Source organism: Pinus tabuliformis, chromosome 5_2, assembly GCF_031772625.1.
Source record: "Pinus tabuliformis cultivar Carrire ecotype Pingquan chromosome 5_2, CPIR1, whole genome shotgun sequence".
NCBI lineage: Eukaryota > Viridiplantae > Streptophyta > Pinopsida > Pinales > Pinaceae > Pinus > Pinus tabuliformis.
In genome coordinates this window covers 446915448-447492163 of record NC_142306.1, presented here as the reverse complement: position 1 = coordinate 447492163, position 576716 = coordinate 446915448, and the positions used below count along the sequence as shown (strand labels likewise).

General features: G+C 38.8%; 1 protein-coding gene across 5 annotated transcripts; it reads left to right on the top strand.

Annotated features, from left to right (window-relative positions):
* Window positions 1-136024: 136024 nt before the first annotated feature.
* On the top strand, window positions 136025-466563 carry LOC149159587 (putative cyclic nucleotide-gated ion channel 5). 5 transcript variants are annotated; one of them, XM_089436523.1, is made up of 8 exons: window positions 136026-136501; window positions 167723-167876; window positions 198620-199196; window positions 277301-277513; window positions 338947-339260; window positions 392480-392591; window positions 464824-465060; window positions 465229-466563. In XM_089436523.1, exons 2-8 carry the CDS (start codon window positions 167812-167814, stop codon window positions 465925-465927), a joined length of 2217 nt encoding a protein of 738 aa, XP_089292649.1. In that variant the 5' UTR covers window positions 136026-136501; window positions 167723-167811; the 3' UTR covers window positions 465928-466563. The 5 variants fall into 5 exon arrangements, with proteins under 5 accessions (XP_089292650.1, XP_089292649.1, XP_089292646.1 ...); XM_089436520.1 differs by having other exon boundaries at window positions 167669-167876; XM_089436522.1 differs by having other exon boundaries at window positions 167664-167876.
* The last annotated feature ends 110153 nt before the right edge of the window (window positions 466564-576716 follow it).

Sequence of the window (576716 nt, the reverse complement as noted above, 5' to 3'; positions counted from 1 at the left end):
CTTAAAAAGAGCAAAAATGGATAACTTAGATCAAGATACTTTAAAAGCTCTTTTATTAAAAGCCATTAGAGATGAGTGGATAGACATCCTTAACATGATGGGGAAGGGAGATATCTCTCAACTCCCATTAAGTGACATTGAAGAATTATGTGTTCATCTCTCAAGAGGAAAGTCCAAAACTGGGAAAGGTCCAAGAGATCCTTCTCTTGTTAGAGTGAATAAATCTGCAACTGGATCAATGAGTAGGGCAGAAATTGGAAACATGCTTGATGAATTTAAAACAGATATTCTAGGGAGCCTTAGTGAATAGATAGACACCCTTAAGTTACAAAACAAGCAGAAAGCTGAGACTGATGCTTTAACTGTTTTTTGTCCCAAATGCATAGAGAAGCACGCTTTAAGAGAATGCCCTTTGGATGCAAAAATCATATAGACTTGTGTGATTTGTTTAGAAAACCATGAGACCAAAGTTGTCCTTCAATTCCTAGTCTTAAGGCTATTTTTCAAGAAGAAACAATTTCAAATCCAACAGAATCTCTTTGCTTTGTCTCTAGAAGACCTTGGCAGGGGCAACAAAACTAGGGTTTTAACAACCAAATGTATATGCAGCCCCCTCCAAATTGGAATTCTTGGCAGCAACCTTGGCCTCAATCTCAATCTCAAACTTAACCTTGGGCTCAAGGAATGCAAAATCATTATGGAAGATTCTCTCCATATTATCAATATCCTCCATCATATCCAAACTATCCTCCCCAACAAATTCCTCAACAAAATGAATAGTGCCAACTTCAAAACCAAAACCCTTAACTTTCACTGCCATTTCCACAGAGACCAAATCAGTTACCTGCCCAACCATTACCAAACCCCAACAATAAAAATCCTCATAATACCTATATGGTGGAAGGACAACAATTTCCAACTTATATGATCACTCCTTTAGATCTCAATGATGTCCAACTGAGATCTGGTAGGATATTAGAAAAGAAAAAGCCTTTTGTAGTTATTCAAGAACAAGACAATTATGAGGAAGATTCTCTACAACAAAATAAAAGTTTTGAAGGAACATCTCCTCAAAACAAGAATATTGAAAATGAAAAATAGAAAGAACCAATAAACTCAACTCCTATCATAGAGCAACCACCATTGTCCACTTCTACACCTCCTTTTCCTGAAATATTACAAGTTGATAGAGGGGTAGAAAAGCATATTATGTTGCCTAATTACGATTTCCTAGATGAATTGAAAAATGTCTGTATCAAAATCCCTTTGTTACAATCCATTAAGGAGATCCCAATTCTAGCTAAAACAATAAAGGAGTTGAGCATGAAGAAACCAGGAAGAAAAACATAAGAAGTAAAAGGAATTCAGCTAGCAGGAAAAACTAATAGAGATAATGATGGGAAAAATTGTCATACAAAAATATGTAGATCCATGAAGTCCAATTGTAAAAACACATATCAATGGAGTTGAAATTCTGAATACATTGATTGATTTAGGAGCAGCAATAAACATCATGAACAAACAAACCATGGAACAACTCGAACTTCCTAATCTTCTTTATACACCTACATTACTACAATTGGCAGATAGATCTGTAATAAAACCAGATGGTGTGTTAGAAGATATTTCAGTGTCCTTAGACTCTTGGGAGTACCCTGTTGATTTTATGATCTTAACCCCAAAGAACAATCTAGGAGGACATCCACTTATATTAGGAAGACCTTGGCTGGCTACAGCTAATGCTTTCATTAGTTGTAGATCTGGTGATATGTATATCTCTGATGGTAATTCAACTAAGAAATTCACTCTATATCCTCTAGCAAGAACAATCACAGAGATAGATGAAAAATAATGGATTGACAATGAAAATGATATTCAACCTCTCTTTACTATTTCAACCATTAGTGAAGATAGTCAAATCTTAAATACAATGGAAAATTTTGAATCATCTCCAGAATATGAACATGATCAGTTTCAAGAAAAATCCAATATTGAATATTTTTCATCTAGGCAGATGTCTCTTTATTCTATGGAAGAATTTGGTAGCTCTACAGTTGAAATCTTTCCAAGGAAAACATTGAAGATAAACAATAACTTAAAAAAATTACAACAGGAAAAGCTAATCAAAACTTTACAACAACATTATTTTGCATATGCATGGGAATACACTGACATGAAAGGAATTAGTCCTAAGACTTGTATACATCACATCTACATTGAGGAAAATTGTAAATCTATCAGACAACCTCAAAGAAGGATGAATCTAAATCTTAGGGAAATTGTGAAAGAGGAGTTGCAAAAATTGCTGAATGTAAACTTCATTTACCCAATTTCAGACAACGAGTGGGTTTCTCCTCTAGTGATTGTGCCTAAAAAGAATGGTAAATGGAGGGTATGTATTGATTATCGAGAATTGAATAAAGCTACCCTGAAAGATCATTTTCCTTTGCCATTTGTAGATCAAGTGTTAGATACATAATAGGTAAGAAATATTTCTCATTTTTGGATGGTTTTAGTGGTTACAATCAGATTCAGGTAGCACCCGAAGATCAAGATAAAACCACATTCACCTGCCCATCGAGAACTTATGCCTACCAAGTACTCCCTTTTGGATTGTGCAATGCACTTGCAACATTCCAAAGAGAAGTACTAGGAATTTTTTCTAATCTATACATGATTGTGTAGAGGTGTATATGGATAACTTTACAGTTTATGGGAATACAATTGAAGAAGCTTTAGAAAATTTGCAAAAAGTTCTTAAAAGATGTAAGGAAGCAAACCTTTCACTAAGCCATGAAAAATGTTTTATGATGTTTACATAAGGGATTGTTTTAGGACATCACATTTCAGGAGATGGAATTATGGTTGATAAATCTAAAGTTGAATGCATCTCTAAATTATCAATTCCACGTTGTCAAAAGGATGTTAGAAGTTTTCTAGGATTCATTGGATACTACAAAAGGTTTATAGAAAATTTCACTAAACTAGGATCCCCACTCTTCAAATTACTCACCAAAGATTATGAATTCAATTGGAATCCTGATTGCCAGTTGGCATTTGAGACTTTAAAAGCAAAAATTTCTGAGGCACCCATCTTAAGAGGTCCAAATTGGAAACTACCTTTTCACGTTTCAACAGATGCTTCAGATACAACTTTGGGAGCTGTATTAGGACAAAAAGATTTGATCCCTTATGACATCTATTACACAAGAAAGAATTTAAATCCCACTGAATTAAATTACATTGTAACTGAAAAGGAATTCCCAGTTGTTGTTCATGTTATCAACAAGTTCAGACATTACATAACAGGCTATGAAACCTTTGTTCATAGATCACTCTGCAATTAGGTACTTAATGAATAAACCTATTACTAATGGCAGAGTTACAAGATGGTTATTACTCCTGCAAGAATTCAACATCATTGTTCTAGATAGACCTAGAAAACAAAACACAATTGTTGATTTCTTGTCTAGAATTCAAAATATCAAAGATGACACTCCAGTTGAAGATAAATTTCCTGATGAATATCTTTTTGCAGTAACTACTCAAACCCCTTGGTTTGCAGATATTGCTAATTACTTAGTCACAAGAAAATTACCTTCACATTTGTTTCCTAAGGAGAAAAGAAAAATCATTCAAACAAGTGCAAGTTACTCATGGATTACTAATGAATTGTATAAAACAGGTCCAAATCTCATGATTAGAAGATGTGTTCGAGAATATGAAATGCCTAAAATTCTTAAGGTATGTCATGATGAACCTTGTGGTGGACACTTTGTTGACAAGAGGACAACCTATAAAATCCTTCATTTAGGATATTATTGGCCCTCCATCTTCAGTTTTTCCAAAGAATATGTCAAAAGGTGTGATAGCTGCCAAAGGGTAGGGAAAACTGCTCCTTCAGATGAAATGCCACTACAAACTTAGGTACTCATTGAACCTTTTGAAAAATGGGCCTTGGATTTTGTTGGACAATTAATCCTCTATCTAAACAAAAGAAGTATATTTTGGTATGCATTGATTATGTCACCAAATGGGTAGAGGCTAAAGCATTACATTTTGCTAATGAAAAATTTGTAGTTAATTTTCTTTTTAAGGACATCTTCACTCATTTTGGTGTTCCAAGAGAAATTGTGACAGATCAAAGATCTCAATTTACATCTAAAATGGTTGAAAGACTTGTGGAAGAATACAAGATAAAACATAGAAAGTCTACTCCTTACCATCCACAAGCAAATGGTCAAATTGAATCTACCAATAAGGTGATTGAAGGAATTCTCACTAAGACTGTACATCTACACTGAAGAGATAGGGTAGAAAGGCTTCCTGAAGCCTTATGGGCCTATAGAACTACATGGAGGAACACAATAGGATATACTCCCTATGAGCTTGTTTATGGGAAGCAAGTCATGTTTCCTATAGAGTTTCAAATCAAAACCTTCAATATGGCAGTCCAATTGGGACTAGATTTATCAGAAGCACAAAAACATAGATTGGAGAAGAATTAGGCAAGATGCAGTTAAAAGAACCAGTTTAGTCCAACAACAAAGGGCTAAATGGCATGATAAGTATATCAAGGAGAAGAAGTTTCAAGCAGGGGATTGGGCACTTTTGTTCGATTCAAAATTCAAATATTTTCAAGGAAAGTTTCAGACTCATTGGCTTGCGCCATATGAGATTGAAGAAGTCTTTAATAATGTAGTGAGAATAACGACAATAGATGAAAGAAATGTACCTCTTCTTGTGAATGGTCATCGGTTAAAGATATATCATAAGCCAATTTCAAGAGAGGATTTTGTCAAAATTTTCCAAGATAACACTGAAATGAAGTTGGTGAAGAAGAATTCTTCTTCTCCACTAACTTAGTTTTTCTTGTATATATATATATATATATATATATATATATATATATATATATATATATATATATATATATAAGTATGAAAACCAATTGTTCATTGGCATACTTATACAGGAAATACAGGGTGAAAATAAGAGATTTCTGACATCCTATCTTTCCCATTTTCTTTATGTAATAAGTAGTGACATAGAGCTACATTCATTTACAGTTCCTAATATGCAAATTTATTTCACTTCATTTCATCTCACTTCACTTTCATTCCCTTTCACTGTTATATTCCATTTCCATTTCATTTCACATTCATGTTCCATAACCATGCTTCATTTTTATCATGTTCTGCAACTAATTCCATTCTATAGCTAATTTGATTCTGCAGCCATATCTCATTCCGCAGCTCTGTCCTAAATAAATGATGATTGCAGGGAATTGAAAAATCTTGTTTTTGAAGACCAATATGCTAAAATGGTATCTGCGTATCAACATCAAAGAAAACAACAAACAAAAAGGTTAAGTTCGAAGAGGTAAAGTGCAAAAATTTATTTTAAATAGCAAGGTTAGAACATAAAGCATATATAATATGGATATTCATATGTTTCCTTGACGAATCATCATTTGATTTGATTGAAATCTCCATCGTACTGCATATCTGCCACATCCTCCATATTTTGTCACATAATGGTCCATAATTAACTCCCTCATTATTTTTAATGACCATGACTACGACGTGACATACTTGTCCACATTTCTCCAAAACCCCTACCATCTACTTATTTCATACAAACCCGCAGTACCTTTCACCATATTCGCAGTCAATCCATTTCATAAAACTAGGAAGGGTAATTCTGAAGGTTGAGAACTCTGTATAGTAGAAGGCATGGGGCTAATTGTCAAATCAGAACCGGTAGGAGCAAAGTACATGGAAGGATACCCACAGCTCAAAGAAATGTTGCAGAAAGCTAGATGGATCAACTTTATCGAGAAATTTGATGGTTTTCATAAGGAGATTACAAAATCCTTTGCTCGATCTTTTGATGCAACAGAGGTAGAAATTGCGGATATTAAGTTCGTAGTAACTAAGTCAGTCATAACCAAGGCTACATAGCTTCCAAGGAATGGTGAAAGATGCTTCAAAAACAAGGAAATCCACAGTGAATCATGGAAAGTAATACTCAAAAACCCAGGTATGAATGTCTCTGTTTTTAGAAAAGGAATTCCCATTTCAGCTCTTAAAAGTAAGTGGAGGAACATGCTCTTGATATTACATAAATTTATCACCTGTGAAGGGAGATTTGGTTGCATATATGTCTACCATATCCATTTACTGATGAATTTCCTGGAAAACAGAGAAATCATTCTTCGTTTCTTCCTGCTAAATAGTTTAAGAAGGATGGCTTCAAATGTGCAAAAGAAGATAGAGTTCATATATACAACCATGTATCATCATGGGTTGATAAAGGCATTGATTGAGTTTCATTTAAAAAGCATAGGAGATATCTGGGAGAATTTCCTCATTAGAAACCATTTCCAGGAAGCACTAGAGTCACCTAAAGAAGATAATGTTAGAAGAAGTAGAATAAAAAAGACCGGTATAACTATTGAAGACAGACCTGAGTCTTCATTACAGAAAGATGATGAAAAGTTGATCTCTGAAGAACTAACAGAAATCAGGAAACAAATCAGGGCAAGAGGAAAGATAAGAAAGGAGAAAAAGGTCACAGATGAGGAGAATGTAAGTCATCCACAACTTAGAAGAAGCTCTAGACTCTGAGGTTTGGTAAAGAAAACATCATCAAAAGGGACAGAGTTTATAAAATTAGACGAAGAAACCCCAAAAACAACTCCTATTAACATCCCTTCTGCACACAGTCCTCAAAATTCTCCTGATCATCATTTTGAAGGTAGTCCAAGCAGAAGATCTCCAGGCATAGACCTAGTGCATCAACAAATATATGATTATATAGAATCAATGGAGAAGAGAAGTGCCTCAATGACCCCAGAACCTTTTGTCAATCCACAAACATGATTAGTGGACGAGTGCATATTTTCTCTAAGATTTTCCTTTTCTGAGTTTTTCTCCTTATAGCCTACATCCAAAGAGATTTCAAGAATGCTTTCCCATTGAGAATTACAACCTAAATTATTTTCTGATTGTTTAGAATGTGGAAAATCAATCCCTGTTATAAGTGATTGTGAGGGGATTTCGGATTCACCAGTTGGCACTAAAGATTCCAAGGCAATATTAGTATTAACCATTGGCTCAACATATTTGTTATTTTCATTATTTTATTTATTACTAGAAAGTAGAAGATTAAGAAACCATAAGGTTAGCTTGTGCCTCGGGGGTAGATCTTCTAAATGAAATCTCTAGCAAAGTACAAGAAATCTAGAAGAAAAATCTTGCAACGATTCATTTTCATGCATAGGAAAACCATTGATTTATGAACACAGTGAATCATAATCATATTCTTGATGTGCATTAAGAAATACTTTAGCGAATTGGTTCCATGAATGAATAGATTTAGCAAGAAGGGCTTTGAACCATTTTTTTATTCTTGCCTGGAAAGTAAGAGTAAATAACTTGTATAACTCATCATCAGTAAAATCTCTAAAAGATTTACATTTAAATCGAAAATGACGAAGATGTACAAAAGCATAAATGGAATCCTCACCATCGATATTAGCTTTGACAAGTGGTTGGTTGTCCTTTTGGAAAATCTCCTAGTAGGCCGACACAAACTAAAAGCATTCTCCAAAACAGAAGTTGGGAAAGGAACCATGAGCAATTAAAAACATGCAAAAACTAATATTTCGTGAGGACTACTTGTTAGTCGAGATTTTGTTACAGTGACACCAAAAGGAAGAAAAATAAATCTATAATTGTTAGATGTCAAGGGTTAAACAATCTAATGGATTGATTTTATCTCAGGCCCTCCTTCTTGCGCTATTTTGTTGTCACAAGTTTTATGCACCCTAGTCAACAAGGAGGAAGTGACCTATACCGAGGCTTTTTAATATCCCAAGTCATTTGGAGTAGTCACCCATGACGAGTTTATAGGCTATGTTGGCCTTGGATCTTTTTTCGTACAAAAGAGTGAATCCAGGGAAAACTAATCCTAATCTAAATTACAGTTATTCTACGCTAATCTAAACTAATTATACACTAAACTATGGTTACAAAATATACTATGATTAACTACTATCTAATGGTCAATTTAACTATGAAATGAAATGGTAAAATCAAACAACCTTAACTTGATGTAAGTGTTAAAAATAAAACACTATATGTTCTACCAAAACTATGTTATTCCATGTAATTCTATTTTATATATTTCATTCTAGAAATTAGAATTAAAATTACAAAAATATAAGACAATAATTTTGCTACTAAATGTTGTTATATAATCGGGTTAGAAAATAAGAAAATAGATACTATAATACAAAATTCAAACTATAATTACATTATATACAAGATTATATTACAAAAAAAACATAACGTAGTGGGCTCACAAGAAAAAAGTACTATTAATAATGTTCAAACAAAATATTAAAAAGGTGATATAATTAATAAAATGCAATCACTAGTTTAAACTAAAAGAAAAATTATCCTTAATGTAATAAAAGTGAGAGATACAAAAATGCATAAAGCAATTTCAATTCTCTCAGACTCACAGAGGTCAAACCCTGTAAGTTTCAACACCATACATTAAAAACCTTATTAAAAAAAAAAAAAAAAACATATATTATATAATTGATGCTTGGCCAAGACATAATAAGAAACGAGTATATAAACATAAATGGAATAATATGAATGAAAGGGAATGCAATGAATCTTATGTAAGTTCACATAATTAAATCCACAAAACTAACAGTATACAATCTTCACAAAGCTCCAAAATCAAATCACGGAAGCTACAATCTTCACAATCGACCATGGAATAGTGACAAAAAGAATAATGAAATTTCCATAGTCAATGTCAATGTACAACATTACTTTCCATATTTTTTCCCCTCTCTGCTGGAGCGTACTATCTCAGCCCATAGAGCTCCCCTTTTTACAAAGAAATTTGATTATTTTTATAAGTAAAGGCTTCGTTTTATTATTTACAAATCAATTTCTTTTAGTAATTACATAGATCAACAATCGTACATATCATTTCTTGCTCGAAATTAGCCAAAAATCATACATATCATTTTCAAAATGACTTTTAGTTGAACTTCTCACCGATCTGTATTATCACGAATTTGATTTAAATGATTTATTCATTCTTTGCTCTTCTGCCACACACTTTGGATTACAATCAAATATTGTCAAAGGAACAAGTATATTTCCATTAAAAACAAAACATTAAATCAATGGAAAACCAAACATTAAATCAATGGAAATCAACTGAGAGAGCAATACAAAATCAAATTAATGCGAAAATAGCATTGATTACTCCCCATTTTGGCTTTTGCGGGAACACTTTGTAGCTTTGTGATTAACGAGTAGAAACATTGAAAATCAGCGATCAACCAATGAGACAAAATCCTTGAAAAGCAAATCTATCACCCAATGAGACAAAATCCTTGAAAATCAAATCTATCACCCAATCATATCAAGAACATGTGAAAGTAAATCCTGAGAAAAATATGTTTTTCTTCCTAGGCGTCATTGGCAATAGATTGTAATTTTGCGCCCAGAAGAACCACGATTTTCTCCAAAATCATGCATCGAGTTCGGTCTGTTGTGAGAAAAACCCATGTTTCATATTTCTCAAATTCATCTCCATTTGACCAGAAACTGAATCCGACCGGCGGAAATATCATCTCGTCAAGATGGATGCCATTTCTATTCCCAAGCAACACAGAGGTTGGGGACTTAAGGACTTAAGGTTATTTGGCCGTGCTCTCCTATGTCGTTCCCTATGGGGAGGTATATTTGGCGATGGAACATGGAGCAATATTATCAAGCTGAAATACATGAAAGGGAAAAGTCTGGAACACTGGTACAGAGCGGGGTTGATTGGGACTCGACAGGGATCTGCTATTTGGCTCAGTTTACGGAAGATAGAACAATATTTCTTGAAGCGCCTGAAATGGAGGATATTCACTGGTAATAGGATCTTAATTGGCATCGATCTTATTATGTGTGGCCACAGAGGAATACTTATCCCTGAAAACCTTTTATCCTTCCTTCATCGGAGCGGCATATTCACACAGGATAAGCTTATATTAACTTGGAATGGTTCTACTCCCATCTGGAAGGACGCTAATGCTCTCGGTTTGTCGGATGAGCTAGGAGTCATTTGGAAATCTCTCACAGAATATTTTTGTTTGTGCGGGCTTCACCGTTATGGGATATCCGATCACCTTATATGGTCTGTGTCAAATGCCCGGCCGCCTGCGTGGGTCCACGACATTTACTCAGACATGATTCTCTCCAAGATTTCTCCTACACGTCATATTTTTCCTGTGGCTTTCTAGAAGGCGGGATGTCCCCTGAAATATATCCACTTTGCGTGGCTGGTATTCTACAACAAGAACCTCTCATCGGACAATTTAAGGAAAAGATGTTGGCACGGTCCTAGCAGGTGTTCGATGTGCGAAGCTGATGAGGAATCAAACTTCCACATGTTTTTTCATTGCCCATCCATCCGATAAATCTGGTATGAACTGGCTATTACTTTTGATTTCCCTCACATTGTTTTTGACACTTCCTATGCAGCTTTCACTCGGTGGAGCAGACAAAGCATCCCTCGGCGATATCTCATCTTAATCTTTCTTTAGTGCTCCTGGAAATGGCGGAATTCCAAGATTTTCAACGACTCAAAGGCGCCTCTTATGTCCATCCTGGATAACATTGCCGCCATATGGACCTTGGTCTATGGACACATCGACACCTGAATATGTCTGTCTCATACAGATCTCCTTATATATGAATCTTCGTGATCACATAGCTAATGTTGTTTCAGTATCTCTACACATATGCTATTTTTGTTTCTCTATACACTATTTTGATGTTCCCATATATTTGCATGTCTTGTCAATGTTGCTGATATCTACAAGGGCTTATGATATTTCTGTGCCCACGGGTAGCTGATCGGCGGATCAATTATATGTACTATCAAATAATTATATTGACTCAATATAAAATATTGCACTTTTTTCTCCTGAAAAAAAAAAAAAAAGTGCAAATCCAAAAATTTAAAATGAAATAAATCATTGAAAATTGAAATCAATGGACGACCAATTAAGCATAAAGTAGTCATAACATTTGTTAGGCCCCTATACTACTAGTGTAACCCCTTATTGTTATTAGTATAACCCACTTATTATATTTATGATCCAGGTGGATATTGGTGGCCACCTGCCAAGTCCACCTGGACCCCCACCATTTTCTTTCTCAGCATTTTCAGTTTCCTTAATTGTAGCACAACTTACTATTTTTAGCAGTTTTTCGGGTCCTTAACTTCCGGAGCCGTTTTGAGGCCCTTACTATAGTGCTCGGATAGATCTTTCTAATGAGCTATTGTACGCGTCAAATGGAGATCATATGCCAAAGTTACGACCCCGGGAAGTTGATGTACCAATTTACCCCCAAACGGGGCCCACAGTTTGGCGTTTGATCTCCTAGGGTTAGGTTTTGGAATATTAAGGGTTTTCCATTGTTTCTCAACAATAAATAGGCCTTCGAGCCTCATTGTAACACAGTTCAGAGGCATGTAGCCATCACATCTCTTCTCAGAGATAAGCTACCATCGCCCTAGCTGGTTTATTTCCATTTCTGGTTGTAAGCATATTTCAGTATTTTTCCATTAATGAAATGAAGTATTATTTCCGCTGCATCTTTGTGTATATGGTTATCTCTGTAATTTGTTGCGTTCCTGTTTAAATCCGGATCAGTGGTATCAGAGCGGTCTGCTTTTTCTCTGTTTTTCTTTGCATGTCCCCAACAAGGTCGGAATATAAGGAGTTAGGGCTTGAACTGGTTGAACCTTTGCAAGACCAGCCTCGCAAATCCCGACGGCCTCCCATGGCGGACGAGAAGAAAGACGAGGGGGCAGGAGATCCCATCAAAATCTTGCTCGAAGAAGCCCTCGAGCGACAACGGAACGCGATGATGGAAAGCTTTGCCCAGATCCTTCAACGGCTACCCAGAAGCAACGCATCGGCTTCCAGCAGCTACTCTGGAAACGCCACACCCTTTAAGGTACAAGTTAATTTTGAAATCCCCATATTCGAGGGTCAGATAGACGCAGATGCCGTAGATAAATGGTTAAATCTGCTAGAGGGTTATTTTTCTGTTCATGTATTTTCGAGTCGGGAAAAGATTGTTTTTGCTCTTCTCAAAGCAGCCCCCCACGTCAAGGACTGGTGGGAAACCTACTGCGAGCAAAAGGACGAAAGTACTGGCTCACTATTTTCAGCCGCACCCACCTGGGATTCGTTCCAGGATGCCATCAAGGAGTAGTACTACCCTGTCGGAAGCTATGAGGATGAATACATAAAGTGGACCACGCTGCGGCAGGGAAGGGACCAAGACATGCCGGAGTTCACCAATCTTTTCCATACCCTTCGTACAAAGTTGGGTATCAAGGATTCGGAGCAACATTTGATACTCAAATACCGAGGCTGCCTACACAAGTACATCCAGGAAGAAATACAATTCCTAAACATCCCCTCGCTCGGCGCAGCATACCGATATGCCGTCAAGGTCGAGCAGAAGTTTAAACAAAAGAAGCGAGACTTTGGATCTGCGAATCCAAAGCAAGGGAAAGGTGCCCCTAAACCACAGAACAAAGGACAAAGCCAAGGCGGGACAACCCAAGACAACCAGCCGAAGCCGCAAGCAAAGAACAGCGCCGCGAAGCCGAGAAAGGACACTGGAAAATGATGCGAGTTCCACAAGAGCTCCACTCACAACACAAGTGAGTGTCGGGCCAAGCAGTCACTGGTGGCTGAGCTAAAGGTTTCAGAATCAGATGCATGTTCCGACTCTGAGTCAGAACCCGATAAGGGGTATGAAAAAGGGAAGCAGATCATTGATGCGGATCCCAGTGCCACTGTTGCTACCGCAAAGATCCAGAAAAATGAACCCGAAGATCCAGAGGAGGAGGAGCGTCTCTTCCACTCCCAGATGTGGGTAAAAGGCTCCCCGATACAGTTCATTGTTGATAGCGGGAGTCAAAAGAACCTCATTTCGGCAGAGGTCGTGAAGCGGTTGGGCTTACCGACCACAGCACATCCACAACCATACACCATTGGGTGGCTTCACCAAGGACGAGATCTTCGCGTGAGCCAGCAGTGTCGCCTTCCATACAACATCAAGCCCTTCACGGATGAGGTATTGTGTGACATTGCTCCCCTTGAAGTTTGTGATGTATTACTAGGACAACCATACTTGTGGAAGTGACATGTTGTGTATGAATCAAGGCCCCGTGCTGTTATTATTACATTGGGAAATAAGTTGTTCAGAAACCAGAGGTAGCACCACCTGCCGCCATCTCTTTGATTACTGCAAAACAATGCAGTAAGATCATTTCCAAAACCAGGAAATTTGTTTTCCTGATGATACGCCCTCAAGGAAAGAAGAAGACAGTGGTCGCGGCCTCCAAACGGGGTCCCTCTGCACGACAACTACAGATGGACAAGGTTGTGGAGGAGTACGAGGACATCTTCACCTCCCCGGCAGGGGTTCCTCTGCACTGTCAAGTCAAGCACTCCATCGATCTGACCCCAGGTGCGCCGCTACCCAATGGACCAATTTATCGGCGCTCCGTTCTAGAGAACGATGAAATCAAGAGGCGGATTCAAGAGCTCCTGCAGAAAGGTCACATCCGTCCGAGTTCATCGCCCTGTGGGAGCCCGATCGTGTTGGTACAGAAGAAGGATGGGACGTGGAGACTCTGTATTGACTATCGGGCGCTGAACAAGATCACTGTCCGTAATAGGTACCCGATCCCGCGGATTGATGACCTCCTAGACCAACTAAAGGGGGCGAAATATTTCAGCAAGATCGATATGAAGTCAGGATATCACCAGGTACCAATCGAACCCTCCGATGTGTGGAAGATTGCCTTCAAATCCAAGGAGGGCCTCTTCGAATGGTTGTTCATGCCTTTCAGATTGACGAATGCTCCTGCAATCTTTATGAGGCTAATGGATGGCATCTTGCGGCCATTCACCAACTCCTTTGTAGTAGTATACTTGGATGACATTCTGATCTTCAGCCAGAGTTGGGAAGAGCACCTCCACCACATCCGACAGGTTCTCCAAACACTGCGGCAACACAAGCTATGCGCCAATTTGGAGAAATGCACTTTTGGCATGACCCAGGTTCAGTATCTGGGATACATCATTGATGAACAGGGGGTGCATGTAGATCCGGCCAAGATCCAAGTCATTCGGGATTGGCCCTCTCCAACCACTCTAACAGAGCTCCGTAGCTTTCTAGGTCTTGCCAACTTCTACCGCAGGTTTGTGTTGGGGTTTTCTCATATTTCTTGGCCCTTGATTCAAGTCACCAAGGGCGGGGCGAAAGCAAAATTCTTTTGGTCTGAATCTCAACAGAAGGCATTCAGGGAATTGAAGGATCGCCTCTGCACGGCACCAGTGCTCGCGTTACCAGATTTACAACAACCATTTGAGGTCGAGACAGATGCCTCTGACTATGCTATTGGGGCAGTCCTTACTCAACATGGACATCCAGTGGCATATCACAGTGAAACACTTTCAGACACAGTCCGGAAGTACCCCACTTATGATAAAGAGATGTATTACATTGTACAGGCCTGCCGACAATGGAAGCATTACATTTTGGGGAAGGAAACGGACATCCACACAGACCACCGACCTCTGTAGTTCATACAGACCCAAGGGAAATTGCAGAATGATCGCCATCAGAAGTGGTCCACATACCTGCAACAGTTTCACTTGAATATCAAGTATAAAAAGGGCAGCACCAATAATGTTGCAGATTGCGTCAGTCGGCCACCAGCTTCATTGAGCGCATCCAACATATTCGCCAGCAGGTCCATGACATTCTTGAGAAATCAAATGCCAAGTACAAGCAGCGACATGATCAACACCAGGTGCCACACAAGTTTCAGGTGGGTGACAAAGTCTGGTTGCATTTGCAAAAGGAACGCCTTACTGGAGCCTATCGGAAATTGAGACCACTCCGATATGGTCCTTACACCATTACTAAGGCTATGGGAGACAATGCATTTGAGCTCAGCATTCCCCCATTCCTTGGCCTGCACCCAGTGTTCAATGTGGACCGCCTTCGGCCATACTTTCCACCATTGCTAGACACATCCGACATTGCAGAACAGCTCAAACCCACAGAATTAAATCCAGATTGCATGGAACAAGCTGCAACTAATCGGATCATGGACACACAGGTCAAGAACACTCGCCAACAGAATATCCAACTGTATCGAGTTGTCAAAGCAGACCAACTCCTTCAGCAGGGCAAGTGGCTCACCAGGGAACAAGTTCAGCAGAAGTTTCCTCATCTCATGGAGGAGCTCAACGCAATGGGGACCATTGCTTCTTAAGGGGGGAGGAATGGTCCAGGTGGATATTGGTGGCCACCTGCCAAGTCCACCTGGACCCCCACCATTTTCTTTCTCAGCGTTTTCAGTTTCCTTAATTGTAGCACAACTTACTATTTTTAGTAGTTTTTCGGGACCTGAACTTCCGGAGCCGTTTTGAGGCCCTAAACGATGTTTTTTGGGGAATCCAGAGGCAACATGGGTCCATGCAATGGACCGATGTTGCCCGTTCCAACAATGATAGTGCTCGGATAGATATTTCTAATGAGCTATTGTACGCGTCAAACGGAGATCATATGCCAAAGTTACGACCCCGGGAAGTTGATGTACCAATTTACCCCCAAACGGGGCCCACAGTTTGGCGTTTCATCTCCTAGGGTTAGGTCTTGGAATATTAAGGGTTTTCCATTGTTTCTCAACAATAAATAGGCCTTCGAGCCTCATTGTAACACAGTTCAGAGGCATGTAGCCATCACATCTCTTCTCAGAGATAAGCTACCATCGCCCTAGCTGGTTTATTTCCATTTCTGGTTGTAAGCATATTTCAGTATTTTTCCATTAATGAAATGAAGTATTATTTCCGCTGCATCTTTGTGTATATGGTTATCTCTGTAATTTGTTGCGTTCCTGTTTAAATCCGGATCAATTTATGTACCCATGTAGTGCCCATATTGTTACTATTGTGCCCCATAGAAGCCCACTATTGTTATTATTGTGCCCTTACATTATTATTGTTATGTCGGCTCTGATTATGTTATGACCCCTTAGACTCCTATATATAGAAAGGAGGTCTTTTCATTTGTATCATCCAAGAATTGTTCATTTATGTATTGTAAAGGAGGTTGCCCCCTCGAAGAGGCTGAATTCTAAGGCGTTGATCTATCTTTTCTATCTTTTCTTGAGCTGGTTTCATAACATTTGGTATCAGAGCTTTGGATTCTAGGGTTTTGCTGCTCCAAACAGGTCATCATGGCATTTTCGCTATAACTTTTTTCTGTGGCGTTTCAAAAGTCGCAAAAAAAACCCATTTGAGAATAAATCGCGCTGAACCTTGGGTCCGAATTTCAGAGCTTTTCGCGCGATATTTGCGGAGATATGATCTGAGGAATTTGGTCTTTTTGCAGACTCCTGAATTACATTCAAAACAGGTGACCTGGGGAAAATCGTCATAACTTTCTCTCTAGGGATCGGATTGAAATTTCGTAAGAAGGTATAGAAAGAGTACGGACTGTAGTTTCTTGTATGTGTTTTTCAGATCCAAAGGTTGAAACAGTGACTCGTGGCATGTCGTACAAGTTCGTTCTACTGAACTAGTCTATAATCAAGTCACTGTGGGAGATTTCGCATAACTCTTCCTTGGAGAATCCAATTTGGGTCAGACTTGTGGCATTGGAAAGAGGACACAGAGGGCTACTATAGATCACAATTTCAGAACTTAAAGATCCGAAAGTACAGAGTTAGAGTCATTTCAAGATCGAGCTCCTAAAATCAAGAAAAAACAAGATGAGGAAGTTTGATGGCAAGGATCCGGTAAATTGGATACTTCAAATGGAGCAATATTTTTATCTACATGGTGTACAACTGTTACAAAAGGTACGTATTGCATCTTCATATTTAGGACCAGATCAATTTTTATGGTATGAAGGGCTTTGTTCTCGTGAACAACTTGTTATGTGGTCAATTTTCATAGAGGAAATGATAGCACATTATGAGGATACAAAGAGCAACACCTTCTTTAAAGCAACACCACAACAATTGGAAAGAGTAAAAGGCCTTTGTGACATATTGGAAAGAAAAATTATGGAAACCAGGAAGCATACCCCTCACAACTATAAAGATGGAAGTGTTGTTTCTCCTAGCCTTCCACAACCTACAAGGGTTACACCACAACAATTGGAAGAAAAAAGAGAAAAAGGGCTTTGTTACAATTGTGATAGCAAATGCACTAAAGGTCATAAGTGTGCTGAGAAGAAATTATTTTACATAGAATATGAAGAGGAGGAAGAAAAGGATCAAGAAACATCAAAAGAAGAAGATATACGCCAAGACCCCACCCCAGAGAAAGAAGAAACGAATCAGACCATATCTTGTAAAGCATTGGCAAGAATTACCACTCCTCAAATTCTCAAGATAGGACATATCAAGAAGAAAAAGGTGCAAGAAGTGAAATATCACATCGAGAAAGAAGAAACGAATCCAACCATTTCTTGTAATTCATTGTTTGAAATTACCACTCCTCAAACTATCAAGATAGGACATATCAAGAAGAAAAATGTTCAAGAAGTGAAAGATCACGTCGAGCATCAAGAAATGAATCCGACCATATCTTGTAAAGGATTGGAAGAAATTACCACTCCTCAACCTCCAGAGATAGAAGGACATATCAAGAAGAAAAAGGTTCAAGTAGTGAAAGATCACATCGAGCATCAACAACAAGTTCTCCAACTTTTAAAGGATAACGCCACTTCGGTGCAAAATCAAACGAAACAACAGGTAGATCAACATCGTAGTGAAAAATGTTTTGATGTAGGTGATTGATTATTTTTACCGCTACATCTCAAGCAAGCTATTTATGAGAAGGAAATGTTGGCAATACTACATGCACTTAAAAAATGGCAACCTTATCGAATGGGAAGACTCTTCAAGGATGAGGATGTGGAAGCATTGTTTTGTGCTATTTATATTATCCAACCAGATTGGATAAACGAAGCAAGGGATGAATGGAAGAAGGACGAAGAAGTTTGGCCACTTATTCAAAAGTTGCAAAAGATCCCAATTCAAACAATATTTCCAGAAATTGAAGAGGAAGGAAAAATCATATTGGAACCTGGAGCAGTCACAGAAACAAGAACCCGACAGCTACGAAATCGATCAATTTCAGAGTATCTCATCAAGTGGAAGAACTTACCCGCTGAATATTCCACATGGGAGGACAAGAATTTTATACAGAAGCATCAAGAACTACTCAAACGTTGAGGACAACACTTTTTGAAGGAGAGGGGCATGTTAGGCCCCTATACTACTAGTGTAACCCCTTATTGTTATTAGTATAACCCACTTATTATATTTATGTACCCATGTAGTGCCCATATTGTTATTATTGTGCCCCATAGAAGCCCACTATTGTTATTATTGTGCCCTTACATTATTATTGTTATGTCGGCTCTGATTATGTTATGACCCCTTAGACTCCTATATATAGAAAGGAGGTATTTTCATTTGTATCATCCAAGAATTGTTCATTTATGTATTGTAAAGGAGGTTGGCCCCTCGAAGAGGCTAAATTCTAAGTCGTTGATCTATCTTTTCTATCTTTTCTTGAGTTGGTTTCATAACAACATTACTCAATGTTTAATATAATATAAATGAAATATTTTCGAGAGGAGCAGCTAGTTTGGTGATACTAGGTTTAAAATTATTTCAATATAATCGATGGATTAATAACATGTTGATCATTGAATCATTTTTCAATAGGCATGGACTTATACATCATTCCAACGGGAGATAACAATTGACACAAGAGCAGGCATAATGTTCTTACAACCATTTATGAGCAGCATAAACATGAGCTAGGGCTGCTACAGAATCAAAGATTTTGCAGCAGCCCTTTACACATTAAAATCATTGTGCTGCAAAAAGTGATAGTGTGCAAATAACTTATTAAAAATATCTGGAGAGAGATGATTCTCATGTTTTCCAACGGATAAGAAAATAATCAAGTAATTATAAGAAACAGGGTTCACATTCATCAAAGCTTATTAATACACTAATAAAAATAAGTTAGGATATTAGTAAAAGTAAAGGTGCATACATCAAACTAATTCCAATCTCATGAAAAGGCCGCCTTAAGAAAATGTAAAATTTAGGGGAAAGGTCCTTATTATTTTTTTCCAAAATAATGTTGCTTATTTATGGTGAAAATTCTCCATGTGCCAAAAAGAGAATTAGTTAAATTTATATTTAAAAAGATCATATGAAAGAGGCTTAAACATTATGTCATTTCCCTTCCTTATTATCTAAAATGAACCAATAATAGTTGAGTTTTTACATAAGTCATGTTTATAAATGTAGAATATATTGAGATCATGACTTGATGACATAAGGAAGGTTAATATATCATTCAAATTATGCTTATTTCTTTAGGATGTTTCAAAATTTAATTTTCATACGATGGTAATTTATTGTCTTGCCTCATTTTTGAATATGCGAAATTTTATTGCGTATGAATTGTTATTATGGTTAAAGAGGAATGAAATTTATTCAATATGCATTAAAACAAATTAATTATTTAGAGATAGGAAATTAAGAAAAGTTTGACCCTTGCTCTCTCTTTTTTTGTGTTTTATTAATTAATTAAAAGTTCTTCATAAATTATTAATTTCACATGTTTTCAGGTTTTGAAAATGCCACATGAAATCAAAACTAACCAATGTCAAAGAAAATCAAAGGAAGAGCACACTGAAGCAAGGAGCCATGAATAATTCAAGACATGAGCAATTGCATCCATTGGGAAATTGGCAGAAAAAGCGAGGACAAAAAAGCAACAAAAAATGGCATGCAAACTCATTCTGGACCAAGCACTCATAACAACAACCAATAGGATATCCCTTAGAGATCATGGTAACCCCATGAAAGCCAAACATGTAAATAAAAGAAACCCTCAATCGATTAAGTGCAAAAAGGTGGATTTTTTCAAAAAAAAATATTGGGCGGCCCTTCATTTTGTGAAAAATATAGGGGTGGTGTTGGCATCGCAGCATGTCTGAAGGGGTTTGATTGGAAAATTCACTTGAAACCTAGGTCAACACCCCTATGTTCCAACCAATGTATAAGTTATCATATAAATTAAAATATCTCAAAGCCAAAATTAAAAAAGTGGAATAGAGAGGAGTTTGGAAACATGTTTCAATATATGCGCCAACTAGAAGAAAATATGTAGTAAATCCAACAGAGAATCATCCTAGGGTGAAGAACATAGAAATTGCTTTCTGAAGAGGAAAAGGTCTTTACTAAATTGGACGAATGAAAAAAACAAGAAGAGATCTTAAGGAGAAAAAAATCCATGATAAAAGAGTTGCAAACGGGGGAAATAACATAAAAATTTTGCACAAGTTCATGATTAAGCATTGACATGTTGATGGAAAAAATTGACCATAATCAACATTAAGGAAATCACTTGGTCAAGGCCCCAATTAAACCCTTTTCCATCTAGTGTGGTGATTTCGACCGGTTATGTTCCCAATTGCCTCAACCTAAATCTAACCTAAACTAAATGCCTAATCTAATCTAAAGCTAATCTAAATGCATAAATCCAATTTTAACTCTAACTTGTATATGTCAATGCATGATAATATGTGTTGTAATTAGCACGTAAAAGGAAAGACTTTCCCTTTGTCACCTCTTGAAAGAGGTAATCTTTTGGGTTAGCTGAAATGAGGGCTCAACCAAGCCACAAGGATGCTTGCTCATGTGTAAGGAGACTTTTGTTTAAAATAAATTAAAACTAGATATAAATGCAGTCCTAGCCAATAATGCAAGAAACAAATAAAATTATTCTAACTGGAAAATAGAAAATAGTTTATTCATAAGATGTGAAAATGATTTTTAAAATGGGGATTAAACATGAAATTTGTTATTGATATCTAGCTACAAAAATAGTTCTGATAACTGATATTATTTAATTTTGTTCATGCTCTATTTTAAGAATTATTTCAGATTGAAAAAGATCAAGAATAAGTCTTTATAGCATGGAAATGGTTCCCATGCTTAAGTGACTGTAAAACCAATTTATAATAACAAATATCTAAGTAATTAGTTACTCATACATTCTTTCATATATATGATTAAATCCGGGGATAAATGATAATAGAATTATAAGAACAAGTAGTTGGTGTTATAAACATAAATCTACATAAATAGCCTTATGCCACAATATGCAAATATTGGCATAAATTTTCCATAGACAAAGGTAAATAATTATATTCAAACAAATAATAGTATCTGAACAAATACAATCATAAAACTTTGAATCTCGTGATCTATATTTTACAAAGAATTCTCCATCAGTCCTCCTGGGACACCAAGCTCTGTCAAAAAAGAACAGAGTCACAGTAATGTGAGATATGCCTTAGCAACAGAGAACGAATCTTAGGAAGAAAATCTCCAAACTCAATTTCGAGTATTAACTAAATTCTACAGAAAAATATCCCTTTACAATAGTGCAAAGAGTATTCTCTTTTGTAGAAAAATGGAACCCCCATCTCATTGGCAGAGCTCCCATTTATAATCATTAAATTTAATTACAAAATCAGTTCCAAATCAATTGAATGAAAATTTTAACTTATGATTTCTAAGATCTGGAAAATTCCCCTTTTCCTTTATTGTTCCAATCTAAAATTCTAAAATTTCAAGTTGTGATTTCCTTCAATAAATTCTGAAAAAAAAAAGTAAATTATTATTAAAAGCATAATTAAACCCATATTCTAAAACTCTTGAAAACAAACATTCTAATAAAAAAACCAATTAAATTAATTAATAAAAACTAAATTAAACTCAAAATTGCTTCTTGTTATGATATTATGGAAATAGAAAATTTAGATCCCAATAGCAAACAATTCTGGCAACCTATTTTTTCCAAAAAAAACATCGCTGAGAAAGCTCTGTTTGTTGCAAATCCACAACCCTATTTTCTATTGAATTTTAGGAGTGTTTAATGCATATTTCCAGATTGTTCTCTTTTGATTTACCTTTCCAACGATCCCTCTTAGGCTAGATTACATACCCTAAATCTCAACTCTGAAAGTCGGACTCTTGTAACTATCTTGATGTAAAAGGCGACTAATAAGTGCGTTATGGCGATCGGATAAAAAGTCAAAAGATTTGGAGAAGGAATTGTATTTTGTTTTGTGTTTTTTCTAAAAGTTAATGGTTTTAAAAGTAAATGTGAACATGTAAATAAAACCATGGTATAGTGATCTTATGATAAAATTTTAAACTTGGCCCATGATAATATAATATAGTTAAAATGTTAACTTCGGTATGTGTGACAAGGTTCAGGTGTGAGGTCATGTGGAGTAGGTGAGGAGTGGAATAAATGTAAAATGCAGGGGAGGTGTTTTTTTAGCAAAGAAAAAACTAGGTGAGGAGTGGAATAAATGTAAAATGCAGGGAGGTGTTTTTTTAAGGAAAGAAAAAACCAGGTGAGGAGTGGAATAAATGTAAAATGCAGGGGAGGTGGTTTTTCTTTAAGCAAAGAAAAAACCAACAGAATTTTATATTTAAAAGGAGACCGTTTACATTTGTTTTTATAATTTCAATATTCATAGATATTTTTTTTTTTTCTACGTAAAAGCTATCTAGGTCATATATTAACTGTACAAGTGAAAATTACAAACTGTGAGGCGAGTCTTCCAGGGCCTATGGTAGCACCCCGGGAACCTTGAGCAAAATTCTGAGGCTCCCTCTCCGGGGAAACCTTAACAAAACCAAACAGACCATGCACGGAATTAACGCTCCCACGCAGGGGCAGCACCGGACCAAATATGCAGAAACAGTATTAGAAGTCAGCGGGCTCCCATCGGAGCTCCAGGAAGAGGACTCAAAACATTACTACCCACGCAGGGGCGAATTGCCAAAAGGGACTGACTTAACAACCAGACTGAATTGAAATTGAGAATTGACCAATTGAAAGTAAGACCAAACCAGCTACCAGACAAAATTACATAAGGCGAAGATGCAGGCATCAGCTGCCAGCCAGCAAAACGAAAATGCAAGAGAGAAGTACCCGTGTCAATTTTAATCCTTGAGATGAGTTGAGGAAGAAGGAAGGGACGCGAAGAAGGCATCAGCTTCTTCAGCGAGGCTGTTGTCCTCCACAATGTACGCCCAGCCATCTCCTTCTGGTCTACCCTCCCACATCTTTCTCCATGTCTCTTCATTAATATCCGAAGGAGCTGGTCCCACAGGTGGAAACGATTCGTGCTGTCCAGCCTCAGACGCTGGTGGCTCCAAAGCGGAGCTTTGTTCTCCTGCTTCCTGTTCTCCTTGGACAATTTCTTTGCCTTTGCCCTCCGCTTGCTTCTTCTGTGAGTTTTGAGGGGTGGTATTCCCATTTCCTTCCAGAGTTCTTGTGAACATGACTGAGATGTGGGCACTGAGCCCCAGGTTGCTCTCAGCACTTGGCAATGTGAAAACCACTGAGCCAAAGGAGGGAAGCTTTGATTTGTCCTCATTAGCGCTTCCAACCTCCAGAAACTGGCTGATGGGAAGTGGGGTAGCTTTGGCTCTTCGATGGCAATAGCAGCAACAGCAGTGGTGATGCTCATCCACTGCTGGAGCTCGCGAGGAAGAGCCTCTTGCTGGACCTCTTCTACATGGCTGTCGTTGACGGAGTTTAACCATGGTGATACTGACTCTGCTCTTGTGTGTGTGTAGGTGAGCTTGGAGTCGAAGACAGAGCCTATTACTTCCCAGATCTCTTTCTGGTGCCCGATTTCCTCTCTGAGACCCGTTCCTTGGTGACAAGGTGGACCAATTCCAGTTTTCACCCAGCAATCGAGCCAAATGCCTCCGACTACAAGACCAGCAACCAGAGAGGCTATGGCAGTGACAGTAACCACGAGAGACCCGACGTCGAAGTGAACGGAGCTGCCACCGCCTCGGCTCTCTGCACTTTCCTCTTTTCCCAAATTCTCCAGACAATAATTCCTTGCGCTCTCCATCGCGCTTGATAAGCTCTGCCTCATGCTCTCGAAACAGGCGCGCATTAAGTGCCCTGTACAAATCCATAAACCTACCACCCTCGCCATTAACTTCATTAATCGCAGCTGGGGGGTTCATATGCAGGTTGACGGCCTTCCCCTGGTGGCCGTATTGTTTACACGGGGCAGCCCATGCATAGCATGTGGCATGCCCATCTCTGCCGTCCCGCCACCCGCATCCGGGGCAATATTCATAGATATTAATAGTATGGGCTATTTTTAAAATAAATATCAGGGTAAATCATTTTCTTGAATTTTGTTTATGTAATATAAATTTACTAAGACATTAATATAAAATAGTATGTCAAAAGGGTAATTTGATCATCAAAAAACAAAAATGTCTATAAATAAGTGCCAAAATGAGGAAATCTTTAAGTAAACTAGATCTTTCTAGTTTTTTGAAATTTGTCATTTCTAAAAGTTGTGTAGTGGATTTCCCCAATTGAATATCTTTGGCCCTTCTTTGAAAGTGCATCAGTGATGTTATTGTGAAAAATTCACCCATCTAAAAAATCTAATGAGTTGTCTGATTCTACTCATCCAACTTGTGAGCATAGGGGGATAGAAAGTAGACTTCTCATTTTCCCAATCAATTGCATATTTTGAATCCCCATGGACATCTAATGTATCCAAGGATAACCATTTCCCATAGAATAACACTCCCTATAGTGCAATAATCTTTGCCCGTGTATTTGTACTTGTGCCACTATTCCAGGAGAAATGATAAAAATGTCCAAGTTGTAGACAATGTATATCCCACTGCCACATATGTTAATATTTGCAGCACCATCAAAGAACCCCACGAGGTATCTATTCCATAGCTCCAATTGTTGAATGCATCTTTGTTTGTTCTCATGTTCAACAAGATCTATCTCATTAAAATAATCATTGATTTTTAAGTATATTCTATTGATATCCATTGGGATGTTTTCGAAAATATAAGCATTTTTGCTCCTCCAAATACCCCATAAAATATAAAAAGGAAGTGTTCTATATTCCTTGTACTTCTTCTTCCAATATTTTAGACAGATTTTCATTGATGTAGAATTACAGCTAGCAAATAATTCTAAGGTTTCTAAAACACCACTCCAAGTGGCTACAACAAAGGGACAAGTGCGGAATAGGTGGGAGACATCCTCATTATCAACCATGCACATGACACATCTACCAAGACCTATGAAACTTATCTTGCATAAATTTTCCGAAGTTAATATTTTGTTTTTCCACACCAACCACCCAAAATATTTGAGCTTTAGAGGAAAATTACATTTCCAGAGCTTCCTAAACCACCACCTTTCCCCATCCTTTTGATGTGATTGTGAAATATACCTCTAGGCCTCCTTAACAAAAAATTGCCCCTGTACTACATTTCCAGCCCATGAATATTGGTTAATTTCTTCAGTCAAGGAGATATTGGCCAAATATAAATTAATTACATACTTGTGCCAATGCTCGGCCAATTTGCTAATTAAACCGAGGTCTCTCGAGCACGTTCGAGTCAGATAATGGAAAATCAAATCAACGTCCATTTGAATCTGATGTATATAATATATACCTTCATCATGGATGTACCTGATGAGAGGGTATGGCATAGAATGATTCTCTAAAAATCCTATAATAGGATCCAATCCAATTTCAATCGATGTATTTGACCTAATCGCCCACTTCAAGTTCTCGATCAACCAATACTTTACCTTCATAAAATTGTTCCAAATATATGAGACTATGCATGGAACTCGTGTTCCAAATTTAATCCAATCTAGAACAGATTTGTTTTTTAAGTAAAATTCCATAATTATCCTTTGCCATATGCCTACACCAAATAAGGCACACCAGAAGCTCTTCAACACCAAAGCCCATTCAAATTTTTCAATCTTCTATAATCCCCAACCATCGTCATCTTCCATCATAGTTATTTCCTCCAAGCAATCTAGATGTATCTTGTTAACATCTCTTGGATCAGGCCATATGAATTTTTTGAATAGAGAATTGATTTGTTTGAGGATATGCTTATGAATCAAATAGATATGCATCCAGTATACTAACAAATTCTTAAGGAAAGATTGTGAAAATATTAATCTACCTTCAAGAGTGAGCCACTTTAGTGACCAAATGGCCAAATTTCTCTCAAATTTATGAATCAGCTACGTCCAATCTCTAATTCCATAATTATTTGGTTTCTGGTGGAAACCTAGATATCTTAAACCCTTGTCCAAATCAACCACACCTATAGAAAATATATCAGCAATCTCCATAACCATGTCATGTTTTGTGGCCACATCAATAATCATTAATTTCAAGCTACTCATAATTAGCCCTATAGCATCACCAAAAGTGGAAATGGCCGGGTGCAGATATTTCCATTCAATAATGGAGGCTCACCCAAAAAATAAAACATCATCCACGAACATGAGGTGGGTAATGGAATTATTTTTTGGCGATTTTTATACACACAAAATAACTGTTATTTCTAGCCTCAATGATTATTCTACTAATTCCTTCAATGATCAACAAAGATAAAAGGGGGGATAAAGAGCAACTCTGCCTCAACCCTCTTGTGGCCTTAAAGAAACTAGATGACACTCCATTTATCAGGACAACATAATTCATAAAGTGATGCAAGCCATTATCCAATCTGCAACCTCCATAAAAAGATCAATTTTATGTAAAACCATCCTCAGAAAATCCCAATCAACATAATCATATGCTTTAATCACGTCAAGTTTCAGTAATATTGCCTCCTTCTTATAGATCTTAATTGAATGTATGCATTCCTACGTAATACTCACTACATCTTGAATTTGATGGTATTTTAAAAACACAAATTGTCCAGATGTAATGTGTTTAGAAATAGAATCTTTTAACTTGATAGCAATTATCTTGGAAACCAACTTGTAAGTAATATTACATAGTGAGATAGGGTGGAAATCCTTATAGGAAGAATCCTTTGATACTTTTGGGATCAACACGATGAAAGTGGAATTTAAAGCACCAAAAATTTTACGGGTGGTCCTTGATTCTTCAACCAATAGAAGCATATTTGACCCCATGATATCCATAAAATGAATAAATAATTCAATGATCCACCCATTCGGACCCGAGCATTTGTCTCTATCAAATAAATTTAAAATTGTTCCAACTTCTTCAATTGTGATTAGTTGCCTAATTATCGCATCATCCTCCTCATTAAACATATGTGGATATTTGTTGATAACCCCTAATTGAGTATCGATGTCCACCCCTTATCTGGATTATATAAATTCCAAAAATATAAGATAGCCTCGTTGTGAAGATATTTTAGCTTGTATATATATCTTCCCTCAACATCCTCCAAGTCCCAAATCGTATATTCCCTTCTTCTCTGAGAGGAAAAATTGTGAAAAAAAATTGTGTTGTTATCTCCTCTGGTTATCCAGATGATGTGGCTCTTAATCCTCTATTCTTCTTCATGTTGTGTTAATATATTTTTCTTTCTAACTTCCAAGTCCAAGGCCTTTTTTGTATGTTCTATAGAGAAGTAACCAATATTTATTGGGTCAAAAATCAAATCGAGTTCAAGATCAATCTCAACTAGTTCTTGTTTGTTCCGTCTCTTTTTTCCTTATTCCCATTTTTTGACCTCCAACTTCAATGCTTTAAGTTTCTGACATACAACATCCATACAAGATATATCATGTCGATATTTCACTTTAGTCCATATATCTCGAATAAGTTTCTCAAATTCTTTGTTTGTTAACCATGAGTGGTTGAATTTGAAAGGGAGGCCCTTCTAAGCAATTTCACAGCACCATTGGAGAAATATAGGGGAATGATAAGAAAAAAATTGTAGAGTTGACCCATGACCACATCGAAGCCACCTATTCCAACAAGTTCTTATGAACTAAGAACCTCTATAGTCTCTTAGCAACTCCATCTTGCCCATTTTTCCAAGTGGGGAGAAGTGGTGCCAGAGGAATATCCACCAGATGATTTTTTCCAAAGAGATCTTTGAAATAACCACTCAACAGATCCATTTTACTTCACAAACCCAAATCTCCCCTAAGGATATTGTAAGATTTAAATCTCTCACCACAATGAGAGATCCAATGTTGGAAATAATACTAAGAGGGGGCGGGGGGGGTGAATCAGTATTAGCAAGTCAATAATATTTCATTTCCATAATCAAATTCATATACGCTACTTCAGTTAATTAAAATTGCGTGTATACACAACTGTATGTAAGGCAACTAGCATATACTCTTCAAACTTATAACTTAGTTAATTCATCATATGTTGATCTTTAATCTGTGCATCAGAACCATATTAACAGTAACCAAGCGCAGTAAAACAGAACATACAATCACACACATGAACACAGGATATAAGGTGGAAACCCAATGTGGGTGAAAACCACTTGTTGCAATCGTCTCTATCTTATTTTAATAAGAAACTTCTTTTTACAATTTTTGTACTGGTGCAGACTTATACCAGTACGCAGGCTTCTACCTGCAGAAGGCTACAACCTTTTCTCGTTCTCCGGCTTCTCCTGGAAGGGAGCTACAACCCCCTAGCTGTTGTGTTTACTAGTACGTAGGTGCAGGCCTACAAAAAGCTACAACCTTCTCTTTTCTTCCAGGGACCACGTTTCATAAATCTTCAGACTAGATCCATTAATAACATCAATCAACCATCAATTATATCTACAATCAATCAATCAATCAATCACTTCTCAGAATGTTGTAACTAGAATACAGTAACAGTAACCAGAACCCAAGCCAAAACCCAGAACACTGCAACAGCAAACAGAAGTAGCTAAAGCATATTTTATTAGGTATATGTTACTTCAATGTGTCGAACCTGCATAGACACGTCGTTATCTCAAGGCTAACTTGTGTATATGTTGCTTTGATATGCAGAACCAGCGTGTATACGCGCCTTTGCCAAAGTGAACATGTGTACAAATCTATAAATGATGATTTAAACTTTACAACAATACCAGACATCAGTTATACCCAAATCATCATATTTACAAATTACAACATGCGCCAGTTATTCAAATAAAAGATCAAAACCCACAAAGATACTTCTCTTCAAGCCTTAAGATCTTGACCCATTAATAGAACTTATCCTTCATCAAGCGCTCAGGTTCATCCTTGATTCAGATCCAGTTGTGCACCATAACCCAATGACCTGTATTCTAGATCTTTCTCTTCATTAGATATTCAATGCTTGAGTGTTTTTGCCTAATGATCTTCTCCTCCTTTTTAATAGTCTTAGGACTTACTCAATACCATGGTCCAAAACCACTTAGAATCAATACCTTGGACCAAATACCTGGGGTCAACACTTTGAACAAGAGACCTTGGACCAAATACCTGGGGTCAACACTTCGAACAAGATACCTTGGACCAATACCATGGATCAAAATACCATGGACCAAATACCACGGACCAAAACTAAGTTTTCCAACATGTACACGCCTTTCCTTCCGTGAAAGTGCGTGTGTACGCTATACGCACCTTTTGGTCTGTGAACCCGCGTGTACACGCGGCTTGGTCAATGGAAAACCTACGTATACCTCTCTTTCTCCATTCTATGAGCCTGAACTATGATCTATCATCTGTGTGAGTTGCCATCAAGGACAACACCTGTGTCATATTGCCAAATCTGTATCATAATGCCAACAATCTCCCCCTTTGGACTTGATGGAAACCCCAAGTCACTCTTCCCCTTTGTCATCAACGGCAAAGGGTTATGCTCCCCCTGAATGCATGTTGAATTCTTTGATATGTTGAAGTGTGCTATCCATGCTCCCCCTGAATATAAGCAAGGTTTGCAACAAAATGATTCTATACATACAGCATAAATGACCTTCCTATCACTAATGACTCATACATACATCCATCTCCCAACCAAGTGGGGATATACCAAGTTTGACTCATCCACCCAACCAAGTGGGTATATACCAAATGATTATACATGTCATAACAAGAACATTACATCATCCATCCCATGCATAGTGGGGAAACAAAATAGGTCGTTTCATGACCTTGTCAATAAAAGATGTACATGAAATAGAGACCAAATATCTAAAACAAGACTATGATAGTTATTAGCAACTATCATCAACAATCTTTGTCAATCACCATCCAAACCAACAACCATGATCTCCCCCTGATCCTATTCCACCTGAATAAAAAACAACTGGGAATTGGTACCAAGACCTTCTAAGATAATGCCAACAATGCATTACAATAAGTATATGCTCCCCCTGAATCTGTGCCAGATGATCACTGTCAGACCCATATCAAACTCCTTTCATCCACTGTTTTTCTTCAAACCAACATATACGCGACTATATCCACAGCAACCGGCGTATGTACGCGGATACGCTTCATGAAACTCGCATACAACCACTTTTCTCTGAAATAGATAAGTTTTAATAGCAAGATGATGCATCAACTACTCCCAGCTTCTGTCTGAGATATTCAAATGTCTCTCTGGGTAGTGGTTTGGTGAATATATCAACATCCTGTTCTTTGGAGGGAACATACTCCAATATGACCTTTTGTTCAAGCACTTGTTCACGTAGAAAATGATATTTGATGGGTATGTGCTTGGTCTTGGAATGCATGACTGAATTCTTTGAAATATTGATTGCACTTGTATTATCACATAAAATGGAGATGGGTGGAGTACATGTGATCTGAATGTCTTGCAATGTTTGCATCATCCAAAGGAGTTGTGTGCAGCAAGATGTAGCAGCCACATATTCTGCTTCAGCTGTAGATAATGCAATTGAACTTTGTTTCTTGTTGAACCAAGACACTAATCTGTAACCCATATAGAATGCACCACCACTAGTGCTTTTTCTGTCATCCACGCTTCCTGCCCAATTTGCATCTGTATATGCATGAAGTGTAAGATCTGTATCCCTAGGATACCATAAACCAAAATTCTGAGTTCCTTGAAGATATTTGAAGATCCTTTTGACTGCCTGAAGGTGTGATTCCTTTGGATTTGCTTGGAATCTTCCAACTATTCCCACTGCATGCATGATGTCTGGTCGGGTACCTGTTAGATAAAGCAAACTGCCAATCATGGATCTGTAGGTTGGTTGATGTACTACTGTTGATTCATCATTTGAGCTGAGAGTGCATTATGTTACCGTGGGGGTACATACTGGTTTAGAATCTTCCATGCCGTATTTTTTCAAGATCTTCTTGAGATACTTGGTCTGTGATAGAAAAATACCATCTTTATTTTGTTGAACTTGTAGGCCGAGAAAATATGTGAGCTCACCAAGCAGAGACATTTCGAATTCTTGCTGCATTACCAAAGCAAAGTTTTGACTCATGGCTTCTTCATTGCTACAAAAAATGATATCATCAACATACATAAGAAGTATTAGAAATTTATCATTATCAATCTTTCAATATAGATTTCTATCAGCTGATCCTTTTGAAAAACCTTGTTGATGGAGGTATTTGTCAAGACGGTAATACCAGGCCCTTGGAGCTTGTTTTAGACCATAGAGAGCCTTTCTGAGTCAGCATACAAGTTTTGGATCATTTCCAAGGATGAATCCGTTTGGTTGCTCAATGTATACTTCTTCTTCTAAGTCTCCATTAAGAAAGGCATATTTTACATCCATTTGGTATACTTTGAATTTCTGAAAGCTAGAAAGAGCAAGGAACATTCTTATGGCTTCAAGTCTAGCAACAGGTGCAAAAGTTTCTTCAAATATATATACATTCTTGTTGAGCATATCCTTTACAAATAAGTCTGGCCTTGTTTCTGATAACTTCACCATTTTCATTCAGCTTGTTTTTAAATATCCATTTGGTTCCTATGATATTCTTATCATGAGGTCTAGGAACTAATTCCCAAGTATTATTCTTTTCAATTTGCTCAAGTTCTTCATTCATGGCCTTGACCCAACATTCATCTTTGCATGCTTCATTTACATTTTGAGGTTCGATGGAGGAAAGCAAAGCTAGATAGCTTGAAGCTTCTGTAATAGTTCTTCTTGTCTGCACACCTGCCTCTTTCTATCCCAAAATTTGAGTCTCTGGATGATTTTTTTGAACATACCTGGATGTATTCTTTTATTTTGCCGTTATCTATTCTTCCGGTGCTTCATTGGTTTCTTCTTCCTCAAAATTAGTATGATTTGATGTGGAAGGATAGTCCTCATCTTTTTCACACTCTTCGGCTTTTACCTGCTTTGGATTTGTGCCTACTTCATCAACCATAACATCAATACTTTCAATAATTTTCCCAAGTCTTTTATTATAACACTTATATCCTTTACTTCAGGAGGAATAACCAAGGAGAATGCCTTCATCTGCTCTAGGTTTAAACTTGCCAAGTTTTTCATCAGTCCTTTTGATGTAACATTTGTTTCCAAAAACTTTGAAGTATTTTACAGTAGGAGTCTTACCATACCAAAGTTCATGTGGAGTTTGAGTGTTGTTTACCCGAACGTTTGCTTTGTTGAGGATAGTGACGACAGCAAATGCAGCTTCACCCCAGAAGGTTGTAGGAGTTCCAGACTCATCTAGCATGGCACGAGCCATTTGTTGAACAGTTCTGTTCATCCTTTCTACCACTCCATTTTGTTGAGGAGTCCTTGCGGTGGAGAATTCTCTTTTTATTCCATGTTCTTCACAAAAATCGAAGAATTCATCTGAGGTAAATTCCCCTCCTCGATCAAATCTGAGGCATTTGATTTTGCAATCTGATTCATTTTCAACCAAAGCTTTGAAGGCTTTGAACTTTTCAAATGCTTCATCTTTATGCTTTAGAAGTCCTATCCAACACATTCTGGAAAAATCGTCAATGAACAATATAAAGTATTCTTCTCCACGAGGTGACTTTTTCCTTGATGGACCACATAAATCAATATGAACAAGTTCAAGAGGCTTACTAGCCAATCCTTCCTTCTTAGGGAAATGTGCTCTGGTTTGCTTACCAAATTGACATGATTTGCATATTGTATTTTCTAGAATGCTGATATCAGGAAGATCACGAACATCCTGGAATTTGCATGCTTTCCTTATTTGAGGGAAACTCAGATGCCCCAATCTTCTGTGCCATAGCCAGTGTTCATCATTTTTGCTCAGATAGCACTGTTGTTGTCCTCCCTTGAGTATGTATAAATTATTTGGAGTTCTTATGCCTTTGATCACGGTTTCTCCTGTATCCAGCTCACGAACAACACATCCATTTGATCGAAATACTACTTCATTTCCTTGATCACACATTTGACTAACACTCAATAGGTTATGCTTTAGACCATCAACATACATAACATTCCCAACTTTAACCTTTTCTTTTAAGAGAACAAAACCTTTACCTTTTATGACAGCAGGAGTGTCATTTCCAAATGAGACCTTATTTTCCTTTTCTAAGGCATTGTATGACTGAAGTTTTTCTTTATCACCTGTCATGTGTTTCGAGCATCCATTGTCGATGTACCACTGATTTTCTTGTCCTTCTACATACAAGGCTATACCACATCTTTCTGTTTGTGGTTATTTCTTTCTCCATATTTTGGGACTCAATGAAGTTTGCTCCTTCTAAGATGTTTGCTGAAATTTACTCCTGCATTCAGAATCTTCATGACCGAAGTTGTTACAGATAGAGCATTCTATTTCATTTTCAAGAAGCGAAAATTTATTATAGGTCCTTTTCATGATCCCTGTCACATTCCTTTGATTTCGTGCTTCTCTAGTCATGATGGTCTTGTAAGCAACACATTGAGCAGCTTTGTGTCCAAAGTTATGACAAGAAAAACATTGGCCATTAAAGAATTCCCTGCGATTATCGAATCTACTGACCTAGTGATTCATTCTTGAAGCAAATTGAGTATGATTTACCTGAGGTTGGTTGTAACTTATGTTCATATTTGAAGTGGATTGAACCCAATTTACTTGGTGAACTACTTTATGCCTTTGCTGACAATTGTCAAATTGTTCACTGCGCTTTGCTGCGTCAAGATAGCTTTTAGTGGAGGTTGACGGCTTCTGTGCTTGAGATGCTTCTTCAGTATATCCAAGACCTGTCTTTATCAGAGGAGAATGCTGCACTTTGATAATTTCATCTAAAGTTTCTGATCCTTTAGCAAATCTGAGATTGAGAGCTTTTTTTATCTCAATATCTTTTCTTAGACCCATAATTTCACATTCTAGTTTTTCATTGTGTTTTTCTCTTTCAGCAAGTTGGAATGTCAGAGTATCTATAATCATACTCTTTTCTTCTAAACATATTTTGAGTTTAGAGATTTCTTCATAAAGATTATCTTCATCTAAATCATCCAAGAAATCATCATCTTCAAAAGCCATCAGAAGTCTATAGTCATTATTATCTTCATCACTGTTTGATAAACCATCGTTATCTTCATGCGTATAGTAGCTCTTCTTACTTACACTTTGTTTTCTATTCCATTTTTCTGATTCCTTATCTTTATCGAGTTTATCTTTATGCGGACATTTGGCAGCATAGTGACTGACTCTTCCACAAGCAAAACATTTGAAAGGTAGTTTACCTCTGAATCTTCCAGAACCCCGTTGAAGGTTTTTGACAAAGTTTGCTTCTTCCTCTTCTTCCAAAATATGTCATGCTTCATTGAGTTCTTCTCTTCCTGAAGCTTTGAATGTGGCTTCTCTCATGTCTGATGGACCTCCTTTTCTCATTTTGAAAGCAGTTAAGATTCTGTGCAGCTGTGTCATAGTGATACTCTGAAGATCCTGCTTTTCTTCTATGGCAGAAACTTTTGATTCAAACTTAGTAGACAAGGATCTTAAAACCTTTTCAACTAAAGTAACTTCTTTTATCTCTTCACCCAAGTTCTTCATGCAATTAACAATCTCATCTATATGTAAGAAGTAATTAGCTATACTTTCATCATTGTGCATTTTGAGAGTTTCATATTGAATTCTAAGAGATTACAGTTTTGTATGTTTTACCTGATCGTCTCCTTCATAGCTTAGAACGATCTTGCCCCATATTTCTTTGGCAGTTTTGAGATGCATAACTTTGACAAATTATGATTGTGACAGACTCCCCAATAATGTATTGACAGCCTTGACATTGGTTTCATATTGCTTTTTACCTACCATATTTGTAGGAATTGCAGATGGAAATGTATATCCTCCTTCCACGATTTCCCAGACATCTGTTCCAAGAGATTGAAGATAGGTTGTAGTTCTTACCTTCCAATAAACGAAGTTGCTCCCATCAAAGATTGGTGGTCTAATGGATCCCTCTCTTTTGTAGTTACTCATGATGATAGATCTTCCTTCAAGCGATCAAGCTTCTTCTGAAGGACCTGCTCTGATACCAATTGTTGGAAATAATACTGAGAGGGGGGGTGAATCAGTATTAGCAAGTCAATAATATTTCATTTCCATAATCAAATTCATATACGCTACTTCAGTTAATTAAACTTGCGTGTATACGCAGCTGTATGTAAGGCAACTAGCGTATACTCTTCAAACTTATAACTTAGTTAATTCATCATATGTTGATCTTTAATCTGTGCATCAGAACCATATAAACAGTAACCAGGTGCAGTAAAACAGAACAAACAATCACACACATGAACACAGGATATAAGGTGGAAACCTAATGTGGGTGAAAACAACCTGCTGCAATTGTCTCTATCTTCTTTTTACAATTTTTGTACTGGTGCAGACTTATACCAGTACGCAGGCTTCTACCTACAAAAGGCTACAACCTTATCTTGTTCTCCAGCTTCTCCTGGAAGGGAGCTGGTGGGCCCCAGTATTGTAGCAATAATGCTACAACTCCTGGAACTCCCTTCTTTAATTTTATCAACCCGGTAGTTCGTAACAAACTTGGAAGCGACGGTGCTGTATGCACAAGTACTAGCTCTTGCCGCAGTTGTCACTTGGTCAGCTGGCACAAGTCCGCTAGGGGCTTAAGCCAACCTCTATGAGCTCTTAGAAGAAGCTTTTTAACTGATGGATGAAAGCTAACTCAAAGGAAGCTAATCTACTTGCGGAAAGAAACTGAAAGCCAAAAAGAAACACAAACCCTAGCAAACCCTAATTCTACCAGCTAGTCCTACTGACGCAAAGGAGAGCATGCAAACTACTGAAAGAGATGCCATTACTTCTATGAAGGTAAAATACATGTGTCTAGACTACCTCTATCTGAAGAAAACATCTTTTTGTATTTTTGTTCAAGTTGTTGGAATTATCATGCATGTGCTTCTAACTGGCTTTTTACTGTGCAGGGGTAGATCAAGGGGAGAAATGCTTGGGAAAGGTTGGGAAGGTTCAGAGAGGGTCTAAGGGGTCCCTAACACCCTTCCAGAGAGTTTCACAAAGTTTGGCTGCCAAGAAACCGCGTTTATGAGCTTCTACAGGAAGTCTGCAGGGGTTCTACAGGATGTTCTGGGATTTCTACAGGATGTTCTGTAATTTTTCTACAGGATGTTTAGTAATGGAATTTTGGAGGATGGGTGAGTGAGCTAAGGTGCATGAATGGATAGGGAGGTAGGGTAGGGGCCTGAAATGACCCAAGGACTGATGGATAGAGTTGAGGAGAAGGTGTAGATGGCTGGACTTGTTCCAAGAAGACTGAAGTAATGCTGCACAAAAGGTAGGGTTATGAGGGCAGTATGGCAACGTGAGGCAAGAAACCAAGTTAGGAGATGGAGAAGATGGGTTTGAGGGAGTCTGGGTAGACAGAGAAGTGGTACAGGAGATCTGAGATTTGTGTTTCCAATTGAACCAACAAAGACATGCAAGAAAACAAAGATCTAGTTATGCTACCCTAATATGATCTAGCTAATAGTAACAAGAATGGACAGTAGCTTTATTTGCAAGGAAACCATGTATATTAACTATGCAATAAAGCATTCAAAGATCTGAACATGTGACCAACTTCTGCAAATGAAAACCAAACACTAATGATTGCATGGCAAAGCAAAGTCAGTGTTTTTGTGGGCAGCAAAGTCATCCTAGTCACAGCTCCTGATCCCACTGAGGGAGAGGTGAAACCACAGATGTTTGTTGGCCCTTTTCTTGAAGCTTTATCTTTTAACAACCTATCAACTAAATCTAAGCATGAAAAGCTATTTCACTGATCAAAAAAACAAACTAAATAACAAAACAAGATTTAGATCTAAATAGCAGATTTTATTCTAAGAATGCAGCAAAAACACATAAAGATAATCAAAGGAGGTATTGGGCGCTTGAGATGGGCCCAACCCCAAGAGCTATAGCCTCCTAAGAGAGATTTAGAGCTGGTGCAAAGCTGGATTCATCTTTATTGAGCAAGAAAAGAAGAGTTACATCAAAACTGTCCACAAGGAGAACTTGAAAATGAGCTGAAAGCAAAGCTAATCTATTGCCTAAAAATCGAAATACAAACTAGCTAACTTCTACCTACAAAATGGCTAACCATTGGCTACAACATGACAAACCACTAGCTAACCCCAAATGAGGCCCTAAGCCTTCTTATTTATACAAATTGAGGACCCCAACAGTCCTCCTAAACTTTAGGGACTCGGCTGCCCAAAACTTGTAGTTAACAACAGTCCTACTTGACTTGCTTGGCTGCCCTTGTGCTCATTGATTTGGTGGCCCTTGAACTCCGAGCTGATGGTGGAGAATTCGAGGTAAGGGCCCATAAATGAAGGGGACACCTTCCTACAAATCCTCTCCCTTGTTCTCCCACGAATTTGGCTGCCAAGTGCTCATTAAAACCTTCAATTTTGTCTCCAAGTTGACCAAAAAGGCTACACAAAGCACCCATTAGACTTGTTGGCATAATGACTAACCCAATTCACTCTATTAGCATAAATATAATTAAAAACATGCAATAAACTAATGAGAATGGTGGATTAAGTCGAATTAGGAGGTTGAATGAGCCCAAATAATTATCCATTTTTGGGGCTCATCAGGAGCTACAACCCCCTAGCTCTTGTACTAGCTGTTGTGTTTACTAGTACGTAGGTGCAGGCCTACAGAAAGCTACAACCTTCTCTTTTCTTCCAGGGACCGCGTTCCATAAATTTTCAGACTGGATCCGTCAATAACATCAATCAACCATCAATTATATCTGCATCAACCAATCTCCTTTGCACCAACCAAAACTGAATCAATCAATCACTTCTCAGAATGTTATAACCAGAATACAATAACAGTAACCAGAACCCAAGCCAGAACCCAGAACACTGCAATAGCAAACAGAAGTAGCTAAAGCATATGTTATTAGGTATACACTACTTCAATGTGTCAAACCTGCGTAGATACGTCGTTATCTCAAGGCTAACCTGTGTATACATTATTTTGATATGCAGAACCAGCGTGTATACGCGCCTTTTCCAAAGTGAATCTGCATACAGATCTATAAATGATGATTTAATCTTTACAACAATTCCCTGCGTCAGTTATACCCAGATCATTATATTTATAAATTACAACATGTACAAGTTATTCAGATAAAAGATCAAAACCACACAAAGATACTTCTCTTCAAGCCTTAAGATCTTGACCCATTAATAGAACTTATCCTTCATCAAGCGCTCAGGTTCATCCTTGATTTAGATCCAGCTGTGCGCCATAACCCAATGACTTGTATTCTAGATCTTTCTCTTCATTAGATATTCAATGCTTGAGTACTTTTGCCTAATGATCTTCTCCTCCTTTTATAGTCTTAGGCCTTACTGAATACCATGATCCAAAACCACTTAGAATCAATGCCTTGGACCAAATACCTCGGGTCAACACTTCAGACAAGATACCTTGGACCAATACAATGGATCAAAATACCATGGACCAAATACCACGGACCAAAACTAAGTTTTCCAGCATGTACGCGCCTTTCCTTCCGTGAAAGTGCATGTGTACGCTATACGCACCTTTTGGTTTGCAAACCTGCATGTACACGTGGCTTGGTGAATGGGAAACCTGCGTATACCTCTCTTTCTTCATTCTATGAGCCTGAACTGTGATCTATCATCTGTGTGAGTTTCCATCAAGGACAACCCCTGTGTCATAGTTCCAACTCTGTATTATAATGCCAACACCCAATATTCAGCGGCCCACAAATGTCCATCATATTCCAAAAATCCAACCTAGAATCATAGGTAGCATATACATTCATAATATGAAATCTATCCTTTGTTCCCCTTGTGAATCCAGATAATGAGATGCCTCCAAAATATTTAAATACCAAGAAATTAATCAGGCATGAATCCCACATAGATGCCAATCTGCCCCCCCCCCCTGAGAGACCTTGTGCGTCTATAGAATAGAATCTCAACCCCAGGGATATTTTCAGAGTATGCATGTGCCTTTACCCCACTTACCATCATCTACTCAATTAAAATAACAGATGGCATTTTTTCCTAAATTAAGTGTCGAAGGGAATTCCATTTTGGGGTGTTCCCTAAACCCTGAATACTTAGGGACATAATTTTCATGATGGGATATTAGCATCGAGCATGTGATCTCTAAGAGCCCACATATCAAAATAAAAAAGGGGAGTGGTTTGATATGAATCTAACAAATAAAAAAAAGCCAATGTATGTCCAAGTGGAATCTTATCCCCCGAGGAAGGCACTTTCAACCTACCTCTGTGCTTCTTATATATAGTAACATTATGCTTAGAACCTAGACTAATGGAAAGGTCATATAGGGGTTTCATAGTCAACTTAATGGAAAGGGGTTCAATGTCAATGGCTAGATTATGTTTTAAAAATTCATTGTCACTACTGACAGAGTTTGTCGGGGAATTTGTACCCATATATGTGTCAAACTAAATCACACGGGAATTTTAATCGGGAAAAAGGAAATTACCCACACTAGAAGGGACATGCCCTCGACTCACCAAAGGAGTCGCAGAGCCCGAGGTATCTAATACAGGAGGGCCAGACCCCAAACAAGGGATAGTTCTAAAGATGGAAGAAATGGCAGAAGAACCAGACCTAATCACAAGGTTTAAACATGGATAAATATGTCCTACAATATCGTCCAAAAGTTTATTAACACGTAAATTAGTATTTAAAATAACATCGTCATTTAATGTTTTCCAAGTACATTCATAAGAGGGAAAAGGGAAAATGAGAGAAATTAATAGAATCGGTACCTATGAAAGATTCATGCTTATTTTTCTCATGTGCATCCTCTTTAGTTAGCATATACAAGGTCACACCCTATTGCACCCAAGACGATCTCTCGTTCAATATAGGAACATATAAGGAATCCAAGAACCGCAAGGGGCAATTAGTGACTATGTGCCCCGTCCTATGACATCCCAAGAAACGAAATGGGATACCCCAGTAATCAATTCATTGGAGATGTAGTAAAACATCCCATTTTAAATTGAATTATATCAATAAACCACCAAAGAAATCCATCTCGACGAGCATCCAAGTGAGTCATTTGTCAAAACTGCCAAACTATTCCCATCCAGGAAAATAATTTTTCCAATCTTGTAGCTAATTTGCTTCAAGGCACATCGAGTCCAAAACTCTTAAGGGATTCCAGGGAGCTTTAACCAAATTAATTTGCGTCGAGGAATCTCATGGATAGGGTTGAAACCCACATACAGTGTTGAAGACTCAGGAAGCTCCAACCTTGTACCCATGGTTTTCCATGATCATAACCACATCTTTAGGGTGCGGGAAATGGAAACAAAATCAATTATTATAAGAATGTTGATCTTGGGCTTGTATTTTAATATGGGATCCCAGTGGATCTCAACCCATTCCTTCATCTAATTACCACCCATTTTAGCAAACTCCCACCGACCAACCAATTCCCACTTCTAAAGACTCGAAACTTTATCCCAAAATACATCCTTACCAAATACTAGATCCATAATAAAATTGGATGCCTTCATCGCCCGTTTTTTCCGACCATGACGAGAAGGTACAGACTCTAAAAATTCATCCACATAATTCTTCCCAAGGTTGGCATGTTCATTGGAGGGAATAGGATTTTGTTGTGAAGATCAATTTCCAATCGGGTGTGACAACTCTCGTGTCGATAAACCAGGCATATGTTGCGAGAACAAAGTCTCAGCAACCAAGGTCAATGGGATTAGTTCCTCTCAATATGGGGATATGTGGTGTTACATATTAACCATCTAATTTCCTCTGAGAAATAGAGTAGATGTCATATACCAAAGTTGGATGATGAGAAAAAACCCGACACTCAGGACCCTGAAGTAAGAGAAAATATATGTGCATCTTAAATGGGTATTAAATGCGCCACCTAATCAAACATACATCAAAACACACCTGGTCAATATCATGAATGATATAAAAAATATGCCACCAAACTATATGTGATGTAGTACTCGGACACCATAAATATAACCCGCTAAATAGATTTCCGATCACGCCAAAATAAGCCACCCCAATTTTCGGCAAATGCAGAAAATGTCGGTGTCAAGTATATAATACAGACGAGCATCTAACAACCATGACCAAAGAAAATACAACAGAGCTCATCAAATAAGCCCATCCACCCCACAATAGCCAAAATGCCAGCAAATAGTTTTATTCTATTAGAAGCAACAATGGTGCACTCAAGCTCTTACACTTTACGACCAAAGAAAAACCATGTTGCATTCAAGATCTTACACTTTACGACCCGTTGTGGCCACAACCACCACCCTATTAAAACCTGCCCTGGTAGCAATTTTGAATGGGTCCCCTAGAAGTTTGATCTTTCACCTCTCCGAATGATCTGTTTTATCCCAGGGATTTTAACTCTTGGCCGAGTCAAATCTTCAATTCCTAATGGTTAAGCCCCTTTTAATAAATCTCTGCCGCATGATTCATCTATAACCCTTTCTAGCCCTTCATTCATATCCTTCATCGGGACTTTTTCCAACCCTCAAAACCTCCCATCACATCCTTATTTCTATATCAATGCTTTGATAATAGAAATACTCTACAACATGCATAACTTGCCCTCTTCGCTTATCGCAATCAACACTGATACACAACCCGCCCCACGATACACTAGACCCGACGACATTATTAACTGTAATACATATCTATTTCGGGTCTGGATCCCATCGCATATTGCAATCGGTAGAGTCTGAGGCTTGTATATGAGGCACACTGCAATCTGTCGGACCCGCCGGGATCATTAACCATAATATACATATTTTTGGGTCCACTTCCCCCAATCGCAAGTCGCAATCGGCGGAGCCCAGGGCTTATACACAATGCGCACCATGATACACTGGACCCGCCGGCCTTATTAAATCGTAACACATATCTATTTCGAGTCCAGAGCCCAATCGCAAATTGCAATCGGCAGTCGGCAACAGTAAATCGATATGCAATATGTGAAGGGGCGATGGGCAAACCCGACGATAAATATAGTCTCGGGTGCATAATGTTTGAAGTTCGGCCTTATGGTTGGCCGCGGTTTTATCCCGTGTTTTCCTATGTATTGCAATAAAAAGCTGTGGTCTGGGTTTTCAAAGGAAAATCCCATATGGTGGACCTGCCGGAACTATTAACCTTAGCACATATATATTTCGGGCCCCCCCCCCCCCCACAATCGCTTATCGTTTAAACATAAGGCGCAATGCGATTAAGCGGACCCGATGATAATTATATGCTCGGATATATATTATTTGAAGTCTGGCCTTATGGGTCGGCTGCGGGTTTTCCCGTGTATTCCTGTGTATTTCGATAAAATGTTGTGGTCGGGGTTTTCAAAGGAAAATCCTATAAAGTGAATGGTCTGCTTGTGAAGCATGGTTAAAGCAATCCTTGAGTAAAAATGAATATTATGGGCAACGCAAATACGTGTCACAGCAGGTTCGGTGGTTTGATAATCATAGTTGCTCTGCGTTGCAAGATTAAATAGAAATTATGGTTGAATGCAAGGTTTGTTTGTGAGCATGTTTGTCAGATTTCTCATAATCATAGCTAATATGAATTATTTCTGCAGGCAAGTTCGAGTGGACCTGGTAGCAGATAAAGGCGATTTATATCAAGATGATACCTCTGCACCACTGGTGTCGATATTGCAAAGGCATATTCTGCAGAAAGGGAGATGAACTGCCATAGTGCATCATGAAGGCACGCTCCATGTCAAGAGGAAGCACAGCGCTGATACATCAAGATGTTATTACCTCCAAACACACTTTCAATCATGCCAGATGTGGGATGATAAGCGCGGTGTCTTCAGTTTCCTTCAGGAAATGATAGGGAGTAACGTCTGCTCAATACAGGTGTGAAGGGATGACACGCAGTCATCCTCTTTTAATCAACATCTATTCACTTCCCCAGGAAATGAAGCACTGCAGCAGATATGCCCTCTATGTGTCAGTCGTTTCACCGATCGACTCTACGTCTGCATATTCTAATGTGTATGGAAAAGAGTGGGAGGAGGAAAAGTCGGGGAAGGGAAGACCAAGGGTCATTTTCCTTCGGCATAAGTATTACCTCCAGAGATGAGATGAGAACTTTTTTTGAGGGCAGAACAATTTTGATTTATTGTGAATAAAGAAGACTGTTTGGTCGAGAAAGAGCCTTTTTTCAGATTCATTTGCCTCTCCTTTCATGTGTTTAGAATCAAGATGTTGTTGCTGGCATAAATATAAATGTGATTTGTTTTGTGCATACTAATAATAGACAACTCGTGACTAGCCTTGGATATTCAAATATGATTTGTTACCATGGTTAATTCATGAGCAATTGCTGATTTGAGACCTTGTTAAATATCAGTTGCAAGTTTTATTTATATGGAAAGGAATGTGTATTCCTGTATAAATAATTAGATTGCAATTAAGATTTGATATAGCTTTGTTCATCTGTGAACCAGTAATTGATTCATTAGAACTTGGAATTTATATATGATGTTTAACTTCCTTTTGTTATGCTCATGCAGGATAGATTAGAATAGTTAGGACTAGCATAAGTAGTTAGAATTAGTGTATATAGGATCTGATACATATAGGTTAGCTGTTTCATTTGTTGATTTAATTGAAGTCTTCCTCCAAAAAGCAATCTTTCAACACATATAACAGTTTACGGGATCCTCTAAAAGCCGTCAGAACTAGCCATTCCAAACGAAAGCATATCTGATTGGGGTCTGCAATCGGGTTAGTTCCCCTTGTTGGCATAGCGAACATTCGCCACGTCAACAAATTGGCGCTAGAAGGAGGGCTTGAACCGCCATCCACAGCTTTTTATGATTTCATCTATAAATGTTGCACATGGATTCGAAAAGATTAATGCATGGATCGTAAAGGTCGAAAAGATCCTTCCTCCCATTTGGAAAAGCCTCATTTCGAAGAAACAAAGATCCCTCTAAGTCCCGTGCTTGGGTCACCCAAAGAAGAGACACTGTGGGAGTATCCTATCACTCAAGAATAACCAATCAGAGTACTTACTCGGGCTTACGCTTGTTCCCTCTCTCAACTCCCCATCTTTCACTCTTTACCTCCTACAACTAAAAGAAAGCCAAGGATCTGTTCCATAAACGAAGAGACATCTGCAACCCCGTCTCTTGAAGATATTGTGCTAGAGTCCTTGCAAAGTATCAACACTCCTTGGGAAGAAATTCCTGAGGATCCACTCTCTGAAGGTAATCCCTGGCCCGATTTGGGAAATCCTAATAAAGAACGCCTCGAAGAAACCTTCAACCAGAACCTCCCTATCCATAATATGGCTAACATTCCTCTTCCAGGTGGGAATCAGCTTCAACTGGGTGGGAACCAACTCCCACCTCCTCTGGGAGCACTCCCTCCCTGGCTCGCTCAAGATGTCGTAGCGGTACCTGGGTAGCAGCATCCCTTACCCAAGAATGCAGAAAGAGTACTGCCTAAATTCGACCCTGAGAGGGGAGACACCGCTGATAACCATATTCACTCTTTCTTCCTGGTCGTGCGCATGTTGGGGGTAGTCGATGAAGATATAGTATGTCGCCTATTCCCTTTTACTTTGATTGGTGCGGCCTCCACATGGTACTTTAGCTTGAGAACAGGATCGATCACCTCGTGGGCTGCCTTTCAATATGCCTTTTTAGACAAGTATGGCGATGACAAAACACTTGCGGCCTTAGTTTTAGAACTATCCCGTTTGAAAATGGAAACCAAAGAAAAGGTCAAGGATTTTAACATCTGGTTCAACACTTTGTTCAACAGAATCCCGGCTAACGCTAGACCTACTGAGGAGGTGCTCATGGAATTCTACATCACTACTCTCCCTGTCCCTACTGCGATGTGGATCAAAAGGAGTAACGCACAAACCTTACAGGGTGTTATTGATGAAACAGTAAAAGTCGAGAATGAAACGATCAATCTCACAGCATGCCATCATACAACGGGAGAAAATAAAGCCTCTCAAGCATCCAAGAAGAATAATGGGAGTGATAAAAAAGGGGTTGAAATCAAAGAAAAGGATACCACAGATGTGGAAGGTTTGCATCGAATCATTAAGAAGTTGACAAACACAGTCATCGATATGAAAAGGAATTCTGGAGAGAGTACAAGCGGGAATGGAGGAGATTATAACAACATAAAATCTTTCAAACCTTTCTATCGTAAGAAGACAGAAGGTGGTCATGGTCAGCTTGCACTGCCTGCTCAACCCAATGAAGGGAATTTAAAAATGGAAGAGCTGGCTCTTATTGGATCGCTCCTTAACAACGAAGAACCTATAGTGGAGCTGGAGCCAGAACAAGAAAATGAGGAAGAATACCAAGTAGAAGAGCCCTTGGACGAAGAATCTCAAATCAATGTACTGTGGGATTTCTATACAAATGAGAACGATGACGACGAAGGAGATAGTACGGCAGAAATCCACACTAATGAAATCCACACACGAAGTAAGGGGCCACTTGCGGACGTGATGAAGCCTGTAGACCAGACAAAGAAAGATGTTTTCCCTTTGAAGGCATCCGCCCCTAAAGTTCTTGTTGAGAAGGGTAGACCTAGTGGTGATTCCAAGAGTACTCCAGTTGTGAACTGTCCACAGAAAGAAAATACATCTCCCAATGTAATGAAGGCGACTCAAAATGGTAAACTCCCACCTAAGAATGGAAAAACAGGTATGTTTACTCTGCCTTGCCCTGTTTATAACATTGATTACAATATTGTGAATGATCTTAAGAAATCTCGAGCTAATATCACATACTTCGATTTGTTAAAGTTAACGCGGCAAAGAGACTTGCTTTTGAAAGCTATGAATGAACGGAATTGCAAAACTCCCACCATCCAGAGCAGCCAAACCAAGAAGTCGGCGTCCAGACCTATTAATACCCCTAGTACAGCCCAAAACCCATCGGCTATGGAAGCCACTCTGTCCAAAATGAATCGAATCCCCCAAGATGTCAGTGCGGCCATGATAGGAAGGAAATCATAATCCATGACTCCCCCTTTCCTTATCACATTTGAAATCTTCAACATGAACGTACACAATTGCTTGGTAGACTCAAGTGCCTCATCCACTGTGATGCCTTACGTTGTTGCTAAAAGACTTCATGCGATACCCGAGAAAACTAGAACTCGAATTATGCAATTGGACAGGACAAATGTGAAAGTAATTGGGGAATTGAAAGATGTGTTGATTTGGATGGCTACCAAACCACAATACACACAAGTCATTGACATAGTGGTAGTTGACATACCCGAGGCTTATGGAATGTTGCTTAGTAGGGACTGGTCAACAAAACTGAATGGATATTTCTCAACTGATTGGTCCCATCTTTTGATGCCTCAGAAGGGAAAAGGTGATGTGCTGAGAGTTGATCGAGAAAGATACATGAAGTATGTAGTGACAAAACCAAATGACCCTAATGAACCTGTAATGTTTACCAACTCTATCCTTGGGAATTATAGTTTCGACGTTTGTGCCATTGAAACCTTTCCGGAGAATTCCATGCAGAGACAGTTGAAGAAACTGTGATAAACACATGGTTGGAAGCTCTCCCCCGTAGTCCAATTGATGAGCTACCCTGTAATATGGTAGATGATAGGGCCAATTTCGTAGAAGGCAGTTCATTTGATATAACATCAAATTCCATGTTTGGGACACTCTATTTTGATGGCTCTAACTGTCTAGAAGGTGCAGGTGTTGGGAACATTCTCATTAACCCGCAAGGGGACCAACATTCGATGGCCAGCTGGTTGGAGTTCGCGTGAACCAACAACAAGGCAGAATACAAAGGCTTGCTAGAGAGCTTGAAAAAAACCATTGATATGAAGGTGAGAAATCTTAAAGCTTTTGGTGACTCATAGATAATGGTGGGCCAGGTAAGGAAAAGGATACATTGCAATTCACCACACCTGGTAAGATACCAACATGAGGTATGGAGCTTAATTGACAGTTTTGATTCTTTTAATATCATACACATACCTCGATGGCAAAACCAAGATGCCAATCTGATGACTGGTATGGCTGCAAAATTTTTGCCTGATCTTAGATTAAACAAGAATAAATATTATGTTGAATTGATTTTCAGACCATCCGTACCTGATAACATCTCAAATTGGCAGGCATTCGAAGGTGACGAGCAGATCCTTGAGCTCCTGCATTGCGAGAAGACATTCAAAAATGCACTCATTGATGAAAAAGAGCATGACAGGCTTATGAATGAGAGTAAAGACGAGGTAATATCTTTCATTGAGAAATTTATTGTCAACAGGTTTGGCATCCCTGATGCTCTCATGTTTGATAACACTTCTTATTTTTCATCACTAAAGTTGACCGAATTTGCTATCGATAAATCAATTCGCATAAGATATGCATCAAGCTATTACCCCCAGGGAAATGGAGTTGCAGAGTCCTCAAATAAAAACCTCATCTGCATAATCCATACATCTGTCGCTGACAACCAAAGGAATTGGCACAATGCTCTAACAAATGCCCTCTGGGCTGATAGGGTCACCCCGAAGGATGAGTACACGAAATTCCAACACTTATGGTTGGGCCCGTTCCAAGTTGAGGAAAAAATTGGTCAGGGAACTTATAGATTGAAAACTTTACAGGGAGAAACTGAAAAACTCCCTGTTAATGGCCAACATCTTAAGAGATACTTCCAGTAACCACCACATGGTGGTTACCTCCTGAGTAGGTTAGGATTCATTTTTATTTTTTCTGTTAGCTTAGTTATATTTTCGTCCCTTCCGTTCTTGTTATTTCCGCAAAGTTTATTTTCCCTCTGTTTTGAATTTCAGTCCTTTTCAGCCAGCGGATTTTGGTCCTCCACTCTCGTTTTCACTTTTATAAACTCTCTTTAGATTGCCCTCATTCGCCACCTTCAGCTTTTGCCTCCCTCATTAACCTGTTGATGAGTCTGTCAATCCTAGATTCATCGTTACCTTGCAAATCAAACAAACTTTCAATGAGCCTATGAGAACTTGAAAACCAGTCATGGAATTCAAATCGAAGCCACTCATTAGCATTTGTTGGGAACTAGGTAAGATTTTTTGATAACCTGGATACCTGGAGCATGTAGGGGCATCTTTATAAAACGAAAAAATGTGTAACCACAACTGGACTGGCATGGTGGAACGCTGCATTTTTAAAATCCCACTCAGACCTAGCCTATACTTGCTTGTAAGGTTTGCAGTTATTCTCCATTGGTCCCATCCACCACACTAAGTTTTCTGATACCTATCATCTACAAGTAAACCTCCTTTCATGGGCTAAGCTCACTGTCATATACCCTGTGGCAAATCCAATTGTGCTCTAGTCCTTGTGCCTGAAACTGGAAGGACTTATTTAAAAGAAAATGAAATATCGAGTCCTTGTGCCAATCTAGAAGGACAGGTTGTTTGGGAAGCCGGTTGGAGTAGGGACTGTTGCTGGGCTTAGAGTACCGGTTGACACAGCAAGCCCAACCTTGCTTAAGTGGTTTAAAAATATGGCATGATCCATGATTGCGCCCCATTCAATCATATGAAAATATAGCACTAAAATTCTTATATAAAGTGCAGATAAACATATCTACATCAAGTTTGATGAGCGATAAAGAGCTGAGGTACACACCTAAACAGGTATTGACAGACCAGTGATGGCCCCGAAAGGATTTTGAAAGTAGAAAACAGGTAAAGGAGGGTCAATAAATCCCATAATACTACCATTGGAGAATGCCTGTCAAAACCCTATCAGTAAGTAGAAGCTATTTGTCTTTATCCCACCTGAAGCAATTAATGTTGAAGTGGAACCCATGCCTATCCATCTATATAGTTTGCATTTCAAGTTTATCTTAACACCCTGATGTTCTATTGATCCAAGGTCTATTTGGAAACAGAGATAACTGGTTCACCCAGCGGTTCGCCATTTGTTGTGGCCACAACCACCACCCTATTAAAACTTGCCCTGGTAGCAATTTTGAATGGGTCCCCTAGAAGTTTGATCTTTCACTTCTCTGAATGATCTGTTTTATCCGATCAATTTTAACTCTTGGCCGAGTCAAATCTTCAATTCCTAATGGTTAAGCCCCTCTTAATAAATCTATGTCGCATGATTCATCTATAACCATTTCTAGCCCTTCATTCATATCCTTCATCGGGACTTTTTCCAACCCTCAAAACCTCCCATCGCATCCTTATTTCTATATCAATGCTTTGATAATAGAAATACTCTACAACATGCATGACTTGCCCTCTTCGCATATCGCAATCAACATTGATACAAAACCCACCCCACGATACACCGGACCCGACGACATTATTAAGCGTAATACATATCTATTTCGGGTTTGGAGCCCATAGCATATCACAATCGGCGGAGTTCGAGGCTTGTATATGAGGCACACTGCGATCTGCCGGACCTGCCGAGATCATTAACCATAATATACATATTTTCAGGTCCACTTCCCCCAATCGTAAGTCGCAATCGACAAAGCCCGGGGCTTATACACAATGTGCACCATGATACACCGGACCCACCGGCCTTATTAAATCGTAACACATATCTATTTTGGGTCCGGAGCCCAATCGCAAATCACAATCGGCAGTCGGCAACAGTAAAGCGATATGCGATATGCGAAGGGGCGATGGGCGGACCCGACGATAACTATAGTCCCGGGTGCATAATGTTTGAAGTTCGGCCTTATGGCCGGCCGCGGGTTTATCCCGTGTTTTCCTGTGTATTGCGATAAAAGGCTGTGGTCCGGGTTTTCAAAGGAAAATCCCATATGGCAAGGGGGTAACGTCTGCTCAATACAGGTGGGAAGGGATGACACGCAGCCATCCTCTTTTAATTAACATCTATTCACTTCTCCAAGAAATGAAGCACTGCAGCAGATATGCCCTCTACGTGTCTGTCGTTTCACCGATCGACTCTACGTCTGCATATTCTAATGTGTATGGAAAAGAGCGGGAGGAGGAAAAGTCAGGGAAGGGAAGACCAAGGGTCATTTTCCTTCGGCATAAGTATTACCTCCAGAGATGAGATGAGGACTTTTTTGAGGGCAGAACAGTTTTGATTTATTGTGAATAAAGAAGACTGTTTGGTCGAGAAAGAGCCTTTTTTCAGATTCATTTGCCTCTCCTTTCATGTGTTTAGAATCAGGAAGTTGTTGTTGGCATAAATATAAATATGATTTGTTTTGTGCATATTGATAACAGACAACTCGTGACTAGTCTTGGATATTCAAATATGATTAGTTACCATGGTTAATTCATGAGCGATTGCTGATTCGAGACCTACATCAGTTACAAGTTTTATTTGTATGGAAAGGAATGTGTATTCTTGTATAAGTAATTAGATTGCAATTAAGATTTAATACAGCCTTATTCATTTGTGAACCAGTAATTGATTCATTAGAACTTGGAATTTATATATGATGTTTAACTTCCTTTTGTTATGCTCTTGCAGGATAGATTAGAATAGTTAGGACTAGCATAAGTAGTTAGAATTAGTGTAGATAGGATCTGATACATATACGTTAGCTGTTTCTTTTGTTGATTTAATTAAAGTCTTCCTCCAAAAAGCAATCTTTCAACACATATAACAGTTTACGAGATCCTCTAAAACTCGTTGGAACTAGCCATTCCAAACGAAAGCAGATCTTATTGGGGTTTGCAATCAGGTTAGTTCCCCTTGTTGGCATAGCGAACATTCGCCACGTCAACACGACCAAAGAAAAAACCGGAAAAGAGAGAGGTGCAAATGAAATCAAAACCCCAACACCTACAAACATTCCCAAAGGAGATCACGACTAGTATCAAGGAGTGAATATTATATAAATTCCAAGAATAAATATATTATGAGACCAACACCCCCCATATATTTACCTAACAAACAACCATATATCCAGATGAATATATCTGAAGACAGGTGACCCAACATATCAATATATGCACACACAAAAAGGGGTAAAAAAGTTACCAAGTAAGCAGATGTTGTTTCATAAATACCATATAGATATAAGATAAAATCCAGCATTCACAAGATTTACAGGAATCCATGTTGCAACTGATATCCAATTGTATTAGAGAAATATTGGTCCAAATTATGTGTTCTAAGATCACATCCAACAAAGAAATATGTAAAACTAGATCACAGTGGTCTCAGTGGTCTTAGGTAACAAATCTCCATGTCCATTGGTGCCACTTAATCCACTTCGTAAGATGCCAAAAAAAAAAATGATGGGAGGTTACGTGAAATGAAGTGACATTAAATTATAACCATGTCAAAATCAAAATTATGCTCATCGGACCTCGACTTCTCAAGGTAGAATGAAAACCATAACTTCAAAAACATCTAAGGTGCGACAACCCCGAGGTCCTGAGATGACATCATCCCAGCCTCATGGTGGGAAATAAAATTGTCATAAAATTGTCCAACCAATTCTATAAATCTCTCCATCTCTTCCTCTGTTGAAACCTCGGGTCGTGACCTATGGGAGATGAAATAGAAATGGCCGAATAAGAAAGGCATCGAGAGCCTGAGGGGTGAGAACCCCAGATCATGTCATCTCGACATTAGCCCTTTCGGCGTGTAAAATTGAAAGCTGTGGTATACCGAGGACGAGGATTTGACTAATCGTCCAAAGTGATTAGATTTGAGAAAATAAAAAATAAAAAAATAAAGAAATTTTGTAATAGAAATGTTTAAATCATGTTTTATACAGTGGAAATGGATTCAACTCCGTCAAAATTTTTTGGGGCAATCACAATTTTGAAATTTAACAACTATAAACTGGATTTATAGAAATCCTTACTCAATTTTATCAAAATATTACCAAAATTTCTATGATTTTCAAAATGAAAAAAACAGTCTCGTTAGAGTACTGCAAATTGAAATGCCTCTAAATGAAAACTCGAGGTGAGGCAAATAAATTTCTGTTAAAAGGATATTTCCGTCTCAGGCTAGACTTTCCTCGCCTCGTCGTGTTGCAGTATCATTAAGTCTCGGTGTATGAAGGACTGAAAGCCTGAGAGTTGGAGTTTGCTTAGTCAAAGCAGAAGGGACTTAGCGTAATTTAAATTTGTCCTTGGTTGGTGGATGCCCACAACTTCAACTCTGTTATACATTGCATTGGTTTACCATACGCTTAGGTGTCATGTAATGTACATTTATAATAAGTAGTGTGAAGGGTTTATATTTGTTATGTTTATATACAAATTTTTATATATGTACGTGTTTTACTTTAAAAGGGTTTTGTAATATATAATATACATGTGTTTTATATATAATATACAATATGGTTACAGCGTATGCCTGTTATGATGAATAATATATTCAATATATAATGTGACGTATGGCACAACGTAATATATATTGTAAACATGCTTGTAATATGGTTTTATAATAAAACAAGGGCCGTTGCAAAGCGCCAAGTCTCTGCCGAGAGAAGAACAAGCAGAAGCACAAAATTCGTGGACTTTCACCTAATTGGATAACACTTATAGGGCATGTAGTACAGTTTTCAGGTTTGTCTGTGAACCGCTTTACTTGGTTTCGGCATGAGCACGATCGAGATCGATCACACCAGTGGTATTCGATTCGTGATTAAAGAAGTGGGTCAGTCAAGTCGGTCGATGGTTATTCAAGCAATAGGTCTAGTCGAGGAGCAGAGGCGCTACTCTAGCTCCGGCTTTGGGTCTGATCTGGGAGTCAAGGGTCTGCTCCTCTAGCTCCGGCTTTGGGTCTGATCTGGGAGTCAAGGGGCAGAAGTAGAAGTAGAGAAGTCGAGATGCAGACACATCACAGATTATGCTAATTACTAGAAGCTTAGTGATTCCCATTGAATAAGCAACACCGGGAACGCCCGGAGACTTCATTACAATGCCTTCCAGTAAAATCAATATATCTAGGCTTGGACCATTTGGTAGGCATAAATGCACTTTCCTCTAGGTAGGCATTCATATACCGTAGGTCGGGTTTCCACTTTATTTGAAATTGGATCTTAATCTGTGATTGGATTCGCTCCTCGATTTTGATCTACTGTTGGAATCGAATGAATTGCTTTTGTGGTTTCCAGAAGCAGATGGAGATAGAGTACTAGATCCAAATCCAATCGTTATGGTGACTGCGCGATCTAATTATGAGTTAAAGGGTATCAAGTTCTCTATTCTATTTATTTATAGTGTCGAGCAATGTTATTGTCCTAAATATGTTACTGTCGAACCCAGATTGATTGCAGTGGGCAAATATCTTGACTAAATATCTTCACAGTAGCCTATGGACACGTGTTCAAATATCCAAATAACACTTGCTGGTAGATGACACAGTGGGCATATATCTTGACTAAATATCTTCACCGTAGTTGTAGCCTATGGACACGGGTTCATATATCCAAATAACACTTGCTGGCAAACAACACACGTGAAAATAATGAAGTAACATTTGCAGTAGCATTTATAGGCTGAAATGGGAGGCAACCACGTTTTGGATATTTTTCATGTATGAACGCCAACTAATATTAGAAACTGCCAGCGATTCTCATGAATTTGCCACAGAGGTCGAAAATGCCAACGATTCTCATGCATTTGCCACATCAGGGCGAAAGTGCCAGCGAACAGGGAAAGTACTACCTGGTCTTGACCTAGGGAAGGTCCTACTGTTGAGTGAGATCAATATCTATAGACAAGGCCCTCAACTAAATTTCATTTCAAATTAACTAAACTCCAGGTTTTCACCACGACACGAAATCCTTAATGAGATATATTCGCAGCGCATTACTGCAGACTCTGGGTTTTAAATAAGAGTTCCCCAAGCAATAAGTGTCCCCAGTTTTGAAATTTATCGCGGACATGATATCTTGGAGGCAGGTTTCAAGAATATGTTAAAATGTGTTAAGAAATCCTAGTACCAATGCAGTTTCACCCATCTAGCTAATGATGATTTCATGGAGGAAACCTGTGATTCTGATTCTTGTTTAAGTTCTGAGAACTACGATTCTCATTCTGGAAGAGTTAACAAGTCGAAGCAGTGCCAATTGTTTATTGCAGACGATGTCCAATCCACGGCCAATGATTCCAATTGTGTCGAGGATTGGAGTGCAGAATGCGAGGAAGGAGATCATGTTGCAAAGCCCGATGGATTCATGAGTTATATGAATTATCTATAGAATGCTTCGGATGATGACCTCAGACTCCCTCCGAATCTGAAAGAGGATCAAATGCATCTGGGATTCTGTAGGGATGGAGATGTCATTCAGACGATGGACTTGGAATTAGACTTAGACGTGGATTTGAATGAAGAAAAAGCTGAAAATCATGTGGATGATTCGCTATTTCGATTGTCTTTTCTAAGAAATTGATTAATGTTCAGTTGCCAATCCAGTGACAAGCATATTTGTAAGTGCTTTTTTATTTTATATTTAATAAGATCAAGATTCATTGATCAGTGACCATTTTTTAGTTTTTCTAGACTTTTTTCTTTGTTATGATTTCCAAAGCTTAAAAATCCTGTGTCGCAAGGCATAAAAAACCTGAATTGTTTACAAAGGGAAATTGAATAGGAATTTTGAAGGTCGGCTTGAATACAGTCTGCTTCGTTTCATTTATTTATGTTAAGGGTTTCAAGAAATTGGCTATTCAAAATGTATCGTGTTTGATACCTTCAAAACCATCAACTTCGTTGTAGTGGCGTATGTAACGAACATGGCTATACATATCACTGCATTGTTTTTAATGGATTTTTATGTGTTCTTCAAGGAGTGGCTCCTTGGAAACTCTGATCAAGTTGGCATACGAGTTGGCTATAAAACACTAACCCAAGGATTAGATAAAGATAGGCATTAGTAAATAAAAGCTAAGCCTAGACAAGCAAGACAGTACTAGTTTCTTCAAGCAAGAATCAGAGTCAATTGCTTCTGGATATCAAAATGGGATCCTGAGACAGGTGCTTACCAATTGCTTCTGGATATCAAAATGGGATCCTGAGACAGGTGCTTACCCTGCTGATCGAAAGGGAGGGAAGTCCGCACTGCCAGACCAGAGAGAGGATAAGTCCCTTTTCAAGTGAAAATCCAATTCCAACGCAAGATCCATAGCTACCAATTATAGATTTAGATCCTGCAGCGTACAAGCTAGGGAAGCCTATACTCTATATCAAGCCTCAAGTAACCTTGTTCCTTTGAATAACCTTGTTCCTATGAATGATCTATGAGCCTTGGGGCCAAAGAACAGTCTGCTTCTTCGAGATGCAAAACCCTCGTTTTCCTATGTTCATGGGGCATGAAGCGGGATGTTGCAGTGGCGGCGTGAAGCAAGTCGTTGCAGTAGCGATGGGAAGGGGCAGGGGGCAATGCCAGTACATGCAGACGGTCAAAATAAACCCTATGTAAATTTCTTCTTATGAATTATGAAAACAAGTGGGTACTCCCATGCAAAGTTTTAAACATGTATGAGTCATGTGTTTAAATATTACAAATTTGGCAACCTTGTAAAATATAGTAATGGAAGATATGTTTTTAATTCCTGAAATGTCATCTAAGTGGGTACTCCCATGCAAAGTTTTAAACATGTATGAGTCATGTGTTTAAATACTACAAATTTGGCAACCTTGTAACATACAATAACAGAAGATATGTTTTTAATTCCTAAGCATGAAATGTCATCCATGATGTTAGCATTAGTTTAACACCTTTTTTAATATTCAAAATGAAAAGGAAATGGATAACTATAATATATGGTTTAGCCTCTCCTTAGCATTAGTTTAACACTTTTTTTAAAATTCAAAATGAAAAGGAAATGGATAACTATAATATATGGTTTAGCCTCTCCTGGGCAAGTGGGCACGTCCCGCAGGGCACCCTCGGAGAGCACCTTATTATAGGCAAGCGGGGACAACACCTATGGTGCCGGCTATGCTTCTTTGTCGATAGGTGGGGAAGGCAAGGTGATACCGTTAACCAGCTATCGAGGGATATAGGTGTGGGAAGGCAGAGAAAGAGGTAGTAAGGCTGGTGTTCCACGCACGATCTCTATGGCTGGCTTTCCTCCTGCCATACTGAAGTGTTATAATAGTTGCTTCTCCGTTGCTCCGTGAATGAAGGCCAAAAATATTTCATACATTGTAGGTTAAGTACTTTGGTTATTTGCCGCAGTCAGGAGAGTAAGCAGCTAAAACTAATGTCCAAGCCCGCCATATAGGTTACTATAGTCCCGCCGTGCCTGCGGCAAGGACTAAAAATTAAAGGTAAGGTTTGTTATTTTATATAGTTTATGTTACATGTTAGTATTTATTTTAAAAGATTATCCTAATGTTATTATACGAACGTTATCTAACAAAAATTAAAGGTCTATATGATATAAGGTTTGTTATTTTATATAGTTTATGATATATGTTATTATTTATTTTAAAAGACTATTTTAATGTTATCATAGGAATGTTAAGTGGATTGCAAATTTGTAAAAATAGAAAAAATACTCCAAGTTTTCAACCGAACAAAAATTTCAATCCAAAAGTTGGAATCAAGTAAAACTTTAATTGTTAGTAAGTTATCGAAGAGTCTAAAATAATGGATCAATAAAAAATGAACACCAAGCAAAGCCAAAATTACTCAAAACAAAACAAGCTAAAGCAATAAAAAAGTGTTATTAACAAAATTTATAAAGGGGCCTTTTAATTTTGAGAAAGGGGAGGCGTTGAGGCCTCAACAATTCGTGACACACGAGGATGGAGCAGTTATCTCTGGTGCATAAATAATGAGGTCAAATTTATCGAAAATCGAATGATAAATTCCTCAAAAATTCCCTTTCATTGCACCACTTCCGATGGGTCCCACATAAGATGGATCGAAATAATATAAGTTCTAAAGATGAAAGTACTTGATATCATTTCAATCTAAAATCCATGAACCCAAATATAGGGAAATTGATTTTATATTTTCCTCTTATTATTGGATAGAAGAGGTAGGGATAGGAAGTTTTGGGAATAGTGCACATCTATTAAATCTAAAATCCTGACATTGCTTTGTTACCCATGAGTGTCCATAGCCCCAACGAAGATGTCTAAGCACCATACAAGCATGGCCTCATTGGTAACAAGTGTCCATAGCCCTAACAGGTTTGTTTGTACTTCCCACGCCTTTTGGTGCTTTCAATCCTCTTATGTGCCACCAATTTTTTAGTTGGAGAATTTCATTTTTGGCAATTGGGTGAAGAAAGCGAGGTGGTACAAGAGGTTTTTCTATTTAGAGAAAATAGATGTAGTGCTTGTTAAATATGACCCATGAGTCTTTCCATCATCTACCAATGTAGAGGATTTTATTACAATGTGGTGGGAAAAGGGAGGGATTCACAAAATAAGGCTAAGTTGATTCTTTCTTTAAAAGAATGAACCATATCACTTGAGAGACATCTTAGAGTTCCTCCATAGTCATGGCGCTAATGTAGGGAGAAGAAATTTTATAAGAATGATCTTTTTAGATAAATTAAAACTCATTCTAGTAAGCGACTATAGATCTCCCAAAGTTACCAAATGGTGTCTCTTTTAGAGATAATGCCCATAAAGATTTTATAAACACCACAAATTCGAAATCAAATCCAAGAGTAGAAGTAAAAAAAAAGGTTATACAAGTGTTATCATAAGACTACATAAATCAAAGAAAAAGTAAATATACGAAATCAAAATTCAAGCCTCAAGAAACCTCGCAACCTTGAAAGAAGGAAAAGATATAAAAAACGATGAGCCAAGAAGTAAATAAGACTCCAACTAGACAAGATGAGAGGAGGCATCTTAACATAAGGAAAAAGAACTAAACTAATAAATATCTTCTTAGTTGGTGTGTTCTTTGTTTTATGTCAACAGTGGGATAACTTTTTCTTGTGAGATAGGATATTAATTAGGCCTTTATTACAAAAGTAAAACACTAACCAATGCGCAATTGTGATTTCAAGTTTAGGTATGAGTATTTTATCAATATATTTTCACATATCTTGCTTCGTGGTTAAACTAATAAGCCTCAATAATCAATAGTTAAAGATGAGACTTACAAGAAATATTTAACAAGAGTGAACGTGAGCAAGATAATAAATAACAAAGAGGGGAAAATTAAAGTGAACTTTCGTGAATGCATCTTGATGTTGGTTCATTTTTTAGAAATGCTTTATTCAAATGGAAAGTAATTGAATAACCTAAGTAATTTTAACGAGAGTGAATGTCAGCAAGATAATAAATAACAAAAAGAGCAAAATTAAAGTGAACTTTCGTGAATGCATCTTGATGTTAATTAATTTTCTAGAACTACTTTATTTAAAATGGAAAGCAAGTGAATAACCTAAGTGATTTCTTAATCTAATTTAATTTGACACAAAAGTCAAATCTTCAATGAAGTCATCGAAGACCTGCAAAAATATAAAATAATAAATATTAGAAAGATAAATATAGGTAAAATGGGAAAAAAGGAATTATAATGAAAACTATCAAAAGATGAAAACAAACATATGTAAGCATATCTTGGAGGTCTCGACATTCTTCAAAAGCTAGTGTTTTAAAGAAGTAACTTTTTCTCATGCAGGATTTTGTAAAGTATAAAATTGGTAGGAAGAAATTGCATTCTCCTCAAAAATTTACACATGCTCGTGATCATCTAAAATTTACACATGTCCCTTTGGTTGACAAATGACAACTCTATTAAAATGAAACACTCGAAGTTATTCTCATAAAATCGGGGGTAAGATGTTTGACTTTTCGATCCCTTAATATTGTTGATAGAATTCTTCTTCTTAAATTGATATAGCAACCTCTCTTGATTTACCTCTTCTCTGCTCGAGATGCTCCCAAGGGTTTTCTTGATGCTATTAAGTGTTTGTAACTCTCCTTTCTTTAGGGAGGTGCATCATTAGAATGCAAATTAGCCTTAGTCTCTTGGGAGAAATTTTGTTCTCCCAAACTAAAAGGAAGATTAGGCTTAAAGTTCTTAAACTTTTAAGCAAAATTCTTGGTGCCAAAACATGGTGACACTAGATTCAAGGTGAAGGAGAACTATGGTGGCAAATTTGGAATCATAAATACAATGATAATCTTCTACCTCACCAAAGAATAAAATATCAATCAAAGATCAAAATATCCTTTATTTCAGCTCACCCAAAGACACTACTTTTGGGAGATAAAAAATGGACAATTTTCTCTATTCTGGGAGGACTCTTGGCCGCAGCTCCCTGAGATCATAGATCAATCACCATCTCTAGAATTAAGAAATTAAGCTCGCCTAAGAAATTAGAATTCAATCTCTAACTATTGGCACCCTCTAACTAAAGAGGACCTATGAAAATCATGGAAAAACAAGGAGGAATGGCTCCCAATTATACAATAGGAGGCTTGAAAAGAAGTTTGGCGATCCCTTCATGCAAGGAAATTCCCCTTTCAGATGAATAGGATATGTTAAGGTGGGGATACAAACTTAAGGGTGACTTCTTGTTAAGATTAGGTATGTTCTATGCTAGAGCAATTTATTTAAATTTTCACAATTAGAAATCACATCAGCATTACGATAAACTGCAGATAGAACATAAATATAATATGCAGAAGACAAGCCAAGACAAGAGGACACAAGATATGGCGCAAGCCAGGGACAAACCCCACAATGTGTGGGGAAACCCTTGATCAATTCTTCTTTTATCTTCAAAGTTCAGCAGAGAGAGAGATGGTACAAATACATTTGAAGTCAACACTTTGACTTGCCAAAATAAGAGATCAGACATCAGAGATATTTCATCATGAAGATGACAGGATAGTTTCGATGACAAGGACTGCAGATCTGAACTCAGGTGAAGGCACACTTCTCAGTCCTCATACTTCAACTGATTCACCATGCTGCATCCAACCATGCTGCGTCCATCACTATGCTGCATTCAACACCATGCTGCATTCAACACCATGCTGCATTCAACATCATGCTTTCAAGCTATTAAATAACTAAGCCCTTCAAGGGCTTCAGTCCACCTAGGAGAGTCTCTCCTAATCCATGCTGCCATCCGAACTCAAAGCAAACTGTAATACTGCCTTGGAACAGCCTTAGTTGCTTGCTATGGCTTGCAGCCTAGCAAAGTAGCTAGCTGTAGCTGTAGACTCCCTAGTGACTGCTGATCCCAAACGTACCTTATCCATGCCTTAGAATAGCAGTATTTAACACGTTGTTACAACGATTTCCATGCTGCTCCTTTATGCTGATATATGTCTCCTTTATATTGCTACATCTTCACTTGTTGTTCCTTTCACTGAGATCATCGTTGATGTACATTCACATTAGTGCCACTGAGATCAAATTAGTGAGATCATATTTCATACCACCATTCAAAGAGTTTTTTCGGGATCAGGACTCACGATCCTATAACTGTACATAGATCATTCCTTGATATCGATATGTACAGTGATCATATGTTGCATCTAACTTGAACGTTAACATCATTACAGATTTGAATGCCGAGATGATATATGAAAAGATCTTCTACATAGTGATGCTAAGAATGTAGCCCTACTTTATTATTCCGAGACTGCTACAGGAATATCACCTAGATCTACTGCATCAAAGATATGTCGATACCAAAGTTATGCTTGGAGAGAATGTCAAGGTTACATGATTATGCCGAGAATGTATACCGAGACTGCTACAGGAAAATACCCTTCATTGTAATGTCGAGGTTGTCATGATTATACCGAGACTGCTACAGGAAAATACCCTTCATTGTAATGTCGAGGTTGTCATAGCAACTGTAGAATCATTGTTATTACTGCGGTTAGTTATTATGTCAATATTGTACCTCTGAAAGAGGAGAGATATCTTTATGCTGAGATTATCTATCCATCTGAGGTTCCTTCTGTTCTATCCAACCGAGATCTAGCTTGACTGCACCTTACAGCCATCCGAGGTGCAGTCAAGCCCTTCACCGAAAATCCCTGCAGCTCTGCTCCATCTAGAATATGTGAAATTTCAGAGAGAATTTGCGAGTTGTGTTCATCTTCTTAAGCTACGTCAACATAAACGAGTCTCTGCGTTTAGGCTTCAACAAACAGCGTGTTATTTATCACCGCGGCTAGATGACAGTGGCACCCTAGACTGTGTATAGAAGTCCCTTAAGGGCTTCGTATAGAAGCTTCCTTTTACTGCGTTTATCATATGGCCAGCGTAATGCTAGGCGTAAGGCCAGCGTAATGCCATGCGTATATGTATGAAGTGTTTCCATGAACAGCGTAGGGTTTCACTTCCTGAACAGCGTATAGAGATTCATCATGAACATCATATAGGTTTGCATACTAACTGTAATTTAGGGCATCATCTGCGTGAGAGCTAGGGCATCATCTAGGCCAGCGTATTCTATGATCTCTCCTTCTCCAAAAACCCAAGACGTGGAGAGGAGGGGATCACTCAAGAATACATCTTCAAATGACATCAAATATTCATTTATTTATACTAAAACAAGGATGATGAATAGACACGTCGGTTGGGCTTCTAGAGCCTACATAAGAGCTAGTCAGCTTGATAATAATTACATAAACAAAATAAATTCATATCTCCATAATTACTTATCGGAATCGGATGATCTTTGGATCAATCCTACACCTCTCGACGAGAGGGATCCAATAAAAATATCAGCTGCCATAAATAAGCTGACCCACATGGAGTTTGGCCCTAGTTGCCAATTTAACACTCCCTCTCAACTAGGGGGAACTCCATCTATTGATCCATATGTCCGACTGTACTATCTCTGCCATCAGTGCCCTGCACTGCTCTGCCTAGCTCTGCTGGCTCTACTCTGCTCTGCTCAGCGCTGCTGGCTCTGCTAGCTCTGCTCTGCTCAGCGTTGTTGGCTCTTCTAACTCTGCTCTGCTCAGCTCTACTAGCTTTGCTCTGCTGGCTCTGCTCTGCTCCGCTCATCTCTGCTAAACTATGAAGAAGAAGAATTGATCGAGAATGAGTCATATCATTCTCCACTGACCTGAAGTCAGTCTCAGAGTGCGTACCACTGGTCCCAGACCAGTCTCAACCGACCCAAAGTCAGTGTCATAGTATGTACGACTCTCACTGGTCCCAGACCAGTACTGCACTGACACGAAGTCAGTCTCGGAGTATGTACCACTGGTCCCAGACCAGTCTCAGCTGACCCGAAGTCAGCGTCATAGCATGTACAACTCCTACCACTGGTCCTAGACCAGTATCATTGATCCCAGATCAATGGAGGACATCCTAGCGTATGGAGTACGGTAGATACAACGATGCGTCCATCGGTATTACTATGGTCCCTAACTTCATTTCCCTGCTCATTGATCAGATGAGAGGTACTTCCCATGAGTCCCAGACTGCATGGGTAGGAAGCCTCGATAGGAGAACTTAATCAATCCTGTCCTCACAAGAGAACACATCAATCCTGCTACAATCGCCATGGAGAACACATCAATCCAGGCTGCCATGGAGAACACATCAATCCAGGCCTCACAGGAGAACACATCAATCCAGGCCTCACAGGAGAACTAATCATCCTGCTACACAAGAGAGCGAATCATCTTATCCCACAAGAGAGCGAATCATCTTGTTTCAGTGTGCACCACTAGGGGAGGGTGAGTCACCCTGTGGTCGTATGTTGCTCCAATAGAACTGCAAGCCCCTCAAAGCTCCTAGAGCTCAATGTATGCAGCATGCAGGACTCAAAGTCGTTCGGGAAAATCACAAATTTGATCTTTCCCCAGGGCTCTGTCATGTACATCATCTCAGTGTGATGGAGCCTCCTTGATCATCGACTTACCATATCCAAGATAAGGCAGTAATTGATGTCTATCTGCTGGAGCAATTGTCAAATACGAGATTCCTCAATAATTGAATCCCATCTCTGGTTGTCACAGAGAATCACAGTGGTATTCATCATGTGTACAAACAGCTCACTGAAGAGCTTCAGCAACCAGACCGCCTCACAGAAGGCCATAATATCAGCAATGTATTCTGCCTTGGTGGTGCTCAAAGTCACTGATTTCTGCTTCCTGCTCATCCAGGATATCAAGGCAGATTCCAAACAGCACTGAGAAGTGCTCTAGTGATCCTCCATACTTCCTGCCCTCTCATCATTCGAATAATCATGAGGTTTCATATTTCCGGCAGTGTATCTCAATTCATCAGAGATTGTGCCCTGAAGATATCTTAGAAAATTCTTGGCACCAATCAAGTCAGGCTCAACCGAATATGAGCTCACCATGATAACTGCAACACAGATGTCCGGACGGAGGTTCTCCAAGAACATCAACGCGAATGAGTTTATGAAACTCAGAGGCATTTCCCAAATCTGGTCCGACATCATTACCATATAACGTCTGAAAGTTAAGATCCTCGAGGCAGCCACAAGCTTGCAGCTTATCTTCCCACATTCCGAATCCAACTCCCTCTGTCTCCTATAAATGAGAGGGTTTGCACCTGTCAGACATAGGTGCTGGTACGAGAGGTTTATCATCCACGACCTTTGAGTAATGGTTTGGATCGGTTTCACTCCTAGTGAATCTCAGCTGCATTAGACAGCTATCAATCCTCTCATACTATGCCTGAGGTGTTTTTCTTCAAGCCATAGAGGGCTTTCTTCCACCTGTATACATGAGATTCCTTGATCATGATTCTCAAACTCCTCGGGTTGCTCCAAACCTGTGAACCTGCTGCATGAGGGGAATGGTACCCTTATAATATTTTCCTTTGGTACATTTCAGACATGTACCTTCATGCTTCCTTTTCAATTCAGGCATCCTAGTCACCATTTGACTCACAGACCTCTAGAGCTGAGTCAATGGACATGGTCCCCAGTGGACTCCTGCAACTTGATACAACCCTGAACTCAAAAAACATCTTTAAAAGATATATTTTCAAACACGTACCTTTCCATCGATAAGAGCTACCCTGCAACCTTTGACTTCCATTTCCGAGATGGGCATTAGGTTCGATCAGGTACATAAAAAAGATTTTGGGGTTCCTTGCTTTCGTGGAAGAGTCGACCATTGTCTTTGATGACCCGCATCTCTGTCATTCGGGCACTCCTTCGCATAAGGGCCGAACTCATAACCAAGACATCTACCTTTCCTTCCTACCCTTAGATCTGAACTTCCCAATGAAGTGATGCCATCAGAAGTTTTGTTGTGCCATTCTAATAACATTCTCTGCTTTAACTTCACCCTAGGTGAATTATGAGGAACCCATTGATCCTTTTGTCTTGTCCCAACTGTCTTCGGTGATTGCTTTTTCACACCTGCTTGGGCATTTTCTTCACCTCAGCTCTGATACCATGTTAAGATTAGGTATGTTCTATGCTAGAGCAATTTATTTAAATTTTCACAATTAGCAATCACATCAGCATTACGAAAAACTGCAGATAGAACATAAATATAATATGCAGAAGACAAGCCAAGACAAGAGGACACAAGATATGGCGCAAGCCAGGGACAAACCCCACAATGTGTGGGGAAACCCTTGATCAATTCTTCTTTTATCTTCAAAGTTCAGCAGAGAGAGAGATGGTACAAATACATTTGAAGTCAACACTTTGACTTGCCAAAATAAGAGATCAAACATCAGAGATATTTCATCATGAAGATGACAGGATAGTTCCGATGACAAGGACTGCAGATCTGAACTCAGGTGAAGGCACACTTCTCAGTCCTCATACTTCAACTGATTCACCATGCTGCATCCAACCATGTTGCGTCCATCACTATGCTGCATTCAACACCATGCTGCATTCAACATCATGCTTTCAAGCTATTAAATAACTAAGCCCTTCAAGGGCTTCAGTCCACCTAGGAGAGTCTCTCCTAATCCATGCTGCCATCCGAACTCAAAGCAAACTGTAATACTGCCTTGGAACAGCCTTAGCTGCTTGCTATGGCTTGCAGCCTAGCAAAGCAGCTAGCTGTAGCTGTAGACTCCCTAGTGACTGCTGATCCCAAACGTACCTTATCCATGCCTTAGAACAACAGTATTTAACACGTTGTTACAGCGATTTCCATGCTGCTCCTTTATGCTGATATATGTCTCCTTTATATTGCTACATCTTCACTTGTTGTTCCTTTCACTGAGATCATCGTTGATGTACATTCACATTAGTGCCACTGAGATCAAATTAGTGAGATCATCTTCCATACCACCATTCAAAGAGTTGTTTCGGGATCAGGACTCACGATCCTATAACTGTACAGAGATCATTCCTTGATATCGATATGTATAGTGATCATATGTTGCATCTAACTTGAACGTTAACATCATTACAGATTTGAATGTCGAGATGATATATGAAAAGATCTTCTACATAATGATGCTAAGAATGTAGCCCTACTTCATTGTTGTTCACTATTCCGAGACTGCTACAGGAATATCATCTAGATCTACTGCATCAAAGATATGTCGATACCAAAGTTATGCTTGGAGAGAATGTCGAGGTTACATGATTATGCTGAGAATGTATACCGAGACTGCTACAGGAAAATACCCTTCATTGTAATGTCGAGGTTGTCATGATTATGCCGAGACTGCTACAGGAAAATACCCTTCATTGTAATGTCGAGGTTGTCATAGAAACTGTAGAATCATTGTTATTACTGCGGTTAGTTATTATGTCAATATTGTACCTCTGAAAGAGCAGAGATATCTTTATGCTGAGATTATCTATCCATCTGAGGTTCCTTCTGTTCTATCCAACCGAGATCTAGCTTGACTGCACCTTATACCCATATGAGGTGCAGTCAAGCCCTTCACCGAAAATCCCTGCAGCTCTGCTCCATCTAGAATATGTGAAATTTCATGTGTTCGTCTTCTTAAGCTACGTCAACATAAACGAGTCTCTGTGTTTAGGCTTCAACAAACAGCGTGTTATTTATCACCGCGGCTAGATGACAGTGGCACCCTAGACTGTGTATAGAAGTCCCTTAAGGGCTTCGTATAGAAGCTTCCTTTTATTGTGTTTATCATATGGCCAGCGTAATGCTAGGCGTAAGGCTAGCGTAATGCCATGCATATATGTATGAAGTGTTTTCATGAACAGCGTAGGGTTTCACTTCCTGAACAACGTATAGAGATTCATCATGAACAGCATATAGGTTTGCATACTGACTGTAATTTAGGGCATCATCTGCATGAGAGCTAGGGCATCATCTGGGCCAGCGTATTCTATGATCTCTCCTTCTCCAAAAACCCAAGACGTGGAGAGGAGGGGATCACTCAAGAATACATCTTCAAATGACATCAAATATTCATCTATTTATACTAAAACAAGGATGATGAATAGACAAGTCGGTTGGGCTTCTAGAGCCTACATAAGAGCTGGTCGGCTTGATAATAATTACATAAACAAAATAAATTCATATCTCCATAATTACTTATCGGAATCGGATGATCTTTGGATCAATCCTACACCTCTTGACGAGAGGGATCCAATAAAAATATCAGCTGCCATAAATAAGCCGACCCACATGGATTTTGGCCCTAGTTTCCAATTTAACACTTCTCAATCCATGAAGCATATGACCTAATCTTCGGAAACAATCTCCTTCCTAAGTCTGATGTATGGTGAATATCAACCTAGAATCTTCGTCAAAGGTGGCTCACTTTCTTTGGCTACTAGCCCAAAAAAAATAAAAAATAAAAATAACTTGGGATAATATTTTGTGTCATGGCTTTGAAGGACCCTCCTTTTTCCACTTATGCTAAGAAAATTTTGCAGATGTTGAACATTTGTTTAATGATTGTCCTTTCATAGGCTCTCTCTAGCTTTAGGCCTCTAGCCTCTTTCAACAATTTGATTAAGTAAGAAATAGTGTGTTGGACATGATTTCAGGCTGGAAAGCATTTGCTTTTCACAACCTGATGGTTAATAGGGCTTGGATGCTACTTCCAGGCTTCCTACTTTGGTACCCCTGGAAAGGAAAAAAAAATCAAAATTTTTAAAAGCCAAAGCTCTATAATAGATCTGATCTAGAATAAAATAAGGAACAACATAAAGGAACTAGTCTTCATGTCACCTTGGCCCCTAAATGATTGGAAAATCAATTTTGATGGAGCATCCAAAGGAAACTCGGGAACTGTTAGTTGTGGTGGATTCTTTCGAGATAGAAATGGCCAAAGTCTCTTTGTCTATTCCAAGGCTCTTGAAATCAACAGTAATAATGTAGGAGAATTTTTATCTTTGGAAGTCTACTTAAGGCAATCCATTCATTAACATTTTGAGAAGATTATCATTTAAGGAGATTCCAAGTTGGTAATTTAGATGACTAAGAGATTACTCAATGGGTCAAGTCCTCATAAAATTTCACACAATTGGAGACTAGACAATTATTTGGTATGTCTAGTTGCTCTTCTTCCAAGAATTTATGTGATCCTTACCTGACATATATGCAATAAATCCAACAAAATTGTAGATCATTTGTGGAATGAAGGATCCACCAATTTGAAATTTCAACTCTGCCAGCCCTAGGTTGAAAATCATGATTCTCCTTTAATGGTATATTCCAAGGAGTTGTTGATCAAGGACCTCAAAATCACATCCGCCTTGATGGGGTGTTAAGGGAGGTAAGAGAGAGGGAAGGTAGCATAGCCACCTTCATCTCAAGCAATAGCATGGAAGGATGTGGCCACCACCCTCTATAATGAATCAACATGAATATAATGTTGGGTAAATCTCTAGAAAGGTTGCCATGAATTCAAGTAAGGCTCGAATCACCTCCCCTGTGTGATTGTAGAATACAGAAGATGGGGAATGGACTTGGCAACCTTCTTGAGGATTTTATGATTTTATGACTTCCATGACCTTGAGGAATATCAACTTCATGAGGTTAGTCAATATACAGGTAATTATCAACCTCTCCTTATTATTGTTTCAGTGGTTAACATTTGCTTCTACTTGGAATTTTTTGGGATTGTCGAGTCTAGCTAAAACATAAACTGAGAGAAGGACTGTGTCCCCCTAGCCATAGTATATTCACGTGGTATTGGTATCAATTCTACCCTCGTCTGCAAAACAAGTGACCGTGTGGTAAGAACTTTGTCGATTAATCTCTCTTTTGTTGCATGGATTTGTCTTCATACTGTCTTCTGTACTTAAGGAAATAGAGCCTAGGGTTGTGCTTTTCTTAGTACTACTATAAGGTATGTTGGTTACTAGGGAAGAATATTTTTATTGCTCATTTTACATTCTGGAAAGTGGAGGCCTTATTTTTGTAAGCATCTTATCCTAGTGGTGAAAAGTATCCTCTTGGAAGGTTTGGTTTTGTCTACAACACCTAGGTTGGTAGTTTTATGAAGGGAGAGCAACATGGTTTTTGCAAAATCTCTTTCTCTATTGGAGGTAGTGCTAGCTTAAGGGTTGTAGGTTTTGGTCTGTTGATTGGAACCATGATTTGTCAACGAGCCGCTCATGCAAAGACTCTACTAGTCATGCCTCCTGTGGGAGCTCTTGGACCTAAGCTCATGCCCAAGCCTCTACTTGTCATTTGTGTTCGCAAACTCCCCTTGAAATGCATATTGAGCTCTGACAAATTGAGGAGGGGATAGCCATATATAGGAATGTCGCTTAGATTCAGAAGTGTTAACTACAATTGCTAATTGGGTTTAAGAATTGGTCATACTAGAGGGTGTCAAATCAATATATGTACACAATGGACCTCTATTGGCATCTGAAATTGCTCCTCGGCAGAGTGTTACTAGACAAAAATGATGCAAAAGACAAAAGGATGAACTACAAGCAAAAGTTAAAGCTACAGACAAACGAATTAATGGCAAAGAAGAGATCATCATATGTGGCAAAGATCTTACCCCTCCAAATATTTTGCATGACCAGTTGCCCATTGATGTACTTCCTCATAGGCTTTACATGATATTTTATGTTCTTTGTTATGCTTACTGTTAAGATCAATCCTACATATTTTCAATAGGTTATTATTGTCTAATAGTTTTGGTAGTTCCTAAGACCAATAAGAAAAGCTTTTGTAGACTTTTAATAGTTATTGACAATCATTAGACTTTGCAAACTTTTAAGAAAATAACTGTTATATTGTGCCATTGGTCTTATTTTCCTGATAACAAATCAACAACATACAAAAAAAACACTTCGATTAAAAAAATAAAATTAAAAATTAAAAATAAATAAATAAATAAATTATTTATATATAATAGACCACTTAAAAATTAAAAAGGAAGAATATATCCTAAGCAAGCACAACTATTTTTTTTGCCCATCTAAATTTGACTTGACTTATTAGTCACTATGGTAAAGTAGTGATATTAAATAATTAAATAATTATTAAAAAATGTGATTTTATTTTTTAATTTTTAATTTAAAATATAGAATTATGATGTTCTTCGCAATTTTTCTTTGGTTTTGACCGCTTTTGTTAGGTGAAATACAAAGCTATTATAAGAAGAATGATGTTAGACGTATCACATATGCCAAGAGTATTAGGAGAACGTATACATGTTGCTTCACAAAGATTTAAAGGTGTTCAGCGCAATATGGCCTTTAAAACAAGGGATATGCTCATTGTTGTACCATTTGTATAGCGCGTGAGCCACACCATTTGCATTGTGGGTGATTACGTAATATTATATATAATAATATTATATTAATTTTAGATTTTAGAATATTTTGAAAATCTAGAGGATAATAAGAAGAATCTTATATTATATTAATTTTAGATTTTAGAATATTTTGAAAATCTAGATGATAATAAGAAGAATATTATATTATAATAATTTTAGATTTTAGAATATTTTGAAAATCTAGATGATAATAAGAAGAATATTATATTATATTAATTTTAGATTTTAGAATATTTTGAAAATCTAGATGATAATAGGAAGAATTAAAAGGCAGATTCTAGAATATCAAAAAGTCAAATCAACTTTTTAACTAAAATCAACTATTTATTTTCTAAATATGAGAAAATTCAAAAAAACTATTATACACTCTGTATAAAATACATTAATACATCAAGCATACATATTCAAAAACCACTATTTTACCATATGCATAAAATATCAAAGTTGTCTATAATGCGACTTTTTGGAGATTCCGGTGACGGAATCCGGCAGAAGAAATTGAGGTTAAATCTTGATTTGTTGCGGTTAAAATGGTTTTTTAACTGCATATTTGGATTCAGCACCCTGAAAAACCCCTGGGACGCTTTGATTGTGCAGAAACTAGCTATCAAACTTGTGATTCCAATAAATTGCTGCCGGATTTTGACCGGAAAAACCCACCGGAAAGGCTTCCAAAAAGTCTCATTATAGACAACTGCTAAAATATCACACTCATTCTGCACAAAGGTACAACATAAAACTAAAAGTTCCTCCAAAATGACTTAGGAAACAAAACCATTCTTGAAGGATTTTGTTTTATATAAGTTCAAAAGTCTAAAGGAAGATGCACAAGTTAATTGATGGTGTTTTAGTGCACTACTATGACAATTGTACAAGTAAAATTATGAGCAATTAATTCATTGTCTCTCAAAAGTTACAATTTATTTATAATTTGTAATTATTTTAAAAGGCGTACAGAAACGTTAATAAATTTGTTAAAATGGAAAACTTGTATGAGAAACATATCTGTAGATATGTATGACATATGTTTTGCTTTTTGAATTTGGGGATTATGTTGTGAAACATTAATTACAAAATGAAATATTATAGTTTAAAAAAAAATTGGTCATTGTGAACGAACATTTAATAAGTAGAAATATTAAAAAGATTTCTGAATAATTTATTAAATGAAATATCTTTGCATTAGGGATCAAATCAATTTGATGAGTAACGCCTCTAGATTGAGGTAGTGCATGTGGTAGTTTTGTTGGGTTATGTCTAAAAAATCATTGAGCAAACCTTGAACCTCTAGTGGAATTTCCTCATTTAACCTCTTCCCATTTGTAGGACATAGATTATAACAAATAACAAAATTCTTGTCTGGACTCATGCTACACTTTATGTGTATTTTTCAGAACATGTTGAATGGCATTCCTATAATATTTCCAGGTCTCCCCAACAAAAGGTGACCAACATCCACTATGTATTACATCACAAAACACCCAATTCTTGTATGGCTCATTATTAAAGCAACCCAACATCAGTTTTCTACTAACATACTTTGATCTTTTTTTAACCAAGAGGTTTTATTAGGATCGGTCAGAGGAATACAAGTGAAATGGTGTTTCTAGAAAATTTAAGTTCATACTAGATGATTTCCAAATCCTCTATGTCCATGCCTCTTAGGCCTAACATTTTGTTCCTTTTTTGGCACTTCATTACTAAATTTCTTTGCAACATTAATGTTTTTCCTATTTCACACTCACCTTCCTCTCCATGTGATTCTTCTTGTGCTATTGTTCACTTGTTAGCAGCTTTGAGGTTTAGAGGACATTCCTAGGATTTATGTGTCTCATTGGAAATCAAGCACCTTAAGCGTGTTTGATCTCCAAATCCTTTTAAACCTTCCTTTCTTTAAATATTTTGACCTTAAATTTGGTGCCTCGATGTTTTTAAAGGATGCTTTGAAGTTTTCTCTACAATTTTTTGTTCTTTCACGTGAACTTCTCTCTGTAATATTGTTTAGACTATTTTCAATATCTAAATTTATTAGTTTTATTTTGTGATTTTTCTTCCTAATTTCATAAAAGCCTTTGTTTGATATCAAAATGTTTACATATAAAAAATTAAGTGAGTTTATTTCGTGAGTTTCCTTTATGTTGTCATAAAAGCCCTTGTTTGACATTAAGACCTATGTTGTCGTTTTATTTAAAACCTCTTGAATCAATGCTCGCTTAACATTTGAAAAAATGATTTTAAGAGACATTATATACAATAGAGAGAAATAGTGTGTCGTGTTTTAATGCATAATATGAATAGACATGGAAATCGGTATTCTGAATTTTTGCAACATAGTGAAAGAGAAGAAAACACTTCATCGAAATTCAAAATATTCAAACATGTTTTCACATTAACATCTATACGCTAAGCAACTTGACAAATTCATTATACAAGGAACTTCTTTTTTGTTTCTATATATAATTGTATTCATTAAGTGAGCATTTGTAAAATATTCAAACATGTTTTCACATTAGCATCTATATGCTAAGCAACTTGACAAATTCATTACACAAGCAACTTATTTTTTGTTTCTATATATAATTATATTCATTAAGTGAGCATTTGGTTATTCACATAATAATATTATTTCCATTTCAAATAATTTGCATCAATGAATATTTTAAATAAAAAATATTATAAAATTATTAAAAATATAATGCATTAATTATACAATGAAAGAAAACAAATTGAATTAGGATGTCATCTCAGTTCTAATTTTCTATCTATAACATAAAAGATAACAAATTATACTAAAACAAAAACTTTCAAACATAATTTAAAAACACGGATCTCTCCCTTATTCCTAAAATAAAGTTCAAATATGACTTTCCTATATAATCCATATTGGTTACACCAATAAGTTATAAATCTTGTTGATAAATGATATATTAAAAAAACATAATAATTGTTTAGATAGTTGAAGAGGTTTTAGAACATATCTCATCATTTCATCATGGGATATGTTCAAAGATCATAAATAAATAAAAATATTAATTATTCTATATGATACATCTTAACTAAAAAAATAATTTTATAATTTTTATAATTAAATATAAATTAACTATAATTATATTATTTTTATATTTTATTATTATTTTTATAATAAAAACATATAGTCTCACTGCTTTTCACTGCCTTTTCCATAGCAAATATAGAAAGTCAAATTCAAAAACAAACCAACGAACAACATTTTTAATTTGTTAGTTCAGCTTTCCATTTTTTTTTGATAAAGTTGTCCCGTTACTGTATTCCATGTATATATATATGTGTGTATTTTTTAAAAATTATATTATAAAATAAACAGCAATAAAATTTATAAAGGGATAACTTTGTATTATTATTCTATTTCATGTTTGTATCAAAGGAATAAAACATGTGTATGTTTTAAAGAAATTCTTTGTATTAACATAGGAATCTAACAGATTTCAGAAGCGAGCCGCCACCGTGGTGGACGTTTATTTTGCTTTAGTTTGTTGTACAACGTTTGTCGGGCGAAGGATTGTCATGATATAATATTCGAAAACATATTCACATACTGGAAATTTCAATGAACCTTGCATACTATACGGCCGAATATTCAATGAAGCTCATATTATATTTGAGCCTTTTGAGTTGAAATTAAAATATAAACGGCGTGTCATTAATTGCCATTGATGAGATAAAGAGCCTTTTAAGTTGAAATTAAAATATAAATGGTGTGTCATTAATGAGATATGATCCTCAATTTCCGCGCTCCATACATGGACGAGTTTCGGAGTAACTTGATGGTCTATTTTCGAGGAAACTAATTTTAGTAACAATCTTACCTCTTTAGAATTTCGTGATCTTTATTATAGATTTAGAATGTATTTGGATTTATTTAAAAAGCGACAAAATGTGTGATGTAAGGTTGTGTAAGCTTAGAATTTGGATGATGTAAACCAGTTTAGTTATTTTAAAATTCTGATGATATTAAGTTTTATTTTTAATTTGAAAATGAATTTATTATTAATAATTTATTTTAAAAGGTATGTGTTTTTCTTATAATCATTAATAAAAAAACCATTGTTACATTTATAATTTCATAAAACAACATGTTATAAAATAACGGTATATGTCAATTCAAAAAATATATAAAAACAAAAAAAGAAAATATATCAATTTTAGCAAAATAATAATAAATTATTAACTATATATAAATAAAAAGTATATTTTTTAGTTCTAAGGGTTAGCTCAGTTGGTCAAAATCAGTGCCTCGTCATCAGGAGGTCATAGGGCCCATTATCCCCGAAGCCCTTGGGGTTAGGCCTTGCTAGTAGGCCGCGGGCCTAGATTCCCTTCAAGGTCGATCAGCCCAGATTTTTCCGTGGACGTAGCACCACCCATTGACCAGGGTGTCCGTGAACCACAGCAAAAAAAAAGTATTTTTAAACAGTGAACTGTCTTAATTTATGGAACGCTTGTGCCACTAAACCTTTTGACCTTGTTTTTTCATAAAGCTTTTTATATCGAAATTTCTGGAGGCCTGAGTGATATGCGTCTAAGGAAGCAATTTCTTGAATTGTTCTGTCTTCTTGACTTGAAATATTTTTTAGCTTCTTTTCTTTATCGGCGACGCCAGCCTCTTTTCATCAAACTTTGAACTTTATCAGAAAATCACTTATCATTTTGCCACCCTAGACAATGAGCAGAAGTCATCAATGAGCATTAATGATGCACTCAAATTCATGTAATGGACAACCCTACAAAATTCGATACTATAAATAAAGTTTTAGGTTCTTGAGGTGTCCATGAATGTCGGCAAACAAATATAGGTGTGGCGGGGAGTCAACCCAACATATCCTTTTCAAGACTCAATTGAGGGATGGAATTTGACAGATAAATTGTTTGTCAAAGTGATTTGCTAAAGGTGATTTGTTGGCTAAATATAGCTTAAAATCCTCCATCTTATCTCTATAGCATTTAATAAATCGATAACATAATGAAAATTAAACTCCCCACAAACCAACTGATATATGAAACATATATTAAGCACAAACTAAACTTATATCCAAATCATCGAACAGACCATTCAACATAAAACAAAATAAATGGAAACCTAAATATTCATATAACTAAATATGTATCTTAGTATAGCAATGAAAAGTACATCAAGGAGTGAGGTAAGATGCTTTTGCATGAACTTGAATGTTAGTACAGAAAATCATGGTATTGCATTAAATTGGAATTACAAAAGAATATCTATCATCGAACAAACCATTCGACATAAAACTAAATAAATGGAAATCTAAATATTCATATAAGTAAAGATATATCTTAGTATAGGAATGAAAAGGACATCAAGGAGTGAGGTAAGATGCTTTTGCATGAACTTGAATGTTAGTACAGAAAAGCATGGTATTGCATTAAATTGGAATTACAAAAGAATATCTTTCTTTCTTATTTATTGTGTTCATATTCTGCTGGAATATTGTAATATGTTGTGTCGAATTACTTATCATCTAGAAAGATTCATGCCAGAGAAGTAGTCATATTGAAATTGGCGCAACTTGTTTGTTGAGGTAATGGGAGCAAATTGGAAGAGAAACCGAGTGTTGAGTTGTCCAGATCAAATTGGATGAGATTCTCTTGCATCTAATAAGTCCCAATCACAATTGATGCCATCGAATCCTCGCTTGCGTCAACAAAATCTAGATACAATGCATTATGGTTGTACAGTCGCTCCATATTCCTCCAAGCAGTGTTGCCCTGCAAAATAAGATTGTCCATTGGCACAGTGGGGCCTAGATCAGTGCTCCCTATATAAGGAGGCTCTCCAGTATTGGTTGCATCAGAACACACACCTTGACCCAAGGGCACCACCAATGAAACGTGTTTGATCTTCATGTGCTTCACCATCTTGGTGTAGAGGGCCATGAGAGAGTTGTATATGGGAGTGGCGAGTTGTGTCTATCACACCACGGTGCTCAATTTGGTGTCGTTGTGTCCCCCTTTGTTGATTTGCATCTTCTCTGTGTCGATCAGCACCTCGACGCCATTGACTTTGATTCTCTCAACACCAATATAAAATTCGTGAGTGGAGCCGAGGGCGAAGATGGGGTTCCTGATCAAGGGATTATGGATGAGGTGGCAGGTGAGGTCTGTAGTGTCTTCGCCTTTTAGCTAAGAGAAGACGAGCATGTTGTCACCAAAGAAGAGATACCCCTCTGAATTCTCTTGTGGCAGACTGGTGGAAAACTTGCAACTAAAACCTCTAGCAGCGAAGAGCCAAGGTTGTAGTGCATGTGTGGATGAGCTCATTCCAGCGATGTCAACAGCCTCCTGAGGCAAAGGGGTGCGATCAAAATCATATTGGCAAGCGACGAGCAGGAAGGGGAACCTGGTGGGGCGGCCTGATTCCTGACTGTTGCAACTACACCAACTGCCTCTCCAACAACACTGGCGGTTTTGGTGTCCCAACATAATAATTCTATGCAGATGTCACTGAAATGCCACTCGATAGGATCATGGCACCACTGACAGTTGAAATTGCCACTACATCCGGAGAATGGCACCACGTTAAATGGAACCAAACAAATTTTGAACAGATGTCACATTGAGAAAAAAAATAGATAGGACAGATGTCAAGCTGAAATGAAAAAGGTAGACAAAACTGGGAGGTGAGTTGATTCAAAAGAAATGTCTATCGACGTAATTAGGCATCAGGATATGACCTCGCCTGAAACTATTGTCCAAAACTTGGACACAATAGCAACTACCAGCTATGAAAATATTGCATCTTAAAGCTTATATAAAGATGAAGATAGATTCGAGAAGGAAGTCAAAGATAGATTCGGGAAGGAAATCAACAAATTGTTTGTAGTTATTGGTCTTTAGGTATTAAATTTATCTTGATTGTGTATTTTGGAAATATTTTGGAATCCAAAGGGCATGAGCAAGGTTAATGGTTTGATTTGATTCCTATATGTCTAATTTCGAAATATTTTCAGAATCTATCTTCATCTTTCTACATGTTCCTGGAATATTTCGGAATCCTAGATACACTAGAGAAGTCAATTATTTAACCCAACTTTGGTCCACAAATTTCAAAATATTCCTTAAATCTACAATCTACAATCAAGATAAAGACACTTGTATTTCAGGCTACTCATATAAATAAATGTAATTTGCGATAATCAATTTATGTAATTGTGGATCATCAATTCGCAAGAAGGATGTGAGCTTTTATACAAAGCTACTTGATTTTTAAATAAAAATTAATAAGATAAGCAAGTGCTGCAATTTTTTAATTTTATTTTATTGTAGAATTGAATTGAAAATATAGAATAATAAAGTAAATATAAAATAATGAAAAATCAAAATTAAAAAGCAATAATTAAAATAAAGTATATGCCAATAGCATGACTTATCAATACGCCATGTCCAATATAATATGTGTTACATAACATTTTCTTTAATTAATCAATATGAGATAAATTAATCAAAAGTGCATAACTAACTTGGAGATAAATATTAATCTTTGATATATGCATATTATCATGAATATTCCAACATCTTCCCCAAAAGTTAAATCTCTGACATCTATCTAATAATTACTCATAATTAAATTAAAATTTTGAAAATGCCTATTCTGAAATAAACATACCTATCGACCTAATAAAACAAAGGTAATAGTTATACGCATCATAGTCCTTGCTTCTACCACTAATTAATTGTTTAAGATTATGTAGAGTGCGGAAAAAAACACAATAAAAATTTCATCCACACTTTTGCACTCCACACAATGACATATTGCAATGACAATCATTTTCGATCCACATTTTTCCATAGAAATTAATAAAATCTATTAATAAATCAATTTGATATGATCATCAAGTTAAAATTAACTTTGATTTAACCCTGATGGGGATGGGTGAATAGGAGGTATGGGACTTGACTCCCTCAAAGTGATCTTATCATTATTAAAACTTATTTAACGTGAATGTGGAACCCTTATTCACCCCTCTTAGTGTTGTTGTTATTGTAAAGGTGTGCTAGGGCACGATTATTCCTCAAAATTGATGGAACACGAGAACATGAATGGTGATGTAGGCTTGTCATCCAATTAGTTAAGCGAGTGTGAAAATGGAGACCTTGTCCTCGAAGACAATATAGAGATCATCCTTTTTTGGACTTGCAAACTAGTTAAATATCATTTTTCTAATTGGCTAGTTTTATCCACAAATGTAAATGATTAAGAAATGGAGCGGACAAATGAGGAGGAGCAAAAGGTTTCCAATCCTTTTAGGTATATGTTGCATCCAATAGTAAATTTTGTATGTTACAAAATTGAACTTTTTGTTCTATTTTAGTATTCTTTGTCTCAAAAAAAATGTAAAGACGTTGTGAAAATTTGCGAGGGAACATAGATACAAATCACTAGGAATCAATTTTGAGGCTCTATTCTAGTAATCTCACAATTTGGATTTGTATATGAATTAATCTGCAAACCATATTTAATAAAAAAATAAAAGTCATATCGTTCATCCAATTCTTCTTGGACTGAAATGGAATCCCATTCACTTCCTTGAGAGCTTTGCATTCATCCATGGATAATATATGAAATCAATACCTTTTGAAATTGTTCGTTAGGGTAAATACCATTGGGTCGCATAAAACAACATTAGTGGTGAGTGATATGCATGGCATCGTATAGGTCATGTTACATAGATGTATAGGTCATGTGCAGGTCATGTTACAATTATGAAAACATTTTACAATGATTGTTTGATAGACGTCTAGGAAAATATTGACATTTTATTTTATTTTTAGATCCAATAATATTTGTAAAACTAGTTGAACATGGGGTCAATACTTGTAACCAACTAAAAAAAATGCTTTTCAAATTGAAACGTATAGAAAGAAAGAAAGAAAGATGAAAGAAATTATATAAAGTCAATTTTTGTTCATTTGTTGAGTTATTTTGAGTGATTGAGTGTCATGAATTACAAACAAGGAATTGTAGTGTGAAGTCTCCAAGATTTCTGAATTTATGTATTTATCTCATTTAATGTTTCTGCTAATTAGGTTGTTAAATTACAATAAATAGATTTATTTTGGATATCATCCTTGGAATGAGAATAATTTCTTAATAATTTTTCTAAAATGTACATATTATGAAAAAAAATCAAATCACTCCTTGATTAATTGTAAATTACATATAATTCTTGTCGAGTACTATAACCCTAAACAAAATAACTATAACATGCAAATTGGACAATTTCAACAATCTATTTTGATCAAATATATCAAAGAGTGTATTCACATATTGATAAGTATACTAGTTGTTAAGTTCTAACTTGTTTAAAATTCTAACCACTGATCTTTTGGACACCTATGTATAAATAAATACATACCCAAAAAAACCCTTTAGATTTCAAAAACCCTCTTCTCCTATCCTGGGCATCACTAAGGTCAGATAGTCAAACACAACTCCAAAGGAGGCTTTGATACCAGAGGATAGTGAAATATCAAGGTCCTGAAATCCCCCTTACGTTCTTTCTTCTCGAGTTTTAATTAATTCAATTGTGGATTAGCCCCTCGATGGCAATATAAAGTTTTTGGAAGATGTTAATGGAAAATTGTCTAAATCAATGCTTAAACCTTAGGCTTCTGTAGAATATGAGGCCAATAAAGCATTGGAGTCTAACAGATCGATCTTGGATCCCCATACTTTCATCTACATGGACAAATATTCTCTCGCGAAACCCTCTCTTGGGAATGATGTCTTTGTCAGTAAGTTCTTCTCTCTTCACAGTATCGTATTCAATATTTGTATCCTAAGGTTTCTTTGATGATTGATCAACTAGAGAAAAATGTATTCTCTTATGTTTCAACTCAAATGCACCTAAAAAAATTCCTTGCACTTCTACCACCAACCCTCTTGTATTTGTAATTGTTTTTGCAAAGGAGCCTTGTTGTAACCTCCCTTCTAACTAAGCAGAGTGTAAAAATCATGAACCTTGCCAAAATCTTGTCCTAAGGGAGAATGGTCATCCTTTGACCGCCCTCTTTCATGACTGCCTTGGTAATCCCTCCTCACCTCATAACAAATCCTTGGTGGAATCTTTATACTGTCCCAATATCTCTATAGCCATAAACCCTGGTTATAATCCCCCCTTGATACCCCTTCTCACTCTTGTTTCCTTAATTGAATCCTCTATCCCACTAATCTTGTCATGCATTCCCTTATTCCTTCCTATAAGGATGTCTTAAATATGTCTCCAATGCTTGTTTTTTCTAGATCAACCCTTCTCGATCTACTCCCAAAGGAACCTCTCTCTATGTTCCAAAATGTAGTTGTCGATAAAAGAAGCACAATAAAAAAAAAATTGGGAAGAAAAGGATCCACTCAAGAGGCCATCCAGGGTGGATTAAGTGTGATTCCACTTTCTGACCAAGATAATGATGATAGGGTTGTTAAAGCACAAAATCCCTCTATGTCCTCTTCCAAATGATCACTATGTGTCTAAACATAAGAGGGATCAGAGGTGCCTACAAGTTCAACTCCCTTAAGAGATTGGTTGAAATTCATAGACCCTCCATTATCTTGCTCCAAGAGGCCATGGTCCTGGGGAGAAGGCAAGGGAGGCCTTTTGACATCTATGTCTTGATTGGTTTTTTTGTTCTATAGATTTTGTTGATCTGTTGAGAGGTCTTATCTCTCTTTAGAATCCCTGCAACATTTCAGTGTTTCACCTCTTCTATTGGAAATATCCTAGAAGGTTTTGTAATAGGCTTCTCCCACTCGATCATATTGGTTAACTATTACGGGACCTATGGAGAGAGGCGTGAATTCTGGGACAGAGGCCAAGTTAGTGGTATTTTATTGGACCATTCTCTCCTATTAGCAGGAGACTTAAAATTCATTACCACGCCAAGGGAATCTCATGGGTCTCGTGCACATTCTAACCCCATGGCCTCTTAATTTTCGGAGATGTTGAATATTAATGACCTTTATGATATCACTCCTTTCCCACTATCCCCTACTTGGAGGAATGGCAAGACTAGTGAGGGAGGTATAACAAAGTATCTTGATAGTTTTTTTATGGTTGGACAACTATCTAATAGAGTGGGAAGATCTCAATCAATAAAAAATCTCAAACCACCTTCTAATCTTCCTTGAGTTGGTTTTTGAGGAGAACAAAAATAATTATCCTCTTAAATTAAATCACTCGTGGTTGGAAGTGGAATCTTTCAGATCTCTGGTGTCTGGGTTTTTGCAAAACAATTCAGCTTTAAATTGCTCTTCTACATGGATACCCTTGTTAGGAAGCTTACAATACTCAAGAAGGTAGTAGTGTATTGGGAGAAGAAAAAGAAAGTTGAACATTCAAATGAACTACTTTCCTTAGAGAAAGAATATGAACAAATCTCATAGGATTTTATTAACTCAAATTTCTTGGTGGAGTTATCACATAGGATGAGCTCCTTCGAAGCCAAAAAACTACAGATTCTGAGGTTGGAAGAGGAGACCTGGAGGCTCAAGAGTAGAGCGACATGGATAAAGATGGGGGATGGAAACATAATTTTTTTCATAATTATGCCAACCATAGAAGAAACATAAATTCCATGTGGGAATTATAGGTCAAGGATGGTAAGACCATTGCTAGTCAAGACAATTTAAAAGATACAGTGGTAAGCCATTTTTCTTGTTTGTTTAGAGACTTGGGTGCTAATAATATTGTCCTCAACTTCAACTTGTCCCAAGCTATCCAAGATTCTTAAATCTTGAGGATTCTAAAAGGATAAAAAGGCCCATCACCCTTGATGAAATCAAAGGGGTTCTAAAGCACTTTTCAAAGGATAAAAGTCCAGGCCTAGATGGTTGGACAATTGAACTCTTTCGATCCTTCTTTGAAATCATGGGTCCTCACCTCTGTAAAGTTGTAGAGGAATAAAAAAGAAATGAGAAGGTCTCAAAAGCTATGAATGCAAAAAATTTAGTTGTAATTCCAAAATTCTCAAAAGAAAATACCTTTCTTGATTACAAACCCATTTCTCTATGCAACTTGGTGTACAGAATCTTCTCAAAGGTGGTTTCTAACATAATAGAGCATAAGTTATGTAACAACCCTGGTGAAAATTCCATGTAAATAAAGTTAATAAAGGCAAAATAATAACCACGATTATGGGACACTTATTCCAAGCTAAATGTTAGGGAAAACATCCTAATGTGGGTGTTCATTTGGTTATTATGGCTAACGAAATTGTCAAAGGGAATGGCAAAGGATTTGGAAAGGCATGAGGCATTAATTGGAGTTTTATTTATGAAAATGATGGAAATTATGAGAAAAGGAAGGTGAAAGGTCACAGGTTGCATGTGAGGAGGAAAAGGAAGGAAAATAATGTAAAATTGAAGAAAATAGAGGTCTCATTAATAAAATGGCTTCTGAGTATCAGTTGGTACGTTTTGCCAGTTCAGTTTTGGAGCTCTCTCTCTATACTCTCTCTCTCTCTCTCTCACACTCTTGGACACTTAGAGTTTTCTTGGAGCACTTAAGTGTTGGATCAAGAAGAGAAAAGAAGGCAAAGGAAAGCAAGGATCAAGCAAGGAAGAGCAAGATCTAGCATCTAAAGAGGGATTATTTGCAGGTATTGATTTGCATGTGTGATTTCCTTGCTATATTTAGCATGCATGGCTATGCATGTGTGTTCTTGGTTCTATTACTATCATGGGCATGGGTTTTTCTAGATGTGACAATGTTTTCCAGCCTAGCCTTACCATTTTTTAATAGCCCTGGTGTGATGGGTTCTCATGTTTTTGGTTGATCAGGTGCTCAAAATTATGCTCAAAAATCAAAGTGTCAGAATCTTGTTAAACTTAGCTTCAGATCAAATAGCTTGTCATTCTGATTACAACGGTGGAAATGACACTCAAATCCGAGCTCATATGCAGAAGTTAGAGCAAGTCAAAGTTCAGATTTGACTTTCTTACATGGCATGATTTGATGATGTGGCAAGGTCCTTCAGCGAATGAGGAGGCGCTAAGTGGCAAGCTTCCATTGGCCCCCACATTTCGCAAATTGCAATCGCAGGTAGGTTGGTGTTAGAAATCAACTCTCGTGCAGGGAAGGATGCAATGCGATAAGGCAAGCGGGACACTTAGCAAGAAAACGGCCAGAGGTGCGATGCGATGGATCGCAATCGCAGATCGGCGAAGGGTCGGTGTGACAGAATCGACAGGTTTTGGGTTGTGATGCGATATCGCAATCGCAAATCACAATGGTGCATGTCCCACATTATGATTACCCACCGAGGCACCATCGAACTGCGATGTGCGATAAAGTTCTCGGATGCGAGATGTTCATCAACTGCAGTTTATAGTGTCATTAGGTCCGCGAAATCACAATCGCACAATCGCCACCGTGTACACAAACCTTAAGCCATCGGTCCTTTCCGATTGCAATTTGTGATGGACAGTCAATGCCGACGGATTATGGACCGCCGCTTAGCAAAATTCTTGCTCGGTTAGCGGATTTTTGGAGCGGAATTGTGGGTTTTTGTCGAATGTGGAGCAATTTGTGGAACGAATAGTGGGAGAACTAGAAGAAGTCATAAATTCTTCAGTTTTCCACCAAATTGTTGGGAAAAAATGCTAGATGGCCATTTTTAGTATTCTAGACTGGTTGGAGCAGCTTTCAGAAGCATTTGAGCATTGTAAACACAAATTTTTACACTTTTGAGCATAATAGAGAGGCCCAAGCCATTAGAAGCTGGACCAAGGAGATGTAGCCCAAGAGGGGTGAACTCCTTTATCATGTACTTATTGTAATGTGTTTTTGATGATGTTCTGTACATGTTTATGCTATTGTTTAGTTTCTGCTTTATGTTAAAATTGCTCATAAATTAACATAAAAAAAAAAATCTTCATTAAACTTGCAAAATTTGATGAATCCTTAAGCACAATGAAAGCATTTTGTTTATAATCTAAGGAAGATCTTAATACTTCAAACTAATATTCTAAATCAGATCATTGGTTGAGTTGGATTGTCGGATGGATTAGAAATTGAGTGAGGTGGTCTCTAAAAGAAAGGACACATGGCTTAGTGACCCCTGAACCGGACTGTGCATTGCGGTAAAGCCGAATTTTTTGTTGCCTAAGTGGACCTAGGAATCCTTGATTGGTGAACGGAGGGATATATGGTAAAACCTAGAGGTGGGTGCTCTCCATTAGGCCTAGGAATCCTGTGATGGGATATATGGTAAATCCTGGAGGGTGGAGTCTAGATTGGGCCTAGAAATCCCAAGATGGGATATACGATAAAGACCAGAGACTGGAGTCTCCGTTAGGGCCTAGTGATCTGATGTGGATTACGCTAAGGCCTATATACTAGGAGACAAGCAAATTCCTCATTGTGTAGGTGGAGAAATCTAGTGGCATCCATGATTGTTTAGGGTCTAGTGATTCGGTGTGGATTGCAGTAAAGCCTGGTTATATTGATGAGGGTGAGGTGGTGTAGCCTCAGGAAGCCCTGGTTGAGTTTTGGTTACGAGTCCCACATTCATGCTTGAAATATGGCATGAGCGTGATTTCTTGAAAGAAAGATTTGGTTTAGCCAATCTATGGTTGGGTGGTTCGTGGAAGGACTAAACCTGGTTGGCTTTTGCATTCATTAATAAGAATTCCTTCCCCTTGGTATTTCATGTGTAAATGTATTGGTTCATATGTGGATTTTATGGCTGATTTATCCTTATTATTTTTGTTGTTTATATGTTGGTTATGTGTATGTTTTATGACAGTGATGATGTATGTCTCTCATCATGTTTTGATTTGTAAATGAATGAACAATGAATATATGACCTAATAGATGATAATACAGCTAATGTGATAAGGCATCAACGCTTCCTAGCGATTCTCAGATAAGTATGAGACCCCTATGCTCTGATATGTTATTATGACCTGTAGATTGCATATTTGTGACATGTTTGACAAAACGTTTGTCATGGATAGTAGGGGTCCAGTCAAGTCTTTATTTAAGTATTTGCATTTTTATCATTGTTTCGATGTTACTTTTCATTTTTGTAAGTTTCGTGGAGTTCTGGGCAGTGGCTTGAATCCTGGACTTGAAAAAGTGGCACATAATCTGGGGTTGCACGCTCAGAACTAGCTGAAAAAGACCTCAATCGATCACATGCACATGCTATGAGAGTGACTGGAGGGCCCCAGTTGCATGCATGCCCATGCCATGGGAAAGAATGAGGCTCTGGGGCAGTAAGATTTTAAGTTTTCTCATGGGTTGGTCACCTGGAAAGGTCTGTTGGCTCCTGGAGGTTCTATAACATGTGTAGAAGGTAAGGTTGGTTGTGTTTTGTCGGTTCCACTTCCTTAACTGTACTTGGGGAGTTGAATCAGATCACAGTAGCCTTTCATCACATGTTTACCGATCATACCAGTTAACCTGGGTAAATGTGGGAGCAGGGTGTTACAGAGTGGTATCAGAGCATGGTTCACCCCTTTGACGGGATGGGTGGTGCGTTGATCATGCATTCAGTTGCATATGTTTTCCTTATACTTGTGGTGTATTTACTTGTTGCATGTGCATGGTGTTGGTCATGGTTTCATTTGTGTTTCCATGTGGAAAATGATGGTGAGTTCTTGGATGTGCTTATTGTGAGTATAGGTCGGTTATGCACTGGTTATGCATGTCAATGTTGTATGTATTATGTATGCATGCATGTCATACATATGTTTATTATGCACACATTGATATGGGTGTAGTTGTCATGCATGAGATCACGATGTGTTGTTGATATGGTCATGCATTGATCACTGGACTATGGTTAGGATGATACCTATATGTTGTTATGATTATGTTTATACATGTATTGTTCTAATCTGGTTGGCCTTGCAGATGAGATGTCCCCCCTGAACTATACTGAGGTATGTTGATTATGTTTATATTTTGGTTTAACTGACATGATATACCTTTCAGGAAGAATGTCAAAGATGACTAGCAAGATGGTAGACTACATTTCCCGAGATTCTCCCTATGGATAGGACGAGCAGCGTGGTGTTGGGCACTCTTCTGAATTAACAAACACATTAAGAAGCTTGAAGGAAGAATTAAGAAGTTGCAAAGAAGATAATTACAAAATCATGTAGGCACGGGAGAAACAAGCAGAAGTCAATGCAGTAATCTTCCATAGTTTGTTAGAATTGCAGAGACATGGACCACTTCGGATCAACAATGGACATGAGGACAAAAATAATGGGGCATATGGAATTAGATCTCATGGTGGGCAGAGGTCGAATAGGGATGACACGGTTAGAGATGGCAGGTTCTTGGACACTCTGGATAGGAGAGGTGATGGACACAATTACTATTATAGTTTTGTTTTTGATAGGCACTATGATCGTCATCGTTATCATCCTTACAGGAGGAGTGACAGGGTATATTTTTCAGATGAGTTTAAGAAAGCCAAGCCACTTATTTTTTATAGATATTTGAAGAAGTTGGAGGATTCAGAGGCTTGGTTACTTGGGATGAAGAAGTTCTTTGAACTGCATGATTACTCAGAGAACATGAAGGCCATAATAGCGACATTCAATCTTAAAGGTAAAGCGGATATATGGTGGGAAGATGTAAGGCGGGTTAGATACATCAGGACAGAGGAGTTGAGTTGGCATGAATTCAAAAGAATTTTCAAGAATAAGTACTTATCATAAAGGTACCACGACAGTAAGGCCAAAGAATTTTACGAGCTAATGATGGGATCGATGAAAGATGAGGAGTATACGACTAAGTTCCTGAAGCTATTAAGGTATGTGCCACATCTTAAGGATGAGAAGGCTAAGGTTAAGATATTTGTCAAAAGATTTCCATTAGCTTTTAGAGATCGGATTGAGTATGATGAGCATCGATCACTTGAGGAAGTTATTTGGAAACTAAAGCATTGTTATGAGCAGTTAAGCATAAGAATGAATCCCAGTAAGGATGGAAAGGGAAAGATAAAGGTAAAGGTAAATCACATCCAAAAATAACAAGGCCTTGGAATGCAAAAGAGAAAGAAAATGTTGCACCATACAAGAAGTTCAATGTAGCTAGACAGGGACATGGGTCACAACAACATAATAGAGGTGATGGTACAGGATGGTTGGAGTGTTGGACGTGTGGTAAGGAACATCTTAAGAGAGATTGTCCACAAAATCAGGGTGGTAGGCCTCAGATCTATAGTGCACAAGAGGCGCATATTGTTGGGGATGTTGGGAAGAGCATTCCTCGTATCTATGCAACGTTGGATAACAAGCAGACAAAGCACTAGACAATTGTCATTGACATGGACGGTAAGATTTGTGATCAATTTGTTTCCATTTTGATTGACCCTGGATATAATTAGAGTTATGTTAGTCTTGAACTGGTGGATAAGTTTGGTTTGAATAAAGAAGTGCATGCATAATCTTGGTTAGTGCAATTGGCTACAAGTACAAAGAAGAGAGTATATTACTGGGTAAAAGCTTGTGCAGTCGAGTTGAATGGTATGCCTATATTAACACATTTGACTGTGTTATCATTGGGATCATATAGTATGATATTGGGTATGGACTGGTTGTATCTTCATAGGACCAAAGTGGATTGTTATGACAAATCCATTGAGTGCTTGGATGGAAATGGAAAACAGAGAATGTTACAGGGTAAGAAGAAGGATTACATCTATGCAAGAAAATCACAATAGAAGAAAAAGGGTGTGTGTTATTTGCAGTGCATATTTCTAGCAATAAAGGTAACAATGTTGAGGATGCGGAGCTATTGAGTAGGTACCTACCTGATCTTGCAATAGTTTTAGGATGTTTTTCTGGCAGAGATGTCATAGTTGTCTCCTCATAGGAAAGTAGACTTTTCTATCGAGTTGGTATCAGGAGCAACATCAACATCAAAGGAACCATACAGGATGAGCACACCAGAGTTAGTAGAGTTAAAGTTGCAGTTCAAGGAAATGCTTGACAAGGGATATGTTAGATCAAGTGTATCACCTTGGGATGCATTGGTATTGTTTGTGAAGAAGAAGTATGGTACTCCTAGGTTATGCATCGATTACAAGAAGTTGAACAAAGTGACCATCAAGAACAGGTATCCATTACCGAGGATTGATGACTTGTTCGATCAGTTGAAGGAAGCAACAATGTTCTCAAAGATTGATATGAAATCAGGATATCATCAGGTACACATTAAGGAATAGGACATATATAAGGCAGCTTTCCAGACCAAGTACGGGAATTATGAGTTTGTTGTAGTTCCATTTGGTTTGAGTGATGCTCCATCTACCTTTATGTGTTTGATGAATAGTGTGTTACATCCTTATTTGGATAAGTTTGTTATTGTGTTCATTAATGACATCTTGATATATTCTACAAACGAGGAAGAGCATGTTGAGCATTTAACGACAGTGTTGAGATTACTAAGAGAGCATTAGTTGTATGTTAAGCTTACAAAATGTTGTTTCTTTTAGACAGAGGTACCTTACTTGGGGCATGTGGTCTCCAAGGATAGTATAACATTGGATCCAGAAAATATAAGAGCTATCATGGAGTGGGCAACTCCTAGAAATGTGGAAGAGGTAAGATCATTTATGGGGTTAGCAAGTTACTATAGGAGGTTCATAAGGAAATTCTCTCAGATTGTATATCTTATTACGTCATTGTAGAGGCAAGGTAAGAAAATTGAATGGACAAAGAAATGTGAAACAAGTTTAAAGAAGATAAAGAAATTGTTGACAAATGTTCCAGTGTTAAAGATTGCATATCTGGACAAGGAGTTTGTGGTGTGTACAGATACCTGAAATAGAGGACTTGGTGGAGTTCTTATGCAAGAAGGATAGATGGTATGTTATGAATCACGTAAACTGAATGAGCATGAGCAAAATTATCCAGCACATGATCTTGAGTTGGCAGCGATCATTCATGCATTGAAGATATGGAAGAACTATCTTCTTGGCAAGAGGTTTGCATTAATGAGTGATCACAGTGGGTTGAGATACTTATTTAATCAACCAAATTTGAATGTTAAGCAAGCTATATGGTCAGCCATGATCAATGAGTTCGATTTTGAGATCAGGTACATCAAGGGTAAGGAGAACAGGGTTGCAAGTGCTCTTAGCAAATGGATACAGGTGAATCATATAACAGCTATGAGTTCTTATGGGATGTACTTACAGGATCAGATCTTACAGGCAGGTTAGTAGGATGACAGGTACATGGATCTTATGCATAGGTTACAGGTGGTCAGGATGTGGACTATCGTCTTACAGTATATGGCTTGATTAGATTTAGGGACAGGATATATGCGACAGGAAGTCGTGAACTCAAGATGACTATCTTGAGAGAATTTCATGTGAAATTGTATTCAGGTCACCCAGGATATCAAAAGACATTGATAGCAGTGTAGAATTTTTATTATTGGCTGAATCTGAAGAAGGAAGTGGTAGAGTTTGTGGCTAGATGCTCTAACTGTTAGTAGGTAAAGGCAGAATGTAAGCATCCAGGTGGAATGTTACAGCCGATTGCGATTCCATAGTGGAAATGGGAGGTCATTTCCATTGTAGAAATTTGAATAATATAACACTTATTCACAGAGATTGTCTTGATTATACACTATTTGCGGAATGCATGCATAATACATAACCTCCTCTACCATTGATCATCAATTTGTGGAATTAAAAACAATCGCATGCGCACATTGAAACATCAATCACACATATCAACACAGTATGTAATGGGGAAAGCATATAGCTGAAAACCCCCAACTATCTGTATATTATAATGATAGAGAACATGTAACAATACATGGTACAATACTCCTCACAAGTACTCAGTACTATCTCCACCTGCTACACACAAACTAGCTCAGATCTGAACAAGTCACGGGTTCAAATCTCCTCCACTATTTGCCTGCCTCTACTGCGCAATCCAAGTTGAGAATAGATCTGATCCAAGTTCGAATTCCCTTGGCTTGTACTGTGCAATCCTCATTGGCCATCTCAATCAATGATTGTGCAAATCTCATGCACAGCTATAGTCACAACTGATAGTAGTCTCACCCTTTCACCCACCTCTAACACTTGTCTCCACTGAAATGTCCATGCACTGAGTTAACTGATGTATTCTTTAGTTGTTTATGAGTTAATAATTAGTGAATTAATTAATATTTAATTCACATCACTCATCACTAGTGTATTTGGAAGTTAGACTAAATACAACTAGTTCAACTAAGTCAAACTGAACACAACTCCATCAACTCCTCAATCAACTCCACCAAACTCAATCACTTGAGTTCTAACTGAAGTCCATCATGCAATAGCTCAACTAACCCATAGGAAAAGCGTATTTCCTTCTGCCAGTTGCATGTGCCACATCCGTAGCTCGAACTGAAGTGCTGCAAGAGGATAAGATAATGTTTATAGTCCAAATATTATTAAGAGCTAATAATATTCAACTGTTCTATAATTAGACTGGCAGTCTAATTATAGACTCCGCCCATATGTCTAAAAATAGAGGTCCATCTATTTTTACCAACATGACCAATCATCCATAAATAGCATCCTGCAACTCATAGACCATGATCCATATGTCTAAAAATAGACATAGTCTAAAAATAGACTTTGCACCAAAAATAGCCTGCGGGCACACTTAGTGAAGGCGACTTCTTTTCACTAAGCTACATCATCTTGTTGCATTTTCAACATCCATGGATTTCATCACAGATTTTCCAAGGACATCTAGACAACATGATTCCATCATGGTTGTGGTGGACAGGTTAACAAAGGTAACACACTTCATTCCAGTGAAGTCTACTTATCCAGCTATTGATGTAGCACAGGTCTTCATAAAAAATATGGTCAGATTGCATGGTGTTTCAAAGAATATTGTGTCAAACAAGGATGCTAAGTTCACTTCCAAGTTTTGGAAGGAGTAGTTTGTAGGTTTAGGGAAAAAGTTATCCTTCAGTACAACTTATCATCTGCAGACATATGGATAGATAAAGAGGGTTAATAGGATATTCGAGGACATGTTGAGGATGTATGTGATGCATCAGCAGTGGAAGTGAGTAGAGTATCTTCCATTGGTTTAGTTCGCTTACAACAATGTGTATCAAGAATCTTTGAGGATGAGTGTGTTTGAGGCATTGTATAAACGGAGTTGTAAGACTCCCATCAGTTGGGGTGATCCAGTTAACAGGGTGTTGATTGGACAAGACATGTTGGCAGAAATAGAACATGAAATGCAAGTAATAAAGAATAATTTGAAGACAAAACAAGAGAGACAGAAAACTTATGTAGATCGGAACAAGTTGTTCAAGGAGTTTCAGGTTGGGGAATAGGTGTACTTATATATCAATCCCAAGAAGAGCTCCTTGCGGATTCGATCATGTGCCAAGTTAGCACCTCGGTTTTGTGGACCTTTCAAGATTCTTGAAAGGATTGGGCTAGTAGCCTATCAACTTGCACTGCCTCGAACAATGAAAGTCCGTGATGTTTTCCATGTGTCATTTCTTAAGAAATATGTTAAATATGTTGATCATGTGATTGACTGGTCTGTATTGCAGGTGAAGCCAGATGGAGAATTCCATCTGAAACCTCAGTGTATAATTTAGAGAAAGATGCTCATGCTACGGAATCGAGAAATCAAGCAGATTAAAGTGTAGTGGAATCGCTTTGGGCCAGATGAAGCTACATGGGAGATGGTAGATTAGATGCAGGCTATGTATCCTTCTTTATTCACTGATTGAGCGAATGTTTTTGGTATATGTTTTGGTGTTATGTACATATGTATATGGATGTAAATATCACTATGAGTTGTGTTATAAAGCTCCAATAAGCGTTATGAGTGTCATGTCATTATGGTTGTCATGTTATCATGTTGGTTTGCTTTTCAGCAAGTTGAGCATTATAAATAATGCATCGAGCTAAGTTATAAAGCTCCATGGGTAGTATGTTTTGCTTACAACAGTCTTGTTGGTTGTAGGTGTCATTGAACACCGAGGACGGTGTTCCCCCAAGGGGGAGGGTTCTGTAACAACCTTGGTGAAAATTCCATGTAAATAAAGTTAATAAAGGCAAAATAATAATCACGGTTATGGGACACTTATTCCAAGTTGAATGTTGGGCAAAACATCCTAGTGTGGGTGTTCATTTGGTTTATTATGGCTAAGGCAATGACAAAGGATTTGGAAAGCCATGAGGCATTAATTGGCATTTTATTTACGAAAATAATGGAAATTAGGAGAAAAGGAAGGTGAAATGTCACAATGTGAGGAGGAAAATAATGGAAATTTGAAGAAAACAGAGGCCTCATTAATAAAAAAGCTTATGGGGATCAATTGGTACTTTTTGTCAGTTCAGTTTTAGAGCTCTCTCTCCATTCTCTTTCTCTCTCACACACACTCTTGGACACTTAGATTTTTCTTAGAGCATTTCAACATTGGATCAAGAAGAGAAAAGAAGGCAAAGGAAAGCAACGATCAACCAAGGAAGAGCAGGATTTAGCAGCTACAATGGGATTATTTGCAGGTATCGATTTGCATGTGTGATTTCCTTGCTAGATTTAGCATGCATGGTTATGCATGTGTGTTCTTGGTTCTCTTTTTGTCATGGGCATGGGTTTTTCCAAGTGTGACAATGTTTTTAAGCCTAGTCTTGTCATTTCTGGATAGCCATGGTGTGATGGGTTCTCATGTTTCAGGTTGAGCTGGATTACCAGATGAATTTGCAAAATAAGTGAGGTGGTCTCTGAAAGAAAGAACACATGGCCTAGTGACCCTTGAATCAAAATGTGGGTTGCGGTAAAGCTAAATTTTGTGTTACCTCAGTGGGCCTAGGAATCCTCGACCGGTGAATGGCGGGATATATGGTAAATCCTAGAGGTGGGTGCTCTCCATTAGGCCTAGGAATCCCGGGATGGGATATACAATAAAGCTTGGAGGGTGAAGTCTCAATTGGGCCTAGGAATCCCTGGTAAAGCCTAGAGACTAGAGTCTCGGTTAGGGCATAGTGATCTAGTGTGGATTGCGGTAAAGCTTAGAGACTAGGAGACAAGAAAATTCCTCGCGGTGTAGGTGGAGAAATCTGGTGACATCCATGCTTGTTTAGGGCCTAATGATCTGTTGTGGATTACGATAAAGCCTGGTTTTATTGATGAGGGTGAGGTGGTGTAGCCTCGAGAAGCCTTGGTTAAGTTTTGGTTATGAGTCCCACATTCATGCTTGGAATATGGCACAAGGGTGATTGGCTGAAAGAAAGATTTGGTTCAGCCAATCTATGATCGGGTGGTTCGTGGAAGTCCCAAATCTGGTTGGCTTTTGCATTCATTAATAAGAGTTCCTTCTCCTTGCTATTTCATGTGTAAACATACTGGTTCATATGTGGATTTTATGGTTGATGTATCCTTATTATTTCTATTGTTTATATGTTGGTTATGAGTATGTTTTATGACAGTGATGATGTATGGCTATCATCATGTTTTGATTTGTAAATGAATGAACAATGAATATATGACCTAATAGATGATAATGCAGCTAATGTGATAAGGCATAAATGCTTCTTAATGATTCTCATATAAGTATGAGACCCATATGCTCAGATCTGTTGTTATGACATGTAGATTGCATATTTGTGACATGTTTGACGAAATGCCTATCATGGATAGTAAGGGTCCAGTCAATTATTTATTCAAGTATTTTCATTTGTATCATTTTTTCGATGTTACTTTTCATTTCTGGAAGTTTCATGGAGTTATGGGCAGTGGCTTGAGTCCTGGCCCTAAAAAGGTGACACAAAATCTAAGGTCGCAGGCTTAGAACTAGCTAAAAAAGACCCCAGTTGCTTGCATGCCCATGTTATGAGAGCGATTGGAGGGCCCCAGTCACATGCATTCCCATGTCATGGGAGCGACTGAGGCTCTAGGGCAGTGAGATGTGAAGTTGCCTAAGGGGTTGGTCACTTGGAAAGTTTGGTTGGCTTTTGGAGGTTCTGCAGCATGTGTAAAAGGCTCGGTTGGTTGTATTTTGTCGGTTCCACTTCCTTAACTATACTTGGGGAGTTGAATCAGATCATAGCATCCTCTCATCACATGTTTAACCCAGTGGATTGGTTAACCTGGGTGAATGTGGGAGGAGGGTGTTACAAGTTAGCAAAAAAGATGACACTTAATCAATTTGGATTTCTAACAGATAGACAAATCCATGATGCAATAGACATTGCTCAAGAGGTCCTCCACTCCATATATATATATATATATATATATATATATATATATATATATATATATATATATATATATATATATATATATATATATATAGATATATATATATATATATATATATATATATATATATATATGAAGGTGTTTGGTGAAAATATTATCGTTTAATTCTGTTGTAGTATTTGCCCAACTATTTAATTTGTCAATCTGAGGTTCATAGACTTACGAGACACATGCACTATATATGCAGGACTGAAGTGGAACTAATCTAATCTAATCTAAATTACTGAAATCAAATTAATCTAGAAAAGCATTGAAACACTAACTAGGAAAACAGGAAATTGGAAAAGTAATACAACATGTGAAGAATTTGAATGACAAACAACATATGTGAGCTCACAACAATAAAGCTATCTCAAATTATATTACAAGAATCGAATTACAAATCATGAAAACATAACAAAGAATATGAATCAAAGCTAAGAATCCCCTTCTCCTAATTACAAAACTATCTCTTAAAGCTAATCTCCATTCTCCATTATTCATTATTATCCAAATGAAGAGAGAGCACTCTCTTATATACATGAGGAAGATAACCATTACATATCCAGTATTCTCTCAAGCACTCTCAACTAATTTCTCATTATTACAAAATATGATCCCTTTGAATCCTCCACAAATCTCTCAAGCATTTTCAACTACTTTCCCATTATTACAAAATATAATCCCTTTGAATCCTCCACAAATCTCTCACATATCTTGGATAAGATATGCTAACCAAATCCTCCATGATTTTCTCCTTAGGAATAGGCTTGCATAATTATCTCCTTAATATGGTGGAGGAGATATGGATAAGATATGCCAACCAAATCCTCCATGATTTTCTCCTTAGGAATAGGCTTGCATAATTATCTCCTTAACATGGTGGAGGAGATATTTGAGAAGTCTCTTGGAATTAATTCTTCACATATTTCCTACACATCACAAAACTCACATATTCTTGAGATATATATAAAAATATGTATATTTTCTAATATTTAATCATAAATTCACTTATAATACAAAAATGAATAAAATGGAAAATAAGAAGGTGAAACCCAAATGTATTTATGAAAATGATATGATAAAAGGTTAATGGGATGATGAATTGTAAGGAATAGTGAAGAAAAAGGTGGATGAAAATATGACATTTCTGAGTCCCAACATCCTCCCCAACTAAACTTGTTGCGCGCCAAAATGTTGGGTGAAAATATTATCGTTTAATTCTGTTGTAGTATTTGCCCAACTATTTAATTTGCCAATCCGAGGTTCGTAGACTTACGAGACACATGCACTATATATGCAGGACTGAAGTGGAACTAATCTAATCTAATCTAAATTACTGAAATCAAATTAATCTAGAAAAGCATTGAAACACTAACTAGGAAAGCAGGAAATTGGAAAAGCAATACAACATGTGAAGAATTTGAATGACAAACAACATATGTGAGCTCACAACAATAAAGCTATCTCAAATTATATTACAAGAATCAAATTACAAATCATGAAAACATAACAAAGAATATGAATCAAAGCTAAGAATCCCCTTCTCCTAATTACAAAACTATCTCTTAAAGCTAATCTCCATTCTCCATTATTCATTATTATCCAAATGAAGAGAGAGCACTCTCTTATATACATGAGGAAGATAACCATTACATATCCAGTATTCTCTCAAGCACTCTCAACTAATTTCTCATTATTACAAAATATGATCCCTTTGAATCCTCCACAAATCTCTCAAGCATTTTCAACTACTTTCCCATTATTACAAAATATAATCCCTTTGAATCCTCCACAAATCTCTCACATATCTTGGATAAGATATGCTAACCAAATCCTCCATGATTTTCTCCTTAGGAATAGGCTTGCATAATTATCTCCTTAATATGGTGGAGGAGATATGGATAAGATATGCCAACCAAATCCTCCATGATTTTCTCCTTAGGAATAGGCTTGCATAATTATCTCCTTAACATGGTGGAGGAGATATTTGAGAAGTCTCTTGGAATTAATTCTTCACATATTTCCTACACATCACAAAACTCACATATTCTTGAGATATATATAAAAATATGTATATTTTCTAATATTTAATCATAAATTCACTTGTAATACAAAAATGAATAAAATGGAAAATAAGAAGGTGAAACCCAAATGTATTTATGAAAATGATATGATAAAAGGTTAATGGGATGATGAATTGTAAGGAATAGTGAAGAAAAAGGTGGATGAAAATATGACATTTCTGAGTCCCAACATCCTCCCCAACTGAACTTGTTGCGCGCCAAAATGTTGGGTGAAAATATTATCGTTTAATTCTGTTGTAGTATTTGCCCAACTATTTAATTTGTCAATCCGAGGTTCGTAGACTTACGAGACACATGCACTATATATGCAGGACTGAAGTGGAACTAATCTAATCTAATCTAAATTACTGAAATCAAATTAATCTAGAAAAGCATTGAAACACTAACTAGGAAAGCAGGAAATTGGAAAAGCAATACAACATGTGAAGAATTTGAATGACAAACAACATATGTGAGCTCACAACAATAAAGCTATCTCAAATTATATTACAAGAATCAAATTACAAATCATGAAAACATAACAAAGAATATGAATCAAAGCTAAGAATCCCCTTCTCCTAATTACAAAACTATCTCTTAAAGCTAATCTCCATTCTCCATTATTCATTATTATCCAACTGAAGAGAGAGCACTCTCTTATATACATGAGGAAGATAACCATTACATATCCAGTATTCTCTCAAGCACTCTCAACTAATTTCTCATTATTACAAAATATGATCCCTTTGAATCCTCCACAAATCTCTCAAGCATTTTCAACTACTTTCCCATTATTACAAAATATAATCCCTTTGAATCCTCCACAAATCTCTCACATATCTTGGATAAGATATGCTAACCAAATCCTCCATGATTTTCTCCTTAGGAATAGGCTTGCATAATTATCTCCTTAATATGGTGGAGGAGATATGGATAAGATATGCCAACCAAATCCTCCATGATTTTCTCCTTAGGAATAGGCTTGCATAATTATCTCCTTAACATGGTGGAGGAGATATTTGAGAAGTCTCTTGGAATTAATTCTTCACATATTTCCTACACATCACAAAACTCACATATTCTTGAGATATATATAAAAATATGTATATTTTCTAATATTTAATCATAAATTCACTTGTAATACAAAAATGAATACAATGGAAAATAAGAAGGTGAAACCCAAATGTATTTATGAAAATGATATGATAAAAGGTTAATGGGATGATGAATTGTAAGGAATAGTGAAGAAAAAGGTGGATGAAAATATGACATTTCTGAGTCCCAACATCCTCCCCAACTGAACTTGTTGCGCGCCAAAATGTTGGGTGAAAATATTATCGTTTAATTCTGTTGTAGTATTTGCCCAACTATTTAATTTGCCAATCCGAGGTTCGTAGACTTACGAGACACATGCACTATATATGCAGGACTGAAGTGGAACTAATCTAATCTAATCTAAATTACTGAAATCAAATTAATCTAGAAAAGCATTGAAACACTAACTAGGAAAGCAGGAAATTGGAAAAGCAATACAACATGTGAAGAATTTGAATGACAAACAACATATGTGAGCTCACAACAATAAAGCTATCTCAAATTATATTACAAGAATCAAATTACAAATCATGAAAACATAACAAAGAATATGAATCAAAGCTAAGAATCCCCTTCTCCTAATTACAAAACTATCTCTTAAAGCTAATCTCCATTCTCCATTATTCATTATTATCCAAATGAAGAGAGAGCACTCTCTTATATACATGAGGAAGATAACCATTACATATCCAGTATTCTCTCAAGCACTCTCAACTAATTTCTCATTATTACAAAATATGATCCCTTTGAATCCTCCACAAATCTCTCAAGCATTTTCAACTACTTTCCCATTATTACAAAATATAATCCCTTTGAATCCTCCACAAATCTCTCACATATCTTGGATAAGATATGCTAACCAAATCCTCCATGATTTTCTCCTTAGGAATAGGCTTGCATAATTATCTCCTTAATATGGTGGAGGAGATATGGATAAGATATGCCAACCAAATCCTCCATGATTTTCTCCTTAGGAATAGGCTTGCATAATTATCTCCTTAACATGGTGGAGGAGATATTTGAGAAGTCTCTTGGAATTAATTCTTCACATATTTCCTACACATCACAAAACTCACATATTCTTGAGATATATATAAAAATATGTATATTTTCTAATATTTAATCATAAATTCACTTGTAATACAAAAATGAATAAAATGGAAAATAAGAAGGTGAAACCCAAATGTATTTATGAAAATGATATGATAAAAGGTTAATGGGATGATGAATTGTAAGGAATAGTGAAGAAAAAGGTGGATGAAAATATGACATTTCTGAGTCCCAACATCCTCCCCAACTGAACTTGTTGCGCGCCAAAATGTTGGGTGAAAATATTATCGTTTAATTCTGTTGTAGTATTTGCCCAACTATTTAATTTGCCAATCCGAGGTTCGTAGACTTACGAGACACATGCACTATATATGCAGGACTGAAGTGGAACTAATCTAATCTAATCTAAATTACTGAAATCAAATTAATCTAGAAAAGCATTGAAACACTAACTAGGAAAGCAGGAAATTGGAAAAGCAATACAACATGTGAAGAATTTGAATGACAAACAACATATGTGAGCTCACAACAATAAAGCTATCTCAAATTATATTACAAGAATCAAATTACAAATCATGAAAACATAACAAAGAATATGAATCAAAGCTAAGAATCCCCTTCTCCTAATTACAAAACTATCTCTTAAAGCTAATCTCCATTCTCCATTATTCATTATTATCCAAATGAAGAGAGAGCACTCTCTTATATACATGAGGAAGATAACCATTACATATCCAGTATTCTCTCAAGCACTCTCAACTAATTTCTCATTATTACAAAATATGATCCCTTTGAATCCTCCACAAATCTCTCAAGCATTTTCAACTACTTTCCCATTATTACAAAATATAATCCCTTTGAATCCTCCACAAATCTCTCACATATCTTGGATAAGATATGCTAACCAAATCCTCCATGATTTTCTCCTTAGGAATAGGCTTGCATAATTATCTCCTTAATATGGTGGAGGAGATATGGATAAGATATGCCAACCAAATCCTCCATGATTTTCTCCTTAGGAATAGGCTTGCATAATTATCTCCTTAACATGGTGGAGGAGATATTTGAGAAGTCTCTTGGAATTAATTCTTCACATATTTCCTACACATCACAAAACTCACATATTCTTGAGATATATATAAAAATATGTATATTTTCTAATATTTAATCATAAATTCACTTGTAATACAAAAATGAATAAAATGGAAAATAAGAAGGTGAAACCCAAATGTATTTATGAAAATGATATGATAAAAGGTTAATGGGATGATGAATTGTAAGGAATAGTGAAGAAAAAGGTGGATGAAAATATGACATTTCTGAGTCCCAACATCCTCCCCAACTGAACTTGTTGCGCGCCAAAATGTTGGGTGAAAATATTATCGTTTAATTCTGTTGTAGTATTTGCCCAACTATTTAATTTGCCAATCCGAGGTTCGTAGACTTACGAGACACATGCACTATATATGCAGGACTGAAGTGGAACTAATCTAATCTAATCTAAATTACTGAAATCAAATTAATCTAGAAAAGCATTGAAACACTAACTAGGAAAGCAGGAAATTGGAAAAGCAATACAACATGTGAAGAATTTGAATGACAAACAACATATGTGAGCTCACAACAATAAAGCTATCTCAAATTATATTACAAGAATCAAATTACAAATCATGAAAACATAACAAAGAATATGAATCAAAGCTAAGAATCCCCTTCTCCTAATTACAAAACTATCTCTTAAAGCTAATCTCCATTCTCCATTATTCATTATTATCCAAATGAAGAGAGAGCACTCTCTTATATACATGAGGAAGATAACCATTACATATCCAATATTCTCTCAAGCACTCTCAACTAATTTCCCATTATTACAAGATATGATCCCTTTGAATCCTCCACAAATCTCTCGAGCATTTTCAACTACTTTCCCATTATTACAAAATATGATCCCTTTGAAGCCTCCACAAATTTCTCACATATCTTGGATAAGATATGCTAACCAATCCTCCATGATTTTCTCCTTAGGAATAGGCTTGCATAATTATCTCCTTAATATGGTGGAGGAGATATGGATAAGATATGCCAACCAAATCCTCCATGATTTTCTCCTTAGGAATAGGCTTGCATAATTATCTCCTTAACATGGTGGAGGAGATATTTGAGAAGTCTCTTGGAATTAATTCTTCACATATTTCCTACACATCACAAAACTCACATATTCTTGAGATATATATAAAAATATGTATATTTTCTAATATTTAATCATAAATTCACTTGTAATACAAAAATGAATAAAATGGAAAATAAGAAGGTGAAACCCAAATGTATTTATGAAAATGATATGATAAAAGGTTAATGGGATGATGAATTGTAAGGAATAGTGAAGAAAAAGGTGGATGAAAATATGACATTTCTGAGTCCCAACATCCTCCCCAACTGAACTTGTTGCGCGCCAAAATGTTGGGTGAAAATATTATCGTTTAATTCTGTTGTAGTATTTGCCCAACTATTTAATTTGCCAATCCGAGGTTCGTAGACTTATGAGACACATGCACTATATATGCAGGACTGAAGTGGAACTAATCTAATCTAATCTAAATTACTGAAATCAAATTAATCTAGAAAAGCATTGAAACACTAACTAGGAAAGCAGGAAATTGGAAAAGCAATACAACATGTGAAGAATTTGAATGACAAACAACATATGTGAGCTCACAACAATAAAGCTATCTCAAATTATATTACAAGAATCAAATTACAAATCATGAAAACATAACAAAGAATATGAATCAAAGCTAAGAATCCCCTTCTCCTAATTACAAAACTATCTCTTAAAGCTAATCTCCATTCTCCATTATTCATTATTATCCATATGAAGAGAGAGCACTCTCTTATATACATGAGGAAGATAACCATTACATATCCAATATTCTCTCAAGCACTCTCAACTAATTTCCCATTATTACAAGATATGATCCCTTTGAATCCTCCACAAATCTCTCGAGCATTTTCAACTACTTTCCCATTATTACAAAATATGATCCCTTTGAAGCCTCCACAAATTTCTCACATATCTTGGATAAGATATGCTAACCAATCCTCCATGATTTTCTCCTTAGGAATAGGCTTGCATAATTATCTCCTTAATATGGTGGAGGAGATATGGATAAGATATGCCAACCAAATCCTCCATGATTTTCTCCCTAGGAATAGGCTTGCATAATTATCTCCTTAATATGGTGGAGGAGATATTTGAGAAGTCTCTTGGAATTAATTCTTCACATATTTCCTACACATCACAAAACTCACATATTCTTGAGATATATATAAAAATATGTATATTTTCTAATATTTAATCATAAATTCACTTGTAATACAAAAATGAATAAAATGGAAAATAAGAAGGTGAAACCCAAATGTATTTATGAAAATGATATGATAAAAGGTTAACAGGATGACGAAATGTAAGGAATAGTGAAGAAAAAGGTGGATGAAAATATGACATTTCTGAGTCCCAACAGAAGGCGTTAGTCCTCAAGATGGATCTAAATATGGCTTTTGACAAAGTGAACTAGACCTTCCATAGATTAGTAATTACCCTTATTATCACAACAAGAATGTTGGAACTATTGAGGGGATCAAATTTAATTATCAACCCAGGATTCATACAAACTTAAGAGATGTCGGTACTATATGTAAACCAAGAAATATATTCTACTTGGGTTGATCTGATGCAAGTGAAGAGAATTCAAAATGCACATATACCACTATGTTATAGGAAATGCTTATAAAATTCAATGAACAATAAATAGATTTATTCTAATTTATAGCAAAGGAAACAATTGAAAGAGATCATATTATATTGTAGAAAAATAAATGACAAAAAGTAAACCCTAATCTATTTGCAAGAAGGTACATGACACAATGTAATTATACTCTATTTTGCAGAAAGTAAATCTATGTTATTGCAGGGAAGGAAACGACTGAAATAAAACTATGCTACTTGCAAGAAAGCAAAGAAAATACTTCAAGAATACTGGAGGAAAATCAGTCATATTCTATGGTGCCTAACAAATCAATTTTGTAGCTGAAAGAAGACATACAAACAACAAACTCTAATTGCAGGAAGAAAGCTACAACTATTAGGTAAAAGTTCCTAAGGGGTATCTGAACCTCTACACTCCATCTCCAAGCTCTAATAGATGTTGTAAAATGTTGAGGAACTATAGACAAGCTTATGGTACAATTTTGGAGGCGTTTTAAGGTAATCTACATATTGCTACAAGATGTCCCTATTTTTTTACAAGAAACATCCAAGAGCAATTTTATGAAGTCTAGATGCATTTTGAAGAGTAAAAAAGGTTGTTTAAGGTTGTGGAAGAGAAAATAGGTCCTTACGAAGATCAGACACACTCAACGAATCAACCCATACAAGGAAGAGACAAAACTAGGGGTTTCTTGTATCTTGGTTAGGAAAAATTCAACTTCTCGGGAGTCTGCAGAGATGCAAAGTAGTGGGTGAAAAGATGCTTATGTGAGTGATCCAAATGGATGAAATCAAAACTAATTTTCCTTTGAACCAATACCATCCATCTAAATGGAAAGTGCATGGATAACTTATAAAAGAAAGGTGTATAAACAATTTTTAAACCACTAATTGTAGGAGGTAAAACAACAATGGAAATGATGAATTGAATTTGAAATGAAGACTACTATTGCATGAAGGAAACTATTTTTGTGCTCATTAGAACAAGGTACATAACCAAACTCCATAAAAGAGCTAACTCATAAACCTTGCAAAGACAATACTTTTCTCAAAAATAAGATTTGCAGAAAATCCGAACTACGCTAAATGCATGGAAAGGAAATGTGAAAGAAGGGAACTTGGGCACCTAGGTTGGGTCTAACCCAAGGAGACTCAGGTCCCTTAGAATAAAATCAGACTGAGAACAAAGCAATGTTTTTCATTTATCTTCAAAAGTGCTCATACATGAAATATGACAAACTAAAGTAATAGGCATAAGACTTTCTCTAATGTTGATTGTCTTCCTCTAGAGTTTTGCATCCCCACTGGGTTGATAAGGCCCCTTATTTATAAATTAATTGTTTGAGGGGAAACCTCCTTGAAGGGAGGTTCTCTTCCCTCTAAAATCCCTTAAAATTTGGATCTAGTTCTTTGGTGTTCTTGCAACTACATGGAGGTAGTAAATGTCCTCAAGCCAATTATGTTGTGTCCTCAAGCCAATTGTGTTGTGATTAGACTATAGTAGGGGATAAGCCCCATAATCCTCTCCTGCTAGACTCCTACATGATCTACATAAGATATTCTCAATATCCTGCACATTTAATGTATTAGGCGCACAAGATATAGGTATTATATCTTAACCCTCCTAAGAACATATTGAAATTGAAAAGGAAATTATCACTTGCAAAAGGAAAGGTTAAACATGCCAAAGTATGGTTAGATGGGCCTTAAATTATACCTATTTGAGAGGCCCATTAATTAGTCTTGTTGCATATTGGATTAGATTTGGAGGTCACTAATTGGATTATGGGATGTGTGACCTCTGCAATTTTTTCTGTTTTGGTCATAAATTTCCCTCTTGCACTTTTCCCAGCTCTAGAGGTCTTAGACAGGGGTGTCCTCTCTCCCCTCTCCTGTTCATAATGATTAGGGAGGTACTGAGTCTCCTTTTGTTAGAGGAAAAGTAGAAAGGAAATATTAAAGGAATTAAATTCTCTCTCTCAAATAGTATATCACTCATCTACTTTTTGTGATGATGTGTTGATGCTTGAGTCTGGATCTGTTTCGGAATAACAAGTCTTCCATAGGGTGATAAACTTATTACGTTAGGCATGTGGAATGGAGATAAATGTAAAAATATAATATTTTCTTCATAATGGTGTAAGTTCGAACTCCCTCTCATCTATAAACTCTTTCATGCCCTTTCAGGTAGATACTTTAGAAAAGGGCCTAAAATATTTAGGCTTCTTCTTCAAGCCAAATGGTACCAAAAAGAAGATTGGCTCCTTGGGAAAGTTAAGAAGTGTATAGCTTGTGGTGTTATAAATGGCGAGAATGATATTTGTGAAATCTGTTCTGAAAAACATCCTAGTTTATTGGTTGTCCTTATCCAATATTCCCAAATCAATTCTGAATAATATAAGGCAAAGGATGTTCAATTTTCTATGAACAAGTAAGAAAAACAAGGAAGGGCTACACCTTGCTAGCTGGGAATCCTTGTCCAAGACAAAGAAAATTGGTGGTTGGGGATTCAAGGACTTGTTTTGGTTTGGCAAGGCTCTAGCTCTAGAAACTCGTGGAGAGGCTTGTTTGGTGAATGGATTTGGAGCCAAGTTATAAAGGAAAGTATCTTAGAAGGAAGTTTGTGGTGGATTGGCTAAGATTAGTGACAAATAAGCCAGTTAACAGGGGCCCCATTGTTTGGAAATCCCTTATGGACTTCGTCCCTTTTCTCTTCAATTGGCTTGCCTAGAAAGTTGGGGACAGTTTGCAGGAGATTCTTGGCAAGGATCCTTTTATTGGTGGTGCTAGTTGTTATAAATTATTTTAGGATCTGATACATATCTTAAAATACAAAAGGATTTCTCGCCCTAAACAATGTAAAAAATGTGGAGCCTTATCCCTTCGAATGTTTACTCGCTGAATTCTATAGATTTGGATCTAGAGGGACAATTAACCAATGAATGGAAATCCTTCATAAAGGAGCTATATATCAATGGTGTCATCCTAAATAATTCAAAGGATCAACTTGTTTGGAGCTAGAATACTTCATCTGGGAGGGTGAGTGCAAAATTTGCATATGAAGCCATTGCTCTTTCTTCTATAGACTAAGGATCTTGCTAGTGGAATAACGCTATTTGGATTTGGACCATCCCCAACAAGCTAAAATGTTTCTTCTAGTTAGCCATGTAGAACTAATTTTAACCTAGGAAAACCTTTAAAAAATATGTTTTTTTGGGCCAAATCTATGGTTTTTTTTTTTTTTTTTTTTTTTTTTTTTTTTTTTTTTTTTTTTTTTTTTTTTTTTTTCCACTGGAAAAATCCGTAATTTTCATTAATATGAAAAATTTACATGTGTAGATGCATTGAAGCATATGCCATAGTCATTCTGTCCATCTGTGCTTTTTGCAATAAGATCGGTATGAGTTGTTGTATAGATTTACCACGCAGGGTATTCTGTTTTGAGCAGATCACAGTGTGCCTTTCCGGCCGGGCCAAATCTATGTTGTCTTTGTAGGATTTAGGAATAAATGGTAGACCTCCTATTTGTTTGTTGTAGGATTGCCAAGGAAATTTGGTAATTGATTTTACAGGTTCTAAATATAAGTGAGAATATCAACCAAACCTCCTTGGAGGATTCTATTCTCCATTGGATAGAGAGGTCCAAAAATAATTTATTCCTTATCAATATTCTTTGCTTAGGTAATTTGGCTCCTAAAAAACAAGGTTATTTTTCAAAAATTCAAATATCAACATAATCCAATAATCTCCAAGATAGTATCACTATTCAAGGAATATTACCTGAAGTAAAATAGAAAAAACCACAGGAAGATCAATTTCCCAATCATATCTCAATGTTGTCCTATTGGTTTCTTTGATGGAGCTGCTCAAGGGGACAAATGTGGTGGGGGGGAGCAGGGATGATTGAAATGATAGGGACTATATCTATTTGGTTCAAAATTGGTATAGGAAGGGGAACCAAGACAAAGGTTGAATCAATTGCATGTTGGGCACTTATGTTTCTTGCAACTTTGGAAAAAATTAAATGCATACAAACTTTCTGAAATTCAAAACGACTAATAGATTAGTTAGCATGTAGTGCTAAGCTAGAAGTCTTAAACCTTACTCTCTGGAAAGTAAGAATTGCAGAGTTAAAGAAACATTTCCTGGAAATCAACTTCCAACACATCCACAAAGAGCTAAATAAAACAACAAATCTCCTATCAAGAAGAGCTCTTGCTATGGACACAGGTTTCATCTATTATGAAGAATGGGTTGGGAACTCGACTCAAAGTGCTCATACTATGCCTATATACTAGACAAAGTTCCTTTGTCTTTTCTTTTTAATAAAAAACATAAGATTGCTTCTAGTTTTTATTCTATTTTCTCATTTTGGGGACACATCCCTAAGAAAAAATTTTGCCAGTATCCCTCAGACTTCTTCTTAAACAACTTTTTTTTTCTTCGTAGATTGGGACTTTGTATTAATAAAGAAATCGAATATCATACATACATTATTTTCTAGTTTTTTGTTCGAGGATTTGGACTTCCTACAGACACGACTCAAACACAGATCTAGGGTTGAACATCTCGTAATTAACTAAACACCAAGAACCCATACACAATTGTAAGCCATGGCCAACACTTAACCCATCAATGAACAATGAAACCAACACAAAGACTAGGCAAAGAAAATATTGCACACACCAAATCCATTACATAAGCGACCACAATGTTACACCCATAATGAATGCATATACAACTAAAAGCCAAGAGCAACAAAAGACAAAGACCCCATTGACTGGGCCAAATACAAACGAAGGAACCACCATCCTACATAAACACTCAGTTAAAACTCTAATCATTCTCTAAGAGGGAAATTATAGCTAGAACTCTTGCACTTGACCATGGAAGGTCCATTCGATCTCCATTGTCAAACTCACAAGCTATATGACCCTCCACATGTACCAGGCAAGAATCGATCCTATCTAAGCACAATCTCTAATTTCTGAGCATCCTTTGATGTCTTCCAAGGTGGCGACGACATTGTACCTATACGCCTGCTTCTCTTTTAGGACCAGACCTAGCAAAGTTTTCATTTGCCAGTGCAACGCTATTGAATTCATGTATTATTTCTTACTGCCCCTAGTGTGCTTAGGGCCAAGAATCCATGGTGACATATCCTCTAGGATTTCTGAATCAAAATGAGATTGTTGCTCAATCCTTGATTGAGTCTCCAATTTATGAATTCCATTCCTCGTCTCTGGCTAAACAACATTGAAGTAGGTGGCATCCAAATCATGAGCAAAGAGTCTCACCCCTCTCTACCTTGTGGGGTACTACCACCTCCCACCCATTTGCAACATATTCTTTGTCTTAGAGGCATAGTTGAGACATTGGGGACATACTTGTGGCACCCATTAAAATTTCCACGACCTACAAAGAAACGGGAGAAGAAACTAAATGAACCCACTTCAAGACCAGGACTTAAGCCTACTATATCGCCCCTGTAGCTCAAGATACATGTTTTATCCTTGACTGAGGTAGTTGTAGATACAATATAGATTACAACACCCTTTATGGGCAACTCACTCCCAATACCATGAATAATGGAATAGACTCCGGGAAAACACAAAAGCCCGAAAGCTTGAGATGGTCGAACGATTACAACAACCAATCACTAAGAACCATAGCGAGCATAGTAAGGAAATTCACACAGAGGCACCCCAAACTTTTCATTAAAACCATAAACTCATGCTCCTATATACATAGGATCAAGAGGCCCCAGAGACAACTACCAAAACAGACTACCAAGGTCCTCGACACCTTACAATGAACATAGCCTGGAATTCAACAAATAGACACACTAACCCCTCTCCTTAAACAACTTCATGTTTACGACAAAATCCAATTTTCTTTAATTTTAATTCATTTATTAACTTTTTTGCTTTCTGTTATATTCTTGTATTTTGACAATCAACTATAAACAATTTAGCTACAATTATTTTTGTATATGATTGTATTTTCTTATTCCAACAAAAAATTATTTATTTATTTATTTTCTTCAGTTGAAAAAAGAAAATAAAACTATGTTACGAATCTCAGTTCATTCCATTTTATTAATAAAATTATAAGGAAATTTTATATATAGTTTTTTTAATTAATGTTTAGATAATCGAAATGAGTTCATCTATTGGGTGATAAAAAGTGCATCCAAATTAATGGTATATTATAAATTAATGAACTTATAATTAAGTACTCTTGGAAAAGGAATTGTTTAAAGCGAAAGTGAGGAAAAAAAAAATTGAATTAAAGTATTTTTCTCGTATTGTGAATTGAATTAATTTAATATAATAATTTTTTTATTGGGTTATTTTTTTAGTTTGGGAAGATTATATTTTCATCATGTTCAATATATCATTTTGATTGGGGTGAGGAATTGAACTAGTAATTTCATATCAAGGAGTGCCTCAATAGAGTATCTGATTACCATTTATCCAAGGCCCGATGAACTTTAATATATAAGTTATTGTGTTGAAAAGTGTTTTAAAATTTAAGAAAGCAAGATATGATAATGAAGTGCGAGATAGTAAAGTAGTATATAAAAAAGATTGATGATAAAAATATAATATTTTATTTATTAAAACAATAATAAAAAATGATAAAAATAATAATAATAAATAAATTTTATTAACTATATTGTAATTTTATTATTGAAAAACTATAAATAATATTTTAAAATATTTGTAATAGACAAAATTTAAATAACCATGATTTATATTTATATAATCATACTATTTTATAATTTCATTAAATTTAGCTCATGGGTGTAGAGCAGATGGTGACAAGGTGTTATGTTAAGACACTTTGTGGTGTAAAGGTCATTGGTTCAAAACTATGTGGACAAAATCTAGCCATGCTAAAGGTTGGTGTGGTCCCTGTCGGGTGTGATCCCTGGATGATTTTAAGAGCTTAGATACCCATGGGTCATGACTACTCAAGTGATAGGTTAGGTGTGCGAGTCATCTCATAACTCACATAACCCAACAAACAAACAAAAATTGTAATTTCATTAAATTTAATTAATAATCATACAAAATTTAATACTACAATAAATTCTCATACTTATATATATATATATATATATATATATATATATATATATATATATATATATATATATATATATAAAATTACAAAAATTACAAAAACATGTCTTGAAGAAAAATGTTAAGCATACACATTCAGTTATATATATATATATATATTTTCTATGTGGTTCATTGTTTCCGGAGATCGGTGACTGCTATGTTCATGGAATAATTGTACTAGGTAGATATGCTTAAAAGGATTACTTTCTGTCAACTCAACCACGAAGCCTCTCCCCAAGAATGTCGAGAGAATTGAATCCATGACCTCAATAGTAGAGATGCTTTAACAATGGGGGCACGATCAATTGAGCTAACCCTCGGGACTTATATGCAGTTATATGTATTATGAGAATTTTAAGAAATTATAAATTAGATTTTTTATTATATATAGCTATATCAAATATACATAAAATATCAATCAGGCTTAGAGTGTGCCTTAAAAATGGTTTTGCTACTAGTCTTTCTCAGACTTAAAGAAACATGTTAATGACCCAAAACCCAGAGACATTTGGTGTGAGCAAAAGCATGCCCCTTCATGGACCACCAGTTAGGAATTCTTGATGGCATGGTTTTCCCCTTTTGTAACATTGGGTTACTATACAAATCAATATATCGACATGGTTTTCCCTATTTTTAATATTATGTTACCATACAAATCAAAATATCGACAACTCGTATTTGTAATCATCATATTTCAACCTTTATGTTTGAATTTAGTTAATAAATATATACAAACTTAATACTTATGATGATATTCGCAAGATTCAAGGAAACGTCTACATGGTCAAGATAAACAGTACAAAGGTGGCTCTCATTAGAGCATCATGTCACAATATGACTTGAACCTAGGTGGGGAAGTTATCATTAAACCCTCCCAACCACCTAAGATACACTTAATTGACAATGTTTGTAAGTGTACTCACACACATACATATATATATATATATATGTATATGTGTGTGTATAAATTATAGTAATATTGAAATGCTTTCTTAATGTTTTTTGAGCATAGAAATAAAATGTCAAAGAATTCTAATACTCTCTTACTTTTTAAAAGTTTGGTACCATACAAATCTTAGTCGACATTAATAATCACCATCATCGTCATAAAATGATATGGCATATAACATTAAAAAATTAAATCAAGAAAAATTATAAAACATGTAAGAAACAAATGCTATGGGCATATATGTATAGTTATATTAATTTAAAGGTTTTAATCAAATTAAAAATAAAAATATTTCTATATCTAAAAATGTGAAATTTATATAAAATATAAATAATATTATAAAAACCGAACATAAATCTATTTCAAATTATCAAAAAAAAAAAAATCTCTCCAAATGCAAATATTTCCTAATTTTTACCAACAAAACAATATTTACCTGTTAAAAAATTAATAAATCTAAAATTAAAATAAGTATATACTAATTTAACTTCAACTCATTATCTCTATACAAAATACTAATATATATAACTCATTATCTCTATACAAAATACTAATATATATTTTTTTATATAAAATTAAATAATTAATATTATAAGAATATTTTACTTATACCAATTTAATAAGACATTATAAAATATGTTGTGCGTAGTGATAGTTATATCTTTTTCAATATACACTTTCCACATGTGCAGGAAATTAGATTTTTTTTGGTTACATTAAATTCATAAATCAATTGCCATATCAATAAAACTTTGAACTATATGATGTTTACGAGAAGTAAATTATCATTTCCATATTTCCTTTTCTATAATTTTAACAATTTAATAAACGATCACTTTAATGCGTGACAGTTTCACGAGAATTTACAAGAAGTAAATTACCATTTCCATATTTACTTTTGTATAATTTTAACAATTTAATGAATGATCACTTTAATGCGTGACAATTTAATCTTTCGAAAGTTTATATATTTATTTTTCCGTATGACTTTTTATTTTAACTTTTAAATTTTATGTTATATTTTTAATTAGGTGAAGTTTTTTTTGCGGGTGATTTTAATATTAGGATTGTAAGTGACCAAGCTAGTATTTTTTTGTTATAGAAAAGATTGTGATTTATCTGGCTTACAAAAGAGAGTAATCATCATGGGAAAGAATCTCAGAGGGCAAGGGCTACAATCTCTTTAATGAAAAATTGCATACTCTATGTGGGGCTTTCGATTTAGTCATCTATAATGGTTTGACTAGATGGAAAAAATCCAATTATTTCACTTGCAATACTTACAATGGAGCAAATGTAGTAGATTATGTAATTTGCTCGCATAGTTTGTGTGAGAAAATGGAGAAAGTTTTGATTGGAGATCAGCTTTGGGGCTTAAAATTAGATCATAAGCCAATTTATTTAAGTTTCCCTTGGGTCGGAAAGAAGCAACTAGGGTTAAAAAACTCAACGTGTTCAACAAAATCTCTCAAATGGTAGAATTCTTTTGACTCCAGAAAATTGTAATACCTTCAAAATAATGTTATAGAGGTTCTTCGAGAAAGACAAAATCCCATTTCACGACCTTCATAGTCACGAATTAACACATTTAATTCAAAGCGCACTTGTAGAGTGCAAAAGAGCAAAAATTAAGAAGTCTAAAACAAATTGCTTTTCGGTTAATGCTTGGTTTGACGAGGAATGCAAAAAGGTAAGGAGAATGTGGAAAGAGTCAAACAAGGATAACATAAAGCTCAAAGCTTACAAGCAGATATTAAGAAAGAAAAAGGTTGATTTCATGGTTTCGAGGAGAGAAGAACTAATCTTCCTTGGGAAAAATAACCCCAAATTATTTTGGAAGGAGCTTAAACCGAGAAAGATGCAAACTGAAAATAGTATTACATCTTCTAAATGGTTTGACTGTGCAAGACAACTTTATGAGCAGGATCCCAAGGTTGAACCTCCTCCCTTGGTCAACACTAATACAAAACTCTTCACCGTGCAAGCGGTAAAGATGGGTATCAAGAAGTTGGGTGTTGGAAAAGCAAAAGACTTAGCTAAACTCCAAGCAGACTATCTAAAGTGGGGCTTAAAAACTCTTGCACCTCACATTACGAAAAAAATCAATAACATCATACAATAGGGGTTCTCCACATATTGGACAGTTGGTCTGGCAACACCTCTTTTCAAGAGTGGCGACGTCAATAATCCCTCCAATTATAGGACCATAATGATAAACCTTGTTTGCAAAGTTATTTGGAAGCATGTTAGAAAATAAAATTAGCAAGTGGGCAAAAGAAAGAGATAAACATGCTAAAGGGCAAGCAAGTTTTAGACCTAAACATTCCATAATTGATCATGGTATAACCTTAAAACATATCATTGAAAAATTTTGGGAGAAAAAGGAAGAAGTCTTTTGTTACTTTGTTCATTTTAGAAAAGCCTTTGACACAGTTCCTAAGGATAATGTTTGGCACAAAATGGAGGAACTTGGAGTTCCTGGGCATTTGAGAGCAATTGTGCATAAGCTGTATGAAGAGGTGAAAGTCAAAATTAGAACTTCAACAAACATTTCTGAAAGTTTTAGAAGCGATATCAGGGTCAAGCAAGGTTGCCCATTGTCTCCTACCCTTTTTGGTTTATATATCAACAAGCTTGAAATGTGGCTAAATTCGCAAGGGGGTGACAATATCCATTTGGGCAAGTTTGTTATAAGGATTCTTTTGTACGCAGATGACCATATTTTGATTGCTAAATCTGCTATGGGTTTGCAAGAGAACTTACTTTCCCTTGAGCATTTTTGTATAAGGGTGGGGATGCAAGCCAATATTAGCAAAACGAAAGTAGTGGTTTTCTCTAACAAAAGAAAACATAACTAGCATAAGTTCTAGTTTGAAGGAAACATTCTCGAAGAAGTTGCGGATTAAAAATACCTCGGAATTAAATTCAACAAAAATCTAAATTGGGATGGTTGTAGAAAGAAAAAAACTTTGGGGGGTTGGAAAACATTTTATGTTTTTCAAAATAGGTGTAGAGAGGTAGAGTTATGGGACTAGAAAACCACTCTAACTCTTTTTGGGCTTTTAGTGATTTTAGCGATTCTCTACTGTTGTGAACTATGGGACAACAATACATCTGACACACAATGGAAACAAATTGAGAAAATTCTGAAGCGTTTGATTACAAACAAATTCAAAATTAAAAATGTAGTTATTTATGTTATCTTGTTAAGTGAAAAACGTGTTGCTCCTATTGAAGCAATTGTTATGGTGCGAGTCATAAGGTATTTAAAAAAATGAGCAAATGGAAGAGGGAAAATGGCCTAAGGTTGTGTTTAATGCCAAATTGTGCAAAAGAAAGAAGACTTGGATGTGGAAAAATAGCAAATGGTTTAGTAAATGGGGTATTTACTTGAGTATGTTGTCCCACAAACAATAAAGAGAAAGAAAAAGTACTATATTGAAGAGTTTAATCCCATTCATAATCATCAACAAAAAACGTACATAGGGGCCAATATTTATTGGAGAGCAAAAATTCTTATTACTCAACTAAGGACTAATTCTCATCAACTCTGTTGTGAAACAAAGCACTAGAAAAGGCCAAAATAAGTGTGGGAGGAAAGAGTATGTATTTTTTGCTCTTCCACAAAAGTGGAAATAGAAAATCATTTCATTTTATAATGTGAGGCCTTTAAATACAACAGGGAAAGTTATGCAGATATTCTAGCAGCTAGCTTTTGGGATAATCTATTCAACAAGGGGTTTGTCGAGAAGCTAAGAGCGTTTATTGTGAGACTTCACAGGAAAAGGGTCGAATACAAGAGCTAGATGGAGAAGCAATCTGTCCCAGAGGCCTATATTAGCCTCGTGGACATTAAAATAATTTCTTTCTTTCTTTCTAACCCCATGCTCATTATGAGAGCTAAGAAGAAAAAAATCTTAACGAGGAAATGGACCAAAAAGCTCTACACCGTCCTCAAAATGGGTATTTGGTTGTTGAACTTATGGAAGCCCCTCATGAAATGTATCAGGCATTAATCATAGTTCGTCATGGTTTCAAGCTTATCAGATTATTATTGGAACATACGTTGAGGAGGATCAAGCCCTCTGTAGCTTATTAGAGGTGAACGTTGGTGATAATTCTTGTATCGAAAATAGACACAGATAGACACATGAAGCACCAACCATGACTTCAGTTCCCAGGAGACTATGAAGGGAGGAATGCAAAGCTAACGCGTAGCTCTGTGGAGTGTTTGAGCTCTACCAACGCACGAGAAGGACACAGACGAGAAGGATGGGCATCGTCCACTCAACAAAAAATAAGTTATAAAAAAGAGCGAGGAGGCTTCAAGAGGTGTTATTTAACTACAGGGTAAGCAACACACAATAGGAGTAAGCAATGCCTAGCAAGGGAGCAGTAGGGTCAGGTTGTCTGTTGACATCCTACCTTGTCAAAGAAAACTTGGTACATTCATTGTTTTTTAAGGAACATTGACAGAAACACCGCGCAGAATCAGATAGGGACATTTGCGTATGTTTATGCAGAGCATTGGGAAATTGATATATGTTTATATACTTCTGTAAGCATTCTCTATAACCAACGCACAATGGGGTAAGTAGTGCCCAAAAGGGGATCAGTACAGTCGGGTTGTCTGTTGACATCCTACTTGGTAAAACAACATCCAACAGGGTAAAGTCGCACCCAACAGGGGATCAATGGGGGTCGGATTGTCCGTTCTAGGCACCGACTGCAGACAACAACAATAGAGGCACAAACCAGGAAAGGAAGAGATTTGCAACGTGTTTTTGGGATGCACACTAAGTGTTTGAAAATTTCCATGAATCAGTTGTATAACAACTGAAGTAATCGTCCCTATCTATGAAATATTTTTACAGGACCTCTGATGGACTTAGACATGGACGTCAACCAATTCCTTGAAATCTTCTCAGAGCCCCTAGTTTCGCTTAAACCCACAATAATAATGTTGAGGGTCAAGGGGTACATCTTGAAACTGGGGTCCATGAGAAAGCCATGGAGTCGAATTTCTCATTCTGGATAACCCAGGTAAAGCAAATGTTGCGGAAAATGGAATTTTTGGAAACTTAAAACAACAAGCTTCATTAAAAAATACACACCCTCTCTACTAGAGTTTCGGAGGTGGAAGGGGATAATTTATCCCTTAAGAAGATATTACATGAAAGCAAAGAGCAGGAAAATATCCATCCTCCAAATGATATGTTGCATGCAGAAATTCTCGACCTTAAAAGCAAGCAGGAAGAAATCTGATCCCAACAGGCCACCTTCAAATAAGAAACTGAGACACACATTAATTCTTGGGCACAAGTGGTTTGGGAAAAGGATAAAACTCTTATCCCTCTTGCAGTAGTTGAGGAAGTGGTGCAAGCAAAACTTGTGGAAGAATGCACCAGATGAGCGAGAAAATTGAATCTCAAGGGGAGAGGTCTCCCCTTACCTCATTCCTTTCCAGATCCTATGGAAGTGGGGGCTAGGTTCCTTCAAGATACCCTTAGCCTCCTCGATATAGCTCTGGACAAAGCCTAGATGGGATATGACTCCACCCTCTTCCTTAGGATTTAGATTGCATCCGATCGAATCCGCACCCTCAGGGATTAGCGAAATTTGTTTTCTCTTCCAAGCAGGATTTTCTTAGATGAGGACCTAACTCGAGCACAGGTTGTGGAACTTAAACAATCCAGAGAACAAGTTATGGCAACACGACAGGCAAGGAAATGGGTAGTTATCAGGAATCCTCGGGTAGTTGTTCGAGACTCCTTCCCACCTAGGTGGGAACCCCGAACTGAAGTTTCCAAATGATGGGCCTGCTTGGGGAGACAAGACCATACATGCATCTCCATCCGCTATTGGAATGGCAATGGATCTTTTTGGTCATCATTAGGACTCTTGTACGACGCTCTCGAATCAATGAACATCCTCTTCATGACTGAGACTCATGCAAGCCCTATTCGACCTCTCTAAAATATTGCAAGTTACCATTGGTTCTCAGTTTGCAGGCAAGAGATGAGGAGGCTGGGAGGGGTCAGAGGATCAGGCGGAAATGCTTGTTTGGCTAGTGACTCACCCCAGAACAGGGTATCATTGGTTAGAAACTAAGACCTCACACATATTAACCAAGGCCCACACAATTGCGCTGCACATGTTTCTTGTTAAAACATTATTTTAAAAATATATTTAAAGTTTGGTAAGCACATATATGGAGGGAGCAATTGGGCTAAGCCCTAGCCCTTGGCCACCCCTGTGCCATAGGATTGTGGGCGAGGGGCCAAGGGCTAGGACCTAGCCTAGCCCTCACGGCCATTTTCCACAGTTGTATGCCAACGCCGTAACCGGGAGCGCAAAAGAGACGGGGGCCAGCCCCAAGCCCTATGGGGCCTTAATGTGACCAATAACACACATAGGAGGGGCTAGCCCAAGGACACCTGCGCAACAAGAACCAAGGGCGCATGTTGAAACATGGGCTAGACAGAGCCCCCAAACTTCGAATCTTTTTAGAGTCATATGGTTGCTATGCAACCAAGAATTTCGGAACTGGGAGCTTAAAGGCGCCCTTAATGGTCTTACAAATTCACTCACCAAACGAGAATGTAGGCTAGGTTTGCGCGCTGGTTCTGTGCTTGGGGCGTTGTTGGCTTGAGGGGGCCTAACCCAGGTTTGAAGTTAATTAGCCAAACAAATCCATACACTATTGGCCCTTTCGGCATCAGCCCGCGGAGCGTGGACTAAAGTCTCACCCGAAGCAGTATGGGGGGATGCTAGAACCAGGTTTCGCACCCTTGAGATGTATGAGGGGTCGATTTAGTCCAACTATGAATACCTTTGCGCAGGTCACTTCGCGCACTGCCCTGACCTGCGAGGCCTTCACGCAGCCCTCACGAGGGGTTGAAGTGCGTTCACGCTGCTATGGCAGTGATTTGTGCTATTTCCCTAAGTTACACCGCGGATCTTACTTATCTTTGCGTAAACAGATACTTTATCTTAATAATATTCACTTAATTAATGCAATCATATAAGTTCGCGCACCATATAAACAATGAAATTGCAATTTATACCCAATACATTCTATGCACGAAACAAGAAAAAGATACACATAAATGATATGAAACTTCTTTTTATTACTTCTCCGACGGTTACAAACTCGACTCGCCATGCGCACTTAGCTGCAAGGGTTCGCGCACTCAGTTGCGGACTACTAGGCCTTTGCGCACTCAGCTGCAGAGCCTTCTCCTACTCTACGACCCAAGACTCGACTCTACACTTAGATAAGGCTCAATTCTCCATCTATTACTCTTTCTCCTATCCTCTTCTTTACAACTTAGAGTCTCGCTCTATTTATATAATCCCATGGTCCGCAGACCATGGGTAGATCTCTAAAGCCGACATTACATTACAAAAATGAGGGCAGACAACCCTATGACTCATTTACAAGTTCGCGCTTCACGCCCACAAAACGCAGAGTCTTTACATCAGATTTAGTCAAAATCTGGGCTTTAAGCCCCAAAACTTTCCTTAGGGGATCCCGCACCCAATAGGCCCCCAACACAAACATCGTGACTTGCCCTAGAGTCACCTTGTCAATGCGGATACCTTTGTGCGGAGACCTCCCAACTCTGCCCGGACTACTGCAAGGTCGGCAGCGCACTGAGCGGTTGCCTGTTGTACCTCCTAGACACGTTATTCAGAAACTGCTATAGTTGAATTGTTGCTGCCTTCACAGCGTCCCATGCCTCCTATGCCTTGGCCGTTGCTACTTCGTTCCTTCTTTTCTCTGTCAGCTATGCTATCCACAATTTTGCCTCCTCCTTTTTCCTCCGCGCAACGGACTTCTCGGATTCCATCATGGAGCTGGCTGGAGCGCGCCACTCCGGCAGCCACAAGTCAAGTACAGCGAATACGACATCGTCCATGGCTAGGTAGGGGAACTCGTTCCATTTCTTTGCGGGGTCCTTGCGCGCTCGGATATATATATATGTGATGGAAGTCCGCCTTAAGCTCCACGAATCTCTGCAGATTATTGTAGACAGTGGGCGATAACTGTGGCTTGCAGTTAATCCCCATTCTGATGTTCATCTCTATGAACACCCAAAATATTTTACTGTCTCTGATTCTTTGCGTGTCTTTAGTGGTCCACAGCGAAGCGTACTTCGCTACCTTCGGAAGATCCTTCGCAATCATGGGGAACTAGCTGTCCTTGAACAATTTCCAAGCTACTAGCACTATGGACAACTGAAACCATGCATAGTGGAAGGTCTTCCCCTATTCCTGTGCCTCGCGGAAATTTTCCAGGAACTCCTTGCACAAGTACTCTGACCAGTTAAATTGGACCCCCTTCGTGCATTGTGTGTCAAGTGCTATCACTGGCGCGGACACCTCATCCGTGCAACACTTCTGCATAACCTTGCCAGCCAGTATCTGGGTCGCAACTCTGACTGCATTATTATTGATACCGGAGATCGCGTACCCTCTATTCTTCTTCTCCAGCTTGAATTTTTTCTTCATGGCCTCCGCGATGGTCAAATCATTACTTTTACCCTCCAAGATATCTGCTCGGTCCTCCCCCTTGCAAGGGAGTCGGGTAATTTTGTGGATTAGGTGGTCCGTGATGGGGATGGGCTCCTCCAGCCACAAGGACCCATCATGCACTAGGCAGAGCAGCTGCTTGATGAAAAAAATAGTTACTGGGGCGCGGTGGAAATGCAACACCCATAGCAGGTTTAACAACCCTGCTTTTTCTACTTCGCGCAACCACTTGTGTGGCTCCAACTCTATGACTCCCACCGCTATGTTTTTCTTCGACCACATTAGCTGCACGATTGCCAAATGTGGGAATTTCTCATGGTCCGCGAGATCCCAGTCTTCAAACTTTAGACCTGGCACTCGTCCCAAGTGTGCTCCTTCAAAAATGATATCCTTAGGTAGTAGCGGAGTCTGCAGAGAGCTCTTGTTCTCATCTAGGTGCTTAGGTACCCTTGCTTTCCCTTTCCGCGGAAGAACATACGTGGGAAACCTAGTTAGAGGGTTCGTACGCGGGTTTCTTCCTCCATTTCTTCGTCCTCCTCCTCTTCGACCAAGATTTCCTCAAGGTCTTCCTCCTCCTCATCGGTTTCCACATTAACCGCTTTCCCCTTTTCTTCCATGGTTCTGTGATCGGTCATATCCATAGGCACTACTATGCGCAGACTAGGCATGATATACTCCATTGGAAATATAACATTCGCTCCATAGGCTACCCTAGAAGGCGCCTGTCTTGTCAGTTTCTTACACGTTTTCCTATAAGCCCATAAAATTGTTGGTATGCGCAGGTCCCAATCACTTTGTTGCATACTACATACCTTGTTCAGTGCTTCGCACACCTCGTTAAATGCTTCCGCATGGATAACCTTCTGCATGATCGTTCTCTCCACATTTTGTCGTTCCAACTTGAGGAGCCGTTGGCGCATTTTCCCCCCCAACACATGCTTATTGACCGTATTTCCCAACGCGAAGTTCATGTGCATCCGCAGGTTGTTTGCCATATGCCTGTACCCACTTGGGCAGATGCACGCACGGACCATCCCGTCCATTGTATTTATCGCCAATCGCACCCTACGATTTCCAAACCACATGCCCATCATTCTCCTGCATTCGCACCAGTCCTCAAAGCTCCCTTTGTGCGTACCCCACCACCTTGTGGGTGTAGCGCGCAATACCCAATTCAAGGCTCGGAAACATTGCTTTTCCGGCACCTCCCTTTCAAATTTGTCCAAGAAGGTATCTACCTCACTTAACCCGTCATAAGTAGGCAGATCCCTCACTTCCATCGATACGCATCGCAACGATCTTGTCATCATATTATAGTTCAGCATGGTTACCTCGTGTAACGGTTCTACCATCGCTCTGTCTCCTCATTAGAATTCGACATACAAGAGCTTTTGCGCTCCCATGAGATCCGTCCATCCGCGGTGGGATTTACTGAATCTTTCTCTCACGCGGTTATTTTGTAGATGCAGTCCAAATCATCGTCACTGTCATAGTCGCGCACCGGCTCTGTATAGCGCGATCCTTCAGTAGGGTTCAAGGGTATAACTACGCGCAGAGACTTCTTCTCAAAAATCATCTTGCGCTTCTTCAGATTAATCACCCCGTTCATGTCAGTGGCCCAATCAATTCCTAAGAGTGCGGGGTAGGGATTGATGTCATCAACAATCTCTATCACTTCAAAGTTTGCTAACGCACTCGCTCCCTCAATACCCACAATGATTCCTTGCAATCTTCCCATAGGTATTATCTTTTGCCGGTTTGCCATTTGTAGCTGAATAGGAGGCCATTGCAGTGTAAGCCTCCCCATGCACTCCCATGTCTACTTCGACAGAACGTTTGCATCTGATCCTAAATCTAGAATTACTTGGTCCATCTCATATTCTCCAATATGTGCGATTAACCTCATTTCTCTTCCTGTCCTCGTCTTATGCTTTCCAATCTTCCTGACTACGCGTGGTTCTCCTGGCGTGGTCCCAACGCATCTATCAATGAGTTCCTGTAGTCCCTTTACAGCCTTACTGTCGCGTAGTAGCTTCATGCATGTTTCCAGGAACGTCGTAATCATAGATGGGTCCATTTTCGGCTCTGGTCTATCTTTGCTTCTTGAAGTGGAGGCATTAGCGAAGATCTTCTTAGCTTCCATGAAGGTTTCCTTAGCGCGCTCCAAATCAAACTCTGCTTCTTTTGTCGAAGCCTTGCGAACCAAAGTACTATCTTCGGGTTATTTGCCTTTATCATCTCCCATCACAATTCCACTTCAGAGCACAATATTCACATTTGGATCTTCCTTGCATGGCTCAGACCTCATCATCTGTAGGTTCTGAGTCAGGGGAGGCGGTAGCTCCCTTGTCGCGTATCCTAGCTATCGGCATAGGACAATCTTCTGTATCATGATCAAACAAGGTACAATACATGCATGATGGACGCGTTGGATTCGTACAATCATGGGCATAATGTCCTAGCCCTTTGCAATTGTAGCATATCAGTTGTCTGCGAACTCTTCCAGGTCCTCCTCCACCTCGGCCTCATCCACGCCCCTGAAATCTGGTTCGCGCCACTCCTGCATTCGGGTCTAGGGGCCACATTTTGATTTGAACTCTATAGGTGGGAGTTCTATCCATCATTATCTCATAGCTTCTACAAGTGCGCTCATCGTGTCCCACTGATCTACAAAAGTTACAAATCAATTGTTGCAAATTATGCGTGTACATCTGTAACAAATGGCAGTTATCTGTAGCATGTTTCCCTCCTATTTGACAAATCACGCACCACAAAACAGGTGCCACGCTAGGTCCTGCTTGTGCCTCTGGTCTTAACAGCATCGATCCTAATCCAACGAGGTAATTCACAAACACCAGGCATTGGTCCTTATCATGACCCTGACCCTTGCATTTTACGCACCACACCTGTTCGCGCACTTCAGGGCGAGCTGTCTTATCTTGTTTCAGACTCTGCATCTCAAGGCATAAGTTTTTCAACTGCGCGTGGATCTACTAAACTCCCAAGTTAGGATCTTGCATCGAGGTTTCATACAACCTCATCGCAATCTCTAAGGCCTCTGCTTGAGTCATTAACTTCTGTTGTGATAGCGCGCTCCTCAAATGCGGCGTTAGCGATGCTACAAACCATTCACGATGTTGTCCATCCATCAGATTCATATTAGCTTCGTGAATCGTACACTTCAACCTCTGATCCAACTCCCAAGGAGTTTCGCTTGGTAGCATTGTGATCTCTTTGAATCCATTGATCAATTGCGCCTCTGACTTCGGTCTGCTAAATTCTCTGTTTAGCGCTGCTGGAATATTTACAACTCCTGCATTTGGATTATCATTAGAATGCTTAATATACCAGGTCAACGCGCGGTCCTACAGGGCACTAACCAGTGTCGCTTTCTTTATATTTTCATATGTAACTCCCTATGCTTCCCATACGGCTCTTATCACGAACCAAAACTGGTCCGGATCCTCATTTCCTACTCCCTTGAACACAGGCAACTTTATCATGCTTGCCATATTGACTCGCGGTGGTGGCAAAGGTGGTACGGGCGAAGATGGAGGTGATGGCGGTGAAGCTGGTGGCAATGTGGGTGGGGGTGTTATGCGCAAAATCCTCTGCCTTATCAAATTGATCGCACTTCTCGGCGAGACCTTCGCGAGCTCTTCCTCTTCCCCTCGCGGAGGTGAAATCAAAAGGCTATTCTCTGGTCCCTTACTTCCTTCGTTTCTATAGGTTTTTCCGCTTCGCGTAGCTCCGAACATAAAGGTAATTGCATAACTCTCTTTTCACACAATAACATTTTAATCCAAGTATTAAGAGACTTTACGTACTTACTTCACGGTCCTTTGAGAAAACGTTGCTCTGCCTCGCTATAACTGACTGAAGTATCTACAACGAACTTAGTAATGAATCCTCCTATAATCCGATCGAGACGGTGATCAACAGTGCACGCGACCTTATCCTTTGATGCTTCTAATCTACACACCAACTCTGGGGTCCACACAATAGGATTGTCGAGTTTCCACCTTCCTTGGCCATCTGCTAGCTTCACAATCCACTCGTACAGCTCAATAGGGAAAGATATGAAGAATATTTCGTGGATCTCTGTGTACAGGTAGCAGTCTAACCACTCTTATTTTGTTAATTGCAGATTCCTGTTCTCCTGTGCTGCGAACTCGTGAATTCTCCTGTCCAACCAACCTTCAATTTCCTTCTTAGTTGGATTCCAATGGTACGACGTCATACATCTCTATGCAGATTTTGGTCTTGGCAACGGAACCATTGTTGGCTTGAGGGGGCTTGAACCAGGATTAGAGTTAATTAGCCAAACAAATCCCTACACTACTGGCCCTTTCGGCATCAGCTCGCGGAGCACGGACTGAAGTCTCACCCGAAGCAGTATGGGGGGATGTTGGAACCAGGTTTCTGCACCCTTGAGATGTTTGAGGGGTCGATTTAGTCCAACTGTGAATACCTTCATGCAGGTCACTTCGCGCACTACCCTGACCTGCGAGGCCTTCGCAATCTATTATAATCGTCTTCGCACAAACCTCACTAGGGGCTGAAGTGCTTTCGCGCTGCTATGGTAGCGATCTGTGCTATTTCCCTAAGTTACACCATGGATCTTACTTATCTTCTTATAACTATTAGTTATCTTTTCATAAACAAATACTTTATCTTATATTCACTTAATCAACGCAATCATATAAGTTCGCGCACCATATAAATAGTGAAATTGCAATTTATACCCAATACATTCAATGCACGAAACAAGAAAAATATATACAAAAATGATATGGAAATTCTCTTTATTGCTTCTCCAATGGTTACAGACTCGACTCGCCCTGCGCACTCAACTGCAGGGGTCCGTGCACTCAGCTGCAGACTACTAGGCCTATGCGCACTCAGCTAAAGAGCCTTCTCCTACTCTACGACCCAAGACTCGACTCTACACTTAGATAAGACTCAATTCTCCATCTATTACTCTTTCTCTGATCCGAATTTAAACAGGAACGCAACAAATTATAGAGATAACCATATACCCAAAGATGCAGCGGAAATAATACTTCATTTCATTAATGGAAAATACTGAAATATGCTTACAACCAGAAATGGAAATAAACCAACTAGGACGATGGTAGCTTATCTCTGAGAAGAGATGTGATGGCTACATGCCTCTGAACTGTATTACAATGAGGCTCCAAGGCCTATTTATTGTTGAGAAACAATGGAAAACCCTTAACATTCCAAAACCTAACCCTAGGAGATGAAACGCCAAACTGTGGGCCTCGTTTGGGGTAAATTGGTACATCAACTTCCCGGGGTCGTAACTTTGGCATATGATCTCCGTTTGACGCGCACGATAGCTCGTTAGAAAGATCTATCCGAGTACTACCACTTTGGGAGGCAACATCAATCCATGGACCCATGTTGCCCCAGATTCCAAAAAAAACGTCGTTTAGGGCCTCAAAACGGCTCCGGAAGTTCAGGACCCGAAAAACTGCTAAAAATAGTAAACTGTGCTACAATTAAGGAAACTGAAAATGCTGAGAAAGACAATGGTGGGGGTCCAGGTGGACTTGGCAGGTGGCCACCAATATCCACCTGGATCATTCCTCCCCCTTAGGAAGCAATGGTCCCCATTGCGTTGAGCTCCTCCATGAGATGAGGAAACTTCTGCTGAACTTGTTCCCTGGTGAGCCACTTGCCCTGCTGAAGGAGTTGGCCTGCTTTGACAACTCGATACAGTTGGATATTCTGTTGGCGAGTGTTTTGATCTGTGTGTCCATGATTCGATCAGTTGCAGCTTGTTCCATGCAAGTCGGGATTTAATTTTGTGGGTTTGAGCTGTTCTGCAATGTCGGATGTGTCTAGCAATGGTGGAAAGTATGGCCGAAGGCGGTCCACATTGAACACTGGGTGCAGGCCAAGGAATGGGGGAATGCTGAGCTCAAATGCATTGTCTCCCATAGCCTTAGTAATGGTGTAAGGACCATATCGGAGTGGTCTTAATTTCCGATAGGCTCCAGTAAGGCGTTCCTTTTGCAAATGCAACCAGACTTTGTCACCCACCTGAAACTTGTGTGGCACCCGGTGTTGATCATGTCGCTGCTTGTACTTGGCATTTGATTTCTCAAGAATGTCATGGACCTGCTGGCGAATGTGTTGGATGCGCTCAATGAAGCTGGTGGCCTTATCTGTTTCGGACTGGACATGAGCTGAATTCATGTGAGTAGCTGCAAATGGCATGGCCACATCAATGGGGCATAGTGGCTGGAATCCCAAGCCCACCTGAAAAGGGCTATGGCCAGTGGAGCTGTGAAGAGCTCGGTTGTAGCTGTGTTGAACATAGGGGAGGCTCTCGTCCCATGTGCATGGATGCTTTGAGTTATACATGCGCAGAATGTGCACAATCATCCTGTTGACAACCTCTGTCTGGCCATCAGTTTGAGGATGGAAGGCTGTGGACTTCGTGAGTTTGGTGTCCAGCATTGACCAGAGACTGGACCAAAATGTGCTGAGAAACCGACTGTCCCGATCTGAGATGATAGACTGTGGGATCCCAAAGTGCACCCACACTCGTTCAAAGAAGAGTTTAGCAGTGGCTTCTGCTGTGATATTCTTCTTGCAGGCCATCATAATGGCCATCTTCGAGAACCTGTCGACGACCACAAAAACACAGTCATTTCCATGCTTAGTGGAAGGAAGGCCTGACATGTAATCCATGGAGATGGATTCCCAAGGTCGACTAGGGGTAGGCAATGGGGTATAGAGGCGTGCTTCTTAATGGTCGGTTTGGCAATGGCACAGACAGTACATGATCGGATGTACTTCCCAACATCCTGTCGAAGATTCGGCCAATAGAAATAATTTTGCAGTACTGCCACTGTTTTCTCGACCCCGAAATGCCCAGCCGCGCGACTGTAGTGTGCTTCCCATATCATCTTGGCACGCTCGCTTGAAGGAACACAAAGGTGACCGAGGTGGCATAATAGGGCATCCTGGAGGTAAAAATCTGCAACATGCCGACCCTCCAAGAGTGTCTGGTAGGTGTGGCTGAATTCTGGGTCACTTTTGTAGAGAAGTGGCCAATCAGAAGTCTCGTGCCCACAAGAGTTGAGCACGGTGGTTAGCGCCATGATCGGTGGCCGACTGAGGCAATCTGCAACATTATTGGTGCTGCCCTTTTTATACTTGATATTCAAGTGAAACTGTTGCAGGTATGTAGACCACTTCTGATGGCGATCATTCTGCAATTTCCCTTGGGTGGTCTGAAACTGTGGTGGTCGGTGGTCTGTGTGGATGACCGTTTCCTTCCCCAAAATGTAATGCTTCCATTGTCGGCAGGCCTGTACAATGGAATACATCTCTTTATCATAAGTGGGGTACTTCCGGACTGTGTCTGAAAGTGTTTCACTGTGATATGCCACTGGATGTCCATGTTGAGTAAGGACTGCCCCAATAGCATAGTCAGAGGCATCTGTCTCGACCTCAAATGGTTGTTGTAAATCTGGTAACGCGAGCACTGGTGCCGTGCAGAGGCGATCCTTCAACTCCCTGAATGCCTTCTGTTGAGATTCAGACCAAAAGAATTTTGCTTTCGCCCCGCCCTTGGTGACTTGACTCAAGGCCAAGAAATATGAGAAAACCCCAACACAAACCTGCGGTAGAAGTTGGCAAGACCTAGAAAGCTGCGGAGCTCTGTTAGAGTGGTTGGAGAGGGCCAATCCCGAATGACTTGGATCTTGGCTGGATCGACATGCACCCCCTGTTCATCAATGATGTATCCCAGATACTGAACCTGGGTCATGCCAAAAGTGCATTTCTCCAAATTGGCACATAGCTTGTGTTGCCGCAGTGTTTGGAGAACCTGTCGGATGTGGTGGAGGTGCTCTTCCCAACTCTGGCTGAAGATCAGAATGTCATCCAAGTATACTACTACAAAGGAGTTGGTGAATGGCCGCAAGATGTCATCCATTAGCCTCATAAAGGTTGCAGGAGCATTCGTCAATCCGAAAGGCATGACCAACCATTCGAAGAGGCCCTCCTTGGATTTGAAGGCAGTCTTCCACACATCGGAGGGTTCGATTGTTACCTGGTGATATCCTGACTTCAGATCGATCTTGCTGAAATATTTCGCCCCCTTTAGTTGGTCTAGGAGGTCATCAATCCGCGGGATCGGGTACCTATTACGGACAGTGATCTTGTTCAGCGCCCGATAGTCAATACAGAGTCTCCATGTCCCATCCTTCTTCTGTACCAACACGATCGGGCTCCCACAGGGCGATGAACTCGGACGGATGTGACCTTTCTGCAGGAGCTCCTGAATCTGCCTCTTGATTTCATCGTTCTCCAGAACGGAGCGCCGATAAATTGGTCCATTGGGTAGCGGCGCACCTGGGGTCAGATCGATGGAGTGCTTGACTTGACAGTGCAGAGGAACCCCTGCTGGGGAGGTGAAGATGTCCTCGTACTCCTCCACAACCTTGTCCATCTGTAGTTGTCGTGCAGAGGGACCCCGCTTGGAGGCCGCGGCCACTGTCTTCTTCTTTCCTTGAGGGCTTATCATCAGGAAAACAAATTTCCTGGTTTTGGAAATGATCTTACTGCATTGTTTTGCAGTCAGTAATCAAAGAGATGGCGGTAGGTGGTGCTACCTCTGGTATCCTGAACAACTTATTTCCCAATGTAATAATAACAGCACGGGGCCTTGATTCATACACACATGTCGCTTCCACAAGTATGGTTGTCCTAGTAATACATCACAAACTTCAAGGGGAGCAATGTCACACAATACCTCATCCGTGAAGGGCTTGATGTTGTATGGAAGGCGACACTGCGGCTCACGCGAAGATCTCGTCCTTGGTGAAGCCACCCGATGGTGTATGGTTGTGGATGTCTGTGGTCGGTAAGCCCAACCGCTTCACGACCTCTGCCGAAATGAGGTTCTTTTGACTCCCGCTATCAACAATGAACTGTATCGGGGAGCCCTTTACCCACATCTGGGAGTGGAAGAGACGCTCCTCCTCCTCTGGATCTTCGGGTTCATTTTTCTGGATCTTCGCGGTAGCAACAGTGGCACTGGGATCCGCATCAATGATTTGCTTCCCTTTTTCATACCCCTTATCGGGTTCTGACTCAGAGTCGGAACATGCATCTGATTCTGAAACCTTTAGCTCAGCCACCAGTGACTGCTTGGCCCGACACTCACTTGTGTTGTGAGTGGAGCTCTTATGGAACTCGCACCATTTTCCAGTGTCCTTTCTCGGCTTCGCGGCGCTGTTCTTTGCTTGCAATTTCGGCTGGTTGTCTTGGGTTGTCCCGCCTTGGCTTTGTCCTTTGTTCTGTGGTTTAGGGCACCTTTCCCCTGCTTTGGATTCGCAGATCCAAAGTCTCGCTTCTTTTGTTTAAGCTTCTGCTCGACCTTGACGGCATATCGGTATGCTGCCGAGCGAGGGGATGTTTAGGAATTGTATTTCTTCCTTGATGTACTTGTGCAGGCAGCCACGGTATTTGAGTATCAAATGTTGCTCCGAATCCTTGATACCCAACTTTGTGCGAAGGGTATGGAAAAGATTGGTGAACTCTGACACGTCTTGGTCCCTTCCCTGCCGCAGCGTGGTCCACTTTATGTATTCATCCTCATAGCTTCCGACAGGGTAGTACTGCTCCTTGATGGCATCCTGGAACGAATCCCAGGTGGGTGCGGCTGAAAATAGTGAGCCAGTACTTTCATCCTTCTGCTCGCAGTACGTTTCCCACCAGTCCTTGACGTGGGGGGCTGCTTTGAGAAGAGCAAAAACAATCTTTTCCCGACTCGAAAATTCATGACAGAGAAAAAAACCCTCTAGCAGATTTAACCATTTATCTACGGCATCTGCGTCTATCTGACCCTCGAATATGGGGATTTCAAAATTAACTTGTACCTTAAAGGGTGTGGCGTTTCCAGAGTAGCTGCTGGAAGCCGATGCGTTGCTTCTGGGTAGTCGCTGAAGGATCTGGGCAAAGCTGTCCATCATCGCGTTCCGTTGTCGCTCGAGGGCTTCTTCGAGCAAGATTTTGATGGGATCTCCTGCCCCCTCGTCTTTCTTCTCGTCCGCCATGGGAGGCCGTCGGGATTTGCGAGGCTGGTCTTGCAAAGGTTCAACCAGTTCAAGCCCTAACTCCTTATATCTCGACCTTGTTGGGGACATGCAAAGAAAAACAGAGAAAAAGCAGACCGCTCTGATACCACTGATCCGGATTTAAACAGGAACACAACAAATTACAGAGATAACCATATACCCAAAGATGCAGCGGAAATAATACTTCATTTCATTAATGGAAAACACTGAAATATGCTTACAACTAGAAATGGAAATAAACCAGCTAGGGCGATGGTAGCTTATCTCTAAGAAGAGATGTGATGGCTACATGCCTCTGAACTGTATTACAATGAGGCTCCAAGGCCTATTTATTGTTGAGAAACAATGGAAAACCCTTAACATTCCAAAACCTAACCCTAGGAGATGAAACGCCAAACTTTGGGCCCCGTTTGGGGTAAATTGGTACATCAACTTCCCGGGGTCGTAACTTTGGCATATGATCTCCATTTGACGCGCACGATAGCTCGTTAGAAAGATCTATCCGAGTACTACCACTTCGGTCCATGGATCCATGTTGCCCCAGATTCCCAAAAAAACGTCGTTTAGGGCCTCAAAACGGCTCCGGAAGTTCAGGACCCGAAAAACTGCTAAAAATAGTAAACTGTGCTACAATTAAGGAAACTGAAAATGCTGAGAAAGACAATGGTGGGGGTCCAGGTGGACTTGGCAGGTGGCCACCAATATCCACTTGGATCATTCTCCTATCCTCTTATTTACAACTTAGAGCAAGGCTCTATTTATACAATCCCATGGTCCACAGACAATGGGTAGATCTCTAAAGCCGACATTACATTACAAAAATGAGGGCGGACAACCCTATGATTCATTTGCAAGTTCACACTCCGTGCCCACAAAACACAGAGTCTTTACATCGGATTTAGTCAAAATCTAGGCTTTAAGCCCCAAAACTTCCCTTGGGGGATCCCGCGCCCAATAGGCGCTCAAGCCAGGTTGAGGTGGAATTGGAGGATGGTTAGCTGCAGAATTTGGGAAAATGAAGAAACAAGCATAAATTTCTCAGTTTTTGGCCAAATGAGGTGCAGAAAGAACCAAAATGGGGGTTTTTGACTGTTCTGGAGCCATTGGAGACATTGTTTTAACATTTTGAGCACTGTAACTTGATGTAAACACATATTTTTTAGCATAATGAAATAGGCCCAACATTGGAAGCTGCACCAGGAGATGTAGCCCAGGAGGGATGAACTCCTTTATCATTTTTTGTCTTGTGTATGCTGTTATGGTACTGGCGTCGTCTTTATTTTATGCAAAATTGAGATAAAAATCATCTTTTATGTGTTTAGTAAATTCATCCTTTACCCAAAACACATATAATTGACACTTGCAAAACTGTTCAAAAAAAAAACTTCAAGTTTACGTTTAGATCATTTTGGTATCAGAGGAACATTTTTTTCTGAAGATTTGATTTGTTTGCAAGTGTTTTTCTGATGCTTACAAGGTTGAAGCTCAAAAAAGGAGAAGGAGAACTTGTGGAGCCAAGATTTAAATTGTTTCAAGGAGAAAAAACACACCTCAAGCTTCAATAGTCATGGCACATGAAGAAGATCCTGAAGAGATGTTTGAAGGTAAGACTTCCAGAAAAGCATTCTTTGAGATGTCTGAGATGGTTAAGGTTCTATATGAGAAGAGGAATTCTAGATTGTATGGAGAAAGCTCAAAACCTCATGGAGGAAAATGAGACAAACCTCCGAAATGGAATATAGGGAATGATGACAATTATCATCCTCATCTTCAACTTCTTCTACCCTTTCACAGACACATCTAAATTCCCTAAAGGTTCATGGTAAAATTCATTTTCTTAAGCTTGATATTAAGTTTGAATTGCCTATGTACAATGGAGAGATAGATGCTGAGAAATTAGATAATTGGATTCGTCAGATTGAAGTGTATTGCATGATAAAAAGAATCAAAGATGATGAAACCAAGATTCAACTTGCTTCTCTTAGATTGGAAGGTGCAACACTAATTGGTGGGAAGCCAAAATTCAAGAGGACATGAAGAAAAATGGTAAGATTTTATCCTATTGGAATGGTTTTATTGTTGCAATAAGAAGGTAATTTTATCCATTAGCATTCATGCAAAAAGCTATTATGGATTGGCAAAACTTTAGGCAAGCTAAAGGGCAAAATGTGCAATCTTATACTTGAGAATTTAGGAAAAGAGCTTTGATTTTGGGTATAGATTTGTCTTCACAAGATACTTTGCTCAAATACATTGGAGGATTGCATAGTTATTTGAGACATACCATTCTTATGTTTAACCCTACAAAAGTAGATGAAGTTTGTCTTTAGGAAACTCATTTAGAGGCAAGAGGGAAAAATGTTTCTGAAGAAACTAGTGAGAGTTCCTTCGAGCCTAGAGAAAAAGGAATGGGTAAGTTAAAAGGAAAAGGGAAGAAGAATGCTGCCCTCAAGATGGAGAAGGAAAAGATCACATGTAAACACTGTTCCAAAGAGGGCCATGATGAAGATCATTGCTGGAAACTTCATCCATAAATGAGACCCAAAAAGTTTAAGAATAAGGAGAAGGAGAAGACAACTGCAACTACACAACATGATTTAGGTTCAGATTATGGAGATGAAACAAAGTTCACAACATCGGGTTTGAAAGGTAAGGACATTGCAAGTACTAATTCTTCAAATTGTCTCAATAAAACTCAAGATGAAAAAACAAAAATAGAACTTTTCCATATTAGAGTTATTTCAAAACATACCAAGATAGATACACTGTTTGATAATGGTTCACAAGCAAATCTTATCTCAGAAGACATTGTCAAGAAGTTGAATTTAGAAACCATTCCTCATCCTAAACCTTATCCTTTAGGTTGGATACGTGACAATGCAAAATTGCATGTGACAAAAAGATGTAAACTAAAATTTGCAATCACTGCAAACTTTCTAGATGAGGTAGATCTCGATGTAATTCCAATTGATATATGTGGTATTTTTTTGGGAAGCCCATATCTATATGATATGAGAACTACTTTTCATCGCCATGAGAACAAATATCATTGTTCTAGAATGGGATTGAATACATTGTTAGAGTACATAACAAGAAGTCGAATGCATCTCTTGTAAATGCAGGACAAATGAAGAGGATTGTTAATGCTAGTCAGAACTTTGCATTGTTAATGATCAAACATGAAGGTGTTGAAGAATCTAAAGCCTTTCAAGGATATGAATCAAGTTTGAAATCTGATTTCATTTATGTTTCTAATTCATATGATAAGATGTTCTAGGAGTCTAACATGTTGCCCCCTAAAAGAGGTAAACAAAATGAAGTAAATTTGCAATAGGATGCATCAATATTGAACATTGGTGTGAATAAGATGTCAATGTTAAAGCATGCAGAGGTCAAAGAGAAAATGCAAAAGCAAATTGACAAAGAGGACATTGGTTCCAAAACTTCTTCTTGTGGGTTTCATAATGTGTTGGCTTTGAAAAGGGATGGTGCATGGCAATGGCGATCACATTTGGTCAAGAGTCGAGCCAAGTACAAGGCTAGACATGGTAAGCATTGTCATGATGACAATGTTCAAGGTGAGAAGAATTTGAGATTGTTTAAGTTTCCTTTGATTGGAGACCGAGGAGGGAATGTGTTTATTCCTTCAAAGGCAATTTGTTGTTATGCATATTATGGGAAATTGCAGCAAGATGTCATCTATGACAGCAAGACAAGGACTCCAAAATCAGGGAAAATGAAGTATCTTCATGAAAAGATCAAAATGACAAATTAAAGCAAAGTTTGGTGGATTGAGACTAGAAGGGTGAGGGAACTATACCCTCATCTATTTATTGACTGATAAAGAGCTTTTGGAGGTCCAAAAGCTTCCAATGGGGAGGAGTGATTCGGTGGATCAAAATAGTGCTCAAAATTCAAAGTGCACGACAGAGCTGCAAACTTGAACGAACAGATAGATCTCAACGACTTGAATCCAACGCAACTCATTTCACTCAAATTTGCCATCGGATGCTCCCGGAATCACATTCTAATCGAATTGGCAACCAACTAAATTTTTTGGAATTTGGTTTGTAAGGAAGCCCAGTCAACGGTCCATACGTTGATCGGGCCATGACTTGGCAAGTGACCGGTTTCTTCATTGACTAATGAATGTTCAACACTTGGCACAATGTGATTGGTTTGAATTTGGTTTGTTTTGATTGGTTAATGGGTTGTTTTGATGGATCAAAGAGAGAGAGCCACGTGGGCCAATTAGAGATGCCATGTGGCCTCCTCTTGGCCATGCAAAATTTTGTTATGAGGCCGAGCTGCCTCTATGGTGTTCGAAATCGAGACCTTACACATATTAACCAAGGCCCACATTGATGTGTTGCACATGTTACTTGTTAAAACATTGTTTTAAAAATATATTTAAAGTTTGGTAAGTGCATATATGGAGGGAGGGGGGTGGGGTTGGGCTAAGCCCTAGCCCCTGGCCACCCTTGCGCCACAGGACCACTAGTAGGGGGCCAAGGGCTAGGGCCTAGCCCAACCCTCACGACCCTTTTGCACAATCGTATGCCACAACCGTAACCAGCAGTGCAAAAGAGATGGGGGCCAACCACAAGGGGCTAGCCCCAAGCCCTGTGGGACCTCAATATGACCAACAACGCGCACGGAGGAGAGGCGAGCCAAAGGACACCTGCGCAGCATAGAACCAAGGGCGCGCGTGGAGATAGGGGCTAGATAAAGCCCCCAAATTTCACCTCTTTTCGCGGTCAAATGGCTGCCATGCGACCAAGAATTTTGGGACTGGCGGCTTAATAGCACCCTTAATGGTCCTATAAATTCATACACCAAGCGAGAATGTAGGCCAAGTTTGCGAGACGGTTCTGCGTTTGGGGCGCTCAAGCCAAGTTGAGGCCGAATTGGAGGATGAGTAGTTGCAGAATTTGGGAAAATGAAGAAACAAGCATAACTCCCTGTTTTTGGCTAAATGGGGTGTAAAAAGAACCAAAATGGAGGTTTTTGACTATTCTGGAGCTATTGGAGACATTGTTTTAGAATTCTGAGCACTGTAACTTGATGTAAACACATATTTTTTTCGCATAATGAAAGAGGCCCAACATTGGAAGCTGGACCAGGAGATGTAGCCCAGGAGGGGTGAAACTCCTTTATCATTTGTTGTCTTGTGTATGTTGTTATGGTACTGATGTCTTCTTTATTTTCTGCAAAACTGAGATAAAGAACATTTTTTATATGTTTAGTAAATTCATCCTTTACCCAAAACACATATAATTTACACTTGCAAAATTGTTTAAAAAAAATCTTCAAGTTTACATTTAGATCACGTATATTTTTCAACCTCCCATCAGACTAGGCCCCACACAGAGGATCACGACATTTTTCAGGGTACTATCTTCAGACAGGGGTACCAAGAGATCGATTGATACTAGCTTATATCCAGACTCTAGATCAGTGAGGATCTGTGGGAACTCACTCGACCACATGAGATTTCAGCAGCAAATCTGTCTCAGATTCGTCCCTGGGAGATGGACTAGGTGCTCTAGACCTCAACAGTGTATGAGCTCCCCTAGACAATGACTTAGTGGACAATCCACACTTTCCACCAACCCTTCATCAGGCCAACAAACTTTGTGGAGTTTTCTTCAATGTTCTTCAGTCAACCTCAGATGTTAGGAGAGATGGGTTTGATCCTCAGACCCATTAGCTCCTAGATCTTCTCTGCCAGAGCATTCCATACATTGTATCTTTTATGTTCCGGCAATGTACCTTTTATATTCATGCATTGTATTTTGTATATGAGACCATTTGGTTCTCCCGCATTGTATGAACATCATTATACTCAACAGTCCCTTTGACCTACTTTGTGGTCATTAGTTAGACATCAAATATAATTATCTTATTTGATCTTATCTTACCTAAATTGTTTTACAAATTTGATCATTAATTTTCTAACTAACCATTATTCATAAAAACTATCTCAAAATGTTGAAATTTATCATTTATCATGTTTCTCGTATGAATTTTTTTATTACTAATGTATAAATAATATTAAATGTTTTGCACCATATACACTAATATATAAATTATTTTTCTATATCTTTAATGCAAATACGCATTGATATAAATTTATATTTTAATACCTAAATCTATCTATCATTTTAAATATGATTTTAGAAAAGATTTATCATTATTAACGACAACCCAATGTGCAATTGCAAGGAATGTTGTAATGTTTTGTCTTGTAAATATTTTGACTACATAAAAATAAAATAAAACTAACATTTGACTAGATAAACATAAAATATAATAAAATTAACGCTATTAAAATAAAAATTCTATATTATTATTATTATTTTTTTAATCAATTTTTGTTGGGTAGTTAAGGCAAACTTAAAAAAAATTAACCCTATGTTAAATAAAAATTCTACATAATTATAACCCATGATATTCATGTGGAATATAGCTTATTTAAAAGATGAAATTAAACCAACCTAAATCCATCTTAATTTTAGATCTACCAAGCCTAAAAGAATATCAAATCTTTTTGTTTTTAAAATATTTACGTAGATCCAAAATTAAGATCATTCTAAACTAATTAATAATATATTTTAAAAAAATTAAAACCATATTATATCATTTCATCACAATTTAGTTTAATAGTATATTTGGAAAAAAATAAAACCATATCATATCACTTCATCCAAATTAAATTTGGATGGGAACATAAATATTTAATTTGAATTTTATAAAATGAGGTTATATTATTCATTAAAATTTAATTAACATGAAAAGAATAATAATTCATCGAGAGTACAAATTTGAATCTAAGTAAAAAAAATGAACCATGATGCCAGCATAGTTGAACAAAAGTGCTTGGGTTAATGATTTAACAGTGGATTCAAAAAGCGCTTCCAATAATATTTGTCATAGTAAAAAGCTGAAATGTCAAAACGGCGGCATACCTTCGGGGTTTCGAACTCGTGATCGATTACTGAAAGTATATGGACTTTTTCCTCTCTCCGAATGGAAAGTGCAGGCAACTTATAGTCCAGGAGCCCGCGATTGCGAACTCGAAACCTCTCCAAGAAGGCTGTCTACAAGATTTCGCTTGTATCTGACCGTTTTTTCATTACGCTGTTGGTAGACGAGCAGTGGTACACGACCACATCTAAAGCGGGCCGAGGGTCGAGGTTTCCGTCGGCGACGAAAGGGATAGGAAACAGTTCTATCGGTTTTCTGCTTTGGAGATTTGACTGCGAGATTCTGACACGGTTGAGGGCTGAGAGCGTGTGGGGCTGTAATCGTTAAAGATGGTTTAATTGCAGGGAACGAGAATTGGAGGTGGAATTCTTCGGGAGCCTGCTAGTGGATCATGAGGTAAATGTATTGGTTTTTTTGATCAGTAATATGCAATTCTAGAGGTTATAATTGTTCGAAAGGGGATCCGATATAGGGTTTTCGCTATTTGAAGTTTGATTGTAAGATGCCCATTTGTCTTGTTTAATTTGTTCAGATGGCAGCCAATTAAAAATTTCAGTTTGTATTGGTTTGATAGCGAAATTGTGGTTTTCTTGTTTCGTTGCCGAATTTTAATTGTTCAGAGTACCCAATTCAGGGTTCTCCTGTACACCGATTTGATCAAATCATACCCAACTGAGAGTTTTCATTTTCAATTATTTTTATTGTTCGCTAATTCGGTTTGGTTGGCGGCATCTAACTCATTCCTTTTTTCTTCGCCTTTATATTAATTTAAACTGGACCTACATGATTGTTTCAAACCGGGTAGATTCAACATGCATGTTATTCCAAATCATCATTGTAACCGATTACAGGGCATTTGCAGGTTAAGTTTATTTGGCTTAGAAACTTCACAATTCAAAACATTGATGGTTGTTGGTTGAACAAAGTATAACTGATTCTTTGGTTTCCTATTCATTGGCTAGAATTAAACTGCGCAGAAGGTTTCCAATTTAGGGTTTTCCCGTATGCTAATTTGATCAAAATATTCCCAATTTAGAATTTTCATTGTTTGTGCTTTTTCTTGTTTGCTGATCAATTTTGGTGTGTGCCATTCAATCTTTGTTTTTTTGGAAGTGGTCCTAGATGATTGTTCAGAAATTGTTTGAGCTGGATATGTTATGTAAGCTCTAGGCATGTTGCATAGCTTATCCCCTCAAGAGTTTCTATTTATCTATTTAACAATAATGGTTATATGGCCGAGCCATGATTACAAAACCTAGCCACATTCATGTGCTATCAATTTGTACTAGAACTTCCACCTAGTTTTGAATACATTCAGTCTAGGGCATGCCTGCCAGGATTGAGATTTGAACCCGGGTCATCGTTGTTGAGAAATCAAAATTCTTGTTGATTAGGGTTGTTTCCTCTTATTTGATAATTACTTATGAATGTTTGTTGGCTTTATTTCTTTTATTATTTTCTCTTCATCAAGCAATTACCAAAATATACAGATCATGAAGATCAAAAGAGACAAAAGAATGCAAAGATGTAGGTTCCAATACGGGCAAAACCCACAAAGGGGCAAACCTAGAAATCCTCTTCTTATAGAATCAGATCAAAATGAGATATCCAAGACTCAAGACCAAGACAAGACTCCAACCTTCAAGATGCCAAGTCAAGCCCAAGTGAGATATCCAAGAGTCAAGACCAAGACAAGACTCCAACCTTCAAGATGCCAAGTCAAGCCCAAGTGAGATATCCAAGACTCAAGACCAAGAAAAGACTCCAACCTTCAAGATGCCAAGTCAAGCCCTCCAAAATATCCTTCCAGCAATAAGTTCAACAACAAAAACAAAATTCAACAAGAGACTTGTTCTAGCAAAATTTCCACATGTGCGAGCTCAAGAAAACCTTCTCCTTTACACATGCAAGCTTTAGACAGATCAGATTACATCCTTCCCTTTCTTTCCTTGACTTCGCTCTCCTTTTTCATTCTACTACAAAAGAATAGATGATCAGATGATGCAAATTCATGTCTCCAAATGAGCTCAACTTATCCTTTATTTGTACTTGTCTAGAGGGGATCGAATGGGTGTCTTTTCCTAGGCAGGGCCGACTTGACAAGTAGGGCCAACTTGACATCTTGAGGCGAATTGACCCAAATTACATTTTTGAATAAGCATTTAACTTTGACCAATACAAATAATAAAGAGCATGAAGAACATGCTTGAATAAAATAATAATTTGACTTGAGCATATTAGCAAATCTTAGCATGAAAAAGAGCATGCTAGTAAAGATAATCGCTTTATTAATCATGAAAATTTTACATTATGAAGACTGACACTAGTTACATTTTTCAACAATTGCAATGGCAAGAGCCCTAACTTTCCTATCCCTTCAATTTGCCCCAACTTGCTGACCCGTTCAATTTTGTTTGCAAGCAACCATCTCCTCAAATTACTTTGGGGATCGAGTAGAAAGTACATTTATGGATTTGTTTGACAATGAAGATGTAGATATATCTTTTGTAGGGTTTGAACCCTATCCAAGATAAGGAAATTGAGCCAATGCCTGGGTAGGACTCAGTGAGCCCTTCAACTAGGAGTTGACTGTAAAAATTTAAAACCATACATAAATAGTCAAAATTTAATTTTAAAAAATATTCATATACAACAATTTAAATATAAACATTTAGACACCAGATAAGCAAGTTTGTTGGTCTATATGGCTGGTAACGATGCAAATAGGAAAAATCAAATTACCATACATAACTTACAAGTTTTTAAATACATAAAATTAAGGTTCTAAGATATGAATTGATATATTGAGACACAGTGGGCACCACTATTCTAAATGGGTATAAAAATATGCAAATGCCCTTTTCAATCTCCATGCCAATTAGTAGACAGTAATCAAAATTGGACTCCCCTTTAAAATCAACTTCAAATTAGCTCCAATCCAGCCCCCATAGTAGACAAGGCTTGCTCATCAAATCAACTCGAAACTTTCCACATGCTCATGATCATTGACAAATGAGGCGAGGGAGGGTTTTTATTAGGTCTCTATAATACTAGTGATTCCCATATTGTTATTAGTGTGCCCCATAGAAGCCCACTATTGTTATTGTTGTGCCCTTATATTATTATTGTTATGTCAACTTTGATTATATTGTGACTCCTTAAACTCCTATATATAGAAAAAAGGTTTAGTTATTTGTATCATCCAAGAATTGTTCATTTGTGTAATGTAAAGGAGGTTGCCCCCTCGAAGAGGCTGATTTTGAAGTTGTTGATCTATCTTTTCTATCTTTTTGTGAGCTGGTTCATAACATTTGGTATTAGAGCTTTTGATTTTATGGTTTTGCTGCTCCAAATAGGTCATCGTGGCATTTTCGCTATAACTTGTTTTCTGCGACGTTCCAGAAGCTGCAAAAAAAAACCCATTTGAGTCGAAATCTCGATGATCCTCGAGTCCGAATTTTAGATCTTGTCTCGCTATATTTTCGGAGATATGATCGAAGGAAGATAGGGTTTTTGCAGGTTCTCGAATTACATCCCAAATAGGTGACCTTGAGAAAATCGTCATAACCTTCTCTCTGAGTATCAGATTGAAATTTCGTAAAAAGTTACAGAAAGAGGACGGACTGTAGTTTTTTGTGCATCATTTTCAAGTTCGAAGGTTGAAACAGTGACACGTGGCACTTCGTACAAGTTCGCTCTACTGAAAAAGTGTATAATTAGGTCATCTTGGGAGATTGGACATAACTCTTTTTTGGAGAATCCAATTTCAATCACACTGGTGGCATTAGAAAGAGGACTCAAAGGGCTACCACAGTTCTCAATTTCAGACATTGGAGATCTGAAATTTCAAAGATAAATCAGATTCAATATCGAGCTTCTACAAAGTGAAAAAAGGTGTGTAGTTTTTTTATTTTAAATTTTGCATAAGTTTGGTTTGAAAAATTAGTTTGAAGGAATTCAAAAGGCATAGTGAAGCATAATTATCATTAATTGATGCTCCGAAGAAAGAAAATGGAAACACCTAATAAGCAACTTGAAAGCTCTAGCATGACTCATGAAGAAAAAGAAGAAATGCAACATGATATAGACCAAGTGCAACAAATTCACTCTCACAAAAAGTAACAAAAGCTAAGATGGATGGTTTAAAGAAAGACGTGGAAGCTAAGAGGGATGGTTTAAAGAAAGATGTGGAAGCTAAGATGGATGACATGGAAAATAAGATGGATGGTTTAAAGAAAGACATAAAAGCTAAGATGAATGACGTGGAAGCTAAGATGGATGGTTTAAAGAAAAGCGTGGAAGCTAAGATGAATGACGTGGAAACTAAGATGGAAGGCAAAATGGAAGATTTGAAGACAAATTTGACAAAGTTGCTACAAGAAATGTTTACTAATGGTGAAAGGGTAGTAAAGGAAACTCATGATATGAACAAAATAAATGTTAATCATGATTTCATAGACTCTAATGTTGGATTGAAGACCCACCATGTTCCAAAGATTGATATGAGGAAGTTTGATGGCAAGGATCCCGTAATATGGATACTACAGAGGGAATAATATTTCGATCTCCTTAATGTGCAAAACACACAAAAGGTATGCATTGCAACTTTATATTTGGAACCAAATCAGTTTGTATGGTGTCGATGACTTTGCTCTCGTAAACAATTTGTCACTTAGGCAATTTCTACGGAAGAAATGATAGTATATTATGATGATACAAAAAGCAACACCTTTTTTAGCCAATTGATAAATCTCAAACAAAAGGGTTCAATGATGGAGCACGTTGAGAACTTCCAAAAATTGAATATAAGGGTAAAATATTTTCCAGAGGAGCATAGGATTGACGTGTTCATAGGGACTTTAAAAAATAACATCCAACATGAGGTTCGCCTTTGGGAACCTCATTCATTGGAGAAGGCATTCAAGTTGGCAAGAAAAATGGAAAGCAAAATTATGGCAACAAGGAAGCCTACCACTCACAACTATAAAAATGGAAGTGTTGTTGCCCCTAGCCTTCCACAACCTACAAGGTTGACACCACAACAATTGGAAGTAAAAAGAGCAAAAGGGCTTTGTTACAGTTGTGATAGCAAATACATTAAAGGTCATAAGTGTGCCGAGAAGAAATTATTTTACATAGATTGTGAAGAGGAGGAAGAAAAGGAACAAGAAATGTCAAAAGAAGAGGATATACACCAGGAACAAACCCTAGAGAAAGAAGAAGTGAATCTGGTCATATCTTGTAATGCGTTGGCTGGAATTACCACTCCTCAAACTATCAAGATAGAAGGACATATCAAGAAGAAAAAGGCAATGGTGTTGATTGATTCGGGCAGTGCCCATAATTTTATTCATTGTAAAATAGCCAAGGAATTGAATTGCTTCCTATATCCAACACCAGAGTGTCAAGTGATGATTGCAAGTGGAGGAACCATAAATTGCTCTGGAAAGTGCCATAATATCAAGCTATCCATGGGAGAATATGTATTGAATAGTCCAATGCTTTCCATTCCAATGGGTGGTGCTAATGTTGTACTGGGAGTCCAATGGCTACAATCGTTGGGTACAATAGCTTTTAATTTTCAAGAACTTTTCATGAAATTTTGTTCGGAAGGAAAGAAAGTTGAATTAATGGGTATCGTTGGGCAACCGAGAAATATAATATGCTCTAACAGAATGACAAAGCTTCTAAAGAAAGAACAACGAGGTGTAATTGCACAATTATGTTCGCTAGAGGTTCCTACATCGAAATCATCTATTTCTCCAGATCTCCAAGCAGTCCAGGACAATCATTCCAATGTATGAGACTCCCAAATGCCTTTCACCTATTTGTTATTATGATCCTGCTATTCATTTGATTCAAGGAAGTTTTCCTCCAAACATCAGGCCTTACAGATATCCCTATACCCAAAAGAGTGAAATTGAATGTATGGTTGCAGAAATGCCAGAGGCTGGTATAATTCAACCTAGTAAAAGTTTTTTCTCTGCTCTAGTAGTATTGGTGCACATGATCCAAGTGGATGTTGGCGGCCACCCACCTATCCCATTTGGACCCCCACAACTGTCTCTTTCAGTTTTTCAGTTTCCTTAATTATAGCATATTTTACTATTTTTAGCAGTTTTTCGGGTCCTAAACTTCCGGAGCCGTTTTGAGGCCCTAAACGACGTTTTTTGGGAAATCCACAGCCAGCGATTTTTCTGATAAAAATCGTCTTTTCCGTCGTAGTCCTCGGAGAGATCTTTCCAACGGGCTATCATGCGCGTCAAACGGAGATAGTACGACCAATTCGCGACCCCGGGAAGTTGATGTACCAACTTAACCAAAAACGGGGCCCACAATTTGGCGTTTCATTTTCTAGGGTTAGGTTTTGGAATGTGAAGGGTTCTCCATTGTTTCTCAACAATAAATAGGCCCTCGAGCCTCATTGTAACACAGTTCGAAACAGTTCAGAGGCATGTAGCCGACACATCTCTTCTCAGAGATAAGCTACCATCGCCCTAGCTGGTTTATTTCTATTTGTAAACATATTTCAATATTCTCCATTAATGAAATGAAGTATTAATTCCGCCGCATCTCTGTTTTTATGGTTATCGCATCTCTGTATTTATGGTTATCTCTGTAATCTATTGCGTTCCTGCTTAAATCCGGATCAGTGGTATCAGAGCGGTCTGCTTTTTCTCTATTTTTCTTTGCATGTCCCCAACGAGGTCAGGATATAAGGAGTTAGGGCTTGAATTGGTCGAACCTTTGCAAGACCAGCCTTGCAAATCTCGACGACCTCCCATGGCGGATGAGAAGAAAGACGAGGGGGCAGGAGATCCTATCAGAATATTGCTCGAAGAAGCCCTCGAGCGACAAAGGAACGCGATGATGGACAGCTTTGCCCAAATCCTTCAGCGGCTACCTAGAGGCGACGCATCGGTTTCCAACAGTTACTCTGGAAATGCCACACCGTTTAAGGTACAAGTAAATTTTGAAATCCCCATCTTCGAGGGTCAAATAGACGCAAATGCCGTAGATAAATGGTTAAATCTGCTCGATGGGTATTTTTTTGTTCATGAATTTTCAAGTCGGGAAAAGATCGTTTTCGCTCTTCTCAAAGCAGCCCCCCACGTCAAGGACTGGTGGGAAACCTACTGCGAACAAAAGGATGAAAGTACATGCTCACTGTTTTAAGCCGCACCCACTTGGAATGACTTCCGGGATGCCATCAAGGAGCAGTACTACCCTGTCAAAAGCTATGAGGACAAATTAATGCTTCGGCTCTAACCCTGATTTTCCACTTTACACAACAAAATTAATGCGAACCTTTGATTAATATGGAACTCAAAAGATTTAATCCTGTTTTGTAAACCTGTCAAATCTGCCCGTTCAACGCTCCGTTGATTTCCATCGCAAATCGCAATCGGCTCGATAATCACTGTAAAACTTAGCTTACGCACCCTTAGGCCGCATAACTATGGAAGTGTTGGACTTATGCGTAAATCCTTTATATCTGCGCTTTTCTATTGTAAATCTTTTATAATGAAAATATATTATAAAACATGTCGTTTTCCGCTTTCAATACGGGCTCTGCACAATTTTCGAGGCATACCTTTCCGCCGATATATCCCCACCGTAGATCTGCACTTTTCGGATCAGATGGTCTATAAAGATTTCGGGTGGGACATAAGCCCGGAGAATACTCGCCCGAAATAGGTGGTTTTCTCTCTCCACCCAGCTGCTACATGTTGAACAATAAGTGGAATCGGGTGAGTTCCACTAAAAACCGCTTACCCCTTTGCATCCGCATGAAATTCCGCCTTTTAGCTTAAAATCTGCATTTTCGTACGTCTCGCGGACCCGCGGGGCTTATAAATCATCATATATATATATATATATATATACATACAGGTCCGACCTTTTCTATTACAATCCTTTATAATAGAAATACATACAAAATTGCGTAAACAAAATATATATGAAGGGCTTTTGATATATCAATAAAACCCTTTGCAACTCGTGATATGATGGATGCATTGAGTTATAAAATATAGCATATAAACTATCGGGTCTGGAATTCCCATCGCGCATCACAATCGGCAAAGGAACCAACATACATGCATAAAAGGCTTTGCGGACCCGTCGGAGTTATTAAACACATTATATATATATTCGGGTCTGGCCCTTATCGCAGATCGCGATCAGCGGGATCACATACATATATAATAAGTGCTTTGTGTTATTTTGGACCCGTCGACATCATAAAACATGGCATATATAATATCGGGTCCGAAACCCAATCGCAAATCGCAATTGGCGCTTGTCATCGGAACCAATCGTCCATAATCATTGCGGACCCGCCGAACTTTAAAACGCAACATATATATTTCGGGCCCGGTGATAACACTTTAACACTTGTTTCCTTTGTAAATCCGATATATTTCTCTATTTCTTTTATGTTTTGATTTGGATATACAATTTATTACATCTCCCTCTTGCCTTATCTTTTTTCAAAATATTTTTCAAGTGATTTTTTGAATGAAACAATGAATGAAACAAACAAAAAAATACATGTTACAACATCCGACATCACTACCGTACAACTTCTTAAAGTTAGGCTGCATCGAGGTAGTCACGGGCTTGCAGTTCGCCATTCCAAATCCGGAATCCATCTCCACCTTACTTTTGCAAATGAGAGGGTCTGCACCTGTCAGAAAGAGGTCGTCCTCATAAGGTACCTGTATGAGAGGTCTATCATCCACAACCTTCAAGCAATGGTTTGGATCGACTTCACTCCTAGTGAATCTCAGCTTCATTAGATAGTTGACAATCCTCTCATACCAAGTTCAGGGTGCTTGCTTCAAGCCATAGAGGGCTTTCTTCCACCTGCATACATGAGATTCCCGATCATGAATCTCAAACCCGTCAGGTTGTTCCAAATCTATGGACTTGCTATATGAGGGGAATGGTCCCGCTGTAAAATTTCCTTCAGTACATCTCGGACATGTACCTCCATGCTCTTCTTGAATTCAGGCATCCCTGTCACTATCTGACTCACATCGAGTAGGGCCCCATAATAAGCAGTCCTCCGGTGCTATAGAAGAGATGTGTCAACTGACATGGTCCCCAATGGACTTCCTGCAACTTGATGCAAATTGCCAACCCTGAACTCAAAAGCATCTTTTAAGAATTCCTTATCCACACACATACCTTTCCATTGATGAATGCCACCTTGAAACCTTTGACTTCCATTGTCGAAATGGACACCAGGTCCTTCTTGAGATTAGGTACATAAAGAACTTCTTGTAAATCAATCGTGTCACCCTCATTCAATTGAGGGGTAGCATTCCCTACACCCTTTCTGGGATAGGTGGCATTGACTCCAAGTATAATCTCTACGATTGTCTCCTTCTCTATCAAATTAGAGAGAGCTTCCTTCTATCTGATGAAGTGCCTTGAAGCACTACAATCAATAAGCTAGATTCCCAAAGACTCTAGAGGAGAAGTAGTGGAGAGGGCCAATATAAGATAATACTTCTTTAGCTTATCAAAAACAACATTTGATTCTTCATACATGGAGTTCCTTGCTTTCTTTGAAGAGTCGGCCATTTCCTTGATGATCTACATTCCCTTTTCCTTTGCCATTGTTCCTTCAATCATTGAAGATGCCCCTGGAATGATTGTTATCATCATCAAGTGATGTGTCCCTTCTATTCGGACACTCCTTCGCATAATGGCAAAACTCATTGCAAGCAAGGCATCTGCCTTTCCTCCACTCTTAGATCCGGACTTCCCATTGAAGAGATCTTTAGGTAGGCCATCAGATGCTCTCGCTGCGCCACTCTGATAATCTTCTTTGATTTGACTTCACCCTTGGTGAATTTGAAGAGGGATGAGGAACCCATTGAGCCTTTTGTCCTTTCCAACTGTCTTTGGTGATTGCTCTTTCACTCTTGCTTGGGCTTTGTCTTCACCTTAGCTCTGATACCATGTTAATTTTAGGTATGTTCTATGTTGAGAGCAAATTTACTTAAATTTTCCATATTAGCTCAATATCAATTCCAGATTAGCAATCACATTTAGCATGATAGTAAAATGCAGATAGAACATAAACATAAATTGCAGAAAACAAGCCAAGACAAGAGGACACAAGATGTGGCGCCAGCTAGGGACAAACCCCAATGTGGGGAAACCCTTGATCAATTCTTCTTATGTTCTTCAATAGTTCAACAGAGAGAGAGATAGTACAAATACATCAGACGTCAACATTTTGACTTCTCAAAATAAGAACAGAGATCTTCTCTAAGAAGATAACACGAGGCAGCTGATCTGAACTCAGGTGAAGGCATACTGCTTCAACTGATCCTCCAAGTTGACCCCATCACTGTGCTGCACTCAATCACTATGCTGCTCCCATCACTGAGTTGTACCTCATCATCATGCTGCTGCAATACATTCTTGCTGCTGCTATACATCCATGCCCATCATCACTGTGCTGTACCATGCTGCACCCTTCCTCACTGTGCTACACCTCAGTGTGCTACATCAACCATACTGCAACTATCGCCATGCTGCACCCATCCTCACTGTGCTGCACCTCAGTGTGCTGCATCAACCATAGTGCAACTATCGCCATGCTGCATTCTTGTTAGCTGACTAAATCTCAACATAGATATTAACCCATGACAGTAGCTCTGTCGCTCTGATAGGCAATCCTGAGAATAGCCTTGTTGCTGGCTATGGCCTGCAGCCTAGCCTAGCAACAAGACAAACCTTCTGTCCTGTATCAACCAGCCTCCAAGCATCATAAGAACTTAACACATCTGTCAGCGCTTTCAAACAAGTGTCACCAAAATGTGACCACTGTAACAGCACCGAAATTGTTATCACAGTATTCCGAGTTCCCAAACGACGAAATACTTGTTCACTACAGGCTATGGCCTGCGGCCTAGCCTAGCAACAAGACAAACCTTAAGTCCTGTATCAACCAGCCTCCAAGCATCATAAGAACTTAACACATCTGTCAGCGCTTTCAAACAAGTGTCACCAAAATGTGACCACTGTAACAGCACCGAAATTCTTATCACAGTATTCCGAGTTCCCACATGATGAAATACTTGTTCACCACAAGCCATCCGAACTCGTATTGTACATCAAACATCTCACTGTAGTTTATCCGCTTATCACTGTATTAGATCAGAGATGAATTCGAGCTTGTGTTGACTGATATTAGTCCTAAACAGAACTCCGCTATCCTTTATCTTTCCGGTGATTTCACTGACCTCTTCCACTGTCCATCTGAGATCAGAGATTGAGACAACGTGCTTGAGACACCTTGTGCTTTTGCTATACATTATAGATGTTGGCCTTGATAACCGTGAGAGTCTTTGGACTTGGGGAAAGAGGAAACATGGAAAAAGACTTGTTGGCTCCTAAAGAGTTCAGAGGTCTTTTGGGCATTGAAGGAAGTTTTGAAAAATTAGATCTCTTGTAAGGTTGTGTCTACTCTTTCATCTTGTCATTAGAATGCCTTTTTCACCATATCTTTGCAACTATCATTGTTAGGTTTACTATAGAAATACCAATGATGATTCTAATTCCTCGTATTATGCTTTTACAATTTACTGAATTACATTCATTTTGGTCTTTTTTACAATTCAATGCTTGATACCAAGTTATGATTTATTTGGTAGCAAAACATTTTTGTTAGATCAAGTAATGCCCAAGAACATTACAACATAAACTCGAATTAACGACTATGTTTGCAACCTTTCATTTCCTCTTCCTACACTAGCTACTAATATTTACCCTTACGCATTCTTGATTATTCTCTATTTGCAATCTATATTTCTTTGCACAATGTGTTTAATTTAAAATATAAAATGTAAAAGTCATGGACTTCATAACAAAATTCTGACTTAGGACATGATTAATACATCCATTGCTAGTTCTCTGCAAGGTCCATCTCCCCCTTGTTTAGTATTATGTATTGAATATATTAATCTTTTGGTTCATATCCATTGCTACAAGATCAATTGAAGCTTAAAAATGGGCCCTCCGTTGCCTTGGCCCTCTCCACTATTGCTTTGACCCTCTGTCTATAGAATGGTAAGTTAAATTACTACTCATATTTTTACTAAATTAATTTAAATATTCTTGCATTGTATAATTATTACATGAATCCATTGTATTATCCTATTTTTTTTTGGTGAGATCAGAACATTCGTATCACTTTCAAAAAGACCACTAGCATAAACTCAAAATTTTTTGATTGTCAGTATTGTGCGCTATTTCAGAGTTTGATAAACATAAATTGAAACTGTTCATAACATAAAAAGTAAATACTATGCTCAAAAACATAAAAATAACATTAAAGTAGAGTGTTGCTGCACAGTGTTGGCTTGCTTGATCTTCATCCTATAGGAGTATCCTCTGGGCCTGATGGCTATGGTCGTCTTTCAGTCTCAGATGAGGAAAAGTCCATGTTTATCAGGTCCTTGGCAAGAATTGTGACTTTTCTGTTGAGTTTGTCAACCTTTTCAAGCAGCTTTGCCATGCATATATTTAACTCTTGTTGCGTGTCTACCTTGTCAATGAGGACTCATCCCATTAAGGTTTTTATGTGCCAGTGCAGATCGACTGTTTGCATGTAGGAGGTGGTCCTAGCCCTGGTAGAATTCCCAATATTAGAAATGCACTCCTTGGTCTCCTATTCTATATATTTGTTTGGGACAAATCTTTGAGATTGCCTGACATGTTCTTCCACATTTGGAATAGCTCTTTGGACAACTGCATGGATTATGTCCCTGTAACATTCGATGGTTGCCTTAGTAACTGCGTGGGCTCACATGTGGTGAATCGTGTTGAAAATGTAGCGAGAAATTGATTCCTTTATTTGTGCCTTAATTCAAGGAGTCAATTTCGAGTTCCTTCTTGTGCATGACTCGAGTTCCTAAAATTTAGGAGTGTACCTAAAAATTAGGATGAGTTAGGATGCAGTTAACTGATGTGTTGAAGTTGAAGGTCGAGTTTTTGGTCTTCTAGTGTGAGTTGATTGAGGAAAAACACGAGTGGTTGAGTGTAGAAATCATTGTTTAGATTTGAAATTGCTCATGAAATTTACTAAATCACAATACTCGAAGCTACTCTAATGATCTGTGGAAATTAATTCACAATTTAGAAAACAAATCATAGACATGCAAAAGGAATCATCACACATGCACAAAGATTTATCTAGGGGAAAGCAACTGCTCAAAACCCCTTCCTATCTGTATTGCATTAATCAAAGAATAGAAATGAAATACATATGCTTGCTCAAGCCTGAGCACACCCTGCAAGTGTATAGTCTATCCCTCTGCCTGACTGATTGACTTTGGCCAACACTTAACCAATTTTCAAGCCCTCCAAGCTCTTATTTCCTTGCGTTGTTCCTTGAGGAAATTAGCCCCTATTATTTAGGAAATTCCCTCAATTGGATTGTGCAATTCCTATAGGTCCTTCCTTTGACTGCATGCACCACCTGTACACATTGGAATAGTCTACAACTGATAGTACACTGCCTTGGAATCTCCATCTCAACTGGGTAACTTGAATTCTCTACATGTATCAGTTATTTTGGGTTGATTGATTAGTTAACTGGTTGATCATTGAGTGTGGTTGAAGTTCCACTTCCACAACTTGACCTCCACTAGTTCTTCTAACAGTTAGAACTAGTTTAACTGACCATAACTCAATTTAACTGAAATAGATTGCTACAAATTAGCAATCATTCATACTAAACTAAACTCAAGATTCCCCAACTCGAATTAACCGAGTTAATTTAGTGACAAGTGCCATGTCACCTCAGTTAACTACCTCCAAGATTATTGCTGAAATAGAAATTCAAATTTTCTCTAGTTTGACCAAGGCAAAGTCAAACTGAGATTTCTTGTTGCATTTTCAAATTTCAACATTGAGTTTGAAGTCTTAGATTTGAGACAAGATGAGTTGCATGTGAGTTTTCTCTTGGTTAACTCAATCAATCACAAAAACATCTTTCTTAATTAGAATTTCATAAATTTTGGCCATTCGAATTGCATTAAATAGGAAGAACGAAGGCACTCTTGTATCATAATTTTGTGAGCTTGTGAGAGAAAGGTGCCAAGCATTCTTGTGCGAATTATTGGAGAGGGAAGCAATTCCTCTAGGGAGTGCACATAGAAATAGGGGTTTTTCCTATTTATTAGGGGTTACTAGTGTGCATAGAAATCTAAGGAAGGATCAAGGATCTTACGAGGTTGTTTCAACCCTAGTTCAAGGATGATAGATCAATTTGTATACTCTATTGAAGCAAGGTTATTTGTAAGAGATCTATTGGTCATTCTTCTTCAATAAAATTCTCAAGCAAGCGAGGGTTTTCCCAGTTGGGTTCTTTAGAAAAATTGTTGTGTTCTCTTGTGTGAATTATGCATTTATTTATGTTCTATTCTGCTACAAATTTAGTAGAGAAATTCTGTGTTTATATGAAAAGAAAGTGTTTTCAGGTTTTTCATATTAACAGATCATAATTTCGTGGATTTTCTACATGGTATCAGAGCTTTGAACAGGGATCGACTAGCACAACTTTCAAGATTGAAAGATGACACACATAAGATTAGGATTGAGAGAGTAGGATAGATTGGATGGTGCCTCAAATTTTGGTGTTTGGAAAGTCTAGATAATGTTCTTGTTGGACGAGTTTGGGCTAAAAGAATTTGCTGAGAAAGGTGTTGCAAAACCTTTAGATCCTAACAAGTTAAGGCTTTTTCAAAGGCAGATGGCCAAGACCAAGAGGATGATCCTAGATGGACTCTGGGATCATGTAGTCCCTCATGTTGTAGGTAAAGATATAGCTAAAGAAATGTGGGATGCCTTCTCTTTCAAGACCCTTCTGAGAATCAAAAGATGATTCTCAAGGAGATGCTGAGAATAATAAAGATGCTAAAGGGTGAGAATGTGATATCCTGCTTCACTAGAGTTCAGGGGGTCCGTGATGAGTTAGCAGCTACGGGAGATACGCCGATGGATGGAGTGTTGGTACGAGTTGCTATAAACAGGGTTACGAACAAGTTGGCTACTTTTGTTTAAGGGATTATTGGACAAGAGAAGTTGCTGGATTGGGAACGCATATGGAGTGAATTCACTTAGGAGGAGCTAAGGCTCAGTCTAGTTGAGGCTTCTAGTGTTAGTGGCAAGGGTTCCAAGGTTGAGAAGGAAGAGGAGAATCTTGCTCTTGTGGGTAAAGTTAAAGGGAAGAAAGGCAAAGGGAAGGGTGAGAACAACCAGAAGAGTGACAAGAAGAAAAAGGATTTAAAGATCAAGTATTTCCACTGTCACGAGTTTGGGCACTTTGCTTTGAAGTGTCCTAACCAAAGAAGAAGGGGTCGAATAAGGAGCATGTAGTTGCAACAACTGAGGTAGATGGGTTTGCCTCTCAGTTTGAGAAGGATTTCTCATTAATAGCTTGCATGGCAAGCTCAGTAGGGAGCAACACGTGGTATATTGATTTAGGTGCCTCTTTCCACATGATTGGGAATAGGGAGTTCTTTAGCGAGCTAGAGGAGAAGGATTTGTAGGTGCATATCGAGCTTGGAGATAATGGCAAGTATGCGACCAAGGGAGTTGGTATTGTTAACTTTGAGAGGGAGTCAGGTAATTCTCTCCATCTCAAAGATGTTCTCTATGTTACAGGACTGGAGAAGAACCTGGTTTCAGTAGCTATCCTTGATGATAAATGATATGATGTCATCTTTAACATAGGTAAGGCTTACCTCAAGCATGTAGCTTCCCGGATAGTGAAGCAAATAGGTGTGAGGATGAAGAACGTTTATAGGTTACAGGTAGAGATTTGTGCAACCTTGAGTAGCAAGGTAGGGGGTGAGCAGAGTAGAGATATTGGAGAACCTTGGCACAGGCGCATGGGACACTTGCATCATGGAGCGCTGAAGATTCTTCAACAGATTGCCACAGGATTACCAACATGCAACTTTGACAAGAGTGGAGTGTGCAAGGGGTGTACACTTGGCAAGTCTTCCTTCCATGGTCAACAGAGCCAAAGGGGTTTTGGAGCTGGTGCATTCAAATGTGTGCGGGCCCTTTTCTTCTCCATCACTAATGAGACACAGGTATTATGTTACTTTCATTGACGATTTTTCTTGGAAAACTTGGATTTATTTTATGAAAAAGAAAGATAAGGTCTTAGACAGGTTCATGGAGTTTAAGGCCTTGATGGAAAAGCAAACCGGGAAGAAAATCAAGGCAACAAGAATTGACAATGGTGGAGAATATGTCTCTAATGCCTTAAAGGCGTTTTGTGCAACGGAAGATATTAGGCGAGAGTTGATAACCTCATAACCCTTAAGAGAATGGGGTGGCTGAGAGGAAGAATTGCAGTATTGTTGGAGTGACCAAGGCTATGTTGCATGATCAGGGATTGCCTATGTTTTTGTGGGCATAAGCGTGCAACACTGTAGTATTCTTGCAGAATAAGAGCCCACATAGGGTGTTTGGGCAAGTTACACCAAAGGAGGCTTTCACAGGGAAGAGGCCTGATGTTTCACACTTCTAGATCTTTGTCACAAAGGTCTATTGTCATGTGTCCAAGGATAGTAGGAAGAAGCTAGATCCCACAGTAGAAAAGGGAATTTTTGTGGGATATAGTGAGACAACTTAGGCCTATAGGGTGTATCTTCTAGGACTCATGAAGACAGTTCTTAGGTGAGTAGTGAGATTCCGGGAGGATCAGGCTCTGAGAGTTTCCTTAGAGCGTGAGCAGATTGTAGTACTTGAGGAGGAGCTACTCGTCACAACCATTACCTTAGAGTCGGCCACAAACGCAACCACAACCAAGTGGAAGGAGGGAAGCACAACAGGATTTGAAGTAGGATGAAGAGGAGAGTTTAGGTCGAGAGTAGACAGATCAGCCAGAGCCACCCACCACAGGGAGGAAGAGGACCAAGTGAGCTGAGAAGTTGATTCAGGAGGCTCAAGAGCAGGTCGAGGCTCCTAGCACCATGTTTAGGCAGAGCAAACAACCACAAAGGTACACATGTTATATGGCATTGATGACAAAATTGGTGGACACTGAGCCTTTTTCTTATAAGGAGGTAACTTCTCAAGAGGTTTGGCAGTATGCCATGATGGAGGAGTATTCCTCTATCATGAAGAATAATGTCTAGGAGATTGTTCCACGACTTGAGGGGTAATCAATAGTTGGATCAAGATGGGTGTACAAGGTGAAGCATGGAGTAGATGGGAGTGTGGAGAAGTACAAGGCCAGGTTCGTGGCCAAGGGCTTCTTACAAATTGAGGGCATACACTATGAGGAGGCTTGTGCCCCAGTAGCACAGTATTTATCCATTAGGACTATTCTAGCACTTGCAGCATAGATGGGGTGGAAGATCCACCAGATGGATGTGAAGATAACTTTCCTCAATTGAGTAGTTGAGGAGGAAATTTATATGGAGCAACCAGAGGGATTCGAGCAATTCAACAGAGACACACATGTATGCAGGCTGAAGAGAGCTCTTTATGGGCTTAAGCAGGGTCTAAAAGCATGGTACACTTGGATTGATAACTATCTTTGAGGATTGGGCTTCACTAAGAGTGAGGCGGATGCCAACCTATACTACATCATGGTTGGAGGGTTTCCGCTCATTCTAGTTCTCTATGTTGATGACCTTATATTCACTGGGGATGAGAGCTTGATCCAGGATTGCAAGGAGGACCTTGTGAGGGAGTTTGAGATGAATGATATGGGGCTTATGCACTATTTCATTAGCTTGGAGGTTTGGTAGGGTGATGATGAGATTTTCATGAGACAGGGGAAGTACACTACAAAAATTTTCCAAAGATTTCATATGCAAGATTGCAGGCCCATGGCCATGCCTCTAGTCACAAACTGGATGAAGGTGAATGCCAATAGTTCGAAGCGAGTTGATCCTACATTATACAGGCCACTCATTGGGTCGTTGACGTACTTGGTCAACACATGACTTTATATTTGTTTTGTAGTCATCCAATTAAGTCTGTTCATGGTGGAACCGACCAGAGTGCATTGGGTTGTTGCGAAGCATGTGTTGAGATATCTCAAAAGCAGAACAAACTATGGATCATGGTACATATAGGTTGATGGAATGAGGCTTGAGGGCTTCACAGATGCAGATTGAGCAGGGTGCTCCTCATACATGAAGAGTACTTCAGGTGGCATCTTCAACATTGGGTCAACAACTGTTTCTTGGTACAACATTAAGTAGATATCGATTGCACTCAGTTCAGCAGAGGCCGAGTACATGGTTGCTAGTCAGGCAACTTGTGAGGCTATTTGGATGAGGAAGTTGCTTATGAGACTTTTTAGACAAAGGATGCAGCCTATCATGATACATTGTGATAATTAGAGTTGCATCAAACTCTCTAAGAACCCAATGTTTCATGATCGCTTAAAGCATATCGAGATTTGGTATCACCATTTTAGAGATTGTGTGGAGAAAGGGTGAAGCTACCGTACATTCCAACAGGGGAGCATGCAGTAGACATCTTGATCAAGGCTTTGGCAAGAAACAATTTTGTTCATCAGAGGGATAAGTTGGGAGTTGTACATAATCCCTTGCTCTCCAAGAGGTAGTGTTGAAAATGTAGCGAGAAATTGATTCCTTGATTTGTGCCTTAATTCAAGGGGTCAAATTTGAGTTCCTTCTTGTGCATGACTCGATTTCCTAAAATTTAAGAGTGTCCCTAAAAATTAGGATGAGTTAGGATGCAGTTAACTGATGTGTTGGAGTTGAAGGTCGAGTTTTTGGTCTTCTAGTGTGAGTTTATTGAGGAAAAACACGAGTGGTTGAGTTTCAAGTCTTAGAATTGAGACAAGATGAGCTGCATGCGAGTTTTCACTTAGTTAACTCAATCAATCACAAAAACATCTTCCTTAAGTAGAAATTCACTAATTTTAGCCATTTGAATTGCATTAAATAGGAAGAACGAAGGCACTCTTGTATCATAATTTTGTGATCTTGTGAGAGAAAGGTGCCAAGTATTCTTGTGCAAATTATTGGAGAGGGAAGCAATTCATCTAGGGAGTGCACATAGAAATAGGAGTTTTCCCTATTTATTAGGGGTTACTAGTGTGCATAAAAATTGAAGGAAGGATAAGGGATCTTGCAAGGTTGTTTCCTGCCTAGTTAAAGGCTAAGAGATCAGTTTGTATTCTCTATTGAAGCAAGGTTATTTGTAAGAGATCTATTGCTCATTATTCTTTAATAAGATTTTCAAGAAAGCAAGGGTTTTCCAAGTTGGATTCCTTAGAAAAATTGTTGTGTTCTCTTATGTGAATTATGCATTTATTTTTGCTCTATTCCGCTGCAAATCTAGTAGAGAAATTATGTGTTTATATGAAAAGAAAGTGTTTTTCAGATTGTTCATATTAGCAGATCAGAATTTCATGGATTTTCTACAAATCGATGGTTGACTGAGTTCAGAAGGAGGGGTGAGAGTGGGTTGCCCCCATCTTCCATCGCGCTAAGGCATTAATGATCGACATTTGGCCATGTTACAGGGAACAAAACAATGGGATGTGACAACACAGTAGGTATGCTCTAAAGAGTAGGATGAAAAAACTTTTGCTTCAAGTAAGCTGAAAAGACACATGGGGGAGCAAGGGAGGGCAAAAGAAAGGTGTGTGGGAGAAGAAAATTGACAGAGAGCGAACCTAGAATAGAGAAAAAAACCAGAAAGGCTCTATGAGGAATATAAAGAAAGGGTAATAAAGGAGATTAGAAGAGAGACTTGGGGAGAGGCGAGCAATTAACTTAGAGGAAAAAACTAAACCCCACAATATAATTGAACCCAGAGGGGATAATTAGCCAGAAACCCACAAAACCAAAGACGAAATTCAAAGCATTGACAAGAATTTCTAAAATGAAACTAAATTCCAGACTGGGATAATAAAATGCCCGAACCTAGCACTGACTAGAATTTCTAAAAATGAATCTGAATTCTAGATTCGGATAATAAAAAGATCGAACCTGCAATTGTTGAAGACAATTCCTCAACAGTTCCATGGATCAACTTTATCAAACCAACAACCCAAACCCCGTTCTTTGCTCTCCATGGTTGATTGATTATATGCATGCGACCACCTTCAAGTCTTACAAATTGTTCCTTAGGTGGCCACCTCTTGGCATAATTTGTTTGTCTCTCACCATTTCCTACCATAATGAATACCAACTTTCCTTCGCAGTTCAAGATTCAAGCTGGGTGTACCCTCCCCAAGCTTTGCATGATCGAGCTCTACTGCCCTGCAAATTTTCGAAGACTCCTGTACTTGCTTCTCATTACTTGACGTATGATCATGCATGTAGGCTGCTAAATGGAAGGCATCTTGCCTTCCTTTTTGTCACCTGTGGCTCTCATCCCAAGTTTGGGTGAGTTTCCAACCCTTCGCACCCTTCGTGGGGATATTGTACTATCCTAATTTTACTGATATGCCTCTCCACACATTATAAAATCTTGTTGGTGGAAATAAGACTATACTTGCTTGAGTTGTTGGTAATAAGGAGAATGATCTTAGATAGGAAAAGAGTGGGATATATGTGTTAGATATCCTTAAAGCCCAATAAACTGATTTGCAATTTTCTAAGTGTAAAAACCCAAAAACACAAATAAATGATATTCTGGAAATCAAATCACGAATACACTAAATTGTCTAACTTAATATGCACAACGGAAAATAAATAAAAGACAAACACATCAACCAAAGAACACAAGATATACCCAGGAAACCCCAACTCTGGGAAAACCTGCAATGTTATGTGTATTTTATTATTCTTCTGCAACAAAAGATTTTCTTCTGAGAATTACAACAAGGGAGAAACTTCCCGGTTTATCACAGAAATACAACTGATCAATCCTCCAAGATAAATATATCTAATCAATTTCCTTCTCTATTTGCCAAAAGGCTACGCGAATTTGCTTGTTTGCTCGCATGAGCGCAAATTCTCTCCTCCAGTGCACATGTGCAAACTGGAGTTGCATAACTGATCTCAGGGCTAAGGCAATTCGACCTTTACTTTATCTGAATCTCTCCTGGAAGTCGAACCTCTGCGAAATGTTGAACTCTCAGCTCTCCCTTCACTGTGCTCTCACACCTGCTTGTGCCAGAGAGAGGTGGAGAGAGCTTTTGGATGGATGGAGTTGCTGGAGGTGCAGAGATAGGATGTGGACGTGAGTTGGACCGAAAACACTCAAATTGACCAGTGGCAGGATATGCGTTATATTTTTTCTAGTGGCAAAACATCACAAATTTGGCATTAATTATACAAGTAGTATGTGTTACAAATCATACAAGTCAGTTACATAGTATATGAGGAAGGATATTCCTGTGTATGCAGATGTTAGAGTAGAATATGATGAAGAGCAAATATATGCGTTAAAAATGTCTTAGTCTTGTATGTACCAGAACGACTAAAAATGCGTTTAAGAAAAATCATAGAAAAATGTTGCTAAGAGACATGTGCTGAGTGTGCTAGAAGTATGCCAAAACAATGTTACAGTGCCAGAATCAAAATCAAGATTTCTCTTGATTCTAGGGTTGCAAGCGACGAAACTTGGAGTCTTACGTCCACATTCTCAAACCATGAAATAGGATTCATTGATATGGTGCCTTATGCTGGAGTATATGTTTGATGGTGCGTTTCCATTGACATATGTTTGCTGAAATATTGCACATTGCATTGACACATGTTTGTTGATATATGGTGCGTTATATTGGAATTAGGGTTTTGTGCCCTAATTTCATGACAATTATTTTAATGGTGGTTCATGGACACTGGGTGGCCGCTACATCCATGGGAAAATCCGGGCAGATCAACCCTGAAGGGAATAAAATCCCACCGGCCAAACTAGCAGGGCCTAACCCTAAGGGCGTCGAGGAGAATTGACCCTGTGACCTCCCAATCAACGAGGTACTTAGCAACACGAACTCGACCAAATGAGCTAATCGTTGGGGCCCTAATTTCATGACAATTGCCCAACATTGTATTCAGTTCATATAATGTAGTAGTGTGATCATGAAGAATCAATGTCATAGTTGAAAAAGTGTGAAGAATCCGCTCCAGGAATCAATCATGGCTTCAGGTTTATCCCATTGATATTTATGCCAAATTGAGGTGACAAGGACTAAGGTCAACATATTTGCAACAACATCAAAATCCAACACTGCCCCTTGGGGAATAACATCAATATATGGTGGAGCGTTATTAGTTTGAGGCGCAACATTTGAGGATATAAGACATATTTTCTATGATTTTCTGGATGAATGGCAATGGGGATGTTGGCCTTTTCATTGTCGATATGGGAAAATACAATGGAAAAGGCATGATGCAAGGCTATGGCAATGGCAAATGTGTTGCAGAAGAATATTAATGCATTGCTATTTGAATATGTTGAAATTTATTTTATTGACATGGAGAATATTAATGCATGTTATTGAATATGTTGAAATTCATTTAATGTATTTTAATATTCAAGAGTTGAAACAATTTTGGAATTGAAGAGACACCCTTGGAATGCAAAGAGACAAGACTTGTCATTTCAGATTCATATATGGAATACTAACAACCATCAAAGTTCATTTATAAAAATGTGTGAGGTTGGAAGGATGAAAGCTTAGAGAGTTAGAGAATGTGAGAGTTGATTGAGGTGCTGTTAATTAGTTACCTGGCACATATATAGAGCTGATGTGAAGCAGATTTGAGGAGAAGAAGAAGTAGAGATACAGATGGAGGTATGCAAAGTTATAGACTAGGTAAACTAGAATGTTTATTGTATGTATAAGGGGATTGCAGTCTCCTTTCAAGTTGCAGCTTGATAAAGAATAGGTTGGAGCCTGTTGAGGTAGGAGCCTCCTGTGGGTTGTAGCCTGCAAAAAATTGATGGGAGTTGGAGCTTCCTTGCAAGTTGAAGCTTGCAAAAGAAATTGAGGTAGCAACCTCCTGTAGGTTGGAGCCTACAGAAAATCAGATGTAATAAGAGTGGGAGCTTGCCTTTACATAACAACAATAAGAAAGTCGTGGTTTTCTCCCTTTATGGGTTTCCACTTATTTTAGGTGTTCACATGTGATGATTTTGTGTGCTGATTTTATGCTGTCATGAAAGTTATGCAGTCATTTACATGTTAAATGTTGATTACATATTAAATCTGTTGTTCATAAGGTGTATGCTGCTCATTTAATAGTTCAGTGAACCATTGAAAAATAATAAGAATTTAATGTCCATGAATGAACTAAATTGGTTCACCTTCCCTCCTAGTTTAGTCAAGTTTCCAACACTATCGTGGACTGATGGCCTAATCCTGCAAATTTGGCGAGTCTCCCCCAAACCATAGCATATAACATCGAGGATTCCTAAACGATGATCTGTGAGTTACATTCATTCCCCCCCGACGCCCGGAAGCCCCGATAACTAGCGAGGCCTACTAGTCTCACACCACGACAGGTCGGGGATCACCAAGTGAGCATTATAGATTTTTTTACATTCATATGTGTATCAAGTGTACTTACTCGCTTTAAGGCATCCACTTATTGAAGACCTCTAACACGAACGCCGATCAAACAAACGCAAAGTGGTTGGTGATTTCATCGAACTTAGTATTTTGTCCTTTTGTCTAATATGTCATGTCCATTGATTTGAAGTACAAATATCTCCACACTATCAAACTTCCCCTACCAACTCTTTCTTTATAAAAACGGGAATCGCCTTCGAGTCCTTCGACTTCTAATCAAATGACAATGATTTCCTATGTTGGCATCCACAACATGCACATTCCATGATGCTAAGTCTTGCATATTTTAACCTACCTCAAATTCTTTTAAGATTTTTTTTATTTCTTAACCATGTGAAACAATATTTATTATTAGTTGCATGGAAGCTAGAACGCGAAATGCACATAACATACATAGGGCAAAAACAATGTTGGTAATCACCATAGGCTTCCTAAAATTTCTTTACTTGTGTCTATCATGGAGTTGGACCTTGAAAGCTGCTTCTTTATGTTCAAACCCAAGCCCACAAAATTTACTGTAAATGTCTTCCCTATATAGAAATGAGATAATTGCTCTTCCTTATGCTCTAAAATTTTTAGAAAATTTAGTTTCCTCTTCTAAATTTGGAAAACATTTTACCACATAGAAAAAGTCCTCAACAAAATTTTGCTTCTAAAAGATACTTCCATCAAACATGAAGGAGAGGAGTAGTCTCATGATTCAACCATTCATAATTAGGGCTGAAATTCCATATGCAGAGTGTACAATGTATACTATACAGTCTAGGTATTTTATTTAGCAAAAGATGACCTATAAATCGTGATGATGGTAGAGAAGCGCCCAATTCCAAGATTCAATATCACTGGAGGATTAAAAGTTATCAATTCACTACCTTGATCTATCTGCACTATGTGTGCGACAATTGTTCACTAAATCAGATTTCAAGTTATTCAAAGACGAATAACAAACATGTAAGTACATTTGTAGGTGTAGTACTCATACGAATATACATACATTGAAGGTTTGCATATGCAATAGTTAAAATGTCATTTTAACATTTGTCTATGAGTTTCTTGAGGTCCAAATCTAGACTTCATCTCTGCTTGTTCTATATTAGGGCTCTAAACTTTTTGTCTCCAATGTCCATTGAGTCCAAGTGTCGAACCTGGGCTCTAATACCACTTTGTAACACTTCTTCCCACCCCCTTGTACGATTGCACGTTGCGGAAGGTGTTATTAACACCTAACCCGATTTTCAAAGTCTGTCATGAAAATGGGGTCATAAAAATGCCTCTTTCTAAACACTTGCAAAAGTAGAAATGGCTGTCATCATTACATTTAGCTCAACGAGAGCTTTCTAACGATATAAAATTTTTGTTGATTCGAGTCCCAGATCAAAATCTACGCTTAAAAGAAAATTGCTTATTAACATTGGCCACGTCAACATTAGTGTGCCATGTGGCACCTGTGTGGTTTTTGGATTTGGTCCACATCGCATCGCCACGTGGACCAGTGGGTCCTTCGCATTGGCACAAGGAACTTTGATTATATATATGAAGTACATGTGTTAAGGTTCACATTGCTTGAAGGTTGCAACTTTTGTGGGGAATCTCGTATACATACTGGTACACACCCACAAGTCAAAACTATCGGGTTGGGGAGTCCCAATGATACCCCGCACTTCCCTTCACTGGAACCCAAGAAAGCTCGTAGGTCAAGACCTCTATGGGGTCTACCTTGCGCTTTCCATATCAATGTTGTCATGGACGAGTGACATGATGCTACTAATTCAACATATCTCCTCCAAACCATAGCACATCATGTTGGGGGGTTCCTTGGTGATGACTCATGACTTACTTTCATTGCCCCCCCCGATGCCTAGAGGCCTGATAACTGGCGGGGCCTACTAGGCTCATGCCAATGCAGGTTGGGAGTCACTTAGTCTATAACATTTTTTACATTCATATGTGTATCAAGTGCACTTACTCCCTTTAAGGCATCCACTTGTTGAGGACCTCTAACACGAATGTCGATCAAACAAATGCAAAGTCATTGTTGATCTCATCAGACTTACTATTTTGTCCTCCTTTTGTCTAATATGTCATGTTCATCATTTTGAAGTACAAATCTCTCCGCCCTATCATACTTCCCTACCAACTCTTTCTTTATAAAATGGGAATTGCTTTCGAGTCCTATGACTTCCAATCAAACGACAATGATTTCCTACGTTGGCATCCACAATATGCACATTGCATTATGCTGAGTCTTGCGTCTTTAACATACCACAAATTTCTTTAAGATTTTATTTATTTCTTAACCATGGGCGACAATGTTTATATTTAGTTGCATGGAAACTACAATGCGGAATGCACATAACATACATTAAATCCCTTGTCACTAAGAAACATCCCTATGTTTACGATTTTGTGATATATAATTACGTGGGTGATAATAAATCCCCACATGACTTGGTTGAGGTTGGAAGAGGAGCGCGACTCCCAAACCAAGAAATATATATATATATATATATATATATATATATATCCACTATTCAGGACACTCCAAACTCAACATTATGGAAACATGCAAGTGACCATGATCGTCTAGTTAATAAAGTTGATGGCGTGAGAGAGGATAATCACCCAATAATGTATAACCTTTAAATGCTTAACGAAGGCCTTGTTACCTCAAAATCTAGTAGGTCTTGTAGAGGGGTACCCTTATAAGACAAGCACTAGACTAAGTGACAACAATGAGGTGTGGCCCACTATCACCACAACCACTACACCTTGTTGTTTATGGATTTTCACCAATGGGAGGCTTCCTGTTATAGAGGTCACCTATGAAAGATATGCTAGTTTCAAGGATTAAGGTGACACTAAAGGCTTATAGAGGATGGCTCTTTTTAAGTACAAGGCTCAATCAAGGAAAGAGAGGCAACTCACATCCTCTAGTAAGACCAAATTAGGGCACAATTGACCTAGGGCTTGAGAAATAGGAAGCCAAATGGGATACCCTAGAGTCAGTAGGTCAAGAAATGGTTTCCAAACAATGAATATTATGAAGCAAATGGTCTAAGAAACATTCAACAAGTCCTCAAGTTGAAGCTTTACAAAATTAGGGTTTTCCTAGGGCAAATCTACCTAGGGCAAGAGGATTAGGGCTTGAAATGGAAAGATCCACCACTAAGGGAGGTTGATTTTGAGGCTATCAAGTTTCTCTCAATGTTGAATCCTTCCACAAGCTGAAATTCCTTCTCCATGCCAATTCGCACGAAGCCCTAGCTTGCCCGCTTATCCTTTAGAGGGATGAAATTAGAGAGAGAGAGAGCGAAATTCAATTTTATGGATAAAATTGTGTTTGATCACCAATTTGACAAGGCCAGTGCCTAGTCCTTGGGATGATGGAGTCTATGGATGTGAAAGTTCGACTAAATCTTGCAAAGGAGTAACGATATTTTGATACCCTAGAACAAATCCCTAACTATTATCTTTGTGAGGGATCAAGGTCACTTGTAAGAGCTATTACATATGTTCACCAAGGGGATTTCCATTCACATTTCATACATGAGTAATGGATACAATGATGATATCTAGATTTTATACAGTAGATCTTCAATAATAAGAGCACAATAGAAAAATGCTAGATTACCAATTCATTCCATACATTAGACATGAAATTTAAGATTTATCAAGTACAAGGTTCACTTACAAGGTAAAATGCATGAATAATCCTTTGTTGATCCAAGATAACTTCTCCAATGCCAAGAAAAGCTCCAATAGACAAAAATGTCCCATAGGATCACATCTCCACAAGATATTAAGAAGGCCGAAATCTCTAATAGGGTTGAATTCAAGTTCAAGTGATGAGGATTTGAAACAATAATCCTCTCCTCTAATTATATAAGGAGTACATCGTCTGATTAGCCTATGAAGCCCCTAAACACAAGTTTGATGATGACATAACCTTGGGTTACAAGCCAACCTACAAGCTTTTCACGAAGATGCTTGAATTAGCTCACACATGTGAGTTGCTAGCTCTCTAGGGCTGACATCATGAAATAAATGTGCTCCAAATGGCATGTCCAAGTAAGATGAGGTGTCCAAGATGATGTACAAGCATATCAAAATCTAGATTTGAGGGTTAGCCCTTAGATCCACCTCATTGGCTCCTGTTGGGTCCCAAGATCCAGTGCGGGGTAGCACAAAGTGGTCTCCATGGGTCTCCAATTACTCAAAGTGCCCTCCTCTGCTCCATCGTTGAGGGCTTCTTAGGTGCAACTAACCCTCCCTAGTCTTCGAAGGTGAGACCATCCTCATCTAGGCCCTAAATCAATTGCTAGCCATCAATTGGTGTCAAGGCTGGCTTAGGGGCATGCTGGATCTAGGTGTGCCGTCTTGAAGAATCATCAAATCTGGTACAAAGTGATCCAACGTCCTGAGTACAGGGGTTGCCCTGGAACATGTGTCTTATGTTGCTACTACTAGGAGGCCCATGAGTCTCACCGCTTCACTTGTTTGTGCCAATATACTTCTGTAGAGGCATGGGTACCTGTGGAGGAGGTGCCCAAGACCCAAGCTGCTGAACCATGTGACAATCACATCAAAGATTCTAGTGAAATCAACCAATCATTAGGGACAAAGATCATTATGGCATCTAAGTGAACCAAACTTGAATGTTGCAATCAAGATCCCTTAATCAGGACGCGAATGTCGCAATGATGTTTTCTCCCTAGCTAGGGGTGGCTAAAGGTTAACCCTATTAGGCGTTTCCAGCCTCTAAGCTGAAGTAGCATTTCCTTGGTCCACCCTTCAATCGCTAAGTGTTAGTGAATAATAATGATGATAACGGAGGGGATAAGACTTCATGGCCAAGTGCCATGGTCAAAGGAACTAGATGATGGGGTTTCCACATTTTGAGTGTATAGAATCTAGATGTCCACATCCCCCAAGTTTCCCATTCTCCTAGGATGGGTGGATGCTTGGGGAAATGTTTTCCTATGTAACCCTTTGGGGGAAACTCAGGGAAATGTATGGGAAACATTTCCTCAATGTGGTGGACGCATTTCCCCAAGAAGGGGGCTGCCCGGGTTTTCCCCCCAAGAAATTTTGTCTAACAACCCATGAAGATTGGAGGCAAACAATTAAGGGATAGAGATTTGAGGAGTTTTGTACCTTGGTAATTAATGGTACCTTATGCTAAATTTCTGAAATTATATTTTACCTTTTCTATCCTTTTACTTAAATTTTTGACATTACCAGTGATTGTTTGAGGATGTTTGAGAGTGGTTCCAACCTCATCAGACTTCATATGGAGAAATTAGAAGTTCATAACCCATTCAGAATTCAGTAGACTTACGAGTTTTCAGGATTTCAGGATTGGCAAGATTATAGCATTTCCACTGGATTGCACAATTATGGATTTTCGTGAGATGAATTTTTAATATTTATTGTTGGGATTTTATCATTATTTTTATATTTTGTAATTTTAGAGACAGGGATCCGTAAGCTAGGGACCCTGACGTCCCCTTGCGCCCTCGCCCTCCCCCACCCCTGGAATTTTCTAATATTTTTGGGTGCTCCCATATGTCCCCCTTGTGTGTCTCCCGACACTTGCGCTGCTCCATCCTGAAAACTTGGTGGAATATAGTTCAATATTAGTGGCATGAACATATATACTGTCTATCCTTGAACAGGTTATTTCTGCATTTACATACCAACTGGTGCTTGCTCGATCCTTTTTTATCAGTCCTGTTTAGTAAATTTACTAATGGTCAATTAAATTATAAAGAAGTGCAGGAGCATGGCCCTGAGTTGTACAAATGAAGAGTTTGGATAGCAAAACTCCCCAAAACATTTGTAACATTCCTTGAAATCCTGATGATCATTAAAATCATCTATGGGGAAAAGTTGAAAACATTTGACACATACTGCTTGATAGCCTTCAATTGTAATTACACTAGCTTTTCCCTTCTTTTGGGTGGGGTGTGTCGCCATTATTAAAACCATGGAGGACTTGCACCTACCTTGTCTGCAAGACACATTTGGATGTTCATCCAGTCTGTTGCTCCTATTAATATATTTTATGACTCAGAGGAAACCCTTTAGTCTCTGTGAGGAGACGGCATACACGGAAGGCTTGCTATAGCTAGTTTTCTTATTTTTCTTTTTCTTCTCGTACACAGTTTAGTTGATCCATCTAGCCATTAGTTTTCTCTTGAACTATATGCTTTTTTCCTATGCTTCCTCTTTTGGCCTTGCTTATCATCTATTTATCTTGACACCTCCATCCTGTGCATGGTTTGGAGTTCAGGATTTTAGCCACTTTTATCTATTTTTGCTTTACTGCCCTCCTTTACCTTATTTGTTTCTCTTGATGTCATTGAATTTATATCTCCTAACATCAAAATTTCTTGTTTGATTTCTTTGATTTCCTTTGAATAACTTGCATTAGTTCCCTTTTATTGTCCATTACCTAGAAGTCCCATTATTCTGTTTCCTTTGTTGCCCAGGAATTCATCAACTTGGATAATTCTTAGATCTCCTGTATTCTTCCCTTTGCGGATCTTGTTTGTATCTCCATATGTGTAGTCAGGTTGGTATACTCGTGCTTGGTTGTTTCTTAACATCCCTGGTTGGTCCTCTTGTTCTCCATGCTATTTCGAAACTGTTAACATTCCTTTCTTTTCTATCAATTTCTTTATAAATTATTTTCTTTTACTCTGTGCCGCCATTCTATGTCCTACATCTAAATGTCACATTTCATAATGCATGGTCTGTCTCCATATTATTCCTCATCCTCCATGTCTCAAGTGAATCTCATCTAGCAAACACTTAGTAAGGTCCTTGTCAAAACAGATTCTGGCACATGTAATCATATTCACGACCTCATCTATATAAATGTCTTAAACAGAGATATTGATAGGCCTACCAAATTTAGTTCCTAGTGTCCTTTAAAAGTTTCCCATTCCAAGTGTAGTAAGTTAAGATTTATGGATTACATTACAGCGGGGAATGAGAAAAACTCTAGGGTAACTGGATTTAGTTTGGGAAACCACTCGATTGCCAACTGAACATGCCATAGAACCATGGTCTTTCCCTCACCATTCTCTTCTAATCTCAAAAGTATTCAAAAAGCAAACGAAGATAACATTTGGAGCATGAGAAAAAGAAGAGATCTTACTTTTATGCAATCCTATTTACATGGCCAGAGCTAGATTAGGCCTTTGTTCATTGACTCTTTGTTGGTTGCTTCTTCCTTTTCTTTGTTGACTTCCAGGATTGGAACATTCTCTACCTTCTCAGAGAAGGAACTTCACGCGAGACAACTGAGTTGAAACTCTGGTCCTGAGCCACCATGCATATGGTATGTTTAACAAGGGGATCACAATCCTCTTGAAGTACCCTGCAGATTGTGACGATTCCAAGAAAGAAAGGCAGGACATACCCACCCTATATGATAAGGCAAGACAGAATGACTTGCTTCCTGCCTCAGAAAAGCATGCACTTCTCACCTTTTATATCGGTGATGAACCTTGGCACACAGCCTCCGAAACCCCTGCCATCAAATTGGTTATTCACCTGCTAACTTCAACTTGCAACTCATGATACAGCTGTCTATTGAATGCTCAAATCATCTGTATATTTACACCAATCGTATGGCATCACGGATGTGACAGTATGCTTTCAGCTGGTAATTATTATATTTTCTGTGTGAATTGCTTGATTGAAAATGTGGCTGCCTCTTACTGGATTTGTCTCACCAGGCTTATCTTTTGCTTTAGAGAGGGTAATCCACTACATATTATTATCTTTCTGTATTGCAACGATCATAAGAGGGTATTCTATGTAAACATTTCATGTTTAATGCTAATGATTGTCATTGGAAAGCTTTCTTTTTTTTTTACTCAGGAACTCCACCTTTTTAGTTTTGAGCATTCTACTACATCTTGGTTCTGTGTATTTTTATATAGGTGTGTATTTGCGGATGCAGAGTGCATTTTCTCTCACTTGATGTTTTGCCAGTGCAGAAAAATTGCTTTTTGATTAATAAGTTTGTATACTACAACGGGATGTCTTCTCAGATGACAGTTCCTGTTTTGATGGGGAGAGGAGCTATTGAGGTTGACTCATCATTCAGTAGCTGATTTCACATTGTATTTTGAAAGTTACTATGGATTGTTTCCCCATCGACACTCGATCTCAGCGCATGGGTGGTCAAAGGGAGAAGTTTGTAAGGTATCTATTCCTAAAGTGAAGCTCCAGTTATTTTGCCTTTATGATGGTTTAGGTGAGAGTAGATTGCCGACAAACTTAGATTATTTAGGCTGATATGGCTTAGCAGTTACTCAAATTCTTTTTGTAGGCTGGGTGTATGAAGCCATGAAGTCATAACCCTTAAGAACGATCTAAGACTATCTAGTTATAAGGAAGTCTGTTATTGTTTTAAAGTGTTTTACATGGCTGGCTGAAAAAGCTTAATATCACATGATGATTTGTAATGTTAATTATCTAGGTAGAAGTAATGCTTGCAGACATGAAATTTTTTTGAGGATGGGAGATGATATCTAATTCATATCATATCATCACAATGCCATTGTAGAGATCCTGAAATGGATAATTTTCACATTAACTGAAATTGAATACAAAATGCAGTTCTTCTGTTTCTCACCTCGGACACACACACACACACACATATTCATATATTTATCTATCCTGTTTCACTGGTTGAACACAAAATATATTCTGCACTGGTTGAATGCTTACTGCCTTGGGCTTCCCGTTCAAATGAGAGTGAGAAGAGTAAAGAAGAAGAGAGAGGAGACGGAAGGGTACATTACACCTGGCGGGCATCAACAATTCTTAATAATACCCTTGATCTGTTCCGATTATTTGAGTGTTCATCAGCTCCTGACCTGCATCCATTCACTACTAATTTTGACACGTTATCTTTTTGTTGTGATCAATTGACCCCTAAGCAATGGATATTATGCCGTGCCAAGAAATGGGTGGGCAGTTCACTCAGGGTTTCGTTCCGGTGTCTAGAATAGGGAGTAGATTTCAAACTATATGTATTATATATCTGACTGGGCATCTTTGGACAGATCGGGGGACAGAAAGGTTGAGTGTGTACTTGACAATTGCATACAGATAAGATAAGATAATTGTATTAATGTCCAGCAAGTTACCAAAAATTGGTCAAAGGGACTGCTAGGTACAAGAAAATCAATACACAAGGGGGTGTGTGAGTATGGATCTTTTCTATGAAAACCAAGGCCTAAGAACTAGAGTCTATCATCCTCTAGTGACATATAAAGATGGGTTATTATTAAGAAGTGCGAGTTAGGAAGGTAACAAGTTATGCTTGTTGAGTAGGAAGAGAAGAGGAGACACCTTGTATGAGGCCAATGAGGACTTGCTATTGGGGATTATAGCTTGTTGGAGTTTCCTTGGCATAGCTAGAGTTTTCATTGTTTCCATAGCTAGGATTTTTGGAGGGTTTGAAGATTGTTCCAACAACATTGTGATAAAGCTATGGTATGTACATATACTTAATATATGTAATTTTATATATATATCAGTTTTGATAATATTGTTTTTGCATGCATATATATATATATATATATATCAGTTTTGATAATGTAATTCTCGACAAAATATCGGCGAGGGTCCTGAAAACATTTTTCGGCATTATCAACAAAAATATCAGCCAAAATATCGGAAACATAAAAAAGGCATAATATATTCATTTTTTTTTTCAGATTTTTAAACATATAAAGCAATAACAATATGAAATAAACACATTGGCACATAAATATGAAGAAAACATTGATATATATTAATGGATGTCAAATAAGAATGATACATCAAAGGTGATACCAAATCCTGCTGATCCCTAATAATTGTCCAATCAAGGACTCGAATATGGAGAACTAATACAAATTAACATCACATATATAAAAGTATCTCATCATCATGAGTTATATGTAGCAAAACAAACAAAACTAACAACTAGCTATATGAGATCAGTGCCCTTTCAACCTTTTACGGGGAAACATGATGGGCTATTTGCCAGACCTGTCCCTAGTAGTAGAAGGCCCTGGCCTTGCACCTAATGTCAAATGATGATTGCTAGGTATGGAGTTGTGCTCTTCTATACATGTAGTAGATGGTGCTGTTGCTGACGCTCCCACATGCTCCTCCTCCTCCTCGTGTTGCTCCTTCCCCGAGTCCTCCTCTTGTTGTTGCCCTTGTATTAATGGTTCCTCCTCTAACCATGTAGGTGATTCCTCCATGATGTGAACCTCATACTCCACCCTCCACTTAGACACAATACATCAATATTATCTAAGGATATGGCATCCAAATCTAATGGTTTCTCTATTCACTTCACTCGGAGTCTGAGATTGTAATGCACATACACCAAGTCATTGAGTCGTGAGAACTCCAACGTGTAAGAGTGTCATAAAAAAAATATTGAGTCTTGATTCTTGAGGGTCATAAATTAGTAAATTACAATAAATATAATTGCTCAGTTGAAGGATGAAGCTTAAAGTTATAACTTGTTGCATTTCTTTGAGAGTATTTTCTCAAATACAGTCCAGTTGCGCTCACAACTTAAGAGCTATAGGCCTGACTCAGGATTCTTATGGCCAATTTTTGCAAATTTGGTGCCCTTGCATCATAGCTTCGCCACCAAACATCTACAACAAAATAAAGAAAACTCAAAAGTTAAAAACTCAAAACATGATTAGACTTTCAAATAATTGAATTTAAAAAATCTAGAATTATAAATTAGTAAATTGAAAATTCTACTGAGCCATGACTTTTCGCTTATGTGGCATGAAGAGGGTACTCTCACGGATAGCATCTTCAAAGCCAAATAGGCCATTGCCGTATTGATACATTTGTATCTCGTGATTGATTTTGTTGCGAAGATTGGGATCATGTACCATCATATGAATACAGGTATCGAGCCCTTCCATGATCCATCACCTCACCATCAAAATCAAATCTGCATTTGTATGCAAATGCAGGGTTGAGTAACAATCTTGTTGCATGAATAGGTCAATGAAGCATCCCTGTCCATCGACTATCAATCGCGCCCCATAACATCATATGTTTATTAAACCCAGTGGAACCCTTGTTTGCATAATAAGCACGAATGGTCTCCTTGGCCCTATTACCCACCATGATATGAAATGATCATAAGTTAAAATTGATGTAAAATTGATTAGCTATTAATGAATTGAATGTTAGTTGAAAGTGCGGAAACCGAGAGAACTGCTTGAGAAGAAAGACTTTACGAACGTTTATTAAACATAAGAAAGATGCATAACAAAAGTGAAAACAGTAAAAACACAACGATACCTGACAACAAAGTTGATTACAGAGTTCGTCCCTGATGGACTACGTCTCCGGGTCCGCTTTCAAGATGGGGACCGCTTTATTATGCTTGAAACAGTAGAGGTCGATTGCACAAATATTTGACCAAACTGAATGTGCACGCAGGCACTTATGGTCATTGTCAAAGGATAGCTCGCTGAACCAGCTTTCCAACGCCTATCATGGTTCCCAATTCCGACTTCGGATGCTCCTGTTACACTGAAAACAAAACTGCCTATGACCTCCAGAATCTGCATACAAAAACCACAATCACTCCCTCTCTTCAATGAGCAAAAACTGCCTCTTATAGGCCTGCAAATACATTCAAACTACTCTGGCCTAAACTTGGCATGAATTGGCTTATTTTTGGGTTTTTGGGCCTCGGTCCATTCACCTCTTGACTTCTTAGGATAGGTTACCATGGTCCTCGCATTAGTTTTGTAACCAAAACTCTAACAAAACCCATAAATAACCATTATTAAAAACAAAACCGTAGGTGGTTAGGTTGACTGCATGCTGGCTAACTGTTTCCATGTGAACAACTGGTTTGCTCGGCGGTCGACTGTCTGACTGACACCTAATGGCTTATCCGCTTGTCAGTTACGGCTACCATCACGGTGACTGTTTGCATGTGCCAGCGATCTCCGACCATCGCGGCTTTCCCTAGCGATTCCGACGCGGTCTAGGTTGATGCCGACGGTTAACTGTTAACCCCACCTGCTGATATCCGCTCATGTGAACACTATAATTGCCGCGGTTAGGACCCCGTGCGGTCAAACTGGTGGCTTATGACTATTTTGCATATTTTGTAATGTTTTTGATGTTTTAAACATAGGCTGATAGGGCTTTAAAACATAGTTTTGTTAGGTTTTATGTCATAGTAACATATCCGATAGGGTTTAGGACTAGGTAATGGTATTTAGTGTATGGATTTAGGTTTAGGATTAGGTAAAAAAATAACCTTTTACATCAAATTGTCGCAGAGTGACATTTGCGACATTCGTCACATGATGACGACAACCAAACCCCATAATATGGTCGACAAACCCACGTTGACACAAATTCCTGTAAAGTGGACGACAAACTCATGTCGACACCAAATCCTGGCGGAGCTGACGACAAGCATATGTCGACAACCAGGTACAACACCACATCAACTGAACACCATGAAAAAACCATAAACATCACCTGGATAACCTGAACCATAATCAACATTGTCGAAACTAACGACACTGAACTGAATGCTGACGATGCAACTGAACATTGATGATGACCTTTGCAACTGATTTGACGAGATCCTCCTGGATCACACCACTTGTGGGTGACACCCATACAAGAATTTTTTCTCCTACATTGTCTTCAGTCAACAAGTAGCAGCGACTTGTAGCCACCAGATAGCTCGATGTGCCATCATCTTGTTGAAAAATGTGTAATTAGGTTCGGTCTTCATAAATATGAAATGTACTTTTGATTCTTGTAAGTTGTAAAATGAAAGAAAGTTATTATTATTATTTTTGGATCATGGGTTTCATGCTCAAGGTCTTTATTTTATAGGTCAAGCACCCATTGAGTGCTTCTAGGGTTTGTCCTAGGTTAAGAAGTCAAAGGAGTCATTGTCATAAGTTGAAGACCCCTTCGGGCACGTTGTAACCTGTAAAGAAAATTATTCTTGTCCTTAAAAGTGTCAAAATACCCTCCAAGATCAGGTTGGCTTGGCTGCTGGCAAGCTCGCCTAATTTGAGGAGACATGTCCACCTTTGAGAAGCCTATATAAAGGGGGAAACTCGACCTCCTTGGAGCACATTCATCTGCCATTCATTCAAGCGAAGGAAGAAGGCAACAAAGAAGGAAGAGGATGAAGAAGACTTGGTTTTGGGCTATTTCTCTCTCACACATGCAAAGGAAGGCTAGGGTTTCTGTAGCAGATCTAGGGTTTTCCTCTACAAGTTCGATCTTGAAGAAGAGAAGGCAAGAAGGTCAAGTGAAGGTCACAAGAAGCCATCCTCAAGCTCCAGAAGTCAGAGAAAGCCAAGCGAAGGTCTAAGGAAGTCCTGGGAGGCTAAAAGAAGCTCACACGTGTGGCAACAACAACTGCAGGAGGGCCGAAAATTTCAGGTCTGCAGTGGAGGCCGAAATTTTGCAGTTGGAGGTCGAAGTTGTGCTACTGGAAGAGATTTGATTGGGTTTGACTTAAACAAGAAAAACACATTATCCAGAAAGGTTGGATTTCATCTTGGAGGGTATTGGTCTTGGTCTAAAGGTCTTGGAATTTGTCAATTGAAGAATCTATAAGGAAGAGAAGAGATTTGTAGGTTTTCCTCTCAAGTGGAGAGGTTTTGGCCCTGGCTTGCAACCTATATTCTGTGTTCTTATTTTTCTTGTTTTTGGTAGCTGTTTGATGATACACAAACATAATAATAATAAGTGAAGTTGATAAGTAAGATAAGTAAAAAGACATCACAAAGAATTATTTATGAAAGAGAAATCACTCTAATGATTGCCCTTTAGATTTCTCAACATGGTATCAGAGCTAAGGTTGGCTAAGTGCATTATGGAGATATCTACTACATTGAAGGAGTTTCTTAAGAAGTGTTCAAAGGTAGCAAGCCATCTCAAGAAAGGTATCAAGGAAGCATGGAACCTTCTATTTACTCCAAAGAAAAGGAAGTGACCAAGACAAAGGATGAAGGACTCTTCTCGACATTCGTTGGCACATTTCAAGATGAGAACATTTGGGTGATCGATAGTGGTGCATCAATGTTCAAGACTCATGACTGGTCTTCACAAGGAACTAAAGACATTGTCAAAAGGAAAATCTTCTTACTTCGTAGAACTTGGAGATAATAAGAACTATGCCGTAAGAGGAATTGGATCAACCTCGATAGAACTAGAGAATGTGTTGAAGAAAGTGTAAATAGGTTTGGTCTTCATAAATGTAATTTTGATCTTTGTACTTGTAAAAGAAAAGAAATATTATTTTTGTAAATTATAAAAATGAGTTTCTTGATCATTGCATAGGTCTGGCACATGTTGAAGTGCTATAGGAAAGTCAAAGAATCAAAGTAAATGTTGAAGACCTTTAAGGGTATGTTACACCATGTAAATTTATGTAATAGAGTCCAAGAAAGACCTCCAAGCAAAGTCACAAGCCTCCTCCATATGTCGGCCTCATAAAAAGGACTAATTCGAATCTCCAAAGACAAGTTGGCCTAAAGTGATCAAGTCGGCTCAAAAGAGGAGGACATACCACTATATATAGGGTTACTCATCCTGAACAAAGAGCAGTAAGTCACCTCTGAAATCAGCGAGGAAGAAGGAAGAGAAGAGGGTACGAAAAAGGAGGAAGAAAGCTATCTCTCTTACAACGAAGAAGGAAGAATAGAAGGCCGAGTTCACAAGGCATATTTCAGGCCTAATTACTGTCACACGTGCGAAGAGGAGGCTCAAATTGCTGTCATAACTAACCTCCTAGTACAGTCATACGAAGAGGCTTGGTTGGGCTAGAAAAGTGCCAATTAGGCCTCTTACTCAAGCGAAGGAAGAGACTCTCATGCGAAGGAAAGAGAACATGCAAAGTTGCAATTATTGAAGGTATCCTCCACACGTGCGAAGAAAGGGAAGACATATTGCTGCTGTTCCAGAATTGCAACCACAATGAAGAAAAGAGAGCTCGGTTGGGTTAGTAACAAGGTCTTCTCCTTGATTAAGGAAGTCTCTATCTCAAGTAAAGGAAGAGAAGAAGTATATCTCTTCTAGGGCATACAAACTAGGGTCGCTGCAGTAAAGTTTTCAGTTGTCGGAAGGAGGACAAAGTGCTGCAAGAGGAAGTGATCTTAGGGAAGGCTTGACTTGTGCCTGGAGGTCTTCTTGTCAAGGGTCTACGGTTTGGCATTTGTCAATTGAAGCTTCAATAAGAGAACACAAACTGATAATAATAAGAGAAGATTGTGGTAATAAGAAAAATAAAAACTACTTCACTAATTGTTATCATTACTAGAAGATCTCATTATAACTCAAATGCCCTAGATCCTTCAACAAAATGGAGGCAATATTCTTCTCAACAACATCCCTATTTGTTCCAGTTTTGCATAAGAATTTACTCTCCATTTCAAGTCTAGAAGATAAAGGTGATAGAGTGGCTTTCATTGATGGAAAAGTTGTAGTATGGAGTAAAAACTCAAGCATAGAAAATGCTAGAGTGATTGGCATTCGTGAAGGAAGACTTTACAGGTTGATATCTCCTCTTGCTCAAGCCCTGGTTCACATTGAAATCAACCCATGTGAGCTTTGGCATAGAAGATTTGGTCATCTCCATTTCAAAATCCTTCCAACTCTAAGTTCAATAGTAGATGGAATCCCCGAACTAAAAGAAGATCACGAAGGAGTATGCAAAGGATGTGCATTGGGTAAGAACACCAAGAGACCATTTGGAAGCAGTGCTTCACGGTCAAAAGAAACCTTGGATCTTATTCATTCCAATGTTTGTGGTCCTATGACTCCTCAATCACTTGGCGGTCATCTATACTATATCACATTTACAGAAGATCATTCAAGGAAGACTTGGGTTTACTTAATAAAATCCAAGGATGAAGTATTTACAAAATTTCGAGAATTCAAAGCTGAAGTATAGAACCTTACAGAAAGAAGAATCAAGATATTAAGATCCGATAATGGAGGAGAATATACATCCAAGGAAATCATAGATTTCTGTAAGGAGTCTAGGATTAAGAGGGAGCTGATAGTCCCATATAATCCCGAACAAAATGGAGTTGCAGAACGAAAGAACTGATCCATTGAAGAAAGTGTGAAAGCAATGTTACATGATCAAGACTTACCGAAATGTTTGTGTTGTGAAGCTACAAAGACAACTGTATACATATAAAATCGAAGTCCCCATAGGTCACTAGATAACAAAACCCCTGAAGAAGTATTCATTGGGAAGAAACCTACTGTAGATCATCTGCGAATTTTTGGTTTTCCTATCTATATTCATATACCCAAGGACAAAAGAAAGAAGTTGGATCCATCAGGCAAGAAGGGAACATTTGTTGGCTATAGTAACTCCTCTAAGGCCTGTAGAATCTACATAAACGAAGGACACCGAATAGAAGTCAGTAAAGATATGATATTTGACGAAAGTAGTGCATTCAAGAAATCAAAGGATCTCTCTATGGACTCTGATGATGAAGAACTTCTAGTGTTTGAAGAAGAAGTTATTAGAGAAGAAGAAAAATCAAATCATGAAGATGAAGGTCCCAATGAACCTATGCAACCTGTGGTTATCCCTGAAACTAGAAAGAGACCTAACTGGTTGAAGTCTACACTACTTGATGCAGAAGGTTGTGGAGTAGCTCAAGGCACATCCAGGGAAGGCAAGAAGCCCAAACGTTATTCAGGGTATGCAACCTACATGACAAAACTAATAGAAGCAGAGCCATCCACTTTTGAAGAAGCTGTCAATCACTAAAGAATAAAAGGATGCCATGAATGAAGAATATCAATATATATTGAAGAATGGCGCTAGGGAGATCATACCTAGGCTTGAAGACAAATCTGTGGTGGCTTCCAAATGGATCTACAAGATCAAACAAACAACAAATGGAAGTATTGCTAAATATAAGGCAAGATTTTTGGCTAGGGGCTTCTCTCAACAAGAAGGCATCGACTATTAAGAGACATTTGCTCTGACAACAATGTATACAACTATACGTTCATTGGTCTCTTTGGCAACATCAATGGGATGGAGCATCCATCAAATGGATGTCAAGGCTGCATTCTTGAATGGCACAATTGATGAGGAATTCTATATAGAACAACCCTGGGGATTTGAAGTTAAAGATAGAAAGACATATTTGTGCAGATTGAAGAAAGCATTATATGGCCTCAAGCAAGCACCAAGGGTATGTTATGCTAGGATGGATGCATACTTTTAGAGATTAGGCTTCGCAAAGAGTTCTGCTGACCCAACCTTTATATTAAGGTGGTGAAGGGATAGCCGATAGTCATTCTTCTGTATGTGGATGATCTTCTCTTGACAGGTGTGGAAGGTCGAATTGAAGAATGTAAGAAGCAACTAGCAGCAAAATTTGACATGAAGGATCTAGGACTGATGCACTACTATTTGGGACTAGAAGTCTGGCAAGGACCTAATGAGATCTATCTAGGTCAAGGAAAGTATGTGATCAAGATGTTGAAGAATTTTGACATGATGGATTGCAAACCAATGACAACCTCAATGATCACAAATTTGAAAAGACTAAGGAGTTCTGAATCGAGCCCTATAGATCCTTCCAAGTATAGACAATTGATTGGCTCCTTGATGTACTTGGTGAATACTCAACCAGACATATGCTTTGCAGTAAATGTTCTCAGTCAATTCCAAGTGGAGCCAAAGCATGATCATTGGATAGCAGCAAAACATATTCTGAGATATCTGCAAGGAACCATCCACTACTTCCTGAAATACGATAGGAGGAATGATGTCCACTTGATTGGATATACAGATTCTGATTGGGGAGGCAGTGTGAAAGATGGAAGGAGCACTACAGGAGGATGTTTCAGTTTGGGATCCTCCATGATCTCATGGATGAGTAAAAAGCAAGATACATTTGCTTTGAGTAGTGCCGAGGCAGAATGTACTGCAGCATGTGAAGTAAGCAAATAAGCGGTTTGGTTGAGGAAGCTGCTATATGACCTATTTGAAGGACCTTTGGACCCTACAGTGATACATTGTGATAAAACTAGTTGTATTCGATTATCTGAAGACAAAATGTTTCATGGAAAAGCAAAGCATATCAACAAGTATCACTACATTCGGAAGTTAGTACAAGATGGTGTGTTGTAGCAACAATATATGTCCACCGATGAGCAGGTAGCTGACATATTGACAAAATCTCTTCCTAGTAAGAAGCTTGTGTATTTGAGAAACAATCTTGGTTTGGTTGATGTATAGTTGAGAGGGAGAGATAGGCACATCATTCTTGTCTTCACTTGGGAAGACAAAATGGAGGATTGGGTAAGCATCTGGCATCCGATACTCTTTGAGGATGAGGTAGGGCATCCAAGATAAGAGCAGTTGTGGACCGATATTCTTTGAGGACTAGCTATCCCTGATAAGTATAGTCCAAGGAAGGTCATACTCTGTGAACACCCGGGTGGGGTATGTACCTTGAGAGACAATGATGATGGTGTTTATAAATCATTGGTCTCTCCAACTTTGTGCTCTGATCTTGTGGAGAGATAGAGCTGTTAGTCAAGGCCTTGCTATATGACAATGCTAGTTGTTATGATGCTAAACAAATGGGTTACCAATCTGACTCTTCTTATGAGATCTCTTCAGATTGAGAATGTCCATGTACCATTTATGAATACCTCCCTAGTTAAGAGGGAGTGTTGAAAAATGTATGACTAGGTTCGGTCTTCGTAAAATATGAAATGTACTTTGGTTCTTGTAAATTGTAAAATAAAAGAAAATTATTATTATTATTTTTGGAGCATGGTTTTCATGCTCAAGGTCTTTTATTTTATAGGTCAAGCAACCATTGAGTGCTTTTAGGGTTTGTCGTAGGGCAAGAAGTCAAAAGAGGCATTTCATAAGTTGAAGATCCCTTCGGGCACATTGTAACTTGTAAAGAAAATTATTTTTTTCCTTAATAGTGTCAAAATACCCTTTGAGATCAAGTCGGCCTAATTTGAGGAGACATGTCCACCTTTGAGAAGCCTATATAAAGGAGGAAACTCGACTTCCTTGGACCACATTCATCTCTCATTCATTCAGGTGAAGGAAGAAGGCAACAAGGAAGGAAGAGGACGAAGAAGACTTGGTTTTGGGCTATTTCTCTCTCACATGTGCGAAGGAAGGCTAGGGTTTCTGCATCATATCTAGGGTTTTCCTCTACAAGTTCGATCTTCAAGAAGAGAAGGCAAGACGGTCAAGTGAAGGGCACAAGAAGCTATTTTGAAGCTCCAAAAGTCAGAGAAAGCCAAGCGAAGGTCTAAGGAAGTCCTCGAAGGCTAAAAGAAGCTTACATGTGTGGTAGCAACAACTGCAGGAGGGCCGAAAATTTCAGGTCTGCAGTAAAGGCCGAAATTCTGTAGCTGGAAGTCAAAATTGTGCTACTGGAAGAGATTTGACTGGGTTTGACTTGCACAAGGAAAGCACAACATCCAGAAATGTTGGACTTCGTCTTGGAGGTTATTTATCTTGGTCTAAAGGTCTTGGAATTCGTTAATTGAAGAATCTATAAGGAAGAGAAGGGATTTGCGGGTTTTCCTCTCAAGTGGAGAGGTTTTGGCCCTGGCTTGCAACTTATATATTCTGTGTTCTTATTCTTCTTGTTTGTGGTAGCTGTTTGGTGACACATAAACATAATAATAATAAGTGAAGCTAATAAGTAAGATAAGTAAAAAGACATGAGAAGCAGTTGTCAAAGAAAGAGAAATCACTCCAATGATTACCCTTTAGATTTCTCACAATGGTATCAGAGCTAAGGTTGGCTAGGGGCATTATGAAGATCTCTACTACATTGAAGAAGTTTCTCAACAAGTGTTCAAAGGTAGCAAGCCATCTTAAGAAAGGTATCAAGGAAGCATGGAATCTTCTATTTACTCCAAAGAAGGAAATGGTCAAGACAAAAGGATGAAGGACTCTTCTTGACATTCATTGGCACATTTCAAGATGAGAACATTTTGGTGATTGATAGTGGTGCATCAAGATTCAAGACACATCACTGCTGATCAAAAGCAACTAAAGCTATTGTCAAGAGGAAAATCTTCTTACTCCGTAGAACTTGGAGATAATAAGAGCTACCCCGTAAGAGGAATTGGATCAACCTCGATAGAACTAGAGAATGGGGGCAATATTCATCTCAACAACATCCTATTTGTTTTAGGTTTGCATAAGAATTTGCTCTATATTTCAAGTCTAGAAGATAAAGGTGATAGAGTGGCTTTCATTGATGGAAAAGTTGTAGTATGGAGTAAAAACTCAAGCATAGAAAATGCTAGAGTGATTGGCATTGGTGAAGGAAGACTTTACAAGTTGATATCTCCTCTTGCTCAAGCCCTGGTTCACATTGAAATCAACTAAGGTGAGCTTTGGCATAGAAGATTTGGTCATCTTCATTTCAAAATCCTTCCAACTCTAAGTTCAATAGTAAATGGAATCCCCGAGCTAAAAGAAGATCACGAAGGAGTATGCAAAGGATGTGCATTGGGTAAGAACAACAAGAGACCATTTGGAAGCAGTGCTTCACGGTAAAAAGAAATTTCATGGTCAAAAGAAATCTTGGATCTTATTCATTCCAATGCCTGTGGTCCTTTGACTCCTCAATCACTTGGAGGTCATCTATATTATGTCACATTTATAGATGGTCATTCAAGGAAGACTTGGGTTTACTTAATGAAATCCAAGCATGAAGTATTTACAAAAGTTCAAGAATTCAAAGCTAAAGTAGAGAACCTTACGGAAAGAAGAATCAAGATATTAAAAACCGATAATGGAGGAGAATATACATCCAAGGAAATCATAACTTTCTTCAGTGAGTCGGGGATTAAGAGGGAGTTGATAGTCCCATATAATCTTGAACAAAATGGAGTTGTAGAACGAAAGAACCGATCCATTGAAGAAAGTGTAAAAGCAATGTTACATGATTAAGACTTACCAAAATTTCTGTGTGGTGAAGCTACAAAAACAGGTGTATACATGCAAAATCGAAGTCCCCACAGGTGTCACTAGATAACAAAACTCCTGAAGAAGTATTCATTGGGAAGAAATCTATCGTAGATCATCTCCGAAATTTTGGTTGTCTTGTCTATATTCATATACCTGAGGACAAAATAAAGAAGCTGGATCCATCAAGAATGAAGGGAACATTTTTTGTCTATAGTAACTCCTCTAAGGCCTATAGTATCTAAATAAAGGAAGGACACCGAATAGAAGTTAGTCGAGATGTGATATTTGACGAAAGTATTGCATTCAAGAAATTAAAGGATCTCCCTATGGACTCTCATGATGAAGAACTTCCAGTATTTGAAGAAGAAGTTATTGGTGAAGAAGAAGAATCAAATCATGAAGATGAAGGTCCTAGTGAACCTATACAACCTGTGGTTATCCCTGAAACTAGAAAGAGACCTAATTGGTTGAAGTCTACACTACTTGATGCAGAAGGTCATGGAGCAGCTCAAGGCACATTCAGGGAAAGCAAGAAGCCTAAACGTTACTTTGGGTATGCAGGCTACATGGCAAAACTAATAGAAGCAGATCCATCCACTTTCTAAGAAGTTGTCAATTACCGAGAATGGAAGGATGCCATGAATGAAAAATATCAATCTATAATGAAGAATGGAGTTTGGGAGATCGTACCTAGGCCTGAAGACAAATATGTGGTAACTTCCAAATGGATCTACAAGATCAAACATGCAACAGATGGAAGTATTGATAAATATAAGGCAAGATTTGTGGCTAGGGGCTTCTCTCAACAAGAAGGCATCAACTATGAAGAGACATTTTCTGTGACAACAAGGTATACAACTATACGTTCGTTGGTCTCTTTGGCAACATCAATGGGATGGAGCATCCACCAAATGGATGTCAAGACTGCATTCTTGAATGGAACAATTGATGAGGAAGTCTATATAGAACAACCCTTGGGATTTGAAGTTAAAGATATAAAGGCATATGTGTGCAGATTGAAGAAGGCATTATATGGCCTCAAGCAAGCACCAAGGGCATGGTATGCTAGGATGGATGCATACCTTCAGAGATTAGGCTTCACAAAGAGTTTTGCTGATCCAAACCTTTATATTAAGGTGGTGAAGGGAGAGCCAATAATCATTCTTCTATATGTGGATGATCTTCTCTTGACAGGTGTGGAAGGTCGAATTGAAGAATGTAAGAAGCAATTAGCAGCAGAATTTGACATGAAGGATCTAGGGTTGATGCACTACTATTTGGGACTAGAAGTATGGCAAGGACCTAATGAGATCTATCTAGGTCAAGGAAAGTATGTGATCAAGATGTTGAATAAGTTTGACATGATGGATTGCAAACCAATGACAACCCCAATGATCACAAATTTGAAAAGACTAAGGAGTTCCGAATCGAGCCTTATGGATCCTTCCAAGTATAGACAATTGATTGGCTCCCTAATGTACTTGGTGAATACTCGACCAAACATATGCTTTGCAGTAAATGTTCTTAGTCAATTCCAAGTGGAGCCGAAGCATGATCATTGGATAGCAACAAAACATATTCTGAGATATCTGCAAGGAACCATCTACTACTGCCTGAAATATTATAGGAGGAATGATGTCCACTTGATTGGATATACAATTACTGACTGGGGAGGCAGTGAGCAAGATGGAAGGAGCACTACAAGAGGATGTTTCAGTTTGGGATCCTCCATGATCTCATGGATGAGTAGAAAGCAAGATACAGTTGCTTTGAGTAGTGTTGAGGTAGAATATATTGTAGCCTGTGAAGTAAGCAGAGAAGTTGTCTGGTTGAGGAAGCTGCTATCTGACCTATTTGAAGGACCTATGGACCCTACAGTGATACATTGTGATAAAACCAGTTGTATTCGATTATCTGAAGACCCAATGTTTCATGGAAAAATGAAGCATATCGACAACAACTATCACTACATTCGGAAGCTAGTACAAGATGGTGTGTTGCAGCTACAATATATCTCCATTGATGAGCAAGTAGTTGACATATTGACAAAACAAGCTTGGTTTGGTTGATGTATCGTCCCTACTTGAGAGGGAGAGATAGGCACATCATTCTTGTGTTCACTTGGGAAGACAGAATGGAGGATTGGGTAAGCATCTAGCAACCGATACTCTTTGAGGATGAGGTAGGGCATCCAAGATAAGAGTAGTCATGGACGATATTCTTTGAGGACTAGCTGTCCAAGATAAGAATAGTCCAAGGAAGTTCATACTTTGTGAACACCCGGGTGCAATATGTACCTTGAGAGACAATGATGATGCTGTCTATAAATCATTGGTCTCGCTAGCATTGTGTTTTAATCTTGTGGAGAGATAGGGTTGTTAGTCAAGGCCATGCTATATGACAATGTTGGTTGTTATGATGCTAAGCAAATGGGTTGCCAATCCGACTCTTCTTATGAGATCTCTTCAGATTGAGAATGTCCATGTACCATTTATGAATACCTCCCTAGTTAAGAGGGAGTGTTGAAAAATGTGTAACTAGGTTCGGTCTTCATAAATATGAAATGTACTTTTGATTCTTGTAATTTGTAAAATGAAAGAAAATCATTGTTATTATTTTTGGGGCATGGGTTTCATTCTCAAGGTCTTTTATTTTATAGGTCAAGCACCCATTGAGTGCTTCTAGGGATTGTCGTAGGTCAAGAAGTCAAAAGAGTCATTGTCATAAGTTGAAGAACCCTTTGTGCACATTGTAACTTGTAAAGAAAATTACTTTTGTCCTTAAAAGTGTCAAAATACCCTCCTAGATCAAGTCAACTTGGCAACTGGCAAATCAGCCTAATTTGAGGAGACACGCTCACCCTTGAGAAGCCTATATAAAGGAGGAAACTCAACCTCTTTGGAGCACATTCATCTCTCATTCATTCAAGGGAAGGAAGAAGAGGAAAAGGAGGAAGAAGGAAGAGGACGAAGAAGACTCTGTTTTGGGCTATTTCTCTCTCATACATGAGAAGGAAAGCTAGGGTTTTTGTAGCAAATCTAGTGTTTTCCTCTACAAGTTCGATCTTGAAGAAGAGAAGGCAAGAAGGTCAAGCGAAGGTCACAAGAATCCATCCTCAATTTCTAAAAGTCAAAGAAAGGCAAACAAATGTCTAAGGAAGTCCAGGAGGCTAAAAGAAGCTCACACGTAAGGCAACAACAACTGCAGGAGGGCCGAAAATTTCAGGGTTGTAGTAGAGGTTAGAATTGTTGATTTGGGGTAGCATCGAATGTGTTCTAGCCATGAAATTTGGTGGAGAGGTTGGGTCACATGAGATCTCCAATACCCAGAAAGGGTTTGGGCAGATTCTAAACAGATCAGGAGATATTAAAATAATTAATATTTTTAATGGATTCCCTAAGTCTAAACTTAGGGAAAATAAAATATTAATGTGTATTAATATGAATCTGTGATAGAGTGGTCCAAAAGACATGGATCAAGCTAGATTTAATATTAGCCGTTGATTAGGGACTTAATCTCAGCCGTTGATATGTCAACAGGAAAAGTATAAGAGGAGGCTTGAGGGTCACTTGGAGAACACATCAGAGTGATCAGTCATTCCATTCTCTAGAGCGGGGTTTGCTAAGAGAGATAGAATCAGTGATCGAGAGAGCAGCTGAGGGGCATTGAGTACAGAGAAACAGAGAAGGCAGAGATTGTGCCGGGAGAGCAGCGCAACGACCAAGGAGAGTGACGCAAAGCCAGCAAGGGCTCACATTGGGCCACACAGAGGCAGCCAAGTGTTGCGCAGAGCACCAGAGAGGCCAACGTGTCTTACACAGAGGCCCAGAAAGTTGATGTAGGGCCTCCTGGGGTTGACGCAGGCCAAGAAAGGTTGACGCGGGGCCAACGTGAGATAAAGGGGCTGACGCAGTCCAGATTGGGTAGACGTTGGGGTTGCAGAGCAATTTTATGCTGAGGAGCTGCCGGAAGGATTTTCCAGGGTTTCAGCCATGAGATTTCTCTCAAACTGTGAGGTATAGCTGCTAAGGAAATTCTTTGTTGGGTAGGCTAGTTTCGACACCAAGATTGTACTATGATATTGCTTAATAAGAAGACCCTCAGATAGCTGCACTGGTTTTCCCGCATTGGGTTTTTTCGGGGACATTGGTCCAAAAATAATGGTGTCATGTGGTGTGTTTGTTCTTGTTTCTTTTAGTTGTTGATCTGTAATATATTGAGCATGCACTGGTGTTTATTTTCAATATTTAGTATTTACTTTGTAAATAACTTGTTAAAGAAAAAATAACAAGTAGGTAGGAATAAATCAGAAAAAGTGCATGAAGGGTTTCTAAACCAAGTAAACTTAGAAACTTCAACATGGTATTAGAGGGTGATTGCAGATCACAGGAGGACTAAGAGACATCAGCCGAGCGGAGCAATAGCAGCAGAAAACAGCTGTCCCGAGGTGACCGAAGTTGTTTCTAGTAGCGCAAAAGCCAAGAAGTGTGACGTAGAGCCAGCCAAAGCCACGCAGAAGAAGTCGGGAGCTACGCAGAGCCTCTGAGAGGCTAGCGTTGCTGATGTAGAGGGCCAGAGGGTTGATGCCGGGCATCCTAGGGCTGACACAAAGCCAACGTGAGGAAGAGAGGGGCTGACGCAGTTCACAGAGAGGTAGTTGCTGGAGTCTAGAAGGTTGCAGAAATATTGCAGAGTGGAGATGGTGAGGTACTATAGTCAGAACAATACCTGACAGAATAGGGCCAAAGGAGTTGTTACCGAGGGTTTCTAGCCGGGGAACTTGGATCAGCAGTGCAGTTGCACAAGACGATCAGAGTAGGGGGCATCTTGACAAGCGGCAAAAGGATTTCTAGGAGGGAAATCACGACTCAGAGGGAGTCCAGAAGAGAACTTCTAGACGGGAAGTAGAGACTCAGAGGAGTTGAACAGAGAACTTCCAGAAGGGAAGTAGAGGAGCATCATGGCACTACACGGGGTAAGAGACCAGGATAGATTAGACGGAGCATCGAACTTCGCAGTCTGGAAGGCCAGAATCTTATCAGTGCTTGACACGAATCGTGTCAAGAACTTCGCCTTGAAGGTTATAGCTATCCCAGTCGACCCTAGTGATAACGACAAGTATGAAGAGGTGATGGCGAGGGCCAAGTGCATTATCCTTGACGGGGTCAAGGATCATGTGGTACCATATATAGCCGAGAGGGAAATGACAATTGAGATGTGGGAGGCTCTCAAGAACTTGTACCAACATACTTCTGTGCAGAGAAGAATGTTGCTCGAGAACTAGATGAGGTTGTATCAGATGAAGAAGGGTCAATTGATTGACACCTTCCTCGGAGGACTGAATGAGATTGGAGACCAGTTGACTGTTATAGGAGCGACACCGGATCAGGAACTTATGGTGAGGATAACCCTAAACATTGTCTCAGAAGATTGGGAAGTGTTTGTCCAGAGTATCTTGGGTAGAGGGACTCTTCTATCTTGGGACGAGATGTGGGCAATGCTTTGGCAGGAAGAGATCAGACGGTAGTCGAAGACAGGTAGCAGCAACAAAGGGATCAAGGTCAAGCAGGAGGAAGAGGATGTGGCCCTAGCATTTGAGGGAAAGCAGGAGGAGCAAAAGAAGAAAGATCTCTCCAAGATCAAGTGCTTCCACTGTGGGGAGATGGGTCACTATGCGACCCAGTGCCCAAGGAAGAAGAGTAAGGGAGAGTCTTCCGAGACTAAGGTAGTGCCAGCACGGGCAGAGAAGGAAGTTTTGACAGACGATGATTGTGCCATGAGTGCACACATGCCACTTGAGCGGAAGTGGGGAGACATCGAGCTGTAGTCAGGTGGACTACAGGCGATGAGGGGCAGGATCCTCGAGGTACCCAGCCTCTTGGATTAGACCTTGCTACGGGAGCCCTGACGAGGTGTAGCAGGATTGGCTGAGTGGGTAGAGACGGACGCAGATGGAGTAGCAGAGAAAGCTACAGTGCAGGAGTCCCAAGACAGCGCAAAGCTAGTAGGCTGCAACAGTGCGAGAGGCACGGGAGTGTTGCACCAGTGCAGGAAGGCACAACGAGGTGCGCAACGGTGCGAGATACAGGGAGTTGTTGCAGCAGCGCAGAGGTGAAAGGGAGGGAGCACTTGTCAGTGGCCAAGGGAGCTTCAGCATCAATGGGTGTTTCTAGCCCAATAGGGAGGTCAGTTGGGAGATCAGTTACTTACTTCTGAGTAACTGAGTTGCAGTGCAGCAATGGGCAGCGCAATGCAACATGATGAGAGGAGGTGCAATGCGGATGTAGTGCTGGGAGAAAGGACCAGCAACAACACGGATGTAGAGGGAGTTGTCGTATAGATGCAGCAGTGGCAGTGGCAGAACCATGGGCAACAGTACAAGATGCAGCAGTGTAGAGGATGTTGGGCAGGAAGGCCTAGCATCAGCACAGGTACCGATGCTGGATGATCAGAGTAATACTCAGTGAGGAGTATTGCTAGAGCATAATCCTCGCTAAGAGGGAGTGTTGATTTGGGGTAGCATTAGATGTGCTCTAGCCACGAAATTTGGTGGAGAGGTTGGGGCACATGAGATCCCCAATACCTAGAAAGGGTTTGGGTAGATTCTAAACAGATCAGGAGATATTAAAATAATTAATATTTTTAATGGAGTCCCTAAGTCTAAACTTAGGGAAAATAAAATATTAATGTGTATTAATATGAATCTGTGTTAGAGTGGTCCAAAAGACATGGATCAAGCCAGATTTGTTCTTTAGCCTTTGATTAGTGACTTAATCTCGATCGTTGATATGTCAACAGAAAAAGTATAAGAGGAGGCTTGAGGGTCACTTGGAGAACACTCCAGAGTGATTAGTCATTCCATTCTCTAGAGCGGGCTTTGCTAAGAGAGATAGAATCAGTGATTGGGAGAGCAGTTGAGGGGCATTGAGTACAGAGAAACAGAGAAGGCAGAGATTGTGTCGGGAGAGCAGTGCAGCAGCCAAGGAGAGTGACGCAGAGCCAGCAAGGGTTCATGCTGGGCCACACAGAGGCAGCCAAGTGCTGCGTAGAGCACCAAAGAGGCCAATGTGTCTGACGCAGAGCCCCAGAAAGCTGACGCAGGGTCTCTTGGGCTGATGCAGGCCCAGTGCGAGACAGAGAGGTGTTGACGCAGTCCAGATTGGGTAGACGCTGGGGTTGCAGAGCAGTTTTATGCTAAGGAGCTGCCAGAAGGGTTTTCTGGGGTTTCAGCTAGGAGATTTCTCTCAAACTGTGAGGTATAGCTACTAAGGAAATTCTCTGTTGGGTAGGCTAGTTTCGGCACCCAGATTGTACTTTGATATTGCTTAATAAGAAAACCCTCAGATAACTGCACCGGTTTTCTTGCATTGGGTTTTTCTGGGGACATTGGTCCAAAAATAATGGTGTCATGTGGTGTGTTTGTTCTTGTTTATTTTAGTTGCTGATCTGTAATATGTTGAGCATGCATTGGTGTTTATTTTCAGTATGTACTTTGTAAATAAATTGTTAAAGGAAAAATAACAAGTAGGTAGGAATAAATCAGAAAAAGTGCATGAAGGGTTTCTAAACTAAGTAAACTTAGAAACCTCAACAGGAATTTTGTAGCTGGAGGTCGAAGTTGTGCTACTGGAAGAGATTTGATTGGGTTTGACTTGGACAAGGAAAGACTTTAGATGTGCCCTAGGCTCAAACTGTGAACATTTCTAGATGATCTTTGAAATATCCCAATTGAATTCCACAGGAATAACTAAACCTTTGATGGTTTTTCCTTAACAAAACCATGCCAAAAATGACCCAAACGAATCCCTAATATCCAAACAAAACAAATAATTAACCCTATCTCAGATCACTGCGTTGTCTCCACAGGGTCAGACTTTTTAAGAGGCAAAATAGTTCAATTGGTGATCATTTCGGTGCATACATAGAGGTAAGGTCAAGGTCTTGTTTTATACTCTATCTAGGATAGAAGGGGCTTCAAAAAATGATTGTTGGAGGAAGGTAAACCCCTTTATGGAATTAAATTTTATTAAAAAAGGGATAATGTAGTTTATGTTAGTGGCTATATTGCTTGACTTTAAATTATGAAACCCAATATATTGGAGCTAATCATTTGTGCCTTTAATTATGAAACCCTCAAGAACTTGATTTAAGATTTGTGCTAAGGATCCTTCCCAAAAGTAGCCTGCCATATATGTTTGGGTGTGTTGGGTTTTTTGCTTGAACCTTAAGATTTAGAACTTTAAGCCCTTGTCACAATTTGGCCTTTTGACTTGGTCAAAGAAGAGATGCCCTTATGCGAACACATTTTGAAACCTTTCATATAATGGTTGTTCCTTAAACCTAGATGAGAAACCCTTAATTCAATGATGAGGTGCCATGTCACCACCCCTTGGGGTGTTAATTTTTGGTATGTTCTATGCTAGAGCAATTTATTTAAATTTTCACAGTTAGCAATCACATCAGCATTACGATAAACTGCAGATAGAACATAAATATAATATGCAGAAGACAAGCCAAGACAAGAGGACACAAGATATGGCGCGAGCCAGGGACAAACCCCACAATGTGTGGGGAAACCCTTTGATCAAATCTTCTTTTATCTTCAAAGTTCAGCAGAGAAAGAGAGAGAGAGAGATAATACATTTACAACAGAAGTCAACACTTTGACTTATCTGGATCTGAGCATAGATCATTTCTTATAATGATGAGATCAGTTGAAGACATTCTGTTTCAACTGAATCTCCAAGGTGACAACTTCACCTATCCATTTCGTTCATCTGCTGCACCTTACCGTGTAACACCATCATGCTGCATCATGCATCTTCATGCTGCTCATGATCACTGTGCTGCCCATACATCAAGTTGTCCATGACTTCGTACTTCATGCTGCTCATGCATCATCATGCTGCCCTTGCATCATCATGCTACAACACTGTCAGATCTGCACTGATGAAGGCTTACGATCACCCAATCAAGCCTTCAAATTTGCTCCCACAGGCTGTCCAACAATCTGATCCAAAACTAGTCAACTTCCTTGATCCAACACAAGGCACAAATTGATGTTCCAATGTGTTTTCGTTGCTGTTCCTAACTGTGACTGGTTAGGGCATCCATATGCTGCAACAGCCCTTAACCAAGTCACCAAACAGCCTTCAAAAATAGTGTCCTACCCTTGTATAAGTCCTCTGCCTCCACGTTGTTGATTAGGGCTCAATCTAGCCACCAAACAGTCCCATGCAATGCCTTTTCAGTGGGCTTAGGGCCTGCGGCCTACCACAGATGGCTTCCTGTACCCACGGCCTGCTGAAACAGAGTTTCCAGCCCACACATAATATTCAAAACAGCCCAGAATTCTGTCTCCTTTATTGTGGCCTTTCTGCTGGTTAATTTTCACTCCAAAACAGTCATAGGAGTGACCTAAAACGTCCCTTCCTCCTTCACTGGAAATGCCCTTACTTGTGCCCAATAAAAAAGAGATTTAGGACCCAATAGACTGCAGATTTAGGGCACCTCTGTTTAGCGTGTAAGGGCCTCTTTGGACAGCGTATAAGGGCTCTTTAGAACTGCGGATTTAGGCCTTCACATACGGCTGGTTCAGACCTTTCCAACTGTGGCTTAGATAACCTTTATGACTGCAGCTAGATCTCGTTTAGGGTTTCCTTTCACAGCGTTCAAGCCTCCCTTTACTGCGTTATGGAAGCCTCCTAGACTGCGTAGATTAGGACTGTTGATTGACCTGCGGCTAGGGCACTTGAGCTCTAATCAGACTGCGGTTATGCCTTGTTTGACTGCAGCTAGGGTAAGGCTAGATCAGCCTTTAGAACAATGTATTCTCCTCTAGATTTCTCTGTCCACAAAACCCAAACACGTGGAGAGAGATCACAAGTGATGTGTGTAAAATGTCTTCAAGTTCTCTTCTATTTATACTAAAAACGTAGAAGTTGAATAGACACGTCGGCTGGGCTTCTAGAGCCTACATAAGAGTTGGTCGACTTGATAATAATTACATAAACAAAATAAATTCATATCTCCATAAATACTTATCGGAATTGGATGATCTTTGGATCAATCCTACACCTCTCGACGAGAGGGATCCAATAAAAATATCAGCTGCCATAAATAAGCTGACCCACATGGAGTTTTGCCCTAGTTGCCAATTTAACACTCCCTCTCAACTAGGGGGAACTCCATCTGCTGATCCATATGTCCGATTGTACTATCTCTGCCATCAGTGCCCTCCACTGCTCTGCCCATCTTTGCTCAGCTCTGCTGGCTCTGCTCTACTCTACTCAGCTCTGCTGGCTTTGCTTAGCTTTGCTCAGCTCTGCTGGCTCTGCTCTACTCTACTCAGCTCTGCTGGCTTTGCTTAGCTCTGCTCAGCTCTGTTGGCTCTGCTAGCTCTGCTCTGCTCAGCTCTGTTGACTCTGCTAGCTCTGCTGGCTCTGCTAGCTCTGCTCTGCTCAGCTCTGTTGACTCTGCTAGCTCTGCTCTGCTCAGCTCTGCTGGCTCTGCTAGCTCTGCTCTGCTGAACTATGAAGAAGAAGAATTGATCGAGAATGTCTCATACCATTCTCCACTGACCCGAAGTCAGACTCAGAGTGCGTACCACTAGTCCCAGACTAGTCTCAACCAACCCGAAGTCAGCGTCATAGTATGTACGACTCTCACTGGTCCCAGACCAGTACTGCACTGACACGAAGTCAGTCTCGGAGTATGTACCACTGGTCCCAGACCAGTCTCAGCCGACCCGAAGTCAGTGTCATAGTATGTACAACTCCTACCACTGGTCCCAGACCAGTACTATTGATCCCAGATCAATGGAGGACATCCTAGCGTAGGGAGTACGGTAGATACAACGATGCGTCCATCGGTACTACTATGGTCCCTAACTTCATTTCCCTGCTCATTGATCAGATGAGAGGTACTTCCCATGAGTCCCAGACTGCATGGGTAGGATGCCTCGACAGGAGAACTTAATCAATCCTGTCCTCACAGGAGAACACATCAATCCTGCTACAATCGCCATGGAGAACACATCAATCCAGGCCTCACAGGAGAACACATCAATCCTGCTACAATCGCCATGGAGAACACATCAATCCAGGCCTCACAGGAGAACACATCAATCCTGCTACACAGGAGAGCAAATCATCCTGTTCCACAAGAGAGCGAATCATCTTGTCCCACAAGAGAGCGAATCATCTTGTTCCAGTGCGCACCACCAGGGGAGGGTGAGTCACCCTGTGGTCGTATGTTGCTCCAGTGGAACTGTAAGCCCCCAGAGCTCCCAAAGCTCAATGTGTGCAACATGCAGGACCCTTTTACAAAGGTCTCTTGATGACTCCAAGTCATTCGGGAAAATCACAAATTTGATCTTTCCCTCGGGGCTTTAGCGACCTGTATATCATCTCAGTGCGATGGAGCCTCCTTGCTCATCGACTTTCCATATCCCATATAAGGCAGTATTTGATGTCTATCTGGTGGAGCAATTGTCAAATACGGGATTCCACAATAATAGAATCCCATCTCTGGTTGTCACAGAGAATCACAGTGGTATTCATCATGTGTACAAACAGCTCACTGAAGAGCTTCAGCAACCAGACTGCCTCATAGAAGGCCATACTATCAGCAATGTATTATGCCTTGGTGGTGCTCAGAGTCACCGACTTCTGCTTCCTGCTCATCCAGGATATCGAGGTAGATTCCAAAGAGTAACAGCACTGAGAAGTGCTCTAGTGATCCTCCATACTGCCTACCCACTCATCATTCGAATAATCATGTGGTTTCATATTTCCGGCAGTGTATCTCAATTCATGAGAGATTGTGCCCTGAAGATATCTTAGAAGATTCTTGGCACCAATCTAGTGAGGCTCAACCAAATATGAGCTCACCATGCTAATTGCAACACAGATGTCCGAACGAAGGTTCTTCAAGAACATCCACGCGAATGAAACTCAGAGCCATTTCCCAAATCTGGTCCGACATCATTACCATATAACCTCTAAAAGTTAAGATCCTTGAGGCAGTGACAAGCTTGCAACTTATCTTCGTACATTCAGAATCCAACTCCCTCTGTCTCCTATAAATGAGAGGGTCTGCACCTGTTAGACATAGGTGTCGGTACGAGAGGTTTATCATCCACAACCTTCGAGTAATGGTTTCGATCGGTTTCACTCCTCAGCTGCATTAGACAGCTATCAATCCTCTTATACTACGCTCGAGGTGATTTTCTTCAAGCCATAGAGGGCTTTCTTCCATCTGTATACATGAGTCTCAAATTCCTCGGGTTGTTCCAAGCCTGTGGACCTTTCCATTGACGAATGCCACCATAAAACCTTTGACTTCTATTCCCTTTTCAGGATAGGTGGCATCGGCTCCAAGTGTAATCCCACGATTGTTTCCATCTCTGTCAAATTAGAGAGTGCACCCTTCTATCTGATGAAGTGCCTTGAAGCACTACAACCAATATGCCAGATTCCCAAAGAATCTGAAGGAAAGGGCCAATACAAGATAACACTCCTTTATCAGAAACAATATTTGGTTCTTCTTACCAGGGTTCATTGCTTCCTTGAAGAGTTGGCTGTGTCTTTGATGACCTGCATCTCTGTCATTCGAACACTCCTTCGCATAAGGGCCGAACTCATAACCAAGACATCTACCTTTCCATCCACCCTTATATCCGAACTTCCCAATGAAGTGATCTTTAGGTATACCATCAGAAGTTCTGTTACGCCATTCTAATAATATGCTCTGCTTCGACTTCACCCTAAGTGAAGTGTAAAGAACCCATTGATCCTTTTGTCTTGTCCCAACTATCTTTGGTGATTGCTCTTTCACTCTTGCTTGGGCATTGTCTTCACCTCAGCTCTGATACCATGTTAATTTTTGGTATGTTCTATGCTAGAGCAATTTATTTAAATTTTCACAGTTAGCAATCACATCAGCATTACGATAAACTGCAGATAGAACATAAATATAATATGCAGAAGACAAGCCAAGACAAGAGGACACAAGATATGGCGCGAGCCAGGGACAAACCCCACAATGTGTGGGGAAACCCTTTGATCAAATCTTCTTTTATCTTCAAAGTTCAGCAGAGAAAGAGAGAGAGAGAGATAATACATTTACAACAGAAGTCAACACTTTGACTTATCTGGATCTGAGCATAGATCATTTCTTATAATGATGAGATCAGTTGAAGACATTCTGTTTCAACTGAATCCTCAAGGTGACAACTTCACCTATCCATTTCGTTCATCTGCTGCACCTTACCGTGTAACACCATCATGCTGCATCATGCATCTTCATGCTGCTCATGATCACTGTGCTGCCCATACATCAAGTTGTCCATGACTTCATACTTCATGCTGCTCATGCATCATCATGCTGCCCTTGCATCATCATGCTACAACACTGTCAGATCTGCACTGATGAAGGCTTACGATCACCCAATCAAGCCTTCAAATTTGCTCCCACAGGCTGTCCAACAATCTGATCCAAAACTAGTCAACTTCCTTGATCCAACACAAGGCACAAATTGATGTTCCAATGTGTTTTCGTTGCTGTTCCTAACTGTGACTGGTTAGGGCATCCATATGCTGCAACAGCCCTTAACCAAGTCACCAAACAGCCTTCAAAAACAGTGTCCTACCCTTGTATAAGTCCTCTGCCTCCACGTTGTTGATTAGGGCTCAATCTAGCCACCAAACAGTCCCATGCAATGCCTTTTCAGTGGGCTTAGGGCCTGCGGCCTACCACAGATGGCTTCCTGTACCCACGGCCTGCTGAAACAGAGTTTCCAGCCCACACATAATATTCAAAACAGCCCAGAATTCTGTCTCCTTTATTGTGGCCTTTCTGCTGGTTAATTTTCACTCCAAAACAGTCATAGGAGTGACCTAAAACGTCCCTTCTTCCTTCACTGGAAATGCCCTTACCTGTGCCCAATAAAACAGAGATTTAGGGCCCAATAGACTGCAGATTTAGGGCACCTCTGTTTAGCGTGTAAGGGCCTCTTTGGACAGCGTATAAGGGCTCTTTAGAACTGCGGATTTAGGCCTTCACATACGGCTGGTTCAGGCCTTTCCAACTGTGGCTTAGATAACCTTTATGACTGCAGCTAGATCTCGTTTAGGGTTTCCTTTCACAGCGTTCAAGCCTCCCTTTACTGCGTTATGGAAGCCTCCTAGACTGCGTAGATTAGGACTGTTGATTGACCTGCGGCTAGGGCACTTGAGCTCTAATCAGACTGCGGTTATGCCTTGTTTGACTGCAGCTAGGGTAAGGCTAGATCAGCCTTTAGAACAATGTATTCTCCTCTAGATTTCTCTGTCCACAAAACCCAAACACGTGGAGAGAGATCACAAGTGATGTGTGTAAAATGTCTTCAAGTTCTCTTCTATTTATATTAAAAACGTAGAAGTTGAATAGACACGTCGGCTGGGCTTCTAGAGCCTACATAAGAGTTGGTCGGCTTGATAATAATTACATAAACAAAATAAATTCATATCTCCATAAATACTTATCGGAATTGGATGATCTTTGGATCAATCCTACACCTCTCGACGAGAGGGATCCAATAAAAATATCAGCTGCCATAAATAAGCTGACCCACATGGAGTTTTGCCCTAGTTGCCAATTTAACATGTTTTATACTCTATCTAGGATAGAAGGGGCTTCAAAAAATGATTGTTGGAGGAAGGTAAACCCCTTTATGGAATTAAATTTTATTAAAAAAGGGATAATGTAGTTTATGCTAGTGGCTTTATTGCTTGACTTTAAATTATGAAACCCAATATATTGGAGCTAATCATTTGTGCCTTTAATTATGAAACCCTCAAGAACTTGATTTAAGATTTGTGCTAAGGATCCTTCCCAAAAGTAGCCTGCCATATATGTTTGGGTGTGTTGGGTTTTTTGCTTGAACCTTAAGATTTAGAACTTTAAGCCCTTGTCACAATTTGGCCTTTTGACTTGGTCAAAGAAGAGATGCCCTTATGCGAACACATTTTGAAACCTTTCATATAATGGTTGTTCCTTAAACCTAGATGAGAAACCCTTAATTCAATGATGAGGTGCCATGTCACCACCCCTTGGGGTTTTGACCCATTCATTAGGGTTTTCAACTTCTAATAGAAATATCTATCATACTGGGAGGCCGCTCGGGGTGTGTCAAACATCGCTGGAAACATCTTGACGAGGAGAATCGATTGGTAAGGATCTCTAGGGAATATTCAATGATTTGCTTCTTCCAAAACCCTTAACAATTGAGGGGCATGTCCTTAGTCCAGGGAACCCAAACCCTAGAACTAGGGTTTTCAAGCATCCTACAGTGGAGCTTCCAACTTGATGTTAATCAAACATATATAAGAGCATTCATTAATAGTTTGACATCAATGACAGGTGTTTTAGTCAAAGTCAAATCCCGGGGTTGACATCTATGGCAACACCATTCAACCTGGGTTGCACGAAATGGGGAAACAGGTATGAGTTTCCGAATGGGAAGAGATACGAAACGTGACCTCCCCAAATTTTGGAAACGGTGAAACACGAATATATATATATATATTAGGACATTTAAGAAATATGTGCAATCATAAAGCATATATGATACATTCTAATTTATTACATTATGATAAAATTGTCAATTGTCAATGCATAAACTATAAGTCTCTAAATTTACATCACATTTACTCATGAATGATCACATAATGAAAATAGAAATATCCAAAATCAGTCACGAGAAATTTCTAATTTCTTGTCTCGTGCTTGATTGGGAGTCTCCTCCTACATAGTCGAACGACCTTAGCGCTCTTGATAAAATACAAGTTTCATACCCTAGTACCCTACATGCTCTTCATTATTGGGAGTCTCCCCTACATAGAGGGCTTGGTTCTCTTGATTAAATATAAGTTCCATAACCTAGTACATGATAAAATCCAATGGAAACGTTGCAATCCCCCCAATCCTGAAATCCTGAAAAACAGACAAGTCTGTTGGATTTTGAGTGAGATCTAAAATTCTACTCTCTCCATATGAAATCCAATGAGGGTGAAACCACTCTCAAACACCCTGAGTCATTTCATGGTAATGTTAAAAATTTAAGTAAAAGGATGAAAATGAAAGTATTTTCATCCTTTTACTTTAAGAATTTAACATTACCATGAACTGCGTATCAACACTAGGGCAAAAGTTCACTTTTATAACTTTAGATAGGCATCTAGAAGCAACTAGAAGTCACTAGGATAACCTAAAAATAAATTAGAAAACAAATTTTTTTTTTTTTTTTTTAAAACACAAGTAAAAAGCTGAAACGTGAGTCGTACGGCCCTGAAACGCGTTTCAGGCCGTACTGGCCACATTTCAGTTTCGTGAAACGTGGCAGTACAGTCTGAAACGCGTTTCAGGGCCATACCATACGCGTTTCAGAATTTCGTACCAGTCTCTGTACGGAAACGCCCCCTTGCCCTACGTTTCCTGCAACATAGCATTCAACAAACCATGGATTCTGACCTATTTTCACTCTGTCCTCCTTTACAAAGTTGCCAAAGCAACCAGTTTCCAACCAAATGAAAAGTATAGTCGACTGCTTTCCACATTATTGAAGCATTTTGAACTCATTTTATAAAATTGCTATCCATTCCTCTCACAGTGTCTGATGTAATATATTTGACTTTAACAATCTGTACCCGCAACCCAATTTCTTGCATTAACCTCCAAACCTTTCTGCTGCAAGGGCTTTTGACAAGAGAAATGGGTTCTTTTGGCCCAAATCTCCTTTTACATTCGGTAGGGCTAGCTTCTTCCACGAAGCCAAAGAAAAGCCTTTTTTCCCTTGTTTCCTGGATTGTTCGAATCTATAAATTAGCTGCCGAATAACTTTTAGAGCTCCTTTAAGAATCCATGCAAGTGATATCCAATATACTGGGATCACTGCCAAGAAAGCTATGACCAGAACCAGTCATCCTCCTCAGAGAGCCAACTGTTACATTATGTGTTAAGTTTTTTTTACCCACATGGCTGTCAACTATTTCTACAGCTTTTTTATACATATTTGGCTTCAAATGAAACCATAAGTTTTTTTTTTGCCAAGAGACATACCTTACAGAGAGATTGTCGATTTTTGTGAAGTTTAATTTTATACTTATTGCTTCATAAATCCATAATATCTCCAAACTTTTCAACAATCCTTCTAGAGCTATCACAGAGAATTAGTATGTCATCAACAAATAGTGAGTAATTTGCAGGCTTTACTTATATTGGTTTCTTTGAAACCAAAATTTTCAGAATCCTTGTTTAACAGCCTGCTCAAACCTTTGACAACGGAAAAGGAGAGGGGATAAAGGGTATCCCTGTTGATGGCCTCTCCTTGGCCTGAAGAAGGGAGCTAATTCATTTATTATAAAAAAAAAGATGCAGAAGTAATGTAGTTCATTGCGCATACTACAAACTGATGATGAAAACCCAAAAGAATGAGGATTAGTCTAACATATAACTAGCTTAACATGCCATATGCTTTCGATAGATCCACTTAAAATGTAAAATTGAAAATAATTCATAATAAGATAAATGGACAGCTAGTGAGATACTTATCGTATCAATTGTTTTAAAATTCCTCTTGCAGTGTCCATCTAAACTAACCCTGCATGCTTCCCCGACTGAGAGATTTACTGAGAAAATTTAATTTCATATTGTGATCGATGAATGAAATGCTTACCTGTTTCTGTGTAGGCTTATCCCTTTTATGTTAAGGTTATAATGTTTTATTAACTGAGCTTGGAGGTTAATCCCTTTGCTTGTGATTTTGGTCTATATGTTATAGGAAGCTATTATTTCTTCTAAATATTCATATGTACAAAATGATTATTTGTTGGAATATTTTAACAAGTGAAATATGAATATGTAATGGTCATTGTTTTGGCAGGTTTCAGAATGATTTCGAAGCAAAGAGATCTGTGGTATCAGAGGACAGATCGAGTAATTATGGCCTCAAATCTGATAATTTTGGAAGGACATCAAGCTCCATATCAAGTTCTGTAAGAAGAGGACTGGAAAAAAGCTCAGAAGGACTGAAAAATATTGGTCGATCATTGCGCTCTGGAGTGTCTAGGGTAGTCTTTTCAGAGGATCTTAAGACCTCAGAGAGGAAGATATTTGATCCTCAAGACAAGTCTCTCCAGAGGTGGAATAGATTTTTTGTTGTCTCGTGCATAATTGCAGTGGCTGTTGATCCGTTGTTCTTTTATTTGCCAGTTGTTGATGATTTATCAAGATGCCTTGATATAGATTGGAACTTGGCAGTTACTGCAACTGTTCTTCGGACTCTTCTAGATATCTTTTATTTAGTTCACATGGCCTTCCAGTTTCGAACAGCCTTCATAGCTCCATCTTCTAGGGTTTTTGGAAGAGGAGAGCTTGTGATAGATTCTGTGCAAATTGCAAAGCGGTACTTTTTGACATCCTTCGCAATAGATATTCTTGCGGTCTTGCCTCTTCCTCAGGTGCAAAACTTGATTCTCACAATTTGGTTGCATTACATTGTAAGATGTCTTTGAATGAATTTATTGGGATTAAATGCTTCATATTCTCTGATCCATTTTCTAACTGCAACCAAGCAAATGCTTGTCTTAGATTCTACAGGTTAGGACAAAATATGTTAAAGCTAGTCATTAGTTAATATATAGCCCAAGTACCAGTCAATTAACTGGTGGAAAGAAGACATCTCTTTCCACAAAGTCTAACTGCTATCGAAAGTGCCTATCACCTATAAAAGTATTCCTTTTCCTCATCGCTATTATTCTTATTTTTTGTATTCTTTATTCTTTTCTGTACCATTGATTTATTGCATAACTTCTCCTGTAAATGCTTTAGAACCTTCCTTATTTGTTTAGAAGTGTATTTTGGACTAGAATGAACATGTACGTCTAAGGTTGTTGTGCATTATTCTTACACAATGTGCTAGAGATACTGTTAATCATTGCCATGTCAAGGTTATCAAGTCAAGATATAGGTCAAATGCCAGTCAATCAATGTTTTGGGTCTAAGGTTGATAAGAAGTGCTGTGCTACAAATATACTATGATGTATACACTGCTCAGCGTATCATCAATTCTCACTCACAGACTCTCTTCAGGATTTTCAGAGTTGACCAAAAGGAGTACCCTAGAGCTGTTTGTCTTGATGATAGACACTGTAGCTTCAGTCAACAATATATTGGTGATTCAGCCTCAGATCCTTTGCAGATTAGTCACATGACTGTTTTTCTTTCAAATACTGTGATTTACCTTACAATGAAACATTAGTAGAGAATAGTCTACGAAACTGCCACTAGCCTCAGTAAGGAGTCACACAACAGGTAGACAGAGGTATCTTAATCCAATCACAGGTACAGATCTTAACTCCATGTTTCAGAGTTTTGTCCTGCCAAACAACATCTGTGATGATGTCCTACTGCTACAGTCTTACTGCTCCAGTCAATGCTCAGGATATCAAAACAACTATCTCTGTCATACATCTAGGTCTCCGCATATGTTGATTTCACTGATACGCTGTAGACATATACCTCAACAAAATGTCTTCCGGATGCTAAGATTGTCTTCAATACAATTTTGTTCAACCATGAATAAGATACCAAATGCAATTGTCCACAGAATACTACGGATGTTAGCTTATGTCACTTCCATGTATCATGTCTATTCATCATAATACTGTCCTAACTATTCTTCAACTCAAATATAAACTCCAGTTCTGCCCAACATTGCCAAATACTAGCAGTAATATAAGCCCTTATCATATCGATTCCAACATATATATATCTAAGTCACAAACTTCCAGCATAACAAGACCTTAATTGCATCAGATCACCACATATCTATTCATTAGACAACAGTTATGCACTTCTGAAGATGTCTTCCTTGCAGTACTTGATGAGACCGAAATAATGTGACCAGATGAATCCTCAAGATGTCAATAAATGTATGAAAGGTACAATGAGTATGCAACCAACGGCTCACAGGAAGTATGTTAAGTTTTTGCATTGTTTTACAAGGATCTGCTGATAAATACTTAAACGAATATGTCATGATGAAGCTTGGATACTAGGAGATTGAAACCCTTACATCAACAATAGACAGCTGGGTTTGATCATAATATTTTTCCACAGCATGATTTTCAACCTCTTCCAACAATATTGGCACAGATCTGAGCTTTAGACATAGACAACAAAGGATATGGGTAGGCCTAACATGGCTTGAATAACCAGCCAGCAAAGACTTCTATTCCCAATGTAATTTTTGATTTTCTTGATCTGTTCTTTGTTGATCACAATTGTTCTGAGATTGTGCCTTCAAGGTAGACATGGCCGCAGAGAATCAAGGCCGCAGGGGTTACCAAGCTCAGATCATCAATCTTTTGCACATTAGATCCTTGCCAACATAGCAGGACGGAAACTTCAGTGACAGACTTCAATAATTCACATCCAACCAAGTTATTCTGGATCATCTTAGTGCGGATTCCCTGCAATCAAATTCAAAACAACCCGTGAAACCCTCACAACAAAAAGTAATGTTTTAACCCCATTGAACTTTGAATTCAACCACCCTTAGGCCACGGAAAAAATACAGAAGGATAGTGCGGGATCTGCTGATCCTCTGATTTGCCAAAAACCAATAACCAAAAACAAGACACTAAGCCCAGAATTTTGAGTCTCGACCTCTGAAATGGATATTCAATACTACACCAAGGCCAAAAATAATTTCACAGAAACTTTGCTCTTCTTGTTTCAGGCCTTCAACAAATGTCTCCAATCCCTGAAAAACAAGCCAAACGAAACCCAGAGCAATAAACCACTACATCCACAAGCCCTCACTGTTCAGAGAACAAGGCGACTTTAGATCTGTCGTTAGATTCTTATCCGCATGGCCGAAAAACCCAGAGCCCAATCACATCAAATGCTATCCTTCATTCCAAGGAAGGGAGATGAGGTGCCCATATATAGTGGTCGAATGGTCAGCCGACTTGATATCTTTACCAGGGAAAAGAAATAGTTTAAAATTTGTTTTGGAGCCAAGACATTATTAATTGAATTTTTTTACTTCCCTCTCATTTTTGGACCATGGTGATCCAGGTGGATGTTGGTGGCCACCCACCTATCCCATTTGGACCCCCACAACTGTCTCTTTCAGTTTTTCAGTTTCCTTAATTATAGCGCAGTTTACTATTTTTAGCAGTTTTTCGGGTCCTAAACTTCCGGAGCCGTTTTGAGGCCCTAAACGACGTTTTTTGGGAAATCTACCTCCGCGATTTTTTGCATAAAAAATCGTCTTTTCCGTCGTAGTCCTCGGAGAGATCTTTCCAACGGGCTATCATGCGCGTCAAACGGAGATCGTATGCCAAAGTTACGACCCCGGGAAGTTGATGTACCAATTTACCCAAACAGGGCCCATAGTTTGGCGTTTCATCTTCTAGGGTTAGGTTTTGGAATGTTAAGGGTTTTCCATTGTTTCTCAATAATAAATAGGCCTTCGAGCCTCATTGTAAACACAGTTCGAAACAGTTCAGAGGCATGTAGCCGACACATCTCTTCTCAGAGATAAGCTACCATCGCCCTAGCTGGGTTATTTCTATTTGTAAGCATATTTCAGTATTCTCCATTAATGAAATGAAGTATTATTTCCGCTGCATCTCTGTTTTTATGGTTATCGCATCTCTGTATTTATGGTTATCTCTGTAATCTATTGCGTTCCTGCTTAAATCCGGATCACATGGTGAATTTCAAACATTATAGAATTATCCTCCTCCATTTTTGGTCTCCAACCAGACTCTGTCCCCAACCAAACTAGTCTCACAGTCAACCTGACCTAAGGGATCATTCTATGCCTTTGAACCAATCTCCTCGACCAGACTCACTGGTCTTCTGGTAAATGGACGTAAGGGATTGACAATCTTCCCTACCAATCCATTGGTCTTGTTGTCGCGCAGAGTGTCTAAGAACCGTGGCAACGCTCAGATCGGGGGCTGTCACCCTGATCCCCGATCTCTCCGTTTAAGCTGTCTCCCTATAGCAGGCTAAGGGGGGTAGACCCTATGGGATAAAAGAGAACCGACTGTGAATCAGCCGGTTCGAGAGACACAACGAAGCAATCAAATACTTGATTAAGGCTTAGCGAGACTTAGAATTTGATTGAATTTGAAATGATTACAACCAGTGCCTTATGGAGTCAATGATCCTGGGTATTCAATTTGCTGCTGCTGCTTATTAAAGATTGCTTGAAAAATTTGTAAAATATCTGATATGTAACGAGCATTAAATAATCCAAGCAATAACGAAAGATTTTCTATAGAAACACAATGCCCTAGCAATTAAATTTCAAGAGATGCAAATGCTTTAAATAACCACAAAATTTAAATGCCAAGCACCTAGAATTTAAAATGATTTATGCTTGAAATTCCAAATCTAGGAAATTAATCACTTTCCAATAGTTAAACTCCAGATAAAAGTTTAAGTACATTTAACTATAGTAAAATGATGAATACTGATACCACAACAAAAAAAGACATCAAATGGAATTTCTAATTTTTAATTAGTCTTTTTCAATATTTTATTTTATTTTATTTTTCTTAATTTTTTAATGATTTGGATTTTTAGGATTTTTTAAATGTTTAGATTTTTTAATGATTTTTTATTTTTATCAAAGTCAAAATAAACCAAAATCTAAATCTAAAATGAAAACAAAAATTTGAAATATTTTATGAAACCTAAACTAAATGAAATAGAAAATAAACTAAAACCTAACTTAAAAATCAAATATAAACTAATCTGAATCTAAATCTAAATCAGATAAAGGTCTAACTTAAAATCTTACTGATCAAAATAAAACCAAAAAAATAAAGATGATACTAAATCGAACTATATGCAACGTTATGCCTAATAAAAAAATATGAAAAGGAATTAACCCTAAGCTTAAACCATGAAACCTAACTTAATAAAAAAAATTGAAATGCAAATTCCTAAACTGAACGTATACTAATGTATGAGCGTATTGTTTTCACTGTTACATGCGTGCAGGTAAAAACAAAAAAAAAATCGACGGAAGGGGTAAGGAGGATGGTGACGTCGAGGACTTCTTGGCAGCACGCAGGGGGATGAGGACTGGGAGCTGTCAGGTGTGTTGAATGGAACAACGACTATTGCAAGGATAGTTCGGACGGGCAGCGTGGAGATGAAGACAATGTGCAGTTGCGTGATGATTTGGAGCAGGTTGCTGCGTGAAGGTTCAAGGCAGAAGGAAAAGATGGAGCGTGAAGGCTGGCAGAGGAGTGGATACACGGGTAGAAGAAATGACTGCAGCAATGGGGGTTTGCTAATTCGTTTTGCAGGTTGAGGAGGATGCTTGGATGAATACGCAGAGAGGGGAGGGGAATGACGGATTGAGAATTGACTGTGTGGAGAGATTTGGAGGAGCTGGACGAGTCTGTTTTGCAGGTATGGTCGATAGCAAGGGGATGGAGCTGTGGGTTTCTAGATGGAAGAGCAACTCGAAGCTGCGTGGAGAGGGTTTGATGGTGCAACAATTGGCAGGAGACTGTGGGCTGAAGGCATTGAAGAGAGCTGCATTTGACAGTGTGAAGGCTGCGTGGAGGGAAGGAGAGCACGCAGATAGGAAGACAACGTGAGCAATGCGTGAGAAATTGATGGGGAGCTTGTTGCAAGCCTAGGGCGGCGTACATCCTTATAAAAAATTTCGAGATTCTCGTGCGAAAATGAAACCCCAGCAGACAAATGGCTTGGGAAACTTCGAATTTCTTCAGAAACCCCTGCAAGAGCTGACTCTAAGGCCAAATCTTACCCTCCAGGGCTTAGATCTGGCTTCAAAAAAAAATCTCCTCTTCAGCTGTGCAACCTGCAATGACAAAAGAAAACACCCAAAAATAATATATGCAAGGATTAAACTAAAAAAACAAAAAAAACATCTAAATAATTATAGTATTCACAGGTTAAAGGCTCTAAGTAGCTAGATCTGTCATTATGCCACACATATTTTTTTAAAAATTTTGAATTTAAGATGAGGTGCTTCATAAAACCCTTCATGCATCCACAACAGAAGTTCTAATGATAAGCCCGGGATCAAAACCAACTGGGCTCTTCAGAAAATGCTATCCGGGAGTTGGCTGGTCCAACTGAAGACTTCCCCGAATGCCCGATGATCTCAAAATCAAGGATTTCCTGCACAACTTAATTCAACCATTAACACAGAGAGAGAAAACGACAATGAAATTCAGATTTAATGGAGATACTTGCCATTATATTCAGAAATTAAACTATGATTCAAACCCTAATGATAAAACAAGATACCTGTGTCTAAATCACTCTTCAATAATCTAACGTCAATGGCTAAAAGTAAATCTATGCAAGAAAAAAAACAATCTTACAACATTTTTACGAAGAGTAACACCAGCAAAGATTAACCCCAAAGTCTTCCTTTATTTGTACATGAAAAAACGATTACAAGAGAGCTTTCCTTAGCACATGACTCCAAGGTCTAATGATCTCAAATGATAATTGACCCCCTATTTAAAGAAAAGTTTCCCAACGGCTAGTTCGAGTGATCCTTGTCAAAGTGATCTCGACCGTCGATGAAGATCAAAATTTCTTTTAATCTCATCTGTCGAAATTTTAATTGAGGAAATTTCGAATTTTTCAATTAAATATATTTAATAAATTCAAAAAATTAAAATTTTGCATTTATTTTCTCAAAGCTTTGACTTTTACTCAACCCCAGGGACCTAAGACATAATATTTAGCAAAATAATCAAATAATCTTAGTCCCTGGACTAGTTAATTTTTTTTTTTGGTTTTGTTTTTTTTTCTTTTCTTTAATTTGTCTTTTGTTTAAGGATCCACGAATTTTACCTTTGGAAAATTTAAATTTAAATAGGACCTAGGACCTATGAGGGGATAAAATATTTTCTAACCCTCAAGACACTTTACATCATGATTTTTGCATTTTTACATCTCAAGGGGGAAAACCCTTTTGACATAGACCCTCACAAACTACCCAGTTCTGACACAAATATAATCTAGCAGATCAAGCAATTTGTAATAAAATATCTTAACCAAATAGTTAGGATTATTCCCAAATCACTTTTACATAGATTCGATCTAGGACACTAGGACTCCCTAAGATTCTAGTGACAAAATCCATTCCAGCTTTGGGGTTAGGCTGAAGGAAAACATTGATGACCATGGATCGGTGAGACAAAAAACCTTCTAGAACGTAGATCATCACTAGAAAATTAGGTTTACCTAGGAAATTACATACATGACATGGATTTGCTGAGATTATTTACAATTTACACATGCAGATTGGATTTACAAAATAATATGATCAGGCTAACGATGATAGTCGAATGGCACGGACACATTGATCAAGCGATACCCCCTTTGCAAAAAAAAGGGGGTGTACTGCTATGGGTTGTTGACACGTAGTGGTCAACATTTGGCTCTACTTGAGGACACGTTGTTGCACTGTAGGAATGTGAGAATCTAGAATCTGCATCCACGCAATACACAACAAAACATAAGTAGCGTCCATCCAAAAATCATCATATAACATTAAGCACAGGAAAGATATAAGCACTTCATTTATTAACTAGTCTAATAACATGAAAAGTAAATCTAATCCTAAAACAAAAATGAAATGCTGAAAAGACAAGGAGTAGGGTTAGAAATACAGAAGATGCCCCATGGCATCAGATGCGTTCAATATCGTGTATATTGAGCATTTGCCTGCTTTCAGGCAAATCTGTCGGCTGCTTCTTGGATGTGCCATGTCCAATTCTGCATAACGTAGGACTTTTTTTAATCCGAAAATCAAGCTGCTTACGACTATCTGATGCATCAAATCGCTTTCTCGTTCTCTTTCTCTTGCATTTTTTCTTTGTGGAACATTCTGCTTCAAAACTCTCAGATGAAGTATGTAAGATATGTGTGACATGTCTTTCTTCATTTTGCATATGATCTTTATTGTTTTCAATTTTATCGGGGTCACCTTCAATTAACCACCTTTCAATTGAACCAATGATCTCCTCTTAATAAGATGGAGTTTGTTGTAGCAGATAAGGAGGCGTCTGATCTATTGACGTCTCCTTGTTTCTTTCATCCTCTGACCGCTGTTGTACCTGCATTGTAATGGCATCCATCTGGCTAGAGTGTTCAACCTTCATAGCACTGATTTCCCTGGCATGGTCTTCCTCCATGGTTAATAACTTATTCTGAAGACATATCTAACTAGCTTCCATTTCTTTTATTACTTTGTCATTCTTTGTCTTTATGGTCATCAAGCAATGTTGCATAGAGTTTATCTCTTTTTTATGATTTTCTTGCACGGTAGCCAACTGATTATTATAATCGAATGTCATGATAGTCATTTCTTCATCCATAGTTAATAACTTGTTTTGCATAGAATTAATTTCCCTATTATGATTAGCTTTCATGGTTTCCATCTCCTTATCTCGCTTTTCCAGGTGGGTGTATAAAGTTCTCATATCATTGATGTAATCAGTTACAAACTTTTCTTGATTAATCTTCATATTTTTTACCAGCCGCATTAGTTCTTCTATAATTTGCTTCTGATTTTCCCTTTCATTGTCAACACTGATTTGACAATTTGTCCCTATCTTCCCATTGTCATGAATTTGATCTGTAACGGTATAGGTGGATGGCACATTCTGAAATGGATAATTGTCTTGAAATCTTTCATCGACAGTTGAATCCTTCACAAAATCACCTTTATTCTGTTGTATAATTTCAGGGGCACAAGGAGAGCTATCTTGATAACCATATCTATTTTTAAAAGCATGAACGATGTCTTGTAAAGAAGTGAAAGAATCTTCAGGACAATTATTAAACCAATTCAAAGCATCATCCTCTAAAGAAAAGACAAATAGACGCATTTTGACATCTTCATGATCACACTGAAGAGAACTACAATATATGAGCATTATATGAGAAAACTTGCATAGATGCTTTCTAACAACGACTGAATCACCACCTGAGAACAAAGACAATTTATGAATGGCCACTTCCGGAATATCATGGAGAACATCAGTAAAATGACATGGGGTAAACGAATAATCCATGATGAATAATGAGGGACCAAATGGAAGATAGAGAGAGACCTTTGCTCAAGAAAATCAAGAGATGAAAGAAGTGGAGTCGCCACTTGAACATGAATCTAACTCTAAGATCTAAAAGGCAACAAACAACTGGATATAAAAGGCAACAAACAACAAACAACAGGATAGTTTTTCTTGTCTGAGAAAAAATAAATGAAAAGAAATGGAGTCGCCACCCAAACAAGAAACGAACCGAGATGTCCAGTTGCTAAAGATACAGATGGAACAAGTAACGAGATGACGAAAGATAGGGCGATGAAAAGATCAAATGATGCCAGGGAATGTTGGCCGTTTGACAGGCTAATGAATGGCGGAAAAGATGACATGATTGAAAAGATGAATGCCGTGAGGACCAAAGACAGAAAAACTCTATCCTCGGCAACAGCGCCAAAAAATGTTGTCGTTGTCGGCTCAAATGAAAAGATGACAAATGAGAAGATGAATGTCATTGAAACGCTGAGAATAAAATATCCCCAGCAATGGCGCCAAAAAATGTTGTCGTGTAGAGTGTCTAAGTACCGCGACAACGCTCAGACCGGGGGCCGTCACCCTGATCCCTGATCTCTCCGTTTAAGCCGTCTCCCTATAGCAGGCTAAGGGGGGTAGACCCTATGGGATAAAAGAGTACCGACTGTGCATCAGCCGGTTCGGGAGACACAACGAAGCAATCAAATACTTGATTAAGGCTTAGCAAGACTTAGAATTTGATTGAATTTGAAATGATTACAACCAGTGCCTTATGGAGTCAATGATCCCGGGCAATTAGCTGCTGCTGCTTATAATTAAAGATTGTTTGAAAAATTTGTAAAATATATGATATGTAACGAGCATTAAATAATCCAAGCAATAATGAAAGATTTTCTATAGAAACACAATGCCCTAGCAAGTAAATTTCAAGAGATGCAAATGCTTTAAATAACCACAAAATTTAAATGCCAAGCACGTAGAATTTAAAATGATTTATGCTTGAAATTCCAAATCTAGGAAATTAATCACTTTCCAATAGTTAAACTCCAGATAAAAATTTAAGTACATTTAACTGTAGTAAAATGATAAACACTGATACCACAAAGACATCAAAAGGAATTTCTAATTTTTAATTAGTCTCTTTCAATATTTTTTTTGTTGTTTTTCAATGATTTGGATTTTTAGGATCTTTTAAATGTTTAGATTTTTTAATGATTTTTTATTTTTATCAAAGTCAATATAAACAAAAATCTAAATCTAAAATGAAAACAAAATTTTGAATTTTTTTATGAAACCTAAACTAAATGAAATAGAAAATAAACTAAAACCTAACTTAAAAATCAAATATAAGCTAATCTAAATCTAAATCAGATAAAGTTCTAACATAAAATTTTACTGATCAAAATAAAACAAAAAAAAATAAAGATGACACTAAATCAAACTATATGCAGCTTTATGCCTAATCAAAAAATATGAAAAGGAATTAACCCTAAGCTTAAACCATGAAACCTAATTTAATAAAAAAAATTGAAATGCGAATTCCTAAACTGAATGTATACTAATGTATGAGCGTATTGTTTTCACTGCTTCTTGCATGCAAGTAAGAAAAAAAAAAATCGACGGACGGGGCAAGGAGGATGGCGACGTCGAGGACTTCTTGGCAGCACGCTGGTGGATGAGGACTTGGAGCCGTCGGGTGTGTTGAATGGAACAACGGCTATTGCAAGGATAGTTCGGACGGGCAACGTGGAGATGAAGACAATGTGCAGTTGCGTGATGATTTGGAGGAGGTTGCTGCGTGAAGGTTCAAGGCAGAAGGAAAAGATGGACCGTGAAGGTTGGAAGAGGAGTGGATACACGGGTGGAAGAAATCACTGCGGTAATGGGGGTTTGCTAATTCGTTTTGCAGGTTGAGGAGGAGGCTTGGATGAATACGCAGAGAGGGGAGGGGAATGACAGATTGAGCATTGACTGCGTGGAGAGATTTGGAGGAGATGGACGAGTTTGTTTTGCAGGTATGGTCGATAACAAGGGGGGTGGAGCTATGGGTTTCCAGATGGAAGAGCAATTCGAAGCTGCGTGGAGAGGGTTCGATGGTGCAACAATTGGCAGGACACTGTGGGTTGAAGGCATTGAAGAGAGCTGCGTTTGGCAGTGTGAGGGCTGCGTGGAGGGAAGGAGAGCACGCAGATAGGAAGATAGTGTGAGCAATGCACTAGAAATTGATGGGGAGCCTGTTGCAGGCCTAGGGCGGCGTACACCCTTAAAAGAAATTTCGAAATTCTCATGCGAAAATGAAACCCTAGTAGACAAATGGCTTGGAAAACCTCGAATTTCTTCAGAAACCCCTGCAAGAGCTGACTCTGAGGCCAAATCTTACCCTCTAGGGCCTAGATCTGGCTTTAAACAAAAATCTCCTCTTCAGCTCTGCAACTTGCAATGACAAAACAAAACACCCAAAATGATATATGCAAGGATTAAACTAAAAAAACAAAAAAAAAACATCTAAATAATTACAGTATTCACAAGTTCAAGGCTCTAAGCAGCCAGATCTGTCATTATGCCACACATATTTTTTTAAATTTTGAATTTAAGATGAGGCGCTTTAGAAAACCCTTCATGCATCCACAACAGAAGTTCTAATAATAAGCCCGGGATCAGAATCAGCTGGGCTCTTCAGAAAATGCTATCCGGGAGATGGCTGGTCCAACTGAAGACTTCCCCAAATGCCCGGTGATCTCAAAATCAAGGATTGCCTGCACAACTTAATTCAACCTTTAACATAGATAGAGAAAACGACAATGAAATTAAGATTGAATGGAAATAACTGCCATTATATTCAGAAATTAAACTATTATTCAAACCCAAATGATCAAACAAGATACCTGTGTTTAAATCACTCTTCAATAAGTTAACATCAGTGGCTGAAAGTAAATCTATGCAAGAAAACAAAACAATCTTACAACATTTTTATGAAGAGTAACACCAGCAGAGATTAACCCAAAAGTCTTTCTTTATTTGCACATGAAAAAACGATTACAAGAGAGCTTTCCTTAACACACGACTCCAAGGTCGAATGATCTCAAATGACAACTGACCCCCTATTTAAAGAAAAGTTTCCCAACGGCTAGTTCGAGTGATCCTTGTCAAAGTGATCTCGACTGTCGATGAAGATCAAAATTTCTTTTAATCTCATTCGTCGAAATTTTAATTGAGGAAATTTCGAATTTTTCAATTAAATATATTTAATAAATTCAAAAAACTAAAATTTTGCATTTATTTCCTCAAAACTTTGACTTTTACTCAACCCTAGGGACCTAAGACATAATATTTAGCAAAATAATCAAATAATCTTAGTCCCTGGACCAGTTAAGATTTAATTTTTTTGTTTTTAAGGATCCACGAATTTTACCTTTGGAAAATTTAAATTTAAATAGGACCTAGGACCTATGAGGGGATAAAATATTTTCTAACCCTCAAGACACTTTACATCATGATTTTTGCATTTTTACATCTCAAGGGGGAAATCCCATTTGACATAGACCCTCACAAACTACCTAGTTTTGCGACACAAATATAGCCTAGCAGATCAAACAATTTGTAATAAAATAACCTAACCAAATAGTTAGGATTATTCCGAAATCACTTTTACATAGACTCGATCTAGGACACTAGGACTCCCTTAAGATTCTAGTGACAAAATCCATTCTGACTTTGGGTTTAGGCTGAAGGAAAACTCTGCCGATCATGGATTGGTGAGACAAAAAACCTTCTGGAACGTAGATCATCACTAGAAAATTAGGTTTACCTAGGCAATTACATACACGACACAGAGCTACCGAGATTATTTACAATTTACACATGCAGACTGGATTTACAAAATAATATGATCAGGTTGATGATGATAGTCGAATGGCACAGACACGTTGATCAAGCGATATCCCCTTTGCGAAAAAAGGGGGTGTAATACTATGGGTCGTTGACACGTAGTGGTCAACAGGTCTCATAGCCGTAGCCTAAGGAAGATTCATGATGTTATATAATCAGTGCTCCCTCTCCGAGAGGAATTCTCAACCATTCGAGGCTTCTCACAAAAGCAGACATCAACAACCTGCTCAATAATAGAATAATATACGATGGTTGAATCCAATAGATAATAAGTGGCTTCTCATAGAAGCAAACATCAACAACCTGCTCAACAACAGAAAATTATACCATGGTCGAATCCAACAAACAATAAGTGGCTTATCACAGAAGCAAACATCAACAACCTGCTCAACAATTGAAAAGTATACCATGGTCGAATCCATCATATAATAAATGGCTTCTCAAATAAGCAAACATCAACAACTTGCTCATCGACAAACATGTATACCATTGTCGATTCTAGCACTATATTAAATCAACAGTTTCCGAAGCCATATTACTTCACAAATCAGCTACATTTCCAGTTTCAATCATGCTAAATGTAGCATGAACATCCATGTCATTCAGACCAACGCAATACCTAGAGGTGCTCTTTCTTTATTTAATACATCCAACAATTTCATGCATCAGGTGGTTCAATGAGCCAATCAGAGAATCAACCAAGTTAGCAACAATGTCTTGCATCTTTTTTTCTTCATGGAGATGTTCATGGACTCATAGTCCATTATGCCAAATTGCAACAAGGATTTCACCAAGCTCATGTCTTTACGAAAATCAACTCCCTCTTACACTGTATGAAGAGGTCGCCAACCCTTGTCAGAAAAATATCAACGCATAAAGAAGTCGCAAGTTCATCTTCAGCAGATTTGGATCATTATCATTCTTCAAGACATCTTTCCAACTTCATCTTGGAAGTCATAACTGACTTCTTTTTCTCATAGATCATAACATGCTTCAATCAGGTTGATCTTGTCTGCTCCCTTTGAGTCTAAATTCCATCCAATCACAAGTTTTCTTGTCACTTTGTTTTTCCATCTTTTCAACGTTTGCCACAACCTTGACATACTTCAACATCTACCTACGGTCCTCACTAGGAGGCCATGGAAGAACATATACAACCAAGAAGGATATATAGACACAAGAGACTCATAATAAAACAAGCAAGAAAGTACTTATCTCTTGAGAAAGTGTTAGCTCCTTCTTGATTTTAGCTTTCTCAAATCCAATCACCTCGTCCACATCATCAAGGAGTTAACTTCGTTCACATCATCATCAAGGAGTCCACATCATGAAGGAGTCCATATCACCATCAAGTAGTTGATCTCATCCACATCATCATCATCATTAAGGAGTTGACCTTGTCCACATCATCATCATCATTAAGGATTTCACCTCCTCCACATCATCATTATCATCATCATTATGGAGTTGACCTCGTCCACATCATTATCAAAGAGTCACATCATCAATAACGATTTAAAAAAAAGAATACAAGATACTTAGCTTTTGAGAACATGTCAACTCCCTCTTAATCTTTAGCCTTCTTGCAACCAACCTACAAATCAACGTCATCATCAAGATGTCAAATTTTCCAAGGAGCTATGGTTTCTTCTTTTAAGCAGAAGCCATTAGTTCATAAACCCTAGACTTTCATCTCCAACCCTAGATAGGGTTATCAATTGATTTGCTAGGGAATTATCTCCAAACCCTAATGATTCTTCAGGTTCAGTCTAGGGTTTACAAACCCTAGATGAGTAACGCTTATCTTCATCATCCTTGCTTTCATTGTGAATAATCAGTCGTAGGGATTTGAGTAACATTCATCTTGCATTCTATTTCAACTTCATCACTTTTAACATCGATAATCCTAGGGCTTCACAAACCCTAGGGATTTCATGTTCAAACCCTTGCTAGAGTTTAATAATCCAAAATATCCCTAGAATCTTGCAAAGACGTTTAGTCTTCCAAAACCTAGATTCTTAACATCATCTATCGATCAATATTCATCCTTGATCTCTTTGAATCAAGAAACCCTTTATTCGTAGTAGTAGTATTTTCCTCTTCACAGTGCAATAAACTTTTTTATTCTAGTCTTGTCCATATAAGCAAGTCCTTGAGATCTGAATTTCTTTTGTTATTTATGACTCGGTCTTTGATATTCAAAACTTGAACTCAACTTTCATAATCTAATTTCAAATCCTTCAACAAGTCCTTTATAACTGTCATGTTTAAGACTTTAATTAAAACCTCCTCTTCTTGGCAATATGACAACAACATTGTTTTGCAATCAATTTCATCATTCAGGTTTAAGACTTATTCTCAAATATTGATACCAATACTTAACGATATAGGACTTCATTAGAAAGACAAGCAACATCTTTAGCAGACCCCTTTGCTCAATACTTGAAATTCTGAAACAATGTCCTGTTACTATTCCTTTCATTGAGATACAAATCTATATGTTAGTGTTTGATGGTTCTATAGGATAGAACGAAACTCAAGGGGAGATCATTTGTGAAACTAAAATAATTATTGCAACAATTGTTCTTGAAGACTTACAAAGTAACATGCCTTCCAAAAATGCATATATTTGACCTTCTAGGTGACACGGTCTTGGATCATGGGACTTATAAGAGTCGGCTCTTTTGCTTTCAGGTCGGCCTTTTTGCGATGTAGGTTTTGTTCTTCTTTTATGCATAGAATATTAACATCATATGGATAGTTTGGCTCCACAGAGATGACGTTAGACTTGGATGTTATCATACTTTAGAGATACAAGGTAGATTCCCTTCATAGGAACTTTTGGATGAATCAATATGGAATACATTCATATCACGAAACAATGAGCTTGAATGATAGTTACAGACTTCTGTTCTACCACAGGGACTCAGATTCATCACAGAGATATCCATAGAATCCAACCCATGCCACAGACACAGATCAAAAACACTAACCTTTTCCTTCAAACAAATTTCACTATTCAAATTACTTGACCCGAGGAGTCTATTTTTGATTCGTCAAGCGTCAACCTAAGGAATTTTAACCTCTATATTTGAAGATTATACTTGAGACGACCATACAAAGGAGGAGGCTTGTACCTTATAGGCATCATTTCAGACTTGAGTAACAATATTGACATAGAGAGTTCAGTACTTACCTCAGAGAGTTCGTATGTCGTGGACTTGAAGCTCCATAAATTGCTTAATCTTAAACATCATAAATACATCACCTTTAGACCTCATTTTGTGAAAATTCTATCACTGCAACAACTGATTTATTTTTCCTACTTATTCCACCATAAGGTATTTATGAAATTACTTCAATAAACATTAAAATAAATACTGCTGCAAATATCACACCGTAATATAGAAACAAAACGTATGCACAAGAGTCAACACATTGACACAATTATTTTGGACAACAATGCCCAGAAAAACCCAATGTGGGAAAACCGGTGCAACAAGGGAGGTTTTTATTATTTAGCAATTCTTTAGTACAACAGGGTGCCAAACTAGCTTACCCACACAGAGAAAAAAATTCTCCAGCACTTCTCCCAATCCCAGCGTCAGCCTGGCTGACCTCTGTGTTAGCCCCTGCTTGACTGTGTCAGCTCTGGGCTTGTCTGCATCATCCACACAGGCCCATTTAATGACTGCGCAGTCTCCTGCTGCCTTTGCATCTGGCTCTCCTGCCTCAACGCTGATCTCTAGTGGTTGATCCCGTCTCTCTATTCTGTACTTACTACATCCTGACTGCACACCAAGCCACTGTTTCAATTTCTCAGCCAACCCCACTCTAGAAATTGAACTGACTGGTCTCTCTAAGTGTGTTCTCCAAGTGACCCTCAAGGCTCCTCTTATAGTTTTCTCGTTGACAAATCAACGACTAAGATTAAATCTCTAATCAACGGCTAAGATTAGATCTGGCTTGATCCATGACTTTTGGACCATTCTAACACAGTTTTATATTAATTTACATTAATATTTTATTTTCCCTAAGTTTAGACTGAGGGACCTCACTAAAAATATTAATTATTTTAATATCTCCCAAACTGTTTAGAATCTGCCCAAACCCTTTCTGGGTATTGGAGATCTCATGTGCCTTAGCCTCTCCACCAATTTTCGTGGCTAGAGCACATTCGATGCTACCTCAAATCAACACATTTGAGTTTGATCATTTCATGAGGGAGCTCGAACTTGATTGAGATTTAAACTTTCGGTCATACCTGAGCACGATATGCTTTATAGACTTTACGTTGTTGACAGGGCTATTGAAGCCTCAAAACCACACTTCTTTGGGCCTTATATCCACACTATTTACAGGACTATAGGTGCCTTCGGTTCACAAATTCCTTCCTCAATCACAGTTCAACGAATTCCACTGAAGTGATGCCACAGGGAGCTCACATGAGTGCTAAAGAGATGCTCGCATAAGGCAGAGAATACGTGCCAAAGGAAGCTCACATTACTAGACAAATGCCCAAATTGTATTCACTTGAGTGTCAGGGAACTGAGGTAACTCGGTCCCCATGGAACTTGAGCGGCTTGTCAACAGAGTCATGGATTACAAAACTTGGATCATCATAGGACCAACGTGAAAGAGTAGGCTCGATGCCACAAACTTGGATCATGTAACTTGAATTTGTCATGGAGGTAATTTTCGCACCTTGTCATAGAAACAATCTTGGATTGCCACAACGACAAATCACATCATCACAGAGGTAACTTGCATTGCCATAGAGACTCGTACTGCCACAGAGAATTAGTGCCTCAGAAAACTTGGCTTGACCTTAACCTAGCAATGAACCTAGGAATTATTTGGTCTTACATAGAATTTTGGTCACAAAAATTCGTCTTCTCAAAAATTCGTATCTATACTTGATTTTGCAATGTGTTGGAAAATGTAACTATGCTTAGTCTTCATAATTTGTATTGTACTCATTCATTGTAAAATCAAAAGAAAGAGAAAAATATAATTTTGAAAAGCATGGGTTTCATGCTCTATATTTTACTTTGTCAATTAGGTCAAGCATGTTCTTCATGCTTTAGGGCTTATTGAGTCATTTAATATTTGTCATATGTATAAGACCCTTATGGGCACTTTGTATCAAGAAAGAAGTCTTAAAATTCAATGTAAAAGTGTCATTTTGAGACTTCCAACACCAAGTCGGCTCTCCCAGCTAAGTCGGCCTAGAAGAGGCCCATTTGACACCTTGAGAAGATATAAATAAGAAGATTATTCGACCTATTTTGAACCATTTGATCACCAAGTTCGATTTGCAACCAAAAACGAGAAGAAAAGGATAAGCGAAGTCAAGAGGAAGAAGGAGAATCCAAGCGAAGAAGCTATAATATGATTTTTGACCTAATGCAGTTCACACATGCGAGTTTTAGGGTTTTTCTGTCACTGCTACAATCCAAAAATTGGAGGCCGAGAATTGCAGGAAGCTGAGATCTTGAAAGTTGCAGGAAGAAGAAGCATTGACCTTCGTTGACTTGACTATTGTGGAGAAGATACTTTGTAGAGTTGACTTGGTGTTTGGTGGAAGTCTCTTGGTCTTGGTCTTGGTCTTGGTTTGAAGTCTTGGTTGTCTTATTTTGACTTGGTTCTACGTATAAAGAAGAGTTTTTGGGTTTTCCCCTACGAGAGGGGTTTTGCCCTAGCTAAGAGCCTATATCTTGTGTCTCTTATTCTCGTGATCTTCACACACTTTAAATTGGTAATTGCTTGATGATAGAAAAAGTAAAAAGAAAGAATTAAAGGCCAACACATATTCACAAGTAATTATGAACGAAAGAGGAATAAAAATTCCTAATCTCCATTTACATTGATTTCTCAACGCAATGAGCGCTAGAGCGAGAGGCAAAAAGGGTCTCCTTGTCCACGACTTTGCATCTTTCCTAGACTTCTCTTCGATCTTCCATAGCTCTGATTCCATGTTGATATTTCTAGGGAAAACTCACTAGAAATAATTTTCTTCCACACATACCTACTTCCAATGATCGATTAGCATTAATTTCACATAACATTCATCCAATATTATTAAGCAGTTATATAGAAGAAAATTTTAACTAAATAAACATGAAAGAGCAGTAGAAAAATAACCATGAGACAATGAGACAAGAGACACAAAAACTAGGCCCGAGGCTAGGGAAAAACCCATAAATCTTTCCTTATGAGAGAGAGAGAGTTCAATATTCATTAATACATCCAATCAAACCATGATATCAAGATAACATATAACCAAAACATGATCTCATAAGCTACAAGCCTCTCTTCTTTCTTTCCTTTGTTTTTTGTCCTCCTTTCCTCCTAACTTCACTGGAATAGATAGAAGAATATGTAATGCGAATTGCACAAATGAGGAGTGCCTCACATATAAATAGTCTTCAAAGGGGGTCGAATGGGTGCCTCAAAGCGACCTAGTTGACTTAAACAATAGGAGGTTGACTTGAGCAATTTAGGAGGTGTTGATGCTCAAACTAGTAGGGGTCTTAGGAGGGGATCCTATAGAGCAACTACTAGGTTAAGGGCAACAATGGAGCAATAGCCCTCTGTCATCTCAGCTAAAGCTACCTGCTCTATACAGACTTGCACCGATGGGAGGAGACCTAGTATAAAGGGGAATCACTAGATGAATGGAACAATGAGATGGCAAGGAGTAATTCCTAAGGCCTATTCACAAGAGAGACTCAATTACATGGCTTTCTTGCTCGGGAAGCAAGGTGATATGCTCTCTAGGAAGGGCTAAGAGGATTCTGGAGGTTAGGGTTTGGGAATATATCTAGCAAAGATGATTCCTACGCTTGGAAATCCTTATGGAGAATTGGTCTTTGTGTGATCTTTGTGGAATTGGTGTCAATAGGTTGTGGGACCACACGGGACCACACAGATCCAAAATTAAATCAAGGGTATGGAGTTGATCACCTAATGAGGCTTGACCTAATTAGAGAGGAGAAGAGGATCAAAGGACAATTTTTCTTTGAGGTTTGAATTCAATGATCCTAATGAGGACACTAGCCAAGGGAAAACTAGGGCAAGAAATGGTCCTTGAGCTAGGGGTTGCTATATCTTGAGATCCCACCGTCGGATTTGCTTCAAATTTGGACGACCTCTAGAGCAAACCTCAACGCAGTTGTGGACCAAAAATCAAATTGTTTGGATGGCTAGATTGTGAGATAATTGATGCCCTAGGTGACCTATGTAGGCTAGGCCTAGAAAAAAGGGAGGTGAAAAGAATAAGTGTTGAAAATGATCACCAATGGAGGATTATTGTCTTGTCCTTTGGCAGAGATAGAGTCAGGAAGAATTTATGGTTTGGGAAGAATTCACCCAATCAAGGAAGCCTTCAACAACTTCACATGGCATTTAGAGCATGAGAACATATGCTGCAAGGAATTTATACTCGGTTTGCAATAAATGATGACTTTTGGAGATGTATTTAACATAAATTATCTCTAGGAACATTCACCCATTCACACATGGCCCATGACATGATACAAACGCTATAAAGAACAAAAAATCCCACAATTTCATAGAGAGCAACAGTAAATTTCAGACTTGTATAGCGAAAATCCTAGCAACATTCATGTGAAAAATGTAAATGACAAGAATAAGCTTTAAAAGAGTACTTACATGTATAAAAGAGTATATCCAATCATCAAATTATGCCAATAATGAAGCTCCTGCTGAGAAATCTAGGGCATCAAGATTAGGTGATTTCTCTATTAATGATAATTGCTTGTGAATGCTTTTTACTTCAATAGATTATGATTTTCTCTTTAGTTAGATTACTATAGTGTTCTTCATCAAACAACTACCAAAGCATAAACAATAAAGAGACAAGAGACAGAATGTAGGGGATCAGCCAGGGCCAGAACCTCTCACAATTGAGAGGAAAACCCAAACAAATTCTTTTTCTTATAGAGATTTCAATTGACGAATACTAAGACCAAGACCCTTGACCTATTTCCCACTCCAAGATCAGGACGCAAAGCTTCCTCTTCTTCCTTGAGTCAAGGATAGACAAACTTCTTGCCTTTTTCCTCCTTGGCTACCCTTCAAGATTTCGTTTCCTAGGAAAGAACTTGCAACTTTCGACCCTAATTCAGAAACCCTAGTTGAGGTATATGAGAAAGAAAACACCTTGATTCTCTTCGCTCTAGAGGGAGACCTTCTCTCCTTCAACTTGGCTTGAAAATCACCTTGCTTTTCTCCCAAAACTGTGCTCACTATCGCTGTTGTATTTCAGTTCTTTCTGCAGTAGAACACCCTTGGATCTTCGTACTTGTGGAGGATATCAGCCCTTAAACAGAGATCTGAAATAGTTTTTATATCTTCCCTTCTTCTTTGCTTGGTGATGAGGCTTCCTTCTTGAGTTATTCACACTTCTTTCTTGCTTCTTGCCTTAACCGAAATTCTTCTTGCCAAATGAATGCCGAGTTATCTATTTATAGTGGTAGCCCATGAAATGAGCCGACTTCTCCTTGCCCTTAGGCCGACATGCCATTTGGTGTAGGTTTATTATTTCATCTTGAGTCCGACTTGCTAGAGGAGCTTGAGCTTGGTCTTGGAGGGTCTTTTTGACTTTTTCAATGACTCACATACACATGTAACATGCCCAAGAAGGGTCTTCCATGCATGACATTAACTCAATAGCCTTTTATGACTTAATGACAAAACCTAAAGGCTCACAATGGGAACGTTAACTAAAATAAAATTCCTTGATCATGAAACCCATGATTCAAGCATTACAAAAATAATTTTATTTTCTTCTTTACACCAATTACATAAAATCACAATTACACATGTCATTATGAAGACCGAACCTAGTTACACTTTTCAACAGCTCCAAGACAAGAAAGAGATATCTAAACATCAAAATTCATCCATAACATCCAAACTTGTCCTCCAAAAGGGATAGTGAAAATTTTACAAGAGCCAATAATCCAATCCAAGTGATGATGATCAAAATGAGTCATCTCACTTCTATTTATACACTAATGATTTTGATTTAGCTAAATTGGTCTAATTTAGCCCCCAAAATAAAATAATGCGCATGATAACAATACTTTTGGTGACAGGCCCACCAAATAGCTCAATAATGTAAAGATAAGCCTCTTAAGAGGGTCGAATGATCAACAAAGTGAGTCGTTGGGCCTTTTAGGTGGCCTATTGAAGTCCAAGGGGTGCCATGACGTAAAAATGGACTCCAAACATTGTGGACAAGGGGTTGGCCCCTTGTTTTCCAAGCAAGAACCTGTGGTGCTCCCAAGTGGGTGTGGGGGCACAAGGACATCCTCATGGGTCTCCAAATGAATCGAAAATTCCTGCAGGGCTAGGATGGTGATGTAAGCCCTCCCTTTGCAGCGGGAGACATACTCTAGATCCTAGAACATTTTCCAAGTGTATGGTGTAAGTGTGGAGCCGACTGGGCATGGTGAATTAGGTGCATCATCCTCATCCAAAAGGTGGAACACAAGCAATCAATGATCGGTGTTGGAGATCCATGAAGTAATCTCTGCTATGGTGGAGGCCCATGGCTCTCAACGCTCACCCTACAAGTGCTAATGTGGCCCTCTGGAGGGCTAGGACCCTGTATAGGGAGACCAAGCTCTAAATGAAGACCCACCTGCAATCCTGCATAAGGTCCAATGCGTCCCCTTGCCCTCCAATACAATAAGTCATTAGAATAATCAAGTAAGAAAGCTTATAAGTCATGGGATCAATGGGGCACTTCATGGTGGCATGCCCTTCCATAGTGGGCTTTGGCATGTACAAGTGTCTCCAAGCTCAATAGGGGGTTAACCAAGGACCCTATTAAGTGGTTTCAACCTCTACAAGGGGTGACATGTCCATGGTACATCCCTTAAGTGGTAGGTGGCAAATGATATAATAATGGAATGGAGTGGGGATTAGGGGAATCATCTAGACCACATGTCAAGGTGCAAAGGTAGCTACAATAAGGGAAGCCCACACCTGGGTATATAAGTGTAGGAGGGAGAAAATCGTGGTACATGAGTTACCCTAACCTTTGTTTTTCCACCCTTCTTCATATGCCTTTTGCCTTTGATTGATTTTTCTTCATAATTGCTTGGGGCTCTAGGGAATGGAGAGCATGATGTGTAATATGTAGCAATGGATACCCCCTTGAGGTGGGGCGATTCATCGCCTACCAGGGGTTGGGACAATTATGGGTTCCTTAATGATGGAGAGAGTTCATAGGAACTAGGGTGATGGCCATGGATAAGGGGTGGAGCTCATGTTTGGCTTTTGTCCACGTGTTAAATTTGTGTGTCCAGACCATCTTTTGCATTTTGTGGTACATTTCTTGTTGAGAGTGGCCAAATTATGCTTTTTATTTATTTTTATAACTGCATGAACCTCTGGGGAATCGTTCCAGGCCCGACCCAAGGTGTGGCCAAGGGGAGGGGGAGGCTAACCCTATGTGAACCCAGCGGACACATGTGGACTCGGATGGGAAAAGAGATGAATGGGGCTAAAATGTGTGGAAGGGGAGTAATGTAGGTGGTATTGGGAAGCGGGACCACACAACCAAAATCAGGATTTCCCATGTAGTGCCAGCCCTAAAGCTAATGGCTAATAAAGGAGATCCCACGGGACTAGGGCACAAGGGTAACCATGAAATCAGGAAATGGAGACAAGAATACAAACCTAACCCACAAATTCATGCCCGATAATGTCCATGACAATTAAGGAAAATTACTCAATTATACCAATGAAAAGCCATACCTTTGGGGTCGGGAGGCCCACCTTCAAACAAACATTCATAACAGATGGGCGAGGGACCACATGGTTAGCTGAGGTGGCAGAGAAATGGCACATCAAGCTATCTGGGCACTGCAAGGGGCTGCTGGCTGAGGACCATCTAGGAGAAATTTTTTCTCCTATGCATACTACCCATAGGTGGTGGGTAATAGGAGGCAAAATTTAAATTTAAATTTTCTATTTCTTTACATGATGAAAATACCGACTATGGCTACAATATTTCCAACATCTTTGACCAAGTCAATAGAGCTATTATTTGATTGAGTTTGACTTGCTATTTGATCGAATTACCTGGGTTAGTTTGACCACAAAAAAGGTTGACTTTGATTGCATAAACAGGTCGAGTTTGATCACAGAAGTGGATTGTTTGACTGCGGTTTTGCCTCTAGGTCCAAAGTTGATTGTAGGGGATAAGTTGACCATGACAAAAGTTGACCAAAATTGGCTATTTTGTGGTTTGACCTACATTGACTGGCTTGTAGTTTGACCAGGTTTGGCTGGTGTTTAGACTTGGATTTTGGCACAGATTTCTAGACAAAATTAGATTTGTAAACCTTGTTGAAGAAAATTTGTCATAGAAGAAGAGTTGTTGGGTTTTCTCCCAAGTTTGGGTTTCCTAGGGAAAAATTTGTTGTTGCTATTGTGCATGGCTGTGTTTTTATGATCTCATTGTTTTTGCTGCATTGTTGTTGAGATTTTGTGTATAATTTCTCAATGATATTAGTGGGATAAAGATAAATTATTAAAGATCATTATGTAGAAATTATCATACTATAAAATTTGGTTTCTACTGTTCATCTAGTAGAAAATTGAACAGTATCTTACTTAACCTTAACCACTTCTGTTGCCTCTCCTTCAAGTCCTTTTGCTCTAGGAAATATCGTAAATTGTTGTTGTCAATCTTAACCACGAACTGACACCTGCTAGATATTCTCTGAACTTGGCTAACACATGCATGATGGTGAGTATCTCTTTGTCATAATTGTCATAAATGGAATATAAGCTCTCTGCCTTCTTGAGCTTTCTGATTTTGAATACAATTAGGCACCTGTTTTGCATCAAAATGGCTCCTACCGCTTCTCCTGAAGCATCACACTCGAGCACAAAGGGTTGAGTGAAATCTAGAAATGCCAAAATTGGGCAAGTGCTCATTACCTCCTTGCACTTCTCAAATTTTTGCTGAGCTTCCTTTCTCCACCTGAAGGCCCCCTTCTTCTTCAAACTTGTTAGAGGCACAACCAACTATGAATATCCCTTGAAAAATTGTCAATAATAGTTGCAAATTCCTAGGAACCATTGTCACTCTATAAGAGTCTCGAGTGTTGGCCAATTTAGGATCACTTTGATCTTTTCTTGATGTACCTGCACCTCTTGCACACTAATCACATGGCCCAAATATATGATCTTTTTCATGCCAAATTCATATTTGGATTCGATGGCATATAGTGGTTGCTCCTCTAGTGTTACCAACACTTCATCCAGATGTCGCAAATGGTCCTCCCAGGTCTGACTGTATATCTGAAAATCATCAAAGAATGCTAATAGAAATTTCTGCAATTGCTAATTGAAAATATGGTTCATGCATGGTTGGAAAGTTATGGGTATATTGGTTTATCCAAACAACATGGCCAAAACCTCATAGTGCCCATAATGACATTAGAAAGAGGTATTGGGAATGTCTTGCTCTTTGACCCTAGGGCCTAATCTAATGATACCCTGATTGAAGATCAATCTTTGAAAAATAAACTTCCCTATGCAATTCGTCCAATAATTCATCGATCTTGGGTATAGGTTACCTTTTTTTAATTGTCGTTTTGTTCAAGGCCCGATAATGAATGCACATTCTCAAGGTCCTATCCTTCTTCTTCACCAATGCAATGAATGAAGCAAATGGATTGGAATTAGTCTTGATGTGCTCCATTTCTAAGAACTCGTTGATGGCCTTTTGGATTTCCTCCTTGAACCTTTTTGGGTGCATGTACAGGGTCTTTATCATTGTTTGGACCCCTCTTCAAGCTCAATGGTATGCTTCAAACCTCAGTCAGGAAGTCTCCTAGGTGGAATGTCCCTGAATAACTTGTCATGTTTATTAAAAAATTATTGAATATCTGCATGATACAGCCAACTGCTATTTGAATGCTTTTGTGATGTGATCAAGCACTATGCTGCCCAAGATATCTCACCATGCTTAAAAATACTCTCCATCCTTTTGGCTGTAGCCACTGTAGGGTTGCCATTGGTCATACCCTCAAGAGAACCTTCTGGCCATGCGCGTGGTGAAATCCATCTCCATAGTTTGGTAATTCTTCCAATGTCTCCCTATAGAGACAAGCCATTGAACACCCAATACAAGATTGGCATCAGACAATTCCACCATGTAGAAATCATTTGTTAGTGAGTAATTCCCCATCTTTAGGTCTAGCTATGGGACATTCCTAGTAGATGCCATGTTAGTACTAATGGCCACTCCACATTAAACCCTTCAAGCTCCTTTGTCAAGACGTTTTTGCTGGCTACTGCGGCGAAGTCAATAAAATTGTGGGTTAACCGACTACCAGTCAAAACAATGACTCACTATCCTTGCACAACTCCTCTGATTTTGAAAGTATTATATCTGGGAGTACACAAAAGTTTGGCTAGAATTCCACCTCTCTTTTCCAGTGGTGGTTGCTCCTCATCTAAATTGCTATGCCCATTGTCCAAAGTTGATTCCATTTCTTCTTCTTCATTAATGTCAGAGTACTTCTATATGGTGTGCCTTTCCTTTTTCCATACATCTATGACTTGGTACCCAAGGCTACTTGCAATTAAAACAAAGCTTCTTTGTCATTAATTCCTCTCGTCCATCCCGCTTTTCCAGAACCAATCCTTCGGTGAGGGCTTCCTGTGTTTCTGTGAAAGGAGAGGTTTGAAACAACTTTACTTTTGGGAACCGTGTCCTCCATTTCCCGAGTCTTCATGATAACATCCTATTATGAATTTGGTATAAAGGCCTTCACCCAACCACGGAGTGCCTCAGATAAGCTTTCAACAAACAACTTGACCAATTTTTGTCTCGACACGTCAGGGTCCACAATCGTAGTTTTCTGAAACTCAAAGATGTAAGTATTGAGCATACCTGTTTGCTTGAGCTATGCCAACGCCTTGAAATACAACTCAATGTCTGTTCTATCAAATTGATTGATCAATCTTTGTGTGAATTTTATCAAACCAATTGATTAGTCTTTGTATGAATTCTAGGTAAGAGGTGATAGTAGAGTGTCCCATGGTGACTAACCCATGGTACCACTACTCTTGTCCCTCCCCCTCCAAATATGCTGTAGCATATTGGATTGCCTTTGTTTTTGTCACGAGGTTAAGTTGGAAGTATGTATCCAACTTCTGCACCTAAGCTCTAGCATTGCAACTAGATGACCTATTAAAAGAAGGTATAGTTATCTTCTATGATTTCCTTAGAATCTCAAAATTTTGCGACCCCTGTACTTGATAGCGCAAAAATCTTGTAGGGACATTGCCACATGAAACTTTGCTCCTAATGCTTGATATTCCCTTAGATAATCAATAATTTCTTCTCCTGGCCTTTGTTGCCCTTGGTTCTTGGTTGGCTGCTCCTCCAAAAACTTGGGTAAGAAAGGTCTAGGTGTCATCTTGGTTGACCACTGGGGGTTATGTTGGGCTGGACTATAAGTATTGCTCGCCTCAACATGTTTCCCTTTGTGGTCATTCGACCCTCCTGCTCCATTGTTGTTGGGGTTTTGTTGATTTACCTAAATACTAGCCATAGACTTAGTGAAAACCTGCACCAACTTTCACTGCCATCTTACCATTTTCATGCATTATTTCTTGTTGCCCCCTTGCCATATCATTTGGGGCACCCTTGATGCTTCCCAATGGTTGATCATCTTATTCACGCATTTCGGTTCCTTCTATTTCATATTTAGAGCAGACGATTCTTTCCTTTGCTTTGCCTCCTATAAGTAATGTAACCCTTGCCCTCCCGATTCATCCACTAGTATATTCTTCACAAGTTGCTAGGAAAACCAACTTTGATACCACTATAATGCTCCCCAAATAATCTAACTAATTTAATTTGCAAAAGATTCCCAAACTTTCTATCATGTATTTCATCAAAGACTTTGACAACCTATATTATTCAAATATTTGTATGCAAGTATCACACTACAAAATTAAGGAATCACTGCTGATTAATTTCTACACATAAATTTTACATAGGTAAAACAACTAAAACTCCAACCAAGTTTTATTAAATTATATCATGGAAGTATGCAAAAAGAGATTGTTGTCACCCATAATTTGCTCTGGTAATAGCAAGGGCTAGCTCCACTTCAAAGTCAATTCGACCTTCAATGGAGAATTCAAGCTCTTCAGGAAATTAGCTGGATCTCTAATAGTTCGTCCTTTTTATGAAGAATGTCTCCGGGGAATAATTTGGATCTTCTTCAATTAATTTTTGCCTCCCAAATACAATTTGGCCCTCTTAGAGAAATTTTGCTGCTTCTAATCAATTCAGCCTCTTGATATAAAATGATACAACCCCAGAAAATTTATTGGCTTCTACAAACAAATCTTCCTCCCAAAAGATAATTCAATCTGCACGATTTAATTATGCCAACGGAAGAGAAGTCGACCTGCACAAGGAAAATTTGGCCTTCAAACCAATTCGGCCTCAACAACTAAATCAATCTCTGCAAAAAGGGAGAACTCGTCTGCAAATTAGTTCGGCCCATCAAATAAATTTGTCTTCCACCAAGAACTCGGTCGTCCAAAATTATTTTGCTTTCCTAGCAAGGATTCAACCTTCTGTAGTCAAATTTGACTTGTTCAAAAAAGTCCTGGAATTGCTACACTGGTTGATTTGATGTCGCCCTCCGGTTCCATGATCTCCAACAAATTCGTCCTCCTCCTTGTTAAATCCTTATGTAGAACCTGAGTGATCCTCCTGCTAGATCGGCTAGGGTGGATAAATCTTACCACCGAAACCAATCTTAACTAGCAAGGGTGGATAAAATCTCATCGCTAAAACTAGTTTCTCACTAGGGTTTTCCCTTACACAACAAGCCACAAGAGCTTTCTGAATTCAATTCACAAATATTCCAATCATGTCCAAATATGAGCTTCTATCTTCTTTTTATAAATTTTTCCTCACTCGAATACCATGTGTCAATACCATGGGTTACTTGACTTTACTACCCTTTTTAATTTAATTATCTATAATGAATTTAGAAATGTTGCTTTTCCCCTTGGTGACATTAAATAATTTATTCTTCCCCTTTTTTCTTTTGATTATAGCCTACAGGAATCAAGATATGCTACTAAGTTGTCCACTCTGTGGTTCCTATTCGGAAAGGGACGTTACAAATGTTTGCTTGTATAGGAGTGGCATTTACATTTCGGCTATGTGTCACCACTTATGTACTACACAATGACATCAACCTACTTTTGGTCATTTGTTGGACTTTAATAAATTTATGTTATCTATTGCAACCACTTTATCAAGCTAATATTATATAAGCATAACAAATAGGGAATCGTACACTTCATTTATGGCCTCTATCTTCTATGCACAAGTACATATTGAATGATTTGTGATGAGAACCTAGCTCTGTTTGGTTAGTCAAATAAAGGTAGAGGTAAAGGACCCAACAATGGTAAGGGAAGGAGTGAGTTGTCAACCTCAATAATGTTTGGCCTTCCTACTAGCATGATTCCATTGGATATTTGTTATGTGGATTGTGGGGCATCTTGACATGTAACATCAGCTTGATAGTATTTTCTAGTATGAAGAACCAGAACTCAGGAGAACGAGTTGAACTTAGTGATCTGCCAAGTACCTATTCCTCTTTGGCTCAAAATATGTAACTCTTTATATTTTGCTGTGTTTTTTTTCGAAGATAAGTTGTGTGTGGGGTCTCAGGAAGAATTTTATTTCAATTTCGGTTATGGAGAATAAGGGTTTTGTAGTGAAGTTTAAGAAGCAACAAGTTCTCATCTTACTGAAGGATTTTAGCCCATATACAACTCAAGTAATAGAGGCGATGGAGGTTAATTTTTATATGTTGTAAGGTGTGTTAGAAAATTAGAAAGGCAAAAAGATTTTCTTTTTCTTGATAATTACTTGTGATGTTTCTTGTTATTACGATTCTTTATGTCTTCTTTCTTTTAGTTCATCAAGCAATTACCAAAGCAACAACACATAAAACAATAGACACTAGATGTGGGCACTATGCCAAGAAAAAATCCCCTTCGAGGGGAAAACCTAGTCAAGAAATTCTTCCTTTCAATAGTATTCTTTGAGACTCTTCACCCTAGACCAAGACCAAACCTTCCCTCCACACCAAGTCAGCCTCCCAGAATTTCGACCCCTTTCCAACAACTTCGACTAGGCAGCAACTTCCGATAACTGGAAGCTTTCGACAATAGTGAAACTTGGAAGACTTCAATCTTCCAACCTAGGACACGAAACAAAGAGACAGAGGTATGAAAATTTTAAAAGAATGTTGAATGAATTAATTTCGAATGAGCAAACAACTCAATCATAATACAGAGATATTTACAATAATAGAAACATCAGGTTTCTATGTAGAATATAGAAACACTCAGTTGCATCAAAGAAACTACTAAAAGAATATAAATAGCAACAGCTAAAAGGAATGAGCATTAAATGCTAAATGGGAATATTCTAATATTTTCTAATACCCTCCCTTAATGCTCAATCTATTTACAACACCAATAGACCCTCTGAATTTTACAAATTTATCAGGACCAAGAGGCTTGGTGAAGATGTCGGCGGGCTGCTCTGTTGTGGGAACATATTGCAACTGAACTGAGCTGTCTTCAACAAGCTGGCGAATGTAGTGGCAATGAGTTTCCACATGCTTTGTTCGTTCATGAAAGACAGGATTCTTGGCAAGTTTGAGCACTCCCTGATTATCACAAAACAAAGAAGTAGGCCCTGTTTGGGAAACATGCATATCTGCCAGCATACGTCGAAGCCAAACTGCCTCACAGGATGCCTTAACTGCTCCCCGATACTCGGCTTCTGTTGAGGAGAGAGCCACTGCCTGTTGCTTCTTACTAGTCCAAGTAACAGCACCGGATCCTAGATTAAACACATACCCAACTGTAGATTTACGATCATCAACCGAACCGGCCCAGTCAGAATCAGTGTAACCACTGAGAATAGGATTGGAACTTCGAGTGTATAGGAGGCCATAATCAGAAGTGCCACGCACATATCGTAGCACACGCTTTGCTGCTTGCCAATGATCAGCTTTAGGAGCAGACATGAAGCGAGAAATGTAGCTTACTGCAAAACTGATGTCAGGTCTGGTAGCAGTAAGATAGATGAGACTGCCCACTAGTTGCCTGAATAAAGTTTCATCCACAAGGGGAGAGGATGACTGAGCTGAAAGTTTGAGCCCTGGTTCCATAGGAGTCGTGGCTGGTTTGCAATCCTACATTCTGAATCTGTCCACAAGATTTTTGGCATACTTGGACTGAGAGAGAAATATCTGATTTTCAGTCTGCCAAACTTCAACCCCCAGACAATAATGAAGAAGCCCCAAGTCTGTCATCTCAAAAGTTCTGCATAAATCTTGTTTGATCCCATGGATCAAATGTGCAGAGCTGCCAGTAATGATAAGATCATCCACATAGACAACCACAAACAAGATATCATCACCAGTATGCTTGATGTACAGGTTTGGATCAGAAGGGCTCCGCTGAAAACCCTGATCTGTCAGGTACTGATCAATTTTCATGTACCAAACCCGAGGAGCTTGTTTCAATCCATAGATTGCTTTAGCTAACCGACACACTTTCTGTTCTTGACCAGCAACCTTGAATCCTGGAGGCTGCGTCATGTAGACTTCTTCTTGGAGATCACCATTTAGGAAAGCACTTTTTACATCCATCTGATGAACTTTCCAATTGAACTTAGCTGCTATGGCAAGAACAAGCCTTATGGTACTCATCTTGGCTGTAGGAGCAAAAGTCTCCTCATAGTCGATGCCTTCCTTCTGTGAAAATCCTCGAGCCACAAGCCGAGCTTTATACTTGTCTATGGTTCCATCAGCTTTGTATTTCACTTTATACACCCATTTGCAGCCTATGGGCTTTTTGTCTGTAGGAAGATCAGAAAGTGTCCATGTGTGATTCTTCTGAAGACTCTGGAATTCGACTTCCATAGCCTGTTCCCACTCAGATGTACCCTTAGCCTCTGAATAGGTTTGAGGCTCTGTTGTCGCGCAGATTGGCACGACAACGCTCAGACCGGGGGCTGTCACTCTGATCCCCGATCCCTCCGTTTAAGCCTGTCTCCCGCGGCTAAGGGGGGTAGACCCTGTGAGATGATGGAGACCAACTGTCGACCAGTTGGTTGGGAGACACGAGACACGATTCAGATAAACACTAAGATGATTTGATTAATCGAACAGACCAGTGCCTTAAGAGATTGTTATTACAATGATTACTTGTTAAATGATATAGAAACATAAACCGCGAACAGCAATCATTTGTCATCAGCGAAATCACGTGACCAAAACGATATCCGGCAACTGAAAGCTTTGAAGAGATAAATGCCTTAAACCACCATGAGCATCATGAATTATTAACCAGACATTGGATTTCGTATCTCGATTTAAAAAATTAGATCTCAGTATGAAAGATATAACATGATAGACAACTGAAACTGGCAAAATAGTTTTTCCACGAAATTTTTTTATGCTTTTCAATTTTTTTTTTTTTTTTAATTTATTTTTTATTTTTTTATATATATTATTTTTTATTTTTTATTTTTTAATATTATAAAAAAAAGAAAATTAAAAAATCCAAAAATTTAAACTAAAAATATCTATCCTAAAACAAAAATTAAAATCTTAAATCTAAAACTTTAAATAAAACTAAATCTAAACAATTTTTTTTTTACAAATAAAACTAATCAAAATTTCAATAAAAAGCAAATCTAACTCTAAAAGTTGAAATATGTATATGCATATAACCTAAAAAGTAAAAAATAAAATGAAATTTAATATCTAAAGCCAAATCGCATTTTACCTTTTTTGATTTTTTATAAAACTCAACCAAACTTAAAACTATAGAAAATATATACATAAACTTAAATCTAAAAAAAAAAAAAAAAACTAATAAACAAAATCTAAAGTAAAATATAAATGAAACTATATGGAATTAAAATCTACACTAAAACATTACCCTAAACCTACGACTAACACATTTAATCTAAAGTAAATAAATGCAACCAGCGTGAAAACCCTACGGTAACGTAAATCAAACAAAACGAATACGCAGTGATGACCATAGACTAAAATCGATTTGCCTGGGCATTACGATACCTCTCAGCAGAAAAAAACGATACATATTTGTTACCTGAGGCGCGTCTATACATATCACCATAAATCCCAAACGCAGCTATTCGAAAATGATGAAACGTTACCTGAATCGAAATGCACTGAACTCACGCCAGAACTCGTGAGAAATCTGCGTGGATGTTTGCTTGAAACGCAGGGGGTTATTGTTTCTCTGCGTATGCATCTGAGGGATGCTTCAATGGCGTAATAGATGCGCAGCACAAGAAATCGATTTTACTGAAGACACAGAAATTACCGCATAAAGTCTCCTTGATGGCGGACTGGGATCATTTGAGAGTGTTGCGGGTTCCAGCAAAACAGACGGCGGCGATTTAAGGAGCTGAGCTTGACGGCTGGTAACGCATACAATGTATCTGGCCCGTAACTACAAATCGTGGACGGATTTTCACGCTGAGGAAGTGATGCTTTCATGTGCTGAGCCTATGTATCTATTTGCCACCGCTTTGAAGCCTCCAGCGACCAAAATCACCACTGATGAAAGCAACAAAAATTGGCTCAACAAAACACGATTTTCTTGGGCGTTTTCTGAGTGTGAAAGCAGCAAAAAAAATTTCGGTTTGGTGCACAGGGTTGCGTTTTGAAAGCTGCAACAATGGAGATGGCAGTAGACGGTATTCACGCGGAAAAAATGCCACTGTTGAACGCCCCTCTTTTTTTTTTTTTCTCTGTTGCCGGCAATGTTACCCTTGATGGCAGTCCTGCAAAAAACGACAAAACCCTAATCAAATCTGCATAAAGCAAAATCTAAAACCCTAGAACAGAAAAAATTTAAACCCTAAGACAGCTAATAAATTTACAGATTTTTGGCCCCTGAAATAGCCAGATTCAGCAAATAAGAGCAGAAATACTTTCAGAATATCAGAAATTTTGAACTTCACTGTGAACAGAAAGAAAAATCTCTCAATGTAAAACACGAAATAAAACTTAAAAGATTAACCCAGGGCACAATCAGCTGGGCTCTGCACAGAAAATGCTTGCGGGAGTTGGCTGGTTCAGCCGAGAACTTCCCCGAAACGCCCACAAAATTTCCTTCAAAAGATGTTTTCCTGCACATCTCAAGCAACCATCAGCAAAGAGAGAGAGAAAGCTGCTAGATCTCAGGAAATAATGGAGATACCTGCCATTATTTCAGAAACCCTAGCAACCCTCAAACCCTAGCAGGTGAACAAGATACCTGTGCTCACACTACTCTAAAAACAAGCTATGATAAATGGGTGAAAACTGAAATATGCAGAAAATTAAAGATCTCACAGCAATTCCAGAGAGTAACACCAGCCAGTTTTGAACCCCAAAGTCTTTTTATTAATCAGAAAATCAGATTACAAGAGAGCTTTTCAGTACAGACTCACAGATCAGATGATTTGAAATGACCCCCTAAGACCCTATATAAAGGAAATGATCCTAACGGCTAGTTCAAGTGATCCATGTAGAAATGATCTCGACCGTTGATGAGGATCAAGACATCTCTTGATCTCATCCGTCGATTTATTAACATTATTATTTTATTAGTTAGGGTTTTTGCTTGATTTTTTAATTTTTTTATTATTTTTCATTATTTTATTATTTTTCTTCATTTTTTAATTTTTTAATTCATTTTAAAATGGATCACTGAACTAAACCTTCAGAAACATCACCTAGGACCTAGGACTTAGGACTCATGAGGGGATTTAAAACATTTCTCGACCCTCAGGACACATTACATCATGACTTTTACAAAATTACATCTTAAGGGACAAACCGAATTAATACAGACCCTCACAAAATACCCAGTTCTGCGACACAACGATAATCTAGCAGATCAACACACTAGGATTCTCCTAAAGTTATAACGACAAAATCAATCCCGGCTTTGGGGTCAGGTTTGAAGGAAAACTCTGCCGATCCGTGGATCGGTGAGACAAAAAACCTTCCGGGACGTAGATTATCATCAGAATGTTAGGTCCACCTAGGCAAATTATACACATGACTCATGTCTGCTAAGATTATTTACAGTTAATACATGCAGACTGGGTTTACAATCAAAAAGATCAAGTTGCTGATGATGGCCGGATGGCACGAACATGCTGATCAGGTGCTGCTTCTTTCTGTCAAGAAAAACGGGGTGCACTGCATGGGTAGTTGACCAGTAGTGGTCAACAGGCTCAAAAGTACTGTGCAGGTTAGCCATAAGAGCAAAATTGACTGTAGACTGTTGTCTGTTCTTATGTCTAGAAGTTCTGCCTTCAAGGAGCTCATCATCCCGGAGATCACCAATGGTTTTAGCCCACCATTTTGGCCGAAGAGTAGAAGAAGCAATAGCAGAAGTAGAGGAACCAATATCAGGAGGAGGTGGAGGAGGCTCAAGAGTAATAGGGGTGGCAAGAGGAGGGTTATTTTCTGGAGGGAGCTCAGATAGAGTATGATCAAATACTGATGCTACATCATCCCTCCCATAAGGTGGACCGATCGGAAGAAGTACACTGTGAGGCTGATCCTCAGAACACTGCTGAGAAGAAGAAGACTGAAAAAATCCTCTGTCTTCATCAAATACTACATCCCGACTGAAGCTAAGACGACCAGTGGCTATATCTATTAGCCTATAGGCTTTGTGATGATCACTGTACCCTGTCATCATGAGTTTCTGGCTTTTGGAATCCAACTTAGATCGCTTAGCAGCTGGAATCCAAACATATGCAACTGAGCCAAATACTTTGAGATGACTGATCTTAGGCTTTCAGCCAGACCAAACCTCTTCAGGAGTCTTCCCTGTAACAGCCTGAGTGGGTGATCTGTTAAGAAGATAAACAACAGTAAATATTGCTTCAGCCCAGAATTTGTTTGGAACACTCCTGTGTTGTAGCATGGAACGAGCCATTTCAACAACCGTGCGATTGCGACGCTCGACAACACTGTTTTGCTGAGGACTGTAAGGAGTGGTTAATTGACGTTTGATGCCATGAATATCACAGAAGTTGGCAAACGCCGAAGAACAAAATTTCCCCCCATTGTCGGTCCTAAGGGTCATGATGTTACAACCAGATTCTTTCTCCACTAATGTTTTAAACTTCTGAAAGGTACTAAGAACATCAGATTTATTTTTTAAAAAATATACCCACATCTTTCTACTGAAATCATCTACAATAAGTAAAAAATATTTGCAAGCAGTGATAGACGCTGTATTCATAGGTCCGCAAATATCAGCATGAAGTAACTGAAGTACCTTAGATGCGCGCCAAGATTCTCCATTTTTGAATGAAGACCGATGTTGCTTTCCCGCTTGACAGGCGCTGCATACCCCCAACTGCTGAGTCTGAATATCAGGTAATCCAGACACAAGTCCCTCCCTAGAGAGCTGAGAGAGATACTGCATATTGAGATGCCCATATCGCTGATGCCATAGAGTGCTGATAGGAGAAATACGTGCTGCTAGAGCCACTTCTGGAGAGTCACCGGTGTCAAGTAGCCTGTATAAACCATGATCTTCTAGGCCAACATCAACTGTTAAACTAGACTCCCTGTCAATAATGGAGCACTTGTGGGTACTGAACACTACATCAAGTTGAGGAGAATTCCTCATAATCTGGCTGACAGATAGCAGATTAATTTCCATACCAGGAACATAGTATACATTCAGAAATATAAGTGTGCGCCCACCAGACTGAATTTGAACTGTACCTCTGCCAGCTACTGTGTACTTTTCACCTCCGCCAAATACCACGGAATCACTGAAAGGTGAGAAGTCAATAAACCAGTCACGCCTGTGAGAAAAATGACGTGATGCGCCAGAATCAATGTACCATGCAGAGGAAGGAACATGGTCTGAAGACCTTTTAGCCATAAAGGCGTAAAAGGCAGACTCTGTCTGCTCGGAATGTTCTGCAACATTTGCTGTCTAATGTGGCCCTCCCTGTTTCCTCTATTCAGAAGCAATCCTCTGTCGGCAATCTTTCTTCATGTGACCGAACCTGTGACAGTAATTACACTGCACACTTTTCTTCCGAGCAGGATCAAAAGGCTGAGAGGAGCCTTTCTGCTGAAAGGACTGAGAGGACTGATATTTTGCAGAAAATGCATTTTCCGAGGACACTGATGAAGCACTACTACCAAACTGTTGTTTCCAGCGATCCTGCTGCAGAAGTTTGGTACATAAATCTGGAAACTTCAGATCAACATTTGTGGTGGTAATGTTGAGCGTTTCAATGAAGTGTTCATAAGATTTCGGTAGACTTTTCAAAGTAATGACTACCATATCTTCCTCCTCCATGGTCCGACCAATGGCTTCGAGCTGATCTCGAATGTCTTTAATTTTGTTGAGATGTTCCTGTAAAGACATATGTTCGTCCATCATGATGGAGAACAACTGATTTTTGAGAAAAAAAGCTCTGCTTTTATCAGATGTCTCATGTAATTCTTTCAACTGTTGCCAGATTTCAGCAGCTGTCTTGCCAGAAGGGATCTGTGGTAACTGATCATCAGCGACAGAGAGCTTGAGAAGCATAACAGCCTCTCGATTTCGATCATCAAATTTATCTTGATCGGTCCCGGCTGTACCTGGACGAAGCTCTTTGCCCAAAATGAGTTGATCAAGACGCCTGTACTCAAAAATGGTCAACATTCTTTTTTCCAAATGTTATAGTTGCTGCCATTAAAGCGTTGATTTCCTTCTAACATCGGATTGGTAAGTGTGGCCATTTTCACACAGAAAATACAGAAGTATGTCACACAAGAACAATGTAGCTGACTGCTTATCCTGGTGTAAATTTAAAGAACAGACTTTGTCCTGCTAAAAAGAAATTTTACCCAGCAAAAATATCTCTCTAGTCTAAAACAATGGTAATTCTGCTAGCACAAAATATATTTATGAGAATATAGTTTCCCACAGGATAATGCAAGTCTACCACAAGTGTATACTGATGCAATAAACAGATGTCACAGGTCTGAGTTTGTAAATGAGACTGTCAGGATCACAAGAAAAAATTCCGCTGATGGGTAACACACTGCCGGCAACCAGAACCACAAATACAGCAAATACAAAGATTGAAAAAAGAACCCACGTGTGCTGTCTCAGCTTCACGTTTCTGCTGATTAGTAACACACTGCTGGCAAGCACCACGGATTGGGAACGCTGATAAATCAACTACGCAGATCTAAACAAATTGGAATTGGCCGGCAATCTTCACGTCACGTCTCAGCTGTATACGTCTCAGCTATATACGACTCAGAGGTATAGATCCACAGGTGTATACGCTTTATATATATACACGGGCTTGATAACACACGCGTATGACTAAAATATATCAGCGTTTGAAATATAATTAACCACGGGTTTCAAATAGGTATCCACGGGTCTGAAATATATATCCACGGGTTTCAACTGCCACGGGTTTCAACTGTATATATCCACGGGTTTCAACATATGTATCCACGGGTCTGAAATATATATCCACGGGTTTCAACTGCCACGGGTTACAAAAGCCACGGGTTTCAACTGTATATATCCACGGTTTCAACTGCCACGGGTTTCAACTGTATATATGAACCACGGGTTTCGAATATGTATCCTCGGGCTTGAATATATATCCACAGGTTTCAAAAGTGTATCCACGGGTAAATGTATATCCTCGGGCTTCAAAAAGTATATCCACGGGTTTCAAAATTACATGCGTATCCACAGGTTGACAGCTTTTGAAAATAAAACCACGAATTTGCCCGCAGATCGAATTTTCAAACCACGAGTCCGACTTAAAAAAAAAAACAAATGAGATTTGAAAGACAACACCTGGATCACGAATGCTGAGGAATTCCACGTTGTGGTCGAGTAGCCGCCAGGCGAAGAAGAAGATAGCCAGATTCACGATTCCAAGCAAACTGGCCAGCGAAAAAAAAAAAATTCCGCTCCCACGAAAACAGTGACCGCCACAAAGTTATTTCCTTAATAAAATGATCATGCAAGGGAAGAATTCATTTCTGTATCGAGATGGACGACTGTAAGCTTTTATCACAGCGAGCAAAGCCGAGGCTAAGACTCAGTGAAGGATGCCTGGCTTACAGAGGGCTTGACCTTAGAAAGGACTCAAGAGATTACGATGCAGAGAGAATTACTGTTCAAGAAATCTCTTAACCTTGCTTTGATACCATAAAAGAATGTTGAATGAATTAATTTCGAATGAGCAAACAGCGCAATCATAATACAGAGATATTTACAATAATAGAAACATCAGGTTTCTATGTAGAATATAGAAACACTCAGTTTCATCAAAGAAACTGCTAAAAGAATATAAATAGCAACAGCTAAAAGGAATGAGCATTAAATGCTAAATGGGAATATTCTAATATTTTCTAATAAATTTCGATTTTCTTCTTCTCCTTAGGCTCCCCTCAACTCGCACTTCCTTTGGTTTCCCGACAACAAACTTCGAACTTTTCCTAGCTACAAGAGATATTGAATTTCTTGTGAGAGGGTGTGTTCCAAATGAATTCGATGTGCTTGTATTTATAGGCTCCATGTGAGGTCGAATAGGGTCCTTAGGGCGACTTGATCTCTTCTAGGCCGACTTTGTGTGCAGGATACATAAATCATATTTGACTCAATACTTAACCTTTTTACATGGTTCAAAAGCCCAAGAAGGGTCTCTTTAAAAGTACAATGACTATATTATCTCAAAATAAATCTTAGAAGTCCTCAATGGGGACTTTGACCTAAAACATGGTGACCCAAGCATGAAACCCATGCTTTAACAAGTCACAATAATAATAATAAAAATTCTCTTCTTTATTTTTTTGAAAAATACATTACAAGATGACTCAAATACATTAAATGAAGACCGAACCTAGTTACATTTTCCAACACTCCCTCTTAACTAGGGAGGTATTCATCATACACAAGTACAATGGAAGATCTCAAACTATATGAATAATGAAGAACATTAGGCACCACAATGCCGTGGACTAGATTACTAACCAGGGCATTCTATCCATTGGTCTCTCAACAATTTAGGCACTGCAATGCCACAAACCAGATTCCTGACCAGGGAAATCTATCCAAGTCGGAATAAGGTGAACTCAATCTTTCAGCCTCTCTAGGTACCATCAGGCTTACTTGCTAACCACCAACCCAAAAATCCAAGTGTGTATCCAAAAAAAAGCTCTATAATCAACACCACGTTTTCCAATTTTGGGACCTAGACATCAACACAAAGTGCCGGCCAGATGTCCTCCCAGGCAATGCTTTACTCACAAAGCCTCAACACTCCTTGATCCAGCAAATCAAGGATGACCAATCTCTCCCAATCAAACTGATCGGTAACCAACATGCTATTAAAACCTTCGAGAGATTTACCTGTACAAACACAACCACAATCAATAATATACTTTAATATGTACATAATCAAATACAAACCTCCATGGTATAGATGTTGCTTCTCATATTTTCATAGTAGGACTATCCACTGAATCTTTGACAGAAGATTCCTCAATCATACACTTTCTTTTCCTACTTCTCATGTAGCAACATATCCTCCAAAATTCATTCTTCAATCAAAACCAATCTATGACCTCCCTCTCAACCAGGGAGCATCTCTTTATCCAAACTCCCTCTTAATCTTTAGGGAGATCTCTTTTATTCAGGCTCCCTCAGGGAGATTAGCTTCTTCTTTTCGTCATCAGAGAATCTTTTGTGGCTTCCAATCATTTCATCAGAGCTCCCATCATGCTTATCACATCAACGAACGTCTTCACCATATTAAAGATTCTGTTCCTGCACAACTTAGATAGCAAGTACAACCAAAACTATAGAAGCATGAAGTTCGCCATATCCGAATCATGGAAGCATTTCAACCTTACATATATCAGATACCAAAACAAGAGATAAATACTCTTAAATATCTTGCTAGGGACTTTGTCATAAATCCTAGGCTACTTCATAACAACTTTCATTCCATCATTGGGTTTCAATGTTTCTTTCGAAGGTGTAACATATCACAAACCCTAGCAACAATATAGATCTACAAAGCATTTAGAAACTTTTCAATATTCATATGTTAGACTTTCCACTAGGGTTTCATACAAATCCTAGATTTCATACAAAAGAATCAATCAAATTCAATCACAGCTTAGTCATTAACATGACCAGTTTCCACTAGGGTTAGTTGCAAGCCCTAGCTTTTCAATTAACCATCAATCTCAACCAAAACTCGGATTTTTAACAATCTTACACAAATCACAAATCATCATATTGTCATTAGAGATTTTACTTCTACTAAGGTTCAACTCCATACCCCTAGAATTTCATTTTCACAATCTCAACAATCATTATATAAATAGATCTCAGATTGTTGTATCACACATACTAGAGAATTTAACTACTACTAGGGTTTAACTGCAAAACCCTAAATTTCAAATATGATCATCCAAGAATCTCAGACAAGGACTTATATTAAATCCTAAGACTCATGACCATCAATAACTAGGTCAACACACATTATCTATGAATTCATAGTCATACATGAGCATAACATATGTTCGACATCATTAATACATTAGACATACACTAACCTAGACCAAGCTAGGGTTTCGTCCAGAAGGACACATCGATATATACCAAAGGTTTCATCATCATGCAAAGGCATTTCATATCATGTGTTAGTCAAACCCAACTTCATAAATATCAATAGAAGTTAGACATACAACAAACTTGATTAGACCAGGGTTTGACTAGACAAACCCACACATATCAAGGAAATCATTTCTAAGCCATTATAAGGGTCTTGCTTACACATTCCACCAAACCCTAATGAGTTAGGGTTTCAACATAGGAACATAGCAAACCTGAAAACTTTAAAGGTTCGAGATTTTAGATCTTATCATTCAACCCTAAGTTAGGTTTTCCTGATCATACCAAAATCCCAATCATGACATTATCAACAAAAACTTCAAATAACATTTTCTCAATAGCCCTAAACAGTTTAGGGTTTCAGTCATTCACATTAGTGTTGAAGAAAAGTGTATCTAGGTTCGGTATTTTTTAATGTAATTTTGATCATTGTACTTGTTAAGAAAAAGAAATATTATTTTTGTAAATTATATGAATGAGTTTCTTGCTCATTCCATAGGTCTAGGAAAATCAAAGAGTCAAAATCATGCTAAAGATCTCTTCTTGAGCATTTATGTAATGTTCGTGGGTCAACCTAGGGTTAAGTATCCCTCCAAGACAAGCACCATCCTCCAAAGAAGAAGATTGCTAGCAAAACGATGAAGAGATAGTCAAGTCGACTTCATAATATATAGATATGACATGTTGGCTCAATAAAATGATGCAACGATTCCCTAAGTTCACGTCAGCTTGCATACATGGACCAACGCCTATATATACGCAGCTAGAGTAATCACAAGAGGATATAATTCAGAGCATTTTGAAACTTCGCATGATCTAGTGATATAGGTATCTCCCATGAAGACAACGGTTATGTGCTTTGATGGAAGAGAGATTCTGTAATCTTCGTTGTTTATAATAGACTATGATCTCGGTGCTCTACCTCGGTGAACGCTGTCTCGGCATCCTGATACAATCTTCACGCAAACATTGTCTCAGCAACAGAATGATTGTCTCATATTCAACACAGTCACTGTGACAAGTGTTCTCGGCATACCTGTGGATGGAGAGTCAAGTGTTCTCGGTATTCTCAAAGGTGGAGAGATACACTATCTCAGTATCTCTGTCTCAATAATAGTCTTGGTAGACCTGTGATAGAAAGATACATTTGCAACATTCGTGTAAACAAAGAAAGTCTACATAACATCTCAGTCAAAGTTTCAGATAAGAAGAAACAGAGACATACTTTGTCTCATCATAACCGAATACAGTCATAACGAAATCTCAGTGAACACATCTCGGTGCAATTGGGATAATCAGATCTCACAACACATATTGATGAAGCCATGATCTCAATGAAAAACATAATTAAAAAATGTAGAAATGATCTTAGTAAATATGCAGTGATGATCTCAGTAAATGTACAATGACAAACTCAGTTAATGCATAGTAATGATCTTGATGATGGTGTAGCTATGATGATCTCAAAGATGACCTTGGTGAAGCAACAGTGATGGTGATGATCTCAACAGTAAAGAGGATTGGTGTCTTGGTCTTGGAGTGGCTCAGGAAGTCAAGGGTTGTGGTCTTGGTGTTCGTCAATAAGAATCTCTATAAGAAGAATTTTGTGCGGGTTTTCCTCTCCAAGAGGGAGAGGTTTTGGCCCTGGCAGAATGCCATATCTTGTGCTCTTGTCTCTTTGCTTTGATAGCTATTTGTTGAAGTAAGAAATACACACACTAATGATAATAAGCAAAAGATTGTGCTAATGATCTAAAGACTAAATGCCCCAAAAATAGTTATCACAATAGGAAGAATCTCATTAATTCATTTTGCCCTAGATTCTTCAACATGGTATTAGAGCTATGGTTACAGTCAAAGAAAGGGCAGAAAAGAGACATTTCAAGGATCAAGTTTCTAGCAGGGCATCAAAGCAAGCTGAAGGACATCAAGATCTGCATTAAAGAAACACAATGCTAGTCCAGTCTCAAGGCAGTCATGAGGATGTGGTGTCAATAAAAGGAATGCCACTGCAAAATTCAGAAATGAGAAAGATGCCACTTCAAAGACATCACCTTGACTTAAGTCATAACACAACAACAATCTTAGAACTCTCCTTCTCTAATATACCACTGTTTGATGAAGTGTCAGCCCATGATGATCCTCTAGTCTCAACCTATGGGGATGCTACAGTCTCCGCCTAACCTACCATAGTAAGAAAGTTCTCACTGATTCAATGTCATCATAGTTAGATGAAATGATCCTCTAAAGTTATGAAGTAACCAAGTAAGTATTAAAGTAAACAAGTCAAAGGTGCGTATGGATCTCTAAGATTAGCTAGTTTAATTTATAGCTTTCAGATAGTCCATGTGATTCTTAAAAAGTTTAGATATGAAATGAATTAAATTGATCCTATATATTCGAAATCTAGCTTGGAAAATGACGACATATTCTTTGATACCACAATTTTGCTTGAAAGCATATATTGCAAGCCACAATTAAGGACTTGCTAAAAGATCAAGGAATATGGAGGAAGGCATCACAAAGGTTTGTCAAAAGTCACAGGTATGTCTATTATAAAGTTTTTGTTATTCTCTTTGTCAAATCCTATCTACACTACTAATGTTCATCTTGTTTAGATCTCTTGAATCATAACAGATTCTTGTTTGAGGTAATTCATCATCCGATGAAGCTACCACCCTCTTCATCTCTAAATTGTTTGAATGAAAAGAACCTTGAAAGGTTCTCTAGAAACCTTAACCTAAGGGCATATTGATAGGATGTCAATCCCTAAACCTTCTTAAGAATATTAATGATAAAAATTGTTACTTTGATGGACATAAATTGATGATGTGTGAAACCCTAAACCTAATTAGGGCTATCAATGAAGAAATTCCTATACTGGTTGATTTATTGATAATGTCATGATCATGGAAGCTCTAACCTATTAGGGTTGAAATCTTGAACCATTGAAGTTTTGATGGAATACGGATTTACTTTGACAATGAATCAAAACGCTAAGTTTTGGTTAGGTATACAAGCAAGATCTGTGCCATGAAAAGTCATAGGAATGAAACCCTAGGTACATGTTTCTTTTCCTAGCTTAGTCTTGGTCAATGTATTGTCTAACTATATAATGTGTCTATACATGACAATTATCTCCTAGAAATATGTGCTGATCAAATTTTCTAAAGATTATGGCATCTAGGGTTTGATAGTCAAGCCCTAGTTAAAGTTTGAAAGTTCTACGATGATGAGTGAAATCTAGGGTTTGTAACTAAATCCTAGTAATGATTAAATTCTCAGGTATGTGTATTCATATGATCCTATAAATTGTGTGCTATAGATGGAAAATCTAGGGTTTACATCAAACCCTAGTAGAAGCAATTCTTGTTGATACAATTTAGGGTTTACTGAAAAACTCTAGTAGATAGTCTATCATATGGTTTCTCAAGTTATATAATCATGATTAATTGCTAATATGACTTAGGGTTTGTATCAAACCTGGTCTAGATGATTGAAGTAATTAAGAGTGTAATCTCTTGCTGATTATGAAAAGTATAAATGCTTCCGCTACTATAAAGTTTTTGTTATGATCAATTCGTGCTTCTACATAATTGGTTTATACTTGCTGTCTAAGTGGTGCAGGTACATCATATTGGTAAAGAAGCTAGTAAAAGAAGTTGACATGAGATCAAGGAAGTTGATGGAAGAAGCCAATATGACCTAAAATGAAATATGTATGCTTGTATTTAATTTTATGATGTCATGTCGTATGGTGGCAGGTAAGATGAATCACTACTTCTATCTTAAGAAGCATGATCAAGAGAAAATGGATCTCTCCTCTGAAAAGATGCAGAAAAGCATAATTCACACTAGATGAAATCAACATAATATGTCCTCATATAAAGTATGAGGTGGTTGACTACAATTACAAGAACTTTGACTAGAAATCCCTCAGAATGGAATGAGTGAGGAAGGAAGAGATCGTTAGCTATGCAACCATGATGAAGGCAATCAACATCCAAAATACCAAGAAGATTTGAATAGGAAATCTCCCGGAAAGATATGAAGACTTTGATGTAAGTTTGGAAAAGATGAAGACCCTTGACAATGGATATCTTTGGGACATATGTCAATATGTGTGCAGGATGCTGATACCTAGAGAGAGATGTCATGATGAAGAGCCACATAGTAAGGTACGATTTGATTTAATGATATACTTGATTTCTTGAATAATATCTGGATAAGTTCATGCAGGGCTACTTACAAGTACAACTAGCATTCATGTGATGAATGGAAGAAGCATGATGAGAAAGAAGTAGTCATATGACGACGGTTCGAGATATGAAGAAGGCCACTTTCCATGAAGAAAGGAATAACATGACGAACTAAGGAGGAAAGTGATCAATGACTACAAGGAAGGAGCTCAACTAACTTTTAGGACATCAAGAAGAGAAGTTGATCAAGCAGTTGAAGGACCCACAAAGAAGAAGTTGTTGATGTATTGAAGAGTCCCTAGCTAAAAGGAAGCTTTGATAGGTCCTTGATCAAGAGGGAGCTTGAATTAGATCACTCCTGATTACAAAGGAGTGACAATTGTGTTTTTCTATTTCATGTGTCATGCACTAGACCAAGACTGACTACCGTAAGTCTAGATGAAGGCCATGAATGGAAATGAAGACACATGATAGACACAACATTCTTGTCTTCACCTGGGAAGAAGGAATGGAGGGTTGGGTAATCATCTGGCATCCGACACTCTTTGAGGATGTGTAGGGCATCCAAGATGAGAGTAGGCAAGAGGACCGATATTCTTTGAGGGCTGGGAACCCAAGATAAGAATAGTCCTAGAAGGTCATACTCAGTGAACACCCAGGTGGGTATGTACCTTGAGAGACAATGATAAAGTGTCTATAAATCATTGGTATCGACAACATTGTAGCTCATGGTCTCGTGGAGAGATGGAGCTGTTAGTCAAGGCCTTGGACTGTGACAATGCTAGTTGATATGATGTTATACAAATGGGATTACCAATCCGATTATTCTTATGAGAAATTCTTCCGATTGACAATGATCAAGTACCATTGTAAATATGTCCCTAGTTAAGAGGGAGTGTTGAAGAAAAATGTAACTAGGTTCGGTATTTGAAAATGTAGTTTTGGTCATTTTACTCGTCAAGAAAAAGAAATATTATTTTTGTAAATTATATGAATGAGTTTCTTGCTCATTCCATAGGTCTAGGAAAGTCAAAGAGTCAAAATCATGCTAAAGAGCTCTTCTTGAGCATTTATGTAATGTTCATGGGTCAACCTAGGGTCAAGTTGCTCTATAAGACAAGGACCATCCTCCAAAGAAGAAGACTACCAGCAAAACGATGAAGAGACAGTCAAGTCGACTTCATAATATATAGAGATGACATGTCGGCTCAATGAAATGATGCAACGGTTCCCTAAGTTCATATCGGCTTGCATACATGGACCAACGCCTATATATATATGTAGCTGGAGTAATCACAGGAGGATATAATTTGGATCATTCTTCGCTTGATATAGTGATGCAGGTATCTCGCATGAAGCCAACGATTATGTGTTTCGATGGAAGAGAGATTCTGTAATCTTCATTGGTTATAATAGACTATGATCTCAGTGCTCTACCTCGGTGAAAGAAATCTCTTTGTCTTGGGATCCTGTTACAGTCTTCACGCAAACACTGTCTCGACAACGTAATCACTGTCTCATATTGAACACAATCACTGTGACAAGTGTTCTCGGCATTCTCAAAGGTGGAGAGATACACTATCTCAGTATCTCTGTCTTAGTGATAGTCTTGGCAGACTTGTGATAGAAAGATACATTTGCAGCATTCGTGTAAACAAAGAAAGTCTACATAACATCTTAGTCAAAGTTTCAAATAAGAAGAAACAGAGACATACTCTGTCTCATCATAACCGAATATAGTCATAACGAAATCTCAGTGAACACATCTCGGTGCAATTGGGATAATCAGATCTCACAACGCGTATTGATGAAGCCATGATCTCGATGAAAAACATAATTACAAAATGCAGAAATGATCTCAGTAAATATGCAGTGATGATCTCAATAAATGTACAATGATAAACTCAGTTAATGCATAGTAATAATCTTGATGATGGTGTAGCTATGATGATCTCAAAGATGACCTCGGTGAAGCAGCAGTGCTGGTGATGATCTCAACAGTAAAGAGGATTGGTGTCTTGGTCTTTGAGTGGCTCAAGAAGTCAAGGGTCGTGGTCTTGGTGTTCATCAATAAGAATCTCTATAAGAAGAATTTTGTGCGGGTTTTTCTCTCCAAGGGGGAGAGGTTTTGGCCCTGGCAGAATGCCATATCTTGTGCTCTTGTCTCTTTGCTTCGATAGCTATTTGTTGAAGTAAGAAATACACACACTATTGATAATAAGCAAAAGATTGTGCTAATGATCTAAAGACTAAATGCCTCACAAATAGTTATCATGATAAGAAGAATTCAATCTGCCCTAGATTCTTCAACAATTAGCATACCCTTAGGTTAGGGTTTTCCAAAACCTGTCTAGGGTTCTACAAAATCAGTTAAGAATATGAGTGGGGTGGGTAGATTTATCAAGTGATGAATCACCCAAAACAAGAATCGATATGATTCAATATAGTTAGACAACAATGTAGATTTTCAAATAAATAAACATTTACTAAAGAAGTCAATATTTTGTAGTTTTAAGGCATACCTTTGATTCTTGACAAACCTTATGTTGGGTGGCTTCCTTCTATACTCCTTGAGGATACAACATATGTCTTCCTAGTCAAGACAATAGAGGGAGAATGATGATTAGTATTTAATATAATCAAAACTAAATGAGTACATGAAACCAACAACTAAAAGGAAATGAGATACTTATCTTTGGGAGTTGTTGGGGGCTCCCTCCAAATCTTTGAGGGATACCTACAAACTTGTAAAAACAATAAAATTGTCTTTTCCAAAATATGTTAAAAACTTAAAAATTGTAAAACATATAAAACAAGATATCTAAAGCTACAAGCAGAGGACTTAGTAGTGTAAGTCCCTAATATCAGATTCTTCGGGCTTGACTTTCTTTGGGTCTCCTTCTTCAACGAAGTTGGCTTGATCTCTTTCTCTCTTCTTGTTTCTTGGATTGTCAGGATAATTACTCCTGTAGTGACCTTTCTTATGACATTAGTAACATTCGACCTTAGACATGTCAACTTTCTTCCTTGGCCCTTTCGATTTCTTTCCTTTATGTTGAGCAATGTAGGCATTGATATCCTTTAGGATTGATAGCTAATGAGATCCTTAATTCTTCTTGACTTTAGGCAGTCCATAGTTCTTCAAAGGTTGGAGCTATCTTCCAACTGTTAAGTCCGGCAACAAATGCACCCCAAATAGGTGGCAATCCTAATAGGGCAGTGATCATGAGTTTTTTGTCTGGAACAATTTCATCAATGGCCAAAAGATCATCCTTGATTCTTTCTATCTTCACAAAGGAGGATGCTACTGCGTCTTCTTGAGTCATCTTTGTGGTCCTTAGCTCATTCTTCAAACTTGCTACTTGACCAATGTTCTTAATAGTAAATAACTTTGACAAGGCTTCATACATTTCTTGAGAATGATCGATGTTAGCTATGAATGGGAAAAGGTTGTCCTTTATTCCTTCTACCATCAGAGTTATTGTTATGAATATAATTCATATTGAAATAATAATAAATATAAACATAATAATAAATAATAAATAAATTAACTAATGGTTAGTTAGTTAGTAATGAAAAGGCATGTCTTAGAGACATGACTGTTCTTGAAAGGGTACCTACCTGGCTATATATACAAGACCCTCATTCTCATTTGTAGCTCATCCTACAACAATTCTTTATACAATATACAATTTACAATTACTGTCCTACCATGGATGTCTTTGTCTATGAAGTATTTTAAATATTTCCGTTGAGTATATGACTTTTGGTCGTTACATTGGTGTGAGAGCCACGTTCTCCGATCACTGGCCTTTGGCCATCGAACTTCGTTAACATTGTTGCTGTCAAGATTCAAGCGTTTCTCTACGTAGTGGAGGTTCTCCATCCTGTCAGTTTTGCTACTAGGCCTTTGGCCATTATATAAAAAATAAAATAAACAAAATAAAAATATAAGAGAGTTAAAAAAATTGGGAGAAAAGAAAAAAAATCATATAGAAAAAAATCAATCTTTAAAAAAAAAATAGTTACCACTGTCGGGCTAGTCAATTCTCTGTTGACTAGCTGTCCTAGTTGTGGTATCCACCACACAAAAAACACCCCATACAGGTGCTGTCGCTCGATAGATCGCACACCTTGCCGTTTTATCATTAGCCACAAGTCATCGTCTCCACAACACGATCTCAGCCCACTTGCTATCCATTTTTTTTTCCGCCATCGACCCATCCTGTGTAATCCGCCAAACACTTCCTGTCTCCTGTGCAACAACCAACTGCCACACTTCCTTGTCTCCACCGCCTTGTTGCTTGCTGTGTCCATACTTCTGTGACCCCTCCACTGACACGACTCTCAACATTTTTTCTTTGTCGTCGTGATCTGCTCCCTCTGTTGTCGAACTATTGTCCACCATACGTGCTTTGTTGAAAATGGCAACAAGAAATGCTAAAAATAGATGTGCTAAAAATAACACTACTATAAATAGCAGTTTGGGTACCAGTGCTGGATTGAGCAACAGGGGATGAAAAATGGAAGTGCTAAAAATAGCAATAGCAGTTCAGGATGGATTCCAATTTTAGTCAGTCCCTGGACTAAAATAGGAAGTAAAATTCGAATTTGAACTTAACAGCTGTTTGAAAATAAATTAATTAATTCACCATGAGTTAATTAGTCGTGAAAAATCAAACATGAAGTCTATGTGAGGACATGCAACAGTTTCTCCATTAATTGAGGAATTTATCCATGAGTTAAAGAGATAAGGATGAGTTCTAATTTGAGTTGTAATTAGTTGGCTCAGTTAATTGAGTCAAGTCCAGTTAGATTGATTTAAACAGTTTGTTTAAATTAATGTGAGTTCAGTTAGTTAATGCATTCTTGCATATAACTGCTGCACTTCAGATAAGTGAATATTGTCTCATGAATAACTCATGCATGTCAGTTCAGAGTCCAGACAGAGACCCAGTTGAGATCAAAGGATAAACAGTGTACTATCAGTTGGATGGATTTTTCCTATAAAGGAAACTCATCCATGGAGAAGGATTTATCTCCTTCAGGATTGCGTAGTTGGATCAAAGGTTAGTGAGTGTGTGAAGAGGCCAATTCACACATGTGGCTTCACTGGACCCCAAGGAAAATTGCGCAAAGAAATAGGAGTTTTGGAGGGTAGAGGAGAAGGTTTGAGAGAGGCTTTTGACTGTCTATGAGCAGTAGAGGGATTGCAGAGAGAGCAGGATAGCTTGTGAGCTTATTCTTTTTGTAATCCAGACTATATTCCACTTGTATGATAATACAGAGTTGGGGTTTTAGGCTGAGGTTTCTTCTGTGTTATGTGTGATTGCTTCTCATTCTCAGTTATATGTGTTCTCATTGATCGTGCTCAAATTGATTAAGCTTCCGCAAAGTGTTGTAGAAGTAGATCTTGTAATGTGTTTTAGTATATTGCATAATCTGTTGATCTATAGTTGGAATTTCTACATGCTCTGCCTGGTCGATTGTCCCGCGACGACTGCCAACCATCTCTACCACTACAAGTCTGACAACTGCCAATCACACTTGTTTGATCGAGCCGTCACGTTGGTTCAAACATCGGTCATTTACGTTTGGGAGTGACTCTTGTCGTCAGTCGCACTTGTTCGACCAAGCTGTCATGTTGGTTCAGTCATCGGTCCATTATGTTTGGAAGAGACGCTGGTGTTATTAAGGGTTACACAAATTAAGATATATAGATTGATATATTTCAAAAATATATATTTAAAAATCATATAATTAATTAGTTCGTTTATATATATATCCCTAAGTCATAAAGGTATTAAAAAGAAGGAAGAAATAAAAATTAGAAAAAGGAAGAAAACTTTTAATAATAAAAGGAAAAGGGTTATTTAAATAAAGTTATTAAAAGGAGTTACACAAAAGAAAGGGTTGAAGAATTAATAAAAGTTAAAGGAGTTACCTTTAAACCTTAAGCTTAGCAACAAAGCCAAAAGAAATTTCATCACTGAAGAAAAATATAGTCTAATTGGAATATGAATAGAGAAACTATGGATTCTCCATACACAACTCTACATTTTGGACCAGATGTCCATTTTATGGGCAAAAGATCAATATTTATCGATTTTTAAAAATCGCACGATACCTTGTCCCAAATGTCGAAGATTGTTTACTTTAGAAGAATATCAAGATAGTGACCAGACACAAATTAAAAAATTAAAAGAAAAAATCGCAAAACTTAAAAAAAAGTATGAAGCATCAGAAAAGAAGTATAAAGATCTCCAAGATCGGTTTCATGAAAAATCAACAGAAAGCAACGAATGAATTTGGCATCTAAGGAATCACAATGAGAAACTTCTTGCGCAAGTCAAAGTGTAAATCTAAGAAGCACAAGTTAGAACAAGGAAAATAAAGTTTTGACAAAAAATTCAACGAACGTCTATCAAAGAAAGTAGAGGAAAATTTATGCTTAAAAGACCTTAACAAAAATTATTGGAACAAATCAAGTGTTTAAAAGATTAGAAGCTTGAAGGCCAAAATAAAGTTGACTCAGAAAATGAGGAATGCTTACATCTCAAAAATCATAACAAAAATCTACTCAAACAGAGTAAAAAGCTTAAGGACGATAAGAAATCATTGACGAATAGGTTCCAAGAAATTGTCACAAAGGAAGCATCGCTAGATGTAGTAGTCCAAGTTGGGGAAGAAGAAAGAAACATTGATCCCACTAATCTCACAGTTCAGGCAAATCCAAATCCTACTGAAGTAAAGACGTACTCAGAGGTTGCTGTTCAAACGACGAACACTCCAAATGAGGATTCAGTAATCAATTCAACAAGAACAATGCCTGAAGGAAATCAGGAAACTGCCATAAAAACGTTAAAGGAAGTTCAAACAAGAAAAACTCCTTATCTACATCCGAATCACAAGAGTAGACACCTTAATCAATCTACAAATCTGTATCACTCAAAACATAAACAACAAATTTATGTTCCGAAGAATATTGAAGTGAGCTCAATTCAGTCTATTGATAACAATTCATTACAAAGTTCCAGTGATTAGAAGATTCCCCTGAAGGTTAATCTAGGATGTTTTGATCCGTTTTCAGTACGACAATTTTATATATCACTCCAAGGATCATATCAACTTGTATCAAGAAAGATGACCTCCCGAGAAGAGAAGACATTGGTAGCAGGTAAGAGATCAATTCCTTTCATCAACAAGCTTTGAGGACAAAGTTTTTTGAAGGGGAAGGCAATGTTATGAATATAATTCATATAGAAATACTAATAAATATACTAATAAAGAATAAGTAAATTAACTAATGGTTAGCTAGTTAGTAATGAAAAGGCATGTCTTAGAGACATGACTGTTCGTGAGAGGGTACTTACCTGGTTATATATATATAGGACCCTCATTCTCATTTGTAACTCATCCTACAACAATTCTTCATACAATATAGAATTTACAATTACTGTCCTTCCATGGATGTCTTTGTTTACGAAGTATTTTAAATATTTCTACTGCGTATACGAATTTTGGTCGTTACCATTCTAGTTCTTTGAATTTCACTTTGTCATCATCACTGGAATCCTCTGCAGGCTGCTTTACTTTTCCTTTGACCAAGTCTAGTACCTTGTTCGTTTCAAGGATGAGGTCAGTCCTCTTCTTCTAGGACCTGTAGTTAGAGTCTCCTTCAAGATTATTCTCTCCCTTGATTGTGTTAGACATCTTCCTTGAATATAGTAGATTCCTTCCTTGATCAAGTGCTTGAGACTACCTTTTTCTTCCTTCTTGACCAAAGCTTTGATACCATGTTAGAAAATCAGAAAGGCAAAAAGATTTTGTTATTCTTGATAATTAAATGTGATGTTTCTTGTTATCACGATTCTTTATATCTTCTTTCTTTTAGTTCATCAAGCAATTATTGAAGCAACAACACATAAAACAATAGACACTAGATGTAGGCACTATTGCAGGGAAAAGCCTCCCTCGAGGGGAAAACCCAGTCAAGAAATTCTTCATTTCAATAGTATTCTTTGAGACTCTTCACCCTAGACCAAGCCCAGACCTTTCCTCCACACCAAGTCAGCCTCCCAAAATTTCGACCCCTTTCCAACAACTTTGACTAGGCAGCAACTTCCGGCAACTAGCAGCTTCCAGCGACAGTGAAACTTGGAAGACTTCGATCTCCAAATATAGGGCACGAAACAGAGAGAGAGGTACCAAAATTTCGATTTCCTTCTTCTCCTTAGGCTCCACCCAACTCACACTTCCTTTGGCTTCCCTGCAACAGACTTCACACTTTTCCCAGCAACAATAGATATCAGACTTCTTGTGAGAGAGTGTGTTCCAAATGAATTCAATGTGCTTGTATTTATAGGCTCCATGTGAGGTCAAATAGGATCCTTAGGCAGACTTGATCTCTTCTAGGCCGACTTGGTGTGGAGGATACATAAATCATATTTGACTCAATACTTAACCTTTTTACATGATTGAAAAGCCCAAGAAGGGTCTCTTTAAAAGTACATTGACTCTATTAGCTCAGAATAAATCCTAGAAATCCTCAATGGGTACTTTGACCTAAAATATGGTGACCGAAGCATGAAACCCATGCTTTAATAAGTCACAATAATAATAATAAACATTCTTTTCTTTATTCTTTTGACAAGTACATTACAAGATGACTCAAATACATTAAATGAAGAACAAACCTAGTTACATTTTCCAACAAGGTGAAGTTGTTAGAGCCTTGGTGCATAATAATGATAGCTTGTATGAGTTGTGGGACGAGAGGATGGGGCCACTTGCATAACAAGACATTGCCTATCTTGAGGGAGATAGTCATAGGTCTTCCAGAGTTAGGTATTGAGCAACATGATGTCGAGGCTGCTTATCCAAGCAACGAGTGTTAATGACATGAAGCATGTATTATGTTTCTATTATTAATGATTTCTCATGAAGTCTTGAATCTACTTCTTAAAGAATAAAGATGATGTCTTTAGCATGTCTTTAGATTTCAAAGCTCTAGTGGAAAACCAAATAGTGAAGAAGAACACAATCTTGATATTTGAAAATGGAGAAGAGTATATCTACAAGGAGTTATATGAAGCATGTATTATGTTTCAACTTTCTATTATTAACGGTTTCTCTTGTAAGTCTTGAATTTACTTCTTAAAGAATAAAGATGATGCCTTTAGCATGTCTTTCGATTTCAAAGCTCTAGTGGAAAACCAAATAGTGAAGAAGTTAGAAAACAATCTTGATATTAGAAAATGGAAAAGAGTATATCTACAAGGAGTTCTAGTGTTTCTACAAGGACGCAAGAATCAATAGGGATTGAATGGCTCCATACAACCCATAGTAGGATGTGGTTGCGAAGCAAAAGAATCGATCCATCATAGGGGTTGCTAAGGCCACGATACATGACTAGGACTTGTCAGTGTTTTTGTTAAATTTGGCAACTAGGGCCAAACTCCACCTTCGACAACTCATATGATGCAGCTAATATTTTTATTGGATTCCTCTCTTTCTGAGGTGTAGGATTGATCTAAAGATCGTCTCATTCTGAAATATTCAAATGGAATTATGAATTTATTTTGTTTATGGACAAATTGTCAAGGTCGGCCAACAAACTAATGTAGGCTCAGAAGCCCAACAATGACGTCTATTCATCCTCAACATTTGCATATAAATAGAAGGCGCCTTTGCCTCATTTGGACATCACTCACCTTCTCACACATATCTCTCTCCTGTTATGATTGGGTATGGATTTCAGGACAACCTCTCTCCACATGTGCAAAGACTGTTTCCTGCGTTGATCGAATTTCAGGCACAGTTTGACCAAGCTTTGACCATCAATGTTGACTTTGTTTCACTGTGGATTTGTGGGATTCTTTCTGTTTGGGTAGGCCTCATTTTTGGCACAAAAATCGAGGCAATCTATACCGTTTGACCAGCGTTGATTGCAGAAGGGTTTGACTGCAATGTTGACTTTCGTTGACCAAGTTTGATTGAGTATTTTCAGACTATTTTGGGCTGATTTGATTTGCTGTTGGAGGCTGAGTTGACTAAGTTTGACTGACCTGTTTTGGAGGTCAAAATCTGCCCTGTTGACTAGCGTTGACTTTCTGGTTAGGGATTTTTGTGGTTGCTGTTTGACTGGACAGAATTCACTTTCATTGGGCAAGTGAATATTGCATATTGTTCTCTCTCTCTCTGTGCTGAACTTTTGAAGAATAATAAGAAGAATTGATCAAAGGGTTTCTCCACATTGGGGTTTGTCCTTGGCTGGCGCCATATCTTTTGTCCTCTTGTCTCGTCTTGTCTTCTACTGTTATTGTTTATGTTCTATCTACATTTTACTATCATGTTAATGTGATTGCTAATTTGGAAATTGATATTGGGATAATAAGAAAATTGAAGTAAATTGCTCTTAAGCATAGAACATACCATTGTTATCTAAAATTAACACTTTCTTTGTGTAGAGGTATGCGACACAATTGGCTACATCCAAAATTAGTGTCCTCAGAATCTTGGAGGACAAGGCACTAGTAGAGGCAATCATTAGTATTAAGCCAAGGGTGAGTCATTTCCGCATCTTTGGTTGTCTAGTCTATATCCATGTATCGATAGAGAAGAGGACCAAGTTGGAGACTCTAGTAGGAAGGGATTATTTGTGGGTTATAGCGGGAGTTCAAAGGGTTGTATGGTTTATATTCTAGAATAGAGGAAGACAATGATGAACCAAAATGTAAAGTTTAAAGAAGGCTTGACATCCAACAAGTCTTATAAGTCTATTCTAGAGATAGAGGATGAGGAGTAGGACGCTTTGATGTTTGAGCTAGGGTCACTAGTGATTTTTAGAGCGATGCAATAACCTTCAGGAGGATAGTGGGAGACAATTGCACCTTGTAATTCTATTAGGAGACCTCGATGGTTCACTCAAACATTCAAGGATGCTTATGAGCATGTTGAGGCTCTTAGGAATGCTTTTAGGGAGGGTAGAATTTCAAAGAAGTTTTGATGAGTAACATTCTAGATTTTGAGCCTTCTAGGTTTTAGTAGGTAGTAGAGTCATAGGCATGTGGGATGCCATGGTGGAGGAGTTTGGGACATAGTTGCAAGATCGGAGGGGAAGTTAGTTGCGAGTTTTAGGTGGCTCAAGAAGTTCATGCATGTTGTAGATGGTAGCATTGAAGTTCAAAATGAGGTTTGTGGCAAGAGGGTCCTCCCAAAGAGAGGGAATGGACTATGAGGAGACATATTATCTAGTCTCTAGGTGTCCTTCCATTAGAGTAGATATAATATTGGTTTCATTGATTGGATGGAGGATACATCAAATGGATGTGATGATAACTTTCCTTAATGTGGTCATTGAGGAAGAAATGCACGTAGTGCAATCTTAGAGCTTTGAAGTAATTAGGAAGGAGTCAAGTTGTTCATGGTGGAGACTGGAGCCAAGGAAGGAGCATTGGGTACCAATAAAACATGTACTTAGGTATTTGAGAGGCATAGTGGGGCAGGGTTTGAGATATCTTGGAGAGGGTAAAGTGAAGTTGTTAGAGAATTCAAACTTAGATTGGGTTGGAGCATTTGATAGGAAGAGCACCTCATGGTGTTGGTTTTACTTGGGTTCAACAATGGTTTCATGGTTCAACAAAAAGTAGATTTCCATGGCACCTAACTCAATGGATGCAAAATATGTGGCAACTATCTCTACTTGATGTGAGGCCATCTAGATTCAAAAACTATTTGTAGGATTGTTTGATTAGGAGTTCGAACCTATAGTCATTTATTGTGATAATAAGAGTTGTATCAAACTCATTGAGAATTTGGTGTGTCATGATAGATCCAAGCACATAGAGGTATGCTATCACTTCATATGAGATAAGGTTCAGAGAGTAGCAAGGGAGCTCAAACTTGTTTCTACAAATCAACAAGTCCCTGATATTCTAACCAAGCCCTTGGCAAGGGAGAAATTTGAGGCATTCAATGACAGGCTTGGATTGGTGCAAAATTCCTTCCTTGTTAAGAGGGAGTGTTGAGAAATATAGCTCGAACAAGAGCCATTGCATAGTTTCAATGTGAACGCGTAAGTAGTTTGAAATATTTAACATAGTTTAGGAGCAATCTCAAAAATAGATTAGGGTTTTGATCTCAACGAAATGTATATAGATAGGTCAAGAAAGAGAGTTCATATAATTGAACAATTGAGTAGGTTGAGAGAGAGAGAGAGAGAGAGAGAGAGAGAGAATTCAAGAAGAGGCGAATTTGGGTAAAAGTTAGTAGCTCCATATAGGCATTGTACAATTTTGTACAACTATATGAAAGTATTTCATATAGTCACAGGGATTGGCTACAGAGGCTGTCCAACATGATGTACAACAGTTTTCTAGTTTTTGCCAACAGGTTATACCTCTCAAGCAGGGTGCACAAGTTTAATTTAGGGTGATTTTAGTCACTATGTTGTGTTTTTTTGGGGCATCCTATGGAGGTGTCTTTGTAAATCTTTTGAAGAAATGAAAAATTGATTTTGAAGAAGTAATTACTTATGTATGTGTCAAATTGATTGAATGCTTCCACTATTTAATTTCTAGCCATTGTGTGATTGATGCTATAGTTTGAATTTAATTTTAGCATTAATTAAATTTAGTGGTTACTTGTTTAATTGAGATCATAAGGACTTAAGTCACCTACGAATGGAATTTTTTATTGTGGAGTTGTTGGCTACCTCCTCCAGACAAGAAGTCACTCCATGAGCATGATTCAACGTTTCTAACCAAGCTTCATCCAGTGTTTCTTCTATGGTTTAAATTTAATTTTAGCATTTATTAAATTCAATGATTACTTGTTTAATTGGGATCATAAGGACTTTAGTCACCTAGGAATGATATCTTTATGTTGTGGAGTTGTTGGCCACCTCCTTCAGATAACGAGTCACTCCTTGAGAACACTTCAACTATTCTGACCTGGCTTCCATCCAAAATTTCTTCTTTTCAGCCTCAAAAGGTAGGAGAGCTGCATAGGTGACTATGGATATGTTAGAGGGTAGTCTCCGCTCTCATCTTTAGACAACAAACCTTTGAGCCATTGGGCTCTTGTTTCTCTACCATCTTCCAATGCATTTTACTACTTTGGCTTTTTGGCAAGGGAACTTAGATCATATATATTAGCTCTATTTTGCTTTTGCTTTTGTTAAATCTCGAGGCTTCCTACCCATGCAGTCTGGGACTCATGGGAAGTACCTCTCATCTGATCAATGAGCAGGGAAATGAAGTTAGGGACCATAGTAATACCGATGGACGCATCGTTGTATCTACCGTACTCCCTACGCTAGGATGTCCTCCATTGATCTGGGATCAATGATACTGGTCTGGGACCAGTGGTAGGAGTTGTACACGCTATGACGCTAACTTCGGGTCGGCTGAGACTGGTTTGGGACCAGTGGTACATACTCCGAGACTGACTTCGTGTTAGTGCAGTACTGGTCTGGGACCAGTGTGAGTGGTACATACTATGACACTGACTTCGAGTCGGTTGAGACTGGTCTGGGACCAGTGGTACACTCTCTGAGACTGCGATACTGGTCTGGGACCAGTGGTAGGAGTGGTACTTACTATGAAGCTGACTTTGGGTCAGTTGAGACTGGTCTGGGACTAGTGGTACGCACTCTGACACTGACTTCAGGTCAGTGGAGAATGATATGACTCATTCTCAATCAATTCTTCTTCTTCATAGTTCAGCGGAGATGAACAGAGCTGAGCAGAGTTGGGCAGAACAGTGCAGGGCACTGATGGCAGAGATAGTACAGTCAATGGATGGAGTTCTCCCTAGTTGAGAGGGAGTGTTAAATTGGCAACTAGGGCCAAACTCCATGTGGGTCAGCTTATTTATGGTAGCTGATATTTTTATTGGATCCCTCTCATCGAGAGGTATAGGATTGATCCAAAGATCATCCGATTCCGATAAGTATTTATGGAGATATGAATTTATTTTGTTTATGTAATTATTATCAAGCCGACTAGCTCTTATGTAGGCTCTAGAAGCCCAAACGTCGTGTCTATTCATCATCTACATGTTAGTATAAATATAAGAGGATTTGATCTCATTTGGACACAATTCTTGAGTGATCTCCTCCTCTCCACGTCTTGGGTTTTTGGAGAAGGAGTGAGACACCAAGAGAAACACATGCTGGCCCAAAGATGATGCCCTACCAACGCTGTTATGAAAACCTACCATCGCAGATCATGGAGTCATATATACGCAAGTCATGGCAAACATTGTTCTTGAGGCACTTACATGCTGTAACATAAATGGTGGCCGAGTAATAAAAGGACGTTGTCAAGCCGCTGTCATAATCCCGCTGTCTTGAGGTGTAGTCACCATCAACGCATGGTTGCCGCAGTCACAGTCCTGAGGTAAATGGAGCCGAAGTAAGGTTAATGGAGCCGTTGTCAAGGTTAAGGGAACCGCAGTCTAGAAAGCAGAAAACCTAACACGCAATGGAAAAGTTATGAGCTCTCATATGCTTTGTCCAACACGTAGCCAGAATACTCATACGCTGTCCCCAACACGCAGGTGGAATCATACGCAGCTACTTCAGGAATATATATACGCAGGTGTATTCATGAATATATATACACGCAGGTGACTTCATGAATATTACACGCACAACAAATACTCTACACGCAGCTCAATACGCAGTCATGACAATATCTGATATGTCGTTCAAGGTGACACGCAGTTCATAAAAGATCCCACGCAGTCAATGAAGAATTCATGTTAAAAGCAACACAACTATGAAGAGCCACAGTCATATGTGGAACGCTGTCTATACACGCACAGCTAGAGCACTTAGCCGCTGTCCACATGGTAGCCACATTGATATCTTGACACGCTATGACCGCAGTCATATATGGAACGCAATACACGCACAGCTGGATCAAGAGCCGCAATCAAAAGCTACAGCCAGATATGAACGTTGTTCATGTGATGTCTTGACACGCTGTTCAGAAGCTACAGGCAGATATGAGGGTATCCAGAATGAAGTATGAGGTGTAGTCACACTCGTATAATTGAAGCGTATAGAGAATCTCAGCATTCCAGTATTGGGCAGTCTTTCGGATGGAGATAGAATAGTAAGACAGTCATGCCACTAAATTGATCTCGGTATTAGAGCAAAGAATATTCGAACCTGTTATTTAATAGTCTTGTGTCTCGATGCTATACACTCAATGGAACATAGATATGGTCCTAATCTCATGTTAGATAATATCAGCGTAATGAGACTGCATGCTAATGGATAAGACAGCATGAGGATGCATGAGCAGCGTAATGATGAATGAGATCATGATGCATGGGAAGCTTGAAGCAACATGATGCATCGGCAGCATGATAAACATAGACAACATTACAAGATCATGAACATGAAGAGCAGAATGATAAAGAACATGGACATGGGCAGCATGATGATAATCATGATTGGTGCAAAATGGTGTCATACACAGTGGTGCAGCAAGTGGACCTAGATGCAGCACTACGATAGGTGAAGTCGTCACCTTAGAGGATCAGTTGAAGCAAAATGTCTTCAACTGATATCATCGTTATAGAAGATGATCTATGCTAAGATCTAGACAAGTCAAAGAGTTGACTTCTGTTGTAAATGTACTCTCTCTCTCTTTCTCTGCTGGACTTTGAAGATAAAAGAAGAATTGATCAAGGGTTTCCCCACACATTGTGGGGTTTGTCCCTGGCTCGCGCCACATCTTGTGTCCTCTTGTCTTGGCTTGTCTTCTGCGATTTTATATTTTTGTTCTATCTGCAGTTTATTGTAATGGTGATGTGATTGCTAACTATGAAAATTTAAATAAATTGCTCTAGCATAGAACATACCTAAATTTAACAGAAATCGATCTATGAAAGAATTGGGCCTAGAGAAATTCAACCCAACAATCTGCTAGCAAATTGACCTTGTGCCTTCTCTACAAGGTGCTACTGTACCTTAGGAAATTCGGCCTCCAACAAATTGGCTTCTCCAAATTAAATTGACCTCCCTCCCTTTAGCAACTCACCCTACAATCTCCACAACTCGGTCTCCTGGATTCACCCTCAAATTCTCATGTATTTCTCCTACTTTGCGCTTTAGTCTACCGAGCCACTCGCACCAGAGAAAATCACTTTCTTTGGTAGTGTTTGCCCTCTCTTTTGTCTTCACCTCTTCGCTAGGATTCTTTTATAATCCTCATTAAGCCCAAATCCCTAACCCTAATCTCCCTTCTAGAAGATCTGAGATATCAGTGGTTGAGATTATATCTAAGTACTTAAATAATTAAATTGTTTATCTTTAGAAAATGACTTAATAGTCCACGATAATTAATTGACTTTAATTATTGTACTTTTCTTAAGTTAGGCTTAGGAAAGAAGACATAAATCACTTACTCCACCAAGCAAGCACCTAAAGAGGCAATAAATCATCTTCCACATGCTAAGACACCAAGCGTATGCAAAAGACCTTCTGAAGCTACTATAAGCTTCAACGCTCCCTCCTAGCAAGGAAGAGATTCTCCACCACCCCCAACTTATCCTTGTACTTTACAAACTTCCCCTTCACTAGAGGCTCAGTGAGAATATTTATCACCTACTCCTCTATGGAAATGTGCTGCAATCTCACAACACCTCTCTGGACCTTGTCGTCGATGAAGTGATATCTGATCTCAATATGCTGGGACCTATCATGAAGCATAGTATTCTTAGAGAGCTTAATGCAGCTATGATTATGACGGTGAATCACAGTTGGCCCCATCTCATGTCCAAATAATCATGCAAGCATCTTGTGAAGCCACACTGCCTCACAACTTGCCATACTTGCTGCCATGTACTCCGCCTCTATTGAACTGCGTGCCATTGGTTGTTGCTTCCTGCTATACCTTGAGATCATGGCTGATTCTAAGCTGAAACAACATCCAAACATGGATTTTCTATCCACAACACTCCTAGCCAAATCAAAATCTATGTACCCTAGCGGCAACACTCCACCAACTCTAACATATCTCAGTCCAAAGTCCACCATACGTTGCAGGTACCTCAACACATGCTTCACTACGACTATGTTTTTTTATAGAGCAGGTTCGTTTTGTTCATCTAATGGGGTTTTTCACCCATAAGTGGAATAAACAATTCTAGCCTAATGTTGAGTTGTAATGTAGGCTCCATAAGTGGGGGTTTCTTGTGATGAGGTGCCTCTTTATGGGTCTCCACTCAACGTTAGAGCTCTATATAAATAGACATTCGTGTGAGGAGACAAATCATCAACATCGCAAGCTTATTCAATCTCTTTTAGTGGAGGAGAAGTTTAGCTACGGAGAAATCTGTTTGCTAAGGGTCATCTTTCATTTCTCATCGTCATTACTATCTCTCTCTTGGAGGCCACACATGTGAGGACGAGTTTTACTAGCACTTAGATTGCAACCGCACGTGTGAACAATAAACTATTTAACCGATTTTGACCAAATTTGACCAACATCGACAACAAGGATGAGTTTCACTGTAGGGCCAAGTTTGATCGCAGGGCGGAGTTTGACCGCAGGATGAAGTTTGACCAAAGTTAACTTTTTTGACTGCTTTGACTAGCGTTGATTTCCAACAATTTGATCAGGTTTGAGTGGTGATTTGACTTGTAATGTTGGCTCAAATTTTTAGACAAATTTTGATTTGTAAACCTTGTTGAAGAGACACTTTCTTCTCCAGAAAATATTGCTGGGTTTTCTCCCAAGGTTGGGTTTCCCAGGGTAAAAATATTGTCTATTGTCGATGGCTGTCTTTCTATGATCTTTATTGTTTCCGCTGCATTTATTGTTGAGATTTCCTGTGTGATTATTCAATGATATTAGTGGCTTGAGAATCATTAGGATGTAATTATAAGATCAGAAGATTGTATTCTACCGTACATGCTATAGAATTTCAACACAATCTGCTATCTTTCTATGACCTTTATTATTTCTGCTGCATTTACTGTTGAGATTTCTTGTGTGATTATTCAATAATATTAGTGGCTTGAGAATCATTAGGAAGTAATTATCAGATTAGAAGATTGTATTCCACTGTACATGCTATAGAATTTCAACACAGTCTAGACATAGGCCTGCAATATTCCATCTTGAATATCCTCAAGTTCTTGACTTCATACTTGCCCCGCCCAGGGAAAATCTCTCGTAGGTACTGTTACACCTCTAATCCCAGAAGGTAGTGCATCAAGTTAATGTCCTTCATCTCGAACTCCAAAGTAAGGTCATCCTTGCACATCCCTATGAGCTTCTTTGATCTTGTCAAGAAGAGATCATCCACATAAAGTACCAATATGAGTGGCTCACCCTTAACAAGTACATTGTACAAGTTACAGTCTGCCACATTCTTGGTGAACCCCAAACAAAGAAGATATCCATCGATCGTGGCATGCTATGCGTGCAGAGTTTGCTTCAGCGTTTAAAGGGCCGTCTTCAAGTTTCATACATGAGATTATCTCCCATGCACCTAAAAGCCTTAAGGTTGCACAATATACACCTCCTCAATCAACCCATCGAGGAAAACAATCTTCACATCCATCAAATGTATCCTCCACCCTTTCTTGAAGCAATGGACATAACTACTTTAATGGATGCATATTTGTGATAGGTGCACGTGTCTCCTTGTAATCCACTCCCTCGTATTGGGATAACCCTCTTGCCATGAAATTCACTTTGTACTTATCGACACTTCCATCAACTACATGTTTGATCTTGTAGACTGATCGAGAAGCGAGCACAAATTTTCCCCTCAGTCTCGGTTGTATGTCCCATACATTTTTCCTCATGATGGAGCTATACTCTTGCATCAAGACATCCCTCTAGACTTGCTCATTTGCAACCTCCTCAAAATTGGAAGGCTCACACTCACTGGTGCTACTTGACAAGGCCAAATAACTAGAACATCTTGCTAATGGTCGACTTTGCTTGAAAGTACTACAAAGAGCCCCCACACGCACCTTTAGCATCTCTCAAGGTTTTTTCAGCCCATCTCAGCTTCCTCCTAGTAGAGCTCGAAGGAATATCTTGCTCCTTCGCCATATCTACAGGTTGTGTCCTCGCTGCTAATGTTGTTGGTCCTTGCTCAACCTTAAGTGCCTCTAGCTCCTAATCCTCTACCCCTGCTGGCTCTTTCTCATGAGACCTCTTAAAGATTCTACCCTCATCAAATCTGACATCCTGACGGATACACTTTCCTCTGTCCTGGAATATAGATTCGGTAGGCCTTTGAGAGCTCATAGTAGCCTATAAATATGGATATGGGCTCCAACGTAGCCCTCTTCTCTGTGGGAATGTGGACATCAATGGACTATCGAAGATGTGCTAATGGCTCACATCTAGTTTCACTCTTGAAAACTTCTTCTCAGGAGTCATGTCCTCCAATATCCGGCGAGGACTCTTGTTTTGCACATAAACAGTCATATTGAAGGCCTTCACCCACAAAAACATAGGCAATTCTTGATCATAGATCATTGCCCTCGCTGCCTCCATTATGGTCTTGTTCTTTGTTAAAATTGGCAACTAAGGCCAAACTCCACATGGGTCATCTTATTTATGACAATTGATATTTTTCTTGGCCGAGAGGTGTAGGATTGATCTAAGGATCATCGGATTCTGACATGTACAAAATAAGTTTTGAATTTATTTTGACTATGGTCAAATTGTCAAGGTTGGCCAACAAACTTATGTAGGCTCAAAAGCCCAACAATCATGTCTATTCATCCTCAACGTTGCATATAAATTGAAGGTGGCTTAGCCTGATTTGGACACACTCATCTTCACGCTTCTCTCTCTCTCTCCTTATTGATTGGGTACAGATTTCTGGGCCTCTCCCTCTCCACACCTCTGAAATTTCAGGAGAGCGAAATTTCAAGACGCCGAAATTTCAGGAGACCTAATTTCTGGATAGTTTGACCAAGCATTGACCAGCATGTGTTGACCTCCTTTGATTGCATTTTTGTGAGGGATATCTCTGTTTGGGTAGGCCACATTTCTAGGCACAGAATTCAAGGCTCAATGTTGATTGTTGACTAGCGTTGACCGCAGCTAGGGCTGATTGCAGGTGGGTTGTTTGACCAGACTTTCACTGGGCTGAATTTGACTGTTTTGAGGGTTGTTTTATCTTGCTGTTTGGAGGCCGAAGTTCACTAAAGTTGACCGATTTGCCGAGGTTCAAATTTGCCCCGTTGACCAACATTGGCTTCTCTGGTTGGGGCTCTTTTGTTGCTGTTATAAATTATCAGATTTGTAAATTGTACTATCTTTCTCTGTTGAACTATTGAAGACAAAGAATATTTGATCAAGGGTTTCCCCACATCGGGGTTTGTCCCTGACTGGTGCCACATCTTGTGTCCTCTTGTCTTGGCTTGTCTTTTATTGTTTATGTTCTATCTATGTTTTAGTATCTTGTTGATGTGATTGCTAATTTGAATATTGATACTGGGCTGATAAAGAAATTGAAGTAAAATTGCTCTAAAGCATAGAACATACCATTGTTGCCTAAAATTAACATTCTTCCTCTCGACAACCCCATTTCTGAGGGTTGTAAGGTAATGTGAGATCCTTCTTGAACCTTGCTGCCCTGCAAAAATCTTAGAACTCGTTGGAGGTATACTTGCCCTCATTATCTGATCTTAGCACCTTAGTCCTTTTCCCAGTTTGGTTTTCCACAAGAGCTTTGAATTCTAGAAATTGACCAAATACCTGACCCTTGCTCTTCAAGAAGTAGATCCAAGTCCTCCTAGAAAAATAATTTATGAATGTCGCAAAGTATGAAGACCTTGTGATCAACTCCACAGACATGGGACCACAAATGTTTGAGTGCACCAAGTCTATCCGTCCCACATACTTGGTCTCACTATGAGGAAACGTGACCTTGGCCTACTTGCCAAGTGAACACTCGTTACACACTCCATCTCGCTCCACCCTTACCTTCAGAAAACCTGTAACCATACTCCATAACATAGGAAGAGTTGTAAAGTGTAGCTGCCCCATCCTTCTAGGCCAGATCTCACTCTCGTTGTCACTCTCATGTATGAGAGCCTTCACTAAATGTCCCCTCAATAGATGGAGATTCTTCTCCCTTCTCCCAATTCAATGCTTCTTGCTGGGATCAGTTCCTTTCGGCCCAACAACCACTTCTGTTTTGAAGTCAACTTCTAGTCCTTTGTCTTCTATGGCCAAAACTGAAGGGAGATTCTTATCCATACTCGATACATACAACACTTCATCCACCTCCATGATGCTACCTGAGTCCATCTAAAACTTAATGCTGCCAATGCCTGCTATTGCATACTTGGCATTATCACCAAGCTCTACATGTCCCTAGGCTACCTAGTCATGTTGGTGAAAATGTCTCGAGATCCTGTCATATGGCGAGATGCTCCATTGTCCAGGAACTAGACACCTCTCGTGATGATTCCAGAAAGGCATGACACCAAGGCAAAATCCTTCTCGAGCTTTTCAGCCATGTCATCGAATTGTGTAGTGGCTGCCTTTCCCTTGCCCCTCTTCCTGTTTGGACATTGACTGACAACATGCCCAAACTTATGATATATTGACTTTGCTCATGTCCTTATCCTTTTTATTTTGTGAAGGTCCACCTCCACTCTGGTTCTGCTTGGCCTTTGCTTTGCCCTTTTTCGCTTGCGTAGCAAAAGAAAGTTCATCTTTCTCCTCACTACCCTTTTGTTGTTCTCTGGTCAATGAGTTCTCCTAGATCTCCTTCTAAATGAAGTCATTCTACAGTGAACTCCAATTAGGAAGTCGTTGCATAGCAAGGATCCCATTCACAAAGGTGGTCAATTGTTTAACGCAACCTTTCAGAGCCACCTTACCTATCTTCGAATCAATCACAGTTCCCCCATAGTTGCAAGTTCATCACAAGCCTCTTGGATCGTCGTGAAGTAAGCTGTTATGCTCTCAGGCTTGTTCATCCTAATGCTACTTAATTTCTCCCACAACACTTTTTTCCTGTTTTCGTTTGTGCTTTGATAAAGACTGGTTAGGGCTACTCAGGTCTAACATCCCATATCCTTTCCTGATATGTGAGGAATTATATGATCCCTCATACCATTGAAGATTATACAACTTGCTTTCATATCTTTGAGATTATGATCCGCTTCAAGGTTTGGATCTGAAGGAACCTAAATGTTTGTGTTCACAACATCCCACAGACCATTCATTTTTAGAATCATAGTAATTCGTTCCTTCCAGGGACTAAAGTTGATGGTCCATGAAAAGGTCTCCAAGCCATCCAAAGAACAGGCATTATTTGAATACATGGAAAGGGATCTCAAGGCTCAAAAGATTCTCAAGGAAACTATCAAAGATCCTCTCATTTCCTATGTAGCTGAGCTGGAAACATCTAAAGAAATATATGATAAGCTGGTAGAACTTTTCTCTAAGAGCACGATAGAAAAGATCATATTACTTAGATCTGATCTATATAAATTGAAGGTGTCAAAGGATGAAGGGATATCGTCATGTCTTTCAAAAGCATATCAAATAAAAGGGCAATTGCAGGATCTAGGAGAGATGGTATTTGATAACGAAATGATCTCTGTTATTCTAAATGCATTGACTGATGAACAAGGTAACCTAATATCTACTAGGGAAGACGAAGCTATCCCATTCATCAAACTATGGTCTCTCTGCAAGGTAGAAGAAGACAGGTTGAAGAAAGAAAGTAACAAAAGATTAGATAGAAGGAATCAATCAGAGACAAAAAGAAAAGGGAAATTTGGAAAGTTTAGTCCTCCAAATAAAAGGAAGAGCATGGCTAAGGAAAGATGTTATGGTTGTCAGAAACTTGGGAACTATAGAAGAGATTGTCCTAAATGCAAGAGGGATAGGGAAGAAGCCCATATTACCGAGGAAGTGAAAGAACCTAAGACAAAGAAACTTAGGAAAGAAGAAGCAAAAATATCTCTACTATGAATGAGATGATCTTTTTCACTAGCAGGTATTTTTCACTTGTAATATATAGATAGAAAGCAATGTAATTAAGATAGGATGCATTAGATTAGAAGGTAGCATCATGATAGAAGCATTAGAAGTAAGAGCTCGTGACATGAGAAGCAAAAATAATGTCTGGAAGCAATTCTATTAAGAGCTCTTGGAAACCTAATTGAAATCTCAAGTGATACTTATAGAAAGAAGTAAAGGACATCATCGAATGGGATCATCATACAATAGTCAAGGAAACATTTGCTGGAGAAGATATGAAAGATCCTCATGTTTCTTTGATGGAATCCTCATCAAAGGATTCCCCGATCTAAAAGGAAGCCAAGAGTTTCATTAGGAATTCCAACTTGTGGGATTCAAGGAATGATGGTATGATGACATAATGAAGAAGCAGGATAAAGTTCTTTCATTCAAATGAAGCTGCTACAGGAAGTTTGGTTGACTGAAAGGAAAGATGAGGTATGTATGCTTACATAGGATATTATGAAAGTCATGTCATAAGGTTGTAGATAATATGGATCACTATTTCCATCTTAGGAAATATGATGAAAAGAAGAAAGGATCTCCTCCTCCGAAAGGTTGCAGAAAAGCATAAGTCACACTAGATGAAATCAACATAATATGTTCACATATGAATCATGAGGAAGCTGACTACAATTAAAGAACATTGATTAGAAGCTCTTGGGAATGAAGTGTGTGAAAAGAAAGGAAGAGATCGAAAAATATGCAACAAAGGTAGAAGGCATTCAAAATCTGAAGTCCAAGAAGATTTGAACTTTGATTCGAAGCTCTTGGGAATGAAGTGTGTGAAAAGAAAGGAAGAGATCGGAAAATATGCAACAAAGGTAGAAGGCATTCAACATCCGAAGTCCAAGAAGATTTTACTGGAATATCTCCCGAAAAGATATAAAGAGTCTGATGGAAGTCAGAAAAAGATGAAGACCCTTGACAATGAACATCTTTGGGAGATGTGTCCAACCCGTATACAGGATGCTGATATCTACAGGAAGATGTCATGATGATAGACCATCACAAAGGTAATGTTTGATTTAAGTGTTCCTTTATTATTTTTGAACTAATGTCTGGATAGGATTATGTAGGACTGTCAAAGGGAAGATCTGTGTATGACTTCCAGGAAAACCATATTGAAGGATGTAAGATCCTTCCCAAAAATATGGCATAAAAGAAAGCAGAATGACATGAAGCAAAGCCAAATGGAAAACTGATGGATCAATTTCTGATGAAATGAGGACATGACTAAACTCATGGATAAAAGTGATCGATGGTCTGTGCCCTATGAAGAAGTCCTCGAAAGATGAAGACTCCATGACAAAATAATTTTATGACATCAAGGAAGAAAGGAGTTCTTCAAGTTGCTGGTTGTTCCACATGAGGAGCTGTTGTAGGTCCCTAGTTAAGAGGGAGCCTGAAAAGAAGTTTCTTACTTGGAAGAAACTTGGAAATTCCTAAGCCAAGAGGAAGCTTAGGTACATTCCTTTTGGTAGGAATGAGCACATTCCTTATTGGAATATGTCCTCCCTATTTGAGAGGGAGAGATAGACATGTCATTTTGGTCTTCACGTGGGAAGAAAGAATGGAGGATTGGGCAATCATTTGGCATTCGATGCTCTTTGAGGATGAGATAGGGCATCCAACAGAAGAGTAGTTGTGAAGGACCAATATTCTTTGAGGGTGGGGAGTCCAAGATAAGAATAGTCCTCATGGAACATACCCTGAGTACCTGGGTAGGGGATGTTCTGAGAGAGACAATGATAAGAGTGTCTATAAATGATTGATCTCACTAGCATTGAGCTCAGATCTTGTGGAGATAAGGAGTTGTTAGTCAAGTCCTTGCTATGTAAGAATGTTGGTTGATATGATTCTATACAAATTAGTTACCAATCCAAATTCTTTTTATGAGGAATTCTTCAGATTGAGAAAGTTCGAGTACCATTATGAATACCTCCCTAGTTAAGAGGTAGTGTTGAAAGGTGTAACTATGTTTGGTCTTCATAATGACATGTAATTGTGATTTTATGTAATGAGATGTAAAGAAGAAAAATAAAATTATTGTATTGACTTGCTTCATGGGTTTCATGAGCAAGAGATTTTATTTTTGAGTCAAGACTCCCATTGAGAGTCTTTAGGAATTATTTGTTATCTAGTCATAAAATGATAGAGTCATTGTCATGTAATGAGGTCATGTTACACTTTGTAAAAGGTCAATCTTGTCCGAGATAGAGATCTAGAGACAGAGTTTCTCTAAAGGAGACCAGTGAAAGTCTAGAGACCGAGATTCTCTAGAGAAAGTCTAGAAGAAGCAATGTGAAGAATAGAGAATGATTTTCTGTAGAAGGAGCTGAGGAGAGCAGTTTGAAGGAAGTCGAGAAAGGGAAGGGAAGATGCAGAGCATCAAGGATAGTGACAAGGTTCTTGGGAGGATACCAGAGTCAAGGGTCTCTGTCATGGTCTTGGTACTCATCAATTGAAGATCTAGAAGAAGAATTTTGATTGGGTTTTACTCTCAGGAGGTTAGAGGTTTTGGCCTTGGTTGACAAGCCTACATATTGTGTCACTTTTCTTTTATTGTGCATATTGGTAATTGTCTTGATGAAAAGATCACAATAATAACATAATGAAGAAAAGATCATAAGCTAAGAAGTAAAAGTATATCACAAGCAATTATCAAACAGAGAAATATTTTAACTATCCATGCCCTAGGTTTCTCAACAAACAGGGGATGGTCACCTTCCCCAATGTTTTCTACAACTCTTGAATTTGCCTTGGGATCCTTTAAAAATTTCTAGGCTTTCTCTTCAAATGAAGGTGGAAGAAGTCAGTAAAATATATAGCAACTCGGAAATCCCATCCCAATGCTTAGTATTGCTCCATATAATCTGCATAAGGGATCCCAAAATTAGCTTGCTCTATTAAGTCCTCTGCTGTCTCTTGTACAAACTGAGGCATATTGGGTCTGGGCATTTTACTAGCAGTGTGAGAATGGCTCTGCAAATGGGTACGGGTATGGATACCCTTAGCATTTTGGATCCTTCTCTATTCAAAGGCTCCTTCCCAGTGGAGGCCCTTGTGTTGGTCATCCCTTTCATCAAGTCTACCATCTCTTTTTGGCCCTTGGCCAAGTCATTTATAGCCCTGAGCAAGTTGTTAAAGGCCTGTTCCTCCTTATCTCCCATATCTGGCCCTTCAATCTCAGGTGTTTCCTCTATCTCCTTCCCCTTTTTTGGTGTCTCTTCACTCTCCGTATCAGGGATATCTTCTTCTGTAAGGGGAGTTGGTTCTCTGTAGGTGTGTCTCCTTCTATATGTTATCCCTGTGTAGGGATTTTCTTCTGTCATGTAACCATTGTCAAGTTGCTACTAACTCTTGAGCTCTAGTTTTTTAACAACAACCCACAACTGAGCTAAGATTAAGGCTATGATACTACTGTAAGATTCTGCCTTGAAAAACTTATGAGTTTCTTTAAAATTTTTGAGTTTTTTGGTTTGAATTTCAGAGTGGTACTTCTTCATATAGTTAGTCTACACATTGCTCTAGGTGTTCACTGTAAATTTTTAATTTCTGGGCAATGCATTCAATCACTGACATGAACCAACAGAGTTCTCAAAACTAGGGTTGCGGGGGAGCGACTCTCCACCCTTCGAATTGCTCTTGGAGCGCGCTCTCGCTCCCGTTGTGCTCCCGCAAAAAAAATTCGCTCCTTGGTTTTTTCGACAAATTTTTTTCACAAATATGTTACAAACACATTTTTTTTTAAAGAAAAAAGATATTTTGAGTAGGGCAGCCTAATATTCAAGCGTATGGCCCTAGTATTGATATGCAATTCATGGTAATGTTTTACGAATTTAACATTACCATGAAATGACTCATGATGTTTGAGAGTGGTTCCAACCTCATTGGATTTCATATAGAGAAAGTAGAATTTTAGATCTCACTTAAAATCCAGTAGACTTATTAGTTTTTCAGGATTTCAAGATTGGAGAGATTGCAATGCTTCCATTGGATTTTGTCATGTACTAAGGTATGGGACTTGTATTTAATCAAGAGAACCAAACCCTCTATGTACCTTCATGTTAGTGACATTGGTTGTCAAAATCCTCTATCATGACCCTACTAAAACATACCCATCACTCAAACAAAATCTTGACTTGACATGCTACATTTTTTCTATCTTATGTTAATTGCTTGGAGGGTGATATTAATGACAAAGATCCCAAGATAGGCAATGATTTTGATGATATGTAGCTATTTGTTGTAGCATGATTTTTTTGGATGCTAGAGGCCATCTAGAGCAGTATGGAAAAAGTCTGCAAAAAATCCCGATTTAATCCTAAAAACGTGATTTTTTGAACTAAACGATTTAATCCCCCGACTTTTTGGCGACTTTTTCACAAAGGAAAAAATTGCGATTTTGTCCTTATACTCCCGATTTAATCGGGAGTCGACCCAAAAAGTTTTCCTCCCTTCCTATGCCGCGGAGAAAGAGGCCGCAAAGGTGAAAAAACTGTAAATTGAAGCTTCCATCCATGCATTTTCAAGTTATTGCATTGTATTGTTTGTCATACTTCTTGCGAGCATAGCAGTCTCATTTGTAATTTGTTAGTTTTGAGGTTAAGATTTTTTTTTGTTTTCCAAGGAAAAATAAATCTTTATACTTCATATTTCTAGTTAGAAAGCAAAGTATACATTGGCTAAGCCTCCAGGCTTTCAGTGATCCAGACTCTAACAACCATTGCCCCTTCAAAAGATTACAAAAGTACCAAAAGGATAGGCATACAACAGTCTTCCATAGAAAGAACCCCACACCATCAAAAGCATTATTATAGTTGTTGAATGCTTCTAGGAGAAACAACAAAGAGGAGGCCATGAAGATCAAATAGCAACAACCTGTCTAGAAAAAACAAAACCAGTGCCTCAAAAAAGAACCCATTTTTCAGACAGGAACAAAGTACCTATGAAATCTTGTGATAGCAAAGATCCTTCCGGCAATGAGAGCACGTTTTGAAAGGGAATCTTCTTTAGTGGTGAATTCCCTATAAATGTGGGGAAAGGTTATGTATCAGAAGTGGATTTTACCTCCAAGAGTTTTTGAATAATAGATGCCAAGGCTAGGTTAATAATCTGGCATCTACTGTTTTCTCAGAAAATAAGCAGCTTGGATTCACCAAGCGTTAATTTTCACATCTACTGTGATACTCACTGTTAATTTTCATTGGACCTACCACTTGACACCTTATTACCCAAGCAGATTACAATCTACTGAATAAATGCATGACTTATTTCTTAATACAATTAGCGGAAACAAAAATTAAAAGGGGAAGAGGATCTCAGTGACTGATAACTTGATGACTTTTAGATGACTCATGAGTCATGATATACATTTATTATATTTTTTGTTGATATTTTGACTCTTGAGAGTTGAGACTCGGACAGGACTCAAAATTCAGGAGTTGATTCACTATTTTGATATGTGATGTAGCATTAGACTTCATATACATATTGTATATTAGCTTTCTTTACATGTTTATGTGGAAATGCATTTATTTGATGTTGTGGATACTCTAGATGTTAAAAAATATTAAAAAAATGAATAATTTTGTGTTTTTTAAAATTTTGCCGACTTTTTCAAAAAACTCCCGACTTTGACGAGTTTTTCAACTTTTGGACCCTTGCCGAATTAATCCCGACTTCGACTTTTTCGACATCGATCTAGAGCCTATTTTTTGATGTATTTTCAGTTTAGAGATGGATTACACTCGACGCTATTTTGGTTATGTGCACCCTTACATGCTATATAAATGAGAACTTGTAACTTGTGGACGTGGTTGATGAAGATTATAACTTCTAGATTATGGATGTTATATGGTGTAATCCATGTTTTTATCTTTTTTATATCTAATTCATCATTCTACATGCTTTTGTTGACATATATGCATCAAAATATATTAAAATATATATTATATAGAAATTCGCTCCTGATTCGCTCCCAAACCGGGAGCTTTTGAAATTGTTGCTCCCCGCTTCCACTTCCGCTTCTGCGCCCGCTCCCACTCCCACTTCCAAGTAACCTTGCTCAAAACACATATATACTCCTTATAACAACTCAGAAATCTATAAAGTGCTGGCACATTAACTTCATCACCATGAAAACAACAATGATAGTCTCTTTGTTTCATTACTATACAAATACATTGGAAAACCAATGAATTAGAGGAACCTGGTATTGCAACTTCAGCGAAGAGGCTTTCAGCTTGTCAGTTCGTTTGAAAGAGAACAGTCACACATATCAGCGTTCAGTTGGTCATGTCCAGCAGTGCCATCTCCTCCACAACTCAACCCTGTCATGTGTAAATTACACCCAACTTCCATGCTCAGCGAGCTAGAAGGATGGACTGATGTTGAAACCGATTTGGTCTCCAGACTTGGTCCACAATAGCGCTGGTCTTATAACAGTCAACTAACCATCATCTCGTGGTCCCTGCAGGATCCATATATCCTCCATGCAATAATGTAAAGCACAGCTACGTCCAACAGTGGTAATATGACTTACCGAAGTCTCAAATAAGGCCCACGAACCTTCAGAACCAGATTATTTGACACCCACGCACTAGGAAAAGGCCCAACATCCAGCAGATGAGTGTGGGGTCCGGTTATAACAGAAAATAAGCCCCACAAATGATACGCTTAACTCAGCCACCTACACGCAGCCCAAGAAAATAAGGTAGATTTGTCCAGCTGTTAAAAGAACTCGAGGTTTTGACCAAGAGCTCGAGCTGCCCCTCCAAAGATGAAGATCGACTTAACAGAGACTACGTCTTCAGCACAATAACACAATGAAACTCCAGCAGTGCCTTCCTTACAGATTCAAACTTCAGAACAATGAGAAGCTTGGCTTGTGAATGGTGAAACTCGTTCTCCTTGAGAGTCTGGTATCTGCAACCTTTAATGGTCCCTCTTTTCACACATCAAACTTCCAGATTTGTCTATGGCCATCGCCTGTAAGAGAAGATTTATGAAAACACAACATCAATGAATAAAATCAACTGATAACACCTCAATAACTTGATATTCACTGAAAATCCTTTACTCCATTGAAATTCAGTGGTGAAATTGTGTGGTTTCACTGTCAAATTCAACTCGGGTGTCTAGTTTCAACACTAAAGTCAGCGATTGTAGTTAGTGTTCTAGAACCCTAAGCTTTTCCTCAAGAAAACTCTCCAAAAGCTCTATTCTCCAAAATTCAAAATGCACGAATGAGGAAAGTCTCCTCATTTTCCTTCTTTTATAAACTTAGGGTCACCTTTTCAACTCCCTTTTATTAAACTAACTTTTTAAAAGTCACTTTATGATATTTCTCTTATAAAGTTAAAATGACTTTTTCACCTGCCTAGGGAATATCACCCTTTCTCCTTTTTAGACTATAATGTTTTCCTTAAGCAATTGAAGTCCTCTTTATTAAATATTTCCTTGCTTTAGCCTATGGGAACCACATTAGGCTAGCAGACTCCGTCATAAGTCTCCTAAGTGGCCAGGGACATTCACCCATTTAAACTTGATTTGCCCTAGTTTTTCTCTTCCTTTGCTTGAACAAAAGTGATCTGAATTGTCTCTCAATTGATGAAGTCTAATGGTTATATATAGTGATTGGATGAACCTGAAGTGGTGTGTTCAAAGGGTCAGGCCGACTTGATCTTTTGGAGGGCCCACTTGGCATTTGAGGAGAAAAAAATAATTTAAATTTCAAAATTCATTTTCCCTTTCTTTTGAAGCCGACATGAAGAACATGTCTTACATATAATTGAAGGGCTAAAACATTAATTATGAAGGCCGACCATAGCTACCAAATTCAACAGTTTGGAGGTTCTTTGTCATGTTGGCACTGGTTTGGAGCTTTCTAGTGGAGTTGGGTGTGTTGATCCCAAAGCATATTTGGTAGTTGAACCAAAAGCTGAAGGAAGCGAACCACCAAGGCCAAGCATGGCACATGGCGACTTGTGAGGGAAGTAGTAGTCCCGTAGCTAGACGAATTCATGCTTCTAATTCTAACTTCTGCTTGGCCTAGTGTTGTTGTTCATGCTACTACTAGTATTGCTATTGAGAATGGGGAGGAGTTTGAGGAGTGCTCATACTCTGAGCCAGAGGAGTTCTTAGAGTGTGAGCCAGTTGATGTTTATGTAGCTCCTGGTGATAGTCCCATGTGTAGTAGTGGTGATGAGTTTGATGAGTGATCATGTTGATTAGTGATTTGTAGTAGGCTAGTGGCCTAGTAGCTTGAGTTGTAGCATTGTTTTTGGACTTTGGAGGCCATTTGTAGCCTCATTGTAGCATTGTTTTTGGACTCTAGAGGCCATTTAGAGCCTCATTGGTTATGTACTTTGTCGATGATATCATTCGTACGTATTGCACGTGGTGCCATTTTGATATATGCACCCTTGCATGGTATATAGATGAGAAGACTTTCCATATTTTGTCTTTAATGCTTTAGAATTATGGTTTGTAATTTTAAAGTTTTTTTTTTATTAAAAATTAAATATTTTGTGTATTTTTTCCAATTCTGGTTTATTGAATCCGGTTTGAATCACGGTTAGATAGGTGGCTGGTTCGAAACCCGGTTCTGGTTTTTAAAACTATGGTTCATAGTGATATACTTTCAAGTGACAACCGTGGTCAAGAGGCTTTGTGTGGTCAGAAGCGTCCATCCACATTATATAAAAATATTTTTTAACCCTCAGCCTCCAAGAATTTTGGAGAAATCCAGCTATTGTAAGACTTATTATCTAGTTGGTTTGTTTTGATTAATTTTGTTAAGAGATATCTGTAAGAGGACTTGCTCAGAATGTTTTAGGCAAATTATTGGAGTAAATATTTCCTTCATAATTTTGTCTCATTAATTTATGTTACCACGTAAAGGACTATGGTCATCTGTGTCTAATTCCAAAAAATGTCCAGATATCTGCTTACAATGGTGAATAGTTTCAATGATAATGAATGCACATCTGAATGTGGTAATGCCATTTTTCTCTCTGTCAACTTTGTGTGACTTGTGACTTGTGATGATGTTTGGAATATTGATTGTGCAGTTATAATATATATCTACCTTCAATTTTATATCCTTACATTTGAGTTATATTTCATGTCTCTTTCAAGATAGCAGTTAACACTTAGAGTGGAGGTGGTGGTGTTCGTTTCATGTTTTTTTGTCCTTATCTAGGCCTACATTTGTTGGGCTTATATTTGTCTTTGTAGTATATGTTTAGGGTTTGTCTAGGGGTCAGGCATACTCAAATTTCTGGGTGAAGTTGAGAAGGATGCTCTGCAGCTGTTAGTCATGTTGACTTGACCCATGTCCATAAATGTTGTAACATAGGACGAGGAAACAAAGAGGGAGAGGGAAAATAGGAAACTAAAAGGTTTAATATATTCAGCCTGGTTAAAAGTTTGTTCAACTAATTTATGTGGATGCTCAGATAGTGAAAATATGTGAAATTTTGTCCAGCACAATGATAAATTGCAACTTCTTTTACAGGTTGTTATCTGGATATACATCCGAAATAGGACAGGTTCAGCTGTCTTGAATGTGAAGAATTTTTTGAAGTTTATTGTCTTCTTTCAATATTTCCCAAGATTGTATCGTATATATCCACTTACGTTGGAGGTGGTAAAGACAGCCGGAGTATTTACTGAAACGGCATGGGCTGGGGCTGCATACAATTTGATTCTATACATGCTTGCAAGTCATGTAAGTATTACTAAAGATAGTATGGGGTAAATAGCTGTTTTTGACAGGAAACTTCGATATATTACTTTCCATATCTCTTAAGCTATGTCTGTTCAGTCTGTCTGCTGACCTAAAATTGAGATTCACATATATTAATGAATTTGAACATGTTCATTTCAAAATAGTAGAATTAGTTGTGTTTAGTTGGATTCCTTTCGTGATGGATACATTTTAGGAAGAATTAAGGCTAATTAATTGACATGAATACTGCTGTAAATTAAAAGAGCAGAAAGGTTTATATATGTGCTGTGCTTGTAAATTGATTCTTGAAGACTGCTGCGACTTTAAATAGCAGAAATGTTTACATGTCGACTTGGAAACATAATTTTCATCTCCTTAAGATTAGGATCTGTCACCTTGTCAAGTACAATTGTGTATTACAAGTGTAATAATATTCCTTCCAGTAACAGATGATAGATCTATCAAGAACAATTTACTTGTTCATCTTTGGAATGTCATAGTTGATGTTTGGATTTGGAGGAAGATACTGGTTCTTGTTTGGAGTTTGTGGAAGAGTACAAAGTTGTATCGTTTGGAGAGTTTCTGTATGGTTGTCATCACACGATTGGTTTTATATGTTCTATTATACTTCACAAGGATTAGTTCAACAGTCTTATGAAAATTCTAAATACATGCCATCTATGAATAATCATCCTATATATTCTTCTACAGCTGCTTTGCAGGGAAAACTCCTCCAGAAAAATGATTATGCGATTGCAATTGAAACAGTTGCTCTTCTCCGAGATGAGCTGTGAGTGACTAAAGAGTTTTCTAACATCTTTGTGTTCCCCGAAGAGTGGACAAGCAGTCATCCTGTAGAAGTCTTGGGCTGAAATCTCTGGACACAAGGAGCAGTTTTAACCCTCTTTTTGAAGTAGTCAAATAATCACAATTTAGAGATAGATAACATATAGCTCTTTATCTTTGGATAGAAGCATAGTCACACAAATTCTGAAGCAGGTGCGTGTATCAGAAATGACACTGTCAGAGACGACTATTGTTTCTCTTGCTTAAGTTATGGGTTGGAGGTTACATTAGATTGGTCACTGGTGTAAAGACTGCGTTCCTCAATGGTGTGATTGAGGAGGAAGTGTACATAGAGCAACCTCAGGGTTTTTTGATTCATGGGTAGGAATCCGATGTTTGCAGATTGAAGACGACTTTGTACGGACTCAAGCAAGCACCCAAGGCATGGTATTCCAGGATTAATGAATACTTGATGAGTTTGGGCTTCACCAAGAGTGATGCAGATCCTGACCATTACGTCATGGTTGTTGATGGTGATTCTTTGATCTTGGTGCTGTGTGTTGATGATCTGTTCCTTACAGGGGCAGAGAGGGTCATTATCAGGTGCAAGAGGGAGTTGGATTTGGAGTTCGAGATGAAGGATCTTGGCTTGATGCATTATTTTTTGAGATTGGAGATGTGGCAGAGACTAGGTGAGATCTCGGACAAAGGAAGTACACAGTTCACATCTTGAAGAGATTTGGTATGATAGACTGCAAGCCCATGGCTACACCTATGGTCACTGTTGACCCTGCCGCCTACACCTACCTACAGTTAGTGAGAAAAGCCTTTAACCCCATAAGGTGTGGTTGGTGGCAAGGAACTAAGAGAAGGGGCTGTCTCCGTTTAAGCTATCTCCTAGGCTAGCTATGGAGGGTGGTCCTTAAAAGAAAACTAAGTTAAAGATATGAGGTTTGTAGGAGAATGTTAGAGTCAAATGGATTACTTTTTAAGATTACAAGTAAATATGATGTGAGCAATATGAAATGAAATAACCATTAACAACCATCAACACATGAGATAAGCATAAGCATATGCAAAACCAGTGCCTTTCAAGTATTGATAAAAAATGAAAGGTATTTGCTTAATATAAATGAAATGCTTTCAAATTAAATCTCAAGTAATCATGAAAGTGAAACAAGAAAATGTTAGCACAATAGAATAATCAATACAAGATATAAGGATTCTTTTAAATATATATGATCAATTGCCAAATCAAAGCATGCAAGGATATTTTGCAAAAGGAAAACAATTAGTATTCTACTTGCAAAATATAGATGAAATAATGCTTGCCAACACAAAGTATTCAATTTAGCAATAACAAGTAAAATGACCAATTGCAAGTAAAACCATGAGACATGTTGTTATGAAACCAGCTCAAGAAAAGATAGAAAAGATAGATGAACGCCTTAGAATTCAGCCTCTTCGAGGGGGCAACCTCCTTTACATTACATAAATGAACAATTCTTGGATGCTTCAAATGACAAAACCTCTTTTATATATATAGGAGTCTAAGGAGTCACAATATAACCCAACCGACCTAACAATAATAATATAAAGCCACAAAAATAACAATTGAGGGATTCTATGGGGCACAATAATAACAATGTGGGTGCAATAGGGGCACAACAATATTAATAAGGGGTATAACTACAATAGTAATGGGGTAATCACTACTACTATAGGGACCCAACATGCCCCTCTCCTTCAAAAAAGTGTTGTCCTCAACGTTTGAGTAGTTCTGGATACTTTTGTATAAAATTCTCATCCTCCCATGTGGAATCTTCAGCGGATAAGTTCTTCCACTTGATAAGATACTCCGAAATTGATCGATTTCGTAGCTATCGAGTTCTTGTTTCTGTGGTTGCTTCTGGTTCCAATATAGTTTTTCCTTCCTCGTCAAGTTCTGGCAATATTGTTTGAACTGGGAGCTTGTCGCCTATAACCTTCTTTAAACATGAAACATGGAAAACTGGGTGCAATCGAAAAGCTGCAGGAAGCTCCAATTTGTATGCCATAGTACCAATCTTTTGTAACACCTTGTACGGATCATAATACTTTGATGATAATTTATTATCCTTCTTAGCTTGCTTGAGGGACATTTTCTTATATGGTTGTAGCCGTATGAATACCCAATCACCTACATCATAACTTTTTTCACTGCGATGTTGATCTGCCTGTTGTTTCATTCTATTCTATGCCAACACGAGGTTATCCTTTAAGAGTTGGAGTTCGATGTGATGTTCCACTGCCTGAACCTTAGAATTTTCTCTTAAATATGATGTGATGGATGGTGGTTGATACCCATAAAGTGCCATAAATGGGGTCATTTTTGTTGCTGTATGGAAGGAAGTGTTATACCACCATTCAGCCAAAGGCAACCATTTGACCCATTGTGTCTGTTTATCAGATACAAAGCAACGAAGATATCCGATGTGGAAACATCTAGCGAACATAATTGTGCAATTACACCTCTTTGTTCCTTTTTTGGAAGCTTTGTCATACCATTAGAGCTGATTATCTTTCCTGGTTTCCCTGCAATACCCCTTAATCCAACTTCCTTTTCTTCCGTAGAAAATTTGATGAAAAGTTCTTGAAAATCAAAAGCTATTGTACCCAAGGGTTGTAGCCATTGGACTCCTAGTACAACATCAACACCTCCCATTGGAACGGAAAGCATTGGGCTAGTCAATACATATTCTCCCATTGATAGCTTGATATTATGGCACTTTCCAGAGCAATTTATTGTTCCTCCATTTGCAATCATCACTTGACACTCTGGCGCTGGATATAGGAAGCAATTCAATGCTTTTGCTACCTTACAATGAATAAAATTGTGGGTGCTTCCTGAATCAATCAACACTATTACCTTTTTCTTCTTGATTTGTCCTTCTATCTTGATGGTTTGAGGAGTGGTAATTCCCACCAATGCATTACAAGATATGGTCGGATTTATTTGTTCTTCATCTAGGCTTTGTTCTTGGAGTATATCCTCTTCTTTTGACCTTTCTTGCTCCTTTTCTTCTTCCTCTTCACAATCTATGTAGAATAATTTCTTCTCAGCAGACTTATGACCTTTAGTGTATTTGCTATCACAACTGTAACAAAGCCCTTTTGCTCTTTTTTCTTCCAATTGTTGTGGTGTCAACCTTATATGTTGTGGAAGACTAGGGGCAACAACACTTCCGTCTTTATAGTTGTGAGTGGTATCCTTCCTGGTTGCCATAATTTTGCTTTCCATTTTTCTTGCTAACCTGCATGCCTTCTCTAATGAATTAGGTTCCCAAAGGCGAACATCATGTTGGATATTATCCTTTAAAGACTCTATGAACACATCAATCCTATGCTCCTCTGGAATATCTTTTACCCTTATGTTCAATTTTTGGAACTCCTCAATGTGCTCCATTATTGAACCCTTTTGTTTGAGACTTATCAATTGGCTAAAAAAAGTGTTGTTTTTTGTATCCTCATAATGTGCTATCAATTCTTCCGTAAAAATTGCCCAAGTGATAAATTGTTTACGAGAGAAAAGCCATTGATATCATACAAACTGATTTGGTTCCAAATATAAAGTTGCCATACGTACCTTTTGTGTGTTTTGCACATTATTGAGATCGAAAAATTGCTCCATTTGTAATATCCATGTGGCGGGATCCTTGCAATCAAACTTCCTCATATCGATTTTTGGAATATGGTGAGTCTTCGATCCAACATTAGAGTCTATGGAATCATGATTAACATTTCTTTTGTTCTCATCATGAGTTTCCTTTAGTACCCTTTCACCATTAGTGACCATTTCTTGTAGCAACTTATTCATATTTATCTTCAATTCTTCCATCTTATCATCCATGCCATCAATTTTAGCGTCCATGCCATTCACCTTAGCTTCCATGCCATCCATCTTAGCTTCTACGCCTTTCTTTAAACCATCCATCTTAGCTTCTACATCTTTCCTTAAACCATCCATCTTAGATTTTGTTGCTTTTTGTGCAAGTGACACTTGTTGCACTTGTTCTTGTAATTTTGATATATCATATAGCATTTCTTCTTCTTCTTCTTGAGTCATGCTAGAGCTTTCAGGTTCCTTATTAGGTGTTTGCATTTTCTTTCCTCGGGGCATCAGTTACTGATAATAAGGTTCTACTAGCCCTTTGAATTCCTTCAAAATAAATTTTCAAACCACTCTTAAGCAAAAATTTAAAAGAATCTACACACTTTTTTTCCACTTTGTAGGAGCTCGATATTGCGTCTGATGTATCTCTGTACTTTCAGATCATCCAGTTTTGAAATTGCAACCTATGGTAGCCCTCTGTGTCCTCTTTCCAATGCCACCAGTCTAATCCAATTTGGATTCTCCAAGGAAGAGTTATGCGAAATCTCCCACAGTGACCTGATTATAGACTTGTTCAGTAGAGCGAACTTGTACGACGTGCCGCGAGTCACTGTTTCGTCCTTTGGCTCTAAAAAATATATATAAGAAACTACAGTCCATCCTCTTTCTGCACCTTCTTACGAAATTTCAATCCAATGCTCAGGGAAAAAGTTATGATGATTTTCCCCAGGTCACCTGTTTGGAATGTAATTTAGGAGTATGCAAAAAGAGCAACTTCTTCAGATCATATCTCCGCAAATATAGCGCAAAACGCTCTGAATTCGGACCCGAGATTTAGCACGATGTCTTCTCAAATGGGGTTTTTTTTTTAGCTTCTGAAGCGTCGCAAAAAAAAAATTATAGCGAAAATGCCATGATGACCTGTTTGGAGCAGCGAAACCCTAGAATCCAAAGCTCTGATACCAAATGTTATGAAACCAACTCAAGAAAAGATAGAAAAGATAGATCAACGCCTTAGAATTTAGCCTCTTCGAGGGGGCAACCTCCTTTACATTACATAAATGAACAATTCTTAGATGCTTCAAATGACAAAACCTCCTTTCTATATATAGGAGTCTAAGGAGTCACAATATAACTCAACCGACCTAACAATAATAATATAAAGCCACAAAAATAACAATAGAGGGATTCTATGGGGCACAGTAATAACAATATGGGGACAATAGGGGCACAACAATATTAATAAGGGGTATAACTACAATAGTAATGGGGTAATCACTAGTATTATAGGGACCCAACACATGTTAATATGAAATGCACCTACACTAGATTTTGGATGCAATTATCTTGGTTACTTTTAATCTAAAATGCCTAATCTAGGTGAGAAGTCCTCCTCTTGAGTCCTTACCAAAGGTTAAAAATTGGGGTGACTGTAAGAAAGAGGGGGCGAGGACATGGTGGTGTCATTAATGATATCTGTCCCTTGAGTCCTACGAGCCAGCGTGTGTCTCGGTTTCTACAAGGGGATAAGCCACCTTCATAACTACAAGGTCACAACACTTATACCTTATTTCATACCAAATGGAAGAACTTTCCAAGAAAGTCTTTTTTCCCTATGATTTCTATCAACCAAGTTTATGCTTGGAGGTTGATTTTAAATGTGCAACTAATCTAAGATGCCTACTATGATATGCAAGTAAATTTGCAAGTGCTATGTAAAAGATAGAGGTGCTTTAAACACAAGATTTCTTAAGCTTTATAACATGTAAAATTGTGAAGTGAAAGTATTTGCTTTGACTTATGATAGATTAATGATCCACCAAAAGCAAACTTGAAACTTATGAGCATGGATATGTAAAATAAATGGCAGTGCTTGTGAAAAATAAACTCAAGATTGTACTCAAAATAGATTTGCAAAAGAAATAAATTTTAACTTGAGAGATTAGTTTGACATAAAACAAATGGTTGCTTTGGAAAGTGAACCTGCTCAAATACAAAATGCATCAAAACTTAAGATATGAAATTGTTGCAAAATAGTGAAGCATAAGTGAAATTTAGACAATAATCAAGCTAAAATGTATCAAGTTAAAGAGATGCTTGATAAAAATGAATTGCTATGAAATAAAGTGTAACTTGTGACTTGTAGCAATTAATGTAAATGGCAAGCAAATTATATTGAACATTAAAAAATTAAGTGAGATGCACAGTTGTGTTAATTAGCAAATTGAAGCATGCATGTAAGTGAGAAAAGAAAGTAGAATTAACAAATCAAACCAGCCACAAGTTCTCTCCCAAAATGGAGAGATAGGGATGCCAATGGGTAAAACCCACACTCCCAAAAATCAGAAATTTTATTATTTAAATTCCAAGAGGCAAGGGCTTATGAAAGACTCCTCCAAACTTAACTAAAATATTTTACAATGAAGCCTTTAGACTATAGACTTTTCCTTGATGAATTACTATTGCAAATGAGACCAAGGAGTGCCTTGAAATCTGAAATTTCAAAGGGGCCGCTTTAGATTCAAAAATTAGATCTAAGAAAAAGAGGAATTTGCACCAAAGCAAGACAGGCTAAGCTTCCTTAAACCCACAACCAAGAGAGAGAAATGCAACCCCAAAATGGAACTCGGTGTTGCCAAAGAGAGCCTCCAATGCTGATGGCCAAGAGATAAAATTAGTCTTGAATTGGGAGCCCAAGGTCCTGCACACAACTTGTTAATAGTTTCAAATGATAAATCCCGCAAGTTGTCACAAGAAACAAGTTAGAGAGGGCTGCAAAACTAACCAAGCGTTAGCTATGATAATAATAAAATAAATTACAAATGTAGGTGTACAATATATAATCTACAAAGGCTAAGCTATAGAGTATGAGTAAACTCTCTTCTTTGCTTGGCCATGGTTTAGCTCTAAAATTACAAGATATTAGTAATTGAAACACAATATTTGAGAAATAACTATAGAAATATGAAGCAAAAGATATGAGACTTTTTACCCACCTTTTTGTGGGTGATATCCCTAGGAGAAAATTTTTCTCCGATATGGTCCTCAGCAGGCAACCAACAGCCCCTTGCAGCCACTAGCTAGCTCATTGTGCGATCTTCTCCACCACCTGAGCCAACCATGTGGTCCCTCGCCCATCTGCCATGATCATCTGTTTGAAGGTGGGCCTTTCGAATCTAAAGATATGCCTTGTCATTTGGAAATTGAGTATTGTAGTTTTCTTATCATGGACGCTTCTGGGCATGGATTAATGGGGGGATTCGACGGAAAAAATGGGCTAGGTTTGTGCTTCTGTCCCTTAGACCACTTTTAAGAATTAACCTTGGATTCTAGTCCCGTGGAATCTCTTTTATTGACCATTTGGTTCTAGGGATGGTATTACTCAGGAAACCCTAATTTTGGTTGCGTTGCCCCACTCCCTTATCCGCTTATATTACCCTCTTTCCATTCATTATCACCCCATCCATCATTTTTCCTGCTTGGGTCCACATTCCTCCATTAGGTCCACATAGGATTAGCTTGCCCCTTCCCCTTGCCCACACCTTGGGTCATGGCCTGGAATGAAGCCCGGAGGTTGATGCAACTGAAAAGAAAGTTAAAAGCATATATGACCACATTCAACAGGAAAATGTACCACAAAATGCAAAAGATGTTCGGGACAAAAACATTTAACAAGTGTGCAAAAGCTAATACATGAGCTCTACCCCACCATCATGGCCATCACCTTGGTTGTTACAGGTTCTATGAGCCTTCTTCATCATATAGGAATCCATGTTTGTCCCAACTCTTGGTGGGCGATGAATCGCCCCACCTTGAAAGGGGGATTTCATTGCTATATCTTATACATCATGCTCTAACCCCTTTTGCCCTGAGCATTCAATCAAAGAAAATCATAAAAAAGGAAAAAGGAATAAAAGCAGAGTGGAAAAATCAAGGTAGGGGCACCTCATGTACCATGATTGCTCCCTCCTATACATTATAAACCCAAGTGTGGGCTTCCCTCTTATTAGCTACCCTTGCACTCCAGCATGTGACCCAGGGCTACCCCTTCTCATCCCCTATTTCATTCAACATGCCTGTCACATGCCACCACCTTTTGAAGGATGTACCTTTAATATTATCCCCTTTAGAAGTAGAAACCACCTAATAGGGTACTTTGTTAACCCCATTTGGAGTTTAGTAGATATTCGCACATTCCAAAGCCCATTATGGAAGGGAAGACCATTATGAAGTCCCCACCTGTGGTCCATGATTAGGTAAGTTCATTTACTCGATTTCATTAATGACCTGTTGTACTGGAAGGTTAGGGGATCCATTGGATCTTATGCAAGATTGTAGATGGTTTCCATTTGGGGTTTGGTCTCCATATATAGGGTCCTAATCCTCTAGAGGGCTACATTGGCACATGTAGGGTGAGCTTTGAGAGCCATGGGCCTCCACAATAGTAATGGATCCCCATAGCCCTTCAAAGATTGCAGGTGGTTCACTTATTGGACGAGGAGGATGCATCCGATCCATCATGCTCAGCTGGTCCCAGATCTACACCATACACTTGGCAAGTGATCCAGGTCTTACATGATGATTTCGCGTCACCTATACCATCATCCTAACCCTTGCAAATGATCTACAAGCATATTTAGTTTGTTTGGAGACCCATGAGGACACTTGTGTGCCCCTCACATGTCATTTGGAGCACCACAGCTTATCACAAGGGGCCAACCCCTTGTCCACTACTTGTGAGGGTCCTATTCTTCATTGTGGTACCCATGGACTTCATTAGGCCTCTTAGAGGCCCTACGACATTCATAGATTATTATTTGACCTCTTGAGAGGCTTACTTTTTCATTTATGAGCTAGTTTGTCACCAAAAGTTGTATGATTAGAACATTATTTTATTTTTGGGGCTTATGTAGGCCAAGGAGGCTAATTCGAACTCCGAAGTTGTGTATAAATACAAGTGAGATGAGTTCATTTGCTCATCATCACATTGGTTTGGATCTCTCATCTCTCTTGAGATTTTCGCACTTTTTTTAAGGGTGAATTGGAGCTTTATGAATGAGTTTTAATGTGCAGATATTGGTCTATCTTCTCTTGGAGCTTCTTTATTGTCAATTGTGAATGGTTGGATATACTCTATTACATGTAACTACGCACTTTTTGATGTTATTCTTGTTTACTTTTGTCATGTATATTGGATTGAGATTTTCGATGTTCTAGGGCTAATTGTTGCTGCGTTTACTGCTTAATATTGTGGAATTTGCCTCTATTATAACCATCCTTCAATGTATGCGCCATGTTGTTGAAAAAGTGTAACTGGGTTTGGTCTTGATAATGACATATAATTGTGACTTCTGTAAATGATGTAAAGAAGAAAATAAATTTATTATTGTAAGGCTTGCTTCATGGGTTTCATGAGCAAGAAATTTTATTTTAGTTGGCTCCCATTATGAGCCTTTAGGATTTTTTATAAAAGTCAAAGAGTCTATGTCATGTATGGAGAGCCCTTCTTGGGCATGTTACAAACGTATACTAGTCTATAGGATTAGCCCTCCAAGACAAGCAGTTGTTTCTCCTCTTCAAGTCGGCCTCAAGACAGAAAGAACTCATGTTGGCTCACCTAATCAAGACACCTATTCAGATTTATAGGTCGTCTTATTAGTGGGACAAAGAACTATATATATGTGGGCAGGCTCTTCAAATTTCTACAGTGAAGTTCACATATATCTCTGAGATTTTCGGGTGACAATTACAATGAATAAGTTCGGATCACTTCCGAGATTCGAATGACCATTTCAGGGGAAAAGTTTCGGTGTCAAGCCTACAGTTTGGATCTCTTTGAAGTTCTAATAGGAATACAGTAAAGACAAGTTCAGATGTCAAGAAGGAACTCAGATAGTTAATGGAGGAACAACGAGGGTCCTTTTAGGGCTAATCAAAAGTTAGGTTTCATGAGATAAGGGTCTCGATGCTACAAAAGAGGAACATCGTTTGATAGAGGTATATATACTACAACTCAGCCCTTTGAAGAAGCCACAACTCGGTGCTATTATGGAGACCACTCTGTGGTGCTATGAAGGAGCTACAGTTCTGAGATCTATCTGTTAAATTTTAGGTATGTTCTATGTTGAGAGCAATTTACTTCAATTTTTCACATTAACTCAATATCACTTCCAAATTAGCAATCATATTTAGCATGATAGTAAAATGCAGATATAACAGAAACATAAATCGCAGAAGAACAAGCCAAGACAAGAGGACACAAGATGTGGCGCCAACCAGGGACAAACCCCAATGTGGGGAAACCCTTGAACAATTCTTCTTATGTTCTTCTATAGTTCAGTAGAGAGAGAGATAGTACATATACATTAGAAGTCAACACTTTGACTTGTCAAAATAAGAGCAAATATATTCTCTAAGAAGATAACACATGAGGTAGCTGATCTGAACTCAGGTGAAGGCATACTGCTTCACTTGATTCTTCAAGGTGATTCCATTACCATGCTGCACCTATCATTGTGCTGCACCATGTTGCACACATCATACCATATCTATCATCACTGTGCTGCACCATGCTGCACCATCACACTCAATGCATATTGCAATACATCGTCATCATGCTGCTGCACCCATTCATGTTGGTGCATCCATCACATAATGCTGCACCTTATTACATCATGCTGCACCTCATTATGTTGCAACATTCATCATCATGCTGTCTTCAAACTAAGACAACAACCCCAAGGTAGTCCTAGCTATGGTGCTATGGCCTGCGGCCTAACACATAGCAAACCTGAAGAGAATGTCTTCGAAACATATAAAGACTATGACTTTAATTTCATCAAACCATGAAAGAGTACACACACACACACACACACATATATATTATATCGAGGCTATTTACTGAGCTGTTGTGATATCACTGATTACATTGCGAGTGTAAGAGCAAAAAACTCACAACGGAAACTAAATAAGCATACACAACATAAACCAACATGAAAAACACAAAGATTTTAACATGGTTCACCCAACCAATCTGGGCTACATCCACCAAACAGAGGTATCGGCAATCTTATTACTCAACAAAAGATTACAAGAACATAATTCCTCACACCAGGAAAAATGGAGTTAATTTAGCAACAAATCCTATTGTTGTCATATTCATGAGATTTTGTTAAATTTAATTAACAAAAAATCTCAACAATCTCCACCTTGACAACAATTAGCCTGATACCCTGTTCTATTATTATTTTATCTTTTCTGCAAGCCAAGAGAAGCCAAACACCAACATAGCTTCGCTAACAAAACTGGTTTCGTGAACATGTCTGCACAGTTTTCCTTTGTATGTATTTTTTCAAGAGAGACGCCCCTTTCAGTGATAACCTATCTTACAAAATGGTACTGGATAGGTATATGCTTTGATTTACTATGATAGGCCGGATTTTTAGCCAAATGAATTGCACTTTGACTATCACAAAATAACTTGATGTTGTCCTGTAACCTACCAAACTCACCAAACAAACCTTTCAACCAAATCGCTTCTTTGCAAGCATGTGAAGCAGCTATGTATTCTGCTTCAGTAGTGGATAAAGCAACAATGTTCTGTAGCTTTGACATCCAGCTAATAGCTCCACCTGCAAGAGTAAAGACATACCCTGATGTTGACCTTCTCTTATCCAAATCACCTGCAAAATCAGAATCAACATATCCGCAAACAAATTCACTTCTCCTGTTATAAGTGATATAGTAATCACTAGTGCCTCTCAGATACTGAAGCACCCATTTCACGGCTGACCAGTGTTCTTTTCCTGGATTTGTCATATACCTGTTGACAACCCCAACTGGTCCGCGGTCCTTGCCAGGCTCGCAGTCCACCGGTCCGCGGTCTGACAGTCCACGGCCACTAGTATTTGCGCTGATCCAGAGTCACCGCCGGCTTCTCTGTCACACGCAGCAGACTTGGCCTCTTAGTCGCTCAGGCACAGGCAACAGACGCCACGCATGTACCAGCGCAACAACATTGCTTTGATACCAATTGTAAGAGCAAAAAACTCACAACGGAAACTAAATAAGCATACACAACATAAACCAACATGAAAAACACAAAGATTTTATTGTGGTTTACCCAACCAATCTGGGCTACATCCACCAAACAGAGGCATCGGCAATCTTATTACTCAACAGGAGATTACAACAACATAATTCCTCACACCCTCTCATAACCCATATTCTCTACGGGCTTACATTTTTATAGTTGGGAGTAGAAAACTGAATCATAAATTCACTCACAACAAATATAGGATGCCATAACTCCCCATTAGGAAAAATGGAGTTAATTTAGCAACAAATCCTATTGTTGTCACATTCATGAGATTTTTTCCAAATTTAATAAACAGAAAATCTCAACAGCGAGGAGGCAGATCCATATACTGTAATACAGTGTCCTCATTCGAAGTCATTCCTCCGAGAGATCACAGGGATACTGCTCCTTGTCATGCGAGGCTAACATGGATAACAAGAAGACAAATCCATTCCAAGAATGTATGAGTCCAAACTTTTACTCCTTGCTGCGGCTAGGTGTCTTTTGAACTGCATATAGGTTTACTGTAGATAACACCCTTAGGACAGTGTATAGGCTTCCTTTTGACAGCGCCTTAAGGTCTCTTATTAGACCTGCTTTTAGGGCTCATGGACAATGTTAGATAGGTTGTATATATGTCTCCTCTTTTCTGCTAATAGATCTTCTCACAAACCTGCGACTAGGGCACATTGTGACAACAAAATTAGGGCCTCATAGATCAGCGTCATAGGGTCTCTTAGACCTGCGTTAGAGATGCCTTCTCCACTGCGTTAAAGCCTTCTTCACCATGACCGTGTTAGAGTCTAGGGCATCCTTACATGATAACGTATTAGATTTAGGGCATCATTAGGCCAGCGGTTAGGGCTTCTGCATACCAACGTGTTAAAATTGGCAACTAGGGCAAAACTTCATGTGGGTCATCTTATTCATGGCTAATAATATTTTTATTAGATTCTTCTCGTCGAGAGGTGTAGGATTGATATAAAGATCATCCAATTCCGATAAGTATTCATGGAGATATGAATTTATTTTGATTATGGAATTATTATCAAGTCGACCTACAACTCATGTAGGCTCAGAAGCCCAACAATCGCATCTATTCACCCACCAATGTTGTGTGTAAATATAAGAGGACTTTTCCTCATTTGGACTCACTCATCTAATCACATCTCTCTCTCTACTGTGCAGATATGAGTCTCTTCTCTATTGCACTGAAATGGGTCTCTCTCTCTCACACATGTGAAGCGGGACGCTGTTGAATTTGAAGCTGCAACTGCAGAAGTAAAGATTGACTTGCGTGGCCTAGAAGATCTGCTCTTTGGAACTGTGATGTAGGTTCATCTGAACCTCCTTTGAAAGCCGCAACTTTTGGTGGTGGAATGAAGTCAATCCGACGAACGGTGTGCAAGATATCGATTGCCCTAGTTTGAAGCCGGAAATTGCTGAAACTGAAGCTGCAACTGCAGAAGTAAAGATTGACTTGCGTGGCCTAGAAGATCTCCTCATCTGAACTGCGCTGTAGGTTCATCTGAACCTCCTTTGGAAGCCGCAACTTTTGGTGGTGGAATGAAGTCAATCCGACGAACGGTTTGCAAGATATCAACTGCCCTAGTTTGAAGTCGGAAACTGCTGAAACTGAAGCTGCAACTGCAGAAGTAAAGATTGACTTGTGTGGCCTAGAAGATCTCCTCATCTGAATTGCGCTGTAGGTTCATCTGAACCTCCTTTGGAAGCCGAAACTTTTGGTGGTGGAATGAAGTCAATCCGACTATCGGTTTGTGAGATATGGTTTGCCCTAGTTTAATAATGACGCCGCTAATGCTGATGCTACTGATCTAGGGTTTGCTACTGCTGATATGAATCAGATCTATTGTACTATTTCTCTCTGCTGAATTATTGAAGATAAAAGAAGATTTGATCAAAGGGTTTCCCCACACATTGTGGGGTTTGTCCCTGGCTAGCCGCCACATCTTGTGTCTCTTGTCTTGGCTTGTTTTCTGTCGATCGTTTAATGTTCTATCTGCACTTTACTTTATGTACATGTGATTGCTAATCGGTGGAATATAATAAGATAAAAGAAGTAAACTGTTATAAGCATAGAACATACCATAACTTAACATGGTATCAGAGTTGAGGTGAAGACAAAGCCCGAGCAAGAGCAAGAGCAATCATTGAAGAGAAGATTGGCAAGGCTATCCTAAAAGAACAATGGGGTCCTCAACACTCTTTCCTGTCGAAGACAAGCTCCGTGAGAAAGCTGACTATCACGGATGGAAGATGTCTATCGATCTAACCCTTGAAGATCAAGGAGTGCTGGACCATGTAAGAGGCAATATTGTTGAGCCTTCATCAAATACATCTGCTGCTGCCTGGAACAAATGGAAAAATGGAGAAGTCAAAACAAAGAAGATCATCCGGGACTCTATCGAGAAGCGCTTGGTGGCCTACATCTCTGATCTAGACACCTCCAAGGAAATCTACGACAGACTGGTGAGTTTATTTAAAGTTAATGATGCAAATCAAGTTTTGTTTCTTAGAAATAAGTTGAGGGAAATCAAGAAGGGTAAAGATGAAAGTATGCAAGCATACTTCTTAAGAATCACCGAGATCAGGAACGATCTCCTATCTATTGGGGAAACCATTACTGACAAAGAAATGGCATTCACAACTCTCGGAGGATTACCATCTGAATGGTATGTGTTCAGGACTACTCTTCTGAACAATAATGTAATTCTTAGTTTCGAGGAATTAATGGCTAGATGCATTCAAGAACAAACAAGGGTAGAAGAGCAGGAAATGCCCTTGCCTAAAGGTCCTCCTGCTGCCTTTTCTTCTCATGCTAAGAAAAGAAATAATTCCGGGACTAAATCAAAAGGAAATGCTGGACCTAAGGGTGGAAGAAAAGGATGATGTTACATCTGCGATAAAGAAGGTCACTATGCTAGGGAGTGCCCTGATAGAAAGGACTCACACCGGGATGATGATCAAAATCCCTCTGATGGCAAATCAAAGGAATGACAAATTCAACAACAAAGGTAAGAGGAGAGCTGGGGATCGAGGAAGAGGACAACCATTCAAGAAGGCTAGAAAGTCTAGGATGTATTAAATGCACATGACCTCAAAAAGAACCTAGCGTCCATCTCGGCAATGGAAGACAAAGGCTACAAGGTAACCTTCAGCAATGGCAAGGTATGTATATGGAAAAATAATGTTAAAGATGCCTTTACTCTTGGGTTTAGTGTTGATTCATTATATCAGGTTGATGGAAGTCTGCTAGGTGTCATGTCTTATGACACATCTCTTCAGTTCGAACTTTGGCGTTAGATTTGCCCCCCTTCATTATAAAGATATACTCGGTGTAAGACAAATGGTGACAGGGATGCTCAAATTTTGAGTAGAGAAACAAGGTGTATGTCCAGGATGTACCGAAGGAAAGCTCAAAAGGGGACCATTCCCCTCAAGCCAAAGCAAGACCTCCAATATATTACAATTGGTTCACTCAGGCATACCTGAGGTTGGCATTAAGAGGGAGACTACTACACCACATACTCCTGAGCAGAATGGTGTGGTGGGAAGGAAGAACCGCATGATGATGGAAGTTGTCCGGGCCATGCTACATGATCAAAAACTTCCGATGTTTCTATGGGCTGAAACTACAATCACCGCCGTATATGTACAAAATCGATGCCCTCATCAAGCATTGGGTTCTAAGAATCCTGAAGAAAAGTTCACCGCAAGGTGAACAATCTTCCGACTTTGAGGAGCTCTCAAGAAGCCGACACCGGGGAACCGAAAGAAAAGGATGATGAATCAATGCCTAATGTAGAAGAACCCATGGATCCGATTGATCCTCATCCACATGAGTCTTCCTCTTCTAGGAAGAGGCCTTCATGGCTTAGGGGGATACTTGATGATGCTGAAGGACATGCTGCACCCTGAGGAACCTTTCGTGAAAGTAAGAAACTTAACAGGTATCAGGGATACCTGTCCATCATGAGCACGATCATTCAAAATGAACCTTCATCATTCTCAGATGTCATCAAGCATTAACTATGGAAGGATGCTATGACCATATAATATGAGTCTATTATAGAGAATGATGTCTGGGAAGTAGTTCCCAGACCCTGGACAAGACAATTGTTACTTCAAAATGGCTTTACAAGATAAAGCATGCAGCAAATGGAAGTATGGAAAAGTATAAAGTTCATTTTGTTGCTCGTGGTTTATCCCAGAAGGGAAGTATAGACTATGATATTTGCACCTGTTGCCAGATATACAACCATCCGCTTGATCATAGCCCTTGTGGCTTCACAAGGATGGAACCCACATCAGATGGATGTTAAGACCGCGTTCTTGCATGGTTCTATCAAAGAAGAGGTCTATGTGGAGCAACCTGAAGGATTTGAGATTTATGATTGAAAATCTCATGTATGCAGGTTGAAGAAGGCTCTCTATGGGCTGAAGCAAGCACCCCGAGCATGGTATGAGAGGATCGATAGCTACTTGATGAAGCTGGGATTCACTAGGAGTGACGCTGATCCTAACCTTTACTTTAAGGTTGAAGATGACAAGCCCCTCATACTGGTGTTGTATGTGGATGACCTCTTTCTAACAGGTGCAAACCCCCTCATTCACAAATGTAAGAGGGAGATGAATTCTGAATTTGAAATGAAGGACCAAGGACTTGAAGTGTGGCAGAAGCCAAGGGAAATTTTCCTATCTCAAGGAAAATATGTGGTAAATATATTGGAAAGATTCGGTATGATGGACTGCAAGCCTGTGACTACCTCGAGGATCTTAACTTTTAGAAGTTATATGGTAGTGATGTCGGACCAGACTTGGGAAATGCCTCTAAGTTTCAAAAACTCATTCGCATTGATGTTCTTGGTGAACCTCCGTCCGAACATATGTTTTGCAGTTAGCATTGTGAGCTCATATTTGGTTGAGCCTCACTGGATTGATGCCAGGAATGTTCTGAGATGTCCTCAGGACACAATCCCTCATGGATTAAGATACACTACCGGAGATGTGAGACTACTTGGATATACTGATGTTGATTGGGCAGGCAGTGTGGTGGACCGTAAGAGCACTTCCAGGGACTGTTTCACCTTGGGATCTGCTTCGATATCCTGGATGAGCAGAAAACAGAAGTTGGTGGCTTTGAGCACCGCCGAAGCAGGATATATTGTTGCTAGCATAACCTCGTGTGAGGCAATCTGGTTGCGAAAGCTCTTCAGTGAGCTGTTTGGATTTACATTGGATACCACTGTGATTTTCTGTAACAACCAGAGGTGGGATTCGATTTTTGAGGAATCCCGTATTCGTCAATTGCTCCAGCAGATAGACATCATCTGGGATATGGTAAGTCGATGAGCAAGGAAGCTCCATCACGTTAAGATGATGTACAGGTTGATACACCTTGTCAAAGCCCCGAGGAAATATCTAATCTGTGATTTTCCCAAACGACTTGGAGTCAGTAAGAAACCCTTGTACAAGGGTCCTGCATGTTGCATACATTGAGCTCTGGGAGCTCTGAGGGCTTGCGGTTCCTACTGGAGCAACATATGACCACAGGGTGACTCACCCTCCACTGGTGGTGCACACTGGAACAAGATGATTCGCTCTCTTGCGGGACAAGATGATTCGCTCTCTTGTGGAACAGGATGATTTGCTCTCCTGTGTAGTAGGATGATTAGTTCTTCTGTGAGGCTTGGATTGATGTGTTCTCCATGGCAGCCTGGATTGATGTGTTCTCCATGGCAATTGTAGCAGGATTGATGTGTTCTCCTGTGAGGCCTGGATTGATGTGTTCTAATTGTAGCAGGATTGATGTGTTCTCCTGTGAAGACATGATTGATTAGTTCTCCTGTCGAGGCATCCTACTCATGCAGTTTGGGACTCATGGGAAGTACCTCTCATCTGATCAATGAGCAGCTAAGTTGCAGGAAACGTGGCCCTAGGGGGCGTTTCTCCAGGGGAAACGAAACGAAACGCGTTTCCCCGTACCGTACGGCCTGGAAACGCTTTTCCAGCCGTACAGCCATGTTTCCCGAAACGGAAACGTGGCCATACGGCCGGAAACGCGTTTCCAGGCCGTACGGGCCACGTTTCCCCCAAAAAAACATTTGTTTTTTAATTTTTTTTTTCTAATGTAGATCTCTTACATTTGTTTGCCCTAGTGTTGATATGCAGTTCATGGTAATGTTAAATTCTTAAAGTAAAAGTGATATTCTCCTTTATTTTTCATTTTCATCCTTTTACTTAAATTTCTAACATTACCATGAAATGACTCAGGATGTTTGAGAGTGGTTTCGCCGTCATTGGATATCATATGGAGAAAGTAGAATTTTAGATCTTACTCAAAATCCAGCAGACTTATCTGTTTTTCAGGATTTCAGGATTGGGGGGATTTCAATGTTTCCATTGGATTTTATCATGTACTAGGGTATGGAACTTGTATTTAATTGAGAGAACAAAGCCCTCTATGCAGGGGAGACTCCCAATAATCAAGAGAATGTAGGGTACTAGGGTATGAAACTTGTATTTAATCAAGAGCACTAAGGTCATTCGACTATGTAGGAGGAGACTCCCAATCAACTACGAGACAAAAAATTAGAAATTTCTCGTGGCTGATTTTGGATATTTCTATTTTCATTATGTGATTATTCATGAGTAAATGTGATGTAAATTTAGATACTTATAGTCTATGCATTGACAATTGACAATTTTATCATAATGTAATAAATTAGAATGTATCATATATGCTTTATGATTGCACATATTTCTTAAATTCCTAATATATATATATATATATATATATATATATATTCGCGTTTCCCCGTTTCCAAAATTTGGGGAGGTCGCGTTTCGTTTCGCTTCCCGTTTCGGAAACTCGTTTCCGTTTCCCCGTTTCGTGCAACTTAGATGAGCAGGGAAATGAAGTTAGGGACCATAGTAGTACCGATGGACGCATCGTTGTAACTACCGTACTCCCTACGCTAGGATGACCTCCATTGATCTGGGATCAATGATACTGGTCTGGGACCAGTGGTAGGAGTTGTACCATACTATGACGCTGACTTCGGGTCGGTTGAGACTGGTCTGGGATCAGTGGTACATACTCTGATATTGACTTTGAGTCTGTGGAGGATGATATTGGTTTGGGACCATTGGAGTTGTACTCACTATGACACTGACTTTGGGTTGGTTGAGACTGGTATGGGACCAGTGTTACATACTCTGAGACTGACTTTGAGTCAGTATGATACATCCTCGATCATTTCTTCTTCTTCATCATTCGCACAAAAGCAGAGTAGAACAGAACAATGCAAGTGCAGAGCAGAACAGATCAAAACAGTACAGATCAGTGCAGGGCAGAACAAGACAAAGCAGAACAGGCAAAATAGAGCAGAGCAGGGCAAGGGTCAGGCTGTACAAGGCAGTGCATTTGATGGATGAATAATAACGACAGATAGACAGATTGCAGATGAAGTTCTCCATGGTTGAGAGGGAGTGTTAAAATTGGCAACCAGGGCAAAACTTCATGTGGGTCATCTTATTCATGGCTAATAATATTTTTATTAGATTCCTCTCGTCGAGAGGTGTAGGATTGATATAAAGGTCATCCAATTCCGATAAGTATTCATGGAGATATGAATTTATTTTGATTATGGAATTATTATCAAGCCGACCTACAACTCATGTAGGCTCAGAAGCCCAACAGTCGCATCTATTCACCCACCAATGTTGTGTATAAATATAAGAGGACTTTTCCTCATTTGGACTCACTCATCTCATCACATCTCTCTCTCTCTATTGTGCAGATATGAGTCTCTTTTCTACTGCGCTGAAATGGGTCTCTCTCTCTCACACATGTGAAGCCGGAAGCTGCTGAATTTGAAGCTGCAACTGCAGAAGTAAAGATTGACTTGCGTGGCCTAGAAGATCTCCTCTTTGGAACTGCGCTATAGGTTCGTCTGAACCTCCTTTGAAAGCCGCAACTTTTGGTGGTGGAATGAAGTCAATCCGACGAACGGTTTGCAAGATATCGACTGCCCTAGTTTGAAGCCAGAAATTGCTGAAACTGAAGCTGCAACTGTAGAAGTAAAGATTGACTTGCGTGGCCTAGAAGATCTCCTCATCTGAACTGTGCTTTAGGTTCATTTGAACCTCCTTTGAAAGCCGCAACGTTTGGTGGTGGAATGAAGTCAATCCGACGAACGGTTTGCAAGATATCGATTGCCCTAGTTTGAAGCCGGAAACTGCTGAAACTGAAGCTGCAACTGCAGAAGTAAAGATTGACTTGCGTGGCCTAGAAGATATCCTCATCTGAACTGCGCTGTAGGTTCATCTGAACCTCCTCGGGAAGCCGAAACTTTTGGTGCTGGAATGAAGTCAATCCGACTGTTGGTTTGTGAGATATGGTCTGCCCTAGTTTAATAATGAAGCCGCTAATGTTGATGCTACTGATCTAGGGTTTGCTACTGCTGATATGAATCAGATCTATTGTACTATTTCTCTCTGCTGAATTATTGAAGATAAAAGAAGATTTGATCAAAGGGTTTCCCCACACATTGTGGGGTTTTTCCCTGGCTAGCCGCCACATCTTGTGTCTCTTGTCTTGGCTTGTTTTCTGTCGATCGTTTAATGTTCTATCTACACTTTACTTTATGTACATGTGATTGCTAATCGGTGGAATATAATAAGATAAAAGAAGTAAACTGTTATAAGCATAGAACATACCATAACTTAACACAACGTTAAGCTTCTCTATGGCAGCGTAGAGCTAGGGCATCTTCTTCTTAGGGCAGCGTATACTCTTAGGATCTCTCCTCCCACCAAAACCCAAAGACAAGTGGAGAGGAAGAGATCACAAGAGGTGTGTCTAAAATGACTTGCAAGGCAACTCTATTTATACTAAAACGTGGAGGACAAGTGGGGGTAATTTGGTTGCTGGTCGACCTTGACGAATTGTCACATAACACAAATAAATTCATATCTCCATGAATACTTGTCGGAATTAGATGATCTTTAGATCAGTCCTACACCTCTCGACGAGAGGAATCCAAGAAAAATATCAGCTGCCATGAATAAGAAGACCCACATGGAGTTTGGCCTTAGTTGCCAATTTTATCACTCCCTCTCAACTAGGGAGAACTCCATCTGCTAATCCATTTGCCAGACTGTACTATCTCTGCCATCAGTGCCCTACACTGCTCTGCTCTACTGAACTATGAAGAAGAAGAAGTGATCGAGAATGTATCATACCATCCTCTACTGACCCGAAGTCAATCCCATATAAAATAGAGTGTTTCATACCACTCTTATTGATCCGAAATCAGTTCCAATAAAGAGAGAATGTCAAACCACTCTTACTGACCCGAAGTCAGTTCCAAAAGAGAGTGAGTTATATCACTCTTACTGAATAGAAGTCAGTTCCAATTGATCCCAGATCAATATTATCCTAGCATAGGGAGTATGGTAGTAACACGATGTGTCCATCGGTACTACTGTGGTTTCCTGTCCTCATTTCCATACTCATTGGCCAGATGAGAGGTACTTCCCATGAGTCCCAGATTGCATGGGTAGGATGTATTAGCAGGAGAAGGATGAATCACTCATCGTGCCTAGCTGTCGCCAGGGGTATCCCAGGGGAAGGTTGAACCACTCACCCTGTACACAACAAATCACTAGGGGAAGGCTGAACCACTCACCCTATGATTGTGTCTTGGCAGGAGAAGGATGAACCACTCATCTTGCCTACATAGCAGACCACTAGGGGAAGGTTGAACCACTCACCTTATGGTTGCTCATCGCTCCAAGATGTACCCCCAAGCCCCCTGGAGCTCCCAAAGATCAATGTCCATATCATACATGACCCTTAGGAGAGAGTCTCCCCACGACTCCTAGTCGTTCTTGGAAAGTTAAGAGTTTGACCTTTCCCAGGGCCTTTGATAAAATATCGGCGACTTGCACATCAGTCCCAATGCGATGGAGCCTTCTTGCTCCTCGATGTACCGTATCCTAGATAAAGTGGTACGTGATGTCTATATGCTTGGAGCGATCATAGAACCCGTGATTCCTCAACAATCGAATCCCACTCTGGTTGTCACAGAAGATCACGATGGTATCCAGCACGTGTCTAACCAGCTCACAGAAAAGCTCCCACAACCAGACAACTTCAGAGGAGGCCATGCTTACAGCTATGTATCAGACCTCATCGGTGCTCAAAACAACCGATTTCTGCTTTCCACTCATCTAGGATATCGAAGCAGAACCCAAAGAGAACCAACACCTAGAAGTGCTCTTGCGATCCTCCACACTACCTGCTCAATCAACGTTCGAATAATCATGTAGCTTCACATTTCCGACAGTGTATCTCAATCCATGAGAGATTGTGCCCTGAAGATATCTCAAATGGTTCTTGGCACCAATCCGGTGAGGTTCAACCATATATGAGCTCAACATGCTATCTGCAGAAGATATATCCAGACGGAAGTTCACCAAGAACATCAATGCTAGAATGAGTTTATTAAGCTCAAAGGCATTTCCCAAATCAGGCCCGGTGTCACTACCACATAACCTCTTAAAGTTAGGCTTCATCGAGGTAGTTACGGGCTTGCAGTTCACTATTCCAAATCTGGAATCCAACACCCTCTTACTTTTGCAAATGAGAGGGTATGCACCTGTTAGAAAGAGGTCGTCCTCATAAGGTGCCAGTATGAGAGGTCTATCTTTCACAACCTTCAAGCAATGGTTTGGATCGACTTCACTCCTAGTGAATCTCAACTTCATTAGATAACTGTTTATCCTTTCATACCAAGCCCGACGTGCTTGATTTTTAAATCATAGAGAGCTTTCATCCACCTGGATACATGAGATTCCCGATCATGAATCTCAAACCCCTTGGGTCGTTCCAAATCCGTGGACTTGCTACATGAGGGGAATGGTCCCCTTGTAAGTTTTCCTTCGGTACATCTCAGACATGTACCTCCATGCTTTTCTTGAATTCAAGCATCCCTTTCACCATCCGTCTCACATCGGGGTGGGCCCCATAATGAGCAGACCTCCGGTGCTATAGAAGAGATGTGTCAACTTACATGGCCCCAGTGGACTTCCTGCAACTTGATACAAATTGCCAACCCTGAACCCAAGAGTAAAAGCATCTTGAAAATTCCTTTTTTTCAAACACGTACCTTTCCATCGATGAATGCGACCTTGAAAACTTTGACTTCCATTGCCGAAATGGACACCAAGTTTTTCTTGAGATCAGGTACATAAATAACTTCTTGTAAATGAATTGTGTTACCCTCGTTCAATTGAGGGGTAACATTCCCTACACCCTTTCTGGGATAGGTGGCATTGACTCCAAGTATAATCTCCACGATTGTTTCCTTCTCTATGAAATTAGAGAGAGCTTCCTTCTATCCAATGAAGTGCTTGAAGCACTACTATCAATAAGCCAGATTCCCAAAGAGTCTGGAGGAGAAGTAGTGGAGAGGGCCAATCTAAGATAATACTCCTTTAGTTTATTAGAAACAACATTTGGTTCTTCATACCTGGAGTTCCTTGCTTTCTTTGAAGAGTTGGCCATTTTTATGATGCTCTGCATTCCTTTTCCCTTTGTCATTTTATCCACCATTCTTTCGATCATTGAAGATGCCCTTGGAATGATTGTGATCATCATCATGTGATATGTCCCTTCTATTTGGAAACTCCCTCGCATAATGGCCAAACTTATTGTAAGTAAGGCATCTGCCTTTCCTTCCATTCTTAGGTCTGGACTTCCCATTGAAGTGACTTGTAGATAGGCCACTAGATGCTTCTGCTGCGCCACTCTGATAATCTTCTTTGCTTTGACTTCACCCTTGGTGAATTTGAAGTGGGATGAGAAACCCATTGAGCCTTTTGACCTTGTCCAACTGTCTTCGGTGATTGCTCTTTCACTCTTAATTGGGCTTTGTCTTCACCTCACCCTCTTATACCATGTTAAATTTTAGGTGTGTTCTATGCTAAGAGCAATTTACTTCAATTTTTCACATTAAATCAATATCAATTCTAGATTAGCGATCACATTTAGCATGATAGTAAAATGCATATAGAACATAAACATAAATTGCAGAAGAACAAGCCAAGACAAGAGGACACAGGATGTGGTGCCAGCCAGGGACAAACCCCAATGTGAGGAAACCCTTGATGAATTCTTTGTATGTTCTTCAATAGTTCAACAGAGAGAGAGATATAGTACATATACATTAGAAGTCAACACTTTGACTTGTCAAAATAAGAGCAGAGATCTTCTCTAAGAAGATAACACATGAGGTAGCTGATATGAACTCAGGTGAAGGCATACTGCTTCAACTGATTCTCCAAGATGATTCCATCACCATGCTGTACCTATCACTGTGCTACACCATGCTGCACCCATCATCACTGTGTTGCACCATGATGCACCCATCATACCATGTCCATCATCACTGTGCTGCACCATGCTGCACCCATCATACCATGTCCATCATCACTGTGCTGCACCATGCTGCACCATCACACACTCAATGCATACTGCAACACTTGCTTCTTCCAATAGGTGAATCTTCCAATGAAGATTCGAACGGAGGATCTTGATCATCCTCATACTAGAAATGCTCCTTTTGAATGAAGTATGATGAGCTATATACTAGATGACTTTCTTCTATCCATAAGTACTACTTATGCTTCTAATGAGGTTACCAAGAGATACTTCCTTCTATTGATGATTGCCATAGACTTCTATTTCAACTATCTTTCAAGCTTCTTATGCTGATGTCACGAGCTCTTGCTTCAAGTGTATGCTTTTATGATGCCATCCCCTAGCATGATGCATCCTATCATGCTTCTAATGTTTTTCTACCATGATAGCTGTGCTTTACAAAATTTTGAAACAAAAACTTGAAAAGAAGTAGGTGAAGAAGATTATCTCAATCATAGTAGAGATCTTTTACTTCCTCCTTCATGGATTCCTTCTTTTCAGCTTCTTCCATTTCTTTAGTGATATGGGATTCTTCCCTTCCTCTTTTGATGTTGTCCTTCTTGAGCTTAGGACAATCTTTCTTGTAGTGCCCATATTCATGACAACCATAGCATTAGATCTTTGACATATTCTTCTTCTTTTTTTGAGGACCAAACTTCCCTTTCTCTTAGCCATGGCAGCAAATGCTTGAGCTTGCTTGTTTGATCCTACATCAATTTTTGCTTTCAGCCTGGTTTCTTCGATTTTGCATAATGATCACAGTTCATTGAATGGAGTAGCTTCCTTCTTCCCATAGATGCTTGATGTGAAGTTGCCCCATTCCTCTTGTAGTGCATTGAACACTATGGTGGTCATTTCTTTATTAGCCATTACCTCTTCCAATTCTTGTAGTTGGTCTCTTATCTCTGACACCCTCGTAAAGTATGAGGCTATTCCTTCGTCTTTTGATATCTTCATTTTGTAGAGTTCTTGTCTTAATGATATCACTTCTCTAGCAGTACTTACAGAGAACAATTCTACTAGTTTGTCATATATTTCTTTTGATGTCTCCAACTTTGATACACAGGGTATCATGGGATCTTTGATGGACTCAATGAGAATTCTTTGAGCCCTTACTTCCCCTTTCATGTACTTTGCAAGTGCCTGAGCTTCTTCCTTTGCAGGTTTAGTGATTGAGCTCTTAACATGTTCCACAACTTCATTTCTATGAGGATCAAGTCAATCGTCTTCTTCCATGCAAGAAAGTTTGATGACCCAACCAACTTGTTTCTCTCCTTGCAAAAAGACATATTGATAGATTTAGATGTGGACATAAAGATACTTACTTGTGAAGACACTCCTTGATGACAATATCTTCAGCTCGTTGCCTTCTTGATTTTGATGATGATATTGATAGTGGATGATGTCTTTCTTGATGAAGATGACCTCCTACAAAAGTGGTCCTTGACTCAAGGACAGTGAGATCGCCTTGAATCCTTGATGATGATGACAATGCCTTTGTTCTTGCTCCTCTTGGATGAGTAAACTTCAAGATGTTTTGATATGTAGATTTCCTCTATTTGAGTAGAGGTAGGGTCTTTGCGGTCTCCTTTTTCAGGTGATGATTGAGCAAGGTTCCCAAGAATGCTTCAAATGTAGAATCCTTCTATGAACACACTAGGGTTTGTAAGATCTTCTTTAGTGACTTCCTTCAAGATGATGATGTAATCCTTGTCCTTGTAGTGCCTTTGAGACGAGTGGTCCTTTTAGATGATAGATGCTTTTGATGATCTTCTAATGCTTCGACCCTTGAATATCCTTTATTGAGTTTCCCTTCCTTGACTTGTCACCTTGGCTTTGAAACCATGTTGAGAAATCTAGGGGCAACAAGTGTGGGTGATTTCTCTTATAATGATAACTGCTTGTGAAGACTTTTTACTTTTCTTAATTAGGTTCTTTGTTAAAATTGGAAACTAGGGCCAAACTCCATGTGGGTCATCTTATTAATGGAAACTAATATTTTTCTTGGATCCCTCTCATCGAGAGGTGTAGGATTGATCTAAAGATCATCCGATACCGATAAGTATTCATGGAGATATGAATTTATTTGTGTTATGGGACAATTCGTCAAGGTCGGCCAACAACCAAATAAATCCCACTTGTGCTCAACGTTTTAGTATAAATAGAGGTGGCCTTCAAGTTCTTTCAACACACTTGGGATCTCTTCCTCTCTACTTGTCTTTGGGTTTTAGTAGGAGGAGAGATCCTAAGGATAACGTTGCCCTAATCCAGAGGGCAGAAGTCGGAACTGCTGGGAATAGCTGGAACTGTCGGGAATAGTCGGAATTATCAGAACTGTCGGGAAAGTTGACGCAGAGGGCAGAAGCCGAAACGGCTGGGAACTGCTGAGAAAAGTCGGAACTGTTGGAATTGCCGGGAATAGCCGAAATTGCCGGAATAGTCAGAGCATCTGTCTCTGAAGGAGAGCAGCATGCAAGGGACAACTAACTAACATTGGGACAGTTGTATGGTTAGCAGCAAATACACCAAGCATGCAATGTTACAGCTAGCATGCAAGGGACAATTATCATGCAACAGCAAGCATGCAAAGGACAACAAGCATGCTAGGGACAACATGCAAGCAAGATGCAACCAACACATAGGTCAGTATGGCAACATGGTGCAATAATGGCACATAATGCAGTACAGTGATGGGTACAGTCATGATTAATGAAGCATGATGAGATGCAACATAGTGATGATGGGTGCAGCATGATGATGAAATGCAGCACAACAATAGGTGAAGGAGTCACCTTGGAGAATCAGTTGAGGTAGCAGGTCTTCAACTGATCTCATGTATCATCTTCTTAGAGATGATCTATGCTCTTATCTAGATAAGTCAAAGTGTTGACTTCTGTTGTAAACGTACTATCTCTCTCTCTGCTGAACTATTGAAGAACATATAAGAAGAATTTATCAAGGGTTTCCCCAAATTGGGGTTTGTCCTTGGCTAGCGCCACATCTTGTGTCATCTTGTCTTGGCTTGTCTTCTGCGATTTATGTTTATGTTCTATCTGCAGTTTACTTTAACGCTGATGTGATTACCAATCTGGAAAAGGTATTGAGCTAACTGTGAAAATGAAATAAATTGCTCTAAGCATAGAACATACCTAAAATTTAAAATGGTATCAGAGTTGAGGTGAAGACAATGCCCAAGAAAGAGTGAAAGAGCAATCACCGAAGATAGTTGGGAAAGGACAAAAGGATCAGTGGATTTCTCATCCCTCTTTAAATTCACCGAGGGTGAAGTCGAAGCAGAGAATATTATCAGAATGGCGCATCGGAAGTTTCTGATGGCCTACCTAAAGATCACTTCATTGGGAAGTCTAGTTCTAAGGGTGGAAGGAAAGGCAGATGCCTTGGTTGCAATAAGTTCGACCATTATGCGAAGGAGTGTCCGAATGGCAGAGACACATCTCTTGATGAAGATAACAATCATTCCAAGGACTTCTTCAATGATCAAAGGAATGACAGGTAATGCGGGTCATCAAGGAAATGGCCGACTCTTCAAAGAAAGCAAGGAACCCCAGGTATGAACAATCAAATTTTGTTTTTGATAAGATAAAGAAGCATTATCTTGTATTGGCCCTCTCCTTCAGATTCTTTTGGAATCTGGCTTATTGATTATAGTGCTTCAAGGCACTTCATCGGATAGAAGTGTGCACTCTCTAATTTGGTAGAGATGGAAACAACCGTGGGATTATACTTGGAGTCAATGCCACCTATCCCAGAAAGGGTGTAGGGAATGTTACCCCTCAATTGAATGAGGGTAACTCTATTCATTTACAAGAATTACTTTTATGTACCTACTCGCAAGAAGAACCTAGTGTCCATCTCGGAAATGGAAGTCAAAGGTTTCAGGGTGGCGTTCATCTATGGAAAGGTACGTGTTAAAAAATAGAATTTTCAAAGATGCTTTTTCTCATGGGTTCAGGGTTGGCAATTTGTATCAAGTTGCAGGATGGTCCATTAGGGATCATGTCAATTGACATATCGCATCTATAACAGTGGAGATCTTCCTACGGGGCCCTACCCGATGTGAGTCAGATGGTGATAGGGATACCTGAATTCAAGAAGAGCGTGAAGGTACATGTTTGAGATGTACCGAAGGAAAATTTTATAAGGGGACCATTCCCCTCATGCAGTAGGTCCACAGGTTTGGAACAACTCGAGGAGGGTTGGCAATTTGTATCAAGTTGCAGGATGGTCCATTGGGGATCATGTCAATCGACATATCGCATCTATAACACTGGAGATCTACCTACGGGGCCCTACCCGATGTGAGTCAGATGGTGATAGGGATACCTGAATTCAAGAAGAGCATGAAGGTACATGTCTGAGATGTACCGAAGGAAAATTTTATAAGGGGACCATTCCCCTCATGCTGTAGGTCCACAGGTTTGGAACAACTCGAGGAGTTTGAGATTCATGATCGGGAATCTTATGTATACAGGTGGAAGAAAACCCTCTATGGCTTGAAGCAAAACACCCTGGGCGTAGTATGAGAGGATTTATAGTTGTCTGATGAAGCTGATATTCACTAGGAGTGAAACCGATCCAAAGCATTACCCGAAGGTTGTGGATGATAGAACTCTCATACCAGCACCTTATGAGGACGACCTATTTCTGACAGGTGCAGACCCTCTCATTTGCAGATTAAGAGGGAGTTGGATTCCGGATGTGGAATGATAAACTGCAAGCCTGTGACTACCTCGAGGATCTTAACTTTTAGAAGTTATATGGTGGTGATGTTGGACCAGATTTGGGAAATGCCTCTTAGTTTCATAAACTCATTCGCGTTGATGTTCTTGGTGAACTTTTGTCTAAACATATGTTTTGCAGTTAGCATGGTGAGCTCATATTTGGTTGAGCCTCACTGGATTGGTGCCAAGAATCTTCTGAGATATCTTCGGTGCACAATATCTCATGGATTGAGATAAACTGCCGGAAATATGAAACTGCATGATTATTCGAACGCTGACTGGGCAGGTAGTGTGGAGGATCACTAGAGCACTTCTTAGTGTTGGTTCTCTTTGGATTCTGCTTCGATATCATGGATGAGCAAGAAGCAAAAGTCTGTTGCTATAAACACCCCCGAGACCGAATACATAGCAACGAGTATGATCTCGTGTGAAGTTGCATGGTTGCTGAAGCTCTTAATTGAGCTGTTTGTACACATGATGAATACCACTATGATTCTCTGTGACAACCAGAGGGGGGATTCGATTATTGAGGAATCCCGTATTCGATGATTGCTCCAGCATATAGACATCAGATACTGCCTTATCTGGGATGTGGTAATTCGATGAGCGAGGAGGCTCCATTGCATTGAGACTGATGTATAGGTCGCAGACATTTTGTCAAAGCCCTGGGGAAAGGTCAAGTTTGTGACTTTCCGGAACGACTTGGAGTCGTTGAGAGACCTTCTTATAAGGGTCCTGCATGTTGCATGCATTGAGCTCTGGGGGGCTTGGGGTACTTAGTGGAGCAACATATGACCACAGGGTGACTCACCCTCCCCTGGTGGTGCACTATGTATAGGATGATAGGTTCAACGTTCCCCTGTGATACCCCGTGGCGACTGTGAAACAGGATGATTAGTTCTCCTGTGGGCCGGGATGATTAGTTCTCCTGTGGCAATTGTGGAACAGGATGATTAGTTCTCCTGTGGGCCAGGATGATTAGTTCTCCCATGGCAACTATGGAACAAGACGGTTAGTTCTCTTGTGGGCTGGGATGATTAGCTCTCCCGTGGCAACTGTGAAACAGGATGATTAGTTCTCCTGTGGGTCGGGATGACTAGTTCTCCCGTGGTGACTGTGGGGTAGGATGATTCGTTCTCCTGTGGACAGGATGATTAGTTCTCCTGTTGAGGCATCCTACCCATGCAATTTGGGACTCATGGGAAGTACCTCTGATATGATCAATGAGCAGGGAAATGGGGTTGGGGACCATAGTAGTACTATCGATGGACGCATTGATGTATCTACCGTACTCCCTATGCTAGGATGACTTCCATTGATCTGGACTTAATGAAACTGATCTAGGATCAGTATGAGTGGTCTGAGACACTCTCTTGTGATATTGATCTGGGATCAATAAAACTGACTTCGGGCCAGTAAGAGTGATGTGACACACTCTCTTTAGATGAAATTGACTTCGGGTAAGTAGAGAATGGTATGAGACATTCTCGATCAATTCTTCTTCTTCATGGTTCACCAGAGCAGAGCAAAGCAGTGCAGGGCATTGATGGCAGAGATAGTACAGTTGGACATATGGGTTAGCGGATGGAGTTCTCCCTATTTGAGAGGGAGTGTTAAAATTGGCAACTAGGGCCAAACTCCATGTGGGTCATCTTATTAATGGAAGCTGATATTTTTCTTGGATCCCTCTCATTGAGAGGTGTAGGATTGATCTAAAGATCATCCGATTTCGATAAGTATTCATGGAGATATGAATTTATTTGTGTTATGGGACAATTCGTCAAGGTCGGCCAACAACCAAATAAACCCCACTTGTGCTATAAATAAAGGTGGACTTCAAGTGATTTCAACATTCTTGGGATCTCTTCCTCTCTACTGGTGTTTGGGTTTTAGTAGGAAGGAGAGATCCTAAGGGATAACGCTGCCCTAATCTAGAGGGCAGAAGCCGGGAATAGCTGGAATTGCCAGAACTGCAGGGAATAGATGGAACTGCTAGAACTGCCAGGAAATGCCGGAACTGCTGGGAATAGCTGGAACTGCTAGAACTGCCGGAATTGCTGGAACAACTGGGAAAGCTGACGCAGAGGGCAGAAGTCGGAATTGTTGGGAACTGCCAAAACTGCTGGGAAAAGCCGAATTGCCGGAACTGTCGGGAATAGCTAGAATGGCCAGAACTGCTGGAACTGCCGGGAACAGTCGAAATTGTCGGAGCAACTAGAGCATCTGTCTCCGAAGGAGAGCAGCATGCAAGGGACAACTAACTAACCTTGGGACAATTGTATGGTACTTAGCAGGAAATACACCAAGCATGCAATGTTACAACTAGCATGCAAGGGACAACTAGCATTCAACAACAAGCATGCAAAGGACAACAAGCATGCTAGAGACAACAAGCAAGCTAGGGACAATAAGTAAGCAAGATGCAGCCAACATATAGGTCAATATGGCAACATGGTGCAGCAATGGCACATAATGCAGTACAGTGATGGGTACAGTCATGATTAATGAAGCATGATGAGATGCAACATAGTGATGATGGGTGCAACATGGTGCAACACGGTGAGGTGCAACATGATGACAAAGTGCAGCGCAACGATAGGTGAAGTAGTCACCTTGGAGAATCAGTTGAAGCAACAGGTCTTCAACTGATCTCATGTATCATCTTCTTAGAGATGATCTATGCTCTTATCTAGATAAGTCAAGTGTTGACTTCTGTTGTAAACGTACTATCTCTCTCTCTCTGCTGAACTAGTGAAGAACATATAAGAAGAATTGATCAAGGGTTTCCCCACTTTGGGATTTGTGCCTGGCTAGCGCCACATCTTGTGTCCTCTTGTCTTGGCTTTGTCTTCTGCGATTTATGTTTATGTTCTATTTGCAGTTTACTTTAATGCTGATGTGATTGCCAATCTGGAAAAGATGTTGAGCTAACTGTGAAAATTGAAATAAATTGCTCTAAGCATAGAACATACCTGATATTTAACATTCTTCTTTAGCTTGATTAATATTGTGTTCTCTTCATCAAATAGCTACCAAAACATAAAGAACAATGAGACAAAGGAAACAAGATATAGGCGATCATCCAGGGCCAAAACCTCTCCAAGCTTGAAAGGAAAACCCGCAAAATTCTTCTTATAGAATCTTGAATTGACGAATTCCAAGACCTAGATCCTTGACCAAAGACTCCTCCAAGACCAAGTCACATTACTTCCCTTGAAGAGCTTTTCCTCCCTTGAAGTCAACGCTGGTCAAATTGACTGCTACACCATTGATTTTCAACGTCTCTTCAATTTCAGCCTCTTATTTTAGGCCTGCAATTTTTGGACTGACATTAATCACAAAGATACCCCATGTGTGAGCTGTTTGGGGCAGAATGTGAGGCTTCTCTCCTTCAATTGACTTGGACACTTGATTTTGTGAACTCGACTAACAAGAATACTCCTTTGTTGGGCTATGTCATAGCTAGTTCAAGGTCTGTTGAAGCCCTGCTGCAGAACCGCTAGCTGCAGTCACACGTGTCAGTGGAGAGACCCAAAAACAATGCTAGAAGACTTTGATCTTCTTCTCCTTCTCTTCGCTGCTCAAGAGGTTATCTTCCCTTACAATTCACAATTCTCTTCTTGTCATGGATGCTTGAATGAATGATGTCTTGAGTGAGGTCAGGTCCTAATATTTATAGGCTCCTCTCCCATGCTTTTAGGCCGACTTCTTATCCCAAGTTGACATATCATCTTGTGTAGCGTGATTGCTTCTTTTGAAGGGCGACTTTCTAGTAGCACTTTGGACAAGGTCTTAGAGGATCTTTTGACTCTAATATAAATTATTTTACAATATGTAACATGCCCCAGATGGGTCTTTCATACATGACAATGACCTAGAATCTCTCAATGGGAGATTTGACCTAAAAATAAATTCCTCTTGAGCATGAAACCGATGTCTCAAGAAAACAATAACAAATTTATTTTTCTTATTTAATCAAATACGCAAAATCATGATTACATATGTCATTATGAAGACCGAACCTAGTTACATATTTCAACATACTATTTTATTGCATTTGCTTCTGAATTTTTTGAATGTAATTGCATAATGATGTTCTAAGGGTTGCTAAAGTAAGACTGCATATCAGTGGAAGTAATTATCAGTTGCAGATAATGGTGCTTGTCTAAATTAGCACTTGAATATCACTAGTGGAGAACTAGACGAGAAGGAAGGTTAAGGTGTTGAGATCAAATAATGGGGGTGATTAGACCTCCAACGAGTTCCTGAACTTTTGCAGGCACGCAAGAACCAAGGAGCTCACAATACCCTACAACCCTCTGCAGAATGTACTTGTTGAGAGGAAGAATATGACCATCATAAATGCAGCGAAGGCAATGATCTATGATCACAAGTTGCTTATGTTTTTGTTGGAAGAGGCCTGCAATACAACTGTGTATGTGCATAACAGGAATCTTCACAGGGTGTTAGAGGACATGACTCCCGAGGAGTTGTTTACAAGAGTGAAACTGTATGTGAGTGACTTGCGCATATTTGGTAGTTTAGTGTATGTCCATGTGCCTATATGGAAGAGGACTCAGCTAAAGCCTTTTTTTGAGAGGGGCGTGTTTGTTGGCTACAATAAGGTCTCAAAGGCCTGCTGAGTCTACATTCCAGGATAGAGAAAGATGATCTTAGGTTGTTATGTTAGATTAATGAGGATAGGATCATTAGGAGATCTTATGAGCAAGAGCTAGCATTAGTAGAGGAGGAGCAAGAGGCTCCTAAGGCTGAGCAGGGACCAACAACACTAGCAGAGATGCAACCAACATATTCAAAGGATGAGTTTATATATTCCTTTGAGTTCTACTAGGACAGGAGTTGGCTGAGATGGGCCGAACATACATTAAGGGATGCTGAGGAGCATGTGTAGGCTCTTAGCAACACCTCCAGGTAGAGAAGACCATTGACCTAATATGGCAGTTATTTGGCACTATTGAGCAGTGTTGACGAGTTTGAGCCATCCACTTTTGAGGAGGCTATAGGCGAGCATGTTTGGTGGAATACCATGATAGAGGAGTATAACTCCCTTATGAACAATGATGTTTGGGATATAGTGTCGATATTGGAGGAGAAGTATGTGGTCCCTTCTCGATGGATCTGCAAGATCAAACATGCAACAAATGGTAGTATCGAGAAGTATAAAGTGAGGTTTGTAATGAGAGGGTTCTCCCAAAAGGAGGGAGTGGATTATGAGGAGACATTCACACCTGTCGCTAGATATGCATCTATTAGAGCAATTGTGTCCATTGCTTCAGTGATGGGGTGGAGTATCCATCAGATGGATGTGAACACTGCTTTCCTTAATAGAGTGATTGAGATAGAGGTGTATATTGAGCAACTTAATGGTTTTGAGGTGCGTGGGAGAGATTTCCATGTATTCAGGTTGGAGAAGGCCCTTTACAAGATGAAGCAAGCTTCGCATGCGTGGATGCTAGGATCGATGCATATCTTCTCGGTTTGGGCTTCACCAAGAGTGAGGTGGATCCTAACTTGTACTTTGTACTCATTGAGAGTGAACCACTCATCTTGGTGTTGTATGTGGATGATCCATTCTTGACAGGATCAAAGAAGCCCATAGGGATGTGCATAGAGGATCTTGCTACAGAATTTGACATGAAGGACATCGACTTGATGCATTACATTTTGGGATTGGAGGTGTGGTAGCGACTAGGAGAGATTTTCCTCGGACAAGACAAGTATGTAGTGGATATCTTGAGGAGATTCAGGATGGAAGATTGCAGGCCTATGTCTACGCCTATGGTCACTAACCTGAAGAAGCTGAGCACTTTTGAAGGTGAACTAGTGGATCACACATTATATAGGCAATTGATAGGTTCTTTGATGTATCTAGTCAACACTAGATTGGATATATGTTTTACTGTGAATACACTCAACGAGTTCATGGTGGAGTTGAGACATGTTCTTTGGGTGAGCGTGTGCTAAGATACTTGCGTGGGATAGTAGACTTTGGATTGAGTTATGTCAAAACTGGAGGAGTGGAGCTGCTGGGGTAGACAAATTCTAATTGGGCAAGGAGTGTGGTGGACAGAAAGTCCATATCTGGATGTTGTTTTAGCTTGGGATCAACCGTGATCTCATGGTTTAGTAGGAAGCAACAATCAGTGGCACTTAGTGTTGATTTTTCTAAGTCTATTTGTTAGAAAATTTATCTATATTCTGCTGGTTTGTTTCTTCTACTTGTTTGAATTCGAACAAGTTATTTAATACATTTAAATATCGAAATCAAAACAATACAGTCACAACATCTACAGATCATTAACTGAAAGAAAACAAGCACACAAGTGACACCATTATTTTTGGACAAATGTCCTCGGAAAAACCCAATTCGAGAAAACAATGTAGCTATTCAAAGGGTTATATTATTATGCAGTCTATCTGAGTACAATTGGGTGCCTAACCGACACACCCAACAAAGAAAAATACACGACAACAATACCTCTATTTTCGGAAACAGGTATTTAGAAAACCTGTCACACGAAATCCTCTCTTGCACAACTAAAGCTCAGCGCTGGCCCTTCTAGTTTCTGCGTCAGCCTCCTGTTGACTTGCATCAGCTCTAGGACTCTCTGCGTCAGCCCTTTGAGGCACTACGCAGCCTCTGGGACCCTCTATGTCACTCCCTCTGCCCTTTGCGTGGATGATGCAGTCCTTCTGGGCTCTATGCTGCCTCTGCTGGGCTCTGCGTAGCTTGGATTGGCTGCTGCTCTCACTCTCTCTGCTTCTGCGCTTGTCTCCCAGTATTGTCCCTGCCTCTCTGCCTCTCGCTGCTGATCACTGATTCAACTTTACTTAGCAACCTCGCTCTAGTAAAATGAATGACTAATCACTTTGGTGTATTCTCCCACTGACCCTCAAGCCTCTTCTTATACCTTTCTTGTTGGTCCTTCAACGATCAAGATTAAATCTCTAATCAATGACTAAGATTAGATTTGGCATGATACATGACTTTTGGAACCTTCTAACCCAGTTTTATATTAATACCCATTAATATTTTATTTTTTCTAAGTTTAGACTTAGGAACTCCATTAAAAATATTAATTATTTTAATATCTCCCAAACCGTTTAGAATCTGCCCAAATCATTTCTGGGCCTTGGAGGTCTCATGTGCTTTAGCCTCTCCACGAATTTTCATGGTTAGAGCACATCCGAAGCTACCCCAAATCAACACTTAGTTCATTAGAGGTAGACTACATGGAAGACATTATTTGCCTCTTATAGTGATTTATGTCTTCTTTTGTAAGTTTTACTTAGGAAATGTACAATAATGAATTTCAATTAATTATTATGGACTATTGGGTTATTATCTAAAGATAAATAATTTAATTATTTAAGTTACATAGAAACAACTTGAACCGTTGATCTTCAAGATGTTTCTAGAAGGAAGATTCAAGATGTTTCTAGAGGGGAGATTGGGGTTAGGGATTTGGACTCAATGAAGATTATAGATGGAGGCTAACAGTGGAGGCGAAGCCGAAGACACAACGAAGAGCACAAGTGTGTGATTGAGTTGTCACGAGAGAGAGCGAATTTCTTTGCAATGTGAGTGGCTTAGTGACCAGTTTGTAGAGAATGAAGATGTGTGAGTGGGTTTGAGCGAACTGAGGAGGGTCAAGTTGGAGGAGATTGCAGGGCTGAGTTGCCAGAAGGAGATCGTGTTTGTCTGGAGGAGGCGAAGCTGTTGGAGTGCTGGGGTTTTTCCAGTGCGTATTAGTGGTAGGTATTAGATCGCGTTGTTGGAGGCCGATTTCTTCAGAGTGATTTCATTTGGAGGCAGATTTCCTTGAGGTCGATTTACTTGGGCCGAATTCATTTTGAGGGAGTCAAGTTGCAGGTTCTAGATTGTATTTTTCCTTGTATCTCTATGGGTCGAAAAACCCAGATTTTCCAGATAATGAAATGATAGAGAATTGTTTGTGGGTTAATTAATTTTGCAATGTGTGATTGATCTCTCTGGTTTATTTCCACTACATATTTTTAATTCTAGAAGTTAAAGATACCAGTGATTTTATTTTTTGGTGATTTAATTATTATTTGGGTAAATAAATAATAAACTGGGGATAAATTAAATTGCCGTGAGAAAATAAATCTGGCTGGTATTATAAATTTAACATTATTAAATATAAATCAATAGACCAATGTTGATTGTATTTTATGATTTTAATGTTAATGGAATCATCGATGGTATTAGTTCTATATTTCACGTGAATTAGTTCAATAATAGTATGGACTATAAATAATTGATATTTATAATGTTTTTCAATATTTAATTAAATAATACGTTATGTATATTTTGTGTGCAATATTGTTTACCTTCCTTGACCCTGTCCTACTATCCATTTGAAATTTGTGGTCAATTCCAGCTGTCTTTGAAACCCATCCCCTGATAGATCGAATCCGACTTGTGATAAAGAATACAAAATAAATTGTGGCAGGGCACCATCATATGGTACCAATGTTGCACGAAGCGGGAGCGAAGCGGAAGCGCGGAGCGCGGAAGCGTCATTTTCCAAAAATCTAGGAAGCGAAGCGTCCGCGGAAGCGTCTGCTATATATATATATATTTTTATATTTTTTTGCATTTATACTCAAAAAAAACATCCCAAATACCAAATTAATTGTAGAAGACATGAAAACATGCATATTTTTGCATAAATCAAGATAGATATGGCAGTATGTACAACAATCATCTATATTCTAGCTATTACAAACATACATCAGTATCAATTTGATACTGCTTGATGCCTATAAAATTTCATAGGACAAGCTCAAGCAAGAGAAGGAATGCAATCACAAGGAAAGTTATCAAGTTTCTATCAAGCAAGGGACTGTTAGAATTCAAGTTTGGGAATATGTCAGAGCTGGGCTCAATTGCTCATGAAGGCCACAAATCAAATTTGAAAATGCAAACCATGATTGCAAAGTCCTCCTTCAGCATTTAATGGAAGCAGCCAGCAAGGAGGCTTGGAGAGCTAATTCAAGACTATTTAAGGCAGCATCTCACTTGCTAGATCAGGCCACAAGTCAAGAAGTATTGATGCTTTTTCTGTGCTATTTTGTGGAGGGTTTGTCTCTGTTTACAAGGCTGCAGGAAGGTGCTGCTACAGCTGTATGAGGAGGAGGATTTGAGAGCGCCAAGAGGCCTAGAAGGGACCTACTGCCCTAGCTGCAGTCATCTCAAGCAACAGCACAGGTAAAGGGGGGTGGTTCCTTGTCATCGAAGGAGATTCTCATTCTTCTCTAGGCCACAAAGAAGGGTTGTTTCTACAGCAGCTTGGGGGGTCTGTTTTGAGGGGGTGAAGGCCTAGTTAAGGTCCTCTACCCAGGCCACAGTCATCCTGAGGATCAGTGCAGTTATAACCAAGTATATTTTCATGTATATGAAGACCTAGACCTTGCTGTAGCAAAACCGTGAATTGTAGGAGGCTTGAGGAGGAACCTTAAGCCCCACCAGCAGTACATTGAATACCTAGTAGATCAGCATAGGTGGAGGCATAGTTGGACATAAGATCACAGTGATTTGAAGCAAGGTAAGGGCAACAAACTACATTAGCAAGAATTGCAGACTTTACAAGGAAGTCTCTCAGATATACTCTCACAGTGTATTGATAATTTGATACTGCACCTCTGGAATAATTGGACGTTCGTTATATGGCTATGCTCTTGCTCCTGGTATGATTTACCAATAGTGTCATATGATCATTGGCATATGCTTCAGTATGATTCTTTGCATTATGACATTTGTTCATGACATCAATTCAATATGGACATGTCACTTGCTTCAGTCATATATATGTTATCGTTTCTCATATAGATCAATATTGGTATGGCTTCCCAATATTGGCAATGATGGGTATAAACCTATAAGCAGAGACTTCTTCATTCTTATATGCACTTAGCATTATGTATGGATATCACTGCTCAAATAGCTTGAGTATGGTATTGCTATGTTCTAATTACAGCAGTATATGCATGACCTCAACTTCAACAGTTGTATATATTTATGTGTGTGTGTGTGACAGTGTTGCAGGAATCGCCCCCCCCCTATGTATGGTGGTACAGTATATGAATATATAGAAGTGCATCCATCAGTTCAGTAGATGATTGCGCTTCCGGTTGCGCCACGCAACCCGCCCTTTTTCAATGTATATTCATTGAGTTGACATTGTATTCAGAGCAGTAAGACCGTATATTCAGGCTACAATGCTCAAGTTATATGGTATTAGGAATCCTATATGAGAATGATGTCATATTGGTGGGTTGCGTCCAGGTTGCGTCCAGGTTGCGTCAAGGTTGCGTCCAGGTTGCGTCAAGGTTGCGTCCAGGGATGCGCGATTCCGGGGGGCCGCAACCTCAAATGGCAGGAATCGTTTTTTTAACCCGGAATCGCGCCACCTCAAAAACGGATCCGCGCTTCCACTGGGGATTCCGGATCGATTCGCTCCGATCCGCGATTCTGCCTTCAGTCTATTAGAGAATCCTGGAAAGCGATCAACACTCAATTTCTGGTCCAGGTTGCTATTCCACTAATATTATTTGCTGCATTGGATATGTGCCAATAAACTGCTCATTATGTTGATGTAATATTCCTAATTAGCCCTAGCTAATTGGAATATTTGATTTTGCCAAATTTTGCCTTCTATAGTTATTTTGTAAATAAAAAAGTGAGAAAGGGGGACATAACTCACTTTTAGAATAAAAGTCACTTCCTAGTAGCACAACGTTGTGATTTAAAGGGGGGCAAAAGGGGGATGCAAAAATGGAGCCCACGCATACACATGGAGGGACTGTGCAGGAGGGGAGGAACACGTGGCAAAAGGGGAATCACGCAAGAGAAGGTGAGCATTGGGATTGAGAGAGGCAGAAGCCATAAAAAGAGAGGAGCCACCCTCATTTTGATCATTCAATCATGTGCATTTGTGATAGTTGTTTTGGCTTAGAGCAAGCTGGCTGTTTAGCTAGTCTGCAGCATTGTTTAGTGCATTGAGTGTCTCCGTTCGGAGATCTCACCCTTAGCCCCGGGGGACTTCGAGTGCCTGCTCGGGCAAGGTATTTTCATTGGCATTTCAGCAACAGTGTCTTCAGCATTTTAGCAGTGGTTTTATCAGTGTTCTGGAGGACTACGCAGCACTGGGAGAGGGACACAGTTCTTTTTGGGAGCAGTCTGGATTGAGGATTTGTAGAGGATTTGAGCCGAGGGATTGAGCAAGAGATCTGCTCTTGCATATTGGAGGAGTTTGGTAGAGTTCTGGGCTGAGTGAGTTTCGGAGGGTTCTATTTAGTGGCAGCGCAGAGCAGTGAGGAACTGCACAAAACCCCAAGGGGTGATTTTCGGGGGTCGGCCATTCTAGGAAGGCTTTCTGGGTTTCTTGAGTAGAGTCCGATTCCATAGTTTCAACTTTTTCTGAGGAGGGGAGCAGTCCCAAATCCTCTTTTGATTTCTAGCAGCAGCAGCAGCACAACAATTTTTCCAGCAGCTTGGACGCAGATCAGAGATGGGCCATTCCTTTGCTATTTTGAGTGTATTTCTTCACTTGCCTTGTGCAAGTAGAGGTGGCCATCTTCCTGATCACCTCCTGTACTCATTTTATTATTCAGTATAATAAAATGGCTTAACATTCTCTCTGCATTTCTTGTGTATCTGTTTATGGTTTATTTGATATATATGGTATCATTGTTACTTGTATCGCTGTGAGCATTCTCGGCTATTATACCACTTGTGTGTTTCTATTATACTCTTAGACAGAGTCTGGAAAGGGCCAGGTAGCGTCCGGATCTCGTCCTCTTTTTAGAGGCGACATATCTGGTAAATGCTCTCCCAATCCATCTCTGGTTGGAGTTTGCTTGTGTTTGGGGTATATTCTTGATATGGGATATTACAGCTGAACTAAGAATGCATGCTCTATTCTCAATCCAGCAGGGTAGACTTCATGTCCAGTTGGCTGTAGTCCGAACTAATCTGTGCATCTATAGGAAATGAACTAACTATACAATAATTGAAGGTTGCTGCTCTAAATATGTAATAAAAACTGCCCGATACAACCAAAAATGTTGCATGACACTTTACAGGAGGTCTTTTGGTGAACTATGTTGATTTTTAGGATCGTCTAGTCTAATAATTACTTCCAATGATTTCTTTCTTTGTTAATTCATGTTGAAGTGTGTAGTTTGGGAGGTATTCCACAAGCCCAGATCTGGGGTTTGTGAGAAGTTTGGTCACAAAAGGGTTTGTGGACAAAAGACCCAAGTGAAGGGGTTTTAACTTTTAGACCTAGATGGGGTTTAAAAAAATAAAAACAAATTAAAAAAAAAATTAAAATCCAAAGTCTAAGAGAGGATCAAAACTCCTTTGATCTAGAGGGTTCCAAAGAAGGCTTAGGAGAAGTTATTTAAAGGAGGCCTAGGAGAGGCTAAAGGCATCAATTGGAGAGGAACTTGCTTGATCAAAGAGGAGGTCGAAGATGTAGACCTAGAGAGCCATAGTTTGAGGGCCAAGAGGGCTACAAGACAAGCTGAGAGTAGGCAAGCGAGGGATATCCATGAAGAAGTAGTGAAAGAGGAGGGTTTTCTTAGCTCTTAGGAGGTCTCCTTTAGTCCTGAAGTAGCCAAGTGTAGTGGAGGGTTTCGTTGAGCAGAACGAGTTAGGCCATAGATTTTAAGGGCTAGTTTCTTGTGCGTACTACGAGGCCATGACTGGGATCACTTGCTGGTCAAAGAAGGAAGGATCGAGAGGCTTAAAACCTAGGACAAACTGCATAAGAAGGATCCATAGACCTAATGGGCATGAAAGGAGGCCTATAAGACATATGATGCATGTGGTCAAAAGTCTATTAACCTTCAAATCTCAGCGTGATTGATAGAGAGGCTTGTGAGGGCTAGTTTGGCAAGAAACATTCCAAAGAACGGAGGTCACAGAAGACCAGGGTTGCTGGTAGGATGACCGCAGGGTTTGTGACTATAGAAAAGCTGCTAAGAAGAGAACTAGAGCCTAGGAAATGGGTCTCTAGGTTGGTTTTATTCTGAAGTATTTAGGAGAAAGATTGAGAAGCCCTAGATTACAACAAATTCATGGTAATCCTTGATGTCTGACCCATGTGATTGTTCTAGGTCAGAGAGAAAGAGCGACCAAGATCTAGTGTAGAGTATGACCAATAGGACAATATATTATCTAGAAGGTAGATTCAAGGAAGGGTTGTTCAGAAGGGTTATGGACTACAACGTTTGCAAGCCCTAGTTAGGGCAGTCTCCTAGTATGATCAGTTAATGGATATGTGCCTTCAGATATGAGTAAGGGAGGAAGGGCCGAGTCCCTAGATTTGGTAAGCCATCCCTGCAAATAAGGTCACATACCTAGATATAGAGTGCGCAGACATTTGTGGGTAGCAGATCTAAAGAACCCTTATTCTGAGCAGAGATATGAAGCAGGAGGAGGGTTGAACTGTCATAAAGAGGAGCAAAAGTTGAAGAGATTCATGGGACTGTTCCATTGTTGGAGCAACAATACAGTGGAGCCCAAGAACAGTGACAAGGAGGAAACCTATTCACTGTTAGAGGGTAGATCTACATGCCCTAGTAGAGGGCAGTTCTGGTTTCCCAAGATCAATCAAGGAGTTGACTGAAGATGGAGATGGAATGTGGGAACAATAGTGCAGGAACAACAGTGCAGGATCTTGAGTCCAGGTTTGAACAAATAGTTGAAGAGCATCTTAAGGCTGTTGGGAGGGCAGCAAGAAGGTGATCTTGGGAACCCTAACTGCAGACATTGAAGGACTAATGGTCTTGCTAGGAGAGGTAGATTTGTGGAGAGTTCAGGGACTGATCTTTGAAGGACTAAAGAAGGAACTCAAGGGAGCAGTTTGTCTAGCCCAAGTTGGCTGAAGAGAAGGGCATCTTACAGTGATAGAGGGCAGTCATCCATGCCCAAAGTTTGTCTTCATTGAAGCAGTGCAGGAAGGCAATAGTGGGATGAAGTCCCAATGAGCAGAGGAGCAATAGTGGGCAGTCTGGGAGTTGTTCACAAACGGAGTTGTGAACAACTTAACACGAGTTCCAATTTGTTGAGTCATTGATGGACAAATGATCAACTAGAGAGTAGATTGGAGAGTTGTGTTTAATGACCTAAATGAGTAGGATCCATTGCTAGAGGCAAAGCTGCAAAGTGGGAGCTGACGAACCAACAGATGTTTTCAGGGTACGACCAAGAGGTGCTGTGAGGGTATGCTGCATCAGCTAGATGGTCGATTGTACTTTGTTCAGGGTATATTGGTTGTCATAGTAGTTGACACCAAACCCTAGATGTATGTACTTGTATTAGTGATTGTATGAGGAGATGATCCCTAGTACAAGAGCCCTAGAGCCGTAGACTGTTGTATTATAGCTTGTTAATATAATGAAGAAGGGTTGAAAATTTTAAAAAATTGTCGTGTGCACTGGTTGATTCATTGATGTGTATTTTTCCGCTGTGCAAAGTAGGATGGTTGAGGCATTTGAGTTGGTTGTGTTAGACATTTTAAGACCCTAACCTAGATTCTGATATGCCTTGAGAATTCAACAATCCATCTTGTGTCACATACATCATTAAGCAATTATACATGGAAAATATCAAAAATAAAACAATACTGATCGTAGGATCATGAAGAGACAACCAAACACACAAGAGACACAAATTTTTTTCCCTGAGAAAGCCTAACTATGGAAAGACCCAAAAAGCTTTTCTTAGATAAATTTTCCAATTCAACAAGAGACATAATCTGATCTTCTAGTCAAAACAAAGTCAAACTGACCACAAACATACCTAGGTCAAACCTGGCCAACTAGAGACAAATTCGGCCTAGTGAGATAGCCTCAGGAATTTGGTTAACTTGACCACAAGATTCGGTCAACTGTGCAACAAAGAATTTCTACCTGCCTCAGAAAACTTCGATCTTTCTCAAATGGAACTTTGGTCCACCTCAGATGACTTTGGTCTTCCTTAGAAGAAGCTTGGTTTGCTGTCTCAGAGGACTTCCACTTGTGAACAAAAGATAAATAAGTGATTTGAATTGGTGCCTTGAGGAGGAGTGGCCTTTATATAGAGGTCTTATGATGCCCAAGGGGCACGTCCCTTTGACTGGGCCTACCTATCCTTATGGTGGGCCGACTTGCCTTTTGGAGGCAAATTGAATTTGAAATTTAAAAATTTAAATTTCTTTCTTTTGATTTCTTTTTAGGGCCGACTTGAATACTAACTGTAGCCACCAAAAAAAATCAACACTCCCTCTTGGCTCGGGAGGTATTGACCTTGACTTCTTCAGATGATCTCTTGTTGAAAAATATTTCTCCATTCCAAGAAAAGATTGAAAGCTTCCCTACATCAACATCAAAAAGAGGAACAAGTCAGCCACTAGTCCTTGGGTCACCAATCCACCAAGTCGTCACTTGGAGTCATGTTAGGTACCCCACCTGACCCATGGTGAAACCTGTGCCCATTTACAATTCCCACATGTCATTGAATGGTAAAAATACTTGCATGATGCTATATGACACTCGTTCTACCAATTAGCTAAAACCCACGGCAATATGGTTAGGCCATCCCTGACAGGTGGAGCATTCCGGGCCTTGATGCTCACTGGGCCAATCTCCCCAGCCACATCCCATGGCACTTAGTCAAAACCCATGACCTAGGGAGATTCTCCGCCCCTTGATTTTATAACATCAATGCTTCCTCTCACGGAGGAAGGCATTCTCAACCACTCCAAGCCTATCCTTGAAGTAAAAATTTGGATCAACATCACTCTTGGTAAAACCAAGACCCATCAAGTATCGATCAATCCAAGAGTACCAAGCCTGAGGTGCTTGATTGAGTCCGTACGAAGCTTTCTTCAGTTTGCAAATATGAGTTTCCCTCTCATGAACCTCAAAGCCTTGAGGTTGCTCTATGTACACTTCTTCCTCAGTCACTCCATTGAGGAAAGAGGTTTTCACATCCATTTGATGCAATGTCCAACCTGTAATAGAATTAATAGGAATAAGTTCTAATGGACGTGTATGTGGCAACTGGAGCAAATGTGTCTTCATAGTCCATCCCTCTTTCTAGGAGAACCCTCTAGCCACGAATCTTGCTTTGTACTTGTCTATGCTACCATTAGCTACATGTTTTATCTTGTAGATCCACTTGGAAGTCATTGCTGATTTCTCTTGTGCACAATCACGACATCCTTCAGACTTGCTGACCTACCTGCTCACTCTAAACTAGTAGCGTTTCCGGTCATCAGGCACGATGTCAGTGCAATTTCTCCCTCTGAAACACAAATTACTAATCTTGGGAGAATCCTTCTACCACAAACTTTGTTTCGTTCTTCCCAATGCATTCATCTGTTGTCGAAACCTTGGCAACCTTTACGATGTATCCTCAATCCTCGCTAGGAGGTCATGGAAGAAACGATTATAATCCAACAAAAAAAAGCCAGGACAAGAGGTTAATAATAGTAATACAATAACAATCGAGGAAGAGAGATATAAGTACTTATCTTTTGACGATTGTAGGGAATTGTCAACTCCCTCTTTATAATGACCCACCTTGAGTTATAGGGAACATAGAAATATTAACATGCATACGAGACATGCATATGATAGCTGCATATGCATGTATCATCCTCCAAAACCTGGAGCCATGGGAGGATTGTGAGAGTCACGTTCCCCTAGACGTGTGATGATGACTGTCGGATGCCTACTGGGAAATTAGGTCGATATAGTCTACTTTGTCACCCTTGAGATTTATGAATGGTTAGATCAGTATGGTTGACGCCATGGCATATTCCAGTAGGGGACGGATAGGATGGGAGCGTAAAAGACTAGGAAGGATTGGATGATTCTAGAATAGCATGAGAGCCTGGCTAGATAGGGCATGACTATTAAAATTGTAAACCTATAAATGTTTAAAAACACATTTTAAAATGTCTTCACATTAAATAAGCATTCAATCACAGGACATAATCCTTAGATGATTACACTAATTGCTAAAATAATTATTGATATACTACATAAACCTTAACTTCGGGATGAAGTCTTCTGAAGGAGGGATGTATGTAATGATTCACCTCGAGTTATAGAGAACATAGAAATATTAACATGCATACGAGATATGCATATGATAGCTACATATGCATGTATCACATGTGCTGCACTAGCACACATATTGGCTAATTTTGGAAAATGTCTGAGTTTAGGGTAATGAGTTGATTATCGAAGTAAATTCTTAACTCACCAGAATATAATAAATATATCGAGTGGGGGACTTGATAGGTATACCACCATTATATATATAATTAATGCATTAATAAAAAGAAATGGATAAATACAATGGCTTGTGAATTAAATTGATTTAATTTATAATTTAACTTAATTAAAGTCAATAAAGTAATTTATTTAGTATACAAATAAAGTAATTTATTTAACTCATAAATAAAGTAATTTAATTAAAATATAAATTAAATAAAATGAGCTAATGATAATTCATAAGCTGAATAAATAATTATAACCAACACTCCATTACATTTTATAAATACAACTGCCTCTGAACAAAGGAATGAGCGATTCTTGAAAGTAGGAGACTGACAATAGAGGAATGGGAGATGATGGACATTGGGGGGTGAATATAAGGAGACCAAGGAGGGCATGAAGGACACCATTTTTATTTTCTAGTCTCACAGATGCAAGAGGAAATACTGAGAGAGACACAAACGGAGAGAAACTTCAGCAATTGTTCTTGGGGTTTTGGGCATGGGGGCCATACGAGCTCAAATACAGAGTCTTTTGGATTTGGTAACCGGATAGGTTGATCCCAGATAGGCTAGGAAGAAACAATCGATTTGGTAGCAAATTGGGAGCAACAACAACCAAAATCGACCCCAAATGAGATTTTCAATTAAGTATCTACATTTAAATTTGTTTGTAACAAATAAATTTCGAACTAATTGTAAAATTAGGCATTAATTTGGTAAAACTAGGTTAATATTTACTGTATGGTTAATTGTAAAAATTATTGGGCACTAAAATCTTGATCCTTGGCTCTTTGTAGAAATGAAATCCATGTACAAACTCATCATCCTCATCCTTATCATCAACACACTGCTTTCCTTTCTTTCCTTGCATGAGCTAGGGTTTTGTTTTAGGGGAAACATTGTTTTGGTCTAGCTATAGGGTTTTATCCGCAAACCCTAGGGCTTTCTCATCTAAGCCTTCAGAGCCTAGGACTTGCAAGTACAAACTTTGTCATGTGCTAATTTGAATTTGTTGCTTTATAGGTGAAGAATCCTTTCTCCTTTGATTCAATTTGTAACATCAAGGACTAATAAATGACACCCTAATGCCAGTAATGTAACTTAACCAATACAATCATAACCTCAACAATGCAATACTAGCAGCATATGCAAGGCATCTTCTACATACTTGACAAGAGCCCTTACTTAGTCATACATGATATTTCCATAGTAGTACGAGGTATATGACATTAGAGGCTTAGATCTCTACAACAACATTATCTTTCATTATAATGTGACCAAAGGAAATATCCCTAATTCAATTCAAACAATCTCGACACATATGGTCCATCCCCCTCAGCGGGCCTTATCTTTTCTTTAGGCCTTATCAAGCTTTTAACCATAATCCAAATTTAAAATTGTGATGATGTCATTACTTCAAGACAACTTATATGCTACATAACAACATTTTGTGAGGTAGTGGCCTTACAACATCTTTCTATAGTATACAAGTACCTCTTTGTTGACTAGTATCATGTCCAAGAATGCCTTGATATGGAGAAGCGAATGCCTTGATATGAAGGAGCCTTTCTCCTTAGCTCTCTCTGGCCCTTGAGAAACTACCTTGGTTGACCAATTAGAGATGTACCCTTTCGAATAATTATTGAACCATAATGCTTTGAGATTGATCGACCACAGATTGAGCTCATCCCTATGTTAATTATGAAGCAGGTCTGAGCTCTTTAGTTTCGAAGGCTAGCTTGATTTTCACCCATATGTTGTTCTTCTTAAAGATTTTCAATAAAATTTGTCACCCGAAAATCGTACTCAGCAAGTGGAGTCTAACACAAGGTTACTTGGGAGTGGGAGTGGAAGCGAAAGCAGGGAGCGAAATTTTCAAAAGTTCCCGGTTTGGGCACGAATCAAGAGCAAATTTTTATGTAATATATATTTTTATGCCTATATGTCAACACAAGCATGTAGAATGATGAATTAGATATAAAAAACATAAAAGCATGGATTGAACCATATAACGTCAATCATCTAGAAGTTATAATCCTCATCAACCACAACCACAAGTTATTAACATACAACATATCGAGTCTCATGATTCATCAATCTTAAAGTTTCATGCTTTCAAATTTCAATATATAACATTTATTATCATTGATCACTAAATTTGTAACTTGTACCATTACTAAGTAACCAACGATAACAAAGAATATCTAACATGAAATGAAATGTTTCAGCTTTCAACTTTCACGAATAATGTTGTACCAATGTGTTATAATTGCCAACTTCAAACTTCAAACTTAATTTGTCATATATTGTTTACAAAAAATATCATAATAAATATGAAAGAGTCAACAACTATAAAAACTACTAGAAACTAGAAAAGACAAGTAAATCTATTATCTATTGCTAATTCTTGGGCCTCTTGCCGCCACGAGAAATGTCTAATTTTTGCGAAAGCATGTAGAATGATGAAATAGTTATAAAAAGCACAAAAGCATGGATTAAACCATATAGCATCAATTATATAGTAGCTACAATCTTCATCAACCACATGTCTTTGATTTATATAGCATGTAAGGGTGCACATCACCAAAATAGCATTGAGTGCAATCCATCTTCGAACCGAAATTACATCAACAAATAGGCTATAGATGGCCGCTATCATCCAAGAAAATCATGCTACAACAAATACCTACATATCATAAAATCATTGCCTATCTTGGAATGCTTGTAATTAATATCACCCTCTAAGCATTAACATAAGATAGAAAAAACGTAGCATGTCAAGTCGAGATTTTGTTTGAATGATGGGTACATTTTTAGTAGGGTCATGGTAGAGGATTTTGACAACCAATGTCACTAACATCAAGGTACATAGATGTTGAAATTTGGTACCGGAGGACAGGTGGTTCCCTTAGGCTTTGATCTTTGGCCTAGGGAAAAGTGTTCAAAAGAATTTAATTTTTCTCCTAAAGTAACTTTATAATTTTTATAAAGTTAAATCTAATTTAAAAGTGACTTTAAGTGATAAAGTTACTAAGTCTAATTTTAAAGTGACTTTTATAAAGTCAATGAAAAATTAGAAAGGAAAAGTGACTTTGGAAATAAATGACTAAGTGGGTCTTTATTAAAGTGGGGTGATTAAAAAAATAAAAAGTGAGATTTAAATGAGCATTTAATCTCAGCCTTAGATCTCAATCTATTTCAGCATTGGATTTAGGGATCACCCAAAAGTCATTTGGATCACCCAAAAGTCACTTGGGGTTAGATTAAAGAAAGAAAATGAAGAAAAGGTCATTAATTCTTTCATGAGCAGATTGGGAGAAGGAGAGCAAGAAAGCAAGAAAGATTTCTGAGCAGAGAGGAGAAGGAGACAACAGCTTGGCACACATTCCAAGGCAGCAGTTGAGCAGATTTGTACAGCTGATTCAGCAGACAGTGAAAGGCAGATTTTGGCACGATTTTCGAGGAGTGGTTTGCACAAAAATCGAGGAGCAGTTTGCTGATTTTTCTGCACGCAAAACGAGGGCCGTACAATAGCATTTAATGCTGAAAGTGGGCACGAAAATTGAGGAGGCCGTACAACATTTATTGCTGTCCCGTTTGCTGTAATTTCTAGTTTGCTGTGAGGCATGGGAAAAGAGATAAGTTGTAAATTTGCTTGCTGATTTTTTGCTGAATATTTCTCACTGTAAAAAGACAATTTTCAGAAATAAAGAAGAGCTCTCAAGCTGGTTTTCTCCAAGAGTTGTAGGGGGTTTCCAGGGTCAAGTTGACCAAAAATCTCAGTGTTTAAATGTGTTTTAATGGCTGTTTATTACTGCTGATTTTTATTTTTGCATTTTCTAGCATTCTGTAAAATTTCCAGAATTTGTGTTTTTAGCAAATTTATTTTTTCCAGCTTGTTAAATGTATGGTTATGGGAAAGGGCATTTAACTACATGAGAGAAATAAGGAGAAACTGAAAACCGGGGTGGGAAATGAGAAATTTCTACATGGTATCAGAGCTTGAGTGCTGAAGGACAGTTTGGGACAGCAAAAGGAAAAATTACAGCTTCTGATTTTTCACTCAGAAAATTCCAGCAAGGTGATTTTTTTCATAAACAGCAGTTTTATCTTTACTACAGCGGTGCTATTTTTCAGTTTTAGGACATCAGGATGTCATTGGGATTGAGGGTGGAGGATAGGCTCGATGGGCATATAAATTACAACGTTTAGAAGGAGAGAATGCAGAGTATCTTTGAGGAGGCAGAAGTCTGGGATATCATGGTGCATACCACACAGAACCCTGTTGTTGTGCCTACTAATGCTACTCAGTTGGCTGCTTATAATAAGAAGAACAATAAGGGTAAGAGGCTGATTCTAGACGGAATCAAAGACCATTGCATTCCTCATGTGAGAGGAAAGAGCAATGCCCATGAGATGTGGACAACATTGTCCAATCTCTACCAGAGTACCAATGAGAACCGGAAGATGGTCCTGAAGGAGAAGCTGAAGAACATTAAAATGGGTAATGATAGTGCAGCGGGATATCTCACAAAGATTACTAATGTGAGAGATGAGTTGGCAGCGATTGGAGAGGCCATTCCACCCACTGAGTTGGTGCGGATTGCAGTGAATGGCCTCCCCCGTTCATGGTTGAACTTTGCTGATGGGGTTTGTGCACGTGAGACCCTTCCCACATGGGAGAGGTTTTGGGATGATTGCATTCAGACAGAGATCAGGAAAGGTCACCTTGGGGCAGCCAAGCCAGTTGAGCAGGATGAGGATGTAGCACTGGTGGCATGAGGGAAGAAAGGCAAAAGGAAGAAGCAGGCTTCCACAAGCAGTGGTGGGGGCAAAGGCAAAGGTAAAGGTAAACAGGGGGACACACAGAATGACTATTCCAAGGTGAAGTGTTGGAATTGTCAAAAGATGGGACACTATGCAGTTGTGTGTCCGTAGAAGAAGAAGAAGAAGGGGAAAAACCAGGACGTGGCAGCTTCAGCAGAGATTGAGGACTTTGTAGGTCGTTTTGACTGGGAGTTTGCGTTCACTACGTGTGAGTCCTCTAGTGCAGGATCACTTGCCACACAGGTTCAGAGGGAGCATGCTTTTCCCTCGATTAACGGAGCATCTTCAAGTATCTGGTATGTGGACAATGGGGCTTCACGTCACATGACAGGAGTCTGTGAGTACTTCTCAGAGCTTTCAGAGAGTGGCACTGATATAGAGGTAGTACTCGGTGATGACAGAGTTGTTAGAGTAGTCGAGGTGGGGACACTGACATTTCAGAGAGAGTCCAAACCTCCCTTGAAAGTGTCAGATGTTCTTTATGTGCCAGGGATGAGGAAGAACCTCATATCCGTCTCAGCTTTGGAGGACAGAGGATATGAGGTACTGTTCAGGGGAGGAAAGGTGTTGATGTATCCCAGGGGCACTCCGGCTGATTCAGCTAGAGTGATAGGTGTACGCCATGCAAAGGTGTACAAGTTTGCATTCCAACCCCTTTTGGCATTGAGCAGTAGTATCGACAACAGAGCTAGCAGTTCTGAGCTGTGTGAGATTTGGCACCGCAGGATGGGACATATGTATCATGGAGCCTTGAGGACATTGCGGGAGATCACTACAGGTGTGCCAGATTTCAGTATTGATCACTTTGATACTTGCAGAGGTTGTGCGATGGGCAAGTTTGCCAAATCCCCTTTTCCTAGCAGTGACAGTAGAGCGACTGGGATACTCGATTTGATTCATTCCGATGTGAGCAGTCGGATGTCTCATGTTTCCTTGAGTGGATATGAGTACTATGTTTTATTCATTGATGATCACTCCAGGAGGACCTGGATTTATTTTCTGAAGACCAAGAGTGAGGTCTTCAAGCGGTTTCAGGAGTTCAGAGCTCTTGTGGAGACACAGACAGGTCGAAAGATCAAGTCCCTGAGGTCGGACAATGGAGGAGAGTACACCCTTGGAGAGTTTGTTGACTATTGTGCGGAGGCAGGCATTAGGAGGGAGTTCACTGTTCCTTACAACCCCCAACAAAACGGGGTTGCAGAGAGGAAGAACAGATCCATCATAGGGGCTGCCAAAGCCATGTTACATGATCAGGGGTTGCCATTGTTCTTGTGGGCAGAGGCCTGCAACGCAGTTGTTTACTTGCAGAACAGGAGTCTGCATCGTGCCTTCGGGCACATGACTCCGGAGGAGGCTTTCTTTGGGAAGAAGCCTGATATTGGTCATCTTCATATCTTTGGATGCATTACATACTCCTATATACCCAAGGAGAAGAGGACCAAACTAGAGCCCACTGCAGAGAAGGGTATCTTTGTGGGCTACAGTGAGACCTCAAAGGCCTTTCGTATTTACATTCCTGCACAGAGGAGAGTTGTTGTCAGACGGGATGTGAAGTTTGAGGAGGACAGGGCCTTTAGGAGGACACGGGAGTTAGAGTATCTGGATCAGCCAGACCCTCAGCAGCAATTGAGTCAGTCGCAGGGATCCAGTGGGCAGGGATCAGGAGGATCAGGAGGTACATCTATGAGGATGTCAGGTCCGTCAGCGAGCAGTGGCTCACCGAGCCAGAGGGGTGGTGCTCCGGGTAGCATGCAGAGCAGTTCACTAGGGAGTCCACTGATGGACAATTCACACGGTACCTCATCTTCTACAGGTTCAGGTGCAGGCAGGAGGACAGCAGACAGACAGTCAGGAGTTCAGGCTCCTGATGATGATGATGAGGAGGAGTTTCATTCTCCGGTGGGAGAAGTGCGCTCAGGGAAGAGAAAGCCCAAGTGGCTTCAGGACACCTTGAGAGATGCCACATCTGTTGCTGAGCCGAAGAGGCCGGTCAGAGAGAGTAGACCACCTGAGAGGTTTTGTAGCTATATAGCGATGGTTACCAGCATCCTTGACTCTGAGCCTTCTAGCTATGAGGAGGCAGCTAGCCAGCAGGTCTGGAGAGAGGCCATGCAGGAGGAGTATTCTTCTATCATGAAGAATGATGTTTGGGAGGTGGTGCCGAGGCCTGAGGGCAAATCCGTGGTTACTTCTAGATGGCTTTACAAGGTAAAGCATGCTGCAGATGGCAGCATTGAGAAATTCAAAGCAAGGTTTGTGGCTAGAGGGTTCTCCTAGGTAGAGGGAGTTGATTATGAGGAGACCTTCGCTCCCGTGGCTCGATATATACTTCGATCCGCTCCATTATATCGATAACAACAGAGATGGGTTGGAAGATCCACCAGATGGATGTGAAGACTGCATTTCTCAATGGCTTCATATAGGAGGAGGTGTACATTGAGCAACCACAGGGCTTTGAGGTACATGGGAAGGAGTCCCATGTGTGCAGATTGAAGAAGGCCCTTTATGGCCTGAAGCAAGCTCCCAGAGCTTGGTACTCCAGGATAGATACATATTTGCAGGGGATGGGTTTCACAAAGAGTGAGGCAGACCCGAACCTTTACTTTATTGTGATTGGTGAGGAACCTCTCATTCTGGTGCTGTATGTGGATGACTTGGTCATTACAGGTGCAGAGAGACTCATAGAGCACTGCAAGAGAGATCTTGCGACGAAGTTTGAGATGAAGGACATTGGCTTGATGCATTACTTTTTGGGCTTGGAGGTGTGGCAGGAGGAGGGGCATTTCTTCCTGGGGTAGGGGAAGTATATTGTGGACATCCTTAGCAGATTCCACATGGAGGATTGTAGACCCATGTCGACACCGATGATCACCAACTGGAAGAAGCTTCATGCTTCAGATTCCGAGTTGGTGGATCCCACATTGTACAGGCAGCTGATTGGTTCCTTGATGTATTTGGTCAACACTAGACCAGATATCTGTTTTGCAGTCAACACGATGAGTCAGTTTATGTGTGAGCCTAGGAAGGTTCACTGGGTGGCTGCAAAACACATTTTGCGGTACTTGCAGGGGACAGTGGATTATGGTCTGGACTACAGGCAGGGAGATGGAGTGAGATTGGCAGGATACACTGATTCTGATTGGGCAGGTTGTGCTTCTGATAGGAAGAGCACTTCAGGGTGCTGTTTTGGGTTGGGCTCAACAGTAGTGTCATGGTTCAGCCGGAAGCAGCGGTCAATAGCACTGAGTTCAGTGGAAGCAGAATATATGGCAGCCAGTCTAGCTAGTTGTGAGGCTATCTGGCTTCGCAAGATGTTGTTTGGCTTATTTGGTCAGCCGTTGAGACCTTCAGTGATTTACTGTGATAAACAAAGTTGCATTAAACTGACGGAGAATCTAGTATTTCATGACAGGTCAAAGCATATCGGGATCAGATATCATTTCATCAAAGACTATGTTCAGAAGGGAGCTGTGAAGTTTGAGTATATTTCCACTGATGAGCAGGTTGGAGATATTCTTACCAAAGCCTTACCACGAGGCAAGCATGTCTACTTCAGAGACAAGATGGGTGTGGTGAGGAACACCTTCTTTGGTAAGAGGGAGTGTTGAAATTTGGTACCGGAGGACAGGTGGTTCCCTTAGGCTTTGATCTTTGGCCTAGGGAAAAGTGTTCAAAAGAATTTAATTTTTCTCCTAAAGTAACTTTATAATTTTTATAGAGTTAAATCTAATTTAAAAGTGACTTTAAGTGATAAAGTTACTAAGTCTAATTTTAAAGTGACTTTTATAAAGTCAATGAAAAATTAGAAAGGAAAAGTGACTTTGGAAATAAATGACTAAGTGGGTCTTTATTAAAGTGGGGTGAACTAAAAAATAAAAAGTGAGATTTAAATGAGCATTTAATCTCAGCCTTAGATCTCAATCTATTTCAGCATTGGATTTAGGGATCACCCAAAAGTCACTTGGGGTTAGATTAAAGGAGGAAAAAGAGGAAAATATCATTAATTCTTTCATGAGCAGATTGGGAGAAGGAGAGCAAGAGAGCAAGAGAGATTTCTGAGCAGGGAGGAGAAGGAGACAGCAGCTTGGCACACATTCCAAGGCAGCAGTTGCGCAGATTTGTACAGCTGATTCAGCACAGAGTGAAAGACAGATTTTGGCACGATTTTCGAGGAGTGGTTTGCACAAAAATCGAGGAGCAGTTTGCTGATTTTTCTGCACGCAAAATGAGGGTCGTACAACAACATTTAATGCTGAAAGTGGGCACGAAAATTGAGGAGGCCGTACAACATTTATTGCTGTCCTGTTTGCTGTAATTTTTAGTTTGCTGTGAGGCATGGGAAAAGAGATAAGTTGTAAATTTGCTTGCTGATTTTTTGCTGAATATTTCTCACTGTAAAAAGGCAATTTTCAGAAATAAAGAAGAGCTCTCAAACTGGTTTTCCCCAAGAGTTGTAGGGAGTTTTTCCAGGGTCAAGTTGACCAAAAATTTCAGTGTTTAAATGTGTTTTAATGGTTGTTTATTACTGCTGATTTTTATTTCTGCAATTTTCAGCATTCTGTAAAATTTCCAGAATTTGTGTTTTCATCAAATTTATTTTTTCCAGCTTGTTAAATGTATGGTTATGGGAAAGGGCATTTAACTACATGGGAGAAATAAGGAGAAACTGAAAACCGGGGTGGGAAATGAGAAATTTCTACAATAGAGGGATTGGTGCTCTTGACAAGTTCCATATTCTAGTACATGACAAAATCCAATGGAAACATTGCAATCCACCCAATCCTGAAATCCTGAAAACAGATAAGTCTGCTGGATTTTGAGCGAGATCTAAAATTCTACTTTCTCCATGCAAAATCAAATATGGTCGGAGCCACTCTCAAACATCCCGAGTCATTTCATGGTAAATAAAATGAAAGATAAAGTAGAATGTCACTTTCTTAAACATTACTATGAATTTCTTATCAATACTAGGGCCATATGCTTGATCATTAGGCTGCCCCACTCAAAAATACTTGTTTCTTTGAAATAAATTTGCGTTTGGAATGTGTTTGCATAAACAAATTTGCAAAAAAAGCAATGGAGCAAATTTTTTTTTAGGGACTGGGTTTAAGGAGTGGCCGGGGGGCGCACTCCCTGCAACCATTGTCTAACTTGTGAAACTTGATAGCCTGCTGTAAGAAGTCAACTAAACAAATCACCTTCTCCATGCATCACACTTGACAAGAAATTTTGCAAAGCTTGACAACATGGAAAATGATGGAGATCCACCATCAAGGCCATCAATACCATTTCTGATTGAAAGATTGCTCTGGCATTTTGCCTAGTCCAATGGCAAGAGAACCAAAAAGAACCCTTTTAAGAACAATTTTCCCAAAGCTTCATGATAGCTTGGCCAGTAGAGACCATCAACTTTCTTGTTGATAAGATTGCTTGTTTCCTTCCTTCTCTGGACTGATCCCATTGGTTGCTTCCATTCCATCTTTCCACTTTAGAGTAGTGTCCACTATTTTTGTGCTTCCATCATCACAAAATTTTAACCAGTTTTATCTCTTAAAAAATAAGGATTAGAATGAAATGTAAATGTAATGGAATATCCTGACTTGACATCTTTAAAATGATCAACATCAAGAGATTGCGAATGCTTGAAAACCTTCTGATCTTCTTCAGTCAAGAGGTCGGACAATGGGATTGTCTGAATAATCAAAACCTTTGGTCCTCAACTTACCTTATTACAGCTCCTCAAACTCCCTTAAGGAATTGATCTGTCTGTGGCCTAATCAATGATCCTTTCTGTGTTCTTCACAGGTTCAATCTTGACCTCATTTCTGGAGCTGTAATAGGTCTGAAATTCTGCATGTCTGTAGCTAGCAACAGACCTAATTTTTTGTCCCTTCTTCTTTGACTTGAGTCTTTTCCTCATCTAGGGCTTCCTTCCTTTCTTATAGTCACAACAGACTTTCAGCTTAAACAGTAGATAGAATCTTCTCCTTCTTTTATTTAGCAGACAATATCCTCATCATTGACTTGTCCTTTTTCTAGGGCAGAATATAATGTAGATCTTTTAAACAAGGAGGCATATCTTGGGTTCCTTTTTGAATTTTCTTCCTGCTTCTCGGACTTGGGCTTCTAGGGCTAGTGGCAGAACAAGCCCTACAGTATAACTTGAAACAAGTTGGCTTCTTTAGGTCTGCTCTTTCACCATAGCTCTGATACCATGATGATTTTTAGGATCCTCTAGTCTGATAGTTACTTGCAATGATTTATTTATTAATTCATCTTGTGTCACATACATCATTAAACAATTATACATAGAAAATCTTAACAGTAAAACAATAATGACAGTACGATCATGAAGGGACAGCCAAATACAAGAGATACTAAAAACATTTCTACCTTGGGAAAACCCTAACTAGGGAAAATCCCAACAACCTTTTCTTAGAGAAACCATCCAATTCAACAAGAGATATAATCTGATCTTCCAGCGAAAAACAAAGTCAAATTCACTACAAACATACCCAGGTCAAACCTGGTCAACTGTTGAAGTTTCTAAGTTTACTTAGTTTAGAAACCCTTCATGCACTTTTTATAATTTATTCTACCTACTTGTTATTTTTCTTTAACTAGTTATTTACAAAATAAATATTGAAAATAAATACCAGTGCATGCTCAACATATTACAGATCAGCCACTAAAAGAAACAAGAACAAACACACCACGTGACACCATTATTTTTGGACCAATGTCCCTGGAAAAACCCGATGTGGGAAAACTGGTGCAACTATCTGAGGGTTTTTTTATTAAGCAATATCAAAGTACAATCTGGCGCTGAAACTAGCCTACCCAACAGAGAATTTCCTTAGCAGCTATACCTCACAGTTTGAGAGAAATCTTTTGGTTGAAACCCCAGAAAATCCTTTCGGCAGCTCCTCAGCACAAAACTGCTCTGCAACTCCAGCGTTAGCCTTTCTTGGCCTGCGTTAGGCCCTCTCTGTCTCACGCTGGCCCTGCGTCAACCTTTCTTGGCCTGTGTCAGCCCCAGGAGGCCCTGCGTCAGCTTTCTCGGCCTCTATGTCAGACACGCTGGCCTCTTTGGTGCTCTACGCAGCACATGGCTGCCTATGCGTGGCCCTGCGTGAGCCCTTGCTGGCTCTGCGTCACTCCCCTTGGCTGCTTCGCTGCTCTCCCGACACAATATCTGCCTTCTCTGTTTTTTTGTACTCAATGCCCCTCAGCTGCTCTCCCGATCACTGATCCTATCTCTCTTAGCAAACCCCGCTCTAGAGAATAGAATGATTGATGACTCTGGTGTGTTCTCCAAGTGACCCTCAAGCCTCCTCTTATACTTTTCCTATTAACATCTCAACGGCCGAGATTAAGACCCTAATCAACGGCTAAGATTAGATCTGGCTTGATCCATGTCTTTTGGACCACTCTAACACAGATTCATATTAATACACATTAATATTTTATTTTCCCTAAGTTTAGACTTATGGACTCCATTAAAAATATTAATTATCTTAATATCTCCTGATCTGTTTAGAATCTGCCTAAACCCTTTCTAGGTATTGGAGATCTCATGTGCCCCAACCTCTCCACCAAATTTCATGGCTAGAGCACATCCGATGCTAACCCAGATCAACATCAACCAGAGACAAATTCGGCCTGCTGAGATAGCCTCAGGAATTCGGTCAACTGTGCAACAGAGAATTTTCGGCATGCCTCAGAAAACTTCGATCTTCCTCAAAAGAAACTTTGGTTTGCCTCAGAAGAAACTTCGGATGAAAGCAATCAGCATTCAATTTCTGGCCCAGATTGCTATGCCAATAATATTGTTTGCTGCAATAGATATGTATGCATATACTGCTCATTATGCTGCACTAAATGCACGCCTATTCTCAATCCAGCAGGATAGACTTCATTTTTAGTAGGCTGTAGTCCTAACTAATGGGTGCAATTATAGGAAATGAACGGTACAGTACACTAGCTATACAGTAATTGCAGGTTGCTGCTCTAAATATGCAATAGAAGCTGTCTGCTACCGCTACATGCAGTGCATTACTCAATAATTGCTAATCATCATCCTCGAATGCCTGTAAATGCTTAAGAAATGCAGGTTGCTGTTGCTTAACTGGGATCATTCTGCTTGTTAGATTCAAACCTTGACGTAAATTGCAAGTACATCGCAAAAATGCCTTCATGAATTTTGCAGCTCTTAAAGAGGAGGCTGCTTAACTTGTAATGCCCAGCAATAACACAACTATTGCACAATAAATGCTCATGCAATGAGAAATAGAATAAGGTCATAAACCTTTATCGAAGGCCTATAGAGTAGGGTAGATCCAATTACTGTTCAGAAATTAATGTTTGAGATCATAGAATTATAGGCTACAAGCCTACTGATTTTTTTTGGATATAATGCTGTTATGTCTTTTTTGGATGTAACTATGGACAGATTTTTGAACTCTATAGATCTGTTTTTTGTTTTTAAAAGAAGAGATCCATATCTCTGGTTCGCTGAGAAGGTACTAGCTATATATATTTTGTTTTCTCTTTGAAATACCAAATGTACAATTTTTTATATTAATTTTAATTTTAATTTTTATCAAATTAAAATAAATAATGAGAATGAGCAAATGAAGCGGCATATATAGTACTTCCCTTTCCCAGAGACCCTCCTCACTTTATCTGTGGCTGTACGGGTTAAGTCTCCATATGGGATCCTGCTGACGCAGAGCCATAGATCGACATACCTTGTATCAGCATTCAGCTGATTTGGATGCTCTGGGCCGTCAAAGGAGCACTGTTTCTCAGTAATGTGACCTTATTTCTGTAATAAAACATCAGCAATTTCAATAACTCTTTATCTACTTGTTCATCCAAAGCGAAGGCCTTTGTGTTCATAATAATTTGGGCTGTAATCCATAGTACAAATTTAGTTAAATTACAGTATGTACAACATGGTTTGTGGAAAACATGTTCAATATCTCAGTGTCATGTTTATGTGGATGAGGAGCTGTGCATGTAAATCCCGCTAATTGGCAGATGAACCTATAGTTGTGGCGCTACCGAAATTTGTGTGGCATACTGCTCAACTGATAAAATTTTGTTGATAATGAATTGCCGACAATGCTATGACAAATTATAACATGCATGAAATACAATGATGCAACATATTTTAAACAAAAGGCAACATTTTTCATATGAAAACTAGATTCTTGAAAAAATATTACTCTCCTCTGCACCTATGCTGAGAGGTAGAAGTTATATTGTGATTAAAATTGGGTGATGCTTCTATTATCAGGTTGTTGGAGCTTGCTGGTATCTACTTTCAGTGGAGCGAGAAGATAGTTGTTGGCGAAAATCATGCCACAATAATTCTCAAGTGTGTAAACTTGATTACTTGTACTGTGGGAATAACAATGATGATGGTTTCAACAACTGGAGTAACAATAGCTACAACATTTTGTATGTTACCGACTGTCCTGCGTCTGACAGTGGAGATGGACCATTCAACTTTGGAATATATTCTAGTGCTCTTAATTCGCGGATTATTGCATCAAGAAAGTTTGTGCAGAAGTATTTTTACTGCTTATGGTGGGGTCTGCAAAACCTAAGGCGAGTTGCAATCATTGAGAGGATTTTTCTTCTAGACAATATCTCATATGGACTTACATGTCTTATAAAGGGGATTATAAAAATTTTCTTTCATTGGTTTTTATTCTACCCTGGCGACCTTTGGCTTGCTTGTTCTTATCTAGGGAAAAGCAGTGCATGATAAATTTTAATGCTTTGAATTTGGATGCAAGTTAGTTTAAAACAGTTTTGTCTTGATTTTTCATACTGCCACTTGTGGCAATACTGTGATCTATGGGTTTAAATATTTTAGAATCAAAGTCACGATTTCAGATTTATTGCAAAATATATCTTCAACTTGGTAGAGGATGTCTGCTTGATTGATGTTTGGTCATTGAGTTTATGATCTGATCAAAAGCACTGTCAAATATTGTTGAGTGCATATTCTTAGACATAATTTCAGTCCAAGAAAAGGGCTCCAATGGTGATCGATTATACTCAAAGTGTTCAAGCGAGTAACTGTGCATTACCACCATCCTTTTGCACCAGCAACTTAGCTATGTCAGTGCTATAAACATAAATATATGAAACAATAATATAAATAAATAACTGATAATTAAATAATGATTAATGTAATGAAAGAACATGTCTCAAAGGACATGACTATTAATAAAAGAGCACTCTGCCTAGGTATATATACAAAGCCCTATTGTATTACATCATATCAATTCATTTCAACATTATTCAATATATCTTTATTTATCCTAAATGGATTACTTTATATTTCAAATATTTTGGTTATTTTACTTGTGAGCCAAGTTCGGTTGTCACATTTGGTATAAGGGTCTCAATCGCGATCCTGGCCATTGGGCATATCACCTTTTAGCCACACTAAAAATAAATTCCAGAGTGTCTCTGTCCCCAATTTCTTCCGGTCTTTGACCATGCTAAGGCCCCTGGTCATTGAAAAAAAATTGAAATTTCTGTTCCAGAAATATATTATTCTGCTCCAAAATTATTGAGGTTTGAAACCAAAAGGCGGGGGGGGGGAATAGAAAAAGAGAAAAGAAAAGAAAATTGAAGCCTGATTTCAGAATTATATACATAGAAACCAACAAAAAAAAGAGAAAGAAAAAAGAGAGAAGTTTAAAACTGCTGCCTTCCATCTGCCACATACAAATCTGCAATCCAACCAACTGCCATTCAACTGTACATCACACAATTAATTATCATGCCAAATCTCTGTAGGACATCAATTTGTACCTGTCCGTGTTCCAGCATTTAACTTTTGTGTCTGTATGACCAGGGAAAATTCTGTATGAATGTGCTGTACAGTTGCTGCTGCAATTTACGCTCACATAATCCGTCACCATATTACTTTCTCCAGCCGTACTGCATTTGTCATATGGCGTACCATTTTAAATAGCTCCCTGTACATTGTTCTGCCACCATCCATTTGTCTCATTCACACAATTCTGTACTGCTTCCCTATGCCATTGTACCTTGCCACTGCCATGTCATTAGCATGTTCTTATCTGTACAATCCATACACTGACATTGATATGCGTATGCTGCCAATATTATTTTCAAAAGACTAAAAACTCCAATTCAAAGGGTTGTGCCTGTTGTCACAACATCTAGCAAGCCTTGGAGAGGGAAACCTTACAAGGTATTAACTAGACTAGGAAGAAACAATGGGGTAGTGGCTCACTGTCACCACAACCAAAACCCTCTGCTCTTTATGGATTTTCACTGATGGGAGGAGTCCCGGTAGGAGAGAGATCACTTATGATAGATATTAAATATTTTAAGGTTAATGTGTGAAATGACCTCACTAAGAGCTCTTCAAGAAAGACAAAATTTAGGCTCAAGGTTCCACAAGGGAGAAATTCACTTTCTATGATGAGACCTAGAAGAGAAGGCACAAGACCTAGGGTTTGATAAATTTGATGAATGCTGGAGTATCAAAAGGCCAAGGTAAAGAGAAAAGGTTTCCAACAATGAGTACAAGCAAAGCCAAGGCTCATGAAACCTTTAAGAAAACCCTTAAGTTGAAGCAAAGAAAACTAGGGTTTCCCTCTTAGGCTAACTACTAGGGAAAGAAAGTTTATGGATGAAATCGAAGTGGATGCCCACCAAAAGGATAGATTTTGCGGCAAATACTATCCTCTTGATGTTTAGGCTCACCAAACACAAAAACTCCACTTGCGTAAGAATTCACACCAAGCCCCAATGTCCTAACCTGGCCTTGTAAGGGCCAAATTAGGATAGAGAAAATGTGGATAAGAATAGACTGTGATCACCACCAATGTAGACTAGTTTCTTGTCCCTTGGGTAAATGGAGTCTATGATGTGTGAGATATGCCAAAGTTTCACTAAGGAGGTGAAAACCTTGATGCCCTAGCACCAAAATCTTGAACAATTGCCTATCTAATGGAAAATCAATTTTGCATGGGAGAGCTAATGAAAGATCACCAGTAGGACCATCAATTTAGTTGTTACATATAAGTAATGCATGCAATATTTCAACTAGATAGCATTTAATTATTCTTCAACAAATTAGGGCACAAATTTAGCATGACATAACATCAATTATTCCATGAATCCATACCTTAGACATAGGAAATAAGTCTTCAACTATAAAGTCACTTACAAGATAACATGCAAAAGGATTCCATCATTGATTTCCAAAGAAATAGCTCCAAAGAAAACTCTTTAGCTCCAAATATCAAATTGCCTCAATAGATCCAATTTTCTTCCAAGAAGAGAGGTGGAAAACAATCCAAGACGCCGAAATTCTCACTTGTGATGATGATGATAAGTTACAAACTTACAAGGAATCTCTCTTCTATTTATATGAAGAGTAGAGAGACCTAATTTAGCCTACAAGCCCATATAACGATAAAATAATGTGCAAATAATAGCCTAGGTCACAAGCTGACCTAGTAGCTTTTGTACAATAAAATTAATCTCCACATGATAAAGCCGAAATGATGACGTCATGCGTAGGCTTCTTTAGGGTTGACATTGAGGGCTTAAAGTGCCATGGTGAATGTAGAGGACCTCTAAAATCATGTTCTAGGGGTTGGCCCCTAGATCTCCACAAAATTCTTCGTGGACCCCGATTTTGGGCTTGGGGCACAAAATTGGGTCTCATGGGTCTCCAAGTGGTGAATATGCCTGGCTCTGCTCCAATGTTGAGGGCACTGAAGATGGTGCTAGCCATCCCATGTCTCAAGTTATGAGACAAAACTCATCTAGGCCCTAGATCAATTGCCTGACCTTATAATACTGCTAAGTTGGTTGGGGGCATGCTAGTCCAGGTGCATCATCCCATAAATGACATAGGGAAAAGTGTAGGAACTCTGAGAGTGCTGAGGGTGCCCATGGATACAAATGATGCTCTACAACTATCTGGAGTCCCATGGCTATGGATGCATCACTTGTGGGTGCCAATATGTCCCTTTCGAGGACCTGGACCCCAGTTAGGTTGCCCAGACCTATAAATGGAACCACTTGCTAATTACACACAATATTCAATGCTACAACTTTCACCATTAGGTACATTAGTTATTATTGCATCTAAGTGAACCAAGCTTGAAATAAATGGGCAAGTTAATGCCTCATATAAGGCTTCTCTTCCGAAATTGGGGCCTTAGCGACGTAATGGTGTTACTTTCCTAGGTAGGTGTGGTTAATAGACTATCCTATTAGGTTTTCTCAACCCCCAAGGGGAAGTGACATGTCCTTGGTCCACCCTTCAATAAATAGGTGCCATGTGATTAATGATGGAATGGAGGGGTGAGACCTCATGGTCAAGTGCCATGGTTAAAGTGACCGACTATGATGGAGTATCTCATCTTGGGTATATTGATGTGAAGAGGGAGAAATCGTGGATATATGAGTTACCTTGACCTTTGTTTTTCCACCCCTCCAAATACCTTTTACTTTTTCTTGATTCTTTTTTGTATTACTACTCGTAGCTCAAGGAATGAGAGGTTGCATTGTATGATGTATATGTGAAAATTTCTACGAAATTTCTGTTGCAGCAACTGAAATTAATTCTTCTAACTGCAAATTAATTATGCAGTTTATTGCTATGACAACAACTAATTAATTACATTGTAATCTTCACAAATAAGATATTGCAGAAAATAAAAGCGTTGGAAACTGATAAATGCTAGCACGCACATAAAAATGACACTGTTTTTTTGGACAAAGCTCCTCGGAAAAACCAAATGTGGAAAAACTAGTTGCAGCAGTTGAGGGTTTATATTATTATTATGCAACAGAAATTTCGAGTACAAGAAAATTTCGCCAAACTAGCTTTTATACCCAAAAGAAATACTGGCAAAAATATATTGAGGGATTTTACCCTCTCTTCGAACAATCTCGACACTTGACTACCTTTGAAAAGCATGTTGTTCACTTGCTCTGCGCAGGCCTTCACACACTTGGCCTAAAACTGCTGCTAATCTAACCATCCCACTCGCTGTTGACCGGAAAATGCTTCTCTGACCCTTTGGAAAATCTTCCCAACCTTTGGAACTGAAAACGTCCTCCCCTTAATCCACATTGAACTGCTCTGTTGAAGCAACTGCGCAGTGCTTGCGTTGCTTCCTAGAGAAAATGTTGGTCTCCTCTTTCTGACTCTTCGAAACTGGAAAACTTCCTCTGGATCTCCTACTGCCTGCTATTCAACTCCTGGCTCGATCTTGATTGCTGAATCACTCATGCACGTAGGAATTTGAATTGCCTGGGCAACTAAGTATCTGCACTGGTGTGTCCTCCATCTACCCATCGACCTCTTCTTATAATCTCTATTTGGCACTCCAATTGCCACGATTAAAACTTAATCGATGGCTGAGATCACCTCCAAGTCGATTTGTGTGAGTTTCTAGAGAATTCTCGCCTTTCTCAGTTAATTCTTTTTAATTAACTATTTTTCCTAAGTTAGACTTAGGAAATTTGTAATTATGGTCAAATAATTTAATTGAGCCATCTGTAGCTAGAATTTCCGGAAACGATTTCTAGGTTTGAGAGAACCCCTGTGTTTTAGCCTCTCCCCAAAGTCTCGAGACTAGAACACCATCTAATGCTACAAAAACTAACACTCCCTCTCAGTGAGGAATGTGTTCGAGTGTCGTACTGCTACAACACTTTCTCTCTGCTACATCCTCCAACCACGTTGTCGATGTCTGACCACTATAACTACCTGCCGCTATCCATCAATGACTGTGGTAACTCTGATTCCTCTGCCACTGAATGTAGCTTAACCAAACTGCTTCATCTGTGCAGCTGATGAGACGGCACTATACACCCTGTATTCCTGCCAACTCTGCATCTGTACTGCAACTCCCTCTCAACTACTGCTGCTGCTACCTAAGTCACCGGGTTCGGCGGATTTTATCCTTGGGATTCGAAATTCGCCAAACCTCCAATGATTTCGAAAAAAAATTGATTGTGTATGCCAAACTTAATGCTGAACTCTTGCTCGAACATAATGGCGAATTTGAACCCAAACATAATGCCGAATTCAGAAAAAACAAAATTAAATACGGTTAAAAAAATTTAAATTCGTTAAAAGAATCGTTTAGGTTTGGGTGCTTAGGTTTTTCAGTGGGTAACTTTTCGGCATACCCTTCGTCCTCACTGCTAGACCGATGACCATCACTCGACCCTCAAACTTCAGTGCCTCACTGCTCAACCCTCACTGCTCGGTTGCTCGACTAGTGACAACTCGACTCTCCTGCTTAGTGCTTGGCGTCGAGCCTCCTGCTCCTGCTCGGCAGCTCGACCGGTCCCTCGTTGCTGCCTTCAACAATCAACTCTAAACACTCACGGCTCACAGCTGATGCTGATGTTGACGCTGACACTGACGCTCTCGCTCGTCGCTCACAGGCAGTGGGCACAATCGCACAATGACAACCCATAGGCGCAACAGGTAGCCACAACCCACAGCGCATAACCACAGCTCACAAGAACTCCTCCCTCAGCCTCAGCATGCTCAGTGCTGTTCCAACTTCCAGTGTCCAGCTCCAGGTAGCCAAACTGCATTTTTTTTACTGCACTGTTTTTTATTAGTTAATATATCTAAATTAGTAGTTAAAATTTAGATTTTTTTTTAAATATATTGTGTCTGGATTGTCAGGTATCAACCTTAGGAGATCTAGATTGTTTAAAATTTAAACAGTCTGGATCTGCAAACGCTGATGCCTGACAGTGCAGACAAAATATATTAAAAAAACTAAATTACAATTTACAGTGTACAAAAAATTCTGCAAAAAATTTCATTCTGCAAAAATTTGAAACTAATTCAAATGTAGATTAAAAAAAAGAAACTGCAGAAATTTCAGGCTTCTCTTCAGCAATCAGAACCTTCAAATTTCAATGGCACCTCCAAAATCCACTGTTGTAGGATGGAATTTTGTCAAAAAAGAGGGGAAAAGTCTTTTGTGTCAACTGTGTGGACATCAATTCACTGGCTTTTTAATTAGAGCAGTGGATCACCTTCTCAGTATTAGCAGTGGAAGTGGAGGTGGTGTTGAAGGCTGCACTAAGATCTCTGACGAACAAAAAACAACAGTGGAGAAAGACTATTTCACTTCAAAGATGGAAAAAGGAAAAAGGGAATAAGAGTCAGCGAATTGAGAGGGAGATTGCCATGTCTTCCTCAAACACGATTCATTCAATTTCATCCATTGGTGGATCAGGTTCTACTCCGGTAAAAACAGGTGGATCCAAAACATTAAATCAATTCTGGAAACCTTTGGAGAGACAAGAAGATGATGATGCTATTGTAGAATTCTTTTATGCATGTGCAGTTTCCTTTAATGTGGCCAGGAGTCCATATTTAAAAATGTAATTAAAAAGGCCATTGATTTTGGGAAGGGCTATATTCCTCCCGGTTCTGAAGCTTTAAGGACCAATTTGCTAAAGAAAACAAGAGATAGAGTGACAAAAAAGTTGGTCCAGATTAAAGAGTCTTGGAAGCATATAGGAGACACAATTTTGAGTGATGGTTGGTCAAATTTGTGTCATCGCCTATTGATCAATGTGCTTGTTTATAGTCCTCAAGGGGTTCTTTTCTTGAAGGCAGTTAATGCAATGGATCGAGTGAAGAGATCAGAATTAATTTTTGTAATTTTGGATGAAGCAATTCAAGAGGTTGGGGAGAAAAATATGGTCCATGTTATTACAAATAATGCACCAAATTGTGTTGGAAAAGTTTGGAAAAGTATAGTCACATTTATTGGACCCCTTGTGCAACTCATTGCTTGGATTTAATGTTGCATGATTTAGCCAAATTTCCTTTGGGTTAATGAGATGATCTGAAGAGCCAAAACAATTGCAAATTTCATCATCAACCATCGTCTCAATTTGAGCATATATAGGAAGAATGCATCTAAAGAATTGTTGAGGCCTTGTGATACAAGGTTTGTCACTTTTTATATTACTTTGAAAAGAGTTGTTGAGGAAAAAGCAAGCCTAAGAGCCGTTTTTTGCAATACTGAGTGGGAGAAATCTCCCCTTTCAAAAGAAACTAAGGGGAAAAATGTTGAAAAAATACTGCTCAATAATGGCTTTTGGGAAAATGCAAACAAGGTTTTAAAAATATGTGGCCCAATTGTTAATGTGCTCCACATGGTTGATGGTGACAAACCTTGTATGGGTTTTGTTTATGAAAGCATTGATCGTTGCAAGGAGGCCATTGCAAGTGCTTTTAATAATGTGGAAGCTGATTACCAAGAGATATGGGAGGTAATTGATCAAAGATGGAAGATGATGCATAGTCCATTACATGTAGCAACATGCTATTTGGACCCTAGATTGTTTGGGTTATCAAGACATAGGGATGAAGAAGTCATGAATGGACTTATCCAGGCTATTGATAAGCTAAATCCAGATCCAACAATTGCAGGTTTGATCAGATGTCAGTTGAGGCATACAGGTTAGAAAAGGGGTTATTTGGAACACAATCAACAAAGTATGATAAGAGCATAAGTGATCCAACAGTATGGTGGGAATTTTATGGATCAGGGGCACCAGAATTGCAAAATTTTGCAATTTGTATCTTAAGCTGAGGATCAAGTGCATCAGCATGTGAAAGGAATTGGAGTTCCTTTGACCACATTCATTCCAAGAAAAGAAATAGATTGTTATCTGGAAGATTAAAAGATCTTGTTTATGCTCGTAGTAACTTGCAGTTGGCTTTGAAAAATGTGGTTAAAGAGTCATCCAATTCCTCTACTCCGTGGATCGATCCTGTTTTTAATGCATCAAGGGATGAAACTGATTTTTACATTGATAGTGACATTGATAGGGAATTGAGTGATGAATTTGATGCTGAAGCATCGAGTGGATTCACAACTCCTACTGCTCTTGATGAGATACAAATTTTTAATATAACAAGTGGGCCACAGGAACATCAAGAATAAAACTTGTGTTCCCGTTTGAGACTTCTAGTTTACTTTTTGCATGAACAATTTTCTAAAACCGCCAAAGCTACTTTAAACTTTAGAGCTAATATATTTTGAATACCTTTTTATCAAATTGTTTTTCAATATATGAAATCTAATATGGCCCATGGTTTTGATGAATTTGATATGGGTGCCAAAATCTATGATGAATTTCTCACCTTGTTTACTATGTATGGAAGTTGGTTCTTTATTGGCACTCACTTTCATGGTTTATATGTGGAAATGAATTAAAAGGTTTGAGCAATAATCCTATTTGTTTGCAATGTGCGTTATGGACTTTGAAAATAGAATTTAAATTGATTTTTTTGTTATATATATACATATTATTTTCAAATTTCTAGATGTCGAATTTTATTCTGAACTTTATCAACAAAATTTTAGGCGCCAAACTTTATTCGAATTTCAAGGTCGTCAAACACGAACATGAACACGAACGTTGTGACCTAGGCTGCTACTTGTTGAAATTTCTAAGTCTATCTGTTAGAAATTTAATCTGTATTCTTCTGGTTTATTTCTTCTACTTGTTATATTCGAACAAGTTATTTAAAACATATAATTAACGAAATAAACACAATACAGTCTCAACATCTACAGATCATCAACTGAAAGAAAACAAAGACACAAGTGACACCATTAATTTTGGACAAATGTCCTTGGAAAAGCCCAATGCAGGAAAACTGGTGTAGAGATTTAGAGGGTTTATTATTATGCAATATTTCCTTGAGTACAGCTGGGTGCTACACTGGCTCACCCAACGGAGAAAAATAACTGGCAGCAATACCCCTCTATTCGGAAACAGGTATTTAGAAAACCTGTCCCACGAAACCCTCTCCAGCGACTCTGAAGCACCACTTTGGCCCTTTGAAGTAACTAACTTTTGAATAAATAGAATGGGTAAATATTTTATTAATAAATGAATGATGATTGTTTACAATGAGGGTCCCTGGCTTATATACTGCCATGGGCACCCTTTTGGGAAAGGGCATGATCTTATGATCGTGCCCTTTTGTCTAATTAACCTAAAATTAAATAATTAAACGAAAATTAAATAATTTTTACATAACATTGCCTTCCTCTTGAAAGAATGCTTTGTCCTCAAAGCATACGTAACGACGGATGTTGTTCACAAAATGATTCATTCTCCCAAGAAGCTTCTTCTTCGGGTAAGTCCTTCCACTTGATTAGGTATTCTTTGATTTTACGATGTCGAAGCTTTCTTTCTCTAGTAGATAAAATACCTTCTGGTTTTAGAATGACCCTTCCCTCGTCATCCAAGGATGGAAGCGTTGTTTGCACTGATTGATGGTCACAGGAGACATGGAAGACGTTGTGAACATGACTTTTCTCTGGAAGGCTTAAACCATACACAACTTGGCTGATCTTTTTGTTGATCTGATAAGGTCCGTAGAACTTTGGTGCTAATTTGTTTTTTCCCTTTCTGTTTTAAGGACAATTGTTTGTATGGTTGGAGCTTGACAAACACCCATTCTTTGACTTCAAACTTTCTTTCGGTTTTGTTTCGATCTGCTTGTTGCTTCATACGATTCCTCACATTATTCAAGTTTTCTTTCAGTATTTGGACGATTTTTTGGGTTTCTTCTAGTTGATTTTTAACAACAGGTAGATTTGTCTGGACAATAGCTAAATCCTTCCATTTTGGGGGTTCATATCCATACAAAGCTTTAAATGGCATCTTTTTTGCTGACGTATGATAAGTAGAATTATACCACCACTCATCGAGATGTAACCATTGAGCCCACTTATTTTGTTTTTCTGTAGCGTAGCAACGTAGGTAGGCCTCTAAACATTTATTGACAACCTCTGTTTGTCCATTTGTTTGAGGATTATAAGCGGAACTCATATCTAGGTAGGTTCCTATGTGGTTGAACAACTCCTTCCAGGAATTACCCTTGAATTTGGCACCTCTATCACTCACAATGACTTTCGGAAAACCATGTAACTTATATATAGTTTTGCAAAATATTTCAGCGATTTCTTTCGTTGAGTATGATTTCTTTATTGCCATAAAGTGAGCATATTTGGTGAGTTTGTCGACCATTACGAAAATCTTGTCCTTGCCTTTAGATACTGGTAATCCTTCGATAAAGTCCATCAAAATTTCTTCCCATTTCTGATTTGGAATGTTTAAAGGGTGAAGTAATCCCAGTTTCGTAATATTTTCGCTTTTATTCCTTTGACATGTGTCACACTCTGGTACATACTTTTGAATATTGCGACTCATTCCTTTCCAAAAGAAGGATTGACCTGCATTGTAGTAAGTCTTAAAGAATCCTACATGTCTAGCTGACGGTGAGTCATGTGACTCCTTGAGTATCTTAAATTTAAACTTGGAATTTGCATTTAGATAGATTCTTCCCTTGTACCATAGAATATCATTCTTCCACTCAAATTTTGAGTTGTTGGGAAGGTTATTGATTATCGCCATTATTTCTAGATGCTTGGCATACTCACTTCGAATCTCGTTAAGCCATTCAGGAACAACAACCAAGATTGCAAGTAGTTTTGATTCTTCGTGTTTCCTGGATAAGGCATCTGCTACTACATTGTCTTTTCCTCTTTTATGTGGTATTTCCATGTCAAAGGCAGCAATTTTTTCAATCCATTTTTGTTGTTCTTCGGAAAGTGTTTTTTGTTGAAGGAGGTGCTGGAGACTATTATGGTATGTTCGAATGGAAAACTTACTTCCCAAAAGATATTGCCTCCACTTAGCTAGTGCGTGCATAATAGCGAGCATTTCTTTGTTGTATGTGGACTTGAGGCATTCTCTTTTATTGAGCTTCCTACTTTCAAAAGCTATTGGATGCCCTTCTTGCATTAACACTGCACCTATACCGAATCTGGAAGCATCACACTCAATGATAAATGGTTTAGAAAAATCTGGTGTTGCCAATACGGGGGCATTAGACATAACTTCCTTTAATTTTTCAAAACACTTTCCTGCTTCCTCATCCCATAGAAATGAATTCTTCTTTAAAAGGTTTGTCAGAGGCGCAGTTATATGTGCATAGTTTTTAATGAACCTTCGGTAGTACCCAGTCAAACCTAAGAACCCTCTTAGCTTGGATACATTAACAGGTTTGGTCCATTCCTTTATAGCTTTGATTTTATTAGGGTCCACCTTTACACCTTCATGGGATATAATGTGTCCAAGGTTTTCTACTTCCTTTCCAAAGGTGCATTTGGATTTTTTTGCATAAAACTGATGCTCTTTTAGTAGTGTAAGAGCTTTATCCAGATGTTGTAAATGCTCCTTCCAAGTTTTACTGTAAATTAAAATATCGTCAAAAAATACTAATACAAACTTCCTAAGATGTGGACGAAATAATTCGTTCATAGTTGCTAGTGCATTGGTTAACCCAAACGGCATTACTTTAAATTCATAGTGACCTTCGTGTGTTCGGAATGGCGTTTTTGGTATGTCTTCCAATCTGATTCTGATTTGATAGTAGCCTGACCTTAAGTCCAATTTTGAGAAGTATTTTGCGCCATGTTGCTCATCCAGCATTTCGTTGATAAAGGGAATTGGGAACTTGTTTTTAATTGCTATTTTGTTCAATCCTCTATAATCAATGCATAGCCTAAATGAACCATCCTTCTTCCTTACCAATACCACTGGAGCAGCACACAGACTTTTACTTTTCGAGATGATCCCACACTTTAAAAGGTCTTGGATTAATCTCTCAATTTCCGTTTTTTGGTGATGTGGATATTGGTATGGCTTGATATTGACGGGATCTGGCCCTGCTTTGACTTCTATTGTATACTCAATTTTCCTGTTAGGAGGCATTTTCATAGGTAGGTCTTGAAATACTTTTTCATGCTTCTGAATTAGATCTTGTATCTCTGGTGATTATTCACTGATCATATTTGCAGATAACATTTGTAATTGGTGACATTGTATTACATAAGTGGGTGCTCCTTTTCGAATCATCTTCATCATCTGAGATGATGATACAATTTGATTCTTTGGTGCTTGGAATCTGTGTAATTTGTACCTCTGACCTCCCCATTTAAATCTTATGAATTGTACTTGATGGTTGGCAACATAAGTGCCTAGAGTTCGTAGCCACTGGATACCTAATACTACATCTACTCCACCTAATGGTACAGTGAAGAACGAAGATTCTAAATTAAAGTCTTGAATCTGCAATTTGACCTTATGGCATTTCCCTACTTTTTCAATCTTCTTATCGTTAGCTACCATCACCTTCATGTTTGGTAAGGGAAATGAAAAAATATTGAGTCTCTTTGCCACGGTTGCATCTAAAAAATTGTGTGTGCTACTAGAGTCGATGAGAACCACTACGTTGTTCTTCTTTATGTGTCCTTTTAACTTTAAGGTCTGAGGTTGTGATATACCTGTCATAGATGATAGTGACAGTTGCGGAATACTTCCGTCATCTAATTTTGGTGAAAATTCTGGGGCATCTTCTGTTTCTTCTATGTCAGAATCCTCACTGTTTGAATTGTTAGTTACTTCACAATTATATAGGTTCTTTGATTCTTTTCTTTTAGCACACCTGTGTTTGGGGTCCCACTTCTCACCACAACGTTTGCATTTGTCTTCTTTTATCCTTTGTATTTCCACATTAGATTTTTCACCTTCACGACGATGTGGTGGAACATATCTTGTATTGTTTGAATCCACAGATTGGGGTATTCTTCGTCTTTAATATACTCTTTCCGGTTTTAACCAAAATATTTGTTTAAATTTCTTTTCAGCAGTTTTTGATTTTTGTCTTGCTACTTCCGAATAATTTTTACATAACAACCTTCTGGCCTCTGCGTCCACCCCAAACCCCTTTGCGTCAGCCCTTTGAGGCACTGCGCAGCCTCTAGGACCCTCTGTGTCACTCTAGCTGCTCTCTGCGTGGATGACACAGTCCCTCTGGCCTCTGCCCTGTATCTGCTGGGCTCTGCGTGGCCTGCCCTGGCTGTTGCTTCTCGCTCTTTGCCTTTGCGTTGGTCTCTTGGCACTGCCTCTGCCTCTCTGTCTAGTACTCACTGCACCTCACTGCTGATCATTGATTCAACTTTGCTTAACAACCCCCCTCTAGCAAATCGAATGAATGATCACTTTGGTGTGCCTTCCAATCAACCTTCAAGCCTCCTCTTATACTTTTCTCGTTGGTCCTTCAACGGACGAGATTACATCACTAATCAATGGCTAAGATTAGATTTGGCTTGATCGATGTCTCTTGGAACCTTCTAATCCAGTTTTATATTAATACCCATTAATATTTAATTTTTCTTAAGTTTACACTTTGGAACTCCATTAAAAGTATTAATTATTTTAATATCTCCCAAACCAATTAGAATTTGCCCAAACCATTTCTAGGTCTTAGAGAACTCATATTCTTTAGGCTCTCCACCAATTTTCATGGCTAGAGCACATCCGATGCTACCCCAAATCAACACTCCCTCTTGGCGAGGACTGTGCCCTAGTAATACTCCATACTGAGCATAACTCTGATTATATAGCACTGGTACCTATGTTGATGCTAGACCTCCCTGCCCATCATCCTCTGCACTACTGCCACTGCCACTGCTGCATCTGTACGACAGCTTCCTCTGCATCCATGCTGCTGCTGGTCCTTTCTCCCACACTGCATCTGCACTGCAACCCCTTCTCATCATGTTGCACCGTGCTACTGCTCACTGCTACTGCACTGCAATTTAGTTATTGAGAATTAACTAATCCACCCAACTGCTGACATCACTGTCAGGCTAGAAACACTCCCAATGCTGAAACTCTCTCTGCCACTAACAAGTTCTCCCTCTACTGCCTCCGCGTTGCTGCAACAACTCCCTGCCTCTCGCGTCGTTGCAAACCTCTCCGTGCCATCTTGCACTCTTGCAAACTCCTCTGTTCCTCTCGCACTGCTGCATCCTGCTAGCTCTGTGCTGCCCGGGACTACTGCACTGTAACACTCTCTGTTGCTGCATTTACATCCATTTCTACCGACATTTTCTAGTCCTGCCACTCTCTCTTCGAGGCTCTCGTAGCAAGGTATAATCCAAGAGGTTGGTTACCTCAAGGATCCTGCCCCTCATCACCTGTAATCTTGCTGACTACAGCTCGATGTCTCCCCACCTCTTCTCTAGAGGTACATGAGCACTCATGGCATAATTGTCATCCTCCTCTACCTCCTTTTTCGCCTTTGCTGGCACTGCCTTGGAGTTAGATGCCTCTCCCTTTGTCTTCTTCCTCGGACACTGGTTCGCATAATGACCCAGTTCTCGACATTTGAAGCACTTAACCTTGGAGAGGTCCTTTTTCTTCCTCTTCTCCTACTTCCTAGCAAATGCCATAGCTGCATCCTTTTCCTCTTCCTTCTTGATTCAGACTCCTTTGCTACTACTTCCCGTCTTGGACAACCGTCTGATCTCTTTTTGGCAAAGAGCCTCCCACAATGCTTCCTAATCTGGAAGATTCGCGCCGCCCAGAATACTCTGGACGAATGTCTCCCACTCGTCGGAGACTGCGTTTAGAGCGGTCCTCACCATCAACTCCTAATCCAGCGTGGCCCCTATGGAAGTCAGTTGGTCTCGGATCTCCTTCAATCTATCGAGGAAGTGATCTATTTGGTCCCCCTTCTGCATCTGGTATGATCGCAGCTGATTGTCAAGTAACATCTTTCTTTGCACAAAAGTATATTGGTACAACGTCTTCAAGGTGTCCCAGATTTCCTTTGCCGTATCTTTCTCGGCAATATGCTGGACCAATGATCCTCGACCCCATGAAGGATGATGCATTTTGCCTTGGCCATTGCCTCCTCGTACTTTTCATTACTAGCCGAGTCAATTGGGATAGCCACTGTTCTCAAGGCGAAGGGCTTGATGCAATTTCTATCTAGAATGGACAGGATCCTGGCCTTCCAGACCACAATGTTGGACATTGCGTCCAGTCTGTCATGATCCCTGAGTTCATTCATGGCCATCTCTCTGCTCTTCCTTTTGACTCCTCCGAGTCTCTACTTCCCTCTGGAAGTTCTCTCTTCGACTCCTTCTGAGTTGCTACTTCCCGTCTGGAAGTTCTTTGTTAGACTCCCTCTGAGTCTTGATTTCCCTCCTGGAAATCCTCTTGCCAACTATCAAGTCGCACCTCTTTGATCTCCTATGCACCTGCAACACTGATCCTCCTCCCTTGGCTAGAAATCCGCCTCAGTAACGACTCCCTCTACCTTGGTTTTGCCTCGTTAGGTACTGTTTTGTTTCGGCAACAATAACACCCCACCAACTTCACTCCTTGCAAATTTCCCACAACTTCCTAATCCCTAGCAACCAAAGGACTGGGCCTCTAGGCTCTGTGCATTCTTGGCACGACTGAAATGCTACCCAAGCCAACTGCGTCAACCCTCTTGGTCTCTGCGTGGCTCTTCGTGAGCCTTTTTTTTGCCCTCCTTAGCCTTTGCGCTGACCTCTCTTTGGCCCAAACTGATGACGCAGTCCCTCTGCGTCAAGCCTTCCTCTGTCGCTTTCTGCAAGGATCAACTTTTGTCACTCGGGATAGCTGATTTTGCTCCAAATGCTTTGCTTAGCTGATGCCTTCAACTTTCCTGTGATTTGCAACCATGCTTTGATACCATGTTGAAATTTCGAAGTCTATCCGTTAGAAATTTAATCTGTATTCTTTTGGTTTATTTCTTCTACTTGTTAAATTCGAATAAGTTATTTAAAACATATAAATAACGAAATAAACACAATACAGTCTCAACATCTACAGATCATCAGTTGAAAGAAAACAAAAACACAAGTGACACCGTTATTTTTTGGCAAATGTCCCCGGAAAAACCCATTGCGGGATAACTGGTGCAATTATTTTGAGGGTTTATTATTATGCAGTATTTCCTTGACTACAATTAGGTGCCAAACCAGCTCACCCGACAGAGAAAAATAACTAGCAGCAATACCTCTCTATTTGGAAGTAGGTATTCGGAAACCCTGTCCCACAAAACCCTCTCCATTGACTCTGAAGCACTGCACTGGCCCATATAGCCTCCGCGTCAACCCAAAACCCCTCTGCATCAGCCCTCTGAGGCACTGCGCATCCTGTAGGACCCGCTACGTCACTCCAGTTGCTCTCTGCGTGGATGATGCAGTCCCTCTGGCCTCTCCGCTGTCTCTGCTGGGCTCTGCGTGGCCTGCTCTGGCTGCTGCTTCTCATTCTCTTCCTTTGTGTTGGTTTCTTGGCATTGTCTCTACCTCTCTGTCCAGTACTCACTGCCCCTCGCTGCTGATCACTGATTTGACTTTGCTTTAGCAACCTCGCTGTAGCAAATCGAATCACTGATCACTCCGGTGTGTCTTCCAACTAACCCTCAAACCTTATCTTGTACTTTTCTCATTGGTCCTTCAATGGCTGAGATTACATCTCTAATCAATGGCTAAGATTAGATTTGGATTGATCCATGTCTTTTGGAAACTTCTAACCCATTTTTATATTAATACCCATTAATATTTTATGTTTCCTAAGTTTAGAATTAGGAACTCCATTAAAAATATGAATTTTATTAATATCTCCCAAACCGGTTAGAATTTGCCCAAACCATTTCTGGGTCTTGGAGATCTCATTTGCTTTAGTCTCTCCACCATTTTTCATGGCTAGAGCACATTCGATGCTACCCCAAATCAACACTATTGCAACTATTGTAATTGAGAAGCATATAAAATACTGAATTATCTATCTCTATGCTACAACTCTCTCCTGAGAAAGTGACTGCTACTAGCCTTTACACTGTCCACGGCGAAATATATGCCGCTTTTGACTCTGCTTCTGAGTCCCCTGCTCTGCTATCATCACTACTCCGAGTTCCTTAGTTGTTGACTGCAAGTAGCCTGCCACTGTCACTGAATACTGTGGGCCCCTGTAGCAAGGGTAATGATCCATATGAGGAGTAATCTGCAACTGTTGCTGCTCCTCTTATGGACGCTGCTCAAATCTCTGCAACTTTGAACTTTGATCTACTTATACTGCTGCTGCTACTGCTTTGCTGCTGTCTTTACACTCTTGTTAGAACTAATGTAATAATGAGTTTGATCTCCCCAGATCCTGAAGCGCTAGCTTCCATAAGGCTGCTCTCTCTGAAGCTAGACTCCCTTCGAGTCTCAAACTCCCTATGGGAAATCCCGTGGCTCCCTCCTGACAACTCGCACTGTCCTGCACGGGAATCTTCTAGCTGGAACTGCACTTGCATCCTACAACTGGGCAATTCGAACTGCCCGTGTCACTGCAATTAGTTCTGCAACTGTCTCTTGAGAACTGATTGCAACTAGTTATGCAGTTGCCATCTGAATAACCAACTCCACCTGCTCATACTGACCCTGCTACTATGATGCTGTGGGCCCCTATAACAAAGGTGATGGTCCTGCAGCAACAATCGGGAACTGATCTAACTAATCTCCTTGTTGCATTTGTGCTGGACCCTACCCAACTTGATATGTGTAGATATCAAGCTTCTCCTCCTCCTGGATCTGGTGCCTAACTATCTCCTTTTGATCTCGGTCCCTGTTTGGTACCCTTCTTCTCTTTGCAACTTGGACTAGATAACTCGCACTTCCTCCGACACTTGTCTCCAGCAACTGGAAGTCGATTTGCTGTCTAGAACTGCATTCTGGCAAACTCGCACTGCCTCATCTCGCAATCTCATACAACCATCTCTGAATTTGGAAAATTATGGATCTCCTCCAGAAATTAGAATTGGAAACCCGATAGGAAAATCTGGAAATTCCTCCCTTTGGGAGTGCAATTTCTCTTCCACTTGGCACTAATTTTGCTCTAGCAAACTTCTGCAAAACCCTCTGTGCCCAGACAAGAAATTTTCTCAGTGAAAATATTGAGCTGTTGCTGCTCCCTCTGCCTACTGGAATCACTTTTCTGGGCAAACCGAACTTTCCTGCAATTGCAACTGGAAAATCGAACCCTTGCCCAACAATTCTCATTGCCTGGCTAGTGACTGTGCAACCCCAGAAAATTTCAGCTTGCTACTGCCTCTTAACAATGAAATTTTCTTCTTTCGCCTTTGAGCTCCCCATCTTTCAAACTCACTCTGATACCATGTGAAAATTTCTACGAAATTTCTATCGCAGCAACTAGAATCAATTCTTCTAACTGTAAATTAATTATGCACTTTATTTCTACGACAACGATGAAATTATGAATTAATGACATTGGAGTCTTCACAAATAGATTACTACGGAAAATGAAAGCGCTAGAAATTGAGAAATGGTAGCGCACACACATAAAAATGACACTTAGTTTTGGACAAAAGTCCCCGGAAAAACCCAATGTGGGAAAACCAGTTGCAGCAACTGAGGGTTTATATTATTATTATGCAACAAAAATTCTGAGTACAATGAAATGTCGCCAAACTATTGATTCTACCTAAGATAAATATTGGCAAAAATATATTCAAGGATTTTACCCTCTTCCGACAATCTCGACACTTGACCTCTGTAAAGCATGTCGTCCACTTGCTCTGCGTAGACCTTGCGTCACCCTAGTGGAGACCCTCACATGCTTGGCTTGGAATTGCTACAAATCTAGCTGTCCTGCTTGCTGCTGATCGGGAAAATGCTTCTCCGGCGCTCAGGAAAATCTTCCCGGCCTTTGGAATTGAAAACGTCCTCCCCTTAAGCCAAATTGAACTGCTTCGTTAAAGAAATTGTGCAGTCCCTACGTCGCTTCCTGGAGAAAATTTCAGCGTCCTCTTTCTGACTCTCCGGAATTGGAAAAGTTCCTCGGGATCACCGCTGACCTCTCCTACGACCTACTACTCACCTCCTGGCTCAATCACCCCTGCTGAATCACTCTTGCACTGAGGAATTCAAACTTCTTGGGCAACTGAGTATTTGCGGAGGTGTGTCCTCCATCTATCCATCGACCTCTTCTTATAATCTCTAGTTGGGACTCCAACGACCACGATTAAAACTTAATCGATGGTTGAGATCATCTCCAAGTTGATTCGTGCGAATTTCTAGAGAATTCTCACCTTTCTCAATTAATTCCTTCTAATTAACCACTTTTTCGAAGTTAAACTTAGGAGATTTTTAATTATGGTCAATTAATTTAATTGAGCCATCTCTAGGTGGAATTTCTAGAGACGATTTATGGGGTTTGGAGAACTCTTGTGTTTTAGCCTCTATACAAAGTCTCTTGACTAGAACACCATCCAATGCTACAAAAACTAACAGTATAGCAGTTGTTGCCCCCTTAAGGATGGGGTACACTCTGTCTCTCCACTAGATCAAAGCACAATGCTGGGAGACATTCAATTGGACACCACTACCTCTCAAGGTACATACCCCACCTAGGTTCACCAAGGTATGTCCTCAAAGGACCATTTCCTATTCTGAAGGAAAAGTTCATCCATCGGACCATTCTTTACCAAGTCCATGTACTTGACTCTTACAGTGGTTAGTCCTCGTCACAGTAAATGACTTGAGAATGTTGGTCCAAGATGCTTATCTAGTCCACTATTCTCCCTATCCGTGTTCATGTACTAGACTTACGATGGTTAGTCATGGCCATAGTACATGACACATGGAGAACCCAATGTCCATCCTCACTCCCTCTCAATCTTGGGAGGAGATAACTACATGCCCAAGCTTGTGTAGGAAGTTCTCGTACTTGCCTTACATCAACTACCTGTTCATTAGTGGAGATCTTGTTTGTAGATTCTCGGCTCCTATCTGCCACATACTCTCAAATATAAAGCGCTTTGATCTTCCGTGAAAAACCAGGTTCTCTGACAAGCATCACGGTCGAGTTCAGCATGTCGTCAAATAGTCCATCAAACATCGTCAAATAGTCCATCAAACATTTTATGGAGCCAAACTGCTTCACAATTCATTGTACCAAATGCCACATCTTCTGCCTCCATAGTGCAACAAAATTCTGCTTCATACTTTTCTAGGAAACCATACTAGATTCCAACCATCGGTAGTATCCCTACTCTTTATTAACATTGCCAACCCAAATGATGTAGTGTATGATCCTTCTGCTTCCAACTCCCTTTGAAGTCAATATTTCTTCACGAGTCCTCGTTTTTCAAGGTTCGAGGTCTTCTTTAATTATGAAGCTTCTTCAAAGTTTGGAGTAACTCTTCTAATTGAGGCAATCGTCTTAACTTCATCCTCTCTGTCTCACTGGGAGAACCTTCAGATTACTCTCTCTTTCTGCAATCACATTCTTAACTGTAGTGTATGATCCTTCTACTTCCAACTCCCTTTGAAGTCAATATTTCTTCATGAGTCCTCGTTTTTCAAGGTTCGAGGTCTTCTTTAATTATGAAGCTTCTTCAAAGTTTGGAGTAACTCTTCTAATTGAGGCAATCGTCTTAACTTGATCCTCTCTATCTCACTGGGAGAACCTTCAGACTACTCTCGCTTTCTGTAATCACATTCTTTCATCTTCATGCTTTGCTACGTTCTTTCTATTCTTTCATTTATTGTCATGTCTTGAGTAGTTCTTATTTTTAACCTGCAAACTTTTTTAGGAAAGGTATGGAAGAACAAATATAATTAAGCAAAGTATTTAAACAAAAGGCTATCCAAAGATAAATATAATAGCAATAGTAGAAAATTGAAAAAAAGGATATGTAGGGCACTTATCTTTTGAGAAGAGTCAGGTCCCTCTTAATCTTGGTCCTTTTGTAATTTTCACCATCCTTGTGCTCACATCAACATGATGTTATTTTTGTCATTTACAAGAGCTAGGGCTTCTTCTTACAACAGAAACGATTAGTTCTAGGGTTTTGTTCCTAAGGTTTTTCTACGTTAGACCTAAGTCACAGGACACGTCCTCCAGGGTCCCGTGTCCCGTATTTTACGTACTGGACATGAAAACAGCCCTAATACGTGTCGAATACGGTTTTTATCGTGTCCTAGAAAATGGAAAACGTATTCGCTGGTTTTCGTCGTGTCCTGCATTTGGAAAACACGTATTTCGTTGGTAGAAAATGTGGCCCTAACGTTTTTTGATAGGTTGAATATGTACCCCGCAAAAAAATGTAATTTAAAGCCTAGCTGCCCGAATCATAGGTAAATAAGGCCCAACTTCCACAGAAAACGTAATACCTCAACCACCACCAGTGAATGCCTCAGGGTACTAACAAGTCACATGCCAACTATTGTCCCCTGAGATGTACCTACTCTAACAAGGACAAATGTCAGGATTTAGGAAATCCTCCGACACTGCTTTAGACATTCAGGCCAGCTCTCAGGTCTTGGGGGCTACACACTCAACGAATCGGATATCGTCTTGGAATGCAAAGGCAGGTTCAAGAAGATGCATCGTGGTAGCTTCAAAAAACTAAAAAAGGCTTGGGAGTGACCAACAGGCCAAAACAACATGGGGATTCAATAGATTTTAGCCATAGAAGTGATATTTTAAACCACAAGCACCATTATTTAATTCTGCATGATAAACAACTCAGGGAAAATGGATTTGCCACTAAGGAAGCGTTGTTTATAAGCTTTTTCCCATAACTGCAAACTCTAGGAAGTAGATTTAAATTTAAACTAGATCCAACAAATCTCATTGAACACCCATGATGCAAATCAACACAATAAATGCAACAGCAATAGTTGGGAGCTTTTATTTTAACAGTGCAGCATAGCTATAACCTGATTTACAAACAAAAAAAAACCTTCATTCTAACTTGTAACAGAAATGACACCCAAGCGTTGGGCTGATTTAGCTCTATCCTGGGTTTTTCTTATTACCCATTACATCAACAATGTTCTCAGGAAGAAACAAAATGGCCTTGGGAAAGTTAATTCACCTCTATCCCGTTGAAATTTCAGTCTATGGCAATTAATGCAAAACCAAAATTTCATCTCTTACTAGATGTTTCCCAGATCTGATTCCTATGAACTTTCAGCCTTGGAGTTGATATGGAATACTAATTTGCATCAGAAAACAACAAATAATATTTCACTTCACAAATTAATATGGATAAAAAACTATATTTCGGTATATATATATATATATTTTTTTATTAAATATATATAAAACGTGTCCCCTGTGTCCTGTTTCCAGGTCGCTGCGTTTTGTATTGAATACTCGTATTTACGTGTCCTCCGTGTCTCGTGTCATGTGACTTAGCTTTAGACCTTTGCTAGGGTTCACAAACCCTAGGTGCTTCAATAGCCAAAGTCTTCAAATCCTGTCATACTTCAAATTTACATATTCTACAAGTATACAAATGTTAGCGGCAAACCCCCCAAAAAAAGTTATTGACAAACCTTCTATACGTGAGATGGAATTCTCTTCATTCCTTGATATCAGAAACCTAGTCTTTATATGCAAGGAAAGTCTTCGAATGCTAACAAAACAACTATCTCCAAAATATACCTACACAAAACTCTTTTATCATACATTACTATCTTTCAAGACAGCATTAGATTGTTAGCTTAGCATTATGTGCACTGTAGTTGACATAGGTCATTGGTTGCAAATGAACAAAAGGTATACGTACCTCTTTTAACATTTAGATCGTTAGCTTAACATTACATTCACTATAGTTGACATAGGTCATTGGTTGCAAATGAACAAAAATTATACATACCTCTTTTAACCTTACCTGTCCATCCTTACAGTAATTTTATCACAGGGATCCAGTCCAGGGATCATTCTTCAGTTGATATATAACATCTTTTTCCAACTGAGATACCTAAGACTCAGCCATCGAACCACAAAGATTTCTTTGGGCGGTTAACAAAGTCCTTTTGTCTTGGTTCACATAGTTTGCACATACATAGTCTATAGAGGTAGTTTTTAATCTATCCATAATCTTCAGATGTCTTATTAGACTTCATTGTGATAGATAGGTCAGATTTAATTCTGTAATTAGTCCTTCTTAGGAAGGAAGTCTCTGTAGCATAGCTGCTTCACATACCAGAGAGATGAACTTCATATACCTTCAAATATCTTATCACAGTTCTTTCGTAAAGTTCACAAAATTACAGAGATAATCCACATAGTTTTGGTCCCTTCCACTATATACCACAGACTTTTGGTCTAGCAGGGTGATCTTCCAAAGAGCCAAGTCAAAATGTCATAGGTCTGTCCTCCACTTTAACGAGGGCATCTTCAGATCATAATGGGCATCAAACCTTCACATATGTAACTGAGATGATGATCCTTAGATCTTCATAATAACCTTCTGTCCTTTGCATATAACATGGAGTAACGTCCCTCAGGTCCTCACATATAACATGTCACAGAGTTTGCATATAATCTCAGAAGACATTGCCACACAAATGCAAAGAGATAGAGACATATGTTGTCACAGAATTCGGATAATACAGAGCCCCAAAACTTCACTCAAGCTGTCACACAATGGAATCTTGGATTCTTACATAGAGAAACTCATCATTTGTATTCCTAGACTTGATTGCTCTGAAAATTTCAGATGTCTTTTATAGTTTGGATGTTAGAAAGTGTTATTGTTACCTGGTGTCATCATAGATGTCTTGAATTTCAAAGGTGTGATGCTACAGTAAGCTTGGATGTCATAGGAAGAGAAATGTTGCCACAGTAAGTTCGGATGCAATATAGACTACAGTAAGCTTGGATGTCATAGGAAGAGAAATGTTGTCACAGTAAGTTCAGATGCAATATAGAGTTGTCACAAAGTTTCAAACTGTTCTTTTAGTCTTCATTTCTTGCTTGAGCGAGGGTGTATGAATTTCCTCTTATCTCCTTATACTTTGGCCTTTATTCTTCTTGTAGTTTGCAGAGATGGATAACTTGGTGTCATTTCCTTGGGCTATTTTGAATTTGTTTAGTCTTCAGAGATGAGGTGATACTTAGGATTTGATCTCAACAGCCTTTATGTAATGGATGCAATGATCTTAGCTTCTTAGATCTTCTTGCACACCAGACTTACTCCTACTTAGGTCTTCCTCAACAGTGCTCCTGTCTTCACCATAGCTCTGATACCATGTTGAGAAACCAAACACATAGTAGTTTAATACATGATTCCTCTTCTTGATAATTACTTGTGAATATTTAATTTCTTCTTATTACTTAAGTGTTCTTCGTCAAGCAATTATACAAATGTACAAAACATAAGGATTTGTAATGTCCCCATTTTTAGTTTCCTCTATAGTACAACTAGGATGGGTTTCTAGGGTATGTGATGGCCAAGTGACAGGAGCAAGATTACATCATTAGGGGTCCTAGAGGGGTTTCAAGTAGTTTTAATGGGATCCAACGGCATTTGCTTGGCGTATTCCATCATCTGAACAACTTGCCTTTTGTTCCGTTGCATTTTGACAACTTCGATAAAACGGGGATTACTAGGCTTGACTTAATTAATTACACTTGAGGTGGCATTCCGGGTTGAATACTTGATAGAACACCTCAGTGTAATAACTCACTGGAACCAGAATGGGAAGATCTACAGGACGAGATGATGAGAAGAGACTTCCAATGGCCATATAAAGCATTGTGAGTGATTTACCATTTTCCCATATTAAAAGTGACTTTAATTAGTCACTTAATTAAATAAAAAGAGGGAAAAACAATTAGTTAAAGGGAAAAGGCCAAAAGTGACTTAAAAATAAAATTAGAAGTCACTTAGAAGGGGTCAAAAAGGGAGCTTCTAGAATAATATTGAAATAATCAAAATAAGATAGTTCTAGAGTCTTGGAGATCTATCTATGGAGTCTTATAAATGAGGAGGACATCATTTGGGGACATCTTGGAATTGAGCATTTTTTTTGGAGAGGTTTGGAGAATCGAGAGCTCCTAGCTTCACTTGTAGCCGTAGGACAGAAACCCTTGGGTGATTTAGTGAGAGTGGGTGATAACCCATCTCTCCCCTTTTCTTCCAGAATTCACAGGTGCACTTATCAATTTTCAGTTCAGTTTTGGAGGCCCAATTGTAATATTGGAGTAGACTATTTTGGACGCAAGGTTTTTTTTATCTCAGCGATTTCAATGGTATCGGCATGTATACCCTATCCATTTAATATAATAAAGTTGACTTAGTTAATTAAATTTGAGGTGGCATTCTGGGCTTAATACTTGATAGAACACCTTAGTGTAATAACTCGTTGGAACCAGAACGGGAAGATCTACAGGATGGGATGATGAGAAGAGACTTCAGTGGCCATATAAAGCATGGTGAGTGATTTACCATTTTCCCAGATTAAAAGTAACTTTAATTAGTCACTTAATTAAATAAAAAGAGGGCAAAACAATCAATTAAAGGGAAAAGGCCAAAAGTGACTTAAAAGTAAAATTAGAAGTCACTTAGAAGGGGTCAAAAAGGGAGATTCTAGAATAATATTGAAATAATCAAAATAAGATAGTTCTAGAGGCTTGGAGATCTATCTATGGAGTCTTTAAAATGAGGAGGAGATCATTTGCGGACATCTTGGAGTTGAGCATTTTTTTTGGAGAGGTTTAGAGAACCGAGAGCTCTTAGCTTCACTTGTAGCCACAGGACGGAAACCCTTGGGTGATTTAGTGAGAGTGGGCACATCTCTCCCCTTTTCCTCCAGAATTCACATGTGCACTTATCGATTTTCAGTTTAGTTTTGGAGGCCCAATTGTAATATTGGAGTAGATTATTTTGGACGCAAGGTTTTTTTATCTCAGCTATTTTAGTTGTATTAGCATGTATACCCTATCTAGTTAATATAATAAAGTTGAGTTTATTTCCATTTATCAGTTGCCGTATTTTGTTTGTTGCATTTTTTATTAAATGGATGAATTTTTTATATGAAGCATTTTGTTGGGTTAAATTCCGAGAATTTGCCAAATTTTTCCGTTTGGAATATTACAATGGTGTCAGAGCTAGCTTTTCCTGCGAACCTAAGGGTTTTATTGCAGATCGAAGTTGCTTTTGGAAAGCTCAAATTCTTATCAGCCATGGGTTTAAAAAAAAACCAAGTTCGAGGGTTTATTTTGGATGTCCCAAATTCTATTGTCGGAGCCAATTTTTATTGCAAAAAATATATCTCCGCTGGAGAAGCCAGATTGCAGCTGAAGAACACTTTTATGACCAGGTTGATCAAGTTCATCGTTGTTTGTAAATTTGTCGCACACATAGTAAATGTCCTACAAAATTTCTAGCAAATTGTTGCAGACATTCGAGAAAATTGAGTCGAATGTTATTGTCAGAAGTCAAAAAGGCTGTCGATCAAATTGTTAAAGATGGGCACATCATATTATAGATTTGATCAAAATCTAAACTATCTAAACTATTCAAAAGGGGTGCATTATTAATTTGCAAGGAGAAAAACTAAAACTATTTTTGAAGGAGCTGATTATTCAGCGAGCTGCCATTTCAAAATCGAAGATCTGAGTTTCACGTAAAACACGCTCTTGAAGACCCTATTGCTGTGCAATTACCCGTGCATTGATGGCAGCGCGATTAGAAGTGTGCCTGTGAATTGCTCGATTGCGGTGTTAATAATGACAAAGCCGAAGTAACCTGTGCATTGGTTCAATCCAGAGTTTAGTGATTGTTGTGCATCGGGAGAATTAATCGTTGGTCAAGGAACTCATAATAGTAAATGCACTTGCATTGTGAACTGTGGAAATTTCTAAGTCTGACACATCAGAAATCCCACTGCTATTTCTAGTTTATTATCTCCTACTTGTTCTTCACATTAACAAGTTATTTAATCATATAAACATCGAAATAAACACAATGGCAGCCTTCACACATATACAGATCACCAACTGAAATAAACTGAGGCAACACAAGGGACATCGTTATTTTTGGACAATCGTCCCCGGAAAAACCTAATTCGGGAAAACTGGTGTAGCAGATATGAGGGTTTTATTATTATGCAGTTTCTGAATACAACTAGGGTGCCAGAAATGGCTGACCCTTTAGAGATTTTCCTTGGCAGAAGTACCTCTCCTCGGAGACAGATATTCCAGCTGATCAACAACTAGATGATTGATCCCACAAAAACTTAAACAGTTCCTTAGCTGGACATCGAAAGCTGCTCCAAGCTTCTCTCTAGAACTGTGTCACCCTCTTTTGGTCTGCATTTGCCTCTCAGATCCCAGTCTACCCCACGAAAATTTCTCAGTGCTGCCTCTTCAGCCCAGCGTCAGCTCTGCTATCCTCTGTGCAACCTCTGCGTCAACCTCTTGGCCATATGCGTCTTCCGCGCTGGCCTCAGCCTCTGTGTCAGTCCTGGTTGCATGTGCGTCAACCTTCCTAGGGTCTGCGCTGTCTCTCTGACACTTTCTTTGCCTCTCTGATATGTATTCTCGGCCTTCTGCCGAACTGCCGCTCACTACAACAAATGACTTACTTGATTTCTCAGCAAACCCTGCCCCAGAAAATCGAATTGACTGATCAATTTGGTGTATCTCCAACAGACCCTCAAGCTTCTTCTTATACTTTTCCTGTTGACGATTCAACGACCAAGATTAAGTCCCTAATCAACAACTAAGATTAGATTTGGCTTGATCCTCGTCAATTAGAGCTTTCTCACCCATATTATATTAATACACATTAATATTTTAATTTTCCTAAGTTTAGACTTAGGAACCCCATTAAAATATTATTTATTTTAATATCTCTCCATTCGGGTCAAATTTCCCCAAACGATTTGTGGGTCTTGGAGATTTTATGTGCCTTAGCCTCTCCACCAATTTTCATGGCTAGAGCACATCCGATGCTACCACAAATCAACATGAATGATCCAAGTCCAAATTATATGCCATGTGTTGTATCGGAAAAAAGGGGTTCAATGGTTTGTGGTGTCGTGTGCAAATTGGACAAATTAAAGCCAGTAAGTATGCACACTGAAGCTGGCGCATATACAGTGGTTTTCCTGTGACAGATGGGGCGTAATAAAAGAGGAGAGTTGACTAGAGTCAACACACAAGTTAACCAGAGGAAGAGTGAGTTCATATCTTCATTAGGGTTGAATTACAAGATCAAGAGAAGGTCGAGTTCTTTCTCATTGACCGCTGGACAAAGGGTTGTCATTTCTCTTTATTCACTGAAGTGTGTGCCACATTTCACTGTGTAGAGGAACGCTGGTATTTTCATTTGTTGATGCTAAGATACTTGTGTTCGTGTGGTTGAACCCCTAGTTGATTGCGTAAGTGCTTGTTGGAACAATAAAAACCCCTGTAGCAAAGAAAAAGAATCATGTGCTCAATAGGGAGGTATATTTCTAAATCTGAGGACGGGTTATCTTCTACAATTGCTAGATAGAGAGTTGGAGGTTAGGACAAGTTGTTCTCTCTATTTGTTGGTCGTATAACAATTTGAGATATCTAGTCTTTGAGGCAGAGCGAGTTTCCTTTGTTGGAGGTCATGTTGATCCTAGATCAAGCCAACAACTTCACTCCGACGACAAGAACTTATCCAAGCATGTAACTTTGTTTGATTGTCAGTGCTCTTATCTACACATATTATTGCTATTTTCTCTTGAAATTGAAATCCTACATGGAAACAAAAAATCAAGAGGAATCCATCAGACACTATAAGAGATTATTAGTCTGCAAGTCTTCATTAATGTACTTGAGTCATCATGTAATGTACTCGTCAAAAGAATAAAGAAGTAAAAAAAGCCAACACGCTCACAAGTAATTATCAAGAAAGGAGAATCAAACCCTAATATATTTACTTTGATTTTCCAACAGTCTTCAGACTGATAGTAGAGACCTTTCAGGACGTGGATAAGACCATGGGTCCTACCTTTGGGAAAAAGCTCAAGATTTTAGAAGACATGGGCATGCTTAGAACATATGACATCATGTTTGATCTGGAGTGTGATGGCACACATGTTGTGCATTTTATCTTCAGTTATGGGAGGTCGTGTTGTTGTTTGCAGGTTGTTGCAATCTAAGTTGTTAGCCATTTGGAGAAGGGAACAATTGGTCTTACCTACTACTTATGAACTAGCTAAAAGGTTGGTTGAGTAGAACATAAAATTGTTCAAAAGACAACTGACCAAGGAGGAATTGTTGAGGTTTTTTGGTGACCAACCGTGGAGCATAAATGAGATAAGGAGAAAGGGCCTTTGCTTCATTTGCAAGGAACCTTGGGGACTTGACCACTCATACATCAGTGACACGGAGGAGATGGCAGAGGTAGATCAGGAGGGGGTTCCTTTTGACTTTCCAGATGAGGAATCTTCTACAGTTGAGTCCATCGGTTTTTATGAGGACACCTTTGAGGAGCATGAGCAGTCATTTGGAGTTGATGTTAGCAGCCTAGATATGCATCCATGTGTGATAACGAAGTACGATGAGCAGCATATTGACTCCATGAGTGAAGGAGATCGTGGAGCAGATGAGCGGCTGGTGATTTAGAATGGAGAGCACATAGAGCAGTGAGAGTTGGTTGAGGAGGATGATATTCCCAGTGTGCATGATGAGTAATTTTTGGAGAGCCAGTTGGAGTTTCATATTGAGTCCGTGATGGGGGAGGATGAGCAACCATCTTTTGGATCGGATCTCAAAGTCTTTATTCTTCTTTCAATTAAGGTCTCTACTTCATACCTAAATTCCTTGAACTTTTCAAATACTTCGTCGTTTGTTTTGAGTAGATAGAGTGATGTCTTTCTAGAGTGCTCGTTAATGAAGGTTACATAATAAATATGACCTCCAAGTGATTTATCAGACATAGACCCACACACATGCCGATGATGCCAGTGATGTTGATGATGCTGATGCTGGTGATGCCGATGATGCTGATGCCGGTGATGCTGATGATGCCGGTGATGCTGATGCCGATGATGCTGATGATGTCGGTGATGCCGATGATGTTAATGCCGGTGATGCTGATGCCGGTGAGGCCGATGATGCCAGTGATGTCGATGATACTGATGCCGGTGATGATGATGTCGCTGTTCTAGGGTTTGTTGCAACTTGCTCCTGATATAAATCAGACTTTTGTACCATTTCTCTCTGCTGAATTATTGAAGATAAAAGAAGATTTGATCAAAGGGTTTCCCCATATTGGGGTTTGTCCCTAGCTAGCCTCCACATCTTGTGTCACTTGTCTTGGCTTGTTTTCTGTTGATCGTTTAATGTTCTATCTGCACTTTACTTATGTACATGTGATTGCTAATTTGTGGATAATAATAATAAAAAGAAGTAAATTGCTCTAAGCATAGAACATACCATAATTTAACAAGTACTCATTGTTTTGACTGAATGCTTTTTTATAGATGCTCTGAGATGTGGGTCAATTCGCACCAAAAGTCGGAGAACTACTCCAAGTCTTAGAGAATCGTTCAGTAAAGCTTACATAGTGGGGATGAAAAGCAGACAATGAATCGTACAGAGTAGATATGAAAGGCATCTCACGAAATCTTTAGTTACACAATAGAGATATTATTAGAATCCCATGGTATTGGTCATGCTCATAGTCATGTGACTAGGCTTTACATAATCTACATAGTGGAGAGTTTTATCTTACAAATCCGACTAGAAACAACAAATAAGGCTATTATTACTACCTTCCAAGCATATTAGTGCTAGGGAATCTTTGTCTGGCATAGGTTCCACCGCTTTCCTATGCTTTTGTAAAGATGTGTTTGACAATCATGGGTTTTCCGAGCACTATTTGATGTTTTACTTTTGTCAATATTAACCATTGATGATGCATTGGTAAATTGTATAATCTGTTCTTTGTCATCCTTGACTTGTTTGGGCACACCACCCCACTCGATTTCACTGGTATCTAATTCAACAATCTTGAATAAATTTTCATTAGAAACATACAATATAGGAAGCACTCTTACCTTCTCTTTGATCTTCCTCACAACAATTGTATGAGCTTCAGTCGGTTTTGGGTTTTCCTGTCGTCTTTGATTGAGAATCTTTTTGTCTTGGGCACAATGCTTATAGAAATTGTAGACATAATTTAAACAACCTAAAAATCTTTGTAGCCGAGTTTTATCCTTTATTTCATCAAGAGATTTTTCTGCAAAAGCTATTGTGTGTTGCTGGAGTGCAATTTGGCCATTTTCAATCACTTGTCTAAGAAACTTGATCTTCTTCTGGAACACCTCCATCTTCTTTTTGCTCAAAATCAAGTCGCTGTTTCTGACTATCTGCTTAAATCTATATACATGTTTGAAATGTTCTTCTAGAGATTTAGAAAAAACTATTACATCATCAATATATACAATTAACCATTCAAAATATGGCTTAAACACTTGATCCATGGCTTAAACAGTTAATTTTGAAGGAGCATGTTTTAGGCTGAAATGCATCACATTCCATTCATAATATCTAGAAGGGACACTGAATGCAGTCTTAAATCAATCTTCCTCCTTTATGGACACTTGCCAAAAGCCAGACTTCATATCAAATTTAGAAAATATTTTGGCTCCTGCAATTTTGGTTATCAGATTCCCTTTGCGGGGAATGGGATAAGTGTCATCAACTAATACATTATTGAGTGGCCTATAATTTATTACAAGTCTTGGCACACCCCTTATTTGCTTAGAATGCTTATTTACATAAAAACCATAGCAGTTCTAGGGATTGCTAGATTCTCTAATCAATTTTCTGTTTAATAGGTCTTGTATCTCTTTCTAATAGAGCTTCCTGTATTCTTCATTCATTAGGATTGCTCTGCTTTTATAGGGTCTACCTGTATGTTCTGATTTGTATGGAAGTTGTACAAAATATTGTTTCCTATGCCAAAAGGCACTCGGTTCTTCAACACAACACTCTATTTCTTGCTGGTGTCTTGTCTCATTTATCGTTTTTATGGTATCGACAAAATATTAGCGAGGGCCCTGAAAACATCTTATTGGCAATCTCTGTGAAAATATTGGAAAATATCAACCAACATAATTTTTTTTATAATATATTCATTTTTTTTCCAGATTTTTAAACATATAAAGCAATAACAACATGAAATAAACACATTGGCACATGGATATGAAGAAAGGACTAATATATATGATGTAGTGGATGTAAAATAAAAATGATATATAAAAGGCAATACCAAATCTTGCTAATCCTTGATACTTGTCCAATCAAGGACTCAAATGTGGAGAACCAATACAAAATAACATCACATATATAAATGTATCTCATCATCATGAGTTATATGTAGCAAAACAAATAAAACTTGTAGCTAGCAATCTGAGATTAGTGCACTCTCCCCCTTTTACAGGAAAACATGATGGGTTGTGTTACCGCTCAAATTAGCAGGAGTCCTAGGAGGGGTTCCTAGAGAGCAACTACTAGGTCGAGGGAAACAATAGAGCGATAGCCCACTGTCACCTCAGCTGAGGCTCCCTGCTTTTTACGGACTTTCACCAATGGGAGGAGTTCCGGTATATGAGGAATCACGAGAATATATGTCCAATGATAAGATAAATAAGCGATTCCTAGGTCTATTCACAAGAGAGACTCAACTCAATGGGTTGCTTTCTTTAGAAGCAAGGTGACATGCTCTCTAGGAAGGGCTAAGAGGGTCTTTGAGGTTAGGGTTTGAGAGTATGTCTTATCAGGGAAGCCCCTAGAGTCAAAAGGCCCTATGAAGGCTTGGCTTCTAAGTGATCTTTGTGGAATTGGAGTCAACAAGTTGCGCGACCACAAAGGGCCAAGTGCACCCAAAAGTAGGTCAACGATATGGAGTTGATCAATCAAGGATGTGCTTGACATAATTGGGAAAGGGAAGAGGATCAAATCTTCTTTTGATGATTTAATGCTATGTTCCCAATGAGGTCACCAACCAATGGGAAACCAAGGGTAAGGTTCAGTCTTCGAGCTAGGGCTTGCAATATCATAAGATCCCACCATTGGAACCTTGTGAAATTTGGAGGGCTTCTTGAGGACGCACCAACGCGGTTGTGGGCAAGAGATTGTATTCTTTTGACAGCTAAATCGTGAAAAAGGTGATATCCTAGGTGACCTATGGAGGATAGACCTAGAAAAGAGGGGAAGGCGAGAGGAGTTCTCTTTGAAAATGATCACCTATGGAAGGATCAATGCCTAATTCTTTGGGGAAGATGGAGTCAAGATGAAATTTGTGATTTAGAGGAACTACACCCAATCAAGGAACCTCCTAGACAACTTAACATGACAATAAGGGCATGAGAGTAGCTGCTAGAAGAGTTCATACTTCAATGCAATGTTGAAAATATCAGTTTCGGCAAAATATTGGCGACAGTCCTGAAAACATGTTATCGGCAATATCGGCGAAAATATCGGCAAAATCGGCAAATATCAACAAACATAAAAAATACATAATATATTCATTTTTAATCAGATTTTTAAACATATAAAGCAACAACAACATCAAATAAACACATTCACCCATAAATATGAAGAAAACACTGATATATATGATGTAGTGGATTTAAAATAAAAATGATACATCAAAGGCGATACCAAATCCTGCTGATCCCAAATAATTTTCCAATCAAGGACTCAAATGTGGAGAACCAATACAAAATAACCTCACATATTTAAAAGTATCTCATCATCACGAGTTATAAACTTATATGTAGCAAAACAAATAAAACTAGCAACTATCTATCTAAGATTAGTGCCCTCTGTCTAGCAGCTATCTTTTTGTCTTTTTCATTAATTGCTTCAAGAGATTTTTGTATAACCTCCGCACCTGAAACCGTACGAGGAATTACATCATGTGCAGGCAGTCTAGCCAGATGGTATTTCAATCGCGTAACCCCTCCTACCATCTTGGTCCCACACAATTTGCATGATAGATATGCTCGATTTGTCCCACCATCAGGCTCCCCATACTCGCAAAATGGGTCGAAGGCTATTGACATATTTGTATTGAACTAATTCAAACCCAAGGCACCAAAAAAGCAAAAAATTGGCATTAAACACGCCAACACAAAAAATAATAAGTAATAACCACCTCATTTAAAAAAATATATTTTACTACATTATTTACAATGTGAATGAAAAATGGGAATAAGAGGGTGCATAAGAAATTTTAAAAAAAAGTGAAGCTTGTTGTCCAAATATGGAGAAAATCCTTGCATTGGCTCATGGGCATGAAAATCATAGCAAATGGAAAAAAAATCAAAGAAGCAAAATGTTGGTAGGCAAAGAGGCAAGCAAGCATAACCCTAAATCTATGAAAAAAAATCATTAACATAGAGGTTTTTAAGAACATCCCTGTTAATGGAAGAAATGAAGTTTGTCTCACTGTTCTTCATTCTTTGATCCACAATTTTTTTTTAGTTGGTGGTGATAATGGTTGTTCGATCCTCAATCCCTCCTTGAAAACGACCACAAAGCTCTTCCCGTTCCTTCTCCAAGTCTCCGAAAACAAATTGAGCAAATGAAATGACAAAATTCCCTTTTTTAACATATGAAATCCTATGCATACTACCCACAGGCAGTGGCTAACATCTGGCTCCAATTGGGACATGCACTCTCGAAATGGTGTACAAAGCTACTTGGATGGGAGGTCATGAGAACACCAACAATCTCTTGGTACCACAAACCTATTACCTGCACATATCAAAGACCAAGCACGTGGGGCAACATATTTTTGTGGTGTCTTATGATCACCCATGCTTAATATTAGGCCATATAAATCAACAAGAAAGAAAAATAATTTTCAATGCGTAGCTAATCTACCATGATAATATCATATGATGTTAGTTCAAATATGAAAAATCAGAATGCAATGCATCCTACCCTAGCATGCTAATACTAAGTGTAATTTTAAAACCAACATATCATCATATCAATATACATATGTCTGCCAGTATGATTACTCATGTAGCAAATCCCAAAGCGAATGCAAACACAATCACATGAAGGATGAAGTGGTTGGGAGGTGGGAAAATATGATTTCCATTCAAGGTAAAAGGATGCCCTAGGTGAAGGAAAATAAGTCAATCTAGAAGTGAGGGGCTTTCCCTCTAAGTCCACAATGGTGGAATGAATGATCACTTTCAAGAACTCTATCACAATCATTGTTTATAATATTATGATTTGTAGTTGCCACAAGGTCATGATGGAAGGAGAAAGGAGACTTGAAACATGAAAGGGGAGAACAGATTGGTTGCTCAATGGAGTGATCGTATTCATAAATCCGATGGTACGAGGGGGAAGGAGGGATGCATCTAGTGGATAGTTCTTCCTCAACATCATACCTAGGAAGGTAAAAGGGTCCATGGTCACTAGAGATCATATGGAAAAGGGTGAGGGAATCACTTGAGGAAGACTCATAATGATGAATAAGAGAAAAAGGTAAAGGGGAGGGTGAAGTGCTATATTCAATGGTTTTTTCTTCCTCAAAATCATAATCTAAATGCTTAAATGATTTGAACATGGGATCATAAGGAGGACAGGTAGGAGCAAAAGCCTTATCGATTTCATCATCATTAGTATCAGAGATAGGGTCTCCCCTAAAAGGAGAATCAATCATCTCCAACTGCCCCTTTTCATGCAAGGGAAAATGATAATTCTCCTTCCCAAGGGTATCAATGGATATGTCATCATAAACAATGCTCGGGAGAAAGGGAGGACCAATCTCAACCTCATCCTCCTTGTCATTGTCATAAATGGGAGCACAATCAAATTGAGGAGCAACAATTTCCCATTTCCCTTTTTCAATACGGATGTGATTTGCAATGTCAAACTCCAAGGGGCTAATGGGACCACCTTTCCCAAGGTTCTCTAAACGAGAGTTAGCAGGAGTAATATCCTTGAGAAAGGTAAGGTTAACCTCAACTTCACTTTTCATAGACTCATCCTCCCCAATACATGTTATCAAAATCATCTTTTTCATCATGTGAACCTAAAGAGGACTCATTTTTTTGTTCACATTCAAATTCCGAAGGTCCTCTCCAACCTCTTCATCTTCATGGTCAACCTGACCATCCAACTGATCACATTCTACGGGGCTTTGTGATTGACTATAATATTTTTCATTGATGAGATTAGTCAAAATATTAAAAGCACATGTTTGGCTGGCAAATTCGAAGAGATGTATAGGATTCTTCTCATAAGCGCACATCATTATGTAGAGTCATTTTTGTGTTGCTCTATGAAACCTGAGCATGAATTTTTTATTCATGTTTTCCAACAAATCTTCACAAAACACAACATATCGGTCCACATTTTCCTGTAATTTTTGAATGTCCTAGTCATTGAGTTTTGCAAATGTACAGCCAAGATTAATCTCTCTTTTATAATAGTCCATTTTCCATGATTTTGCATATTAGGATTAAAATGGAGTCGCCAGCCTGAATTAAAATGCCTTAATAGATGCTTGCTTCACCCTAGAAGCATTAACTTTGAAGTTCAATGAAAAAATAGGGCTTCGTTCTTCCAATGGAGTTGCTAATAATGATATGTCAGTATGTCATATGGGGAACAAAACACACGTTTTGTGTTCCTGTCAATGGCGCCAAAATGTTACCCCTCAAACTAGCAGGGGTCCTAGTAGGGGTTCCTAGAGAGCAACTACTAGGTTGAGGGAAACAATGGAGTGATAGGCCACTATCACCTCAGCTAAGGCTCCCTGTTTTTTACGAACTTTCACTGATGGGAGGAGTCTCGGTATATGAGGAATCACAAGAATATATGGTCAATGATAAGATAAAGAAGTTATTCCTAGGCCTTTTCACAAGAGAGACTCAACTAATTGGGTTGCTTGCTTTAGAAGCAAGGTGATATGCTCTCTAGGAAGGGCACAGGGGGTTTTTGAGGTTAGGGTTTGAGAGTATATCTTATCAAGGAAGCCCCTAGACTCAAAAGGCCCTATGAATACTTGGCTTCTAAGTGATCTTTGTGGAATAGGAGAAAACAATTTGCGGGACCGCAAAGGGCCAAGTGGACCCACAATTAGGTCAAGGATATGGAATTGATCAATCAAGGATGTGCTTAACCTAATTTGGAAAAGGAAGAGGATCAAAGAAAGAATGTTCTTTTGATGATTTAATGCTATGATCCCAATGAGGTAACCAACCAATGGGAAACTAAGGGCAAGAATTGGTCTTGAAATTAGGGCTTGCAATATCTCAAGATCCCACCGTCAGAATCTCGTGAAATTTGGAGGGCTTCTTGAGGACACACTAGCGTAGTTGTGGGAAAGAGATCAAATTCTTTTCATGGATAAATCGTGAGAAAAGTGATACCCTAGGTGACCTATGGGGGCTAGATCTAGAAAAGAAGGGAAGGTGAGAGGAATTCTATTTGAAAATGATCACCTATGAAAGGATGAGTGCCTAATCCTTTGGGGAAGATGGAGTTAAGATGAAATTTGTGATTTAGAGGAACTACACCCAATCAAGGAGCTTCCTAGACAACTTCGCATGGCAATAAGGGCATGAGAGCATCCACAAGAAGAGTTTATACTTCAATCATCAATGTGCAATAATTGATGACTTATCAAAATGCATTCAATAGAAACAATCTCTAGGAAAATTCACCCCTTTACACAGGATACATAAGATGATTCAACACTATAGAGACTACATTTCCACAATTTCGCATAAGAAAAGCAATAAATTTTAGTTCTAGTATAGCGAAAATCCCAACAACATAAATGTTATAAATTAAATAACAACAATAAGCATGAAAAGAGTACTTACATGTGAAAAGAGACTATATCCAATCATCATATTATGCTAGTTATGAAGCTCCAAGAAAAGAGAGAGATATCCAGATTCCAAACATCAAAATTCATCCATTACATCTAAATTCATCCTTCGAAAACGAATATCGGAAATCTCACCAGAGAGAAAGAGATACAATCCAAGTGATGATAATCAAAATGAATCATCTCACTTCTATTTATACACTCTCTAATGAATTCGATTTAGCTAAATTGGCCTAATTGAGCCCCTAAAATAAAATAATGTGTGTAATGTAAAGAGAAGCCTCTCAAGAGGGTCAAATGGTCAAAAAAATGAGTCGTTGGGCCTTTGAGGAGGCCTAGTGAACTCCAAAGGGTGCCATGATGTAGAAATGGACTCCAAACATAGTGGACAAGGGGTTGGCCCCTTGCTTTCCAAACAAGAACCTCTGGGGCTCCCAAGTGGGTGTGGAGGCACAAGGATGTCCTCATGAGTCTCCAAATGGATCTAGTATGCCTGTATACCATCTGTAAGGGGTGGAGTAATGACATAAGCCCTCCCTTTGCAGCGGGAGACATCTTGGAACATCTGCCAAGTGTATTGTGCAACTGTGGAGCCGGGTGGGCATAATGAAGCTGGTGCATCATCCTATGCATTATCCTCATCCAAAAGGTGGAACACAAGCAATTAGTGAGCAATGCTGGGGATCCATGAAGTAATCTCTGCTATGGAGGAGGCTCATGGCTTTAAACGCTCACCCTACAAGTGCCCATGTGGCCCTTTGGAGGGCTAGCATTTCGTATAGGGAGACCAAGCCCCAAGTGGAGACCCACCTGCAATCTTGCATAAGATCCAATGCGTCCACTTTGCCCTTCAATACAATAAATCATTAGAATAATCAAGTAAAGGAGTTCACAAATCATGGTATTAATGGGGCATGCCCTTCCATAGTGGGCTTTGACATGTACAAGTGTCTCCAAGCTCAATAAGGGGTTTAACCGAGGGCCCCTATTAGGTGGTTTCAGCCTTTAAAGGGGGTGACATGTCCTTGGTACATCCATCAAGTGGAAGGTGGCAAGTGATATAATAATGGAACATAGTGGGGGTTAAGGGAAGGATCCAGGCCACATGTTATGGGACAAAGGGTCGCTGTAACGAGGGAAGCCCACACTTGGGTATATGAGTGTAGGAGGGAGCATTCGTGGTACATAAGTTACCCTGGCCTTTGTTTTTCCACCCTTCTTCATATGCCTTTTGCGTTTTATTGATTTTTCTTCATAATTGCTTGGGACTCTAGGTGATGAGAGCATAATGTGTGGTATATAGCAATAGATACCCCCTTTTAAGGTGGGGCATTTCATTGCTCACTAGGGTTTGGGATAATCATGGGTTCGTTAATGTGGAGGGGGCTCATCTAGGGCCCTTAGGAACTAGGGTGATGGCCATATATGAGGGGTAGAGCTTATGTTTGGCTTTTGACCACATGCTAATTTTGTATCTCCCGACCATCTTTTGCATTTTGTGGTACATTTTCCTATTGATAGTGGCCAAATTATGTTTTTTTCTTTTCTTTTTAGCTGGATCAATCTTCGAGGCATCGTTTCAGGCCCGACCTAAGGTGTGGGCAAGGGGAAAGGAAGGCTAACCCTATGTGGACCTAGTGGAGACATGTGGACCCGGATGGGAAAAATGATGAATGGGGTCAAAATGAGCAGAAGGGGGCGATGTATAACGTGTTGGGAAGTGGGACCACACAACCAAAATCGGGATTTCCCGTGTTGTGCGAACCCTAAAGCTAGTGGCCAGTAAAGGAGATCTCTCGAGGCTAGGATACAAGGCTAAACACCAAATCGGATGGAGGAGACGAGCACAGATTTGGCCCACACTTTCCACCGAATCCCCCCCTCCCCAATCCATGCCACAAAGCACCCGATGAAAAGTAAACAAAATTACTCAACCAAACCAATGAAAATTGATAGCTTTGGTATTGGGAGGCCCACCTTCAAGCATACATTTATAACAAAGGGGTGAGGGATCAGATGGGTGGCTCAGGGGGCGGAGAAAATGGCACATTGAGCTATCTGGTGGCTGCAAAGGGCTATCGATTGAGGACCATCTAGGAGAAATTCTTTCTCCTATGCATACTACCCACAAGTGGTGGGTAACAGGATATTTGCCAGGCTTGCCCTTAGCAGTGGAAGGCCCTGAACTTGCACCTAATGTCAAATAATGATTGCTGGGTATGGAGCTGTGCTCTCCTATATCTATAGGAGATGGTGTTGACGCTGACACTCCCATAGTCTCTTCCTCCTCTTCATCTTGCTCCTCCTCGTGCTCCTCCCTTGAGTACTCCTCCTCTTGTTTCCACTATATTAATGGTTCCTCAAACTGTGTAGGTGACTCCTCCAAGATGGGCACATCAGACTCCACCCTCCACTAAGACAATATATCGATATTGTCTAAGGAAATGGCATTTGGATCCATTGGTTTGTCTACTTTCTTCACTCGAAGTCGGAGATTGTAATGCACATACACTAAATTATTGAGGCGTGATAACTCCAACCTGTAAGAATGTCATAAAAACTAACGAGTCTTGACACTTGAGGGTCATAAATAAAAATTACAATAAATTAATTGCTCAATTGAACGTTGAAGCTCAAAGTTATACCGGTTGCGCTTTTTTGAGTGGATTTTCTCAAATACACTCCAATTGCGCTCACACCCTGAAGAGGTACATGTTTGACTTAGGATTCTTATGGCCAATTTCTACAAATTTGGTGCACTTGCACCATAGCTTCGCCACCAAATATTTACAACAAAATAAAGAAATAAAAAAGTTGAAAACTTAAAACATAATTAAACTTTGAAATAAAACATAATTGAATTTTAAAATTCTAGAATTATAAATAATTAAATTCTAAATTGAAAATTCTAATGAGTCATGACTTGTCACTTACGTGGCATGAAGGGGGTCCTTTCCCTATAGCATCATCAAAGCCAAATAGGCCAACACAATCATGATAAAATTGTATCTCACGATTGATTTTGCTACGAAGCTCAATATCAGGTACCATCCTATGAATATAGGAATGGAGGCCTTCCATCACTTCACCATCAAAATCAAAGCTCCATTTGTATGAAAATGTGGGGTTGAGGAAGAATGTTGTTGCATGAATGCGTCGATGAAGCATCCTTGTCCACCGACTATCAATTACATCCCATAACTTCATCTCTCTATTAAGCCCAACAAAACCCTTGTCTGCATAATAAGCACGAATGGCCTTCTTGGCCCTATCCATAGCCTCATACAAATAAGCCATTATAGGCTTGTCCCCGTCTACCAATCTCAGAACCTTTACTATAGGTTCACTAACCGAGCACACATTTCTACTCTCTGCGAAAATGTGTATGTGTACACCATTTTGCAATGTCTCTCCCGTCCTGTCTCCTACTGTATCTTTTGAAAAATGTAATTAGTTTTGGTCTTCATAATGACGTGTAAATGTGATTTTATGTAATTGATGTAAAGACGAAAAATAAAGTTATCTTTTTAATGCTTGTCTCATGGGTTTCATGAGCAAGGAATTTTATTTTTAGTAATGGCTTCCATTGTGAGCCCTTAGGATTGGTCATAAAGTCAAAGAGAGTCAATGTCATGTATGAAGGACTCTTCTTGGGCATGTTACACTTTTGTATGAGTCATTAACTGTATAGGAAGGCCCTCCAAGACCAAGCAAAGTCTCCTCCTCAAGTCGACTTCAAGAAGGATAATAATATCTTCACCAAAGGACACGTCGGCTCTCCTACATGTCATGTCGGCTAATTAGCATGGTAAACAACTATAAATAGGCCACTTGGCCTCATTTTAGAGCAAGCAATTTCGGTGCAGGTCTGAAGTTTGTAAGGGGTGCAAAGGTCATCAAAAGGAAGCTTTATAATCAACGAAAGGAAGGGAAGGAAGAGCGAAGTCCCCAACTTCGTTTTGGGTCTGTTTTAAGGGATCAAATTATCCACATGTGTGAGGAACCTTTGCTATCCAAACTGCAAAGAGGACCTGAAGTATCACAATCATATTTAAGGTCAAATCAAGGAGAAAGTCAAGGTGATCTCCTAGCCAAGTTCAAGGAGAAGAAGCTTCCTTCTAGATCAAAGGAAAACAAGGGTATAAGTTGTGTTGAAGAATGTAACTAGGTTCAGTCTTCATAAATGTATTTGAGTCATTATGTAATGTACTTGTCAAAAGAATAAAGGTTTTTTATTTTTATTTGATTATAATTGTATCGATGACTTATTAAAGAATGGGTTTCATGCTTGGGTCATCATTATATTAGTCAAAGTCCCCATCGTGTACTCCTAGGATTAATATTGATTCAATAGAGTCATTGTACAATTAAAGAGACCCTTCTTGGGATTTGGAATCATGTAAAAATGTTTATGCTCGAGTAAAATATGATTTATGTAACCTCCACACCAAGTCGGCCTAATGGAGATCAAATTCATTTGGAGTATCTCATCTCAAGCTAGTTCGATATTTCTCTAGAACTCAAAAAAAGTGCAAAGTGGAGCATGGAAGCCAAAAGGAGTGCGAGTTGGGTCAAGGTCAAAGAGAAGGAATAAATCGATGTTTTGGTGATACTCTCTCTTTCTTTCGTGCCCTAGTTTGGGAGATCGAAGTCTTCCAAGTGTTGTTGATGCCGATTGCTGCCGCTGCTAGTTGCTGCCTGATGCCATAAGTCATTGCATAGTTGAAGTTGCTGGGGTGGAAGTGCTACTGCAAAGGGGTCGAAGATCTGGAAGGGCTGACTTGGTGTGGAGGGAAGGTTTGGTCTAGGTCTAGGTTGAAGAGTCTTAAAGAAAACTATTGAAGGAAGAGAATTTTTGACTGGGGGGTTTTGCCTTGGCCTAGTGCCTACATCTTGTGTCTTGTGTTTGTGATCTTCATACACACATAATATGGTAATTGCTTACTAAAAGATAAGATAATACAGAAGTAAAAGAAGCTAACATAACGCACAAGTAATTATCAAGAAAGAGGAATCAAACCCTAATCTACCTGCATTGATTTCTCAACATGGTATTAGAGCTATGGTAAAAGGAGATCAATTTATTGGCAAGAAGATTTTGATCAAAGTCACTATATGAGATCAAATACAAAGAGAAGAAGCTCAGTGCAATATCAGTGATACAAGTTCACTGCAACCTCAAAAATCAAGTTCAGTGCAATTAGAAAAGAGTTAGATATATCTCAGAAGTCAAGTTTTATATCTCAAAAGGGAGTTGGAAGTCTATTAAGTTACATAACTACAACCCGAGATATTGAAGCTATCATAGTATAAAACCTTTTCTATATTGCCATCACAGTAATAAGGGACCAAGTCATGTCTACGCTGCCATCACAGAAATAAAGCACCAAGATTGACTGAAGTATGACCGAAATAAGGAAGCTGCCTCAATGTATAATTAGGATCTCAGGACCGAAGTGTGAAGAAGGCTGACATGCTACAAAGAATAGTTTGAAGCCCAAACTACTAAGTTGATCCAAGTCTGGTCTAAAAATTCTGAGCACTAATCCGAGATCTAAAAACATTCATTTGAAGACTATGAAAGGAATCCAAAGTCTGTCCTAGAAGAATTGTAGCCTTGAGGATCTAAATTGATAGTCCGAGGTACCAACTCAAGGAAATCAAGTAAGTATTGTCTATCAAATCAGAGGTATGTAAACACAAGGTATGTATGCTCATAAGCTTTTAGATTTTCAATATATCTAATCTTAAATGGTTCATACAATCCTTGTTTATAGCTAGTCTAGGGTAAAGATTGTAATCCCTAGATAACATACGAAAATCTCATATTAGAACCTTAATCCTTATCTTCTAGGGTTCACAAGTAATCTAGGATGTCAAGTAAAAGTCCTAATATTGATTGAAGGAATAACTTGAGTTTCAATATCATAGGATTCCATCCTCCATGGTTACATAGAAGATCTAACTTGAGAAATTGAATCATGTTCTTGGTATCACTTGTTTTGCTTGAAAGTATGTATTATAGGTATAAAAGATCACAACTTAATACAAAGAGAACACTTTAAGGAATCCTTACAAGGTTTGTTAGGGAACATCTCCATGTATGTCTTAGACTATACACCTTATAAAATTCTCTTAATATAAAAAGGACGTTCATCTTATTATGAAATTTGTATTCTTAACATCTTTTTGTCTAGCTTCCTTGAATCTTAAAGATTCTTGATTGGGTGATTCACCATTAGATAAATCTGCCCTCCTCACATCATTAATTGTTCTCATAGAACCCTAGAAAGGTTATCTGGAAAACCCTAACTTAAGGTTATGCTAATGATAATGTGTGAAACCCTGATTTGCTTAGGGTTATTAAAAGAAAATGTTTGATGTTTTGAAGAAGTCTAAAATAACTGGCTGGTGCTTTGATGATGTCTTGTTTGGGGTTTCAGTATGATTATGGAAACCCCAACTTGTTAGGGTTGAATGATAATGTCGAAAATCCCGAACCCTTGAAGTATTGGTAATTTAGGGTTTGCTATGTTCTTATATTGAAACCCTAGCTCATTAGGGTTGGGTGGAATTGCTAAGCAAGACCCTTATAATGTCTTAGAAATGATTTCCTTGGGATGTATGTGTTTGCTTGATCAAACCCTAGTCTAATCAAGTTTGTTATATATCTAACTCTTATTGATATTTGTGAAGTTGGGTTTGACTAACACATGATATGAAATGCCTATGCATGATGATGAAGTCCTAGGTGTATGAGTTGACCTATTGAATGCTAGGGTTTGGAACTAAGCCTTAGTCGAAGTTTGTTTCTCTGGGATGATAATATTTGTGCATTCTAGGGGTTTGGAGTTAACCTTAGTAGAAGTAAAATAATGACAATGTGATAATTTGAGATTTGTGTAAGTTTGTTGAAATCCGAGTTTTAGTTGTGATTAATGTTTGATTAAGAAAATCTAGGGTTTGCAACAAACCCTAATGGAAGCTAGTCATGTTGTTGATGGACATATGAATTATAAAAGTTGTTAGATACTTTGTACATCTATATTTTTTGAATTGTTTCTAGGCTAAGTTGCAGGAAACGTGCCCTAGGGGTCCGTTTCCGGCCGGAAACGAAACGGAAACGCGTTTCTGCGTACCGTACGGCCTGGAAACGCGTTTCCGGCCGTACAGGCACGTTTCCCGAAATGGAAACTTGCCCGTACGGCCGGAAACGCGTTTCCAGGCCATACGGGCCCCGTTTCCCCAAAAAAATGACTTGTTTTTTAAATTTTTTTTTTTTTCTAATTAGTTTTTAAATTTTTTTATGGTTTCTAAGCTGTTCTAGAAGCTGTTTCTAGGGTTTCTAAGCTGTTCTAGAATTTTTTTTAGGGTTTCTAAGCTGTTCTAGAAGCTGTTTTAGGGTTTCTAAGCTGTGACTTGTCTCTATATATATATATATTATTATATATATTCGCGTTTCCCCGTTTCCAAAATTTGGGGAGGTCGCGTTTCGTTTCGCTTCCCCGTTTCGTTTCGCTTCCGCGTTTCCCCGTTTCGTGCAACTTAGTTTCTAGGGTTTACTATATGTTGTAATAGGCTATGTCATACCTTTGGAAGAAACATTGAAACCCTAGATGTAATGAAAGTTGTTATGATGAAGTAGTCTAGGGTTTATGATAAAGTCCCTAGCAATATGTTGAAGAGTATGTGTCTCTTGTTTGCAGGTTTGGGCATCTGATATATATGAAGTTGAATGCTTCCATGATTTTGATATGGTTAACTTCATGCTTCTATAGATTTGGTTGTACTTGCTATCTAAGTTGTGCATGTACGTGAGCTTCAAGGTAGTGAAGATGTTTGTAAAGAAAAATTGATGTGATAAGCATGATGTGAATGGTGATGGTAATGATAACTCTAATGAGAAGGATAGAAGCCATGAAAGATTCTCTGAAGAAGAAGAAGAAGTCCCTAAGATAAGAGGGAACCTGGAAGAAATCTCCGTAGGTTAAGAGGGAGCTTGAATGAAAGAAATCTCCCTAGATTAAGAAGGAGCACAGATGAAAGAAATCTCCTTAGGATAAGAGGATGGTTGAGAATATTTCTTGTACAGGAATGATTAGATCCTCTTTGATTAAGAGGGAGTGATAGATATGGCTCTCTATTTCATGTGTCATGCACTAGACCATGACTAACAACCGTAAGTTTTAGTGAATGCCATGAATGAGAGAAGAAAATTGGAGAATGTATTTTGAAAGCTTGCTAAGATAAGAAAAGACGAATCATTTTATGAAATATGTTGCTGCATGAGAAGTCGGAAAGGAAGCTACATGGTTGAGGAATCTTCTATTAAGATTAATTGGGAAAGCTCTAAGTTCTACTATGGAAAGTTGAGAAGCAACATCAAGTTGTTTAGAAGACACCGAGGGTTTGTATTTGATTATGTACATTTGAAAGTGTATCACTGATCGCAGTTGTGTTTGTACAGGTAAATCTCTTGAAGTTTTGATAGCATGCTAGTTACTGATCAATTTGATCGGGAGAGATTTGTGAGGCTTTGTGAGTAAAGCATTGCCTGGGAGGACATCTGGCTGGCACCTTGTGCTGATGTCTAGGTCCTGAAGTAGGGAGGGTGGCGTTGGTTGTAGAGCTTCGACCTCGGATACACACCTAGGTCCCTGGGTTGGTGGTTAACAAGTAAGCTTGATGGTATCTAGAGAGGCTGAAAGCTTGGGTCCACCTTAGTCCCACTTGGATAGATTGCCCTGGTTAGGAATCTAGTCTGTGGCATTGTGATGCCTAAACTGTTGAGAGACCAATGGATAGATTGCCCTGGTCAGGAATCTAGTCCATGACATTGCGGTGCCTAAACTCTTCATTGTTCATATAGTTTGAGATCTTCCATTATATTTGTATATTATGAATACCTCCCTAGTTAAGAGGGAGTGTTGAAGAATGTAACTAGGTTCGGTCTTCATAAATGTATTTGAGTCATTATGTAATGTACTTGTCAAAAGATTAAAGTTTTATTATTATTATTATTATTGTATCAATGACTTATTAAAGCATGGGTTTCATGCTTGGTTCATCATTATATTAGTCAAAGTCCCCATTATGGACTCCTAGGGTTACTATTGAGTCAAGAGAGTCATTATACAATTAAAGAGACCCTTTGTAGGCTTTGGAATCATGTAAAAAGTTTTATTATTGAGTAAAATATGATTTATGTAACCTCCACAACAAGTTGGCTTATTGGAGATCAAGTAGGCCTAAAGGACACTTATTCGACCACCTGGAGCCTATAAAAGGAAGGAGATCAAATTCATTTGGGGTATTTCATCTCAAGCTAGTTTGATATCTCTTTAGAAGCCAAAAAAGGTGTGAAGTGGAGCAAGGAAGCCAAAAGGAGTGCGAGTTGGGTCAAGGTCAAAGAGAAGGAGGAAATGGAAGTTTTGGTGCCACACTCTCTCCCTTTCGTGCCCTAGTTTGGGAGATCGAAGTCTTCTAAGTGTTGTTCCTGCCAGTTGCTAGCTGATGCCATAAGTTGCTACATAGTCAAAGTTGTTGTGGTGGAAGTGTTGCTGCAAAGGGGTCAAAGATCTAGAAGGGTTGACTTGGTGTGGAGGGAAGGTTTGGTCCACGTCTAGGTTGAAGAGTCTCAAAGAAAACTATTGAAGGAAGAGAATTTTTGACTGGGTCTTCCCCTCGAGGGGGGTTTTTCCTTGGCATAGTGCTTACATCTTGTGTCTTATGTTTTTGTGATCTTCATACACACATAATATGTTAATTGCTTGATGAAAGATAAGATAATAAAAAAGTAAAAGAATCCAACATTACTCACAAGTAATTATCAAGAAGGAGGAATCAAACCATAATATACTTGCATTGCTTTCTCAACAAGTTGGTACATCTTCATGAGTTAGGGTTTCTGATCTACAACCGAAAGTTGCAGGTTTGTCTCTAGGAATTGAAACTCAAAGATATAGACAAGAAGGAGGAAGAATTGTGAAGTGTGTTTTTTCTTGACACAAGGAAGAAGGAACTCATTAAGAGAACTTTGTGACTTGGTCTTGGAGAGGCAAATAGGTTAAGGGTCTTGGTCTTGGTATTCGTCAATTGGAATCTCTATAAGAAGAAGAGTTTGTACAGGTTTTCCTCTCAAGAGTGAGAGGTTTTGGCCCTGGATGATAGCCTATATTCTGTCTTTTGTCTCTTTATGGTTCATGCATTGGTCGCTGTTTGATGAATAATAACATTACAATAAATTGATTAAAAGAAAATCCTAATCTAGAAGTAGAAAGCATTCACAAGTAGTTACTAATAGAAGAAAAATCATTTAACCTTGATGCCCTAGATTTCTCAACATGGTGTCGGAGCTAAGGTGACTAAGTCAAGGAAGGGCATCTTATTAAGGGACACTCAAGGATCAAATCTCAAGGAAGGCATCAAAGCAAAGATCATCTTGAAGTCAATATTTATAAAGGAAGCATATTAACCCTAGATCAAAGAAGAAGTCTACAAAGAAGTATTGGGATCATCATCAAGAAAAGAAGGCCACTCTAAAACCCTACATCTACTCAAGTTGAAAAGATCTATGAATCAAGTTTAAGTGTTTTGAAGACTATTCATGCAAAGGAAGCTAGATCAAAAGGCGTTGTCATCAAGACTCTAAGGCGATCTCTCTCTCGAGCAAGATCCCTACCATTGAAGACAACATCATCATCAAAAGATCCAAGTGATCTCTCTCTCTGTGGGATCAAGGATCATTATTGAAGAAAACTATCTTGATCAAGGAGAAGTTTTCTATGCTCTATATCATCATCAACATCAAGGAAGCAGCAAGAAGAAGGAGCATTTTATCAAGTATATTTATGTTCACATCTGAATTTGTCAAAATGTCCTTTTTCAAGGAAAGCAACACAATGGTTGGGGCTTCAAACTATCTTGCATGGAGGAAAAGGAAAAATCTGAATCTCATTGAAAATGAGGTTATGGAACATGTGAAAGGATCCACCACTAAACCAAGAAAGGAAGATGCTCAAGCTCCTTGATGAAGGTGAGTTTCCCCATATCCTCCACCAACAAATCGATACAATGTGTTGCACATGGAATCCAGAACAATGTGTAGTGCGTCTCGATAAGCATCTTGCTGGCAGACACATAATTAGTTGCATTATATGTTATGACTTGCACCACCTTCTGCACACCAATCTCTCAGATGAACCCATTTAACAACTCACATATCAATGTTGCATCTTTTATATGTGTTGATGCATCCACTGATTTAATAAACATGGTACCTTTAGCACAATGTACCAAGAAATCTAGAAGGGTCCTACCCTTCCTATCTGTCCAACCATTAGACATCACTGTGCATCCAAACACCTCCCATGTCTGTTTCAACTCCGCCAATCTCGAGTTGGTGTCCTGATTTTTTGCTTGAAGGATTGGCCCTCGTAACTCCTCATATGTAGCACTTTTGTACCCTGGGCCCGCAATAGCAATAACATCACACATTGGCTACCAAAATGCATTGGTTTTGGACCTTGGTGATGCTGAGAGGTAAGTCGCTCTAGAAAAGACACCTCCCCATAACCCTATCTTCCTCTTGCTTCTCCTTTTTCTTAACAACTGATTTTAAGGAAGGTTGTTCTCCATGTCCGGTTGGTGGAACAAAAAAGGATGACCTACCACTCCTAGTAACATTAGCACTAGAGTGACGTTGTGTAGCCCCTTCCACTACCCTCAACCTCAAAATTGGAAGAAGATATCCCAAAAGATTTACCTGCTTGTCCAACCTTGTTTCTTTTTGCCTCTTCTTTCTTTCTGTCTTTTTGCTCAATTGCTTGAAGAGTTTTTTCTATAAGCTTCGCACTAGATTTTGTACAAAGCCCAACTACATGTCCAAGGAGTCTAGCCAAATGGTATTTCAATCGCATAACCCCTCCTGTCATCTTGTCCCCACACAATTTGCATGCTAGATATCCCTGATTGTCCCACCATCAGGTTCCCCATACTCCCAAAATGGGTCCAAGGGCTTTGGCATATTTGTAGTGGATTAATTCAAACCTAGGGCACCAAAAAAACAAAAAATTGGCATTAAACCGCCATACACAAAAAATAACAGCCACCTCATTTTAAAAAATGTTTTTTTTTTACTACATTACTTGTAATGAAAAATGGCAATTAGAGGGTGCATAAGAAGTTAAAAAAGAAAAATGAAGCTTGCTGACCAAATATGGAGAAAACCCTTGCGTTGGCTCATGGGCATGAAAATCATAGCTAGTGGAAAAAAAACAAAGAAGCAAAATGTTGGCAGGCAAAGAGGCAAGCAAGCATAACCATAAATATATGAAAAAAATACATTGGGGTTTTCAAGAACATACTTGCTAATGTAAGAAATGAAGTTTGTCTCACTGTGATGGTAATGGCTGTTTGATCCTCAATCCCTCTTTGAAAACCACCACAAAGCTCTTCCCCTTCCTTCTCGAAGACTAAGAAAACAAAATGAGGAAATAAAAGTAAAAACCTTGCTTTTGTAGCTGCGGCCCAGCTTGCCCAAGCGATATTTTGGGTCGTCGCGTGATATTTCAAAAATATTGCAATATTTTTAAAACGGAAAATATCGCTATATTTACTTGGCGATATATTGTTTTGCCGAAAATATCACGATATCTTCAAATATCGCCGATAGATTGGCGATATTATCAACACTGGTCATTTTATTAATTAGAAGTCAATTTAATAATAAAATGTTTACTTTTTTAATTAATTAATAAAGTGAACTTCTAGAAAAAACATCGGATACATTTAATGACGATTTCCATAAGTAAACACCTTCACGGAAATACATATTTGAGCTACAAACACTAACATCTTCTAGTATGCTTTGAGTCAACTTCTCAGATAACATCCTGTTGAAGTTGGTTAGTTTTGCTGATTGTGCTGCTGCAACTGCTTGTCTACCTTCTTATCCAATTTTTCATGTAACTTCTTATCAAACTTCTCATCCAAACCATCTATGTTCTCCTAAAATTTCTTACAGTAACTTCCACGAATTCCAACCTGCTTGTAGTAGAGCAAGTGGTCATCTTTGGGGAATCTTGACATGATTTATATGTGTTATCCTTCATGGGAGAGTTCATTGGAGAATGTTACTGGGTCTTGAGGACAAAGGAGTGTCAGTTGCTATAGCTCTCTGATATACTTTTGGGGTCCAATAATAGTACTCGTCCCAATATCTTAAGGCACTAAATAAGGAGGCTCAATCGTGCCCTTAATGATATTACTTAACTTCCATGAGCGTTGTTCTCAGTGTACTATAACAACAAGATGGTCGATTAGCCTATGTACCACTTGTTCTAGGTATACCTAGCAGACTTTCTATAAAGCCAATGGTACATGGAAGTGAGATTTTGTACACAGGTATTGTTTGATGTGGCACTACTTTAAGGGGTACCAACATGAGGTTACAGTGGTTTCAAACAATGTGATTGGAGTTGCATTTCCTTTGTGTATTCTTCCCCAATTTCAGTTTTACTTGTTGAATGGTAGATGACTGTCTTGTTTAAACATGATAGAAGACATCTTTAAACAAATCTAAAAAGTTACGAAGTTGCTAACCCATGAAGAAGTTCTTAAAACATGCAGAAAAATAACTTGTGCAAGTTTGGGTTTGAAGCCAAAAATGTAACGTGATCACATCTTTTGATATGCTCCTTAGATGGGATTTTATGAGGCCAATTGAAATGCCATAGTGTCTCTGGATCTATTGGCACTGGTTTGACTGAAATATGTGTGTTCTATCAAAAAATGTCCAATTTGTGAAATCAGCAGCCTTGTTAGGAAAAAAATCGAAAAAAGGTTGATAAAATCAATTATATGTTCAGTTAATGTACTTTGTTTTGAAGAATTTTTTCTTGAAATTGGGTAATTTTTTGAGGCAAATTCAGATCGTGGGCTGGATTCTTGAAATTCTGCATAGAAAGTTTCAAAGATCGACTAGAATGCAACCATCCTTTTTTCCTTTAAAATTCAATGAAAAACAAAAGAAACCTTCTCCAATTTGTGCACAAAAGTTCTATTTCATGCTTGAGAAGGAGGTCTAATACCACTTGTAGTGTACCTAACCGCAAAAGTTCAAAGTATTCACATAAAATAAACCCAAGAGCACAGGAGAAAAAGGAGATAAACCCTGAGAAAGATCTCTTTGATAATAAAAAGTAGAGAGCTATGTTTACTTGCCACTTCAAGGGAGAAACCCCCAAGAGAAATGCTCCAAAGACAACAAATTTTTTTCACAAAACATCACCTAACCTTCTTCTCAATATATGGTTATCCATGGAGATTCTTAACTACGTATGGGCCGTTATAACGAGAGCCAACCAACTAATTTGGGCGTTATTAATAAAGATGATACTTTAGATCTCAGTCTTTCTGATTAGTCACATTGTTAGGATTAATCACCTCTTTAAATTGAGTGACTATTAATTAAGTATTTAATGGGCCTTATTTAATGAAGGAAGCCTTATACAAGTATCTAAATAAGAGGGAGAGGGTAGGTTCCTAACAATATTCCTGTTGTTGCAAAAAGCCTTTAAAATTTAGATCATTTTTATATGATGTGCTTTTAAGTTGTTCCTTTTGGGGTCTTGGCTGTTTCTGGAATCTGTTATTTTCTTGCTATCAATTTGCTATTCAGTGGGCAGTGATGCATTAGTTGGAGCAGACTGTACCTTTTTTGCCACCTTTCTAATTCAATGCCTTTGTGAATTCTGGGATGGGTGTTGATTAAAACCTTTTTCTTTGCATTCTTTAATTTGAAGTCCGTTGGTTGCTTTGTCTTTGGTTAGTTCCTTTGCATATTTGGTCTGGTTAGTTCCTTTACATATTTGGTTTGTGAGTTGTGACGTGTGAATTGATGGAAGCCAATTATGTAAGATGGGAGTTGACATGTGAAATAGGTTTAAGCTGTGTAGCTTCATTTATATTTTAGTATATGATACATCATGCTTTTTTTGCAACTTTTTAATTTTTTCCTGTTGTTGGAGTCTTTCTTGATCTTTGGATCAGGGAGGAGGCATAAACAGTTTAGTGCATATCAATAATTTGGGAAATCTATGTCAAGCGAAGTTGCTCAGAATGTTATTCCTGTATAAAGATGTCACAGATATTTACATATCACATCTTATATACTATATTTTTTCTTATTTCTTATGGGGTCTTGCAGCACACTTGGCCAGGGTCTGCAAACAACCAAGTACGTTGGAGAGGTGGTATTTTCAATAACCCTTGCAGTCCTGGGGCTCATATTGTTTGCACTTCTCATCGGTAATATGCAGGTATTCTACTGCCAACTTAAAAGCAAATTTGATTACTGATTTGCTTATTACATTGGCAGAATCTGAATCAGAGAAGCAAATTTATAGTGTTTTGTGATTTCCATGGATGCTATTTATTTTTCATTCTTTCCAAAAGTAACGAGTAGCTTGAGGATTGCAGCTTCCTAATCATTGAGCTGGATGAAGTATGATGTTTTTAGTTGTCTTAAGGCGATCTGTCCTGATTTTTAATCTGCGACAGAGAACCAAAAACATATACCATTGAAGAAAATATACAGTTCTTCAGATGAGGAAATTGCCTATTGGTTTTCGTCATAGGCTGGTTTGTACTTGTAGTATATACTGTTTCGTATTATTTTGGTCTATGTTCATGGAAATGGATATGGATGTTGATGGGATTGATTTTTTGAAAATTTATGATCCAGATACAAGAAAACGTCATGTAAATCTGTGTGTGTATTGTCTAAACAATCCATGAACTGGAAACTAGAAAATTAAGATCCTGAATATATTTTTCTTTAAATCACTCTCAGAAACTCAAAAATCCAGACTGCTATGAAAACTCATATTTATCGTTTTAGGATGTGGGAAAAGGCAATTATAGGCAAAAATTAGGGTTTCAGGGTCCCACACTTCACTTTTTTCTTAAATTTGTTCATAAAAATGTTTCTCTTTTTTCTTTTTTGGATGATCCACTGGCTTGACATTTCCAGTGAGCTGGAAACATATCTATGGTGGATCCTCTGGTGCCTTCAAGCCAAGAATGTTTCCTGAGTGGATCCTTATCTGGATATGTGGAAACATGGATCCTGCATAGGATTATTTTCTATGGTTTAGCTTGATCAAGACTCACAACTGACTATAATATTAAACAATGTTGATAATATTGGCGATATTTGAAAATATTGCGATATTTTCCTTTTGAAAATATCACAATATTTTGAAAATATCGGCTATGTTTGAAAATCTGAAAAATTTGATTTTTATGTTTGCCAATATTTTCCGATAGTTTGTTGATATTTTCGCCGATATTGCCAATAAGATGTTTTCAGGACCCTTGCTGATACCGATATTTTCAACACTGATAATATATGCAAGAGGAAATCTTCTAGTAGTCATAAAAACAACACTTTGGCAATCTTCTAGAAATGCTGTCATTAGTTTCACCTACTTAAAATTAAAATTATGTTAATCTCTCTCAATATCCATGAATCTGAAGGGGTAATGATCTTTATTTTTTTCTTGTGATGGTGAATTTTGGAAAATATTGGAAGTTGTTCCATGTCTAGTGTCGGTCGATAGCGTTTCCCTACTCGTGTGGAAATTCTGGAATATTTTCTCTTTCAAGGGTATGTGATTCCTATTGCTCATTAAGTTTCACCTAAATATTTTGATTTGTTTCCAAGGTACATTGTTTTCTACTGATCTATTTGGTGCAGTGTTGATAATATCGGTATCGGGAAAATATCGGCGAGGGTCCAGAAAATATCTTATCGGCAATATCGGCGAAAATATCGGCAAGCATAAAAAATGCATAATATATTTATTTATTTATTTTTATTTTTATTTTTTATTTTTTATTTTTATTTTTATTTTTATTTTATTTATTTATTTTTCAGATTTTTAAACATATAAAGCAATAACAACAAGAAATAAACAAATTGGCACATAAATATGAAGAAAAGACTGATATATATGATGTCAAATAGAAATGATACATCAAAGGCGATACCAAATCCTGCTGATCCCTGATAATTGTCCATTCAAGGGCTCAAATGTGGAGAACCAATACAAAATAACATCACATATATAAAAGTATCTCATCATCATGAGTTATATGTAGCACAACAAGTAAAACTAGCAGCTATCTATCTGAAATCACTGCCCTCTCCCCCTTTTACGGGAAAACATGATGGGCTGTTTGCCAGGCCTGCACCTAGTAGTAGGAGGCCCTAACCCTGCCTCTGCACCTAATGTCAAATAATGAGTGCTAGGTATGGGGCTGTGCTCTCCTATATCTATAGCAGATGGTGTTGATGCTGATGCTCCCCTAGTTTCAATCCCACTTCTTCACCCCTGTGAGCATCACCCGATGCAATGAGTGCTAAGTGAACTATTGAAAATCATGAGAAATTAGTCAGTTACGACTACTTCTCATGGAAATGGTCATACGTGAATGCTCTTACTTAACGCAGTTGAATCCCAAAATGATTCTAATATAATGCACTGCGTAAAACCCCCATACTTAAATTCAAAAAAAGAGTCAAGGGATCTCTACTTGAATGGTTCATGAGGCACAATACTTGCTAAGGTTTTGCAAATGGGGTAGCAAGCTAAGTGGGCTTCATTGTGGGAAAAACTCCACAGTTAAGCGCGCTTGAGCCAGAGGAGTTCTGGGATGGGTGACCTCCTGGGAAGTCCTGGTTACCGGGTGCAAGCCCCGGAAGTGATGATTGATGCTATGTGATTCGTTCTCCACATTTCACTAGTTTCAATCCCACTTCTTCACCCCTGTGAGCATCACCCGATGCAATGAGTGCTAAGTGAACTATTCAAAATCATGAGAAATTAGTCAGTTACGACTACCTCTCATGGAAATGGTCATACGTGAATGATCTTACTTAACGCAGTTGAATCCCAAAATGATTCTAACGTAATTATAATTGACGCCTTATAATATAATGCTTTTAATGCATTATAATGTATGTACGCAGATTTAGACGCGTAAGCATTATAATATAATGCTTTCAACGCGTAAGCAAACAATATGAATGCCGTTATAACGCAGCAGGAACCGAACCTTTTCGAACTTATACGAACCTTAAGATTTTTTTTGAAATTCGACGAATTTCGGACCTCAACCTTTGGGTTCGACGAACCCTGTGACACAGGTCCCATGGGATCTCTTTTATTGGCCATTAGCTTTAGCACTAGCATTACATGGGAAATATCGATATTGGTTGCATGGTCCTATTTCCCGACACCATATACATTGCCCCCTTTTGCTCATTTTGACTCCACTCATCATTTTTTTCCATCCAATCCCTATGCGTTCACTAGGTCCACATAGGGTTAGTGTCCCCCTCCCGTTGTCCACACCTTGGGTTGGGCCTAGGACAGTGCCCCAAAGGTTGATGTAGTTAATAAGAAAAGAAAAAGCATAATTTGGCTACTCTCAATAGGAAATGTACCACAAAATTCCAAAGATGGCTGAGACATACAAATTTACCATGTGGGAAAAAGCCAAACATGAGCTCTACCCTTTATCGATGGCCATCACTCTGGTTCTTATGAGCCCTAGAGGAGCCCCCTCCATCATTAAGGAATCCATTATTGTCCCAACCTTTGGTGGGAAACGAACTACCCCATCTTAAGGGGGTATCCATTGCTATATACTACACATCATGATCTCATCTCCTGGAGCCCGGTTATGAAGAAAAATCAATCAAAGGCAAAAATCATACGAAGAAGGGTGGAAAAAAAAGGTCGGGGTAACTCATGTACCACAATATGCTCCCTACTACACTCATACACCGAGGTTTGGGCTTCCCTTATTATAACTACCCTTGTACCATAACATGTGATTTGGATGATTCCCCTGGTCTCCACTCTATTCCTTCACTTTATCATTTGCCACTTGCCACTTGAAGTATGTACCATGGACATGTCACCCCCTTTAAATGATTAAACCATCTAATAGGATCCTTGGTTAACCCCCTTATTGAGCTTGGAGACACTTGTACATGCCAAAGCCCACTATGGAAGGGCATGCCACCATGAAATGCTCCATTGACTCCATGATTTGTAAACAGTTTTACTTGATTACGCCAATGATTTTTTGTATTGGAGGGCCAGGGGATGCATTGGATCTTATGCAGGATTGCAAGTGGGTCTCCATTTGGGGCTTGATCTCCCTATATGGGGTCCTAGCCTTCGAGAGGGCCACATGGACACTTGTAGGGTGAGTGTTTAGAGCCATTGGCCTCTATCATAAAAGAAATTACTTCATGGATCCCCAACACTGCATGTTGATTACTCGTGTAACACCTTTTAGATGAGGATGACGCACCTGGTTCACTATGCCCAACCGACTCCACACTTGCACCATACACTTGGCAGATGTTCCAAGATCCAGATGATGTCTTCCACTACAGAGGGAGGGCTTATATCATCCTCCTAGCCCTTACAGATGGTCTACATGCACTTTCGATCCACTTGGAGACCCATAAGGATGTCCTTATGCCCCCACACCCACTTGGGATCACCACAAGTTCTTGTTTGGAAAACAAGGGGCCAACCCCTTGTCCACTATGTTGGGAGTCCAGTTTCACATCATGACACCCTTTGGACTTCATTAGGCCTCCTCAAAGGCCCAACGACTCATCATGTTGATCATCCTGCCCTCTTGAGAGGCTTATCGTTATGTTATTGAACTATTTTGTGGGCTTGTCACCAAAAGTATTGTTATTATGCACATTATTTTATTTTAGGGGCATTATTAGTCCAAATTAGGCCATTCGAACTCATTAGAGATTGTATAAATAGATGAGAGGTGATTCATTCTCTCATCATCACTTGGATTGGGTTATTAGCTCTTGTGAGATTTCGCTATCCCTTTTGAAGGACGAGTTTTGATGATATGAATGAATTTTGATGTTTGGATCCCTCTCTCTTGTCTTTTTTTTTTTTTCTAGTTAAGACTAACCTAAGTACCCACGGGGATTTGAACCAGTGACCTATCGCAAGGAGTGCCTTAACAGGGCACCCATTCACCGTCAATCCAAAGCCCCATGGGCTATCCCTCTCTCTTGTCTTGGAGCTTCATTATTGGCATAATTTGATGATTGGATATACTCTTTTGTACATATAAGTGGTCTTTTCATCAAGGTTGTGGAGGAGCAACTCCCCCCCCCGGGTCGAATTTCTCTCGGAGCAAGCTTCGAGTGGGAGCGACTTGGGAGTGCTTTCGAAATTCGCTCCCGCTCTCGAAATTCACTCCTGTCTCGCTCCCGCACATTTTTTTTTGCTCCGTAGTTTTTTTTTTTTTTTTTCTTTTTCAGAATTGTTTAACAAAGATGTTCTAAATGGAATTTTAATTCAAAGAAACAAGTTTTTTTGAGTAGGGCAACCTAATATTCAAGCTAATGGCCCTAGTATTGATATGCAATTCATGGTTCCAACATCATTGGTTTTCATATGGAGAAAGTAGAATTTTAGATCTCACTCAAAATCCAACAAACTAATCAGTGTTTCAGGATTTCAGGATTGTGGGGATTGCAATGTTTCCGTTGGATTTTGTCATGTACTAGGGTATAGGACTCATATTTAATCAAGAGTATCAAGCCCTCAATGTACCTTCATGTTAGTGACATTGGTTGTCGAACTCCCCTATCATGACCCTATTAAAAATGTTCCCATCACTCAAACGAAATCTTGGCTTGACATGCTACATTTTATCTCTCTTATGTTAATTGCTTGGAGGCTAATATTAATGACAAAGATCCCAAGATAGGCAATGTTTAGATGATATGTAGCTATTTGTTGTAGCATGATTTTTTTGGATGCTAGAGGCCATCTAGAGCCCATTTATTGATGTATTTTCAATTCAGAGATGGTTTACACTCAATTCTATTTTGGTTATGTGCACCCTTACATGCTATATAAATGAGAACTTGTAACTTGTGGACGTGGTTAATGAAGATTATAACTTCTATATGATTGATGTTATATGCTGTAATGCATGTTTGTATGCTTTTTATATCTAATTCATCATTCTACATGCTTTTGTTGACATATATGCATCAAAATATATAAAAATATATATTATATAAAAATTCTCTCTTGATTCGCTCCCAGACTGGGAGCTTTTGAAAATGTCACTCCCCACTTCCACTCACGCTCCCCGCTCTTGCTTCCAAGTAACCTTGCTTTTCATGCTTGTTCATGGTATTTATAAAAATTCTCTCCTGATTCGCTCCCAAACTAGGATCTTTTGAAAATGTCGCTCCCCGCTCCCATTCTCACTCCCCGCTCCCGCTCCAGCTTCCAAGTAACCTTGCTTTTCATGCTTATTCATGGTATTTAATTTGTCACATGAATGTTGCTGGGATTTTCGCTATACAAGTCTGAAATTTACTACTTTCTTGTATGAATTGGTGGAAATTTTGATCTTTTATAGCGTTGCATCATGTCATTTGCTATGTATGAATGGGTGAATGTTCCTAGAGATAATTTGTGCTAATTACATCTCGATAAGTCATCAATTATTGCAAATCATAGTATAATGTCCTTGAAGTAGCTGCTCTCATGCCCTCATGCCATGCGAAGTTGCTTGAAGGCCTCCTTGAAAGGGTCTATTGTTTCCGAACATTAGAATCTCCTTGACTACATCTCTCCCAAAGGACAAGGCTCTAATCCTCCATAGGGGGCCACTTTCAAAAATGATTTCTTTCATTTCTCCTTCTCTTTCTATGCCTAGCATCCATAGGTCATCTAGGGCATCAATTATCTCACATTTTAGCCATCAAAAGACTTCGATTTCTTGTCCTTTATTGCGCTAGGGTTTTCTCTAGAGGCTTTCCAAATTTCATGAAATTCTGATGGTGGGATCTCGAGATATTGCAAGACCTAGCCCAAGGATCATCTCTTGCCCTAGGTTTCCCTTGGTTAGTGACCTCATTAGGATCATTGCATTCTATTGTAAGAAGATTTGTCCATTTGATCCTCTTCTCTTCCATAATTAGGTCAAGCCTCTCCTTGAATGATCAATTCCACTTCCTTGACCTAATTTTGGGTCCACTTGGTCCTGTGTGGTCTCGCAACTTTATAACTCCAACTCCACAAAGATCACACAAAGACCAAGTTTCCATAAGTGTTTCTAGGCTTAGGGATCATCTTTACAAGATGCATTCCCAAACCTTAGCCTAAAGAATCCTTCTAGTCGTTCCTAACGAGCCTATCGCCTTGCTTCCTAAGCAAGAACGCCATACAATTGAGTCTCTCTTTTGAATAGGCCCTAGGATTCACTCCTCATCCTCTTATTAACCTATTCATCTAGTGATTTCTCTTTATACTAGGTCTCTTCCCATTGGTGAAAGTCGGTAAAACATAGGGAGCCTTAGCTGAGGTCACTATGGGCTATCACTCCATTGTTGCCCTTGACCTAGTAGTTGCCCTTTAGGATCCCCTCCTAGGACCCATGCTAGTTTGAGCGGTAACAAGACCCAAGACAAAGACCACCTCAAGACCAAGTCAACCTTCTCTTGATAAACTTTTCTTTCATGAAGTCAACCCAAGTCAAACTGTTCCAAAACCGCTGCAACTTCACTCTTGATCACAAGTTTGGACTCGCAACTTCTGACTGCGAATTTCGTCCTTACTGCAGAAGCCCTAGCTCGCAAGTGTGGGTGAAATATGGTCGGATAATTCTCCTTCTTCCTTCGCTTAGAGAGCTTCTTCTTCCTTGGTAACTCAGCTTCCAAACTTGATCCTTTTGAACCCAAACTTCAACCTTTTATGATGATTGCAGATTTGGCCTTGTTGCAACAAAGTGATGCTCTATTTCCTCGCGTGTATGAGAGAGAATGATAGAGAAATTTCAGATTTCGGTTCTTCTTTTTATCTCCTTGTCTTCTCTTGTTCATCGCTCCCTTTTCTTGGTTTTCCCCTTGACATTGAACTTGCTTGTATAATTTCTCAAATGAGGTCGAGTACCTTGCATATATAGGCTTCTAAGGAGGACAAATAGCTCTAGATGGGGCCTGTTGTTGAAAAGTGTAACTAGGTTCGGTCTTCATATTGACATGTAATTGTGATTTTTGTAAAGAGATGTAAAGAAGAGAAATAAAATTATTGTAATGCTTGCATCATGGGTTTCATGAGCAATAGATTTTTTTTTAGCATAGGCTCCCATTGAGAGCACTTAGGAATTTTTTCATCTAGTTATAAAATTCTAAAGAGTCATTGTCATGTATTGAAGGCATGTTACACCTTGTAAAAGAGTCATATTTGTCTATGTAAAGTCACCCTCCAAGACCTTGTCACTAGCTCTCATCAAGTCAGCCTACAATGAAGGAAGAATCCTAGAAAATGAAGTTGGCCTACTCCAAAGATCATGTCAGCCTAAACAGTCATGACAAACAAGTAATTTGGTGAAGGAAGTTTAAGAAGAAGTGTGAAAAAGAGTCTCTAGATCAACAAAGGAAGAAAAGAAGATAGTGAAGAAGAGGGTCATCATTGGAGGACTATCTTTAGGCTAGATTACCCTCACACATGCAAGAAATTGTAGGTCCAAAAGTCAACATGGATAGACTGAAGTTTGCAACAGTAAAAGGGTGATCAAACTTAAGAAGGGACTTCACTCAAGGAGGCCGAGTAAGGAGGTGATTGGAATCTCTTTCTTGAGGAGACTATACAAGGATCGAAGAATATCTAGGTTTTCTGTGGTGGGGTTGTAGACCTAGAAGAAGAGGCTGAGAATTTGAAGTAGGCCGAGAAGTGGAAGAGGAAGAGCAACGTTGAAGAGGAGGCTAGTGGCTTGGTCTTGGGAGGAATCTAGTGTCAGGGGTCTTTGTCATGGTCTTGGTTAATCGTCAATTAAATGTTCTATAAGAAGAATTTCGTTTGGGTTTTCCTCTCAAAGAGTGAGAGGTTTTGGTGTTGGCTGACAAGGCTATATACTATGTCTCTTGTCTCCTTATTGTTCATGATTTGGTAGTTGTCTTAATCAAAATAACACAATAATAACTCGAGAAGAGAAGATCGTAATCAAGAAGTAAAAGGTCTATCACAAGCAATTATCATAAATAGAGAAATCACCTAACTACTGATGCCCTAGATTTCTCAACATGGAATCATGCTAAGTTACACTGGAACAGATACAGGAATGGATATGGATATGGCAAATTTTCAAAAAATCTGGATACGATACGGTAGGAAATGGCGCGCACACACACACACATGTATATATATATATATATTTAAAAAATAAAAATTTCATATTACCATTCATATTTTAGAATCTAGATTAGATCTAAAGACTAAAAATACATAATCAATTATCATCTATGATCTATCATGATTCATCATCATCAATTCAACCTAAACATTGTCATCATCATTAATGATTATTATAACATTCATGATTCAACATATCATCAAGTTTTTGTTTCAAATTTCAATCATCAAGTTATCAACATGACAAATTACACCATCATTACCAAAATTAATAATGCATACTAATAACTACATAGTACAAGGTACAAAATGAACTGTGACTGGCAGTCTACTATCATTATTCATAATTCATATGGTTGTTCAAAAGTTTAAAAGTTAAAACACCATCATAAATGACATTTACATATCATCAAATATGTCTTCATTCATGCCACTAAAATGTTCCACATCCTTTGTAGAAGTGGGACTGTGAACATTGCTGCCATGTCCACTTGAAGATCCGCCTATTGGTGACTTCGCATCAAACAAAGTCATATGCGACACGACATTCAATGTCATATCCAAGTCCGGCAACTCTGGTTCAACGTCCCATAATTTGGTGGGCCCAAATTTGTATTCATCTCTTTTGTGTGACAAAAGGCGAAGGTTTGAATGAACATACACTAGTTCCTCAACCTTCTTAGAGCCCAACCTGTTTCGCCTCACTGAATGGATGAAGTCGTATGTACTCTAGTTCCTTTCTACTTAAGAGGAACTAGCAACCGGTGACAAGATCATGATGGCCAATTTTTGGATATGTGGAAGTGCCCCACCATAGAAGTTCCACCACTCAATTGGACTGAATCTGGTCTTGTCCCGCATACACTCAGTATCACAACCCCAACCCTCTGATCCCACTAAATGAGAAAACTGTGCACAAATCTGAAGCCAAATTTCGAGATCTACAAAAAGCTTTCTAAAAGCATTTTTAAATCCTTCTGCGACTGCTGGGTCTTTGTTTGGTGCGGTTCTTTTTGGATCACTTAGCAATTCTGCAGCGTAATATTTTGGATTCACTGCATAGGCCAAAAAGTGCAATGGGGTGGTCATCTTGTTCCACCTTTTGGTCAATATATCTTTTATTTCTGTGTAGAAGAATTCATCTGGGTCATTATCCTTGACATTAATAACCAACCGTATCTTCTCTATCATGGAATCAATGCCCTCATACACCTCTTCAAAATTAGGCATATCTATGTCAAACATACGGAGCAAATCCACAATTGGCTTGGTAAATGCCAAGAGGTATTCCACCCTATCCCACCATTCATCATCAACAACCAATCGTTTCATTGCTTGTGGTCTATCAGATTGGGATTGCCTCCTTTGATTCCAAATAGAATTGCATACCATTGATTGTAATGCGTCTTTCATCTGCATAAGCCTTGTGAAGACTATGATGTGAGAAGCAAATCGAGTCTCGGCAGCTTGCAGGTGCCAAATTGCTAATGTTTCAAATTTCAACAAATTAAAAATCATAATTTGATTGAATAACTATTATGATTCACAAATCATGACATTTGAGAATCCAATTTAGATATTTGAATTTATAGTCAGAAATTAGAATTTATGAAATAAACTTTAAAGTATAGGTACCTTAAGGAGCTCCAACTTAGAAAATTCCCTATAGATGCCTTGGGACATGTCGTGGTTTGTGATAAAGGCTTGAATTTCTTTTGCGTCTTCAAAAATAACTCGAATCCACTCAATTTGCTTCCCCATCTTGCTCAACATGAGGTTCAATGAATGTACAACACAAGGGGTCCAAAAGATGTGTTGATATTTGCCTTCAATACTTGGGTTTGCTGCTCTACACACCGTTGCATTGTCATTTATTACTTGGACAACATTTTCAAGCCCCACCGATTCAATTGCTTCAATCAAGATGTCAACAATGAATTGAGAATCTTTCATTTGCCCCTCACAATCCACTACCTTAAAAAACATTCCCCCCTGTGGGCTCTGAGAAATCACATTGATCAAAGGCCTATTTCTTTGATCTTTCCTTCCATTAGAAATGATGGACACCCCTGAAATGTGCCGCCATGAATGAGGAATGGGGCTTAATTTAGCCGCCAAATCTATCTTTTTAGCCCTCAACAATGTGGTGCGTACCTTCTCATATCCAGGGCTCCTAAACCCTCTTGTGGCTTCATTCATTGCTTTTATCATCTTTGCCTAGTAAGGAGATCGCACAAGGTTAAAGGGAAGACCATTTGCATAAATGCATTGGCCTATAGTTGCATTTGCTATCTCTTGAGCGTCATTATTAAAACTCTTTTCAAGTGGTCCCAAATTTGACCGCTTTGAACAAATAATTCCATGAGAATGAAGTGGAGGCTTTGATGAAGATGCTCCCAACCTTATTGGGTGTTTTAAATGGGAGGCAGGATTTGCCTTATTTGCTTTAGCATCTGCCTTGCCTTGTTCTTTCTGGTATTTTGCAAGTTTTTCCTTGCTTAAACAATTTCGATCTGTCCCATTCTCTTTAGGTGGGCCACTGGATATTCAAACCCCATTTCCTTTTAACCCAAGCAAATGTGCTTTAACTTGTGTGTATGATCCCTTATACTCGTTTTTACACTCATTGCAAACCCATGCCAATGATCCGCCTCCTTAGATCTTCCCAATAGTAGTTACATATTTCCAAAGTGGTGACTTTGGATCGACTTTAGGAGCAGATTCAATTTCATGTTCCAGTCCCTCAGCCTCACGAATGGCTGAAATTGAAGTTGCCATGATTGATGATGATGATGTAAATGAAACTGCAAAATAAAATGACAAATATTAAAAGATCATAATTGTTAAATCAAAACTCTGTTTTATAAATTAAGTATTTGAGCCACATGGGTAGTGTTCATTGTTAGACAAGTTTTGTCACTGTAAGACTCATTATGTTACTAGTTATTAGTAATTTTGATGTCATTGAGAACTCATAAAAGTAGCTTTGTTGAGAACTCAATCGTATGATGTTTTCACATCTTCCACAACTTGAATATTGGTGCAGAAAAACTAGCAAATAAATGACAAGATCTCGATGCAAATCACCCACATTTTATGGGAAACGATGTACATAATCCCCTTTAAATTCAGAAAACATAGATATGAAAAGTAAAGGACAAAGAAGAAAAAACACAGAAATCAACAAAGAAAGAAAGGAGTAAATGTCTGGCATAATTTGCAATGGTGCCATTAAAGTATAGATCCTTTGAATCATTGTTGGCAAAGACAAAAAGTGGTTGAAAAGAAAGGTAATTAACTTGTAGGTTAAGTAGTGTCTAAGGTGATAAATGCTGAAATGGGCAGCTAACTATTAGTGATACAAGTTTAGGATGCATTTGCAATAGGGTAGCTAGGCTCACCAACATGAGAGGCAGGGAAAAGGAACCAAAAGATTTCTGTAAGGCATGGGAGTAGAGGATTATTGAATACCAAGTCCATATTTGGCACCTCCAAACTTGTGTGATTGTTCTTCTTCACTGCCACATGCCAGTGATGAGGCTGACTGGGCTGGGTTTATAGAATTAGATGCATTGGAGGATGACAACAATAAAAAGGGATTTACCAAAGTGGCAGTGACAATACAAAGCTTGCATATTAAGTTCTTTTTGCTCTCTGTTACATTATACAAGTTCTCTATTTCTGTAGTAGTATTTATATAGTCAAGTAATTAGTCCCCAGGAGATTGTAAAGTTGTGGACTTTGGCCTTTTTATCGAAAGCTCAAACATGGTCACACATAGAAGAAGGGAACTAGTAAAATGTTAGCTAGTGGGCAGAAACACCAAGTGATATGGACCTCCATAGTAGACAGTCACACGCCCACATGCTGACACCAGGCACAGTCTTCACTCATGGTTAACACTGCAGAGTCTCATTGTCACCCGCTTACACACTGGCACCAAGCACAGTCTTCACTAACGGTTTTCACGGTTTCAGTGTTCCACGCTCACACTGTAGATTCTCATTGTCACAATGCACAATCCTGTCTTGGGCCTTGGCTCCACAATGTGCCTCACATTCCTCACGTCTTGGCTCTAGAGTCCACACTGCACAGTCGAATGACAAAGGAAAATACAAACGTTGTCGGTCTCTCTTGGCTCCATAGTCGAAGGTGAAGTGAAATGATAAACGCGACAATCGAAGGCGAAGTGAAATGATAAACACGACAAATGGAAACTGACTCATAGAAAGGTAAAAACACAATGTAAATTGTAACATTCGTTCCCGACAGCCATAAATCGTGAAACGTATTTATGAATGGTGGATCCCCATTCTTGTTTTGGCAAGACGTATTACAAATTAACAAAAACAACTGTTTTTTTCAGAAAAAGACCTAAAACGTTTTCAAATTCCAAGATTCCATTTCCAAAATTTTGAAATGCTGCAAATACGTTTTCCAGTCGTTTCGTACACTCTTTCGGATCAGAAACACCAAATGACGTTTCAGGAGCCTAGCCCAACGTTTTTGACAACTTTGGGAATCAAAGCTAAGGTGCTAAAGTCAAGGAGAGGCATCTAATCAAGGAGACAAAGAATACCAAGGAAAATATCAAGATCTTCATCATAATGAAACCTTAGATGAAGAAATCTACTTTAGCAAGAATCTTGAAATCATCATCAAGAAGCAAAGAAAAAGTCGAAACCCTAGAAGTACTTCTAATCTGCAAAGAAGTCAAAGTATCTTGAAGGATAGGAGGCTAAAGGCATTGTCATGATCAAGCTTAAGAAGGGGCTTCGCTCAAGGAGGCCGAGTAAAAAGGTGAAAGGAGTCTCATTCTTGAGGAGACTATACAAGGATCAAAGAACATCTATGGTTTCTATGGTGGGGTTGTAGACCTAGAAGAAGAGGCTGAGAGAAGTAAATTGAGAAGAGGAAGAGGAAGAGCAGCGTTGAAGAGGAGGCTAGTGACTTGGTCTTTGGAGGAATCAAGTGTCAAGGGTCTTTGTCATGGTCTTGGTTATTCGTCAATTGAAGGTTCTATAAGAAGAATTTCATTTGGGTTTTCCTCTCAAAGAGTGAGAGGTTTTGGCCCTGGCTAACAACCCTATATATTGTGTCTCTTGTCTCCTTATTGTCCATGATTTGGTAATTGTCTTGATTAAAAAGACACAATAATAACTCAAGAAGAGAAGATCGTAATCAAGAAGTAAAAAGTCTATCACAAGCAATTATCATAAGCAGAGAAATCACCTAACTACTGATGTCCTAAATTTCTCAACATGGAACCAGAGCTAAGGTGTTAAAGTCAAGGAGGGGCATCTAATCAAGGAGACAAATAATACCAAGCAAAAGATCATGATCTTCATCATATCGAAACCTTAGATGAAGAAATCTACTTTAGCAAGAATCTTGGAATCATCATCAAGAATCAGAGAAAAAGTCAAAACCCTAGAAGTACTTCTAATCTGCAAAGAAGTCGAAGTATCTTGAAGGATAGAAGGCTAAAGGCATTGTCATCATCTTCTAAAGGTTCCAAAGCTCTATCATCATCAACAAAGAAGCATCCAAGAATCATTAAATCAATCATCATCAACAAAGAGATCAATTTGAAGATTCTATCTTCACTTATGAAGTAAGTACCTTTTTCTATAATCCAATCTAGTAAAATGACTTCATGTTTCAAGGAAAACTATAAGCTGGTTGGACCTCGAGCTTCCTTGCTTGGAAAAGAAGAATAGACATAGTGCTCAAAATAAATGGAGTCATTGATCGTGTCCACAGAAAGGTCTCCAAACCAACTGAAGATCAAGCACTTTTTGAATACATGGAAAGGGATCTAAGGGCTCAAAAGATTCTTAAGGAATCTATCAAAGATTTCCTCATTTCCTATATAGCGGAGCTGGAGACATCAAAAGAAATATATGATAAGCTAGTAGAACTATTCTCTGAAAGTACAATAAGGAAGATCGTATCACTTAGATTTGGTCTCTATAAGTTGAAGGTGTCAAAGGATGAAGGGATATCTTCATGTCTCTTGAAAGCATCTCAAATAAAAACTCAATTGCAAGATCTAGGAGAAATGATATCTGATAAAGAAATAATCTTCATTATTCTAAATGCATTGAGTGATGAACAAGGTAACCTCGTATCTAATAAGGAAGAGGAAGCTATCCCATCCAACAACTTGTGGTCTCTACGTACAACAAAAGAAAACAGGTTGAAGGGAGAAAGTGATAAAAGATCAAATAAAAGGGGTCAAATAGTGACAAAGAGAAAGGGAAAGTTTGGTAAATTTGGTCTTCAAAAGAAACGGAAGAACATGTCTAAAGTTCAGTGCTATAGATGTCAAGAATATGCGCACTATAGAAGGGATAGTACTTGGGAAACCATGATTGAGAAAGCGTAGCCCCATCTCTCCCTATTCCATACTTACGACTTTCCATCTTACATTATGAGCCCCTATTCCACCTCCCTTCTTTTGGTCAATTGACCATTAGTTCATTGGAATTTGGCATCCACACATCCTCATACCTTGGCTAGGGCTTGGAAATGTACCCTGGGAGGTTGATGGAACGAAAAGAAAATGAAAGAGCATTTGATGACCACAAGAAAAACAAAAGAAAAATCAAAATACAAAAGATGGGTGGGACTACAAATTAGCGCATTAGCAAAATCCAAGCATGAGCTCTACCTCTCTTAGATGGCCATTACCCAGTTCTTGGGCTAATGTTGCCTTATCTCATGGAATACAAGGAACACTTGCATATCCCAACACTTAATGGGCAATGAAGAACCCCATCCTAAAGGGGGTAATACTAATAACTTCTATACATATGCAAAGAAAGCTCTCATTCCTCGAGCTACGAGCAGTAATACAAGGAAAAAATCAAGAAAAAGTAAAATAACAATATAGAGGGGTGGAAAAACAAAGGCCGAGGTAACTCATGCATCCACGATCGCCCCCCCCCTCCTCACATCTATACACCCAAGATGAGGTATTCCATCATAGCCGGTCACTTTGACCATGTTACGTGGCCATGGAGTTCTTTCCCCTTCGTTCGATCATTATTCACATGACACCTGTTGATTGAAGGGTGGACCAAGGACATGTCACTTCCCTTTGGGGGTCGAGAACACCTAATAGGGTAGTCTGTTAACTACTCCTACCAAGGGAGGTAACATCATTACGTGACTAAGGTCCAATTTTGGAAGAGAAGCCTTATATGAAATATTAATTTGCCCATTTCTTTCAAGCTTGGTTCACTTAGATGTAATAATGATTAATGTACTTGATGGTCTAAGTTGTAGCACCGGATATTGTGTGTAATTGCCAGGGGTTTCCATCTATAGGTTTGGGCAACTTAATTGGGGTCCAGGTCCTACAAAGGGACATATTGAGATGCCATGGGACTTCAGATAGTTCTAGTCTCCAGAGCATCATTATAGCCATGGGTACCTTCAACACCTATGACATTCTTGCATTTGCTTCATTATTCATAAGATGATGCACCTGGACTAGTTTGCCCCCCAACCGACTTAGCAGTGATTACGTGGTGTGGCAATTGATCCATGGCCAAGATGAGGTTTGTATCACACCTTGAGACATGGAAGGGATAACACCATCTTTAGAGTGCTCAACATTGGAGCAAAATTAGGGTTATTCATCACTTGGAGACCCATGAGACCTAGTTTTGTGCCCCAAAACCACATTTGGGGGCTACAAAATGATTTTCAAAGAAATCTAGGGGCCAACCCCTAGACCTTGATTTTAGGTGCCGTCTACACTCATCATGGCACTAGAGGAGCTCAACGCAAGCCCTAGAAGGGCATACGATAGGATGATGTCAACATTTCAACCCTCCTTTTGGAGATTTATTTTGTTTTTACATTGGCTATAAGGTCAACTTGTGACCTTGATTAGTGATTGCCTTTTATTTTTTTGTTTGAGGGGCTCATAGGCTAAAATAGGTCTTAGTTAGTTACATATATATTAGAGATCATTTCATTTGACCTCTCATCATCTCATCACTTGGAATTTTGGCCTTCTTGAGCAATTCACACTTTTCCCTTGTGGAGGATTTGGAGTAATCTTGATGCACTTTGACATTTGGAGTTGATTTGACTATCTTTGGAGCTATTTTTTGGACAAATGGAATAGATTCTTTGCATATTATCTTGTAAGTGTATCTAGATGTTGAAATTTTTTCTTACATGTCTAACGTACAGAATTTTGTTGATTCTAGCAATTGCAATTGTGCTCTAATTTGTTGAATATCTATTGAATGCCAATTTAAATGATCTATTGCATGCATTACTCATGTTCTTAGTGGTGAGCTCTTGGTAGCTCTCCAATGAGAAATCCATCTTCCATTGCATAGGTAATGGTTGGAATGTTGCTTGCTAGGGCATCATAATTTTGACCTCCTTACAAGCTCTTTGGTTAATCTAGTGCATTGAGGACTCCATACTCCCAAGGAACAAGGGACTGGTCAATTTGATTGGTGACCACACCTTAATTTTATCCATATTTTCTCTCTCAATTTGACCCTTTCAAGGATAATTTGGAAGACTAGGGCTTGGTGCAAAGCCTTAGGCAAGAGGAATTTTGGTGTTTGGAGAGCCTAAATATTAAGAGGGTATTATTTGCCACAAAATCTATCCTTTTGGTATACACTTGAATTTCATCCATAAATTTTCTTTCCCTAGTTGCTTGTCCAAGAGGGAAACCCTAGTTCTCCTTCCTTCAACTTAAGGGCTTCCATGAAGGTTTCATGAGCCTTGGATCAAGGTTGCGGGGGAGCACCCCCCCTGAACCTGCTTCACGATGGATCGGAGTGGGAGCAACATCGGGAGAATGCTCCCTTGAAAAAAATTTGCTCTCAGGTTTTTCGGGAGTGAACGAGGGAGCGGTTGGGGAGCATTCACTCCCTAACTGCTCCTTTTCGCTACTGTAGTGAATTTTTTTTGGTGGGAGTGTTCAGGGAGTGATCACTCGGCGTGACCGCGTGACGATTTTTTGGATTGAGGGGAGGGGTCAAAAGAAATAAAAGGCCCTCCTCCCCTCCCACAATTCACCATTTGTGTATTGAGAGAGCAAGAGAGGGCTTTTGGAATTGGAGCTTAAGTTGAGGAGGAAGATTGAGAGGGTTGCTTTGGAGCTTGAGGAGATTGCAAGGGAGATTGGATCTTGGGATTGAAGGCCAAAGAGGTAGGATCTAGACTCTAATCTAGCATTTGTGTTTTTAATATGTTCATTGTTAAATGAAAATGTTCTCTTCTCTCTCTCCCATTCCCATTCCTCCATTTTATTGTAGGAAAGAAACTATAACATTACCAAAGTACAAAACTTCAAACATCATGGCTATATGGGTTGGCATTCTCTTGGTGTTGGTTCCTTTTTTTGTTATGTTGGTGTTGGGGAGCAGAAGAAGGAGGATTGATGAAGAGGATGAAGAAGTGGATAGTGGTGGATTTGAAAACCTTGGAGAGGAGGAGTACCTTGCTGAGGAGGAGGAGGATAATGAGAGTGGAGATAATGAGGGCGCAAAAACCAAACTAGACAAAATCCCATCGTGGAAATATGTTTCTAGGCTTGCAGGAGGGAAAGGGTTTGGAACCACTAAATTTACGTGTCTCCATTGCAAAAATAGTTACACAGGTTCATACACTCGTGCCAGAAAGCATCTCTGTGGGAAAATTCCATGGGATGGAAATAAACAAATAGGAATCAAAACTTGTGGAAGTGTGTCACAACATCAAAGAGCGAAATACGTAAGGTAAGAGGAGGAAGCCCTATGCAAATCTAAAAGATCAAAGGGTGACTTTGAACATGACACCACTAGCCCACAATCACATAGACTAAGAACTCCATCAACATCCTCCCATGGTAGTGGAGGCATAGGAACAAACATTTCTTTAAGGCGTAGAACCATATCAGATTTCCTTGACGAAGGGTGTAGGAATGATGTGGACTCAAAAATTTACTGGTTTCTCTATGCATGTGGAATAACATTCATTGTTCTTCGCTCACCTTATTAGCATGAAATGGTTTCCGCCATTAATGATGCCCCCAGAGTATACAAGAGCCCTGCGTATGACAAGGCTAGAACTATGGGACTTGGTCATGAGAAAACAAAAATAGCACATGCTTTGGGTAAAATGATAAATTCTTGGAATGACCATGGGGTCTCCATTGTATCTAAAAGGAAAGCCATTGATAAGTGTTCTTGCTGTGTGCAGTCTTCCTTTCAACGTATGGTTACTCAGACAAGTTCAACACTGCCATCAACATTGCACAACCATTACTTCAATCAATTGAAAGTATTGGGCCATACATTGTAATCCAAGTCATCGTCGATAATGCTTCTAATTGTAAGGCAGCGGGAGCAATTATTGAGGATAGATACCCCAACATGTTTTGGTCTAGGTGTTTGGTTCACACAATGAACCTTTTGATGCATGATATGATTAAGAACAAACACCTTCAATTCAAATGGATTGGTGATTTGTACAAGAGAGGCAAGAGAATGATAATATATATTTTCAAAAGCGAAATTTTCAAAAGCTCATGGTTCGACAACGAAGCATGGGCAAATTTTTATATCATATATATTTTGATGCATATATGTCAACAAAAGCATGTAGAATGATGAATTAGATAGAAAAAACATTAAAACATGGATTGAACCATATAACATCAATCATCTAGAAGTTATAATCTTCATCAACCACGTCCACAAGTTAGTAACATACAACATATCGAGTCTCCTGATTCATCAATATTAAAGTTTCAAGCTTTCAAAATTCAATATATGACCTTTATCATCATTGATCACTAAAGTTGTAACTTGTACTTGTAACCATTACCATTACCAAGTAATAAATGATAACAAAGAATATCTAACATAAAATGAGATGTTTCAACTTTCAACTTTCACGAAGCATCATATTCATAATTCATTACCAATGAGTTATAAATGCCAGCTTCAAAGTTCAAACTTAAATTGTCATATGTTGTTTGCAAAAAATACCATAATAAATATGGAAGAGTCAATAGCTATAAAATGTATTTGAAACTAGAAAAGACAAGTAAATCTATTAACTATTGCTTGACCCTCTTGCAAGGAGAAATTTCTAATTTCTTGTCTCGTGCTTTATTGGGAGTCTCCTCCTGCATAGTTGAATGGCCTTGGTGCTCTTGATTAAATACAAGTTCCATACCCTAGTACCCTAGGTGCTCTTGACTATTGGGAGTCTCCCCAGCATAGAGGGCTTGGTGCTCCTAATTAAGTACAAGTTCCATACCCTAGTACATGACAAAATCCAATGGAAACATTGCAATCCTCCCAATCTTGAAACCCTGAAAAAATGATAAGTCCGCTGGATTTTTAGTGAGATCTAAAATTCTAGTTTCTCCATATGAAATCCAATGAGGTTGAAACCACTCTTAAACATCCCGAGTAATTTCATGGTAATGTTAAAAATTTAAGTAAAAGGATGAAAATTAAAGATAAATTTAAGAATTTAACATTACCATGAACTACATATCAACAATAGGGCCATAGGCTTGAACATTAGGCTGCTCCACTCAAAATGTTTTGTTTCCAATATTTAATAGCTCCTTCTGTCATTCCTGAATTGGTAGGGAGTGCACTCTCGAGGTTGCTCCCCATGCGCTCTCACTCTAAGTGTGCTCTGGGAGTGGAGTCAGGGGGGAGGGGGGAGGGTGCTACCTTGGGACTGACATTCTTGTGTCATGTACTGTGACCAATTAAGAATGGTCCGGACTGAAATTTCCTTGTGACAGGTAGGAAATGGTCCAGTGGAGGACATATTCTGGTGAACCTAGGTGGAGCATGTGCCTCAGAGAGACAATTTTGTGGTGTCCTATTGAATGCCTCCCAACATTGTGCTATGGTCTAGTGAAGAGATGGAGCTTAGTTGCCAAGGCCTTGGTAATTTGACAATGCTACTTACAATGATGTTATCATTGATGATGCTTATCGATCTAGATCCTTTCTGATAGAAGTCTTCAACTTGAGAATATCCCAATGAGTCATTATAAATACCTCCCTAGTTAAGAGGGAGTGTTGAAATTGTAACTAGGTTCGGTCTTCATAATATATATTATCATTATGATCTTTGAAAAGAGTAAAAAAGAATTTGTTTAAGTCAAAAGAAAAGTTGTTTTTGTCATGCCCCATTTGGACATTGAAAAGAAAAAGAAAAATTGATTTTTTTCTAAATAAATATTTGTGTCCTCAAGTTGACCAAGTCGGCTCTTCAGAAGACAAGTTGGCTCAACCCCTTTTGGCACCCATTCGGCGTCATTGATTACTACATAAGGAAGACATTTGTCCTCCCTGATGAGCACTTGAATATTCATAACTCACAAGTCATTCTCTATGCAATTTACGAAGTATACAAGCAGTGAAAAGGCCGAAGTACAGAAGGATAAGAAAGGATTTGTATGCCCTCGCTCAAGCAAGAAGGGAAGGCCAAAGAATAGTTCGAGTCTTTGTAATATCTTCATGTGGTATCCAAGTTTTCCTAAGGCACATTCTTCTATGATCAAGCGAGTTTCCTGTGGAAAACTTTTTTGTGGTCACGTGACTGTTTTGTGGCATTGTACTTTTGTGGTATCCAAGCCATCTGTTGCACCATAATTCTATGGAATTCAAGCTACTAGTGACACTACATCTCTGTGGAATCCGAGTTACCTATAACACTACATCTCTGTGGCAAACGTATGGACAAACATATGGCATCTTGTGGATGGACTTCATGTGGACAATTTCTGGTTGGTGGAGGGTTGACTTGGCACTTGGGTAATTGGTCCATGACTTGGATTTCTCTTGTTGACGAAGATTCTATAAAGAAAGGATTGGTAAGTTTTCCCTTGGCCTCTGGCCTAATTTCTGGTGTCTGTTGTCCCTTGTGTACTATGAACTTTATTTTGAATTGTTAAGTTGATAATTGCTTGATGAATAACAAAGAAAAACAAAAATGGAACAATCATTTCTTCACAAGTAATTATCAAGATTATAAATTCTAGTTTGGAAATGAATTTCAATAGAATGGAGGTGAGATATGGGATTGTAATGTAAGATGGCAAGTGTTAAGTATGACATAGGGGAAAACAGAACTACGCTATTTCAATCAGTGTTTCCCAAGTAGTGCCCTTCCTATACCCATTGGGTCTTTAAGGGAGGGTCCCACTGGACTAGGATTGAAGATTAACCCTCCCCATATAAGGTGAGAGAACAAGATCATAATCAAAGCCCATCCTTTTTCCAGATCACCCCATAATCCATACCAAATGCCCAAGAATGAACAATCATAAACACCCAATTGCAAAATGACCAAAGTACCTTTTGAGTGGAAGCTCACCTTTGTCAATGGGCTCATGCTAGATGGGTGAGAAGCATATGGTTGATGCAGGTTGTAGAGATGTATGGCATATCATCAGTTAGTGGTGGTTGTCAAGGGTTGTTGGTTGCATGGTTTGTTGGCTAGCTATCAAGAATAGGAGAAAGGTTTTCTCCTATAGGGTTACCCAATTTGGTGGGTAATTGGTCAAAGAAAATTTCCTTGGAGGTTGATGCAGCTAAAAGAATGATAAAAACAAAGAAAGCCACAATAAAAGAGAGAGAAACGCAAAAGATGGTCGAGACAAAATTTAGTGTGTGGGAAAAAGCCTAGCATGAGCTCTACCTCCCTCATTAATGATCACACGGTTCCTAGAGCACTTTATTCTCCGCACATAAAAAGTAATCCTTATATTGTGCCAACCCTGATTAGCAATAAATTGTCTCATCTTAAGGGGTAATAAATACTAAATATGTCAAATGCAAGCTTGGGTTTTTTAGATGTACACTATATTGAAGCATTATCATAAAAGAGTAAAAGGCATACCAGAGGGGTGGAAAAAGCAGGTCTACGATAGGGGTATGTCATGTTAGAAAATCGGAAAGGCAAAAATATTTTCTTATGTTGATAATTACTTGTGATATCTTTGTGTTCTTATTAACTTTATTACATTATTTTATCTTTGTTTCATCAAGCAATCATCAAAACAAAACATGAAGATCAATGACACCAGATGTAGGCACTCAACTAGGGCTAAAAACACCTCTATAGGGGAAAACCCAGTCAAACTCTTCTACTAGCAAATTCAAGTTGAGATAGACCAAGAACTGAGACCAAAAGACCTTCCTCCTCCACCAAGTCAGCCCTTTCTGCCAATAGATGATCTATTAAGGAATTTAGACTTCTGTGATCCATAACATTGTTTAGATAATCTTCGGCGAAATCACATAACCAATCTTTTGTCGACGCGTTTCGAACCAACCAGTGTGGTTCATCGTCAGGACAAGTTGAAGAACCAATCCGGCTTAGCTTGTTTAAATAGAGTGTGCAGAGACTCCAACGGCTATATTGCCAACGACTAATTTTGACCTAATGACCCTAGTCAAACCACTAATATTCTTGTTATATTTAATTATTATTATTCTTAGAAAATAGCTAAATCAGGTAAAAGAATTCATTTGTTAATTTAAATAAATGTATATGTATATCTAAAAACAAATAATATATAATTTATTATTTTTAGAAATTAGCTAAATCAGGTAACTTATATATTAAAAGAATTCATTAGTTAATTTAACTAAATGTATTCGTTTAATAATAAAGGTATATGTATATCTAAAAATGAATAATATATAATATCTATATAATCCATATTTATTATTTAAATATAATGGTCATTGAAATTAAATTAATAAATTATAATAATTCATATTTATTAAATAATCTATATTTATTATTATTGCAATCCTAAGGAGAGGGAAGACAGAAACCCTAAGACCTAAAGTCACCAAGTGTCGGCTTCTCAAATGCAACTTCAAACCAAAATTTGAACCCCCAGCTTCAGAACTTCGACCCCAAGCTACAAAATTTTGTCCCAACTTCAGGACTGCAGTTTTTGCCCTTCCCAGTAGCTTAGCAACTTCACTCGTGTGAGAGAAAGAGAGAAAATTTCAACTTCTTGTGCTTGACAAAGTCCTCCTTCCTTTTTCGCTAGCCCTTTCCTTCTTTCTCCTTGAATTTCACACTTTTTTTGTCCCAAAAACTGCAGATCAAACTTGTTGAGTGAGTGATCCAAATGAGGTCAAGTTGTTGCCTTTATATAGGAGATTCTGTCCCTCAGTTAGGCCGACTTGTCCAGTTTGAGGCCGACTTTGTGGAGAAGGCCTGGAAGACCTAATTTACATTAAAATAAATTTGTTTCTTGATTGACAATGCCCAAGAAGAGTCTATTACATTATGACATGGACAATGGCACGTGACATAAACCCTAGAAGCCTATAATGGAGGCTTTGACCTAAAAATCATTGATCCAAGCATGAAACCCATGTTTTAATAAGTCAATTTCTTCTATAATAAAAAATATTTTTCTTTCTTTTGATAAATACATTACATCATGACTCAAATACAATTATGAAGACCAATACTAGTTACATTTTTCAACACTTTCTGTTAACTAAGTTGCAGGAAACGTGGCCCTAGGGGTCGTTTCCCCAGGGAAAACGAAACGAAACGCGTTTCCTCGTACCGTACGGCCTGGAAACGCGTTTCCGGCTGTACGACCACGTTTCCTGAAACGAAAACATGGACGTACGGCTGAAAACACGTTTCTAGGCCGTACGGGCCACGTTTCCCCAAAAAAACAGTTGTTTTTTAATTTTTTTACAGTTGTTTTTCAGCACCACCATCCACTGTTGAGCATTCTGTTGCTTCTATTTTCGATGAGAATTGTTATTATGAGGATTAGTCTTTTGTGACTTGTCTCTATAGTTCTTGCAGCCTTATAGTCTTTATTGTACTTGCAACCTCATATACTAATATAAATAAAGGCTGATTTTGGATTTTCCAGTTCCTATATTTTTATTTTCATTATGTGATTATTCATGACTCATGAGTAAATGTGATGTAAATTTAATCTTAATGTTTAAATGTAATAAATTATAATCATATAATGTAAATGTATCATTAATGCTTTATGATTGCACATATATATGTTAATAATTTTTAAATATTTTTAATATATATATATATATATATATATATATATATATATATTCGTGTTTGTCCGTTTCCAAAATTTGGGGAGGTCGCGTTTCGTATCGCTTCCTGTTTCGGAAACTCATTTCCGTTTCCCCGTTTCGTGCAACTTAGCCTGTTAACTAGGGAGGTATTCATAATTACATATATACAGAGGTACATGGGTACTCTAATCTTGTGGGACTAAGGTAAACTCAAGCTTTAGCCACTCTAGGTATGATCAGGGTTTTAAGCTCTATCACCAAGCCAGGGATCTAGGTGCATATCCAAGGTCGGAGCTCCATGACCAGTGCCACCCTCCTTGCTTCAGGAGATCCAGGTGCACTTCCTTTTTATAACATCGAAGAAACTTCAACCTTTCAAGGCTTTATTCTTTCTCATGGCATCAAGGTCATCTTGATCATCGTCATTCTTATAGCTTCCTTCATCATGCTCATCATTATTATCATCTTCAATTACAAACTTCAACATCTTGAAGATCATGTACCTACAATTTTTTTTCATAGCAAGTACAATTATATAGAAGCATGAATTCAACCATATCAAAATCATGTCATTATAATTAAAACATTCAAGCTTTAGACATCAAATACCTAAACCTAGTTAGGTTAACAATGGTTACATCTTTTATATTCTAGACTTCAACAACTTGCTAGGGTTTTGTCATAAACCCTAGACTCTATCTTCGAGACACAAAACCTTAGATGTCAGCGATAAAACACTAATCATAGTACGATACATCTAAGGTTTCAACAATATGCTTTTAGAATTAGATGTCAGACTCTACTAGGGTTTGTTGCAAACCATATATTTTATCATCAAAGCTAAATAATATCAATAATCGAAAATAATATCATCATGTCCTAGAATATCAATCTCTACTAGGCTTTTGTTACAAACCCTAAATTTTCATAAACTAAAACATGAGTATCAACAATTAAGTTAGCATACTTGCATATACATATCTGGGATGCACTCGCATTTCACATCAATATCTACTAGGTAAACCCAAGATCAATACATCGAACAATTCAGGCTAGGGTTTTGATCAAATAGACGAATATATACTTAGGGTTTCATTCTTAGGATCTTACTATAACTATTACAATGGTTTTGCTTATAAACCCTAATTTACCAAACCCCAAATATCTAGGGTTTCATTTAGACATTAACAACAAACCGTAAAGGACTAGGGTTTTTATCATAACATTATCAAAACCCTAAATTTCAAAAGAATAGGATTTCTAGACTTTATAAAAAACCCTTAAATAGACTAGGGTTTCATTATTTAACATTGACATACCCTTAGCATCAAGAGGTTAATGTTTTACAATGAACCCTAAGGTTTAGGGTTTCATAAGAATTATCAAATGATAGTATAACAAGGGTAGATTCAATCTAATGATTAATCACCGTAACAATTATATTTAAGATTCAAAACCTTAGACATAACAATGTTAGTAATGTAAAGCAAATTTCAAAAGAGAATGAAGATACCTTTTCTATGAAGAGGACCTTGTAATAATACTTGTATTTTAAGACATACCTTGAATTGTTCTTTAACAAACCTTGTAGGACATTAATTCTTGAAGAGCTTCCTTTGCAACAGAACTTTCATGCTTCAAGTCTATTCTTTGAAGTCTTCTCCATAAGCTTAATGTATTCTGCAATCTTTCCAACCAAGGAAAATATAAAGAAAAGGTTATTAGCATATAATACAGACAAATCTTGATGTGAGGAGGTAACCAAGCATGAAAAGATGAAACAAAGAACAAAATACTCATCTTTTGGTAAAATGGTGGAGGCTCCCTCTTAATTCGGTCCTTCTGAGGGACACCTACAACTTATCAAAATATTAAAAAAATGTTCTAACAAGACATGTTAGACCTACAAATTCTAGAAATCAAAACATAAAGGAAAACAATACAAAACTTAGAATAGAAGACTAAGAAGGATATGTAAGAGAGGACTTAGTAGTATAAGTCTTTGAGTTCCGATTCTTCAACCTTGTTCTTCTGAGGTGGAGCTTCATCAATAATATTTGCTTGTTCCTTATCTCTTCTCTTATTCTTTAGATTCTTGGGACATTGATTTTTGTAGTGACCCATATTATGACAGTTGTAACATTCAATCTTGGATAGGTCAACTTTCTTCTTTGGTCCTTTGAACTTCTTGAAGGTTCCCTTCTTCTTATGATGAGCAAAATAGGCATTAGAGGTGTTATCTTCTTCATCCTCCTTGTTGTTTACTAATGATATTCGTGCTTCTTCTTGATTTCATGTATTCCACATTTGTTCGAAAGTTGGAGTATCCTTCCAACTGCTAATACTTGATGCAAAATCCTTCCAAGATTTTGGTAGACTTAAAAGAGCGGCAATTACTAGTTCTTTTTTTGGTACAACCTTATCTATTGCTTGGATTTCATCTCTATTTCTAGATATCCTTACAAAATATGATGACACAATACCACCTCTTGTCATCCTTATTGTCCTTGGTTCATTCTTGAGGCTAGCTATCTGACCAATGTTCTTGATGGTGAATAACTTGGAAAGAGCTTCATACATTTTTTGAGCAGAGTCTATGTTGGATATGTATGGAATTAGGTTGTCCTTTACTCCATCTACTATCAAATTCATGGCCAAAATTTTGGTTTCTCTGAACTTCTCCTTCTTTGCATCATCTGTAGGCTTCTTGACTTTTCCTTGAACAAGGTTCAAAGCTTTGTGCTTAGCGAGGATAAGATCTATCCTCTTTTTCCATGCACTGTAGTTGGAGGCTCCTTCTAGCTTGTTTTCTCCCTTCATTGTAGTTGACATAGTTCCTATTGATAGTAGTCTCTTTGTATATTCCTTTCCTTAATGACCTTCCTTTGATCCCCTTTTCTTCAGTAGATCTTCAGGCTGTCTTTTTCTTCCTTCTTCACCTTAACTCTGAAACCATGTTAGAAAATCGGAAGGGTAGAAAGATTTTCTTATGTTGATAATTACTTGTGATATCTTTGTGTCTTATTAACTTTCTTATGTTCTTCTTTTATCTTGGTTTCATCGAGCAATCATCAAAACAAAACACGAAGATCAATTTCACTAGATGTAGGCACTCAACCAGGGCTAAAACTCATCTATAGGGGAAAACCCAATCAAACTCTTCCACTAGCAAATTCAAGTTGACATAGACCAAGAACCTAGACCAAAAGACCTTCCTCCTCCACCAAGTCAACGCTTCCCACCAATAGATGATCTCTCCTGATGTAGTATTCCTAATGGAAATTTACAATGATAAACAAGCAAACATAGCAAAAACACATACAAAAATTTACAGCACATTAAACAACCAGAAATCTCCATAAGCTGCACTGCGCTGAGCCATTTTATTGATATAATTGTTGGGTACAAAAGTAAAATCAAAAGGCATGCACCTGGGCTTGCTTAAGGCAAACTAAGAATATTCAGGTGATTAAATCAACTGCTCTAACATGCAATGTGGCTGTCCCCAACAATCTTTGCGCTGTCCCAGTGAAAACTTCATTGTTGGCTGCAAATAATAACTGTTAGGGCCTCCCCCAGTGCTCAGAAAATTTTGGGAAATTAACCCCGGGCTCTCCACCAATAACTAACAAAAACCCATGAAGGAATTGGCCAAATGTTGACCTCGGAATTTCAACCCAATTTCCCCTAGCTCCTCTAGCTGGTGGTCGAGTTGGGAACCTTGTTTGACCCTTCAAATTTTTCTAGAAAATTTCTGCCAAATTAATCTTGACCTCTCCTCAATAAACCCAAAAAAACCGAGAAAGTGTTTGTCCTCGTTTTAACACTCCAAATATGATGCCAAATGCTTGGCCTTCCTCCTCAAGCAGAAGATATAACCAGTAGCAGATGTTGCACTTGCTGCTCCACTAAAATGCTGGAAATTCCCCCATAATCCCCTCCAATCCAACTCCAAATGACCCAACTCCCAAATCTCTCTCTCAAGCCTTCCCTACACTCGGGCCCCACAAATGACTGTGCAGTCCTAGGCAAGATGATGCAGCCTTAATCCCTAGAAATTCATATGACTGAATGTGGATTTGTCTCCTCCTACAATTTCCCTTCTTTCCTCCTGCAATTTGGACAATGAGAGCCCAACAATGGATGTCGCCTCAATTCCCGACTCCAACTCTCCAAAGGAATTGCGTACTCCCTGGTTGTACGTCCCAACCAACCAAGGAAGTTCGTGGAGCTGTGTGGTATCCTCTCGACTACCAAAGATGAGTAGAATTTGCCTCCCTAGCGTGACACTCGTGGTCCACCGAAGAAGAGGGTGAGATTTCCCCTTGGAAACCTTTGGTGCTAAACAACATCTATGACTGTACTGAACAACTTGAGCAACAATGTGTAAAATGTAAAATGATTAAAAGTGCTCAATGATGTTGCCTTCCGATTATTTATAATTGTTGCTCTCTTCCTTCACTTGGGCCCCTTCACCAAGCAATTTGAGCCTCTTCCTTAGCCATTTGAATTTTTCCATCAAGGGGTGCGTATTTCATCATGGGTGGTCCTCACATCCCACTATGTGATTAATCTTCCCTTTGTCTAATGTTTGGGGCCTCCAGTACCACACAACATTAATTTAATTAATGTCCACCCGCTTTTCCTAAGCTTGTATCCAAAAATTTCCCCATCCATAATTTACAAAAATTGAGAAAGACATTTAGCAAATTTTTATGGGAAGGGATATTACAGTCCTCCTCACCGAAAATCACTTTTCCTCAAGCAATGCTTGAACTAGCATCCTCTGTAGGTGTTGCTCCCCACTGTTGTTGCAAAATGGGCTAGGGTCCTAGATGTGCCACTGAATCGTCCCTGACCTCTGCACTGTCCTAACATGAAAGAATCCCTCAATACCAGGATCCCAAGCCATCCTGTCCAGCGTGAAGCTCCCCTCGCTCCACTCACTATCCTGCCCGGTACAAGTACCAGAAGTCCCCTGCATACCATCAATGAGTAGGGGATCATGATAATGTGGCACTATGCCCAACCCCTCGTGAAGTTGTCCTACCACGTAGGCCATCCCATGCACTCCAAGAGTATACTCTCGAAGATACCACCCAATCCCTGCAGAGATAGTGTCTCGCTCACGTGAGCTTCTCCTGATATCATCCTGCTGGCCCACCTGCCACGCTAATGAAGTCCCCCACTCCATCAGTGACTCGCTAAAGCCCAATGGAAGATCTGCATGATCTCCCCTTGTAGTAGCCAACTCATCCCTAAAGGTTATTGAGTTGTGAAGAGCTGTGATGCTCAAGTCCCCCGCTAATCTCAGAGTGGTGCCACCATGCTGAATCTGCGCTACTCTAACTATGACATACTCCCCATTGTGCGTGGATTGTATCCTCCTCTCCTAAGGATTAGTGGCGAAAAATATGTGGGAGCCAAGCTCATCCTGCCCAGGCATCTCCATGATGCCAATATATACCCCTTCACTACCAATCTCGACCTTGAGCAACAACAAGATAAGTCTGCATCGCCATGCAGTGGAGGTCTTAGGGATCCCCCATGTGTCAAATGCAAGGTGAACTGGACACCCTTTGCCATGACCCTTCTCATCACAAAGTGGAGTGATCCACACACCAATCGGATCCCTGGATCCCCCAACCATACTGGGAGCTCATAACTCCCACTCTTTACAGGATGTCGCTACATAGCACTGCTACTTGCTAGAACCTATCTGGCCCTCATCTCTGACCCTTGTATGTATCCCAGGGGTGGACCTGACCCCTATATGTATCCCAGGGGTGGACCCCAAGTATCAGGAGTTGGGTCCCAAGCATGCCAACCTACCTTGCTCCTGACAGACCATGCAGTGAAATCCGCTATCCCAACTCTTGATGATACACCTGGACACTGCTTAGAGTTTGGGTGCGCTCTTGTAGATGAAGTCTACCATCCACCGTCCCTTAAGCTCTTGTGAAACCTCTGACTATCTCGCCAGTAGTGCATCGTGCAGTGCCCTTGTAATTGACTCCCCACGTGTGAGCCCTAGAGTGGAACCTATGCTACCTCGGCAATAAGACACATCATCCCTGAATTTGTATCTGTTAGCGCGTACCTCCACTAGACGTATCAAGTAGAGAGTGATGGGTGGGTAGGCCCCCAATCGTATGATCAAGAGTCTGCAGGGGTACTGAAGAATAACCCTATGGATGCCCCTTTCTCTGCCTCGGATTTGTTGATAAATCGATCGAAAACCTGCCTCTGCTGAACATGGGCTCCTCAGGAGTTCAACCGCATCCCTGTCGCTCCTGGGTGAGCTGCACCTAACAGTACACCTAATGTTCCTGTCCACAAGTCTCATTGGACGCAACACTCTAAGGGCCCGTCGTGCTGCACCAAATGGTGCTACATAGCACCAAGTACTACAACACTCCTCAGTACGCCACTATATGTTGCAGTCTATCGTTTTACACCATAAGATATCTCCGGCTACCACTATACCATCCTGTACCATGCCGTGCCCTATCTGTGTCAAGCCACCAGTCACTCCCCATGTGTACTCAATGTGATGTAAGACAGTCCTACTCCACAACGCAATCCAGCACACTACAACGTGCCACCATGCATCTCCATGCCCACCTGTAGATCACTGCTCAATGCTAGATGCTCCCACAGATCCCTGGATGTGTGGCCTAGAGCTGTATCCCTACGTGTTGGCCCACACCTGATCGGCATCATCACCTCCATCGTTGCATCACCATACCCTTTGATGAATGGATCTCCACTCCAAATCCTCCCTGAGGGACCTAAGAAGTGAATCTCCCTATGTGTCAGTAGTGATGCCACCATTGCTCTCCTCCTCTGTGTCCTTTGTGCCCCACATGTTGAAGAATCTTGGGATAACAATTTGTGGAGTATTTTTATTTTTTCTTGTTAGCTTAATCTTCTTCTTTTTCTTATTAATGCATGTGTGTGTACTTCATCAAACTACTACCAAAACATAAGAACAAGGACACAAGATGTTGGCTCTCTGCCAGGGCCAAAACCTCTCTTCTCTTGAGAGGAAAACCCTTCGGTAAGTTTTCTCTTATTGAAGCTTCTTTCTTGATCAATGCCAAACCCTAAAGCCTTGACTAGAAGAACCTCCAAGCACAAGTTAAGTCCTTCCTTTTCTTTGCACTATTTTCCTCGGCATTTTGTGTACCTCCTTCCGAACTTTGTTCCTCAGCACTTCGTTCTTCTTCCGGTACTTCGTTCTTCCTTCCATTGTAAGTAGATCTTCTAGAAGAGATACCTTTCCTTAGTGATATCCTTCACCTAAGGATACTCATTCCTTCTCTTAATCATCCGAGTTCCTTCTTGGTGTATGGGGGAAGGCTTTGTGTGATAGCACTGCAGCGCTAATTCTCTCTCGTGTGGGAGGTACCCTAGAGAATTAGGGTCCTTTTTCCTTTGCTAGAGAGATAGGCTTCTTTGCTTGAATTGGGAGGCCTTATAGGCCTAATTTCAAACCCAACCAACTCTAATTCATGAATTATTTGATATTGTTGTTATACCCGTAGACTTACCCACCTCTTCTTCACATGTGTGACTGTTTCTAGCCCTAGAAACAGTCCTCTTCACTTCGACCTTCTTCCTCCTTCCTTCGCTTGTCTTGGAGACCCTTTAGGCTTATGTTGTTATCCCAAATAATGAAGTTTGTGTCTGTTATAGAGGGCTACTATGACAATAGAGAGACCCTCTCCTTCTTTGCACGTGTGACTGTGTTTTAGCCCTAGAACAGATTTCCAAGGCTTCGATATTTCTTCCTTCCTTTTTGCTATACTTGTAGACCCTTTCTTCGTCCCTTCTTCACCCTTTTTCTCGGCTACCTTCACTGATTTCATAGAGATGGATGGCGTTATAGTGGAGTGGAAAACCTCTATATATAGAGGACTGTCCCTCCCTTTAGGCCGACTAGAAGCCAATTTGTAGGCCGACTTGTTGTCTTACTTTGGATGGCTTCTTTGGTGGTGTAACATGCTTGAATGAGCTTCCTTGGTGGTGCCTTTGCATAGGAGGAGAATTGACTTTGCTTAGAGGTATTCTCTTAGCTTTAATACATATACATACATGGTGTAACATGCCCTTAAGGCCTTCAACATTTCCTTTTGACTATTTGACTCACCTATAGCACTTAACATGTGCTAGACCTACTTTAATGAGCAAGGAATTCATTGAGATATATTATAAAAATAATATTTCTTTTCTTGAATAAGTACAAATATCAAAAGTACATTTATGAAGACCGAACCTAGTTACATTTCCTTCAACACTCCCTCTTAACTAGGGAGGTATTCATACAACATTATAAGATGTTTGGCTATTGTTTCAATCTTGAAGAATTTACATAAGAGAATCCGGATTTGCAATCCAGCTGTTATAGCATCATATCAATCAACACTGTCACAATGCAAGGCCTTGATTAACAACTCCATCTCTTCATGAGATCATGAGCTACAATGCTGGCGAGACCAATGATTTATAAACACCTCATCATTGTCTCTCAAGGTACATACGCACCCGGGTGATCTTTGAGTATGATCTTTTAGGACTATTCTTATCTTGGGTTCCCAACCCTCAAAGAATATCAGTCCTCTTGCCTACTCTTGTCTTGGATGCCCTACACATCCTCAAAGAGTATCATATGCCAGATGATTACCCAATCCTCACATTCTTTCTTCCCAAGTGAAGATAAGAATGTTGTGTGTATCTTGTGTCTATATTTCCATTCATAGCCTTCATCTAGACTTACGGTTGTTTGTTCTTCGTGGACCAAATTTGCCAAATTTTCCCTTTCTCTTGGCCATGGTAGCAAATGCTTGCTCCTTTGATCCCAGATCTTCCTTTGCTTTAAGTATGGTTTCCTTTGTCTTGCATAGAGACCACATTTCACTAAGTGTGGTTGCTTCCTTCTTGGCATATATCCTTGATGTGAAGTTGCCCCAATCCTCAGGTAGAGCATTGAGTACTATAATTGTCATCTCTTTGTCAGACATGACTTCCCCAAGCTCTTGAAGTTGATCTTTCATTTTAGAGATTTTCATGAAGTAGGGAGCTATTCCTTCCTTTGTTATCTTCATCTTGTACAATTCATTCCTCAAAGATATTACTTCTCCGGTTGTGGATACCGAGAATAGCTCTACTAGCTTATCATAAATTTCTTTTGATGTTTCAAATTTGGAGACATAAGGAATGAGAGAATCTTTGATTGATTCTATTAGAATCCTTTGTGTTCTTGTCTCATCCTTATTATACTTAGCTAAGGCTTGAGCTTGTTCCTTAACAGGGATAGGGATATTCCCTTTGATATGTTCTAGAAGTTCATTCTCCTTGAGAAGTAGATCAGTCCTCTTCTTCCATGCAAGAAAGTTATTGGTACCTACCAATGTAAGTCACATGACACGAGGACACGAGACACGGAGGACACGTAAATACGAGTATTCAATATGAAATGTAGCGACCTTGAAACAGGACACGAGGGACACGTTTTATATATATTTAATAAAGAATATATATATATATATATATATATACCGAAATATAGTTTTTTATCCATATTAACTTGAAATTTGCAGGTTGCAGCTTATCTAATCAAATTAAAATATAATTACTTCAAAGTTCATAGTTCATTTTAAAAAAATAAATAGGATCAGAATTTACTATTTAGAAATTAGAATGTGATATGCTTGGTCTTGATTCTTGAATATTCACTGTTCGTTGTTCATGTACAACTTACAGGCACATAAGAAACTACTAAGTACTTACCACTAACTATAAATTTAGAACTTAGATATTAAAACCAAACCATATAATGTAGATTTTCCATTAAGTCATCAAAATCAAAATGTATTACTGTTCAGTGTTTACATAGATAGTAGATACTAACTCTTGAGAGAATGCCAATGGAAAATACAAAAGAGTAGATACAAAATAAGTAGGAATATCATAGCTTGGTACTGGTCATCACTCACGTGTCACTAGCCACTAGCCAGTGAGCCACGAGTCCATGATTCATCACTCTATCAATAGTGCATGTCCTCTATGTCATAGTCACCATCACTGCCACTGCCATCTGATTGTACTCCATCCTCCTCCTCTATGCCCAATCCATGATCTGCTGCTGCATTTGTTGGTGTGGAGGATGACCCCTCAAGATGCTGTGGCTCATCATCAAAAGTCACTGGCTGTAGCATTGGGTCATTAAGATCCATGTTGGCTAATGCCAACTCAACACTGTCGTCCAAGCCCATATCATCAGGAAACACATCCCACATCTTTGTCTTTCCCTTCAACCACTCCTGTCTCTGCCTGTAAATAAGATGAAGGTTGGTGTGCACATACACCATTGTCTCCGCCCTGGATTGCTCAAGCTTGCTCTTTTTCAAACTATATAGATTCCCATAAGTGCTCCAATTCCTCTCACAACAAGAAGATGAAGTAATTTGAGAGAGGACCCTCAAGGCTAACTGTTGTAGAATAGGGCATGCTGCCCCATGAGTTGCCCACCAAGCATAGGCACCTTTGACCCCCCTATCTCCAAGTACATCATACCCCCCAAATCTCCTAGTGCTAGTGGAGAACTCTACAAAGCCTTCCTCCACCTCAAGAAAAGATGCTCTATCCTGAAATATCCTTCTGAATGCTATCTTCCTCCCCTATGAAATCTCTCCATCCATGTGAGGAGGGTATTTGTGTGAGGTCCCACCACGGAGCCACTCTTGACTATAGTACTTGGGATTCAAAGAGTGAGCTAAGCAATGCAAAGGTGTGCAATTCTTATCCCACCTAGAGATAAGAATATCTTGTATGGTGGACCATAAGCTCTCTGCTGATGTCTCATATCCAAGGCACTCATTCTCCATAACAATAGTCTTCACAGACTCAATCATGGAATCCCAACCCTCATAAACCTCTCCTAAGATGGGTTGGTCCGTGTCTGCAAACCGCAAGAAAGAAATGATAGGGTTCATGATCTTTATGGTAAGATCCACCCTCTCCCACCAACCATCATCTAACACTGTGTCCTTTACCTTTTTTGAAGCAATTTGATCCGTCTTTCTCCAAAAAGACCAAAGATCTGAAATAACCATGGCCCCAAGAGTGGCCTTCACCTCCTTCAACCTCTTAAGCATGATGAATGAGGAAGCAAACCGAGTATCCGCAATCTTCAACAATGATAGATGTGTGTACTCTTTATATATTGTGAGAGCATTGGTATGGTTTTGCACAAAATATCGGATATGGCGTGCATCCTCAATAAGATTGACAATCCATGTCACATTTGAAGCAATAGATTTGAGTGCTAAATTCAAAGAGTGAACAATGCATGGTGTCCAAAATATTTGTGGATATTTAGTTTCCACAATCGAGCCAGCTGCTTTGCAAACAGGTGCATTATCTGTGATGATTTGCACACAACTTTCAACGCCTACTTCTTCAATAACTTTAATGAACAACTCACCCATATATTGTGCATCCTTGTATTGTCCAAGAGCATCAACTGCTTTCAAGAAAACTGGTCCATTTTGAGAATATATCATGAAATTGATGAGAGGATAGCGTGCTGTATCTGTCCATCCATCAGAAACAATACTGACACTAGATGAGAGCCATGATGATTTAATAGGTTGTAGAATTTTATCCACCTCCTTCTTTGCCTTAACCAACAATGTGGTTCTAAGTTTCTCTGAACTTGGAGGCACATACCCAATTGGAGCCCTATCAACTAGAGCTCGACACATCTCAATAAACAAAGGAGACCGTGCAACATTAAAAGAAATGAAGTTGAGATAGAAAAAGAATGCCAATGTAAGATCAACCTCATCTCGCTGCTCACGCTGAAAAATCTTGTCCATTGGACCACCACAAGTTTGGGCTGCCCTCTTTTTTGTTGGCTGAATTTCAGCTTCTCTCCCAAATCTACTACTATTAGCATTCCTCAAGAATGGAAGAGGATCTTCATTTTTACTAGTTTTCCTGCTTGCTGCCACCACATTCCCAAAGCCAGCTGCATCCTCCCTTTCCAAATCCATTCTTTCTTTAGGACTGATCTTTTTGCATGCTCCAATTCCACAAGGAAGGCCCAACAAATGGCCCTTAACTCGAAAGTAAGTGCTCTTAAATTCACCCTTGCAGAAATTACAAGACCAAAGCACATTCCCTCCCGCACCAGCCTTTGGCCCTTGCTTCTTGGTTACATACTTCCAGAGAGGGTATTTTCTTAGTTGTGCTTGTTGTCTTGCTGCAACAACGTCATATGTTAATGTCGGCTGAGAAGCACCTAAAGCTTCACTTGAAGCACTAGAGGCAATATGACCAAGAGAAGGTGAAACAGAAACACTTGGAGGGGGGGGGGGGGACCACGAAAAGCACCACCCTTCCTTTGACCTCTGCTGGCTGCCTTGGATGATTGAGCCATTAATCTTCTTACTTTTATAAAGTCCACACACCTTCACCTACAAAAAAACGATTAAAGTTAAACAATTAGCTATATAGTATAGCCTATAAATATCCAAGATGCTCTAGAAAAAGACCCAAAAGACCTTCAAACACCACACAAAGCACCACAACTTCTAAGATGCTTGACATGTCATTTTAACTTCACCTGGACCTTAATCTGGACCTTCAACAAATATCAGAAAACAATGAACAGTGAACACTGATAGGCTGACACTATATAACAAAACTAGTGGTAGTCACCAGAAAGGACCCAAGTCACATCATGTGTACTCAATAACCAACCCATAAGCCAAATTTTGGGCACCGTAAAAGAATAGGAAATATAACTTAGCCTTAATACCATCATGATTCATAAGCAATATGTTCACTGTTCAATATAATATATATCTGAAATAATCTCCCAGACAACAATCTGATTGACCATGGTACCCAACAAAGTTATACTAAATAAAAGCAACATTAATATTGGACAGGATACTGTTGACAGAAACTGTCATATGACATTATCTGCCACTTAAATTCTACTAACAATGACAGACCTGTCAAACCAGCTCATGTGAAAATATATTGGCCATGCATCAAGGCCTATATCTAATAAATTTGCCAGAAATCACTAGCCCTTTCCATTCTATTTTGTAACTTCTCACCAGGCTGAGCTTTAAAGTTATAGTAAATATGATGCAAAATGTGGTTGGGTCTCACGGGAAGGACCATATTTTAAACATTGTATATTCGCATTGAGGACCGAGGTTTATTGCAGGCAGGCTAATATCAGTTCAAGTTTTTCAAACGATCAAAAGCAAATTACAAACTGCCAAAAGAACAGTGTGCAGATTTCAGAAATGGGGCAAGCCACAACATAAATAGTTAGAAACCCCATCAATCATATATAAATTATAATCAAATAATATAGTTTTAAAAAATCAAATAGTACCTCAACCTGTACTCTTAACGGCAATCAAATTCATATTATTGTGTAAGTTATATCTTGTTCTTTGATCTGAAGAGTTTTGTAACATAAACCGCTCACGTGAACACAATTTACGGGTTTACAGGTTTACGGACCGGGGCCATGGTTTACCTGAATGGGAAACCTCACGAGTCACAGTGCACACTGCCACACAAGCTGCAGCCTGCTAACTTCTAAGTGCTGACTCCAAATGTCACACATGCTGAACCCTGTGAGCCTGCGACCATACAATGCCAAAGGTTTTCTTGAATGCTGAATGCTGCGCACTCAGCTCCACACTCTACTCCACACTCAGTTCACAGAACGGCTCCACACAATAGCTCCACATGACAAATACACAACCATAGAGAGCGACGACGGAGGAAAACGATGGAGGAAAATAGGAAACGAACCCGGAAAAACTAATCGCGTGGGCTTTAAACTACACATTTAGTGGGGTATGTATTCAACCGGAGGAAAAAAGTTAGGGCAACGTTTTCGATCAACTGAATACACGTTTTCCAGATGAAGGACACGTTGAAAACTATATAATATGTTTTACGTTTTACAGGACACGATGAAAAACGTTTTCGACGCGTTTTAGGGCTGTTTTTGTGTCCAACACGTTAAATACGGGACACGAGACCTTGGAGGACGTGTCCTCTGACGTAGCTACCAATTTGTTGCTTTCCTTGCAAAAAGACATTGATGTATATTCAGAAGGGGACATATACTTACTTGATAGATTTTTGAGAGGTAATAGATTTGCTTCCTCCTTGAAGACTTGATGGCTTGCCTTACTTGGATCTTGATGTTCTTCAAGTTGCCTTCTCCAAGTGAACTTGCTTGATGATGAAATTCGTTTGATGACTTGTAGCTTGATGTAGGTCTTGCTTCGATCTGATTTTCTTTGTAGGTGCCTTTAATTTAGGCTCTTCTTCTTGCTATGTAGACTTCCTTGATGAATGATGAATTGGGGACCTTCTTTCCCTTGAAGTGATTGAGACTTCTAGGATTGATGCTTCAACCTTGTAGATGTCCTTCCTTGATAAGTGTTCTTGAGTTGCCCTTTCCTTGATGTGTCATCTTAGCTCTGATACCATGTTGAAGAATCTTGGGCAAATAAGTGAAGTGTGATTCTTTGTAACTTGATAACAATTTGTGGAGTCTTTTTTATTTTTTCTTGTTAGCTTAATCTTCTTCTTCTTCTTAATGCATGTGTGTGTACTTCATCAAACTTCTACCAAAACATAAGAACAAGAACACAACCTCTCTTCTGTTGAGAGGAAAACCCTTCGGTAAGTTTTCTCTTATTGAAGCTTTTTTGTTGATCAATGCCAAACCCTAGACCCTTGACTAGAAGAACCTCCAAGCACAGGTCAAGTCCTTCCTTTTATTTGTTTTCCTCGACACTTTGTCTACCTCCTTTCAGCACTTTGTTCCCCGACACTTCGTCCTTCTTCCGGTACTTTGTTCTTCCTTCCACTGTAAGTAGATCTTCAAGAAGAAATACTTTTCCTTAGTGATATCCTTCACCTAAGGATACTCATTCTTTCTCTTGATCATCCGAGTTGCTTCTTGGTGTATGGTGAAAGGCTTAGTGTGATAGCACTGCAACCCTAATTATCTCACGCGTAGGAGGTACCTTAGAGAATTAGGGTCCTTTTTCCTTCGCTAGAGAGATAGGCTTCTTTTCTTGACTTGGGAGGCCTTGTAGGCCTAATTTCAAACCCAACCAACACTAATTCTTGAACTGTTTGGTCCTGTTGTTATACCCGCAGACTTACCCACCTCTTCTTTGCACGTGTGACTGTTTCTAGCCCTAGAAACAATCCTCTTCACTTCGGCCTTCTTCCTCCTTCCTTCTCTTGTCTTGGAGACCCTTTAGGCTTATGTTCTTATCCCAAATAATGAAGTTTGTGTGACTGTAATAGAGGGCTTCTATGACAGTAGAGAGACCCTCTCCTTCTTTGCACGTGTGACTGTATTTTAGCCCTAAGACAGACTTCCAAGGCTTCGGTATTTCGTCCTCCTTTTTCACTATACTTGTAGACCCTTTCTTCGTCCCTTCTTCATCCTTTTTCTCGTCTACCTTCGCTAATTTTAGAGAGATGGATGGCGTTATAGTGGAGTGGACAACCTTTATATAATGGGGCACTGCCCCTCCCTTTAGGCTGACTTTAAGATAGTTTGTAGGCCAACTTGTTGTCTTACTTCGGATGGCTTCTTTGGTGGTGTAACATGCTTGAATGAGCTTCTTTGGCGGTGCCTTTGCATAGGAGGAGACTTGACTTTGCTTAGAGGTATTCTCTTGGCTTTAATACATATTCATACATGGTGTAACATGCCCTTAAGGCCTTCAACGTTTCCTTTTGACTATTTGACTCACCTAGCACTTAACATGTGCTAGACCTAATTCAATGAGCAAGAAACTCATTGAGATATATTATAAAAATAATATTTCTTTTCTTGAATAAGTAAAAATATGAAAAGTACATTTATGAAGACCAAACCTAGTTACATTTCCTTCAACACCACACAAATGTGAAGAATCCCCAGCTCCATACAAGGCATCGTCTGGTGGCCTGCCAATTCCACCTCCTTCGACAAAATCTTGCCAGAGTACGTTGATCACCCCGTGATCCCGTGTACAAGCGTCATACCAAGACAACCCAAGGAGTCTGTCCATAAACTGTTTGGCCACTAGTGCTGATCAAAACTCCCCTAGCGAATGTGCACGCTTGATTTCTAGGTCAACTGTACCATCCAGGTCATTGTCAATGACTCAATCGGCATACCTGGGAAATGATAGGTAGTCCCATTAGGATCCCAATGCCAATCTGGGCTTTTGGTATCCCCAGTGCTTGGAAGTTCTTGCCAAGCTATGCTCGAGTCCACCACCATGTCCATAGCCCACTCCACCGGGTACCAACTCAAGATATTTCACCATCCATCCCCAAGAGAGCAATCAAATGCATGAACTCCCACACATGGAGCAACCCCAACATGTGGATGCTGCACCCTGTGCAACTCCGATCGTCTCATCCTGCTATCTAGGACAACACATGAGATTTGACTAGGTAGCTTTGTCTCTCTCAATCCAATGCGTAGGGGTGAACTAATAATGTTGTATATCCTGTTAGTGCACCTCTGAAGCGAACTGTGCTGAAATCCCAACGTGTGGTCTCTATGTTGCCCCTCATCTATGTCTAGCCCAAAGGATGGTTGCACATCCTCCTCCATCATGGGCTCAACATGAGCCTCCAACTGCTCCTCCATAGACAACCCAACATGCAAGACATGCTCATCAGTGAGCTGTAGGTGGCTATCATTCTGAAGCTTTGTCATAGACCTGGATGCCTCATCAATGGATACCTCAACAACGGATGTGTGCTCAACTGTCTCCACTAATCTGTCTACTGGGGCTACCAAAGGAAACTCCAACAAGGGTGACTCTTGCATCACACTAGGTGTATCCTCGTGCTCCTCCTGCGTGCCATTAGCCTCATGCTCAACTGCCTGGAATGTATCTAGATGAATTCCCTCCTCAATGGGTATGTTCTTTCTCATCTCATCACTGCCTTCGCCTTCCTTCTTTGTCTCTGCAGTATTGATACTAGCATTTCGTTCAATAATGATGCTCCTCTCGTTTTCTTCATCTGCAGGTTAGAAACTACTTTTCCTTCTTGCTGCCCTTGCTGACACACTCTCTTCGAGCTATTGCACCAGTGTCTCGAGGTTCCTAGTATAATTTTCAAATTTCCCCCGCTGAGACATTTTTGGGCACAAGTTCAATCTAAGGAATAATGTGGGACTAGTGTTTAACCCTCTGAAATTCTAGCCCACAATAGCACTTGAGCATTAGCGTGATTTAGACCCACAGCTGGCCAAAATCATGATCTGATACCACTGTAATATTCCTAATGGAAATTTACAATGATAAACAAAGAAAACATAGCAAAAACACATAAAATCTCCATAAATTGAGCTAAGTTGTGCCATTTTATTGATATAATTGTTGGGTATAAAAGGAAAATCAGAAAGGATGCACCTGGACTTGCCTAAGGCAAGCTAATAATATCTGGGTGATGAAATCAACTGCTCCAACATGCACTGTGGCTGTCCCCAACAATCTTTGCGCCATCCCAGTGAAAACTGCACTGCTGGATGCAAATAATCTTTGTTAGGGCCTCCTACGATGCTTAGAAAATTTCAGGAAATTAACCCTGGGCTCTCCATCAATAACCCAAAAAAATATATGAAAGAGTTGGCCAAATGTTGACCTCAGAATTTCTACCCAATTTCCCCTAGCTCCTCTAGCTGCTCGCTGCGTTGGGATCGTTGTTTGACCCCTCAAATCTGCTCAGAAAATCCTGCCAAATTAATTTTGGCCTCTCCTCAATAAACACATAAAAACCCAGAAAGTGTTTGTCTTAGTTTTGACACTCCAAAATTGACCCCCAAATGCTTGGCCCTCCACAAGAACAAGATGTAACCGATAGTAGATGCTGCATTTGCTGCTCCACCAAAATGATGGAAAATCCCCCCCAATCCCCTCCAATCTAACTCCAAATAGCCTAGCTCCTCAATCTCTCTCTCAAGCCTTCCCCACACTCGCCCCCCATAAATGACTACGCAGTCCTGGGCAAGATGACGCAGGCTCAATCCCTAGAAATTCGTACTATTGAATGTGGATCTCTCTCCTCCTACAATTTCCCTTCTTTCCTCCTGGAATTTGGACAATGAAATCCCAACAATGGATGTGGCCTCAATTCTCGACTCCCACTCTCTAAAGGAACTGCGTACTCCCTGGTTTTACGTCCCAACTGGCCAATGAAATTCGTGGAGCTACATGGTATCCTCCTGACTACCAAATATGAGTTGAATTTGCCTCCCTAGGGGGGCACTCGTGTTCCACCGAAGAAGAGGGTGAGATTTCCCCTTGGAAACCTCCAGTGCTAAACAACACCTGTGACTCAGTTGAACAACTTGAGCAACAATGTGTAAAATGTCAAATGATCAAAAGTGCTCAATGATGTTGCCTTCCTCTTATTTATAATTATTGTTCTCTTCCTTCACGTGGGCCCCTTCACCAAGCAATTCAAGCCTCCTCCTTAGCCATTTGAATTTCTCCATCAAGGGGTGTGTATTTCATCATGGGGTGGTCCCCACATCCCACTATGTTATTAATCTTCCCTTTGTCTAATGTTTGGGGCCTCCACTACAACACAAGATTAATTTAATTAATGTCCACTTGCTTTTCCTAAGTTTGTATCTAGAATTTTCCCCATCCATAATTTACAAAACCTGAGAAGGGCACTTAGCAAATTTTTATGGGAAGGGATATTATAACCAAAGTCAACGAGTGTCAGCGTCTCAAATGAATCTTCAACCTAGAATTTCGACCCCCAACTTCAGAACTTTGGATCCCAACTACAGAATTTCAGCCCAGCTTTGGGACTGTAGTTTTGGCCCTTCTAACAACTTAACAACTTCACACGTGTGAGAGAAAGGAAGAAAATTTCATCTTCTTGTGCTTGAAGAAGTCATCCTTCCTTTTCGCTAGCCCTTTCCTTCTTGCTCCTTGAATTTCTCACTTTTTCTTGTCCCAGAAATTGCAGATCAAACTTGTTGAGTGAGTGCTCGAAATGAGGTCAAGTTGTTGCCTGTATATAGGAGATTATGCCCCTCACTTAGGTCGACTTGTCTAGTTTGAGGCTGACCTGGTGGAGGAGGCCTAGAAGACCTAATTTACATCAAAATAAATTTGTTTCTTGATTGAAAATGCCCAAGAAGGGTCTATTATGTTATGACATGGACAAGGACACTTGATATAAACCCTAGAAGCCTATAATGGATGTTTTGACCTAAAAATCATTTACCCAAGCATGAAACCCATGCTTTAATAAGTCAGTTTCTTTTATAATAAAAGTTCATTTTTCTTTCTTTTGATAAATACATTACATCATGATTCAAATACAATTATGAAGACCGATACTAGTTACATTTTTCAACAAGTCATGCCTCCATGATTGCTCCCTCCTCACATCTATACACCCAGGATGTTGGACCGTCATTAGTTGGTCACTTGGCTATGATACCTGACCTTGAAGTCTTTCCCACTCCATTACCATCATCTACACTTGCACCTGTTGACTGATGGGTTGATCTGGGACCTGTCACTTTCCCTTTGGGGTTGGGAACACCTAATAGGATTATCCACCTAGCATAAGAGAGGGAACACCTATATGAGATTTGGTCTAGTGATATATTTGATGGTGATATTTGTGTGAAGTATTGGTTGTGCCCCGAACTTTAAGTATTATCCACTATGATATATCTATTTTGCATTGTTTCAATGTTTTAATTAGTGTTTCTATTGCTCCATGACTAATTGCTTATTATTGGTGAAACTTTGCATTATTATTGCATGTAGAATTATCTTATTCATATCTTATAGGGGACCTCCTAGTGTGCAAACTTTACAATTAATTTCTCCCCTCACAAGAATAGTAACTAGGGCTTTACAAGTGGATGCCCTAGTGCATTCCCCCTTTAACAAGATCCTTACTTGGCATTTAATTCCATTAAATTCAATTTCCCATTGTAGGTTAAGGCACTTGTCTCTAAACTGTGTTGATCACCTTAAAATGAAATTAAATATATTCGTGAACCCTCTCTTTGAGACAACCAAGGCATCTACTAGGGGGTTTTAAAGGCAAATTTATGTGTAGAGTGTAACTTTAATGCATGGAAGTGGCTCCTAATTCTAGGATAGTTTGTATACATAATAAAACAAAATCTAGCATCATAAATTGCCTTGCATGCCTTAATAAGGCTGACATCATCCCTATTTATTGCTGCTACACATCTTTGACATTCCTAAAACCCTATTGTTTGCATTTACCGTAGTATTTATTGGAAAATCCTTGGTTCCCTTCTTGTTGAAGGTCATTTTAAGGATTTTTCCAAGGTTGCTATATCCCATCACCTGCCCTAACAAAGAACATCAATCAGACCTTAGCTTATAGCAACCTCGTCATCAATCTAATCATAAATAACTTGAATCCTAGTTTTGAATATCTTAGGCCCTGCCAAGCCATTTATCTATCTTTAAACCTCCAAAATAAGTCACCTTGAGCCATAGTATTAGAATACCTTGTAGGTGGCATAGGGAAGCCTCCCTTGTGGTTGAAATCCCACTAAAGAGCAAAAGGAGAGTTGCTGATATGACAATGGCCATCCTTCCTCATTGTTTCCATAGAGTCTTGTCCTTTTCTAGTGAGTCCCCTCACAAGATTTGCTAGATTTTGCGGCATTAGTCCCAACTGAAGAAAATACATATACAACATAACCTAGATCTGATCCATCTGATCATGCTATAAATCTGTTCTAGATCTCCTTGGCTGATTTGGATCTTCTATGTTGCACTTCTTCACTTTCCTCAGACTAGACACACTAGAATGGAAGTCCTTCTCCACTCACAACCGAGATGTCTCTCTCAATGCCTTATGCTATTGTATGATGTGTCTTTCTCTTGTCCTTGTTGAAAAGTGTAACTAGGTTCGGTTTTCATAGTGACATGTGATTGTGATTTTATGTAATTGATGCAAAGAAGAAAAATAAATTATTATTGTAATGCTTGCCTCATGGTTTTCATGAGCAAGGAATTTTATTTTTGGGTAAGGCTCCCATTGTGAGCCCTTAGTATTGGTCATAAAGTCAAATTGAGTCAATGTCATGTATGAAGGACCCTTCTTGGGCATGTTACAAATTTGTATGAGCCATTAAAAGAATAAAAAGGCCCTTCGAGACCAAGCTCAAACACCTCCAACAAGTCGGCTTCAAGATGGAGTAAAGGATCTACATCAAAGGACATGTCAGCTCACATACAAGTCATGTCGGCTTATTTTCATGGGAAACCACTATAAATAGGCAACTTGGCCTCATTTTAGAAGATAGAATTTCGGTCAAGGTCTCAATTGAGAAAAGAAGTGTGAAGTTCACAAGGAAAGCAGCCCTATAACCAGTGAGAAGAAGGAAAGGAAGATCGAGTTGTTTGGCATTGTCTTTGGGGTAATATCTTCACACGTGTGGCAGAAATCTAGGGCTTCTGCAATAGTATATCAGTCCGAGAAAAGGTCACCAAAAGGGTCTCCTCATCAGCTCCACTAGCAGCCAAATTCACCTAGAAGAGTCCTCTAGAATAACAAAGGAAGGAAGGCATCTCCAAGTTCGTTCTCACTCCTCACACATGTGAAACTGCAGAAGTACGGACTACAAATCTGTGGAAAGAGACCAAAATTTCAGAAGTGCAGATAGTTTGACTTGCATTGACCAAAGGAGGAAAGAGCAATAAGTTTGATTCAAGGAGGATCTCATCAAGGAAGGTTTGTGACTTGGTCTTGGAGAGGCAAATAGGTCAAGGGTCTTGGTCTTGGTATTCATCAATTGAAGTCTCTATAAGAAGAAGAATTCGTTTGGTTTTTCCTCTCAAGTGGGAGAGGTTTTGGCCCTAGATGATAGCCTACATTTTGTGTCTCTTGTCTCTTTATTGTTTATGCTTTGGTAGTTGTTTGATGAAGAAGAACACTATAATAATCTAACTAAGAAGATCCTAATATGTTGAAAAAATCCGTTCACAAGCAATTATGATTAATAGAGAAATCACCTAATCTTGATGCCCTAGATTTCTCAACATGGTATCAAAGCTAAGGTGACAAAGTCAAGGAAGGGCATCTTATCAAGGGACACTCAAGGATCAAATCTCGAGAAAGGCATCAAAGCAAATCTAGAAGATCATCTTGAAGTCAAGATCTACAAAGAAGTGTCAAAACACTAGATTGAAGAAGAAAGTCTACACCAACAAGAAGTCTTGGAATCCTCAAGACATCTCAAGAGACCACAAAGACCCTACTCAAGTTGAAGGACTTATACATCAAGTTTCTTTCTAGAGAAGCAAGATCAAGGATGTTGTCATCATCTTCAAAAGTTCTAAGGCAATTTCCTCTCGTTGAAGCAAGGACCTTACCATTATAGAAGGTCATCCAAGAAGCATCAAAAGGTCATCATTGATCATCATCAACAAGGGCATCTCCATCAAAGGATCTAAAGTGATCTCCTTCTTTGTGAAGTCAAGGATCACTCTTGAAGAGATCTATCCTCATCAAGGAGAAGTTCTCTATCATCTATATTATCATCAAATTCAATGAGGCAATGAGTGGAAGAAGCATCTTCACAAGTAAGTATATTTATGTATGAATCTATCAAAATGTCTTTGCAAGGAAAGAAACAAATTGGTTGGGGCTTCAAACTATCTTGCATGGAAGAAGAGGACAAATTTGAATCTCATTGAAAATGAGGTTATGGATCATGTCAAAGGATCTATCACCAAACCAACAAAAGAAGATGCTTAAGCACTTGCATAGTTTATGAAAGGCTTTAGTGAGGGCTCAAAGGATTCTCATAGAATCCATCAAGGATCCCCTCATTCCATATATATCTAAACTTGACACCTCAAAAGAAATATATGACAAATTGGTAGAGTTGTTTTCTATAAGCACTGCAGGAGAAGTTATCTCTCTAAGGAAAGAAATCTACAAGCTAAAGATATCGAAAGATGAAGGAATAGCCGCATACTTTATGAGGATATCTGAGATAAGGGGTCAACTTCAAGATCTGGGAGTGTTGGACACCTAATCCTCTAAGGGTTGGTGTGGAATGTAAACAATCAACGGAGTCGAAGAGACCACTTGGTATATGGAAACCAAGGGTCATTAGAATGTATTATAAAAATATATCATGTGAATAATAGACATAATTGAATGCTTATCCTTCATATTCTGCATTCGCCATGTATGTGTTTAACATGGTATCAGAGCTTGAGGCGAATACCTGCCCTGATCAAAGTGTGAGCCACTAGTTTTATGCCTGTCAGTTCTGCCCTATCTGCTTGTCAGAACTGAGTGTTCTATTCCTCATTATGCGCCTGCCCGTAGGGATCTTAACACTCCACTAATTTGGTGCAACTCTAGTGGCTTGAATTGCAGGTCTAAGAGGTAGATAACTTGCAGAATCTACCCATAATGGAAAATCTGGACACTAGTTCGTTGGAATAGTGCATGCGGTAATGACTGAACCATTGATATATCTCCTTGAATTCCTTTCGCTACAAATCCTCCACTGATGAGACTTCTCCTGAGCAAACTTGGTTGCTACTGGTGGTGTATGCGTTGTTCTATGCCAGGAACCACCAGAGGTGATCCAGTCGCGGGAAGAGCACAACCATGGTCATTGGTACAATTCTTGTGAGCCCTCTCTTCACCAATCACATTGTCCATTAAAACACTTGCTCTGTGGTGAACATGGAGCCGTTGTAACTGTGTTGTGGCTGACTTTACATCTCTTGCGCGAATGGTAGACAAGAGCTGCTTTTACGCTTGTTCCAACAGTATCTTATTCAGATAGCAGAGTGGTTGTGTAATAGACAACGTGGGGCCCGAAGATGAGAGTTGCACAGTTGAAGAAGTGGAATGTCATTTTCTTCTACTCTGGTCGCTCGGAAAAAGCTTCTGCCATCGATTCAGACTAAGAATTTGTAAAAATAAAAGCCACTCTTCCTGAAGTGAGCTTAGGCCACGGTTTGGCCTCTCTCTTTGTTTACATTCATCTGTGCGTAGACAATTCTGTGTATTGATTATCTGTGCATTGAGCAGTGGGAATGGTGCGTTGAAAGTGCGCTACACCGTTCTTGGCATTCATTCAGGTTTCCATGTCGATTTCTACAAAAGAAATGCCCCACTTTGTCCAATTTTAGCGGTGATTTGTTTGAGTTAGACTACTTTGTGGTTCGAATGTCACGACAAAATTGTTTTACTGAGGATGGTAAATCACTTCCCTACATAATATTTGGTGTCTATGGTAGTGAAGAGGTTGTCGGCGCTAGTGGTGCGGACCTCATTTTATTGAGTAAATGATGTAAACTGCTAACTGGATATAGTACTCAGTGAGCACAGATTTATGAAATGGGTTCATCGACATCATCAATAATTGGAATCATGTGTTGGAGTGAAGGATTCGAGATATGTGTTTAAGCTTGGTGCTTTTGCTTTGAAAGCTAAGGAAAATCCACACTTCACCATTTCCTTTGAGCCTCTATTCATTGTGAATGTTGGTTTGGGAGAATTTGTTTTTGGGTACAAACTTGTGGCCTTTTACTAATTAACGCGACCCCAAATAGGGTGCACAAGGTATGAATTGGCATTCCAACTATAGCAAGGGAATTTTAAGAATCTCTTAACATAAGATTTCATTTGATGCAGCTTGAGTGAAGTTGTCGTATGTGACATCACCAGTCATATGCTCTATGTTTTAAAGTCTCTTATGCAAAGCAAGTTTTTGTGGTTTGTATTGAAAGGTGTGAAGGTAAATGTGAAAAAATAAAATAAAAATTGCCACCATTTTCGAAAATTGCAGTCACCATCAAAGTCTCATTCATGTTTTGGGCACATAGAGCTTGATGTTTTGGAGTTTCCCTTGGTCATTATTGCTGAGTTTGAGTTGTTGATAAAATGGCTAAAATTGACACTTTATTAGAGTTGTTGAGAACTCTAATCATGTCTACTGCTGAAAGCACACTTAAAATCAAGAAGGACACTCTTTCTAATATTCAAACTTGTTTGCAAAATGCACAAGAGAAGATAGAGTTTTTACAAATTGAATCATAGTTACAGAGAGATGAGTTACATCAGAAAAGGCATCCTTCTGAACTTGTTTTTGTTCAAAACAATCCCCTATCTGACTTTGAAATAGGATCATATCAGCAGCCAATAAGTCATCAAGTCAATAATGTTGAGGTTGATTTAGATCTAGTGCCCAATGAAGAAGCAAAGTTACATGCAGATGAAAAAGTTCAGTGTACACTTCCCAAGCCCATCATCAAACCTTCGGAAAAGCTTGTCCATAACGAGCACAACACTGGTTTGGGATATGACAAGGATGTGTCCTTTCATATTCCAGATTATTCAAAGCCCATCCAGTTTCAGAGTGCTGGATTCCTTCATGACAGTTCACCTTTAGTTGTTTCAAATTCATCTCCTCTTCCACAACAACATAATGTTATATGCCAACATTGTGACCAAGTTGGCCATATGAATGATCATTGTTTGGATCTTCATCCATGTAAGCACTGTCATAAAACCAGTCATTCTTCAAACAGATGCTTCAAAAACAAACCTCCTACAAGAAGAAAGATTCATCTTGGATGAATTGCTTCTTGGCAATGGACTTCAACAAGCAAGAAGATATTTCGCTCATACATCAGGATTTGTTCTCAAATATTGAAAAGTCTTGCAGTTGAGATCTCTACATCTTCTCACCTTATATCTGTTAGGGCGGCAAGTGATGGTCATCTACAAGTTTCAAAGCCACATCAAGCAAGCCTGAGCCACAACCTGCCATAGTAGATTTATAGTTGTAGCCAAGACAGGCATGCCCCTGAGCATGCCATTCAGTTGGTGGTTAGCCTTAAACCATCTTTATCTATGCGGGATTGAGACCTCCCTTTTTAGGTTGAGGTTCTCCCTTTTCTATGTAGGTTGCATACCTCCCTTTTCCAGGGTGAAGGTCTCCCTCTTCAAAGCATTTGGATCACTTCTTCTAGCAAAAGACTTCAGCTTCTTTCCAGATTTGGAAGAGTTTCGAGAACTGCACTAAGCGTCCCGGTGTTGGTGGTCATCCTTAAACCACCACCTTATGCCAATATTTCAGAGAGCACATTCAGCCTAGTGCTGCCATGCATATTTTTGCACATTTTGTATTACAGTGCTCTTCTTGGACTCATACATACCCCTTCGGATTAAGGGGGGGAATGTTGGATACCTAATCCTCTAAGGGTTGGTGTGGAATGTAAACAGTCAAAGGGAGTTCAAGAGACCACTTGGTATATGGAAAACAAGCGTCATCAGAATGCACTATAAAAGTATATCATGTGAATAATAGATGCAATTGAATGCTTATCCTTCATATTCTGCATTCGCCATGTATGTGTTTAACAGGGAGAAGTAATGTCTGACGGGGAGATGACCATTGTAGTACTAAATGCACTACCAGAGAAATGGTATAACTTTACTTCAAGCATCTATGAGAAGAAAGAAGCTACTCCATTCTAGGATCTATGGTCATTATGTAAGATTGAAGAAACCAAGTTGAAGGCTGAAACTAATGTGGGATTGAGTGAGAAAAATCAAGTATATGCTACTATGACAAAGAAAAGAGGAAAGTCTGGGAAATTCGACTCTCAGAATAAGAGAAGGAACATGGCTAAGATTCAGTGCTATGGATGTCAAGAATATGGGCATTGCAAAAGAGATTGTCCTTAAGCTTAAGAAGGACAATAACAAAAGAGGTGGAGAAGAAGGCCATATCACCGAAGAAGGGGAGGAAGCTAAAAAGAAGAAGTCCAAGAAAGGGGAAGTAGGAGATCTCTGCTATGATTGAGATAGCCTTCCTCACCTAGTTCTTTTCAAGTTCCTATTTTCAAGTTATGGCTATGATAGGATGTATCATGGCATCATAAAAGCATTAAAAGCAAGAGTTTGTGACATCATCATAGAGAAGCATGAAAGATAGCTGAAGTCTATGGCAGTCACCCATGGGAAGATATAGCTCTTGGAAGCCTCATTAGAAGCATAAGTGGTACTTATGGGAAAATCATCTAGTACAAAGCTCATCATACATCAGTCAAAAGGAAACATTTGCTAGATGAGGATACTCAAGATCCTCTATTGGAATCTTTGTTGGAAGGTTCACCAATCAAAAGGAAGCAAGGGTTTGATTAAGAATTCCAACTTGTGAAATTCATGGGATGATGGTATGATGACAAAACATGTGAAGTAGATCAAGGGATTAAAGTTCTTTCAATCAAGGAAGCTGCTGAAAGGAAGTCTAAGATGACCTAAAGGACAATGAGGTATGTATGATTGTATTCGATATTATAAAGTCATGTCATATGGTTGCAAGTAGCATGGATAAATGTTCTATCTCGAGAGCATAATAAAAAGAAAGGATCTCCTCCTTTGAAAGGATGCAGGAAGGCATGGGTCACACATTGTCTAGATGAAATCAACATAATATGTCCTCATATGGAATATGAGGTGGTTGACAGTAATTGGAGGAACTCTGATTAAAAGTTCTTGGGAAGAAAAATTTTTGAAGAAAGAAAGGAAGAGATCATGAAATATGCAACTATGGAAAAAGCAATCAACATCCAAGGACTGAGAGATTTGACTAGGATATCTCCATGAAAGATATGAAGACTTTGATGAAGTCTGAAAAAGAAAGAGACCCTTGACAGTATATATCTTTTGGAGATGTGTCAATATGTATGCAGGATGCTGATGCAAACTAGAAGATGTCATGATGAAAGACCATCACAAAGGTAATTTTGATTCAATGTTCATTCCTTTTTTTTGAATGATATCTGTATGGGATTGTGCCGGGCTGCCAAGGGAAGATCTATTAGTATCTTCCACCCATGATGCCCATGAAGTAGGATGAAAGATCCTTAAGGAACCATGGAATGAAGGAAGCTAGATAGGAACTGATGGATCACTTTTCGATAAAAGGAATAATGACATGACTGACTCATCGATGAAAGTGATGGATTGTCTGTGCCCTAAGAAGTCCCAAAACATGAAGACTCTTGAATAAAGAAGAGAAGTTCATGACATCGTGAGGAGGAGTTCTTCAAGTAGCTCATTGTCCCATCATCTCCAGTTGAGGAGTTGTTGTACGTCCCTAATTAAGAGGGAGCATGGAAACAAGTTTCTTACTTGGTAGAAACTTGGAAGCAAAATTCCTAAGCCAAGAGGGAGCTTAGTTACATTCCTTTTGTTGAAATTTCTAAGTATTACCTGTTAGAAATTTTATTTGTATTCTCTGGTTTATTTCGCCTACTTGTTCAATTACTCACAAGTTATTTAACCATATAAACACTGAAATAAGCACAATACAGTCTCAACCATCTACAGATCAACAACTGAAATAAATAGACAAACACACAAGGGACACTGTTATTTTTGCACAATCTTCTCCGGAAAAATCTAACTTGGGAAAACTGGTGCAACAATTTTGAGGGTTTTATTATTAAGCAACTTTTCTTGAGTACATTGGGTTCCAAACTGTCTCACCCAACAGAGATAAATAATCTGGCAGTAATACCTCTCTTCGGAAGCAGATATTTTGAAAGTTCGCCCCATGAAACCCTCTCCATCACAATCTGAAGCATTGCGTCAGCCCTCTTGGCCTCTGCATTAGCTTGAAACTTTCTGTGTTAGCCCTCTGAGGCTCTGTGCAACCTCTCTGGCCCTCTGCGTCACTTTTGCAGCCTCTGCGTGGGTGACGCAAGCCCTTCTGGCCTCTGCACAGTCACTGCTGGCCTTTGTGTGGCTCCCTCTGGATTTGCCTCTGCGTTGGACTTCTAGCACTATCTCTGCCTCTCTACCTCGTACTCACTGCCCCTCGTTGCAACTCTGATCACTAGTTTGATTTCTCTTAGAAAACCTTGCCCTAGAAAATCGAACTGACTGATCACTCTGGTGTATCTCCAACTGACCCTCAAGCCTCCTCTTATACTTTTCTTGTTGAGTCTTCAACGACCGTGATTACATCTCTAATCAACGACTAAGATTAGTTTTGGCTTGATCCATGTCATTTAAAGCCTTCTAACCCATTTTTATATTAATACCCATTAATATTTTTATTTTCCTAAGTTTAGACTTAGGAACCCATTAAAAATATTATTTATTTTAATATCTCCTTCACCGGGTAGAATTTCCCCAAACCATTTCTGGGTCTTGGAGATCTCATGTGCTTTAGCCTCTCCACCAATTTTCATGGCTAGAGCACATTCGATGCTACCCCAAATCAACACTCCCTCTTAGCGAGGAATGTGCTCTAGTAATACTCCACCTCTGAGCATCACCCAGATTATACAACACCGATACCTGTGCGGATGCTAGGCCTTCCCGCCCAACATCCTCTGCATTGCTGCATCTTGTACTGCTGCCCATGGCCCTACCACTGCCACTGCTACATCTTTACAGCAGCGCCCTCTGCATCCGTGCTATTGCTAATCCTTTCACCCAACACTGCATCTGCACTGCAGTTCTCTCTCATCATGTTGCGTCGTGCTGCCCATAGCACTACCACTGCTACTGCTACACCGCAACTCAGTTACTAAGAAGTAACTGATGCACCCAACTTGGCAAATACTGACATCCTTGTCAGGCTAGAAACCCTCCCGATGCTGAGCTCTCTTTGTCGTTATCTTGTGCTCCCTCTGTTGCCTCTGCGCTGCTGCAACAACTTTGTGCCTCTCTCACCGCTGCAAACCTCTCTGTGCTATCCTGAACTGCTGCAAACCTCTCTTTGCTATCCTGCACTGCTGCAACCCTCTCTACGCTGCTTGGGACTACTGCACTCTAGCACTCTCTACTGCTTCATCCACATCCACCATCCTGCTACTCTCACTTCGGGGCTCCCTTAGCTAGGGATGATCGAAGAGTTTGGGTACCTCAAGGATCCTGCCCCTCATCGCTTGTAGTCCTTTTGACTACAGCTCAATGTCTCCCCACCTCTTCTCTAGAGGTACATGAGCACTCATGGTACAATCATCATCCTCTACCTCCTTCACTGCCTTCGCTGGCGCTGCATTGGAGTCAGACCCCTCTCCCTTTTTCTTCTTCCTCGGACACTAGTTTGCATAATGGTCTAGTTCCCCACAGCTGAAGCACTTTATCTTAGAGAGGTCCTTTTTCTTCAGCTTCCCCTACTGCCCCGCAGATGCTAGAGTTGCATCCTCTTCCTGCTCTTTCTTGACCTGGGCTCCTTTGCTACTACTTCTTGTATTGGGCAGTCGTCTGATCTCTTCTTGGTGAAGAGCTGTGTCAGGCCAGGGTAACTCCACATTGAACAAGAGAGAAAACTGATGGATTTTATTCATTAGCTAACTCATGTTTATATACAAAAATAAAACGGATCAGTTCATCTTCTAGATGACTGTCCAGTTCACCCATCCGTTTCGGATTAGGTGTCAACATTCCCCCCCTTAATCTTAAGGGATGTTGGTGAGTCCAAGCATCGTTCTGAATCTTTCAAGCTTTTCTCTTCCAAGCGCTTTGGTGAAGATGTCTGCAATTTGCTCGTTTGTGGAACAATGACGAAGATGGATTGTTTTGGCCTCAACATGATGTCGGATCAGATGATATTTAGTATTGATGTGCTTAGTACGATCATGGAACTTTGGGTTCTTGGCCAACTTTATTGCAGATGTGTTATCAATCATGAGTGGAGTTGATTGTATTTGTTTTACTTGCAAATCTTCAAGAATTTTCCTGAGACACACAATTTCTTTCGTTGCTTCAGCTGCTGCCACATATTCTGCTTCTGTTGTGGAATCTGCTGGTACTGATTGTTTGCGTGATCTCCAGGAGACAGCTCCTGATCCAAGACTCATAGCATATCCTGAAGTAGATACCCCAGTTTCTTTGTCTCTCCATCGAAGTCTGAATCAGAGTATCCAATCAAGTTGAAGTCGTCCACCTGTGTATACTTGATTCCAAGGTCTTGAGTTCCCTTCAAGTACCTTAGAACTCTTTTTGCAGCAGACCAATGTCCCTCACAAGGCTTTTGCATAAACATGGAGAGGATTCCAACAACAAATGAAATGTCTGGTCTAGTAGTAGTGAGGTAGATGAGACTTCCTACAAGCTGTCTATACTTTGTTGCATCCTCAAATTCCTTTCCTTCAATAGATGTGAGCTTTAAGTTTTGTTCCATTGGAGTAGAAAGGGGATTGCACTCTGTCATGCCAAATCTGTTTAACAAATCTCCAATGTATTTCTTTTGAGAAAGAAATATGGACTTTGGATGTTGGGTTACTTCAATGCCAAGATAGTAATGAACATAGCCCAAATCAGTCATTTCAAAAATTTTTCCTAATTCTTTCTTTATGGATGCAATATAGCTTTCATTGTTCCCTGTCATTAAAAGATCATCTACATATACCACAAGATATACAACTGTTTTGCCAACTTTCTTGACAAATAAAGTTGCATCATCAAGATCAAAATGATTGAAGTTGAGTTTCAGAAGATGCTCAGTTAGTTTTTCATACCAAGCTCGTGGTGCTTGTTTGAGGCCATACGAGGACTTCACAAGTTTGCATACTTTGTGTTCATGTCCTTTCACAACAAATCCTTCAGGCTGGGACATAAAAACATTCTCTTTTAGATCTCCATTCAAGAATGCAGTTTTTACATCCATTTGATGGACTTTCCAACCGTTCTGAGCAGCTAGTGCAAAGAGTGTCCGGATGGTGGCCCATTTTGCTGTGGGAGCAAAAGTTTCCTCATAATCGACCCCTTCCTTCTGTGCAAAACCTTTTGCCACAAGCCTAGCTTTGTGCTTGTCAAGTCAGCCATCAGCTTTGTACTTGTTCTTGTAGACCCACTTGCAGCCAATTGGTTTTGTTCCAAATGGAGGATCAACCAGCTTCCAAGTGCCATTCTTTATGAGGGCATCATACTCCTTCTGCATCTCTTCTTTCCATTCATCATGAGAAGCAGCTTCTTTGAAGGAAGTTGGTTCAAAATCTGTAGACAAGTTCAATTCACAATCATAAGTAACATCCATATCAACAGGTGAATTAGAGTTATCTACATCACCTCCATTTTGTCGGTTTGTATTTCTGGTTCCTGTTTTTCCAATTTCATCAGGATGAACAATTTCAAGTGTCTTTGTCAGCCATTTTGGGGGACCTTTCTGAGATGGTCCAGGCTGCTCTGTTGATTGAGTTGGGTCTGAATCAAGATTGAGTCTCCCAATTCTATCAATTACATCACTTAAAGCATCATCCGTTGTTGGAGTGTCATGCAGGGGAGATTGTTCTTCAGAAGAAGATTCCACTTGTTGATCTAGTATAGGAATCCCCCCTTCAAGATGTGGAATCTGATTATCAAACTCTTGAAATGATTTCGGTTTTGTGAATCTATCCAAGCGATCAAGTTGCCGCTCAACAACACTGTCAGATTTGGATGATTCAAGAAAAATGACATCTCTAGATAAAACAAACTTTTTATTTACTTCATCATAGAGGCGGTATGCTTTAGATGTGTTTGAATAGCCCAGGAAGATACACTTACGACTTCTAGCACCAAGTTTGTTTCTATGTACCTTTGGTATTAAAGCATAACAGGTGGAACCAAAAATCCTGAGATGTTTTACCGAAGGAACATGTCCATACCACAATTCATAAGGAGTCTTGTTTCTTATAGCACTAGATGGACATCTATTCTTTATATATGCAGCACATAGAACAGCATCAGCCCAAAACATTGTCTTTACATTTTTGAAGAAAAGCATGGATCGTACCATATTCAAAATTGTTCTGTTCATTCTTTCAGCTACACCATTCTGTTGAGGATTATAAGGCACAGTTGTTTGATGTTTAATCCCATGTTGGCGAAGATAGTGTTCAAATTCATTTGATGTATATTCTTTTCCATTATCAGTGCGAATAGACCCAATATGAGATTGTAACATCAAGTGGCGCCATATGTGTGAGTGTCTGGTATATTTAAGAGTGAACATTGCTGCGTATGGTAAGCAGTCAGAGTGTTTATATATCAGTCAAGAGTGTTTATATCAGTCAGAGTATTTTATATCAAAGCATCTCTAGTATTGCATGATATATTGATATATATTGAAGTGATCTTTGAGAATTTCTTTTCTCTCAGAACATAGTAATATTGCTGATATAAGAAATGCCTGATGCAAACATTAGAAGAAAATAAAATGCATAAGGCTGTGGCATAAGGATTTTTTTTTCCAGCAGAAGTTTTTTTTATCAACAAATGTTTTTTTTTTTAGCAGAGATATTTTTTACAGAATGCATTCAATCATTTCTATGGTAGGAATAGTTCTCACTGGCAAGGAGAACTATTCAGAATGGTCTCGGATGGTAAAACATACCCTCATCTACAATGAGTTGTGGAAGGGAGTGTGTGTCGGAGAAGAAGACAAAGACCCTGTGTAGCCTACATCAGACAAAGAACTCGCCATTTGGGAAAACAAGAACAACAAAGCCTATGCATTGATCGCAGCATCTGTAAATGAAGAAGTAAGTCGTCATATTTCATCCTATTCCACTGCGTTTGAAGCTCTACAAAAGCTGAAAGAACTCTATGATACACATTCTGCACTTGAAGTTGTTCAGCTCATGTTTAAACTCTTCACTCTTGAACTGAAAAATAATGATCCTCTTGCTCTTGCATCTGAAATAAAGTCTATAATGCATGATATTAAATCCACTAAGGTTGAGCTGGATATCTCTCTTATTGCCTTTCTCAAAGCACTCTATCCTACCTACTCCAATTATCTTGAGTCTTTACAAGCAAATGGAAATCTTAAAGATATAACCTTTGACTCTCTTGTGAAAAAGTTTGCTGAAAGAGAGAAAACCTTTGGAAAGAAAACAGTCCCTGAATCTTCTGAAGAGACTGTTTGCCTTGCTCACAAAGAAAAACATCCTGCTCAAGATTCTACAAGAGGAAGAGGTGGACGAAGAGGAAACATACCATGTTAGGCCAGGGTAACTCCACATTGAACAAGAGAGAAAACTGATTGATTTTATTCATTAGATAACTCATGTTTATACACAAAAATAAAATGGATCAGTTCATCTTCTAGATGACTGTCCAGTTCACCCATCCGTTCCGGATTAGGTGTCAACAAGCTGCCCACAGTTCTTCCCAATTTGGAAGATGTTCTCTATCCAAAATGCTTTGGACAAACGTCTCCCACTCCTCGGAGATTGCGTTCACGGCGGTCCTCACCATTAACTCCTGGTCCGACATGGCCCCAATGGAAGTTAGTTGGTCCTGAATCTCCTTCAATCTGTTGAGGAAGTGATCTACCTGCTCCTCCTTCTGCATTTGATATGACCACAACTGATTCTCCAGTAGCATCTTCCTCTGCATGAAAGTACCTCGATATAATGTCGTCAAGGTGTCCCACATTTCCTTTGCCGTATTCTTCTTGACAATATGTTGGACCACATGATCCTTGACCCCATCAATGATTATGCATTTCGCCTTGGCCATTGCATCCTCATACCTTTCATTGTCGGCTGGGTCGATTGGAATTGCCACGGTTCTCAAGGCGAAGGCCTTGATGCGATGTTTATCAAGAACGGACAGGATCCTGGCCATCCAGATGACAAAGTTGGACGCCCCGTCCAGCCTGTCTTGATCCCTCAATACATTCATGGCCATCTTTTTGCTCTTCTTTTCGACTCCTCTGAGTCTCTATTTCGCTCCTGGAAGTTCTCTACTAGACTCCCTTTGAGTCTCGATTACCCTGCTGGAAATCTGCCTACCAACCGTCGGGTCGCACCTCTCTAATCTCCTATGCTCCTGCAACACTGATCTGGATTTCTTGGCTAGAAATCCGCTTAGGTAGCGACTCCCTCTACCTTGGTTCTGTCCCGTTAGGTACTGCTCTACCTTAACAACTACACCCCACAAGCTTCACTCTTTGCAACCTGCCCACAAGTTCCTATGCCTCAACAACTGAAGCACTGAGCCTCTAGGCTCTGCGCAATCTCGGGAAGGCTGATTTGCTCCCTTGGCCAACTGCGTCAACCCTCCTGGTCTCTGCGTGGCTCTTCGTGAGCCTCTTCTGCCTTCTTTTGCCTCTGCGTTGGCCTCTCTCTGGCTCGAATTGATGATGCAGGCCCTCTGCGTCAACCCTTCTCTGCTACTTTCTGCCTAGGAACAACTTCTGTCACTTGGGACAACTGTTTCTGCTGCAAATTCTCTGATTCAGCTGGTGCCTTCAGCTCTCCTGTGATCTGCAACGCTCTGATACCATGTTGAAATTTCTAAGTATTACCCGTTAGAAATTTTATCTGTATTCTCTGGTTTATTTCGCCTACTTGTTTAATTCCTAACAAATTATTTAACCATATAAACACCGAAGTAAACACAATACAGTCTCAACCATCTATAGATCAACAACTGAAATAAATAGACAAACACACAAGGGACACCGTTATTTTTGAACAATCGTCCCTAGAAAAACCCAACTTAGGAAAATCGGTGCAACAGTTCTGAGGGTTTTATTATTAAGCAACTTTTCTTGAGTACACTGGGTACCAAACTGGCTCACCCGATAGAGATAAATAATATGGCAATAATACCTCTATTCAGAAGTAGATATTCTGAAACTATGCCCCACGAAACTCTCCCCAGCTCAATCTGAAGCACTGCATCAGCCCTCCTGGCCTCTGCGTTAGCTTGAAACCCTCTGCGTCAACCCTTTGAGGCTCTACACAACCTCTCTAGCCCTCTGCGTCACTTCTGCAGCCTCTGCGTGGGTGACACAGGCCCTTCTGGCCCATTTGCAGTCACCGCTGGCCTTTTCGTGGCTCCCTCCGGCTCTGTGGCTGCCTCTCTGCCTCTGTGTTGGTCTTCTGACACTATCTATGCCTCTCTGCCTCGTACTCACTACCCCTCGCTCCAACTCTGATCACTGGTTCGATTTCTCTTAGCAAACCGCGCTCTAGAAAATCGAACTAACTGATCACTTTGGTGTATCTCCAACTGACACTCAAGCCTCCTCTTATACTTTTCCTGTTGAGTCTTCGACGACCGAGATTACATCTCTAATCAATGACTAAGATCAGATTTGGCTTGATCCATGTCATTTAGAACCTTCTAACCCTGTTTTATATTAATACCCATTAATATTTTTATTTGCCTAAGTTTAGACTTAGGAACGCATTAAAAACATTAATTATTTTAATATGTCCTTCACGGGGTAGAATTTCCCCAAACCATTTCGGGGTCTTGGAGATCTCATGTGCTTTAGCCTCTCCACCAATTTTCCTGGCTAGAGCACATCCGATGCTACCCGAAATCAACACCTTCCGTAGGAATGGGAACATTCCTTCATTGGAATAGGTATGTCCTCCTTAATTAAGAGGGAGAGATAGACACATCATTCTTGTCTTCATTTGGGAAGATAAAATGGAGGATTGGGTAAACATCTGGCATCCAATGCTCTTTGAGGACGAGTTAGGGAATCCAAGATAAGAGTAGTCATAGAGGACCAATATTCTTTGAGGACTAGGAATCCAAGGTAAGAATAGTCCTGGTGGTGCATACCCTGAGAACCCAGTTGGGGTATGTTCTGAGAGAGACAATGATGAGGGTGTTTATACATCATTGGTCTCGCCAGCATTGAGCTCAGATCTTGTGGAGAGATAGAGCTTTTAGTTAAGGCCTTACTATGTGACAATGCTGGTTGATATGATGCTATACAGATGGGTTACTAATCTGATTCTTCTTATGATAATTATTCAGATTGAGAATGTCCAAGTACCTTGCATAGATAATAAATACCTCCCTAGTTAAGAGGGAGCGTTGAAAAGTGTAACTAGGTTCGGTCTTCATAATGACATGTGTAATTGTGATTATATGTAATTGATGCAAGGAAGAAAAATAAAATTATTATTGTAATGCTTGTCTCATGGGTTTTATGAGCAAGGAATTTTACTTTTAGGTAAGGTTCCTATTGTGGGCCCTTAGGATTGGTAATAAAGTCAAATTGAGTCAATGTCATGTATGATGGACCCTTCTTGGGCATGTTACAAATTTGTATGAGTCATTAAAAGAATAAAAAGGCCCTCCAAGACCAAGCTCAAACACCTCCATCAAGTCGGCTTCAAGATGGAGTAAAGGATCTACATCAAAGGACATGTCAGCTCACATACAACTCATGTCAGCTTATTTTCATGGGAAACCACTATAAATAGGTAGCTCGGCCTTGATAGAATTTCGGTTAAGGTCTGAAGTGAGAAAAGAAGTTCGAAGTTCACAAGGAAAGCAACCCTATAACCAGTGAGAAGAAGGAAAGGAAGATCGAGAATTTTGGCATTGTCTTTGGGCTAATATCTTCACATGTGTGGCAAAAAAGTAGGGTTTCTGTAGTAGTATATCAGTCCAAGAAAAAGTCACCAAAAGGGTCTCCTCGTTAGCTTCTCTACCAGCCAAATTCACCTAGAAGAGCCCTCAAGAATAGCGAAGGAAGGAAGGAATCTCCAAGTTTGTTGTCACTCCTCACACGTGTGAAACTGCAGAAGTACGTACTGCAAATCTGTGGAAAGAGACCAAAATTTCAGAAGCGCAGACAATTTGACTTACGTTGACCAAAGGAGGAAAGAGCAATAAGTTTGATTCAAGGAGGATCTCATCAAGGAAGGTTTGTGACTTGGCCTTGGAGAGGCAAATAGGTCAAGGGCCTTGGTCTTGGTATTCGTCAATTGAAGTCTCTATAAGAAGAAGAATTCGTTTGGGTTTTCCTCTCAAGTGGGAGAGGTTTTGGCCTTGGCTGATAGCCTACTTTTTGTGTCTACTATCTCTTTATTGTTTATGCTTTGGTAGGTATTTGATGAAGAAAAACACTATAATAATCTAACTAAAGAGAAGATCCTAATTTGTTGAAGTAAAAAGCATTCACAAGCAGTTATCATTAATAAAGAAATCACCTAACCTTGATACCCTAGATTTCTCAACACTCCTTAGCCTTGCTTTTATAACTTTACACTGAGCCAAATCCTTAACTATAATCTCCAATGATTGAGATTGCATCATTATATTGTTTGTCATCGATGCTTTTAGAGTGGAAAAAGTGGAGGAATCAACTCACAAGAACATTTCGCTGGTGGGACCTAGTTTGGTAGATTGGGATCTAAAACCTTCCAAGAGCATTTTGAGGCATCAAGTGTTATTTTTTGGGGGTAAAAACGTGTTGGTTTTGTTGAAGGAAGTGTAACTAGGTTCGGTCTTCATAAATGTACTTTTGATATTTGTACTTATTCAAGAAAAGAAATATTATTTTTATAATATATGACAATGAGTTTCTTGGTCATTGAAGTAGGTCTAGCACATGTCAAAGTGCTATAGGTGAGTCAAATAGTCAAGAGAATATATTGAAGGGCTTAAGGGCATGTTATACCTTATATGTATATGTATTATGGTCAAGAGAATACCTCCAAGCAAAGTCACAAGCATCCTCCAAGCAACGACATCCCTGAAAGAAGAAATCTGAAGCATAAAAGCAGTCCTCAAGTCGGCCTAAATGCAGTTGACAAGTCAACCTAAATGGAGGGACAAACCTCTATATATAGAGGCTGTCCACTTCTCTATAAGCGTATTCACTCAAGCTCTGAAATTAGTGAAGAGATAAGTGAAGATAAGGAAGTCTATAGGGTCTTTAAGGGAAACGTGGAAGAAGCATATAGAACCGAAGTTAGGAGGAGCATTTCTGGGACAGCTACAACCACACGTGCGAAGTTAAGGAAGGCTGCCTGCGGTTATGACAACAGTCACTAACAACTCACCATATCTCATTGTTTAGGGCTCAATCCAAGCCTACAAGACCACTCTCTCAAGCGAAGGATCAAGGAGGAAAAGTGAAGGTAAGAGGGTTGTTCTAAGGCTCATTACAGTCACACGTGCGAGGGAAAAGGAGGCTGCCTCTGCTGCCATAACAACCCGACATTACAGTCATCCAAGTTAGTTGATTGAAGAGAAGAAAGGAACCATCATAAGAAGAAGGGTTTCATCAAAAAGTATCTTCTCTAGAGTGAGTGCAACATGGTTACTAACAATTTGAAAGAAGAACGAAGTGCCGGAAGTAGGAGGATGAAGTGCCGGTAAACAAAGTGTCGAAAGAAGTGCTAGGGTATATGGTGCAGAAAGGAGTGGAGACTTGACTTGTGCTTGGAGGATCTCTTTTTCAAGGTTCTAGGGTTTGGCGTTGATCAACAGAAGCTTCAATAAGAGAAATTCACTAAAGAGCTTTCCTCTCAAGAGTAGAGAGGTTTTGGCCCGACAGAGAGCCAACATCTTGTGTTCTTGTTTTTATGTTTTGGTAACAGTTTGATGAAGTACACACATATGCACTAATAATAATAAGAAGAAGAATAAGCTAACAAGAAAAGTAAAAAGACTCCACAAATTGTTATCAAGTAACGAAGAATCACACTAAAATACTTTGCCCTATATTCTTCAATAGGTTTAGTGTTGCAACCATTTTTTCTATTCTACAAACAGAGGCCCTTCCAACAATGTAAGAGTCGGCTCAATTGTAGTCCATATGCAAAAGTAATGCCACTCGGAAGTTGACCTTCCTATTTTGACCACCATAATTCGAGAGGATGCCACGTCAACCATTGTTATTCATGGAAAAGGGGCTAGCCACATGATCATGATGAAGAAGACTCTAGAAAAGTCAATATTGTAACACTAGTTAAGAGTTGAAGGAGTCAAACCTAACCACTAGTAGGCTATCGAATTGTGTTATAAACGAGCCACTAAGAGGAAGAGGGGTTTCATTCTTTTCCAGTGCATTTTATTCATTTTGTTCCATAGATGAGCAAAGTAACCGAGAGGGATAGAGAGAGAGCATATAGAGAGAATTTGTGCATTTTAGTAGCCCATTGGCCACAAGCCTTACTTCTTTGTACTTGCATCCATTTTCTGCTTAAAGAAAGAGCAACCTCAACTTCTGGCTGGGTTTTCTCTCAAAAGGGTTTCCAAGGATATACCTTGTGTCAATTGTGGTTTATGAGATTGTATTTTGTTGTTTTCTATTTTCTACATAATTGTAAGTTGTACGCGTACACAATAAACAATAATTAACAAATCCATAAATCTAAGGAGAAATAAACCTCATAGTGTAGATTTCAAATTTCTAATATATTTTAGTAAATATGTTGTGACAAATTGTCCAATGGAATATCCACGACAATTTATGGATTATCCAAAGTAATTGACTAAGATTAGATTTCGCCTCACTTGAGATCGGCGGTTGATATTAAAACATAATCACTTGTTGATTTTCTAGTAACAAGATAGACTAGAGCAATTTTGAATGTGATAACTACTATGTTACCGGATCCGCTGAAGGCAAGAGGTGGAACCGCGGATCCCCGAATCCGAAACTGGTACGGATACGGATACGCTAGGATCCGTGTACGGTCAGTTAGTGAGTTAGTTAATGACTATCTGCCAGCGTCTATCTGCCTGCGTATATATATAAAGATTTAAATAAAATTACGCGTGGTTTTTTAATACCATCTGCCGGCTTTTATATATATATATAGATTTCAATAAAATTATGCGTCAACATTTTTTTAATAACCTTTATATTTTCAATATAAAGATCTCTGATTTAATTAAAAAGTTTATTTAACTTTCAATCATAAAGATCTTTGATTTATATATATGAATAATAAAGTTATTTTAAATCAAACTTTTAATATAAAGATTTCCGATTTTAATTAAAAGGTTTATTTTGATGTTAATATATATATGATAAAATTATTTTAATTTATTTACGTATCATAGGTTTTAATACCATCTGATTGATATATATATATATATATATATATATATATATATATATGCTTTTTGGTTTATTTTGATGTTAATATATATATAATAAAGTTATTTTAATTTATTTACGTATCATAGTTTTTAATACCATCTGATTGATATATATATATATATATATATATATATAATAAAGTTATTTTAATTTATTTACGTATCATAATTTTTAATACTATCTGATTGATATATATATATATATATATTTATTATATATGCTTTTTAATACCATCTGGCATATATATATAAAAATTTTATTAAGATTACGGGTGAAGTTTTTTAATACCATCTTCCCGTATATATATATATATATATATATATATATATATATATATATAGATAAAGATTTCAATAAAAATATGCTTCAAGTTTTGTTAACACCCTTTCAATATAAAGATTTCTGGTTTAATTAAAAAGTTTATTTTGAGGTTAATATATATGTATAATAAATTTATTTTAATTTATTTATTTTAAATCAATATGTTTTTTAAATAAGTTTATAATATAAAGATTTCTGATTTAATTAAAAAGTTTATTTGAATGTTAATATATATAATAAAATTATTTTAATTTATTTATTTTAAATCAATATATTTATGTTTAATAAACCGTATGTTTTGTATTTTATTTTAAATTTTTTATTTTTATAAATCATAACTTATATAACTTTATGTTAGGTTGTTAAAAATCAAAATATTTTTTAATTTTTATAAATTAAAAAATATATATTTTATGTAATAACTTTATTTTAACAATTATATCAATATGTTAGCATTAATATTTATATGTTTATTTGTTTGTTAGTTTTTAAATTTCATCATTTCAGTGTTCAAATTCATAAATTATCTAATAATTTTAGTTCTAATGTTGTGATTCATGAATGGTTTTGATTTTAAACATCAAATGTATTTTCTAAAATTTTAAAAAATATTATTATATATTTTTGTACTTGCCGTATCCTCCTCGTATCCGGATCCTGCCTTTTCAAAAATGCAACGGATCCGTATCCGGATCCGGATCCGTATCTGTATCCGTATTCGAATCCTGGTAACTTAGGATAACTAGTTCCATTGATACAATTTTTCTTCTTAGAGCATTCATATCATCAAGCAGTTATACTTAGAAATTTCAACCATAAAATTCATTGGAGAAACAAAGATCACAATGAAACATTGACACAACATACCAAAATTTTCTTGGGACAAAGCCCCAGAAGGGGGAAAAACCAGTAATCTTTCCTTATGAGAGAATATCCAAATTCCAATTCAATCCAATTTGTACATTAGAATATATCAGTCAAAGGTCAAACCATTAACCACATTAATTTCCGAGTCAAACAAAGTCAAAGGAGAGAGAGAAATCTGCTCACAAGTCAATGTCCTGTCAAAGGGATGAATATCAGCCTGAAGTAACTCAGTCAAAGGGCTGAAATTTAGTCTGTTTTTCCTCAGTCAAGCTTCGGTCAAACTACAGGGTGTGACTTGTGGTTAACCCTTGCTCAATCCCAAAAAACAGGAAGAAAAACTCAATCAATGAACAGTGAAAGATCCAGAGAATATTCGGCCTCTAAATCCAGTAAAAACTTTGGTCAAACGGCAGAAAGTAGCTCCAAATCAACACTGGTCAAAGGAGATAAGAGAGGTCCTACTTTGCTGGTAAACTTTTTCTTCTTCCTCCTTCGCACGTGTGAAAAAAACTCCTTGGAATAGGTCAAATTGATAAGTTGAAGTGATGTCAAATGAAGGAGTCGAATTGCCAATGTATAGTAGGTCAAGTAGGTGGGTTTTGACCTTGGGGTCAAACCCCTTCAAGTGGTGGGGTCGACTTGGACAGCTAGATGGCAAATTATTTCTCCTTTGATTTTGACAATGAAAATACCGACCGCAACTACTATTTCTCAATTTCACTAAAGTAAATGCAATACTTTTCTTAAGTTTCTTTAGTTCAATAGCCAACATAATTAATTATGTGCTTCTCCTAAGTTAGGGTAAGTTACAATAGCAAGTTACTCATACATAAGTGTCCTAAAAATACTTTTGGCAACTTCTGCATGCCTAGGCGCTTAGGGCAATGAAGAACTGCCTGTCTGAGCTACAAACATCCACAGAGAGGGAATTATGAGACTCAACCACCTCTAATATCATAATAGATAGGACATCAAAAGATGAACTATTTCTTTATCTTAGTCTCATGAAGATGGCATAGTTGGCAAGATCTCTTTTCCTATGCGATATGATGATTGGTTTTGACCTAAAGCTATGGGGAACCTTTTTGAAGCTTCCAAGGAGGGATCTTGAGAGCATGCATCCAATACCTAAGCATGTATGGGAGTCAAACAATAAGGTTGTCCTTCAACACCATGAAGTGGTCTGCATAAAAATTCGTCTTGGGGTTTAACCTACCTCGGTGGGTCAACCCATGGAACTTGAATATATTGTTTGAAGATTTCTTCTCTAATAATCGTTTTCAACTCTTGCTGGGTTGATAAGAGCCAGCTAGGGGCATTAAGAGAATATTGGCAAGGGGGAATACCAATCAATTGAATTAGATAGGTGACCTTTTGCAAGCCAACAACGAGCCTGAACGAAAGTGTTGGTAGTGGCTATGGTCTCCGAAGAGTGGTAAGCAAGATAAGGGTAGTGTTCTTTGCTTTTTAGAGACTCAATGTATACTTGAAGTTGGTGTTGAAGGGAGAGTAGACCAAAGACGGTTTCAATCTTGAAGGGGAGGCTGACAAACTTTTCTTGAATAATGTCCTATGGAACTGTCCTGTTGCATCTGATGATGTGGCAGGGCATGAGGCCGTGAACTCTCTCTGTCATGGCCATATCTAACTCAAGTAAACTAGGCTGCCAAAGCTTTGTGTCATAGAGAACTATGGGTCTAATAAGGTTGTGCACAAAGTTCATCTTGGAAAAATTGTCCTAAAAATGGTTCTGAAAGCACTGATGCTTGAGAGACTTAGGGAGCCACATTGTTTGTTGATTCAAGCTTGGAGGGCCTTCCTCGAACTAAAACTCAGTCCAAGAAAATAAACATCTTCAAAGAGTTTCCAGAGTGCCAGATTGTACTGTACTTGGAAAAGGGTGTTTGCATGAGGGCATCTTGGGCACATCTTCCAAGGTAGATCATTACCTTTTGTTTGAAGCCTTTGAGAAACTAATCAGATTTCTGTCCATTGTTTGTATGAAGTATATCAGACTTATTTCAATGTGTAGTAGTGCCAGTATTTATGTGTGACGACATGACATTCTCCCTAGGCTGTGTTCTAGAAACATGTGAATGGAGTGACATTCAATGGTGGTTAGTTCATCAAGCAAAGCTAAACACCTTGGAGATCAAGTGTACCATTGCTTGGAGGACAAGAATGTTACTGTATGAGTTATGTTGAGAACCTTTGTTGTGATTTGATAAAAGAGAATTCAACCCTAGATGAGGGCACTCCTGTTACTATTTTAAAGATAAGATTTCTGCTTTAGGGCGCCTAGTTGACATGTGGAAGGAAACCATTTTGACACTGATCTAGACTTTGTTTTGCCCTTGGCCTTGGGTCTATTCTTAGCATGAGGGGTGGGAATGGTGGAGGTGGATGTAGGGCAGGGGGTGGGTGCTGCACCTTTGGGTCCTTTTGCCTTGTGGGCTATTCTTGGCAGATGGAGGCATTGCTTTTGGAACAGTTTTGGGTGTTCTTTTTGAGTGGATATCTCTGTATGTTAGGCACTGGTTTTATACTGTTCATGCATGAAGTAGACAATAGCCTGTAGTTTAAATTTAGCATGTAAATGAATTCAGGAGCAGTTAGGGCACTGACATAGAGGATTTTTTTAACATGTTCAGGATCTGATTTCATGTCAAGATTGGCAATCAGGAGGTTGCACCCATTTGAGAGCTAATTTCATGATTATTTTGTGCTATTTTGAGCCAAGGAGAACACTTAACATGAGGAGGTTTTGTGTGCCAATTTTAGCAGATAGTTGGAGAGAGATTGCATGCGTTTTGCTATTGATTGAAAAGTCCAAATTTAGCTTTTAGATAATCTTTCATTGTAAAGGAAGCTCTAGGCAAGGGAATCAGTATCAATGCATCTTCAGTTTTCTTCTTTCCACTATCCATGCTTCGCTCTTCGTTCCTTTCATGTTTGGATCTCTAAGTAGTGTTCAGATAGATTTCCTCTTTAAATCAATTCTTCAGTGTTCATTGATTGCAATTTCCCTTCTCATCACCAGAATTGCGCACGATAAGTAGCTAGATCACGATGGTATCTCCCCAGGTCCTTTAATTATGAGTGATGAATTTACCAGACTGTATTTGACTAAACTCTGATTAATAAAGACAGAAATTGTCCCACCTATTTGATTTATGGTGAATGATTGAACAATGGAAATCCTGTTGTATGATTGCCCTCTTTCGTTTTTGGATTCATATTTTGAAATATTTTTATCTGCAGGATCCTCTCTTTTGATTATTGATACTGTTTACATTTTTCTCTTTATTTTTTCTTCTTTCCATTTGCCCAAGTGGACTTAGAGATTGGTCATAATAAAATCTGATAGAATTGATATATTAATTTGCTGACAATAAGCATTTTATTTGCCAAGTATAAAGCATTTATTGCAGACCTACAAACCCTAGTTATAGCTATATCTGAAATTTTACTTGCTGATTTGAGGGTTTAGTACATGGATTTCAAATATTCAAGATCTGATCCGATAAAAATAGCCCCCTGGAGTTGGCAAGATCCAGCTCTGAAATGAGAAGGATTGTGTCTGCCGTAGAGGCACATCCCCAAATTTGATTCCCAAAGGATTATTTCAAGTCCTAACATGATCAATTACCTTTGACGGTAGCAGGGGCAGAGGAAATTAATATTAGATTGGTCATTGTAGATGTATCATGTGATACATTTTTTCTAATTTTGTATTGTCTATTCGGTTTGAGTCTTGATTAGATGGCTATCAACAATTAATGTGTGATGGATCATTTGACATCCAGTACATCTTAATAAACCTTTTTCTTCATATTTTTGTTGCAATATTATTAGTTGATGCTGTTTTTAGTTTATATTTAAAAAATCAAAAAATTTGGATAAAGTTGTATTTTTTCAAGTCTGCTGATATTTTTTGAATATTTTCCTATTTTTTCCAATATCGAGTGTTTGACCTCGGTTGATAGATTGTTGACAATGATATTTTAATCGCTGAATTTAATTTGAATTATCAACACAAAAGTGTATATATGTGTTTTTCATTATTCTATAAAATATAACTACATGTACATTAAGTCACCAGGTTTGGCCGATTTTATCGTTGATTATCGAAATTTGTCCAACTTAAAGCCAAATTGAATTTGTTTTTCTTAATTAGCTTGGCAAATTTCAAATTGGACACAAATGCAAACCTGAAATTAATATTCAAATGGGTTCAATGAAGGTTTAATCTTTCTTATTTGTAGTTCAAATTGAAACATAAATATATGTAAAAAAATATTTGCGTAACTTAAAAAGATTTTAATAATCGTAATTTAAATTAATATAACTTATTTATTTATTAATTCATCAATATAATTATATAGAACAATATACCAATTTTAATATATTTATAAAATTAAGTTACAAATGTTAATAATTTGAATTATACTCTAATGTTAATATTAAAATTATTTAATATTTTTATTAACTTATGAATGCTATGTTATATAATAAAAATATAAATTTTAAATTATATATATATATATATATATATATATATATATATATATATATTCAATATGTTCAGAGGATTCTGCCATTGTTCCTCAATGGAACTATAGACTCATGGTAAGATTCACAGAGAACGACCAACCTTCAGATCTTGTGTGTCTTTATATTCCCACTGACTGAGGATGGTAACGAAGTTGGTGGTCAGCTGTCACAACTCCCCGTTCATCAATACTCAATTACTTGATACATAAAAACATTGCTACATAATATTACCGTGAACACGCAGATAACATAAAATCACAAGTTAATCCCGAAGAAAGATCAAGCTCTTACCGTTGCTTGTTGAGATGCACATGATTGCTTCATCTTTCTGGACAGAAAGGGTTACTTAGAAGACATGAAAATCAGAGCAAGGATTTATATAGTTTATATTGCCATCCAAAACTATTCTTGACACCCATTGTATGAAATGAAAGGTAGTATGAGTGTAATGTTCAGTGTCATTCTACTATATTTTTAACTGCTTCCTTTTGTTGTGCAGACCTATTTGCAATCTTTGACAATTAGGCTGGAAGAAATGAGAGTAAAGAGGCGTGATACAGAGCAATGGATGCGCCATCGTTTGCTTCCAGAGGAACTTAAGAAACGTGTTCGTCGGTATGACCAATATAAGTGGCTTGAAACAAGAGGAGTTGATGAAGAGAACTTAGTTCAGAGCCTTCCCAAGGACCTGCGACGTGACATCAAACGGCATCTCTGTCTGGGCTTGGTCAAACGGGTGAGTGAAATGTATGATTATTTCTGGTGTTTATTATGCCCTTCAGTCTTCCATTATATTCTGAGACCTGTCTAAACTGCAAGCCACTAATGTTAAGTAATTTCCACTGAATATTGTACTTGAAGCTATCTAGCTGTAGGTGTCTTATACAGATTTGTCTTTCTGTAGGTGCCTTTGTTTGGAAGTATGGATGACCGCTTGCTAGATGCAGTATGCGAGCGTCTGAAGCCATCCCTTTACACAGAAGATACTTACATTGTAAGAGAGGGAGATCCTGTTGATGAGATGCTTTTCATTATTCGGGGTCATTTAGAAAGCGTGACAACAGGCGGAGGGAGAACTGGGTTTTTTAATCGTGGTGCTCTTAAACAAGGGGACTTTTGTGGGGAGGAACTACTCACATGGGCTTTGGATCCCAAATCAGGTGCAAACCTTCCCTCTTCTACTAGAACAGTGAGAGCTTTGTCCGAGGTAGAGGCATTTGCTTTGAGAGCAGAGGATCTGAAGTTTGTTGCAACCCAGTTCAGGCGTTTGCACAGCAAACAGATTCAACATACATTTCGTTATTACTCTCAACATTGGCAAACATGGGCTGCTTGTTTCATTCAAGCAGCTTGGCGCAGACACTGCAAACGGAAAAATGATGAATTCCGCCGTAGAGAGGAGTTAAAATTACGGACTGCTATGACAGCAAACAGTGGTGCTGCTTCTTCCAGTCTTGGAGCAACTATTTATGTATCCCGTTTTGCTACTAATGCTCTTCGTGGAGTTCAAAGATTGCGTAATACGAAGTTACCAGAACCAACGACACCACTACTTAAACTTCAAAAGCCATCAGAGCCCGACTTCAGCGCTGAAGATTCTTAATAGCCTCTTCATTTTGCATCGCACAGGGACGCAAGGATTTTTCCTCTAATAACAAAATGTTGGCTAGTCATTGACGAGCATTTGGAGAGAATGGAAATGTCCATCCTGTGTCGTTTCTGCCCAAATTTGGAGATGTGCTGGAAAAAGAAAATAGTTGGTATTTTATGTGGAGTCAAGTGAATATTCTGTACAGAATGACAGTCAGCATGCTTTCTCCTTATGATCAGGCGTTTAAGATCAATATTTATGTATATTTCCTTTCAGCGCTGGCATGTTTTGGTCCTTGTAGATCCTTTGTGTTGTAAGTGTCAGAAATAAGCTTTTTCACGTCTCCCAGGATGTTTTGGCCTTCTTACCAATATAGCTGATTTAATCGTGTCTAATCAGCATAAAATGATCTTGAAAATTTCAGCACCACAGAGCAGATGCAAACATGGGAGTAAAAGCCCTTTCGTTCTGGGCTATAAGCTTTTTATGGCTTTATCTCACAGGTTGCTGATGACTGAGCAGTTTGGAGACCATTTGAATGTAGAAATATCTGAACTGGCACTAATACCTTTGCTTGATCGCCATAACATAAATTATAATTTCACCGAATTCATATGTTAATTATATTTCATCCATCTTTACATTTCACCTCCTCTTTGGCTCACTTCTTTTATCATTATAATCCTTCTTTTGGATGCGCATAATTTCTGAAAAGATTTCTTTGAAATTTTACAGAGAAAAATTGTTCCTGGAAAGTTTGTATGCTTGAATTCAAACATGAGCAGAATCATTTTCATCTTCCAGAGGAGTTAATGATATTATAAAACAATATTTTGACATATACAACTGCAAAATCCCTAGATGAAGTAAATCTAGGGAGAACGTTAAAACAAAAGCAATTTGATTTTAATAACTGAAAATTTTCCAACAATATTAACAGACATTATAGCACACTTTTGATGCAAGGCTTGGTTTTGTGAAATGCAATTTATTCAAATGAAACTCCCAGTCTATATTTCGAGCAATCTCTCCATTAGAGTCGACACTTTAAGCAATCTCATCAACTTTTGAGCAGTTGAGTTTAATAGAAAACTTTGGACGAGTGCGTTCCGTTTTATCACTTTCATAACAAGAGTTTGTACTATATAAGAACTCTGCCAAAGTTGCTCTCACTGCTTGGCCATTAAGAAGCTGTCACTTTCATCTTGTTGCTGAATCTGATATGCCTCTCAAACTGACAATCTTGTGCTGTGCATCCTCCATTGAATAGTCTTGTGATATGGATGGGTTTATTCTACTCTCGATGGTTATGTCCGTATTGAAATTTCAACCAAAGGTAGACACATTTGAAGAAAAGAGTTGGGAAAATTGCGTGTGTTCTGCTAACTTGGTTAGATTGTGTTATTAAGCATTTAAAGGATCGAAAAGTGTTTGATCTAGTTTATTCCAATTAAAAAATTATGCTCGCATTGAAAATATAAATGGTATTAGCCCAGATAAAAGGATGGGATTATTTATAGATTATATATACCTATATATAATTAACTAGTCTTTAATTATATTTTAACAATTTACTTTGCAGTTGAGGTTGAAGAATGGTAAAATTAACAGTTTACTTTTGATCCAAATTTATGAAGGGAACAAAATGAAATATAGACTTAAAGCCAAAACATAAAAATACAATGAAATTTGACTTCAATTAATAAATTAAAAATGTCGAACTGTTTACATGCAGAATAAAAGCAGATTAGCTTGAATTGTGGTAGCGTATCTCTGAGAAGAGATGTGATGACTATGCATCTTCCTGCACTGTGCTACAATGAGGCTCTAGGGCCTTTTTATCGTGAAGAAACAATGATAAACTCTAAACATCCAAAAACCTAACCCATAGAGATAAAACACCAAGGGCTTATGGGCCCCAATAGGGTAAGTTGGAACATCAACTTTGTTGAGAAATCAATGCTAGTAGTAATTAAGGTTTGATTCCTTTTCTTTGATAATTACTTGTGAATTATGTTGCCTTCTTTTACTTCTTTATTATATTATGTTTCATCAAAAAAATACCAGTTTATGTGTATATTAAGAACACAAGAACAAGAGACACAAGATGTAGGTGAACAACTAGGGCAAATTCTTATAAGGGGAAAACCCAGTCATAGCTATTCCTTTAGTAGCTTCAAAGACAAAATGAGATAGTCCAAGACTCTTTTGACCTCGACATAGACTTGCCCTAGTCACCAAGTTAGCGCTTCCTTTTTCTCCAAGTGATGTTCTCCCATCAACAACTTTGACCTAGAATTTCAGCCTAGCAGTGGTAGAATTTCGGTCTCCCCAACAGCAGAACTTTGACCCTAGCAACAAAATTTCAACTTGCAGTAGAATTTATAATTTTGGCCCCGACAATAACCCAATAACTTTGCACGTGTGAGAGAAAAATGCCCCAAAACTTTGATTGTCTTCTCTTGCAATCTTCTTCCTTCTCTAGCAACTTCACACTTTTTTTGCCTCTCTTGCGTATCGAACTTGTTGAGTGAGTGAGCAACTGGATCGAACTACCTTGTCTATATATAGCCTCTTGTGTGGGTCGAATTTCCCTAATGTAGGTTGACTTCATCATCATAGGGCCGACTTGGTGTGGAGGTGTCCAATGACTTATTTGACTCGAAAATAATTCTTTTTACATGATACAAAAGCCCAAGAAGGGTTTAATAAAACTGACAAAGACTCTGTCTCAATATAAAACCTAGAAGCCTACAATGGAGGCTTTGACCTAGAAACATGATGACCCAAGCATGAAACCCATGCTTTAATAAGTCATAATAAAATTTGTTTTGACAAATAAATTACATTATACAATTATGAACATTGAACTTAGTTACATTTTTCAACACTCCCTCTTAAGTGGGAGGTATATATATATATATATACACACACACACACACACACACACGGAAGATCTCAAAAACACATGAACTACGAAGAGTTCATGCACGCTCAGTGCCACAGACTAGATACCTAACCAGGGTTATCTATTCGGGTGGGACATACATGGACTAAAGTTTTCAGCCAGTCTAGGTATCATCAGGTTTACTAACTAACCTTTAACCCAGGGATCTAGGTGTGTATCTAAGGTCAGAGCTCTAAGACCAATGCCACCCTCCCTCTTCGAGATCAGGAATCAAACACACATAGGCTCACTAGATGTCCTCCCAAGCATCTGCCATTAGATGCTTCATCTCTCTTTATCAACTAAACCTACAATGTCAAACAAACCAAACATGCTTCTAAAATACTCAACTTTTGATTCAAAAGAAGTTTTGTCAATACATCAACTACATGTTCTTCCGTTGGAATATTCTATAGCTTTCGACCCCATCTTGTACCAAACTTCTAATGTAGTGGTACTTGTTATTGATATTCTTCATCTTTGCGTGGATTACAGGGTCTTCGGACATCTTGATGCTGCATTGATTATCACAATTTATTATAATAGGATCCAAAGGCTTTCCAAACAAATCTGACAAGGGTTTTCTTAACCAAACAACATCCTTTCCTACTTCACATGTAGCAATGTATTCAACTTCGCATTACTTAATGCAATAGGTTCTTTGCTTTCTACTCATCCATGAGATCATTGCAACTCCCAAACTAAAACATCCATCAGTAGTGCTTTTGCCATCAGTATCACTGCCACCCCAATATGAATCTATGAAACATGTCAACTTAACTTCCTTTCCATCATATTTTAGGCAGTGATGTATGGTGCCACAAAGATATCTAAGAATATGCTTAGTGACTATCCAATGGTCATGACGAGGCTCCAATTGAAATTGACTAAGAATATTTATAGCAAAACATATACTAGGTCTTGTATTTACCAGATACATTAAAGAGCCCACCAACTTATGATAGCTAGTAGGATCGACGAGATTGGAGTCAGAGCTTCTCAACTTCTTGAGATTAGTGATCATGGGATTAGTCATAGTCTTGAAATCCATCATACCGAATTTCTGTAAAAAAATGATTATGTATTTACCTTGACCCAGATATATTTCTCTAGGGTTCTGCCAAACTTCCAAACCCAAGTAATGGTGCATAAGTCCCAGATCTTTCATTTCGAATTAATTTGCCAACATCTTCTTGCATTCTTGTATTTGTGCTTTGCACTTGTGATAAACAAATCATCTACATAAAGTAGTATAATGACTGATTCATTGTTCACTACCTTAATGTAGAGATTTGGATTTGCAGAACTTTTGACGAACCCAATTCTTAGGAGATATGCGTCCATCTTAGGAGCTTGCTTTAAACCATATAGGGCTTTCTCAAGTCTGCAAACATGTTTGTCCTCACTATTTATTTTAAAGCCTTTTGGTTTTTCAATGTATACTTCATTGATGGTCCCATCCAGAAAAGATGTTTTTACATCCATTTGATGAATATTCCATCACATTGTAGCAATTGTCGAAACCAAAAATCTTATAGTAGTATACCTAGCAGTAGGTGCAAAGGTTTTTTCGTGGTTTATACCTTCATTTTGAGAGAAACCCCTTGCAACAAATCTAGCTTTGTATTTATCTATACTTCTATCGATCGCATGATTGATTTTGTAAATCCATTTTGAAGTGACAATTGATTTGTCCCTTGGCCTAGGAATGATTTCTAGACTCCATTCTTCATGATGGATTGATATTCTTCTTGCATTGCCTTCTTCCATTCTTCTTGATGAGCAACTTCTTCAAATGTAGTTGGTTCAACTTCTATCAATTTTGTCATGTATGTTGCATATCCTGAATATCTTTTTGGTCTTTTGCTTTCTCTAAAAGTTCATTTAGTAGCTCCATGCCCCTTGGCATCTTCAAGAGTAGATTTCAACCAATTTGGCCTCTTCCTTGTTTCGGGAATGATCATAGGTTGAATCGACTCACTTGGTCCTTCATTTTCTTCTTCTTGGTTAGTAGTTGTCTCATCATGATTTTTTTCTTCTTCAAATAGTGGTGTATCTTCATCATTAGAATCAATTGGAATATCCTTGGATCTCTTATAGGCATGATTCTCATTGAATATAACATTCCTACTTACTTCAATTTGTCTTCCTTCCTTAATGTAGATTCTATATGCCTTTAGAGAAAGATTGTAGCCAACGAAGATCCCTTTGATGCTGGTAGAATCTAGTTTCTTTCTCTTGTCCTTTGGAACATGGATGTATACGGGACACCCAAAGATTCGAAGATGGTCCACACATGGCTTCTCCCCTGTGAATGCTTTTTCAGGTGTCATATTCTCAAGAATTCTATGAGGACATCTATTTTGTATATATACTGCTATCATCGCTGCTTCGCCCCATAGAAACTTTGGAAGGTCTTGATCAAATATCATAGTTCATATACATTCTTCAATTGTTATATTTTTCCTTTCTGCAACTCCATTTTGTTCGAGATTGTAGGGAACAATTAGCTCCCTCTTAATACCCACTTCTTTACAATATGCAACCAATTCATTTGCAGTGTATTTCCCACCATTGTTGGATCTCAAGGTCTTTATCTTTCTTTCAGTTAAGGTCTCTACTTCAGATCTAAACTCCTTGAGATTTTCAAATACTTCATTCTTTGTCTTGAGAACGTAAAACCGTGTCTTTCTAGAGTGATTATCAATGAAGGTCACATAATAAATATGGCCTCCAAGTGATTTGTTAGACATAGGCCTACACACATCGGAATGAATGAGGTCTAATATTTCTTTAGCCTTTGTTGTTGAAATTTCTAAGTGTTACCCGTTAGAAATTTTATCTGTTTCTCTGGTTTATTTCGCCTACTTGTTTAATTACGAACAAGTTATTTAGCCATATAAACACTGAAATAAACACAATACAGTGTCAACCATCTACAGATCGATAGTTGAAAGAAATAGACAAACACACAAGGGACACCGTTATTTTTGGACAATCGTCCCCGGGAAAACCTAACTTGGGAAAACTGGTGCAGCAGTTTTGAGGGTTTTATTATTACGCAGCTTTTCTAAGTATAACTAGGTGCCAAACTGGCTCACCCAACAGAGATAAAAAAATTTGGCAGTAATATGTCTTTTCGGAAGCAGATATTCTGAAAGTCTGCCCCATGAAACCTTCTCCAACATAATTTGAAGCATTGCGTCAGCCCTCTTGGCCTATGTGTCAGCCTTAAACCCTCTGCGTCAACCCTGTAAGGCTTTGCGCAGGCTCTCTAGCCCTCTGAGTCACTTTTGTAGCCTTTGCGTGCATGACGCAGGCCCTTTTGGCCTCTGCACAGTCACTGTTGGCCTTTGCGTGGCTCCCTTTGGCTCTACACCTGCCTCTCTGCCTCTGTACTGGTCTTCCGGCACTATCTCTGCCTCATATTCACTGTCCCTCGGTGCAACTCTGATCACTGGTTCGATCTCTCTTAGCAAACCCCACTCTAGAAAATCGAACTGACTTATCACTCTGGTGTATCTCCAACTGACCCTCAAGCCTCCTCTTATACTTTTTCTGTTGAGTCTTCAACGATCGATATTACATCTCTAATCAATGACTAAGATTAGATTTGGCTTGATCCATGTCATTTAGAACCTTTTAACCCAATTTTATATTAATACCCATTAATATTTTTATTTTCCCATGTTTGGACTTAGGAAGCCATTAAACATATTAATGATTTTAATATCTCATTCACCAAGCTGAATTTCCCCAAACCATTTATGAGTCTTGGAGATTTCATGTGCTTTAGCCTCTCCACCAATTTTCATGGGTAGATCACATCCGATGCTACCCCAAATCAACACTCCCTCTTAGCGAGGAATGTGCTCTAGTAATACTCCCTCACTGAGCATCACCCTGATTATACAACACCGGTACATGTGCTGATGCTAGGCCTCCCCGCCTAATATCCTCTGCACTGTTGCATCCTATACTGCTGCCCATGGCTCTGCCATTGCCACTGCTACATCCATACGACGACTCCCTCTACATCCATGTTGTTGGTGGTCCTTTCTCCCAACACTGCATCTGCACTGCAGTTTTCTCTCATCATGTTGCATTGTGCTGCCCATAGCACTACCACTGGTACTGCTACACTGCAACTCAGTTACTGAGAAGTTAGTAACTAATCCACCCAACCACTGACATCCTTGTCAGACTAGAAACCCTCCCGATGTTGAAGTTCTCTCTACCGCTATCTTGTGCTCCCTTTGCTGCCTCTGCGCTGCCACAACCTCCTCTGTGCCTCTCACATTGTTGCAACCCTATCTGTGCCTTCCTACACCGCTCCAACCTCATTTGTGCCTCTTGCACTGCTGTAACCCTCTCTGCGCCGCCTAGGACTTCTACACTCTAGCACTCTTTTGTCGCTCCATCCGCATCCGCTTCTACTGACATTTACCATCCCGCTACTATCACTTCGTGGCTCTCGTAGACAGATATGATCCAAGAGTTTGGGTACCTCAGGGATCCTACCCCTCATCTTCTGTAGTCCTCTTGACTACTGCTCGATGTCTCCCCAACTCTTCTCTAGAGGTACATGAACACTCATGGCACAATTGTCATCATCCTCTACCTCCTTTTCCTCCTTTTCTGGCGTTGCCTTGGAGTTAGACGCCTCTCCCTTATTCTTCTTCCTTGGACACTGGTTTGCATAATGGCCCAATTCCCACAGTTGAAGCACTTTATCTTGGAGAGGTCCTTTTTCTTCCCTTCCCCTTCTCCCCCGCAGATGCTAGAGCTACATCCTCTTCCTCCTCTTTCTTGACCTGGGCTCCTTTGTTGCTACTTCCTGTCTTGGTCAGTCGTCTGATCTCTTCGTGGCGAAGAGCTGCCCACAATTCTTCCCAATATGGGAGATTCGTTCTACGCAGAATGCTCTAGACGAATGTCTCCCACTCCCCGGAGACTACATTTAGGGCGGTCCTCACCATCAACTCCTGATCCGGCATGGCCCCTATGGAAGTTAGTTGGTCCCGGATCTCCTGCAACCTGCGGAGGAAGTGATCTACCTGTTGCCCCTTCTACATCTGGTATGACCACAGTTGATTCTCAAGTAGCATCTTTCTTTGCACAGAAGTGCCTTAATACAATGTCTTCAAGGTATCCCACATTTCCTTTTTCGTCTCCTTCTTGGCAATATGATGGACCACATGATTCTTGACCCCTTCAAGGATTATGCATTTCGTCTTGGCCATTGCATCCTCATATTTTTCGTTATCAACTGGGTCGGCTGGGATAGCCACGGTTCTCAAGGCGAAGGTCTTGGTGCGATGTCTATCTAGAACGGACAAGATCCTGGCCTTCTAGATGACAAAGTTGGACGCCCCATCAACCTGTCTTGATCCTTCAGTCCATTCATGGCCATTTCTCTACTCTTGTTTTGGATTCCGCTGAGTCTCTACTTCCCTCTTGGAAGTTTTCTCTTCGACTCCCTCTGAGTCTTGATTTCCCTCCTGGAAATCCTCTTGCCAATTGTTGAATCACACCTCTTCGATCTCCTATGCACCTACAACACTCATCTGGATTCCTTGGCTAGAAATTTGCCTAGGTCGCGACTCCCTCTACCTCGGTTTTGCCCTGTTAGGTACTATTCTGTCCCGGCAGCAACAACACCCCACCAACTTCACTCTCTATAATCCGCCCCCAACTTCCTATGCCCAGCAACTGAAGAATTGAGCCTCTAGGCGCTGCGCAATCCAGGGAAGGTTGATTTGCTCCCTTGGCCAACTGCGTTAACCCTCTTGGTCTCTATGTGGTTCTTTGTGAGCCTCTTCTGCCTTCTTTTTCCTTTGTGTTGGCCTCTGTCTAGCTCGAACTGATGACACAACCCTTCTCTGTTGCTTTCTGCCTAGGAACAAATTTTGTCACTCAGGGTAGTTGTCTTTGCTGAAAATTCTCTGATTCAGCTGGCGCCTTCAACTCTCTTGTGATCTGCAACGCTCTAATAACAAGTTGAAATTTCTAAGTATTACCCATTAGAAATTTTATCTGTATTCTCTAGTTTATTTTGCCTACTTGTTTAATTACTAACAAGTAATTTAACCATATAAACACTGAAATAAACACAATACAATCTCAACCATCTACAGATCAACAATTGAAAGAAATAGACTAACACACAAGGGACACCGTTATTTTTGGACAATCGTCCCCCAAAAAACCCAACTTGGGAAAACCGATGCAGCAATTCTGAGGGTTTTATTATTATGCAACTTTTTTTAGTACAACTGGGTGCCAAACTGGCTCACCCGATAGAGATAAAAAATTTGGCAATAACACTTCTCTTTAGAAGTAGATATTCTGAAAGTCTAACCCATGAAACCCTCTCCAACACAATCTGAAGCACTGCGTCAGCCCTCCTGGCCTCTGCGTCAGCCTGAAACCCTCTGTGTCAACCCTATGAGGCTCTGCACAACCTCTTTGTCCCTCTGTGTCACTTTTGCAACCTCTGTGTGGATGACGTAGGCCCTTTTGGCCTCTGCACAGTCACTGCTGACCTCTGCATGGCTCCCTCTGACTCTGTGTTTGCCTCTCTGTCTCTGCACTGGTCTTCTGGCACTATCTATGCCTCTCTGCCTCATACTCATTGTCCCTCACTGCAACTCTGATCATTGGTTCGATTTCTCTTAGCAAACCCTGCTCTAGAAAATCGAGTTGACTGATCACTCTGGTGTATCTCCAACTGACCCTCAAGTCTCCTCTAATACCTTTTATGTTGAGTCTTCAGCGATCGACATTACATCTCTAATCAACGACTAAGATTAGATTTGGCTTGATCCATGTCATTTAGAACTTTCTAACCTAGTTTTATATTAATACCCATTAATATTTTTATTTTCCTAAGTTTGGACTTAGGAACCCATTAAAAAATATTAATTATTTTAATATCTCCTTCACCGGGCATAATTTCCCCAAACCATTTTTTGGTCTTGGAGATCTCATGTGCTTTAGCCTCTCCACCAATTTTCATGGCTAGAGCACATCCGATGCTACCCGGAATCAACACTTGTATCACTACATGTAAAAAGCTTCCTTGTATTCTTTCCCAAAGCGCATCCCTTACATACTCCTTCAAGATTTTCTTTGATGTTAGGGATGACATTTACCATTTGATTGAGAGAAGGAATGATATTGTAGTGTATATGCCCATATCCTCTATGCCATAGTTCGATGGGATTGATTTCCATGTAAACTAGAGCTTGAGGAGATGGTGTTATAACTCCATATAGTCTTCTTTCATGAACTCCAATAACCTTTTCCTTTTCAATGCTTGAATCCTTTCCCCAAACCAAGACTTTACCATCTACCAAAAAAACCCTGTCTCCTTTATTTTCTAAACAAGAAATTGAAAGTAAATTCATTTTTAAACCTGGAACATAGAGTATATTGTTGAGGTGTAGCTTTGCTCCATTTTCCAGCTTCAAAGAAGTAGATCCAAGGCCCTTGACTACATAATTGTTATTGTCTCCTAGCTCCACTACATGAGATGATTGTTCCTTTGATGGAGTATGAAGTTGTCCGCTTTGTCGTGTCATATTTCTTGATGCTCCACTATCAATGATCCATGCATTGTCATCATCAAGAGTACATGTAAGTGTAGCCAAGAATCCTTCACTTTTGACCTTCTTAGATAGGTTGTAGATGATCCTTCCAATCCAGCGTCTTGAAATTCTTATGATATTGAACCCCATCTTCAAGTAACCTTTTGTAGAGGTAGTAGCCTTCCTTTTCAAGCCAACAAAGTGATCTCCAACCTTTTTCAACCTCAACTCTGATGCCATGTTGAGAAATCAATGCTAGTAGTAATTAGGATTTGATTCCTCTTCTTGGATAATATATTGTGAATTATGTTGCCTTCTTTTACTTCTTTATTATATCATGTTTCATCAAGCAATTAACAATTTATGTGTATATGAAGATCACAAGAATCACAGACACAAGATGTAGGTGGGTAGCCAGGGAAAAACCCCTGTAAGAGGAAAACCCAGTCAGAACTCTTCATTTAGTAGATTCAAAAACAAAATGAGATAGTCCAAGACTCTTTTGACCTAGACACATACTTCCCCCAATCACCAAGTCAACCCTTCCTTCTTCTCCAAGTGATGTTCTCCCAACAACAACTTCGACCTAGAATTTCGACTTGACAATAGTAGAATTTCGGCCTCCCGAGTAGCAGAACTTCGACCTGTAGTAGAATTCAGAATTTTGACCGCAAAAATAACCCAAAAACTTCGCATGTGTGAGAGAAAGGTAGCCCAAAACTTTGACTTTGTCTTCTCCAATTTTCTTCCTTCACTTGGAATTTCACACTTTTTACTACCTCTCTTTCTTGTCTATCGATCTTGTTGAGTGAGTGAGCAAATGGATCGAACTACCTATTTATATATAGCCACTTCTGTGGTTCGAATTTCCTTAATGTAGGCCGACTTCATCATCATATGGACGACTTGGTGTGGAGGTGTCAAATGACCTATTTGACTGAAAATAATTCTTTTTACATGATACAAAAGCCTAAGAAGGGTCTAATAAAATTGACAAAGATTCTATTGATTGAATATCAAACCTAGAAGCCTACAATGGAGGATTTGACCTATAAACATGATGACCTAAGCATGAAGCCCATGCTTTAATAAGTCATAATAAAATTTCTTTTGACAAATATATTACATTATACAATTATGAAGACTGAACCTAGTTACATTCTTCAACAAAATTTTCGGGGTTGTAACTTTAGCATATGATCTCCATTTGGTGTGCTTGATAGCTCAGTGGAAAGGTCTATTTGAGGAATAAAAATTTTGAATTCTAATGGGAGTCTACAATTGTTGTCAACCCATTTCCATAGAAACATCATTTAAGACTTCAAAACGGATCCAAAAGTTTAGGACCTGAAAACTGCCAAAAATAAAACATTGTCAAAATAGGAAAATTGTGTTGTGCACTAGTGGAATAGGTGGGTGAACACCAATATCCACCTAGATCAATCCTCCTCCCTTAGGAAGAAATTGTCTCCATTGTATTGAGTGCTTCCATGAAATGGGGAAACTTTTGCTCAACTTGATCCCTAGTGAGTCACTTGCCTTGGTGCAGGAGTTGGCATGCTTTGACAACTCGATACAACAGGTTCTTTTGTTGGTGAGTGTTTTTAATCTATGTTAATGATTTTATTAGTTGTGGCATGATCAAGATAATCTAGGTTGAGCTCTATTGGTGTTAGTTTCTCTGCAATTTTTGATGTGTCCAACAATGGTGGAAAATATGGGTTAAGGCGGTCCACATTGGGTGCAGACCAAGGAATGTGGGGATAATTAGCTCAAAAGTGTTGTCAGCCATAACCGTGGTGATAGTGTATGGTCCATAATAGAGTGGTCGAAGCTTTCGATGGGTATCTACAAGGCGTTCTTTTTGTAGATGCAACGAAACCTTTTCTCCTACTTGAAACTTGTGTGACACCCAAATTTGATCATGTCATTGTTTATATTTAGTGTTGACTTTTAGCAAGATATAATGGACCCACTGGAAAATGTGTAGAATTCATTCAATAAATTTGGTAGCTTTTTCGACTTTAGATTGAACATGTGCAACATTTGTTTAGGTAGTTGCAAGGGTTAGTGCGACATTGATGGGACACAATGGTTGAAATCTTAGGCTCACCTAAAAGGGGTTGTGGCCGACTGAGCTATGAATAACTCTGTTGTAGTTGTGTTGAACATAGGGAACTCTCACCCCATGTTTGTGGATGCTAGGAGCTGTACATGTGTAAAATTTGCATGATCGTATGGTTGACAACATCTATTTAGTCATTAGTTTGCGGTGGAAGGTAGTTGACTTGGTGAGCTTAAAGTCCAACAATGGCTGGAGGCTTGACCATAATGCACTTATGAACCCGCTATTCTGATTTGATATGATGGTTTGCGGGATCCCAAAATGTACCCACACCCATTCAAAGAAGATCTCAACAGTGGCTTCCGTTGTGATACTCTTCTTGTAGGCAGCCATAATGGTCATCTTAGGAAGTCCATCAACAACCACAAACATAGTCATTATCGTGCTTTGTAGAAGGAAGGACAAACATATAGTCCATCGATTTGGATTCCCAAGGTTGGTTGGGGGTAGGCAGAGGGGTGTACAGGCTTTGCTTCTTAATGGTTGGTTTGGCGATGGTGTGAGTAATGCAAGATATGATATATTTATAAACATCATGTTGAAGTTCAAAATACTTTGTTACTTGATTGTAATGTGCCTTCCATATCAATTTGGTATGCTCGCTTGAAGGAACACATAGGTATCTCAGGTAGCACAACAGTGCATCTTGGAGGTGGAAGTTTAGAACTTGCTTACCTACCATCAACATCTGGTATGTGGCAAAAATTTTTGGATCACTATTGTATAGTTGTCACCATCCAGAGGTCTCGTGCCCACAAAAGTTGAGAATGATAGTCAATGCCACAATTGGGGTCTAATTGAGGCAAGTTGCGATGTGATTTGTGCTACCCTGCTTGTACTTAATGTTCAAATGGAATTATTGTAGATATGTGGACCATTTTTTAAGGTAGACATTCTACAATTTCCCTTGTCTACATAAATTGAAGATGTCAATGATCTTTGTGGATGATACCTACATGATGGAATACATCTCCTTATCATAAGTGAGGTATCTTTGGATAGTATCATAGTATCTCACTATGATAGACCACCGAATGTTCTTTTTGAATGAGGACTACACTAATAGCATAGTCGGAGGCATTTGTCTCAATCTCAAATGGTTGTTGTAGGTTTGGCAAGGTGATGATTGGTGTAGAGAAAAGGTGGTGTTTCAGTACACTGAATTATTTTTGTTATGAATTAGACCAAAAAAAAGATCTTTTTCTTCACCCTTAGTAATATAAGAGAACCCCAACACAAATATTCGGTAGAAATTAGCAAGACCCAAGAAGTTGCAAAGCTATGTTAGAGTCGTCGATGTCATCTAATCATGAATAAATTGGATCTTAGCTGGATCTACATGCACACCTTTCTCATCAATAATGTAACCCAGAGATTGGATCTTCTCCATGCCGAAGGAGCATTTTTCCAACTTAGCACATAGCCTGTGTGTTATGAAACCAGCTCAAGAAAAGATAGAAAAGAGAGATCAACGCCTTAGAATTCAGCCTCTTCGAGGGGGCAACCTCCTTTACATTACATAAATGAACAATTCTTGGATGATTCCAATGACAAAACCTCCTTTCTATATATAGGAGTCTAAGGAGTCACAATATAATCCAGCCGACCTAACAATAATAATATAAAGCCACAAAAATAACAATAGAGGGATTCTATGGGCACATTAATAACAATATGGGGGCAATGGGGGCACAACAATATAAATAAGGGGTATAACTACAATAGTAATGGGGTAATCACTAGTATTATAGGGACCCAACATGCCCCTCTCCTTCAAAAAAGTGTTGTCCTCAACACTTGAGTAGTTCTGGATATTTCTGCATAAAATTCTCATCCTCCCATGTGGAATCTTCAGCGGATAAGTTCTTCCACTTGATAAGGTACTCTGAAATTGATCGATTTCGTAGCTGTCGAGTTCTTGTTTCTATAACTGCTTCCGGTTCCAATATAATTTTTCCTTCCTCGTCAAGTTCTGGCAATATTGTTTGAACTGGGAGCTTGTCGCCTATAACCTTCTTTAAGCATGAAACATGGAAAACTGGGTGCAATCGAGAAGCTGCAGGAAGCTCCAATTTGTATGCCATAGTACCAATCTTTTGCAACACCTTGTACGGACCATAATACTTTGGTGATAATTTATTATCCTTCTTAGCTTGCTTGAGGGACATTTGCTTATATGGTTGTAGCCGTAGGAATACCCAATCACCTACATCAAAACTTCTTTCACTGCGATGTTGATCTGCCTGTTGTTTCATTCTATTCTGTGCCAACACAAGGTTATCCTTTAAGAGTTGGAGGACTTGTTGTTGATGTTCGATGTGATGTTCCACTGCCTGAACCTTAGAATTTTCTCTTAAATATGATGTGATGGATGGTGGTTGATACCCATAAAGTGCCATAAATGGGGTCATTTTTGTTGCTGTATGAAAGGAAGTGTTATACCACCATTCAGCCAGAGGCAACCATTTGACCCATTGTGTCTGTTTATCAGATACAAAGCAACGAAGATATCCTTCCAAACATTTGTTTACTATCTCAGTTTGCCCATCAGATTGAGGATGATAAGATGAGCTATGAGCTAACTGAGTACCAAGACAAGAAAATAATTCTGTCCAAAAATTTCCAGTGAAAATGGGATCTCTGTCACTTACAATAATCTTTGGGTTTCCATGTAGCTTTTGAATTGTTTCCATAAATGCAGTAGAAACTGTACTGGCTTTAAATGGATGTGATAATGCACAAAAGTGTGCATACTTGGTAAGTCTGTCAACTACCACCATGATGACACTCTTTCCCTCAGACTTGGGTAAACCTGTGATAAAATCCATTGAAACCTCCTCCCAACGTTGGCTTGGAATGGATAAAGGTTGTAATAGACCCGGTGTCTTAATTGTTTCAACTTTATTTTGTTGGCAAACCAAACATTCTGCCACAAACTTTTGAATATCTGATTTAAGGCCATCCCAAAAAAATTCCTTCTTAACCCTGTGGTAAGTTTTTAAAAATCCTGAGTGCCCTCCTAAGGGAGAAGTGTGCAATTCCATAAGAATCTTTTGTTTTAGCTGGGAATTCTTACAGAGGTATAAGCGATCTTTGTACCATAACGAATCATTTTTCCAGCTAAATGTATCAGACGTACTGGAATCTTGTTGTAGCTTTCGAATAAGTGCCCACACTTCTTCGTCATTCTTCCATTCCTCCCTTGCTTCATTTATCCAATCTGGTTGGATAATAGAAATAGCGCACAACAATGCTTCCACATCCTCATCCTTTCTTGAGAGTGCATCTGCCACCACATTTTGCTTCCCTTTTTTGTAGATGATTTCAAAGTCATAACCCAACATCTTTGTGACCCACTTTTGTTGCTCTTCAGAGGATAATCTTTGTTCTAAAAAGTATTTAAGGCTATCATGATCCGTTTTTACCTTGAAGTGTCTTCCCATTAGGTAGGGTCGCCATTTCTTAAGTGCATGGAGTATTGCCAACATTTCCTTCTCATAAATAGCTTTTCTTAAAAACTTTCCCTTGATTGGACGACTTTCAAAAGCAATGGGTCTTTCATCTTGCATTAGAACAGCACCAATTCCATTTCCTGAAGCATCACATTCCACAATAAAGGTTTTTGTGAAGTCCGGTGTAGCTAAGACCGGTGCTTGGCACATTGCCTCTTTAAGATGTTCAAAGGCCTTTGTTGCTTCCGGAGTCCATGAAAATGCATCTTTCTTCAATAATGTTGTTAGAGGTGCTGCTATTCTCCCATAATTCTTAACAAACTTGCGATAATACCCTGTCAACCCAAGAAATCCTCGCAAATGCTTTATGGATGTGGGGATTTTCCATTCCTTAATGGCTTTAATTTTGCTAGGGTCTACCTTAACTCCTTCATGAGATACAATATGACCCAAATATTCCACCTCCTGGACTCCAAAAAAACATTTGGATCTTTTGCATATAATTGTTTCTCCTCCAATAGTTGTAGCACCCTGTCAACATGTTCAACATGATCCTTCCAAGACTTGCTGTAGATAGTATATCATCAAAAAATACTAACACAAATTTTCTAAGGAATGGTTTGAAAATTGAATTCATCAAACCTTGAAATGTTGAAGGTGCATTGGTAAGGCCAAAAGGCATGACCAAAAATTCATAATGACCCTCATGAGTTCTAAATGCCGTTTTCGGAATGTCTTCAATCTTCATTCTGATTTGATGATATCCTGAACGAAGATCCAACTTGGTGAAGTAAATTGATCCATGCAATTCATCCAGTAATTCATCAATGATAGGAATGGGGAACTTATCTTTAATAGTGAGCTTGTTGAGCTCCCTATAATCCGGACACATGCGCCATGATCCATCCTTCTTGTGCACCAATACTACTGGAGCAGAGAAAGAACTTTGACTCGGTTGAATTATACCAGCCTCTAGCATTTCTGCAACCATACGTTCAATTTCACTTTTCTGGACATAGGGATATCTGTACGGCCTGATGTTTGGAGGAACACTTCCTGGAATCAGATGAATAGCATGATCATGATCACGCATAGGTGGGAGACCTTTGGGAGTCTCAAATACCTTGGAATGATTGTCCAGGACTTTTTGGAGATCTGGAGAAATAGATGATTCCAATGTGGAAACATCTAGCGAACATAATTGTGCAATTACACCTCTTTGCTCCTTTTTTAGAAGCTTTGTCATGCCATTAGAGCTGATTATCTTTCCTGGTTTCCCTGCAATACCCCTTAATTCAACTTCCTTTCCTTCCACAGAAAATTTCATGAAAAGTTCTTGAAAATTAAAAGCTATTGTACCCAAGGATTGTAGCCATTGGACTCCTAGTACAACATCAGCACCTCCCATTGGAATGGAAAGCATTGGGCTAGTCAATACATATTCTCCCATGGATAGCTTGATATTATGGCACTTTCCAGAACAATTTATTGTTCCTCCATTTGCAATCATCACTTGACACTCTGGTGCTGGATATAGGAAGCAATTCAATTCTTTTGCTACCCTACAATGAATAAAATTGTGGGTGCTTCCTGAATCAATCAACACTATTACCTTTTTCTTCTTGATTTGTCCTTCTATCTTGATGGTTTGAGGAGTGGTAATTCCCGCCAATGCATTACAAGATATGGTCGGATTTATTTGTTCTTCATCTAGGCTTTGTTCCTGGAATATATCCTCTTCTTTTGACCTTTCTTGCTCCTTTTCTTCTTCCTCTTCACAATCTATGTAGAATAATTTCTTCTCAGCACACTTATGACCTTTTGTGTATTTGCTATCACAATTGTAACAAAGCCCTTTTGCTCTTTTTTCTTCCAATTGTTGTGGTGTCAACCTTGTAGGTTGTGGAAGACTATGGGCAACAACACTTCCGTCTTTATAGTTGTGAATGGTATGCTTCCTAGTTGCCATAATTTTGCTTTCCATTTTTCTTGCTAACCTGAATGCCTTCTCTAATGAATCAGGTTCCCAAAGGCGCACATCATGTTGGATATTATCCTTTAAAGACCCTATGAACACATCAATCCTATGCTCCTCTGGAATATCTTTTACCCTTATGTTCAATTTTTGGAACTCCTCAATGTGCTCCATTATTGAACCCTTTTGTTTGAGACTTATCAATTGGCTAAAAAAAGTGTTGCTTTTTGTATCCTCATAATGTGCTATCAATTCTTCCGTAAAAATTGCCCAAGTGATAAATTGTTTACGAGAACAAAGCCATTGATACCATACAAACTGATTTGGTTCCAAATATAAAGTTGCCATACGTACCTTTTGTGTGTTTTGCACATTATTGAGATCGAAGAATTGCTCCATCTGTAATATCCATGTGGCGGGATCCTTGCCATCAAACTTCCTCATATCGATTTTTGGAACATGGTGAGTCTTCGATCCAACATTAGAGTCTATGGAATCATGATTAACATTTCTTTTGTTCTCATCATGAGTTTCCTTTAGTACTCTTTCACCCTTAGTGACCATTTCTTGTAGCAACTTATTCATATTTATCTTCAATTCTTCCATCTTATCATCCATGCCATCAATTTTATTGTCCATGCCATTCACCTTAGCTTCCATGCCATCCATCTTAGCTTCCATGCCCTTTATCTTAGATTCCACGCCATTTATCTTAGCATCTGTTAGCTTTTGTGAGCGTGACATTTGTTGCACTTGTTCTTGTAATTTTGATATATCATGTAGCATTTCTTCCTCTTCTTCATGAGTCATGCTAGAGCTTTCAGGTTCCTTACTAGGTGTTTGCATTTTCTTTCCTCGGGGCATCAGTTACCGATAATAATGCTTTACTATGCCCTTTGAATTCCTTCAAACCAAGCTTATGCAAAAATTTAAAAAAAATTACACACCTTTTTTTTCTTTGTAGAAGCCTGATATTGAATCTGATGTATCTCTGTAATTTCGAATCATCCAGTTCTGAAATTCTGACCTGTAGTAGCCTTCTATGTCCTCTTTCCAATGCCACTAGTCTGATCCAAATTGGATTCTCCAAGAAAGAGTTATGCACAATCTCCCGCAGTGACCTGATTATAGACTAGTTCAGTAGAGCGAACTTGTACGAAGTGCCACGTGTCACTGTTTCAACCTTTGACTCTGAAAAATATAAAAAAGAAAACTACAGTCCGTCCTCTTTCTGTACCTTCTTACGAAATTTCAATCCGATGCTCAGAAAGAAAGTTATGACGATTTTCCCCAGGTCACCTGTTTTGAGTGTAATTCAGGAGTCTGCAAAAAGACCAACTTCCTCAGATCATATCTCCGAAAATATCGCGCGAAAAGCTCTGAAATTCGGACCCAAGGTTCAGCGCGATTTCTTCTCAAATGGGTTTTTTTTGCGACTTCTGAAACGTCACAGAAAAAAGTTATAGCGAAAATGCCACGATGACCTGTTTGGAGCAGCGAAACCCTAGAATCCAAAGCTCTGATACCAAATGTTATGAAACCAGCTCAAGAAAAGATAGAAAAGAGAGATCAACGCCTTAGAATTCAGCCTCTTCGAGGGGGAAACCTCCTTTACATTACATAAATGAACAATTCTTGGATGATTCCAATGACAAAACCTCCTTTCTATATATAGGAGTCTAAGGAGTCACAATATAATCCAGCCGACCTAACAATAATAATATAAAGCCACAAAAATAACAATAGAGGGATTCTATGGGCACATTAATAACAATATGGGGGCAATGGGGGCACAACAATATAAATAAGGGGTATAACTACAATAGTAATGGGGTAATCACTAGTATTATAGGGACCCAACATTGTGCAACCACAGAGTGTGAAGGACTTGTTGACTATTTTGCAAGTGATTTCCCCAACTCTTGTTGAAGATGAGGGTCTCATCCTGATATATAACCATGAAATAGATGGTAAAAGGCTTCAAAATTTCATCCATTGGCCTCATGGAAGTTGTTGGGGCATTTGTTAAACCAAAGGGCATGACCAACCACTCAAAAAGAACCTCCTTGGACTTGAAAGTGGTTTTCCACACATCCGTTGGTTCTATTGGAACTTTGTCATAGCCATAATTCAAATCAATCATGTTGAAGTACCTGGCCCCCTTGAGCTGGTCAAGAAGGTCATCGATTTGTGGAATTAGGTACCTATTCATGACTGTGATTTCGTTTAGAACTCGATAATCAATGCAAAGTTTCCATGTCCCATCCTTTTGCACGAGTACAATTGGGCTCCCACAAGGTGAGGAACTTTATTGGATGTGCCCTTTTTGCAGCAGCCCTTAGATATGCTTCTTGATTTCTTCAATTTTCAGAAGATTATGGTAGTAGATTAGCCCAATAAGTAGAGGTGCACTAGGGGTCAGATCGATGGAATGCTTGACCTGATAGTACAAAGGTACCCCTATGGGTGAGAAAAGATGTCTTTGTATTCTACCACAACCTTATCCACTTGCCTCTGCTTGGGGAGGAACCCTATGTGAAGGCCATGGATGTAGCCACAATCTTCTCTCTACTTCGAGAGAAAATCAGGAAGAAACATTTCCCAGCTTGGAGATGATCTTACTACATTGCTTAGCAAAGATCAAAGAAATGACAGTAGGTGGGGCTACCTTTGGTATCCTATATAGTTTTATGCCCAAAGTAATAATGATAGTACAAGATATAGACTCATACACAACATGACAATTCTACAAGTATGGTTAGCCTGACAAAACATCACAAACTTCAAGGGGAGCAATATCACACAATACCTTATCCATGAAAGGCTTGATGTTATAAGGAAAGCGGAATTGTTGGTTGATGGGGAGATCTCACCCTTGGTGGAGCTACCCGATGGTGTATGGCTGCAACTATCATGTTGTCGGCAAGCACATCCGTTTAATGACCTTTCCTACAATGAGGATTTTTGGATTCCCACTATTTACAATGAAAAAAACACTCACCTTCCTCTGAATCTTCAAGCTCACTTTGCTGGACCTTGGTGGTAGCAAAGATAGCACTAGGTTCTGTATCAATTCTTTATTTCCCCTTATCCAGGTATGGTTTAGAGTAGGAACCTATGTCTGACTCTGAAGCTTTTAACTTTCCCACCAGCCACTGCTTTGTGTGACATTCATTTTTCTTATGGGTGGGGCTCTTGTGGAACTCACGTCACTTTATCGTGTCTTTCTTTGTCTTCCCATTACCATTCTTTGCAATTTCGATGGGTTTTCCTAGGATGGTCCACCCTAGCTTTGTCCTTTTTTCTATGGTTTGGGGTTGCTTTTGCCCTAGTTTTTCTATGAAGAATTTGCAGATCCAAAGTATTTTTTCTTCTGTTTAAAATTTTGCTTGATTTTGATAGTGCATCGGTATGTTGCACCAAGCAAGCAGATGTCCTAGAACTCTATCTCTATCTAGATGTATCTATGAAGACAACCATGGTACTTGAGATGAAATTTTTATGGTGCACTATGATGTTTGGATTTTCACTATTATATTTGGAGCTTCTTTCTAATGCAAAGTTAATGAATTGATACTCTCTCTCTCTCTCTCATGTAAGTGAACTTTTAATCATATTCTTGTTATCTTACTTGTCTGATGCATGTTATTGTTATCATTATTCTTGTATGGGTTAAAGTAATGTGAAATTATTCTGGGACCTTGAATAATTGATTTAATGCATGCGTTGGTCTTTGAGGGATTGGGTGAATTTTCCTAGAGACACCTCTTAGGTTGAAATACCTCTAAACTTCATCTCCTTGGAGAATTTGAAGTATAAATCTCTAATAACCTAGTTGTTTACCTTGAATAGGCTAGCAAAGCTCAATTAAGGCTCCTTAGCTCATGACAATTCTCAATCTAGGTGTATCTTGAGTCCATTAAGCCCCAATAAGCAAGGAACTAATCCTTGCACCACCTTGGTGGTCAAATTTATCTTTCTTTTCTTCACTCTTCCCAATTCGAGGCCTATCCCTAGAGGGTCACATAGGGAATCAATCAAAATCTTTTGTAGCCATCCAAACACCTTGAAAATCGGTCCCACTGGGGCCTTCTCAAGGGATCCTCCAAATTTGAGCAGAATCCAATAGTGGAATCCCAAGATACAACAAGTCCTAGCTATAAGACCATCTCTTTCCCTAGGTTGATTTGGGTTAGTGTCCTCGCTAGGATCACTATATTCTAATTTCAAAAGAAAAATATCCCTTTGATCCTATTCTCTTCCCTAATTAGGTCAAGCCCCTCCTTGGTTGATCAACTCCATACCCTTGACTTAGTCTAGGCCCACTTGGGTTCTTTGTGATCCCACAACTTACAATTCAAATTCCACAAAGATTACATAGAATCCATTTCTCCACAAATGTCCTTAAGTCTAGGAAGCCCCTTGTCAACGCATATCCTCCAAACCTAGGCTCAAGTGTCCTCTTAGCCCTTCCTAGAGAGCCTAACACCTTGCTTTCCAATCAAGTGATCTATCTATTTGAGCCTCTCTTGTGAATAGGATTTAGGAATCATCTCATATCTTATCATTGATTCATCCATTCGTGTGATTCCTCTCATACTGGGACTCCTCCCATCGGTGAATGTTCGTAAAGAGCAGGGAGCCTTAGCTAAGGTGACAATGGGCTATCACTTCATTGTTTCCCCTTGACTTAGTATTTTCTCTATAGGATCCCCTCCTAGGACCCCTACTAGCTTGAGCGGTAACAATACCCAACTTGGTGCATAAGGTATGAAAGTCATCTATGAACTCTGACACTGCTTGATATCTTTCCTACCGCAGTGTGGTCCATCTCATCTATTGATCTTTCTAGCTTCCAACATGGTAATATTGTTACTTAACAACATTCTTAAAAGAGATCAAAGTGGGTGCAACGAAAAATAATGTAGATCCCTTTGTATCCCTTTTCTCACAATAAGTTTCCCATTAATCATTGACATGGGGGGTGGCCTTAAGAAGTGAAAAAGTAATCTTTTCTCTATTGGAAAAATATGGACTGAGAAATATTCTTCTAGCGGATTTAACCATTTTTATAGAGCATCTACATTTATCTTACCTTCAAATATGGGAATATCATAATTAACTTGTACCTTAAAGGGTGTGATGCTTCCTAAGTGGGTTACTAGATGAAGGTGTGTCGTTTATTGGTATCCGCCAAAGGATCTAGGAAAAACTATCCATCATCTTGTTCCTTTGTCACTCAAGGGTTTTTTCAAGCCATAGTTTGATAGGATCTCCCACTCCCCCATGTTTTTTTTCTTCCATCATTGGAGGCTATTGGGGTTAGCGAGGACGATCTTATAAGGGATCAAGCAATTAGAGTCCCAACTCCTTATACCCTAACCTCGTTAGGGACGTGCACAGAAAAAATTAGAAAGAGCAAACCGCTCTGATACCACTGATATGAATTTATGAAAGGAACAAAATGAAATACAAACAAATTCAAAACATAGAGATACAATGAAACTTGACTTCAATTAATAAATGAAAATTGTTGAAATATTTTACATGAAGAATAAAAGAAAACTAGCTTGAACGGTGGTATTTTATCTCTAAAAAGAGATGTGATGACTACACACCTCACTAAACTATGTTACAATGAGGCTCTGAGGTCTTTTTATCATGAAGAAACAATGATAAACAAGCATCCAAAGGTTGTAACTTTGGCATTAGAGGAAATTTCAACCTAAAAGTGGCCTCCTAAGGAAAAATAAGAGAATAATAAAACAAGAGTTGTGAATCTTGGAGGGAAAAGAAGAAAACTACTTTTTTAATTGTATTTTTGGCTTATCTCCTTATAATTTACTGAAATTTCAAGAGTAGACACTCGTTGGATGTAGAATTAGATTCTACATCCAACGAGTACTCATTATGCATACTTTTGAGAAGATGCACATTGATAAAAAAATGAATATACATTAAAAAAGTGTGTTCAAAATGTCTTTTAAAGTATCCTCAATTTTTATTAATCTTTGTCTTCTCAAAAGTATGCATAATGTGTACTCATTGGATGCAAAATTTAATGTCATATCCAACGAGTGTCTACACTTGAAAATTGAGTAAACTTATAAAGAAATAAGCCAAAAATTCAATTAAAAAAATAGTTTTTGTTTTTCCCTCCAAAATATTTACATGTAACTCTTTTTAAATTTCAAGGATTTTGATTGGTTTACATATCATGTACGTGAAAATTTCATGGACACTATTAGGCTAAAATATCCTCTAATGCATACGATCTTCATTTATGCACATGATAGCCTATTGGAGAGGTCTATCCTAGGGTTACCTCTTTCAATTTCCGATGAAATATATGATTGTCGTCGGCTTGTTTCCCCAAAAAATGTCATTTAGGGTTTCAAAATGGCTTCAGGAGTTAAAAACCTGAAAGCTGCCAAAAATAAAAAACTACCAAAATAGGAAAATTTTGTTGTGAATGGCCACTAATATCCCCCTAGATCAAATTTGTAGTAAGGTTAGAGCAGTGGTAAGAAATTTGAGGTAGCACATGCTTAAATAGAGATAACAATTATATTAAATAAAGAACAAAACTCTTCGAACGACTTAGATTAGAGTCATTCCCTGATGGGGGTGCATTTAGGAAGGGTGCTAGTTCACATGATTGACATGCACGAGATTACAGTGGCTGAGAGGAAGGTAAGATTGGGGAGACAAGATAATGTCACCACCTATATGGAATGGGTTTACGCGTGGCCTCCCCACTGCATATATGATAAACCTCCTAGATTTTTGTCAAATCACTTGAAAAATAGGCAAGTGGAGGGAGAGGAGATCTTGTCTGACATTCCTTTCATTCATAGTTTTTGTCAAATGAATTCGACAATCGAGGCATTCCAGGGAAGTGAGCACATGTTTGGAGTGTTTAATCTAGTTGTTAATGTGTGTCGTAACACCCACTTGTCTCTCCTTCGCAGTTATTCCTTCACACAATTGTTTTGGTTCAGAAGCTATGGGGATTGTTTATAAGTGTAGGGATATTAGCTCAGGTGGTGGATTTTCGTGACAGTATCCATAGTCACATACCATATTCTCATCGCTCTTGTCTGTAGTCTATATTTGTTGGCGCTCTACGAATTTGAGACAAGTTTGTTAATCTATTTACACTCATCTTGGTTACCCTTCTCTTATCCCTACATTGGATATCTTATTTGGTTTGGGTTTGACATTCTAGCTACTTACTGTAGGTGCCCATGTTTTTCGTTCTCTTTATCCGCAACACAGTGATGGGTCCTTCCTTTGAATTGGTCGCTATGTTGTCTTTTGCAGCCTCTAAAACCCATGATTCTGTAGGCATATCATTTAGCTTCCCAATCCTTGTATGTGGTGTCTGGTTCTCAAGAACATTTTCAATTTTATATTGATAGTTTTTGGGTAACACATCTCCAAAGGTTATTCTACAATATTCTTACATATCGCCTCTTGTCTAAAAAAATTCTAAGAAATGTTGGTTACCTAGGGTATGTTCATTTGTTTGTCCAGTTCATCCTAGATGATGTAAAAAAGTATTGCTCTAATTACCCTTCTAGTTACTACACTCCTGAGCTAATATCCTTCTAGCATTGTAGCACGGGGGGTCGATTACTCACATTCCTTGTGTTTTTCCATCCTCCTGGTTTCATCGTGCTTTAGCCAACTGTTGATGGTGATGGACCCTCCAACATGTTAGGGGATCTCCTTGATAAGAAGTCCCAACTAGACCTCAGATCATTTGGTGTAAGATTCCTAGCAATCGGTCGTACGATATTGCCTTGACCGTAGTTGCACGTAGAGACAAGTAAGATGTCCTTGTTGGTAGCAAGGGTGTGACATGCGTAACAAGCCAAGGAAAGTGCATGAAAAGTTCTAACACACAGAAAGTGAGGTGAGTGCGCCCCTTGGAAACCTGTGGAACCACATGGCTTGGAAGGGAGCACATGAGTGAAGATGCATCACAAACTAGATAGAAAGTAAGCTAACAATCCAAAGTGATGGTTAAACCAACAACATGTCTCAGTAAGATTCATACATACTTATACAAAAAGAGTCCATACATGCATGCATAAGAAAACATATACATACATCATTAGAGTAACCAAGATAGCTGAAATACAATAACAACATATGCATGAAACGTGTTGGCTCTGTTATATTAAGAAGTGAAGGTTCTAATCATATAGTACAACCATGACCAACTATTAGTTCTAGTAGCGGAACGTTACAGTCACTGTTGCCTACTCCTCCAAAGAGATGTACTAGCTTTGCACTGTAGAGAAGCCAAGGCTCATTACAATACTCTCCAATCTTTCTCTAAGATACTCCTATTGGAAGCTTGGCTGATCAAAATCCCCTACAATGAGTTATGAGAGACTATATATAGCAAAGGGTGGGGTGACCCTTGACATTCTCCCTTTGTGACTCTTCATCTACCCTCATGACTCTTCAACTACTTTATGACTGTTACATTCAGTTATTGACACTTGAACTTCCACTTGAAAAGACGTTACATACAATATACACATGTGCCCAGGTGAGACAAAATAGGCTTAAGCAAGTCATGCAAGCTACCACTAACACTCAGACAGTTGTGGTGAGACCAACTCTTTGACATCCTTGTGATGATCGACGGTGGAAAACTGAAGCCAAGCTTGGTCGTCCATGACGGTGTCCGTGCGCTCAATGGTGGCATCTTACTGAAAGCGAAATCTTGCCTTTGTTGCATATGGTTACACTGATATGGCTCCTCTATCCAACTCATATGATAATATGCGCATCAACGTCTTGAGTGCAGCTGGACCATAAACATACTGATGCATAGTGTCTGTGTTGATCTCCAAGTGTGTGTTGGTGACCATGCGCATCAACTTGCCGAAATACATGTTTAGCTTCAGTCAGACTTTCTTCTTGTCTTTGCTTTGGTGAGTGTGCTAAATAGGTGGGATCATATGCATGCGCACAATGAAATCTATGCTCTTGAGTACCCTTGCATGCAATGGACAACATTGCTTGCCCTGTCTGCTCCATGCCAGCTGCTGGGTGGGTCCATAACCTATATGGGCGCAGTTTCATCATTCTATGCATGTTGCACCTCCTATTGTGCCTGTTCCTGTTGAAACTCCTTCTGTCGTCTATGTAGCTCTTGTTCTTCCTTGAGTTGCTGCTTCAACACCTGCAACTCCTTTTCTGTTTCTCTCTCTGCCTTCGCGTGATCCTCTTGTTGCGTCGTCCCCTCATAGCCTCAATCTCCAAAGCTACTTTCATCACAAGTGGATCTGCTTGAGCTTTCAACTTTGTTCCGCCTTTGTGTTGTCAACAAGCTTCCTCTACATTTGTCACATAAAAGTGTGATACCTTCTGTTGCAGCTGATGGTGCTGCTCGTTGTGATGCTACTGCGATATCATCTTAATATCCTTGTCCATGAACAACTTCATGTCTTCATAGATAGGCAAGTTCATAGACAATTGATCGATTGCATCCCTAGTTGTTCTCTGAATGGTGTCTTTGACTCCGCTCTCCTGGAAGCCATTGTACCTGTGCTGCTGAGAGGCAGACGAACACCTGTGATACCTAGAGACATAACAACACTCATGACAAGCAATTTGTCAGTCGAGAACCAAAACAAACTGGAGGATTGACATGCAGCATACATGTGTGTCTGTCTGTGAAGATTGCATAATTTTCACCGGTTGGCTGGGAGACTAACTGTGAAAACTATGCAAGGCACAGTCTGGGCTATTGGGAGGCTGATTGACTACTGGAACTGCACAATGCATAGTCCAACTTAGGCTGTTGAGGACTGAAACTCTGCAATGTGCAATTTCAGTCAGCAGTGACATGAAAACTAGCAAACTGCATTGCGTAGTTTTTGGGGCCATCAAGGCATTTCCTTTCATAATTGCGCAATGCAAGCTTGGAGGTTAGTGTTGGGATAGACTTGCACAATTTCTGGAGGGAAGGCAGAGCCTTCACTTCCAGAAATGCGCAATGCTAGCCGGGCAGGGCAAGGTCTGGGCTAAGGCAACCTAGACTCGCCGATGGGCGACTGAAAACATGAGAAGTCTGGATGCATGGTGAAACCGAGTGTAAACAAGGGTGAATGATCAAACATGCAAACAACAAGTGTAGGATTTACAAAACGAGAAAACATGCATATGTGTGAAATAGGTCGCCGCAACGACGACCGTTAGTGCAAAAAGAATGTCATGCATGCGACAACAGTGAGGTGCGAACGAGAATTGAATGGGTGCTTCTACAAGCCATCATACATTAAAATGAGAGCAAGCGCTCATTAAAATGAAGCAGACAAAAATCACACAAAGGAAAACACAAAAATCGACAGAAATGCAATGTAAGACATGAAAAGCAGACTTACCCTGAAAAAATTAAGCTGAAACTTCCGAAGACTCTGGGATGTAATGTGGGATGTCAAAGCTGAAAGATCGATGTGAGGAATGAGCTCTGTAGCATCCGGTTCATAATTTTTGATAAGATCGAGGTTATGACGTGCATGCCACAAATCTATGAAAACCGACACTTAGTGAGAGCTTTCTAAAATGAGCTTTGCATGTAACCTCCAGCTGCTAAGAATAGATCCCTAGATCTAGGGATGCCTTTTGCGTGCTGCCATTTTATATTTTAGGAAGAGAATCCCATGCATGCAAATAAGTTTTTCTCGGTCCTGGAGGGCACTGTTCAATTTGAAGGCACGTGCAACAACCTGCTTGATTGAGAGAGGGATTTGCACAATTTATGGGAGGAGTTGGGTTGGTTGTCCCAGAGGGATTGTGAAATTTCTGGGAGGAGCACGTGACTACTGCCTAGAATTGTGCAATTTCTAGGAGGAGTTGGCTGGTTGTCCTAGAGGGATTGCGTAATTTCTGGGAGAAGCAGGTGACTGCTGCCCAGAATTGTGCAATTTTTGGGCTGAGCTGCAGTGCTGGCCGAATTGTGCAGTTTTTCCAAGGAAGCTTGTCTGACTGGACTATGCAATTTTGGAGCTTAGTAGTCTTCCCAACTGATTTTCACAATTTCTGGACTGAGCTGTAGTGTTGGGCCAGATTGTGCAATTTTCCCAAGGAAGATTGTTTGACTGCATTGCACAATTTCTGAGCCCAACGAGCTGGCCAGTAGATTTGCACAATTTCTAGAGGGAAGGATGGGCCCCCTCCATAATTGTGCAATTTTTGAAGGGAAGGTTGGTTCCCCTCCAGAATTGTGCAATTGTCTGAGGGAAATGCTCATCCAACAACTAGCCCAAGTCTAGAATGGAAGCCTATGAGGGGAGAGAAGCAAACTAACATGCAAAGGCTAGAAATCTACAGAAAAACCAATGAATCCCGTGTACTTGACAGTGCAAGACATTCTTCTAGGATGGTTGGTAGGGAGGCTCCAAAAAGAAGCTAAGGAAAAGTTTTGGAGGGTGGTTGTAGCTGCTAAAACGCTTGACGAAACACTGGTAGAACCCCTGCTCTCTTAATGGACCTTGTTCATGAAAAACAAGTCTAATATCTCCAGAAGTATCAGTTCTCTGTTCGTCTTGGTTTCCACACTTTCTTGATTGTAATATGTAGCATATTCCAAGCTCTTGGTTGGTCAGCACACATTCCAAGCAAAGACAAAACCACTGTTTCGATTGGGGATAAGGGGTATATTGGGGCACAAGCCATATGGTCATCAGAGTTTTAGTTTCATCTCTAGTGTTGCTTCGCTGCCAGCAGGCCTGGAAAGTACCCCGACGAAGTCACGTAGGAACACAAGCATCACTCCGCTGCTAGCGAGATTGGTCAGTACCCCGATGGAGTTACTTGCATCACCTCTCTATGCAAGAAGCCTTTCTCTTCTTTCACCTTACTCATTTTCATTTTTTTGAAATTTTTTCACATTTTCATTTTTCATTTTTTGTAACAGTGCATAACACTTAGTCATTTCAGAGGCGGAAGAGGGATCCCGACTTATTGAGAGCAGAAGAGGTTGTTCCTTCAGAGAAGTAGTTTATATATACCTCTGACTCGCTTGTTAAGGTTTTCCCCCTCACCTTACTCTACTTGATTGAGCTGACAAGTATTAACCCAAAAACAACCGACTAGAGTAGGTGATACTAGTTAGCGCACAAGTGTTTTGTTTTCACCAAGGTTCACTTCGAACAATACGTATTTTCCATCGACGTATCATGGGCTGAAGATAACAAGTTCTTCATATAGAGGCAAAATGACAGATAACCAAGTGTTGATAATTGCACAAGTCCTCTTGCACTTTACCCATCTTGTTTTAAGAGTCGCACATGGTTTCATACGAATCTAACCTACGAACGTAAACGAACAAGAAAACAAAGGAAAAGAAGAAGTAAATGCGTAAGCAAGCGAGTAAGAAAACAAGCAGGAAAACAAATAAACATGCAAAGTAAGAAGCAAACATGCATGCAAGCAAACAAACCGAAAGTGAACACTACTCCTACTCCTAACCTAAGGTGCATGGGCCTAATCACGTGAAGTGATATTTCTAATGCATCCATCGATGCATTGTTCGACCCATGTTGGTGAAGGCATGGTTCACGAACAACGTAGTTGCATAAACTAGCAAGCATGAAAGATATAAAGATGAAGACAAACACACTACAAGTTTAAATGTGTCCACATAACATAAGTGAGTGCAAGTACATGACATGCAATCCCTAGACTTAACATGGCTCTATGCCACACTGCATGAAGATGTTAAGTGTATGCATTCTCTTGACTGTGACATGCAAGAAAACTTGAGAAAGGTAGACCACTTACGTCGTGCAAGTGTGCTTTCTATGTAAGATTCCTCCAATGCATGAGCAATGGGGTTGTGTAGTTCGAGTGGAGGAAGCCAAATCTAGGTGTTTGGTCGATCTTCAATGCAAAACAGAGAGTGACGAGGAGCCTTGGATGTTTCAACAATTTCCTGATCGGAAGTGAAACCAACCTCAGGACAGTGAGGACTTGACATAACCATCAGCTTGGGTTGAAGTGCCTTGACAGTCTACGGGTTTTCAAATTGGTCGACAGATAGATCATCGTAGACTAGTGTTTTAGACAGATTGATCAGATGAACAAGTAGAGAGATCACAACAACCAAGATCAGGAAATTCAGGATGTTTTTTGGCATCCTTATGATTTGATGAATCGTGCAAAGGGGTATATGAGAAGAAAGGATGTTCACCCTATGTGTTTTCAGAAATGACAGATTGGATTGATTTTCAGAGGAAGATGTGTCCTCTCCGCAATGTAATGACAGACTGATATCCGACGTGTCCTCTGAATGATCAGAAGTGGAAACATCCAGAAATGAGTTTTCACAGGGGAAATCAATAGTGGCAGAATCACAAGGGATGTTAGGATAGAGTGGGTGAGGCGCTGATGGAAGGGATTCATCCTTCATCACGAGTCCTTCTTTAAATTCCCACACACACTCATCATGAATGATGGTGCAGGTTGGCTGCAAAACACCAACTCCATCAACAAATTGATCCTTGTTCAAAACATGTGAGGAGTCTGGAATGGAAGAACATGTGATAGTACAATTTGGAGGATCAACAAAACGTGGGGACGGAGGTTGAGGGAAGGAATCCACGTGTCCACCAGCAGACTTGCAAACCAAATCTGTGTAGATATCAAAAGCAGGCGGGGTGGGAGGATGTGACATTTCAACAAATGTGTGTGCATATCTCCCACAACACTTTATGGTGGTGGAGCTGTTTAATGAGGTGAAGGCGGACAATCACTTGTGACAACAACTGTGCCTGCCTATGATTGTGTACCTCCATCACCGAAGAGTGCTGAGTGGAGTTCAAGTGATTTCAAGAAGTGTAGGTTTTTGGATATGTAAAGAAGATATTCAAATCTTCCATTGAGAAATTCCCAATCAATTTCATATTCGGGAAATCAGTATGCAAGATTACAAAAGCGTGTGTAAAAATATTCAACGGATTCATCTGGTGCTTTTTATAATTCCAGAATTTATTTGTCAAGTGCTTTATGGTTAAAGTGATTGAAAGCATGATCTATCTCTGCGACCAGATGAGAAAGAGAATGAATAGATTTTCCAGGCAGCGTTGCACACCAGTGAATTTGGTGCCTTCGAAGTGTGTAGATGAACAACGCGCAGGTCATGTATTCTTAAAATATTCCATGTCTTTCGCATGAGCCTACAATGCCAACTGCGTGCCTAACCAAGGCTACGTAGCCCCCACCATCATATGCTTTATGTGACAAGTTATCCCAAAGCTCTTCCTAGATTTCGAAGTTGTTTCTGTAAATCATACACTCCTAAAGAGAAACTTTGTAGTTAGTCATGATAGATATGCAGAGATTCAAAACAGATTGAGGACTCAACTTGTCATCTGGCCTTCCTTCTAGCAGCAAAATGTTGACAGTGTTGGACCCACCAACATGTCACGGGATCTCCTCGGTAAGAAGTCCCAACTAGACCTCAAATCGTTTCATGTAGGAGTCCCAGTAGTGGGTTGTACGATATCGCCTTGATCGTGGTTGTGCGCAAAGGCAAGTAAGATGTCCTTCTTGGTAGAAAGGGTGCGACACGTGCACTAAGCCAAGTAAGGTGCATGGACAGTTCTTGTTGTACCTCTGAGTTGATAATGGTCATCTATCAAGTCAGAGCATCTAAGATAATTGTTTTGGGGTTTTTGTTTTAATTTGGAAGACCAATGAACGAAACAAATGTAACAATGTAATGCCTAAACTTTTGAATAATATTAATACCAAAGCAAAGGGATGCTATAAAATTTCACACACTGATATAGCTTGAATAGTGGTGAGCAGAAACAAAAAATAATATGATTATTACAAATTTCAGATAGAAAATTAAATAATCATAAGTATGAAAGCCTCTGTCTGATGTTCAGAAGGTTCAAGAGAATATGCTTATGCTTACAACAAGATGCTGATGATTTATTGATTCAGAGGGAATCAATTAAACACATAGTCCATTAATCCATTCTCTTTATAGATTATCACTTCAGAAGCTTATAGGAATAGATTGAAACACAATTATTCGTACCTAGTTATCTATGTAAGACATAATAATATGAAGAAAAACATAATGAATGTTACTAAAAAAACTTACAGGAAACACAAACTGTGTAAAACTAAATTCTGAATACTTTGCTTTGTATTAAGGGTCCAGAAAAGCTAAGTACATCAAATGTTTACAAATGCTTAATTAAGGTGCAACTTTTCTTCAAGAGTGAAACCCTTCTTCAATGGTCAACCCATAATAACTTGTAAGGAGAGTTATTTATACAACAGTAGAACTAAGAAAATATACTAAACTGTTTTTACAAAAATAGATTTATTCAAGGAAAAGGAAATATATTCATGCAAGAAGATAGAGACAACGATTGAATTGCTTCTTGTTGTCCCTGTTATTTAGGTTCTGTTGGCTTTGGTCTTTTATCTTTCGCTCTTTCAGCTACTTGGCTGTTTGGTCTTCACACTGGATGCCATATTTACTTATGACCTTCCATCTGATACACTTTCGTCTGATACTCTTTGAACTTGTTGACCTGTCAATAACCTTTACTATGCATTTTACTTTTACTATACATTTCAAGATTTTACTGTGTATTTCAACAGTAAATAATTTAGTTTTTACATGTCTCAGTATCAGGTAGTTGGATATCGATCATCTTTTTGTATATTTCATCTGTTTGTCTTTTAACTTTATGTCTTTATCTGCCTCCTCTATTTAACATTTATTGTCTCTATGTGAAGGATTTATTCTTTGTTTTATCATTTACTACCTTTGTAAATTGTTTCCTTCTTCTCTGTAATAAATGTATTTTTCTTCTGAATAAAGGCTTTTGAATGGATTTTCTTGTGAATCTGGAACAAATAGGTTTTATATGATCACCTGAAAAATACAACAATTGTTAAGAAAAACACAGGCAAACAAGGAGGTGATAATGGTTTTATTTGAGCTGAGAGGTCTGTGGATGAAGTCCTGGCAGTGTTTGGACGGTAATCAGAGGTCAAAATGGGTTGCAGAGGCTCAGGGTGGCGTAGGAAGGGTTATGCGGGTTTCACTGTGTAAACGGGCAAAAAGAGCGAAAATGAGGGTTTTTGCATTTAAATGGGAATGGTTAACATTTTAAAAATTTGGCATGGAAACCAATAAGTGAACAATGATGGTTTCGGCCTTCGCGGGGAGGCGGTTTCGGAGGCCATTGCACCGCTTTTAGCCATGGGGTGGTATTTTCTTGAGGGCACATGAACTAACGTAGAGTTACCACGTAACTGCAAGGGGCCCGAGAAAAATCACGAATCTCGCATGCTCTCGAGAGGGTAAAGATCGGAGATGGGGAGCGCACGATACGGATGTGCGTCATTAGATATGGGGGTGAAATATCTAACGACTATTGAACGGTGAAGTTGCACTGAAGGCACATGCGCAGAGATTAGTGGGGTCTGGGTGATAATTATAAGTGATTTGTAATTATTTTATGATATAAGCGGGGATTAAACATAAGCAGGTTTATGGAGTGGTACCGAAGTTAACTGCGATGGGGTTTATTTAACCCTACTAAGGGTGGTGGGTTAAAAGAGTTCTTATATCGGGAAAAAGGTGATTTGCGGATGTTTGTTAAGTAATGCGGGGTTTAATAAAACTTTAAGATAAAGGGTTTTTATGGGTTAAAAAGGTTTTTGTCGAGAAAACATGAAGGCGTAGTTAAAGTTAAATAAAGCCGAGGGGGGAATAAAAACTTAGGACAAGGGGGTTTTTATGGGTTTTTAGGGAAATTACAAGGGGGAAGTGAGTTTTTCAAAGGGGAATGTGTTTGACACTTGGAAAAAGGGGTTTTTGGGCAGGAAATGACTTTTATAGGGTAATTTGCTAGGAAAATGTGTGAAACCAAAGGGCAAAGGTGAAAATGAAGGGAAAAGGGTATTTTAACAAGAAATGAGGGGAAAATGGGGGAAATTAGTAAATAAGTAGTGAGGGGTGAAATGGAATGAGGGGAAGTTAACCAACTCAACTTGTGAACATCCTTTCACTTTCATGTCTGCTCTTGCACGCTGAAACATTGGAATAAGCATGATAAATGTGCTTATTCTTCAATCAACTTTGTACTTCTGCAACCTTTCTTCTACCTACCCTTTACTTATCCTAACATTTTTTTCTTCACTTAATTGGGTGCATTTAAGTTAGCAGACCTTTTTCTTTTGAAAAGAAAACTATCTAATTAGAACCTTATAACATCCAAGGGCTTAGATTAAACTGATGAGCTCCTTATTATTCTCTACCTAACTATTGATCTGTGAAGATTAAACAGTTTGGCTAGATCTTTATTCTCTAACTATAAACATGAAATTTAAAGCATGAACTAGTCAAGATTAAACTATTTGACTATCATGGGTTGTGGCATTTATGACAAGCTGCACACAACCATTATTTTTCATAATAAAGTAAAAAGTAGTGGCACTTGGACTTGCACACTTTCATGATCTATTTTTTCTTTTTGCTTTTCTTTCTAACCTAATATTTTATTTTTGCCTTCATTTTTTAGGGCATCTATTCTAACATTTTCTTTGATATGGACATATTTATCAAAATATTTCCTAACATTTTTGTTCAGTTTTCTTTTTGTCCATATCCTAGCTTAACATTTTTTGAAAAATATTTTCATTTTTTGGACTAATTTATTCTAACTTATCAAAACCCAAAAATGCTACAACATTGTCTCCATCTAGAGACTGATTTTCCCTATAGAATGTAGAGAACCTACAAATCCATGTGCCTTCTCCTCGGGCTGTGGAGTATTTTGCTGTAAAAAATCACACTGAAAACTTGGAAAGTAAAAGAAACCAGAGTTTTTACAATGGTAGTAATGAAATCTACTTCAACTTCTCAGTACTGAATGTAATGTTTGAGAAACCTTCCATTTACAGGATAAGTGGAATATAGCCCCTCAATATTTTGTAGCGCAAAAGTGTTGTTTCCTTTCACTTCAGCGATTGCTAAAGGTCCAAACCAAAAGTTGTCAAACTTGCCATGTTTTCCCTTTTCTTCTATCCTGGAATCCCATCTTAGAAATAGATCACCTTCCTTGAAGTCCCTTTCCCCGACTCTTCTGTCAAACAAGCTCTTCATCTTATTCTGATACTTTTTCAATTTGTATAGAACTTCATCTTTATTTTCATTTAGTTCAATAATCAGATTTATTCTCCTTGAAAAATCATCAGGTTCATCTGTTGAATCCTGCAAGAATTTTAAAACAAGGAAGGCCAAATTGGTAGGGAAGATTGCATCTTTCCCATAAACTAATTGGAAATGATATTTTCCAGTAGATCTCTTTGGAGTAATTTTATTTTCCCATACTGCATAAATTAAATGAGAGTCTTTGCTCTTTTTATGATCTTCTAGAGTCTTTTTTATTATCTTTACCAAACTTTTATTGGAGGATTCTACAAGGCCATTACCTTGTGGGTAATATGGAGTTGAATGATGTAACTAAATCTGATATTTCTGGAAAAACTCAATCATTTTAACACTAGAAAAAGTTCCTGCATTATCAGTGACAATTTGAGTTGGGAAATTAAATCTAGATTAGATGTTCTCTTCAATAAATTTGATTACCATTGAACCAATAACATTTCTGACTGGAATTGCCTTCACCCATTTAGTGAAGTAGTCTATTGCAGTGAGGATCCATCTATGCTGATTACTTGAATTGGGGTGAATTTCTACAATAAAATCTAATCCCCATTGGCTAAAAGGTTCTGAGACTATTGATGGAACCAGTGGAAGAGTTGTTAATTTTTGCTTACTAGCAAACATTTGACAAGGAACACAACCTCTGACCTTTGCTCCTACTTGTAAGAACAATGTTGACCAATAAAATCCTCCCCTTAATATCTTATAAGTTGTTTCTCTCCAAGCATAATGTCCTCCACAAAATCCTGTATGAAACTAGTCAATGATTCCTTCAGTTTCTGACTCTGTTAAACATAATAACAAAATATTTAGTGGGTATTTCGAGTATAAGTTTGCATTTATGATACAATACTTGACTACTTTTAGTTTGAGAGTTTTGCACTGGCTTTTGGAGAATGATATTGGACATTCAAAATGGATCAAGAAATTTACAATGTCTTGGTACTAATTTGACAACAGAAATTTGTCATCAATGTATAAAGGGGCGATCTTATTTGAGGTAAAGGTTCTTGTGGATTCTTTTCTTCAGGATGAAGGGAAGTTTCTTGTGGATTCTCCTCTTCAGAATGAAGGGAAGGTTCTTGTGGATTCTACCCTTTTGCATGGACAAAAGGTTCTTGTGTATTCTTCTTATCTGAAGTTTGAGAAGGTTCTTGTGGATTTTTCCCTTGTATCTCTAAAACAGAATTGATTCTGAGCACTTTCCAGTTGGATTCAACTAGAAGCTTAGCTAACCCTTGGCCTTTTACTAGATTTTTAGTTTTGATAGTTAGATAAAACTCCAATATTTGAGTGATCCATCTACCTCTCTTTCCATCAGTGTCTGGTTGAGTTAAAATTATTTTCACAACACTGTTAGGAACATAAGCAGTAATAGGAGAGTGTAGGACATACATCCTGAATGATTTTAGGGCTTGAATAAGGGCATAGGTTTGCTTCTCAATTTTGTCATACTTAAGCTCAACATCTCTCGTAACCTCACTAAAAAAGGCTATGGGTTGGTCATGGGAATCTTCATTCCTTTGTTGTAGAACAACAACAAGGGTTTTTTCCGAGGCAAAGGAGAAGATACTGAATGGTTTAGTGTAACTAGGGCTGGCCAAGGTGGGAGCTTCAGAGATAGCTTTCTTGATCTGATCAAATGCATGCCTAGAAGAGACAGTCCATTTAACTTCATGATCTTTTCGGAGCATGTCAGTTATATCTTTTACAATCTCAGCATAATTTGGGATGAATCTCCTTAAAAATTTAATCTTGCCTAGAAAAGCTTGAATCTCCTTTTTGTTTCTAGGTAAGGTCAATGTTTCAATGGTAGAGGCACACTTGGAATCAATCATCACTCCTTCTATTGAAATTATATAGCCAATAGTTTTCCTTCTTTGATAGCAAACAAAGACTTTTTAGGATTCCGTGATATTTCGAACATTCTACACTTGTCAAAAACTTGGCCCACAAAAGCTACATCCATAGCTCTCTGAAATGTTGCTCCAGCATTGGTTAAGCCAAATGGCATTGTAGCATACATGAATGTACCCCAGGGTGTAGTAAAGGTTGTCTTCTCTTTGTCTGTTGAATCAACATTTACCTAATTATAACCTGAAAACCATCAAGCATAGAAAGTCTTTGTGCTCCTGAAACAATTTGAAGTAACTGATCCATTTTGAGCAAAGGATAGTTATCTTTTAATGATGCTTTATTCAAATTTCTAAATTCCACATAGAGTCTAATTTCTCCCTTCTTCTTTCTAACAGGAACTAAATCTTCAACCAAATTAGAATATCTAAGAGGGAGAATGATCTCGACATCTACCATTTTCTTAGTTTCCTTTTTCTATAGATGGTAGAAAAGCTGGATTGATCCTCCTAAGTTTCTATTGATAAGGAAATTCTTATGGCTTTAAAGGAATCTTATGCTGTATTAATGAAGTATCATAGGTTTTTAGATCAGCATAGGTCCATGCATAAACATCCTTGTAATTTTGAAGTAACTTAAGATATTGAGATTTGATCTTAAGATCTAGAGATGCACAGATTTTGATGTTTTTAATATCATCATTTATTCCAATATTAATTTCTTCTATTTCATCTTGTGAAGAAATGGACTGAGGGTTTCAGAGGACATCATTTTGATCAAACAAATTTTCTAAAGGAATGAGGCCTTTGGGAATAAAATTATTAGACAATTGAATAATGTCATGGTCAACAATTTTTGAATTGAAATTTGAAGTATCATTTCCATTTGTATTTTCATTTTTTGTTCTATCTTCATCAATTTGTAGAACTGAATAATCATCTATAACCTATAGAAAAGATTTCAAATGTTCATCATCTTCAAATATCTACCAATGTTTTAGATTGTCTAGGATGGATGGTCTGTACTTGACTTATATTTGATAGAGTACATTGGTTTGATCAAGAATTTTAAATGAACTAGCAGAAACAGCTAAGGCATTTGCATGAATATTCCGATTTCTTCAAATATAAGTCAAATTAAAAGCATCAAAGAAGTTTTCAACTAAATCCCAAACTTCATTTCGATAAGACCTAAGTCTAGGATGCTTAGTCTGGCAAATATTTCTCACTTGTTTGACAATAAGTTCTATATCAATAAAAACACTTAAGTTTTGAACCTTTAATATTTTGGCTAATTGAAGTCCTAAAAGGGAAGCTTCATATTCAACCACATTATTTGTAACTTCAAAGTCGAGTTTGCATGATTGGGTGATATTTTATTTTTCTAGTGAAATTAAAACTAGCCCAGCTCCTTCTCCATCTTTTGTACAAGAACCATAAAAAAATAGTATCCATACATCAGTTTGATTTGGTACAGGACTTTCAATTACATCTTCTATTTTAACTTGAGTTTCGTGTATTTGGTTTGTATTAAGGGTCCATAAGAGCTAAGTACATCAAATGTTTACAAATGCTTCATCAAGGTGCAACCTTTCTTCAAGAGTGCAACCCTTCTTCAATGGTCAATCCATAATAACTCGTAAGGAGAGTTATTTATACAACAATAGAACTAAGAAAATATCCTAAACTGTTTTTACAAAAATAGATTTATTCAAGAAAAAGGAAATATCTTCATGCAAGAATATAGAGATAGCTATTGAACTGCTGCTTGTTGTCCCTGTTATTTAGGTTTTGTTGGCTTTGGTCTTTGATCTTTTTCCCTTTAAGTCGCTTGGCTGTTTGGTCTTCATGCTGGATGTCATATTTACTTATGACCTTTTCTCTGATACACTTTCGTCTGATACTCTTTGACCTTGTTGACCTGCCAATAACCTTTAGTGTGATTTTTACTTTTACTATATATTTCAAGTTTTTACTGTGTATTTCAATGATAAATCATTTAGTTTTTACATGTCTCAATATCAGGTGGTTGGATATTGATCATCTTTCTATATATTTCATCTGTTTGTCCTTTAACTGTATGTCTTCATCTACCTCCTTTGTTTAACATTTATTGTCTCTGTGTGAAGGATTTCTTTTTTGTTTTATCATTTACTGCCTTTGTAAATTGTTTCCTTCTGCTCTATAATAAATTTCTTTCTCTTCTAAACAAAGGGTTTTGAATGGATTTCGTTGTGAATCTGTAACAAACAAGTTTTATATGATCACCTGCAAAATACAACAATTGTTAAGAAAAACACAGGTAGACAGGGAAGTGATAATGGTTTTATTTGAGCTTAGAGGTCTGTGGACGAAGTTCTGGCAGTCTTTGGACGGTAATCAGAGGTGAAAATGGCTTGCAGAGGCTCAGGGTGGCGCACGAAGAGTTACGTGGGTTTCACTGTGTAAACGGGCAAAAAGAGCGAAAACGAGGGTTTTGGTGTTTAAACAGGAAATGGTTAACATTTTTAAAATTTGGCACGGAAACTGATAAGTGAATAATGATGGTTTTTGCCTTCAAAGGGAGGCGGTTTCAGAGGCCACCGCACTGCTTCTAGCCATGGGGTGGTAATTTCTTGAGGGCACGCGAGTTAACGTAGAGTTGCCACATAACCGCAAGGGGTTCGAACAAAACCATGAATCTTGCATGCTCTCGGGCAGGTAAAGATCAGAGATCGGGAGTGCGTGATATGGATGCACACCATTAGATCTAGGGGTGAAAGATCTAACAGCTATCACGTGGTGAAGTTGCACGGAGGGCATAGGCGCAGAGATTAGCGGGGCTCGAGGGATAATTACAAGTGATTTGTAATTATTTTATGATATAAGTGGGGATTAAACATAAGCGGGTTTATGGAGTGGGACCGGAGTTAACCGCGGCAGGGTTTATTTAACCCTACCAAGGGTGGTGGGTTAAAAGAGTTCTTATATCGGGAAAAAGGTGATTTGCAGAGGTTTGTTAAGTAATGCGGGGTTTATTAAAACTTTATGATAAAGGGGTTTTATGGGTTAAAAGGGTTTTTGGCGGGAAAACATGAAGCCAGAGTTAAAGTTAAATAAAGTGGAGTGGGGAATAAAAACTTAGGACAAGGGGGGTTTTATGGGTTTTTAGCGAAATTACAAGGGAAGGTGAGTTTTTCAAAGGGGAATGGGTTTCACACTAGGAAAAAGGGGTTTTTGGGTAGGAAATGACTTTTAGAGGGTAATTTGCTAAGAAAATCTGTGAAACCAAAGCGAAAAGGTGAAAATGAAGGGAAAAGGGATTTTAACAAGAAATGAGGAAAAAGTGGGGGAAATTAGTAAATAAGTAGTGGGGGGTGAAATGGAATGACTAGAAGGTAACCAAATCAACTTGTGAACATCCTTTCACTTTCATGACTGCTCCTACACACTGAAACATTGGATTAAGCATGATAAATGTGCTTATGCTTCAATCAACTTTTCACTTTTTCAACCTTTCTTCTACCTACACTTTACTTATCCTCACATTTTTCTTCACTTAATTGGGTGCATTTAAGCTAGCAGACCCTTTTCTTTCCTTTTTCTTTTGAAAAGCAAACTATCTAATTCTAACTTTATAACATCAAAGGGCTCAGATTAGACTGATGAGCTCCTTATTATTCTCTACCTAACTACTGACCTACCAAGGTTAAACAGTTTGGCTATATATTTATTCTCTAACTATAAACATGAAATTTAAAGCATGAACTAGTCAAGATTAAATTATTTGACTATCATGGGTTGTGGCATTTATGACAAGTTGCACACAACCATTATTTTGCATAATAAAGTAAAAGTAGTGGCACTTGAACTTGCACACTTTCATGATCTATTTTTTTCTTTTTTCTTTTCTTTCTAACCTAACACTTTATTTTTGCCTTCATTTTTTTGGGCATCTATTCTAACATTTTCTTTTATATGGACATATTTATCAAAATATTTCCTGGTTTTGTTTTTGTTTTTTTTTTTTTTCCATATGCTAGCTGAACATTTTTTTAAAAATATTTTCATTTTTGGGACTAATATATTCTAAATTATCAAAACCAAAAAATGCTACAACAGTTCTAACACATGGAAAGTGAGGTGAGTGTGCCCCTTGGAAACCCGTGGAAGCACGCGACTTCGAATGGAAAACACGAGCGAAGATGCATCACAACATAGAAAGCAAGTAAGCTAACAATCCAAAGTGATGGTTAAACCAACATCACATCTCATTAATATTCATACATACTTATATAGAAGGAGTCCATACATGCATGCGTAAGCAAAAAAATACATATATCATTAGAATAACCAAGATAGCTGAAATACAATAACAACATATGCATGAAACTTGTTGGCTCTGTTATTAAGAAGTGAAAGTTCCAATTATACAGTACAACCATGACCAACCACTAGTCCTGGTAGCATAACGTTACAGTCACTACCACCTGCTCCTCTAAAGAGATGTACTAGCTCTGCATTGTGGAGAAGCCAAGGCTCATTACAATACTCTCCAAGATTTCTCTAAGATACCGCTATTGGAAGCTTGGCTAACCAAAAGCCCCTGCAATGTGTTATGGGGGACTATATATAGCAAAGGTTGGGGTTACCCTTGACATTCCCCCTTTGTGACTATTCATCTACCCCCATGACTTTTCAAATACTCTCTGATTGTTACATTCAGCTATTGACACTTGAACTTCCACTTGACAAGACATTACATACAATATGCACATGTACCCATGTGAGACAAAATAGGCTTAAGAAAGCCATGAAAGCTATCACTAGCACTCAGACAATTGTGGTGAGACCAACTCTTTAACACCCTTCCGAAGATCGATAGTGGAGAACTAATGCCAAGCTTGGTCATCCATGATGGTGTTTGTGCGCTGGATGGTGACATCTTGCTAAAAGAGAACTCTTGCCTCTGTTGCATCCAGGCACATTGATATGGCTCCTCTATCTGACTCATCTGATAATATGTGCATCATCGTCTTGAGTGTAGCGATACCAACAACATACTGATGCATAGCGTTTGTTTTGATCTCCATGTGTGTGCTGGTGAACATGTGCATTACCTTGTCAAAATACATATTTAGCTTCAGTCAGACTTGCTTCTTGTCTTTTCTTTGGTGAGTATGCCAAATGGGTGGGATTACATGTGTACCGTGTGTGTACAATGACATCTATGCTCATGAATACCCTTGCATGTGATGGACAAAATTGCTCACCCTGTCTGCTCCATGCTATCTGTTGGGTGGGTCCATAACCTATATGGGCACAGTTTCATCAGTTTGTGCATGTTGTGTCTCCTGCTATGCCTGTTCCTGCTACAACTCCTTCTCTTGTCTGTGCATCTCTTTTTCTTCCTTGAGTTGTTGTTTCAGCACCTACAACTCCTTCTCTATTTCTCTCTCTGCCTTCGCATGTTCCTCTTGTCGCGAAGTGGAAACATCCAGAAATGAGTTTTCACAGGGGAAATCAATAGTGGCAGAATCACAAGGGATGTCAGGATAGAGTGGGTGAGGTGCCGGTGGAAGGGAGTCATCCTTCATCATGAGTTCTTCTTTAGATTCCCACACACACTCATCATGAATGATGGCGCAAGTTGGCTACATAACACCAACTCCATCAACAAATTGATCCTTGTTCACAACAGGTGAGGAGTCCGGAATGGAAGAACATGTGATAGTACAATTTGGAGGATCAACAAAACGTGAGGACGGAGGTTGAGGGAAGGAATCGACGTGTCCACCAACAGACTTGCAAACCAAATCTGTGCAGATATCAAAAGTAGGCGGGGTGGGAGGATGTGACAGTTCAACAAATGTGTGTGCATATCTCCCACAACACTCTATGGTGGTGCAACTGTTGGATGAGGTGAAGGCGGACAATCACTTGTGACAACAACTGTGCTTGCCTGTGATTGTGCACCTCCATCACCGAAGAGTGCTGAGTGGAGTTCAAGTGATTTCAGGAAGTGTAGATTTTTGGATATGTAAAGAAGATATTCAAATATTCCATTGAGAAATTCCCAATCAATTTCATATTCTAGAAATCGGTATGCAAGATTACAAAAGCGTGTGTAAAACTATTGAACGGATTCATCCGGTGCCTTTTGTAATTCCAGAATTTATTTGTTAGGTGATTTACGGTTAAAGTGATTGAAAGCATGATCTATCTCTGCGACCAGATGAGAAAGAGAATGAATAGATTTTCCAGGCAGCGTGGCACACCAGTGAATTTGGTGCCTTCAAAGTGTGTAGATGAACAACGCGCAGGTCATGTATTCTTCAAATATTCCATGTCTTTCGCATGAGCCTACAATGCCAACTGCGTGCCTAACGAAGGCTACATAGCCCCCACCATCATATGCTTTATGTGACAAGTTATCCCAAAGCTTTTCCCAGATTTCAAAGTTGTTTCTGTAAGACATACACTCCTAAAGAGAAACTCTGTAGTTAGTCATGATAGATATGCATAGATTCAAAACAGATTGTGAGGACTCAACTTGTCATCTGGCCCTCCTTCTAGCAGCAAAATGTTGACAGTGTTGGACCCACCAACATGTCAGGGGATCTCCCTGGTAAGAAGTCCCAACTAGACCTCAGATCGTTTCATGTAGGAGTCCCAGTAGTGGGTTGTACGGTATCGCCTTGATCGTGGTTGTGCACAAAGGCAAGTAATATGACCTTATTGGTAGAAAGGGTGTGACACATGCACTAAGCCAAGGAAGGTGCATGGACGGTTCTTGTTGTACCTCTGAGTTGATAGTGGTCATCTATCAAGTCAGAGCATCTAAGATAATTGTTTTGGGGTTTTTGTTTTAATTTGGAAGACCAATGAGCGAAACAAATGTAACAATGTAATGCCTAACCTTTTGAATAATATTAATACCAAAGCAAAGGGCTGCTATAAAATTTCACACATTGATATAGCCTGAATAGTGGTGAGCAGAAACAAAAAATAATATGTTTATTACAAATTTCAGATAGAGAATTAAATAATCATATGTATGAAAACCTCTGTCCGATGTTCAGAAGGTTCAAGAGAATATGCTTATGCTTACAACAAGATGCTGATGATTTATTGATTCAGAGGGAATCAATTAAACACACGGTCTATTAATCCATTCTCTTTATAGATTATCACTTCAGAATCTTATAGGAATAGATTGAAACACAATTATTTGTACCTAGTTATCTATGTAAGACATAATAATATGAAGAAAAACATAACGAATGTTACTCAAAAAACTTACAGGAAACACAAACTGTGTAAAACTAAATTCAGAATACTTTGCTTTGTATTAAGGGTCCAGAAAAGCTAAGTACATAAAATGTTTACGAATGCTTCATTAAAGTGCAACCTTTCTTCAAGAGTGAAACCCTTCTTCAATGGTCAACCCATAATAACTTGTAAGGAGAGTTATTTATACAACAGTAGAACTAAGAAAATATCCTAAACTGTTTTTACAAAAATAGATTTATTCAAGGAAAAGGAAATATCTTCATGCAAGAAGATAGAGACAGCTATTGAATTGCTTCTTGTTGTCCCTGTTATTTAGGTTCTGTTGGCTTTGGTCTTTTATCTTTTGCACACAACCATTATTTTTCATAATAAACTAAAAAGTAGTGGCACTTGGACTTGCACACTTTCATGATCTATTTTTTGCTTTTTGCTTTTCTTTCTAACCTAATATTTTATTTTTTCCTTCATTTTTAAGGGCATATATTCTAACATTTTCTTTGATATGGACATATTTATCAAAATATTTCCTAACATTTTTATTCTATTTTCTTTTTGTCCATATCCTAGCTTAACATTTTTTGAAAAATATTTTCATTTTTTGGACTAATTTATTCTAACTTATCAAAACCCAAAAATGCTACAACATTGGCTCCATCTAGAGACTGCTTTTTCCTATAGAATGCAGAGAACTGATCCAGGTGGATGTTGTCGGCCACCCACCTATCCCATTTGGATCCCCACAACTATCTCTTTCAGTCTTTTCAGTTTCCTAAATTATAGCACAGTTTACTATTTTTAGCAGTTTTTCGGGTCCTGAACTTCCGGAGCCGTTTTGAGGCCCTAAACGACGTTTTTTTGGAATTCTGGGGTGATCGAGCCCTATGTTGCCTCTCAAAGTGGTAGTACTCAGATAGATCTTTCTAGCGAGCTATCGTACGCATCAAACGGAGATCGTATGCCAAAGTTACGACCTCGGGAAATTGATGTACCAATTTACCCAAACGGGGCCCACAATTTGGCGTTTCATCTTCTAGGGTTAGGTTTCGGTATGTGAAGGGTTTTCCATTGTTTCTCAACAATAAATAGGCCTTCGAGCCTCATTGTAATACAGTTCGGAACAGTTCAGAGGCATGTAGCCGCACATCTCTTCTCAGAGATAGCTACCATCGCCCTAGCTGGTTTATTTCCATTTCTGGTTGTATTCAGTATTTTCCATTAATGAAATGAATGATTATTTCCGCTGCATATATGTGTTTATGGTTATTGCATCTCTGTATTTATTGTTATCTTTGTAATCTATTGCGTTCCTGTTTAAATCCGGATCAGTGGTATCAGAGCGGTCTGCTTTTTCTCTGTTTTTCTTTGCATGTCCCCAACGAGGTCGGGATATAAGGAGTTAGGGCTTGAACTGGTCGAACCTTTGCAAGACCAGCCTCGCAAATCCCGACGGCCTCCCATGGTGGATGAGAAGAAAGACGAGGGGGCAGGAGATCCTATCAAAATCTTGCTCGAAGAAGCGCTCGAGCGGCAAAGGAACGCGATGATGGATAGCTTTGCGCAGATCCTTCAGCGGCTACCCAGAGGCGACGCATCGACTTCCAACAGCGACTCTGGAAACGCCACGCCGTTTAAGGTACAAGTTAATTTTGAAATCCCCATATTCGAGGGTCAGATAGACGCAGATGCCGTAGATAAATGGTTAAATCTGCTAGAGGGTTATTTTTCTGTTCATGAATTTTCGAGCCGGGAAAAGATTGTTTTCGCTCTTCTCAAAGCAGCGCCCCACGTCAAGGACTGGTGGGAAACCTACTGCGAGCAGAAGGATGAAAGTACAGGCTCACTATTTTCAGCCACGCCCACTTGGAATGACTTCCGGGATGCCATCAAGGAGCAGTACTACCCTGTCGGAAGCTGTGAGGACAAATACATCAAATGGACCACACTGCGGCAGGGATGAGAGCAAGATGTGCCGGAGTTCACAAACATTTTTCATACCCTTCGCACACAGTTGGGTATCAAAGATTCTGAGCTGCATCTGGTACTCAAATACCGTGGCTGCCTACACAGATACATCCAAGAAGAGATGGTGTTCTTGAACATTTCCTCACTCGGCACAACATACCGATACGCTGTCAAAATCGAGCAAAAGTTCAAACATAAGAAGCGAGACTTTGGATCTGCAAATCCGAAGCCCAAAGGACAAAGCCAAGGCGGGGTAACCCAAGACAACCCGTCGAAGCCGCAAGAAAAGAACAACACCACGAAACCGAAGAAGGACACAGGAAAGTGGTGTGAGTTCCACAAAAGTCCCACTCATAACACAGGTGAGTGTCGGACCAAGCAGTCACTGGTGGCCGAGTTGAAGGCTTCCGAATCAGATACATGTTCTGACCCTGAGCCAGAACCCGACAAGGAGAATGGAAAAGGGAAGCAGATCATTGATGCGGATCCCAGTGCCACTGTTGCCACCGCCAAGATCAAGAAAAATGAGCCCGAAGATCCAGAGGAGGGGGAGCGTCTTTTCCACTCACAGATGTGGGTGAAGGGTTCACCGCTGCGATTCATTGTCGACAGTGGTAGCCAAAAGAACCTGGTTTCAGCAGAGGTCGTGAAGCGGTTGGGCCTACCGACTACACCACACCCGCAGCCATACAGTATCGGGTGGCTTCATGAAGGACGAGATCTGAAAGTTCGCCAGCAGTGCCGCCTTCCCTACAGCATCAAACCCTTCACAGACGAGGTATTGTGTGATGTTACACCTCTGGATGTTTGCGATGTATTATTAGGCCAACCATACTTGTGGAGGCGACATGCTGTGTATGAGTCAAGGCCTCGTGCTGTCATTATTTCTTTGAATAATTCATTATACAGGATACCGGAGGTAGCCCCACCTACCGCCACATCTTTGATCACTACCAAGAAAGGCAGCAAGCTCATATCACAGACCAGGAAATTCATCTGTCTGGTTCACTCCATGACCCCTGCAAAGGGTTCCTCTACACAGCAGCAGCAGCAAAGGAATACGGTCATGACAGAACACAGGAACAACTTCTCCTCACCCACATGGGTACCACACAAGTTTCAGGTGGGCAACAAAGTCTGGTTGCATCGACAGAAAGAACGCCTTACCAGAACCCATCAGAAGCTCAGATCATTCCGACATGGTCTTTACAGCAGTACCAAGGCTATGGGGAACAATGCTTTGGAGCACATCATTCCTCCATTCCTTCGCCTGCACCAAATGTTCAATGTGGACCATCGTCGACCATGCTTCCCACCATCCCTGGACACATCAGAGTTTGCAGGACAAGTTCAGCAGATGGAGGAACTCAACGCAATGGGGACCATTGCTTCCTAAGGGGGGAGGAATGATCCAGGTGGATGTTGGTGGCCACCCACCTATCCCATTTGGACCCCCACAACTATCTCTTTCAGTCTTTTCAGTTTCCTAAATTGTAGCACAGTTTACTATTTTTAGCAGTTTTTCGGGTCCTGAACTTCCGGAGCCGTTTTGAGGCCCTAAACGACGTTTTTTTGGAATTCTGGGGTGATTGAGCCCTATGTTGCCTCCCAAAGTGGTAGTACTCGGATAGATATTTCTAGCGAGCTATCGTACGCGTCAAACGGAGATCGTATGCCAAAGTTACGTCCCCGGGAAATTGATGTACCAATTTACCCAAACGGGGCCCACAATTTGGCGTTTCATCTTCTAGGGTTAGGTTTCGGTATGTGAAGGGTTTTCCATTGTTTCTCAACAATAAATAGGCCTTCGAGCCTCATTGTAATACAGTTCGGAACAGTTCAGAGGCATGTAGCCGCACATCTCTTCTCAGAGATAGCTACCATCGCCCTAGCTGGTTTATTTCCATTTCTGGTTGTATTCAGTATTTTCCATTAATGAAATGAATCATTATTTCCGCTGCATATATGTGTTTATGGTTATTGCATCTCTGTATTTATGGTTATCTCTGTAATCTATTGCGTTCCTGTTTAAATCCGGATCAAGAACCTACAAATCCATGTGCCTTCTTCTCGGGTTGTGGAGTATTTTGCTGTAAAAATTCACACTGAAAACTTGGAAAGTAAACGAAACCAGAGTTTTTACAATGGTATAATTAAAATCTACTTCAACTTCTCAGTACTGAATGTAATGTTTGAGAAACCTTCCATTTACAGGATAAGTGGAATATAGCCCCTCAATATTTTGTAGCGCAAAAGTGTTGTTTCCTTTCACTTCAGCGATTGCTAAAGGTTCAAACCACAAGTTGTCAAACTTGCAATGTTTTCCCTTTTCTTCTCTCCAGGAATCCCTTCTTAGAACTAGATCACCTTCCTTGAAGTCCCTTTCCCCGACTGTTATGTCAAACAAGCTCTTCATCTTATTCTGATACTTTTTCAATTTGTATAGAACTTCATCTTTGTTTCAATTTAGTTCAATAATCTGATTTATTCTCCTTGAAAAATCATCAGGTTCATCTGTTGAATCCTGCTGGAATTTTCAAACAAGGAAGGCCAAATTGGTAGGGAAGATTGCATCTTTCCCATAAACTAACTGGAAATGAGATTTTCCAGTAGATCTCTTTGGAATAATTCTGTTTTCCCATACTGCATAAATTACATGAGAGTCTCAGCTCTTCTTATGATCTGCTAGAGTCTTTTTTATTACCTTTACCAAACTTTTATTGGAGGATTCTACAAGGCCATTACCTTGTGGGTAATATGGAGTTGAATGATGTAACAAAATCTGATATTTCTGGAAAAACTCAATCATTTTAACACTAAAAAAAGTTGTTGCATTATCAGTGACAATTTGAGTTGGGAAATTAAATCTAGATTAGATGTTCTCTTCAATAAATTTGATTACCATTGAATCAATAGCATTTCTGACTGGAATTGCTTCCACCCATTTAGTGAAGTAGTCTATTGCAGTGAGGATCCATCTATGCTGATTACTTGAAGTGGGGTGAATCTCTCCAATAAAATCTAATCCCCATTGGCTAAAAGGTTTTGAGACTATTGATGGAACCAGTGGAAGAGCTGTTAATTTTTGCTTACTAGCAAACATTTGACAAGGAACACAACCTATAAGCTTTGCTCCTACTTGTAAGAACAATGTTGACCAATAAAATCCTCCCCTTAATATCTGATAAGTTTTTTCTCTCCAAGCATAATGTCCTCCACAAAATCCTGTATGAAACTAGTTAATGATTCCTTTAGTTTCTGATTCTGTTAAACATAATAACAAAATATTTAGTGGGTCTTTCCAGTATAAGTTTGCATTTGTGATACAATACTTGACTGCTTTTACTTTGAGAGTTTTACACTGGCTTTTGGAGAATGATATTGGACATTCAAAATGGATCAAGAAATTTATGATGTCTTGGTACTAATTTGACAACAAAAATTTGTCATCAATGTATAGAGGGGGGATCTTATTTGAAGGTAAAGGTTCTTGTGGATTCTTTTCTTCAGGATGAAGGGAAGGTTCTTGTGGATTCTCCTCTTCATAATGAAGGGAAGGTTCTTGTGGATTCTACCCTTTTGCAAGGACAAAAGGTTCTTGTGTATTCTTCTTATCTGAAGTTTGAGAAGGTTCTTGTGGATTTTTCCCTTGTATCTCTAAAACAGAATTGATTCTGAGCACTTTACAGTTGGATTAAACTAGAAGCTTAGCTAACCCTTGGCCTTTTACTAGCTTTTCAGTTTTGATAGTTAGATCAAACTCCAATATTTGAGTGATCCATATACCTCTCTTTCCATCAGTGTCTAGTTGAGTTAAAATTATTTTCACAACACTGTTAGGAACATAAGCAGTAATAGGAGAGTGTAGGACATACATCCTGAATGATTTTAGGGCTTAAATAAGGGCATAGGTTTGCTTCTCAATTTTATCATACTTAAGCTCAACATCTCTCATAACCTCACTGAAAAAGGCTATGGGTTGGTCATGGGAATCTTCATTCCTTTGTTGTAGAACAACAACAAGGGTTTTTTATGAGGCAAAGGAGAAGATACTAAATGGTTTAGTGTAACCAGGGCTGGCCAAGGTGGGAGCTTCAGAGATAGCTTTCTTGATCTGATCAAATGCATGCCTGGAAGAGACAGTCCATTTAACTTCATGATCTTTTTGGAGCATGTCAATTATATCTTTTACAATCTCAGCATAATTTGGGATGAATCTCCTTAAAAATTTAATCTTGCCTAGAAAAGCTTGAATCTCCTTTTTGTTTCTAGGTAAGGTCAATGTTTCAATGGAAGACACACGCTTGGAATCAATTATCATTCCTTCTTTTGAAATTATATAGCCAACAATTTTTCTTCTTTGATAGCAAACAAAGACTTTTTAGGATTCTGTGATATTTCAAACATTCTACAATTGTCAAAAACCTGGCCCACAAAAGCTACATCCATAGCTCTCTGAAATGTTGCTCCAGCATTGGTTAAGCCAAATGGAATTCTAGCATACAAGAATTTACCCCAGGGTGTAGTAAAGGTTGTCTTTTCTCTGTCTGTTGAATCAACATTTACCTAATTATAACCTGAAAAACCACCAAGCATAGAAAGTCTTTGTGCTCCTGAAACCATTTGAAGTAACTGATCCATTTTGAGCAAAGGATAGTTATCTTTTAATGATGCTTTATTCAAATTTCTAAATTCCACATAGAGTCTAATTTCTCCATTCTTCTTTCTAACAGGAACTAAATATGCAACCAAATTATAATATCTAAGAGGGAGAATGATCTCAGCATCTACCATTTTCTTAATTTCCTATTTCTATAGTTGGTAGAAAAGCTGGATTAATCCTCCTAAGTTTCTATTGATAAGGAACTGCTTATGGCTTTAAAGGAATCTTATGCTGTATTAATGAAGTATCATAGGTTTTTAGATCAGCATAGGTCCATGCATAAACATCCTTGTAATTTTGAAGTAACTTAAGGTATTGAGATTTGATCTCAGGATCTAGAGATGCACAGATTTTGATGTTTTTAATATCATCATTTATTCCAATATTAATTTCTTCTATGTCATCTTGTGAAGAAATGGACTGAGGGTTTCGGAGGACATCATTTTGATCAAACAATTTTTCTAAAGGAATGAGGCCTTTGGGAATAAAACTATTAGAAAATTGAATAATGTCATGATCAACAATTTTTGAATTGAAATTTGAAGTATCATTTCCATTTGTGTTTTCATTTTTTGTTCTATCTTCATCAATTTGTAGAACTTAAAAATCATCTCTAACCTATAGAAAAGATTTCAAATGTTCATCATCTTCAAATATCTACCAGTGTTTTAGATTGTCTGGGATGGATGGTTTGTACTTGACTTATATTTGATAGAGTACATTGGTTCGATCAGGAATTTTAAATGAACTAGCAGAAACAGCTAAGGCATTTGCATGAATATTCCGATTTCTTCAAATATAAGTCAAATTAAAAGCATCAAAGAAGTTTTCAACTAAATCCCAAACTTCATTTCGATAAGACCTAAGTCTAGGATGCTTAGTCTGGAAAATATTTCTCACTTGTTTGACAATAAGTTCTAAATGAGTAAAAACACTTAAGCTTTGAACCTTTAATATTTTGGTTAATTGAAGTCCTAAAAGGAAAGCTTCATATTCAACCACATTATTTGTAACTTCAAAGTCGAGTTTGCATGATTGGGTGATATTTTATTTTTCTAGTGAAATTAAAACTAGCCCAGCTCCTACTCCTTTAGTACAAGAACCATAAAAAAATAGTATCCATACATCAGTTTGATTTGGTACAGGACTTTCAATTACATCTTCTATTTTAACTTGAGTTTCATGTATTTGGTTTGAAAAGAGTTGAAAGCAACCAAAATATTGATCAATTGCATAAATGGGATGGTTCCTTGGCTGATCTGTCTTGCAAACAGTGTGCAAAAATCTTACCTCTCTATATAACCTTAGTTGTTATCCCCCATAAACTAGAATAGTGGCATAAGACATATCCATCTAAAGACTCCCCCCTAATTTGGCACATCAAGACCTAGAAAGGAGCATTCCAAATTTGGGAGGGATATTTGTGACAACTATATCAAGCACTACATTTTTCACTGGAATTTGGGCAAGAGTGACTACTAAATCCTTAATCAATCCTAAGCAGGGCACCCTTTTAGAATCAAAGGTGTACAAGTCATGATAGGATCTAGTTATGTCAAGTTTCAAATGGTCTGTGATAGTTTTTGGCATGAGGTTATGTGATGCTCTAGAATCAAGCATACAATTATATAACATGGAATCATTTGTCTTAAGAGTTACATAGAAAGGAGGAATTATTTCATCTATCATATCTGAGCTAGGACCAAAGACAATTGTTGGATTTTCATCTTGCAGACTAATGATATCACTTTTAGCATCAACTGAGGTTTTTTGTATCGATTTGGAGACATTTTATACCTAGGGTTTTTGGAAAGTTCTGAAAGTGGAATTGGGATTTTAACTATTTCTAACTCTTTTTCAACATTAAATGTAGTCAAAGGATTTTTATCATTTTGAGTAATATCAGTTGACTGATTTAATGGTCGAATAACAGTTGTTTGAGTTTTAGTAGCTTTCGTACAAGGTTCAATTATTGGAGTCTCCTTAGGAGGTCTTCTAGGGCCAGGTTTAGGCCTAAGATCATATCTCTTGTTCAACTCTGCAATTAAAAATTCAGAGAAGGCATGGTAATTAGAAACCTGTGAGGATTCTTGATCTTCTTGAACTTGATTTTGTTGTGACAGAGGAATCATAACTATTTGATTAGAAGAAGTATCCATGTTATTGATATCTTCAGTAATAGTCATAGTATTTTCATCAGGTTGTTGATCATCTATTAGTAAAGGATTTGGAACCTGTTGATCATTACTAGGTCTCTGAAGAATTTGTAATTGTGGATTCCTTCTATACTAACCTTGATTTTGATTTTGGGGTCTAGTAACCGTTTATTGAACTGTCCTAGGTTGAGTATCAATCTTGGAAATTCTATTAGATAGATTTCTAAGAAGAGAAGTTATTTCATCTATTTTAGAATCCTCTGTTTTAGTATTAGAAGAACTAGAGGAACTAGAGGCTTCTTGAATAGATTTGAGTTTTCTTTGGGCCTTTTCCTCTTTAGCTTTCAAGGAAGTCAAAGCAGTGCTATTTTCTTCCACCTTTATAGCATTTTTGTGCATATCTTCAAGACTTCTTGAAGTTATCTCTCTTAGCATTACAACAAAATCATCGTCAAAGTATTTAGAAAACCTAGACTTACTAAGTTGCTGCTACAGGGGGCATCTTATGATAAAGTTTATTGAACCCTTTGGTAAAATCTAATACAAGTTCACCAAAGTTTCTTTTAAGTTCTTCAAACTTAGTCAGAAAGTAAAGAGGATCTTTCTTTATAGCCCATTGATTTTAAATATGTTTGTAAGCTCTTCCCAATTTCTAATGGAATTTACAGGTAATTGCCTAAACCAGATTCTTACATTTCCTTCAAGTGACTGTACAAATAATCTCATGTAAAAAATTTCTTGTTCATATTCATGTTGTCTGCAAAGTCTAGAAAGGCTTGAATATGGTACTCAGCTGAGGGACCATTTTCTCCATTATACCTAGGAAGGTATTTCAAGTACCCAACTGGGAATGCATTGAGGTTAGCAGGTAAGACTAAAGCTACGTATCTAGCCTGCAAAATAGGTGGGAATGCCATATTAGAAGGTGGTGTATGAGGTGTTTGTATGGATGAAGAAGAAGAAGATGGGGAAGAGGAAGATGAAGAAGAGGTAGAAGAAGGTGATTGAGGGGGTGTGTGTCTATGTGGAGGTGAAGAAGGAGGGTATCTCTTGAATAACTTTAAAGGAGTTTGAAGAACTAAATTTGGGACTTGTGAATGAATATCCTCTTTTGTTTCAAAGAGTGGATTTGAATATACAGAGAGGGTCTCTTCAGGTTGTTCGGAAGTAAAAGCTTCAGGTCGTTCAGAAGTGGAAGGAAATGAATAAGTGGTAGGGGATATGAAATCTGTGGGTTTGTATTTAGGTAAATGAACACCCAAGTCAGACTCAATTTTAGGTGATCCTGGTGGTAGATGGGGTTCTGGATGCTTTTCAAAAGAATGAATGAGGATAGCTAAATCTAAATCAACTCCCCTGTCTAATAGTTCAGAAACCCTAGGAGGTATTTGTGTCAAATCAAGATCGGATGGAATATTACTAAAAGGATCAAATGATACTAAATCTTTACACTGCAAGGCTGAAGAGGAAGAGGAAGATGGTTTATTTCTCCTTTTAGAACTATCTTTTCTCAGAAGTTTTTTCAGGATTTGACAGAGGGTTAACTAAGTCAGATTCTGAATGAGATTTGGTGTGCTTAAAAGGTGTCAGTTTGGGCTAGTGGAGTTGCTAGGTGAAGGATTTTAACCTTTCTTGACCTTTAATCACCTTAAAGGAATAGAATGAATATCATTGCCCAGGAAAACTTAATGAAATTTGAATCCCTGGTAACGGCGCCAGATTGATGTTGTATCTATGAGTTGATAATAGTCGGCTATTAAGCCAGAGCATCTAAGATAATTGTTTTGGGGTTTTTGTTTTAATTTGGAATACCAATGAATGAAACAGATGTCACACTGTAGTGCCTAACCTTTTGAATAATATTAATACCAAAGCAAAGGGCTGCTATAAAATTTCACACACTGATATAGCTTGAATAGTGGTGAGCAGAAACAAAAAATAATATGATTATCACAAATTTCAGATAGAAAATTAAATAATCATAAGTATGAAAAACTCTTACTGATGTTCAGAAGGTTCAAGAGAATATGCTTATGTTTACAACAAGATGCTGATGATTTATTGATTCAGAGGGAATTAATTAAATAGACAGTCCATTAATCCATTCTCTTAATAGATTATCACTTCAGAAGCTTATATGAATAGATTAAAATACAATTATTCCTACCTAGTTATCTCTGTAAGACATAAGAATATGAAGAAAAACATAATGAGTGTTACTAAAAAAACTTATAGGAAACAAAAACTATGTAAAACTAAATTCATAATCCTTTGTTTTGTATTAAGGTTCCATAAAAGCTAAGTACATCAAATGTTTACAAATGCTTCATCAAGGTGCAACCTTTCTTCAAGAGTGCAACCCTTCTTCAATGGTCAATCCATAATAACTCGTAAGGAGAGTTATTTATACAACAATAGAACTAAGAAAATATCCTAAACTGTTTTTACAAAAATAGATTTATTCAAGAAAAAGGAAATATCCTCATGCAAGAAGATAAAGATAGCTATTGAACTGCTGCTTGTTGTTCCTGTTATTTAGGTTTTGTTGGCTTTGGTCTTTGATCTTTTGCCCTTTAAGCCGCTTGGCTATTTGGTCTTCACGCTGGATGTCATATTTACTTATGACCTTTTCTCTGATACACTTTCATCTGACACTATTTGACCTTGTTGACCTGCCAATAACCTTTACTGTACATTTCAAGTTTTTACTGTGTATTTCAACGATATCATTTAGTTTTTACATGTCTCAATATCAGGTAGTTGGATATTGATCATCTTTCGATATATTTCATTTGTTTGTACTTTAACTGTATGTCTTCATCTACCTCCTTTGTTTAACATTTATTGTCTCTGTGTGAAGGATTTTTTTTTTGTTTTATCATTTACTGCCTTTGTAAATTTTTTCCTTCTACTTTGTAATAATTTTTTTTTTCTTCTAAATAAAGGGTTTTGAATGAATTTCCTTGTGAATCTGGAACAAACAAGTTTTATATGATCGCCTGCAAAATACAACAATTGTTAAGAAAAAAACAGGCAGACAGGGAAGTGATAATGGTTTTATTTGAGCTTAGAGGTCTGTGGACGAAGTTCTGGCAGTCTTTGGACGGTAATCAGAGGTGAAAATGGCTTGCAGAGGCTCAGGGTGGCGCACGAAGAGTTACGCGGGTTTCACTGTGTAAACGGGAAAAAAAAGCAAAAACGAGGGTTTTGGTGTTTAAACGGGAAATGGTTAACTTTTTTAAAATCTGGCATGGAAACTGATAAGTGAATGGTTTTGGCCTTCACGGGGAGGTGGTTTAAGAGGCCACCGCACTGCTTCTAGCCATGGGGTGGTATTTTCTTGAGGGCACGAGAGTTAACTTAGAGTTTCCACATAACCGCAAGGGGCTCAAGCAAAACCACGAATCTTGCATGCTCTCGGGCAAGTAAAGATTGGAGATCGGGAGTGCACGATATGGATGCACACCATTAGATCTAGGGGTGAAAGATCTAACAACTATAATGTGGTGAAGTTGCATGGAGGGCATAGGCGCAGAGATTAGCGGGGCCCGAGGGATAATTACGAGTGATTTGTAATTATTTTATGATATAAGCGGGGATTAAACATAAGCAGGTTTATGGAGTGGGACCGGAGTTAACCGCGACGGGATTTATTTAACCGTACCAAGGGTGGTGGGTTAAAAGAGTTCTTATATCGGGAAAAAGGTGATTTGCAGAGGTTTGTTAAGTAATGCAGGGTTTAATAAAACTTTATGATAAAGGGGTTTTATGGGTTAAAAGGGTTTTTGGCGGGAAAACATGAAGGCAGAGATAAAGTTAACTAAAGTGGAGTGGGGAATAAAAACTTTGGACAAGGGGGGTTTTATGGGTTTTTAGCGAAATTACAAGGGAAAGTGAGTTTTTCAAAGGGGAATGGGTTTCACACTAGGAAAAAGGGGTTTTTGGGTAGGAAATGACTTTTAGAGGGTAATTTGCTAAGAAAATGTGTAAAACCAAAAGGCAAAGGTAAAAATGAACGGAAAAGGGGATTTTAACAAGAAATGAGGGAAAAATGGGGGAAATTAGTAAATAAGTAGTGGGGGGTGAAATGGAATGAGGGGAAGGTAACCAAATCAACTTGTGAACATCATTTCACTTTCATGACTGCTCCTACACACTGAAACATTGGATTAAGCATGATAAATGTGCTTATGCTTCTATCAACTTTGTACTTTTGCAGCCTTTCTTCTACCTACACTTTACTTATCCTCACATTTTTTCTTCACTTAATTGGGTGCATTTAAGCTGGCAGACCCTATTCTTTCCTTTTTCTTTTGAAAAGCAAACTATCTAATTCTAACTTTATAACATCAAAGGGCTCAGATTACACTGATGAGCTCCTTATTATTCTCTACCTAACTACCGATCTACCAAGGTTAAACAGTTTGGCTATATCTTTATTCTCTAACTATAAACATGAAATTTAAAGCATGAACTAGTCAAGATTAAATTATTTGCCTATCATGGGTTGTGGCATTTATGACAAGTTGCACACAACCATTATTTTGCATAATAAAGTAAAAAGTAGTGGCACTTGGACTTGCACACTTTCATGATCTATTTTTTGCTTTTTTCTTTTCTTTCTAACCTAACACTTTATTTTTGCCTTCATTTTTAGGGCATCTATTCTAACATTTTCTTTTATATGGACATATTTATCAAAATATTTACTGGGTTTTTTTTTCTTTTCCATATTCTAGCTGAACATTTTTTAAAAATATTTTCATTTTTGGGACTAATTTATTCAAAATTATCAAAACCAAAAAATGCTACAACAGTTCTAACACATGGAAAGTGAGGTGAGTGTGCCCCTTGGAAACCCATGGAAGCATGCGACTTGGAATGGAAAACACGAGCGAAGATGCATCACAAAATAGAAAGCAAGTAAGCTAATAATCCAAATTGATGGTTAAACCAACGTCACATCTCATTAATATTCATACATACTTATACAGAAAGAGTCCATACATGCATGCGTAAGCAAAAAACATACATATATCATTAGAATAACCAAGATAGATTAAATACAATAACAACATATGCATGAAACTTGTTGGCTTTGTTATATTAAGAAGTGAAAGTTCCAATCATACAGTACAACCATGACCAACCACTAGTCCTGGTAGCATAACGTTACAGTCACTACCACCTGCTCCTCCAAAGAGATGTACTAGCTCTGCATTGTGGAGAAGCCAAGGCCCATTACAATACTCTCCAATATTTCTCTAAGATACCGCTATTGGAAGCTTGGTTGACCAAAAGCCCCTACAATGAGTTATGAGGGACTATATATAGCAAAGGGTGGGGTTACCCTTGACATTCCCCCTTTGTGACTATTCATCTACCCCATGACTCTTCAAATACTCTCTGATTGTTACATTCAACTATTGACACTTGAAATTCCACTTGACAAGACATTACATACAATATGCACATGTTCCCATGTGAGACAAAATAGGCTTGGGAAAGCCATGAAAGCTATCACTAGCACTCAGACAATTGTGGTGAGACTAGCTCTTTGACATCCTTGCGAATATCAATAGTGGTGAACTAATGCCAAGCTTGGTTATCTGTGATGGTGTCTGTGCGCTGGATGGTGACATCTTGCTGAAAGCGAACTCTTGCCTCTGTTGCATCCAGGCACATTGATATGGCTCCTCTATCCAACTCATCTGATAATATGTGCATCATCGTCTTGAGTGTAGCTAGACCAACAACATACTGATGCATAGCATCTGTGTTGATCTCCAAGTTTGTGCTGGTGACCATGTGCATCAACTTGTCAAAATACATGTTCAGCTTCAGTCAGACTTGCTTCTTGTCTTTTCTTTGGTGAGTATGCCAAATGGGTGTGATTACATGCGTACCGTGTGTGCACAATGACATCTATGCTCTTGAATACCCTTGCATGTGATGGACAACATTTCTCACCCTGTCTGCTCCATGCCAGCTGTTGGGTGGGTCCATAACCTATATGGGCACAGTTTCATCAGTCTCTGCATGTTGTGTCTCCTGCTATGCATGTTCCTGCTACAACTCCTTCTCTCGTCTGTGCATCTCTTTTTCTTCCTTGAGTTGTTGTTTCAGCACCTGCAACTCCTTCTCTATTTCTCTCTCTACCTTCGCACGATCCTCTTGTCGCGAAGTGGAAACATCCAGAAATGAGTTTTCACAGGGGAAATCTATAGTGGCAGAATCACAAGGGATGTCAGGATAGAGTGGGTGAGGCGCCGATGGAAGGGTGTCATCCTTCATCATGAGTTCTTCTTTAGATTCCCACACACACTCATCATGAATGATGGCGCAGGTTGGCTACATAACACCAACTCCATCAACAAATTGATCCTTGTTAACAACAGGTGAGGAGTCCGGAATGGAAGAACATGTGATAGTAAAATTTGGAGGATCAACAAAACGCGAGGACGGAGGTTGAGGGAAGGAATCCACGTGTCCACCAACAGACTTGCAAACCAAATCTATGCAGATATCAAAAGCAGGCGGGGTGGGAGGATGTGACAGTTCAACAAATGTGTGTGCATATCTCCCACAAAACTCTATGGTGGTGCTACTTTTTGATGAGGTGAAGGCGGACAATCACTTGTGACAAGAACTGTGCCTGCCTGTGATTGTGCACCTCCATCATCGAAGAGTGCTGAGTGGAGTTCAAGTGATTTCAATAAGTGTATATTTTTGGATATGTAAAGAAGATATTCAAATCTTCCATTGAGAAATTCCCAATCAATTTCATATTCTAGAAATCGGTATGCAAGATTACAAAAGCGTGTGTAAAACTATTCAACGGATTCATCTGGTGCTCTTTGTAATGCCAGAATTTATTTGTCACGTTCTTTGCGATTAAAGTGATTGAAAGCATGAACTATCTCTGCGACCATATGAGAAAGAGAATGAATAGATTTTCCAGGCAGTGTGGCACACCACTGAATTTGGTGCCTTCGAAGTGTGTAGATGAACGACACGCAGGTCATGTATTCTTCAAATATTCCATGTCTTTCGCATGAGCCTACAATGCCAACTGCGTGCCTAACCAAGGCTATGTAGCCCCCACCATCATATTCTTTATGTGACAAGTTATCCCAAAGCTCTTCCCAGATTTCAAAGTTGTTTCTGTAAGACATACACTCCTAAAGAGAAACTCTGTAGTTAGTCATGATAGATATGCAGAGATTCAAAACAGATTGTGAGGACTCAACTTGTGATCTGGCCCTCCTTCTAGCAGCAAAATGTTGACAGTGTTGGACCCACCAACATGTCAGGGGATCTCCCCGGTAAGAAGTCCCAACTAGACCTCAGATCGTTTCATGTAGGAGTCCCAGTAGTGGGTTGTACGGTATCACCTTGATCATGGTTGCGCGCAAAGGCAAGTGATATGTCCTTTTTGGTAGAAAGGGTGCAACACGTGCACTAAGCCAAGGAAGGTGCATGGACGGTTCTTGTTGTACCTCTGAGTTGATAATGGTCATCTATCAAGTCAGAGCATCTAAGATAATTGTTTTGGGGTTTTTGTTTTAATTTGGAAGACCAATGAACGAAACAAATGTAACAATGTAATGCCTAACCTTTTGAATAATATTAATACCAAAGCAAAGGGATGCTATAAAATTTCAGACACTGATATAGCTTGAATAGTGGTGAGCAGAAACAAAAAATAATATGATTATTACAAATTTCAGATAGAAAATTAAATAATCATAAGTATGAAAACCTCTGTCTGATGTTTAGAAGGTTCAAGAGAATATGCTTATGCTTACAACAAGATGCTGATGATTTATTGATTCAGAGGGAATCAATTAAACACACAGTCTATTAATCCATTCTCTTTATAGATTATCACTTCAGAAGCTTATAGGAATAGATTGAAACACAATTATTCGTACCTAGTTATCTATGTAAGACATAATAATATGAAGAAAAATATAATGTATGTTACTCAAAAATCTTACAGGAAACATAAACTGTGTAAAACTAAATTCAGAATACTTTGCTTTGTATTAAGGGTCCAGAAAAGCTAAGTACATCAAATGTTTACAAATGCTTCATTAAGGTGCAACCTTTCTTCAAGAGTGAAACCCTTCTTCAATGGTCAACCCATAATAACTTGTAAGGAGAGTTATTTATACAACAGTAGAACTAAGAAAATATCCTAAATTGTTTTTACAAAAATAGATTTATTCAAGGAAAAGGAAATATCTTCATGCAAGAAGATAGAGACAACTATTGAATTGCTTCTTGTTGTCCCTGTTATTTAGGTTCTGTTGGCTTTGGTATTTTATCTTTTGCTCTTTCAGCTACTTGGCTGTTTGGTCTTCACACTGGATGCCATATTTACTTATGACCTTTTCTCTGATACACTTTCGTCTGATACTCTTTGAACTTGTTGACCTATCAATAACCTTTACTATGCTTTTTAGTTTTACTGTACATTTCAAGTTTTTACTGTGTATTTCAACAGTAAATAATTTAGTTTTTACATGTCTCAGTATCAGGTAGTTGGATATCGATCATCTTTCTATATATTTCATCTGTTTGTCTTTTAACTTTATGTCTTTATCTGCCTCCTCTATTTAACATTTATTGTCTCTATGTGAAGGATTTATTCTTTGTTTTATCATTTACTACCTTTGTAAATTGTTTCCTTCTTCTCTGTAATAAATGTCTTTTTCTTCTGAATAAAGGCTTTTGAATAGATTTTCTTGTGAATCTGGAACAAATAGGTTTTATATGATCACCTGAAAAATACAAAAATTGTTAAGAAGAACACAGGCAGACAAGGAGGTGATAATGGTTTTATTTGAGCTGAGAGGTCTGTGGATGAAGTCCTGGCAGTGTTTGGACGGTAATCAAAGGTCAAAATGGGTTGCAGAGGCTCAGGGTGGCGTAGGAAGGGTTATGCGGGTTTCACTATGTAAATGGGCAAAAAGAGCGAAAATGAGGGTTTTGGCGTTTAAATGGGAATGGTTAACATTTTAAAAATTTAGCGTGGAAACCAATAAGTGAAAAATGATGGTTTCGGCCTTCGCAGGGAGGCGGTTTCGGAGGCCATTGCACCGCTTTTAGCCATGGGGTGGTATTTTCTTGAGGGCACATGAACTAACGTAGAGTTACCACATAACTGCAAGGGGCACGAGAAAAATCACGAATTTCGCATGCTCCGAGAGGGTAAAGATCAGAGATGGGGAGCGCAAGATATGGATGTGCGTCGTTAGATATGGGGGTGAAATATCTAACGACTATTGCGTGGTGAAGTTGCACTGAAGGCACATGCGCAGAGATTAGTGGGTCCTGGGGGATAATTACAAGTGATTTGTAATTATTTTATGATATAAGCAGGGATTAAAAATAAGCAGGTTTATGGAGTGGTACCAAAGTTAACTGTGATGGGGTTTATTTAACCCTAGCAAGGGTGGTGGGTTAAAAGAGTTCTTATATCGGAAAAAAGGTGATTTGCGGAGGTTTGTTAACTAATGCGGGGTTTAATAAAACTTTAAGATAAAGGGGTTTTATGGGTTAAAAAGGTTTTTGTCGAGAAAACATGAAGGCAGAGTTAAAGTTAAATAAAGCCGAGGGGTGAATAAAAACTTAGGACAAGGGGGGTTTTATGGGTTTTTAGGGAAATTACAAGGGGGAAGTGAGTTTTTCAAAGGGGAATGTGTTTCACACTAGGAAAAAGGGGTTTTTGGGTAGGAAATGACTTTTATAGGGTAATTTGCTAGGAAAATGTGTGAAACCAAAGGGAAAAGGTGAAAATGACGAGAAAAGGGTATTTTAACAAGAAATGAGGGGGGAAATTAGTAAATAAGTAGTGGGGGTGAAATGGAATGAGGGGAAGTTAACCAACTCAACTTGTGAACATCCTTTCACTTTCATGACTGCTCTTGCACACTGAAACATTGGATTAAGCATGGTAAATGTGCTTATTCTTCAATCAACTTTGTACTTCTGTAACCTTTCTTCTTCCTACCCTTTACTTATCCTAACATTTTTTCTTCACTTAATTGGGTGCATTTAAGCTAGCAGATCCTTTTCTTTCCTTTTTCTTTTGAAAAGAAAACTATCTAATTAGAACCTTATAACATCCAAGGGCTTAGATTAAACTCATGAGCTCCTTATTATTCTCTACCTAACTATTGATCTGCGAAGATTAAATAGTTTGGCTAGATCTTTATTCTCTAACTATAAACATGAAATTTAAAGAATGAACTAGTCAAGATTAAACTATTTGACTATCATGGGTTGTGGCATTTATGACAAGCTTCACACAACCATTATTTTTCATAATAAAGTAAAAAGTAGTGGCACTTGGACTTGCACACTTTCATGATCTATGTTTTGCTTTTTACTTTTCTTTCTAACCTAATATTTTACTTTTGCCTTCATTTTTTAGGGCATATATTCTAACATTTTCTTTGATATGGACATATTTATCAAAATATTTCCTAACATTTTTATTCTGTTTTCTTTTTGTCCATATCCTAGCTTAACATTTTTTGAAAAATATTTTCATTTTTTGAACTAATTTATTCTAACTTATAAAAACCCAAAAATGCTACAACATTGGCTCCATCTAGAGACTGCTTTTTCCTATAGAATGCATAGAACCTGCAAATCCATGTGCCTTCTCCTCGGGCTGTGGAGTATTTTGCTGTAAAAATTCACACTAAAAACTTGGAAAGTAAAAGAAACCAGAGTTTTTACAATGGTAGTAATAAAATCTACTTCAACTTCTCAGTACTGAATGTAATGTTTGAGAAACCTTCCATTTACAGGATAAGTGGAATATAGCCCCTCAATATTTTGTAGCGCAAAATTGTTGTTTCCTTTCACTTCAGCGATTGCTAAAGGTCCAAACCACAAGTTGTCAAACTTGCCATGTTTTCCCTTTTCTTCTCTCCTGGAATCCCATCTTAGAACTAGATCACCTTCCTTGAAGTCCCTTTCCCCGGCTTTTCTGTCAAACAAGATCTTCATCTTATTCTGATACTTTTTCAATTTGTATAGAACTTCATCTTTGTTTTCATTTAGTTCAATAATCTAATTTATTCTCCTTGAAAAATCATCAGGTTCATCTGTTGAATCCTGCAGGAATTTTAAAACAAGGAAGGCCAAATTGGCAGGGAAGATTGCATCTTTCCCATAAAATAACTAGAAATGAGATTTTCCAGTAGATCTCTTTGGATTAATTTTGTTTTCCCATATTGCATAAATTAAATGAGAGTCTCAACTCTTTTTATGATCTGCTAGAGTCTTTTTTATTACCTTTACCAAACTTTTATTGGAGGATTCTACAAGGCCATTACCTTGTGGGTAATATGGAGTTGAATGATGTAACAAACTCTGATATTTCTGGAAAAACTCAATCATTTTAACACTAGAAAAAGTTGTTTCATTATCAGTGACAATTTGAGTTGGGAAATTAAATCTAGATTAGATTTTCTCTTCAATAAATTTGATTACCATTGAATCAATAACATTTCTGACAGGAGTTGCTTCCACCCATTTAGTGAAGTAGTCTATTGCAGTGAGGATCCATCTATGCTGATTACTTGAATTGGGGTGAATCTCTCCAATAAAATCTAATCCCCATTGGCTAAAAGGTTCTGAGACTATTGATGGAACCAGTGGAAGAGCTGTTCATTTTTGCTTACTAGCAAACATTTGACAAGGAACACAACCTCTCACCTTTGCTCCTACTTGTAAGAACAATGTTGACCAATAAAATCCTCCCCTTAATATCTTATAAGTTGTTTCTCTCCAAGCATAATGTCCTCCATGAAATCCTGTATGAAACTAGTTAATGATTCCTTCAGTTTCTAATTCTGTTAAACATAATAACAAAATATTTAGTGGGTCTTTCTAATATAAGTTTTGAATTTGTGATACAATACTTGACTACTTTTAGTTTGAGAGTTTTACACTGGCTTTTGGAGAATGATATTGGACATTCAAAATGGATCAAGAAATTTACAATGTCTTGGTACTAATTTGACAACAGAAATTTGTCATCAATGTATAAGGGGGGATCTTATTTGAAGGTAAAGGTTCTTGTGGGTTCTTTTATTCAGGATGAAGGGAAGGTTCTTGTGGATTCTCCTCTTCAGAATGAAGGGAAGGTTCTTGTGGATTCTACCCTTTTGCAAGGACAAAAGGTTCTTGGGTATTCTTCTTATCTGAATTTTGAGAAGGTTCTTGTGGATTTTTCCCTTGTATCTCTAAAACAGAATTGATTCTGAGCACTTTACAGTTGGATTCAACTAGAAGCTTAGCTAACCCTTGGCCCTTTACTAGCTTTTTAGTTTTGATAGTTAGCTCAAACTCCAATATTTGAGTGATCCATCTACCTCTCTTTCCATCAGTGTCTGGTTGAATTAAAATTATTTTCACAACACTGTTAGGAACATAAGCAGTAATAGGAGAGTGTAGGACATACATCCTGAATGATTTCAGGGCTTGAATAAGGGCATAGGTTTGCTTCTCAATTTTGTCATACTTAAGCTCAACATCTCTCATAACCTCATTGAAAAAGGCTATGGGTTGTTCATGGGAATCTTCATTCCTTTGTTGTAGAACAACAACAAGGGTTTTTTCTGAGGCAAAGGAGAAGACACTGAATGGTTTAGTGTAACCAAGGCTGTCCAAGGTGGGAGCTTCAGAGATAGCTTTGTTGATCTAATCAAATGCATGCCTGGAAGAGACAGTCCATTTAACTTCATGATCTTTTCAAAGCATGTCAGTTATATCTTTTACAATCTCAACATAATTTGGGATGAATCTCCTTAAAAATTTAATCTTGCCTATAAAAGCTTGAGTCTCCTTTTTGTTTCTAGGTAAGGTCAATGTTTCAATGGAAGACACACACTTGGAATCAATCATCACTCCTTCTTTTGAAATTATATAGCCGACAATTTTCCTTCTTTGATAGGAAACAAAGACTTTTTAGGATTCCGTGATATTTCGAACATTCTACACTTGTCAAAAATCTGGCCCACAAAAGCTACATCCATAGCTCTCTGACATATTGCTCCAGCATTGGTTAAGCCAAATGGAATTCTAGCATACATGAATGTACCCCAGGGTGTAGTAAAGGTTGTCTTCTCTCTGTCTGTTGAATCAACATTTACCTAATTATAACCTGAAAAACCATCAAGCATAGAAAGTCTTTGTGCTCCTGAAACCATTTGAAGTAACTGATCCATTTTGAGCAAAGTATAGTTATCTTTTAATGATGCTTTATTCAAATTTCTAAATTCCACATAGAGTCTAATTTCTCCATTCTTCTTTCTAACAGGAACTAAATCTGCAACCAAATTAGAATATCTAAGAGGGAGAATGATCTCGGCATCTACCATTTTCTTAATTTCCTTTTTCTATAGTTGGTAGAAAAGCTGGATTGATCCTCCTAAGTTTCTATTGATAAGGAATTGCTTATGGCTTTAAAGGAATCTTATGTTGTATTAATGAAGTATCATAGGTTTTTAGATCAGCATAGGTCCATGCATAAACATCCCTATAATTTTGAAGTAACTGAAGATATTGAGATTTGATCTCAGGATCTAGAGATGCACAGATTTTGATGTTTTTAATATCATCATTTATTCCAATATTAATTTCTTCTATGTCATCTTGTGAAGAAATGGACTGAGGGTTTCGAAGGACATCATTTTGATCAAACATTTTTTCTAAAGGAATGAGGCCTTTGGGAATAAAATTATTAGACAATTGAATAATTTCATGATCAACAATTTTTGAATTGAAATTTGAAGTATCATTTCCATTTGTATTTTCATTTTTTGTTTTGTCTTCATCAATTTGTAGAACTGAAAAATCATCTATAAGCTATAGAAAATATTTCAAATGTTCATCATCTTCAAATATCTACCAGTGTTTTAGATTGTCTAGGATGGATGGTCTGTACTTGACTTATATTTGATAGAGTACATTGGTTTGATCAGGATTTTTAAATGAACTAGCAGAAACAGCTAAGGCATTTGCATGAATATTCCGATTTCTTCAAATATAAGTCAAATTAAAAGCATCAAAGAAGTTTTCAACTAAATCCCAAACTTCATTTCGATAAGACCTAAGTCTAGGATGCTTAGTCTGGCAAATATTTCTCACTTGTTTGACAATAAGTTCTAAATGAGTAAAAACACTTAAGTTTTGAACCTTTAATATTTTGGCTAATTGAAGTCCTAAAAGGAAAGCTTCACATTCAACCACATTATTTGTAACTTCAAAGTCGAGTTTGCATGATTGGGTGATATTTTATTTTTCTAGTGAAATTAAAACTAGCCCAGCTCCTTCTCCATCTTTTTACAAGAACCATAAAAAAATAGTATCCATACATCAGTTTGATTTGGTACATGACTTTCAATTACATCTTCTATTTTAACTTGAGTTTCGTGTATTTGGTTTGAAGAGAGTTGAAAGCAACCAAAATATTTATCAATTGCATAAATGGGATGGTTCCTTGGTTGATCTGTTTTGCAAACAGTGTGCACAAATCTTACCTCTCTATATAACCTTAGTTGTTATCCCCCATAAACTAGAATAGTGGCATAAGACATATACATCTAAAGACTCCCCCCTAATTTGGCACAACAAGACCTAGAAAGGAGCATTCCAAATTTGGGAGGGATATTTGTGACAACTATATCAAGCACTACATTTTTCACTGGAATTTGGGCAAGGGTGACTACTAAATCCTTAATCAATCCTAAGCATGGCACCCTTTTAGAATCAAAGGTGTAGAAGTCATGATAGGATCTAGTTATGTCAAGTTTCAAATGGTCTGTGATAGTTTTTGGCATGAGGTTATGTGATGCTCTAGAATCAAGCATACAATTATATAACATGGAATCATTTGTCTTAAGAGTTACATAGAAAGGAGGAACTATTTCATCTATCATATCCATGGAAAATTTTAGGGGCTAATGTTCGCCCAGTGGGCTAATTTTCCATGATTTTTCCACAAAAAAGATTCGCCAATTTCCAATTTTATAAAAGACGATTCGCCCAAATTTTAGAATATAAAATTATTTTACCTTAAAAATCGCCAACATTATAGAGAGACTATATATAAAATAATTATAAATTTGATTAATTTTACAAATATATCAATAAACATTTATAATTTGCATATTAGGGATTAGTGAGATTCGCCAATGTTTTAAACTTCAAGAAAATTTTCCATCCTTAAAATTTTCCTTGATCATATCTGAGCTAGGAACAAAGACATTTGCTGGTTTTTCATCTTGCAGACTAATGATATCACTTTTAGCATCAACTGAGGTTTTTTGTATCCATTTGGAGACTTTATTTTTATACCCAGGGTTTTTGGAAAGTTCTGAAAGTGGAATTGGGATTTTAACTATTTCTAACTCTTTTTCAACATTAAATGTGGTCAAAGCATTTTTATCATTTTGAGTAATATCAGTTGACTGATTTAATGGTCGAATAGCAATTGTTTGACTTTTAGCAGCTTTCATATGAGGTTCAATTATTGGAGTCTCCTAAGGAGGTCTTCTAGGGCCAGGTTTAGGCCTAAGATCATATCTCTTGTTCAACTCTGCAATTAAAAATTCAGAGAAGGCATGGTAATTAGAAACCTGTGAGGATTCTTGATCTTCTTGAACTTGATTTTGTTGTGAAAGAGGAATCATAACTATTTGATTAAAATAAGTATCCATGTTATTGATATCTTCAGTAATAGTCATAGTATTTTCATCAGGTTGTTGGTCATCTATTAGTAAAGGATTGGGAACCTGTTGATCATTACTAGGTCTCTGAAGAAATTGTAATTGTTGATTCCTTCTATACTAACCTTGATTTTGATTTTGGGGTCTAGTAACTGTTTATTGAACTGTCTTAGGTTGAGTATCAATCTTGGAAATTCTATTAGATAGATTTCTAAGAAGAGAAGTTATTTCATCTATTTTAGAATCCTCTATTTTAGTATTAGAAGAACTAGAGGAACTAGAGGCTTCTTGAATAGATTTGAGTTTTCTTTGGGCCTTTCCCTCTTTAGCTTTCAAGGAACTCAAAGCAGTGCTATTTTCTTCCACCTTTATAGCATTTTTGTGCATATCTTCAAGACTTCTTGAAGTTATCTTTCTTAGCATTACAACAAAATCATCGTCAAAGGATTTAAAAAACCTAGACTTACTAAGTTGTTTCTACAGGGGGCATCTTATGATAAAGTTTATTGAACCTTTTGGTAAAATATGATACAACTTCACCAAAGTTTCTTTTAAGTTCTTCAAACTTTGTTAGAAAGTAAAGAGGATCTTTCTTTATAGCCCATTGATTTTAAATATGTTTCTAAGCTCTTCCCAATTTCTAATGGAATTTACAGGTAATTGCCTAAACCAGATTCTTACATTTCCTTCAAGTGACTGTACAAATAATCTCATGTAAAAATTTTCTTGTTCATATTCATGTTGTCTGCAAAGTCTAGAAAGGCTTGAAGATGGTACTGAGCTGAGGGACCAATTTCTCCATTATACCTGGGAAGGTATTTCAAGTACCCAACTAGGAATGCATTGAGGTTAGCAGGTAAGGCTAAAGCTGCGTATCTAGCCTATACAATAGGTTGGAATGCCATAGTAGAAGGTGGTGTATGAGGTGTTTGTATGGATGAAGAAGAAGAAGATGAGGAAGAGGAAGATGAAGAAGAGGTAGAAGAAGGTGATTGAGGGGGTGTGTGTCTATGTGGAGGTGAAGAAGGAGGGGGTCTCTTGAATAACTTTAAAGGAGTTTGAAGAACTAAATTTGGGACCTGTGAATGAATATCCTCTTTTTTTCAAAGAGTGGATTTGCATATACAGAGGGGGTCTCTTCAGGTTGTTCGGAAGTAAAAGCTTCAAGTCGTTCAGAAGTGGAAGGAAATGAATAAGTGCTAGGGGATATGAAATCTGTGGGTTTGTATTTAGGTAAATGAACACCCAAGTCAAACTCAATTTTAGGTGATCCTGGTGGTAGAGGGGGTTCTGGATGCTTTTCAAAAGAAAGAATGAGGAAAGTTGAATCTAAATCAACTCCCCTATCTAATAGTTCAGAAACCCTAGGAGGTATTTGTGTCAAATCAAGATCGGATGGAATATTACTAAAAGGATCAAATGATACTAAATCTTTACACTGCAAGGCTGAAGAGGAAGAAGAAGATGGTTTATTTCTCCTTTTAGAACTAGCTTTTCTCAGAAGTTTTTCAGGATTGACAGAGGGTTAACTAATTCAAATTCTGAATGAGATCTGGTGCGCTTAAAAGGTGTCAGTTTGGGCTAGTGGAGTTGCTAGGTGAAGGATTTTAACCTTTCTTGACCTTTAATCACCTTAAAGGAATAGAATGAATATCATTGCCCAGGAAAACTTAATGAAATTTTAATCCTTGGTAACGACGCCAGGTTGATGTTGTACCTCTGATTTGATAATAGTCGGCTATTAAGCCAGAGCATCTAAGATAATTGTTTTGGGGTTTTTGTTTTAATTTGGAATACCAATGAATGAAACAGATGTCACACTGTAGTGCCTAACCTTTTGAATAATATTAATACCAAAGCAAAGGGCTGCTATAAAATTTCACACAGTGATATAGCTTGAATAGTAGTGAGTAGAAACAAAAAAATAATATGATTATCACAAATTTCAGATAGAAAATTAAATAGTCATAAGTATGAAAACCTCTTACCGATGTTCAGAAGGTTCAATAGAATATGCTTATGTTTAAAACAAGATGCTGATGATTTATTGATTCAGGGAATTAATTAAATAGACAGTCCATTAATCCATTCTCTTAATAGATTATCACTTCAGAAGCTTATAGGAATAGATTAAAACACAATTATTCCTACCTAGTTATCTCTGTAAGACATAAGAATATGAAGAAAAACATAATGAGTGTTACTAAAAAACTTATAGGAAACACAAACTGTGTAAAACTAAATTCATAATCCTTTGCTTTGTGTTAAGGGTCCATAAAAGCTAAGTACATCAAATGTTTACAAATGATTCATCATGGTGCAACCTTTCTTCAAGAGTGCAACCCTTCTTCAATGGTCAATCCATAATAACTAGTAAGGAGAGTTATTTATACAACAGTAGAACTAAGAAAATATCCTAAACTGTTTTTATAAAAATAGATTTATTCAAGAAAAAGGAAATATCTTCATGCAAGAAGATAGAGATAGCTATTGAACTACTGCTTGTTGTCCCTGTTATTTAGGTTTTGTTGGCTTTGGTCTTTGATATTTTGCCCTTTAAGCCACTTGGCTGTTTGGTCTTCACGCTGGATGTCATATTTACTTATGACCTTTTCTCTGATACACTTTCGTCTGATACTCTTTGACCTTGTTGACCTGCCAATAACCTTTACTGTGATTTTTACTTTTAATGTACATTTCAAGTTTTTACTGTGTATTTCAATGATAAATCATTTAGTTTTTACATGTCTCAATATCAGGTAGTTGGATATTGATCATCTTTCTATATCTTTCATCTGTTTGTCCTTTAACTGTATGTCTTCATCTACCTCCTCTGTTTAACATTTATTGTCTCTGTGTGAAGGATTTCTTTTTTGTTTTTATCATTTACTGCCTTTGTAAATTGTTTCCTTCTTCTCTGTAATAAATTTCTTTTTCTTCTAAATAAAGGGTTTTGAATGGATTTCCTTGTGAATCTGGAACAAACAAGTTTTATATGATCACCTGCAAAATACAACAACTGCTAAGAAAAACACAGGCAGACAGGGAAGTGATAATGGTTTTATTTGAGCTTAGAGGTCTGTGGACGAAGTTCTGGCAGTCTTTGGACAGTAATCAGAGGTGAAAATGGCTTGCAGAGGCTCAGGGTGGTGCACGAAGAGTTACGTGGGTTTCACTGTGTAAACGGGAAAAAAGAGCGAAAACGAGGGTTTTGGTGTTTAAATGGGAAATGGTTAACATTTTAAAAATTTGGCACAGAAACTGATAAGTGAATAATGATGGTTTTGGCCTTCAAAGGGAGGTGGTTTCAGAGGCCACCGCAGTGCTTCTAGCAATGGGGTGGTATTTTCTTGAGGGCACGCGAGTTAACGTAGAGTTGCCACATAACCGCAAGGGGTTCGAGCAAAACCACGAATCTTGCATGCTCTTGGGCAGGTAAAGATCGGAGATCGGGAGTGCACGATATGGATGCACACCATTTGATCTAGGGGTGAAAGATCTAACATCTATCACGTGGTGCAGTTGCACGGAGGGCATAGGCGCAGAGATTAGCGGGGCCCGAGGGATAATTACAAATGATTTGTAATTATTTTATGATATAAGTGGGGATTAAACATAAGCAGGTTTATGGAGTGGGACCGGAGTTAACCGCGGTGGGGTTTATTTAACCCTACCAAGGGTGGTGGGTTAAAAGAGTTCTTATATCGGGAAAAAGGTGATTTGCAGAGGTTTGTTAAGTAATGCGGGGTTTAATAAAACTTTATGATAAAGGGGTTTTATGGGTTAAAAGGGTTTTTGGTGGGAAAACATGAAGGCAGAGTTAAAGTTAAATAAAGTGGAGTGGGGAATAAAAACTTAGGACAAGGGGGGTTTTATGGGCTTTTAGCGAAATTACAAGGGAAAGTGAGTTTTTCAAAGGGGAATGGGTTTCACACTAGGAAAAAGGGGTTTTTGGGTAGGAAACGACTTTAGAGGGTTATTTGCTAAGAAAATGTGTGAAACCAAAGGGAAAAGGTTAAAATTAAGGGAAAAGGGGATTTTAACAAGAAATGAGGGAAAAATGGGGGAAATTAGTAAATAAGTAATGGGGGGTGAAATGGAATGAGGGGAAGGTAACCAAATCAACTTGTGAACATCCTTTCACTTTCATGACTGCTCCTACACACTGAAACATTGGATTAAGCATGGTAAATGTGCTTATGCTTCAATCAACTTTGTAATTTTGCAACCTTTCTTCTACCTACACTTTACTTATCCTCACATTTTTTCTTCACTTAATTGGGTGCATTTAAGCTAGCAGACCCTTTTCTTTCCTTTTTCTTTTGAAAAGCAAATTATCTAATTCTAACTTTATAACATCAAAGGGCTCAGATTAGACTGATGAGCTCCTTATTATTCTCTACCTAACTACTGATCTACCAAGGTTAAACAGTTTGGCTATATCTTTATTCTCTAACTATAAACATGAAATTTAAAGCATGAACTAGTCAAGATTAAATTATTTGACTATCATGGGTTGTGGCATTTATGACAAGCTGCACACAAACATTATTTTGCATAATAAAGTAAAAAGTAGTGGCACTTGGACTTGCACACTTTCATGATCTATTTTTTGCTTCTTTATTTTCTTTCTAACCTAACACTTAATTTTTGCCTTCATTTTTTAGGGCATCTATTCTAACATTTTCTTTTATATGGACATATTTATCAAAATATTTCCTGGTTTTTTTTTTTCTCCATATGCTAGCTGAACATTTTTTGAAAAATATTTTCATTTTTGGGACTAATTTATTCTAAATTATCAAAACCAAAAAATGCTACAATAGTTCTAACACATGTAAAGTGAGGTGAGTGTGCCCCTTGGAAACCTGTGGAAGCACGCGACTTGGAATGGAAAACATGAGCGAAGATGCATCACAAAATAGAAAGCAAGTAAGCTAACAATCCAAAGTGATGGTTAAACCAACATCACATCTCATTAATATTCATACATACTTATACAGAAAGAGTCCATACATGCATGCGTAAGAAAAAAATACATATATCATTAGAGTAACCAAGATAGCTGAAATACAATAATAACATATGCATGAAACTTGTTGGCTCTGTTATATTAAGAAGTGAAAGTTCCAATCATATAGTACAACCATGACCAACCACTAGTCCTCGTAGCATAACGTTACAGTCACTACCACCTGCTCCTCGAAAGAGATGTACTAGCTCTGCATTGTGGAGAAGCCAAGGCTCATTACAATACTCTCCAAGATTTCTCTAAGATACCACTATTGGAAGCTTGGCTGACCAAAAGCCCCTACAATGAGTTATGAGGGACTATATATAGCAAAGGGTGGGGTTACCCTTGACATTCCCCCTTTGTGACTATTCATCTACCCCCATGACTCTTCAAATACTCTCTGATTGTTACATTAAGCTATTGACACTTGAACTTCCACTTGAAAAGACATTACATACAATATGCACATGTACCCATGTGAGACAAAATAAGCTTGAGAAAGCCATGAAAGCTATCACTAGCACTCAGACAATTGTGGTGAGACCAACTCTTTGACATCCTTGCGAAGATCGATAGTGGCGAACTAATGCCAAGCTTGGTCATCCGTGATGGTGTCTGTGCGCTGGATGGTGACATGTTGTTGAAAGCTAACTCTTGCCTTTGTTGCATCCAGGCACATTGATATGGCTCCTCTATCCAACTCATTTGATAATATGTGCATCATTGTCTTGAGTGTAGCTAGACCAACAACATACTGATGCATAGCGTCTGTGTTGATCTCCAAGTGTGTGCTGGTGACCATGTGCATCAACTTGTCGAAATACATGTTCAGCTTCAGTCAGACTTGCTTCTTGTCTTTTCTTTGGTGAGTATGCCAAATGTTTGGGATTACATGCATACCGTTTGTGCACAATGACATTTATGCTCCTGAATACCCCTGCATGTGATGGACAACATTGCTCACCCTGTCTGCTCCATGCCAGCTGTTGGGTGGGTCCATAACCTATATGGGCACAGTTTCATCAGTATGTGCATGTTGTGTCTCCTACTATGCCTGTTCCTTCTACAACTCCTTCTCTTGTCTGTGCATCTCTTTTCTTCCTTGAGTTGTTGTTTCAACACCTGCAACTCCTTCTCTATTTCTCTCTCTGCCTTCGCACGATCCTCTTGTCGCGTTGTCACCTCATAGCCTCAATATCCAAAGCTGCTTTCATAACAAGTGGATATGCTTGATCTTGCAACTTTGTTCCGCCTCTATGCTGTTAACAACCTTCCTCTACATTTTTTGCATGCAGATGTGCTACCTTCTGCTACTATTGATGGTGTTGTTCGCTTTGAAGATGTTGCCCTTTCATCTTGATATCCTTGTCCATGAACAATCATATGTCTTCATAGATAGGGAAGTTCATAGACACTTGATTGACTGCATCCCCAGTTGTGCTTTGAACGATGTCTTTGACTTTGCTCTCCTAGAAGTCATCTTACCTGTTGTCCTTTGAGATAACCTAAGGTCAATTGGTTATGCCAAAGCATCTATAATGTTTTGTTGATTTTGATTTAGTTGGAAGACCAATGTATGAAACAAATTATAACAATAATGCTCAACCTTTTGAATAATACTAACAAGTAAACAAAGGGTTGTTATTTAATTCCCACAGTGATTCAAGTTTTGTTGATGTCAAGTAGAAGATGTAAGAAAATATGATTACTTTAGTTTCAGACAGAAGATTAAATAATCATAAGCTAGAAAACCTTCAATCAATGTTTGAAGATTTAACAAAATATACTTAAGATTATAAATATACTGATAATTTTATGATTTAGAGGGAGATACTTAAACAAATAGTTCAATAACTCATTCTCTTTTAATGATTATAACTTCAAAAAGGAAATAAGAATAACTGAAACACAGGCAGACTTACCAAATTACCTTTATAAAACTTAAACATATGCAAAATACATAATGAAATACGTATTGGAAAAACTTACAAGAGAAACAAACTGTGTGAAACAAAATTCAGAATCCTTTGGTTTATTATTAATGATCTAGAAAATATGTGTACATGGAATGCTTACATGATGCTTATGCAAGGGTGCAACACTTAATAACTCGTAGAAGAGAATTATTTATACTAGTTTGGATAATAAACAAAATATCCTAAAATGATTACAAAAATAGCCTGAAATAAAATAGGAGAAGAAAACTATTGAATAATGTGTCCCTATTAGGTAGGAAGTTGTTGATGACTGTTCCTTCAAAAAATGTTGTGTTGTCTTCTTGTTGGGATGGAAAGTTAATCAATTGTTTCACACAATTGATCCCACCTCTCCTCGCTTGGTATCTCCAGATTTACCATTCTTCTAAATATCTCATCAACTTCGGTGTATCTTTCAAAATTGGGTTTAGTGAGAAAAAGATGTCCAACTTCATATTTGATTGTGAGGTCAGGGCTCAAAGCTTCCAGAAACTCTTTGCCAGTAATTTGTCTTTTTATCCCTGCAAATTGACTGTTGTCTGCTGCAATAGTATATAATTTTTCATAGTAATCGTCCAATTTGACTAACTGATCATTTGATGACACTAACTCTGGTAAACCTTTCTTATTCAACATACTGAACTTAGAATGAAACCTTCAGACTGCAATGTTCAAAGCTTCACACTTTGTTTTCAGCTAAGTTAGTAGATTCTTCTTCATTAGGAATTTCTTAATCTCCAAAATAGTAGTTTTCCTATCTAGAATATTTATCTCTTGTAACTGTTGCTTAGTCTTAGAGTTTAATACTTTGATCATCCCTGCTGCTTCTTTGGGTTTTGTCTTCAATGCTTCCCTCTGATTATCTATCTCTGTCCTACATCTGGAAATCAATTCTTCTTGCTAAAAAATAATTTGTATGGATGGCTATACTTCTGTTATGGAGTGGCTGATGTCTAACCAAATGTCCTCTTTGGCCTGGGCAAAAGTGTCTACCATTAGAGTCTTACTCTCTAATTGTTTAACCTTGAGTTCTAACTTGTGTGACTTTTTCATTTCCTCTACATACAAGGTATCATTATTTACCTTCTGTGACTCCGGGATTTGGAACTTCTAGAGTAACTTTTCATTCTGTTGTTTTTGTGCATGTAACTCCTATGATAACCTTGCTATTTCAACTGTTGCTGATGATGAAGCAATATCAGTGGGGGATGAACTTGGCTCTGTACTTGCCATGGGAATTGTTGTTACTGGGGTCACAGGAAGCTGTGTTGCCTCTTTTTCCTTGAGCAGTTGTTCTATTTTCTCTTCCATATTCTTGATCTGTATGTTTTGCTCAATAATGAGCTTCAACATATCCTCCCTGTGCTGTTCATTTTATTCCATCTCTTTGGTTTGTTGATCCTCCGTTGAAGGTAGTTTCAACTGCTTCTTCAAGGCTGATATCTCTGTATTTTTTTTCTTGAGTATTTCTTCAATTGGTTTATAGTCTTGGGGATCATATCTAATTTTAACAATAAGATCCTCTAAAGACCTTAATTTTTTATCTTTAGCTAAAGATGACAATTTTTCAATCTTAAGCTGTGACTGCACATTTGACAAAGCAATTCTAAGCTTAGAAAGAGACATGGTAGTTGTAGTCATTGTTGAAAATAACATTTCACCTGATTGCCTATGCAAATCCATTTGATCAATAGGATGTATCTGGTTTACATCAAATGAAAATATGGTCTTCTTGTAATCTACTGTGGATTTGGGAAATGGAATTTGAGCCTGAAAAAATTCCATTTGCATCCTTCCTCTTTCACTGTCAAAGGTAGAGAGAAGTCTATGTTGAGAAGTGGATGTCTGTTTCCAAAACTAACTGTACATTTTTGACTTAAGATTTTCATTCTTTTGTTTAATTTCTAGAAATCTTGAGAAGATATTAGTGTCTTCTGATGAGTTGATCTCAGTTGACTGAATAATCTCCATAGGTTCAGTTGAAGAAGGAGTTGAATAAGTAGAATGAGGTTTGGGATCAATGGTCCCTGCTGATGAAATATCTTCTAAATCTCCAAGATCAATTATTTCTGGTGGCTTGCTTCCTGATGATATTGACAATCTGGTGTTCAATTTCTTTTGTAGTATAGAATACTCTTTAATGGATTTTGTAGCTGACTGAGTTTCCTCTTTGGCTCTTTTGTGTTGAGTACTCTGAGTGACTGGAGTATTTACCTGTGGAGTGGTTATAACCTGTTCATCTATTTCTAAGAGAATTCCTTCAGACCACTGCTCCTGGTTCATAAGCTTATTCAATTTTGGCCTGGGAGTATGGTTGAAAGGTGTTGCCTTCAGTTGAACTCTCAGGGCTGAAATGATCCCAAAAGGATCATAAGACTAGGTGAAGCTTGGCTGGAGATTCATGTTATTCAATCATTTGTATGCCATTGTACCTGCAAACCTAGTATTACAGATGCATGTCCCTACCTTGGTTTTGAGTTTGAACTATGAATTTTTCTTGCTTGAGACAGAATGGAATTCATCCATATTTATCATCTACTAGATGTATTCCAATGAGAATATCCTCATTGGCACATACTTAGGCAGTTTGTATGGAGCTAACTCATTTCCATATATCCCAATTGCAGTGTAGTTTTGGTATAGATACTAGTCACTAGTCTTGGTCTGTTCAGATAGGTGCAATGTTTTCTTAATTTCTTCTCCAATTCTGGGCTTTTCCTGACTATTGAGTAATTCAAGAATTGGATGTACAAAAGAATCTGTAAAATGAGAGAATGTAAACTTTGATGATGGCTTTAACTAACTCTATCCAGTGAATCACTGATTGATTGATCCAGATTTAAACAGGAACACAAAAAATTACAGAGATAACCATAAATACAGAGATGAGATAACCATAAATACTGAGATGCAACGGAAATAATACTTCATTTCATTACTGTAAAATACTGAAATGTGCTTACAAACAGAAATAGAAATAAATCAGCTAGGGCGATGGTAGCTTATCTCTGAGAAGAGATGTGGCGGCTACATGCCTCTGAACTGTTCTGAACTGTGTTACAATGAGGCTCAAAGGCCTATTTATTGTTGAGAAACAATGGAAAACCCTTCACATCCCGAAACCTAACCCTAGAAGATGAAACACCAAATTGTGGGCCCCGTTTGGGTAAATTGGTACATCAATTTCCCGGGGTCGTAACTTTGGCATACAATCTCCGTTTGACGCGTACGATAGCTCGTTAGAAAGATCTATCCGAGTACTACCACTTTGGGAGGCAACATCGGTCCATGGACCCATGTTGCCCCATATTCCAAAAAAAAACGTCGTTTAGGGCCTCAAAAAGGCTCCCGAAGTTCAGGACCCGAAAAACTGCTAAAAATAGTAAACTTTGCTACAATTTAGGAAACTGAAAAAGCTGAAAGAGACAGTTGTGGGGGTCCAAATGGGATAGGTGGGTGGCCACCAACATCCACCTGGATCATTCCTCCCCCCTTAGGAAGCAATGGTCCCCATTGCATTGAGTTCCTCCATCTGCTAAACTTGTCCTGCAATCTCTGATGTGTCCAGTGATGGTGGGAAGCATGGTCGACGATGGTCCACATTGAACATTTGGTGCAAGCAAAGGAATGGAGGAATGATGTGCTCCAAAGCATTGTTCCCCATAGCCTTGGTATTGCTGTAAGGACCATGTTGGAGTGGTCTGAGCTTCTGATGGGTTCTGGTAAGGCGTTCTTTCTGTCGATGCAACCAGACTTTGTTGCCCACCTGAAACTTGTGTGGTACCCATGTGGGTGAGGAGAAGTTGTTCCTGTGTTTTGTCATGACCGTATCGCTTTGTTGCTGCTGCTGCATGGAGGAACCCTTTGCAGGGGTCATGGATGTAGCAACGATCTTCCCCTTATTTAGGGAGTGAGCCAGACAGATGAATTTCCTGGTCTGTGAGATGAGCTTGCTGCCTTTCTTAGCAGTGATCAAAGAGGTGGCGGTAGGTGGGGCTACCTCCGGTATCCTGTATAATGAATCACCCAAAGAAATAGTGACAGCGCGAGGCCTTGACTCATACACAACATGTCTCCTCCACAAGTATGGTTGGCCTAATAGTACATCACAAACATCCAGAGGTGTAACATCACACAATACCTCGTCTGTGAAGGGCTTGATGCTGTAGGGAAGGCGGCACTGCTGGCGAACTTTCAGATCTCGTCCTTCGTGAAGCCACCCGATACTGTACGACTGTGGGTGCGGTGTAGTAGGTAGGCCCAACCGCTTCACGACCTCTGCTGAAATGAGGTTCTTTTGGCTGCCACTGTCAACAATGAATTGTAGCGACGAACCCTTCACCCACATCTGTGAGTGGAAAAGACGCTCCCCCTCTTCTAGATCTGCATGTTCATTCTTCTAGATCTTGGCAGTGGCAACAGTGGCGCTGGGATCCGCATCAATGATCTGCTTCCCTTTGCCATTCCCCTTGTCGGGTTCTGGCTCAGGGTCGGAACATGCATCTGATTCGAAAGCCTTCAAGTCAGCCACCAGTGACTGCTTGGTCTGACACTCACTTGTGTTATGAGTGGGACTCTTGTGGAACTCACACCACTTTCCTGTGTCCTTCTTCGGCTTCGTGGTGTTGTTCTTTTCTTGCGGCTTTGACGGGTTGTCTTGGGTCACCCTGCCTTGGCTTTGTCCTTTGGGCTTTGGATTTGCAGATCCAAAGTCTCGCTTCTTCTGTTTGAACTTTTGCTCGATTTTGACAGCATATTGGTATGTTGTGCCAAGTGAGGAGATGTTCAAGAGCCCCATCTCTTCCTGGATGTATCTGTGTAGGCAGCCGCGGTATTTGAGTACCAGATGAAACTCAGAATCTTCGATACCCAACTGTGTACGAAGGGTATGAAAAATGTTTGTGAACTACGACACATCTTGGTCTCGTCCCTGCCGCAATGTGGTCCATTTGATGTATTTGTCCTCATAGCTTCCAATAGGGTAGTACTGCTCCTTGATGGCATCCCGAAAGTCATTCCAAGTGGGTGCGGTTGAAAATAGTGAGCCTGTACTCTCATCCTTCTGCTCACAGTAGGTTTCCCACCAGTCCTTGACGTGGGGGGCTGCTTTGAGAAGAGAAAAAACAATCTTTTCCCGACTTGAAAATTCATGAACAGAAAAATACCCATCTAGCAGATTTAACCATTTATCTACGACATTTGCGTCTATTTGACCCTCGAAGATGGGGATTTCAAAATTAACTTGTACCTTAAATAGCGTGGAATTTCCAGAGTCGCTGTTGGAAGCCGATGCGTCGCCTCTGGGTAGCCGTTGAAGGATCTGCGCAAAGCTATCCATCATCGCATTCCTTTGCTGCTCGAGCGCTTCTTCGAGCAAGATTTTGATAGGATCTCCTACCCCCTCGTCTTTCTTCTCATCTTCCATGGGAGGTCGTCGGGATTTGCGAGGCTGGTCTTGCAAAGGTTCGACCAGTTCAAGCCCTAACTCCTTATATCCTGACCTCGTTGGGGACATGCAAAGAAAAATAGAGAAAAATCAGACCGCTCTGATACCACTGATCCAGATTTAAACAGGAACACAACAAATTACATAGATAACCATAAATACAGAGATGCGATAACCATAAATACTGAGATGCAATGGAAATAATACTTCATTTCATTACTGTAAAATACTGAAATGTGCTTACAAACAGAAATAGAAATAAATCAGCTAGGGCGATGGTAGCTTATCTCTGAGAAGAGATGTGGCGGCTACCTGCCTCTGAACTGTTCTGAACTGTGTTACAATGAGGCTCGAAGGCCTATTTATTGTTGAGAAACAATGGAAAACCCTTCACATCCCGAAACCTAACCCTAGAAGATGAAACGCCAAATTGTGGGCCCCGTTTGGGTAAATTGGTACAACAATTTCCCGGGGTCGTAACTTTGGCATATGATCTCCGTTTGACGCGTACAATAGCTCGTTAGAAAGATCTATCCGAGTACTACCACTTTGGGAGGCAACATCAGTCCATGGACGCATGTTGCCCCAGATTCCCAAAAAAACGTCGTTTAGGGCCTCAAAACGGCTCTGGAAGTTCAGGACCCAAAAAACTGCTCTTGTTAATATGAATGTGCAATGAATTTCCCTGTTGAAACAAAATAAAATGAATTACGACTTAGCTATATGTGAACACTCCTTGTGTGGTAACATTCCTAAATTGTTCATGTATATTATAAGCCAGGAATTGGCTATAATTATACATGAAAGCAAGTTTATATTCCTTACTGAAAACGGAAAAGAATCCAAGGATGGATTCATCAACAAGTTGATCATTTTCATAGCCTAGGAGGTATGATAGTAGGGAGATGATATGTCTAGTAGCTTTAGGGAACATAGATGATGAATAAGGTGGGTTTCTCTTAGGTAATTCAACATCTTTTGGCAGAAAAATTTCAAAAATAAGGGCTCTCTATGGGAAGGTGAGTTTATTATAAAGGTCCATGAGAGTTGCTGGTGAGAAATAAATGAGGGATTCAAATGAAGGTATCATCAACATTTAGTTTATACTCTGAGCAGTAATGGTGATCAATATTTTTCCATCCTGAGTCATCATTGTTCTCTGCATAGAATCATACCTAGTTTGACACCAAGTGATCAAATCAGGGAAATGATGAGTTTTGGGAAAGGAGAATAAGGGCAAAAGTGTCTCCTAGAAATGAATGGGATCTTGTTTATCTGTATATTTCTGCTTCAGCCACAAATTCAATTCATGGAAATCGAATTCACATTCATAGTCTGTGACTTTGAATAGGGAGTCTGCAAGGGGAAGGTCATCCAAGTCGAGCAAGGTTGTAGATGGATTCTCTTCTTTGGTAGTTTTTTGTGTTTTAATTTTGGGGGCCATCTTGCTGTGGGGGGGAATATGAAAACTGATTTAACTGAAGGGCGGATAACAAGGAAAATATACACAGGGCGAATAAAGATTTCGGCGATATGGATGGAAGCAAAAAAGTGGTAAAGGGTAGAGCCATGGGCTATTTATAAGTAGAATTGGGCTTAATTTGCCATTTAACATCTAACCGTAGGAAATTTATTACAGAGGAGCGGGATTAATTGTCCAACGAGAGGGTAAAATGGTTAAATGAGTCTGGAAATGTGTTAAATTATGGTATGTTCTATGCTTAGAGCAGTTTACTTCTTTTCTTCTTATTATCCACTGTTTAGAAATCACATAAACATAAAGTAAAGTGCAGATAGAACATTAAAAGATTGATAGAAAACAAGCCAAGGCAAGAGACACCAGATGTGGCGGCTAGCCGGGGAAAAACCCCAATGCGGGAAAACCCTCTGATCAATTCTTCTTTAATCTTCAATAGTTCAGCTGAGAGAGAAATAGTAAAATATATCAGATTTGTAATTTTTATGACAACAGTAAGAGATGCCCTAACCAACACTTGCAAAGTGAATCAAATGATTCACAAATAGTCTAGGATCAACCTTAGACAACCCAACCTTCAATGGAGATGAAGGACAACCCAAAATAGCTTAAGAAACATGGTCAAATATGGTCAACGTTCAGGTAGCCCTACGTTCAACCCTAACCAGATTCTCGCTGGTCACTTTGTGGTCAAATCAGCCCTCCAAACAACAGATCTAATTTGTGACTTGCTTGAGGGAGACTCCCCACACAAGGCCGCAGTCAAAGGAGGATCTTTGCTGGCCAATGTTGTCCCTATTTGCTGGATGAACCCTAGGTCAACACAGAACAAACCTGCATCCTTCTCCTTGCTACGTCCTCCTCCTTGTGGTTGCGTCCTTCTTCTCCCACTAGCTGCTCCTTTGTTAACCCCAAACAAGAAAGGAGAGTGAGAGAGGAGAAGAGATGATGAGATGAAATAGTGACTCAACCTCTCCTCTATTTATATGCAATGTTGGGCATGTGTGCCACACATTTAACTACTAGCTGACATTGAAAATTTATCAAGTAATTACAAATAAATTCATATCTCCATAAATACTTTTCAGAATCGAATGATCTTTAGATCAATCCTAAACCTCTCGACAAGAGGAATCTAGGAAAAATATCAGCTTCCATAAATGAGGTGACCCTCATGGAGTTTGGCCCTAGTTGCCAATTTTAACACAACGGGATAAGAGCGTATGGCACAACAGATTTATGATCTGGCAACTTGTGAGTGGGTGAGGGATAATATATGGGTAACGGATTTATGACATAGTGGCCTCCATATGAAGAAGGGGATAACAGGCGGATGATATGGTGCAGGAGTGAGGTCAACTGTTGGAAGGCTGGAAACTGCCGGTGAGATTTTGGGGGGGTGGTGGTGAGATGGTTTATAGTTTTGGGCTTTTGGGGCTCAAAATGCTACGGAAGTGACACATAGCAAAAATGGGTGGCCATTGAAACAAATTTTCATACCCCCCCTCGCGTTAACAAGAAATAGCTGAAGGGGGCTGAAATGCTACCTCCGCCATTGATCCAGGTGGCATTGATCGTGTCCATTGAAAAGTGATAGAAGTTTATTTGGCGTTGATTTAACGTTTTTTCATTTTGCGACTTTAGACAATTTAGCGCCCTTTTCTTTTTATAACCTTATGTTAAAAGAAATTAAACTTCAAAATGAAAGCTTAACTTTATAATCAAGCAAAACACATTTTTGATGGCACATTTAAACTGGCTGCCTCAAATTTATTTGATTTTCAACTAAAGCAATGTTTTTTCTTTTGTTTGCTTGTCTAACATTTTATTTGATTTTGCCTTCCTTTTTTAGGGCAATCTAACCTATCATTTTTTCTGATATGGACATGAAATAAAATATTCCTAACATTTTGTTTTGTATTTTTCTTTTTGTCCATATCCTAACTTAACATTTTATCATATTTTATTTTTTATTTTTCTAATATGCTAACTTATCAAAACCAAAATTGTTACAACATCGGCTCTAGCTGGGGACTGCTTCCCCCTGTGGGATACAAAGAACAAGCAGATCCAAGTGCCTTCTCCTCGAGCTATGGAGTCTTTGCTGAAACAGATACTCACTTGCAATTTTCAAAAATGAATAACTCTCTAAATATTTACAGATGATGCATGACCAAATGAAGAACTAGTATTGAATGTAATGTTTCAGGTATTTCCCATTGACTGGCAATGAGGAATACTCTCCTTCCAAGTTCTGTAGGATGAATGTATTGTTCCCTTTGACTTCTGCAATACTGAATGGACCAAACTAGAGGTTGTCAAATTTTGCATGCTTGCCTTTATCTTCTCTCCTAGTATCCCATCTAAGCACTAGGTCACCTTTCTTGAAATTCCTTTCTCTAGCCTTTCTGTCAAAAAGTTCCTTCATTTTATTCTGATATTTCTTTAGCTTATACTAAATTTCATATTTGTCTTCATTTAACTCAATAATTTGATTAATCCTTCTTGAGAAATCATCCTTTTCTTCACAAGATTCTTGGAGGAATTTCATAACAGGTAAAGCTAAATGAGTAGGAAAAACTGCTTCCTTACCATAAACTAATTGGAAAGGAGACTTTCTTGTTGATCGCTTAGGAGAAACTCTGTTTGCCAAAATGGCATGAATAAGATGCCTATCCCAACTCTTTTTATCATCTTCAAGAGTCTTCTTAATGACCTTAACTAAGCTCTTGTTGGAGGACTTTGCTAGCCCATTACCCTGTGGATAGTATGGTGTAGAATGGTGCAAAAGGATTGAATATTTTTGGCAGAACTCAATCATTTTAAGACTACTGAAAGCTGTTGCATTATATGTAACGATCTGTTGAGGACATCCAAATCTTGATAGGATGTTTTCTTCAAGAAAATTAATGACAACAATGTCAATTGCATTTTTCATAGGTATGGCTTCTACCCATTTGGTAAAGTAGTCTGTAGCAGTTAAAATCCATCTGTGTTGATTGCTTGATTGTGGATGAATTTCCCCTATAAAGTCTAATCCCCATTGTAGAAAAGGAGCATTAACTGATACTGGGACCAATGGAAGTGCTGACAGTTTTTGTTTTCCTGCAAACAATTGGCATGGTTTGCAACTTCTTACTCTTGCTCCAACCTCTCTGAAAAGTGTGGGCCAATAGAAACTTGCTTTTAAAATTTTGTAGGCTGTTGCTCTCCAGGCATAATGTCCACCACAAAACCCTGCATGAAACTGATCTACAATACCTTCTGTTTCATTCTCAGTTAAACACAAAAGAAGGATATTAAGAGGGTCCTTCCAATATAAATTAGCATTGATAATGCAATATTTTTATGGATTTAATAACTCCTCAATTTCAAATTCTTCAAAGACCTGGTAATTTTCAGCAAGTTCCTACACCTTTGATAATTGATGATCAATAGTTTGATAACAATACCATGACCATAACTGAAGATATTAATAACTTAGATCACCCTTTTGTAAAGAATGCCATTGTCCCCCTTACACAATCTTTAATATCTCAACAAGATGTTGAAAACTAACAAATCTCCAAATATCAATCCATATCAGAATTTTTAATTATTGAGCTAAATAGGAGATATGATTTAAGGCCTAGGGTAGGGCCTGGAAGACCTCCAAAAGATCATGTTACCATTGAACCTCAAGTAAAATCTGTTAAAACCCAAACTAATCTGTTAATTTGTTAAAACTTGGACCAGCCAACTGAAACTCCTCTCATGGATAAAACACTTTTTACCACCTTCAATGTTGAAAGGGAGCTTGAGAGAGTAAAAATACCTATTCCAGTTTCTAAACTTTCCAAGAACCCTGGATACAAGAATCAAGTCACAAAATGGATTCAAAACACAAGTGTAGATGCTGAATGTTATAGACATATTTGGGCACTTCAACCCCAGTCACATATGTTGATAAACCAAGGGCTATTTAACACCTAAAATTGTTGTTTCATACCCTAAAGGATCATGGTCAAATGATTACATCATTTCCCAAAGTTCCACCTGAAAAACCACTCAGAATTGGCCAAAACTGGACCATATTGACTGCTCCATGGTCAAGGTGCGATGCATACTGGCTGCTACACTAGCCAAGTGCAATGCATATTGAAGAAGCCTTCTGTAGGGTGTGATGAGCGAGAATGGACAAATGGCTGAGATAATTTGCTCAGCGGAAGCTCATGGAATCTTCTAGAAACTTCTCCCATGACACTTGCCTCTCTGAATTCACCCAGGGATAAAGAGATCAATGAAATCTTCAAGTGGAACCAAGAACTATTAATGGAATGACACTAATAAAAAACCCAGAGCTGACTCACACCCTTGCAAGACATCTATAAATGGATCCCTCATCTAAGAGATCTAGAGGCTAGAATTTTGTAATTTGTAAGGAAGTGTTGTTGGTTTATATGTGAGAAGAGACATTGTATTGTTGGGTGATCATGTTTTTCATGAGGTGAAGAGGGCTTTGATGCTGGGAGGATGATGCTAGATCAAACAACTAAGTTGTAATCCTCTCTTCTACTATTAATAATTTTTTTTGAGTTTTCCTCCATATAATCATGTATTTGTGAATCTTGTTATTTGTGAATGCATTTGGATGGTCAATGTATTTATGATTCTGCATTATTTATGATATTATAGATTGACATGCTTTGATGGTGTTTTGTTACTTTGACTCTACAGGTATTCTCTAAAGCGGGACAAGTAGGAGAGAAGTAGCAAACTCTATCAAGGGAGAGAGAAATCAAGCAAGGAGCCAAGCAGAAGATCCAGGTTGGTCCCCTTTGCTTCTCTCTCTCTATCATACATAAATGAAATTGCAAATTGCTTTGATTGTTTGTTTCTAAGATAGCTACCTATCTTAGTGGGACTAACAGATCGAAAAGACACTAGTTTTCCTGGAAACAAAATGCCGACTCCACTGGGGATTAAATAGTTTGTTTGTTTGTTATTGTTTTTTGCTTTATAAACTACAGATGGAGCCTGAAGTTAGCCATATAGCCTTTGAACTGCTCTTGCTATGCAATTGCAAAGTAGATGAATGCTACTTTAGTCAATCTCGGGGTTGGTTTATGAACTGAACATCTGACTTACAAGCATTCTAATCACCCTCGTGGTATCTCAATAACCTCCTAAGATCATACCCCTGTACTTTTTTCTTTACTGTTCATAATAGCTCAGCCTAAATCCCTGAACTAAGCTGCAAATTTGACCAAAAACCCAACTCAGTTTTGCTCCCCGCCCATCGCACTATCTGTAACTGGAAACCAGTATGCATCGCACCTCCCACGTGTAGTAGGTGAGATGCATCCCTGTTTCTGAGAAGCACAGGTGCGATGATTGAGTGATCTCATTTCTCTCTTTGAAATTTGGTTTTTGTCCTTGTTTTCAACTCTGTTTGATTGTGTTGCTGCTTATGATTAGTATCTCATTGTTGAAGCCTCCTTCCTTTACATATTTCAGCCTCCATTGATTAGGATTAGTAAATGTTTTTATGTATTTGTCCATCATTTACAATCCTTCGTAAAAAAGTAGCTTAAATCAAACTGTCGTTTTGATGCAAAAAAGTGTCATAACTGTCATTTTGAGTCAAAAAGAAGAGTGTCGTAAAGTCTTCCTCCTCTAGATAGTCGATTGTACTTTTTGTCATGTATTTGATTTGAATTTTTAATATTTGAAGTGTCGAAAGTAGTTTTCTATTCGAAATCAAAAAGTGTCGTTTAGTCTTCCTTTCATTTTGAAAAGAAATTGTCGAAATGTCGCTTTGAAGAAAATAGTTTAGATCTATACTTAGTTTTCCTTTTTGGCATTCTCACATTAAGGAAATGAAAAACAAATACATGCATTTGCATTTGCATTTGCATTTAGACTGTATGCAGAAAATGATTTAGGAAAAGTGCATTTAGTGTGTGCTCTTTGCTCTCTGTTGAAAGAATCGTAATCTTCTTTCCTTAGTAGCTAGGATTTTCATTGCTAAAAGAAAATAAACGATTGTTTATCATTTTAGATTGCATATTTAGGAATTTTACATCTACATCATGTGGTGAACCTTGAAAGACAAACTTCTAAACAAGATCAACTCTAAAATAAATCTCAGTGAACATAAAAATGCTTTGGAACCTAACGCAACACATCTAGAAGTCTAGGCTAGAGACGTGTTCCGGCGTCATAAAACCTAGTAACTATCGTTTTCATCGAAGGTTGGGTGATTCCTCCTCTTTGATATGACAAGTGCTAGTACGGACTTGTGCTTCCCGTACCGTCGAGTATATATTGGGAGACCACAATAGGCTAATATCCTTTATCCATAGGAAGCCGTGTCTACCACCCTATCGATCGCAATACACTGAACACAGCATTTGGGAAGATTGACTGTCGTACATAAGTCCTTGGTAATTTCTCTTTAATTTATCACCAAGGTGTATTTTGTAGTTTTGCGATTGGTTTGGTAATCCCTCTATCTAGATTTCCAGAGTAGTCACTTTCGTTCCTTTTTGACTCCTTAAAAGAAAAGGTCCATCTGAGAACTTGTCACTTCAGGCTCATTAAAAATCAAAGGCGACTAGAGTCATCTTTAGCTTTTTATCGACTCTTAAAAATTGAAAAAGCAAAGTTTTGTCAAAGCGCCATTAAAATTTATTTAAATTGGAATAACATCCCTATTCCTTCGTTGATCTTAGGTTGATATAATGGAGTCCACCAATCAAGGAACCCCTCTTGGGAGGAATCCTAGTCCTTTCTCTTCTTGGGGAGATATTGGTGCTCTGTATATGGCTACATTGTCCCTTCCAGGAATCACAATTGGCCTACTAGTATGGCTATTCTCAACCTCTGTCGTTCAAAATACCGTGATTCCTCAGCAATCAAATTAGCAACCAGATGATACTAAAGTTGTCCTTTCACCTTCTATTTCACTTGTTTCTCCCTCCCGTTCTTCCTCTTCGCTTGGTGAAACTAGTGATACTAAAAACCAAGTAGCTGAGAAGAAGAAGAAAGGGAAGGAAAAGGAGAAGAAGAAGTCAGTTAAGAAAGGGGGAAACCATGCATCATCCGGTGAAAATCCACACACCAAACTTTCGAAGCACAGATCTCCATGCATAATTTTCAAGGGAGACCACCTTCATCGAGATTGTCCTTGCATTCCACGGATCTTGAGAGAATGGTCTCCCCGTTCGCACCATCCAGTGTCATCAACCTCTAGCAATCAGGTTGACAACACACCATCAACTAGTGAAAATGAAGTCAATGGACAGAAAGGAAAGGTCATATTTCCATGTAGGTTATGTGAAGGTAATCATGCTCTTCACCATTGTCCTTTTTTGGACGAAGCCAAAAGTGTCTTGGATAACTGTCCTGCTTCATCAGAGCAACTTCCACCTAGATACAAGAAACTCTCACCAAGTTCGTTGCTAGTTGAAAACTCGACTAGCATAACTCAATTGTCGGTCGAAATGCCTATCATTGAAATTGAACCTTCTGAGTCCATACCAGACCAAAGTCAATAGGTCGAGATGGCAGTCAACCTAGTCTTGCCTTCAGAAGGTCCACCTTCAGATGATACAATTTCCAAAGAGAATGAGAATGACACCGTTCAAATTCTTTTTGTCAATACAAAGTTTGATGAACTTGGGGCAATCCACTCGTTCCTTTAAAACAGGAGGAAAGCCCCCTAGTTCATGAGGTTCATCCAACCGTTTATCCGGTACCTCCTCCGAGCAATCTAGTCATTTCCTTTGATTGGAATCAACTAGCAAGACCCCGCCTTCCATCTAATGTACCATTCCAGATCATAGTACAAGTTTACAAAATGATTGTGTTGGCACTATCATAGATGAAGGGGCTTCAATGAGTATCCTTTCCTCAACTTCTTGGAAAGAGCTTGGTTCACCATTGCTTCTGCCTGAGACACAAAATTTGTCAGGCTTTAGCAAAGGAACTAGTCGACCGTTAGGGATCCTTCCGAAGTTTCCAATAACTTTGAATGTGATGGTAGTCCAAGGGCCATTAGATTACAATCTAATCCTTGGGCGTGACTATGTTTATAGCATGGAAGCTATTGTTTCCACACTCTTTCGAGTGATGTGTTTCCTGCATGAAGGCCAAATGGTACAGCTTATCGACCAACTTTCATTTCCCAGTTCAGACATAGCTACGAGTCAAACATCATCCCTAAATGGTCTCTTTGTGTCAAGAATGTCTCTTCAACCTTCATTCCATCCACCTGATTGCGGCGAGTAGTCTGGTGAATGTAACGAAGCTTAGGGGGCATGCACCCTGGTCTGCTTTGGCAGGCAAACCCAGCTGAAAAGATAGGTTTCCCGACAGGTTATGTGATTAGAAGCTCACACCATTCACCTTCGTCTATTTCGATGGAAAAAGCCAAGGAAGTGTTTTTTGTCTAACCGCTAACAGAAACAATCCTGCCTAAGCACAATGACTTCCATATGGTTACCTGGAGACTCTCATTTTCTCGATACCTAGGGGCATGCAAACCTTTTTATGCAAGCAAACAATGACCAATTTCATTTTTTTAGCTTTTTAGCATTTTTAGTTTTTTAGCTTTTTAGTTCAACTTCTTAGGTTAGGTGATTGGTTTGATCCACCATTCACCTTTATCTGCATCGCGCGGACAAAGTAAAGGAAGTGTTTTGTCTAGACAAAAGACAGAACTATCCTACCTAACCTCAGTAGTTCCTTAGCTTTAGTGTAGTTAGATTTGTAGTTTGGTCATTTCTAGCTTACATAAAAAGGCAATGAGCACATGTTATCGTAGAGTTCAAGCTCACTAAAAAATAAACCTACCATTGAGAGACATCTTTAAATGACTGGTATGAGCAATGTTTCCGCAAGGTTCAAGCTCGTTAAAAAATAAACCTGCCTATGAGCATAGTTTCTCCTAGTTCAAGCTCATTAAAAAATGAATCCACCCTCGGTAAATAACCTTTGTGATTACCCTGCTATCAGCCTTTTGAACCTTGGTTGTGTTCCTACCGTCACCTCCATTCTTTTGGCTGATCATACACTTCCACTTGATTGTTTACCCTTTTGAGGAAAAACTACGACAAGTGGTCCTGTTAGCCACCCTCTTCACATCACCATGTTTTGAGAAGTTCCAAGCTTACTCGGAACCAGTTGCTACCCTAAAACACCACTCGTTCCTCAAAAAACGAGTTTCTTTTAAACTCTTTTTAGACTCATTAAATAAAAAGATTGTTGAGTTATTGGCATTTCTAGCTCGTTAAAGAAATGGGAAGCACCATCCCTCCTATACATTTTAATCTTTTTAGACATGAGGGATTATCAAACAAAAAGATCGAACGCTTGTCTTTTTCGGCTCGCTAAAGCGATCGAAAAGTCATCCCTTTCATATTATTTTTTACTTTTTTAGACTTGAGGGATTATGCTACAAAAAAGGATTACTGGAGTTTCCTTTTCATCCCTTTTCAAACTCTCTAAACATGAAAAGGATCAAGTTATCTTTGTCATTAAACTCGTTTAAACAATAGCGACAAAACGTGTCCATCTAGACAAGAATGAGTTTCACTGTTGCTAGGCTCGCTAAAACATAGCGACAGGTTTGCCCGGAGGACAAATTATAGAACAAGCATATGTTATCCTCCTCAAGCTTGATAAAAATAAAGAGGTACTAGTTAGCAATGAATGGGAAAAAGGGAAGAAAACTTGAAGAATTTTATTGGTAGCAGGTCGCTCTTGAACATGACACTTTCACTCCATCACCATGATTGAGTTGGGCTGGGTTATTTCGTTCATTGGTCATATCACCATTGGTCCTCTGTATCATCCATCTTTTGGGGTTAACGCTACCAATCCATCTCAATGTCACCGACATGTTCAAGAGAAGTCATTCAGAGAATTTACCATCCAACTAACGCCTCATCCACTGCAATACCTTTATTTTTCATGACCACCATTCATGAACCTTGTATCATCAGATTGATTTCACCTCTAGAAAAATCATTTACTTTGTTTCGTGTCGTAGATGTGGGATACATAAAGGCCCTCCTACGATAGGTCACTTCTTGTCGACATAAACTCATTATCCAAGAAGTTGACTTAGAAATAACCCTCTTAGTACTTTGAAGCTTGCATTCCTCAATGGCAAATTTCTCACTTCCGGCAACATGTTTACATCAATGGCCTTCGACCGAAAGATTTTGCGTGGTGTTCGACAATGGCTCATATATTCACACCACGTGAATTGTACTGTAGTACCTTGAGGGTCATTATCATTATCAGTGACCCCTCTCTCGCCTGTTAACAACTTACATTATTGGCTAGTCATCAGGCAATGTCTTTCCATGTTCAACTTCAGAACATCTTTTCACATGGATCAACTTGTACATCGGGCAAAGATTGAACGAGTTTGAAGACCCCAGATCTAGTTTCATCCATCTGGGCTGCGATATATTCAAGAAAATAAAGACATCAATTGTACAAAAAAGCTACACAGATGATCATCCAAACTAAGGGATGATGACTCTACATATAAAGAATCACCAGTTTGCAACAACAAACGATTATCTGTCCTATGTACATGAAAATGAATTTATAAAGCGAAGCATGGGAATGCCCGCCTCATCCAGATCATGAAAATAATATGATGATGATGTATTGTATTTTATCTTATACAGGTCACCTTCCAGTTCAAATAGCTAGAATCCTCATGATAAAGCATTTCACCCGACATCAAAAGATTTACAACCTCATGCTTTAGGGGGCAGCTGTTATAGACATATTTGGGCACTTCAGCCCCAATCACATATGTCGATAAACCAAGGGCTCTTTAACCCATAAAAGTGTTGTTTCATACCCTAAAGGATCATGGTAAACTAATTACATCATTTCCCAGAAGTTCCACCTAAAAAACCACTTAGAATTGGCCAAAAATGGACCATACTAACTGCTCCATGGTCAAGGTGTGATGCATACTGGCTGCTACACTAGCCAGGTGTGATGCATACTGAAGAAGCCTTCTGTAGGGTGTGATGAGCGAGAATGGACAAATGGTAGAGACAATTTGCTAAGTGGAAGCTCATGGAATCTTCTAGAAACTTCCCCCATGACACTTGCCTCTCTGAATTCGCCCAGGGATGGGTAAGAGATCAATGAAATCTCCAAGTGGAACCAAGAACTATCAGTGGAATGACACTAATCAAAAAACCAGAGTTGACTCACACCCTTGCAAGACATCTTTAAATGGATCCCTCATCTGAGAGATCTGGAGGCTGGAATTTTGTAATTTGTAAGGAAGTGTTGTTGGTTTATCTGTGAGAAGAGACACTGTATTATTGGTGATCTTGATTTTCATGAGGTGAAGAGGGCTTTGATGATGGGAGGATGATGTTGGATCAGACAGCTGGGTTGTAATCCTCTCTTCTACTATTAATAAAGCTCTTTTGAGTTTTCCTCCATATAATCGTGTATTTGTGAATCTTGTTATTTGTGAATGCAATTGTATGGTCAATGTATTTCTGATTCTCCATTGTTTATGATATTATAGATCGAGATGATTTGATGGTGTTTTGTTACTTTGACTCTACAGGTATTCTCTAAAGCGGGACAAGTAGGAGAGGAGTAACAAACTCTATCAAGGGAGAGAGAAATCAAGCAAGGAGCCAAGCAGAAGATCCAAGTTGGTCCCCTTTGCTTCTCTCTTATCTATCATACATAAAGGAAATCACAAATTGCTTTGATTGTTTGTTTCTAAGATAGTTGTCTGTCTTAGTGGGACTAGCAGATCGAAAAGACACTAGTTTTCCCGGAAACACCGAGGGAGATGTAATTAGCCTTCGGAATGAGAAACCATCAGTAGTCTTTGGTCCTAGTGCAGATATGATTGATGAGATTGCCCCTCCTTTCTATGTAACCTTGAAATCCCATGATTCCATGTTGTACAATTGTATGCTTGATTCTAGAGCATCACATAACCTAATGCCCAAAATTATCATGGAACATATAAATCTTGATATTACCATATCTTATCATGACCTTTACACTTTCGATTCTAAAAGGGTGCCCTGCCTAGGACTGATAAAAGACTTAGTTGTTACCCTTGCCCAGATACCAGTAAAAAGCATAGTTTTAGACATAGTTTTGACTAATATTTCTACAAAATTTGGGATGATCCTTTCTAGATCCTGTTGTGCCAAGTTAGGAGGGACCCTTCAAATGGACATGTCTTATGCTACTATTGTTGCTTATGGAGGAGAACAACTGAGGTTGTATAGAGAAGTCATATTTGTTCATACTGTGTGTAAAACAGACCAACCAAGAAACCATCCCATTTATGAAATTGATCAAGGCTTTGGTTGCTTTTAGTTATCTTCAAATACAATATAAGATTCTCAAGTTAAAATTGAAGATATAATCGAAAACCCTAAGCCTTTTCAAGATGATGTATGGAAAATTTTCTTTGATGGTTCCTACACAAAAGATGGAGCTGGAGCTGGGGTAGTTTTAATTTCACCAGAAAAGGAAAATATAATTGAATCATGCAAGCTTGATTTTGAAGTTACCAACAATGTAGCAGAGTATGAAGCTTTCCTTCTAGGATTAGAGTTAGCTAGAAGCTAGAAGCTAACTTATCAAAACCAAAATTGTTACAACAATACCCATGTTGCTGAGGGACAGGCGAACACTTGTGATACCTGGAGACATAAAAACACTCATGACAAGAAATTTTTCTGTCGAAAACCAAAACAAATTGGAGGACTGACATGCAACATACATGTGTGATTGTTTGTAAAGATTGCACAATTTTCACTGGGAGGCTGGGAGACTGACTCCCAAAACTGCACAAGGCACAGTCCGGGCTATTGGAAGCATCACTGACTGTTGGAACTAGTCAATGCATAGTCCAGCCTAGCCTGTTGAGGACTGAAATTGTGCACTGCACAATTTCAGTCAGCAGTGACATGCAAACCAGTAAACTGCATTGCACAGTTTCTGGGACCTGCAAGGCACTGCCTCCCAGAATTGCGCAATGTAAGAATAGAGGTCAGTGCTTGGCTAGACTTGTGCAATTTCTAGAGGGAAGGCAAAGCCTTCACTTCTAGAAATGCGCAATTCTAGCCGGGAAAGGCAAGGTCCAAGCTAAGGCAGCCTAGACCCATCGATGGGCGTCTAAAAACATGAGAAGTCTGGATGCATGGTGAAACTAAGTGTAAACAAGAGTGAATGATGGTACATGAAAAAAACAAGTCTAGGATTCAGAAAATGGGAAAACATGCATGTGTGTGAAATGGGTCGCTGTAATGATGACCATCAGTGCAAAAACAATGTCATGCATGCAACAATAGTGAGGTGCAAATGAAAACTGACACAGTGCTTGTACAAGCTAACATACATTAAAATGAGAGCAAGAGCTCATTAAAATCAAATAGACAACACTCACACAAAACGAAACACAAAAAGTGACAAAAACACAATGCAAGACATGAAAAGCAGACTTACCTTGAAATAGCCAAGATGAAACTACCGAAGACTCCTGGATGTAATGTGGGATGTCAGAGGTGTAATATCGATGTGAGGAATAAGCTCGGTAGCATCCAGGTCATAATTTTTGATAAGAACAAGGTTATGACGTGCATGCCACAAATCTAGGAAAAAACGACACTTGGCAAGAGGTTTCTAAAATGATGTTTGCATGTCACCTCCAGCTGCTAAGAATAGATCCCTAGATCTAGGGATACCTTTTGCATGCTTCCCTTTGATATTTCAGGAAGAGCATCTCATGCATGAAAATTAGTTTTGATCGGTCCTGGAAGGAACTGGTCAACCTGAAGGCACATGCAACATCTTGCTTGACAGATAGAGGGATTTGCACATTTTCTGGGAGGAGTTGGGTTGGCTGTCTGAGAGAGATTGTGAAATTTTTGGGAGGATCATGTGACTACTACCCAGAATTGTGCAATTTCTAGGAGGATTTGGGCTGGCTGTTCAAGAGGGATTGCACAATTTTTGGGAGGAGTGGGTGACTGTTGCCTAGAATTGTGCAATTTCTGGACTAAGCTGCAGTGCTGGCCGGATTGCGCAGTTTTTCCAAGGAATCTTGTCTGACTGCTCTACACAATGTTGGAGCTCAGCAGTATTCCTAACTGATTTTTGTAATTTTTTGGCTTAACTACAGTGTTGGGCCAGATTGCGCAATTTTACCAAGGAAGATTGTCTGACTGCATTGCGCAATTTTTGAGCCCAGCAGGCTGGCCAACAGATTTGTGCAATTTGTAGAGGGAAGGCTGGTTCCCCTCTGGCGTTGCACAATTTTTGGAGGGAATTTTGGTTCCCCTCTTAAATTGCGCAATTTATGGAGGGAAGTATGGTTCCCCTCTAGAATTCACAATTTTTTGAGGGAGCTGCTCAGCGAAAAACTAGCTAAAGTCTAGAATGGCAGCCTGTGAGGGGAGAAAAACAAACTAACATGCACAGGCTGGCAATTTGCTGAAAAACCAATGAAGCCTATGTACTTGATAGTGCAAGACATTCTGCTAGGATGGTTGGTAGGGAGGCTCCAAAATGAAGCTAAGGAAACATTTTGGAGGGTGGTTGCAGTTGCTACAACACTTGGTGACACACTGGTAGAACTCTAGCTCTCTGAATGGACCTTGTTCATGAAAAACATGTCTAACATCTCCAGAAGTATTTATTTAGTTCTCTGTTCGTCTTGGTTTCCACACTTTATTGATTGTAATATGTAGCATTTGCCAAGATCTTGGTCAGTCGGCACACATTCCAAGCCAAGCCAACACAACTATTTTGATTGGGGATAAGGGGTATATTGGTGCACAAGCCATATGGTTGTCAGAGTTTTAGTTTCATCTCTGGTGTTGCTCCACTATCGGCAGGCCTAGAGATTACCCCGACGAAGTCATGCAGGAACACAAGCATAGCTCCGCTGCCAGTGAGATTGGTCAGTACCTCGATGGAGTTACTTGCATCACCTCTCTACATAGGAAGCCTTTCTCTTCTTTCACCTTACTCATTTTCATTTTTTCGAAATTTTTTCACATTTTAATTTTTCATTTTTCGTAACAGTGCATAACACTTATTCATTTCAGAGGCAGAAGAGGGATCTTGACTTATTGAGAGCAGAAGAGGTTGTTACTTTAGAGAAGTAGTTTATATATACCTTTGACTTGCTTGTTAAGGTTTTCCCTCTCACCTTACTCTACTTGATTGAGCTGACAAGGATTAACCCAAAAAAAAACCAACTAGAGTAGGTGATATTAGTTAGTGCGCAAGTGTTGTGTTTTCACCAAGGTTCACTTTGAACAATATGTATTTTCCATCGATGTATCATGGACTGAAGATAACAATTTTTTCATAGAGAGGCAAAATGATAGATAACCAAGTGTTGATAACTGCACAAGTCCTCTTGTACTTTACCCAACTTGTTTCAAGAGTTGCACATGGTTTCATAGGAATCTAACCTACGGATGTAAACGAACAAGAAAACAAAGGAAAAGAAGAAGTAAATGTGGTAAATGTGTAAGCAAAGCCAGTAAGAAAACACACAAGAAAAATAACAACACATGCAAAGTAAGAAGCAAACATGCATGCAAGAAAACAAACCGAAAGCAAACACTACTCCTACTCCTAAGCTAACAGTGCATGGGCTTGATCACGTGAAGTGATATTTCCTATGCATCCATCAATGCAATGGTCGACCCATGTTGTTGAAGGCATGGTTCATGAATAACGCAATTGCATAAACCAACAAGCATGAAAGATATAATGATGAAGACAAACACACTACAAGTTTAAATGTGTCCACATAACATAAGTGAGTGCAAGTGCATGACATGCAATCCGTGGACTTACCGTGGTGCTATGTGACACTGCATGAAGATGTTAAGTGTATGCATTCTCTTGACTGTGACATGCAAGAAAACGTGAGAAAGGTAGACCACTTACGTCATGCAAGTATGCTTGCTATGTAAGATTCCTCCAATGCATGAGCGATGGAGTCGTGTAGTTCGAGTGGAGGAAGCGAAATATGGGTGTTTGGTTGATCTTCAATGCAAAGCAGAGAGTGATGAGGAGCCTTGCGTGTTTCAACAATTTCCTAATCATAAGTGAAACCAACCTCAGGATAGCGAGGACCTGACATAACCATCAACTCGGGCTGAAGTGCCTTGACAGTCTGTTGGGTTTCGACTTGGTCAACATATAGATCATCGTACACCAATGTCTTAGATAGATTAACAATGACTAAATCAACATCGTGATCAGATGAAGAAGTAGAGAGATCACGACAATCGAGATCAAAAAATGCAGGATGTTTGTTGGCATCCTAATTATTTGATGAATCGTGTACAGGGGTAGATGAGAAGCAAGGATGTTCACCCTCTGTGTTTTTAGAAATGACAGATGACAGATTGGACTGATTTTTAGAGGAAGATGTGTCCTCTTTGCAATGTAATGACAAATTGATATTTGATGTGTCCTATGAACGATCGGAAGTAGAAACATTCAGAAATGAGTTTTCATAAGGGAAAACAATAGTGGCAGAATCACAAGGGATGTTAGGATAGAGCGGGTGAGGCGCGGATGGAAGGGAGTCATCCTTCACCGTGGGTTCTTCTTTAGATTCCCACACACACTCATCTTGAATGATGGCGTAGATTGGTTTCATAACACCAAATCTGTCGATAAATTAATCCTCGTTCACAGCAGGTGAGGACTCCGGAATGGAAGAACACAAGACATTACAATCTGGAGGATCAACAAAACGCAGGGACAGAGGTTGAGGGAATGAATCCACGTGACAACCAGTAGGCTTGAAAACCAAATCTGTGCAGATATCAAGAGTGGGCAGGGTGGGAGGATGTGACAGTTCAACCAATGTGTGTGCATGATGTCACACATCACTCTACGCTGGTGGAGATGTTTCAAGAGGTGAAGGCAAGCAATTATTTATGACAACAACTATGCCTGCCTGTGATTACACAGCTCCATCACTGAAGTGTGCTGAGCGGGGTTCAAGTGATTTCAAGAATTGTGTATTTTTGGATATGTAAAGAAGATACTAAAATCTTCCATCGAGAAATTCCCAATTAATTTCATTCTCAGGAAATCAGTGTGCAAGATTACAAAAGCATGTGTAAAACTGTTCAACGGATTCATTGGGTTCTTTTTGTAATTCCAGAATTTCTTTATCGAGTGATTTACGGTTAAAGTGATTGAAATCACGATCTATCTTTGTGACCGGATGAGAAAGAGAATGAATAGATTTTCCAGGTAGTGTGGCACACCAGTGCATTCAGTTCCCTCAAAGTGTTTAGACGAATAACGTGCAAGTAATGTATTCTTCAAATATTCCATGTCTCTCACATGAGCCTACAGTGCTGACCGCGTGCCTAGCCAAGGCTACGTAGCCTCCACCATCGTATGCTTCATCTGACAAGTTATCCAAGAGCTCTTCCGAGATTTCGAAGTTGTTTCCATAATACATACACTTCGGAAGAGAAACTTTGTAGTTAGTCATGATAGATATGCAGAGATTCAAAAGAGATTGCGAGGAATCGGCTTGTCATCTAGCCCTCCTTCTAGCTCCAAAATGTTGACAGTGTTGGACACGCCAACATGTCACGGGATCTCCCCAGTAAGAAGTCCCAACTAGACCTCAGACCGTTTCGTGTAGGAGTCCCAGCAGTGGGTCGTACGATATTGCCTTGACCGCAGTTGCATGTAGAGGCAAGTAAGATGTCCTTGTTGGTAGCAAGGGTGTGACATGTGCACTAAGCCAAGGAAGGTGCATGAATGGTTCTAACACATGGAAAGTGAGGTGACTGCACCCCTTTGAAACTTGTGGAAGCACATGGCTTGGAAGGGAACATACGAGAGAAAATGCATCACAAACTAGGAAGTGAGTAAGCTAACAATCCAAAGTGATGGTTAAACCAACATCACATCTCATTAAGATTCATAAATACTTATACAGAAAGATTCCATACATGCATGTGTAATCAAACAAATACATATATCATTAGAGTAACCAAGATAGCTGAAATACAATAACAAAATATGCATGAAACATGTTGGCTCTGTTATATTAAGAGGTGAAAGTTCTAATCATATAGTACAACCATGACTAGCCACTAGTCCTGGTAGCAGAACATTACAGTCACTACCGCCTGCTCCTCCAAAGAGATGTACTAGCTTTGCACTGTCGAGAAGCCAAGGCTTGTTACAATACTCTCCAAGCTTTCTCTAAGATACTCCTATCGGAAGCTTGGCTGACCAAAAGCCCCTACAATGAGTTATGAGGGACTATATATAGAAAAGAGTGGAGTGATCCTTGAAATTCCCCCTTTGTGACTGTTCATCTACCCTAAAGACTCTTCAAATACTCTATGACTGTTACATTCAACTATTGACACTTGAACTTCCACTTCACAAGAAGTTACATACAATCTACACATGTACCTGTGCGAGACAAAATAGGCTTGAGAAAGCCATGCAAGCTATCACTAACACTGAGATAGTTGTGAGACCAACTCTTTGACATCGTTGCGATGATCAATGGTGGTGAAATGATGCTAAGCTTGGTCATCCATGATGGTGTCCGTGTGCTCAATGGTGACATCTTTCTGAAAGAGAACTCTTGCCTCTGTTACATCTGGGTACACTAGTACGGCTCCTCTATCCAACTCGTCTGATAATATGCACATTACGATCTTGAGTGCAGCTGGACAAAAAACATATTGATGCATAGAGTCTGTGTTGATATTCAAGTGTGTACTAGTGACCATGTGCATCAACTTGTCGAAATACATGTTCAACTTTAGTCGAACTTGCTTCTTGTCTTTTCTTTGGTGAGTGTGCCAAATGGGTGGGATTGCATGCATGCCCTGTGCACACAATGACATCCATGCCACTGAATACCCTTGTAGGCGATGGAAAAAATTTCTCACCTTGTTTGCTCCATGCCAGCTGTTGGGTGGGTCCATAACCTATATGGCCGTAGTTTCATGAGACTGTGCATGTTGTGCCCCCTGTTGTGCATGTTCCTGTTGTAACTCCTTCTCTCATTTTTGCAGCTCGTGTTCTTCCTTGAGTTTTTGCTTCAACACCTGCAACTCCTTCTCTGTTTCTCTCTCTACCTTCGCACGATCCTCCTGTCATGTTGTCCCCTCATAGCCTCAATCTCCAAAGCTTCTTTCATCACTAGTGGATCTGCTTGAGCTTGCAACTTTGTTCTGCCTCTATGTTGTCAACAACCTTCCTCTACATTTTTCGCATGCAGGTGTGATGCCTTCTACTGCAGTTGATGGTGTTGCTCATTGTGATGCTGCTACCATTTCATGTTGATATCCTTGTCCATGAACAACTTCATGTCTTCATAGATAGGCAAGTTCATAGACAATTGATCGACTGCATCCCCAGTTGTTCTCTGAACGGTGTCTTTGACTCTGCTCTCCTAGAAGCCATTGTACCTGTGCTACTGAGAGGCAGATGAACACCTGTGATACCTAGAGTCATACCAACACTCATGACAAGAAATTTTCAGTCGAAAACCAAAACAAACTGGAGGACTGACTTGCAACATACATGTGTGATTGTTTGTGAAGATTGCACAATTTTCACTGGGAGGTTGGGAGACTGACTGCCAAAACTACGCAAGGCATAGTTCGGGATGTCGGGAGACCGACTCACTATTGAAATGCGCAATGCATAGTCCATCCTAGCCTGCTGAGGGCTGAAACTGTGCAATGCATAATTTCAGTCAGCAGTGACATGAAAACCAGCAAACTGCATTGCGCAGTTTTTGGGGCCAGCAAGGCACTGCCTCTCGAAATTGCGCAATGCAAGCCTGGAGGTCAGTGCTGGGATAGACTCACACAATTTATAGAGGGAAGGAAGAGCCTTCACTTCCAGAAATGTGCAATGCTATCCAGGCAAGGCAAGGTTCGGGCTAAGGCAACCCAGACCCGCTGACAAGCAAATGAAAACATGAGAAGGATGGATGCATGGTGAAACTAAGTGTAAACAAGAGTGAATGATCATACATGCAAACAAAAAATGTAGGATTTAGAAAACGGGAAAACATGCATGTGTGTGAAATGGGTCGCTGCAACAGCGACCGTCGGTGCAAAAATAATGTCATGCATGCGACAATAGTGAGATGCGAACGAAAACTGAAACGATGCTTCTACAAGATAACATACATTAAAACAAGAGCAAGCGCTCATTAAAATCAAGCAGACAATACTCACACAAAGTGAAACACAAAAAGAGACAAAAACATAATGCAAAACATGAAAAAGTAGACTTACCCTGAAATAGCTAAGCTGAAAGTGTCGAAGATTCCTAGATGTAATGCGGGATGTCAAAGATGCAAGATTGATGTGAGGAATGATCTCTGCAACATCCAGTTCATAAGTTTTTCTAAGATCGAGGTTATGATGTGCATGCCACAAATCTAAGAAAAAGAGACACTTGGTGAAAGGTTTCTAAAATGAGCTTTGCATGTAACCTATAGCTGCTAAGAATAGATCCCTAGATCTAGGGATTCCTTTTGCATGCTTCCCTTTGCTATTTGAAGAAGAGAATCCCATGCATGCAAATCAATTTTTCTTAGTCTTGGAGGGAACTGGTCAACTTGAAGGCACATGCAACAGCCTGCTTGATTGAGAGAGGGATTTGCGCAATTTCTAGGAGGAGTTGGGCTAGCTGTCCTAGAGGGATTGCACAATATTTTGGAGGAGAAAGTGACTGCAGCCCAGAATTGCACAATTTCTGGAAGGAGTAGGGTTGGATTTCCAAGAGGGATTGCGTAATTTCTGGGAGGAGTAGGTGATTTCTACCCAAAATTATTCAATTTTTGCACTGAGCTGCAGTGTTGGCAAAATTGCGCAGTTTTTCCAAGGAAGCCTGTCTAACTGCTCTGTGCAATTTTGGAGCTCAGCAGTCTGTCCAACTAATTTTCACAATTTCTGGGTTGAGTTGCAGTGCTGGGCCAAATTGTACAATTTTCCCAAGGAATATTGTCTTACTACATTGCACAAATTCTGAGCTCAGCAGGCTGGCCAACAAATTTCCACAATTTCTGGAGGGAAGGCTGGTTCCCCTCCAGAATTGTGCAATTTTCTAAGGGAGATGCTCAGCCAGAAACTAGCCCAAGTTCGTAATGGTAGCCTGTGAGGGAAGAGAAGCAAACTAACATGCACAGGCTGGCAAGCTGCTAAAAAACTAATGAAGCTTATGTATTTGATAGTGCAAGACATGATGTTAGGATGGTTGTTAGGGAGGCTCCAAAATGAAGCTAAGGAAAGAATTTGGAGTGTGTTTGTAACCGCTACAACACCAACACAACCAAGTCAGCTTCAAAAAATTATCCTTATGGCACCTCATCTTCACCAACCTAGTTTTCAGGGTGGCGTGATAGGAGCTTCTACTTCATGACGTCAACGTCTTTTTGGTTGGCATTTTGTGGCTTGCCACTTTGATTTTGTCCCTTCCGAAGTGAGGAACAACATGCTTCACCTAGAGTCCAAGGAATTTGGTGACCGGGCATATTAGTTTGACTCTGAAATTATTGGCACAACCTTTAGATGGACTCAGGACCCGGAAAATTTCGCAAAAGGAGACTACACTTTCTTCACCCAGTAGCTCTACACCGGAAATTAGAGACCTTGCTACACATGGTCATCCATGACAAGAAATTTTATCATTCTTAATTATTTGTAGGATAAGAGGAGATCAAAAGGATCCTCCAGGACATAAGATACACCTGAACGAGATAGTCTCTAGACTAACTCGGGCTGAAAGCTTCATGGCGTTTGATTTTGACTCTGGTTCTGGTTGCAACCTCACACTCCAACTATCATCAATGCACCAACAGATGACTCACCTCAAGGAAATGATAATGCTATTTCTATAGTCATTATCTTAGCCTATCAACCTTGAATGGCACCTGGTTTCGTTTTGGTCAATATTATGTTTACTTCTACTATGTTTTCATGGATATCAATATGGCTTACTAGGCTATATATGCACATAGTTTTCTTTCGACAACCCAACAACTCCATTGCATGGAACTCTTGATGGGAGAATTGGTTAGTATGTTACTAAGTGTATCTTATATTTTTTGGGCTAAATCTGGGATCATGAGAATAGGTTATGGTCCCGCCTATCAGTTTATGAGATCCCATAGAGTTTTTTGGGACGTAAATGTTATAAATCTACAAACAGTGCTCTCGTAATAAGAATATTTTCATATAGCTTACAAAAAAAAAGACTTAGATTGGGGCCATAGGGTAATCATAAAGTGCTTACCAACCTAGTTTTGGTAATTACTCATTCTATGTTTGAACATCCATTAACCCCTATTTCCACAGACAAAACTGAAAAAGGAATCGAAACACACAAAGAGTAGCTATGTAGATATGTCCTCCATTTATCAACCTTTGTTTTCTAGGTTGAAGTTTAAGGAGGGGTTGAAACAGCGTCGAGACAGGTAGGAAGTGGTACTCTATCAAAAATTGAACTCTTACAGCTACTGGGGTTGGTGATCGGAGCACCACTACTCATTGTGCTCACTGTCTTGGAGACATGTGAATCCACTAAGAGAAGAAATCTTTAAATGACTTCTTTGCACTAGCGCACAAAAGATGTTGCACATATAACCAGAAGTAAGTACCCACAATCTAAAACAACATAAAAGGCTACAACAACTCATGATAGAATCAAAAGTTGAAAACAAAACTGTGGTCAGATAGGATGGTGTGGAAAAGATTTCTATTGGTGGCAATTTTGGATGTAGACTCAAAGGCAGGTGGTTAAGATGCAACCTATGCTAGTGCAATTGTTGGTGTTGCTACGTGAAATATCTTGATCATAACCGGTGGATTATGCTTAAGAGCCAAAGACTAAGTAGTTGTGGTTGTCAATATAGTCATTAGATGAGTGGTGCTATGAGAAACAAAACTCCTAGGATCTAGAGGGGTCCACAAGAACAAATGATTTTGGTATCAGGAGAAATTTATCACAGGTTTTGTTGGGTCAATTTATTGACTAAATTAACATAACAATTTAAATATCAATCCAGGTTTGTAAAACTTAGAAGCATGTCCAAAATATATGGATATGAACTATAATAAACTTTAGAATATAAGTTATGGAAACTGAAGGAAATGAAATTATAAACTAATTATAATTGCTTATTACAAAGATAAAATTCAACTAAGTAATTTCTAATTCAATATGTAATAAGTAGGAGAAGTGGCTCCTAACTTAGGAGAACCAGGTTGACCTTCTTCTACAATACTAATTTATGAATAGAAATAAAAACCACCGAGGAACAATAGCTTAAGATGTATAAAATAATAATTGAAGAGGCTCCTAACTAAGGATGTCCTCGCTGTTCTTCATTACAAATTTATTCATCATTAATGTCATTGTTAGAAAAATGGAAATTCAAAAAATCACTTGAAAGCAAGAAAGATGAATTTTAGTTTCTCTTCATTGATTAGATAAAAGGAGATTTTAACTTAATACTGGTTTGTCCCTTCATATAAATATTAGAAATAAATTAAGATTCATCAATAAACATAATAAATCATCATACATCTAATTGAAAAAACAAATCTAAAGCAAAACTAGTTTATGAAAATTAAGCTAAATTAACCATGAAGTGTACTTAGCTTGGTGTGGGGGCCCTCCACCCTTGCCTTGCAAACTTGAAGAGATTATCATCTAATGCAAACTCAATCAATCATACATAGCATTGAACAACAAAAATAAGATAGAACAGGTTCCTCAAATTAACTCAAAATATTCAAAAGTCTCAATATGAAATTATACAAATTCTACATACTCATGCATTCAATGTTTTGGCTTAAATAGAGAAAATATGAAACAAATTGATATAAAATGTCTCTAATAGATATTTCTATCCTTATCCTATCTATCTATGTTGAGCTCATCCATCTAATCACTCAAAATTTAGAAAATCCCATGAAATCCCAAAATTGGCCTATTTCCTAGGGATTTCTTGAATGACTGGTCCTGTCTGACCAGCTCTGATCGGGCTTGTTTAAGCTCGGTTTGACTGAACCAATAGGAAAACATTCAATCTTAGTTCCCAAGCTTTCTATAAATGTGCTTAGCTCATGCCCAGGTGTCCTAAAAGTAAGACATCAATGAAGCCATTACGAGAATTTCTGATCCTGTCAAAAAATGCACATAAAATCCATTTTTTATAAAAACATCTAAAAATTGAAAAACTTAATTTATATACCTAAATATGCATAAATTGGTCAAAATTGGATGTATATGATGTTAAATGGATGGATAACATGGAAATTAAGTGTATTTAATTAAGCAAAATTGGATAAAAAACAAGGGCCAACATTTCCCCCTTGTTGATGTACAAGCATGTCCTCATGCTTGCTTCTTTCTCCTAGACCTTATGAACTCTGATGTAAACCCTATACCTGATCCAGATGCCTCCTGTTGTTTTGCTTGTAGTAGATAGTCAATTCCCTTGTATTGCTCTTCCTTGTAGATTGTAGCCTTGACTTTTTGTTTTTCATACTTGTTCTTCCATAAGTTTTTATCTTTGAGCCACTTGAAAGCTTGCTTGCAAGGAAGATCATTCTTTTTTTTAGTTTTCCAACTTCCTCATTTAGATTTTCATTTTCCTTGGTCAATTTTACATTGTTTTTCTTGTATGTCTTGTTGTTTTTCTTCAAATGCCTCTTTAGAATTTTGCTTCTCCAGTTGATCTGTTAGCTCTTTTATTTTGCTAAGGTGCAGCTCTTTCTCCAATTCTTGTGTATCTTTGGAAAATGAAGTGGCTTCAACATTATCAAAGTATGAATATTTATCCAATGTCTGTTCATAGGCTTCTTTTTCCAATCTCTCAATGATTTCATCAACTTGTTTTTTTGTGGAAGGTGTTTCAACAATCTGTATATCAAGGTATTTCTCTTGACTACTTGTCTCTGCTAGAATTTTCCTCCTATGTCTCTAGGAGTGGACATGAAAGATGCCTCTCTCTCAACCATGACATTTTTTTTTTTTTTTTTTGACCTTTTCCTTTGATAGAGAGGTGAGTTCATTATGCTTCTTGTTTCATGAACTGGTTTATAGTTTTCATCTATGGCCTATTCTTCAAAATGATGTTCAACTAAAAACTCTTTCCTTACTACACCCTTGGTTTTCATTTGATATTCTACAAAAATTTTGATGAGTCATTGGTGATAGATTTGTGATTTCTTAGGTCTAGTTTCATTTTTCACATTCCCTATCATTTTAATTAGATTCCTAGAGAAGAAATACGGAAAATTGATTTTCCCTTCTCCTTTGATATGCTAGAGCAATCTAATATGATAAAGATGTACCACACTATGCCCTCTGTCACATGTGAAAAACTTCTGAATAATTAAAACCAATTCTTCCCATGGATCATTAAACCATTCCCTAGGCATGCCATTGGTTCTATCAAATGATCCCTTCCTATTTTTGTTTAAAAAGAAATTCCATCCCTTTTCTTTAAAGTGCAAGCCCTTATGATATTGTTCCCGTGACAGTGGTAGATCTAAGACATGAGAAATGAATTCTGGAGTCAATGGGATAGCTAGGTTTTCCACTATGGTTTGGTCTTGTGCATAACTATTTATAAACTCCCCGGTGATGCTTTCATTGTGCCCATTAAACTTTTTGAGGAAGCCTATAAGACCAACATGATAAAGTTTTTCTATTGTCTCTTTTTTCCAATGCTCAATCTGGAATTCTTTTGGTTCTACCCTGGTAGCCATATTCTTTGAAAACCAATTTATATAACCTTGCACCGTCATCATTCTCATTTTGAAAATAAAAATTATGCATACATATAGATCTTTGTTGATTTATTCATTCATTTTGGTGATAGGGCTTACCCCCTCTCTGATGCTCTTAAAATAAAAAAATGAAATCAACCTTGTTCAACCTCTGTTCTTCTGCAAAAAAATGGTTCACTGTTGTTCAAAACATTGTTCTTTGTATATAAAAATCATAAAAACATTTTGACCATGTTTTTATTGCTCCTTGATTCACAAATCAATCTCTATTTTTGCCAAAACTCATAAAAAATCCTTGCTTTGTTTTAAAAATTCTCACTATGCATGTGAATGAAACAAATTTTCCCATACAACCATACATGAATTATGTCCACTGTATATAAACAAAATAGGAAAAATTTGTTTTGTGTATGTATCACAACCAAAATCGAAAACTTTGCGTTTTCACATACAACCACACATGAAGAGATTGCAGAATTACCTGATCTAGAAGTGATTTTATGATATTCTTGAGATAACTTGAATTCCTGTGTTAGACAATGCTAATTCAATAAAAAAAATTCTTCTATATTTACCAGAATTTGTTCATTAAATCAATTACAAATACGTGTTTAATGGTGGCAATCGCTTAGGTTTCTAAACTGGAGTTTTAACTCGTATTTGACATGACACAATGCAATACTTAACACGAGTTCTATTCCTCGAATTCCATTAATAGCTTATGAAAATCTGGAGGTGATCTCTTACCTTCTTTTACGGGATTTCTGGAGTTTGGTGGAGCGCTTAGTCAGCTTAAACGTTGATAAAATCGTGGTCTCCTATCCTATTGAAAACCGATGCCTTCTTCCTTCCACAACTGCCTATATATTTTGTGTTTCTTCCTCTGTTTAGGGTTCTTGTTTTATGCAGCCCTCTCTTCTTCCTTGTTTTCGTTTTTCTTCTTATTTCTCCTTCCACAAGAGTGTTGTATGCATGTGCATGAATGCACAACATTCGGCACATATACCTGAGTGAAATTCGGCTATGATGGTGTGAAAAAAACGTTTAATTACAGAGTAGTAGTTTACACAATGAGAAA

Excerpts from the sequence above, each read along its gene's own strand:
- LOC149159587 (XM_089436523.1), top strand. The coding sequence starts at position 167,812 with ATGGATTGTTTCCCCATCGACACTCGATCTCAGCGCATGGGTGGTCAA. Across the intron at positions 199,197-277,300 it reads CGGTCTTGCCTCTTCCTCAG|GTTGTTATCTGGATATACAT; the intron begins GTGCAAAACTTG and ends CTTCTTTTACAG. Across the intron at positions 339,261-392,479 it reads TGGGGTCTGCAAAACCTAAG|CACACTTGGCCAGGGTCTGC; the intron begins GCGAGTTGCAAT and ends GGGGTCTTGCAG.